General features: G+C 40.0%; 5 protein-coding genes and 2 long non-coding RNA genes across 18 annotated transcripts; 2 read left to right on the forward strand and 5 right to left on the reverse strand.

Moving 5' to 3' along the window:
• Nucleotides 1–10,802: 10,802 nt before the first annotated feature.
• Nucleotides 10,803–14,916, reverse strand: LOC128852328 (uncharacterized). 2 transcript variants are annotated; one of them, XR_008450089.1, is made up of 4 exons: nucleotides 12,471–14,916; nucleotides 11,763–11,813; nucleotides 11,515–11,651; nucleotides 10,803–11,157 (listed from the first exon to the last, which is right to left on the reverse strand). It is a non-coding gene; the product is annotated as an uncharacterized LOC128852328 (long non-coding RNA). The 2 variants fall into 2 exon arrangements; XR_008450088.1 differs by having other exon boundaries at nucleotides 11,763–14,916.
• Nucleotides 14,917–16,076: 1,160 nt separating this feature from the next.
• Nucleotides 16,077–17,743, forward strand: CDKN1C (cyclin dependent kinase inhibitor 1C). The gene is made up of 3 exons (XM_054068021.1): nucleotides 16,077–16,697; nucleotides 16,783–16,909; nucleotides 17,026–17,743. The coding sequence occupies exons 1-2, from the start codon at nucleotides 16,250–16,252 to the stop codon at nucleotides 16,902–16,904; spliced, it is 570 nt and encodes a 189-aa protein (XP_053923996.1). The 5' UTR covers nucleotides 16,077–16,249; the 3' UTR covers nucleotides 16,905–16,909; nucleotides 17,026–17,743.
• A 34,404-nt stretch (nucleotides 17,744–52,147) lies between these two features.
• Nucleotides 52,148–414,176, reverse strand: KCNQ1 (potassium voltage-gated channel subfamily Q member 1). 5 transcript variants are annotated; one of them, XM_054068733.1, is made up of 19 exons: nucleotides 413,705–414,176; nucleotides 364,806–364,896; nucleotides 321,475–321,601; nucleotides 319,667–319,745; nucleotides 318,619–318,715; nucleotides 317,894–318,034; nucleotides 307,395–307,505; nucleotides 304,805–304,900; nucleotides 302,349–302,471; nucleotides 301,191–301,332; nucleotides 300,002–300,028; nucleotides 297,808–297,873; nucleotides 294,489–294,609; nucleotides 167,430–167,505; nucleotides 161,105–161,199; nucleotides 160,392–160,438; nucleotides 159,532–159,593; nucleotides 100,731–100,789; nucleotides 54,117–54,279 (listed from the first exon to the last, which is right to left on the reverse strand). In XM_054068733.1, exons 1-19 carry the CDS (start codon nucleotides 414,079–414,081, stop codon nucleotides 54,255–54,257), a joined length of 1,962 nt encoding a protein of 653 aa, XP_053924708.1. In that variant the 5' UTR covers nucleotides 414,082–414,176; the 3' UTR covers nucleotides 54,117–54,254. The 5 variants fall into 5 exon arrangements, with proteins under 5 accessions (XP_053924706.1, XP_053924707.1, XP_053924709.1 ...); XM_054068731.1 differs by lacking the exon at nucleotides 100,731–100,789 and having other exon boundaries at nucleotides 52,148–54,279; nucleotides 413,705–414,175; XM_054068732.1 differs by lacking the exons at nucleotides 100,731–100,789; nucleotides 300,002–300,028 and having other exon boundaries at nucleotides 52,148–54,279; nucleotides 413,705–414,174.
• A 10,223-nt stretch (nucleotides 414,177–424,399) lies between these two features.
• Nucleotides 424,400–466,114, reverse strand: LOC128852268 (uncharacterized). Its single transcript, XR_008450007.1, has 3 exons — nucleotides 465,669–466,114; nucleotides 435,228–435,362; nucleotides 424,400–426,834 (listed from the first exon to the last, which is right to left on the reverse strand). It is a non-coding gene; the product is annotated as an uncharacterized LOC128852268 (long non-coding RNA).
• On the forward strand, nucleotides 438,171–483,007 carry TRPM5 (transient receptor potential cation channel subfamily M member 5). Its single transcript, XM_054067689.1, is given in 25 exon segments — nucleotides 438,171–438,251; nucleotides 438,253–438,279; nucleotides 439,265–439,445; nucleotides 441,031–441,198; nucleotides 444,702–444,884; nucleotides 447,589–447,653; nucleotides 449,342–449,533; nucleotides 450,852–450,954; nucleotides 451,804–451,922; nucleotides 452,547–452,888; nucleotides 455,287–455,418; nucleotides 456,576–456,699; nucleotides 458,606–458,751; nucleotides 462,275–462,387; nucleotides 463,799–463,894; nucleotides 466,246–466,504; nucleotides 467,831–467,949; nucleotides 468,441–468,573; nucleotides 470,972–471,146; nucleotides 472,750–472,918; nucleotides 473,590–473,768; nucleotides 475,079–475,211; nucleotides 478,001–478,073; nucleotides 479,089–479,179; nucleotides 480,244–483,007. Coding segments are annotated over 25 exon segments (3,501 nt in total). The 3' UTR covers nucleotides 480,342–483,007.
• On the reverse strand, nucleotides 482,507–488,126 carry TSSC4 (tumor suppressing subtransferable candidate 4). Of its 7 annotated transcripts, none has more exons than XM_054067694.1 (5): nucleotides 487,971–488,126; nucleotides 487,485–487,608; nucleotides 486,431–486,503; nucleotides 485,281–485,435; nucleotides 482,507–484,584 (listed from the first exon to the last, which is right to left on the reverse strand). In XM_054067694.1, exon 5 carries the CDS (start codon nucleotides 484,494–484,496, stop codon nucleotides 483,456–483,458), a length of 1,041 nt encoding a protein of 346 aa, XP_053923669.1. In that variant the 5' UTR covers nucleotides 484,497–484,584; nucleotides 485,281–485,435; nucleotides 486,431–486,503; nucleotides 487,485–487,608; nucleotides 487,971–488,126; the 3' UTR covers nucleotides 482,507–483,455. The 7 variants fall into 7 exon arrangements, with proteins under 7 accessions (XP_053923669.1, XP_053923670.1, XP_053923671.1 ...); XM_054067695.1 differs by having other exon boundaries at nucleotides 487,459–487,608; XM_054067696.1 differs by lacking the exon at nucleotides 485,281–485,435.
• A 6,891-nt stretch (nucleotides 488,127–495,017) lies between these two features.
• CD81 (CD81 molecule) lies at nucleotides 495,018–531,576 on the reverse strand. The gene is made up of 8 exons (XM_009571841.2): nucleotides 531,418–531,576; nucleotides 520,421–520,535; nucleotides 507,381–507,478; nucleotides 504,333–504,407; nucleotides 501,467–501,574; nucleotides 500,433–500,534; nucleotides 500,011–500,100; nucleotides 495,018–499,300 (listed from the first exon to the last, which is right to left on the reverse strand). The coding sequence occupies exons 1-8, from the start codon at nucleotides 531,481–531,483 to the stop codon at nucleotides 499,238–499,240; spliced, it is 717 nt and encodes a 238-aa protein (XP_009570136.1). The 5' UTR covers nucleotides 531,484–531,576; the 3' UTR covers nucleotides 495,018–499,237.
• Nucleotides 531,577–534,235: the final 2,659 nt, after the last annotated feature.

Consider the following 534,235-nt stretch of genomic DNA (forward strand, 5'->3'; position numbering starts at 1 on the left):
CTTGGGCTTTTCCAACTTTCAGCACCTGGGTTTTACGATCTCACCTCATGACGCTCGTGATCTAAGGGCTAAACTTGGCAGCGTGAGCACTGATGAAAAACAGCCAGTGTGACTGACACCAGGCTAATCCTCCCCCCATGCTGAAAATCTGTGAGAAGCCCATCTGAAAATATCTGCAGGAGCCAAAGTATGATGGAGATTAACTCTGTTACAAGCTACATGCCACTGAACACTCTCTAGCTGTCCAGCTAGAGGACGGTTCATCTCTATTGGCAGCCATAATGCACCACTCATGACAGATGGCAAAGGCTGGTATTGCGTTTTCATCCAGAGGTGCCTTCTAGCTCAATGACAAACTGCAACACAGGCAGCGCTCAGCCACTGACAAGCCATCTTTTAAAAATAAGCGTTAATTTAAAAACTGGGAAGGAGTAAGTTATGAATAGGAAATTACTTTCATTGGGTAGGATATATAAACTTTAAATGGACAGATAACTCCATGGAGACTTTGGTGAAAGTACACAAGGAGATAAACATCTTGTGATGAAACTGCCGATTAGGCCATTAGCTACGCATTAAGCCTTGACACTTATTCTCAATGTTTTTGGAATATTTATGCCTTCCATGCTGTATCTTTCCTGAGGCCTATTCATCTGCTGAACTCTGGAAAAACAGCAGGAAACCTGAGAATATCTTTACAAAAAAAAATTGTAAAGATTTACTGTTTATGTTACTTGGGCAGAAATCCTTCTTAAATCACTGGAATTAGGAAGACCAGCTCAAAGTGCATGTGTCTGAGGAGGGGAAATCCACCCACAGCAATACTAGCAGTTGAAAATGTTGATTGGCAGAGGACAAATTGCAGGTAAATAGATCCCAAATCCTTATCTCAACCTGTGTTTTTTCACAGAGGAAGCTTAATATGATCTGTTCTGTAGAAAAATTAAGTATTCAGGGTGGGATTCACCTGTCTGCAGAGAGTCAAAACAAGCTTTACAGCCTCAAAAGAGCCTTGAAGAAGGATAGAGTGCAGATGTGCTGCCCAGCGAAAGGCATCTCTCAGGCCTCAAATCCTCTATGAATGCAAGCTGGCAGGTTTCTCCAGCTACACAAAAACCACAATGGGATGAACTAAATCCTGCTCCAGTGCAGCTCAGTCCCAAATCCTTGCCCTTGGGGGTGTGCACCCATACCTATGGCAAGCACGAGAGGTGGCTGTGAATGCCAGGGAGGGAATCACTGTCTCTTGGATCCAGCAAAACTTTCATTTCTCCTTGCAAAGAAAAAATACATTTCTACAGGCTGTGTGCTGCGAGGTGCCAGGAATGCCCAATCCCAGGGGAAATCAGGTATGAGATGAGTAGTTATGAGCATCCTTCCCCTCCTCGCAAAAGAATCACGAGACCACTAGAACAAAACCAGTGATGCATGCAGACATTCAGCCAAAGAGAGACATAAAAACCTTTTACAGGGAAAAGACCTCAGAGTTCTATCATGTTGGTGATGTTTCTTTAGCTCTGTAATACAAGAGAGGTAAAGGAAGACATATTCCTAAGCAATTCCCCAACAGTGGGAATCCTGAATTGCTGTAATAAGAGAAACCGCTCAACACCAGTCATGGTCGGCAGAAACAACCAAATTTGTAGGATTTGGACCAATCTTTCTCTTCCCCTGACCCCGATACTGAGAGAACCAGTTTTGTTTGTAGTTTGGTGAAAGATTTATAGAGTTAAGCAAATAAGAGCATAGACAGTCCAGTATTTCCAAAATGATGTCTCATGTTTGTTGACTGATTTATTCCTTTGTCTAAATGTGTTCACAAAAAAAACAAAAACAAAAACAAAACCAGCTCACTAATGAATGGAAAAAGATTCCACATGGCCAGCAAAAAAACCCACCATGTTTAGTTTACAAAATAGCACAGTCTTCAGGGATTTTCATAAAAACTACAGAGGCGGTCCAAATCGGCAATGAAATCAGATTCCCGGTGGCTGCTGAGCTCTTTTGGCTCTTTCTATGTGTGTATTAAATTGCAAAAAGCAATTATTTATAATTTGTTTTTATAAAAATGCTGGTGTGCTTATTCTGTCTGGCAAATTATTTTGTGAAATGGGAAAGGCCATTGTTCATTCTTTTGGTAAAGTCTTTGTTTCTTAGCATATTAAACTGCAAATCACATTTTATCTGAAATATGACTGGTTATTATTAACTTTTTAATGGTAAAAACCCCAAAGCTCCAGCTAATACTGAGGCCCTGCTTGGTGCCATGCAAACACAAACAGAGGTTGAGACTCAGTCAAGGGAAAAGAATTAGATCCTCCTTGTCTTGCAGATGCGACCCTAACAGACAGAGTTCACGGAAAATACAGAGAAAGTCTGTGGAACAGGCTCAAATTAGACTCCATCGTCCTGTGGACTCCAGTCCCACTGTTTAACCACAGGGCAGGTACTCTTCTCTAATATTCTACAAAAATTAAACCAAAAGAGAACATTTCTAAATGCTGGAATTTGACAAAAAAATTGCAGATGGTGCAGACAGTGTCAATTTGTAAAAGTTTTGGAAAAATCCTGTGGCCTGAACTCAGGAAAGTTGCACCAAGAATAACATGACCAAATAGGAATAAAAAGTTTAGTTCTTTGTACCCATCCAGTCTCATCGGCTCCAGGAGGACCTTGGTGGGGCAGGAGCTTCTTATGCCTGCCCAGGCTGAGTGGCACCTTGCTTAGGATGTATTTCAGCTCAGCCAGAGGTCTCATCTCCAGAATCATCTCCCAAGTACTGCCATGGACATGGCCCACCTCTGCCCCAAAATTTTTCCTGGGCAAACAGAAACCCCTCAGGTGTCATTGAGCTGCTGCTATACTATGCAGAAGGGCTGCTGCGCTGTCTAGAGAGCAGCCACCAACCTTCTCCTTCAAGTGAAGGCATCAAAACCCAGCAAGTGCCACCCACCAGCCTCTAGTGGTGTGCTATGCCAGGATGCTGATGAACTGGCAAGAAGAAAATTACTTTTCCCATACTGAAAGCACAGGTCTGGTGGGTAAGCTCTCTCCTAGGCAAGGGATGATCTTCCCCAGACTTGCCATTCTTTTCTTAATGCTCAAGGCATACTAGTTCTAAGCAAGTATGAGATGACCATCTATGTCAGGAACTGCGATTAAAGGTGTGGTTATACCATTGGCTGCTAAGCAGGGTCCAGGCAAAACTGCACACACTACTAAGTGATGGTGATGGCACAGAAGAGATGGATACTTCTGTCACCTCTGTGATTGTGTCTTCAGCTTACTGGCATTTTGGCATGACTGACCTTCAGGCAACTCACTGCTGGATAATGGATGGAAGTCCAATGTTTGTAGCCAAAGAATATGCTAGACATGACAAAAATTAATATACACACACACACAAATAAAGCCTCATACTTAGCCTGCAATATGCAATATTTCATTCAGCCAGTATTATACAGCCACCTTCTGGAATTGCAGCAATGTCTGGAATGCAAAAGCTGTTTAAATAACATTTAAGTCATTATAATTTATATGAGAATTATAACTGATTGGAGCTGTATGGGGCTTCTTGTTGTGGTTTTCCGTAGGAATGCTGCAGATTTCCTCTGCACACATTACATTCTGCACACAATGGGAGCCCCAGATATTTTCAGCTAGTCTCAAGGCTCCTGCATTTACCAAAACATTTTTCTGTCTTCAGAATAAAACAATTGTCTGATTTATAACTATCAAGCATTAGGGAGACCACCAGCAACAAAATGTAACAAGAATCTCTCTGTTGCTTAGTCTTCCGATGAAGCTATACACTGCACAAACGAAATACGGATGTGCAGTGTTTCTGCTAATGTATGTTTCTGCATAAAGCAATTAGAGAAGGGCAAAGCATGTGCTGTAAAACCTTGCATGAATCCCAGACATGGCTTCCCTGCACAAAGGAGGGTTGATGTTACCTCCCCAGACAAATCCTTACCTGCTCAGGGCTAGGCATGATGCATGTCTTCCCCTAGTTTTGCTCCATTTGGCTCCTGATTTCTCCATATGGGTTTGGGACCTGAATTGGATTTGGATGAAAGGGGGCAGCTGCCCCTATGCCCAGCCCTATGTTGCGGATATTCGCTGCCTATCAATGGAAGAGGTGGGACAAAGATGTCAATAGTCATACAGGACTGGATTTATCAGGAACTCAGAAGTGGTGAAATACGCAGACATGGCTAGATACCCACTGATGTATCTGAGTTCTAAATTCCTTCCAAAACTTCACTCAAGGTCCTTATTTTTGTCCCTCTAAGCAAACACCTAATTTCAGCTAATGGCTTGAATTGGATTTGTAAAGTCACATCAAACCCCCAAGTTTGCACTGTTGCAAGTTAGAGAGTACTTTCCTGCCCATCATCCAATTCACCCAGGAAAAATAAGATTTTTTAGAGCTCTGGAAGACACCAGCCCTTGGAAGTATCCAGTCTGCCAGCCAGGTCTGTATCCCCTGCATTGACAATAAAGGCTGTAGCCAGGTCTACTTGAGAATAATTATTATTATCTTGATTTTAATTAGGTATACAAGAGGAACGACAGTCCCAAGACTGCTGTTTTTCGTTCAAACCATCAGAAGGCTTTGGAGACCCCTCAATCCTTCCTCACGACCTTCCCATCTGCCCTCTGCTTGTATTTGCCTCAGACAAAAAGAACTCAAACCTCTTTTGCTAGAGATGGAATTTCCTCATGGGCTCCTTAGCACTGAGGTCATAGGGGAGACCCACTAATGCCTCTCAAGTGGGATATCAGGAATCTCCACAGTGATCTGGGGAAAAAATTAAAGGTAATTCAGTTAAACTGACGTTGAATATTGAATTCAACTCTAGCACGGACAGATTGATAAGAAGTGGAAAAGATTAGAAGACACATCCCTTCAGTCAATCTACTCTACCATTCAAATAAGTCCCACTTCAAAGACATCTGAAACATTGCTGTTATGAGGCCAGCACCTGCATGGTGCCATTCACTTCTCTCCTTTCCAGTTCAGTCTCTATAGGTATGGTATTTCTTTAGAGCAAAGGATGAAATTGCATTCTAAAGATGCTTCAGGTACGTCTCACAGGCACACAAAAAAAACCCCAAAACCTGCTCAACTGTGTCTTTAAAGTGCTCTCTCAAAGGCTCATCACTTACAATAATTCTTCAGAATTATTCTGGAGCTACACCAGGTACTATGAACTATATTTGTCTCTTTGTGAAGAATCAGAACAAGCATCACACACTGCTAGGATCTAACCCCAGCATCAGGAGCAATTTAAAGTGGGACATGAGTGGCACACAGAAGTTTTCCTAAGAGAAAATCCCTGAAAGCTCTTTATTAAAAAAAAAAGAAGTAAAAAAAAATAAAGCTTGTCCCCAAGATAATCGCAGGATCACAGCCGCCCTGAGTGTTTGTCATTGAGCAGAGGTATTAGCACTTGCTGTGGACTTAGCATCGGCAAAGGAGAGACCCAGACCCTTCCACAAGAAGTGGCCAAGCATTCATGCCCCAGAAAGAGCACAGAGAAGGAATTAATGCTTCCAAACTTGCCAAAGGACAAGACTTTGCCAGTCCCAACCAGAGCTAGCTGCTGCTTATGGGAAGGTTGGATGACGGCTGCAACCAGCATGTGCTAAAAATTTTCTGTTGCAATATTTGGTTTTGAGGCTTTTTACTCTGGTATTACTGCCTAGTTCTAGGCCATTCCTAAAGCCAAACACAAGGCAGGCATAAAACAGCAATGCCTGCAGAATTGTGGGCTAGGCTTGCCACTGCCAGTACTATTTGGAATTTGTTAATCTTTTCACACTCTGGAGAGAGTGGAAATAACCTAAGAAGAACTCACTGGATCTCTGCTCCCCAGTTCATGTGTTCCGTTTCTGGAACACACAACTCCCTACATGGAAGTCTCCATGCACTAAAACCAGGATCCATCATCTGGCTTGTCTAGAAATCAAGCAAGTTTTGTAAATTTTCAGCGCAAACTGGTTGACAACCAGTCTTGCTGAAGCAGCAGCTGAATTTGAGCGTTTTGCAAATAATTAGGATATTAGAAACAAGGAAAGAGAAAAGGTGCTGCTAAAAACCAATGTCTATCCCAGCACATTTTCCTAATGTCCTATGGAACAGAAATGGGATTATTTCTGTCAGACTACCCCAGGGAGTGTGCAAGGAAGAAGTTTCTCCTGTTTTCCTACATTAGCGGAGTCCTGGAAGCTCCCATTAAAACTCACACCATTCTACTCAGCAGCCCTACCCAGGCTTCTGGTTACCTTCAAGGTGAAACAATAAAGATTTATCCTCTTTATTTATTGCCCAGCACAGCCAGAGGAGTGGTGGGTTATATTCCTCCTGAGCCTTGGCAATTAAATAATTTGCCACATTCATCCAGCTCTGCACATGTGAAGTGGCAACTACCTTGAATCCTGCCACAGGCACCCTTGGAAGCCACGGGACTACAGAGGGGCTGAGGACCTCACTGGGACTGCAGGGGCAGGTCAGCAGATAATCTTGTTTAAATTGCACAAAAAAGAAAAGGTCTAGATTAAATTTGCAAGCTGGCCATTGGGAAAAAAAAAATCCATTCTCCCATTTGCAAAGTAAGTGCATTTGATCTAGAAAGCAATGAGACTCCACAAACATAGCAGATTCAGATATTTTTTTCTTTCCAGAGCAAACTCACTACCACTTGGCCACTATCAGCTTAAAGGATTTCACCTGGTTTACATTTCCCTTTGAATACTAACAATGACCAGCTGACTCATTTTTACTTTGAGAAGAGCTGCAAGATCTGGATCACTTGGTTCTAGGCTGAAACTTTGACCCCAATTCACTGGCAATTTTGTCTCTCATTTCCATGCTGCCAGGATTTAGTCTTCAGGTATTTCATCCAGCTCTGCTTCTGCTTTTGCTGTTAGGAAAACATTTGTTTCAGACTTGCTTGATCATGACTGCGTTTGAGAATGCAGCTCCTGGTTCACACTAGAAAAATTAGTACCATGTCATTTTGAAATGCCTTTATGGGTGATTGCATGCTTGCTGGGGGACAGCGAGATACCCACTATCCTGTACAGCATCAGAGTGTGTCTTTGATTGAACATTTATGAAATTAAAGTTTAATCCAGAGTTGGTTACAAATGCATCTCTTCATGCCCGATCCTCCTGTCCTTACTCAGTCCAAAATTCACCCTACTTGAAACTGAGGGTTGGGCACCTGGAGCTTGCTGCCCTACAAACTTGTTTTAGCAACAGCTCCTGCAAGAAGTTGCAAAGCAGAAAATAAGGGTAACTTTTAAAGGCTACAGAATGACCTGATGATTTTTCAACCTGGGCACAGAGCAGGAAAAAAAACATAGCTTTCTCCTGGCCTCTACCATCTACCCAAGAGAGCAGGTCCTTTCAGCTTCTGTCTAAAACTCAAGAACTGGCTCAATAAGAAATATCTGTGTTGGTGGATGTAATGCAAACCACAAAAAAAACTTAAAGCCAGTGCTACACATAGACTTCCACCTCCTCTGCTCTGTTAGAGGATATGGTACTTGGTCCCTCTTTGCATCTGCGGGATTCTGAACGCTAGTGGGATTTGTGCTGATTGCTGTTGGATGGCACATACAAATCCTTAAATGCTGCCGCATATATAACATAGGCTCAGCTCCGATCAATGAGTCACAACACTAATTGTTCTGCATGACAAAACATGTTTATAGTGTGCTACTGGATCCAGGTACAATTATATCCCTGCTCTGTAGGAATACATACCATATTGTGGGCAGGGCACCCTTCTTACAGTTAAGCTGCTGTAAAACGACTGTGATGGGCTCCCTCAAGGGAGATCATCAGACTACTCCCTTTGCAGGCTCACCACTGACTGGGTTATGTTTGGTCTACATTCAAAGCTTGCAGCAAAATTAATGCTATGAACCTAGCAAGGAGATCATAAAATGATTGCTTTTCAAGATTAAGAGCAAATAGAATTTTAATGCTCTGTCTTCAGAAAGTTACTACATTAATAGCAAATTTAAAGCTGTAGGCAAGAAGATAAATTAATTAAAGAACACAAACAAGAAGCTGGGGGGAAGGGAGGGGAGAGAAATTATCTCATCGTGCTGTGTCATCACATGATATCTCAACACTCCATCACAGTGAAAGGAGGGAACAAGCCCCAAGGGAGAGGCAAATAAGAAGAGGGAATCCATCTTTAGGAGTGAGAGAAGGAACAGCCAGATCCTACAACAGTATGTTACTTTGCCACCTATTCTTAGGGAGGGGAACCAGCAACAGAAAGATGTAAAGGAGACAAAGCTCCTGGGTCTCCCTGAGGTATGCCAACCCTACATGAAACAAGGTATGTGTCCTGAGGTCCACATCTTCTACAAGTGCATCTCCTTCTCTTGGTCTTCCAGGGATTGAGCTACCGTTGAGCTAAGCCACAATCCATTATATCTGAAAAGTTGTGGCACACTGGTGAAGTTCAGTGACTGGAAAAGGGGAAACAAAACACCCATTTTTTAAAAAGGGCAAAAAGGAAGATCTGAAGAACAGGCGTGTCAGCCTCAATTCTGTGCCCAGCAAGATCATGGAGCAGATCCTCCTGGAAATTATTCTGAGGCACATGGAAAACAGAGAGCTGATTGATGAAAGACTACATGGCTTCACCAAGCCCAAGTCATGCATAAAAAATTTGGTGATCTTCTGTTGCAGGTTTACAGTACTGATGGATAAGGGAAGAGTGACTGACATCATCTACCTGGACTTGTGCAAAGCATTTGATACTGTTCCATACAACATCCTTGCCTCTAAAATGGAGAGACAAGGATCTGGTAGGTGAACCACTTAGTGGATAATTGGCTGGATGGGTTGCACTCTAAAAGTTGTGGTCAACATCTCAATGTCCATCTGGAGACCAGTGTTGCATGGTGTTGCCTAGGGGTCTGTATTGGGACCGCTATTATTTAACATCTTTGTTGGGGACCTGGACAGTGGAACTGAGTGCACCTTCAGCAAGTTTGCAGATGACACTGAGCCAAATGGTGTGGTTGATACTCTAGAGGGAAGGAATGTCATCCAAAAGAACAAGCTGGAGAAGTAGGCCTGTGTGAACCTCATGAAATTCAACAAGGCCAAGTGTGAGGCCCTGCATCTGGGTCAGAGCAATCCCAAACATGGACACAGGATGGGCAGTGAGGGGGATTGAGAGAAGACCTGTGGGGAAGGACTTGTTGGTACTGGTGGATGAAAAACCGAATATGAGCTGACAATGTGCACTCAGAGCCCAGAAAACCAATTATATCCTGTGCTGCATCAAGAGAAGTTTGGCCAGCATGTCAAGGGAGGTGATTCTGCCCCTCTACTCTGCTCTCATGAGACCTCATCTGGAGTACTGTGTTCAGCTTTGGTGCCCCCAGCACAAGAAAGACACCGGCCTGCTCAAACAGGTCCAGAAGAGGGCCAAGAAGATAATCAGTTGGGTGGCGCACGTCCCTTATGAGGACAGGCTGAGAGAGTTGGGGTTGTTCAGCCTATAGAAGAGAAGGTTCCAGGAAGACCTTATAGCGACCTTCCAGTACTTAAAGGGGACACACAGGAAAGATGGGGAGGGGTTCTTGATCAGGGAGTGTAGGGACAGGACAAGGGGTAAGAGTTTTAATCTGAAAGATTTAGATGAGGCTTTGAGCAACCAGATCTAGTGGAAGGTGTCCCTTACCATGCCAGGGGGCGCTGGAATTAGATGATCTTCAAGGCCCCTTCCAATCTAAACCATTCTATGATTCTGTGGTTGCAAAGCTACACTGTAACCCTAATTTTCACGGAATAAAGTGAATGCATTCTTTTATTAATAAATCTTGTCCAAGAGTCATATGGACTCAGCAACTTGAAAAATTTACAGGACGGTGAATATGGCTACGATATATTTTATTACTCGAGAAGTACTGCGCTCACCCTGAAGATTTAAAATCCACGTTTCATCAACCTGTTCTCAGTTGAGCTGCACTGGGCTGGCTGCAGGACGGCGGTGCGGGGAGCAGCGACGGCTGCAAACCTCACCCAGAGCCTTCCTGGTGATCTGCCAGGAGAGAAACCCTTCGTTGCGCGCAGCCCAGCCAGGAGCTCCTGCGGTGCCTCGGGCGGCATTTGAATCCCAAGTCAAACGCAGACATCCTCGGGAGCTCGATCACGGAAAAGTCGGGGGGGACCGAGATGCGGAAAGGCTGCGAGTGCCTAAGGGAGGGGTGAAGGGTCGTGCTGTAAACTCACCCCTGCCGCGGGGCGACGGCGAGGCGAGCGGGGACCCGGGGCGAGCGGAGGGACCCCGGGGCGAGCGGAGGGACCCTGGGGCGAGCGGAGGGACCCGGGAGCGAGCGGAGGGACCCGGGTATGAGCGGAGAGACCGGCGCAGGCAGGGATCCGGGGGCGAGCGGAGACACCGGGGCGAGCCCAGCCAACATTAGAGGGCACCATTGCCTCGCACATAGGGGACACCCCGCGGGCAGCCCAGCCGCCACCGCCCGGCCTCGAGCCCTCCCCCGCCCCGGGGCAGCTTCTCGGCTCTTCCGCGGCCCGGCTGTGCCGGCAGAGGCTGCCGCAGGGGGAGGATGCTCGGCGGCTCCGTCTGCCTCCGCTGCCCTGCCCGCCGAGCGGCGGAGAAAAGAGGGGCGGGAACGTGCAGAAACCGGGAGGGAGGGCAAGGTCGGAGCATAAAGGTGTTGCCTGGGTCAGTTGTGGGTCAGCTCGGCTGCCTGCACCACGCCTGCAGCCAGCGCGGGAGCTGGCAGGAATGGATGGCCGGGGGCGGGGATGACTGGGGCAATTAAGACTTGGATTCATTTACTCTCCCTTTAAACTGTTTTTAAGGCCTTTATCATAAGGATTCGTTGGATGCTCTCTACTTCTTGCAAGTCTGTTGCTTTCATAGTCGTATTTCAAGAATCTCCTAGTGTTGGGGGGCGGAAGAGGTTGGCACTCTTAAATTTTGTTTCCTCTAGGTGTTCACTGGAATCCATGTGAAGACACTCCTGATGCACTCACGGCTGCTTTTGGGCTTGTTTTTGGAACAGGTGCACCCCTCTGCAACAGTCCAGGCCATGAATCATCTCCTCCAGGACTGGTGCAAGACTATCAGCATTATAAACGTTTGTTTACTAAAAAAAACCATGAAACCAAAAATAAAACCTGTATAATGGGCTCTTCACAACCACCCCCCTACAGAAAGTAAAAATAACCCATGAAAAACTACTCCAAAAATAATATTATCATGGATCGAGACAAAAGGCAAGAGGAAAGTCAAAACAAGTAAAATGCAAACCTCTTGTTTGATACAAAGAGTGGCAACGAACGTACTATGAGCATAGAGCACAACTTTCACAGAAATGATACCAACAGAAAAATGAGGACTATAAATAAATAGAACATCTTACTGCCACCACATATGACCACACAGACAGACAGCAACAGTCACCCTCCACAGGCACATACGAGCCCGGAAGGTTGCTTGGTACCTGCCATTCCTAGCTTGTTTCCAAGTTAACAGCGCAGTCTTGGTGAGGCTCGCCACACCACAGTTCATGGAGAGCATCCCACAAACCAGTCAGGCTTCCAATCAATCAAGAAGGGCCAGATGGTGAGTGGACTTCATCTAGTAAAACAACACGATGGAAAGAGAAAAGGAAGATTGTGAAGAGAGAATGGCAATGGTCCCTAGTGCACTAGCAAGTCCATCAATAGATTAGGATAAATTCACTGCTACCTTTGTGCTCCTCTAACGATGTGCAGCAGCTGGACAGCAAGGCTAGCTCTTCTGTTAACAACCAAGAACAGAAAGGGTAATAAAACAAACAATAAAGGAAAATAAATGAAATAAACCATGTACTGAGATGTTAGCTTTGGCATATTTTTGAGAATGCAACAAAAAGCAATTCAAACAATTAAAACTAAAAGATTTTTTTTCAGCGTTCTGTCCAGATTACCTTTTCCCATTTTAACCCCTCAACTACTGTGATTTTGCCAAGCTATCAAATCTAATAATTTGACTTTTTATGGCCATGTCAAGAAATGGAAAATTCTGAATGTACACTGGCTTGAATAATTCAAAGCATCACTTCACTGGTGAAAAAGCCTCAGTGAGAAGATTGGGCAGTCTGTGCTAACTTGAACTTTAATTGCAATTGGTTTATTTAAGCATGATTCCAAAGAACCAAGCAAAATTGCTACTGGTGTAAATTCAAACTTGCAAATTGCTTGTGATCACGCACACAGTAAAAGAGAAGTGTGCGGGAGATAAAAATACCAGTGTTTATTGGTCTGTGCCTTTGCTGAAGCAATTATGGAATTTAAGATGTTCTGAAATGAAGTAATTTCATGTAGATCACACAGCATTTGAAGAATCCTGAGTTAAACATTAAGTGTATATGATAACATTGTACTAAAGGAAATGAGAAGGGAATAAGGCACAAACCTTCAAGTCTCAGGGGTCCAACAATGGGTTTTCTTGTCTGGAATCACACTGAGATCAATTCCTGCAGATGTTCACCCTGAGACACCCTAAGATCCTGAGGAGTGCTCCTCTGTGGCACCATGTCATGGGGACCTGTTCGCTTCCATACACAAACATCTCACCAGACCCTCTCTTCTGAAGAGGTTAACCTGGAGCTCTGAAACAACCAGAACCATCAAAACAACAGTGCCTAGGCTCTCTTTTTTGTTATCTTCATAACTCCTTGTCAGGTTCCTTTGGTTACTCCTTGCTTGGTTTACAGTGGAAGGACGTCTCTTCCCCTATCTGCCAAGCTATTAGACTCAGTCCTGGCTGTGGCAATCAACCTGGACTCCTTCCAAACAGCAATACAATAAATCTCCTGCAATCACACTCCCTTTGCAATGGTGCACAAGCCATAAAGGAGCTTGCTTTCCCTCACTTCTCCCTTTGGAAGCAGTGCTGTCAGCAGGAATACACCCTAGTTAAAGTCATTGTTTTTTCTGACATAAGCAGATATGACTTGGATATTTTGAGCAAAAATGTTTCATTCTTATGGGGCATTGTTGTAACCATAGTGATAATTACGCCACTCAGTATTCTGGAGCAGGAATTTCTAAAGAAGCTAATGGGCTTGGTGGTAGGAGCTCTTGGGTAAGATTTTGTGGCTCATGTTAGGCAAACTGCTGGTTTAGAGAATCATAACATACCCCTGTGACCTTAGAGTTCACGAATTCACTAAATTAAAAACATCTTTCTGTGCAAGCAGTATTTTCTCCTCAAAAGGGCTGGATGCTCTGTATCTCCACACTGAAGAGAAGCACAGACAGTGCTAGTACTGGTGACTATGAGCAGAAAGTCCCCAAGCTACCACCAGGAGCTTAAAACGTAATGTATAATGGGACAAAATAAAAGCCAAAGAGATGGGGAGCATTGGCAGTGAGGAAGACAAACTAAAAAACGGAGCTGCTAACCTCAAACTTGAGCTGCTTTGCCTCCCAGTTGCCTCAAGCACAAGGCAACCCCTGAAAAAACTTCCCTGTTCAAACCATAGTTCCTAGCATCCCTCAAGCACTGCGTAAATATTGGCTAACCTCTGAAAACGGTTTGGAAGGACCACATTGTGGATTTTGCAGAGGGCACGCCCACATCTTGCGAATAGCAGGCAAGTTTGCTTGCTCGGCTTGTGTTGCAGGAATGTATTAAACTGAAAACAGGAAAGGCATCCACTGACCTCTCCCAGGAAGATGGCAGCAGGTTTGAGAGGACTCTTCACAAAAAGCCCCTGTCTGGGGGCACCCTGCCATTGCCATTTGTTTTGCGTCTTGAATACAGGGCACTTTTTCAGCAGGTTTCTTGGGGAACTCGAGGCATTTTCTCCATATAGACCACTCCATCCTACATCCCAAAAGGTGTGCCTGATGGCTGCTGAGAGAAGTCTCAGCTGAACGCTGTGTCATGTTCAGCACGTTCCCCAAGCATCACAGCTTGGCCCAGGATCCACCCTTTCTCTACCTGGCTGAACCCTTGCTAGCTGATGGTCACCTCCTGCTTTCTAAGATTATGTTCTTATAGTGCTGAGGAACCAGGAGAGTCTTCTCAATACCTTCTCCCTGAATTATACCCTTTGGGCAAGGAGAACTCCACATGGCCACCTTAAAAGGCCCTTTTGGGAAGGAAAGGACAATATGGTAATATTTACATAAAATTGCCACATTGGTAGGTTGTGGTCCAGCTCACACAGAAAACCAAGAGTACCTGTTGAGAAAACCACAACAAAACTGGTAGCTTTTTTTGAAAAAAAGGCTTCACACACTCTAAAATACCTGTGCTACCACTGTTTGCAAAATGAGAGTAGTCTGTCTGTACCATGGGTTGGCAGTCTTCTGCCAGGGATGACAGTGCGTCTGCCCAGGAAGCAAGCCAGAATCTGCACCCTGAAGACATTCACTGTGTCTTCTTCTCTCAACCTCAAGGCTACAAACCTGGCTGAGCAGCCCACCTACCCTCATGGCCATCTGAAAAGGATTTCAGGAGATCAAACCTGCTGTCTCGCTGCTCATCCGCCTGAGCATGGAAAGACCCTTCTTGTGCTGTAAGCCAGGTTGTAACCTTCTCTCTGCACTTCTGCACCAGTCATGGCCAACCTCAGGTCCATGGGTCCAAAAACACAGACAATGCTGGTGTGTCTCCTGGTGCAGATGGTCTTTGGGACCACCGTTGGAGGATACTATACGTATCTGGCAGCCCCCCGCAGGAGCTGTTCCGGTTGCCCCAGGCTCCCCACTGGTATGGATGGCAAGGGCAAGGGCTAGTGCCCTCAGCGGTGCAGGAGGGCAGCTCTGTCACAGACATGGGCTGACTGTGGAAAAAGCACAAAGGAAGGCGACTTATTTTGGCCCAGCTGGGGGAAAGGAAGGGCTTTTCACGGGTGCAAAGACTATTGTCTCTCTTCTTGAAAGTGACACCTGCCTGGGGTCACCATTGCCCTTACGTTTCTAAAGCTACAACCTCTCCAGCCCTGGCAGTCTCCGCACAGCCAGCACGATCCTAGGATTTAAAATTAATTTCATTCCCTCGGGGGGGGGGGGGGGAAATCCAAGTTGTCTTTGCTCAAGGGCTCGAGTTTCCAAGAGACAAGAACCACAGGTATATGGACAGCCAGAGCAAAGAGCAATAAAGGTCCATCTTTTGCCTTGTTGTTAGCAGATGAAAAGCTCCCCGTGGTAACAAGCCTCCGAGGTGCACATCGAAATTACAATGATGTTCTCGGCACAATTTTAGCACCGTGTCAATTACGCTCCCCCTCCCTTTCCTTTCATACTCCTCCATCCCAAAACAACAAAAGGCAATGATTGCAGTGACCTGCAGAAAATGTAAAGCACAAGCCAGCTGATCCCCGGCAACACAATAGCGAGATTAGTTCATCTGCAGCGAACAAACACGTATTATGTGGGTTTTAAAAGTTAGGAGAGGAAAATGCTGTGGTTTTTATGTATTCAGTAAAGCTGCATCTTATTACTTCCATGCAGCTGAGAAGCCCTGTTTTTAAAAATAGTCTTCAGCTCGTTTTGAAATCTGGAAGAGCGTCGCTTTGTTTTGCAGCAGCGTAATAAACCCCCGAGCCAGAAACGATCCCGTTTTCCTCCACACAGCATCACCTCCCCCGCGGATGCTGAAAATCCTCCCGGCGACACCTCTCGGGAAAAAAAAAAAAAAGAAGAAGAAGAATAAAAATAGCAATAACAATAATAATAACGCCGCCCCCGCCCCTCAACGCGCTGAAAAGGCAGCGCGGAGAGGAGGCAAAAATTCCCCCGCGACTGGGGAGAACGGAGCGGCGGCCGCCGGCAGACAAAGGGAGCGGGGCCGGCGGCGGGCGCGGAGCTCCAGGCCGCCCCCCGGGGCCGGCCCAGCGCCGGGGCCGCCCCCCCGGGCCGGGCCGATGCGGCGCTGCCCGCCGCAGCCAATGGAGGGCGCGGGCAGGAGGGCTGCCGCCGGGGGGCAGCGGGGGGGAGGGGGGGGGGTCCCGCCAATCGCGGCGGGCCGGCGGCGGGGAAATACTATTATGCTAATAGTTGTTTTGCTCACCCTCGCGGGGAGCGGGGTTTAAAAGCCCGGGCGGCCGGGGGCAGACGCTCAGAGGTGGGAGGCAGGGCCGGGCGGAGCGGCGAGCGGGCAGGAGGGCGAGGAGCGGCGGGGGGCGGGCGGGCAGCGAGCCTCATCGCGCCCCATCGCAGCCCGCGTCCTCCCCGGCGGCGATGTCCAACGTGCACCTCTCCGGCGCCGCCGCCCTGGAGCGCCTGTCTGCCTGGCGAGCGCTGGTGGGGAGCGGCCGCAGCCCCGTCTGCAGGAGCCTCTTCGGGCCGGTGGACCACGAGGAGCTGGGCCGGGAGCTGCGGAACCGCCTGCGGGAGATGGGGGAGGACGAGCAGCGCCGCTGGGACTACAACTTCCACACCGACACGCCGTTGCCGGGGCCCGGCCGCCTGCGCTGGGAGGCGGTGGATAGCGGCGCCGTGCCCGCTTTCTACCGGGAGACGCTGCAGGTGGGGCAGCACCGCGTCCCGCTCCACCGGGCGCCTCCCTCCCCGCCGCCGCCGCCCGCCGCCGCCGCGAAGGGCCCCGGGGGGCGGCTGAGCCGGGAGAACCGTGCCGCGCCCCGCTGCCCGCGGCTCCGCCGGAGGGGCCCGACGGTCCGCATCACAGGTGCGTGGGGGACGCTGGGGGGGGCTGCGGGGGTCCCGCCGCGTCGGCTGACGGGCACCCCCTTCTCTTTCCGCCCACCATCCAGATTTCTTCGCGAGGAGGAAAAGGCCGGCGGAGCCCAAGGCGGTGGCGGAGCGCCCCGCCGGCTGCTCGCCGCCCCCCGCCGCCGTGTCGGCTGAGCAGACCCCCCGCAAGCTGCTCCGATGAGTCAGGTGCGACGCGCCCTCCGGGCGCTTCCTTTCTTCATTCCTCTCCTCCCGGTTTTTTGTTTTTTTTTTGTTTTTTTTGTTTTTTTCTGATTGTTTTCCTTCTCCTTTCTCTCCGCCAGACTTTTGCACTACGGCACCCACGGGAGAGGCGCGCCGCCCCCGCAGGCGAGGCGCCCCGGAGGCGCGGGGTTCGGAGCGGGCGGCGCGGCGAGCCGGGACCCCCCGGCGCCCAGCGGGAGCGGAGCCGGAGCGGAGCCCGAGCGGAGCCCGCCGGCCGCGCGGAGCAGTGTTAACGTACAACTGTGCAATGTATTACGTGTTATATAGAAATGTACTATGCCTAATGTTGAGTACACTGGCCAGAAGTGTAAAAGCTTTAAAAGTCATTTATATGGAAATGTTTAATCTCTGCTGAGCTCTCAGTGCAAACAAAAGGAAAAAAAAGGAAAAAGAAAACGAAACAAGCAACTGTATATTTGTACAAAACTTTTTTTTAAGAGTTATACTAACTTATATTTTCTATTTATGTCAGAAATGTGGATAACTTCGACATCCAATAGGGTTTTTTTTTGTTGTTGTTTTCTTTTGGTTAAGCCAAAGGGCACTATATTTGCTTTTGTTATTTACAAAATGTAAATTTATTTTTATAGTGGGATTATTTTTTTTTTTTTGCATTCACAAGATGTAGCTATGAATCAAAATATTTTCTAGACTTTTACTTGACAACTCTGTTTCACTGGTTCCTGAGCCGGTTTGTACCACTGCCATTGCAAATAATGCCACAACTTCAATAATAAAGAAATCCAGGAAACCAGTGCGAGGCTGCTCGGTGCGTGCTGTGCAGCCCCCGCGGGGGCTGCGGAGGGTGGCGGGGGAGCTCAGCCCAGCTCAGCTCTGCGCCTTCGCGGGGAGGGGGGAACCTCCCTTTCCGCGGGGCACCCGGTGCTTCACGACAGCGCCGCGAACACGGCGCTCCCCCCTCCGCCCCGCAGTTTGGAGGGGAAAGTTGTTCTACCTTCAGAACAAGTGTCTCCTGGGCTCTGCTGGAGTTTTAACCAAGAGTGAGGGGAGCAGGCACCCTTCATCATACCCTTGAGTTCGGCCTTGCAGCGCATTTTACGACTTACTTTCTTTTTAACCGTTTCCCCTCTTTATTTTCTTACCAAAGCTGTATCTGTCCTCCCCTCGAGAACCCGGCTGTGCGCCGCCCCCTCCCCCCGCCCCGCACCACGTCGGGGCTGGGGGCGCTGCTTCCTTCCCTTAGGAGAGAGCCTGTATGGCAGAGCACAGCCCCACAGTGCCTTCGGTGGGCTCAGCACTAGGGGCACCCCTGCCTCGGACCTTGGCCATGGGCCCTCGTGACTTCAACCTGGAGCTCGAAGCCGTGGTAACCGCAGGACACACCACTTCCTGGTAGCTCTTGCCCAAGCCCAGCAATGGTTTACAGGGCAAATGCACAACAGTGCTGGGAAAGGCAGTTATTCCAGCTTGCCATAAAAGGGGGGGAGAAAAACAACCAACAAACAAAATACCCAGCATTTTGGCATTAACTCATTGGTGGCAGTGCTGTCACAGCCATGTGCTCAAGGCAGTTTGCAGGGAGCACCCTGTCTCTTTGGCCCAGGAGCAGGTTAAAGCCATGGGGTGTGCACACAGCCGGATGGGGTTAGGACACAGGTTCTGATTAGGGCTGCCCAGAGAGGCAGGAACACACCAGGTCTGGTTCCAGATAGTACAAGGACTGGGGTGCTGGAGAGTACAGATGGAGAGCAGGGATGTGGGAGGGGCACAGGGGTCCTAGATGCACAATGACGGTGGGATGGATTTATCCCTTTCAGACCCCGCTGCCCACCCTATCACCTCTGTGGAGTGCTGCACTCCCATGCTGGACCAGCGGGTTGCAGTGGGATGAGGGCATCACTCCCCGGCCCTACGAGCTGAAACTATGCTCTTTCACGGAGGGGGAGGGAGCCAAGAGAATAGGGCTTGGGGTGAATAAGGCTCCGGGTTTATCCTCATGGTCTTCCTCCAGCCCCCACAGCGCTCCTCTGTGCCCCCCCTCCCGTCACGGCCGCCAAACACTCCTGGCTGTAAAAGTAACATTGATTACCTCCAGCTCCATGATCGCTTAATCAGAACGGGATTATTTTACGCGCCTGCATCAGTGGCCAGTGACTCAATACGATTTTCCCCCCCTTTGAAAAGAAAAATAGCTTTTCCCTTTCCTTATGAAAGCCAACAATACCCGGAGTGAGGCAGCTGGATCCTCCAGGATTTATGGGCTTTTCTCTCGCTTTCATGAAAGCAGGTGCCTTTGGGACCTCCATTGTCCCAGCCCCCAACTAATAATAGGACTTTCTGCAATGAAAGATCCCTGCTCCGAGCTCCCAAGTACCTCAACTGGAGGAGCTGAGGTGTGCCCAGCCCAGCCGGAAAGGAGAGCTCCCACCCTGGGGAGAGTTTAGCCACGGGGCTCTTTATTAAAACAAATAATTCCAGGTCTCAGGTATCCGTTTGAGAGGAGCTGGAGGGTTTGCAGCCCACCACGGGGAGGGCCGCATCCTGCAGCCCCCTGGGCTCTACTCTCCTCGAGGGCTCCGGGGTGCAGGAAGGTGTGCGTCGCCCTCCCTGCGCCCTGCCGCACCCAGCCCGGCCGGCCCTCCTCACGCCGGCACAAAGCACACTGCCCCTATTCTTTCGGCCTTTGTAGCCATATGGCAAATCCATGTAGACACAGCCAACATCCATTTATTCAGGCACATAATGTCCCGCAACAGGGAACAATTGGAACTTTGTTTGCTTCTATTATTGATGCGAATGGGCGACAGAGAGAGAGAAAAAAAATCATTTAACTATAAGAGATATCCAGCTAATTATGAACCATATGTGCCTATAGTTTCAAACCAATCCAATGAAGTTCATTTTAAAACTAGACTACTTTATTAGTAAGGAAGACAGATGTCTCAACAGTACATGCATCAGAGGAAACCATGTAAAGAAGTTCTTGAAATATTTAACTAGGACTCATTCATTGTCAGAGGAGCTTTAAAGTGCCCTTTATCATGAGAATGCATAGGCAGAAGCCGAGGGAGGCTGCTGGTTGTTACCGCCAACCCAGTTACCCCTTAGTGGTAAATCCCAAATCTCACTTTGGACTTGAGGACGGGAATATTTTTGGAAAGGATTCAAATATATCAGGGGTCTTGAAGGACAGAGCTTGTCGCTCATTACAGCTACAAAAAGTCAGCTCATTATTTGAGCTGCCTTAATCCCCAGGCTGAAACCAGCTACGCAGTTGGAGGAATACTCTACCCCAAATCAACACCGCTCCCTCTCCTGAAGACCAGATTCGTGTGTTTTGAGGACAGCCACTCCTCCCCCACTCTGAATGAGACAGAGGTGGAAGCGTTAATGTTGCTGGATATCCTCAGATTTGTTTCATGCGAGCATCTCTCGATGCAAATCCTGTGGTGGGTACCTAAAGAGTACTGCAGGAAGACTGGAAGAGAACCTTGGAGGGAAAAAGTCTTTCAGATTTTTTTTTTCCTTTTAGGAAATGCAATTATCAGCAAAAAATCTCAGCAAAGAGGTTAGTGCTATCTTTATGAGCACAGCAACATCTACCAGTAATTAAGCCACTTCAGTTAGATGAATGCAGCATATGGTTGACACTGGGAATCATTCTCCTTCCTAGCTGCAACTTGTCTTTCTGGGCCAAAACTTGTTCTATTATTGCTTAAAATAAACAAAAAGCTGCTTTCCACTTCTTGAGCAAATATTTGTTGCTAATGAGCAAGGGGTGTATGTAGCAGGATGGGGAAAACCCCATCATTTTTAAAGAGTAATTTCTTATGTTTGAGTATGGAAATAAAATAAATACACTCATCATTCAAAATAAATAAAATAAATGCCTAACTATAAAATAATTAGTCAGCGAGCTGCTTTTTTTTTTAGCCACTCTGTCACCTATTGTTGCAGAATAAACTCACAACGGTTTTCCAATTTCCAGCCTTCCCTCCACTAGCCTGCATCTTCTCAGAAATGTTCTTCTTGACAAGCATTTTTTGAACAAAGCAGACCAAAACACAAACAAAAAAATATATCTGTTATTCTGACTCACAGAGAAAGGAGGAAAATCAAGTATCTCCTTTCCCATCAACCTGGTGTCAGTGGTGAAATTCCCAATGAAAAAGAACTCGATGGTTTTGTTTCATTGTTTTTTAAATCAAGGGGGATTTTTAGCCTTATATTTCCAAGAAACATGTTAGAACAGATTTTGGGGGGAGAGGGGGGGAAAGAAGAAAGATGCTAAACAGTCTGATAAGAACTAACAGAACGTAAAAGACCTGAGACAGACCCTGTTATAAGATAAAAAAAAAAAAAAAAGCCTCAAACTCTTTTAAAGACACAACAAACTAAATTTTGGAGCCAATTTCCCTAAGCCACACGGCGAAGCCTCTGCTCCAGGAAAGTCAGTGGCCAGTGGTGGGTGTACAGCCTGATGTCTGTATCCATGGTGTTGTAGGGTCCAAATCTGTGGGGTGGAGATTGCTATGCAGGGAGAGGGAACAGGAGGCAGCGATGGGGGTTGGATGGACAGCAACACTAAGATAGGGATAATAGGGCACAGGTGGAACAGCAACATGGATGAGGCTGGAGTATGCTGGAAGAGTCTGGGCGGAGGTCACCAAATTCTGCCAATGTGTGCAAGGGGAAGGAGAGAAGGAACAGGCAATGACGTTTGTATTCTGCATTATATATTCATTTATATTTATATTCTGCACATTCCTTCAGAGTATGCCTGGCCACAACACACCTCTGCTGCCAGCAAACACCCATGAAACTCACCTGGTAATGTCCCATCGCTCCCCTCAAATCATCTACAGGAGGGTACTAATAATAATCTGCTATTTTTTGATCTCTTTGGCCCAGGTCAGCATGGGATCTGAAATGCTCCAGTCCTCCTGAGGGGTCACTAGGCTTCTCCATCACTCCAGGGTTACTCACTCTCCCCTACCAGATTCACTATAGCATACTCAACACCCTCTCACACATGCACTACACTTGTATAACATGCTGAATAAGGATTGGGACAGAAACACATTTAAGTTTCAGAGGTGCCTGAGCCATCTGTATTTCAGCCCAAATCCTTGGCTCACAGTGAGTTTTCACAAGCATGCACACAATTTCTTCCCCCAGGACATGCACTGCCCACTTCACACACTCCTTTAACTTGCAGAATGAGTTTAGGCTGTGCATCAATGAGAAAATTGCTGGGTAAACTCTAGCTAAAGAAGCTGAGAAAGTAAAGTAAGGGCCTGCAGGATGCTTTCATACTTAATCCAACACCAACAGTTGAATGTGGATTTTGTGCAAAAATGTTTTGTGCAGTCCTCAGCAAGACGCTTGAAGTTTTCATGAGCATCTGCTAATTATGCCCATCTTTTTGGAGGGGCATCTGATAGGAGACACTTGGGTCTGACTTGTGAAGGCACTGAGCATCCACAGCTGCAGCTGGAGTCACCAAGCACTGGATTCTGCACTTGTCTTTGGCCAGATGAAGCCCAGTGCTTGGAAGGGGAGGGCTATGGGGTACCTTGGGCTGGCACTCCAGATTAATCCTTCGCTCCCACCTCTTATAGTGGTGGCTTTCCATCATTAAACAGGGATAATAACACTCACTGTATTTTAATCCATTAATATTTGGAAAGCGCTCAGATATTACCATAAGCAGCACCATATAAATCCGGCAGGGAAATTAATAATGTCTTTAAGCAGAGTTTGAATAGTGTGTGACTAATAAGACATAGCACCATCCACTGAATGGTGAGAAAACCAAAATTGAGCAACTCCTCATTAAGCGAGCACTGTTCACTCTGTGCACTCAATGCGATCATTTAATTAAAAGAATTTATCATCATGCACAGACACAAGGGGGCAGAACCAAGGCCCTGTTTTCCCTCTCTCTCATCATTGCTTGCTCTGCATCAAACACACCAGAGTATTTCTTGAATATAGCCTAGAATAGGAACCTAAAAACATGCTTTTTTTTTTTTTATCCCCCAAGCCCTTACACTAACAGAAATCACTGCCTGAGCTTTGACAAGCCTTTTCACCTTGCCGCATCTTTTTTTCCTCTGCCTGTCAGCCATCGATCCCATCCTCACCCTGCCAACTCTCCAGCAGGAGGGAGACAGGACCACCTCTGACACTCCTGCAGGTGCAGCACTTGGACCCTAGAGTGTGGGCTCCACCACCCTTGCCATCACAGCAAGCCCAGGAAATCACCACTGTACCTGGCTATTGAGGTGGAGTCGGGGAGAAGAGTTTTTCCGAGCTGGAATATGCTTTGATTTGGACCATTTTTGAGTAATATTGGACTAGAGCAAGAGGAGCATGCAGTTTCTCTTGCACACTGCTCTGTGAGGGCTGGTGGCAATACACATGCACACCAGTCACCTTAAAACTAAACACCACCAAGCCCATCAATACTGAAGAAAAGTTCCTGTTTGGGTCACAACAAGCACTTTGAGGTGCACTGGACTTGAGGTCTACAGCAATATACTCTAGAAAGCAATGGACACAAACTAAGTTGTTCTCATACATCCAAGGGTAATTGGTTTAGCAAAGCCTGGTTTTCCTAGGACCTTCATTCAAGGAGTTTTCAAATGTGTCTCTACTTAACACAGTTTCAGTTTGGCTGGGGCTTTACAACATCCCATCTGCAGGCTGGTGGTCCTAAAAGATCTGGATCCTTTTTTTTTTTTAAGTTTTCCTGTCATCCAGATGAGTAAACAGGACTGGGAATATTGGCACCTCATTCTCCATTTTCTTCTACACATGATCGTGGTTAGGCCAAACCTGTTTTTTCATCCTGCTAACCAAGGGAATCTGCATGCATTTCCCTCCAAAGGAGGAAGTCCATCTTTTGTGCCAAGACCAAACATTTTAGAGCTGCTAAGCCCAGGCTTTTCTACCCAGAGAGCTGCTGGAGAGGGTACGGTGATACCTCTGCACTCCCAGTCTCTCTCTTATCCTCCGTATTGGTTGCCTGGTGGGAGCTGCGCCAAGGGAGCGCAGCAGGTTACTAGATGTTATACAGGGATTTGGCTGCACCAGGGAACACGCCTAGTTAGTTTGCACTGGGATGGCAAAAGGCACCTTCCTGACACAAAGGCTACCCGCCCTGACAATTTTCACATTGCCCCTCCAACACCCAGGAGGATGAGTGGGGCAGCAGGGCATAGCTGGAGGGAGAGGGGGAAGGCCCTACAGCTGCTACCAGGAACCCCTTCTCCCTGTCAGCACAACTCCTGAGCTGGGGTACAACTCAGAATGGCCAGGCATAACCTTTCTACAGCATAAATGCAATACAAGTAGCAGTTTGCATTTGCGAACGGGTGTGCAACACAGGACAGTACAGCTCCAAGCAGCAGCAGCAGCCACCTCCACAGGGGGATACAGCAGGAGACTTGGGGATAATTTCCATAATAATCCCTGTTACAAAACACTCATAAAACACAGCATGTAAAGACACCTTATCAGACAGAATTAGCTGCAAATAAATAGATATGTTTGTTGGTTTTGGTTTTGTGCCTGCCTGCAGGATTTTCAGGGCTTGCTGCAATAATTCGCTTTAAACTTATTATTTTTTTTAAAAAAAATCTAATTCATTTGAAAGCTAGTAACAAACAGAGAGAAAATACAGAATTTATAATTGAACCTTGATCTATGTTCACTGAACTATTCTGTTAGAGGAAGGACAACGGGGGGGGGGGGGGGAAGAAAAAAAAGGAAGAGAATAAAAACCTTCCCCATTACCATATTTCCCTGAAATTCGGCTATACAGAACCAGGATAATTACAGGCATAGAAGAAATATTGCAAAACGTCAGCACAGAAGGGATTTTTCTTGACCCTGCGGACTATAATGGGAGATAAAGAGATTGACCATTTTGAGAGGAGGATGCCTTCATTTCTCGATGTGACTGTAGATTATTTCGGCTTCAGGAGACAAGAATGTCCCTTTAACATCTGACCTGGCCTTTATTTAAGAGCAGCACTTCACGGTTCAGGAAAGACAGACAATTTTCTAATTCCCAGCTCTGCTGGAGGCTGAGGCAGCAACTTCCAGACAGGACACCTGCTAACACTAGAGAAATGGCATTATTATGTCTACAAGTTTACAAATGTGAGGATCAAAAAGCCTTTGCTTCTGCTGCTACTCCACAGGACAAGGACTACGACTCCTTCAAAACAGAGTTTCACAGAGGTTTTTCTTCCCCCCTCCAAGAAATGGTTTCTTTTCACTTTCAGCAGATCAGTTTCCACGTGAAAAAGTCAATAGTCAAAGAGTTTCCTAAGTTTCATTGGTGTGTAGCAGAAAGAGGATTAGACCTGGGGCCTTTTTACTGGCAAGCCTTTAAGCAAATAAATGTTCTTGAATTCTTAGAGAAACAAATCTAACCTAAACAAAAATCCAGAATATATGGGATTTGCCCCTCTCCGACACAAATTTTAAAAACAGAGAGAAATAATGACTAAAGACTTAAGGGATACTAGGGTTAAATCTTTGTCTATTGTAATTTTGCTTTTATTTTTGCTAGTTATCCCAAAGGGATAATGCTGTTTCCGCATTAGACCATATTCACAATGAGTTATTAAGCCCTAATAGCCAGTGTGATGTAATAGTCTGTTTTAAACAGAGCTGTGATGCCCCAGCAGTGGGATTGCTGTCCCCCAGGTTCAGAGCCCTACCTGATAGGCAAAGGCATCACTTAATTCCTTTGCAACCACAAGTCCCAAAGCTGAAGCCTGTGGTTTCTCTTTTAGGGCACAATCAAATCACAGCAGTTGATGATTTTTTAATGGATGTTCTTAAGCTCCAAAAATCACAATGAACAGATGATTCAAAACTTAGAAGTTTACAATGTATGTGTACATATATATATAAGTGTGTGTGTGTAAAATCATTTCGTACTACCTGACAGCCAACTGTTGCTCCAGAGCAGCTCCCCCAGCCTCCAGACGCGGATCCAGGTGTCTGTGCCAGCAATTTGCCAGCACGCATAACAGCTGGGGCAGTGTTAGCAGGCTGGTTTTAATTAAGCCAGAAAACTGAAGAGAGCTTGGGCAAAGCAGTTGGCTAATATGCTCTAAAGTCATCAAGAAAACATCAGCACCGTGCTCTGACAAAACAAACCATACAGGAAAAATAACGTGTAGGTTTGTAACTGAACAGAAAATGATCAGCTGTTGGATAAGTTTGTCTCTCCACACTGTTATATTGTTTTAAAGACTTTTCTGATATACTTTTCCAACTTCCTCTCAATCACAGGAACAGGCTTTTAGCATTTTGAAGAGGTTCATGTACTTCTGTGAGCCCAGATTGCAACTGTTCCCTGCCAAGCTACTACCACTCTGTGAAGATGCCACATTTTCGATATAAGGCATCCCAGCGCTCTTGCTCTGCGCGCCCCAGGCTCCAAATCTTGGTCTAGATAAAAGGCTTGGCGGTGCCTAAGCCCCATCGGCAACTGGAGCAGATCCTCGGGCCTTTCCTACCAATGAGGGATTTGCTGTAGAGCACACTTCCAAACCCAGTGCCACACAAAATGCAGAAGCGTCTTAAATTATGGCTAAGGGGAAAGATTGTAGGAGCTTTCCTTACCGCGTTAGCAGCAAAGCGGTTAGGATGCTTACCCAGCTGACCTGCCTTGAATAACCCTCCTTCTATAACACCTGAAAATCCAGGAGCCCAACCCACACCTCCTACCCCAGGGGCAAAACCATACCGCCGCTGAGCGAAGAAGAGAAACACAGTCCTCTTTCCCTCCTCCCAGTCTACCAAGCCTTGAGAGTAGGGAGGTTAAATACCGACGAGAAAGAGCAGCCTGAACCCCACTGCTCTGCCTTGAGTTACTCCTGCACATCTGAGCTACAGCAGCCAATTGCCAACATGCAGTGAAACGCATTAACTTGTGTCCTGATAAAAAGGAGATGGGAAGGAGCCTGGCTTTCATTTCTTGTAATGGTTGTGAGCGCTGCTTAACTGTCTTTAAAGACTGGGAAACCCCCGTCTTTTGTTCTTTTTGTACTTTTTCCCCTGTTGAAAACAAGTATTTAAGTGCAACCACTTTTAAGTCATTTCAGAGGGCACAGACCCCATTTGGGGACAAGTTCATCCTAAATAAAACTGAATCAGACCCTAGAGATCCCTGAGGAGGGGAGCACGCCTCTCTCAGAATGGCTACCCGACCCGTTTTGGTGGCTCTCCCCTCTGCACTACACGTGTGCAGGTTGCCCCCGGGGGTTTTGCTCTCCGCGCTGCCAGCAGCTGTCCACAGCTGCCCTTCGCCACGTCCCAGTCCCCATCCCCGCCACCAGATACAGAGACCTATGGTGGCACCTGCTCCCCTCTTCCCATCAATACCAACACTTGCCTTTTCGAAAGGAAGCTTTAAAAACAGAAAAAAAAAACAAAACCAACCCACATTTTCATGTTAAAATTTTCATGTTTTTTTTTTTTTTTCCAGCCAAATCCAGCTTTATGACCCCGCTGATGGCAAGATGCTAGCTAAGGGAAGATTATTTTCCCATTGCCTCAAAAAGATGAATTTTCTCCGGGATTTTGTCTGGATTCAGACAAAATCCACTCTGCTTCCCACCCCAAATTTCTTGCACCAGCTCAGGAAAGAGAAGGATTTGCCTTTTTTCCTGGGAGGAAAGAGGTAGGCGAGGCGGGGAGAGAGGAGAGCTTTAAAGGGAAAGAACGAGGAGGCCGAGCTCATGCACGGATTTTAATCTGATCACTTCCCTGTCAAACTAATCCCTGCCTGACTCAGATCGGACTTTTAGAAACGTGCCTGGAAACCAAAAAGCAAACCTCATTTGAATGAAGCACACACTCCGCAGCCCCCATCTGCAAAGGGCCGCAATTAAATGCAAAAAAAAAAAAAAAAAAAAAAAAAAAAGATTAAAAAAGCTGGGGGGGGAGAGAAAATTAGCATTTTCCGCGGCCATCTGGCATGAGGAGCAGGCGAAGGGGAACAAAAGGAGATTTAGGCAAAGGGGAGAGGCGAGTGTGCCATGGCATTGACCTGCAAATGAGCCTTTGTGAGCGAATTAAAGCTTCCCGGACCCCCCGGGACACCCCAAAACAGGCACCATTACAAACCATCCGGACAAAAACCCACTCATCAAAATTGTCTGCGTTTGGGGGGGGGGACACCATTTAAATCTGCACCTTCCCTGCCCCCACCCCGTGTAATGGGCGGTTAATAGGGGCTTGGCGGGGGTGGGGTCGGCCCCGCTGCACCCCCCGGCTCGACACCCCACTCTGACAAGTATCTGGCGGTGAGAGAGACACCTTAGAAACGTGTCTAGTCCAGAAAACCCAACTAAAAGGTTATTTATAGACCTCGCTCTAAACAACAGGGAAGGGGAAAAAAATAAGAAGAGGGGGGCATTTGGTGATATATGATATATTAGCTTCCAGATGCTGTTTATTTAATTCCAGGGCGGTGTTGGGGGAGGGTAGGGTGTTTGAAAATATATTTCTAAAGCAAATATCAATCAATTTTTCCCTGGGGATGGTAAAGAGGAAAGGGATAATCAGAGATGCCACTGGCTAAAAAGATACGGAAAACCATGAGGGTTTGCGCTTTTGTCTCTTGCCCCCCTTTCCCCCATGACTCTTGCCTTTAAACTGGGAAAGCTGGAGGATTTTGTAATGAAAGCGAAGATTTTGGCCAGAGGTAGATACATGAGGGGGGGCAGCGTGAAGCCAATCTCCCCCATCCCCTCTCCAAAAAGGGAATAAGGACTAGAGTCGGGGGCCAGCTGGGGGAAACTTGTAAATGCAATGTGTTTCTTTTATGGCCCTCCCCCCCGGGGGACAGCCCCATTATAACCCACCAGCTAGAGAGACTCAGCTGCCGCCTCCCGGCCCGCGGCAGGTACGCGGGGGAGGAGCCGGGGGGGGAGCTGCAGCCGGCACGACCCTCGGCTCGGCTCGGCTGGGCTCGGCTGGGCTCGGCTCGGCTCGGCTCGGCTCGGCTGGGCTCGGCTCGGCTCGGCTCGGCTCGGCTCGGCTCGGCTTTGCAAAGCCGAGCGGAGACCCTCGCTCGGGGCTGGGTGCGGGTGGGCGTGCGTGTGCACGGGTGTGCGTGGTGTTCGCACGCCCGTGCCCGCGCCCCGCCGCAGGTGAGCCGCTCCCCATCGCTGCCCCGCGGGCCGAGGGGGGCAGCGCTCGCAGCCCCCCAGGTGCCGCTCTCCCGGGGTTTGTTTGCAGTCAATATTCATGTGTTTCTGTCACCGGGGCGGCTCTTTTCACAGTGATCAGCCGGGCAGAAAGCTGAATGACAGGAGACTCGTGGCTCGGCTGCTTTCGAGGAGGAGGAAGGGATGGATTCAAACCCAACCCGCTGCCTTTGCTTTTTTTTCTGGGGGGGTGGGGTAGGGGTGGGCTCTGGCCCTGGGGGAGGGTTTCCCTGCTGGGCATGGTGGGGGCTGCCAGCCACAGTGGTGTGCGTGAGCCCTGTGATGGAGGGGCCATGTTTTATTCCTTCCTTCTTGCCCAGGCACCTTCCCCTGCCTCACAGCCCTCCTCTGTGTGCCTGTGTTTTGTTTGATTTTGTATTTTTATTTTATTTTTTTTAAAAGTCCGCAAACTTGTGATTTTCTGTGCAACTTGCAGGGGGCAAATCAGTATGAGCGAGCGCCCTCCTCATTGAAACTGGAGGTGAATAAATTATGAACAGGCGAAAATTGGAACAATGTCTCTGAGCGACTGTTTTCTAGAGAGTTACTATTCCAGGCTTTGAAATCAATTGATACATAATTAGATTCCTCAAGAGAGGACAAACAAGGGCTGCCATTCACCCCCTCTTTCTCCCACATGCGTCCCAAAGAGAGACTGGAGGCTTTAGCAGAAACCAGACAGCCAGCATTCTCCAGCACTAAAAACATATTCTGGCTTTGGGTGTTCATTTAACAAACAGATCCTTGAACCTTGCTTCTGTTTTCAGTTTATTTCGACCACGTTTCTTTGTGTGCAGTTCATTAAAACATGTCTCTTTTGAGATCTATTTTTACATTTCAAGAATCCAGTATTGTACTTTTGTGGTGGCAGATGGCCCTAGACATCCAAGCATAAGTTCTTTCCTGCTTTTTTCCCCTTTTTCTTAGGTCCTTTCTGTGCCACACTTGAAGCTGTTAGCAGCAACCGTCGCTCTTTGCTATGTCTGGGGCTGATACGCTGTTTACTACCCGGGCACAAATGTGTTACAGTCCCCACTGTACCCTCAAGGTGTATTTTAAGCAGAGTGGATGCTACTTTCTGTAAGACAAGAGTGCTCCACGGATTGATCCTGATCAAGCCTTATACTAACTAACTAACTTTGAATCTTTGCCTTATGTTAAAGTTCTGTAGTGGCCCAAATGACTACATTAGCTGCTAAGGTTGAATTTCATTCCTGAGGGAGAGAAAAGCTAGGTACAGTAGCAAGGGCACACAAAAGATGTCTGAAAAATGAAGATTTGGGTTTGTGAAAGCACTCTGAAGGAAAAAAAAAACCAAACCATGCAGTGATTAGAAAAGACATTGTAAGGTTTATTGAAAGAAACAGCAGCATCCCCAGCCAAGTGGGCCACCGAATTGCTAATGGCTTAGTGCCTCTGTCTACCTTCCGACTGATGTTTTAGCAACAACCACTTCAAAACCTTGTATCAAACATGGATGGGAGAGTGCTGCAGCATTAGCATAATTTATGTCAGATATGAATAGGATAAAAAAACCCCATAACCTGTACCAGCAATGAGAAAATAAACAAAGCTGCCTGAGCTGCCATAAACCCATCTCTTAGGTAAGGTGCCTGTACTATTGTCTAGAGTAAGCTGGATGAATTGAAGGTATTACGAACAGAACGAAAAATTACTACATCTTATTAAATAGCAGGTTCTTTAGCAGGGGAGAAGGTGTTGTCTGGAAACTTAAGCAGAAGTAAATGTGTCCTCCATAGTAAAAAGAAAACAAGGCTGAGAAGTTTTCCAACAAAAGTATTTGGATAATAACGAAAGAAGAAGTGCTCAAATATGTACAAGAGGATGTGTTTGGTGCACAGATGCTATATATTTATATCTGCATGTGTGTACATTTGTATTTCCATATCTGATTTTGTGTGGTTCACTTCTTTTACCTGGATTTGGCAACAGGCTATGGGCAGAGCCAGCTGTAAGATCTTGATCAGTGCAGATGAGACTGGATTTTGCTGCTTCCTGGATGGGGCGCACATGTGCCAGCACAGGCTGCTCTCTGATGGGAAGCAGGACAAGCTCAGGAGCACGCAATGCTACCTCTGCAAGGCAATGCTCTCCCTTGATGCCGGCTCCTGTATCCCAGCCTTGACCACAGCAGCCACCGCTGTGCTCTGGCACAGGCAAAACAAACAGCCTGCAGGACAGTTTGCTGTCTTGAGCAGTCTGTTGCTTTAAGTGTGTGTCCTGAACCAGCCCTGGTAAATCAAAGGAGGATAATATGGGTTGGAGTTAGTCTCAAAAGTTTTTCTTTTTTTCCCATCCAGCCTTAGCACAGTCTAGAAATTCTAGCATACATATTTTTGCCTTCCTGGTGAAATAGCGCAGGAGATTTTGTAAATTTTGGAGTTGTCCTATGCAGGGATAGAAGTTGGACTCAATGATCCTTGCGAGTCCCTTCCACCTCAAGTCATTCTGTGATTAACACATATAACTCAGTGGAACAGGTTTCCATTGCTGCTGCAGTTCCTTTTGTGTTGCTGGCAACATAGAGTGCAGATGGGACCACGGGCCACTCTTGGATGGATGTATGAAAGCTTCAGCTGCACCAGAAGAATATAACCCAGGATGGCACAGCAGCAGGACTTGTACTGGACATTGCAGTCTCCTCCAGGATAAGCCTGTTTCGAGTTTGCCTTGTATCAGCCTCCATAGACTCCCAGGTTTCTGGGAGCATGCAGGTGAAGAAGCAGCAACATAAGCTTCTTCCTTTCCCTTCCCCATGGCTTCCCTCCACCTTCTTCTGATGGGACTACAGTCAGAAGTGAGAAGAGGCAAAAGCAATCTCTGTATTGGAAGCTATTTCCACCTCACAAAAGCACCTTGGGCTTCTGCTGCTCAGAAACGATTCTTATTACCTCCTTTCAATTGCTCCCACACCCGCCATCCTCCATGTTCAGAAGCAGCATGCAGGCACAGAACATTTGGGAATGGAAGAGCCCACAGACTTGCACCCTGGATAGAGGGGACTCTGGCAGCTGCAAGTCTCAGGCTGGAGAAAGGCAGTAACAGCACAGAAGTAGTGAGCAGGAAGCGCTCAGGGGGCAGGGAGTGTTTTGAGCTTGTTAGGAGAGGAAAGACAAAAAAAGAAAAGAAAAAAAAAAAGCAGCTCTGCAGATCCAAGCTTGATTACTGTTAATCCTCCACAAAAATACCCAGGTCCTTCCAACATTTGCTTTTTTTTTCCTGCCCAGTCATCTTTGTTCATGCTTGTCTTGATGATTTCCTTAAAGCATATTAGGCAACTCTAGATCTTTTACGGTAGAAGCATCAAAATAGAGGATAGGTAGTGTGTATCCACTATAAACTCTCCTGCAGTTAGCACAGTCCTCAAGAGAGACCTGCCAGATAGTGGCTTTTGAGAGGAGCTCAGAGATATCTGGACTGGCCATTTTCACCCATTGTACACAGAAAATAAAGATTAGATAGGGCATGAGGATGGACTAAGAATATAATCCAGGGCAACGAATAGATTGATGGCACATCTCTTATATGCGTTGCTGACTTTAGGTCTACTGCCAAGTGATTCATGCACACTCACTTGAAATCAGTGGGTTTCTGTGCAGGTGGAGTTCCCCACTGAGCATTGGTCTGTGAGTCTGGTTTCCCAGATAACAGGCTCTTTGAGGTGGTTTTTGTCTATAAAGCAGCTGGTTCTTTCTGAGTGCTAGATGCAGAAATCATTTTTTTTTGATGCATAGGTCTTTTCATTGGTCCTTTTTTTTTTTAATCACCTGGTTTTCTTTTTAAATTTTGATAATTTTCATGCAAAAGATGTATTCAAAGCAGTCCTGCATCGAAGACCACTTGAGTCTGGGACTGAGGAGAGCTGTTATCACTCTTTGGGCCCTGTCCCCTATTGGAGAGGGATCATGGAATCATAGAATAGTTAGGGTTGGAAGAGACCTTAAAGATCATGTAGTTCCAACCCCCCTTCCATGGGCAGGGACATCCCACTAAACCAGGCTGCCCAAGGCCCCATCCAACCTGGCCCCATCCAACACCTCCAGGGATGGACTTGTAATTTGGGATGTTAACAGCCAGGGCAGAGGTGATGGTCACCACATTTCAAGCATCAAAAGCATGCTGGAGATGGCATTCCCATAAACAGTGTCTCCTTGAAAAGAAAAGTAGCTACTTCTGGATTTTTTTTTTTTTTTCTTAGTGAGGTTAAAGAAAAGATGCTCTGAAGGACAAGGCACGAGTTCGCAATTCTTAGTGCCAGGGTTCAGCCCCGCAGCAGGGACTGCCGGAATCGTGTCACAGCGCAAAATGATGGGGAAAAAAGTAAATCACATTCTCGCAGACTACAGCCGGGATGGAGAAAGCCCAAACCGTGGCGGGTTGGACAGACCTTCGTTGTCCCCAAACCCACCCGCGTCGCGTGCGCTCCCTCTGCCGGCGCCGCCGCAGCAGCGCGCCCCGAGGGCGGCGAGAGGAACCCCCTGCCGAGGGCCCCCGGCGGCTCTGCGGGGCCGCAGCCTGCCCAGAGGCAAACGCCGCAACCGTGATAATAGCAGCGATAATTATAATAAAGCAGTCTTCTTCTGGGAAGTGATTAAAATCCCCAGCGCAGCCCTGGCTCCCACTGGGGCTCTGCTGTAGGTGGGAGCGTGGCACCCGGAGGTCGGAGAGGAGGCGACTCTCTGTGCATGAGCCTCGTGTCTCAGCATTCGAGAGGAAAAAAGTAGTAGGGACCCTTTTCCAAAAATCTGCATTGCCAACAACTCACACAAATGCGTTCCCCTCCCCGCCCAAGGCTGCTGAGCATCTGACACCTCCTCTGGAGTACTGTGTCCGGTTCTGGAATCCTCAACATCAGGAGGATATGGAGCTGTTGGAACGGGTCAGACAAAGATGCTCAGAGGGCTGGAGCACCTTCCCTACGAGGACAGGCTGAGACAGTTGGGCTTGTTCAGCCTGGAGAAGAGAAGGCTCCGAGGAGACCTTAAAGCAGCTTCCCAGTACCTGAAGGGGGCTACAAGAAAGCTGGGGAGGGACTGTGTACAAAGGCTTGTGGTGACAGGATGAGGGGCAATGGGTATAAACTGGCGAGGGGCAGATTTAGACTAGACATAAGGAGGAATTTCTTCACCATGAGAGTGGTGAGGCAGTGGAACAGGTTGCCCAGAGGAGTTGTAGATGCCCCACCCCAGGAGGTGTTCAAGGCCAGGTTGGATGGGGCTCTGAGTAGCCAGATCTAGTGGAAGGTGTCGCTGCTCATTGCAGGAGGGTTGGAACTAGATGATCCTTAAGGTCCTTTCCAAGCCAAACTACTCTATAATTCTATCTACCTTGAAAAGGAGAGCAGAGGGAAAAACAATGTTAAGCTTGCAGTATGTCTTGCTGCAATCACACCTCACACCTTGGGTGAATAAGCGCAAAAGGAGAAAGGGGAAAAGACAAGCAGAGACACTACAGTACTGTTTACCATGTACTGCCATATTTCTGGTTGAATGTTTGTGTGTGGAGCCTCACTTTGCTTCTGTTATGGAGGCCTTAACTTTGAGTGAGAAATAAAGCTGAGACTCGACTAGCTGAACTGGGCTGTGGAGCCAACTCCGGTATGTACTCCAGTATGTCTCCGGTTAGAAGGGAGACAAGAAAGTAACAGATGAAAAAGGGCAACAAAAAAGCAAGTCTGTTTGGGGACTAAGATACATGTCCAAAGCCACCTACCAGGAATTAAAGGCAATTGCTCAGCTCCAGTGAGATACAACTCTGAGCTTAACACAGCTGATTTCAATATCCTCTCCAAGATGCTAAGGGGGAGAGCTAATGATACTGGAGTGAGAAAATGCATCTGAACAGCTCCTGTTCTCACAACAGTTGGACATTTCAACCAAGATGTCTGGCATTGGAACAGTTCATATCTAATACCACTTTTTCATTGCAGCACTTCAGAGTTACCCTGTCTTTGAGATAAAGAGGTAAACGGCATCAGCTTTAAAACCAGCAGTGCAGACACGCAGGTGCACTTTCAAAACCCTTGCCTGTCTTCTCAGACCAAAGAAGGCTATAAAAAAACCTTCTGACTCATTCGATATTTAAGATGTTTATCCATGAGGTAGAGTTAGAAAATTCTAAGAAACCAAAATTTCTATTTCAGCAAAATGTGATCCTGTATTTAATGAAGGAACAAACAGGGAAACATTGCCTTTGTTGCCATACCAATTCCCACCCATCCCAAACCCCTCCGAAACCAGAGTCCAATCTGACTGCTGCAATTAGAACAGAAATAAGAGCACAGTGAGGGTTTTAATTGACCACTGACTATGTGTCATGTTTAAATGTCTAGTGATGACATAGAGAACATAATGAGTAACCTTGACGATTTTTTTCAAGGCAAGTATGTACAGTTTTAATTTTATTGCACAAAGAAAACACCTGATGTGATTTTAAAATGAGGATAATGTTTTTTCACAATAACAAGGTGATAGATGTTAAAATTAAAGCAATTGAATGTTGATTTTTGGGATAGATTTTAAATACTCTAAGTGTCATTTTAGATAGTATTTCATTAATAAGAAGTGATGTGCATGTAATTTGGCCAAAAGAAGGTGTCAGAGTTGTTCCAGGAGCAAAATCTACCATTATGGAAAATCAAATGGCCTATTTTTAAGAGGAGTATTTAGTAAAAAGGAGAGGTAACAAGAGGTACAGAATCCCAGACCGGCAAATAGGGAAAAAAGAGATGAGAGGAGTATTCAAACAGGGGAGATAAAGCTCAAATCATAATAAAAGTGCTGAATAAACATATCAGAGATCTTAAAAAAAATCAAGCAACCAGTGAGCCCAGTGCTAGGAATATAAAAAACCCCATTTTTAATCTTAGTAGCGAAGAACTGAAGGGCAGGATTTTGACAGCGTTTGGAAAATTTGGGTACCTCATGGGCAGAATCTCAACTGGTCCCAATTTTCAGCTGGCCTTGTTCTTGCCAAAATCATCAGTTCATTGAAACACAGGGACCTAACATTTCTGATTATGTACAGCAAACTTGCCTTGGTTTTGTACTACTGAATATGGAAACGGAGGGGGAAAAATCTAATGAAATTGTGGTGAATGAGGCTGAGAAAGAGGCAACACTCCTGATGAAGTGGGGGACCCTGAAATGGAGAGGGACCACACAGGGTATAAGTGATGAGACTAGAGATCGAGTCATCGCCTTGTGAAGAAGGAAGCTCTAAAAATCCAGCTCAATCTCATCTGCCAATCAGGACCCCCATGCTCAGCTGAGCAACTGCTGCAACCCTGTCTACCACTTGAAATATTTCTCCATCAGTAGTAGCTTGCAGCATTTGTATATCTGCCAAAAAACATATTACATGATTCCCCTATAGAGTATACCTGGTTAAAACCTAGCTGTATAATAGGGAATAGCATCAGAGAGGCAGTGCTTTCTTTTAACATCCTGGTACACGTTTTCTGTTCTTGATTTTTTTTTTCCTAGTAAGCCAGCATGGAGTAGGATTCTCAGCTAGGGGCAAACCTACTTAGCTAACAACTCCAAAATACACCAAAAGGAAAATACCAGCCTAAACTCCCCTTGCTTATGATTATCAGAAAAAGGAGCTGATTAGGTGTTTTGCAGACTTAAGATAGGCAAATACAGAAAGATTAAAACAGTAACACCACTACCACTCTTCCCCTGATAGGTGTTCCTCCATCCTCTTTTCTCCTTGGGAACGGCTTAGTAGTGCTACTACTCACCTAGGACATGGCCTTTCCCAAGGCTCCCTGCAGAGGGAATTAGGTAACCAGGGTCAGCAAAAGATCAGCAGGAAGAAGGGGAGATTTATTCACAGGGTTATTCCTGCTTCTCAGATTGCTGGCCCTGCCACTTCAGTGAGCATCCTGGACCTAGCAAAGGGCACAGCAGCCCTCAGAGGCTGCAAATAGAAGTCAATTATGTGCTGGGTGCATACAAATCACATTTTTCTGGCTTTCAGGATGGTTTACAATCTGATTACACTTCTTAGCTTTTTCCCCCAAACAGGGAGCTAAGAAGCTGTTTTTTGTAACAAATGACCCCAAGAATTTCATGTGGTCCTATGGCTTCAGAAGCTGTGACTCTGAGAAAACAAGTCACCAGATGATCATTGGACAAAAATAAGGACAATGCTGCCACTTTAAGCAGGTATATTTTCACAGAATCACAGAATGGTAAGGGTTGGAAGGGACATCTGGAGATCATCTAGTCCAACCCCTCTGCTAAAGTGGGTTCACCTAGAGCAGGTTGTGCAGCAACCTGTCCAGGTGAGTTTTTAATATCTCCAGAAAAGGCGATTCCACAACCTCTCTGGGCAGCCTGTTCTTTTCCCCTGCTTGTGGCCATTCATTCCAAGCCACAGAGTAGTATCTATCAGTGAATTGGTGTGGCAGGCTGGTTTCCTGGAAGATATTGACCTTCATCCTATAATAACCGGAAGAACTCTGCGCCTGGCTCAGGTCCCACTCTGTTTCCTTACAGTACTTACCAGCAGCAGGTACATCAAGCCTGGACGGACAGTGCATTTGTGCAATCTCAATGAACCCTCATTGTGACAAGAGCAGAAACCGCCTTTTTATTTTACCTGGGAGCAGTGAATGTGTCAGAGAGAATGCACAGCGTAGCTGTAGGAGAAACCATCCTTACTGTTTTGTTGAGAGCACATTCTCTAACAGGAGCTACCAACATGTTTGTAGCTTTTTAACCTAAACTTTAAAGCAGGATAAAGCTGGAAGTGCCACTCTCAAAATAAGTCCAGGGAAATTACTAGCTGGATAATCCTTGTATCTGGTATTTTCTTAGTATGCTTAGTAAAGGACTACACATTTTGTGTAGCAAAACCTGCATTTTCCCATGCACAACTGGTTTTGAAGGACCTATCAGCTGGTTACTCAGCAACTTCTCTAGAATCCAAAATAGGATTAGATGCTTCTTTTTAAAGTTTTTTTTTTTTAAGTTCAGTAGGCAGAGAATTCTTCTAAACATGTGAACAGATATTAACCAACATAGAAATGAAAAATTATTCTTCAGTTAGAAACTGTACGGTTTTGTATGATTTTTTTCCCTAAATATAAGCCGTTGTCTACTGCAAAGACAGTGGATGACGGACAACAGTCTGACCCCTCTTGGCAATTACTGTTTTTCTATAGAGAGGTTTTTGCAGGCTGGAGCCTGAACTGTTCATCGTCAGCTGCTGGATTTTACACTGTATTAAATGTTCTCTGTTGAAGAGCTGTTACATACACAAGTTTCACTGGCACAGTGAAACCATTGCCCTAAAATTCAGATTAAAGACAGTTTCCAGGAATCATCTCTTCAAGTAATTTTACTGTTAGAACAATCTTGTATAGCTCTCCCCTACAAAACATGGAGCCAAATTTATGTCAATGTAAGCTGTCCAAATCCATGCTGCATTTCAGATCTGTCCAGTGGTTTATCTCACTGTGCACATGATGCGCGTCTACTCACTTCATAAAACCCCTTTTAATTCCTGGAATTGTGAAGCAAACTCCTTCCTTTCCTGGAATACCTGTATTGGTAGGCTTATCCAGTAACTTTAAATAAATATCTTCATTTTGGCTACTACGCAACTTACTCCTCAACAACAGAGCAAATTCCATCCCTTCTCCTGTTGTTTTTCTTATTTAAGTATATGGGTTACCTTGTCATAACTCGTTGATTATCACAGCTAGCCACAACCAAAGCAAAACTGCCTCTCTCATTTTTTGAGTATATTAATTAAAGCCAGGCCTTTGACCAGTGTCTTAGACAGAACGAGGATTTAATGGTCTCTGCAGGCCAAGGACAGGATGCAGGGAATGGGCAACGAGAGGAGGGCTGCTGCTGCTGTGGTGTGAACCTGAACCCCTCCTGCAGGTAAAACTCTATCTGAAACTGCATTAGTAGACACAGGTACATTAAATACAAAAATCTAGGTTAGAACAATGTGAAGATTTCTACAATTCAGAAGAGATTTTATCCTTAATGTGTAATCTACTGGTTTGGCTGCAAGCTTTCTAAAGCATTTGAAGATACTTATTCTGCACGTCTCACTTTCTGTTCATTTGTCTCTTTGCCCAAATCACACACCTACAGTGCCCTGACCCATATTTCTACTTTGACCCTTACAGGGTTATTTTTAAGCCCATAACCTGCCTTGGCCCCATTTCCACACCAGCCAGTGTCTGTTTCCGGGTGTGTTGTAATCAAGGCCCCGTTTATGCTGTGACAGGCTGGTCTCAAACTCTGTACCAGGCTTCCTGGATTTCTTTTGGTCTGGCAGAAGCAAAATTCTGCAAAAGGATTACTGCAAGCTTGAGATGAAACAAAAGAATAAAATAAGTTACAACCTTTGCCAGTGGTTTTGATACAAAGTTCAGTGACTTATTCTGCCTATCCTCTTCCAGTTTCGCAGAAAGCTGAACAGTTTTGCAGCATTGGCACCTGGGTGTGTAGCAGGAGGAGGTCTGGGTGGTTGAGGAGGGACTCTTCGGGCATGTGTGATGCAGTGAAGCCCAGGGCTTGTGTCACAAGCATGTTAGTTGGGTAATCCTGGTATTACAACTGGCCTCAGTATCATTAATGGTGGGTTCATACATGGGAGGTGCCATGTATGAACACTTGGACTGGTATTATGTGGAGACCACGCAATGCCTAATGAGGAAAAAAAAACCCCAAAGGATGCACTAGACTGTTTGGAAATGACATATTGGACTTCTGTGTTTTCCCTCTAGCTTATAAGACTGTGTTATACAGTGTAGACACCAACAATACCATAGTTCAGCAGCAGAAACACAGCTTGTCATAAAGAGTTGTTTACTAATTATCAAACATTTCCACCCCCTATCTCCCCTCTTTGCTGCTCGTTTTCTCACCCAACTTGGCTTGCATCTCGTAAAAGACATCTCATTTGGTGGGACACCTGCTCAGAGTGAATCCAGACACGTTTACCCAGTCACATAGATGTTAGATTTTATAAGAGCATCCATAGTGATGCAGTAATGTAATAATTAAATATATTAACAAACACTAGCCCAAACCAAACCTCTCTTGATGTGAGGACAGCCTAAGAGCACTTGCTGGTGCCAATAGTCTGCATGAGACAATGTGTAACTAAAGAGTAAGAGAATGCTGGTTGCAGCTGTGGAGTTGACAAAGCTGATGTAGTTCAGGCTGTGGGAGTTTTCTTTCAAGAAACCTAGAAATAGGACTTTGGAGAAATTGGAGTTTTGGAGCACCCTTCATTATCTACCACAAAAATGTCACCTGTGGCTTCCCTCTTACAGATTAGTGTTGCACACAGGTTATGATAGCACATGTGTGGACTTTGAAGGACCTAAGTGTGTCATCTGGCATACAGCTAGTGTTTGCTACAGAACAATGAAAGATGGAGGGAACTGGAGATTGGACCCCAGCCTGCAGTGTATCTGGAAACAGTGCCAGTTGCATTACCGTGCAATTTATAGACCATGGATGCTGTTTTGTTGCAGGCGTTGACTGCAGTAAAACATGCACAAGTTGTATGTTACAAATATTGTTTGATTTAAAAGTTTCCTTGAGAAGCAATGCAAGTTTGCAACTCTGGAAAGAATATTGCTGGGACTTGTTGAAGTGCTTAATATGAACTATAACATGTAAGCCATTAAAATTAAGATATCTGGCATTCACAGGCACACATATGGGCTTTTAAAATGATTCTTCTGGTTTGGCAGCTCCTACGGTCCTTGAATGATGCACAATCTCCTATGTTCCTGTAAGATGATTCTGCAAAGTTGGCATTTTTAAAAAAAACTCGTGGAGAAGAAATCTGATGAAGAAACACAGATCTGGTCTAAAGGAAACTTTGGAAGCCTGCTTCATGATTACTTTTGCAAATCCTAGCTGATATCCATGCTTTGTGCTCAGTTTTTTGTTTGGCTGCTTCTAGATGCGTAAATCTGGAAGCAGGCTTTTCAAAGCAGCCCTGAGCCAGGCTTTGCAAATGAAATGTCAGCGCTGTCCGAGGCTGGGGACACTTTCTGTGCTGATAAGCAACTCCTCTGAGTGGCCAAACTGATCCATCTCCCGCTCTGACAGTGCCATTGTCTAACCTGACTGTTGAGCGAGGCTTTAAGGCTAAGAAGAGGATAAAACCCTACAATTGACCATGTCCAATGACTGCCTCCATCATGTGACATTTCCTCCACGTACATAAAGGCATAATTGACACTTTGGACCTTGCAGATGTTTTGCAATTCATTTGGTTCCCACAAAGATACTAGAAAGTAAGTCTCGTGAACTGGCAATACTGTGTTTTCCTCTGAACATGTTCTTATCTCTAAAACATATTTAGATGCAAATTGCATCATGTTTCATGGCCCCGGTAGTTTTGTTTTGCTTTTTCTTCTTAACAGACTGTGCTGTTGTTTTTTTTAAAGTATAAAAATATTCATGTTCCTGAAAAAAATGAGTGTATTTTACTTCTTAGCAAGTGATCTGCTTCACATGTGAATGGCAGTATATCCTGCCCTTTGCTCATGGCACTCTGCTTTAGGCTTCTTAATTCAATTTGCCTTTCTGACTCTTCAGTGAGCCTTTCCAAAGAGAAATCTCTTTGCTGAAGAACTATTTGCCGTGCTCTGAACAGAAGCAGATGTTACGAACAACTGGTTGGTTTTGCCTGGGTGTCAGAGGTCTGCACAAAGGCATAGCAGTGTGGTCAAGTGTGGCCCCCATATAGCAGAGAGATGTCTTAGTGCAAACCTATCAAAATGATCTCTTCATGTAATTGAGCAAAGCTTTATCCTCTGTGGCTTGTCCTTCTCTCTATAAAACAGGAAAGATGGTAATTCCCTCCTGATTCGGTTAAAAATTTTCCTATAAGCAGCCTTTGTTTTCACAGTGGAAGACTCCTTGTGCTTAGCCTTATTATCACAACTCTCTTTACTTCTACTTCACCTAAGTAGCTGCTCTGACATGACAGGAAAGTAAAGGCAGGGATGTTGCTAGATGCAGTGTCTGCCTGCTTTACCTTCCTCACTCTGAATTTATCAGAGGCAAGGAAGTGGTAGCTCCTTTTTTTTCTCCAAAAGAGCAATAAAAATAGCTCATTTGGACAAACTGTTCTAGGCTGAGTTTGCAGGCAGTAATTTCTTCCAGAAACAAAATGAGTTCTGTGAAGTCTTTCCATACTGCATGTGCCTCTGCCTGTGTGACTTCACATTCCTCTAAATAATGATCAACAATAATATGTATATAATCTTTTCCTCTCTGGTAATGGATACTTCATACGCACGCATACATGCATATACACACACCCTACTCACTTTCTCAAATGATGTAGCTTATGTCAGTCTGACTGACATTTGTAAAAGCAGCTTGTATCAGCACAGGACAGGGAACTCCCCAAAATACTATATGGGAAAGAAAGCAGGGTCAATCTTGCCCATTAAGCAGCACTATGGTCTGGCCAGTGGAAATAAAAGGAAAACACAGATCCTATTTAATTTTTCTTTAAAAAAGATGTAGGAGGTCACTCAGGAGTCTAACTCTGTGTCTTGTTGTTCTGCATATTTTGCCTTCCTAAGTATTTTTAAAATAATCTCAAATACACCATGTTGTTGTAGGTATGAACTGACAGCCATGGTAAATGAAGTCCTCTTGTCACTGTCTGCCAATAACCTAGGCAGCTGGCATATCTAGAGATACTGCAGTATTTCCTTTTCCACCTGCTCCTCTGTTTCCTCTGCCCCTACAATGCCCGAGAAGAATGTTTAACGATCCCAAAGCCTTACCACCGAATTGTGCAAAAGCTCACAGTCACCAAGGCAAACCTGGGTTATTCTTCTCCAACAAGGCACTGAGGAAATTTTATTGCTTTCAAACAACCTTCTAAAATTCCGAGGTACGAGGTCAGAAGGATGACTAAACATAGAAGGTACAACATAGAAGGAATGGCTACAAACCTCAGCTTTTCTGGGTCAGTCAGCACATTTGCCCTAGTCTTTGCTCACAGATGTGGCTTATTATAATATTTACTAAGGCACACATAATTTCTTATACTAGAAGTCTTTTTAATTTGTCTATGGAAAGCCTAATGAGAATCAAAGATACTGGTGAACAAATCCAGACTAAAACAAGAACATCTGTCCATTTTAACAGTGGGGAAATTCAGGCAGCGAGAAACCTCAGGGAAAGGAGAGGATCTTGGTATCCTCATGTCAGGATTGAATGACACAACACAAGGTAACACTTAAGGCAGACAAATTGATGGTCTCAGCAAAGAGTAACTGAGTGAGATCTGTGGTCTGTGTCATACAGAAGTTCAGACCAGATGCTTTAATGGGATCTTCTGCCTTTAAAAACTGAGAAACAGGGATGTCCTGAGTCATGTGGACCAGTTCCCTGCCTTTACAGGCAATCATATAATCTCTTTCACAAATTAATCAAGTGACATCCTAAAGCTGGAGTGCTGTTGCTCCTTCCCTGATGTTCAGAAACCTTCAAGAATGTATTCATAGACAATTTACATATTTATTCTTGAGGTAACATTGTCCTTTGGGTGAAACAGCACTTCTCCTTCCTGTGTATTTTTACAGAAAGCAACCTTAGATTTTGCTTTGCTAGGTTAGCCAGAGAAACTCCTAATATGGGCTTCCAGTTCCTCTGACTGCCCTTGTTACCTTTCTTCTGCTCCATGCCACTTTCAGGAAGGACTCATCCAGCTCAGGTAACCAGACTACTACACAGCACTCCAGCTGAAGCTGTATGATTTCCACAGTTTCTGAAGAAATATCTCACCTGATACCACTCTCAGACCAAAAGTAGTTTCTACAGGAGGGGGCTGCCTGCTCTGGTTTATTTTCAGTTGTTCTCATGCTCTGAAGTTGGAGAGATGCTGAGGGACCTCAAGGCTGCAGCTCCCTATCTCTGAAGTTGGAACAGGAAAGGTGGGGAGAACTGCAAGAAGGGAAGAAGAGTTACATGATTGAGACCCAGCTCCAAACCTATGCAATATCAGTGTACGGACCTTTGTTGTGCACTCACTAGCACTGCAAGTCCAGGTGGTCTGCCTGTACCTTTCCAGCTGGAACTGCTCTGTTGGCCTTGACAGAGGGCTTCGCACCTACCAAGATAACACAGAGATTCTGGTGGAGCAAATTGCTGATAACTTCCAATAGTTAGATAGAAAAATAGGAACTCTGTCCAAATCTATAACAAAGCAAGGATATTTCCAGCCCCTCCTCCTCACTACTGAAAGCTGCCAAGCAAAACACAGCTAAGCAAGCCTTGCCGACAATCAGCTCTATCTCCTCTTGCATATGCACTCCAATGTGGTCTCTACTTTTATGATCACATACCACCTCAAGCATGTGATGAAGTGCACACTTAACTGCAGTGGCACACCTAAAGAACACGTCAGGGGCAAAACATGCTGCAAATTGAACCTGAATTTAATGAGAATATTTAAAACAAGTCTTCTGGCTCTGGGTTGCATCTCAATCCTTTTCTGCCACCAGCTCTGAGGTCTACAAAACAAACATTGCTTCACTCTGGGAAAACCCTAACTGTTTTTCCTCTTTTCTCAGTAGGTCTGAAACAATTTAGGCAATTTTTTAAAAAAATTGCCTTTAGATTGTGTATATATATATTACACAAATGTTACTTTGAAAGTAAAATCTCCAGAAAGTTATAAATGAGTGAAAATAATGAATTGGACTTAAAATTATAATGAACTAACCACAATATCAACACATATGTTAGCATTATTTGATATATAGATACAAAATCTCTCTTAAATGTAATTGCTTATTTTCTAGTACTTGACCTTAACCTGAGATATGATGTAATATTTTAAAGTTACTCATACCTTGACTGAGGAAAGTACTTAGGCCTACAGATCAGTGTATTTGTGCTTAAACATCACTGGTATTTCCTTAATTGTGTGCTTTCAGTATTTATTTAAACCTCATGCTTGATGTTTTAGTTCTTTAGGCAAGTATTTTCAGCTTCATTGAATTAACAGTCTACTCCATGCAGATATAAGATGAATTCTGGGGTATTTTGGATAGCTGTGACAATCACAGGTACTGAGGAAGGTAATGCTGCTAATACAATTATTGTTCTGCAACAGAGTGAAGGGTTCGATGGAACATATGTCTTTTATTGGTGGAGAAAGCATCTATCTACCACTTCTGTTTGCTGATTAAACTATCTGACTTATGTTATTAAACATGCATTTCAGAATACTATGCTTAGTCTCGGTGCTTGATCATGGTTATAGTGCAGACCTTTGCTCTTTAACTGAGCGGAGAATAGCAGCACTCAAAAAACAAAGCTATTTCAGAAGAAAACCTTCAGAATTCCAAAAGGAAAGTGAAATGTCTTCTTTTTCAAGTAGTTCCCAGTAAAGAAAAATCCAGAGAGCTCCAGTCAATGAGCAGACCTCCTTCTTCAAGAATGTACTTACCTATAGAGGTTTTAAGCTTTTTTTGGGTCTGGATGAAAAGATGCAAACACCTAAAAAACCCAAAGCAAATAAATAAAGTCACCTCAGCACTTCACGGATACCCTTTCTTTTGCAAAGGCTTGTCCAACCACAACCTAAATAATTCAAACCATCGTTGTCAGGCAGCAGCGTGGTTCTCCTCAATAGGCACTTGCCTTATCACTCAACAGCAGATGCTTCAGCCAACCATTGGATATTGAAAACATAAATAATGAAACAAAAATTGGAGACAATGGTTTCTGTGCTGGGGACAAAATACTGATGGATATTGTCAGTCTCAGAGTAACCAAGCAGCAAAAGCTCAAGTGACAACAATAGGGAGGAAAAGAATAGGGACAAGTGAGGAGCCGTGAATCTCAATAAGGCCTAGAGCTGCACATGCTGCTGTTACCCTAGAAACTAACCTCTCCCCTGAAGAGGTTTGCTGGGGCATTGTCCGGGGGACACAAGATGTGTCATACACCAGATGGTCGTGTGCTGTATAACTCAGTTATCTGAGCGGCGGAGTGGAGGAATGCAAGCCGCAGAGTGCTCCGGAGGCCGCCCAGGGCACCATCTGTTCTTTCAGACCCAAGGCACTGCTTTGGCTTTGGCTTTTTTTTTTTTTTCCTCCTTCCAAGAAAGGAGAGGAAAACAAAATTAAAATGATTTGCCATTCAGCAGAGAAGGGGTGGGTGGAGGCGAAGCTTAATACAGTTGCCATATCTAGCTTTCATTTGGCTAATTTTATCCATGGGGTTTTTGTCAGGTGAATTGTTTTTTTATGCCTGGGAGAGCAGCAATTATTTCTCTCTCAGGAGTCTATCATTTATAAATAAAATCCCTTTGAGACCTCATTGGTCATTTACCATTTGAAAACCCCCAAATGCTTTTAGCCATATGTTCTCCAAAGTCTCCTCTCTCTTCCCCGAAGCTCCTTGTGAAGGTTTCAACACCGCAGAGGAAAGAGCATTTTTTCTTTTCCAGGAATTGTTCTCCTCTTCGGCAGAGAAGGGGGGAGGAGGAAAACAAGAAGTCAGAGTTGAAGCAGCGGTCTGAAAGACTGGCGTAGGAAGGAAATGTTAGTCACAGGCTGTGCAATGCCAAGGAGTAGTGACTAACATGCCTGCGAGGTGCAGACACCAGGAAACATCCCAGGAGCCTGTCCCAAGTGCCACTGGAGCCAGCTGAAAGCCTCACTGGCTGAAAGCCTTCTGCTGGCTTTGGATTGAGCCTCGAATCAACTCCTGTGATAACCAGATGGAAATTAAGGTTCAGGATGCTTCAAAGCTCAGGCTGCAAGAAACAGGGACTGAAACGTGTGTGCCTGGCACAGTACTTTTTGCTTAATGACAGGACCTGTCTTCTGGTGCACCTTTCTGCTCTCCTGCTTCTGGTTTCTGTCTTGTGTTTGCTGAGGATCTCCCCACCTCACAGCACAGGACAGAAAAAAATGGAAAGCAAAATGCTTGCTTGATCGCCAACTGAAATAACAGAGAAACATTTGCAACCTTTTAAGCAAAACCATTATTTAAAATCCACTCTGTAAGGACTGCGAGTCTGCAGCTCCTGCAGCACAGGCAGAGGAGGGTTTCAGTGGGATAAGCACATCTTCTGTCATAAAGACTTTAAAAGTCTTAGAATGATTAAAAAGATGTTCCAGTTTGCAGAAAACTCCCTCATGCAGTTGCAGTCAGTCCTCATATGGGTAACTCTTATCTGGTGGTTCCCAAAATTGATCTGAAGGGCACATATCCCTCAGCCCATCAAACCCATACCCAGTGTTTCAATTAACACTTAGAAAGAAATCCCTAGGGAAATCAAGGAAAAGGAACAGAATCGAAGAAGAACATTCACATATGGAGTAAGGGCCAAGGATGTAAAAGGAATAAAATCAGAATCACGTTTACATTTAGGCTCCACTTATAGACTGCTTGGTTAATAACCCCATTAGACAATCATTACGACTAGCAAATTATTAGGCAATGCTTAAACAACAGTTCCAGATGATAGCATCTCACAAGATGCTTGTAATCCTAATATTTTGTAATCCTAATTTCATCTCATATGTACTTACCATTCCTTCACCACTGGCAGTGTTTGTTTCACCTCTATCTAAGATATTAATCTTTACAAATTAATGATCAATATACTCCAAAGGATATAACGTACAGCAGGATTGAAAATTGAATTTATTTTCCTTCCTGGCTTCTCATTTTTTATTTCTCTGTAAGTTTGCAAGCACAGAAAGCAGCAGGGATGTATTTTAGCACAGATAGCTTTAAAGGTTGTGTGAAACACAGAGGCACCAGGGGCCTGGAGTGCAACACTCCCAGACTTGGGAAATCATGGCAAGAAAATCTCTAAAGACATGTCTGCTCACCCCTGCCAGGGATTTGCCCCCCTCTCTGATCCCAGAAAGCTCGCTGAAGGCTGCCTAGCCCACTTTCTGCACCTGGCTGAGTGATTCACCAACAACTCGACAGGGTCACGGAAGCTTTATTTCCTTTGTTCCATGGGTGTCTGCCATGGAGAGCCAAGCCTGGATTAAACGAGCCTAAATCCCTGGGCAGCTCGCCAGAGCAATGCTAGCTCTGAAGCAAATGCAGCTCCAAGATGGTTTCAAGACCGGTTCTATAGATCAGTTCTTCTCAGGCACAAATCCATGGGTAAGAGAGCATAATGCCTCACGTCAGGCCCCTGGGAAGCCTCTCACCACAGGCAGCAGTTACCAGCTTATGCGGGAGCAATGCAAACATGGACAATGCCATTTCTTTTGGGCCAGCCCTTCCCCAGCAGTGCTCCCTCACCGGTGATGTAGATGTCTTTTCCCTGGACACCACTCTATCACAATAAAGCACACAGACATGTTTTATAATACGCCTATCTGGTACCTGCATCTTCTTTGTTGTGGCACCAAGCATTTTGTTGTATTAACTTTTAGGTCACTGTCATTGGGAACAATACAAGGAAAACACTTTTTTCCAGCATCTTTCAATAGATGATACAAAGGCAAGGTACACCAAGCCTTGCAGGAGTCACCAGCTCCCAAGAACATGTATTCTCCAAGTCTCTTCCATGCCCCAGGAGTCAGAGGTTGTCTTCTGCTCCACAGTGAGGGAGGGGGGTTCACATCTCTTCCAGACCTCTGGGTTTGAGGTAGGGAGAGAGGACTTTTAGCCTAGTTCCTGTGGAAACAAAGTTAATGAACTCACATTGTATTTGTTTTGCCTCTTCCTAATAACTTTTGAACCCATTTGTCTTCTTCAACTCAATATGACAGAAGGGTAGAGGTCTACAAAATAATTAAGTTCTTAAAAGTTTAGTGAAAATAAGCACTGAGGTAGAAGAGAGAGGAGATCAGTATCAGTGTGCTTGCTGAGGAAAGGCTGAGTGTGAATGCACATCTCATTGGGCATCAAGGGAATGACACAGAAACCAAACCTGCTCTACATCACAACCACAAAAAAAAGCTTCAGCTGAAATCTGCACTTCTTAGACATCAAAGTCAGCCCATGGACAAGACAGGAAAAAAGCCAGTGTTCATAGAATTACTTGCTATTTTCCATTTGAACAACTCTTGGTTATTGCATAGGAGTGAACCTTTCTCTGGACATAGCTGTCACCTCTACATCGCATTGGTGTAAAAACTCCCTGCCTTTCACACACACCTTCATCACGGCTGCTGCTGATCAGGGAACCCAGGGTGCAAAACATTGCACAGCTATTTTTAATGAAATTGGAAAGCATTTAAAAAGGCTTTGCTCTGTGTGCAGAAACATTGAATTATGTGTGTTTGGGTGTGAGAGGGAAGGAAATTCATATCACTGGAGAGAAATGTCTTTAATTATTGCGGTTTGAAACTGCAAGTGGTGTGTAAGCACATTATAGACCAATGATTTGAAAACAGAAATGGGGAACAGAAAGTTGTGAATTCACATGGTTCTGTGACCACGAAGAAAGCAATGCTGCATACACAGCTGAGCCTAACGTCAATTGAAAGACCATGGAAAGACATCATTACTACACCTTTTTAACTTTCAAATGCTTAGATTGAACTGCATGGACTGAGTAGTCCCACTGCAGGCAATAGCCCAACTCCTATGCATAAATGAAGCACACAAGTACATTTTCAGAGGAGTAGGACAATAACAGGAGTTGCATCAGACCTCTAATTTTTTTAGTTTTCTTCTTAATACACCTCCTCTTCCAAAACCACCACCCTTATCAGTAAAATGAGAACAGTAATACCCATCTCAGCAGGGTACATGAGGATTAACCTAGAACTGTTTTTACCTTTACTCCTATAAACTCCCAGAAAAAAAATCTTCCTGTGTTTTATTTTTTTTTTTAATATATTTTAAGAAGCTATTTGGTTCTTGCCCACATCTTTTTAGCTCAGTGCCCTGGAATATTTCCACCTTTCTCAGAAATGATGGGTGATAAATTAGTCCAGAGGTGTCTGCTAGCAACAACAGCCCTCAAATTAAAATGACTATTTAATTCACTGATATTCATAGGTTTCTACCTCAGCTAGTATTTGAGCATAGTGCTGGCCCATTGCATTATTTGAAATGAACCTGCTTCAAAATGCAAGACTGAAAATGAGTTATGGCTAAATTTCTGCTCTTATTTTATAAGACACTATGTCAAAGGAGATCTAAACCTCAACATCCTCTAGTGAGTTTGGCAGCAGGCTCTTCCAACTCTGAAACTCCTCGGATTCAGAATAATAAAGACTTTGCACATAGCAGGGCTCCAGGGTGGCTTTTACCTCCTGAGTAAATATTTATATATGAGCGGTACCTTAGGATCCCAGAGTGCAGGTCCTTTTATGCTAGGCACTGAACAAACATCTAGAAAGGGGCCATCCCTGTTCTGAGGAATATGTGATCTAAATAGGCTGAGCTGAGCTGAGGAGAGGGGGAACAGATGTGGCCAAAACAGGTGAAATGACTCGCCCTGAGGTCATACAGTAGATTAATGCTGATGCCAGGCACAGTGCATCTGTCTCTTGAATGCTAACACAGCCCTCTAACCAGGAGTTTTTTTTTCGTTCATCTCCTAAACCACCTCTCTTGCATTCTACCCTCCCTACTCCCAGATCTTTCTTTTGCAAACTTGCACTTATTCTGCCTCTGCTATGGGCTGAGACAGGCTGAGCTTTCATTGCCACCTTCAGCTGGGCACCCCCATATTTCTCCTTCTCTCCTGTGGACTGGCTTCCTACCTTCCACATCTGGTGCGGCACCCAGACTCTGGTAGGCTGGGGAAGCTGACCCAGCTCATTTTTTTTAGATTACTTTTTTTGAGCTGACCTCTATTGTTTTAGGCAGGCCTAGCTTACACCAGTCCTGAAACGCAAACTGCTGTTGAGTGACTCAAGAAAGAGACTCCTTTCTGCAGCCTCAGATGCCATTATTTTAACACAATTTACAAAAACAGGATAGAAAATCATAAAGTCAAGACTTCGCTTACCTTACAGTTTCCTGTGCTCCCCTTCAGGCTACTTACAAACATTTCCTACCCATTTGAATAAAACATGCTCTGGACAGTTTGGATGAACAGCAGACATTAGCAAGTAAGTTTCTGGCAGAAAGATCTAGTCACTGCATGCTGGTTAATTCAGGCTAGACCAGCGTTCAGGTGTTTATCTCATCTTCCTGCTGCTGCTGTTCCACAATGCTCCGAGAAAGAAAGACACTTAAGTACCTACTTTGAGGAGAACGCATTAAGGTATGAAGCCCCAGCATGCAGATAACTGCAGTTTGGTCCTTTGAGCAAATAGGTCAGACCTGTCTTCAGTTAGCACTTGGGATGGCTATTTCCAAGTGTCTCCATGGCAAATTTGGATGGCTCATTTTATGAAATTCCTCTTCAGCCAACAAACTGGATCATCTTTTTTTAGGCTGAGGTGGATTATTAGATTTGAAGTAACCGGTTTCAGAACTGCTGTTCTTTCTGAAGGGATCAGCTGGACTAAGGTAAGCAATCACCAACCTCACAATGTCTCGCCATCAGCCTGGAGAATGTGTAAAACCTAGTTATTCCGAGGATTTTGTAGCTGATTTTCAGATGGATATAGACCAACTGTCACATCAAGAAAGGGAAATTATCTTTTACATGAAATGTCTGTTATGCCAAACTGTTATCACTGAGATCAGCTGCCAAACAGAAAACAGAGTTATGGTCTTGAGAACAAGCAGGTAGGAATGAATGCATTTTCTGGTTAACACAGTACCCTTAGAACTGAAATGCATAGACCTGGTTGCTTTCAGCAAGGGCTAAAAGACACAGCTTTCTCCCCAAGGCCACCCGAGCTGATTTTATTTTTCTAGTAAAGAATCAGCAGGTCAGCAAGTTTCCAGACCTGCATTGCAAATAAGGCATCTGTACACTATTGAGTGGGCTAAGAGAAAAAAAAAAAGCAAATTCAACAGCTTTCCTATGTTTATGAAGTGCCCGGATTTTAGAACAACCAAAAGACATGACACTCTTGTCCCATATTTTAATAGGAAATTAACAGGCTGATTGAGAACCAGAAATTACATATTGAATCTCATTTAAAAAATGTTCAAAATCATGACAGTAATTTTGATTTCTATAAAACATAATGCCCGATACAATTCCTGTTTATGCCTGTAAATTTCTACACCCTTAACATTTATCTACTGTACAGCAGTGAGGCTGGATAATTGTAATATAATCTGTAAAGTTAAATACAGTATACTTTTCTCTGCAGTCAAAGTGAAAGAGATGAAATGTTGAAAAGAAAGCCCAGTACATGAGCAGTTCTACAAGAAGTTTCCCTGCAATCTCAGTTCATTACGTTATCAGTATTCCAGACTGCTCAAAGATATAAAAGACCAATGACATTAACTGCTATGCAAAGTTAAGATGCTTTAGAGCATCAGTTTTCTGGGAGAGGGAGAAAGACCCCATGGGGTACAAGCTCTGCCGTGAGGGGAATGGGGTGAACTGGTTGTGTATGATGCTCAAAGTGCAACAGCTGATAAATTCCTCTACACCTCCCTCTTTTGCCAGCTGTATTGTCTACCACCACCACCACCATCCTGGACTAAATAGCTTTTTGCAACACACTGTCAGCTTTAAAGATGTTCCCTGTTCAAAGCAGGGCTATTCTGGCACAGGTACTGACTATCTGCAAGGGCTGTATTTCCAACTTAGCAATCAAAGCCCAGATTGTGCTCATGTTGTATATATGAAAAATCACACTGAGACAAACACCAGTGGCTTTATTGCAGCTAGCATGCTGGGTAACGTGGTTCAGCTCTGTGGGTTGTAGCTGAGGCTCTCAGTCCTCTAAATTAGAGCTGGCACTTTTCAATACCAAATGACTGTTGCAGGGAGTTGAATTTCTCAAGACATTATTCAGGAAACTATTCAAATTGTCACATATGCTGTCTGGATGAGAGATGCTTTCCTGAACCGGGGCCTCAATTCCTGTGAGGATTATGCATGCTCAGTAAGTGGCCAGCTCAAGCACTTGACCAGCAAGTCCAGTTACTTCAGCTTCTTGTACTATGCTTGGTGACTGTAAGCTAAAACCCAGTAACTTCAAGAAGTGGTGGGCCTTCTTTTTAAAAAGGTAGTTCAGGAGAAGTACATTCAGAGCACTGTGTTTTCTATTTATACATAAATTCTTTGGCAACAATTTTCTAGAAAGCAGAATAATTTTTTTTCTATGTAATAGTTTATTGTCTCCCCATGAAAAACTGATATCTTAAAAAATCTATAGCACTTTCCACTATAAATAGTATTGTTCCAGATTAAGGATTTGTTCCTCCCTGAAGAAAAACAGATTTTAAAAAAACATTCATTATCTGATAACTGTTTATGTAGCAACATTAAAATAAAACAGAAAAAGAAAATCATTCAGTATGTGGTTTGTAATTCTCTAGAATGTTAGTGTGTGTTTATATAATAAAACCAACATAAGTTATCCTAGTTTGTTTTAAAAATCTTAGTAGTAGAAATATATTGCTATCTGCAGATTCATAAACAGAATGCACTTCTTCCATCTAACTTCAAGTATTATTAGAATATTATTATTACTATTATTATTATTGAATGAGCTCTAAATCCTTGCCATTTTGCTTGTCTTTACATTGGTTTGGTCTTTCTGAGAAATAATTAGCTGTGATCATCTGTTTCTGAACAAAATCAATGTGGAGCTTCAGTAAGTTGTGCCTGGTAGAAGACAGCCTGGCGATCCTTCAGCTGTTATGAGTGGTTTTCGAAGAGTGTATTCAAGACTAGTGGTATAGATACAGTAGTGTATTTTCTTGGATGGCTGATGAACTTAATTAATTCCAGGTTCTCAATATTCTGTCCCATTTAAAGGTGAATGGTGGGAAGAACCCAACCCAGACTCATGCCTCATCAGGATATATCATCTTCGTTTCTTCTCGGTACTGTCAGTTGCTCATAGGTTGGCAAAGTGTTATTAGGGAGGAAAAGATCTGAATTGACGTTGTTGCCTCTCTGAGATGATCTATTGTTCCCTTGATCCCCCTGCTGCCGGGAAACCAGACGATGCAGCATATCTGTAATGAGGTTCAGTTTCTGGTCCATTTGTGTAACCTATGAAGGCAAAGGAAAGGTTCGATTAGTAGCAGCACATGAGAAAACTGCAAGAAACTAGGAGACACAAATGCAATATTAAAAAGACAGTTTTCTTAATTAGTATCACCACAACCACTATGAAGACACCACAAACTCATAGTCTGTCAAAAAAAGTACTAGAAATGTAATGCAATAGGTCAGACCTGGATGTGGACAGGCTTGTTAATACCTCTGGTATGTGCTTTGACACTAATTTTATACCTGGATGAATGCATGACAAATGGGCTTTTAAAGACATGCTGGGATATAGAACTAAGTCCCAGAACTGAGTTTCTGTGTTATTTTTTGTTATTAATATATCATTTTTTTTTAGGAAAACATTATAAACTTCTAGCGTGCTTATTTGCCTTAATAATATCAATATGCTCTAGTAAATATTTGCTCTACTTGCAGTGATCTAATCAACTCTAAGCTCGGATTGACTGATGCTCTTTGTTACATTTGGGCCCAATTACCAGCTCAGGCCACAGAATGCCCCACAGATATTTTTGCTGATGCAAGTGTATAGCAGCTGGAGTTTGTGGCAAGGGCTGGGAGTGGGGCATGATTCAGTTTTACACTCTCACCCCCGCAATGACGCAGTGTTCACTAGTGCTGCTGTTTGAGTGACATGATTCACAGCAAGCCGAAAACTTTTTTAAGAAGGGTGAAAGCTAATTTTTCAACTGGGGGGCTGCAAGGGAAGTTTCAGCCTGAACCCATAATGTTTATTTTCTTCTGTCTTTAGACAGAAGCCCCTTAAATTATTTAATTCCTCCTTTTCTGCTCATTCTTCTAATCTTTAGGAGAAATATAATGAAAAATCAGAGTACTTAATAGAGACCAGGTTATGGATTTGTCCAAAATTTATACTCTATTTGGTGTACACTTGTGGCACTCAAGAGGAAAATCAAGAACAAAATGTTTCTAGGAGCACCACAGACTAAGTCTCTGATTTCTCGCATTTTCCAGTCAAGAAGTAATCTGTACCACTCCTTTTATCTGTCACAGGAAGCATCGTCTCCGTGTTGCCTCCAGTGTACTGAGGCAGATGTCCTGAGGGGAAGATGGGCACTTCCAGCTTCAAAGTCATGCCCACTCTCTGCATCTTGGTATGGCAAGCATTGAAATTGGGCAGTAAGAGTCTTATGGCCTCCCACTCCCTTCTACAAGCCTACAGAGAAAGCCACAACTTTGCCATTGTAGTCTCTGACCCATCAATCCACAGGAATCCTAAAACACTAGGTAAATTCTCGGCAAAAAGATGTAGTAGGTTTTAAGAAGGGAAAGAAAGTAAGCAGAAAAAAAAAACCATGATAGGAATAAATTGCTGCCTAAAATATCTGCTAGAAAGTAGTGAAAGGCACATAAAACCGCCAGAGAGAGCATGAGTGGGAGCAATTTATATGTGTCTGGCGATCATCCAAGTATCACACAGGATAGTAAAAGACAGTAAGACTGAGCAGAACATCAACAAACCTGTAGGATTTCAGCAGAGACTAAAATGTTTTTCCACTATAGAGAAAATGCTGTTTTTTTTCAAACACTTTGTACAACTGGTAAGGAAGCAGATATAGTGCTTTAAAAATATGAGGTGCCAGAGATTTATACTTTGCAGATGGTTTTGAAAACATTAGGCAAAGCACCCTAGATGGTACATGAAATACTAGTAATTCTGGATAGAAATAGCTGTTGAAAGATGAGATTCTTCAAATGAGGAAGCTGAAGAACATATAAGTTCAAGAATTCTAGAAGAAAAGACAGATGGAAAATCAAGCAGATCATCAGGTTTTCGTTTCTTCAGTATTTGTTCACTCCCTTACAAAAATGCACGCTTTGCCCCAGTGATGCCCATCACAGATGGCAAACTCACGATGCCCTACACGTGACAGTACAAATCAGTGCTAGGGAGACCTGTAAAAATATCTCATTCCTCCATCCTCCCTGCCCAGGTGTCACTTGCTTTGTGAGACAGTTGCTCTGGAAGGACTGCAGTGGAAGACTGTAGACAAACAGCTGTCTTCAGAGTCTGAAGGACAACTCTTCCCCTAACGAGAAATGTCTTTTTGCTAATTATTCTCAACTAACTAGGGGATTTACATATATATATATATATATATATGCTTCCTAATTTGTGATTCCAGGCAGGGATTACCAGAGGAAACACAGACTGAAGATATATCCGGAAAATATGCATTTATGAAACTCTTGCAGTGATGAGGTATTGAACATGACAGTAGGTTGGACTGAGATCTGGATAGTCCTTCAACAGCTGTGCATCTTCGTGATGAAGTACTGGAGAGAACTGAGATGTGAATATTCTTACTGGGAAATAAATTCCCAGAGATAATTGTCTATTTTTTTCTAGGGAACGAGGTTTGGCAGCTGCAGCTATGGAGTGCAAGAGGCCCACAGAAGTAGAGGCAGAAGCTAACTATTGAACTGAGCTATGAGATAAAAAGTAAAGACCTTCATCTTCCACATTCCTGCTTATTGGGGCAGGACCCTAAAGCCACAAACCTTTTGTGGAAGAAGGTCCAGATAGCTGGTTGTGTTTAACTGTTGTTTAACTAGTTTTGCTTTCCAATAAAGCAAGCCTTTTCCCAGGGAGTTCTGAGCCCGTGAAGGGCTCGCTCCAAGACATGCTGAAGTCAGTGGTAGTTCTTGGCAATTACAGACTTCCAGTGACTTCAGCAGGCTCTGGATCAATCTTGGACAGAATCATCAATCTCAAATAGTAACATCTTCTTTGGATATTACAAGAGAAGGAGTAGTCTGGTTTTCTGTGCATTGCTCTGCTCGTGCTTCTTGGGATTGGATCAGAAAAGATAATATTTACAAATGAGACATTTGCCCCCATCCTTGATTCTGCCAAATGAGTGTCTGCTTAAACTATAAGACATTTTAAAAAGAGAATTAAAAGCTAACAGAAAGCAACTTCTACTGTCATCATAGGCTGCTGATGTGCAAGCTGGTGAATGGCCTAGTTTATTAGCAATCCCAATCAGCTCATCATCATCCAAACACACATCCTGAAATACATCATTCACTTGTTTGCTGCAGGGATAATTATAGGCAGTAGAAAAATGTCACTGTGTGCAATGCCCTTTTTATTAAATGATCTTTATGCACTTAGCTTAGAGAGGTGTATCATCTCCCCTGAATCATACTTTCAAACACTTTGACTTGATTAGAAATTAGCTATGATGCCAGAATGAATAAAAGCAAAACAAACAGAAAAACTGCTGATGTTGCTATAGTCTTAACTGTTTTGGACAACTCTGATCCCTCTACTTAAAATAGCAAACAGTGTTAATTGCATAGAAAAATAACTCAGACTGATCTGTTTCTTTTAGGAAAAACCAAGTAAGCTCTTTCTAGCTGATTTATGTTTCATCAGAAGCATGATGTTTGGATGATCAAATTCTTCATATGCAAATAATTTCCTTTGTATTTTATAGTTGTTGGGGAGAGGAAGCAGTGTTTGAAACTTCAGAAATTACACATCACAGTTACTCCTAAGCATTACTGAAATATTGTATGAAAACAAGATTTTTCCATCCTTTGAGACAAGCATTTTTTTTAAAAAAAGATCCAAGGATCACAGATTGAGCACAGGTGGAGAGAAACAAATTTAAACAGGTTTTGAACTAATAAAAAAAGCCCATCCATGCAGTGCACTGAGGGGAAAGAAAAAAAAGCCAAATAGCTCTTAAAAAAGGCTGAAAGATTAGAGCACAGATCTAAAATGGCACATCATGAAGAAATGTGCTGTGTCACAGAACAGATTTTTGCTCTCCCTAAAAAGTTACAGAGGCACATGACTACTCTGAAACTCCACACATGAGACTAGTGGCAATGATGTAGTTCTTATGAACCACAAGATCCTCTTAGGTCATGTTTTCAGGAGAAGCAGTCCTCTACAACTGGATATAAAATGATATACTAATTTTTATAAACATATAAAAGGCATTTCAGGAGGCGCTTGTGACAGAGACTATTCTTGTGATGAGAGAACAAAATAATAAGTAATTTATTAAAATACTGCAGTTTTTCACATTATATTAATTTTAAATGCCCTGTGATTTTAAGCATTCATAAGTCCATGGTATGATTCAGGGGCTAAAATGTAGCAATGAATTTCTTTACTTACTTTTTTCTTAAAAAAAAACCCCACCCAAACAAACAAAGAAGCCTGAGTGACTCCAGGGACGTAGAATCATAGAATCATTAAAATTGGAAAAGACTTCTAAGATCATCAAGTCCAACTGTCTGCCCAACACCACCAAGCCTACTAAGCCCTGTCCTGCAGTGCCAAGTCTACATGTTTTTTGAACACCTACAGCAATGGAGACTCCACCGCTTCCCTGAGCAGCCTGTTTCAATGGTTGACCACTCTTCTGGAGGAAAGTCTCCTGTAATGGAGAAGTAAAAAGCAGCACTCTGGAGACCCATTCCCAAAACTTATTACAGAGATTTACCTGGAAGTGGCAAGGACAGATGGAATTATGGAGCAGGAGAATGGTATTTTCAGCCATCGGTATTCAGGATAGTGAGAAAACTGAGGACAAGATTTGGAGTTGAACATAGTTTAGGCCAAAAAGAGCACAAGTTACTAATAAGTTATGCCAAGTGCTGCTCCATGATCTGAAGAGATCAAAGTTGATTAACGCTGTTGATTAAAGCTGTCACACGTGTCCTTCATTCTCATACATTTCAAAAGTGAATATTATTAAGTGTAAAACTTACATTCCATTTGGACAGAATGGTGGTTTATACCTACCCACGGGCTTAACACGGTTGACTTACTAAAATAATAATTTGTGCTTAATCAAGAGATTTTTTATCAGCACAGTGCTCACTCAGTAGCTTCAGGGGGACTATGCTTGTTCTTAATATGGAAATCCAAGCAGGAAGCTGCTAAAGGAGAAGAGGCAAACCAGAATGCAAGCTACAGTTGGCTGAATGAAAATATGATAAAGGAAAATTACAGCTCCTTTCAGACACCCAAATCTGCTATCCTGCCTTATCTTGAGTAGTATTCATTCCTGAGCATGCAGCTTTTTAGCTCAAAGGGAACCAACTCTTTAAGGCACTTTTTCAAAATAAGTGAAGATGACTGGTGAGATCTTCATGTGTTTATCACTCCTGGTGGCCTCTTAATACGGAGGACCTTATTACTGTGTAGTGCAGCAAACTTCTGGGAAAGAAACTGATGACTTCTTCAGCTATGCATCCTTGTGAATACTGTAGTATAGAATCCTTAATGTTTGCTGTTTAATACTATACTCAGTAATAAGCTGGCTTTATATTTCAGAAAAACACACAAAAATGTCCTTTCTGTTAGCAAAATAATTGTCTGGCATACTAACAACTCAGTTGAAGAAAAGATAAGAGGCAAAAAACATTCCAGGATTTATGATACCTGTTAATGGCAATGATATCAAGGAAGGTATCAGTATCAAATGGCATTTAAGAAAACAGGGAGCGTGTTTTGCAAGAAAAGGTGTGGTTATAAATCACGTTTTTCTTTGGTGAGATCCATGCTATTTAAATACTTTTCTGAAGAATATTTGAAGAAGCTTCAGGGAGCAGCTTCTCTGCTTGTGAAGTCCCTAGAGATCTTGGTATCTCAATATTTCTAAAAGTTAATGCTTTAGTTTTGAAGGTCCTGTGACCCAGAACAAATATGTTGTTATGAGTGGCTTTCTAAAGAAGCTCTGGGACAGGTTTGCGAATCTTCAAAGAGGATTTATTTTAAACATTTCTCTATAATAGTGGCAGGAGAGACCCATAGTTTAGTGTTATTGAAGAAAGTTTCTCTCTTAAGTACATGATTCTTCAAAAATCATGGGAAAAAAATCTCCCTTCTGTTTACAATACCCAAGATCCTAGATTCTTGTGAATCCCCTTATCAGAGCTTCTGGCTTCAATTTGTTTATGTTTTTGCCAGAGACCACGCAGCAGTCTTGCTGGAGGCTATATACCCATCACCGAGGTGTTTATAGCAAAATATAATCTGCACGAAAGAAGGCTTGTTCTCCAGACTGTCTGTACTTTCTCTTGAGTGTTGGCCAAAGAAGGAAGTATGTGTGCGGTGTCTAGGGGAAGGATAGAGGAAGTGAAGCCAGTGAGAAAACACTTTCCTCTAATATGAGATTACTCACTGCTAGAAAAACATAACGGGTGAGTTTCTAAGGAACAAAATTAACAGGTTTTGGGGGTTACATGTGACAAGTAATCTTCTAGGCACTGAAAATATTATATTAACACTGTAACCACTGTATTAAATGACAAATAAAATGAATAAATTTGAGACAAAAAGCATATTTGGAAAGAAAGGCACTTGCTACACACTATGTCCTAAAACCAGCTCTCTTGCATAAAGCTATCAGTGCCAATCTCTTCTTTGCTTTGAGATACTAAAAATGTTTCCATTTTTTTCAGCAAACTGAGATTGTTGCTGGTCTCATCTTACTCTGTGTTTTTATAATAAAATATTTCTCCTACACATCTTGAAAGTGTAACAAAACCCTTATTTTTTGTCTCTAAATGGCTGCTGATAATTCTCCATTAATCCGCACGTGTAACTCATGTTTTCAACAGAGGGTGATGACCTGGGGCTGTGAGGAAACTTCTGAGTCATTGAGTGAGGGTCAGAGCACAGAAACAACCAGGATTTATAAGCCAGTTGCTGGCTTTGATTCTCTGGAAGTTACCTTGATATCAGTGAACTACTATTAAAAAGGGCTTGACTCAGCATAAGAAACCCTTGATGCACTGTATAGAAACTCAGTTTTGTCACACATTTTTCCTAATTATGTTAGGAAGTGAACCAAGCTAGTAACACCAACATATGGCCATTTGATTAGTTACTGTGGCATTTTAATGTAATTTTTTGATTTCTTTGAAGAATTTAGTACTAATTGTACAGCACAAGATCTAGGGTACCAGATATTCATGCTATAGGAAACAGGAGAAATGACAGGGTCAATCAATGCATTCTTTCTTTCCATTAGAATTAGGAAAGCAATTTTGATAAGCAAGTAATGATACCACAGACAATAATTTTTCCTTTCCAAATGTCTTTCCTCAAAGAAAAACATCTTTTTTTCTAAAAGCTTCCTCAAAGTCTGTCTTCATAATTACGTCTTTTATGATACTGTCACTTTTCCCAAATGAAAATGAAGATACAGCCTTCAGGAATAGCAGTAGCTGAAGATGATGTCACACAACGAAACAGAGCTCTTCACAACTATCTTTGACTACTTCTAGCCACTTACACATGAATCATGTACACAATCCTTATGTAAATAAAAGCTGCAGATCAGTATCAGGCAAAAATTTAGGTACAAGAGACCTGTTAAATGAGACCTACAAAGAAACAAAAAGCAACAACAGGTGCTGTGCTTATATGAGAGCAATTCCTTTAAGATCTTAAAAATTATGAATAGAAATAAAAATTCACAAGCACACAAGTTGATTTGGTTTTTACGTGTCACCTTCATAAAATTAACTGGCTATAATTTGCTGCTGGACTAAAGGAAGCAAGGTAAAATGAAGTGGAGAGGATTCAGAAAGGTTCGAGGGTAAAAAAAGTTGGAAAGGGGTGTCCTAAGATGCTGCTAGAAAAGACAGAAATGAAGACCACAATGGATTTGTCTGGAGGAGATGGTTGGAAACAGAGACTGGATATGGTTGCTACTTGAGAAGTGAAAGCTGAGCACGGTGACCTTGGCTCAGTGCTTTTGCTGCTGGTATTAACATCATCTTGCAAAAATATTTGGCTTATTTGAAAAATCTGAACCACTGCAAATCAGCTCTTCTTGAGAACCTTTCGTTAGCTCTAGATGTAGATTTGGGCCATGAAGCCCCTCTTCTGGCTCATCACTCTCTAGCTACCAGGCCAGCCCTGCTGGCCTCGGAGTACTGAGTGCATGCCCAGATCTGCGCAACACTCTCAGATCTATTTGGCATCTAGAGGGCTATAGCCAAGCAATTAAAATTTGTGGTTGACTCTTGTTGACGATAAATGAGACAAGACTTAAAACACATGGAAATTTTCAAGTTAGGACAGTGTCCAAAATCTACAGTCTTTGGCCCAGCGTAGCCTCAGGATACAGCATTTTTTTCTCTAAAATATTACAAAGGTCAGATATTTATTTTTTTAACCCTTTCCTCTAGACTAACAGACTATGGGTAGATGAACAAGGGAGCCAGGAATGTTTTTCTCTCATTGCTCAAAGCCAGGAAACTGAAGTTTAGGGTCTTGTCTCAAAATATAATTTTTTTATCAGAAGCTAGTAAAGAAGACAAAATACCCCTGTCCTGTTAACAGAATATTCTGGATTTTTCAAGAATTTGCTTATCTTCATTTACAACAGCCCCACCTTCAGGAAATAATATCTCTTTGACCAGACACAACTGTCTTTCATTTCCTTTTAAAAATAAGACACAAGTTGGGAAGAAGAGAGGGATTCTTTCCTTATAAGTGAATCAATGATATAAAAAATTATGTATCCACAAATATCACTGGACATCCATCTAGCATGATCATCATGAACAGTTTCCCAGATTATGCATAAATTGAAATCCAGCCTTACAGAGGATGTCAAACGGGCTTGAGAGAACATGAAATTTAAGGAAAGTATTGATGAAAGAAACCAGGAAAAGAAGCCCCTTATCTTTATGCGATAGTTTGGATATAGTTATAAAATAAATGGTGTTCATTAAGTGCATCATATATCTACAGCACTGTGTGAACCTTTGTGCACCTATGTAGTAGAACACTCTAGTAGATAGCTACTGTTATTGCTAGCCCAAAGTGGGGAAAACTGAGGCAGCAAAGTTAATGGCCCACCTTCAGATACACTAAACATTTAACTTCAACTTGGAAGGAGGAGCTCTAACAAAATGTTAAAATTCTTTTTCCTGTTCTGGGCAGATCTTCAGATCTCAAAGAAAACTTCAAAGCACTTTTCTGTTTTTCAATGAGACAGAAGGTTGGAGAACTGATCGGTTTCTCATTCTCAATTGCATTCCTGTTCAGCAAAACATTTCTATGTTGTATCCTTCTGGTTAAGCACCCTGATACCTATCTGCAGAGGAGAGAAACTCTGCTTAGCTAGCATGCACTTATAGTTCAGATGCTTCAGTTCCACAGATGGGAAGAAAACTCCCCATGGTACTTGCCTCTGGAAGACTCTTTCTGCTGGTTTAATCACCGCAGTACAGCCTCTGAATATCACTCCATATTTCTGTTGTCAGAAGTTTGGCTATCAGACAACAGCTTTCCCCTAGCTGCAGTTTCCCATTTCCAATGTGGAACACTGGCATATTTACAACACACCACAGTTAAAAAAAAAAGTAAAAGACCCAACTAACATAAAATTATATCCCAAAGTCTTCTCCAGAACAAAATAAACCCCTAAACAACCCAACCTCCACCAATTACAGAAAACAAAAGTGACTAATCTTGACCTTTCTGCAAAGGGGAATGTTTTGCTTTTTGAATCCTTGGCTCTGGCTCTCTTATGATACTGAGACTATGAATAATAACCTCTTGCCAGAGTACTGCTGATAATTTCACCATTGAGTAGCTGTTTTCATTCTGGATCATCATAGTATGCACTCAAGTTGCCAAGATTCTATTTTTTTAAAAAACAAAGAATAACATATACACTCATAATCCCCAGTGTTAGAAATACATTTTTCAGCTTTAACTGTTGGGTTTTGCCTGACCATTTTTCCTCTTTCCTCCAAACTGTTATTTTTCAGATGCCTGCAACAAAAAGGCTGCTTTTTTCCTTTCTTTCTCTCAAACATTTTTCCTAATTCAAAACAGATTTGAGACTGCTGCTCTTTTTAAAACAAATATGCCATATATCACATCGAGTTAGGCCAGCATCACTTATGTTATGTTTCACACACATGAGGCCTCCATAATGCTTTTCAAAGAGAATAAAGCCAGACGAAGTGCACTGGGTTTTCTGGTTGGAACAGAAAAGGAGATATATCTACAGGCTATGGATCTGATCCTGTGGCATGGCATGGCACCACTACCTGCTTTTAGCTTAAAAAGTTAAAAACCAAGATGACTTCAAACAATTTTTTTAAAAAAAAGATTTTTGGCCTTTTTTAGCATTCATAATCTACTCATTATTTTTGGATTTGATTGTTACTGCATGGGAAAAAAAAAGACATAAACTCCTTTGTGCCTAAAATGGGCTTAAAAAATTAACAGCTATACAATGACTTCTGCAGCATTCAAAAATGGAAGAGGAAAAAGCAGTGGGGAAGCGAAAGGGAGAGAAGCAATTAGAACAACATTGAGTTTTCAGATTCCCCGAGGGCTGCTGGTAATTAAACCAACAGCAACATGAATCTGTTTGATGTGGTCATGAATTTGTTTTCAAAAGAAAAATCTCAAAAAAGATTCTGTCAAGAGAAATTTTCAGAGAACAAACTCAGCATGAATAATTAGACCAGAAATACTTCGATAAATATTATTATGGAGAAGTCACTTATGGGCCATGGCATTTGAATATTGGAAATCCTGGTGATAAATAAGGTGGCAAGTTTGCACCCATTCTGAACACAAAAAAACAGGGTCGTATTCTTGCTTGAGTCTGCTCCTCAGAAAGGAGGAGGCCTCTTGTTTTGCCATTGCATAAAGCTTTACAAAGACAGATATAAGACAGAAAATCTCAGTGGGAAAGCTTGGTGGAACGAAAGAAAATCACACACAATTCCAAAGCCACTTTTCATTCCCAGGCACTGCACAGAGATCAGAGGTGAAATTTGTTGGTGATAAAAAGTCTGAGAGCACACTGTAGTCCCTTAGCCTTTCCAATTGCCATTCACTTTGGCTGAAATCATATCCTCAGACGTATCTCCTTCAGAATACTCTAAAAATAAAAATGCTTTCACTTTATAGAAATGTAAGCACAGAGCAAAACCACTGAAATCCTGAGAAGATGCAAGTGCTCTGCATCCTCTAAAATCAAGTTGCCTTGGACATCCCAAAACTACATTTCATTTGTTTAGAGACTGCTTCCAAAAGTGGAGGCAGATGCAATCATAAGGCAGCAAATAACCAACAAATGAACTAGAACGTAATATATTTACCAGTGCAAACTCATGTTTAAGAGGAAAAGAAACTGCTTGTTGGCTGTCATGGTATTATTAATAAAGGCAAACTAGTAGATCTTGGCAATACCAGGAGCAAAACTACAACAAAGACAACCTACTGCTAATGAAGAAGGGTTTTCAGTCAAATTTCATGGGTCATACAAAGTCATTACCATGCCTGCAGGAGTTCAACAGCTCTGCCAGTTGAATCTGAGGGAAATGAAGTGATTATTTGGTTATGCATGTTGTAGTTTTAGACATTTTTCTTTAAATGCCAAGTTCTGAAGACAACCAGCTATGTGAGAACAGCAGACCTAGCTTCCAACCAACATTATTGCAGAGGAAACTTTCAAAACAGGTCTTCTGTGTACACCAAGGTCTCAGAAATTAGATATTAAAGACTCTTGATATCTGATTCCTTTTTTTTTTGCTTAAATACAACCTTATGGCTTTAAGCCAATTTCCTAACACCTTAGGGGCTTGATTAATTTTGAAAACTAAAAGACAGATCACGTGGCTGCTGCTGGTAACAAGTTAACTTTCCATATTGATTCCATTGCAGGTTTCCTTGGGTTTGAGTCAGTTAAAATATCTAGGCTCCTCTCCATAACATTCTAAGCTATAGAGACTTCTAAAGTAAACAAATGTTTCTGATAAAATAATGTGCTTGAAAAATTTAATGGATGAAAAAGATAATAAAAAATCCTTAGTGCTTTTCTTGGTCAATAACATCTTGCAGGAATATAGCTAGGCTGGGCATTTATTCAGACTAGTAAACTGTGAATCAAAACTGTGGATCTATTGGCAGCATAAGAAACTGTTCAGAGGTGTAAGCAACTGCTCTGTGGTGGAAGCAAAAGGCACACAGTCTGTCCTAGCTGATTAATCATCATGACAGGCTTGAAGACTAAATGACCTGCCCAGCTCCAGATGTTAGATGTCCATCCACCTCTTGCTATTCTTCTGGCTCATATGCAGTAGCCTGACTTGTTCATTCTTAAGATAATGATGATCATTACTTTCAAAATGAAAAGGATTTGAGCTTTATCCTATGATACAGCAGAGTTCTACACAAGATAACACAGTACATATAGTCTAGACATGATGACATACTGTAAGATCCTTCAGGCAAAGGTGATGACAGTCTTGCACATTAAGCTTTGTGGTGTTTCCCTTCTCCACTCCCACCTCCTACCACTACTGTTATCAGTTGCCCAAAGCCAGAACATTAATACGTTACTGGATCTCTTTCCTTAAGCTCCTGCCATTAAGGGCTGCACTAGCCCCTGTTAAATCAAAAAGAAAATGTAGCTCTCTATGATGAGAGGCAGCATCTGTTTCATGGCATACGGTAACACTCCATGGCATTTACAGACAGGAATAAAGAGTAGTGATATGACGAAAGTATAGGAGAACATCATGGTGTCAGAAAGAAGCTACTCAATCCTATCTACGAGAGACAAAGACTGCTACAGGATCTTCAGTGGTAGCAGGTGATGAGAGACATCACTTTTAATTGTAATCTAAAGGATGGTCCTCCCCAGAGGGACCACATTTGTCTTGTGCACCAGTTAGGACAGACTTCATTGACAGTGGAACTTTGGGAAGGGAACACCGCAGAATCATTCCCCTGTTTTCTAAGGCAAGCTTCAGCTTTCTCCTCCTGGGATCGATCATTTGTGTTCACAGCTGTCAGAAGGTGTTTTACTTGAAAGACCTGAGTATCACTGCACAAACTGGTTTAACTGCAGACATTTCTTATTTTCCCTTTGCATATTTTCCTTGAAAGACTGAAAGTGCTTACAATGGAGATATTTATTTTCTTTCTTCTGTTAATCTTTTTTTGCTAAGTAGTATCTTTCCTTTCATCCAAAAGAGAGAGTAATCAGCTGCTCAGTGGAAAAATTAATTCAGCCTAGCATGCAACCTCTGAAAAGAGGTTGTCAGACAGCACCTACTCAGGACTTTACAGATGAAAACACTACCATCATTCTGAATTAATTAAGATATTTTCATTCATTTTTACAGATGACTTTATGTGAATTAGCTAACAATTTTAGGATAGACACATCTGCTCTGAAATGTGACAGGAACTTAGTTCAGTCCCAAGCATCACAGTTCCTTTCAGGTATAAGTTGCTCCTTTTTACCTTAGAGTTACCTGCATTGATGATTTATATATTCAAGCAACAGCCTTTTCAAATCAAGAAATAATCTCCTCAAATTACACCTAAATTTTAAGATAGATGCTGAACAACCATGGGAATGATATAAATGACAAAAATACCAAGTGCTTCTGTTTTCATTTTTGACCTCCAAGCTTCAAAATGCTTTATGAAACCCAGTATTCACAGCTGAGGAAATGGAAATAACAGAAAGTGAAATGAATTGCCTTGAGTCCGGCAGAAAATAATGGCTAAATCAGGAGCAGCACCCACACCACCTAAAAAACCCCCATAATAACCACACTGATGCAACTTTCTTGATGGGACATGGACTACTGTGAGGACACAAGTATCTGAGACCGCTTTTTAAAATCTGATTTACGGAGAAGGCAGAGGAGGTCTGGTTGCACTTATTCCTCTCTGGCTCAGACATTGCTCGCAGTGTACATGTGCAAGTGAATAGACCATGTGTGATCAGCTCTGATATGCATTATTTATATAACAGTTCTACTGACTGAAAAACTAATAAATCCACAGCCTGCAGATGATGTGCAGACATAAAGACACATCATCGCAAATATCACTTTATCTTGACTCTTTGTCTTTTTTTTAACCCTGCTGCAGCACAACAGAGCATCTAGTACAATAGTAAAATAAGCCCCTGGCCAAAGAAGCAGCTTGTTTAAATCACAGTGTTTCTCCAAATACAACTTTCACATAGGAGTGTAATTTCCTAGGGAAACATTTCTATAAGAATATTTCATATAAGTCAAACTTTGTCAAAGCCATTTGCGATGCAGTGCTGCAAGGTGCTCAATACTTTCCTTTCTCTCTGAGTGCCCTCGACTCCAAGTGAGCTTTTCCGTGAGAAAGATCCATGTATTTGGGACAAAGTATATGTGAAACACATAGTCTATAACTTTCCATAACAGTGACTGCACAATACAAGAGGTCAAAATGAGGTTTCTTTCCTTAGGTATTGTAACTATGGTCTATTTATAATTCTACAGTTAATTTAGGGCTTGTATATCAGTGCTGGACAAAGGAGCTTGCCACGTATAGAAAATGACATGAACTCAATCATTGCAGACAGTCCCAAAGCCTAAAAATGCTTTTGTTAGTACAGTGAACACCTGTACTAATTACGCACTTTGCTCACTCGGGGGTCATTGCTCATGGCAGAGGTTTTAAATCAGCCACCCCAGGAGACGGACATCATTATTTTTCTAGAGCAGTCATTCTTATGTTGCAAAACTAGGCAACCCTGGAAAAATACTCACACTCTGAGGTCTACACTCTGAAGTCTCAAAAGGTGAAAGACTGTAGTATCCCATTGCTGAGCACAAGAAGACAGCCCAGAACATTTGAATGGATACAGAAAATTAATAGCGTAATCAGATACTGGTTTAAAATCTAAAGTTTATAATTATTTTTAGATATACACATGTTCTTTTGACTTTCATGTAAATGAAAATTTTTTCCATCTCTCAGAGTATAAAAGTACCTGACCTATCAAAACATGTAAGCATGTGAGAAATGTCAAATAATTTCTGAGGTTCAGAGGTGCTATTTATGTATCTAAATTTAGGCTGGAACTCATATCCCGAGGCCAGCATTCATTTTTGTCACTGATGTAGTTCCCCCAGTTACAGTCACCTGCAGTCCTCCCCAGACGTTCCCTGCTCACGCTGATGCTAATCCGTGCTGGTGCTTCCCTTAGCTCAGTATGCAAAACTTGAATAATCAATGGTATAGAATCTGAATACCAGCATCTAACTGGTCAGAGGGGGCAGAGATACCTGCATTTCACATTCCTCTTCTCCTAATCTGTCAGACTGCATGCAAAACCTATAAGCAGATTTCTCACTGGGAAATCACAGAGCAGAAAGTTACTTTACGTAAGTCCTTCCTTCAATTAAATACACTGCAAGGCTTCATGCTGTCCTCAACATAAAAGTAACACTACTTCTACCAAAGGCAAGGAGCTCTGATGGTTCTCTACCAGCTGTTTATAGCTGCTTTGCACCACAGTTGCATACAGTGGGGTAGGTAAAAGGGTATTACAAGAAGAATTTGTTCAGAAACAGCAAAGAAGAGGAGCAAAGGCAGAAAAATAATAGAGCAAGGGCTGAGAAGGGATCTTTGCAGCATACTCCATTTTCACAACTGCTTCCTATGTGAGCGCTAAAAAGGTTTTCAATGGTGCAAATGGCCAAACACACAAATTCTTCATAAGGTGCCTAGAAACTCTAACACTAAAGCTAAAGGCAAAGAATTGATCAATTTTCTATCAAATTATTTCTGAACGCTTTAATCTGTACTTCATCTTGTAGTTTACAAGCACACAGTATACATTTTCACAGCTACGTAGTGGCAATTTTTTTCTACCATTTGTGTGACCTTTTCATTCAGATTCATTGTGCAACAGGAGAAAAAAAAAATCTCTTGACCTGTGTGTACTCCATGAACCATTCTCTCTCTCCCCACTGTGACTGAGGAAGAGGACATATTTTGCAGCAATGACTCCTTATTTCTCCTTCACCCCAGAGGAGTGAGCTGCTTGATGTCAATGGATTAAGGGCCTGAAAACATCACTGTTTCCACTCAGAAGAGTACACTCCAAAGGCTTGTCCACCTGTACACAACATATCCTCTACAGTAACAGTATATAGTAAACAGCACATATCACTGTAAAGAACTCATACAACTTCATAGTACATTGTTTAAAGCAGATCTTTAGTGCACAGAGATAGCATTTTCTTTTACTTTTTTTAAAAAAAACAACTCTGTCAAGCAAATTCTAGCCATGTTGTCATTCTTCTGTCATTTAAAGTTCACAACTTCATAGAAAACATACTATTAAAAAAAATAGGTAACAAGCAGAAAACAGCAAATCTGGCAGGCTATATTCAGAGAAACTCTAGTTTTGGAAAAGAAATTGCAAGGGTTTTAGCAGTGATGATAACCAAAAGATTATCTGAAGTGTAATTTAAAGAAACGTGCTTGCATTGTTTTCAGATAAAACAATCCCAAGGCCATGTGTAAAAGTCCCAAACTGCGGGACAGTAATGAGTTTGTGAATCAGGACTGTAAATTCCCTGTGCTGTGAATGTGGGAGCCATCAGGAGCACACACGATTGAGTCAGCAGTTACCAAGACACATACATACGGCACAGGCCACTCAAGTCTCCAAACTGCCATTTATCATTTCCTGAGAGAACAGTTTCTTGGCAAGCCTTCTTTAAAAACATTTTTTTTTTCCACAACATCCAACCATTCCAGCAGGCTACGAATACCACTATAATTTGGTCTATTTTTCATATCAAGTACACTATGGGCTCTGGTTTTCAGCTAATTAAAGAAACCTTCTTTTCAGATTTCCAAATGTTGTTTGCAGCAGGGTAGATCTCACAACGGGCCAGCTCTAAAACAGTGCCAGTTGCAGAATGAACTTTAAGGAGATGGAAGGGAAAAAATGCCATAAATAAACTCACAGTCTGAAGTTGCAAAGCCCAGCTTACATGACGCCAAATTTGGTCACCCTGCCAAACTGTTAACTTTTGTCCCTGATGAAAATAGCTTTCTTGGGTTTGACTGTATTTCACACTCTGAACATGTAATGGCTCAGAGCTGTCTGTCAGAATTTGAACTCCAGCTGTTGTTGTTGTTGTTATCATTATTATTGTTATTGTTGTTATTACTAATACATGGTAATAGCACTTAAGGGCTTTGTCTTAGATCAGAGTCCTGATGGGCTAAGAGTTGTCCACATACACAGGGAAACAGCCCTTACCTTGAAAAATGAAAGATCTAAATAGATGAGATAAAAAAGGGGTGGGACAAAGATTGTATTTTCATTCCTGTTTTATACATATGGAACTGAGATACAGAGGGATTAAATGTCTTGCCTGTGCTCACACAAAAAATATCTGGGGCAAAAGCTAGGAATAGAAACAAAGTTTTCAAGTTCAAATCAACTTCATCTTCCTTCATTAACCCTATCCTTACTAACTACAAGACTCTACTCCTCTCTGCATTTATATGCTGAGACATCAGAGCCGCATTCAGCCTTTAGACATACAAGCCCTAAGAACAGGAGAGGAACAACATGCCACTAACCTCTTGCAAGAATATATGTATTTGAAGATCAATAGTTATTTGTGGCTTTGCTTCTTGAAGCATTAGAAGAATCAAACTTAGAAAATAAAGTCCCATCCTTTGATTTCCTATTTGGTGAAGGAAGTCTGGATTCTGTTATTTCTCTGCAGAGTCCTCTGTGCAAGCAGCCACAGAAACAACAAACTGTGTCATGCTTCAGGAAAAAAGTAAATAATCACTTAATGGGATTCTCTAAACATCTGACCTGTAGTTCACACATTCTTACTAAAAAAAGAAAAGGAAAAAAGGAGTAGTCATATGTTCATATGTGTTTTGGTAAAGAACTACTATATCACTTCATCTTCAGAACACTTCCATCTTCTGAAGAAACCAAATATTTTTTACTTCAGAAGTAGTTTCCTTTCTAAAATTAATTTTATTGTATTTATTTTTTAAACTGCTATGTAGAACCATGGAATCACAGAGTATCTAAAGTTGGAAAGGACTCATAAGAATCACCGAGTCCAACTCCTTGCTTCTTGCAGAACTACCTAAAACTAAACCATACAACAAAGAGTGTCATCCAGATGCTCCGTGACAAGCTTGGTGCCCTGACCACTTCCCTGGGGAGACTGTTCAGGTGACCAACCACTCTCTCAGTGAAGAACGTTTTCCTGATGTCCAATCTGAACTTTCTCTGGCAAAGCTCCATTCTATTTCCTCATGCCAGAGAAAGAATAAATGCACCTGAAATTAGGACAACATCCAGACAAATTTCAAGTCTTCATTTCCAAGTATGGATGTAGGAGACACACAAGATTTAAAAATAATTACAATATTATGGGCAAAATCACGTCTTTTCCTAACTTCTTTCTTGGAATGACTGAAGCTTCTCAGTTGAAACATTCCCACAAATTTTAGTCTGAGGTGCCCAAAATGGAAATCTTCGGGTCAGGTGGTTAAAGTTGCACACAACTGAACCAAAGTCTTATACTAGGAAATGTCTTACAAAGTTTTGCTAAGGCTCTGAAGTATTCCCAATGCCCAAGAACAAGCAAGTGAGTATATAAATATACATAATAAATCCCCAAATATGTTTCCATAAGAAACAAACAGTGCTTCATCACTTGGCTTCAATACCACACTTCCGGTTACTTTTATGGAAAAGAGGACTGTCATTACTTGCCTTAGTCAGTAAATAGAGTTTCCATTGTATGTAAAACAGTAGCATATCACCATTTTTCTAACCTCTCAAAATATTGAGATATTTAAAGAAGTGGAAATTGCAAACTATTTTAATTTGCAAACACCTAAATGGCTTTAGCTTCATAATGAATATTCAGTAAGGAAAAAATTAATTAAGGAAGTGAAAACCTTATCACTATCCCAAAGTACCTAAAAAGAAATAAAAAAGACAAGAAAACAGACAAAGTGTAGCTTTTCAGTGTTCTCACATTAAAATGCTGATCACAATGAAAAAGTCTAAATCAATGATTCCAAGGCTTGACTGAAAATGATATCCAAGTAGCCTTGTTCACACATGACCACAGAGAACTTCCTAATGGGATTTCTATATTTTTCCAAAAGGGCAACTTCTGCCAGCCTTACCTAAAGTAAGGCATTTAGCACTTCTTACATTTTGAATAAATCCCCTCTTCTCCCTGACAAAACCCAACTATGTTTCAGTAGTTATTAGTGTTGCTATTAGCTTGTCCTCCAGAGATGTTGACACAAGTGCCTGTTCACTGGGGAAGCACTTTGGAGTGGGCCTCTGAAGAAATGCCTGTCATGAGGGCTATCAGTTTTAAAATCATTACAAAACTGAAGAATTTCCTGTTTCTGTAAGTGGCTCTAACTAGCTCTTTTTAGCAGAAATCCCTGGAGATGCAAGTTGTTTTTCCCCATGCAGAACTGCAACAGCTAATATTATAGAATAATGGGGCTGCCAATAACCTATGCATGGTCCTTGGAGTGCTGAAGTGCACCTTTCCATCTCCAGCTTTGCCCAAGGTGAACAGGTGGCAAGTGCCACCAAGGGGCCTTTCAAAGCGGACTGTGTTTTGGGATCACTGTGTGAAAATATGATAGGATGGGTGTCCTTTTAAAGCCAGTGAAGCCTTAGCTGTTGACTTTAAAAGGAGCAGAACTACAGTCAAGAATGATTATTTTTTATCAGCAACATATTTACTTTAGGATTAGTCCTGGGAGCATTGAGGTCAGGGCTGGCCCTGAGGCACTTCAATCTGAACAGTCAGTTACTGTCAATGCTAGTCTACTTTTTCAAGTTTTGATAAATAAGTCTCTCCAAGACTTTTAGTCGTGGAAAGGGATGGAAAATATAAATGCATTCAATTAGTAGAGGTGAAAATTTTCCATTAAACTCTTGTGTTATTCAGTTCCGGTGATACAAGAAATCATCTTGATCCTATAGCTCAATTCGTTAAGCCTGTCTTGTACACATTGATCTGATTATCAGGGAAAATACGGTGGGGAAAAAAAACAGCAAGAGCTGATCCTCTGGTTTTATAAGACTAGGGTCAAAAATCTTAACCCCAATTGTCTCTTGAGGACTGTAGCAAACTTGGGTTTACAAGACATCCCCACTCACTTAGAAACATAGCAAGATCTGAAAGCTGCGCAGCATAACACTGATCTCCATGATGCAATCAGGAACACTGGTGGAAACTCCCAACCACACCTGATGAGACTAACATACTACTAGAAACATTGTGTAGAGGGAATTTAACATTGAAAAAAAGCAAGATGCTGAGTGTCACTGTGTGGAAAATTCAGTTGAGGGCAATTCTGGAAAATGGGAAGCATCACCCTTTGAAGGAACCTTGTTCAGGGACTCCAGCATGTTCTGTCCACTTCCCAGGAATGCTTGCACCTCGATTTGTGTTCAAGGAGTTAATAAGGACAATGCTTATTTCCCGGAAGTCAAGGTGTGGCTGCTGAAACGCTTTCTTTACCTCTGCTTCCAACAGTACTCTTGTACCAGGCTACCTGAAGACCCTCCTCTGCCATCCAGAGGGATCTCCCTTTTTAGCTACAGAGGTTTCTATAGAAATTTTAAAATCCTGTTTTCTAGACAGGCTCTCTACTCTGTTTAATTGTGACATTTTTTCTGATATGAATGGTTCTCCTTGCCACCAATCTCCTCCTTGCCTTTCCCTCAAAATAAAAAATCCTGGTTGAAAACCAAAACCAATAGTAGATTTTTATCACATAGAATTTGTTAATATTACTTACCCTGAAATAGTTCCCAAGCCTTTTTTTAATGCTCAAATAAAGGCCCAAACATTTACAGCCAGCACTCTAAGCCAACTAATGATTTACTTGAGCCATACTGAAAAGCTCAAGAGGGATTTTGAATAAAAAATTCAGTGAATAAACTGATAGCCAAATACTGCCTTGGAGTCCTGCCACTGTAATACACAGGATGCATGGAGGTCTGTTGGTGACCAAAGCATACACTGAAAAACAAGCAATCAGATCATAGTTTAGTCTTGTCAATCTAAAGCAGAAGAGATAATGTCTTCAAGTAATCTGTAAGCCTTAATATTTCTTAACTGCAGTGGCACAGAGATGACTAGATGTTAAACTCCTACTGCTTTAACATTTTTATTTTTATTTTTTTAAAGAGGTATTTTATCATTTGACAATAAGACAGCAAAGGCAAAACTCTGCTTTCAGAACTTCATGGGAAACTTCCTACATGGAAAATTCCCAAAGATTTTGCTGTGTTTTACAGAATCTGCATGTACAGACCAGGGTTAAATCTCATAGTATTAGATTAGAAAAGACATATTTTTAAAGATACTTCAGAAGTTTAACATTGCTTCAAGGTAGCTAAAACAAGATGATTTTCAGGTCTTAGGCTGCCATGTTGTCAAATGTAAAATAAAACATATGTCAAGAAGTAAAGAATTTTAAGGCATGTAAAGAAACAATCTTCTCAACTTAGTAGTTTAAAATTTCTTTGAATTCACTATTTTGCCTCATCATAAATTTAAGACCATGAAAAAGGTCATTCTGTAATGTAATAAATATAAGATTTTTCTTCTTCCTTTTGTCTCAGATTTTTTAGCCTATTTCCTAGCTGAAAGAAAATTAATTCATCTAAGAGTAGCAACATGAAAAAATAGTCTTTACAATTTACTGCATGGTAGTTAGTTTCCAGTATTGCAATAGATTGGAGCTTCGAGCACCCTGTGGCTTTGGCTGGAAGGAGAGGACTGGGTTAGCCTTGATTTGAACCTGCTGTTTACAACACACTGTAAGCCCTTCCCACAGGGCAGACTTTTAGTGACGGCTGTGTGATTAAAACCTTGCTGCTAACCAAAACAAACAAGAAGTAAAACATTTTGCAGGTGTACGTTTCTTTTTACAATTACTTTTGAGTGCAAAATGAAAGAATTTGTATTCTGAGAAAATGCACATTTAACCCTGACAAAATAATTGTGCTGCTCTTTTGCTTGCTTTTTTTTGCTTGCCTGTAACATAAACAAGATGTTAGAAATTTCAGTTGTAGCCTATGAAGAGACTGGATGTCCAAACTGTTGCGGTCTTTGCAGCTTTACTGAACTGACCTGCTGGTGTCTTTTAAACATTCTGTCTCATTAACCACTTTGGGGATCTTCTGTGTATGTGTGCATGCATGAGCGTATTTAATTGATTGTTTCACCTTCTGAACTACTCGGAGATCTGGAAATTACTTTCAACAAGCAAATAAACTGTTGGAATCATCTCTGGAACTTATCTCAATCTCTGGAGACTCCAACATTGAGCTAAATACACCAGGAAGCCTGGATATGTATTTGAGCACTTCTGTTTCTAACTACAACCCAGAATCAGAGACTAAAACTAACAGGAGAAACAACTGATAGCTAGAAACAATTCAAAGATAATTTAGCAAGGCTAAATTGTATAGTATTTAATGTGTTTCAACTATCCCTTTCCTGTGGATGCTTAAGCCCTAACCAAGATGTAATGATGCGAACAACTGCGCATTGAGAATAATCCTCATGCACTTCAATTGTATTTCTCTGAGTGCAGAGAGGTAAGCACAAAAGTGTGTGTCTTGGTGATACCTGAGCTCTAAAGCACACTCTCTCTGAGAGCTGCAAAACAACCTCAAGAAGAAAGATGTAGTCATAATTAAAAGTATACAGTGTGGGCTCATAAGATTTGGGTTAGTAGGATTGAGTGGGTTTTTTGAGGGAGAGATCTCTGAAGTAAGTAAAGAATTTAACTACTAGTCCCATGGTTTCCCTTCAATATTTAATCCTCAACTGTTCACACTCTTCCCTCTTGCCACAGTTCCCAAAGTACAACAAACTTTGACTCACAATGACTGTCGAGGACATAAATGTGTCTTGTCTGCTGAGTGTTCACATTCGGCCAATAGATGCCAACTAGCTACAGAGGTGGGAGGAGAATAGATTTACAATTGCCTCCCAAATAGAAATGAACTGGAAGCAAACTTCTGAACTTTGGGAAAGTTTAAATCTGTCTTTTCTCAACTTGCAGCACTCTGACTCAATACTCATCTCAATGGCTCAACACGGTTTGTGGAGACAGGGAATAATATTTTTATTATTCCCATTCTACAGATGGTCAAACTGAAGCACTGCAAAGTTTATTGACTTACTCAGAGTTGCACAGCATGCTTGAATGGAAGCAGAACCCCAGCTGGCCTGATTCCCACTCCTGGCCTTTCAGTTGCTACACTGTATTTGCTCCTTTTAACATCTGATTATTTTACCGCTCTAATCCCCTCCCCATTTTATACTTAAATTATTTCTTAAAGTTACACTAAAACCCTTTTTCATGACATGTAGGCAAAACTATAGACATTTTTTCCAGCAATGCATGGGCAGAAATTTAGTTCCTTTTCTTTAAATGCAAACATGCATAGGGTCAATGAGAGGACCCAGCCACAGGGAAATTAATTCTCTCCTCATTTTCATGTTCACAACATGAATTAAATTAAGAGCAGAAATTAGTTGTTAGTATTTTCCCTGTATTTACTGCGAAACTAATAAAAGATCACATTTTAAATGCTTGTTACTGCATACTTTTGTTAGCATATCACCTCTTCCAGTATCAATGACTAAACAACTAGCATAGTACAGCAATGTTTTCCCTGTATGACTCTCTTGCTTAAGCAAATATGAAATAGCTGGATCTTGGCTGGGGCTATTGTATAACAACAGGAACACTGCTGAAGCATCTTCCAAAAGTGAGCTATTTATCTGGCCAGGGAGTGAGCTTTTTTCTCTCCTTCTGTGTGTGCTCATGAACCTGACCCAACTTGTTTTCAGAAGAGACTCTGTAGTTGTTGTTGCCAGACAATGCCTGCAATCATTTTTCTCCAGCCATACATCCAAACTGGGGGGAGGGTGAGGAAGAGAGAAAAGCTCTTTTGTTTGTAAGTGTGAAGAGCTCTGTTGAAACACATCTCTTCAGGGTAGTTTAAGTTGCAGAACTGATAAGAAAAAAACCAACATAATTATTTCCTTCTGCTTGCTGTGCCTACTCCTGTCTTCTGCTCCTGGTGCCCATCAGAAAAGACCCTCCTGTACCCCAGTGGAAATGATTGCTACACAGTCTTTTCAGAAATTATTTGCTAATGTTTGACAAAAATTTTGTCCCTGTAATTGTCCCCCACACCACCACCAGGTACTTCCCAAAAGGGCTTCTGTCTCCACATTAAATTGACAATGTCCCCCAATATATCTGACAATCTCTGCTGACCAGGCAGTTGTATTCAAAACTGACGGACTGAGGGGCTTCCAGAGGGGAGGGTCAGTGCTTATGTGGAGCCTCTCTTCCATCCAGACTACAAAACTTATGAGCTGGGGAAATTGCCACTGGCCATAAACCAGCCCAGAGAAGTTTTAATCGAAATATATCTATATATCTATCTTAATGGCATAGCAATAAAATCATGGGATCTGCTGGAGCATCTGAGGGTCAGAAAGAGCTAGCTTGCTGCTGACAGAATTCATTTCACAAAACTGAAGGAAAAACATCATGCACAAGCAAAAAGTGAGCAGGTTGCAGAAGTGGTATGTAAAAAGTGATGGAGCAATCAACAGGCAAAAGCTCTTGATTTTAAGAAGAGTGGGAAAACAAGACAAATGGTTCTTTCCGTTCTAATTAATGAAATAAATAATATTCCTGCCAAAAAGTTGCCAACTACCTTCAAACTGAAGAGTAGCATGTTCACACTGGATCAGCCTAGGAACGTGGCAGTACCTGTCCATTCCTGTTTACAAATTTATTTTTTTTTACTTGAATAAAAAAAGCATCTTTGCTTTGGAAAGAATTTTCTAGTGTGTGACTACTGTAATACATAATAAATCAGTCTGCTTAATCTTTTTACGTAAGATGTTCAAGTTTGTTCTAGAAAAGAGCTGGACCCTGAATCTGTTCATACAATACTTTAGCCAGTTTTTACAGAAACAAATTGTACCTAAACTCCAAGGTACTCGTGAGGCAAATCTGGATCCTGCCATGCTAGGCTAATTTGTTAGACCAGGTTTCGTTTCTCTTTAAGAATTTACAGAAGAAACAAATAGCAATGAATAATAAGAGGAAAAACTATGATTAGCATGGGGAAGGAGTATTTTCTAGTTTAAATGGATGCATAGGCAATAATAAGCATAAACTGTTTATGCAATGAATGTCATTGTTTTACCAAGCCTCTGCCAGTTTGCCCTGTCTCACTGTTTAGAATTAAAACGTACTGCATGTGTGTTACTGTCTCTCTGGTCCAGATGAATAATGCCCTTCAAAAATGCAGGATAGATTGTTTCCTAAAGGCTGTGGAAATCGTTTCATGTTTGCAGTGTTTGTCTGAAACCAATGCTAAGCAATATTGACCCAAGTATTCTTCCCTGACAAGCCTTAACGTATTCAGAATTTTGAAGTCTCAGTGAAGTTTTCCCTGGCTCAGGTGTCAGCAGCAAGGGCCTGTGTTCAGATGAACTTTGGACACGTAGTTCTGGATTGATGAGCTCTGCTAAAATACATGGGAGAGGCTTGAAATGACTGGAGTTTATCTCCAGTGCAGTCCAACCTGCCTGTACTAACTTTGAAAAGAAAAGGAAGGTGTTTAGACTTTCCCTCCTCTCTACCTCAAGGACAGAGTTTTGCCTTTCTACATGGTTAAAAACAGATATGAGGTAGTCTTCAGCTTTCCTCTTATGGTAGGGAGGAAAATAAGCCTAGGGGATACTTCCTCTCACCAATCCTAATCAAATTAATCAGTGACTTCTATGAATTTGCTGCTTAGGAAAAACTAGGTAGGCTGTGATAGGGAGTAAGGTAGACAAAAGTACCTATCGCATCATAAAGATACATTTTTCCTTTACAAAGTATGTCTCAAAAGTCTGGGAACATCTGGAAATTCACATACTCCTTTTGAAAAGGTTTTACTTTCATTTTCTTCATAATTACTAGCAATGTGCTTCTTTTCCTCCCTTTTTTAAACTTGGACACTCTCTCCCAAAAGCTAGAAAAAAATTCATGGCTTTAAGTAACAGCCACAAACAACTTCAGCGGGGTTTTTTTTGACATACACAAAAACCTTTCTCCACAAACACAGATAGTGACAATAACATTAAACTTCAGCACTGGTGGAGACAAAAGAATGCATAAATTTGTACTACTGATGATACCAGCTTTCTTCTCACAACTTCAGTGAAGGACATGGGAGAGGAATAGTGTCCCCATTCCTTTAGACTGATTCAATGAGCAGGTCAGATAGTATGCAGCTGACAAATATTTCTTGAAGACAGGGATGACTGCTTTTGTTTCCACATGCAGCCCAGGGTCCTGGCTTCAGACCAGACCTCCCTTCTGCGACATCTCTTGGCCTAGCAGACTTCTCTCTCACCTAGATGCAATTCAGAGGCCACCAGAACTGAAGTAGAGATCACTACTTTTTTATTCTCAAGTTTTCTAGGGCAAATTGTACAACAGCTTTATGTTTTGAGCTCTGCAGATCTGTCAGCAGATTGCTGTTTTTACACAACATGCAATGATAAATTAATGATCCCAAACTAGCTTCTGTCCTTCACAGAATTTTCCTGTTCCAAAAGCCCTCCTGTGCCTGACAGGTTCATCAGCTGCTGGAGAGATTGTGAATAAACTGTTAGAATCATAGAATAGTTAGGGTTGGAAGGGACCTTAAAGATCATCTAGTTCCAACCCCTCTGCCACGGGCAGGGACATCCCACCAGACCAGGCTGCCCAATGCCCCATCCAACCTGACCTTGAACACCACCAGGGATGGGGCATCCCTGGGCACATCGTCCCTGGGCAAACTGTTCCAGTACCTCACCACTCTCATGGTGAAGAAATTCTTCCTAATGTCCACACTAAATCTGCCCCTCTCCACTTCATACCCGTTCCCCCTCATCCTGTCAGCACAAACCTTTATGAATAGTCCCTCCCCAGCTTTCTTGTAGCCCCTTCAGGTACAGGAAGGTCACGATAAGGTCTCCTCTGAGCCTTCTCTTCTCCAGACTGAACAACCCCGAATCTCTCAGACTGTCCTCGTATGGAAGGTGCTCCAGCCCCCTGAGCACCTTTGCAGCCTCCTCTGGACCCGTTCCAACAGCTCCATATACTTCCTGCTTGAGGATTCCCGATCTGGTCATAGTGATCTTTAGGACACTGGACACACTGTTCTTCATTTATGATGTGCTGTTCACTTCTCTGGACATGTGTTCTGTTTAGTTTTACAGCTGTAGAAATCCTTCAGTAAACAGATTCCTATTTAAGCACGGCACAGGACAACAGTGTCAGAAAACGCTGTTACTCGAGAACAGAGAAGTAACAAGATACAGGGTGAGTCCTGAGACTTATATACTGGATACTACCCCAAACAACACTTGTGTATTTCACACCAAATACCACCTTCAACATACTTACATGTCATGACCAAGCCACTTTCTAAACCAGTGCTTGAAGAGTGTAAATTTCTGCATTAACTAAATACAAGAGTGGAAAATAACACTGTAAGTTCCCTACTCACAGAGCTAAGGACTAGAGTTTATGAAGGGAGTTATTCAGATAAGTAATAGCCTCTAGCTAATCTTTTCCTGAAACCACACAGAAGGCAATAACAACCTACAAGCCTGAGCCAGCTGTCCCTTCCACTTACATCTTTGGCTTGCCTGACAGTAAATTATTTTTCCTTTTATCACAGAACTCTTAACTGACCATTTTATAGAGTCTGATCTAGCTTCCAATGAAGTCAATGGCAATTGTATTGTGTCCTTAAGATACTCAGAGAAAAAAATAAAAATGATCTGAAACTATTATGTAGGCAGAAAACATTGCAGTGAGTACATACCTTAAGCAAGGTAACAGGCACACACAATGGTCTATATAATTTCTACAGGCCACAGTGGCAAGTTCAGAAATTGTTCTGGTTCTAAATGATAGCTTAAACCAAAGGCAGATTTACTTTCATCTTAGTTAAAAGACATAGAGGAAAATCCCTTCTCAATCATGGGTGAATAATTACAAGATGCTTGCTGTGACAAACATTTTCCATCTCAAGCCTTTCTTATAAGTTAATTTCACAAATATGAAGTCTATGTATCAATGTCTCACCCAGTCCTCTTTTGAACTTAGTTTCCTATGAAAGCAATGACACCCCCCCCCCCAAGTCTTCCTTGGAAGTTAGAACATCTGTTCCCAACAACAGTAAACCTGGAGAAGCTTAAGAAGCTGCAGAAAAAGTGCTGTGTGGAATAGTGGTATGAATGTACAATGGAGGAGTCTGTTACACACTTATACCACGTGTATGAACAAGAACAACCATAACAATAATTTCTACCATGCGTTTCTTATCATAGTTCCAGGAAAGACTAATCTGATCAGGACTTCAGGTGTGCTAGACTCCATATTAAAAAAAGAAAAGAGAACAAGGGGAAAGAGAGTTCCTGCTTCATGTCTTCTAGTCCAAGTGTCATACAGTGACAACAAATATAGTAAATGGGGGACAACAAGGACATAATAGGCAGCACGATAGGCAGTTTATACCAGCATGAGTTTACAGAAGAATTTGAAAAAGCAGAACACCTTTAAGGTGCTTATGGAGACCAACTCCAACCAGTACAGTCTTCTCTAATGATCGATGAAGAGGTGATGCAAGCTGCTGTAAGCGATGAATCAAAGGCATAGTGACAGAGACGAAGGACATAGATCATGAAAGATCTTGAAAACAAATATAAGTGGCATAAGCTCAGTATGATGGTGAAGGATTTAGAAGGATGCAAAGAGAAAAGATGAAAAATCAAAGCTGTGGGCTTGGAAACTTGGAACAAGCAACAGATACTTTCATGAATTAAGACAGGGTGAAGTTGTTTCTATTAACATGAGATAAAATAATGTTGTAATAACTGAAATTTTGATGGCAAAACCCTAAACAAATCTTAATATTAATTAACAACAATAATTGTATGGTGTGACCCAACTGTAAACAAAATGCTAGAGATTTTAGGCTAGATTTTAATCTGGGATAAATCACTGTTTCCACTGAGTAAGTGGTGTTACAGGACCTTATACCAGGTAAGTACCTCTGTCCTCGCATTTCAATAAAATCAAAAAATTTTTTAAAAATGTATCCAGTTTTTGAAGAAATTACTCTGTCTTGCATGGAAAGTGGTAGGCTGAGTATGCTTTTAATATACCTGAAGAAAGTTTCTATGCTGTTACTCAGTTTTGCAGTATTAAGTTCTGTACTATAAAATACATTCTTTGCAGGTTACAAATTCTGGCATCCCATGTCTGTAACTCATGTAATAAATGTTCAAATGTTTAAAATTACAGATGTATTTACTTCTGTTCTTTTTTTGGTTTCTTTTTAGTAGGAAGAAAAATATAATTTTCATCATCTTTAGTTTACCCAGTTTGTGATAGCTATTAAAAATACAGATGAAAGCCTAAAAGAATCACCCATGGATTCTTCATAGTGAACTGGATTTTAATAGGAAATGGAATAGGTACTCTTTGGCAACTTGGAAGCACAGATGAAAAAGATTTGGAGCTCTGAAGATTTAACCCTCTTCTGCATGGTTTGTGCTTTGTGTCAGGTTAAGTACAGACTTTGGAATCATCTGTACTTGTGTCTTAGTAGAGCATATTACATGACACTGGATTTAATGTATGACAATGAGTTAGTATTAGCCTTTAAAGGCATGTTTTAACAAATATTTGTGTCAGCATACAAGTATATAGTATCATAGTATAGTCAGGGTTGGAAGGGACCTTAAAGATCATCTAGTTCCAACTCCTCTGCCATAGGCAGCGACATCCCACTAGACCAGGCTGCTCAAGGCCCCATACAACCTGACCTTGAACACTGCCAGGGATGGGGCATCCACAACCTCCCTGGGCAACCTGTGCCAGTGTCTCACCACTCTCATAGTGAAGAAATTCTTTCTAATGTCCAGTCTAAATCTGCCCTTCTCCAGTTTATACCTGTTCCCCCAGGTCCTGTCCCCACAAGCCTTTATGAATAGCTCCTCTCCATCTTTCCTGTAGGCCCCCTTCAGGTACTGGAAGGTCGCTATAAGATCTCCTCGGAGCCCTCTCTTCTCCAGGCTGAACAAGCCCAACTCCCCCAGCCTGTCCTCGTATGGGAGGTGCTCCAGCCCTCTGATCATCTTTGTAGCCCTCCTCTGGACCCGCTCCAACAGCTCCATATCCTTCTTACGTTGAGTATTCCAGAGCTGGACACAGTATTCCAGATGAGGTCTCCCAAGAGAGGAGCAGGGGGCAGAATCACTTTCCTCAACCTGCTGCCCATGCTTCTTTTGATGCAGCCCAGAATACGGTTGGCCTTCTGGGCTGCAAGCGCACATTGCTGGCTCATGTCAAGCTTCTCATTGACCAGCACCCCCAAGTCTTTCCCTGCAGGGCTGCTCTCAAGCACGTCATCCCCCATTGTGGGAAATGGGAAAAATGGGAATTGCCCCGACACAGGTGCAGGACCTTACACTTGGCCTTGTTGAACCTCATGACGTTCCCCAGCCTGTCCAGGTCCCTCTGGATGACATCCTATCCTTCCACTGTGGTAACTACACCACTCAGCTTGGTGTCACCCACAAACTTGCTGAGGGTGCACTCAATCTCACTGTCAATATCATTGATAAAAATATTAAACAGCACCGGTTCCAGTACAGACCCCTGAGGGACACCACTTGTCACGGATCTCCATCTGGACTTTGAGTCATTGACCACTACTATCTGAATATGACTATCCAAACAGTTTCTTATCCACCTTACCATCCACCCATCAAATCCATACCTCTCCAATTTAGAGACGTTTAAGATCACAGAATCACAGAATCACCAGGTTGGAAAGGACCCACTGGCTCATCGAGTCCAACCATTCCTAACACTCCCTAAACCATGTCCCTAAGCACTTCATCCACCCGTTCCTTAAACACCTCCAGGGAAGGCGACTCGACCACCTCCCTGGGCAGCCTGTTCCAGTAGCCAATGACTCTTTCTGTGAAGAATTTTTTTCTGATATCCAACCTGAACCTCCCCTGGTGGAGCTTCAGGCCATTCCCTCTTGTCCTGTCCCCTGTCACTTGGGAGAGGAGGCCAGCTCCCTCCTCTCCACAACCTCCTTTTAGGTAGTTGTAGAGAGTAATAAGGTCTTCCCTCAGCCTCCTCTTCTCCAGGGTAAACAACCCCAGCTCTCTCAGCCACTCCTCATAAGACTTGTTCTCCAGCCCCTTCACCAGCTTCGTTGCTCTTCTCTGGACACGCTCCAGAGCCTCAACATCCTTCTTGTGGTGAGGGGTCCGGAACTGAACACAGTATTCGAGGTGCGGTCTCACCAGTGACGAGTACAGAGGGAGAATAACCTCCCTGGACCTGCTGGTGACCCTATTTCTGATACAAGCCAAGATGCCATTGGCCTTCTTGGCCACCTGGGCACACTGCTGGCTCATGTTCAGTCGGCTGTCAACCAACACCCCCAGGTCCTTCTCTTCCGTGCAGCTCTCCAGCCAATCTTCCCCCAGACTGTAGCACTGCATAGGGTTGCTGTGCCCCAAATGCAGGACCCGGCATTTGGCCTTGTTAAACCTCATGCCATTGGTCTCAGCCCAGCAGTCCAGCCTGTTCAGATCCCTTTGCAGAGCCTCCCTACCCTCCAGCAGATCGACACTTCCTCCCAGCTTAGTGTCATCTGCAAACTTGCTGAGGGTGCACTCAATGCTTTCGTCCAGGTCATTGATAAAGACATTGAACAGAGCTGGACCCAGTACTGAGCCCTGAGGAACTCCACTTGTCACTGGCCTCCAGCTGGAGTTAACTCCATTGACCACCACTCTCTGGGCCCGGCCATCCAACCAGTTTTCAACCCAGGAGAGTGTGCGCCTGTCCAGGCCAGAGGCTGACAGTTTCTGAAGCAGAATGCTGTGAGAAACTGTGTCAAAGGCTTTACTGAAGTCCAAGAAGACTATATCCACAGCCTTTCCCCCATCCAGTAGTCGAGTCATTTTGTCATAGAAGGTGATCAGGTTGGTTTGGCAAGATCTGCCCTTTGTAAACCCCTGTTGACTGGGCCTGATCACCCGGTTCTCTTGCATGTGCTTCATGATAGCACTCAAGATTACCTGTTCCATGACTTTCCCCGGCACTGAGGTGAGACTGACAGGCCTGTAGTTCCCCGGATCCTCTCTGCAACCCTTCTTGTAGATGGGCACAACATCAGCCAGCCTCCAGTCTAGTGGAACTTCCCCAGTCAGCCAGGACTGCTGGAAGATGATGGATAGAGGTTTGGAAAGGACATCCGCCAGCTCCTTCAATACTCTTGGGTGGATCCCATCCGGCCCCATAGACTTGTGGGAGTCTAGCTGGACAAGCAAGTCTCTAACCGCCTCCTCTTGGACCATGGGAGCCTCATTCTGCCCCTCTAACTCTTGGGTTTGTAAACAGAAGGAACAACTTTCTTTGCTATTGAAGACTGAGGCGAAGAAGGCATTAAGTACCTCAGCCTTGTCCTTATCCCCTGTCACTGTTATTCCTTCTGCATCCAATAGGGACTGGATATTCTCCCTCGTCCTCCTTTTCCTGTTAATGTATTTGTAGAAAGACTTTTTGTTGCCTTTCACAGACTTAGCCAATTTTATTTCTAGTTGGGCGTTGGCCCTCCTGATTTTTTCCCTGCACGATCTCACTTCCTCCCTGTAGTCCACCCAAGATGCCTGTCCTTTCCTCCAAAGCACATAGAGCTTCTTCTTATTATTGACACATCTTGAGATCTCCCTGCTCCACCAAGCTGGCTTTTCGCCTTGCCGGCTCCTTCTCCGGAACACAGGGATGGCCTGCTCTTGAGCTGCTAGGATTTCATTTTTCAAGAGCGCCCAGCCCTCGTAGGCTCCCTTGCCCTGAAGGACTGTTTCCCATGGGACTTTGCTAACCAACCTTCTGAACAGGCCAAAGTCTGCCCTCTGGAAGTTTAATGTGATAGTTTTGCTAATCCCCTTCTTTATCCCACCTAGAACTGAAAACCCTATCATCTCATGATCGCTTAGTCCCAGGCGTCCTCCAACCGTCAAATCCCCAACAAGACCTTCTCTATTCACAAACTGCAGGTCTAGGAAGGCACCCTCCCTTGTTGGTTCACTACCCAGTTGTGTGAGGAAGTTGTCTTCCATGCACTCCAGGAACCTCCTAGACTGCTTCCTTTCTGCTGTATTGTACTCCCAGCAGACATCCGGAAAATTAAAGTCACCCACAAGGACAAGAGGCAGAGATTTAGAGACTATCCCCAGCTGTTTATAGAAGAGCTCATCAGCTGCTTCTTCTTGGCTGGGTGGTCTGTAACAGACTCCTATCACAAAGTCTGCCTTCTTGTGGGCTCCTCTGATTATAACCCATAGGCACTTGGTCCCATCCTCACCATAATCCAGCTCAAGAGTACCTAAGCACTCTTTAACATAGAGGGCTACCCCGCCTCCTTTCCTACCCTTCCTGTCCCGCCTGAAGAGTTTATATCCCAACATAGCTGTACTCCAGTTATGTGAGTCATCCCACCACGTTTCTGTGATGGCAATGACATTGTAGTCACCTTGCCCTACAACAGCTTCCAGCTCCTCCTTCTTATTGCCCATGCTGTGTGCATTGGTGTATATGCACTTCAGCTGGGCTGATGAACCTTCAGCCCTCGTAAAGGGAAAAGAGTTCATTCTCGATTGACTGGTCCTTGGAATAACTAATTCCACAGACTCAGTTTCATCCTTACTGTCCCCACTTGTACTTGCCCTCACTTGCCCTGTTGTGATGTACTGGTGGTCCTCTCCAGCACACCATTTCTCAGTCACTGGTGTGTCCCACTTCCAGGCTCATTCCCAACTAGCCTGGTCTCCTCCCCTTCCCCCTTCACATCTAGTTTAAAGCTTTATTTAAGAGCCTAACTAGATTTTTAGAGATTACTTTAGTCCCCCTTGGAAACAAGCATGACCCATCCCTAGTAAGAAAACCTGGGGGTGGGTGGGTCACCCCATGATCAAAGAAGCCAAAGCCTCTCTCCTCACACCAGGCTCGGAGCCAGGCATTAATCAGCTGTTTGTCCCTGACCTCCTGTTCCATATTCCTTAGTACTGGGATAGAACTAAACACCACTTGTGCTCCAGAGCCCTCTATCATCCTCCCTAAAGCCCTGAAGTCTCTTTCGATGGCTTTCAGCTTTCCGCGCTGTAAGTCATCATTGCCTATTTGAAATACTAGCAGGGGATAGTAATCCGTTTCCTTCACCAAGGAAGGGAGTTTTCTAATGAATCCCTCACTAATGCCCCCGGTAAGCAGCAGACCTCCCTGTAGAGCGGGTCCGGTCTGCAGATGGGTCCCTCCACTCCTTTTAGAAGGGAATCCCCTAAGACCATCACTCTCCTCTTCTTATTGACAGAGGATGCCCTCTGAGGATGCTGGAGCCTAGGGAATGTTTCTAGGCTGTGGGTACCATCTTCTTCTTCCTGGGGGATAGGTTCCTCCTGCAGCGCTTCATATTGATTTCTGAGGGCTATCTGGGGGTTGTTGTCCAGGTGGGGGGAGCAGGTTTCCTGCGCCGGACAGGAACTTGCTGCCATCCCCCATCTCCTGTTCCCCCTGCCTCACAGATTGTAGGATCGAGCTGCTCCGCCGTACTGGCTCCAGCAGCCTGCTGGGTTTGTGTGAGGGCACTGCTCCAAAGATCTATGTCCCTCTCACATTCCCTGATGGTCCTTAATCTGTTCACCTCCTCCCTCAGCTCTGCCACCATGTGAAGGAGTTCTTCGACTCGCGCACAGCTCCCACAAGTGTAGCCGGGTACCAGAGGCACGGGCTGGTGTGGGAGGGGGGCACTGCCTACAGCCCAGGGTCTGCGTGGCTGCATGGACCCACTGAGGCTCTGTCTGGGTGGCAACATCCATTCTGTTCGCTGCTGCTCCCAGAGCAGTTTTAATCTTCTGCCTGGTAGCCACCATCCCCTGTCTGATCCACCACCAGCCTCTCCCTGAGCCCTTCCTGCTCGCCCTGTCCGCTCGAACTGCTGCTCAAACTGCCCCTTTGTAATAACGTGCCCCGCACCTCTTTCTTTGCCTCACTCCTCTTCGCCGTGCTCCCAGTCGCCGTGCTCCCAAGAGACCGTTATGGGGAGAAGGAGGAGGTGCGTAGGCAGGGGGATAAGCAGCAGGGGAGGTGGGGTGAAGAGGGCAGCGGCTCTGGGTACAGGGGGAATTCAGCTGCCTGAGCACTCCCTGGTGGGAGAGCTTGCCCTTTTGCTGGCCTTGAGTTGGGTTTATTTTATCTTTCTTTTATATAGGATGTTGTTGTTTTTTAAATGTAAGGGCTTACAGTCATGGCACCTCACTATCCTCATAACCTCCTCAGCCCTGGGTGACCAGGAGCACGGGGAAACACCAGTCCCAGCCACTGTGGTACGCCTTCCTTGTCTGTATAACATGCATGGCAGCACCAGCACTGAAGTGGCTGTGGGGGCTTGGCTAGTGGTGGGAGGCAGCGGGGCAACTATGCTCATGGCTCCTCAAGCAGATTTGTTCCCACGGAGAGTCAGTAGAGGTGTCCTGTGGAGAGCTGGCTGCAGAAAGTTGTCCTAGAGGGGTCTCGGACACTGAAAGATTCATCCACCAAATAAGAATCTGGTGGCTTCTACTTGGTACAGTATGAACTTGTTCTGGTTATAACACAATTCAGCACCTCTGAAGCAATGTTATATGAGTGGTCTAGATCACTGGCAAAGGCGTATAAAGAAAAGTGAATGACTTGCCAAGACAAACTGGAGAATAATCTATTTCTCAATGATTTTAAAGCTGTGCCACCAATAAATCTAAATTAAACTACAAAAAAAGTGAATATTACCTCTTCTAATAAAAGCTATGCAACTTCTTGCTGGGTGGAACTTGGAACTCTGCATGACTGCTTACATTGTAAGACCACCAGTGGGAAACACACCGCAGTTTGCATAGGCTATTCTAATTTTATGTGCCTTAAGAAATGATAATCAGCAATTCATATAGACAATTTGCATAATTACATACCATCTTAACCAATAAATCCAACCTACAGACAGTTTGTATTTCTATCTCTTTTTCACCTGGAAGAAACTGATTGTGATGTATCCTTCAAATTCCTGCTGTAAAAATGAGACTTAGTACTGTGAAAGTCTCACAGAGTTTTATACCAGAGACTCTAAAGGAAAATGTGGAGCTGAGCAACACAAGAATTTCTTAAAGGTAGGACTTCAGAGTCAAACTTTACTCACAGCTCTTAACTACATCATATCTCTACAGTTTCCCCAAATTATGAGAAAGTTCAAATGCAAATACTGGTTTACCACCAAATCATACTTTTAAAATAGCGTTTATTAAAATCATTGAGGATCTCTCCTTTGACTTCAATGAATTTTGAGCTAGAGCCATAATCCATCAATCTCTGGTCTTCTCCCTAATCACAAAATTAACTGCAGGAATACATTTTTGCAATACAGACCTCTGTTTAGCAGAACCCTGGCAAGGTTCCACATAGTTCACTTCAGAGATGATACAAGTTCTTGCCTTTTTCCATCCTCTTATGTTAGAAGAGAAAGACTTGCTAAGTTCATGGCCCTAACATTAAGAGCTATGACATGCACAAACCAACAATAGTCTTAGTTTTGGTATTACAGACACCTTGAATGTTAGCTTAGGAGAGAGACTCATAGGTGAGAGAGGGAAAGAGCCATAAAAACCTTCAATTGCCTGGAATACGTGAACAATTACAATTTTAAGTTACTGTCTACTCATTGTGGAAAAATCTTAAAGTTATATATTTACAATGTTTTTTTTAAAAAATGGGGTCACTTTTAATGCTTCATTTTAGTTTTGGAATCTGCAGAACATGGGATTTGGCAATTGATCAATCAAGATGAGTGAATTAGGCTTCTAATGTCAAGTAGTCCATGTCAGTATTGAATTATCTTTATATAAAAAAACCACTACCAAACCCATCATGTTCGATGCCACAAACCAGGAGCTAAAGCAAACCCTTGGATAAAACTGACTCTCCTTCAGTCATGTTTGATGCTAAACAGCTTCTTGCTTGGAAGTTCAGTTAAGCCTTAAAAACATACCAGGGCAGAGAAAGTTGCAATTAATTACTGGAAAATGGAGGTCTACATAATTAATTCTTTTATTGTGAAAAACATACCAAACACTTTCCTATACCTCATATGAATATATAACAACAGTCAATTAAACCACAAGAGACAGGCACTATAACTTATTTTAGAGATCTTCTTTCCTGTTAAGCTGTCTCTAGAGATTCCTGCTTTGGGGCTGGAGAAACAGGGCTCTGTTAACTTTATATTACTTGACAAGTTACCTTTCATTTCACCTGTTACTTCCTGGAGTTACAGCTACAGGCTCACAAAATTGCCTGAGCCTGTAGAGAGAAAAATTGAAACAAAACCCAAACAAAACTCCCCCCCACCATATTTGCCTCATTCTGAAATATTTAAATTTGATAATAATGCAAATAAAGTGAGATACATCTCTCCCATGAATAACTTTTTATGTCCTCTCCCTACAAATCTTTGCAGTAGTGGCAGGTTTTATTAAACTGTATCTTGCAAGATGCAATGGCTAAAGTGACTTGGGCATTACTGGAGCTCAAGGTCATAGAATGTCCCGGGTTTGAAGGGACCCACAAGGATTATTGTGTCCAACTCCTGTCCCTGTATAGGACAACCTCAAAATTCACACCATGTGTCTGAAGGCATTGTCCAAATGCTTCTTGAATATTGTTAGGCTTGGCACCATTACTGCTTCCCTGGGGAGCCTGTTCCAGTGTGAAGACCTTCTTCCTAACATCTAACATAAACCTCTCCGGCACATCTTCCTGCCATTCTCTCAGGTCCTATCATTGGTCACCAGAGAGAGGAGATCAGTGCCTGCTCCTTCTACCCCCTGTGAGGAAGCTGTAGACTGTGATGCGGTCTCCCCTCAGTCTCCTCTTCTCCAGGCTGAACAGACCAAGTGACTTCAGCCGCTCCTCATACTGCTTCCCCTCTAAACCCTTCACCAACTTTGTGGCCCTCCTCTGGACACTCTCCAGTAGCTCTATATCCTTTTTATTCTGTGGCACCCAAAACTGCTAGGCAAAATCTCTTCCTTCTGCTACCGAAGAAATGACTCAAGCTAGGAACACTTCTGCATGAACTAGCTCCACTTCACTTCAGACACTTAGCCTCCTTTGCAATTGCAACACCTGAAGCTGAAAAGTTTTATTTCAACCACAGTAGTCAATCCAATTGTCATAAAATTCAGGGCATTGGTTCATTCAAGCAATTGATGGCAGTTGTGTGTGGCAACATGTGGATCTTAGTTTTGGAAAGGAAATTTTAATGTTGTAATCCTCACAGGGGAAATCAGTCTGGCAGTCAAGAGTATCATTTCTATCATTATGGGGTTAAGGACATACTAAGTGAGTCTCATGATCCATGGAAATTTCATTAAGTGGACATACACATAAACAGATAGTAATGAAATACTTCCGGCGGAAATGTGCCAGTTGCAAGCTACCCAGTTTCTGCACTGATTATGATCTTGGAAAGAAACACCTCTTGTCAAAGAAGCCTCTTCCAAGAAAAGTAGAATAAAAACAAATATTTTAGCAATTCAATGGCTTGATTAACACAACAAGCATCATCCCTGGTCATTGCCTCATCCAGTATGTCAGACAGAAGCTGAAACACGGTAGTTTTATGGCTAAAAGTAGACTCTCCGGGATCTATTTGTTTAAGTCCTTTCGATGACATAATTTACAACAAATAACAAGGAATTACTAAAAAGAAGCCAAGAAAAATTTTACTTAAAGCAGGGTATATTTTAAAATTTCCAGTGCAAGGAATTAATCAAATTAGTAATATTTCATCCTGACAGAGTTAAATCCTGGAGCAGTGGTGCATATTTGCTTACTGCTTGCATTCCCTCTCCAGACGGAGGATTCCCTTTCTCCAGGAGAGTGCTGGGTGGTGGAGAAAGCTGGCACAGCTGATTACATCACCACAGGGAAGTGACGTGTGGTGGAAGTACAACTGAAATTAATGATTATTTGTGGAACAAAAAAGCTCCTTAGCCAAAGCTGTAGCTGAGGCTGAGATGCAACTGAGATGACAACTGCCTAAAGGCTGCTCCATGTAATGTTCAAACTCCAGAGCACAGACTACCTATTTAAAGCTATCTTTCCTCACTTCCAGATGCATCAGATGAAGTACCACCCCCAAAGGAGAAGTGTTAAGGCTGGTTAAACATCACAAAGTATGTTATGAAAGTCATTTAAAAGCACCAGTGTAATCACTTACTAGAGGAGACACAGATACAATAAGAAACTAGGTTGCTTTCACAAGGAGCTGGACAGAAAATGGCTTCCCTACCTCTCCAAAACATAACCTATTTCTTATTTTTCCATTTCCACTGGAAACAACCTCAAAACCTTGCGAACTGGTGAGTGCAAAGCCGCAGAGACAATCTCAACTCCTTCCTTCCTGAAGCAGCAGAGGAACTCATCGGGCAGGGGGGAAAGCCGGGTTTGCATCAGTACTATGTGCAATCCAAACCAAGAACCAGCCTTTCACACTCTAGGTGATGGCCCCAGCCAACATGACATTATTAAGTTCCATGACCTGCTCTTTATCCAAAACATTAGCTGGAGCAGAGGTTTCAACAGCCTCCTCCAGTGCATGGGAGTACTACTGACTCCTCCAGAAGAGATGAGAGAAGGAGGTCATTTGCTTTCTGCTTTTCCAGGAATTCCAAGTTGGGCCCCATATCATCCTCCCATTAAAGTTTCGTTGAAACTGGCATGCTTTTGATTTTTTTTTACTCTCCTTATTTTCAGTTTTTACTAATTTGACACTCCGTAAGGAAGAAAAACCAACAGCATGTTGCTGGAAAATTTTTAAACAGCTCTTGTTACAAAGCGCGGTGGTGTCAAACCCAGGAGCAGAACCTAGGGAGTCTAGCAAATGGTCACAGCTCTAATCACTCAGCTGCATACTTTCATACTACTAATTTGTCATAGAAAACCAGATGGTGATGGTGGTGAGCTGGGCCAGATTCTTACACCTCTTTAACATTTATGACTTGTATTGCAACAGCATCTTTGGGACTTCAGGAAGCCTGGGGCCCGGTTATGTTAGGTGCTGTACAGGGAGTAAGATACAGCCTCTGCTCTTAAGAGTTTCCTGAGAGACTAAACAGATAAGACAGATAAAGGAGAGAGGAAAAGCAGAGAAGTGATTTGCCCCAGGTCACATAGGAAGAGCTTGCAGAGCTAGGACTAGGTCTCAGATCACAGGTCAGTATATTTCTACTTGTCCAAATCCCCTCTGTGAACAAACATCTGTGACCATTAAATCATTCATGGAGTCTCCAAGAACTTTAATGTAACTCATCACTGTAACTACTTTGTGTATTTTTTCCTAGAAAGATACCAGAAGAAGTTCACCAGCACAACAAAGATGAGTGTCATTGTTGCTGTAGTCCCCAAGGACACAACCCAACGCAGAACATGGGGTGTATAATAGCAAAGTGCTGTGAAAAGGGGGATTTTCACATCGGAACAGCTTTATGCAGAAAGCAGTAAAATACACTGACAACGAGGACTAGAAAGAATGCCTGCTTCCAGCAGACTCCAAACACCATACAAACTCATCTGCCAAAGAACAGCACCCTTTGCCCTTTGGTGTTTTGCTCTTAATGCCAGGTTCACTGGAGAGGCCAAGCCCACCCACTTTAACCCCTTTTGCATCATATGTTCATAAAAATACTCAGCAGATGCAGGAATGTGTGCATAAAGTTTCTGTCTTTTAAAGGTTAAAAGAACTGTCTTATACTGAAGGTATTATTTTTCATGTGGAATATCTGAAATATAATCTGATAGGAGGCCACAACTAAAGAACTGCAAGCATGTCCATTGTATTCCATGATAATTGTGTTTTACTCAGGCTGACAAAAATAATGATTTTTCTGAAGAATTTTCAGGCCAATTAATGACTGCTTTCCCAGAATGTCATGAAAAATTACATATGTTCTAATAAGTTCAAATGTAGTTCAAATGTTTCACTGTAGTCTTGCTCTGTTTCACGCTGTTCACTGCTGCAGGCAGGACAGTCAGCTAGATGGATTTCCCTTCTGATCAATACACCCTTTCTCATGTCTCATGATAAATAGGGAGTTTGGTGTGATGGCACCAAGGCCTGGACTCATCTTACCCAGAAGTGCTTTCTGTCAGAGGTGGAATTGGTTTAGATTCCCAGTCTGGCCAATGCAACACACTCTGGAAGTCCCTATTTGTAGAGGACTTCAGGCGACAGGAGGGTAAATTCATATGGAATGAGTCCAGGCTGTATGACTGTAGAGCTTTGCCTAAAATAATTCAGGAAAATATATAAGATTAGGAACTGAATTTAGGCCAGCTGAGTCCAAGTGGTGCTAACCTCAGTGCTATCTTTGTTAGCTAAGAATAATGACTAAATCAAGCATAGTCACAAAACAAGTCACGGATATGCACACCCATTGCCTCTTACCCTTCAGACTGGGAATTCCCATTTGGTGCAGAATTAAAGGTAAGGGGAGAGAGTTTTCTGAGTGTGGGAACACTGGCTGGCAGTGAAGTGAGGGAGATCTCTGTGGCAGAGCAGCTGGTGTGGCAGAACCATATCACCATCGCACACCTCTGGAGGTGGGTTTGCTCCGACTAGCTCTAGTTCAGCCCCAGGGAGGGAATGGCCCTTAGGGGTGGGAGCTTCCTCCTGGAGCATATATGTACAGTTTGATTTCATTTATAACTCTCTCATGTTCTGAGACTACTCTCAACAAAACCAAAACCACAATAAATGAGGATTGTCAGATGATTGCTTCTAAAGTACTTTCCTGCTCTGAGATAAAGCACAAAGGCAACCAGTGAGACCTACACTGCAGAATTACCACTGATTTTTAAAAAACCAAACAGTATCAAGTAATTTAGCATTCAAATTGACATTAGGTTTTGCTAAAAACAAAGCAAACAAACCTAAATTCTTAATATCCCTAGGACTGTTTTCATCACTCATTTAATTGACTATTCCCATAGAGCTTTTGCAATCCCACTGCACTAAATTCTGAAGCAGGAAAGAGGATCTTCACTATAATAAAGTCTGACAAGTTAAATTCTTCCAAATTGAGCAAGCAGAACAAAGACAAATGAGATTTAGAACAACTGTATTAACCTAGGATACGATAAGCTGAGGGGGAGGGAGTGACGAGAGAAGAAAAATAGAAAATACTTAAAAAAAGATCTTGATAATCATCCTTAAAAACTATTGGAGTAAAGAGTAATGGGAATTGGTTGCACCCATCATTGGGAAATTTATGACTCTGTGTCACCATACACCTGACTGCCCAGCCTAATGTCCCACTGAACATGGTGAAAGCAACAGCAAGTTTACAGAAGAATCTTTGGCGGTCTCAGTTAACAGTATTTTTTTCCTTCTACTCTTTGCTAGTTAGTGTTGCAATCATTGCAGCATATTAGGCTATCACTAGACTTTCCTGAAGCAGAAGGATTGAATAGGACTGGTGTTGGCACTTGTCTAGAAGGCAGCAAGACCATTCTCTTTGTGTGAGGACACTGCCACACACATAGTGCAACTGCTGCCCTTTCAGGCTCGGTATTTGCCCTGAGCTCTGCTTGGGATGCACTTGTAAAGCACCCGGATACCTCTAGTAATGCAGAAAATGACTGGTCGTGCATTATGCAGTGTTTCACAGATCAAAATATTAAAGATACAGATTTTGATATACTAATCATTATGCAGCTAAGAGAAAAAGGGAAGGAACTACTGTATTTTGTAATTGCCTGCAGCCCTAACGGCAGCTGGTATCTGAATCCCAGCAAGAAATGCTGAGAAGATTTCGGGTGGTGGCTTTGGGGAATAGTTTCTTGCTGGCAGGGGAGCTGGGTGTTGATTCAGTGCTGGCAAAGGCTTTCCTCTGCACCCACAGAAGTTAAATTCTTTATCATCTCTTAATGAGTACATAACAATGGCAGAAGCCATTTTTTCCTAGCTGATCAAAAAGGAAACCTGTGAGACTATTTGAGGATCAGAGGAAAAAAAAAAAACACAACCTGATAATGTTTTCTGTTTCTCTAAGTGAATGAGTGAATGAGATACCACGGTGTGCTGTCAGGGAGTTGTGCAGAGCTCCTCTGAGTGTGAGCAAAGAGAGGATGGGTGGGCAGGATGTCAGATGGAAGATACCAGTCACAGCCCATGTCTGAGTGACTCTACTTCCATCCTGTGCCACTGAAACGAAGAAGCTGCCAGTATAGATTTTATATTTTCAGAATTTATGACTGGTATTTTACATTTAAGGAGGCAACAAAGAAATAAACAACAATGAGCCTTTGTGACAAAGCACTGCACATCTCTCTGACAGCAGTCACCTTGTGCTGTCTTAAAGAATACCTGCGGGACTAGCCAATATTTACATTATAGCATATAAAAAGTGACTGCAGGGTTGTATTTGTTACATGCATATATACCACTCCAGGAGCTGTGCTTCTGTGCCCACTGCTACTGAGACTCAGAAAAACTGCTTTCTGCAGTGTGTGTTTATATTCAATAACCAGAGAGAGAGACCTTGCAGGGGCAGATCTGGACCCAAGAGAAAGATCAGGTGGCAAAATATTGCTTAAAGGAACAAATCAGCCAACAGAATATGAGATTAGTTTTAGTTGCTGCTACTACAGCATAACTTTTTCACCATATGTCTTTGGATGAGGTAAGAGAGATTAACCGTATCTCAGGTGCAAAATTTCAGTATAATGTTCTAACAAAAAATTTAATAATCATATTTTTGTAACACAAACTCAAGGCTTAAAGGGAAAACTATTAGTTATCTGTCAAATTCAGCACCACGGGATACAGCCCTTGTGTAAATCTTTTGCTTTGTTTGGGTTTGTGGGCTGAGAGTTAACTGTTCCTTGGTTTCAGTTCCAAGGTTTTGACCCACAAAATATGTGGGTGCTGGATTTCCCTTATGTTGCCATGTGAAACCAGAAATCAACTCCAGTCTGAGTGCAAGAGGGTCTAGTTTTCTGAGCAGACTGGAGAATAGTCGCAAAATTTTCCACGCACCTGGAATGAGCCTTGAGTCTGTAACAAAGCTGAAAGCTGGCCAAGTTTCTCCTGGCTTTGTTACCAGGCTTTTTGCACAGATCTATTATTCACTGCATTGTTTTTTTTTCTTTTAAAACTGAACCACTGGGGGAAAAATGTTTGGGCAGGAGAAGGTGAAATGTAAAAGAAATGAGGGTATGTGTCTGCAGTAGGCAAAAGCAACACTGCAGCAGTTGTAACAGTGCACGCACCAGCAGCTACAAACAGGCTGATAGATTCAAAAGTAGACACTTCAGGGAAAAAGAAAAAAAAAAAAAGATAGAAGACAGCATGAGCACTGTTTGTCTTGGCTGCTTAGCACATAATCTCCACCTGCATTTGATTCTGCTTGGTCTCTGGACTCCTCCCTCAGTTCGGAGCCATGGCAATACAGGAAGGCAGGAGGGGAAGGGAGACAGAACACTTTGTACTAGCAGCCAGACCACCGTTTAACTTCTTCAGCCAAAAAACCAAATATGAATATGGAAAGATTTTATGGCGTGATACATCAACAGACTGAAGCAGTTCTGAAAATCCTTCTACAGTTGCTCATTCAAGGTTTTCAACCTGTGGACTTTTCTTATGATTAATCCCTGTGTTTGTTTTGTAGTAATAGTAATAAGTATTTACTAAGTGACGTGAACCATTAGTTCTGCCACACAGAGATCTATCTCTTGGGATTATTTTCTGGTCTTAATAATTTGCACTCATATGCAGCCCTCGCAGCTTTTTCAGTTTCATTATGGTTTGAAAATGAAACCCAGAAAACAAGCTTTGTGCTTACAAGCATCAAAGCCTCAGCACAAGTGCACCAGAAATACAGCAGCCCTGAGCTTTCGAAAATGCACAGAGTGAACAAAAATTCTGTTGCAAACTATACTCTTATGCACAGTAAAAATTAAATCACACTTTTATTTACTTAAAAAAAATGTCAGCCTGCTTTTGCAGATATTCTCCCTCTCAATGCAGAGCAGATTTTAGAAGCACAACTGCTGTGCACAGGCCTTAAGTATTCTGCATTTGGCAATATCCCCCAAATGATGCCATGCAAAGCAGATAGAATAACAGGCATCTTCCTCCCTCATGCCATAGGAGATTGCAGAACTAACATTTCATTTTTTTAATGGAGATGCCTCACATAAGGAGACATCAGAGAAATTAGAAGTCAAACTTGCTGGGCACCTGATGGTGCTGTGACAAGCACTTCTTGTGAACCAGAAAGCCTCAGAAAATGGGAACAGCTAGGTAACAACAAAGTGTCTCTCTGCCAGCATAGGCATTGCATCATTGAAAAATCCTTATCTCTTTTAAAGCTTTGGGGATTGTAAACTAGTATAAACTTTTCACACACAAAAAAGATCAAGTTTCTACAAAGTTGAGCAAACCAGAATTAAACAGAATCAGAAATGTGGAAAACACTATCTTCCCGAGTCATGAGATTTTGGATAAAAGCCCATCACTGTAAAACCATGGCACATAAAACAATTGTTTAAAAACAGTTGAAAGTGAAATGTCCAAAATTCTAGCACAACTTCACAGCTATCCTGCACAGTACATATAGATTATTGATTTTTTTCCCATACATTTATTTTGAATTGAATGAGGGAATGAGACTTCTTAGTGGAAAATGAAATGTTAAATGACAAATATTTGAGAAAGGGAAAACACGATATCAAGACAAATGTAAAGTGAAAAAAAGCCCAGCTAGAAACAAAAGAAAAGCCATAAAGACCAATTCAACATGCCTCCCTCCTTCCCATCTCTCCCTCTGCCTCCCAGGCACAGTAGAGCATGCAAATGGTGGGGTTAGGAACCACAAACAAACAATCCTGATCCCTGAGTCACTCCTGAGTCTTACATAGAGGAATGTTGCCGAATATTGCTATACATACTGTATTGCTGTTCACAATGTAACAGCATGATTGGGTAACTTTCCACCTACATTGTGGGACTTTTTTCCGTGTCTTTTTGGTCCTTTTCAATGAATGATCTTTCTGTAGGTATCAACATAAATGTGTTTTAGAGCTAGTTATCCTGATGCTTTTTATAGTCAGTGGACAGAAATGGCAGCAAGGTTGTAGTCTACGCAAGTTGGTTTAGATGTCTATTTTAGGATGAGATGCATCATGCTCTAGATATGTCCTTTTTCCTCCCCTGACCATTAAGTCTAAACTTATAGACCAAAGGTCAACACTTAGAGCAAAATACCCAAAGAGTCAAGATGAATCACCCTCCTGATGGGTTGAATCCTTTGCCCTGCTGCAGTGAATAAGGTTCTGACAGTGACTCTGATGAAACCAGAATCTCACTTACCATCGCTCTGTCTCCATTTCCGTCGCACCGCCATACCATGCCGTATCATAATCAACAGCCTGAAAGTCAACAATTTTTTGAGGTTGTGGGCATAGCCTTTTCCAGTTCAGTAGCTAAGTATGTTGTTCAAAACCAGATTGGAACAGGGATAAGCTGCTAGCAATAGTAAGTTGCCTTGGCTAAGGCACTGGTTCCTACAAACGTGGAGTTCCAAGAGAGTAAAAGGTAGTCAGTGCCTTGGTTAAAATATAACAGCTCCCAAGAGCAATAATCCAAACCTTTACACCTCAGGTGGAACTGCACACACAGGAAGTTTGCCATGCTCATCCTTTTCCTTCCTCATTATAGGAACATTCACCAACACAGCTTTCTAATACCTACAAGCATCTGGCTTTTGGTAGTTCTTTAACCGAAGAACTTTAAACCCAGAAGCAAAAGGAACAAATGTGGACATTCAAAGCAGAGCCATCTTTATGATAGCCTTGAAAAAAACTAAGACAATACACTCATTTTTCTCAAATAAAAAAGTACCTTTTCTTATTCTCCTCAAATTTTATTAACAAAGCCTATGTAGATGGGGTTGAATGTAAGAAATTTTTGAAGCCTGTTGTCTAAGAAAGAGGCCTAAAGAGAGTCAGAAGAAGAAAAAATGGTTTTCTAATGAAAAAGTTTGAGGTACTATTCAGGAAAGAGAATCTATGTGATCACAATAAGAGACCATTTTCAAACAAAATTTCTTTGCCTTTCATTCTGTTTATTATGCCTCAGATCATCCTAGCTGGTGCCAGAAGCAGTCTTAGAAGTAGAATAAATGATGATAATAATACCAGTTTGGTTTCTTGGAGTCTCCATAACTGGATGGCACCTAAGTAAACACATCCAAAGTGCCAGAAGCCAATTTGTGGTTTGGTTTTTGATTCATTTACCATTTGGTTTAGCTTTCAAACAGATTTAAGTATGAGTGAGATAGTGTACGAGAACACAGAGCCCTCTTCTTTCTGTGGAGTGGGCAAGGGTTATATTTGACCATCACTGATTTGTGGCTAGCATCTTCTTTTGGCTATTAAATTTAATCAAGAGTATAGACCAGTTGGTTGCTCAAAGCATTGGTAGGATTAATGATGCTCTGCATATGTATACATCTAGGCTTGTGCAGATGTGACTGCAGAATCAGGCCCAGAATTTTCATAGTTTTTGAATATATACAGAACAGATTACGGTCACATTTACTAAAATACAGGACTGGAAGCTTAAGTGCTGACTGCCTAGACAAAGTGACACAGAAGAACTCTTCCAAAATATCACTTTAAGTCTTCCACAGCTTTCTATCAACTTACAAGTAATGAAATCAGGAAAAAGTACTGACAGCTATATGAGCATTTAAGCTATATGCATTTATAAGAAGCTTAAATAAGGAAAATTAAAAGTAGAATGGTATAACAGTTTAGTGTTTTTGACAATTTAAAAAATATTACTAAGTTCCTTATGATTTATGAAATCCTTTAAGATGACTGGAGTATGAAATGTGACATGATAACAACGTGCCTGGTTCTTGGGTTTCTTTATGCTGGAAGCCATACATGTAGGGGCACATACCAACTCTCTAAAAATGTAACTAGGTCAGCTCATACAATTCTTAGTAGAGAAGAGAAGGTGGTTATTGTCGAATGTATTTAGATCTGCTTTGATTTTCTTTGTGCTGCACCTTCCATCCTGCTACTTAAACTGAGAAAATGGGGTCTCCAAGAGACCTCTTCAGCCCAAATACAGGAGAAAAAGCTTGTCAAGACCCTGAATCTTGATAGTTTGATTTTAAAATACACATGTAGATATATGTGAGAGTGTATACTTTACGTTTTAACAAATGCAAACATGCAACTTACTGAACATTCGTGGTCTTAAGTTTCCCAGAGACTCTTAAAGACTATCTTAACAACTATCACAGTGTTTTAGAAGAAGCCACATTTCAAACAGGATCACAGAGCTTATTAAGGGAGAGAGAATGCATCTTGTATTAGGAAAATATGAGAGGGCAGCTTATTCAACTTCATAAAGCAACAGCCCCATATAACTATGTCTACAGTGCATAAGATCAAAATGCAATAAAATGGTCATGAAAAAATGTACTTAAAGCTAGAAAGTTAAAGCTGCCTGAAGAGTGAAACTCTGAAAGCTGCTGCCACATGAGTCTCAGGGTGCCAGGACGTCTAAATGGCTTTCAGATGAATTTAGAGGGGATTAGGGCAAGGACTGATTAATTTATAGCGAAAAATTCCCAGAAAATATGTTTCTGATGCACATCTGTAGATATCCAGTATGGGTACATAAAAGAGAGTTTGGAAAGGGAATGTATCTCTCTTTGTACAGAATCTTTATCAAATTAACTTTAGACTTTCATACCTTTTGGTGGCCAGGAAGAACTACTGACCCTCCTGGCCTTGTTTCTGTTACTTTTGTGCCTCTGTTGAACAACTGGAGAATGGCCATAAGAGATGCAGCCACACTCACACTTTATACCATTACATTCCCTTCAATGTCTAGTTGTCACATCCCACAGGCACTCAATAAACAGTAGATTTTTCCTTCAGGTCCTACTGGCAAGAGGTTTCTCTCTTTCCTTAGAAGCAAAAGTTATTAGTCAGCTTTTTTTTTTTTGTCACCTGGGAGCTGTATTTCACAATCAATTTCATTTTGCAATGTTCTTGATGTCTCCTGTTACATTCCTACGGCATATTATAGCATGGGTTTTGATCTTCCACTATAAATCTGTATTTTTAGAGGCTGCTAAGAAGTATTTTGTGTGCTCTGATTACAGGAACATAAGGTTTGTGCACTCTGAACTGGGCATCTCTCTCATTGTTGAAACTGTGAGAGATCAGTCACAAAGGCAGAAGGTGATCTTTCCAGCGCAAATAGTAACAAACTATTATAAGAGACCTGCATATCCATGAACACAGGGCCTGGAAAAAAGTTGAGTCAAGTCTTTTTGGCTTGGGTGATATTCAATAATTGCATTTGACAAAACAGCTGAAAATGGTTTTAGCATGGATTCATCTGAATTAAGTAGAACATCCAGTTCCCTCCTCACTTTGGCCCCTCTGAGGGCAATTTTCATCCCAGACATTTCAGTGCCTCAGCTTTGAAATACACATAAATGGAGATAAAACAGACAGCTATCTGGCAGGCAAGAATTACAACAAGTGAATGACAAGGAGTAGAAAAGGGGAAGAGAAGTCTGGCCTAGGAAGAGAAGACAATGAGGTTGGAACAGCAGTACCTTGAGGAATGGAAAGGCCAGGAGGACCCTGGCATTTTGTGATGTGCCTGTGCTACAAAAATACACCTTCTGTATTTTCAAAGAACCAGAGAAGCTGCAGCTAGTTCATATTCAGAGATATGCTTCAAAGGAGGTACATTTCATTTTAGTGTTATGAGAAGCAATAGAGAGATTTTCCTACCAAGACATGAAAAATCACCCAAAGTGAAGATCAGAACTCAGGACCTTTTTCTCTCTGTCCTGTTTTTACTCCTCTAGAGGACACTGTTGTATAACAGCAGATGCACACTAAATACTAAAAAATACCTTTTCTTCTTTTTTATTTTTTTAAGAAACAAGTCCCATGAATGTCTAGTATTCCAGGAAAGTATCACACCTAAATGATTTCTACAACACTTGTATATGCTTCTCGGGCATAAAAACTTGCTGAAGCTCTGGGTAGGCAATATGAGGGTTTACCTCTCTGTAACAGCATGCTGCCATTGTCATCTCTACACCATAAACGGAGCCGCCATATATACAATGGTGCTTTCTCCTTCAAAGCACCACCTCACCATTCTGGTCTTTAGTTGAGAGGGGATTGGATTTGGTGCAGTGGTCAGTCCTTCCTCTGTGCTACCCTTTCTAACCTAGAAAACAGCACAATGACCATGGAAAGAAACATTTAGAATTTATTAATAGGTAATAAAAAAGACCGTAGCTTCCTCAGGTGTTAGGGTGGAAACAGCATAAATGCTAACTTTGGTAGAGCTCTTTAATGACTGAATAGCAGTAAAGAGGCAGTTCCAAAGTTTATCACATGACTGCATTCATTTGCTCTAAATATCATATTTAGTAATTTGTGCTGATTCTTCAGTTTGTGGGATTAGTTACAGTTCATTGTAAGTTCTAACTGTATTTCCATGTATTGTGTTAAGACCTGATTCAAGAGCAGTTTTATTTGATAAAAACCAGATGTTCTTAAAAGAGACTCTCTTCCTCACAGTACAAAACATTATTCTTAGCAATTGCATGTACCTTACAAAATTAATAAGCACAGCATCTCCCTGCATGACATATGACAGTATTATATTTTTCCCCGTTGAGGGACTTTCAAGCTGTTGGGGTCATGACCTCTTTGCCTTATGAGAAATGGAGACGCACATGGTTCTAATTTTATCTTCAACCCTGCCCTCCTGCTGACGTGTATGTTTACAATAAGGTTCATCTGTTGACCCTTCACTCACATTTAAAATATTAGCTAACATTTTTTAGACCCAATCACAACGGTTCATGGCGATTAGCTTTTAAGACCAGTTGTTTTCTTTATTGCCTTTTGACATGCACATCTTAGCCAAAAGTCCCTGACTGTTTTTCTAGTCTGAAAACAGCACCAGCCACAAAACCAGCTCCGGTTTGTCTGGACACTTCTGCTCTCACTATGACGCAGAGCACTTCAGATCTTTAAATACACGATATCACTCCACTTGCAGCGGAGATGGGAAACATCCTGTGCTGGTTAGAGATATCCCTGAGTAGCTGCCTAGTTCAGACTCCGCTCTTGGCTGCCCTTCAGTCCCAAGCTGAGGTGGGTGGGGGTGAACTCAACCTGGTGTGTGTCCTGGGTGACAGTCTCCCAAGTTCTCCCGCACTAGACTCCCTGGAGAGAGTGGCTGGATCCTGCTATGGGCAAGTCAGGAACAAAGCCTTCCAGAGGAACCAGTGGTCCTCACTGGGTGCTGAAAGAACAGATGCTCACTTTTCAGCATGAAGTGAAAGAATATGCAGCCAGATAAGGCTGTCTTTTTGAAGGGGGGAACGAAAAGAAAATGAGAGCACTGTTTATTCTCCCCTCTGTTTTCCCTTATATCAGAAGGAAGGTGAAGGAAAAAGGAAAGAAGGGGACAGGGGGAGAGAGAAATAATCTCATTATATATTATTTTTAATAAAGGGAAAATTTTAACAGGAAAAATAACAAGTAATTTCCTTTTAAATTAAAATAACATGGAAAGTCACCTTTAGCACTTGAATTTCTTCAAGATTTTTTTCTTATTTTAAATTATAGTTTGAATTTTCATCATTTACATCAACAACATGTAATATGCTCTGGCAATATGATTGTGAAAAGAACATAGAGCACTTTCACTTATATAAAGCAAAATTATTTACTTGGTTATTTTCACCATAATGTATTAAATAATATATTAAATGAGCTCATATGAATATTTGCTTTAGCTTAAACTACATAATAGGGCATCACATTCATCATTTGCTCAATTCAAAATATTTTCAAAATTCTGAAGCTCAGCACTCTCCGCTTCGTTATATCCACTGTCCAAGTTGATATTTTCAATACTTTTATTGATCTCTTTGTCTTCCCCTTAAAAAAAATCTGCAAATAATTTCCAGGCCTGAAACGTACCAAGCTTGTTACACAGCTAAAGAGACCTTCAGAAGCGTTAATGACTTACTTTCAGAGACTGAGAGCAGGGTCTCTTCTCAGTAGTTTTTATGGAAGACATTTTAATGAAAACTGGGCAGATTCAGGATTACTCTGATTCTTGGAGGAAGGGATTTGGATATCATAGTGCTAAGTCAGGCTCTGAAAACACCTGGTTCCTGCAGGTTTCAACCGTCACATACATGTCCTCATAAACCTTGAGAATGGTTGACAAGGTAGGGGAAGGACAAACATAAAAAAGCTTTAAACAGCTGCTTTGTACTGTGGAAAGAATCAGCCAAGAAAACTGAAGAAAGATGCTATCTTCACCCTAGTGAGCACAGACGTACACCTAGACACCACAGAGATGTTGTGCATAGCTATAATCTCATGATAACTGCAAAGACATTTCCTATTGTATATATTTAGGTAATGCCATGCACTCCCAGGTTGTGATTTGGCTGCATATACATACAAATATCCCTATTTCTACTTGTTCAATAGCAACTGATGTACCACCAAGCTATCTTGTGATAGCTTGTAATCCATAAGCAACCCTGTTGAAGTGTTGAAGTCTATGCTGTTCATAGTGAATTGATATTAGCTGGAGAATCAAACCCTAATATTGTGTTACTTTGTCATCCCTGTAATTCCTTTAATCTTTTTTGGTTGGTTGGTTTTTTTTTGTTTTGTTTTGTTTTCTTTTCCTTCTTGATGGCTCTAATTGCCAGAACAGCAGATGTTGGCCAAGAGACTTGGCAACTCTGTGTCTCAGGAGCTGATGCCAATGACAGTTGGGGGAGCAGCTCTGGTGTTCAGCATATTTGGCTTTTTTTCTTTGAGTAATGAAGACATCATACTGCTTCTACCCTTCCATCCCCATAACCTCTGATCCCGGAGGTGGAGTCTGTGGGTATGAAACATGGAACCTCTCACCGCTGCATAAAATCAATCAAAGCCAATGCCACTAGGGAGGCTGTTACTTGCCATGTTGGCAATTTACTAATCACTTCCATTATGACTCTGTCCAGGAGGACAGATGGATGTAGCACTCCTGAGTCAGCTGCAAACTTCTAACATAACCCATCTTTTCTTTTTTGCATCTTTGTCTTACGTAGAATTTAAAACTGCATTATTAGCATGTTGGATCTGTGCCAGTTAGGCATGACAAAGTCGCAATTTCCCCTTCAATAGTTGGGTGAAACTCAGCTTTTGAAGAGAAAAAAACTATCCATAAATTCATCAGCTCAAAATTATACTGTAATTTATTAATCTGTCACTGTAGGAGGTATTGGATGTCCTGACTTCATTTCCAGCAACACATGGCAATGCAAGTAGAGTACTTGAAGCTTTCTTAATGCCTGCTTGCTCCCAATTTCTATAACATCTTGACAATGAAGAACAGATAGATTTGTTGCATAATACTATCAATAATGGTCAATAATTAGAATATGGCATAAAAGTATTCTTTAGAGGATTAAAAAAAAGGACCAGTAGCAGTAAGGCATAGCAATCACACAACACTTCGCATCAAAGCCTTTCACATTCTATCTTTTCCTCAATTGATGAGCTCACCGTGGAAGTACTCATATTTTATCAATAAGGAAAAAGACAGAAATTTTTCCGATGTGACAACTTTTCCAACATGAGAATGTATGGCTTAATAGTAATAAAAAAAAATCAAGTATGTCTTAGCTCTCAGTTCCCTGCTTTTTTGTTTCCACTCTGTCACTCCACTCCCATAGTCACAACATAATGGACGTTTTAATCTTTACGCTGCTGAAGCTACTTCCTAGAGCAGTTCATGGGAACATACATCTTTAAGCTATGGAAAACAGGTAGAAAGTCATACCAACAGCTACTTGTACTAAGGTCTGCTTTTGTGCCAAAAAGAGGTCTTTGATTGCTCTGGTTCTGATTCAAATATGTATTTTTGGTATGTGGAAAAGAACAAGTTCATAGCAAAATGAGCATGAAAGTCATAACATAGGACCCTGCAAAATGATAAAATGCTTTTGTGGATGGCTAAGATAGAGAAGGAGAGTATGATGTACATACGAACACTTCTCTTCTGTGAACAAGGCTACCACCATCAACACAGTTTGCAAAATATCAGAGAATTTCCTGCATAAGCTGAGTAAAACCACTACACAATATAATTTCATTATAATATAAACTACTTCTCATATATAAAAATTTGCCACTCAAAAAAAAATACTGTTAAGAAAATTCCCGTTTTTCCTTTAAAATACTCTTTTATATCCACCAACTCTTTAGAAGATGGAGTTTTTCAAGCTTTGTAGTCACGTGAATCAACTCCTAGCAAAAAAAAATCCTCACACAGAACACCTCTCCACTCAAACCTTCACTTCCCTGATGCTGAAGAGCACCACTAAGCATCATGTATCGTTGCTGATCTGTGAATACACTTCCATTCCACTGAAACACATATATTTCTGTGATTAGTAAACATAATTAGTACAACAAATGAGAAGCCACATTTTGCTAACTTTTTATGTCAGCCCCATGTTTTTGGGGCTTGTGTGGACCAAGTTTACTGGGAAGACACTGTAAATGGTGGTGCTGTGGAGACCAAAGGTATTTGCAAGAACATGCTTTGTAATCACATTGGCTAAAGCTCAGTATATCAAGAAATAAAAAGTCAGGTGGGGCTTTTTCATCTTATGTCTTTATGCTGGTTGCATTTCCTTGTTGTCTACCTCTGATGTACAAATCAACACTAACTTACAGTCACTCACACAGATTTACTTACATATAGTATATCCCCAATTACATCTGATTTTAATTCAACACTGCATGCTTCAAGCCTGAGGCTTAATCCATTAAACCAGTCCTTTTTGACTTTAGGTTAGTAAAGTCAAACCAGACCCACAGGGGCTTCTTTGAATAAGTCCTGGAAACAGTGCTTCCAAGGGTAAAGGTCTGTTGCTGGCTGCTGCAGAATGTCCTGCCAGCAGGGATGGGAGATGGGCTGGCTGCAGCAGAGACCCCAGGGGAATACTAAGGAAGCCAGGCTTTGGCTGGGAAAAGTGCACTTGTCCTCTGTACTCACAGGGGGATTACTGAATAATTCAGTATTAGTTACTGCAGTAAGGCATAAAAGATCAGATCCTTAGCGGGGTCAATGTAACTTCTCGTGAAGTCAACGTATAATGGGTTAAGTCTCATCCTTCTGCTTTTTGTGCACTCTTGACGGCTTCTCATTACCACAAACTACCTCTCTGCTCCCACTGCTAGTCAGAAGAGGATGCACAAGGCTCCTAAAAGCCGCTGACCTACTTAATTGCCTTTTGGCTGTGGCTGAAAAGCCTGAGGTACAAAACTAAGGCCAGTACAAGTACCAGAGGATCAGTCACATTGCTACAACATGTGCAAAAGCATTCAAATGTATTTGACTCTCCAAATCAATCAAAATTGCTTGTTTCTGATTCCTGTCACACATGTGACACCATCACCATCAGCTCAGCTTTTCTCCTCATTTGCTGCAGCTCTCCTCTCCATGCTTCGCTTCCAACTGATCTTTTGTCTGTCTGGGATGGGACCCTCTTTTCACTCCTTTTTGTAAAAACTTAGTGAGAAGATGGCTGGTCCTTGAGGTACTAACATAATTCAAAATTATGGTTTCCATTAATAATAACAAGAGCAACAAGAATCAGTATATATGTCACATTAATATTAGACATGCTGTGTTAACAGCTTCATTTATGCAGAGGTAAACACTGATGTTTGAAACCATAAATAGCAGGGAACATTAAGTGTATGCTAACTTGAAAGGAGCTTGCTTTGAACTGTTACAGCACTGTAGAAGACATAACAAGAAAAGCTTCAGATGCACAAAGATTTATGCACGCATATACTGGAACCATGAGGTTTTCAATTTACTCAGATAAAACAGTTACAAAATATTAACTCTACCAGGGGTGATTTGAGCAGAGAAAGAAACTCAACAAAGTGAAAAAGTGCTTTCAGATTCTAACTGTAGCAGATGTTGTTTTGGTCATTTCTAGCTGGCTGTGAAGTTAGAGCCCCAGAACTGTGGTTTCATATGTGGTTCAAGCGTTGGCTACATTTATGCTGGGGGAAAAAAAAGGATGTTTGCATGCAGGAGCTGGCACGCATTGTTTAAAACAAAACAAAACAAAACAAATATCCAAACCATGTCTGTCTTTAATTATTTTCCATTACAGCATTGTCTACATGTAATTGCTCTACGTTTCCCGTTAAGGAGTGCCAAATGAATGAGTATGTTAGAGTAAGGGATGCAAAAATTCCACTGCTAATGCTTCCCTATATCAGTAAATAACATGAAACACAATCTCCCCTGACCTGAACGATGATTTTGTACAATTAGCGTTTTCCAACTGCCCAGTATTCTTTACTATGTCTTCCAGCAACAGCTGAGACTGGAGACTCAGAGAAAATCCAGGCAATGGAAAGTTAGACGGTTATTGCAAGCAGATCTTAACTGGGGCTAAATGGTCAAATGCCTTGTAAATTGGGCTGTTAACAGAATGTGCAGACCGGGTTTTGGAGTTTATCTTATTTGACTTCTTTTATTTAAGAATCAGAGAGAAGTACATATTGCATAGGCCTTTTCTGTGCATGAAAGTAAGGACTTTCCACAGGTTTCTACAGATTTGAAGATTAGGCCCCACACATCATTTTGGTTGCTCACCCAAATCACCATTTTTATCAATAGTCTTTCTGTAAAAGGCTTTGTCTGCTTCTGTATCCTGGCTACTTGTATCAGACTCATTAGGCTGAGGACAACAGGAGCCCTCAGGAGCTGGTGCTACGGATCCCTAGAAGCCCCCCTTCCAAGCAAAAACAAGGCATCCCTCCACAAAAGCAGAAAGGAAGGGGCAGCAATGCCCATGAGGGAGCATATTGTGCCAAACATGATGCAGGGTTATTTGTATGAGGGAAGAATGCTTGAGAAATATTGTAGTTTGCCAGCTGTTAACATCTTCCTGCACAGAGCTGAGCCTGGACTCAGCTCAGTTATAGTGTGTTTTTTTTAAAATATCAATACTTATTAACACCTATAACCAGAAAATGCAGTACACAGCCCAGAATAATTACACTGTACAGCAGAAGTTAATATACCTGGCCTATAATAACATGTGTGACTACTTATGCCAAAGGGGTCTCAGTAAGCAAATTGGTTAGTTTTAGGAGTTCATAAATAAGTTGTAATTACACACAGGAAACAGCATAATTACACCTTAACAGCCATACAGCAATACCCTTTCCTTATTACTCTAACCAAGCTAATGAGATACATACATCTCAACAAAATAAATACATGTTCTTCACATTATAAAGACTGTACTACTGCATCCCTTCCATTTTCCCCATGTGTGCACTACCCCCCTCAGAAGTGTTAGTTGTAAACTCGAGGCTGCACACTCTTGGGTACAGCCAGCTGTGCTGCAAGATGGGTAATTTGAGCGTATGCACACACTGAAATGAAACTCAAATAACAGCAGAGAAAATGAAACAAAGCTTCTCATGTAAAAGAAGATACAGTCATACAATTTTACATTAACAAGGGACCTATGCCGAAATGCAAACTGATACTCTATCATAGAAACATCTGCAGAAGTATTTTTGAGAAGGTGAAGAAGTTATGATTTTCTATGGAAAAATACTCAAACTGCTATCTGAGCTACTCTTAATTGAACTTGACAGAAGACGTGCGCTCTGACAATACTAGGACATTCAGAAACTGAAGTTGGATCAGCTTCCTAATGGAGCAAAAGAGAAATATATCAGCTATTAAAGAAGCTGAATTTTCACTGGAACAGTTGTTTTTTTAAAAACTTGATGTGATAGGGAACAACAGCAATTACAACCTACTTTGAACAGAATACACTTTAATTATAGCTGCTAATTCTTATTTATTTTGGGGGGGGGGGAAATTAAAAATATGACATACATACTGAGTTTTTAACCTAGTGGTATGATTGTGGTTGAATATTTGTTTAAAAAAAGTAAGTGGTTATTTGTTCAGACTACTTCCAAAAACCAGGTGCTTAGTCTGAAAGCAAAAAGCTATTGTGCTAACAGAGCTGATTTTTTCTCATACATGTACAACAGCTTTCTGTGTGCTATGGGCTTTGAGCTTCTTCAAGGCAGGGTAGCTGCCTTCTGTGCCTTTAAGTAACTCCTAATACAATGGGGTCCTGAAGCTGACTGAAATCTACAGAACAGAGTAACTACCCCTCTTGTCCCTACCAAGTAACAAAGGAAAAAAAAAAAGAAAAAGACTATTATTCTGAATGTATTTGATGACAAGAACCTACTTCAATAACACACTCACACTGCAAAATAGAAACAAGTCCTACTCTCCAAACCACCAGCATCTAGTCAGCAGCTAAAAACGCATCCCTTATCCAGAAAGAAGACACCTTCAGTATCAGCTTTCTCTAGCCCATATCATGGTGAAGTAGCCTTTCCCAGAGCTTTTATTACTACCTTAAGCACCTTATTCTGTAAGCAATCCCATCAATGACAGAGGAAAACTGCTAGTACTGCTTAGCATGTTGGGATGGATGTAAGGATACAGTGGTAGGCAGCCAACTTTGAAACAGGCCAGCTGGTGGTATTTTTTTTTTTTTTTTTTTGTGACAGGGAATCATTAGATTCTCTCCTCAGATGTGCATGCATAAAACCAGAACTTTTCCCATGGAAGGCAACTGTGAGGGTTGGTACATGAGCTGAGTTGGGTGGGGACCAGAAGACCCCTTACAGCTTTTTGGTAATATGCTACTCTCTGCCAAGTGCTTTGCAGCACTGGGCCTTTCATGGTAGCTGCTAAAACTTGCAAATTCTTGCCATCATTTCTCTTGAGAAAGAGGTAGGAGTAAAATTCTGGTCTAATGCAAGTTAGAGGATTTTTTTTCATCAACTTGATTGACTTATATTTGGATCTCCCAATTTATGCTTTGCAGTTTTTCACAGAATGGGAGTAACAGAAATCAAAGGTGTGGAAGTATGACAGGCACACTTTGCAATGCAGCACGCGGAAACAAGCCCAACCGAAATGCAGAAGCTGGTTCCATATGCAACATTCTCTGCCACATCTGAGCTCAAACGTGGGCTTCAGAACAGAGGATTAAGAAACAAGAAATAAGGAACTCTGTAATCTATGGTGACCTAAAGAAGAAGAATAAAAGCCCCAAGTTTCTTATGGTAGGTGAGAAGTGAGGCAAATAAAATGTGCTTTCTTTTACCCCTAACTCTATCAGTGCCTTTTGATGTCTTTTCTACATGTAGGAATGACATATGTAACTGAGAAGTAATCATTTTTACAGCGTGCCTTTTCAGCAGCTGTTAGGACATCTGGATAGAAATCCATCTGGTGCTTAGCGTAGCAAATGCCACCATAAACTTTCAGAGTTCCCTTCCTTTTGCACAGTTACATGAACATGAAACAGCAGCAGGGCTCTGAAGTAAGTTCTACGTTCAGGATGGGAGGTGGGGAGCTGTGAAAAGAAGGCAACTTTCTGCATGGACCTTCAGATATTAACTGAAAAAGTCCTGATTCCCAACAGAGTTTCAGGGACAAGGTTTTGACTAGGTATTTCCTCCTCCTCATGTCCTCCCCAAAGGCAGTAGCACCTCCAAAGAACTGCAGAGCATTTTATTTCATCTCATCCTGTCCTGGGTATTTTTCCATTAGGTTTCTGCACAGAGCCCAAAGGACTAGGGAAGAGCCAGATCTGAGTCTATGAAATCGTGGTTCTGTTTTTAATGGGTATACATATTGTGCTCTGTGTTGAATTAAAACTACAATAAAAGTCCTCTCACTTGTTACTGTATTTGTGTAATGTTCAAATTAGACAGGAACAGTTATTTGAGAGAAACTAATCCTATGCATATCCAAAACTACATCAGGTTTTAATACAGAAGCTATCTACTGCATGGTTGTAGGGGGAATTCAACCAGATCTTTACTAAACAATGTCGAAGGCTGGCAAAATTTGCCCTTCTGACTATTATCTCCCCCACTGCCCAGGATAACAACACGAGTTCATAGAAATGCAGAGTGTAAAACCTTCTAGGCAGAATGATAACTTAACATGATTTAGTGCTTCAATGATCAGTTGGCTGCCTTCACATTCACAGTGGAATAACTGGCACCCAAGATACGAAATGTTAAGAGGTGGCTCAGCTACGCAACTGACACATGTGTGTGTTACTAGATGCAGAATCATCTGAATTCTGGAAGGAGGATCCCAATTCAGGTTCCTATGCAGTGTCATATTAATGGATACGGGACTCTGTTGCAAAAGAGCTATGGTTAGAAGATACATGGAGGAGTTTATAGGCTTCTTGAATATTTTGGCCCTTCATTTTCTATGTACATTTAACCCGGTCTGTATCATTCGAGTGGGGTTCAGAATCCAGGTAGCCAGTTGCTACAATGGGTGCTGGCAACACAGAATCTGTTAATCAGGGTTTGAGTTTGGCTACTTTAAACTTACTATTTTAAGCCCAAAAAAGATTTGCTGTTTTTTCCAAGAGCAACACATATCGCCATTTGTACACACATTGGATTTGTGCCACACACACAGAAGTCAGGTATATTGTCTTAAAAAAATATCCCTAATGCTTACATAGTATGTATTACAACAGTTTTTGATGTTTAAATTGATACTAAATCATCTTTCATTAATGAACTGTTCACTGCTAGCAGTAAAGATCAGAAATACTAATTGTAATCCAAAGTTAAAGGTGACATGGGAAAAGTCCATAAAGTTTAAAATTGGAACTGAACTGCAAAAATCAGGAACATACATGAACTGGAGTTTTCGTTCTACCATTCAGAAGATGGACAAAGACTGGAGGATCTTTGCATTGGCAGTGATGAGTTGAGGACTTCTGGGGACTGGTACCCTTGTAAAGTTGGAACTTTAGTACATTACTGACATATATACATAAAGTTTAAACAGTAACATCTCCAACTTGAAAAAGCCTTTTGGAAGATCAACACCAGCATGGTATTTTTTTTAGAAAGAGACAATTAAAACAAGCACTGCTCAGGACTACATTCTGCGCTGAAGGTCTGACTGAATTAATTTCTCGTGTTACATAGTTTATCAGGATCTTATCCATGGAACAGTTTGCTAAATTAACAGTTCAAACAAAACAGGTTGCATTAAAATGTTGCGGGTCAGAGGAAAAGTAACTCCAAAGTATTGCACTCCCAAGCCCATATCCTACACTTAGGTTAGTGTGGATTTACGCCAGTGTAAATGAGAGAAGAATTTGGCCCCTGACCTTTTTCAAGCAGGTCATTATAGTTGAAATAGTAACTGATCTTAGAAAAACATTTTTGCTGCGAGGTATTTATTTCTGTATAAAGGTTTATGGAACATCATATTCTTTGCCCTTTAAGACCGATACTGACATATGTAAACACCACTGGGCTTGGTGTGCCATGGCTTAATCCAGCCTCTCTAAATCTGGCTAAAACAATGGAAATATCTTCTGAAACCATTGTGGGTTATATCCAATATAGTTAAAAACATCTGACTGCAACCGCAAATATGCTGGTATTTGGCTGCACTATAAACCCATTTTTATGTCAAATACAACTGGGACTAATACAGTAAATTACAAGTACAGTTAACCCTTGGAATGAACCACATTTAGATGCTTGAAGAATAAGGTAGTCTGCATTCATTGCATTTTCTTATGAAGAGTATAAAAAGAATGAAGAGTATAAAAACTAATTACTAGTACTAATAGAGCAATTGATATTTATATACCTCCATCCACACTATACTATAAACACACCAGCAATGCTATAAAATCCTGTAGCTACTAGCTATGGACTTGATCATGTCCTGCATGCTTGAAGAAAATCCCCAGGAATGCCTAAATGCTGCTTCTGTTAAATGAATAAACTTGTGCCTTCTTTCCTCTCCACACCTACATGTAGATGTATAAGGGCCATTTCAACTCTCACCAAACCTAGTGTTGCCAGAGGGCTAACAGATGTTTAGAAGAGCACAAAGGAATGAAAGTGAAAGCACAGTTAGGTGGGGTTGCAAGAGGAGTCTTTAGTTAGCCGAAGGGTATTATACAAAAAGGCAGGCTGGACACCAGGAGCTCTCCATTGCAACTACACACACAAAAAATGATTTAAATAGAAGTTACCAAGAAATTTTGTTTAGAAAAATATTTTCCAAGTAAGAGGTGTTCCAGCATGAGACAAGGGATAGTTCTGAGCACACTGCAAGTTCTCAGCTTGCTGCTCTGCATTTCAAGGTCCCTGGCAGTGGTGTGCTGGGCACTGGTTCAAACAGAGCATCTCTTGTGACAGTTTAGTCCACCATCATATACAAACAGTGGAAATGTATGTGGAGTACAAATACTTTAATGTATATTTTTAGATAAAACTAGTATCTGAAAGTTAAACTCACATAAATGCATAATCTAGAAGAACATGTAAAGACATGCTCAGGAGCCCATGTACCACTACCTGAACGGACTCAAGCACTGTGAACCCTACACCTCATCAAAAGCCCTTTTCGACAGAGGTTGCTGAAAAGTCTTGCTACAGTGATACAATCAGGGACTTACCCTAGACTGTCCCCTCTAAGTGAAGTTGTTGGTCTCAGAGCAAACTGGGCATAAGGGAGCACTATGCCACCCCAGGGTCAGTTCCCTGCCAGCAGAGGCACTGTGACTCAAAGTTTTAATCTGTCTGCAATGCAAATACTCAAACACTTGACAAAGCAGGGCTTGCGCCCTTCATTTTGGCACCATGACAATGCTTTGCCAATCTACATTTGTTCTGTATTATATTAATAAGGTATTTATCACATATGAAATGTTTGTTTCATTCTTTGTGCCATTCCTAATTCTTCTCTGTACATTTAGAGATTGAATCAAAGTTTCTATCTACAGAAACTCCTCATCTCTTCCCTGAGTGGTAACAGCTAATTCAGAGCAAGCTTCATGTAGAGCAAGGATACTTCTCACTGTATACATTGTTTTGTATTTATTTACATAGAATTTTATCTGCCAGTCACTTAGTATCATACAAGACCATATAATTAGTTTTAATTGCAGTTAGCTGGAATAATATTGTGTCCCTTGTAAAAGCTGTCAGCTCACTGTTGTGCATATCATTTATGACTATATTGAACAGCTCAAGCTCCAGACCAGATCCCTGTGGTCTTCTCTCTAGCCATTTACTCCCAGTCACTGCTTCCCATGTTTCAAATCAGTGGGTCATTCACGAGACCGTTCTGAGTTGAGTTAAAAGTCCTTTAGTAGGGATCTTGTCAAACCCCTCTGACAATCTATACACAGCTTTTGAAGAAGATCACTCTTGTTCATGTGAGTCGCGGCTTCTGTGTGTACTCTTACACTATTCCCTGTCTGGTGAGTCATTAAAATATTGTTTTCTACTATAATATAAATGTCAGTTTCACACTTCTAAAATAAGTAAGCAAGGCTGCTACGGACTCCAGCAGTAGTCATTTTACACTTATATGGAGAAACAGTGCAAACAAGATAACCTTCCCCAGCTGCTGGAAAATCCAAACCTGCCCATGTTTCCTTGATCTTCACTACCAAATCATCAGTAACTTATTTCAATTAACTTACAAATATTAGTGCCATCTGTTTTCGTAACGGGAAGCAGCCAGTGTTTTTTATTCGCACATTCACTAAAATCACTACTTCATCCTCACAGTCTAACTACTTGCATAATTTTAATAAAAGCATATATGCAGCTGAAGACACTAAATACTCTGACATCAAAAGACACCAAGTCCCACTGACCTTCTCACATGTCTCTGTCAGCGAAGAACACCACCCAAACCTACTCCTGATCCTACTCCTTCAAGTCAAGGACAGTTTTTCTAGCGACGCTACAGAAGTGCAAACGTAGTACTATTAAAGTTTTTATCTCCTCAGCTAAAGCTCTAACCACCTTCCAAGAGTCACATCAACATCTCCCTTACAGTTGCACAATGAGCCTGAATGCTAGTAACTCAAATTGCCATGTCTGAAAATATCACTAGGAAACACAGCTAATTGTTACTGAGTTTAACTCAATCGCTCAGCCTTTGTCTTCAATAACAACGTTGTAATCAGATGGCAAGTACTGAACTCCTGTGTTAGATCAATGTCCAATATTCATCACAGCAAGAAAATAGATAACATCCCTTAATGTACTTCATCATTATGCATCTCTTTTAAATGAGCTTTTGGCATTGTAAAATGCTGACATTTGAATTGCAGATGGGTTGATCCTTATTTTCCAGGTGGATAAAGCTGAACAGACCCAAATGGCAAAGGTTCTGTTACCCGTTCACATCATGGTTTACCAATAGCTTCAACTACATTTTGTTAGACAAGACTATGAGTCTCTGGTATAACACCCAATGCAGAAGAATGAAAGTTATCCTCTACAAAATGAACAACAAAGTTTTAATAGCTTATCATGGTGATGCACTTGCTTACTTCATTTTTTATTTCAGTATTTAAACTCATATCTATGTATTCCAGTATAGAAAAGCCTTGCGAACCAGATAAGAAAGCATAAAGTATATTTTACTTTTTGATATTAATGAAATGGAGAAGCAGGCATAACCTCCTTTGATCCTCATAATTGAGACCATCCCATTTGTACCATATCTCATATGCAACTGATGAAAGCAAATGAGTTGGGGTTGAATTTATCTCATTTTCACAGCAATAAGAGCAGCTGGTCAGCAGGGCCAGTCCAGTTCTCTCTAGTAAGAGGAATTCAGGACCAGTGAGGTTTAGATCTTTTATTAGAAGAAGTTTGGAAGGAAATGCAAATCGTTATTCAAAATGAGACAGCTGGAGGGCAGGAAAAGTGGGGAGCAACCATGATCTATTAACATGTACTTGCTAGTCTAATTAGTCTGCCAATGAGAAAACAGTAGGATATGTTGTATCGATTACTTTCTACCTGCATATAATTTAGTAGGTTATTTATATATACCATACTATACTTATATATGTTTTAAGTTGGTTCGTAAAGCAAGGGTCAAATTATACCAAAATAAAAGTCCTGCCAAGTTCTGCTGAGAAGTCCGTCCCCTTTCTGATTCTCTTCCTTCCTTTAAATGGATAATGCCAGCATGCTAGTGCTGGGCAACAGCTGAGAGACGGACAAAGACTGCACAAAACACTCTTAGTGTAACAGCAGTCAAGCACTCAGAAACAGGAGTGACCTCCTCCAAATAACAATCCTTCTGGCTCACATAGTAGAAATCAGAAGGATGAGTTAGCGCAGCTGAGCTCATGTATATGGAGAACAACACCAAGTATCCCTGTAGGAAAGGAAAGAGCACAGCAAATGGTCTTTTCTGCATTCGATTGTCAAATGTCTTAGCTGTGTGTGGGCACCTTCAGTTTTTCCCCAGGAAAGAGGGTAGGAAGCCCACAGCCTTCTGCTGGACATGAAGAGGTCTTAAATGCGGACTGCGATTTTCAAAGCTGAAGGTAACTTGTCCTGCATTATCTCTAGGCTGCCTTCTTGAAGAACATGTACAAAAAATAAACTGCAGAGTGGAGGAATACTTTTCATGCCTTCCATACTGGACTACACAAAGACTCCAAAGATTTTATTAAGTCAGTTCCTCCATACTCTCAAATCTTTAGGCAGTAGGGAGTAAGCTATTTATCTTTTGGTTTCTTGTAAGGAATTCACACTAGACTTGCTGCTAAATCATTTTCCCTGTACTACTAGTACAGGAAATTAACTATAAATGAACTATGAAAACAAATCATTCTGCTACAATTTTCCACTGATATTACTTTACAGTTTTAGTACATTTAGGAAAAGCAATACAGATTCAAAAAGAGTTACAACTTATTTATATACTGATTCTTACATTATACGCTTTCCTCTTTTAACAGGCTCTACTTATAAGATATTTCTTGCATATTCTGCAGTACAGTAACGAAGTTGGAAGTATCCTCATGACTGTAGCATCATAGTATAGTTTCATAGTTCATGTTGAAGACAATTTCACTCTGAGACTACTACTCATTGAAATGTATGGGAGAGGAGATGAAAATTTAGTTCCTTGTATTCTTTACTATACAGGAAACAGCTTCTGACTGTTTATACAAATGGTGATATTGAGATATTCTGTGTTTTTTCAGTAGTTACTGATTTTTTCATAATTTCCTCCCTGCACAAACACTACTGCATTTTTTTTAGAAAAATTAAATGCCAAGGATTTATGCCTTCATTAAGGTCTATGTTTTTCACCTGTCTGAAGAAATAAGAGATGGCATATTCTAAGTATGTAATATACAATGTGCTCTGAAAATGTTTTTTAAGCAACACACAGGGCTAAATGTGGAGAACCTCTATGGTTGTGCGGGAATCTACTCCATACTGTTTGAAAGTCCCTCTATAAAGTCTTACACCAACAGATCGTCAAATTATTTAACACAGAATATCTGCTGAAAGACATTTATTGAGATTTTAAACTATGGATACAATACATGTTGGGCTTTTTTAATGCATATTTACAGGACAAAGAAATTAGAAATGACAATTCTATTCTGAATGCAACCAGCAAAATATAAATTTTGCCCCACTGTAATGCAGTCATTTCAGGAAAGAGAAAGTATTTAGCTTACTAATACATTTGTGCATTTGCATCAGGGCTGTGTTCTCTGAAGTACTAAGTGCTAGCTGGCATGGAAGGAGTGAGCAGCAAACTGACTGCCTTTGAGTTGATGGCAAAATTAATTCTCCTGTGCTGCAGAAATCAGGCAGTGAACTTCTTGTTCTCTTTACAGTAGATGCGCCATGTTGAAATAGGTTTTTCACTGCTATGGATCGCAGGCTGGGACTGGTGGCTACAGTTGTGCCCATCCATTTTAATGCAGTTTACCATTTAAAGAGCTAGGGTCAAATTCTACACTGAGAATTTGGAGTTGAAGTCTTTACAGGGATGAGCAGGAGCAAAAGGTGCTCCTTGGTTTTTTTGGTAGCAGAATGGGGCTGGTGGTAGGAAGTGGTGGAGAAACCAATTTTTCTTTGATGAAAAAGATGTAAATCTGCAAACTGAAATCTGCAATTCAAAAAACAGTTTTCTGTAAGAAATTCTGAAACAGCTATTTTGGTTTGAAATCCTGACTCCACTGATTGCACTGGAAAACCCTCACTTCCTTCACAAGAGGCACCATTTCACTTTTATTGGAATTTCTTTGAATTTCCCTACAGAAAATGTTTGGGTTTTTTTTTTTTTTGGTTGGTTTGGGTTTTTATTGTTTTTTTTTTACTCTCCCAGTAGGAATTGGTCAGACCTAGAAAGAAGCTGTAGACAGAAACCATGAATAGATGTCCTCTTTGGGACCCTGCTGTGACTTGGAAGAAGTTACTACTCTCAGCTGCTCAGCACCATTCCTTGCTCTCCTCATTAAGGATCACCCCCTCCGATGTGCTCATTGACCAGTTTGTATGAACACTTCCTACACGGCCCAGCTTCAGGCCGAGCCAGTTATCATGGTGCAGATCAATGACAAGCAAAACAAATGGAGTTGATTTGGCTTAAAACAAATGAGGGAGCTCCTACACAACTTGCTGTGCAAGTAGATGGAGAGAGCAGCCTTTGACAGGTGAAGAGCAGTAAACAGCTAAACGTAGTAACTTCTTCCGGCAACACAGCTGGATTTGGAGAAGTCTGTCCATGGCTCAGAAACTAGCCATCCCTCCAGTAAGTAATGCAGGTAGAGTTAGTCTGACTTCAGGAGGAACCTGGCTTCAAGGCACTCAACTAAAGAGCAGCTTTCCCGAAAGACATTGAAGGCTACTAAGAAAGCAGAAAATAGCTACCCAACCTGTAATAAACTAAAAGATGGTGTAACTTCCCACTGAAACACTCATTCCTGGAGATTCTTGGACATCAGCATCCCCTGACCACTTTGCAGCTCTCAGGTATATTTTGGCCCTTGAAATCTGCCTTGCGTAAACCCTGTGCTGGAACCCAACTGCCCTCACCAGGCAAGTAAATAAGCAAACCTCCACAGCCCTGCATTCCTTTCAGGAATCCAGAAACATTCAGAGGGGTTCTCACATCTTTCTAACCACAACAAATAGTTAGTCAAGTTACCTTTGTTAAGCAAACCAATTTTCATTGCTTTCATTCAAACTGCCTTAAAATAGAATTCTTGCCTGCTTTATTTTGTCAGATGCAAGGAAAACTGAGAAACTGTATCCATTGTTCTTAAAAGAGCTTATTAGTGAAACAAAGACCTTTTTTTTTCCAGTGAGAGCTGTTTGTGCAGTTACTTCATGACATTTATTTGGATTCAGTCCCAGGGGAAAAAGGCCAAATTCAGTTTCAGCATTTGCCTACTACAGCATAAACAGTCATTAGTTAACAGATCTTTTTTGGCGGTCTTCATGTAGCCTCCAACATCAAAGCACGTGATATTAATGAAATAATCAAAGCAGCATATGTACACTGAAGCACTGTCCGTACATTATTTTCCAGTAGCCTAGCAATCTTCAGAAATTTGAAGAGGTTCTCCTAGGCCTCGAGCCAAAACCCTTGGAAGTCAATGGAATTTTTTTTTTCCCTTTGACTTCAATGGATGCCAAGTCTGGCCCTCGGATAATCACTGCCATGTTAATGGCAAACTACTTTCCATTTCTGTATTAATTTCCTGCTCGAGGAAGATATGTGGCCAAAAGCACTGGAGAATGAAATAATTTGCCCTGTTTATAGCCAGGGCAGAGAAAGCCTGGGTAACAGCAGTCAAATCCCCCCCTTAGGGCTTCACTGATTCATCCTAACCACAGGATGGAAGAGTGACTGACACTGCTCCTTTGCCACAGCTTTTCCCTTTAAAGATACCATCAGCAGTACAAATAACTGAAAATAGTCATGGTGGGGTTTGTGCTGTGTCCACTAGAATGGGGAACAAGGCCAATTTTTTCCTCTTCTAACACCAAGCTGCTGGTGGTCATTTCTCCTCTAGGTGGAAGTCCTTAGGGAGATCCTAGCTGCCTTATAGCTCACTTTGCCTCTTGCTACGGAGGCACTGCCTGCACTTTCAGCTCCTGTGTAGTATCACAGCTCCTTACGAGGCCCTTCAAAGCCAAAACTCCCAAACCAGTGAAAATACTACAAACTACATTTGGCAATCCCTCCCAACATGAACAAGTGACATTATTTTACATGAGTCAGGTAGGGGAATAACCTTTCCCTGCTGTTACCATCAGAGGGTATATCTGTCCCTTTGCTCTTGCTCTGCATCTGCTCTAGGGCACTGCTGAGCAGCTCTGGCTTTTGAACAATGCAGAAGCATATCTGCATAACCTGAATGTATTTCCCTTTACTGCGATACTGAAATATCAAATTACTTTTCAACTATATAGAAAAAAAAACAACTCAACCCCCCCCCAAAAAAAAACCCCAAAAACCCAAACAGCAAGGTTTATTAAAGCTGCTAAAAGGAAGACCTTGAAAGAACAGCTTTTAAAGAAATTAACTGGGTTGATTAGGTCCTGCTTTAACAACAATTAACTAGTCCTGAGCCCAAGAAAATTGCTATGCCAGCAGAAAAGTTGATTAGAGGATAATAGGTGGCAGAAGGATTTAGGAGGCACATTTGGAAAGGCACCAGTATGACTGACCTCTCTTAATACCAGTGTGGTACATGAAGAAAGGTTATTTTTATATTATCAGGAGTCTAGCTCAGAAGATTGAATGCACATTCCATCAGAAAAAAATGCACGCTAGCATGGAGAGCTGGTAAGTGATAGCAGCCTTGAGGCTCAAGATTTGAAAAGTTAAATTCAGTTTTTCAGTACAAGGAAAGAAAACTAATGCCTTTAATTTACAAACAAAACAAAACATCAAACCCCCAAATATATACATGGACCTGAAAAAGGGAAGTAGACTAGTAAAGATCTTATTTCAAACTACTGACCAGTCACTTCAGCTGTTTGAGAAGGAACTTTACTTTTGCTCTCTCACTGTATTTGTCCCGTGTGGCTCAACACTGCATAATGGCTGCTCTTTGCCTGTGAATGCGCATTGGTACAACACAGCAAGCACAGATTTTGGTTGCCCCTCTTGCGCTGCCATGGTATAGCTAATAAACGAGGTGATGATTAAGCAAAGTGGGAAAACAAGATTAATATTTAATAAGACTCTGAAGTTACTGTCTGAAATGATGGTGAATACATGGCCTGATTTGATTAAATAAATTTTAATTAAAGAAACTTATAAACTTTGGTGGCAAAGAGGTGCAGTACACAAGATTTGCTGAAGTTGAAAGAGGTGATAGAGTTGGCTTGGGAGGGACTTATATTCTTATGGAGAGTGAAACCTAAAATTAAACCCCTGTAAGGACCAATGATAAGCAGTTTATTGTTAGCTGAGTGAAAACAGAGTTCTAAAAAAGGGAGTGAGAGAAAGGGAGAGTGAGCACATGGGCAAAGGACTGCAACAAGGTTTGAACTTTACAAGAAACAACTGATGGAATATAAAGACAGTATTCAAAAACATATAAAATCCGTGAAGGTCAAATGGCAAATGAGAATGCATTTTAAAATAAAATAACTTTGAGAGGTTGAAAATAAAATAAAATGAATTTAGTGGAACTATTAAAGACAAGATCCAAATCCCAACGAAATTGGCGGGAAGACAATCACTGTGTCCTACAGAGTTGGACCACGACCAAAGAGAACAACAAAGAAATTTCCAGTGACTGAAAAAGAATCAAGAAAATCTCAGTGGTTTCTTCACATCTGTGTTTGATAACAAAGAACACTGGCAATGTTCATGAAGGATGTGTTTGTGGGTACTAATGAGGACAAAGTAAAGGAATCTCTGAAGTAACCAAGTACAAAAAAAGGACAGATAATCAGTAGTAATGGATTACATCCAGAGATGAAGCACAGCATTTTGTGAGTGTGCACTGTAATATTTGTCCTGCTCTGTTGAGGAAAGTCCTAGAAATAGATACTACATGGTGTTTCTGAGCACACTGTGTACCTAATAATTAAATGTCAGCAGCTAAAAATAAAATAGAAGGCTCGTTCTTTAAATATTTTGTGTTTTTAAAACATTAATACATATTTGGGCAAGAAATTAGTAAATGTAATTGACATTTTTAGCTATTACTTTCAGAAATACTTCCTTCACAAAAAACAGGCCATGACATGATTTGTGATGCAACAGGGAGGATTGCGACTGAAGGTCTGCACTCCTGCTTATTTCTGGTCACTTTTTTTTTTTTTAACAAAAGTCATACACACAGCATACATGCTAAAACATTTCAGAAGATGAAATACAATGTGTGATATGGGCATAAAGCACACTTACTAGATTCTAGTATGTCAATATCTGAAGGAGCTTAGGCATGCCCGAACAAAATTCTCTGTATCTTTCTGTACAAACATGCCCACTGGCAAACTACAGTTCTTTGCCTCAACACATCTGTAGGAACTGCAGTGAATTGAAGAAGTATAATTTCCTAGGCTGTCACCTTAATCATCCTTTCCTGCGTGCTGTGCTGTTCCTTTGTTCCTGCCGGACAGTGTCACAGCTGAATGCAAAACTTTGAACTGGTGAATACTGTGGGTTAACTGCAGATCGCTGAAGGTGCCTCGCACTGTCCTTTACCTGGTACGCCTGTTCCAGCTGAAGAAGTTGGGTAGACAGGACAGACGCCTGTAAAGCATGCATATGCAGTGCAGTGGAGGAAATAAAGTAGTATTTGCAAAATCAGATGTTAACACTGTTTAAGAGAAAATCATCAGGATATAATTTCTTTGGGTTAAGCAGAAAAGAGACATAAATGTGCAGTGCTGCTCCATGAGCTCCAACTGACTGCAATTCTTCCATCAGTCAGACCCTGTTAAACGTTATAATCTCATGACCCAGCTGTGAACTGCTCCCTTCAAAAGCAATTCCTCTGGGCATTGGGTTTCTGATTATCCAAGAGAGCCAGATGCAAACAGAAGACCTGCACCACATATTTAGGTGCTATTGAAATGCAAATACATACAAGGTATATTCCTTCTACTTCTCCTGGAGACACATATTTCAAGTTGTTTCATTTGCAATGCAAATTTATTATGTGAAAATATTGCACTCTAAAGTCACAGAGGTAGCTTATTCTTAAAAGCCTACAAACATTATCCTGATTTCTACCCTTTAACAACCAGGAAGACTTTAGGTCTCTGTGGTTTCATAGGTAGGACTGCAAAAATGCCCTGCGATACAAGCTCATACACTTCAGTCTGAGCTGTTTTACATGTCCAAAAAGATGTAGCCTAAGGCTCTTCAGCATTTCCTCTTGGAGATGAGTTATACTATGTCAGAGCTTTTCTCCCTGTTCTGTAATACATAGCCCCTGCTGATACTAAATGATATAAACCACAACATATGGCTGGCAGAGCACTGTGCTAAACTAATAGCAACTATCTTAGGTGTTTAGGAGCTTGAAAAACCTTGGAAAATGCTCAGATATGGATTGTAACTTAGATAAAAGCGAGCCAGCAGGATGGCATTATAGATATTTTTGTCCTACTTGGAATGTAGGACCTGTCACTGTTACAAAAAAAAAACAAGAAAGATTTTATTAATAAACTGTCACTCCAGGAAAAAAACCCAGCTCTATACATAAACTAAGTTTTCTTTTATGAAATGCTACTGTATTTTCTTACATGGAAAACAAAAACCACTCTCAAGCTGCACCCTGATCCCCAGCAGTGATGACGGGGAAAGTAATAACACCAAAGCTCAAGCTACAGGAGCATGAGGCGAAGTTTTTGTCATAACTTGTGTAGTATAACAGGGTCTGGAAACTGCCAATTTCTAAGAAAGAGTGTTATTGCACTCTATTTTAACAGACTTCTATAGTTTGAAAGGTGGGGAGACAAGAATTTCTCGAGATTTTAATGTACTGACATTAAGGCTCAGACTCTAAATAAGGAGGACTGGTATGTACACACACTCATGTAACTCATGAGAAGCATAGAAATCCCCCACTCCAACATTTCAGTACTTTTAAAAGTACTTCACAAGGTTTATAACAGAGAATATGAAAGCTTGTCTATATTTAGCTGACTTATGTAGGGCTGCATTAACTTTCTAAATCTACCACCTCTTCTTTTCCCTTTGCTCCTCTCCATTCAAACCAGGTGTTTTTCATTTTTCCTTTGTACACTTAAAAGCTCTGGTTTGGTGTCTGGCACAGCCTTCTGGCACTCCATCCTACCTTAAACTTTTGACAGAAGAAGCTGGAAGGATTTGCAGGTAAAGAGTGAGAAAAGGCCTTTCTATAAAATTCTCCTTTTAAAGTAACAATTTCAGAAAAGTAGCAAAAATTGTTACACAAGGATTCACTTCCCAGGGCCACATAAGAGGGTGGAGAACTCCTGGGTGTGGGCTTTCTCTTTGGAGCCTTTTCTCTCCAAAGCTAGCAGCTGGGCTGGAAGAACATTCCTGAGATGAGTGGGTAAAACTGGTGTATATTTATACTTTGATGTTTTTCCCCCCCTTTTTTAGTGTTCGCTGAACCAGATAAATACCCAAATCAAATAGCAAACGGCATTGTCAACGGAATCCAGAAAAGACCGTGACTGAAGAAAAGGGTGCAGCTTTAATGTAATTTATCAGTTGGTTGTATGATTTTTCTTGCTCCTGGGGACTCCAAAGCTCGAGGGAAAAAAGGATCGAACAGGCAGTAAATACATAGTATTTTACATTAAGTACTTTTTTATAGTGCTTTTCCAAAATATGCCTGAATTTTTATGTGTTCAGCTCTGAGATCTATTTTTGGCAGTTGAATTAAACAGGAATTTTGCCAACTATGTCCGATTGACTAGGACTTGGCCATAGGTTTGCCATGCAATATTAAGGTCCAAATTTCTAAAGCACAGTTCCTCGTGTATTACAAAAATCCACGTAGCCTAAAGCAGCTTCCTCGTACTGCCACTGCATTGCTTTTTGCCGCTGACTTCTAACAGTTCTCTGAAACTTTTTGGAGAATGCATACTGAATGCCTCTGAATCGTCCTAGAGCTCTGACTGTCGAATCTTCAGAGAAGTCTCAAACAAGCTTGGACTTTATGAGATTTACACACCAGCTGGAAGTTTCTTTTTGTCTCGCTCTGAAATGCTGATGAATGTAATGGCATAGTTCTAAAGCTAGCTTAAAAAGAACAAACTGCAGCAAGTACTAAGTTTTGGGGTTTTTTTTGTAGTTCTTCCCTCTTGCAGACAAGAAAGTGCTTTGAAAAGCAAAGAAAGTATCATTATCTTTGTTGCAGACAGGCAAACCCCCAAAAAATATGTGACCTTATTCTCCCAGAGACTCCCCACAAAGCCAGCTCTGGAATACAACCTCATGGAAGTGCCCACTGTGATTCCCTGCCCAGTTCAAGCAAGCCTCAGGGTGGTAAGGTGACACCTCAGCTGCCTGCTAACAAACAAACATTTTCCTAGAACTTCAGTACCTGACCATCTGCTACAAAAAAACTGTACCGACTATTCGTAATCCCAAGGTAAGGATAGCACTAAATCTCCTTGTTCCTGGTCATTTCAATAGAACATTAAGACCCTTCAAGACATGCTTGGCATGCTGCACAGTAGGGCTTTTCTTTACGAGGAGAAAACAATGATTCCGAAATTACAGAATAATGTACCTTTCCCCCCGCTCCCCCCCTCATTTAAACAAGTAGGTGAATTGAGCCAAGCTAGGTCACCGGTGAGTAAGACATAGATTTCTTCAGTAACATGCAAGAATCACTCAGGTAAACTGATAATCTTTCAGAACAAAAGATTGTTGTGGTCAGAGAAGCTGTGAACTGAAGGATCCTCACTGGAGCAAAGTCAGCACCATTCCCTGAAGCTAGATTTAGTCAGAACATAAGCTCTCCGTGTGGTTGGTCTGGCTAGCTTTGGTTTCTTTAGTGATCACTTAGATGTTACTAATTTCACACTACATTAAAGAATTCAGAATAAAGTGGTGGCCAGTTGGCTCTTTGATGAGCCATTATTCATACACAAATAGGGAGGTCACTGTGAGGATGTTCTGCAGCTGAGTTTAAGCATAGCAAAACAACTGTTATGATTTCTGATTTGACCAATACAGCATTTATGTCTCACGGACCAACCTGGAAACCAAAGAGAAGAGTTCACCTCCTCCTTTTATTGACCAGACAAGTTCAGTCACACATTTTAATTCTCCTGTCATCACCACACAATTGCTTACAAATCTTCAAAATTAGCCTGATACTCTGACAGAGTTGCTGTCTTCATCCAAACTAAACAAAACAAAACCTCGCTTTAGGGCTTTCATTTTTCCTTCATGCTAATGAAAAATTCCTTCTCAAATCATTATACTTTTACTCAATTGATTGCTATATCCTTTCAGTGCAGGATAAGCAACCCAGGAGGCAGGTGACCCTACACTCAGAACATGATCTAGGCACTGGCAACCGTAAACTGCAGACAGGCAGGTTGTCAAAGAAACTACAGGCTGCATAGGAGGTAAGAGTGTGAAAACCAGCGACTAGTATGGAGGACAAAGAGGACAGAAATAAAAGAAACAGAGCATACCCTGGCATGAGAAGAGGAAAACTGCTTGTTCACTGGGTCTTGCTAATTAATTTCGTGGCATCTGGTTCAGTCAGCCTGTACTGCCTCTGGTCTCTGGTCCTGCTGTGATGATAAATACTGAGCGCATTACTGTGGATGGTTTTGTGAATCTGTTGCCCACATACACATGTCAGTTCTCAGGCATATGCAGAGTTTTCGGCCCATTTTGCCACACGTGCTGCTAAATATGGAAAAGGTATCAGCTTAACTCAGTTTCTAGCATACACATTACTTGTCTTCTCTGGAAGTAAATTGTGCTGACTATCAAAGCGTACAACTCTAGATGTCCTAAGACAGGAACTTCAAGAGGACCGAGAGATATTGAAGTACCTCATCTTGACATACTCTTCCCTTGGAAAGCAGACTGACAGTTTCCAGCATTCTTTCTTACTAGTTGCATCAAGGTCATGGTCTTCTTACAAGCAACATCACAGGAGAAAGCAAGCAGCAGAGACTGACGTAAGGTGCCACAGGGGCTCCACGATATTGCCACTGGGACAAATATGATGCCTTCAAACTGCAATTATCAGTTTGTTGGAGCCCACCTTTCTCTGCTGCAATCTGCCATCCTTGCTTAACACAAACATGTGTCAGAGGCCTTTTGCCCAATGCTAGGAGAGGCCGATTCTTGTGGAGGTCAGTGCTTTGTTTTGAACCTAAAGTTGGCATTTCCTAAGCAAAATGGTGATATCCATCACAGTCTGTGAGGTAGTGCTCAGACCCCTGTCCCTCCCGCATGCACCCACTTTCAGTGGCCATTAAAAAGCAATGCCCCTTAGACTTGTTTGGAAATCCAAGCTAGGAATGATATTTACTGCTTTTCTATTTCTGATCTCTGCCATTGCATGACTTGCTTCCAGCCTAACAGTACCTGTGTTAGAATCCTGTCTGCCCCAGAGCTCAGAGGCTCTAAGTGAATGGATATTGTCCAAAGATCCCTGCATAAAACACACTCACTGTAGTGCATCTGGCTGGTAAAAACAGTTAACTGTTTTACCATCTGACCAACTGCTGACGGATGTATTTGATTTTCCTGGCACTAAATGAATTTAAGCAACCTGGGCACAGAATCAACATCCTGGTAATTTTCTTAGTCTTCAGCTTTCCCAAGAACAAAGGCAGAAGAACACAGAAACCGTTCCATGGGCAGAGTCACTCCAGATTATATTCTGCAGGTTCAGTTGGTATTAACACACTAAGAAAACAGGAAATGTTTCCATATCAGTATGGCAATACATGCTTTTCTTTTTATGTAATGTCATTTTCATCCTGTGTCAGACAAAAATATACTGCAATTCTGAAACAGCAAAAATATTTTCAGAGAATGTGTCTAAAGAGAAAAAAAAAAACCCAGAAAATAAAATTCACCCTAAGATAAATAATACAGCATTCCTCATGCCATGAAGTGAATACCCCCTTTAACTAGGCATGCAGAACTGAAGCTTTACAATCTAAGGGAATGTCTGCATCTTTTCATGCCTCTCTAATAAATACCCTTTTCTAATACTGTCAAAGCACAAACCAGACTTCAATCTTTACATTAACTTGTAAGCGTTTGTGAGATGCTAAGCTAAAGAGAAAAATACAGGAGCGCTATGTGGCCACAAATACCAAATTTGTATATTCATAATGTTTTCTTTTGCTATGTTGACAAACTCAGTCCTTCACTCCCACTAACCACAAGAGAGATGCACCTGTAGCAACTCAGAGCCTGGAAATTAAGCCTTTGAAAATCAACTTCAATTAGCCTGCCTCCACGTCACCTGATGCACCTCTGAGGCAAAAAAAGTGGATACGAAAGTGTGTTTGTTTTCCTTTGCCATGCCTTGCAATAAAAAATTTCATTCAATATTTATCTAAGGATTTCAGTAGTAAGTAGAGAGTTTGTGGCAGTTTAGTGAATGTTTTCATAGTGCTGTTGTTACTGCAGTTGTAAAGTTTCACTTATGATTGAATGTTTGGGGCTGGTAAAACCCTGTGTCTCTTTACTGTTCACAGATGTGTCAGAAAAAAATTTACTAAATGCCTGTTTTTTATTACTGCTCTGCTGATCCTTTTTCTGTGGACATTCCAAAATGCAAGTTAAATCCGATGGTGAATGTATCTTCCAGATATTCACATTAAAGGACGTAATTCATGTAACATAAAACATACTACCATGACAAAGCTGTGAAATACAAAAACAGATTTTTCGAAAGCACGATCTAATTTCATCCCTCACAAATGTTCTCAATTCAAATAAATGCATATGTGTGTATGCATGGTTTATATATATCTACTTTATAAAAATGTATGCAAATAAATGTTAACTATCTGCAAAAGGCAGATACAGGTTCTGCCACTTAGATGTATATGTAACTGCCTGCCTCCAAAGGAGTGTTTAACGAATTTGTACATAGTCATTGAAGTCGCTTTTGGTGTTTTGTTCAGTTACTTCATCTGACTTTGAATCATTTATGTAGTTACTCCTGATATTTCATGGTATCACAGCCGAATCTCAGAATGCATCATACATGCAGCGTAAATAGCCCTTTGGTTGAAAAAAGCCGCCAGGAATTTTCTGCAACTCAAAGGTCAAACACTCACTGACTGTTCAAGGTCCTGTGTTTATAAACAGTAATGACCAATAAATACTGAGAATTTCTTGTCCTCTTTTAGGCTGATAACATATCTTTTTAAATAATAAGTTTAAGAATGATGGCAGCAGTCTGCCATCCCCTTCCCCACACCCCCACCTCAAATGATATTAAAGGTCTACTCTACCGGTGACACAGGGCTACCATCATCGTTTGTGTGCTGAGTTTTTTAATCCCACTATGACTTCGGCAGCCAATTGCACAGAACAGATAGAACGTGACAGGTTTTTTTTTTCCTGGAAATGTATTAGGCAGGGAAAAAGAGAACTTTTTTGATAATCAGAGAGAAGAAATCACCGGCCTCTCACAAGACCAATTAATTTAATGTACTGTATTGGCCTATAACATAGATACTGGTAGAAAAATGTTTTAAATATACATCCGTCCCATACAACCCTATGGGCTCTTCATCTTTTATGTAACTGGGATGATGCAACTTTGCACAAAAAATTGTAATGCGTTTCATCTAATAAACTACAGAAAAGATTGAAACTAAAAAATGTCCATACCACTATCCAAACTGGATGTTAGATGCACCACAGAGCAATGCTATGATTAATATCTTGATTTTATAATTTTACTCTGCTTTTGTGAACATACAGTCAGTTTCTTACGTTACAAGAATGGATTTTCCTGTGATATATGACTAATAAACACTGATGCTCAAGCACCTGCAAAAGAAATGTTGCTGCTTTGTAGTCTCTGCCATGAACATTTCACCTTCTGTCATCTGAAATGATCTCAAAAGTATATGTTACTGAGGCAAGGAACCTATTTTAGTACATTAAGCACATGTTGTATTTCCCACTCTGTTTAATTCTCCTGCCTTTTCCCTCTGAAAAAGATGCTGTCACATATGAAAACGCTGTTCCTTTATGCAATTTCTGCCACAAAGCCAACGAGGTATTTCACACAGGCTTTTGCCTTTGTTGTGGTTCACTGCCTTTTAAAATTATCTTTTCATCTGCACTGGAATTAATTGTCATCCATTATTCTACAGGCCCAAATAATACATTAATGAAAACAAAGCTTAATTTCATAGATTTTGTTCAATGGAAACAGATCTCTTTTATGCCTGTGCTAATGCTAAGCAGATGACAATGCAGACGCTAAACAACTACTAAGGAGCCAGAGCAGTAGAGAAGTAGCATCTCCTTCCAGCTCTAAGGAAAATTATCCATGTCAGTATTATAGAAAGAAATTGTTAATCATACTAAGGTAAACACCATCTATAAAGTGACGGCATAAGATAGAGCTGTCTTACTGGATTGAGCCCCTGTGACCGAGTACCTGCTTCTTTTGCACAGAGCGTACTTACTGTCATTCTTTCACCAAAACAGCTGTGAAATACATCAACTGGTACGAGAGGAGATATATATATATATATATAAAAAATGCTGCAGCAGTTCAGCATTAGCTAGCTTTAACACAAATTACATGTGGCATGAACCATCTGGATTCCTCAAAAAGAAAGAAAAGCAGACAAGGCAAGGAATAGGCTGGGAGACTCCACCACCTTTTGGACTGAGTATGATCAGAGAAAAGCAAGCTCAAGCAGCGGAAATTTGCTGCAGGTAATGGTATCACAGTATAAAAAATGGCAGCTGTCAGAGGGATCCTGAACTTGTTTCAAAAAACACAGTAACAGAAGGACCTTTGCTAATTAAATATTCTATAAAGCAAAGGAAAGTACAGGACAAACAATAAATCACACAGCTCCTTAGAAGTCACTGAGCTCTGAAAAAACCCTAGTGATTTTTATGTGAGGAAAAACATTTCAAAGTGAGTATTCTGTGCAAAGCCATATGCAGAGAGTGTTTCTGTGTCGTGTAAACTTGATGGAGTTCTTCTGTTCACTGCTCTGCACCTCTGGGACCCAGTCTAGCACTGTTTGACCTCCAAGGAGCTTTAATGAAAAGCACACCATACCCAAGTGAGGGACCTTTTGATGTTAGGACTACACATCACTAAAGGAAACAATACTTTTTGAGCGGTGTTGCAACTCCTCTGGTATAAGCAACTTGTACTCAAGACAGTAGCAAGAGAGATTGAAAATGCAGCCACTAATTCCTGCAGTTCTCACACGTGCATAGAAATGTCCATGAACCCACTCATGACAATTCCCTCGGGGAAAAAGTCTATCAATCTGTGTACCTTATGGTCAAAGTACACATCACTGAGTGCACATCTTGTAAAATGCAAAGTGCCAGTGTTGTATATGAATACAAAATCTGTTTTGAATGAGTAAAATACACATAGTCAAAATACTATTTCTGAGACTGACAAGACATTACATGATTTGTCCCATGGCAAAAGAAGTTCAGTCAACTCCCCACTGTTCCAGATGGACCACATTCAGCTGAAACACATTCCCCACACACTTGACCAACCAGCTCTACATCACACAAATCCCCAAGCACAGGAATGTATCCAGTTTCAGTCCTGCAGGGAACCTGATGGAATGGGAGAATGAAGATGTGTCTTCTGAACTGCAATCAAATAACGCAGTAGCTCACCTGCACATGCCAGTACAAACTTAGCTGATCTCTACAGACCTTTTAAACAGAACTTGAGCCACAAGCAGTGTTGCCTGGTCATCAGAATTTTAGATTGATTCCTCAAATGAAACTTAGGCACTTCAGCTAAATGTACTTTTACGAATATAAAATTTACATTGCAAAATATATCTTTACAAAAATAATGTTTTTCTGATAAAGAAGTACCATACTAAAACTTTCTTGCATAAAATTCTCAAATAGCTTTTGAAAACAAATGTAAAAATAATTTAAAATTATGAAAAATGTAATGACCTTTCTCCCAAGCATAGTTACATACACATTTATAATCGGTGTTCAGTTCCCCTCAGAGCAGAATACAGGTCACTGCAATTTATTGCCTCTATAGGTGCTACTGTCCTGAAGTGTAACATTGTCTAACTTGCTACTTGTGATGCTACTTCAGATCTTAGAAGCAAGGTCATGATCCTACAACCTTAAAGTTAATTGGCAGTTTATACACACACTTTGATGTGAACTGAAGTGGGGCTCAAGGCAATCATGGATATATTTAAGTTTCTTTAAATCAAAGTGACTGCGGGGAAGGGAAGATGCAGACGCACTGCTCTTGGAGCAGCCCTGTAAGAATGGAAATTATTCCTCCTCGAAGCAACTCCCATTCCCTGCATATCTGGAGACTGTCAGCAGTTAGTAAATTAGTTATACTTTTTCTCCTTCAACTGTAAGACACCTATAAAAGATCAGCAGTTGTGTTATGAAAATAACATGTAATGATACTCAGTGGAAAATACTCAGTGTCATAGCTCCTCCTCAGTATTTCTTTAATGACCTATTCTTGATATATAAGCAATTATTCTGTTTAGAAAATCCCAACACATTACTCAGAGAACAGCTGGGAGAAAGGCCAGATTATGTACAAGCATACAGATGAGTGCTTTCATTTGTAAAACAATGGAAAGAGATGTCATGTTTGGCTTAGGAAGAAGCAACAGCTACTTATAGAATCACAGTAAATGCAGAATTTTGCACTTCATATCAGTAACTATGATTATTATTTTCTAGTCCTTCAAGGCCTTGTAAGTTATATCTTTCTGGAGAAGCTGCTGAAGAAGCCTTTTTTTCAGTAAAACAGGAATTTCATTGTACAGTAATGAATGCTGCAGTGTCAACACCTTCTCCTGTTCCAGCTGCTTCTCTGTTGTCCATGTCAGCCTGGGTTCTCACACCTGCCTTTGGGCTCATCCCATTCCAACCTGGATTTTGGGGATTCCTGCCAAGTCACAACTCATTCCTTGCACTGTTTCTCAGACTTCTGCACAAATCCCCTAGCAGATTCAGCTCATTAAATGGTAGGAGTACGAAACCCACTTGTTTAGACTTTCGTCTTCTCTTTTCCAGTTTTATCTGTATCATCAGCTCCACTGATAGTAGAACAAGGAGGGTTATCAGCCATGACCTGAACGCTGTTGAGCCAGCTGCAAAGAATGTCTTGGTTTAAAATAAACAAAGAAAACAATAAGCAGAAGGAAGGAAATGTCCCATCACCTCTTAGATAGGGATTTGAGCACCCACATAATTAAAGAGCAGGTCTGCAGATAGATTTGGGCCCTGCCAAACCTAGTGTCAGAACACCCAACATTTACATAGGCAGCCTGTGATTTGAGTTGGGTGCAATGTGTAATGTGAGACAGGCAACAGCCTGGGGATGCTACAGGCCACACTTGGAGCTGTTTTAACCAGGCAAATGAGGCAGTGCTGAGGAGAGTGCATGCCCCATACCAATGCTCTGCAGCCATAGGCATCTAGAAAGCTGCTGGGAAACATCCAGCTAATCTCAAGGTTGGCTGCCTGTAACACACTGGGATATGCCAACATTTGGCTCTGAATTGACTTACTGCAGAAAATACTATAGGGAAGAATCTCCCATGCAAGACCTGTGTTCCGGGCTTTTCTGATGTTTAAAACTCACCGTATCTCCCTACAGACCCAAGAAGCAGCAACTTTCTTATTTTTGTAACTGATTTCTTTCTAAGCAGACTTTGTAACTATTTTCACTATGAAGGATGTGTTCCTGTGACTAAGATGTGATAAGACTTTCTCATTGCATAAAATAAGAGAGAAATTACACATGGACATACCTTGCCATGTGAAATTTATCACTGACTTCATAAATACTACACAACAGTGCTGACTGCTGAAAAGGAGTAAAGGGCTGGAAGGAAATCTCACGAGTCTTGCATAAAAGAATGGGATACATGGGATTCTACTGCTTTTCAGCAGTCCACAAAATAATACGTAACTTATTAGCACATAAAGTGAGCTTCTGAAGTTGTTTAGCCCTGATTTCACTGCAGTGACCTGATCTTTGGGAATCTGAAGTTTTTGTCCTGGCAAATTGTCTAGTCTTTTTTCCTGGAGATAAGGCAGTTAAACATTTCTAGCCATATGTGTATTTTAGGGCATGTGGTTAGTGTCCTCTGCCTTCACACACTAAGCAGGATTTATATGTACAGAGGCAAAAAGACCATGACAGTCGTGATTCAGCTCTCCTTGTAAAAGATAGAAGCTTCTTAAAAAGAGTAAAGTCACAGTTGCTTTTAAAGTTAGGAAAACAAAAAAAAAAGAGGAAACCTAACTACAAATGAGGATCTTTGTTCAACAAACTACTTCAGCAGAATATAAATCTGAAGCAATAGTACTTCCAAGTGAAGTGGACAGTAATCATTTATACTTACACATGGCATGTATTTAAGTACTTTGATGAATTAAAGTAAAGTGTACAACATTAAATTTGGGAACAGTCTTTTTCAAACAAAATGTTTTTACAATGAGCAAATAGCCTTGAAATGTGCTACAGCTTAAGCCAGCACTTCCAGAGAATGCAACCTGCTACAGTGAAGGTCAGCAGAGTCAGGTGGGTTAAAGCAGCATACTTAAACCCACGTATAAGTGTTCATTTGTGGTTTGGCCAAACTTGCAAACAAATACCAAGCAATTCTGTATGATCCTAATGTCTACTCTCTCTCTCTGCTAAGTTTTGTTGTTCATGTGCATTTTATTTTTTCATGTTTTGGGGAAGTATGTAAAGAAGAACATCTTTCCCTTAGACTGAAGTTTAAAGACAACTAGCTGTTCAGTTCCTGGCGCTTTTCAGAGCCAGTTCTAGAAACTTACCATCCTGCCAGTGTATCACAACATCATCAATACTGAGGAAAGAGCCTGCCAATTTTACTATGACTATTGTAAAGGAACCCACAATGGTAGCGTATGTCAAGTTCACCCTTATCTCTTCTATCTTCTTGCTTCCCCTTTACTTTTTCATTCCATTTCATCTCTCCCTCCTTTGAAGATGCTGTCTGGCAGATTATAAGAAGGCAAAGGGACCCAGTGTCACCCTGTGCATAGTCTGCTGCTTTTACTGCAGAAATGTTCTGCTTCCCTACAGCTAATGTCTGAAAATCTTCTACAAAAGTCAAACTAACATGTAGGTAGACATGTATATGCATACACACACGCGCGCGTGCGCACGCACACACACACACTCTTTTAGGATAGACTATTTTTTCATTTCACTACATCTTCCCAATTTTTGAGCTTTCCTGGAATTGTAGCCCTATTTATCAGCAAATTGCTTGTTCACTGATAAATAATCCTGGCTTACCACTACTGTTCTTTTGGCAGAGGAAATTACTACAGGCTTTAGAAGACTGATAAGGACACTCACTTTCTACAGTTATAAAATCAAATCTTGAAGACAGCATTGTTTTTTCTCCTTCCGTTAGTGTTCAATTCTAAATGGTTTTATGATCATCACCAAAATGTATATTTAGAATCATAAAATAGGTCAGATGTTCACTTAGGTAATAAGATCTGTTGAAACTAATACATTAGCAGTAGTATAGTCTATTCCAGACTTCCTGTTAGATGATAACTCTTCAATAATTCTGCCAAAGCACAGCTCTTGGGCCTGATTTTTTTCATGTTGATTTCTGCTTCAAAGTCTTTTGGAAATTTCAGACAAATTAATTGCCTTTTCTAAGAGCAATGTCAAAGAAAAATGAATTTATGTAAAAAAAAGAAATTTTTTTAGGAAATCTCTGGCTCTCCATCTTCTGAAGCAGAAACCTTAAGTCTGATAATGGAATATTTTGGACAAGAGATGCGCTTTCTTGCTAATCATGTGAAAACCATGGTATTACTGCCTGGAAAATGGCAAGTTTTACTTCCTTACTACAGATATAGCCTCTTTAGCAGTCTGTTAGCCCATACTCCCAACCAGCGAAACCCCAGGACTTTCACTACATCTGATATTAAGGTCTGGTGTGGGTTCATGCTGAGACTGAAATGACTACAGATGAGTGCCGGAGACATTCCCAGCACTGCCAATTAATCCTGCCTGAGCCAAGACAACACAAAAAATAACTCTGATTCAAACACAAACAAAAGAAAAAAAATATAAGGATGGAATGGGAAGCATGTGGAACGTAAAGTTATGCCTGGGAACAGTGGGGAAATAAGAAGATAAACATGAGCGAAGACTGATAGGAGTAAAAGAAGCTAAATTCTAGGTCTCAGGTATTCAGAGGGAAAAAAAAGTCTGGGAAAAATCATTGAGCTGTAAACAGCAGAATGGAAGCTGGCAGATAACAGAAAGAGAATTCTGCATCCATTAAAATGCCACTGCCCATCACAGCCTTGAACAGAAACCAGAGCTACCAAGGCTCATCAGTGCCTGATGGCAGCAAGGAACAGCAAACAAGTGGGTCGTGTGTCCGGCCCTGTGGCTGGTCCGTGGAGTGGACAATAAACTAATATGGTTTATTAAGCTGTTTTATTCATGTAGACAATAGAAGTTTGTATGGTTGGTACAGGAGTCTCCAGCTCAGTTGACAAGATATCACATAAGTATACAGTTGCATTTAATGAACTTAAATTTAATGAATTTAAATTTAATGAACTAAATACAAGTGACTAAGAATATAAGAACATATTCCTCAACATAAGAAGGACATAGAACTGTTGGAATGGGTCCAGAGGAGGGCTACAAGGATGATCAGAGGACTGAAGCACCTGCCACATGAGAACAGGCTGAGAGAGTTGGGCTTGTTCAGCCTGGAGAAGAGAAGGCTCCAAGGAGACCTTATAGCGACGTTCCAGTACTTGAAGGAGGCTACAAGAAAGCTGGGGAGGGACTTTCTACAAAGGCTTGTAGTTATAGGACCAGGGGGCAATGGCTATAAACTGGAGAGGGGTAGATTTAGACTAGACATAAGGAGGAATTCTTCACGGTGAGAGTAGTGAGACACTGGAACAGGCTGCCCAGGATGCCCCATCCCTGAAGGTGTTCAAGGCCAGGTTTGATGGGGCCTTGGGCAGCCTGATCTAGTGGGACGTGTCCCTGCCCATCACAAGGGGCTTGGAACTAGATGAACTTTAAGGTCCCTTACAACCCAAACTATTCTATGATTCTACGATTCAAAGAACGAACATGTTACTTGTCAGACCACTGCAAAAATCATAGGTGCAACTTAATTTTTCTTTTCTTTTCTTTTCTTTTCTTTTCTTTTCTTTTCTTTTCTTTTCTTTTCTTTTCTTTTCTTTTCTTTTCTTTTCTTTTCTTTTCTTTTCTTTTCTTTTCTTTTCTTTTCTTTTCTTTTCTTTTCCTTTTCTTCTTTTTTTTTCTCTATTCTATTTAAGGATACACATAGCCATATTATCTTACTAATATATTGATTCTGTAAAAGCGATAGTCCTGTTCTTAATACTGCCTTTACTGTACACTCATTACTGAAGCTATTAAGTTCCATTTAATGTATTTGTGACCAAGAGTACTTCCATCACAGGAGAGAACTTAGTAGCTCTTTCCCAAATGCTACTATGTCAAGCAAGTTATTCAAAACAACCCTCTATCCAAACAGAAAGACAGAATGATAAATCTATTCAAGGACTTCCCTCATCCAGCAAAATAATTTTATTATTCATTCATAGGCTATAAGAATTTCTTTAAGAAAAATGAGAATCTTGACTCTAGGCACTTCTAGATATTAACCACAATTTGCTTTGCAAATTAAGAAGGAAAATGTTTCTTCAATAGCTAGCATAAAATTATTTCCTAGAAAAGTCTATTGATATGCTGGACAACATTATAGCAGAAAGTGACATAATAGAAGAAAAAGTCAGGCTTGCAGGGCCTGCATGTGATAAGCTGTGAGACTTGCACCCAATGGAAAAATTTGGACCTAAGCATGGTATTGTCTGATTGTTCCCACACATCTCTGTCAACAGCATGAATGCCTCACCCATTTGTGATCACATTCATTAATCCCTCCTGTTGGACACCATTTATCATTAAACTTGTGACTCTGCACTGAGTGCTTACAAGAAACAATAACATACCAATCTAGTAATAAAAAATTGCTTTATGTGCTTTAACTTCTTTTTACTTATGCATTCACAAACTGGAAGAAAGGAGTGAAAGCCTGAACTAGGTAACTGTCCAGATCTTGACTAGACCTGAGCCTACAGCCCACAGACTGCCTTCTAGAAATTGTTATATTACAGTATGTAGCTCGATAATGGTACAACATATAGGGCTCAGGAGCTAGGATTACATGGTGCTACTGCCTCAGAACAGACAAAACTGTAGCCTGATCTAGACAAACCAAAGAGTGGACAATCTACCAAAATTAGTCAGAAAAACCCCAAACCCAAACCCCTTCAGCTAGAAGTTGAAGACACAAACCTCACGAGTTCCACATTTGTGCAGTTTTTATCTGGATTTTTGCCCAACAAGAAAACAGAAATAAGAAATAAATGATGCATAAGCTCTATACAAGTCACAACAGGGCAGAGCTTCTTTCATTCTTGGGGGACGGAAGGAAAGGTACAAATAGAGTATCAAAAACGATACTACAGGACAGAAACATTTTCATGTAAATTCTGCTATATGTAGAGGAAAGGCTTTAAAAAAATTGAAAAAGACATCTTTCAAATATAGCAGAAATACTGTTCTGATGAGAAATTATACTTTTAATTGTATTATAATTATTGTGCATGTGGATTCAGAACTGCTTCTCTGATAACATTTTATGTGCTTTATTGAGACAAGTTGTATCATCCCAGAAATCAAATTACTTGCCTCTTCCCCCTTCAGTGAATTCCTCCTCACAAGGCACTTGCAACACAAGATCAATATAATTCATTTCCTGGGGCTGTTCTAACTAGCACAGTTGTATGATTGGCACAGACACTGAACTTGTAACTAGAGATGTAGGAAGATACATTATTGCTGATCACTTAAGTGCAAATACAAACAGGATGAATACTAGAATTGCATCAGAACTCTCTGCTATAAATATGTATATTGAGAATGTGTGTGTATATATAAGAAACTGCTGTCACAGCAGTGTGGAAAGGACTGCTATAGAGCTTTCAGTTGTTGCCAGCAATGCCATCATAAATCAGAAGGGTTATCAGGAGCAACTCTGTGGTTAACCTGTGTGAGGATATTGAACAACAGCCCATTGTTGTCAGAAGAGGACTATTTGACACTGCTTGGCATCACCTCATACACTTAGCGAACCAGACTTTACACCTACTTCTTGCTTAGCCTAAGCAGAAAATAATTAGTATTCCAAAAAAATCAAAACAAACCAGTGAGAAGTCAATATTAGAAAAAAACACAGCACACTCTGCCCAACAGTTAAACGTTCTACAGATCATTTGTTTAAAGACAAACAGTCAAATGTATTTGCATTAGATGTACTTATGTACTTTTAGAAAAACAAGAATTAAGAGAAAAACAGCACAAGAAATGCTTATTTCTGGAAAAGTTTCATTGCAAAACCTACAATTTATGGATATACCTGCAAAAATCCAGATCAGAATGGACCAACTTTTAATATGAGTAAAAGTAAGAGATTGCCAGGATCTTGCAACATTGAACCCATTGCCACAGCTTTGGGTTCATTCCACCTACCCCACAGAAGCTGTCTTGAGGATGAAGTCTTTCTCAGCTGCCTGGAAAGGGATGTTAGTGCTACAGTTCCATGTGTCTAAAATTGCATGAAATTAATTCAGGCCTTACCTTCATGTTTTTACCAAAACCAAGGTCTGACAAATAGTGCAAAAATACTGGGGCTTCCATGAATTTGCTAAATAAGCCGTAAGTAAGCCGGTGATGTCTGCTGAGTAGCAAATGATACAGGAAGAGATGTATGGTGCTCAGGAACAGCGAAATACTGAGTTTTCTAACATTTTGAAGAAACATACTGTAAATGACAAAGTTTAGACAACTGTACCGGGGGAGTTATGGGGTAGGGAGATTAGTAAATCACCCATGGCAGGGCCTTTAGGTCTGGAACAACTCCCAGTGGCTCTAGCATCTTTGCCTCTTGCTCAAGTCACAATCTTAAAAACAACATTACAGAACAGAAGCCACTTATAACTTGCTGTTACTGAAGGATGAGCTTACATACACAGAGACAATTTACAAACTTCTCCAAACCACATGGAAAGATGGCCAAAACCACATTCCTAGCATTTTATTTCCTTTGTGATAGAATTTATCCTACAAATTACTACAAAGAAAGAATCAAACAGCTGGAAACTTACTGAAAGACTACAATGCTCCAACAGATAAATGAGTAAACAAAATACAAGATGCATTTCCCCACTAATTTTATGAAATCAGGAAAACAAAATTACAAAAACACAGAACTTCACTACTGCATTTCTCACCATGCAACTGTAAGTTGTTACTTGAATGCAATGTCTGTAAGAACATGTTTCTTTTCTTCCTGTCTTTTATTTGCCTAAGGCAAAGCTTCTGTACCCTGGAGTAACATGTGAATGTGATTTAGCAATTGTAGAGTGACACCTTTGGTTTCAGGAAGATGGGAGTAAGGCAAATCCTCTACTTGCGGTAATAACTACTTAGGATCCTTAATCCTCCACACTCAAGGTACATCACTGCGTTTGCTCCAAGAACAACAGTACACCAAGATATTTTGCATATTTTTTGTTATTTTTGTTTCAGGAATTTTGCCTACTCAACACTGTCTCAACACAAGGAACTGCTGTGATCTTAAAGACCCCAAACTGATTTCATTGTTGAAAGTGCCATTGACCCTGCAGCATTCATGTACATTGTGTGGTTACCTTCTGACCGAATACAGATCTCTCATTATATAGGAAACTTGAGACTCTATGGCACTGATCCAGAGGCTAAACAAAAAGAAGTCATAAACTTTAACTAATCTGCCTCCCTACAACTAGCTACACAGACCAATTTTCTGAAATCAAACCCTCTTGTCTGGAAGCAGAAGACACTTTTGGAAAGGCTTTAAGCCTACAGACTACCATGAATTAAAACCAAGCCATCTTCTTGTTCTTGCCTCTGCTAAACAAGGATAACACCAGAAAGTCTTTGGCAGAAGCAACCAAATCTCAACACTTACGGAAAGCAACACCACCAGCAGTTATAGGACAAATCTGAGGTGAAAAGGAAGATAAGAATAAAGGGATGCAATATACTGTACTCTATCATGGGGAAAAGCCCTCTTCTCAGAGTGGAGAAAAATAAAATCACTGGGGAAAATATGGAAACTTTTGATCATAGCTATCTTTTTTCATTATTATGTTTTAGAGTAGTTGATTATTGACACATAGGAAATAGCTAGGCATGACCAAATAAGGCATGCACAAAAAGTTCTCATTTGTAATATTCCAAGACTACAATATTCCAGTACTACAGTAAAAATATGCAAATAAAAATTCATTAGTCAACTCCTCACTCATTTTTTTCTTTATATTGAGGCTTGGGCAGTTTCCTGTACCCATACAGGAAAACAAAGCATATCAGCAGGAGATACTCTTCATCAGTCTCAGTCCTAACAGCATAGGCAGCAACTGCCAAATTAAGACAATGAAACAGGAACAGAAAGGCCCCTCCTGGTTACTTTCCAGTTGAAGTTGGGTGTCCTGTTTTTACTTTAATGGAGCCTGATACAGCTATCCCTTCTTATCTATTTCATGCTATTATCATAAGGTTAATTAGATTATCATCCCAAATTACAGACTGTTTGAGAACCTTGTTGAACTCTACTTCACAGAGATTAGCAAGGATGGGTTTAGCTCTTCTAATGCTCAGTGTCCTCAGTATGAAAAGCAGCTGTCTTTCCAAATGTGCATGGGCAATATGGAATCATCTTCGTTTCCAGAAATGTAGGGGCTTATTTTTAAAGTGATGCTGAGAACCCACAGTGTCTGCCACAGCCTCTGTAAACCGGGCTATCGGGAGGTGAAATAGGGAGCAACAGAACTAGATGCTCCTGTTGTGACTTTACGTCCTTTAGCAGCACAAACAACGGAAATCAACCCAGAACAAATCGCATCCATTAGACAATTCTTCTAGAGCAAGTCAGTTCAGCTGACAACTATTACAGCACATACATGGCTTTTCAGGTTTTTCATGAAAGGTTACTGCTTATTTGTAGCTGTACAAAGTAACTGCAACCCAGTCACTGCATGCATGCTAGCAGAGGACCAAAATCATGGTAGAAAAATTCACTTAAAAAAGCACCTGGACAGCTTTGTCAAAAAAAAAAACCCTCAAAACTTCCCCCACAATCATAGTGTTTCTGCTTGCTTTTTCCCCCTAGTAACTAACTTTGTCCTTAAACATCTATAGCTGTTAAAGGACTACTATCAAGTTAAAAGCAAAGAATGTGTTTGTTGCTGTTTCTTTCTTTTTAAAAAAATTCTTCTGTATTCAGTGGAGCTTTTTGATTCTATGCCCAGATACCTATATTACAAAATATAAGACAAAATTATAGGTACACGGTGTGCCAAGAAAATCAACTCAGCGTGGCTTGCCCGGGCTTTTTGAAGGAAAGCATGCATACTGTGTCACTATTATGATTTAAAATAGTTGGGCCTCCAAAGTCATAACACTACTGCACTATGGCACAAGGTGCCTGCATATGCCTGTAGCAGCAAGCCAACCCATTAGCTTCAGGACTGCGATGAAAGCATGGCTTTGATTTCTGTTCAATGTGTGTATCTCACAGCTTTATTTTGGTACAAAATGAACCTATGATGAAATGAAAGAAGGCTTAGGAGGAGGGCAGAAATAACCCAAGACTTTTACAATAATCTTCATTATTATTTACTAAGGAGCACGAACTGCTCAGTTTCAATGGAGAGGGGGATTTTCTATGGCAAAGCAGAACAAAATGGAGGTTTGTATTGGAAAAGAACTTCTGATTCTTTTGGGTTTAAAACAAGGGTCAGAAAAGCACACAATTCTCTAAGCTCGAGGCTTGCTAAAGGTAAGCTGGAATCTGTACATATGTGCACAAACATTGTCCTACCAGAGAGAGCCTTGTCTCATGCTTCCAAGACCACCTTCTACCTTCTGCATTGTTGAGAACCAGCACAACACCCAAAAATCTTTTGGATATGTTCTGGCCCTTTACCACACAATTTTTTTTTGAAACTGGAAAGGAATTTTTATTTGTCGGCACCATTTTTTTTTTTTTTCACAATGCCTTCCAGCTGTGCTGGGATTCAGGTTAGAAGAAAGGTTCAAGCTCCTGCAAGCTGACAGGTGTAAGAGGAATAAATACAAGTACTCCCTTGCATTGTGAGGTGATACGCTCTGGCTCCTTCAGCTTCATGCGGGGGAGAGCTATTCAAGCAGTGAGAGGAGGATACAGAAGTAATAGAGGAAGGAGAGCAGATCCCTATTCCATGATTACTGCTCAATAATTGCCAGCTGAGCTTAGCTAACACAGTTTCATCCTTAATTAAACCTCCAATTAAACCAGTCTCTTCCATTACCTTCATACAACCTTCAATTTGTATTAGCCTTCTCAGATAATTTCAAAGAGATATCTAGCTGTCTCTTAAACCAATGTGTACCATAGTATTTCAAAGGCTTCCTGGATGCTTTGCTGACTAAAGTATTGGTACTATTCCTTCACTTTTCCACCTGTGGCCTAAACAGAAAGCATTTGTAAGTGTGACAAGTATGCGCCCTACTCTACAGACATAAATTTATTCTGAAGAAATCCTTATGCATTGTTAAGGAGATTATATAAATTGCTCAGAATACTCATTTTTATTGTGAACTAATAATAGACTTGTAAGACACTTTAATCAAAAGGAATCTCAATTTAAAGTTATCCTGCTTGCATTTTCCAAGGTTAGCAATAACTTCCTCCAGAAAAAACAGTGATCAAAACATCACACAAAGTTTTTGAAATAGTACCACATATGCAGCGATTGTATTTTGCAGGACTTATATTTAACCCAATTTACCTCTAATAGTGTATCCTGGTATCTGGTTTCCTTTTTTTTATGCCCATCACTACAATCATACTAGAAAAATGGATGAATCCACATTCACCAGTGCTGTACTTGCTAAAATCAGAAACGGCTGGACCTTTGAAAAATATCATGCCCAAGCCAAAAAGCCATGTGTGGATTCAGTGTCACCCAAAAGCTGCTAGATGGATCTAGATGGATCTCTGGGCCCTGGGCCAGCATGTCTTCAGTGCACTGTGTGGAAGGGTATGAAGTTTGTGCTACAGCAGAAGCCGCAGCTCCTTTGCATCAGTGAAAAGGCACTGTGTTCCTCCCCAGTCACTTCTGTTACCAACATTCTGCTGAGACTTTACGGCAACATGTCTGTGGGACTGGCTATTTGACCTCAAAGCTTGGCCAAAACTCCCTTATGTAACATGAAGCAAACACAGGAAGAGAAGATCCACGATTACAGTTCAGCTGGTCTCTTTTTGAGAAGTAGCAAAAATTATGCTTGCCCATTTCTTTTCTAAGGTGTCCTCCTGTAAAATTCCTCTGGTTGAAAGTCTCTAGAAACTTGGTAGTAGCAGAACAAGAGTTTCCTTCAGTTCCCCGATGACCACATCATACAATCACAGACACTGGTGACACAACTGGAAAGTTTATAGAAATCTTCAACTACAATGAAGCAAGGACCCTATCTCCATTCAAGCTGACATATTGAATATATTTTACTCTTGTTTTTTTTTGTTTTGACTGCTTCATTTGGCAGGATTATTATACATAAAAATCAAGCCAAGTCAGATGTCTTTGTTGCCTGCACTAACTAGAGTGGCACAACCAATGCTCACATATCCATCTACCCTGGGACAGATAAGCTATGACAACCAGAGACAAAGAACCATCAAAAAATCTGCACAAAGCTCAAGTGAACAAGAGGAAAACCACACACAAATGGTGGCTCCACCATGAATCACTAATACAGAAAAAGCACAGCCCAGGCAGGGCAAAGAGCCAACCAACACTTGGATTGGTAGAGTGTACAAATACAGACATATATGTAGATGTAACTTCTATTGTCAACATGCCTATTTTTATAGGGATAATTTTAGAACATTTATAAGACTGTACAGATTTTCACTTTGGATACAATATATTTATTCTCTCTTCTTCTCTGTCTGGGCAAAAGGCAGTATTTATTAGGTGAAGTGCCTGACACAACCTTTACTGCTGTTAATCACAGCAGCTTCCTTGATATATTACGGCTATTAGGACTTAACTAGATAAAGATGCACATGTTACTAAGTGAATCACCTTCTATCTGTCCAATGGAAACCAAGTGTTGATTTAAGTGGAGTCATCTCTTTAAAAAAGAGAGGGAAAGAAATTGAAATAAACCCAAGATTAACAGATGTCACAGAAAGGTCAATGGCAAACAATGTTGGATCCAAGACTTTTAAAACAGAAACTTATATGACTATTTGAACTTACTTGAATATTTCTCTTTGTTTGACTGCAAATATAGCATTTAGCATCATTTGTTTAGCTTTAAATATTATAGGCATAATTACCTATACCTAGAACCGTTTCTGTGTCACGTAAGTATGTTCAGCCCACTCCATCCCTAAGCTCCTGGGCTACAAAATGATGTTAGTAGATGAATTTCTAGATTATTTAAAATATGCCATCTAAAATAGTCCCAGCACATTTATATTGGCTAGTTTGGTGTGGTTTATATGTTTATGTATGCTGTTCTCAAGTACTGGATGGTTTTAGTATTAATAGGCTATGATTATGTTGAACACTGCACCGGCCAATATAACTATTCAAAACTAGAGGGGCTTTTAAACACAATAAGTAATGCTGATTTGTGGCTAAGTCCCAGACATTGCTTAAATTAAACTTCTGGCTGTGCCACAGATGCCACTGTAATATCTTGGGCAAGTCACTTCCTGCACGTTAGTGCTAAAACAGGGAAATCATGTTTTATTTTTTCCCCTCCTTTCTCTGGTTTGTTTGTTTAATCTGTCACAGCAGGAGCTCTCATGCTATGATCGACACCATCAAGCTATCAAAGCGAAGGTCCATCCTAAAGGAAAGCAGTTCAACAGACTATCATGCCCATGGCACACAAGGATGATCACACTCTGTCAGGCTGGGCTGCTGGCTGATCACCAGAGCTACCAAGTATATAGAAAGAGAACCTATGACTCAGATTCACAGCCCTGTGCTAATTGCTGAAACAGTAGGATACTTAAAAGTTGTATAAAAATCATTGTAATCATATTTGTTCTAGATTTTTATAGAAGTAATGCAAATTTTTATATTCTTATTGAAAAATGAACTGTGGTTTTGCCACAACCCCAGTGCGTACAATGCCAGAAGAGAGAAGGATTTGAGGAAACTATCTTTGCCATCTTGGTTTCCTGAGCACTAGGGTGCTCATATTCTACTTTTTATTGACTGCCTAATTTTCTTCTTCCCTCTGACTCCCATAGCTCTAAGTAGGAGTCAGACAGCAAAGGCTCCTTCTCCTATTTCTCTCCCTGCAATCCAAGCAGAACTAGATCACTCATGTTCTGCAATTTTTATTTAGCCAGGGGGCAAGTGGAGCAGATAGGGTGCCAGAAGGTAGGGACTTTGTGTAAGAAAGGGAGTATACCTTTCTTTACTCTGAATCTTTTCCAAAAGCTAAATGATTCCAACCTGAAAAGACTGCAGCCTGAATAGAGTCCTTTCAACTCTATGAACTTTTCCTCCCTGATACTCAACTGCAAATGAAAATAAAATATTTTAATTCCAGTGAGATCACTCTAAAAACAGATCATTGACAAGGAACAATCTCAGCTTTGATGCATCTAACTTCAGTAAAGGTTAATCCTAGTGTACCAAACCCCAAATTTGCCATTTATATTGAAATGGGTTTTGGTCACTCATCTGCAACACACACACACAATACAAAATGCAGAGATGATCTTATGGTCACTTCCTTTAACATACACAAAAGACAAATAAAAGTCTGTGTAGCACACTGTGCATATGCATTGTTCACTTAAATCTCTTTTCCCTGATCCACTCAACAGAGTACTTACTCCATACAACTGTTCCACATTCTCTCTCTCAGCTTATTCACCACGTATTTCCACTCCACATCAAATGTAAACAGTCAATGCACAAGAACGATGGTGGCTAGGTTTCAGATCTTGCTTGGGTTTACCTTCAAATGCCAGACAAAACAGGCTTTATGTGGTTTAATAAAAGATTGAGTCATCTCAATTTGCTGTCCTTGCATCCACTTGCATACCTACTCAAATATAAACACAAGCAGCTGATCCCCAAACTTGCAACTAATCTGAAGACCATTTAAAAGACTATCAACTTGTAATGCATTATTTAACTCCTCCATTCCCCCACCCCTCCAGTTTCTAGATTTCATAGAGTATATTGCATGTTACCTAAAATAACTCTAGAATTTCTGCTCTTAATAAGCAAGTAAACAGGTATACAAATCATAAGCATGCAGCCATTGCCAGTGTTAAGAACTCAAAAGTAATCAATCAGATGCCAAACAGGGAAGAAATCAGTAATATTAAAAAAAAACCTCAAAACCCAAACAAACAAAAAAAAACCCAACCCACTTTGTACATGTAAATCCTCTGCCTTCAGTGCCATGCTTCCCAATCACTGTCTGCTTCCAGAAGCATCAGAAATTTGGGGTCAAATCCATAGCAACTCATTTAAACTCATTAAACTTATTTAAATGCTTTTCTTTAAGAGTATTTAAGTTTCGCTGGTTTATTTTTAATAAAATATGTAGTGGAGTATCACAAAGGACTGCACGTGACTGAATGACCAGAGCTTAATTAGTCATTGCTTTTGAACACCAGCATAGAATATGTGTGCAAGCTTGAACTACTTTCAGTCACTATTCTTAAGAAAACAGTTAATATTTAGTCGTGCTTTATTTTATTTTACAGGGTTTGAGAGAGTGTATATGCTCAGTTCCTGCAAATATGATCTTCTAGCAGATAAAATTATGTTTAAAAAATGGATGCAAGTGAAGGCTATTCCAAAGACCTTTGGTGCTTCAGAATCTCACATGAATGTTCTCTAGGCAGGCATAGGGGTCTACTTGCATGGTGTTCATAAACAGACCAGGCCTAAGATGCTGTACAGCAACGTTCAACTTTGTGGGGCTCTATAGGTGACCAAGTCTAGTGGCAAGCAGCTGTGTACAACAACCTAGCATAAAAAGGGATATATCAAACAAGACTAAGGTTTATGTCCTCCAGTCATCTTGTTTCTGGTGCAAGGCTTGTATCAGAGTCTTTATAAAAGAGCGTAAGAATGTACATACACATAAAATATTGCTTTTCCTTTTTTTTTACTAATTCATCACTGATGACTGTTTGAAGTACTTGCTAAGCTGGAGTTCATATACAGACATGTTGTTTATTAATCCCCAAGTGACCTCTTCTAACCTCTCTCTCTGTTTGTTTCTACTCTGGAAACTAAAGCTTCTGGCAGCAGTGAATCCTACAAGTAATTATTTTTTGTTTTCACTTTTAATAAGTATGTCTGATAATTTTATTTCACTGTAGCTGGGGAGATGAAAAGCATAGGATACTGAAAATGGAAATCTGCAGTTTTTCCTTGTTTATCCACTGAAATAGTATCATAATTTTAGGGCTGCCTAGATTGATGAAGGATGTGCTTATTTGTAGTCCAATTCATAGAAAATGGACATTCTCCATCACAAAATTCAGCATCAAAATTACTTCGATCTCCTTGTACTTCAGCATCTGGAAAAAGACTAAGGGTTAAATGAATAGGGATACTTAATCTTCCATATGCTTTAATATTCCTCCACATCCCCAAGGTTGTTACTTCTTCATTATTGCATAAACTATATAGAAGATGAGTAACTACTTGGTGGTGCTTTTTTTAAATTTTTATTGATTTTACATATCTTTTAAAATTACCATCCAAAGCCACAGATTTTCATTCTGTTTCTAGCTATCAGGAAGCCAAATCCTCACAAACCTTTTGCAGAAACTGTCAATAATTAATATTTGAACTGTATCACACATGTTCAGTTTGCAAAGTGGTGAGTATTTCCATGCCAGATGCTCTCAGAAGCCACCTCTTCCAGCTGGTGACTCATGGCTCTAACCATAGTTTCCAGCACTGACCAGAAAGTCAGAAGATGGTTATCTGTCACTTCTCCACCATCAAATCTTCAGCATGATTATTCAATTAAAAATAAAGCCAAAATGTTCCTACCCATTACATACTGATGTGTAAGAAGGCCACTATCAGTCAAGTTTGCCTTTTAAGATTGCACCAATTGCTATGTTACACCAGGAAGCAGAGTAACTATACCCGCAGGCTACAAAATGTCATTAAAAATAGACTAAAAAAACCTCCAAGGCTTGATCCTATGTTAGATAGGATATTCCACATAAAACTGGAAGACTGACCACACATGAAGAATTCTTTTAGGTGAACAAACTGCCAACATGAAACCTAGTATTTGTGAACCCAGGAAGAAGTACATGAGATAGTACTTTTCTAAGTAAAATGTCAAACTACATAATGTATGCTCTTAGGACTGTAAACACAGAGCATCCAATAATGAGACACATATGTACAGATCTATACTTCCATTTACAACAGAAATGCTGTCATGCTGTCTATGTGACTGAGCAAAACTCTATCATAACAGCTAAATGAAAAAATCCTCTCAAAGGCATGCAGCTTTGATAAACCATAATGCTTCTGCCTACGCTGACAAAGGAAGGCTGAAATGTTGGCTCATCGAGGCTACCTTATGTTTAGATTGAAAGGTCTGCCTCACAGCCTGACAGGTCAAAGGAAAGACTCCCATCACCTTTAATGGGCTCTGGAGCACATCCTAAACTTTTCTGGGTTGGATAGGCTGGGAGGTCATTATTAGAAATGGCATGATTACAGTTTACCTTGTGATACAATAAAATAGCAAATTCCTTAACATTACATTAAAATTCCTCTGCAATGTATATCTCAAGTCCATATGTTTTTGAGGAAATCATCAAGAGAATTAAGTTAGATATGAACACTTTGGCAATCAGGAAGTATTAGTTGATTAGAAAGTAAAAGCAAGAAAGAGAAATAGTAAAATAAAAAGCTGGACTGAGACTTATCAATGATCATTCTGTCCAGCTGGACTATGTTTAACAGGGTTCCAGGCTAACTGGTTTCTAATGCACATATAGACAGAATAAATGCTCTAGTGAAACAATTATAGAAAAATATTTAGTCAGAAGAAAATGGCATGTCACATATATAAATGTTGTAACATACAGGTCTCCAATATTTTTGGAAAACCATATCAAATAAAGCTTTTGCACTTACTTCTCTTTAAAAGTTCCATAGTCAGCACTTAGACTAAAAATATGTATCAAATATATATCATATCATAGAATCATAGAATAGTTAGGATTGGAAGGAACCTCTAAAGGCCACCTAGTCCAACTCTCCTGCAATGAGGAGGGACATCTTCAACTAAAGCATGTTGCTCAGAGCCCCATTAAACCCGACTTTGAATGTTTCCAGGAATACGGCATCTACCACCTCCCTGGAAAAACTCTTCCAGTGTTTCACCACCTTCATTTTAAAACATTTCTTCCTTATATCTAATCTGAATCTGCCCTCTTTTAGATTAAAGTCATTGTCCTATCGCAACAGGCCCCGCTAAAAAGTTTGTCCTTCTTACAGGGCCCCTTTAGGTACTGAAAGGCTGTATTAAGGTCTCCCTTCTCTACTCCAGAACGAACAACACCAACTCTCTCAGCCTTTCTTCATAGGGAAGGTGTTCCATCCCTCTGACCATTCCTGTGGACCTCCTCTGGACCAGCTCCAACAGGTCTTTCCTGTGCTGAGGGCTCCAGAGCTGGATGCAGTTCTCCAGGTGGTGTCTCACCAGAGCAGAGAGGCAGAATAATCTCCCTCCACCTGCTGGCCACACTTCTTTTGATGCAGCTCAGGATACTATTAGCCTTCTGGGCTGCAAGCGCACACTGCCAGCTCATGTCCAATTTTTCACCCACCAAAGTCCTTCTCCATGGAGCTGCTCTCTATCACTTCATTCCCTAGCCTGTATGGATATCAGAGGTTGCTCTGATTCAGGCGCAGGACTTTGCACTTGGACATGTTGAATCTCATAAAGTTCCCATGGGCCCACTTCTCAAGACTGTCCAGATTCCACTTGATGGCATCCCATCCCCCAGGCATGTCAGCTGCACCATTCAGCTTGCTGCAATATCCTTACAGTTTTACTGAACATAGGATCTGTACATTTAACAATCAAGCAAAGACACTGTAGATGGAAGACAGAAAACCAAATCACCATAACTGGAACTCAAAAGAACTGTGCAAAAAAGACTGTCCTTCCAGTTTTGGTTTCCAAGATCAGTTCAGATTTTGAGAAGGCAATTCAATTCAGCACAAATAGACATTTTAATTGATTTAATAAGAGGTGCAATCTGCATTTAAAGTGAATCTGATAAAGTGAAATGATTCTCTGTTCAGTGCTGCACTGCATTTTGAATTTCTGTATGTTGATCTTTGAGTTGCTACTAGTCAGAATATGAGGGTTCACACTTTCAGCTGTAAGCATGCACAATGTGCATATGCTTGGAACGAATATTGTCTTGCAGAATTGTTGGACTCACATTAAAAGGTGTCACATATCTCACTACTACATACTTTTGTATAAACTGAAATCTCCATTTAGATCTTTACCACTTAAAATTTAGCAGTAGATAGCATTACTTCTAGTGCTCCACATAAACTGAAAAAGACTATACTTCCTATCAGGTACAGGAATAGTTCTGAGCATTTAGAAGAGATGCCCAGAAAGTTGCTTTAGATTGCTATACCTATTGTTAAAAAGTAATTTTAAAAGTGACAAAATCATTGCAGAAGGTTAAGAGCTATTTTTAAAAAACAGAAAATAGAGAAAAATGCTCTATTTTTACAAACTACTCAGAAGGTTTTTTAAATTTTTTTCATAGATCTGGGTTTTGTTATTCTGCTCTGGGAGTTCCACAGACAGGATCTAGAGACATCTGGGGGAGTCTGATATGTAGGCACAATAAGCATCATAAACTGTTGAGAGCCCAGGGACTGCCAATTTTAGCTCTCACTGCAAATTCTAGATGATTTTACGCAATGCCCATAATTAAAACAAAATTATTTTAGGGCAGCCAAGAAACAAGGCTGGCTGATTACCTGGCAAGTGCAAGCAGTGTCTAATATATCTAAATTAATGGTCAGCAAAAAGTTGAAAAAGAACAGATCAATTTATTTTAAAAAGTTAGCATTAAGTCATTTATAGGCAAGCTAAAATTAAAGTAGTGAAAAGAAAAGAGGAGATGTAGCACACAGAAGGTCTTGAGTGCACTGTGGGCTCACTCCTGGATCGGGCTGCTGGGCACACCCAGAATTAAACCACTGGCACGCAGTACTCTCTGCCTGAGGATTAGCAGTGCTGTGCATACACAGCTGTGCCGATCTGGAAAAATTGTTTTTTATTTTGATTTTGGTAGCAAGCCAACAGTGGCCAGGTTTCTTGAGGGTAGGCTGAATAGTCATTCACAGATGTTTCAGGATAAAAAGGGAGAAGGTTGGTCACAGCAAATAAATGCATTTGCTGCTGTAATCCTGCTCAACAACATTCTCTGAGGGACCAGATTGGTGTATCTACATGCACATACTTAGACCGTTGCTACGCTGGGGTTTACAAGCTCAGACTGGGCACTGTACTGCTGTAGTTACATGCCTTCTGGACCAAAGCTGGCTGAAGTCTCTACTTCAGCCATGAAGGTGTGGCCTGCACTCAGCCATGGCAATACACCTTTAGAAGAACATAGCATTTGCTACCCTCAACTTTATAAGCAGCAGAGAACGATGGCAAAGTTAAAACAGGCCATGATTACATGTTGGACTGCAATTTCTTTTCACAAAGGCGTATCGGGTTGTGCAGTCTCTAGTTACATTTACAAAAACACCTTTTCAGTTGCTTGCCAAAATTGCAAATTTCTACAGCAAGGAATCTGCAGCAAGGTTCCTGCAAGTGTGATTCAGCCCCCTGGGTCTGGCATATGAGGAAACAATCTGTAGTTACATCATCACAAATTGTATATACTACGAGGTCAAAGTTTCACTCAATGCACAAGATGAACATACTCTATGTGATTCTCTACCTTAAAGGAACATCTGCCTAAATTTAAAAGAAGAAAACACAACTTTTTTCTTATTTCAATACTTGGAAATTCAGATTTGTGTCATAAAGTATCATAATTCCTGCCAATACACTGTTGTTTGACTCTAAGCATTTTATCTTTACAATGTCCCTTTCATGTGCCATACCCTGTATACTGCCAGCAAAATATATACCTCTAGATCACGTTTGCATGTACCATGATACAAAAGCTTTGCAAGAGTAACATGATATCCCAGAAACACAGTTAAATAGTCTTGAAGACAAAGTTGTCTTTATTTGTAAACATTTCTCAAATTAAAATCCACCTCAACAAAAGCCTATAGGTATATTCATAAAATTGAATTCTGCCTTTGTGATGTGCAAGTAGCAGACCCTGTGCCAACAGCAGATATCCATAGGCAGAAGCACCAACAAAATTAAAAAATGAAAGTTCAGGGTTTTTTCTTTTCCTACTTTAGCACAGACTTTCTGACAACTATCACCAGTCCTCTGCTGCAAGGACCATGCCAATGATGATTGAGAAAGATGTAGTAGAACTCAGCTTATTCCTGTGGCATGGAAAGTACTGTGTAATTTCTTGCTGTAGCAGGAATGTTCAAATAATTTCAGAAGGTTACAGGACATTTTAAAATGACTTAAAGGAGATTTTTCAAATGCGCAAAAGGTGGTTAGATGCTAACATTAGCCTGCACCACTGAAAATCTCTCCATCAGAAGTCCGAGATTCAAAACTAAGTCACAAACCAAATGGTATATTACTGTTCAAATGAGAAAATGCAGCAAATGAGTCACCTTAAAAACCAGCTGGTATAGATATCCTTTACATAGTGATGAGCTCAGGAAGGATTCAATTGTATGTTGAAAACTTAGCAGGTAAGATATTCTTTACAGGACAGAGAGGGCTAGTCTCTGAGAGCAAAAATACCAAAACACTAGCTTTGACCACCAGCTGCAGCAAAAAAGTGATTTTAGTGTTGCCAATGTGTTGTCATGTATACCACTGTTTGCCTAGTCCAACTGAAATTCTCTATTTTTAACCTTTCAGCTACTTTGAGATAAAATTCCTGCAGACAAGACTAGCTGTATAAGGCAGATAACACACAACTCTGAAACCACAGATGACCTCATGCAACTGCAAAGAAAGAAGGGTCTGTTATTTAAAACAAGGCTAAAATTTAACCCGGCTATACTAAAATTAAACAGGGAACGTTTTACAGTCCCATTACAAGACATAAAACAACACTCACTATAAATTCACAGTGTACTTATTTGTAAGGATGTAAAAAGAGTAATTAATAACCTCCAAACAGCTTATCTCTGAGCCAGTACAACACCAAACCTTTCCCAGACTTACTGGAGATTTTACAAATGGCACTGAAAAGCTATTTTAGCTGTCATTTGAGAATTATTTGTCCAAAATGAAAAGTCATTGCTCTTTGTCACAAGACATTTTTCAGCATTCCACGCTTTTAGTTGACACTAGAGAGAGAAAATTAATAAATATAATCCAAACTTTCTGGAAAGGTCTTCTGTGTGTAAGAACACTTACTAAGCACAGATCTGGGGAGCACTGCACGGTGATTCTTCCTTGTGCAAAATGCTTTCTATCTTTCTATCTTCTCCTTCACCCCTTCTGTGTGTCACCCTATATACCAAAAGGCACCTGTTCCATTTAAAATGCCATTTATTTCCAATAGATTCAAATACAGTTCTGAGTTCTGTCATTCAAGTTTATCTTAAGTATTTAAGAAGAAATGTGTAAAGAATGAATATGACACGAGTGACTTAATACAGATTTCAATTCACATCCTTTGGGATGTGTTGCTCACACCTCTTTTGGTTTGCAGAATATTTGTTGGATATTTCTTTAAATCAAATCCTTCATGAGGTTATCACATACTTCCAGCTGAGGAAGAAACAATCTGAAAGCACTTCTCCATAAGTAAAAAATTCACACCTTAACATAACATTGAACAGTTTAGATACATGACTGAAATTATTGTTAAGGTAAAGAAACTCTTTCACTCCCTCAACAAATCACTATGGAAGATCAGTAAAGGCTCCATACCAGTTCTCTTAACTCTCTCTTTCCTTAATACCAATACAGGCAAACATATTTTTTTAACAATGACATAGTTTCTACCTGTCATCTATTTGATCAAGCATAGCCAGCATTGAAATAAAAGGTCACAAAGCACTTAATTGTTAATCTCGGATTATAGAACAAGTCTGACTTTTTTCTGGCTTCACCTCAGTTGAAGGGATAAACTCCATTTGTCATAAGGAATGAAAACCAGGACAGAACAAGGTTTGCTCTCGGTCTCTCTAAGGAATTGTAGGTGGAGTTATATAAACAACAGAGCAATGATCAAAGGGAAATCTGAGGGACCATAATACGCTGAGGTATTAAAGGATCAGAGCCTTTTATCTAGTGTGGAGGAAGGAAGTAGAGCATTGATACATGTGTAATATATACAATTAAAAATCAAAACCCCAAGTGAGTCCCAAAAGAGACTGAAATCAATTAAAGTCTATTTTTTTTCTTATTCTGTTAAAATGACAAGAAAGAGCCAACAATGCAATCTGCAACAAAAGTTATGTTCCATCACATGAAAAAGCCAGGCATTCAACTCTATTTTAAGCCTAATTTTTCCCCACATTGTATGAAACAAGCCCTCTTCAATCACATACCATATCCTTGCTCACCGGCAGTCTAACTGAGGCTTACCTTGTCCTCCACTCTGTTCAGCCTGGCACCAATTGTGTTATTCCCTCGATCTTTGCTTTTTTCTGTGGAACAAGAAACATTTTCAAATTAATATACGGTGCTATAACAAAATAGCAGCAAGCCACAACAGGGTGTGTTTAACTGGCCCACCAACACAGTGTAACTGAACACCTTTGCCAGGCTGGTAGTTCTATTCCTTAAAAGCAGGTTTTCATTTCTTTTTATAGCATTAGCCCACACTGTGGCTTTTAAGGCACTTTCAACCCTAGTTTTATGCCTTAACCTGGAAGAACAAAACTGTTCCCTATTTAGTTAATGTTTTAATTGCCATTTAAAAACAATCTGCCACTATACAAAAGAAAATACAGCCAATTTGAACACTGCATTTGGTAACATTGTGTCTTTTCCCCCTTATAAAATATAGAAACACGAGTTTGAAAATAATATTGAGTTGCCACTAGGCAGACTTGTTGCAAACAAACTTGGTATTCCTTTTCCTGTCTGTTTTCAAAGCTATCAAATCTCTATGTGAATATCACTGACTTCATAGGAATTCTATAATCATAGCATTCCATTTTATTGAAAATGTGGTGAGCCTTAGAGAGATTAGAATCAATATTTTGAAAACTTCAGTGAAAATAGGAGCTTTAAGCATTTAAATTAGAGCTACCCTATTTTAAAAGTGTTGATGACTATTATTAAAGGTGTTGATGATTGTTGTGGATGCCTAAACTTCAAACCACAACTGGTTGGCACTGTTTAAAAACTTGGCAACAAAATAAAAAGTATTTTAACAAGTATTTTCCATTAATTATATCTTCATCAGATTTATTTTAGACACATCCTTCATATTAACTTACCTGAGACAGAGATAAAAAGAGATGGCTTCCCTATGGACTGGTCCAACCTATAAAATAAAAACTTTTAGTTTTTATCAGTCTGAACCAGCATCTTCACTTTCTCTAGCTGTAGTGGGGAGACCTCTTCACAAACCAGCAAAGTGATTTTCAAATAGTTCTGGTTTGTACTGTAAGTGAAGCAGTTGCTTTGAGCTAAGAATAGCTTGAAATTAAAAAAAAATAGGAACAATATGGGATTAAACCCAGACTGGTCTTTAGCTTCTTTAACCACTGTAAAGTTCTACCACGTGCACCATTTTTTCATGTGAACAGCATTGTTTCTTCTTTTCCTTGTTCTTCTGCAGCTTACTTGCTGCATCTATCTATCATCTCTTAGTCTGCTCTTGTGTAATTCTATCAGAGCAGTTATTTCACTCTGTATGTATAACAGCGCCCCTAACACATAGAGATTGCGGTGTAGAGTCAAAGCTAGCAGGGACTGAGGCAATATGTCTAAATGTAATGAAAACTCTAAGTTCTGATCATCAGATTTTCAAGCTCTTTGCCATTCCTTTCCTGTGTGAAAACTTAACTTGAATGTCAGTTTATACTCTGTAACTTTGCACAGCCCTATCAATATGGCATTTGTAACCCTGTCAGTTTTGATTCCAAGCCCCAGTCACTTACTTATTTATGAACACCCCTCTGCTAAACACTAAACTTTCTTGACATACCTCCTCTGTAACTCCTTGATTCGCACCATAAGGTTGAGGTGACCCTGGGAATACTGCTCAATAACATCTCGGACATCATAGGGCTTTCTAGCTTGCTGTGAAATAAAAGCCAAAAAATACACCTTTAAGCAACAAGGATGTAGGAATGGTCTATGGTCATGCAGAGTAAACAGTAAGTTCTTTTAACCCCTTTTAACACCGTATAAATATTTGAGATATTTTGATAATTGCCATGATCATGCATTTTTTTGTGGAATAATTGAGACAGTTCTGATTTCATCCATGTTTTGACTACTGCGGGCTTACCTGACTTGCAAGAGATTATCCAGCAAACTTGAGGCCAAAAAGAACTCGGGGTCAAAAAAGTGTATCTGGCACTTTGCTCAGAAATTCGTGGCCACTCCTGCACTTCTTTGTAGCATTAAAGAGCATAATTTTAACCAATTTTAACCAAGACTAACTGGAAAGTAAGTGAATGAACTTGTAAAAGTGCAGTGACAAATTCAAAATATCTTAATCCTACATCCAGAAACTAGAGTCCAGTCAGTGCCAGAGCTACATAAGAGAAGTGGCAATGGATCTCTAACACAACAGAGGAGAGAGGAGAGAAGAGTTGGGATGTAAACTTCACACATCAGACAGAACAGTAACACCTGAACTTAGGATTTGGTAGAGATTTTTTTCTTAAATACACTATTTAAATTAGTCAAATAATACAGTAACAATAAGTCATACACCAACAGGTCAAGGAAAGTGATTCTGCCCCTCTACTCTGTTCTGGTGAGACCCCACCTGGCGTACTGGGTCTAGCTCTGAAGTCCTCGGTACAAGAAAGACATGGACCTGGTGGAGTCTGTCCAGAGGAGGGCCACAAGAATGATCAGAGGATAGAACATCTCTCCTCTAAGAAAAAGCTGAGGCAGTTGGAGTTGTTCAGCCCGGAGAAGAGAAGGCCTTGGGAAGACCCTATTGAAAACTTTCAATACTTAAAGGGGGGCTTATAAGAAAGACGAAGACAGACTTTTTAGCAGGGCCTGTTGCAATAGGACAAGAAGTAATGTACCTAAAAGAAGGTAGGTAGATAGTATATATAAGGAAGAAATATTTTACAATTAAAGTGGTGAAACACTGGAACAGATTGCCCAGAGAGGTGATGAATTCTTCATCCCTGGAAACATTCAAGGTCAGGTTGGAAGGGCTCTAAGCAATGTGCTCTAGTTTAAGATGTCCCTGTTCACTGCAAGGCGTTTGAACTAGATGGCCTTTAAAGGTCCCTTCCAACACAAACTATTCCATGATGCTGTTTCTTTGACTTATTCACTGTGCTATCTATAGATACTCTTTAGATAATTCTCAAGGTTTGGTAAAAACCTTGTTAACACAGTAACAACTTTTCCTTTTCTGCATCTTTTGAGAACATGGAGAAGAGTTTATAATGGTAGCTTCTAACGTAACTGAATTTGTATCCTGTTTGATTTGAGGTCTCAGAAATATTTTGTCACTTCTACTTCATAAGCAGGAGATGTCACTGCACTGCTTATATCACACGCTGCAGGCTTTCCTCAATTCCATGCTGCAAATATGTTCTTTTTTTAAGCCAAAGGAAAGTGGGATACAATATAATCCCAGACTGTGGCACCTTCATGCAGTCCCCTGCATCTGCCTGGGAGGTAGCTCCCATATTTTAGGAACTGTTACTTTAATCATCATTACTTTAATAATATCACTTCATCAAACACTATATTTCAGTCTGCCAGATTCTTCAAAGCCAACTGCAAACTTCTGGCGAACAAGAGATACTCTCTAGTGGAAGGCTAAACAGGAATGGCAATTGCTTCAATCTAACCAAAGAGCACAGAGAAGAATTCCCAAGATCCCTGACTACTTACACACAAATAACATAAATCACAAATAACATCCACAAAGAAAGAAATACGATTCAGCCATGGCAAAAGCCTATAAGTCTTTTCATGGACTAGTACTATAAACATGATGATACAAAACCAGAATTCTTGTATTATTTTTGTACTACAAATAAGCAAGTGAGAAATCTGCAAGATCAGCTTTAAAACTCCAGGTTCAGAAAAGCCTTTTAGTAAGAATAAAGATGCAGAGCTTTCTTTTGCCATCCTCATACTCTGATGCAGGCATCTGACAGAAGAAAGAGGAGGTATGGACATATAATGGCAAAAGTCTTCTTAAATGAGTTAAAATTTCCCCCATCGTATATGAAAGTTTGCAAAAGGTACAAAAGTCAACATTATATATTATGTGCACACCACAGGCTGTTGCTGCTCCCTAGTAATTGCATGTGCAGGGAGGCAAAAGGTAGAAGGGAATAAGTAAAGAAGACAATTCTGGGAAATGTAACCAAATAACAGTCAAATAAAATAGGTAGAACATCCTGTGAAGTACAGGGCACTATGAATCATATTGTTTGATACAGCCCAGTAGTAAAGAGATTGGAAAAGCTTATACACACAATTCATGATTCATACCATGACAAATGAATTACAGAAGATGATGAATTATAGGACCATAAACCGAAGATATTCCAGTGAAGCTGTAACAAACCAGGCAACAGTTATGCATGTCATCAGTGGAACTACAACTTGTATTTTTAGATTATGTTTTTTATAGAATATTTGCCATAGTGAAAAAGATAACACAAGTTAGAAACATATTTTAGAAGGAAACTGATTTATTTGACAGGAAAAAGTTACATGGAAAGAGAAAAACAGTTTTCAAAATTACAATAGGAAATCAGATCAAATCCCTGGTCTCTTCACCTGTGATCGATATCACAGTTGTATCCACGTGTGTAAGTTTTAAGACATTTAGAAATTTTCCTAATTGGAAGACAAAGGTTTTTGACTCATGAATCCAGCTAATGGAATAACTGGTGATTTTCTTTCTGAAATTCAGCTATGAAAGACATCTGATTTATGACTAACATATGAAATTCATTTTTTGTAGGTGGGGTGAACAAAACCTAGAACACCATTAATTTCTAAGTACTGTTTCCCCTATAATATAGAGAAACCTTCCTTAACTGTGAGCCATTCACCATAATTGATACATGGGGCTTGCGTTGACTGCTAGTAGAATATGATCTTTCCTACACAATTTGAAACAGTCCTACAGACTTTACAAGAGCATAAACACATACAGAAAAAATTCTTTATATTATGCTGGGTAGCTACATAGACATCATTATACTCAAACCCAGACTTTGAAGCAGAGCATAAATTTCTCCCCTTCCTTTAAAGAGGAAATGATACCCAAGTGGGATGATTCACAAAGAAGTGCTTTTCATGTCCTTTGAAATGTCTTTGTATTCCTGTTTAGCTTCTCTCTATTTTATTTATTTATATATATATATTTTTATAGAGAGATATATATTTAAACAGGAAGTCTCTGCTTCGTAACTGAATTTTGTCCTTGTGGTGCCATCACTCCCTGTTACTAATTAAGCTCTTAAAAAACTGTTCCTAGGCAAATTTAGGCATGCAGGTGTATCCTGCAAACAGCTGGTATAGTTTAGAAACCATGCTGGGACCTATTTTGCGAAATTTTCCTCTTCCTCTCCTTCTTCCTATGCTCCTCAAAAGCTTCAGAATCATCTCTAAAAACCACTCAATTTAAGTGCTGGCTTGCAATTACTTAAGTTTCAGCTAATTTTAAACATAAATAATCCCACAGACTACAGCTGAAATTTGCTTTTTTTCCCAGTAGTTATAAAAAAAATCTGAAATTTCACAGAAACACAAAAAGCCTAGAAGGCAAATATCTACCAGAAAATAGCTATGCAGACCTCTTAAATGCTGAAACATACACATTTAAAATGCATCTTCTGCTTTATCTTAATTTCAGACATTGGACTGGTTATTAGAAACTGTACAGTCATTACTTGGCACATGTTTAAACATTTTTATTTCTAATGACTTTTTAATGTACATACAATAGAACAAAGTAGATTTACAACATACTTCTGAGGAAAGAATAATGACAGTGCTTATCTCTTAATTATAGGAGAGATTTTCAAAAGTACCCTGTGGCTTGAATTTCAAGGTGACTTTGTGCATTAAATTAATTAGCTACTTCTGAAAAATGTACCTTTGGTGTTCTCCAAACTTTTAAACTCAGTCATAACCCTGTATTCAGAAATTATGGAGAAGTATCGGATATCTCCCTACCTTTCTTTTGGGAGATTCTGCTTCTGACAGAAACAGCAGCGTATCACTAGTATGCAGGAATGACTCGAGGTACATTTCACTTCAGCCAAAATGACATTTTTAGTTCTTTAGCAACAGCTAATATTGATAGTTGAGATGACAATCTTTTTGAGGGATTTTTTTTTAGATGGCCAAGACCAGCTCTTTTGCTGATGCAAAAGTGAGAGTACAACTGAGAAGCCAGATCAGCAAGCAGGACGCTGAGTACAAACAAGTTTTAAGTATGAACTGAATAGTCCTATTCTATTCAGTCAAATGCTTTTTCAGCTTCTATCAAATCATCTGCCACAGGGGAGTTTCATTTATTTGCCAGGTGGATAATGTTGCACACAGTGTTCATGCATTTTCAAACTCTGTTTTTGACAAATACCTCCTGGGAGGTAGATATATAATGTGTAGATCCCTTGTTTCTAAGCAGTTCAGTTAATACCACGGCAAATTTTTTATGATCCAAATTTATGAGTCCAATGATTCAGTAATTACCACGGAGTAAAGGATCACAATAAGTTTTTAGAATGAGAATAAATTAAAGTGTAATGGAACTGGTCACATTCAGGCAGTTACTGCAGAACAGCCGTGGACACACTGGGACACATTGTGGATGGGCCACATTCCTTGCCAAGTTACAAGTGATGGCCAGCAAGTGTTAAGGAGCTTCTCAACAAAATGACTATCAAAACTATTTTCGAGTAGTCCAAACATTGTGCCTTTCTTAATTTTAGTCTAATAAAAATAAAAGCTGAAATATGCTAGCAGATATTTTCTGAAAGCACACTCTCCAAGAAAACCCTGAACATGGGAAATTTCAGCCTAATGGTGACAGCCTGACACTATACATTACTCAAACAAGCTTCTGAAAAGCTCAGGCAACCTTAACCACACATTAGCTCATGAATTTCAGTTAAAAAAGAAAAGATTCAAACCAGAAAATTGCTAAAGAATTCAAGCAGCGCTTCTAAATTTCAATGAGGTAGTGAAAATCATGGTTTTGAAGTAGCAGCAATCATTGCCTTACAGAAACAATAATCTCTTGAACTGTAATTCCTTGTCATCATTATCACCATCATCATCTTTTTGATCCTAAATTTTGCACCTTTCAAATCAGAAATTAACAGGACACCCTCCCGTCTTGGAGGGCAGATATTTAGATTAAGGGTGGAAACCCTTTTTAGTCTGTTGTGAAGAGTAGTAGTCAGGGCATACACAAAAATGGATGTAGACAGCTAAGCATTTATCTTTCTTTGCATTTGCAGTTGTGAAGCCTCATCTCCAGAGATTACCCCTTATTAATTAATTTTAAATAAAGTAATATGCTTCTAATAGATATATATTCACCTGGTTTAAATCAAGCTGAAGGCTGTTGACACGTGTTTTTACTGGATTAATGAAATCGATTTAGAAAATACCTTCTTAGAAAGTCTGCAGTCAGATTTTGTTTTTTTCAGACCAGGCAACAAGGATAATTAGCTACTGCTAAATGCTTACAGTGTTGAAATATCACAGCAAGTGAAGTGGCCCACAGGTAACACATAACAGTGAGGGCTAAAGGAGTAAAAAGAACTGATATTTCACAAACTGTGAAGGAGGTCTCCTACCAGTGCAGAGGGAAGAAGGGAAAAGGAGGTAGAAACTTTCCAATACACTAACAAATTCCCACCCCAGTATCTTATCAGGACCTTATTATCATTAAGTAAGAGACAGAAACAAGTCTTAGGTAGCATTTTATTCTCTAATCTTACTGACTCAACATGACAGTAACATACAGCTCAGAATTAATGGAGACATATGAGAATGTTTGCACTGCAAGAAAGAGACAGCGATAGCAGAGGGTTAAGGGTCAAGTCCATTAGCAGAAAATAACATTTTAATTCAGACTGCATTTCAGGAGTTCAGCCTATTTCCAGCACATCCACACTTGACTAACCTGCTGCTAAACAACCATCCTATTGAAAGAGACAGAATAGTGGGTGTAGGTCATCATTACTGAAATGAATTGTGTTAGTCTCTCTTAAGCTTCTAAAAGAAGCAATGAATCAGTAGAATAAAAGGGTTTACTTAGAAAAGAGGGGAGCTTTCTATTCACAACTCACCTGAAACTTTTTCTTTGCCACAAAGTACTGCATCCTACGAATCACTTTAATTGCAGCGCGGTGGTGTTCTCGCAGCCTGTGAGAAAAAAAAGGATGGTGAGTGGGAAGAAACAGCATCTCCATCCAGGCAATAAATATAACAGTCTGCAGTAAACGCTGCACTAACATGTGAAGGTTTAACGTAAGTCCTTGTCATTCAGCCTAGGAGCACAACACTATTATGTTGATCTTCACCACCTCTCAAGGCAGCTATAAAAATATAGGATTTTATTTGATCTATGCTAGGTTTGCATGCATTTCACAGTAAAAAGAGGTGTCTGCACAACCCCCTCCTATGTCTAAGCAAACCTTCATCCATCTTTCCCAGTTTTTGTACAGAAAAAAAAAAAGCTATCAAGTTTCTGCATATTCAGCCATGCTCAGATTTATACACTTACACTCTAGAAATCCCGCTTTTGTTTTTTTTTGTGCTAGTTTCCCTCTCCCTGTCCCCCAAGTCCAGTACAATATGTTTCCTCACTTACATGGATTTGTTTTTTAAAAAAATATTTTAAAAACCACTTTAAAGAGTTTTGAGCTGTTGACTACTAAACAATCCAAATGGTTGTATAGCAACTGGATGCAACATCTATATACGCATCTATCCCCTAACCGAACTAAGTGTATATAAAGACAAAATAAATTGAAAGGTCTTAAAGCAAATATATCCTCCTCTTCACGCACATACATATGAGTTGAAAATAGAATTAAAAAATAATAATTTGGTCTTTGTACTTTAAAATAATAGATTTTCATAGTATCTGGCATTATTTTTTAAATAGCTCATTAAACTCAACAGATATTTAAAATTTTAAAAGCTTGCAAAATTATGTATTTTTCATAACAGCAGAAAATCAAACCAAACATTTAAGCTGTATTCTATCACTCTTACCAAAATGCACTTGAATGACATTATTGCACAATCTTTATTTCCTTTTTAAATGCATGAACGCCTAGTATTTTTAACTCTCATCCCAAACAGACTTTTAGTGATGGCTTTGGGGATGCAGCAGTAAAAGCAGAATTAGATATTCCAGATATTTTATCTTTATAAAGTTATAATTAATAATACGGATAGATCAGCATATCGAGATGTCACCAGGCCGTGCATTCTGACTGTACTGAACCTGACGGTGTTCATACTGTAGAATGCAAAAGTCATATTCATATTCTGCACAGGTTTGGGTCTTTGGTATGACAGCATGGTATCACACAACGTGCTTCAGTTAAATATAACCTGGAATTTTAGTGAGCATTCACATATTTCCTCAGTAAACAGAAGTGCATATGCAATGGTGGATGTTCACCCTCTGCACGTCATGGCAAGTGTAGCTGGGGTATTCCCTTTCTGAAAACTCACACTTTTCAACGGGAAAATAACTTCCAGCTAAGCCGAAAACAAAAGCAAAGCTCTTGTTTTCTAACTCTAAATACTGCTTCTTAGGTTGTTTCTTTCTGTTCCAGAAATTGTTCAGATTTAGCAATGACAAAAAAGATTACTTTCTCCAGATACAGCGTAAAATACAGTTGCTTTTCAAACTAATAATGTAAAGCTTTTTACTACAGGTTTACAGATTGCTAAGACTGTAAGTGCACTTATATAAAGCAGCTCTGCCTCAATAATTAGTCCAATGCTGTGAGCCCTTGCTGTATCACTCTGCTGCCAGGGACAAGGATGACTTCCCCAAACACCAAAAGAAATAAAGTGTTCCAGGGTTTTAAGTTCTGCTTCACAGAGATGGGAGCCAAACAGATAATTGTTGTTTAATTAGCTGTTAAATATCAAAGGCGCTATAGTATGCCATGCAGCTACACATCCTATACATAAACATACACAAAAACATCCCATGCCAAATAGAAATAAATTTTAATTGCAATAAAACGGCTTGCAGTATTTTGGTTTATGTCTCATTGCCTTGGGGCATTTTCCACAGTCCGTTATTTCTGAGTTAAATATTTTACTATGGGACAGTCACTAGTAAAGCACACCAAATCCCTCACTTTCTGTCTAGATGATGAGTCTCGTCTAAAATCAAGACAGCTGGATAACAAAAATTGTATTCATCATTTAGTGAAATAACAAAACTATACCCCCTAAATGATTTTCCAATGCAGCTATTTTACATGAATTATTGTTCAGTGCTAACATGAACTTCCATGCCAGGAGGGAAAGTTAATATTCCCATTTTATTCCTTTCCATTTTCAGCTCTGGAAGGAAACCTTACAGTAAGTGTGTTTCTGCTTACATGGTAAAATCTAATTCTGCACAACAGGCTGTCCTGATTCCTCAAGATTAAATGCTTCTGCAGTGAGGGAGGGGAATAAAGGATTTAATTAGTAGCCAAGGTTATGATTCATGGTTGTTTGATCTCTTCTGCAAACTGGTAACAAATGCTTTAGTAAATCGAGAGCTTAACCATTAACTGGCAATATTTGTTTGTTCAACCACTCATGACATATCTGAATGTTGGTTATGGAATGGCTGTCTGCAACCTCTGGGGATATATGGTATGCTTAGATGCCAGATAGTCACTCGATACATTAACATCCCCAGAACAAGAGTTTCATGAAGACTTTTTTTTTTAGGAGTGTGGAGGGAAATGACATCATCTGAGTGTGTTTACGGACACAGCAGCATACCTTTGCTGTGCGCATATGCATCCTCACAGCAAGCAGGAGACGGCTTTTGGAGAAGTACTGCTGTGTGCACCAATTCTCCAAAGCCAGAGTTGCCCTCCCTTGTTCCCTGTGGAAAGGGGTTTTGGGGATTACTGGAATACTCCAGAGATACCGCCTGCTTCAGTGTAGTTCTGGGAGCTAAGTACTCTTGCAACTGAAATCCCCCCTTTTTACACATTTGGTTTTGCCTAACTTTGGAAGAAAGCTTGTTTGATAAGTGCATTAGCAACAGCATCAGCAGATAAGGTTTTTGCCCTTTTGCTAACAAAGCTATTTTCCTCTCCTGAGTGTTTATCAGGCTTTGAGCCTAACCCTCACGATACCCACTAATCTCATGATAACTGAGATCCAAAGGACTTGCCAATCACTATATCATAGAGTCATAGAATCATAGAATTATAGAATTGTTTAGGTTGGAAAAGACCCCTAATATCATCAAGTCCAATCGTAAACCTAACACTGCCAAGTTCACCGCTAGACCACGTCTCTAAGCACCTCCTTTTAAGTACCTCCAGGAACAGTGACTCAACCATTTCCCTGGGCAGCCTATCCCAGTGCTTGACAACCCATTCAGTGAAGAAACTTTTCCTAATACTCCATCTAAACTTCCCCTGCTGCAACTTGAGGCCATTTCCTCTTGTCCTGTCGCTTATTACCTGGGATCTGAGTGATTCCAATAATCGTCAGCATATTACCTTCAAAAATAAACTGAAGTAGTTTGTATGCCCATAATATCAAGCTAAAGATTACTGCTTCCAATACTAGACAATGTCTCAGTCTGCACTTTTCTGAAGAAAAATTGCCAATAAATTTAATTGGCTACTGGTATTTTTCTTTCTCAATATAAATAGGACACCTTGAACACGGCAGGTACTATGTAACATTTCCCATGGACTGGTAGAATTAGGTCCCAAAGCTGCCAATGAAGCTGTATCATTGTCAGAACTCATAGGAATGATCCAGAAGGATGACTCAACAACAGAAAATCATCCCGGTGATAATAGGGTCAATAGATTCATACAAACCTACGTTATTTGTAGGTATAAACTAGGTTTGCTTTGTCCGTGCACTGAAAAAGTAAGCTGTTATGGATGCGGGCAATCCTCAAAGCATAAGAAACAAGGATTAAACAAAACACTGGCAACAAAATACAATGGATTGAGCACCCACATTACATAAGGAAGTCTGATAGAATAAAACCACTAGAAATCTTCCCTACCTCACACCCCCACACCACACCCCCACACCCCCCCTTTTGTTGTTATGGTACTTAACCTACAACAAGACATTTGGAGGAAACCCGATCTCTTCATTAGTCCATCAGAAATCTGGACTGGAATTTCACGTAATTTGGAAAACAAGCATGCTCAAGAAATTCAGGTAGTTTACAGACATTCTTACTTGGCTGGGAAGTTGTTAGACATTTGCAAATGCCCCAAACTATTGTAATGGAGCCATTTGTACATTTGACTGCAATATTATTCATATTTAACAACACGGCCAGCCAAACCCTTGATAGTTTTAAGTGAAGTTTTACAAGTTTAAACCATATTCAGAAATACACAGTTCTTTCACTAAAGAACAAGAAATAATAACAATTATTAAGTAGAAATAATTATTGTCCTCACAAAGCTGCTGAATTTTCTATCAAATCCTTAGTAATGCCATTAGAAGTTTGTTCCTTTTTTCCATCTCAGGAAGGTGTTCAACATATTGGTTTAGTGCTAACAGAAATATTAAAGCAACAAGACAGAGGAAAGGTGGTGCTAATTTCCTATTTTTAACACTCGCCTTTTTGTTCATTTGTAGAACATTTTATTATCAGAACCATAATGTCTGGCACAGACCTCCAACATACACAGACACTGATAACATCAGAGTGAAAAGGTCAACGCTGTCTGTATAGAACGAGTTTTAACAAGAATGAAAACTCAGTAGGAGACACAGATTTATAATATCTTTTACAAAATGCCAGTTTCTGCATAAACCTAACACTTATTTGAAATCAAACTCGGTTTTCAAGCACATTTAAATTCTCTGCAGTCATCTTAAATTTCTGACTTAGTACAGAGCTAATGTATTAAGAAAGAAGGCTGAAGTCAGTTGACCTGAAGTGTTTGGCACTATTAATTATTTAGACTTGAACTTTATCTTTAACACATCAGATTTTAAGAATAGGTCATGCATGTGAATTGAAATATTTTTTCCATTCTAACACTGAAAAGTGTTCCTTGTCACACAATCTGGTGGATGAAATTCAGAGTAACTATATTAAGCCATTTCACTGGTGCATTTACGTCTAATGAAATCTTTCATCGTCAGTCCTAAAGGCAACTATTGGTAAAGAATTTGCTGTGGATTAAGGTTGTTCTTGTCTTTTCACACATTCTATCACTCCTTGACCATTATAATTGATGGGAGTCTCTCTAGACTGGCCAACATTTTAGATGTGATAAATTGGAAGGAATTAGATTGCATTGGTGTGTATTCTGTAATAGAAAATGCTTGATCACCGTACCCGGGGACAAAATTAGTATCACTGATTATTTCAAATAATGTGACCTACCAAGCTTTTCTTTTCATTTGTTGCTAGAGCTTGAGTTGTTCATCATCATTATGGTGTATTTACTGAGGGCTCTCAAGATACACTCTGGCCCATAAATGATTCACAAAAAACATCAAGGAAAAATCAGCAAAAGCTGCCCAGAAGTGTCAGAAAAGCATGATGACACTTTTCACCAGAGCAAACCAGTTACAAAACTGAATTTTTATTAAATGGGCTTCAGCCAAGCTTAGTGTTTATATACACTTCAACATTTTCAATGTATGAATGTGTTTATTTTTAATGGACAAACATTCTTTACTAGACTTTGCTCTCTGGACTTCTCATCAATTCATGAATATTAAGTTAGAAACTGTCAAATGAAATTAATTTGGCCACCTCCGCAGTCCTCACCTCCAGGGCCTTCACAGGTTTAAATACAAAAGAAATACAGAAATAATAGATATATATATATATATAGAACAAGGAGAATCACAAACAGCAGGTAAGCTAGGTTTTGAAAAATTCTTTGGTTTTGGCATTCAAGGGCATTCTAGTAATCATTGGCAAGCAAGTAATCTGGTTACAAAATATCTGTGTCTATTGAACTCTTATTTATGCTTGCAAATTGGTCATGAACAGCTACGATTTTATCAAATGCATTTGTTCATCTAGGCACTGAAAAACTCAATGTCAGCAGCAAATGATTTCTAGGAAGACATCTGATTAATAATTTCAATAGAATAGTATGTTTTGAGTGTTTAATTTAAAAAATACAAGCTGCTATGACTTAAATCTATGTGTCTCATAATGTAATTTTTGTTCCCTACCTAAGGGAATGCAGGGGCTGACTTCCCACAGAAGTATTAGTTATTAAAAATTTAAAAAATTGCTCTGTGAGAATATTCTGTAAGAGTAATGAGTATTTTAGAGCACCTTCCATGTTTCCCTTCTCAAAAATTATGGGCTTAACTCAGAAATCCTTTCATATAGTTACTGTAACCCTCTTTACAGATAGTCTAATTTAGCTTGGTTTTGTAATAGACATGCAAAAAAGAATAAGTTTAAAAAATAACATTGCCTTTGGAAGACTGTGATGTTCTAATATCTTCAGTTAATAATAAAAATAGCCTACTATTATAAGAAATGTTTTAAAAAGGAGAAAAAACTCACTTAAGTTTTTCATAGTCATGCCCTTGGAGCATGGCATAAAATAAAGGAAGCTGTTGGAAAGATGCAGCCTCCCTGTGGGGTGGGCAGCTCAGCAACCGCAACTTGGAGAGTGAAGGGACCTCCCCAGCTTTCAGCTGCATCTCAGCAGAGTTGTACCACTGGTGTACAACTGGAGAAGGGCACATGTGCAGGCTTCAGCACAGCACTGGGGATTTTCTCCTGCTTTGTGAGCCTCCACATAGTTGGTGGTAAACCTGATCGGCCACATCTGGAAGGTCAGAAAGAATCCCAAGCTCTGCACTGGAAGCCTGGGAGAGATGTACAAGGGACAGTGGGGAAGCAGGAGCAGGGGGTTTACAGAGAAAGGGGAAAACAAATGTGAGTGACTTGACTTGTTTCAGGCTTTAATGGCAAGTTGAGACTCGAAGCAATTTTAGAAAATACAGTTCATCAGTCTAGCCATTTAAAATACAGTCATATCAAAGTAATCTGAAATGAATATTTAAATGCAGGCCTGAGAAAGGAAAGAACCCTTGGTCCTGATAGGGAACACAAGTCTCACAAGTGGCTTAGCTCCATAACGCACCCAAAGTACAACCTCCAGTGTCTACACTGCTGTATGATGACTATATTGTTGCTACTCACAGCTCATCATTTTACAACTGAATTTTCAAGAAGAGCTTTCTGCAAAGCACTTATGTGATACTGGGAGACTGGATACAGGATAAGGAAGATAAACACACCATCAAAAGCAAAGTTTTCAACCATGCCGACCCTCTACTCCACCCCCAGTTGTCCTTCTAATCCTTACCATATCCTGACAAACAAAACAAAAACTGACTTTCAACTAAACAGAAGAGGGTCTGGAAGAGTTAAACGGCATAGGACTTTAGAGTGCAACACTCAAATTTGTCGAGCCTCTCCTGGGGAAGATGATCCAACACAGTGTGTCTAGAACCAAGACAAATGCCTGTAGCTAGAATAAAGATCATGCATACGTTTTCCTTGGGGCAAACAGATTTAGCATCAGAGATTTCCTTTGTGGTCTACCCACAATGGTGCTAGCTAAGAACAAAACCCTTACTACAAAAGCTTGTGTTGAAATCAGGCAAGAGCATGAGATTTGTTGTACATTCTAAATCGACTTTGCCATACATTTCCACAATTCTGTTTTTACTTACGACTGTTACCAGGGTATGAAGAGTTACACAAAGGACATGGGGGTAAAAAAAGAGGAAGATAAAATTATTTTTGGAAATGATTGAAATAGCCTGTAGAGATAGCAGGACAATTACAAAAACCAGTTTCTCTTTTGTCAGATTTAGCTGTTGTTCCTCAACTCTGGTGATATCAATATCAAATACCAATCGATATTGATACCCATATCAAATCACAGTGAAATATTATTCAGCTTTTCACTTTCTGCATCTTGTTGAGTCAGAAGGTAGTTACTTTTTTTACATGATTTCAAGACCATGCAATTTGAAAGGAACTAGACACAAATGAGATCACAGATAAGGAAATAATAATGTATGGCATTGTCTTACATAGTCTGACATGTTAAACTCATTTTCTAAAGAAGCCGAAGACAGAACACAAGGGAGTGTAGTTCAGTGCACATGGAAAGCCATGGATATTATTTTGCAGCATGTGGTTAAAAGCAATCTTTTCAAATGGGCAAAATATTTTCGTTCAGAGGTTTTCATTCATGGCTCTGAATTATACAAGGATATGCAGGGCTACAACTAATGATACTAGGAAGAAATAATCTCATTGGCTATGGTTACTTGCCTTTCTATTGTTCGCCTATTAAACTTACAATAACCTTTGAATATTAAACTGGCTGATGTTACACTACTTCATTATGCTCAACAAGCTGTTAACAACACATGGTAGCTCATTGTTGTATTCGTTGTAGGGAGTTACAAGACCTATTTAGCTTAAACTGCATTGCCCAGAATACACATCAGATACAACCTGCGTATTAAAACATCTAATGCCGAGTACGAGATATAAACGCATCAATCTTATGATTAAGAATTCTCAGTCATTTGTTTCCACTCTACACAATACTTTAACGTGCTATTTTAATATGTGCTGTATCACACATCTTAATTAGCACTTATCATGTAATATTACTAATAATATCCCATTCAACCTTTTGTTTTGAGACAAAAGAAATAAGCTTTTACTAGATCAACTAGTGATGCAGTTTACAGAGAATCCACGCAAAGTCAAAACAATATTGCATTGCTACTTATTTAGCCTCATCCAATGACTTTAGCTAGAGCCTCTTTCATTTTTCTTCCTCATCTCAGTAATACGTGCATTTTTAAATAATGGTGAATAGAGAGGAAAAAAAAAAGTTGTTTTTTCTTCGTAAAACCATTCATAGGCAATAGGTTAGATTCACTCATACACTCTCCCAAGTTCAGGCTATTCTACCAAGGCAAAATAGGTAAATCAAGGGAGTATTTCAGCTGTTCAACACAAATGAAAATCATTAAACAGTTGTGACTGACAAAATATAGCAGCTCTCCTATTGCAGAGACAGCAATTATGGGAGAAAAAAACCATCTGAAACACAAAGGCCACAGACCTGAATAACAATATTTACATTACCAAAATCAGCGATAATACTATTACAGAAATCCTAACATTTCCCATGTTGTTTTCTAATACAGAGATAATTGGCAAATTCTCCTGCCATTCAATAATGAAAATGAGAAGACAGCTGTTGCTGCTGTGAAGCTGTTTCTAAGCACTATATTCTGAAATCATGTCATATAAGAAAAAAACCCCATATCACTGCCACAGAAATGAATTAAAAACATGAGGTCACATTCTGCATTGATTTACATCAAGAGACACCAGAAGGGACTGGAAGTTGATGGACTATTAGGTCACCATGGCTTCTGGCCTGCCATCTCTGTAGGGACTCTGGATGTAACTTACGCAGAATGATACAAGTGTCTACTCACAGCTGCAGTTTTTAGTGGGTGTATTCTCCAAAAATAAAGTGAAAGAAGACTATAAACAAAAAGGTGCTGCTATAGTTCGTGTAAGCTGCAATGAAAAGCATGGTGAACCTTGAAAAGATAGCATTAGGACAGGGGGACATCACACACCAATGCCATCACTATGGAAAAAAAGCAAATACAAATGCAGTTCAAAACTGCAACTTTTGCAACTGGAAACATTCTCAAGGATTTGTTATTTTACAATGGTGGAGAAGCACATGGGATTTCAACTTGTGGAGAACAGCCTTTTCCTATAAATCACAGTGTGTAATCTGAAACCTAGAAACAGCACAGGGGCTCACATTTATGGATTTAAAACAGATGAAGAACAAACAAGCTTTTAACCCTTTCCCTATAATTTCTTCCCAGCACAAAATTAAAATGAATATGTATACTGAATAGAAATTATCTTAGTAAAAATCAAGATTGATTCAATTCTATAAACACCGAAAACTTCAGCTCTTTGACAAACTTCCCTAAGGACACAAGCACAGAATTGTCCTAAAGCAAAGCACTGTATAACAGTTAGAGCATAATCCACTATATGGACTGTTCTTTCATCAACTTTTATTTAAGCCGTTTATCTTGTTGAGATTAGGATCTCTCTTATAGAGCAAGACTTGGCAAACAAAGGCCCCTGGTTTTGAATATCAGGCTATATTTCACTGGGAAACAAGTTACTAGCAGCCTGTTGTCTCACCGTAAGGTTATAAACTCCTTAATCAGGCAATAGGAGAACTTATACTAACACATTAGCGATAATTCCTCTTCAGAAATATGTAAAACCATTAAGACAATATAAAGAGCATTTATTTATTGTCTTTTAAGATCCGCAGCCTCTTAGCCTCTTTTATGGCTCACTGGGCAAAAAAAGCCCAAACCCAGCATAGCCTGTTTAAACTTGAATCCTGAGGCTCAGACATTTTCTGTATTTCTCTTTTAAATAAAAAAACATAGTGTATAAGAATAGATCGGAATATCAGCAGCACCACAAAGCATTAGTCCATACCTTGTCAGGGTCAGAGTTGCAGTACTTCCAGAAATTCACTCATATATGTGATACAACACTATGATTAAAACCAGAAACAGGCTTGGACTGAAATAGTGTGATGGTACATCATGCTGAATCTCTACACCAACAGAACCATAGAGCAAACCCTAAACCAAACAACCTAGGACAGCTGAAAGAAGAAAAGATAATTTTAAATTTCCTGCAAGATCACTCATCTGCACACACAATATTTGCGCACAGTAATTTAGCCTTTGTCCCTTTATTGATCACAGTTCAGTGAAGTGGTACTTTTGTCCATGTCTCCTGATGGAAAGCTATGGTGTTCCTGTACTTTGGTGAAAAGGTTGCAATTCATAGGAAGAATATATTTAAAGCGGCAATGACAGGCACCTCAATACTTTTCAAGTAAAGAAGTAGCTACCTGAGAACATTAGAAAAACATAGCATGTAAATAAATTCATTCTTAGCTACTGGGAATATTGTGGGAGCATCCAAAAAAATGCAGTCACAGCTATAATTTTCTGCTACAATAATCAGAGAGAGAACCTAAAATAATTATCTAAGTCCTTTTGAAAGATCTTGCTAAAACTCTTCTATCTAATTGTACTTGCAAAGAAAGATTTGGGGAAAACAGAGAGTGTAGGAAAGAGTTAATATTATTAGCACATTTCTCTTGTATGATCAACGTTTGATATGTAAAATCTCACGTTAGCAAATCTCAATAACAACAGTCACTATGACTTTTTTTTGAAATTGATTCAAGCCAAAGACTGACTTTTTCAAAAACTCATAGTTTGTTGAAAACTTAAAGATTAAACCCTCAGCTGCTCCACCTTCATCCCATTATCACTACAAGTTTTTAAAGTCAAATTTCAAATACAACCTCCTTCGCTTTGCTTTAGTCAGTCCTGCAGATGCTCAGATCCAGATCTTACCTTTGTCTCTTGTGAACTCAAGATCATATTTGTATACAGACACTTACAGATGTTCCCACTGGAATTTCTAAAGAAGTCTATGACCCCATCTAATTAGAACAGAATCACAGAATCATTAATGTTGGATAAGACCTCTAAGATCATCAAGTCCAATTGTCAGGCCAACACCACCACCCCTATTAAAACATGTCGTCAAGTGCCACGTGTACAGGTTTTTTGAACACCTCTAGAGATGGTGACTCCACTGCTTCCCTGGCCAGCCTATTCCAATGCTTCACCACTTTTTAAGTAAATAATTTTTTCCTAATATCCAACCTAACCCTCCCCAGGCACAACTTGAGGCTATTTCCTCTCATCCTATCACTTTGTTATTTGGGAGAAGAGCTCAATGCCCACCTCACTGTTATGTCCTTTCAGGTAGTTGTAGAGGATAATAAAGTCTCCCCTCAGTTTCCTCTTCTTCACACTAAACAGCCCCAGTTCCTTCATATGTTCCTCATGTGTTAGCTAAATAAAGGTAACAAACTGACCTATTCCTTACAGAAACGGATGTACAAATTGCATGAGTATGAAGGAAGATTCACTTTACACCTTCAAAGCCACTAAAGATATGCACTGTATCATGTTATGTGTTCCAAATGGCCCACTAGGTCCTGTGCAAAAGTTCATGCCTAAAGAGACCGAGTTGCTTTGAAGCCCCCTTTCTCACTGAAGTGGAAGTAGGACTTGATGTGCATGAGTACTCTTATTGAAGTCAAGGGGAAAACATATGCCTAAACTTCCACACTTGCTTAGCACATTGAGGGATCAGTGGAAACTTGAAAATTGTGTACATATAAGAAAACTTTTAAGATAGCAAATATAGATTATATATTGAGGAGAATTCTAGATACAGACTTACTAAGTAGGTTCATACCTTTTGTGTGAAAAAATCTGACCTGAAACACCTCCTGTTCTAGCTACGAGTTAAAGAATATGCTGTGTTATTACTATTGCAAAAAGGTGGGAGAAATTTTATGAGCTGATATGCTGGAGACAGAAACTGGCTGGAACTAACTACTCTGGTATATGATCTCCATTTCTTTCTGTGGCTTCAAAGCATAAGCACAGCTCAACAGCGTATTTTTTGGCCTAGGATTACTTTCTAATAATTTAGATACGGAAAACAGTATGTTTTAATTACTTTCGCTCTCTCAATTCAGGAACTGTTAACAATCCTGTTGTACCTTTCAACTTAAGTTGTGTTGCAACACACATTTCTGTAAAGCAACACTTCCTTGATAAAGGCGGAGCACTTGCTCAACTACACTCAGCATAGCAGATAGGAATCTCCTGATCCTGGCCAGTTTTACGTGAGTTCTACTTATTCTAGAAATCTCTTTTTCAGTGTTATCAATACAATTGAGGAATACAGCATTCAAAGAACTAGTAAAACCATGCATTCCTCTTAGCAGTATCAGCAGAAGGAGAGTTAAATGGAAATTAAAATTATACTACCAATGCCCAGAAACGTTCCAGGATAGACAGTCATTCAAGGAAATATTTTAATAGTCGAATTAAGGAGGGTTCAACATTGCTACCATTTGTGTGACACCCATCTGAGAATCAGGAGATTCCCATCTCAAGATTAACATTGTACATCATACCACAAAAACGATGTAAAATGTTACCTAGGAAAGAGGAGAGGTACCCTGCTTGTCTGTGATACAGTGAACTACTGCGATAATTTACTTTTCTAGGGGTCTGAGACCAGACATAGAACACCTAGGTTGGAAAAGACCTTTGAGATCATCAAGTCTAGCCATACCCGCCTACTACTAAATCACATCACTAAGCACTTAATTTACTGTTTTTTTAAATACCTCCAGGGATGGTAACTCAATCACCATCCTGGACCGCCTGTGCCAGTGCTTGATGACCCTTTCTGTGAAGAAGTTTTTCCTAATGTCCAATCTGAACCTCCCCTGCCGCAGCTTCAAGACATTCCCTCTTGTCCTATCACGCATCAGTCAGGAGAAGAGACCAACACCCACCTCAGCACAACCTCCTTTCAGGTAGATGTAGAAAGCAATAAGGTCTCCCCTCAGCCTCCTGTTCTCTAGGCTAAACAACCTCAGTTCCCTCAGGCACTCCTTGTAAGACTTGTTCTCCAGCCCCTTCACCAGTTTTTGTCACTCTTCTCTGGACACGCTCCAAGACCTCCACGTCTAGTAATGAGGGGCCTAAAACTGAACACAGCATTCAAGGTGCGGTCTCACCAGTGCTGAGTACAGGGGCAGAATCACTCCCCTGGTCCTGGCCATACTGTTTCTGATACAAGCCAAGATGCCACCTGGACACACTGCTGGCTCAAGCTGGATGTTGACCAACACCCTCAGGCCCTTCTTTGCCGGGCAGTTTTCCAAGCCACTCTTCCAAAGCCCGTAGCTGCATGAGGTTTTTGTGTCCCAAGTGCAGGACTCAGCACTTGACTTCAGCCCAGTGGCCTCAGCCCATTGATCCAGCCTCTTCAGATCCCTCTGCAGAGCCCTCCTACCGTCAGGTAGATAGACACTTCTCCCAGCTAAGTGTCATCCATGAACTTAACTGAGAGTACATTCAATCCCTTCATCCAGAGCATTGATAAAGATATTGAACAGGACTGGACCCAGCACTGAGCCCTGGGGGACACCACTTGTGACCAACCTCCAGCTGGATTTAGCTCCATTTACCACCACTCTTTGGGCCCGGCCATCCAACCAGTTTTTTACCCAGCAGAGTGTGCACCTGTCCAGGCCAGTGGAAGCCAGTTTCTCAAGCAGAATGCCGTGAGATGCAGTGTCAAAGGCTTTACTGAAGTCCAAGTACACCACATCCACAGCCTTTCCCTCATTCATTAAGCAGGTCACCTTGTCACAGAAGGTGATCAGGTTAGTTTGGCAGGACCTGCCTTTCATAAACCCATGCTGAGTGAGCCTGATCGCTCCATTGTCTTGCGTATGCTGTGTCATAGGCAACGCAAATACAACACATGTATATATATACATTTATACACACACAGAGCTCTCAAATGTCTTACCTACAAAACTGATAGAATCAGAAGTAATCAGCTAAACCCTCAGCTGGTTCAAACCAGAGATCCACTGGTTTAATTAGATATGCAGTCCTGAAAGCCTTATTTAGAAGAACTTTGCACGAGGCTCTCATCTCTTCCTCTACACATTGTTATAACCCAACTTTCGCAAGGCTTTTACATACAGAAGGAAGAATAAACATTAGAAGAAAAGTAAAGTTGCTTTTTGTCTCAGCACTTCTGAGTTTGTATTAATTTTCCTGGAGATCTGTTGACAAACAATAATGTATCCTGAATTCCACTTAAAAATCCTACTAAATGTTCTGTAGTAAGCAACTATCAGGTTATAATAAGGGTTAATGTCACATAACTGATTTTTTTTAAAATATGAACTGTCAGCCTGGTCAGAAGCAAAAAACCCAAGCTGATAAAGCACCTAACATTCAACCAAAACCAGACAAATCCCAAACAAGTTTGGGTAAGGGACTAGGTGACTACAGGCAGAGACTCCATCACAGACTGCCATAATAGGAAGCAGTTAAAAATCAATGTCTGTTTGCTGGCGTATTCAAAAAGGAAGAGCCAGGCACAGCCAGCTTCTCATGGGCAGAAAAAGCCTGATGACAGCATGCATGACATGGTGACTCCACTGTGCATTTCAGAGGTCAGGGAGTTGGTGATGACTGTTTATGAGCTAGGCCTGATTTCTGTTGGCAAGCAGGTCTGTGGATCTGAGACTGCTTCTCGTCCTGTGGGCAATTTATCTCTGTAGCAACGCCAGTGTGAGACTCAGGAATAAGTTACACCTCTTGAGAACAGCAGGACTTAACTGCAAGGCAAACGTGCTTTCTGCAAGTGAGAATTTCAGCCTCCAGCACTTCTTAGTAACATCGGATTATTTTACACATACTAAATAAATTCCTAATGATGCAGACAGACAACTAAGGGCTAAACACAAATCCTACTCATTATCTGTCTCTCTCAGAGCTGCCTTATACCTACAAAATCTGGTCTTTAATTGAAACAAAAATAATTTCAGTTAATCTCAGACCAAACCAGAAACTAATGGTTTGGTCTTTGGAAAAGTCTTGGACTTATCACATTTAAAAAAGCTTAAATATCTACACTTCATGCTATTTTTTCTGTTTGCAAGTCAAGATCTAAAGCACCAAAGATTCAATGCCACTATAAAGAACATGTTCAAAGAATTTCCAGTCCCAACTGGAAGCAGGAAAAAATAAACTAACAAAAATTCAGCTCTAACTCTTTCCCACAAGACTTTCATGACCCAGTCTTGAGATTAGGATGAGTCTGAGAGACTCTACATGGTGTAATCTTTACTCAAATCTCAGGACGTTTATCCACCACTAATTTTATTGAGATAACATTGCGCTCTAGAATGAATTATCAAATTGGTATTGTTTGTCTTGTAACTAGACAGCCTCTGCCTAGGTTTAAGCGCAAGCCAAAATATACCTAAGTTACTTCCCTCTTTATTTTCTAAGCTGAAATATTGTTCTCTTGAACAGTATTTACATGTATTGCCTGTGTGTATGTAGACATAAACCAGTTAAAATAAAGCAACAGCAAGTTATTTTTATTTCTATCATTTGATTACTAAATGGAATTTGTGTTGTATTTTTTCATGTAGTTCATTTTTTCTGCAGTGGTATGTGTCCTGAAATGTTTTATCTTACAGAGCAGCCTGTACTGACAACTCTAGCGGCAGCTTCCCAAGCACACATTAATACCAAGCTATTAGGGTAAGTATCTGGTTGCAGTCAGTCCTGAAATAAGGGCTACATAAAATCTTTTCTCATATTAGAATGTTTTCCAGAATCCATGGAAGTGAATGCCGTAATGATATATATTAATAAACAGCACATACAGGGCCCTTAAAACAATACTTCCTGCTTAAGACTCACATTCAGACAAAATTAAAGCATTAATGGGTCAAAGATGGTTTTTTAAAGTGCAAAGAGCTGTCCCAAAGCCTATTTTTATTATAACACTTGAAATTATTAAAGCAAGGCACTGTAAAAGTTTATCTTGAATTTTTTAAATAATTACAGCTGCATCACAAATTAAATTATAGCCAAACTATATCTAGACAGTCCTTTATCCTATTGACTTCTTACAAAATGACTATATATAGTAAGGCTAGAAAACTCAAACTAGTTGTCAAAAGACAGGTTTTTATTATTTTGAATTTCATAAACATGAACTTCTAAATAAAAAATGGAATCTTGCTTCCTTTCATGTTAAACTGTACACCACAAAATGATTTATCAGTAGCAGTAGCACAATACTCACAGTTTTAACAGAAAAAAAGAGCTTTAGTTTCTTCCCCCGTGTGTGTATATAAATATATATATATTTGCTTGATTTGTGTTAGAGTCCTTCTACTGAACTAGAGGTTTAGTTCTTTCTTTTTTTATTTTTTTTTCAGGTGAAGAGAATATTATAGCAATTGGTTTGAAGGAAAAAAAGAAGTGGCACACAAAATGGAAGAAATGCAGTATCAAGTAAATGAGGTCAGATCCTTTCAAGTTTGTTAATTCTTGCAAGGATCTTATATACAGAGCCAACATGTAAGATTTAAGGTGCTTTTCCACTTACAGCCAAAGCAGGTATACATCTAGCTTGAAAGTTCAAAAGATGGGAGTCTGTTTAGTCAGTGGAAATTCAGAAAATTTAAGTGAGATAGCTAAAATAACAGGTTGAATCCACTGGAATAAAAATATCTGCCATATTCTGTGTTACTCATATATGTTACTCAATTACTAATGCAGCCTTAAATAAAAACATATGGATTATATAATAACATATAGGTGTTTAGTTTTTGTAATGTACTCTCACATAAGCAGATAATTGGCAATGAGGACTGAACATGAGAACTGTTGACCTAAAAGCACATAGGGCTTTTTTTCTGAATTCAACAAGACCATACTCTCTTTCTTCTCAAGAGTTCAAACAATTCACAATGGCGATGAATTTTTAATTAAAAAATTAGAGAAGATTGTATAGTTCTTGGTAGCTCAGGAAAGTTATCCAGAATGGTGGGATCTATCTTTAAACAGGAAAAATGAAGCATAGATGCTGACATTGGCAGTGCTCAAATAAGTGTTCAGGAAGTATCAAATGTAAATCACCTGTTAGTGAAAAAGAACCAAGGGAGTGTCCAGAAGAGCATTTATGCTTTGTTTTTCTCACACATCCTAAAGTTAAGTGTTTAGCTATGCATTCACACCAGTTCTTGAAGAGAACATAAAAGGCAGAGACGTCATAACACAAGAGGATGTGCTCTAAAATTATTTCTCATCTTTATCTACTTTGGGAGAGCAGTTTTCTTCACAAAGATTAGCATAGATCTCTGATGTGGTAAAATATTGGTGTGCTGAGGTCAATAAAATTTTTGCTATTGACATTAGTGGGTTGGAATTCCTTCTATTATCTTTAGATACCTGGACAGCTGCCTGAACATCTGCTGAGGTTGTCTCTAAAAAGTCAAAGAGCAATTTCATTGAAACACTCAGATCTGCTGGTGAGGATAATTTCACCCCATTAAAAAGCACTCACAAATTAAGCATTCTTAGAAGTTGCTGTGTCTGATTTGTTTGCTAGATTTATTGTGGAGACCTCTCTCTTGACAAAGCATAATAAAATACTTCCCTGCTTCACATAAACACATTTTTCCACACCCCAGTCAAAATGTGGCACATAAGCAACTTGTCCAAGGATATACAGGTAGTCTATGGCAAAGCCAAAAATTCTGAGTCCTCTGAAATTATTTGAACACCTTCCTTTTTCTTTTCTTTTTTTTTTTTTTTTTTTTGTTTAATGCCAATCAATACCAAGAACAGGAGGGAAAAAAAAGAAAAAAAGAGGGAAGTATAAACTGATTAACTAACATTTCTCTAGTCCCACATTTCCTACCAACACAATGAATTAAAGTGCAAAGAAAACACTGTACACACACACGCACATGAACATTAATCAGGTAGTTTCCCAATTTATGATCATTATTCAGACATAAGACATAGGCATCTCTTCTATAAAGGCACAAATGAGCAGTGGTCAGCACAGGAAGAAAGCCCCAGTTTACAGTTAGAGGCAAAGTGCACAAGCCAAGTGCACCACTGCACTCAATCCTACCAGTACAACAGAATTTCTCAGGCCCCAGCTCCCCTACCATTTTCCATGGCTATTAATGGCAATATTTATATTATCATTTATAGCACAGTGACATAACAAGAATGCAAAAGCTGAATTAAAACAAAAAAAGAGAGTTTAGATAGATTTCTCTATAGCTGCTATTTTTTTCTTCTATTAACACGTCTATTCACATTTCAATTCCGTCACTCATTTTTTAAATTTAATGTAGTTTTGTTATCTAAGCTTTTCTCTTATACAGATTTCCCTTCAAATTTGCTGTTCTGTGCAAGAGATTAATGCAATTTCTAAAAATTACTGGTTTGGTAGGATCATTAGCAGAAACACAGCCTCACTACTCTTATTGATGTTAGAAACAAATGGTATAGTCAGAGTTCATTACATCAAAGCAGAACTGACTGATATATAGGTGACACTAAACACTGTTAAGCCACGTGCTCTTGCTGTGTTGATGTTCATGCAGATTTAACAGTACGTGTCTATCTCAAAGGTGTGTGTGACCTGAAGAATGTTTTCATTTTTTTAATATTTCACTTATCTACCATCACTTCAAGCAACTTGCATTCAGTTGAGCTAATACAGGATGTGACAAAACATTTTCAGACACATAGCAAGAAACATTCAGCCTTCCTACAACATTTTTTCACTGCTTTGGCAGGACATAAAGCCTTTCCACCTGCCTCCATATCCCTAAAATTCCCTTTTCCCCAATGCACTTGCTTACTGTAGCATAAGACATCACAACAACAATAACAAAACATACAATAGTGTTTAAACTCTGACATTAAGCTAAACCAAGTACATCAAGGGTCTCAAGAACATCTTGGCTGAGAAGGAAAAAAAATTGCTAGGAAGACTAAGGAAGATAAAATTAAAAACTTTTGCAAATGATCATACTGTCAGCGTGCTGGAATCAGACATGTATGGGACTCCAAACTAACACCTTAAAAATAAGAGAAAATGAAAAGGTGTATTTCCCACATTTAAAGCATTAGGGCAAACTCAGTGGTTTTTTTCAACTACTTCTTCATGGGAAATTACAAATCAATTGTCTTGATTTGATAAAATGACCCAAACTTTGGCGTGACAAGACTGGTCATAAAGAGTCATGAGAGTTAATGGATGTTAAAGAGAAAAACAGGTCTCAAACTATCTCTTAGCTATGCATTTTGCACTGTCTGAGAAAAAGCAGGATTAAAGCTTGGAGGCTTCATACGAGTGACTTCCCCGCTCTCTCCATTAAAGCATGGGTCCCAGTATGGAAAGCAAGACGTTAATATTCACTCCATACAATGCTGTACATGTATGTTGCATTTTTAACTTCTTGTTTGGACTGCTTTGTTAGGTAAATTTTAAACAGTCATTCAAATTTTCCGTGGATTTTGCACACACAAAAACTTGAGGCATTTATATGAAAAAGAGTTTCTCCAGGAGTCAGAAACAAAAGACATTCTAATATAACTAAGAAGATCTTCCAGTTTCAATTACCAGTTTCTATGAATATATGAACACTTCCACTGCTTGCACTGGGCAATACCTCATGTGAAATAAAGCATCCTTGTAAGATTTTGCAAGGATGAGGCTTAACACTTTTTTGGCTTCGTGTAAAGAGGAAAGAGCTCACCAAAAGACTGCTTTAGGAAAAAAATAGATTAAACAGAGGACTAACGCTTTAATTAATTAATTGACATTAACCAAAAGACTGTGGACTGTGCTGAGGTAACAATACTTAGCATGAAGTTAGTACTTCCTTTCAAATTCTACTCCTTCTACTCCCAACTACTGAGGTCTTGTAATGTCCGTAGAACTTCAAGATAAAACTTACAGCTTCTCGGGAAGTGCTGGTGTAACTAAAACTTCACAACAGAAGCTTTAATACAGCAAAGGGAAATACCCCTAGCAATTTAAAAAAAAGCTTTGTTCAGACAAAACCTTTGTTCCAAGCTCATTTTCAAAGTACAGTATGTCACTAGCTATGTTCTATTACAATACCTTACTGTTAAATTTAAAATGGTTTACCAGATTTATGGAAATCTGATATATTAAAAAAATACAAATAAGAAACCACTACTCTTGCAATGAGTAATAACCCTGTTTTTTTTCAGCTTTGCCTCCAGTTGCCTTCAACATATACCTGCCACTGATAGGAAGGCAGAATTCAACCAAGAGAAGGCAAAATTTTACATTTGTCCTGCTTAATTTGCCAAGCAATTCTGTTTCTTGTGAATTTATTAACATACTTGAGCCTTTAGTGAACAGTAATTATTGGAAGTACTAGGAAACAGAAGCTAAGGATTAACCTTGCATTAAAACTACTGTTGACCTTATAAGAGTGATTATTTATTAGTCTGTGAAAATCATGACATAACCTCACAGCTCATATAACTATTCAGGTATATTACAAAAATAAATAAATACCATCCTTCTCCCACCATCAACAGTACAACACTTGAAATCACTTGCACTTAAATCACTAAGTTTTAATACTGATGTTTGACAGGTCAACACAAATACAGCATTTGGATCACTGTTAAGATTAAAAATAAAGAATAATTAATAAATGTAATAATTGCTGTATGATAAAAAACTGTCCTCCTTTGTATTTAAGATGTGTAAGGAATTTTGCTTAGAATACATTGAGTTAAAAAGCAACTACTTTGTTGTACTCAGTCGTTTCTGCAGCACCAAATCTAAACCCAAGAGAGATTATGAGAAAAGTTGCTGCAGGCTGTCAGACCTCATTAAGTTAATGGAACTGGTAAACTGGCTCATTTCCAGCACATTGTAGAAAGAAAAGCGCTTTCAGCTCAAGAGTGAAGGAGATCTAGTTTCGGTTTGGCAGCTAAAGGAGATTATTAGCTATAAATAATGGCAGCACTGAGATGACTTATATGGAATTGCTTGACAAAAATGAAGGAGAAGGGACAAAAAACATTAACATTTTGAAATGAATGATACAGTTTCTTTGTCAGATGGAATCTCGAAAAGCTTTGCAGGCATTTTCCTTTTAAAGCTTTACTATTTACAAAATAATCCAAAAGTCTTCGTAACAAGCTTAGCTACCACTAAACTCATTAATGGAGAGAAAATTCTTCTCTTTGTTGTGTCTTCAAACCTCTTTAAAAGACCATATAAAACTAGCGGTTCAGTGTGAGGTGGTGATGTGCCATGCTGTACTCTCTACTATAGAAGTATTAAATTATTTTCAACTGAAATACTGCAGAGTGTTTTCAGAGCCAAGACAGCAGAGGGGTATTGGTACCCAGTCAAGACAGGGAGAAGAACTCAGTAGACTCAAGAGATACCTGTTTCCTGAGTGACCAGAGAAGACAAAATACTGAAGAATGTGACAGAGAGAATTTTCTCTTCTGACAAGGAGATGTAAATGTAAGACATTTTTCTTACCTCAAATTTCTAAATGGTAAACTGGCTTTGAACTAAAGACCAGGTTATCCTCTGAAATTATACCAATAAACCCAAAATTACATATGCAAAAGTTAACATGTGTCTGGATCGCAAACACTTCAAAATTCTGGGGCTTACTTAGATACTGAGATCTGCCAAGTTCAAATTGAGATTTTAAACATCCCTACAGCCAGGAACTGGCTCTATTTATTTATCTATAGTTAGGTACTATCTCTGCTTTGATGTTGACTGGGTATTCTCCCATTCTTCACGGTGCAAGTTTTTTGAAACAGGTGTTGATTCACAGCACTGAAAAAAAAGCACAAGGCCTATTTATTCTACATGAAATGAGAACAGGAACACTACTGTTTACTTAATTCATTCTTTCTTTGTCCTCTTACTGTTTCTCAGGAACACATCTTACAGGAAAATTAGGCCAGTTTCTATGTGAATTTTGGCCTCAGCTTCTCAGCAATTGGTGCAAGCATGTGCGTGTGCCTGTGCACTAGTTAGGTAAGAGCACCTGTCACCTTACAAACTAGATTAACATCATATAGATCTCTGGTCAGCATTGTGCGAGAGTGACTTTTATTTCTCAGCAATTCAGTCCAAATTGAAGCCAACTACCTTCACTTATGATATGGCCTATCTCCCCAGGTATCCAGTCACAGTAGGTATAGGTAAGGACAGCCTCTGTAAGAGTCTGCTTTTACTTTAGATTTACTAGTGAGTGATTGGTGAATTCTGCCAAAAATAGTAAACATCAGGTTCCCTTCTTATGAATGAAAGCTTTATTATCCTCTAAAATTTTTTGCACAGAAAAGGCTGCCTCCAACAACCAGCTGAGCTAAACATGAAAAAATAATAAATTAATGCAGTAACATGCACCACTTTTACCAGGGATCTGGGGGAGCAATATATCAGACTGTAGGAACACCAGTCATATTCTAATACTCTGGTGCCACTAAAAAAACCCTTAATTCACTGTGTCTCTTACACACAGGGTGGAAATTCTGCATCTAACCCTATTACACTCCTTCCACCCTGCCCCACCCAAAAACCCAACCTGAAAACACATTTTATTTTTAATACTGTTCAAGAATAGCTTACGTCCTGTAGATAATAAAATGCAGTGTGTGAACGTTTCTGGAGGAATAGTCACTAGGAAAATTTAGTGCTTAGTTCCTCTGAAACACAATACCCGTTTATTTCCATTAAATGCAACATTCCTGTATAAAGTTCTCTCTACCCTTTAGGAAAAGATATATGAAGATCATAGTTTAATAGTTCATCCAAATGTTCAGTTTGAATAGAAAATAAAATTGATTGTTTCTTTTTTAAGCAGTCTGCATGAGGGAAGCCAGAGAGAAGACATATGGAATTAACAGCTACCATCACAAAGACCAAAGATCACACATCCAAAAAAACACCACTCTAGCTTTGAAACAGTTTTAACCTTTTTATTACACACACACACAAAGGAGTGAAGACTGACTGATCACAGTTTCAATTTAATGTTAAATGTCAATTTAACATTTAAAAAACTAAGTAATAAAACCCCAAGAAGATATAAACAAGCAGTTTCTCCTACTGATCTCATCAAATAATGCAAGATTTTTTTTCCCCTTGTAACATTTCAAGTACAGAAGCAGACTTAATTTTCTCTCCCACTACAAGGTTACAGGCTTTATATACTACAGATCTGTAATAAAATATCTCATTAATATATCCAAGTAATGTAGACGGGATCCTAGTCAGGAAATACACCCCAAGAGACTTGAAGCGCTAAGTGCCTTCTGATATTATTTTCTAAACAACCAAAGTAAATTAGGTAAAACATACATGACAAAGTTCTCCAAATCTAGCAGTGTTTGAGATTGTGCAGTTGAGTCAACCTCACCTTTTAACTGGACTCTTGTTACACTTAGCTATTATGCATTAAACTTAGGCAAATCTTCTAACCAACTGAACATTATAAACCTTGACAGGACTGAGGACTGTTCATCTTTCTCATGATAAAGTTACATCGGTGTTATACATAGATACTATAAGCAGAAAAAGTAGACAGATGTCTGAAGGAAGGAGTCCTCTAATGAAGGTAAAGAGTAAGAAGAGTTATTGAGTAACCTGGAAGGAGATGGGCAAGGAGCTGATGCAGTCCCATCTGCAGGCAGGGCAGGAGCCTGATGCTCAGCCACAAGAAAAGAAAGGTGAGGAAGGAGGAGAGAAAGACAACATAGAGCTGCTTGAGTTCCGTGAAAACAATTCAGGAAGTTATTTGAGCATGTTAATAGACTTACACGATAGAGACTCAGTCATATAGTGCATTTCTTTGAGGAAACAAATTTAAAATAGCATGAATAAGTGTCCTATTTTGAGTGCAAGATAGTCCAGAGAATACAATATTCAAAGAACTGTAATATTGCTGCTTTGATATGTGTTGTTTTTTTCAGTAGCTGAAAGTGTTAGTATACTGAATTTTATTGACTTTGTAGATAAAATTACAACCTTGCATTAGCAGCGTTACACACTTCACTGTATCAACTGGCTTCCTACTTGGACGCATTAATGATGCAGTTTTTGACCACTTATTTACTGTAATTATTTTGATTTCCACAGAGGTTTCACCCACTTCCAGCTGTTAATCAGGAATTTTTCTGTCCTTAACATGTTCCAAACAGAACAGAAGACAAAATTACTTGCTTGCTATTCATCATCTGTCTTTTGGGTCCATATCAAGACTGATACCCCAAAGATACAGTCATTAAAGTCCATGTGCTTGTTCATTATGACAATGGCAAACAGGATTCTTACGGTAAACTTAGCAACCGAAAAAAAGACTGTTCAGTCACAAATTGCTAATCAATACAGATAAGCAATAGGAGGACAATAGGATACTACAGCAATCACACAACCTGGTGACTCAGAAATATCAATTTGGCTATGTAAAATATGTGTGAGTGGTACTTGAACATCAGCTTCCACGAAACTTCTCAGTGGTTCAAGGCTGATACAATTCATCAGTGTAAATAGGCTGAAATACCTCATTCAGCCCTTCCTCAAACACAGAAATGTACTAAAAATCTTACACCTACTAAAAATTTCCCCAAAGAAAGAATACATCAATGTTGCACATCAATTAATCTGAAGTTACTCCACTCAATTCCATATATCCATTTCTTGGTGACATTTAATTTAGTTTTCTGCCTCCTTATAGCCAAAGACAGCTAATCATAAACAGTACGGAGTGGGGAAAAAGTTTTATAAGTAATGCATACATATGTATAGAAAAAGTGTGAAAGGTTCAAACTATTTACAAATAGGAATAAATCTCAAAAATTAAAAAAAATAAAAAAGATATAGCCAGACATATGTTCTTTTCAAAGCGCGGCAAGTACTGCCTTGCAGAAAACTGGAGATGTGGAGAGGAGTTTATAAAAGCTACAAATGAGAAATTTCCTTCCAGGAATGAATTATTAGGTATATGTACTTAAAGATACTTGAAATAAGACTGAGAATAGAAAAACATACCAAATACATCTTATTATAGACACTTCTTTTAAAAATGTAAGTATAACTGGAACTGACTGAAAAATAATGCCTGCATACCTAGATCTAGGACACTAGGACCCAGAGAATGTACAGATATCCTCCCTCTACATATAGTCAGACATGTTCAAGGTAAGATAGGACAGAACAAATAGGCCTAGATTCCTTTAGAGAACTTAATTTTAACCATTGAAATCAATTTTCAAAAACTTTTCAGGATTAAAAGGAGGTCAATAAACCAATTACTTTGGGCAACCATGCAAAATAAGTACTAGTAAAATAATTAATGTCCTTTTCATTGTTTCCACATCATGGAGTGTTAATAAATTGGGCTTTTGTCACTATCCAGTATTTTCTTTACAACAAATTTCTTCATTCCAATTCATCTTTTTTACGGCTCCCTGTTAATACTTTAAAATACCAGACTAATTAGATTTGCATTTCAACTGTTAAGTCACAAGCTCCATTTTCATCTCTGTTCAGACTCTCTACTTTCTGATATTCCTAATGAGGCAATACTTTTATTTAAAGGGTGTGATCCTTTAAAGAATTTCTAGTGGCTTATTAGTTATGTGAAGAGGATCTTTCAGGAGTTCCCACGTATATTGCTTAAGCGCAGCACAGCAGCACACATATTAGCGATGAACGCTAGCACACCATTAAATCCAAGACCTCCTATAACCTTCAGTTCATCTTTTTACAAGATCAGCCTGTTTGCAACAGCAGCACTCTAATTACTCCTTTCGCTTGTATGATATTTTCATTCATTTCATACATCTAAAATATGTTCACTTGATCATGGCACTTGTTAAACATTTGACTGACCTCCACAAAAGGTGAAGAGAAAAAGCAAGACTGGGCACTGTCATCCCCTACGAAGACTGCTGGGCAGAAAAGAGTGCTTTCCCCGTATTTCGGATGAGTTCTGTATCTTCCAAGGGAACCATCAATAAATACACAACTCGGTAAGGAGGCTGACATCACAGACAGCAACCCACCCAAGTATTTTATAGAGCCACCCATATAAAAAGAGCTCCTTTTCTGTAAAACATAACTTATTTCCTTCCTGTGAGGAACAGAAAAATGGGAAAAGACAGTAATTTCTCTCCTGCAACTTGAACTGATGTGAATTTTTACTCTGAAATGTACAGAAGTAAATACCTTGAGAACCTGCCTTTGAAAAGAAAATTGCAATGGTAGGAGGGGCCCTTTTGCTGAAATCACTGCATAAACCAAAAATATTTTAAGGCATTTTTCTTCCTTGGAAAAAGAAAAAATAAATAGACTCTCCCACCCAGCTGCTGCTACTAAGATTTACAGAGAGAAAGCAAAGGTCACACCAATAGCGAGGCTTGGACCTCATCACACATATGGAAAAATAAGAAACTTCACTCCCAGCAGGCAAGCCAAACTGCAGAACAACCGGTCTTCCTCTAAATGCTGAAGAAAAGTCAAAGATGTCTGCAATCCAGGTAAAATACTCTGCATAGCAGCATCATGAGTTAAATCAATGGTTAGTTTCACTGTACCCTAAATGCTACCCATGCCTCAAAAGCATGTTTGGAATTAGCCATCCATCATCAGATGCTGACATCCTACATGTTGACATAAACACTGTGATGAGCTAATATACAGGCAGCACTGAGATCTGAGCACCTACGTCAAGCATTTCTCAAGCCAACAAGAATTATGCCTGTATCTTGAATGTAACTTTGGCCCATGTGCATTCCTGGTCCTTCTCCCATTTCTGAGTAGCTTGCAGTGAAAAGGAGGAAGGGATGAGCCAAGCATGCCAAATGCAGTCTACACTGAATCACAGAATCATAGAAGCATAGGATAATTTAGGTTGGAAAGAATCTTTAAGATCATTGAGTCCAACTGTTAACCTAACACTGCCAAGTCCCACTAAACCAGGTCCCTAAGCATCGCATCCACACATCTTTTAAATAACTCCAGGGATGATGACTCAACAACCTCCCTGGACAGGCTGTTCCAATGCTTGACAACCCTATCAGTGAAGAAATTTTTCCTGATATACAATCTAAACCTCCCCTGGCATAACTCAAGGCCATTATTACCATCTTTGCTTCACTCAGTTGTGAATGAAGTCATTAGCTTGAAAATCTAGATCTGGAAGAGGCTTTGAAACCACTTACAGCCTTCAGAATTCCACCTGGGAGATAATTTGCCAAGGTGCTAAGTGGAGACAGAGCCAAAGTTCTTGGTTCAGCCAACCCAGCTGCAATGCAAGAGACTCCTGCCAAGAACATGGAGGTACAGAATTGCAAAGTCATATATAAGACTGTGCAATTCCCACAACCATACACCCAATTTAAATCCCCGCACTGAGGTTTATAAAAGGCCTTAAAGATGAAAAGTACTACACAAAATAAGCCCCAAGTAAAATTATTAAAACCAACACTTCATGAAAAGAGATTAATTATGCTATTACTGTTTACACATATAAGTTTTCCATAAAAATAGAAATCTGGGCCCCAGTTCAACCAAGCATTTTAACATATGTCTAACTTAAAAGCACATGAGTAGTCCCATTTAAGTTAACAGGACCACTCCCACTTCAAAGTTAAGCATGTGCTTCACTACTTGGAACCCTGGGATTAGAGACAGAGGTACCTAACACCTCTTTAAGCATCTTGATCTCAAATCATGACATGTTTTTTTACTTCAGAGAAATCTAACTACTCAGGTACCAAAGTTTCTGCCCTTAAACATCACCCCCACACCTAAAATTCTGCCATATGGAATATGCCAGTATGTCCTGACACTGCGTTACAGGTGGGCACCTACAGATTCTCAGGCAGATCTCTCCAAAAGTGCCTAGTGTTAAGGACATGACTTCTGGATGACACCTTGCCCAGATCTTGGCTTTGAAAAGGTAGTAGTGACTCCCACCACTCGCTGTGTAGTTAAAGCATTCCCATGGGAAAAGCGAAACCAAATTTCCCTCTTCCTTTTCCCAATTTTGCTCAGTACTAACAAAACTGAATGGAGATTACTCCAATTCTAAAACTGCCCATAAAGCTGTTAACCACTATATTGTGTTTAAAGGACCTAAAGCTACCTTTGAGCGACAGGGTTAAATACCATTAAAATTCAGAAGAAAAATGAAAACAATGGTGAAAAAATATTAAGTTCTTCAAAGAAAAGGTGTTAGCATATCCAGTTCTAAGTGAATACTGGCTTTTAAGGAAAATGAAGGAAACAGAATTCTGTAGACAATATCTTTCAGTAGTTCCAATTGCAAATACTGTTCTTGCAGTTCCGTTATTGTATATATTTTTTACTGACTTGAGAGCACCATTAATACTACTCCGCACTTACCTCACTTATTTAGACTGAGGCTGAAATGTAACAGCAACCAGAACTTTATAACCTATAGTTTATGTTTCTGAAGATATTTATTACTTTTATGGTCTTCATTCTTTAAAAGGTTGCTTGGTCTCCTCTTGAACTGTTTTCTTTAATAGTTAAATTCAAGGTGGAAAACAAAACACAAAGCAAAAAAAGCTCAAGACTCTCCATTTTTTCTTACTCTGAACAATGCACAATAACTGCCCTTTCCTGTAGCCACAATCATTGCAGAGAGACCAGAAGGATATTCTACTAATTGATTTATGTGCAATTCCCATCCTGAGAACGAGACCCTACAACTGAATTTTCCTTCCTGGAATGGATTACAGATTATGTAGTGAAACACAGATTCATTAAAACAGAATCAAAGGAAATTTCTCAAAAAAAGAAACCCCTCTCTTCCCTGTTTTAGTGATGCCTGTATTATTATATGATACACGTTGTGTCAGAGACGTATTAGTCCTTCTAGTGAAATATGTACTCCTAGAGATCAGGTACTTTCTATGTTTTCAAATAAAAATAGCAGCGTTTTTCCCCATGTCCAAATAATCTGCAAATTAAACTTATACAAATGTTGACATTTGGCAGCCAGAACACTTTTTTTCTGCTTGAGCAATATCTGTTTTGCTTTGCAAGCATCCTTCAAGTGACACAACTAAAAGCCGCCCAAAGCCTTCAAGAAATAATAATGGGAGAAAACAGATGATTCTGGCAAACAGAGAATATAATTTTAGGTTAAGAAACTTCGCACCTGGTACCCCCTTTGTAAAAAAAAAAAAAAAATGTTATTTATCTGGAAATAAACCACAGTTTGAAATAAAAATCTGGATAAAGTGAATACTAGAGAGAAAGTAAATCACTTAACTTTTTGGAATAAGAACAACAGGGCTTTTTAATGACAGGTATTTTATATAGAAGTAATTGAAATGCTATGTAATGAAAACAAAAGTGAAGTACAGAAATTAGCAGGAAACTTGTGAATGCTGCTTTTAAGAGCTATGTAAAATACCTTTATTACTCGACATCCTCCTGTGTAAAAGCCACTGATAATTTTTTATTCAGATATCCACTTGCTAGTTTACACTGATTCAACATTCTTTTACACACGCACACACGTGTAGATACACTCCTTATAGCCAGCTCTGTGAGAACTCTCCATCTGGTCTGTAAACTGTAGAATTTCCTTTCCCATCTATCTCAGAAATATAGTCCCATGACCCACAGGTCACCATCTGCTCAGTTACACTGGCACAATGCCTAGTATGCTTGAGGTAATGCCACCATCCTTTCCTCCAATTGTAAACTCCCAACAAGGCAGACATCTACCAGAGTGTTTGCACACAATGAGGCAGCTCCCAGCGAGATTATAGTTAAGACACCACAGAAATTCCCTTCATCTACAGTAGCCTAGGATGTGGGAATGACCAAAGACACATGCAGTCTCTCTTGATCAAAGGTCATTCCAAGGAACAAAGCAGTCAGTGCTGATGTGTCCAAGATAGCATAATATAACACACACACATAATTGTGTCCAGCATGTGTGGTTCCCCCCTAGTTCCTCTCTTAATGATCTTTGCTTCACTCAGTATTCATTTGCGTACAATCTCCTATTCTCAGGATGCCCTAGAGCAGAACAAATTATACTAAACATCAGTGAAATCAAACAAAGTTTTCATTGAGTACCATTCATAACATTTACAAACAAGTCTCTTGTGTTAAGTTTCTCAGACATAATTGGCAGGTTCAGTTTTACACAACTAGATTTTCTTTTTTTTTTTTTTTCAGGTGTACCTACGCAGTACAGTAACAAAACATCTCATGTGACTTATCTATTAAGAATAAAGGTAGTATAAAATAAAGACAATTTTTATATCATAAAAACCAGGAGATAGGAATAAATATAAAATTTCACCAAATTAGACAATATGTGTGCAAAGACATTTCTCACTTGTTTTTCCAAGTGTTATCAGATATAACCCCTCCCATGACTTAATGTTCATCAGCGTATCAACCTGCAGTAGTTCCACTTAAGCCACTGGAGTTAACCTGGACTTAAAATACTGGAGCACTTTAAAAGAAGTAGTGTCTACTGCCCACTGCCAGAATGAAACTGAAATAGGCCTTTTTCTAAAACATTGTATAATTTGTAGCATGTGCCTCTCCCTAAGCCAGCATCTCAGCTTCATTACTCAACTACGTCACACTTTATTCAGGTAACATTACACTGGCAGAGTAATTTCAGCAACATTATGCTTATTAATCTTCAAGAATGCCAGAGCTAAAAATAACATCCAAACAGTGTGAGAATCTAGGCAGGGTTACCACAGCATTTCTCAAGGGATCAAAATGCCATTACGCTTACTGCTTAGAGGGAATTTTCTTCTCAGCCCTGAAATCTTGCAAGAGAAGAGGTCAAACCTCTAGCCAGCTGTGCATACATGTGCATATATGCCAACATAGATGTTTTCACCTGTATAGCTAAGCACATTGATAAGGACAATGCAAAGCTTCAAGAACCAAAGCCTGAATTCAATGCACACAAATAAGGAGGGTTTGGGTGAAAATAATACACATTGAGTAGACTACCAGAACCTCTCTGCCTCTTAAACCATAGGGGAAATTACCTTGCATCAAAATAACACAGAAACTCAGGTTCTTTTTGGTGCGTTCCTTGACAGCACTAAGTAGTAGCACAGGTGATTTAATCCAACGATTATCCTTGTTTTGCATGGGAATACACCTTTTTCTTTCTAACTGGGATTTAGCCATAGCAACCCATGTAAGCTGCACTATCAGATGAGGCTCCTGGGATTCATGGCATGCTGGTCTCCAGGAGGTAGATTTCAGCTTGTGGGGATAGCCGACAAAGCTGCCTACAATGACCTGTTTGTAAAAGAGCTGAGTACCTAAACAGACTGACTGTTCTGGGTAACCCAACAAAATGTGCACTTCCTTTGGTGCCTTAATACCTTTGAAATGGTCTAAATTCAGAAGAAGCAGAAACATAGATTATTAGAGAGTGAGGGAGAGCTGGAGTTGTTGGTGGTAAGGATGTGTGTGTCATTTCTACATACACATGTATGGGAATCATCAAACATCAAGGAATGAAGAACAGCTTTCTTAGCTGGAAAACAGCTGTAAGTGAAATCACCTGGCTCCCAGAATCTTTTTTTTGTTAGAAATCTGGAGGTATCTGTTGATTTTGATATTATTTCTCAACCTCTGCTAGTGTTTCTGCGTGTGACTGGACTATATTCTCTTTTCATTACCCTAATTTGCTAAATTGCCTTACTACATTTGAAATTAAGAGACAGTTACAGCAAGTGACTGGCTACAATCTTCCTAATTATTTCCTACATTGTTACTTAATATTCAGCATCCAGTTGTCAGAGAACATAATAGGAAAGCAGTCAGAGTAGATATAACCAAGGACTTCATAAGGCCTATAAAACTATAAAACATTGTATGATAAATGTCTGTGTCTTTCAGACAAATACATACTGTAAGCGTATTAACATTGAGCATGTATTTGCAGCAACTGCTACAGGAAACTAGCTTTGAAAAATCAAATTGCATGGAAAGATTACGACAAACTCTGTGAGCAGAATTTGGAAGGAACCAGATGTTTACTTCGGAGAGTGATATGGATCCACATTCTCACGTATGTGCTGGTTCCACACCACACTCCCTGCCCTAGGGGACATCACAACTTTTCCCTGGTGCACATTCTTCTAAAACAAGTTTGTTACAGAATTAACCAGATACAAGAAAGGTGACTATACAGAGCAGAAATATAGTTGAAAGACGAAATTTATTCTCTCCTGGCTTAGTGTGTTTATTTTCTTGCCTTGCTTAGACCATTCCAGTAATGTCATTGGAATATAAATGCAATCCACAAGTATGAGACTGGACCAAATGGTGATTAATATAAGCACCTTAGATCCACAGCTTCTTGTATGAGCTAAGCTTGAGTCAGAAATGCCAAGTTAAATAGTGGCACAACTCTTAAGAAATAACTTGTGACTTGGACAATCCATAAGGAATCAATAACAAATTAAAACCAGTCAGTAGCAGCGAACTGAATATATGAATCATTCCTCCCAAACCAAACCTAATAGTAAAGTTCATTCGTCTATCAGGAAATTAGTGCTGTATTTTTGAAAGGTGCTAAATTACTTTTTAAGGATATCATAAGGCCGATATTGAAACCCAGAACAGTTAAAAGGCAGCTTTCCAAATTTCTTCACTCTTACTTAATAGGTAAAAGCACTGTGTTTATGCTTAGTATCCTATTCTTCAAAAATGAGTAGAAAATTCTTTTGTTTCACTTCTGAAATGTTTACACAGCACAGCTTTCCCAAGAAGTCTTCTGGAAAAGTTTCCAAGGGATTTGGGAAAGATTATAAAATAATGTAGTAGTGGAATAGCTCTGAAGCAGTAACTGAATCCAGAGCGCCAGTGGAAAATGGGCAAAAAGTAAGATATTCATCATGCAATGTTAGCTGAAAATCTAATTTGATAAGAGTCAGAGCTAACAATTTTGATTTTTTTCCAGAAATTCCAGGAATTGTGACTAAGTATGTAATTGTTCAGATTTAAAGAAGTACCATATCGGGTTACTCCACATCAAAATAACATTGAACTCATTTTAAATGCATGTGTATTCAAAATGCTGGTAGAAAGGAAAAAAAAAGAAAGACTTGTATTAAAGGACTTTGACAACGAATTTGCTCTAATAAACTGTGCCTTAATTGAGATTAATGGTATTTTCCCTTTGCAAAAAAATCTGAACTATACAACTAAAACTGTATTTAGCAATTAAACAACTCTTTGTTTTGCTGTCAACAAGGTCACCAGGAATCTTTCAATGAGCTTTGAATCGATTCCTAACTCCTGATTATATTTCAAGTATAGTAGTGGATTAAGCAAAATGTTTCCTCACTGTCACAAGACCAGATTATGCAAAACTGACCAAGAACTTCTTCTCTTTTGTGTGTTTAAGTATTTCTTCATATTCTCTCATATTATTAAACCTAGAGAGCAACCTCTTAGCTGATATATATCTACCACAACTCACAAGAGCTGTTAGAGCTGGGCAGATCAGTGCAACCAAAGATCCAGCCCCAGTGCTCAACCCACAGCATAAAACCACAGTGCTCTTCAGTGATAAGTGCCATGAACTATACTGCAAAGACTACCACTATGCAACTGATGGCTTTTTCCTCCAATACTGCAGTCTATTTCTTCTTATTACTGCAGAGAAAATTCTAAATGTGTTTACACAACGGAATTTACTCAGTAGAAAACACTGGCTCAAATGCTACTTTCTTCTCCATTGAAAACTTTCTGTAAGTAATTTTTTCCTCCAATTAACATGTGTTGTAAGAGCAGCAGAAAGATCATAAATTATTGTAGCTGTAGGCTTTTCAGTGTAATTTATTACTGAAAAGTCATGAGCACTACTCTGGAAATGCCAGCCTGTGAATCTGTAAACCTAGGAAATTATAAACTAAGCTGGTCTCTTTTCCCTGAGGTCAATTAGAAATGACACCAGCAGACTTCTGGTGACCTGGGGAGATTTATAGCTTACCATGTTAGGCCTATGGTTCAGCCAGAAGATTAAGATCAGAACAGCACCTGGAAGATTGTCATCAGTCAAGACAGGCTGGACCAATGGCTCTGGGCTAAAATGTGCACAGGAAAAGAGGTCATGTCATGTAGCCTTTGTATTTACCAGGGCTAATGCACATGTGGAGAGCTGGGCTAACAAAGGTCTAATATACAAGCATTGGACTGTCCTGTAACAGGAACAAAGGCAGCAAGTTGTCAAGGCAGTCTGAATTCTCTCATTACTAAAAGTCACCTCCAAAGATACTTGCTACTTGACGAGTCCTCATGTGATTTGCAAATCTTGTTCTTTATTGCTTTTCCTTTGTTATTTTTACAAGTGCAACCATTAGATACAGAATGCCTCAAGTCATAAGCCCTCGTGATTTAGGATAAAAATTTGATCACTTCACTCTGCTGTGAGAATCTTACAAGAAAACAAAAAAGGCTGTGTCTTTTAGCCGCTCATAAATATTTTATAATTTGGTAAGAACAATAGCCTACAAGGTTAAAGTTCAGGTCTGTAGTAGTCAACGAGATCCTTGCAAGACAATAAAAGGGAAAGCCATCCTTTGTTTTATAACAACTTTAGAAACAACTTCACCAAGGCAGTGGAAGCTTACAGACTTTCCATTGTATTCAAGTCATTTGTGCAAGTTGCCCTTACTACAGCTTTGATAAATGATCTTTGCAGTGGAAAAGCTGTTCAGTGTTTCTGAGCATCATCAGTATTTAGATCCATGTCAGGTACTCAACAAGGACAAACAGAACAGTGCACAGCTTAGAAAACAAATGTCATTTTCTCAAGTGAGGACCATTCAGACTTAAAGAAACATTTGCTTAATTTTCTTCTACTGTACGCAGGCCCAGATAGGAAGACAATTAGAGAAGATCATAATGTTTGGGTTCTCAGTGTCTCACTATCTTTAAAATGGGGATAAAAGGAGACATGACTCACAGTGCTGGGCGGCTTAAATAATGCTTATAATGCTATTTACAAGCTGCATAAGTGAAAACCCTGGACAAGTAATTACTAAATTTTGCTACTTTCGACAATTCTGTACAACAGGTAAGTCCTTTGTCTCCCATTTTTTTCTGTCTTTCACAGTATAAAACTAAGATCTCTAAAAATAATTTGAAAATGTCCTGACTGAGGATTTACTAACTTAAGCTGTGGTGTTCCTCATTTGGTTATTCTCTCTTGGTTTATAAAGTCATAGGCAGTAACTCTAGACACGAATGTGAACACTAAGATGTATTACTTATTTACCAGCTTAAAACACATTGTGCAACATGTGATATGCCCAGAAGAGATGAACCCCCAACTTCTGTTTCCAGCTTCAGATTTGTGGATGTCACTTCAGCCTACCACTTTTATGCATATAATTTCACATTTCTACATCAAAAGTTGAGGCTCTCACAATGCCTGGACAGTTAGATTTATACTTGTAGTTAAATATGGACAAATAAAAATGCCTTGATTTGACCTTGCTTGTATTCCGAGCTCCTGCTAGAATTCGTTGATCCAATTAAGTACTACCGTAGTGCTAGATGGAATGGGAAATTATGATCTTTAACAGTGCTTCAATTAAAATTAAACAGTGCTTAATTAAAAACAAAAAAATAACTGAAGCTTAACAAGCTTTTGATAGTTTGATTTTTTTTTAATTTGTTTTTCTCCAGGTTTGTTTGATGTCCTTAGAACCAAAGAATAGGTAGCTCAACTAAAAGAACTGAAAGTCTTCGCCTTGCCTTTTTCACCGCCTTTCTTTTCCCTTTCTCCTTACTTCTCCCTGCCTTCCCTCACCCTCCTCTCTAGGAAGAAGAACCAGTGAATGCCATGATATAATTGACATTAATCTCCTAAGCACTAGAGTTTTGAAATAGATATCTAACAGTGTCTCTAAAGTTCTATATGTGCAAATTAATGAACTATCCATAGAAATAATACTGAATACCTACCTGCTTGATGGAACTGACTGAGAGGAAAAAAAATTATAATAATATTATATTCATAGCCTTGTCAAATTCAAGAAAGTTATAGATGTGCCAGTGTCAGCTGGCTGCAGCGTTCATACACAGTGGCTTTCCCAGCTGTTTGATTAGACAAGCATCTGATAGCAGATGCAAGTAGAGTGTAGTGCTTTTCTGGCTGTTTATTTGTATCAACTGTAAACATCACAAATCTCTAGGTCCTATCTTTACAGTGAACTGTTCAATATGGACTTAAACTACACTGAGAACACTACTTTTTCCTCAAAATGTGATGCTGCTTCCAGTGTATTAAATCTTTCCACAGTAACCACAGTCAGTATAAAATTTAAATGTTTTTAAATGTTTCAAGCTGTCACATCTATGTTCTTCAAGAGATTGGAGAGGGAATAAAGTCAAACAGCTCTTCTCCTGAGGCAACTTTTCCCAAGTGATATAGTCCAGAGAGTAGCTTGTTGGCATTTGTTATTATAATCAACTTTCCTTAGCTTTTACCAAGGCATAATCCTTAGTGCATGTTTAACCAATGCAGATGGATTTTCAAGTCATACAACATAAAACAAGTGCACAGGGTGTTATGCATCATCAAGAACACAGCGGATAATGTTCAGTTATCCACTTTTTTCTACTCCAATTCCACCCCCTTGGATGTTCTCAACTCTTATTTGAATGACCCCAGTGTTTTAGTCTTAATAACCTTCACAGCAGTCCATTCCAAACATTTATTACTCCTGGGTTGAAAAGTATTGCTCAGCTACATCTGTTCTTAATTTACTTTTGCAAAAGTTCTGGATTTTTTTAATGTACTATTTTCAATGGTAGAAATATACATAAATGCTCTACTTAGGGAAAAAATTACACAGGCCAATGCATGTGAAAGGGTGTGGCAAGCATGCCTTTTGTCAGAAAGCCTAATTAATGGGCACTGGCTGACATTAAGAGAATGTGGGTTTTCTTGCCAGAGAAATGTCTGTCATTTCTGTGGACATCCTTCACTCAGAATTTGAAATAAATCCACATGAAGGAAAAGGTTCATGCTGGGAATCCTACTGCTGCTCTTATTTAAGTATGTGATGAACAAGATAGCTTGGACACATTCAGCTCTTGCGTACATAGCACAGACAGCATGTGGCAGGCAGGTCCAGTACTGCAAAGACACCAGGGTAGGTAGGGGTCCTATCACTCCAGCTGCTGTAGGCTTCAGGCAGCTATGCAGACCATAAGCAATGCTGAGGAATCTGATAAAAATTAAATTCTCTGAAGCTGTATTAATAAAGCTATTGGGTGCTGTGATAGCCCAGATTGCGATTCGTATATGGTCAGATTTGCTCCTGCTTGCTCACCGTGTTTTAATGCACAAGCTGCGCTCATTGCTATATCCAGGACTGGAAAAGTACCCGCCACAGTGTTCCTTTGCTTATGAGCCATCAGTTGGCTTTTTCAGCATTGGCAGAGCTGTTTCAAAGATGACCTGTGGGCATTGTCACATATTGTTAGAAGCTGCACGTTAAATGAATTGTTCCTAGCATGGGCTGCCCTGGATAAGGTGTAATATAGGGTGAGGGAGAAAACCAAACAAAATCAAATATAAAGTTCCTACTAAGCTACCAAGCAAAACCAAGAGGAGTCACACAGACACAGTTCGTATCCATTTCACATATCGGGATTAGTAACAGCTTCTACTTTCCCGAGTCACTCTTTGAAAGAGCACTTTTTAATGCTTCATGGAGCAAAAAGGACTCTCGGCCACTGAGAGGGAACTTTATGAAAGTTCCCATCAATCAACAGCAGCAGCAGCAAAGCAAACCCCGCTCCATCTTGCTTCAGTGCCCTTCTGGCACTGCTCTGGTTTCAACGCAGACAGTAAACAGTAGTGTGTTTGTGTGCAAATAGCATTCTCCTGACTGATGTCTGCACCTGTGTAAACTAACATCAGAAACTTTCTTAAAAATTCAATTTATTTAAGGAGTTCATAAGAGACACCTGTTCCATGCCCAGCCACAAAGGACATTCAATGAGGGCAAAAAAAGTATGTTGGGCGGGCAAAAGTGACTTGCTTGGCTCTGTATGCAGGCACGTTTTTATCTCCTGATCCTCCAACAGACAGCTGCTGTTGCTTTAATTTCTGGTCTGCCTGGTCTAAGCTGGTATTTGCAAGATAAAATACAACTACACTGAGTTTTCAATAGTGGCATGTCAAAGTGAATACCTAGATAAATACTGGAGAGGAATGGAAAAGAAAGGCTGGAGCAGGCAGCAAACAGCCTGGCTGTGGCCATCATCATCTCTGGGAACAGCAACCCCTATCTCCCAAATACTGGAAAATAAACACAGCAAAAGACTTAGCCTGATAGCTTATACAGGAGCTGCTATGGCAGGTTTTCCTGCTTTACTCTCAGTGTCCATGCTCTGTTCTTTTCTATGTCCTTTTACAGCTGGCACACTAGCTGGTTTTGGAGTGGGCTTTTTGTTTGTTTTGGTTTTTGTTTGCTTTGGGTTTTGGTTTTTTTTTGGGTTTTTTTTTTTTTTTTTTTGGCTTGTTTTTTTAGGAAGGGCATTCCCTTTCGGGACACCTACCTCCAGGCAGAATAAGGCAGGAAAAATTATTTCTTCTCTGGAGGGAACAAAGAGACAGAAGCTGCTCAAATCCTATTTGACTGAAAGCATTTTAAAGAAGGTAGCATTAATAATCACAGTTGCTAGTACGCTGTTTGTTCTTTTTTTACTGAAGTAATAGTTTTATAAGCATTAGAAATGTCGTTTTCAAACTCACTGTTAGGATCTCAGTTTTTCAAATATAATAGACTGGAAATTTCTGAAAGGAGAGAGAATTATCTCTGGCATATTGGGTGTAAAGAAGAGAAAATTTCCAAACTCATTAACAAGTGGCAAAGTCTATCAGGTGGATACTCTCAGTACATTATTTTTCATCCTGCCCAGAGGGTGCAGAGGCATTTGCCTGTGCCCCCAATATACAATACTTTTTAAATAGAGTGTCAGTGAGTCAAGATAGTTTATGGCAACAATAGCTGTTAGTAGTCAAAACCAGTGGGGAAAAAACTAGCTGGAAGGGCAAGAATTTAATGTATAGAAGGATATTTTGACGAAAGTCAGGTAGCAAGGAGGATGACTTCCAGATTACTGTTGTGGGCAGTGAGAAATTAATTCCTATCTCTTACCTCTGTGGGATAAGAGGCAGAGAGCACTGTTGCAGGAGTACAGTGAACAAGCAGTGGAGAAGCTGTAAGTCAGACAGATGCTCAGTAGCACTATGGCACGAAAATTTCAGGTAAAACTGAAACAGCAGGTGGAATAAGAGAACAGAATGTGTTCAAAGGAAAGAAATCAATGACTTTGAAATTTTGAAATTACTATAACACCCACAAACTAGCAGAGGTTGAGTCACTGCGTGCAGTCTTTGTAATACAGCTATCAGAAAGGTCAAATTTGGAGGAAAAAATAGATTTGTGTTTAGAGAAAAGCAGCCTTCCTGCCAAAAGAACAGCTTTGTACATTTCAGTGAGATAAGGATGGAAATCAGGTTTGCACCATGCCAGGACTATGCATCCCCAAAACACTGACAACTTTTGACTCCTTCCTCTATCAACACATCTCATGCCAACACTTTAGACTTTTCAAAGATTAAAGTAGACCATCTCATCACCTGAAGTAGGGCAAATGCAACAAAAGATAAGCAGAAGCTTATTTTAAAGGCTATCAAATGTTCCCATTTTTATCACAAAAGCACACAGGACCTTACGCTTAATTCATTCTCTACTGTGCCGCTTCCTGACTAATAAAAAGAATTTTCCTGTGCAAATATCACTAGTTTTTAAACACTCAATTTTACTTCAGCGGAATTTGAATGTTTTGATTTTAGAAGTAATTTTGGCACTAGTACTAGACTAACAACTCACATTCTCTTGATTTCTCAGTGCCATTCCAGTGTCACACCCTCTTCCTTACAAGAGACTTTGCTCTCCAGAACATAGCCCTTCCCTTAAACTCCAGTGCTGTTCCCAGTCCAAATAAGCCAGTCCTTTCTGTCCACTACAGTAATGATGGGAGGCAGACATACAACTACTACTTAATCACTACAAAGACCACACCAGAAAAGTATTGATACAGAAAAAACAGAAGTTTAATGGCAAAGATCCTCAACTACCTTTACAGTATATAGAAGTGCTAAAAGAAAATGCTCAAGAAATTAAGTCTGAAGTATACTTTTTCACGGAATCACAGAGGTTTGAAGGGACCTTTGGAGATCTTCTAGTCCAACGCTGCTTCTCAAAGCAGGGTCAACTGGAGCAGATTGCTCAGGATCATGCCTAGCCAGATTTTGAATATCTCCAAGGAGAGAGACTTCACACCAGCCTGAGAAACCTCTGCCAGTGTTTGAGCATCCTCACAAGCAATATTGCTTTTTCTTATGTTATAATGGAATTTCCTGTCTTTCTTGACAGTTATTTATGGCCATAAAACCACAACTAAGTACAGGAGAGCAGGGCGACTGTTCCCTGTGAAAAATATCCCTTTGTAATTTGTCTTTAGGGCTGTGTCCTGATGCTGAACTGTAATATCATTGTGCAACCTAAGTGAGAGCCCTGGACCAACAATTCATTTTCAAGTGGTATACTAGCAAAAAGTTTATAGCGTGGAAAAACACCAAGCAGACTAACTGCTTTTTAATCTAGGCCTACATTCACAAAGACCCAGTGCTCTCTGCATGGATCCTCTATACTATACTCAGCATGCTCTAGATGCTCATGGAAATTGAAGACAAAGATCCCTTTGTCTTGTGCCAAAGTCAGGGCTTTGACACTTCTGCAGTGATTTGATTTTATTTAGAAGTTTGCGATTTCTTTTTTTTAACATGCAGAATTGCCAAAGTCAAGTCCAGTTCTGCAGAAAGAGCCCTTCTTCCCCTTGAGGATATTTTAATTCTCTGAGATGACAGTCTGGAGAACACCATGATTCTTAGAGCTCTTGTCTCAGCATTTCACATACAAAACTTTTTGTGACCTGTCAATTTAACGCAGTTTATTGGGGAGTTCAATCTAACCCAGATGTTTGCTGACAGAAATTTTACAGGTGACGACAAGATTCCATTAACTCAATGTGCATGATGTTAGCTAATGTGAGTTTCTCAGAAGTCTCATTCTACACTGCTGGCCCTGTACCCTCATCTACTGCTGTGTGAAGCCTTTTTACCGAAGCAAAAGACAAAAACGTTTGCGTGAGTTACAGAGATTTACTTATGCATATATTTCTTCTGAAACAGACATGTTATGTGATGGTTTGTGAAACAAATTGCTAGTCTGACAGCCAGATTAAAATAAAAGTAATTGCATGTTTATAGATACAGGACCAGACAGATTGGATTTACAAAACCACTTAAGCAAGCCCCGTTCCTAAGTTTTCGTGATGCCCTATGATGGTTTGGTCTTCCATTTTATTTTCTGATTGTAACACTCAGGCTAAAGAAGGTGGTGACTTGTCAGTGTGGGAATCCAGTACCTTGGTCTGGAGCAGCCTCCCAATACCTGCTTCACTCAAAGGTTTGGGCCAAGAGGGGCACACAGCACTTCTGAAAACAACAGCCTCCTTTCTTTTCTGAACTATCTCAACTCAACTTGGTAACTTAAAAATGTATATTGTTAAAATTTCTGAACTATTACGGGCTCTTTTTATCCAATGTGAGGAACATATGCCTAATTTCAAACCCAATACAGTAAACTTCTCACACAGCACACATTTTCTCTCCCACTGCATGTTCCTATTCCTCCTCTTTCCTCACTCTCTGAAATTTCCTTATCACTGCAATGAGATATGGCAACTTACATATTATGATTGAGTAATGACACTTTGATTGCTCATGGCATAAGGCCAGACAGCTACTAAGGCAAGTCGTTATTACACTGCAATACACACCAAGTAAAGTTTCACTGCTGAAATGGATGATGGAAAGGAACATTGTAAAATGCAAACAGAGGCACTAATTTAAAACTGTCATTTAAAGCAGCTAGGAAACCTGCAGTGCACAAGAGAACATGCTTCTCACTATATTTTGGAACCCTCAAACATGAGGATAGCTGAGCAGAAGAGAGACAGAGAAACTACTCTTGCCCTTTTAAAAATATAAGGTATATAGCAACTATGCATGCATCTTGCTCACATGGAAGTGGAGTAAATAAAATACATCTTCTTAAAGAGTATTGATTCAAAGACTATTGTCATTCCCCTGCCCTCTCCCTTCTCCACCCTCCCCTGACCCAAATAAAGGAACAAAAATGGCAGGAAATTAAAATGTAAATCTGATATTTAAAACAACCACTAGAACACACCTGACTAATGGTTTAGGTTTAACTGTCACTCAGAATTTCCTTGATTTAACATTATTTCATAGTAGTTTATTTTAAATTTTCATTATATTATGTCAATGCTGCAACAATATGTCTCATTTCTTGACCATTATTCTTTCACATTAAGACAGATGTTCTTCAATATATGCTATCTCAGAGACATGGATTATCTCTCAACTCTCTCACAATCCCATAAATTACTTGTTAGCTATGAAATAAAAAAATGCTCCAAACACATGGAAAAGGTGAAACACAATTTGCTTTCACACAAAGCTCTTTTAACTCCCGTCACTGCAAATTCGGTAAGTCAAAGCTGAAGGAAAACTCTCAGAAGAACAAATCTGAACTTTTATCTTTCACCTAAGCGTAACGACACTTAAAGGGTCTATTTAAGCCTCAGTTTTAATAATGACGTGACAGAAGAAACCTGGCAACTCATGCCAATTTTCTGATCTTCCTCCAAGCTATGTGGAATGAAAGTCTTTTTTATGGAAAAAAAACCCCACTAAAATATACCTAGTTACCCCTGGTTTCAGAACTAGGTCTTCACAGAAAACAACAAAACAAAATTCTAGGTGCTGTGAAAATTCTCAATAAAATCATAAGAACTGGAATCCTGAGAAGAAGTAGAGATTTAATTTTCTGTCCCATTGAGACTATAGAAAGCAAAGGCTCTGAAACCTGTGTGTTTGCCAGCAGAGCTGGTCAACAACAACAGAAGCCTCCAAGTATTGTTTGATGTGAGACTACTGTTTCCTAAATTTGAACTTCCTATGTGCAGTGTAAAGACACCTTAACAGTATAAACACATTATAAAGAAATGCAAGCAACAAATAACACATGGGTCAATACATCGGATGCATCTCCAGCCTTTAGTCTTTAACTTTGTTAGAAATTCTTCCCTTTCTTCTAATTCCACTATTCCGAGAAAAGGTAAGGAGGTAAAGAAGAGAAGCAGAGAGAAGAGGAATGTTCAGAAGTGATTTCACGTCCAAATAAGGCATCAGTTTTCAATGATGGGTGAATTTGAGCCATTCAAAAGGCAAAAAACTGCCTTACTTTCTTCTTGAAAGGCTGAGCTAAGTTTTCAGCAGATGATGTTTCAAACTGTTTCTAAACATGTGCAGATTACTTCTTGGATCTAACTGTCGAGAATACAGACAAGCAAGATGTGAGAATTTACATTGTAAGGGAGACTTCATGTATCAATTAACAATTTTGCACCTCTTAAGCAGTAAACATAGTGGTCATTTCACAATTCATAACTCACTATGGCTTCCCCATTTAAATTAGTTATATATCCCCAAATCCTGTCTCAGGAAATAAGCTGTGAGTTCAGTTAGTTTCTGAACAGCTTAAGTCTACCATTAGTATGAATATGATCCCTTTTTATGAGGTGTCATTATTTCATAGGATATACTTAATGTTTAGGAATGTGTACCTCATATACTGAAATTATGTACAACATATAATGAAACACACAAAACTGCAGTAGCATTAGGAGCACCACTGCAGTTAAGACTCTGACAGACTCTCCTTTATAAAACTGTATTTTAATAATACAGAATGCCAAGATGAAATCTTGAAAAATAACCCACCAAACCATTTGGAGGATAGGGGGTTACAATTTGTGTTTTCTTCATACAGAAGCAAATAAAGAAATGCAAACAAAATTTATGTCCTTATTCTGTGGTACATTTACTTGTTGGAGAGTGAACAAAACTGATTTGCGTATTAAAAGATTTCCAGTTCCTGGATTTGTAAATGAATATATGTTTTTATTTAGTATATTTCCTCTCCCTTCTCTCTCCCTGCTTCTTCTTCCCCTAGTGAAACTCAGCAAATTTACCATCTGCCATAAACAAAAGCCTGCTTGTCAATTTACTTTCCTGACAGAAGACCTTGTGTGACTATAATTCCCTATAATTCCAAAAGCAAATGTTTCCACTTTTCACTAGATCAGTAGAGATAAGCAAATTAATCAACAAAAAGCATCTCTATGTATACATTTAAATCACAACATTGGTAGTGTGTGTACACGAGGTAAAAGAAATCACAGCACGCATACATTCCAAAACTGAATAGTTTGAATAAATAATTTAATATACTCATTTCTAAAGTTATATTTTTATGACTGAAAGTAGGATGCCAAGTATATAATCTAAGGTGGCAAAGGGCAAAGAACATTTAGAAGCTGCCTGCTTGCCAATAGGTATAGATATTTCTCATTTTATGGGATTGACGAACACTCCCCTCTGTTACTTTTGCAGATAGATAAGGCTCGAGCAATCTTAACCAAATCACATACAAGTTGTATCCTCCACTGCCCAGACAAAAGTTATTTTGGAAAAGAACCCGCTATCTTCTAGTAATGATAGACAATCTCCTGAGAAATGTTAGTGAAGAATAACAGTAAAGCAGATTTTTGTGCAATGACTTCAATAAATGCATTTGCTCCAGTAACACATAACCTGAAAAAACTCTTGCATGTCTGATGTCAAACTGAGACTTTTTATGCCTTTATACATTGGAGAAATTGTTCATGCCTACGTAAAGATTGCCCTCATAGAGTTTCCAAGGTCAATAATTTGCATGGAATTTGCATCAGAACTCAACAATGCCTGTGGAAAAAAGAGACTACTTTCTCTCTATTTTGTGATGAAGTTCAATACTCTAAATGTTTTTTCCGAGTTAGATTTTCAAGAACAGATAACCTAGAGCCAAAGAAATTTTACACTGTCTGGTTCCAGATAGCACTTCTGTTAATTTTACAGAAAACTGTACCACTGAAGTGGGCATCTGATTAACAGACTCCAAAGCTTTGACACATCCTTTAGTAAGAAGTTACAGCAGAATCATGTTCCATCTATTCATATATTTTTCAAGAATCTATTTTCTGTCCTTTACTCAACCAGAAATCAGCCACCAAGGACAAAGGTTCTCAATTAAGAAATCTCTTTAAGTCCAAGGTTGTACACAAAAACATGTGCACGCTGAAGCCTTTTGATAAATCAACTGAGTGGAGACAAGCAGGCTACTCTGCATTTACACAGAGAGAACTTTCTTAAAAGCAAGCCCCATAAGGCTCATTGTTAGTTTACTAAAATATATCTATCTATATGAGCTATGAAGTGGAAATACGTAACTTGCTTTCTAATTAAAAATAGGACACAGTAGTGATCTACGAGTCTTTTAATATTCAAGGGGTGGGGAGAAGTCTAGCCTGGTATGTTGTAAACCATTAGAAAATTTTCAGAAAAAGAATATTTTTCAAAATTAGACAGATGTTATCATTCTTCGTCAGCAACAGTCCTAATTTTAATAATTCATTCATTCTTGCAAAACGTTCTATAACAGAATCTTCACATTTCCTACCTGTCTTGCCTATTTATATGCTAAATTTCAGAGACATGAAGTTAAAAGTCCTAGGTAAATGATTATATTTCATCTAGAAAAGTATTTGAAGTGTTATATTAAACAATGTCATACTTAAATGCAAAGTTGCTCTTAAGACTCAAAAGATATCCAGTATTTAACAGTGGAACTGAGTATTTTGTTCCAACTGTTACTCTTTTGAGTACAATATTTACATAGCACTTGCCAGTAGGCAAAAATAAACTGGGCGTTTAACTCTCTCCATAACTTCTGAAGCAGGGAAAAGCATGTTTCTCATGTTAGAAAGGGACAAAAAGAGCCTACATCAGATCAGTTTCTAGCTAACTGAAAGGGAGATACTGGAAACAGTCCTGAGCAATCATTCTCTTGATGACATTACCTCCAGGCAGGTCAGCTGGGCTCCCAGCATTACTTATAGTAGTGGGAAGGAGCAGCCACACTCCGCAGCTAATCTAGTGCAACAGTCCAAATGAACGTCTGTTAGACAGAATGGGTGTGTTTTCCTATGGTCCACAGAGAGAAATGGTCATACTCCTGCTTAGTGTTAAATATAAAAGCAGAGAGTAATCACTGGTCCATTGATTTATCAAGGGAAAGCTTTAGATTTTCTAATGTCCCAAAATATTATTGCATGACAGATTATGCCAAGTTTCAAATGGTCTAAGAAACTGGAGAGCCCAACAGGTAATTCTCTTTCTAAAGCTCTTAATATTACAGATATTCCTACAAGTTACCTCACTGGTGACTTTCAGCTCTTAAATGCTCGCCTAGGCTGTATCTCACAAGAACTAGACCAGATACTGTGCCACAATATGAAAAAAAAAAATTCTAAAAAAGCAATTGTGGACAAGCCAAAAAATTGTCAGGGAAAACTAACAAAGAACAAATCATAACACATGTTAGATATGGATACGTCAACAATAACTCAAAGGCATCATAGAAAAAATAAGATACTGCTCTACAAATATAAACCCAGGTCTAGTGTTTCACAATGAAAATTAATGCAACAGTTTGAAGACAAATTTCCATTTTCTGGCTACTAGACAAAGCTACTTCTACATACAAAAGGTACAATCCAATATACCATCACAAAATTTTTCTGACTCTTTTCTACTGTAGTCTACAAAGCACCCTGGAAAAGCCCCAAAAGAAATGTTTGTCCTTATTGCTGTACTTTCTTACGTTGTGCACTCTGCAATTATTTAAATGGTTTAAAAAGGGAGAGGGAGAACAACTGTGAAACGCATTGTGCAACCGCAGATGACTTCATGTTAACCCCTGTTACTGGGTTCCACCCTCAGGTCAAATGCCTATGAGTCAGTGTCTAGCACAGATGAATGATGTCATCCTCACACCACCTCTTTAGCAAGAAAATGTGGTGGAGCCTTTCATTGTCTGATCTTAAGAGACCCTGGGTTACTAAATGAAGTTCCCAAGATAAAAAAGAATGTGCCTGAACTTAGAAAGACAGGAAATGAGCACATCACTCCAACACCTTTGAAATATGTTCTAAGGAAAAGATGATGATGATACACAGCAAAAATGACCAGCAGGATGCAAGTGTTAAAAGTAAAAAAAGATTTGCATAACCTGCTTCCCCAAAAGCAAACATACAAGGGGCCTAAGTAGCTCATCTATCCGTTTTAATACAGCAAACGACCCAAAGCAATATAAAATGGGGCAGTGGATGCAATCTCTCTTTCAGGTACCTGAGTATGTATTAGATATGCAAGGAACAATTTGAGTTCAGTGAAACTTGATTATAGCACACCTGTATGGGCTTAAAGAGATAGTGCCACATTGTTTTACTACATCGCAGTGTGCAAGTAATTGGTTTGATTGCAGTGCAGTTCTTTGGTCAAAAAAAGTCTTTTGAGAAGCGGATCTTCGGATGCAGAATTATTTAATCTGAAACCATCAACTAATCAATCCCTTTTTAAAATACAGAAAAGTACAGAAGCGAGAGAGAAGTGGAAGGGGTAAGGGTACAATAAAACATACCCCTCGATGAAGAACACATAAAATGACTCAGAAAATATTCAAGGTGGCACTAGGTGGAATTCAGTGCAACTTTAAATGTTTTCCACAATACCTTCCTGGTTGTGAAAGTTCATCTGTATGAGGGCTAGTATGGCACGTCATTGTAGGAGTGGAGATCTGCAAGAAGGCCATCCTAATCTCAACTCCAAAAGCAGAGTTCCACAGGGGAAGAAAGATGCACCATGTAAAGCACCACATAAAGCCATGAAGGGGAGCCTTCATATCACAACTTTTAAAACCTGAGCAAGACTTCAGAAGCATGGATTTAGCAGAGTTCTTACTAAAAAGATCCAAGGCCAACCAGCTGAATGTGGAAAGAAACAGCAGCAACTACTGCTTTCTGAGAAGTTGTGATAGTAGGACAGGATTTTTATTTTTTTTCCTAACTGTAAAAATCTATGTTATTTCAAAAATGTACTTTTAAATAATATGAAAGTTTGTATAGGTACTGACAGACTGGTGTCATCATGAGGCTCTAGCAATTGTTAATACAACCATCTTTCAGCAAAATTCCAGTAGGAGTGAAATACATATAACTAGGAATGTAAAGTACCAAATTCCATTTCTGTTTGACAATGTTGGCAGCTAATACATTCAAATATACATATACATAAATACCCTTCTTTACATTTCCTTTTCTTTTTTGTCCAGTTGCCATCTTTTTGGCATACAGAAAACAATCCTCTTCTTTTGAGTTAGATTCCACTGTAACAATGCCCTTTCTTGGTAGTCCTCCCTCTCACACTACACCCACAAATCATGGTACAAATCTGCTCAAAAATCAATCTACTTTGAGCAAACACAAGCCTGTTGTCTTTGGTTTTTGTTCACTTGTATCTATTCACACTAGGGTTTTTTCCCCCTCAAAAACCCAACTGATTGTTTCAAAGAAGAAAATCCATGCTATTTGCCTGGGTTTGCAGCTTTTCCTTCCCATAGCTATGACAATTCCCTTGTTTCCCCATCCACCTTTAGTAGGTCTGTAGTTATATGGTCTTCCTCTGCTTCCACAGACCCTGCAGTTTGCTACAGCTTGTCATTCTGATCCTAGGTCTGAGTTTCAGTCTTTTATGCTATACTGAAAGCCTTCCCTCATGCTTCAAACAGGTTAGTACTTTTGCAGGAGCCTAATTTTCACTTGAGCTCACCATCCTTCATTAGCCTTGATAGCTACCAGAACCTTTTGTGTGTCTTCTCCAAACTCAAGGCTGCCTTCTCTCTCCAGAGTCTGTTTTATAAAATGAGCTGTACTAGTAAACAGAGAAAGGCTATTTAGAACCAAGGTTTACTTCAAAAATGAGCTGGACAAAGCTCAACCTCCACAGTGCAAAAAGTGGTACCCAATGAACACTCTAGAGCTGGTACTTTTGTTGCATCTAAAGAAAAAGCTCACTATTGTGATTGCTGCACCACATCACTGTGATTAATATCAGATGAAAACCACTGAGGTTACATAATACAAATTATTCCTCTAATCTAAGTCACTCAGATGATTCAATTTTTACGTGTATTTTTTACATGGCATGAGGAATCTTCTTTCCTCCCTCCAATGCTGTACCTCTGCGCTAAGAAAAGATCAATACAGGATTAAGTGAACAGGCTATTTAAATACAGAACTGTGTGGTCAAATCTAATAGTGATCTGATGCCAGGTAATCTGAGTGTATAAAAGCTTATTACTAATTAAATGATACAGCATCGATACCATTTTTTTTTAAATGTATCAGCTTACAAAAGCGTATTGACAAAGCAAAACATAGTCGTTCTGGATTTAAAAAGATTAACATGTTACTATGCATAAGCAAATTAACCACAATGTAGTTCAAGGAGAGGAGATCTGTATTTCCAGAGTGTCAAGACCTGAGGTAGCAGAATTTCAGGTGTAGGTTCTGCACCATCCCTACGGTAAATTAGTCTCTTTGCCCAAGTCTACAGGCAGGTTACATCTTGAAAACCAGTTTTGCTAATCTATAATCATCAACACGCTGGCTGGGGAGGGAAGGGTTCCAGGTTTGCTTTCTTAAATTGAAGAAGAACTTCACCACAAAAGAAATCTATGCTCTACTCTCAGTTCGTACATCCAGTGCTTAAGTATTCCCGTAACCTGCAAGCTCTTCAGTGCAGCTCAAACTACTATACCAAACCTCTGACTGCTAAGCTACTAGGATCAAACAGTCACCCTTGAGAAGAGCAGCTGCTCTAGTAAATTTGCGTTCTGGGATGATTTTGGGGTTGCTAAGAAATTTGGTGCACCTGGTGCTCTTACCCTTGGCAACATTATGAAATAGTGAAAGAGGGCTTGGGCAGTCTAGCTCAAAAAAGAGGAGAACTTAGCCTGTGATGTCTCAAATCATGACACAATCCTTAGCTAACTGCAAAATACATCTAGCAGTTCCAGCACTCAGCTTTTTTTACAGCAAACTTCAGATTACTCTCAGGTTGAAAAATTTCACTAGCTTTTTCCTGCACTTTGGTATCGACCTGAACCTTCCATGCACTGAAAATGTTAAAGTGTGCTTTCAACTTAATAGGAAGCCAGAATCCCTAATGCTAGTTTTGAGGCAGACAGGGATGTATAAATAAGACTACTGTTTCTAAGGAGTAAAGCTTAAATATTGTTATATGGTAGCTGAAGTAGGGCATAATAGTCTATTGTTCTTATGAATAGGTTCTCCCAAGCACCAATCAACACCTTATCGTTAACATTAATCACTGGGATATCTTCTCCAAGATCAAACACTTCTTGAGAGTTCAAACTTTGACTTCAGGAAAGTTTTGGTGTAATAACTGATTAGATTTGAATAGTGGCAACAATATCCTTATTCAATGAATCTCATTTTAGTGATTAAATGTTACATAAAGATATTTGAAAAGGTTTAAGAAGATTTTCTCACAGTATATATGAAATATAAAAAAAAAATTCGAGCAATCAAAAGTCTACATTAGCCAAAGTATCTCTGATTCTGCTCTTAACGTTGAGTATATGGAATCATAATCCCATTTCTATAAGGTACAAGTTTTAGAATTGCTCTGATTAACAGCATCAGCAGCTAACAATATTATTTTATTGATATACCTAGTTATTTAATGTTACTGTATTCTAAAATATGTTATTAGCGGTGAAAAGGCTTTAACTTTTAGAAAGAGGAATGTGATTCTGGATCAAATCTAGTCTGCAGGGTAGCCAAGGCCAGATGCTTCAAAGAAAGAAATCTGATTTCCAGGCAATTTTGACAGCAAATTTCCCAAAAGCTTCTATACTCGAAGACTTAACAACCATCTGCCAATTAGTATTCCTTAAAGCATGATTGTTTATACTCCTGGGATTTAAAAAAAAAAAAAGATTCTGCAATTCCAAGGGTTTTTTTTTTTCATACACCTTTCTAATTCAGCTCAATACTCTTCTCAGATGCTAGTCTTTCATTCTTCCAAAAGCTCAAGCTCTTCTACACAATGCAGAATTTGATAACTCAAACATGCTGCATGTAATTTAAGGTGTCTGTAACCTCCAGTAAAAAATTCTCTACTTAATTTTTCATACTTGTTTATGCTGCAGATGTTGTTGCACTTTGTTTTTTACCTTGAAAGGAATATTGGTGTAATACTGCTTCCATCTAGAGTTTTTTCTGTAGACCTGAATGGGATAACATGAAGTCCAATGTCATGGATTTCCAAAGAGTTATGTTTACATGGAATAATTTTCTTCTCTGTCTTTTCATTATTCTGCATTGAGGAGCTGTTTTTACATCCAGTGCTATACAAAATTGGTAGGAAAGAATATATATATATGTAGCATTGTACCAGTTTGCAGAAGTAGGATAGCCAATACTGAACTAGTCTAATCTTCCCTTTACTTTTATTCATCTCAATCATACAAAATGATACATTTTTCCAATAGGTAAAGGGATTTCCTACTAATGCTGGCTTCAGTACTGTCCTTGAGGCTACGGGCAGCTGGCAGGTATTAGAGAGCCGCCCAGCTCTGCCCCCAACTGTGTTAAAAGCATCTCACCTCACATAAAAGATATCAACTGCCCTAGCTGGTAATAGGCTACACTTTGAAGAAAAAAGGTCAGAGCAGGACAGGGCACAAAAGGCTGCCTCTCAACAGCCCTGCTTAGCTCCTGGGCATCAGCAAGGGGCTAACCCAAAGAAAGCCTCTGCACAACTTCCTATCTCAAGTCAATGCTCTAAACTTGCAGGAAAAGCAGAGAATATCATTAATTACTCCCATATCATTCATACTTGATATTGGTGTGAGACAATGAAGATAGCTGCAAGATTCATTTTATCACAATAAATTCAAGATATCTTTATTTCACTGAGTTTTCTTCTTGAAAAGATTCTCCACCACAGTAATCCTCAGCTAATAGCCTCCTGCCACAATGTTAATGTATTTTTTAGTGCCCAAGAGTACCTGGAGGCCAACTGCACAAAAAGTTACTTAGCTTTCTTTGAGAAATATCTTCTCCTGAGATAAGAGGAGGAAAGTCCCTTCAATATGTAGTCCATCCACTTGCAGCAGCGGAATGAAAAAGTGCTTGTAGCTCCCCATACTTTCCCATAGAAAGGAAATAATTTGATAAATTCTTGAAGACTATAACTATACCTGTTCTGTATTATAAAATAGTTCATGTAATACTCCATTTCTACAATATGTCCCACACGCTTCTTGGCATGACCCAATGGCTAGGAATATGTAATTGGGAATGACCATTTTTATGAAACTAGGCTGACCAGGACTGCACTCCTTCCAGTTAGTCTTCCTTACAAAGGGCAGTTTTGGGAAGTTTGGTTCAGTTAATTCCTCAAGGGACTCATTTCTTTTCAGTTTATCAACCTGACCACATGTACTGTGGCCATGAAAAATGAGCAGCATTTTCTGATCTGCTATACAAACTATACTGATCACAACGTGAAGAGATAAAGACAGAGAAGGTGAGTTGCTTAGAAAAAAAAAATGACATAAACAAGCTTCAAATAGACATTGCAGGCAAACAACAAAAGACACAAAGCTCTTAGAGACCAACAATAATTCTGTTTTGTGTGTTTCATTGATGAAAACAATATAAAGCGATGACCTGTAACTAACAGGAGGTAAGCTCTGTTAGACAAATCTTAAAGACAAGTTGCTGCCATGGTAGGGTGGTAGGGAAAAAAGAAGATCTGGAAATGGAGTATTCTGTAAAAGAAAGGATCTTGCTTGCAACACACCATCACACTTCTAGTTTAGGCACTTTCTGCATTTAATTTTGGCTAACAAAAGGAACAGCTCAACAGGACACAACTATTTATTTAGAGTTGTTTTAAACTTTTAAAGGTCTCTAAATGAAAAAAAAAAAAACAAACAGAAAAAGAAAAGTTTTCTCCCTCCCATATTCACAGTTCACAAAACAGCCTCTAGACCTGACTCCAGCAGTTTCTTGCTAATCTATCTTTTCTGCCTTAGGACACATGGTGAGGCAGCCTCCGAGCTAAAAGCTAGTCAGCATACACTTGAGAATTCACCAAACAAGACATAGCAAACTCTCTCCTTCACAGAAAGGATTATTAAACTGGTGAAAATCCAGTCATCCTATTCACCAATCCTATGATGAAATAAGTCTTAATTTTCTTCTCCTTCTGAAGGATGAGGGGGGAAAAGAATCCTATGGGTCAGCAAAACACTGTACAAAAAAAGTAATGAAATATCCAGTCCAAAAGGCTCTCAGGTAGGATGGGAGACCCATCCCATATTGAATATTTTATGTTTTCTGAGAGAAAAACCCTTAAACTCATTATAATCTCACATAAAGTTTTGCTTTATGTGCATTTTCCACTGATGGAAGTTTAAGTTTCCACTGATGGAAATTAGAAGTTCCCAACAGGATTATTTTTAGGACATATGCCAGTGCAATTTGACGTGCATGATATCATATGAGTTAATTAGTCCAAATGTGTCAAGTAAAACTGAAAATGAATCCACTCTTTAGAAAGAAGTATCAGTTGCCTCCTGCAGCTAACCCAAACCTGTGTTTATAACAGAACAAAACCACCATGTGCCTCACGTAATTGAGACGGTGAATAAGGGCACTTGGAGCCCTGGAACTTTCTCGCTGGCTTCTTCATATGCTTACACATACACTACACTGTCTTGCCAAGAACTTAGTACACTTGGGTTTAATTAAGCCTTCATTCTCAAACTTTCAAAATTTTTTTTTCTTACCTGCTACCTGTTATCAAACATAAAACTGAGCATAAAAATTAACAGATCCTGGACAGCAGATCTTTATTTGTTTACCAGTATGTTTGTATGGAAATATTTGCCTCAGCCAGCCACTAAATCCAGCAAGATTTTAAGTAAAGAACATAATTCAAAAGATGGCAATGACATCTTTATGCTTGTTTTCATTCCTCCCCAACTGCCGAGAAGAAATATTTTGCTCTGAAAGTTCTCAGTAACTAACATAGGTTGCTGCTAAAGTTCTGCGTGACAGTGAATGCCTCAAGATACACCTTGCAAACAAACACGCTTGACTCCCTGAGCCATGAACAAACAGGATTTGAGGTAATCAGCCTCTTTTCTCTCATTCTCATAAGGTTTCTGTATAATGTGAGAAATAAGCCATTAGAGACACAGGCTTCTTTGACCACTGAATGAATTTCTGGTTTTGAAACTGCCAAGTGAGCAGCCTTATCTCAGAAGAAAGATAAAAGAAACAATGCAAATAGTTCTAGGATCAATTCAGATCAAGCTGGTCACAGCCAGCTAATGTGGCAACTATTTAGTTGTTGTCTCATTGTCTGAACTTGTAGCAAACAACAGTTTCCAAATTCCAGTCATACAATGGATGCTAAAGGTGACCCATGGCTGGGGTGATGTATCAAGCAGTTGTACAAACTGCAGCCTCTCGCAGCAAGGATCATTTTCATTAGCACCAAAATACCACTACAAGCATTTTTTAAACCCAACTGCATTTATACACAGATGTGAAGATACAATTTACACCACTTGCTGACTAGTCCTGTTCATTCACATAATACCTACTGTTGAAGGAAGGAAAGCTAACAGGATGAAAACCTTGCAGAAAGAACACGCTGACCAAAGGAATTACTTAAGGTGATACTCTTGAGCTCTTGCTCTGTTGAGAATCCCCTCTACCATTTATAACGCTTGTAAGCTGTCAAAATTTCACTTACTGCTTCACCCAGTAATGAACATGAAGTAGCATAGTGCCTCTTCCCACATCTCAGAGCAGGAGCTTAAACAGCATGGGATGTAGATGAAAGCACAGAGGCATGCAGAGCTATTTTAGGCACTTCCAGGTATCCCAGACACCCGCATGGGGTTGGCAGATATGACGCCAGACCCATGCCCTTCTGGAAGGGGAGTTGCAGAGCAGGTAAGATATGTACAGTCACCTAAAATGGCACTACATGTTGACACCTGAATCTGTCCCAATAGGGTCATCTTCTATAAAGCCACTGAGACTGCCACTAAATTATCTGAAGTGTAAATCTAGAGTTTTGCTTTAAAATCTGAAGAGATTTCCATGAGGATGCTTGATGCTGCTTATAGAAATCTTGCCACATCTATGTGTTGGTTAAAACAAGATATCTGTTTTGAAATCATTTTGCCAGTACCTGAAATGTTAATCCCTGAATACGGAGGGCAGCTTTCTATAACTCTGTATTCCTTGCTGTTTTCTGCAGGGATATTTGTTAAACAGTTCTTCGTTTGAGTACTGAGTCTTGAGTTGTCCTGGTTTTGGCTAGGATAGAGTGCATTTCCTTCCTAGTGGCTGGTGTAGGGCTGTGTTTTGGATTAGGGATTTTTGGATTTGATAACACACTGATGTTTTTAGATGTTGCTAAGCAGTCAAGGAATTTTCAGTTTCTTACACTGGCCTGCCAGCAAGAAGGCTGGTGGGAGCGGACACAGCTGGGACAGCTGACCTAAGCTGGCCAAAGGGATATTCCATATCCAATAACATAATGCTCAGTACATGAACTGAGGAAGTTGTCTGAGGGCCAGTGATCGCTGGTCAGTGATAGGTTGGACATTGGGCAGTGAGCAACTGTATTGCGCACCATTTGTTTTGTACATTCTGCTGTTATTATTATGATCTTTAAGCTCCCTTCCAATCCTTACTATACTATGATACTATGATATCAGAGGATGCTGGGAGCTGTCCTGAGGAAAAGCAGAGAGATTTAAGTGAAAGGCTCTAGCAACACTGAAAAATACAATGGGAGCCTGCTGACAGCATCTGTAGTACATCGGCCTGCCCTTTCCTTACACAAGCCATGGGCAGGGTATCTGCTTACCTTTCACGTAGCCAAGTCCTAGCTGAGGTTTGTTTGAGATGCTCTTCCTTCCTACTTGTGCACTGTCCTCCCTTTTGACTGCTTAGGAAACCAAACAGTTTTTCCTGAAGGTTCTCATAAACTCTTCTCCTGCATGATTTTACATACTATATAAATTTCCTTCTATTCCAGGGCCTTTGTTGAGGCGTGACTATATATTCAAGATCTCTGATCAGAAAAGACAGTTTGCATTTAAAAGTGTGAAGGTAAGAGGCTGTGTCAGCTTGCAGGCTTGCTGCAGACTCCATAAACGTTACAATACATCAGAATGATTGCATGAGCCTGTTAGGGTTTTTTTAAAGCTATCATTTGTGTACATTACCTAAACTTGCTACTACTCTCTGGTCATGGACTTTTTTCACTCAATTCATTTCTGCCCTTTTTCTGTGAGCATTGTCTTGAAGGCATAAATAATGACACCAATTGTATACTTGTGGTTATTTTTGGGTCCAAACAACTTCATAGTAAACAATTCTCATAAAAAAATATTACTCCAGGAGTAAAGCCACATAACAGATAGATGTCTAAGTAACATCACTTGCATCTTCCAGAATGACAGTTCTCTTAATAGCAACAAATTATAAGTGCTTTTAAATGTGTTGGCTGTTCCTCGTTTTGCATGAATAGGTGGAAACTTGAAAAATGGATTTTCCAATATCTGACAGCGTCTCTTTTTCAATGCAACTTAAATAGGGACAGACAGGGACAGAAAAGACTGCATGGCAGTCCATCTGCACACAACACTAATCACACTTGACACGTTTGCTTAGCGATCTCAGAGAAATCGGATATACATTTTTTAAAAAGTCTTAAGAATAATTATTTATCCACAGCTATATGTGTGAAATAGCAGTCTGACTTGGTAAAATCTGGACATATTTTATTGCTCTATATTTGTTGCAAGCTGAGCTCCTCTTTGCTAGAATGCTTCAAATGAGGACATACCCTTTCATATCCTTTTAGTTACACAAGCAGGAGTTTCTATTTCCTTGTTTATCCTCAATGAAAGGGTGAGCAGTCAAGTCAAGCATTGGGCAACGCAGCAGATGTGCACAAAGCACGCTTCTGACAATGGCCGGGGTTCCCACTGAGACTTTTGAGTAGAGAATAATTGTAGTTTCTTTTGGCATGAACCAAGGGTACAAAATCACATTTACGTGTGCAAGCCTTTGCCCACTCAACATGTGTTCTCAGCTGCATTAGAGTAGCTCACGAAGGTCAGTTCGATTTTCAGTCCTAAAAGCAAAAGGTGATGGTAGGAATGTGGCAGAGAGTAACATTCTAAAATATAGTATTTCCTCTCCCTCCAACTACACTTAGGTTTTACTAATTAGGGTTTGCAGGAAAAAATCTTTTAGGAATATCACTGAATAGTAAATAAACTCAGGTTTTTCAAAGCCCAGAAAGAAAAACGTAAAAAAAAAACCCCTGATATCACAGAGAATTGCATTTTCTTATGCTATCATTTTCAATAAAATCTCTCAAACTGACATAAAAGTTCAGTGTTTAGTTTCAGGCTATCTGCTGTTTTCATATAATGACCCCTCCTGTGTTTTTTTTTAATTTTTTTTTCCCTTTTCTGTATCACAATTCTTTCTGAGCATAGCATAAAGGATTCTCAGCCTAATCTTCCATCTGTTATGTCGTCTGCTCTCCTTTTCCTTTATATTTTTGCCCCCCTTGATCTATCTTTTTCTGTCTTATCTCCTTTCCCTCTTTCCCTAACCCCCGAATTCTCTACTACGCCTTCCATTTTGGAACTCCAGCTCTTGGAGTACTTGGCTTTTTTCCCATCCACATAACAAATTTTACCAGAATCTTACCTCTTGAAATGGAACTAAAGTACATTTTGATTTGCTACATTTTGGATAAGAATTAATCTGCTAACCAAGAAACAAAAAAAACCCCAAACCCTATTCTGCAGACAACCATACACACAACATTCTAGAAGTAACAATTCGTAACATATTTTTAACACAGCAAAGGGTTCATTTTTCAAGGTAAATGTGTACTAGTTCCACATCTGAGTAGCTACAGATACAAAAGCAGTACTCAGTCAGAAACAAAGTGAAATTTGTGTGACTACATTCTCCCATACTTAGTGTAAGAATAGTTTACTTATCTTAAAATTAACAGAAGCTAATTGCTTTTTGTACTTCTATAAAGACATAGAACTTCTGACTTCCAACTGTATGCTTAATTTTCATGCTGTTTTGATTTCTTAATATTCTGAGAAGACAGTAGCAGATACCTATCAGACTACTTTTTTTACTTGGCAAGACCTAATCACATCAACTTATCAAAACACAAACCTGTAGAATGCTTATAGGTTCATACAACCCATTCAAACCCAAGACGGAGAAAAAAGATACATTTCTTTAAAAGTATATGAGAAAACCAATTAGAGTGAAACCCCTTTACTATCCAGCTTTCCTGATCTTGCTGCAGCCTAACACTTTGCCCTGCATGGAGCCTTCCCTTGTTCTCCCTCAAAGTTAACACACTACCTTACCTACTTCTTTCCCGCGTTAACGCTGGAAATGTGCCTGCACAAATGCAACCAATACTTAGTGAGACAGGCAGCACCATTGCAAACTACTCCTAACAGAAACTGCACCTATTTTAAGATCACTTGAAAAGGATGTGACTTGCAGGGACATTTAAATGATTGGGCCAGTGTCTAGAGTAAACCCCAAACCAAAGCAAGTTTTGTGGAAGCTTTGCTTTATCGTTATAATTTTATTTTAAGAGCTCCTTCTGGCTCAAGACATGATAATACCAATATTTGTACGGACAGCTGTTCTGAAGTCAAGATGCATTGACTGTGCATGTCCACTGCTCCCAGTCCCCTCAATGCTGGCCAGCCTACGAGAGTGGCACTTTAAGGGTTAAGCAGCAGAAGGCACATAACAGCAGCACCTCCATTACTGAGCTGTGGAACAGAGCCGCACACATGAACTAAAGCCTGGCAGTGCTGCCTGCCCAACCCTGGCCGCCACTACAGGCATTTGATTGTTCCTCATCCATCAGAAGGTGGGAGATCCCCCTTCTTTCCCCCCTTCTCCATCATTCTCTAAGCCCTTTCTAGGTACAAAAGGCAGTAAACAGTGCCTTGCTGGGCTGGCAAGGCTGGAACTGGCTCACTGCAGCTGCTCCCCCAGTGTCAGACCTCATGGATCACAAAATACACTGAACAACCTCCTCAAGACACCTCTCGCCAAATCTGTAATTTGTCATATGTAAATTACTTGGAATTTACAAGTCCAGGTATTATACAAAAAAGCACAGGCAGAAGCAATAGGCAGAGAAAGTTGTTACTAAATGATTGGTCACATAATTGGGGATCAGGGGCAAAGGAGATAGATCAGCCAAACTCCAACTACACAGAATAATGTGTCTTCATGAACAGTCCAGAAGATCTGACACAGATTCATATGGGTAAATGTAGCAGTGCATCTGTAAATTAATAAGAGGGAAGGAGACGTGCATTCAGAGAGACAGACAGAAAGACAGCAGTAACCATCAAAACTCTCAGCCATTCAGAAATCCTGGTGATTCTATACTTTGACAAAAATTGACAAGCAGGGTGTTATGAAGCCAGTACATTTATAAACTCAGGCAATGAATGGAAAAGCTTAAATATGAGTTAGGTACACCATGTATTTAAGAAAAAAACAACCCACAAAGACGGTTAAACCAAAGCTGATGGAAGCTGAACTGAAGGTGAATTAAGAGTGAACTCAAAGCTTCACAGCATGGGATGGTTTATTAGCAGCCTGAAGACAAAGGCCACAAAGCAGTTTTACTCCCTTAGAGAGAGGAGCCCTATTATGGAGCCTTTCAACTCCACAAGAATTGCCTTTTAACTCTCCCTCCACAGTAGGACAAACAGGGGAAAGAAATTAGTCTTGGATGATGTTAGCTGTTTTGTAACTTGTAGTGCTAGTCCCACCGGAGCTCTTCTGACTCCTGTCAGATTTATCCTCTTGACATTCAAAATGGATTAACCTAGGGTATCTTTTTATAAATAAAAGAAAACAAAACAAAACCAACCCAAACCTATAGCATTTTCTTCCTCTGCCTCTGAAAATATGGGGATTAGCTAGATGGCCAAATGATATTTCCTGAATCTGGTATTAATCTCTCATTGACTGTAGTGCTCCTAGTAAAGGAAATGTTATATGCTAACACAAAATCTGTCCAATCAATTACGTCATGCTGTCACCTACCTACAGTGTAAACACAAAAATACCCAAAACCTCCTCGTGCTTTCAGAAATCTCTAAGTCATTCAGCCTGAAACACTCTCTGCAGCAAAACCCATTCAAGTATATAGTGCTCTGTTTATATTAGTGTACTCTTACCAAGAAGAGAGAAAGCTATTAGTTTTCAAATAATTTAAGAAGAACTCAGACAAATTACTTAAACTTTTTCTGGCTATCTGCCACTGCTTACTGAAGAAAATTTTCTTTAAATGTGTGCAAATTCTGCCTTCCTGAAAATATCTCATCCTTAGGTCTTTCACTCTAATGACTAACATACAGCTAAATCATTTGGCCTGTCTTCTTATATTATTTTGTTACACTAGGATTGTTAGAAAAAAAAAAGCAGTGTGCTAACTTAAGCATTTGTTCACAGCGAAAGTAATAAATCTTTGCTCATGTAAGAAATGGATATGCCCTGCAACTTGGTATAACCTGGCAGTCAATTTACTTCATCTAGGCAGGTGGAGCTCAAAGCAGAATTTGTCCCACACCATACAGAAAAATACATTTACTGTTGTAAAATAAAGCTGCATGTTAGAGGAAAAAGAAAATTCACATGGCTTATGGTGGACTCAGCTGCAACATAATGACCCAAAAAGGAACTTAAATCTGCTCTCACAAGACAAATTTCATGATCTTATGTCACTTGCCACAGGCTGTAGTGCCCCACATGAAGTGCCACATTGCTTTAGGAATATTTTCTATAAATGCCTCTAATAATATAACACATTTTTCACCCATAGGGCACCAACTAAACATCTTAAAACAACTAGCTTTTTTGCATTATCACAATAGACTCTCATGGGGCTGACATGCTGAAAAAAATAATCTGACACCATGAAAAGCCTTCAGAGGCAGGGCTATCTGAACAAATTTCCACCTTTTATCATGCTCCTGGTTTTATAGTACGCCCAGCAAAACAGCATCTGTAAATGATAACTGTGAAAATGGCCAATGTGGATTTTTCCATGTGATTAGCAACTATTGGATTCACATAACTAAATCACTGCACAATACCCTAAATATCTAAGGTATCAAGATATGTTCTAGCAAGACAATAGTACCTTCCTTATTTGAAAAAGAAGCATAAATGTTTAAGCACTGACCAAATATGCAGTGGATTTATATTTTAATAAGAAATGCCCAGTATTTCAAACATACAAATTTGACATGTCTGTTCCCAGAGACATCCTGGATCACTATACCTTCAACTATAATAAAGTGGTTTAGTCAAAGAGTCTTGTTAGTAGTCTTAGAAGAACAGAAATTGAAACAGTACAGAAAAATGTGAATGAGGGAAAATGGAGAAAAAATTTGCACTGGCAAGCACTGTTTCACATTTAAATGGTACTGTGCTAAAGGAAGAGCTAAACTGAACTTGTCATTACAACTATTCACACAAAAAATAGAATTATCAAAAAGAAAAATAAAAGTATTACAGACTCAGTGTAAATAGAAGCTTACTGTGTTTTTTACAGAAATGTATATGCATCCTTGTGTACATCCTTACACAGAGAGGACAGGCAGTCAAACAGGTCTATCACGTGGGCATTTCTTTGGAAATGCTACGTTCTGAACCTTCAAAGCACTTGTTGCAACTGCATTAAACCTGTGAGGATTTAGGTGAAGAACACACACTATCAAGAACTCCTTCAGAATTATGGCATGATAAGATGAACAGGCTAAACAAGTGCTGTGCAGCAGCCTGTGGGAGTACTTAGCACTCCACAGCCGGCCATACAGCTTTTGGGTTTTGCTAGCAGGACATGAAATCTGTTTTCCAAGAGCATCTCCTCAGTGTCTGATTTGTTGTCCTTGCCAATGCATCTCTTTACACAGTTATAATCCAGAAGACCCGCAAAATAACAAGCATTAGTTTTGCTGATTTGAAGTCCTTACAATTACTGTCCAAGTCTCATACTCATAGTTCACACCAGCATTCAAGGATTACTTTGCCAAAACTTTTTCGCATGCATCCATACTGTTATTTCAAAGCACGCAGAATAAGCTTTTTAACAGTCTCTGCTGAACCTTTAATTGTGTACTTCATGATTTAATCATGATTCATTATACAAGTGTAGCAAAACACTGAAAAGTGTGCTATTCACTTGGTCATGAACAAAAACACCCTCCAAATAATCTGTATGAGAAGTGGAGAGTTTTTAAACTAAATTTCATTTCTTAAAATGTGGGGTCTTCCATTTTTGTGACTTACAATAATTGCTTCTCTCTTCAAACTGGTGATTTTGTCTGGTAATGTAGCAGTGGAACCGATCAGTTAAATGAAGCATGAACTGTAGCCTGCAGAGAGCTGGATTAAAAACTGCTGAGTTTTCAACATGATCCTTAATCAGAAAAGGTTTCTTTTAGGGGAAAGAAAATGTAAAACATAGGGGGCAGGGAGAAAAGGGTAGGCACGGGATAATGTTCTTTTTAAAACAGCAATGTGTTTTAATTTCTATCTAATACATAAACCCACAGCACCACAATTCATAAACACCTACTTCCATTAATAATTATTAAGGACTATAGTCATGGCTTAATTCTGGCTTTTCAAATGTTCATACCGCAACTTGTTACACAAGCTGCCCACAAGACTTAGGCAAGAAAAATCACTTTAACAGGAGCAGCAGCCCTAACCTGTTTTTACCCCTTCTAGTCATAGTCATCACATATATTCACAGAAAAACCCAAGATGCTAAACTCACAACGTGTGTTTCAGTTTTGCATTGCCCTGGAATGAATAATCTTATAGGATCAGGAGGCATCCATAAACTGTGCCTTTTGTGCAGATCAATAAAGTCTATTCCTCAAAGAGCTGGCAGAGTAAAAAGAATAGGACAAGGAATTAAATGAATCAAAAAAAAAAAAGAAAGAGGAAATGTCACATTGCTTGCCCCCAAATGCCGCCAAATGGACATACTTGGAGAGCAATCCATTTCCCCAGTTAATGTTGAGGCCATTTTCACTACTTCTGAGCTCCTTTTTGTTAATCCCATACCTTGCAAGGCTCATTAAACGTGTTTACACAGAAAGGTTGGGTCAGTCTGACATGCTAGAAAAATGCACTTACATTTGCACATACACATATATACTTCAGTTTCTTTTTAATAAGCTTTCCAACTATAAAACCACAACTATAATGTAGTGTTTTTTCCCCCCACTTCATGTTAAAAAAATAATATAATCTAGCTACTACCTCATCCAAAGAGGCCTTGGAATACAGTATGAAATACAAAGACTAGTGCAATCCCAAGGAAACACTAAATTGCAATTTGCTGGTTTGTTTAGGAAAGAAAACGGAAGCTGCAGCAATCTGCAAGCTGGACACCTCTAGGTTAGTACTGGCATCTTGGCTAATGCAAAACAATGTTTTTAACATTACTGATTTAATAGAAGTATGCAAAAGCCTGAGATAACCTAAACCAAAATCTTGACACAGGGCTTAACTGAGATCTTTCCTTTGTGGACTGTACTAAATCACATGTAACCCTGTTTATTATGAGTCACTTGGTGGGTACCTTACACTGGGTCTGGAAGAAACGTGTGGACATTGTATGAAAGAACTGTGCACACACAGAAAGGGATGCAACCCCAAACTAAACAGACTCTAAATTGTCAATCTTAACAATTCTGGCTTGAGGGAGGGTGAAAGCTCAGAGGTCTGCCATTCAGGAAGCACTGGAACAAAAAGAAGGGATGCAAAGCAGTTCCCCGAGCAGAGAAACATCTTTTACTGGAAGGTAGAAAGTTAGCACTGCCTTTTCATTTTAAAAACAGAGCATTTTTTCTTTCATTTTCCTGACTGAATTGTCCTGGGTTTTTTTGCAGAAACTGGAAGCAACTTGATTGACAGACCTCTCAGTGTGTCTGCAGCATGCTCAACGTACAAAAATCAGTCTGCAGTAGGACTGCTGTGATCAATACACATTTGACAGAGGTATAAATGAGAGACTCCTAACACACAAGCCTGATGGGTTTGTTAACCAAAATTCCAGTTTTATGACATTTGCAGGGTCATTCATGTGGGGAAATAAACTTACCCTAATTTAAAGGACTCAAAGGCTGTCAAACAAGAGCTGGGTATTGGAGGTACCATGACCCAAAGTTGTACACACTCACAGGCCCGTGAAAAGTAGCACTGGTTTTTGGGAAGTCCCTTCCCAGTGTTGATTTAATAGTTCATGGCTATGCAGTAATACACAGAACTGTGCTTAGACATTAGCACAGTGACAACCTTCCTGTTTATTCCTCAAGTCTCCTACACTGGATTACTTCAGATAAGTAAGGAATCTATTGATAGTCTGCTAATAGGTATTTGGAGAATCTACAGAAATGCCATTTATGACTTTGCAATAATATTGTCTGTATGTCTTAATCTCACCAAAGTTCACTTGAGTTTATGAGAGGAAAACTGCAGTCAAATTCTTCTTAGCCAGCTCCATTATGATCAAAAGACAAAATAATAGGATGCTGATAGGCAAATCAGGTAAAATTCTGCCCCACATTAGCCTTGTTTTAATTAATTCAGCTCTGATCTCATGGCAGGATAATTTTTTTAGTGTTGGTGTTTAGGAAAAAGGCTTACATTGAGGGCTAGTTTGGCTGCCTTTAGTTAAGAATGTTATTCATGTGAGTGGGAGAAAACAACACAGCAAAATCTACATTTTTGTGTGCACACGTAAAATAGGAGATTTGTATGCCAGAGAAAGAATCTGAAAAATAGAGCATACTTCTTTTGTTTACTTACACTGTAAGGAGATTTGCTATAGGAAGTGATAACTTGTTCCAACAGCACCATCGCTATTAATACAACACTAGGTCCATACTCAGCATTCATGTGACATACATGTTTGGAGCTTGTTTAAACATCTGCCATCTGAATCATGCACATTTGTTTCACTGCTCTGAATTAACAATAGTATGCCATGCTGTATATTTACATTTGTGAATACAATAACAACTCTGACCCAGAATGTTTTTTCAGAAAAACATAACCTTGTCTGAACTTCTTACCAACTACTATAGCACACCTTTCATTCTTTACAGAAGATCTCGGTATAGAGAAATTTGAAATATTTCATTATCGAGGCTCATTTGTTTTTAATAAGGACAGATAATCTGATGGTTTCTCAACACATGTTTTAAATTCTGAATCTTCTTATGTAACCTGTTTTCAAGGCAATAACACATCTCTTCAAATAGCCAAGTTGAACACAGTGTCTTATGAGCTATGCGGATTTCCACTGGTAACTTATACAACTAAATGGGATAAATGCATTGAGACACAGTTTGTAGTTAAGTAGAATTTAAGCACTGAGTTTCACTGGCCTAAAACTCCTGATCATAATGAATTTCCATGTTCCTATTTAACACAGGGAAAAAAATCTTCGCATTGTAAAAAAATACTTTTTAACTGTAAGGCAAACAGCACCATTTATAATATTATTCTGTCAGCAACAAAACTTAGACTTTCTTGTCTTAATTTTTAAGTACAACCAGAAACAGAACTGATAGGCAAAAAAAACCCCTTAAAGTAATAATCACCTCCCTCAACCCACTTTTTTAGGAAAGATATGCCAGAACTGTTCAGACTAGTCTCTTTGTTTGAGCTGTTGTATTGGAAAGTGCTATTATTATCAGTTTGCCTCATATTACCTGAAAAAAACCCTACAACTTCCAGAACCAGCTGGAACTTAACTGTTTTTTTCAAAACAATACTTTTGATAAAATATTTATATTATCCCTTAATAACACAGGAAATGGTCATGTTTTCAGAAATTACTTAAGAACTTGCTAGATTAAAGGACTGTCTACACATGGAATTATTTAGTAACAACTGATCAAGAACAGCTATTCCCAAATAACTCCATGTGTAGACATACTTAGTCCAGAATAAGGTTGCCTTATTTCTGTTTAATTTATCCCATCAAAGCGTGTTAAGCTAAACAGAAACAAGAGTGTCAGCACATGCAGTTATTAAAGAACTGCCATTCCTAAATAACCACATGTAGACAACTGCTTGCAAAAACTGAAGAATGTCTCCGTTATCCGCAACACCATTATCTTTAGTATCACAATTAACACAAGGCCCCTACTGGTGTATGTGCTGCTTCTTATTCTGTTGCTTTCATTATTTCAGTTCAAGAAAAAAAACCTTCAATGTTCATTGTTAAACATGAGCTGAACAAACACAGTTATATAGTCACTCAAATACAATTATTTTAGAAATTAAATAAACACTTTGGCATATTTTACATTCTGAACAAACAAAAATTTAAGGATGGCATTTATTCTTCTAAACTGACCATGCACAAAAACGCCAGCTCTTTACAAGGTACTAGGGACAACTGAAAGCAATTGAGATTTGGTTTTCCTGAGATAGAACCAATATGGCCAACTGCCGAGTTAACATTTGGATAGACTTTCTGTTTTGTCTCAGGTAATAAAACAAAGAATTTGTTCACCTTGTAAGAAAGACTCACTACTGGGTAATAAATCACAGCACATGATAAAAATCACATTTTTAGCAAGGCACAAATCTGTCAGAGTATAATTATTACTGAAGAAATGTCACAAATGCCTATAATTATTGGACTTAATAGTAACATGTTAGGCCTGTCTGGAATAGGGTATTAATGATCTCTAGGCTTTCACCTCTGGAGACCAAGGTTCTAATTCAAAGTGGTAAGAAGTGAAAATGGATTTTGATAGTCCTACATCACCCAGTAGACCAAAACACAAACCTACAACCCTAGTTGGGTGTTGGGGGCCTATGGCAAGGTAAAGCCCCCTTGCTGGAATATCAGTAAAGTAGATGCACTTCATTGCATTCTTGAAACTCCTGAAAGCTGTGCTTGACTCTAGCTATCATTTTTTGCAATATTTTCCATGTTAAGATGTGAACTACGAAATTTCATCTTTTATATTCAGCTATAATGCCTTACGTAACAAAGCTAGTCTGATAGCACTAGTATTTAATCTACTCCGGATCACTGTTTTGTATTAGCTAAAACAAACATATGTTCCTAAAAATATTCATAACTTTATTCTAATTTTGTGCAAAATTATATGCTTACAGCTGAGAATGAATATGTGCCAATTAAAAACACTTTAATAAAAGAGAATCTCAGAAGGGAATAAATACTTAACAGAATTAAAAAAACCCTAATATTGCCTTGTTACGATAATTTTATTTGAAATTGAAATTAACTACCTTTTTTTTTTACTGAGAAGATCTACTGCAGGTACACAGTGAAAAAAGTGCTAGAAAAGTATATGTATGGAGGGTGACTATAACCTCTTATAGCTGAGACATGCACTCAGAAGCAGAAAAGCACATAGTACTAGTTCTCTTTCCTTCAGTGTTATCATCTAGACTTTAACTAAATGTTCACTCATGGGTTTTGTGCAACAGCCCTGGAAAACTGAATTCTCAGAGGGAGCCACTCATTCTACAAGCATTTCGTTTTCTCCTGCTCATGAACTGTGAGACCCTGTCCTGGCTTTGGCTGAGATAGTTAATTTTCATCCTAGTAGCTGGTATGGAGCTGTGTTTTGGATTTAGTATGAGAATAATGTTGATAACACACTGATGTTTTCAGTTGTTGCTAAGTAGTGTTTACATTATACTAAGTCAAGGACTTTTTGGCTTCCAATGCTTTACCAGCAGGGAGGTACACAAGAAGCCTGAGAGGGAGCATAGCCAGGACAGCTGACCCAAGCTGGCCAAAGGGATATTCCATTCCAGATAACATCATGCTCAGTAGATAAAATGTGAGGAATTGGCTGTCGAGTCTGCAGGGGATTTATCGCTGCATGAGGACAGGCTGGGTGCCAGTCATTGGTTGGTGAGCAGTTGTATTGTGCATCACTAGTTTTGTGTATTCTATTTTTTTTTTTTTCTCTCTACTTTTTGCTGTCCTTATCCCAGGAATTTTACTTACTAGGGGTAGGGATGGAGGGCGAGGTGAGTGAGTAGCTGTGTGGTGCTTAGTTGCCAGCTGGAGTCAAACCACAACAGACCTCTTCGTCATTTGCTTCACACTCTCCAACCCTTATGATGAATACAGAATGATTAATTACTTCAAGGTCTTTTCAATGAGTGAATATAAATACTTCAGAAATATTAATATGTTTATCTTCAAAACACTCCAGGCAGCTGACTGGTATGACAACACTCTCACTTTGCAGATAAAAACTAAAAACGCAGTGAGATTATGGCCAAAAACATTGACTAACTTTAGACGTGTAAAAGCTGGATTTTTCAAAACAAAGATACCTCTCAGTTTCCATAGTCTGATCAAAATGAGGGCAGCTGCAGATACTTGAGATAGTCTACTGGAGTTAGCACCAAGACCCATAGATCTACACTCAGCCTCTTGCATGTCTTTGCAGCGTCTTTTTCAGTATCACCTTATAGTATATCTGTATTTTTGGCCATGAAAATTAATAGAATCATAGAATCACTAGGTTAGAAAAGACCTTAGAGATCATTGAGTCCAACTACTGAATCATATCCCTGTCCACTACTAAATCATATCCCCTAAGCACTTCATCTACCTGTCTTTTAAATACCTCCAGGGATGGCAACTCAACCACTTCCCTGGGCAGCCTGTTCCAGTGCCTGATAACTCCTTCAGTGAAGAAGTTTTCCTAATGTCCAATCTGAACCTCCCCTGGTGCAACTTGAGGCCATTCCCTCTTGTGCTACGATCTATCACTTCGGAGAAGACACCAGCACACACCTCACTACAACCTCCTTTCAGGTGGTTGTAGACAGTGATAAGGTCTCCCCTCAGCCTCCTTTTCTCTAGGCTAAACAATCCCAGTTCCCTTAGATGCTCCTCATAAGACTTGTTCTCCGCCTCTTCACCAGCTTCCTTGCCCTTGTCTGGACACGCTCCAGGACCCCCACGTCCTTCTTGTAGTGACAGGCCAAAAACTGAACACGGTATTCAAGGTGTGGGCTCACCAGTGCTGAGTACAGGGGCAGGATCCTGCTGACCACACTGTTTCTAATAAAGGCCAAGATGCTATTGGCCTTCTTGGCCTCCTGGGCACACTGCTGACTCATATTCAGCTGCTGTCAACCGACACTGCCAGGTCTTCCTCTGTCAGACAGCTTTCTTGCCACTCTTCTCCAACCCTGTAGCACTGCACACGGCTGTTGTGTCTCAAGTGCAGGATTCGGTACTTGGCCTTGTTGAACCTCATACTGTTGGTCTCAGTCCGCTGTTCAGATCCCTCTGTAGAGCCTGCCTACCCTCAAGCAGATTGACAATTCTTCCCAGCTCAGTGTCACCCATGAACTTACTAAGCATACATCCAATTTCCTCATCCAGAGCAATCCATTGCAGTTATTATCACATGAAATTTGATAGAGTCAAGCACAGCTTCCATTGATTTCAGCTGCAACCATTAATGTCAACCTTTCTCAAATTCAGAGCTTTACATCTCACATCATACCTCCAGAAAATGGGAGTGTTTTATATTTAAAAGAGTTGAGATCACAAAATAATTTAGTAACAGAGATTCAACAATATCGGCGTTTAACGTTTTACACTAGCATTAACCTAATGCAAAGAAATGAGCATAAAGATATTACAAAAGCCACTCGAGCAATATTTTGTTACAAAATCTGAAAAGGGTGTTGATGTTTCCAAAAGGTTAACTAAGCTTACACAAGAAGATATCAGCGAAAATGTGATGACATCATAAGCACTATTTTAGGAGGAACCACATAAAGAAAGTGTCAAATAACAAACAACTTCCTAAAAGTTGAGCCAACAGAAGACAAAGGACTAACTGAGAGGGAATTCCATAAAATCCAAGCCTGCATTTACTTATTCAAGGTACGTATTCATTTAAAATAGTCTTCTGCAGCGCAAAGTGTCATTAATGTGCTGCTGTTAGAGTCGTGCTTAGTATAAAACTTCTTAGATCTTTTACTCAGCCATTTCATCACTGAATCAAAAAAAGATGCAACTTAACGGTTTACAAGGCTTTTTTAAAGAAACAAACTAAGCCACATCTTCTGAAGTTTAATTAAATCTATTCATTACCAGAGATAGTTCATATATTTTTTTAGTAGAACTGCAATTTCTGTGTTTTAAAAAGTACATTTATATCTCCACTTCTGAAATCTTGGTCAGGCTTTTACATTTATGATTTGTTGTTTTCCTTCTGGTCCAGAGTGCTTACTCTGAATGGATGCCTAGAAAAACAGAGATGAATTTAGATTACCTGCCTTATAATTATAAATCAGAACTACCTCCTCTTAAACTCAGGCTTTGAGTAAGTTCCAACAGATGATATCTGAATACACTGCCAAGATTTTCTTATGGCAGTGTTAAAAAAAAAGTCAGTGTTAGGCATTTTTCACTTAAAAACTTTCATAGGCTGCTGTGGCACAGCAGTGCCCAAGCCAAAGGACACTTTGCTGAATGTGAGGAAAAAAAGAAAAATGAGGGTCCCTACTCTGGGTTCTTGAGTAAAGCCAGAATTAAAAACAAAACCTCAAAAAAACCCACACAAATAAAAAAGAATTTCTGTATTTGATTGCCCATTCTGCTAGTGAAAGCTTCTCTATGATAGAAGCCTAGCTGGTGATTAAATAAAACATAATAGTTATAAAAATGGAAAACAATCAAAGGAGATAACACCTATCATCCTAAAAAGTAAAGAAAAAAAAATCTCAATACAAAATTTTTTCAGGTAAGGATCTCAAACCTGTGTGCTAACAGTCAAATTCCCATATTCAAAAACTGGTATTAAAAAAGCCCAAGTAACTTGCTTTAAGAGCCAACCATATATGAATTCTAAATGTACCAGGATAATATAACTTGTAGCAGTCAGATTATTTTTATTCAATATCTACAGAGAAGTTTAATTACCTGACTCTCCCCTCCAGGCTGGCATCACTGCACCTCTCATTTACTTCCTAAGTATATAACATTCCCAAATTCTACATTTTGAACACCAGAACAGGTCACCCTACTGCAACAACCAACAATGCCACATGTTTTTTGTATCGTTTGCTGTGACCTTTTCTTAGTTTTCTCCATTAGCCTAAGAGTAGCTTGCTACCCCAACTCTTACCCTACTAAATCCAGGAAAAAAATCCCATTCTCACTTGACTGTATGGGAAAGTTGTCAATACAGCCTGTTCTCAACACTCCACTCCAACAAAGCATGTCCCTTCTCCTCCTTCCACTTCCAACACCCCTAAGACTTCTGTAGCTTTCAGGATACTTTTCAGCTTATTCCATAGCTTGTTAAAATACAAGACTTTTAAAGTTCAAATTAAATGTGCAGGAAAGCCAGATCTGTAAAAATTGTTTCTCAAAGTTAATAGTCACGTTGACAACACTCTTCCTCCTTTTTTCCTAATAAGCAGGTGTGCCTTTACTGTGAGTATTACAGGTCTTGCTGATACAATAAACTGAAATTAGCAGAGGAGAGATATTCTGTTCTATTGCCATGTTCATATCTCTAAAAATAGAGTGTTGATAAAATTTCAGGTATCAGCAGGCGTCTAATGGACTTATTACTCAACTTAATCTACTGAAGTAAATTCTACACTGATTTTTAGATCTAAACAAAGAGAGTAAGCAAAAGAAGCAGCAGGCAAATGTTTCTATTAAACTCTTACAACTGGTAACCTCTCTGCTTTGTATTTAAATCAGGAAAAGAACACTTATCTCAGAAACAGGCTTCTTCTGTCAGTTTGGAAATAAAGAATGTAAGTTAGTTATAAAGAACACTGAAAGAGAGAGAAAGTGAAATGTATAGATGAATTTTTTTTCTAGCTTTGAATCAAATGTCTGCATTTTACCTTTGTTCTTAAACATACAAGGATACATCTACCACTCACTGTAGTTACCCCCCCAATATATAATAAAATTAACTTTCCACCTCAGCTGCTACCCTTCATTCTCCCCTTCAGAATCCAGAGAAATGCAGAAATGAAAGCACATGACTCACTCCCACTATTATCAAAACTGCTTAACATTTATATATTAAATCAGAGTCCTCTGCATTGCCCTTTGTCAGGCATGCTTTGGGGGTTTTCTAGGGTAGGATTTTTTGTATATAATACATGCCTTGAATTCTTACTTAATCTACTAGATTATCTATAATTTACCAGTAAATCAAACTAACATAAGGGTAAATATAAAGTGTAACTATTTTGTTTCACTATTTTTCCTCTAAATATAACAGTCACTGGATTTAGAAGCAGTTAGCTGAAGTATCACTCAAGTTTCATGGCCAAAACTAAAGGCATTATCTTTGGAGTCAATGAAGTCTGCAGCTGCTGGAATCTGGAATGGAACGCATCTTTTCACTAGCCTGGTGCCAAATTAGAAATGCCTGCTCATCCAAATAAACCATGAATGCAGTACTTTAGAAGTATCTGCTCTTCACATGTAACTCAGCATGCTAGAGAATGTGACAAGCCTAGTAACACTCCGTCTTTGGCACTTGCAAAGGAATGAAAAATGTTACTGCCAGTGTCCTTGACTGAGCACTCACTTGTCCTAGAGGTACCAAAAGCAGACTGAAACTAAGACTCCATTTTCAGCTTCACACTGCTGCTCAAATAGAACATTATATTGTTGGATTGCTTACAGAGAAAGAGAACATAAAGACCCGGATAACTGAAAACAGAGCTGGAAACCACAGGAAGAATCAGCAGGTACCCTGCTTAATTAAAGAGCATGGAAATACGACTTGTTATACATTACAGTACAAACAAGCCTCCATCAGCTAACACACTGACGTTTGCTGCTATATCAGCCTAAGATTTTATCTGCTCTTTCTCCGAGTGCATTAGTCCAGAATCACAGGTTGCAGAATGATTCAAAGTGCCTAATTATGCCTTTTCTTGTCTTTTTTTTTTTCTCTCTCCCCAAATAAACTAGAACTTACTGTCTTTCTGCATTTTGTACTAGAAGAAATTTCTTAAGCAGTGAAGGGTTCAGTGAGTCCAAGTACCTTTACATAAGCACTATCAGAAACAGACAGCAATGTGCTGAAAAAAAATAATAGGGGAAAAAAATGAAACAAATCAAACTCCTTTGCCTATCTCTCAGCCAGTGTTCAATGTAGATTGTCCGTGAACATTTTAGAGCATTTTGTTTTAAAAGCTTCTAAGCATAGCAATTTCAAACACTGCTCTGGGAAGAACATTCCTTAAGTTAAGTTCTAACAAAACAGTCTTTCTGAAGTCCTGAATTACAAAAAAATCCTTTAATTTGTACCACGTACATGTCAGTGTATCAAAACTTGAAGTTTGTATGTCCTGGACCTTATCCATGTAACTTCAATAAATTAAAAATAAAAATTTAATCCAAACTCACTTGCATGGAATTCTGCTGATATTTTACTGATTACATCTAGACTTATTATTAGGTATTAGTCACAGAGCATGGTTAAATTTCTCTGACACTTGCACATATAAAATACTCTCATTAGTTGATGTAAGAAACTGTAAGGGCGGGAGCATGCAGATATCTATAATAAAGACTCATGGTGTTTGTTGTCACAAGCAGTCCCACTGAATGTCACAATTAATAATATCTATTAAAAGCAAAAGTGCTACAGTAGCGAACATTACATACACTTTGATAACGCTCATTTGCAACAAGAGCTCATTAGAGAAAGTCTGGTCTTTGAACAACTAGCTCTTTAGTCATCTTTTGTTATTGCACACATATAACAACTTACAGTATAAAGCAAATCTGAAAATCTGTTCTGTTATTCTTGGGCAGCCTGATTTAGTGGGATGTCCCTGCCCATGGCAGGGGGATTGGAACTAGATGGTCTTTAAGGTCCCTTCCAACCCTAACTATTCTATGATTCTATGATTCCCAGAATGACTGAGAATTGATTGTACATGGCGTAACACACTGCTTAAGGGGGAAAAATACAGCAAAATATGGGCAAGGAACCTGCCAGCACTTTCAACAAACACCTAAGAAAAAAAGTCAAACAAATATGTTCCATAACAGTGGTTGACAGAACTAAGACATGGCACGGTCTGCCCTCAAGAAACATCAGAAATCCAACCTTGAGAGTTTTGACATGTTCCATGTCAGTCGGCTGCAAACAGCCAATGCTATTGATGCTACTTTTCCAATATTTTAAATATTTATTGTAATGATAAATTGAAGGAGAATTCACTGTGTTTCTTTCTTTGATTTAACATACACAGACAGATTATGATTTGATTTAACATACACAGACAGAGATAAATGTATTAAGCAAATGGTGGATCAGAAGAAGAACCTACATTCCAGATGCCACCACAGAAGAAGAACACTGATATAGATGCATATAAAGTACCAAGCGAGCAGTTGCTGCTTGGCAAACACTTGTTAGTTCAGTACAAAACAGCTAACAGTATACATTGCAATTTCTTACCTCTAATACAGAGCTTTCAACCAGTAGATCAAAAATCACTTTCCAAAAAAGATGCATCACTTCAGTTATTCAAATCGAAAACTGAAAGTTGCCCACCACTTAATGTCAATAACATGCAAAACTAATATTACAGCTGACAAAATCTTATTCTAACTGTAACAACAACAAAAAAATTGGATACTGCCAAATAGAGAACATGCAATGCATGCAACCACTAAATATGGAAGTGGAAAGAGATCTAAGAAAAATCTGAACAAATAAAAACATCAAACTCACATCACTGGTTTGTTGCAGACAATGAAGTAAAGAGTCAGTGCACCTGTGAGAGTGCTAAAGATGAGGGCACACTCATCATGCCCTCTGTCACTATCAGGAGGTCCAGAGACATTTAGGAAAGAAATTTCTTTCCATTTAGGATGGAAGTATTGTGTAGAAGAACATACATAAAGAACTAACTGCTCTGTTATTTCCATGCGCTGGAGCATGGAAAGCCGGCCACAGAATGCAGAAGGTGCCTCCTTACTGTTCCATTATACAGAGGAATATCTCCTCCTGGTCAGCCATGACCCATTTTGACCACACAGTGGAACCCAGAAATTACCCAGAAAGGCATGCATAAAATTTCTGTTCTTAATACAAAGCCAGGCACTTCAGAATGTGCTACAAGGCATCAACAGCTTGAGACTACAATATGGAAAAACATTTAAAAATGTAATTAATTCATTTTCAATTTCACAATCCAGGAGCCTACAAATTTTTGCTAGTTAATTTATTACACTGTATTATATCACAATGACAGTTTTTATATGTTTTAACTATCACTACTAATAAAAGATTATGTATTGCCATTTAAATTTTAAGATATTAAGAAATGGAGCACTCGAGTTAGGCATCTGATTTTGCAGGTGACATTTTAGCTTTTTTATGGCCACAAAATGAAGCAGAATTCAAGAGCTGTTAGTTCATTTACGTCCAATAAGTTTACCCTTAGGCATAAGATTATTACAATAGACATCACTCCAATCAACTATGAGCTATGAAGACAATACAGAAAAGTTACAGTCTATACAAATATATAACAGCTCCACTAGTCATAAAGATTAGATCCACATGCAACTTCACTAAATGTTTCAAATCTTACATCACTAATTATGTGATACTGTCACTTCTGGTAAAACCACAGATGTAACATGAAAAATATTCAGCTTGGTCTCATGTCGATCTTATCTCAATGTGCAGGTTCCAAAAAAAACTGAACCAGGCTTTTTGATCTCTGCACTGTATTAGCTGTTAGCTTAAGAGTGAGCTTGCTGAGCTGAGGAATTTTTGCAAGACTTGCTTCAAATCTCCACATGATACAGGCAAGAGGTTGCACTTAAAATACGAAATGCTAACTTTCATTTAAATCACATATTGTAGCATTTATGTAAATCACCAAGGTTAGCTTGTTAGATACAATGTCCCTTGGAGAAATCCTTGTCTCTCTCATTCCTCTGGACATTGTGTAAACAAAAGCAAAGCTCAGTTCAACAGCTTCCTGTCATGTAACTAGCTTAAAATTAAAATTTCTCCAAAGGTTTCAAAATTCAATAGCAGCAAAACTCTACAACAAAACCTTGTATGGGAAAAACCTGCAGGTATGTGTAATACTGAATTAGCTGTACCTCCTTTAAGTAACAAAGGTCAAAACTTCATCTCGGTTAGTATTTCATCCTTATGTGTGCCAACCCCACTGGCCTCCAAGGTTTCATTTGCAGTGCACATGAATGAGGTTTCAATGGACAACAAGATTTCACTTGGACACAACAGGTCGCGATGCAGACACTAATCCAGTATGTGGAGTGTGGCTGCTGGGTGGGGAAATTGACAGTTCAAGAAATAAAAAATGTCTCAATAATGGTGCAGGAATGTGAATCAATGTACAGTTGAAGGAGAAAAACATCAAATATGTGGAGCAGGGAGGAAGAAAAGAAAAGGGGAGACAAACATCAAACTGAACAAAACTACAGGAAGACAAACCGAAGTACTCAAGTTTTATGTCCGACAATTAAGAAGTCTTTTCTAACAACTACAAAGCCTCTACTCTTTAAAGCACTACCTTTTTGATGATTCAGAGTAGTTTACACAGATAGTACTTAGTACCAAGATTTTATTATTCCTACAGGTGCAATAAATTTCCTATGCAGGCCCCTTGGCAGCTGAGGGGCTACAAGCAACGCCACGAGCTGCCTGCAATCTCTGCCTGTCCCAGTGCACAGCTTCCTGCCCACTGAGGTAAAAGCTCTCATTAGCCCCCCAACCTCTTCTGCTTAGTGGATGTGAACACACCTGAACCACCAGGAGAAAGCTTCTTCTGGTGGCCATATAATGCTAACATCTCACAGTGATGAGAAAGACCCAGAAAGGTTTTCTTCTTCTCCATTATCCTACTCTGTGTCACCAATTTAATTTTAACATGCAATTGACTACTACACAAACATTCACAATCTATAAAGCAACCTCTGTCATCATGCCAGCCACCCTCTGAGAAAGGACAGCATAACCCATGGATCAGTAATTTGCATTCAACATGGTGACAGAGCAGCTCCATCCTGGAATCTGCTGTACCTGCACCTTCCTGAAGGAAGAACGATGGGGAGAATGGAGTAACGCAGCTTTCATACATCTAATACCTATGGAGTAAAAATTCAGTCTCCATCATAGCCAGCAGGCATTTCTCCACGAGTTCAACAGTGCCAGAGTGGTGTAAACAGGTTTTCATCTCCTTGGCCGCTGGCTATAAACACATACAGGTGAAGGACAATAAAAGAACCCATAAAGCAGGGTGCTAATATTTCCTTCTATAGCACAGAATAAGGCAAACAACATTCAACACTTACTCTGTTAGGAGTCTTCAAAACATTTGTAAACCAAAGTAAAGAGGAATAGTGCCAAGGTGTTCATCAGGCAGTGCAGAAATTCTCCTGAGAACAGTAATCCATAGAAGAAACAACCATAGGCAGTTTTTCCAAGGCCAAGCTCAATTTTTGCCAGGGTTTTAATAACTCTATGTCCTCGAGAGCAATGAGAGTAACAGGAAAGAGCAATCACCAGAAAAAAGAAGGAATAGAAAGGTGCTCAACAGCAGGCAAAGCAGCAAAGAAAACAGAAAAAACATTATTTATGAAGTTTCCCCTTTTCCTTTTTTGCTCCAATATATATTAATCAGAGCTTCTTGTCTCTTTTTGGGACCTTGACAAAGATGAGATGAAACCAAGTATGTTTAACGATGTCTGAAATGAGGCACGAAATTGAAACATTGTTTGATTCTGTGTTGCCTTTGCTTTCATAAGCAAGGCAGTTCTTTAAGCCTGGGTAGTACACAAGCATTCACTAGGAGACTTCAGAAGTGAAATATACTTTGCTTTCATATGTTGTTCTTTTTTCTCTTTCCTTTCTAAAGCTTAAACTGACCACCTTGGTTATATACACCAGCTTAACCTGTTGCACAGATAAGAATATGTAACATTTAGGATATGTAGCTAAGGACAAATAAATAACTTGATGCAAAATTAGAGAAGAGAAAGAATATAAACAAAGGTTATCTAGGAGGAACTCATCATAAAGTGATCTGGAATAGAAAAATTCTAAACGCACTGGAGAATTTGGAATTAAGGTATTTTAAAAATGAGTTTTGATGCCTTTAAAATACTACTCTGACATAAAAGATGAAGTTATGGGACTTATGCTCAAATAAGTAAGTTTATATTCATTTGCCTCATACTTGACTTCATTTTTAAAGGTATTTATATGATAGGCCTGACTACTCTGTAGTCATTTGTTACGAGTTCATATCAACCTCCACACTGGGATTAACAGCAATGCGGTGGGATTAATAGCAGGAATCAGATATGACTCTCAATTTCAAATACTTCGCTCGGGAAAAGAAAGCGACAATTGCCATTTTACAAAGAACTGTGGGGTGAGGGAGGCGAGGACACAGCAAGGTGTTCAGAAGAAAAATACCTCCAAAAGGTAAGCTCATTTGAACCTTCTGGAGAAGCATAGGTGATAAACAGGGTACAAGTGCTCCTGAACCTCAAAAAACATACACCAGAAGGTTGGACCACCTGCATTCCAATGATTTCAGTAACCATATCATAGAATTCTTCCATCAACTGACTCAAGAGCACAAGTACTGGTCTGGTTCATGATGCTCAAACTCCTGTTGGAGGGCAGCTCCAGAACCTCCTTTTCTTGCAGTCAGATCTTTTTCTTCCTCCTCCAGCCTCAATTTATTCATGGCTAGCTGATACCCATTTGCACTTTTGCAAGCAGTGTACTCTGCAAGCCCCTTCACTTTTGGTTGTTTTTTTCTAGCTATTATTAACAGACCACAGCTACTAGTTGATTTTCTTCACACATTCTCCACATCTGGGGTGTAAACAGGTTTGAGGCTCTCCTGTTTCTGGCTGACAAACTGGCAAGAAGTGTGTACAGTTCAGTTCATGTTATAAACCACACAGGACCAATTACTGCCCAGTTAGAAAAAGCCTGAAAAACTAAATGTGGTACAGTTTTGGATAAAAATAGCACTAGCAATGTCAACTGTCTGAGAATGTTTTCAAATGAGCTTTCCATCCCTGCTGAGCCACAGAGTACACAGTGCAAGCAAAAACATCAGATATGTAAGAAACCTGGCCTTTTAATTTTTTATTTAATGTACATATTTATATTAACTGAGTGCATATAGATGTACACATATTTTAATATTAAATTTTCCTGATTGAAACCCTGCATATTCATGTATGCAAATTTTCCCATGGATCACAGCAGTTAAGTTTGTGGAACTCAAGTACTGCATGTCTGCATGCAAATGAATGAAAAACAGAGAAACACAGCAGGAACTGGCATCTTCCATACAAATGATGTGTTATGTGTCTTAACAAATGAACAGCACACTCCCAAGGGAGTTAAAGTGCACAGACCAGAAGTTCACTTCCTTGCCAATTTATTGAAAAAATTTCACTAGTTTTTCTTGCTGCAAAGAGGACACAAATACATTCGATGCCCAATCAAATCTCTTCAGCTTTTAAATAGCTTGCATTCTATTTTTAGGACACCCCTTCCCCCACTAGAGAAATAAACAGAACAATAGAACTTAACTATTCATGTTCTGTGACATCATAACATGCATATGCCTTTGATTAGCTGATATAAGTGAAGTTAAATGTATTAAAAGATTATATCATGCTTGTAATTAATTCATAACAATGGATTTGAATAGATACCCAAAGCAATGGCAGTCACAACTGAATGTAATAAAGCAATTCCAAAAGTAATTTCTATGCATAGTTTATAAAGGTCCTAGAACTCTTTTAAACATTTCTTTGATTATAAACACTGACATACAATATTATATTCAATTTTTTCAGCTATACTTCCAAAAATACATTACATTCATAGCATACGGAAAACTAAGTCATACTATAAACACAGGCATTGTGCATATTTTAACAAATCATAGCCCAGCTAGTTTCAAGAATTCAAAATATATCAATACATAAAAAGCTCAATATCCAAAAGTTATTGTAAAATTTCTCAAGCAAGTTCAGTTATACGACAAGTCCGCTGGATTTTGGCAAGTTTTTGAGAGTCAGCAGCATGCAAGACACATGCAAAGCTACCAAAGTTGAGCCTCCACTTTCTCCACTGTTCTCCCTTCAGAAGAGGACAACTCCCTAAAGGACTGCTCTCTTAGTAAAAGCATAACTGAAATAGATCCACTGCAACTCAGAAGTTTTTTGAAAATGTCCTTTAAGGTGTCAGAATACCTACATTTGCCATTGAAGCCCAAAGACAATAAGTTCCTATTTGCAATATGATTTGAAAGTCAATACAATGCTAAACTCCACATAAATGAAATCTTCCAAATGCAAGATATGTTCTCTTGCCAAAATAACATTAAAAAAAGCATGTGCGGTTGAGTAGGGGGTAGAAAGAAACTGTATTTTCTTGCAGCTTTTGATCCTTAAAATAAAGCAGCATAAAATCAGTGAATTCTTCTGCTTCTTGTCCAAACATGTGGTAAGGCCCATTTGTATGTAAGGGTTTTCAAAAATTTCGCTATCTATTTATGCTGATGAAGATTTTCTTCCATGAACAGTTTCTATGAAATCAGTTTGACTTCTAGGCAGCACAAGGCACTACTTTAGCATGAGTACAGATATCAGAATGCGACCCTACATCTCCACTTCCTTTGAAAAACAATATAGCTAACCTACACTTCAACAGAATATCAGGTTAGCACTCCAACGGGCTCACAGAACTGTACGGGGCAGATCCTCAGCTCGTGAACAGATTTAAAAGCTGAGTGAGAATGAGTCTTTTTGTTCTGTGAAAACATATATGATTTCAGAAATCATTCCCATCCCAGAAGATGAGGCGGAGTTAAAAAAAAAATCAAAAGAGGATTTTCAAATAAAAATGTAACTATGTTCCAGTTTTGGTCAATCAAAGCACTTTAAAACCTGGTTTTCAAATTCCAAGATAGGTGAACTTGTACTCCATTACAAAGCGTTGCCCGAACATGAAAGACCTCTTTATTTTAAAAAGGTCAACAGGGACATTTTAAGTATCTCAGATCTTTTTTTTTCTCCTTTTTCTTTTTTTGAGCCGAGCCATAGATCAAAACAGATTATGTTGTAAAAGCTTTTTTGAAGATGAGCCAGATTTCTTTGACAGCTCTCCCCTCTCAGAAATTCACAATGGATTGCTGACTACTTCAAATGATTGAACTTTCCTGTGAAAATTTTCCCAAACCTATAGCTGAAGCCAATCTTCATCAGGAGTCATCCATGAGCAAGCCAAAAGTCTCCAAGTAATTTAAATTACATTCTGTGAACAGTAGGGGATTAACATAATTGCGAGGGGGAAAGATATGTTCTTTCCAGGAAAAGACTGACCAAGTTTCTTCATACTGAGAGGTCTAGACTCAGACCAAGTCAATTGGATTGTCTTCTCTGGGGCTTTTTCAACATGGAATGCATGTTGAAAAATAATTCGGGTATTTTTTCAAATAATACACCCACAAATTTCAAAGTTTCTGAAGAAGAACACCATATATGAAGATACAAAGAGACCACATCTTCAGGTGTTCTGACTACTGGGGAAGGAAGTTGAAGATGCAGCATGTGCACTGAGTTTAGAGCAGTCGTCCTGGAACACAAGGATGAATGGGAGATGACACTTCATGTTAGAGCTCATAAAAGGAAGAGAGCAGTAGTGCTGTGCCTAAGCTAATAATCCCAACCAACGCTGTGTTGAAGAATATAGACACATCAGAGAAGCTTGAAAGAGACAGTCTAATGTTCAGCAGGGCCTATACTCACAAATAAGTTCACTATATAGTCAGATAACTGTACAGGCCTGCCTACTGTGTTAACCAGAATCTTTTAGCTCATGTTATCTGAGATATCAGGGTTTCAACATTTAACAGTTATACTGTTCCACACTACATAACAATTGCAGCAGGAAGGAACAATCCTTGACCATGAATGAACTCACCAGACTTTTTCACTATTATCTACTGAAGGAGGCAGGGAGTTACAGAACAAGGGTAAGCCTTATGCTTGAGGCAGGGGTATATATTCAACCAAGAAAACTCAATTCCCTTTTTACCTTTGCAATACAGAGCGCAACATTCCAATACAGTTTTTGGTTTACAGCCCTTAATTGCAGACGCGCAAATTGAGACACCTGGGATCTAGCACATTCATCCAGTGGAAGCCAGTAGGACTTGAAGACCTTCAACACTTGCAGTAAGGAAGTATAATTTGAGGGAGGTCATAAATGGACTTTAAAAGATCTTGAATTTTAAGTCAGGATTTGTTATTGATACGCTGTTATTTTTGAAAGAGCTCTTTCTGCTAGGGTGACAATATTAATCACAGAATCATAGAATCACAGAATCACCAGTTTGGAAAGGACCCACTGGATCATCGAGTCCAACCATTCCTAACACTCCCTAAACCATGTCCCTAAGCACTTCATCCACCCTTTCCTTAAACACCACCAGGGAAGGTGACTCGACCACCTCCCTGGGCAGCCTGTTCCAGTGCCCAATGACTCTTTCTGTGAAGAATTTCTTTCTGATATCCAACCTGAACCTCCCTTGGCGGAGCTTCAGGCCATTCCCTCTTGTCCTGTCCCCTGTCACTTGGGAGAAGAGGCCAGCTCCCTCCTCTCCACAACCTCCTTTTAGGTAGTTGTAGAGAGTAATAAGGTCTCCCCTCAGCCTCCTCTTCTCCAGGCTAAACAACCCCAGCTCTCTCAGATATTAATTCTGGAGATAAAGCTGATAATAAATGGGTGATGCTCAGTGATGAAGTCTGCAAAACAGAATAAGAGTATGTGCTCCCGGTTTAGTATACACTGAATGTTGATGATATATATATCATTAAGCGGTGGTCCTGCTAATTAAGTCCTGATTCTCAAAAGCACTGAAATCTATGCATCAATGAAACTGCTAATCATCAATGTTCTGCTCTAACTCCAACACTTCTACCTTCCTCTACAAAGCCACCAAAACTACAACACCCCCAGTATAAAGACCTTTGGCTCCTTCAGCTGCAACTCATGAGCTCAACAACTTCAACATTGTGTCTCACCAGCCAGCACCATTTCTATAGGTTCACATAGATTTTGAAAAGACAGTTGGCAGAAAATAATGGTTACTAACACCAGGTTACTGTTAGGCAGAGTATCTTTTCTCAGATAAGCCATCTGAGCCAGAAACAAAGCCCTTGCACTACAGTGACACCGAGGGAAGTTTTGTTACACTGAGGAACAGCCTGTTCAAAGATTCTCCACTAAAATCCATGAAGAATTTGTCAGGTATATTGTCTCTGGGTACTTCATCTCCTCCAATTCCTTTGCTTATTCTTTTGCTTGTTTAATTTTTCCCTTTTTATTGTTTCATGATACAGGTTTTAGTTGCACAATGTCTGTGAAAATTGCAGGGAAGGGAGGAACCAGGTAAAGCATAACCTTTAATAACCCACTTAGTGCTTTAATAATCCTCAACACAAGCTATTTCAGGCCTGTATATTTTTTACCAGAGCATCTGGTACAAAGTAGCATCTTTAGACATGGTCCCTGTGTCCAAATGAAACTTGGAATAGAACAAGTCACCATTCACTCTAGAGATGATCTACACAGCGGTATTCAAACACATTCACAGATCCTCCTATAAACTTTTTTGACATGCTGTTGTATGTCTGGCCAGAATCCAAGGGCAACAGAAAAGCACTGTGATCTAGAATTCTTGATTCACATGTGCAGCAGTGGAAAGAGATATTTTTCTGCCTATCCAGACTGTCCTTAAAAAAAGTATGTCACAATTAATGCTGTCCTTTGCTGACTTCTTTTAGCTATTTGGTTGAAATTACTTTTACTTCACCACAGAAGCAAAGTGATGTTTAAAGGGACAGTCACTTGAGTTGCAAATATCCAATATATTTACCCTCAAAACCAGCTTCCTTAAAAAAAGCCCTAAAACAACGGAACAGTGTTTTTTGCTGAAAAAAAAGTGAAGTTATGTACAGTAGTTATGTACTTCTGTACCTATGATGCTGAGTCACAATGTTGATGTTTCCCTGTATTGGTGAAGCCTTTTGCTGTACTGCGATGTTGTACTTCAATGGAGAAGTATGAGAGTGGCATACTATGGAGGTCTGTTTTTTACAGGAGCTGTATGAAAATTAATAAAGAAACACAATCTCTTGTCTTGGCTTACAGATTTTGATTATGTTTCAGAAAGATTTTTAAGTTTAATATTTTATAAAAGAGAGTGAATGAAGAAGGAAAAAAAAAATCTCGTTAAACATGGTAGCCCTCGGGCACTGTCGCCTACTCTTGCTGCAAGGAAATACACAATTCGGCTTCTGCTGCAGATGATCTGCGATGTCCCCTCTATGCTTCATTATGAAGCTGATAAATTGCTCGCTAGAAACATGATGAAAGCTTTTGGAATTCATTGTGCTATGGAAAACAAATTAGAAATTTAACTTGTTGCATGAGAGATTACCCTTCACAGGATGGCCTTTGCAATGTGAAACTAATTACAGCAGGGAAGATTTATGGTGTTTACAGTCAAGAATTCAGGGTCAGTTTGACCAAATTCATGTAACTTTAGACCCCAGGCTTGTCTGACTTTAAACAGAATGACGACTTTAACAAATTTAAAGATAAAAATAATGCTTTGCTTTCTATTTAATTGCTTAGCAGGAAGCTGGGAAATAGGAGCTAAACAAATGTAGGTTTATGTATTTACTCTGAAAGCTTTTTCTTTTTGAATAGGCAGATAATGGAGTGTGTAAAAAAAATGTATTTTAAATTCTGTAGTTCATTTCACAGGAAACCACCAGTATTAAACTTTGGAATTCTCCAAGTGTTTTCATACAGTCATTCAAATTATGACGAAAATATGCACTACTGATCTGGAAATATGGCTGGCTGCACAATGAAGAGGCCAAGTTGTTTATCTTAAGCAGATCATAAAAAGTGACTTAAATTTTAGAACAATTAAAAAAAGCCAGCATTTAATACATAATTTCTAACAAGAAAATTATTTTCTCCTGAATTAGAAAGTGAAACAAACACGTAACTGAACAGCAAGTGATTTGTGTTTCAAGAAATTATTTCTAGTAGATAAAGATTTTTGTTTTTTCTAAGTGCAGGACTTACTGCCTTGTATTTTGTTCTTAAGATACACCAAATGTTTTCTACCCAATTTATTGTTTGTTGCAAATTATTGGTTTGCTACTGGCAGAACTCCTAGCTTAAGGACACAAATCGATTGTGGTTGAAAGAAGTGCACTTAAGAGCTTCCTGTACAGTCTTCTTGCAGCTGACCTACTACACATTTATCCCAGACCCTCACATACTCAGAAAAGCATTTAAGCTTCCACTTAATTTAAATGATACAGTAGCTTCTTCAACACGATTTAAGAACCTTCTTAAGCTTTGTTAGACAGCCCTCCAGTATTTGAACCTGCAAATGCTGGCTACACTGAGTGGAGTATCTTCAGCTTTTATGAGCTCACACAGGATTTAAATGGCTGTATGAATAACTCTAATGGCAATAGCTAATTACAGTTTCAGTTATGTTTTCAGCCACATTAAGATCTTGACAACTGCTGGTGAAAGTAGATAGCCCCTGAAGAAAATACAGGTAAGCCTACCAAAATCAGCATGTCATTTTCAGGTACAATGTCTTACCTTGCTACTGTGGACACACAGATAAATCACTGTTCATGAAAGATTGGAATTAGACAAACCACTCTGCTTTATTCAGAAGAAATGCAGGAAAGTGCATCTTTCACACTGAAGAGTTGATGCTTAGCTAATCCAATTTAATTGCGTGCCTAATAAAATTTCCCTTTAAAAATACAATTTGTAATGATTTTCTCTGAAAACACTAGCTCATAGATATAGCAATGGTCTAAGTATGTCCTGAGCTTTTCCTGTAGCCTTACTAGGAAGTCATACTCACTAAGAATCTGGACGAAAGATGGTCAAAACCAAAAGCAAAATACTTACTCCAAAACTGATTGACAGAGGAGAGTTACAATAGGAGCATACTCTTACACTCCTTAAAGTGATGATAAAGACCTGGTGATTCTATAACTTCACTAATAATACAAGTTTATAGTAAAAGTTATTACTGTGATAGGTTTTATTTACATAACTTATGTAATTGCAGGCTGCCTGAAACTGTACTGTGGTGCATCCAAGTAAGGTCCTAGTTCTAATTTCTTATTTATCACCAGCAAAGACATAGGAGCAAAGAAGCAACTTGACTTTCAGATTCCCAGGTGAGCTTGCAATATCAACAGTATAAATATTCATTTAGAAATCAAATAATTTGATGAGTAGTGTAGTGATGTCTTTTTTATACTTTTTCATTATACAATGACTTTACATCAGCCACTTTCAACAAAAAAAAAATGACCCACATGTATTATCTGTTAGCTATATTGGCAGCAAATAAGAAACAGAGAAACTGAGATCCACACAAGGGTAGAAGATGCCCTGGTTTCCCTGAAGGACACCACCACCTCCCAAGCCAGTTCCTCTACCTGCACCAGGAGTAATGCTACTGTATATCCACAGATTTTAGTTAAAAGCAGCTCCTTTACTGACATCTGGAATCCCGGTCAGAAGCAAGAACAAAATCACAGTATTGCACCGATGGCCAACACAGAGGCACGCTCCAGCAGAGAAGAGAATATGGCGCCAGTGACAACAAGGAACTGGAGCACTGGGTCAGGAATTTAGTCCTACGGGGACACAGGGACACACAACAGGTGATGTTAACAGCAACCAACTTTCATGAGAAGCATGGAGCAGACAGACAGAAAAACTCCAGGGATCTTAGGCAGACCAGAAGTGCCAGGATGATTTGATGAGGAATGAAAGAATAAATGGCTTTGTGTAAGAGGGATGAAAGAAAAGGGTACAGTGAGGGGCTTGTAGATACTTCAGGGCAAGACACAGGAACTCTACAATGGAAGGAGGTCTAGATTAAAGAGGGAGTTCTACTACAGGAGAGTTGGTTGGTGGAGCCTCATGCGTGTAGTTACTGCTCAGAAAACACATATACTGTGTCCTGCTTTTCATGTTAGGGAGTATGGTAGCCTGATCCAGAAGTATCCTAGGTCTCTAAACTGTCAACTGCACCTTGACCATAAAACCTTTAATGGCCCCTGAACTGAAAGCTGAAAGCGTTCTTACTACTTTCCCTGTTACTTGCGTTGAACTTCACGTTGATGTGTATAAGATTTAGTTATTACTAGAAACATCCTTATTCATATAATTTTAACTTGCCTATTGCAATGAATTGAAATAATTGATTTTTATATACAAAAGCTATTGCCATTTCTTAAGAGACCTCATCAGCTATGCTGCAGGTAGATTCTAGTGCATATGAAAAAATAATCCCAAATTTGGCATAATTTCAGAACAGCTGTCAAAGTTTGGTTCAAGAAGCTTATAAATGATGTATTCGACTCCAACATATAATTTAACCAGACAGTACTCCACAGTCCTGAAATGGAAACCTTTATAGTTTAAAAGCTTTCATAAGGGAACTTTGTTATCAAATTTTTTTTTTTTGCTGTTCTCCAGAGCATTCAGAGCTAAAATAGTGCTGTATTTTAAATGAAACAACAGACACAGGAATAATGCATTCAAGCCATTTGCTATAAAATCTAAAGAAAATTGCAAAGCATGTAAGAAAAAAATCAAACTGACGATTTTTTCTGCTGTATACAAATTCCTTTGAAGGAACACTATTTTTAGCTTACTGATTGAAAGAAATATTTCATAGGTGAAACCATGAATGGATACTTCTGATTGAGGTGCTTCAACATGCATTTCAAATTCACTGCAGGTTCAAGAAATTCGAGACCCTCTCAGACTGTATGCAAATACTTCTCAGTTATTCAGTCTCAGAAACAAAGACAGTAGAAGAACTAATGCTGTAACATTTTCTGATTTTAAAAATGGTATAAATTCAAAGTATCATTCAGTTTTTACCTAATTATTTGTAGAACTTATTAAGCAACACAAACTTAGTATGTTTAAAGATCTGACTCCTATTTAAAATGATCAACTCTTCCCTCCCTTCCTACGTACGCATACAATTAAAATGACAGTTGCAAATACAATGCCAGTAAATATGACAGGTCACATAATGGCTACTCCTACTTTGCACGGCATCACAGATTCGAGTTATGAATTAAAGCCAGGCTGATGAACAAGCATTGTGCTATTCATCTGAGAACCAGACACTTCATAGCAAATTTCCTATTTGAATGGAAGGAACAATGCTGGCAGAAGTCCCAGAACTGCTCACATCAGAGAAGAAACAATGTGACAACAGCATAGCAGGTTTATGATAAATATTTCATTAATGTGTCTTTTAGCAAGAAAAGTTTAATATAGACCTTGGGAATAAAAATATTCCCAGTCCAGTTGGCATCTCTTATGCAAAATAAAAAGCACCACAGAGGGCAGTTTCTCTTTGTTTGAACACAAATTCACGACCATTAAGACCAAAATAAATTGTAATTAATTTTTATGAGCTTTCAGTTTGAAAATCTGGAAAAAAAAGTAATTTAATTTATTGTTCTGAAAAGCTCATCTGTGCATTCTTTTCCAGGATACTTAACGCACATCCATTAGTAACAAGCAGGAGGGAAAAACACCTTAGTAGGGCATAGGTGGACAGTTCACCATCACCATTTCCGCCATTTCATTTCAATATATGATTTAGCAGTTTTCACTTAATGGGGAACAGGGGTCATACACAGGACACTAAAACACAAAGGAACATTGCAACAAACCAAAAAGCACTCCATTCAAGTCTGTTTTGCTTGTCACCAGCATGCTCTTGTGTCTTCTAGTAAATAACAAACAACCCCCTCAATACAACAACAGATAAAAGAACATTTACAACATTTCCTGCGCTAGAGCTCCAGGTGCATTTTTTTTTGGCTAACCCTACATGTAACTTTAGGCTTTTGGACTGCCTCTACAAATGCAAAAATGTTGATTCTTCTGCACAGGAAGACTGAATTCAATTAATAAATAAGTTTGTATGTCTGTATAAGACATACAAGTCCAAATGCACTTATATTAAACTTTGAAAGTAGAGAGAAAACTACATGCTACTATAGTCAGGGTAGCAAGGAATATATAAGAGCAATACACATTCTGTTAAAAATACAGGTGACAAGAACAGGTAATACAAAACAACCTTTAACCCACTATTAGAAATTCAAGCCCAGTCATCTTTGATCACACGGACATTGTTTGCATTATTTAGTATACATAGTTTGATTCAACTGTCATCTTTAAAGAAATTTATAGCATTCAATCATATAGGCACTTTACATAGCCCGATGGTATTATGCACACGCCAAAACTAGCTTTTATTACTAAACTTGGGCAAAGCTCTTCATTGCAACTACATTTAATTTATCATAAGGAGAGCTTTTCTTGGTGAGCTCTGGAACTATTCTCCCTTGTCTGCTCTCTTCCTCCAAAAATACTCCAATTCCTTTGTGTGACAGAAGCATGAAATGCTGGTTGAAGATCACACTTATTCTAAGCTAGCTATTTCTTTGTTTAGTTACTTGTTTTTCTACTTTTTTTTTTTTATTGTGTTTTTAACTAAATGATTAGCCATTTAGTGTGAATTCCACTGTCACCCTTCAAGAGTGCACAATACATAGTGAGAAGCTGGTAGTTTGACAGGAGAGCCAGGGATCCAGATTTCTACCTAAATTTACTCAGCTACTGACTCTAAGAGAGCTAAGCCTATTACACTGATGATAATCACAGAATCACAGAATCACAAGGTTGGAAAGGACCCATTGGATCATCGAGTCCAACCATTCCTAACACTCCCTAAACCATGTCCCTAAGCACTTCATCCCCCCGTTCCTCAAACACCTCCAGGGAAGGTGACTCGACCACCTCCCTGGGCAGCCTGTTCCAGTACCCAATGACTCTTACTGTGAAGAATTTTTTTCTGATATCCAACCTGAACCTCCCCTGACGGAGCTTCAGGCCATTCCCTCTTGTCCTGTCCCCTGTCACTTGGGAGAAGAGGCCAGCTCCCTCCTCTCCACAACCTCCTTCAGGTAGTTGTAGAGAGTAATAAGGTCTCCCCTCAGCCTCCTCTTCTCAAGGCTAAACAACCCCAGCTCTTCCAGCCGCTCCTCGTACGACTTGTTCTCCAGCCCCCTCACCAGCTTCGATGCTCTTCTCTGGACACGCTCCAGAGCCTCAACATCCTTCTTGTGGTGAGGGGTCCAGAACTGAACACAGTACTCGAGGTGCGGTCTCACCAGTGTGGAGTACAGAGGGAGAATAACCTCCCTGGACCTGCTGGTGACCCCATTTCTGATACAAGCCAAGATGCCGTTCTGTGCCCAAGCCCGATCTGTGCCCAAAACAGTTACAGTACACCAAAAAAGAAGGTAGCCAAGAGCTCTGACTTCACCACCAATGGAAATCAAGTACTTATTAGGCCAAGCAGATCACTTGAAATGGAGAAGCTGACGGAACACATCACTGTAACTCAGGACCCAATATAACTGCTGACAAATCTTCTTCACTCTTTCACCACCGACATCACCTGTTCATAGATCACAGCTTAAGGAACTCTTCGTCCCTCTTTTAACCTCACCTTGACACCACTCAAACACACCTGGCAGGCCAATGGAGACATGACAAACTCAAACCAATGAACAAACTCATTATTTTTGTATGCCTTTCAGCTACTGACATCCAAAATGTCCAGGAAACAATGTGATTTGTAGCCGCCGCAGAAAAGCTACTTGCAATGTTCATGAAAATACATATTAGCTATGGACATAAGTGGAGTACAGCAATGTGCAAACAAAGTGCAAAACTTCTTGTCATACTGTTGAAGCAAAAGCTAGAATAATAAGCCATAAACCACTTTAATCTACCTTATGTTCCAAAAATAACACATTTTACAACTGATTATTTTAAGTTCAAGTGTGTGTTGCAAGCACAGTGTTACTGGTTCTGCTGATCTGCACCTATACACAGAGGGTCAAATTCATTATTTTGTCACATTGACTTAAATCTGGATTATTTCCCTAGCTTTGAATGAATTGGTCTGGATTTTGTCAGAATGACATAAAGAGGGTTTAGTTTCTCCTAGTTTAGTGACCACAGGTTTTCTGACAATTTTCTAATTATCATGTGAAAGTACAGTTTAAACAATGCTTTGGATTGATCCACTGGCAGCTGGATAATACATGATAGTAAAGAGACAGAAATAATGGGGCTGCAGCTCCATTGATGGCACTAAACTACAGCGACACAGCTGTATTTCAAAACGACACATCTCTCTGAACCTGAAATTTTCATGTGATCAAAAATCCTATGATACATCACATATTTGGGAGAGCAAACACATAACACAGCTTTCAGAAAAGTTCACATACAGGGAACTACTGCAACTCCATCACCATGGCACCATCCTGTATGGACTCAACAGTCTCTCTGGTTTAGTTCTGCTTTTGCTAGTAACAGGATGTATTCCCTTAAGCATTTTCTCATGTCATGTGCTTATCACCCTGATGTATTTAGTATTAATGGACTGAGTATGTACTAAAGAGAACATACAAGAAACCCCGTGCTTGTGCTATATATGAGTAAACAGGTTTGGAATGTGACTTTGAGGGGCTCATATCAAATCAATCACTAAATTTTGCAAAATTCATCTAAAATCCTTCAGCAATAAAATGATAATACAAATCCAAAATATTTAGGAGACACTTCTGCTCTGTATGCACTTGTAATCTTTTCTTCTTTAACAGGAATCGTGGTGGGGAAATTGCCTCCTAATTTCTTCACAATTCTTCACTGAAGTGTTTGGCCATACCAAAACACGCAATTGTAAAATATCCCAGTCACATAATCACAGCAACCAACTGACTTAACCTAAAACCAGGGCTGGACATCTATGGAAGACTCTCCTTTATACATCAATTAAGCGATTATACAGTAATTGAAAATGTAAGACCTACCCAATACCCAGGATATTAGTAGTTTCTGTCCTCATTTCTTTTGTACAAAGTCTTGAGAGTATTTGCACTGAGAGGAATCAAAGGTAGGAAGAATTTTTTTGCTTAAACCATCTCTAGTTCCAAATTAATCTGGGATAAGGATGCATAGTGTGAAGAATCTATAAAATTAAGAAATATATGAATGTGTAACAAAAAAAGCATGGGATGAGAAGTCTGTTTGAGTTTAGTAAATAAGCATCCTGCTGATATATGCCAAATTTAAACAACCATTAGATGAGCCCTGACTAAGAACACCACTACCGTATTCCATGGATAAAGCACTTCTAGAATGTCTTATTTCCAAATGAAATTGTTAAATTTCAAATACTCCACCAGCTAGATCCCATGTAGTCAATGCACAAAGAAGGAAGGACAATGGGACAACGAATGCCTCAATGAAAAGCAAGCATTGTCGAACTCCAGATTACCAGCCAGTTAAACAAACGTAATGACTCTTGATGGAAGCAGTAGTTGAAGTGCTGCAATATACAGAGTACTTTGCCATTGTCTAAGACAGGCTTTTTAATACCTCAGTAACTGAAAGCTGCAGATAAAAACAAGACAACATTCTAAGCAGATGATTTATAGGTTAAACAAATAAATTATATACAAAAAGCAATACTGAAACACCCATTCACAGGTGTTATTTCAATTATTTGTTTTTTTAAAAAAAATCCTTATACCAAAAAAATATTCCTTTTATTTTCTGAAATGCTTCCCTATTTTAAAAACCATAAAGAATAAAGTATCTAGCAAGAGCATATCACAGAATGACTAGACAGCTGCTCCAGACATAAGCAGCTCTCCATCACACATTACCAGCAAGTATCTCCATCCCCAAGCTAACATTTAGAGCATTTTTTAAAATTAATTAAAGGAAAGAGGAGATATGGACAAACATGTAATTCTCCCTCACAAGAAGATGGACATTCAAAGTTAGGACATAAAGAAGATGCATTAGTTCTGCTGAGGATACACAAAGACGTAGGGCATGGGAAGATAAATATTCATACTTGCTTTTAAAGTACTAAATATTACATATTCTGCCAGAGTTGATTGCCTGGAAAAAATAATCACAGGCAGTGAAATAAAAAGCTGACCAAATTTTTACCAAAGCCTGAAAATGAAATTATTTTCCTTTTGATGGTTAACAAGTCGTGTTAAATAATATACCCTCATCCCCCCCACAGGGAGGTAAAGACAAAAGGGCTGACTTATCTCTATCACTCCCCCCTCAAACACTTCACAATCCCTATAATACAACACTTAAATGACTGATACTTATGTATTCAGAAGTCTGATGATTGAAGCGATCACAAGTTAATTAAATGCACCGAGAAGGGAAGGAGAGACTAACACCTTTCAACTAATAAGGGAAAAGGGTAAGTACTGTTCTTTACTAGTTCTCCACATCCACGTGTGGAAAAGGCAGCTGAGAACCAGGGCTGGCGACAAAGGTCAACCCTGACTTACACAGTGTGAATGAGGATTTCCTATTTCTGATTGGAGACAGATGCCTTCTGATCATATCTTTTACTCTCTTGTTAAAAACATGAGTATGTGCTTAGCTAAATTTCTTCCATGCACCTTTATACTGATGCTAGTACTTGGTCAAAATTTGATGATGCCATAATAATCTAGGAGACAGGTTTGTGTCAGCTTACAAATTCAGCATGATTTCATCAAAGTCTTTTTGTATTCCAGCATCCAGATTAATCATTACAGTTAATGTGGCATTGAGAATTTATTCTGTTTAAGGAATTCGGGAATGCCTGGAAAACTGGAGCAGAGCAGTCTTGGTGCACTGATGGCTCTACCTCAGAATAGCAACAGCATTGCTACTGACAGTGCCACTAGCTTGGAAAATTCTTTGACCAGAAGCTAAAGGAGATTCAAGCCTGGAAATTCCATGCATAAACACAGGGACAAGAGGCATACAAGAGATTTAGATGAGGAAAGTCCTCTTAAGGCAAGGTCATTGCACCGTCGCCAGACAACAGTCAGGCCAAAGGAGGCTTGAAAAGCTTGCTTTGCTTAAAAAAATTCATCTCGCACCCAATACTCTTGCAGGATTGCTCTGAAGAGCTCAATGGTTCTCAGACACATAATTTATCCAGATTTTATCCTGTTTTTGTAAGAAGGAAGAGTGGGCCTATACATGCTAAACTTGCACTTCCCTCCTTTACTGACACATTGACTCCGTAAGATGTAAGTAGAAATCAGAGATCAGAACAGCTGGGGCGGAACCTGGGAAGGATATGCTCAACTGATGGGGATGCTTACAGCACAAGTTTTCTAAGACACAGGTAGCTGGATTGTTCCTCAGCCCCAGAAAAGCATTTTCTCTTAGAGGTTTACTTGAGATGCCTAGGGCTAAAAGCCATTATCCGGTTCCAGGAGTTAGGGAGCTATTAACACAATCAGCACAGATTGATGCTTTTCCAGGAAGCCAAATCAAGTTGTGACATAAGCCTTCCAGTTTTATTCTTTTCCAAACAGAACAAAACCTAGAAGCCATTTGATTTTTTTCCAAAATACAATGCTCAAAAATAAATTGAGCATTGCTGAAGACATTATTCTAAATGGAAGAAAGGACACTGCTGACAAAAATTTTGTTCTTTGAAAGAAAATAGTAAAAGGATCTGGCATTACCATACTGTCTAACTGTTGCCAGCTGAATTTAAACAAAAGGTTGGCCCCAAAAGTAAGTGTCAAGTCTATTCTATACATCATCTAAACCTGGGGGAGGAGAGTTCAAGATTTGGATCCAAATTTTGCAGCACAAGCCTATATCTAATTAAAATTAATTAGATTTATGAAGGAGAAGATAATAAATACATAACTTAAGACTCCTGTGTTGACAGCAGTCTGAGTGCCAAATTCTTGCCGAGGGCAAATTTCTATGGTCAAACTATAAAGCTATAAAAATAAGGGTTTATAATAAAAGTACTTACAGATGCTTTACAACAGCAGTGCTTTCAGACTACTATAAAAAATGCCACCTTGAATAGACAAGGCCATACACTGTATTGGCTGTATTTAATTACAGTGCTGACTCAGCTTTCTTCTTCCCAAAGAAACAAGAGGACATTGCTATCAATGTAGCATCTCAGATGTAGTACATTCCAGCAACTCTGCAATGCTTTTCTACTTATCAATCAGTTGCAAGGTTTCTGAATGGCCTTTTTTCCATGTCAAGATAATGTTCGTAAGGTAAATCAAGCACAATGATTCCTCAAGAAGTACTGGATAAGCATACAAGCAGAAAGCAACAGGTTCAGCCAAAGACGTTTCATAATACATAGTGTAAACTTTTGGTAAGTCCACATTTGGAAGACAAAGCTTTTCATTTTGTAATGAGACACATTGTTTATAATAAAGCAGAGAGCCAAAGGTAATAAAAATAAGGCACTACAACCTTGAAGCTTATCCACAGCTGCCAGGAAGCTTCTAATTAAGATGAGCCATTTCAGCTAGTAATCAGAGGGCAGGCAATAGGAACACACTACCACATTGGCCTTCCATCTCCAGGACTCTTATCAGGTCCTAATTCTCTCTTCCTGACTTTACAATAATCACTTCTCCCTGCTCTACTAGGGAAAAACAATGCTGGGTCTGTATTAGGCCTAGAGGTATTGATTTAAAAAAGACTATCCACAGCCAAAGTCAGGCAGAGATGTGATTTCGAGAGTATTCAAACTTTGGAGGAGTTCTCCTAGAAAGTAGCTATGAAATATGACTGTAGACACCTTTATCTACTCACAGTCATATCGCATAGTGCAAAAGGGCACCTCCAAAAGCTGAGCTGCCAGGCCAGTGCCAGCCATACGTCCATGCAACTTGCACAGGCAAATAAGATTCATTCATGTGAGCTAATGCACGCATTGTGAATCCTGTCCTTGTACCTATCACTTCAGACAGCTGTCTGTCAGACCTCAGAATCATTTCCCACCTTGCATTCTCCTGCAGCCAGGGCTGAACCTAACACAGTTTGGGAACTGCACTCTGGTCTCTTTGTCTGTGTATCCCTGTGTGGTAGGTACAACTAGGCAGCAAATGTGATGGCTCAAGGATACCTGCTGGATTCCCATTGAATTGACAGAAGTATCAACAGCTGCTTGTTTTGCCCCTTCTTTCTACTCTCCCTCTGCACCTACATGTCAGAGATGATTCAGAGTCTACATAGATCTCCCTAAACTGGGGACATGCCAGTCAGATTTATGATTCTTTTTAAGTTACCAGGCTAAAGGGCCTGAAATGCCTTTTAATATCTGGATCAAAACTAAACAGTCCAACGTGTGTTTAAAAAAAAAAAAGCAAAACCCACAAACCACCCCTGCCTGCAGCTTCATGTCTTCTGTATTTCCATCATTGTGTATGCTGTTATCTTTGAACTATATATATAGCATAGGCTACAGAGCCAAGCCACAAATGCTGTTATAAACAGGGGGTTGAATTTCATCACAAACTTGTATATAGTTGCAATGGAAACACTTTGAGTATTCAAAGTGGTGGATAATCAAATGGTATTCTGGGGTCTGTTTTTTTTTTTTTTCCCCTGGTGAAAAAATCTATGCAGTAGCATAAATTAATAGCATAGTTATTAAATCCACAGGTACCTGAACGGTGTAAACAGTCAAAGACAGTGATGGGAACTGATGAGGATTTGTCTCACAGTAAAGGTCTGAATTTAAACAAAGTAAAATTTGGTTTATAGAGAAACAGAAAACTTCCCAACAGTGAAATCCACTAGACTGTGAAACAGTATCTTAGGGAATGCATTATCAATTGAGTCAGATAAAAATGGACAATCTAACACCTCAAGGAAAATACAGTAGGACACAATCCTGCATCAGCAAGAGTATTAGCCATGATAAACTAAATGGTTTTCTTCCTTCTTTGATTTCTGTGAATTGCTTATAATGTGATTCCAGTGGAATATATTATAACACAGTATTCGGGACCCCACACACATACTGGCTACCAGTCATTCCCTTTCAGCTTTCTACAGCCTTCTTTCTACCAAATATAACAGTACCTTTTAGCCAGTCTGAAGGGAACAGAGTCTTTCTGCAAGGCTGTAACATCACCCTTTCAAAGAGTGTGCACCCTGGAGTCACTGCATCCTACCAAGTACGCACACTTTGAACTTTTCAACAATTCTTAACACCTACTGCGTCTCTGCTTGGTCTCTTGTAGTAGGATTAACACAAGTATGTGTGACAGCAAAAGCGGCTTTGATTTGCTTGTCTTCAATTCAATGGTCAGTGCACTATTTCTGAACTGCTGAGACTGCAAACTAGCAGTGCACTAGTTCAGAATAACCAGCAGAAGTTAATTATTTTGCAAGCATCACAGACTTTCTTGGTTAATTTCAAGCCAGCATTCGAAATAAATCTGAACTTTTATCTTTTCAAAAATACAAACCCAAAGCCAACAAACCTTTTTTCTTCTTCACAATCAGAGCATTCTTAATTTCTACTAAACTATGTACATACTGCTCATCAATCTCCTTCATGCAGAAGGTTATGAGACATTTATAGCAATAAATCCATTATTCAATTCTGCTTGCAGAACTGACTAAAATGCTAGCTTAAATGAATAAAGTTTCAGTTCAGAAAAATATTCAAAAACGTATTTAATTCTAAGCATATCAACAATCCCGTTAACTTTAATTAAAGGAGATGCATACTTGTTTGCTCAGTAAGGATGCAACTTGCAACATGTTTAACCTTAAGCATACACCTATATGCCCTACGAAATGTACACATCACTTCAGAAATTTATCCAGAAATTATGATAGTTGCAAATACTAGCAAAAACTATGTAAAGGTGTTACAGAGAAAACATTTCAGAGAAACTGGAGTCTCAAAGTAAAGTCAATTCCTACTTTGCTTTAGGATACTGCTTTGAAAAGCTCTTGCAGATGCAGAAAGTTCAGACACCGGGGGAGACACAGGTGACTCAATAATTCTTTCATACTTAAGAGGAGAAACAGTAAAGCGGTTCAAGTACAGTGCTCTGCCTGAGGCCACAAAATATAATTCTAGTAGAAAACAAATGGTAAATATCAAACATTGTTTGTCAAAGTGCACACTAAAACAGTCCAGGACAGTTTTCGGCTTTGCTCTCGGCTCCTTCTCAGGGTTTAATGCACTTTGATAATATGTACAATATTTTTCACTAACAGAACATAAAAGGATAGTAAAAGTGGATATTTCTCTTAAAATTAGGCAAGAGTATCAGCCACAATTTCCTATGCTGAGGCTTTCATTCTATAGTTTTTAAGAAAACATAAATAAAATTTCTCTTAAAAGCCGACTCTAACATTTGCTAAATTAAAATTTTAACTAAAAGGTCAAAAAAAGTTCATTTTCATCACTATCTTGATTATCTTTTGTGTGTGTTCCACATGGATAGTTATATTATATATATATATACTATTCTTCAATTAAGAGTTTCACTGTACATCTTCATTCTCAAGTGCTAGACAGCTCTGCACTGCTTAGCAACTGGAATGAACACAATGTGCATGGTCAGTGCTGCAGAGCAAACTTTTCATGTAACTTCGTGTTTAGCAAGTCTCCTAAAAAGCTTCTTTTTAAAAAAAAAACAACAACAAATTTAAATATATTATTAGCTTAGAATACTATTTAGGTATCGTGCAAACAAACGAAACTATAACTGTTCTAAATTGCAAATAAGTTGTGGCAAACTGGTACTGACAGAATTACTAAGAATAAAACCTGTACTTTATTTCTTAGTTCAATTATGTTCGTAATTCAGCATGAATTGCTTATGTTACTGAAGTTGTGTTGAATAGAGACTTATATCTTTGAAATCCCCTATTCTGGTACTTCTATGCACTCCGAAGCAAGTGTCTGCCCTGCGTGGAATTACACCATGCCAGGTACTGATTCAGAAAACTGGACGTGCTCGATGTTTCTGATGTCCCTAAGGAGAGGATATGAAGCTTTTTATTTTGGTCTGTATCTTTGTAGACAGCTTTGCGCAGGTTGCTTTCTAAGAAACATCCATCGTGCTTACCTGCACTTCCACCCCACTAATCAGCCCCCTTCTCTTCTGCAGCACCATTCATCATCTTGTGACAGCTGCTGGGCTGTTTTCTACTACGGTGAACTTCAATTCCAGCTTCAGTACTAAAGTAAGTACATCCAGAGTACATTGCTTTCAGGTCAGTTTGAAAAAACACAGTCACAAGCACAGAGAACCTGTTTAAATTAGCACCATTTCTAATTTCTACTGCAGCAGTGTCCAAGACTCTCACATAAATACTAAGTTTTGATTATGCCATCCGTGTACTGTACAAAGCAGCTACCAAAGACAGCCCCAGCACATATGGTTACAGTTCAGGACAAATTCTAGAAACAAAACAGCACTGAAAACTGTGGATAAAATCTAAGGCCTACTCAAATTTCTGGCAAAACCGCTGCTGACTTCCATGAAGTCAGGAACTACTCACCTCCTATCTCACAACAAAGGAATGCTATCATTGAGTATGAATTTAAGTGCTGCCTGCACCGCCGTGGCCATTTTTGTACAGCATGTAAAATACACATTGCTGCTTTGCACCGAGATACCAACTTCCAGAGCTGCCTGATTTGCCGAGGCCACTGATGCTGATGAACTAAAACCAAAGCAAACAAGCGTCAGCCAAACTTTTCTTTTCTCCTTCCCTTTCCCGAGTGCTCTATTCAAAACACTGTGGGAAGGAGAAGGCGGCACAGATTATGTTACAAATGAAAATAGATGCAGTTGTTCCCAAACCAGTCTCCAGCTGCCATTTGTCATCTTCTCAGAGCCACAATACACTACTTGGAGCCACTGACTGCCAGCTCAGAAGAGTTCAAGGACTGGAACACACACGTTACACTGCTGAGACACAGAAAAGTTGAGTGTGGGAAGCCCATACCAGTCACCTGCACCACACAAATCAAATTTCCTGAGCATCACTTAATTAAATGACATTAATGAATCAAAGTGAGAAAGACCAAGGGAAGGACGGAGAAACAAAGAAAAGGCAGTAAAAAACACATCCACCAATGAGGAAGAAATAAAAAGTAATTCTATTATTATTATTATAACTCATTTTTTTAGAAAAAAAACTGGTAAAAAAAAAGTTTTAAAAGCCCTTTAAGCAATTCATTAAAGCAGTCTGCATTAAATCCAATATTTCTCCATGGAATGTTTTACCATTTGCTTTACCATGTAATGCTGATCATCTCATTCCTGGTGCAAGACTACTGACTTCCCTGACTTCTCATCAGCATTTACCAAAGGATTATCATCTTCAGTAACTGTAGAAATAATAGTATAACAAATAACAGTCAATGAATCAGGCATGAATTCACTGCCGACTTATGCAGCTTGCCTGACAGTTGCCTATACTTACAGAACCTTAATGATTAGAAGTTTTAGCAACAGAGTTTAGAAGTGTTATTGGAAATGGAAGACAAATTTGGGAAATTAAAAAGCATTCAAGCTGTTACTTCAGTTTGCTTGGAATCCCAGACAAAGGAATGGAAAATGCAGCAACTTTTCCTGTCAGAAAATAAACTTATAAGATTCTTTTTTTTTTTTTTAATTGAACTCCCAAAGTGCAGTTACACTATTTATAGAAAAACTCCTCTCAAGGCCACAATGCGTCCAAGAAATGCCATGAAAACTGACAGCAGTGTGGTTCTTCACTTTATAAGAGCTCTGTGGTTACATCTTTAATAATTCTAATGAATGAAGGAAAAAAACGAATCAATTTGGTGAAGACATTGATGTGCAATTCCACATAGGCCTTATTTCCCACACAACATTCCTCTTGTTGAACCAGTGCTTCAGCCAAACTAGACCACACAAGGTACGCATATAAACAAACAAAAACATACACACCACAATTAACAAAACAATTATCACTGTTAGCAGTACTAATACAGAAATTCCTCAGCTGAAATGTAAGTTGCAAAGTGGCTTTGCTTTCATCATAGCTCCATATTAAGGAGTAAACATCATTACTTCAAAAAAGATTTTAAAAAGCAATGGGTGATAATTTATTAAGTGTTCTGCTCTGTTTTACTCTTTTGTGAATTTTGCTTTGGCTAGTTTGCAATGTTAGGGAGTAAGAGGAAACCAGTTGAAAAATTGTTTGATTTGAAAGTTTGCATCTGTAAACTTTTGAGACAGCCTGAGGGAGGAGGTGATAATTCAGTATCTTATAATAGTAGGCAGCAGAGAGATCAAAGAGAAGGAAGACTTGGCTGAAACTAACTATGACTGCTTGACTGTGTGAGGTACTAGTAAAAATAAGATATTTTTGATGCCTAAGGAAGACTCTATGAACAGCAGAGCCCTGTACACATTCCACTTTTCATGTTGTTTGGACTTTGTTACAGCCACACTGCAGTAAGAGTCTCCTGCTGACATACGCGTCTGATAAGAGTTTGTACTAGATGCGGATTGCCATTGCTACACTTACACAGTCTTTTAATTGAAAATACAGTTTTGTGTATGATTAAAAGTTGGTGTTTTTTTCTCCAGCACAGAAGGACAGAAGATTGGAGAGGATGGAAATTCAGCTCCTTGTGGTACAAGTAGAGACTGTTTCACTGCGTAACACATCAAAGGCTTCCTACGTAACAGCTCAGCACACAGACTAAAATCCTTGTACTGAACAATGATTCTTTTCTAAAAGCTCAGAGCAGGCTATTTCACAAATCCTGTGTTCTATGTGGGTAGGGGTTTTTTTCTGATTTTCATTAATTATGCCAGACTCCAAGCTTCACAATGTGATTTTGTATGTTTCTGGGAAGACTTTGGATGCTGGCAGACCTGTACACAACATGGTTCTTCTCTCTGTAAACCTAAGACGATTGCATGTCTAGTACTGCATGTGTTTATCCTAAAGCTGCTTAAAACTTTGTTCTGCAGTTTTTTTCAGGGCATGCAAATGCCAAAGAGTGAGTGAACTACTCTTGACTACTGGCTTTCCATCTACATCCTATCCCAATGGTAAAATAGCACGTGATCCAACCCAAAGGCAGAGGTTTCTCCATCCAAAAAACGTATTTAGGTGGAATACACAGGGTTTGGGATGCTCATTTAATTTCCAACATGCATTATGCTGCTGCTTTTTATTTACGAGTCTGACTGCCTGGAGGTGCTCTCTCCTTTTTTTTTTACACCTCGCTGCACTGTACAATGTTGTTAGGATGGGCAGATCTTGAAATGATCGCACCGATGTTGAAATGGCCTTGACTTATCTCATACCAAATCTGTTATAGGCAAGGGTCTAGGGGGGAAAAAAGTAGCATTTGCCTATCCATAAGCTACAAATCACTTGATGCTCAAAAAAGCACTTAAGATAGTGCTTAAATCCTACCCAAGGCAATAGCCACCTAACATCCATTTCAAGCAAACATGTCTAAAGCTGAACTATGGCTTTGGAAAACAATGCAATTCTGCTGGCATGACCTCAGTAAGTGAAAAAAATAAAACAAGAAAAAATTTCCTCCCTAAAAAGCAAATACAAGTGACAGAGGCAAAAAGAGTGACATCATCATGTACATGTGCCAATTATGGCTTAGGTGCTAAAATGACAACTCCGCTAAAAATAACTATGAAAAATTGATATCACATTATATTGATAAGTTGGGAAAAATAATGCAAAAACAGTTTTTCATCCTGTATCAAGACAACCAACATTGTTACTGACGGTTAAACCATTTGCAGTTCATACCACCACAAGGCTCCATACAAATCAAGAAAATGAAATAACATATCTATGAAAAAGAATTTATACTTAATGTTCTGATAAACAGATTCTTCCAAAAAGCATTTCTTACTCTTCTCCAGATTTTTCAATACATATGCTGAAGCAAGATTGCATGTTTCACATCAGTAAGGTTTTTATTCCTCCCCTCTCTTTTTTGTTTGTTTCAAAGATGCTGATTAATCTAGATTACCACATATCAGACTTTTTAATTGTGAATGTTTTCAAGCCAGTGTCTCCTTACATCTGCTTTCCCATTTAATATATAAATATTACCACAGAAAAGACTTTGTATATAAGGCACTGAAAAACACATCACACAAAGAAGAATAGCCTGTGTTGTATATATACGTCGGACAAACAAAATTCCATGGAAAAACACACACTGTAAACATCAATGCCTTCCTATTGAGGACAGCTGCTGTAACACGATCCAGGGTGCCTGCTGCCAGGATTTTCCACATGAGTGCATCTTCTTTTAACTGCTGCTCAAACACTGGCTGAAAGAGGAGCTGCTAGACTGAACATGTGTCTGCACTTGGATGACAAACACACGGCACAGCAGCGGAATGCAGAGCAAACTTCGGGATTTGGGCGGGAAATGAGCTACCTGCTGCCTACCTTTGGGTCCAGTTCACAAACTCTTTTGCTCCCTTTTTCAGAAACGCATTTTATATTTCCTGGTGAGAAATAAGCGTGCATGTTTGTGAGAATGCACGTAGTCACAGAGATTTTAAGTAGGATTGTCAATTAATGAATCACAATTTATGGCAACAGTATAAAATGTACATCTTCCATTGCTTGCATTGGCAGCCGAGTAGAAAGGAATAACCCTATCAGACACGCATATTAATTTTCTCAGATTAAAGAAAATGGATATCAGCAGAAAATATCAGAGATCAAAAAATGCTGGGGAGTGAAGGGAAGACCGGTTTGCTACACAGAATCTGTTCATAATATTAACGAACTGCAAAACCAGTCATAGATTACATAGCGAACAGAGTAGGGTTTCCCTGCAGAAAAAGCATCTCAGTTGCCAAAAGTGAAAGAGCAATTAAGGAGCACAAATCAGCTTAAAAGCAGAGAGGAATAAATAGTGTAGAAAAAGGGAAGTGCTCACTTGAATTAATGAGTTTGTAAATGAATGTACACACACACACATTTATACATACATACACACCCACAGCCTTGCACTCCATCAGGATAAAACTCAGATGCTCTTATTTACTCCAGCTCAAAGGGCTAAGGTGCTCTTTTTTTCCTTGACTTCTCCTGCATACTTCCTGCTGTATGTGCAAAAATGGAAGCCTTTTACCCAGATATCTTAGGCAATAAAGAACCACACTTGATTCTTGACGTATTTCTCACAGGTCAAGCTCACAAACATTCTAGATTTAAAATTCTAGACATGTACCAGCCAAAGCAGACACAAACTAATAGTAAAAGTTGTTTTAACTGGTGAAATAATAAAGGCTTCCTTTTTCTCTGTGCCTTAGTTTCTTCACTATCCTTTATTCTAGTTTTTGCATAGATCATAATCCTCCAGGAAGCTGGAACCCTCCTTCCTCTCCAAAGCGATCAACTGATTTGTTTCCCTCTCTCTGGGTGATGAAAGGAAATCGACATAGGATGTATTGTCTGTGTGAGAAAGGTGATAAACAGAACAAAAGAAAGAATGCAAGAAAAAACTTGAAGGATTGAAACTTCAAGGATTTATATGAACATCTTCATTTTTTAAGTATATTTCTGGCTCTACATAAGAACCTGAAAATCTGTGTAGCTTAAGTATTGAGAAGAGAAAAGCTCAAAAAGACATACCAATACTTCCTTAAGTCTTGTTATTCATCAGGGCCTAACTCACAATTTATGACCTTTTTGAGGCTGGCAATGCTATGATTACTCAGCCTGGCTCATAGTTGGCAGACACAGTCCAAACAAGAGAATCAGAGAATTTCAGTTCTAATCCCTGATCTTTTACTGAGATTCAGCTGGATCTGATTCAGCAACACATGCAGGCACATGCTGTATGTGGAAAAACTTTACCTCTGTTGAAGTGTCTAACACTCTGAAAGCACTCAAACTGGATGCTTAATTACCTACCTAAATCAAAGGCCTACATGTCCATGAGACAGCTACTTCCAAAAGTTGTGTACTCTTCCTTTGGCTTAATTATCAGCTCAGCTGGGTGAGTCTGGCATGTTGTCAGAAGCATGGATGGTCAATACAAGAATTACTGTCCAATAAAATGCATGGTACAATATTTATCTGTAGCAATAAACAAAATTATCAGTGCAACTACTGGGCCAGAAGAAGCAGAAAGCACAGCCTAACAGCTTTCTGCAATGTTAGAACCACCCTTATAGTTCCACCACACTGCGTCGAAGAAAATGTTTCCCAAAACTTCCAGCTCTAGCATATCTTCTGGTCACTGACTAACCCTGCCAAGTCTACTGGCTTCAGTCTTGGCATGATTTATTCCTGCCACCTCCCAAATTCAAAAAGTGGGGGAAAAAACCCACAAATCCAAACAACCTTAACAGAAGCCGGAAGGAATTTCACATTGATTTTAACATTCTTTTGGCTATGAATGTCATCAATATGTAGGTAGAGCTAAGAAATACATGAACTGTGAGATCCATTTTAGAAATATTGATGACATCTCATTAAAGAAGAAAACTAAAAGGAACTATGATGTTTAAAAATTAAAAATTTGAATACAGGAGAAGGATAAAGGGATGTAACATAACAAGGGAATAGAATAAGCACAGGATGTAAGGTTACAAATCCCAAATATATGAGATGTTGAGCACCCCTTGAGATAATACAAATCTATGCTTTCCTGTAATGTTAGAATTGCTCATGATTCCCTCATTGACAAAGTGGAGTGTGTAGTGGGCCAGTGAATGCTGCTACTTTCAAAAATAGAAATTGGAGATTAAAAAGCCCTTACCTTTTGATCTCTTAGAATATCACCTAAGAAAATGGAGGAGCCTCAACTAATTAAACAGAAAAGTAGTAAGAGGCAAGTATGTGTATAGGACCACATTCATTCTTCTGTGAAGCCACACCATTTAGAGACCAAATTCCTTTCGCATTTCACACAAAAATGTGAACCCCTGCCTCTAAAATTAAAGGGAACATGGCATACTTTACAGTGAGGAAGACCAGTGAAGTCTGCATCCCTGTAAATGAATATCCACAGTATTAACCAAAGACAAGAAGGTAGCTGTTGGGGGAAAAGCTCAGCATGAGCACCAAGGCTATGCACAATCAGACATTTAATGAATTTCTGCACAGCTGCTTACATAACTGTCAAGCTGTCCTATCAGCCCTTCAAAAGCAATGAGGCAATTCCCCTTCTTTAAAGGGTGGACATCCCACTCTGAAAGATAAGAAAACCAAAACTCCTAAGCTGCAATAGTCACAATTACTTATAATAGCTTATGACTACACAAATTAAGCTTTAATTATTACACTGTTGCTATTTGTCTGCTATTGGACGTGCGCAGAAACCAGTTCTAACCTGTCAGATATGATGAACTCTTCCAATGTTTAAAGAGCTATAGTTTGCCCTTGCCTTTTGCCAACAGTATATTTCCAAAATTAAAGGAAGTTATTTTATACTATTTTAAACAAAGGTTGAAGAAATTTGCCGTAGGAACAAACTTCCTGCGTTTCATTATCCAAAGCTTTAAAATGACTGGCAAGCTTCACTTTTGAGTCATACAAGTTAATTGATGACACCATAATCATGAGGAGTAATGCTAGTCTAGTCAGGTACTCATTCTTCCTGGTAAATACAACCCAGGACACCCCGAGGGATTCTGCTAAGCACAGACGTAGAGAAAAGCACACAGAAAAAGAGGACAGGAACACATTTTTCAACATGTCTTTTCCCCTTATTCAACTGTCGAAGAGAACAAATGCATTGTCCAATGAGGATTACAAATGAGCCTCTGCCCAAAGTTAAAGCCGAACTTCCAAAAATATAAATGCTACCACTTTGAATTTCACACTTCAGATATCGACAACTTTTATCCCATGGCAATGATTTAAAAGAGAAAAAGGCATTTTTAAAAATCATTTAAATTCACGAGACAGATTATGAAATTACATACTTTGTCTCTCCAGTGGAAAGAAGAGACAACAGGACAAAGGAATCTGGCCACCAGTTTATCCACAGATTTGTGAACTCCTGTGACAAGCTGGTGAACAAACCTTTATTTCCATTTGATAAAAACCTGTGGTTTAAGCATCTTATAGGAAGGCCCATAAAAACATATTCACCTACTTTTAACTAAACAAGACTTAATTAGTATGCTCTGTAGTTTACCTTCCTACCCATAAGGCAGCAGCACTTTCTCTTTCACGAATGCATTGAGATCAGTGTTAAGATGCAAAAGCTTGGAGGAAGAAGTATTGGAGAAAGGTCAGTGACAGGCTCCTACACAACACTTGAGATATAATTTCAAGAAAAAGAAAATTCTTCAAGCCCCATGTACACCTCACTTGTTTCATCCTTTCATGGAGAGAAGCAAAACATACTGCTATCAGAAGAATTAATTACTTTGGACTGATACTCTAAACCTTAAGTTGTCAAAGAACTGTTGCACCGTCTTTCTGTCCATCTGTCCTAGAGCTGTTATACCTACTTTTCCCTCTATAACTTGGAGCAGAATATATACAATTTCACACTGGGAGCAGATAGATGCTGGAAGTGAAAAATACCTTGTTCAAAGTTAATCTCACTAGTTAGGTTTTGAGTGGGACTGAAATATTCATTCCCTGAACTGAAATATCTATTGAAGTGTCGTATGAAATCAACCTGAACCTACTCGTTTAGAAGTACAGAAAAACTATGAGGGGGCAGGGGTTGTCCCCAGGTATCAACCACTTAACAGCTGTAAAGATACCGGCTCACTATAAGAAGTGTAAACACAGTTGAGAAAACAGCCTACCACTGCAATATTCCCTAACAATTTCATTGCTCATGTGGTGTACACATGTATACTTACTGTAGAGATTCATTTCATTAAATTATAGGCATTTCCCAGCTTTCTAGCTTAGATATAATCTTATCTCTGTCTAATAGAAGAAACGGTTGAATGCACAGAATTACAAAACTTGGTTTCTTGTGGCTCCCTGTGTGGACTGTGCCTCATCTAAGACTAAATGCAGAATGAACCCTTTCACTTCAGTGCAGGAACCATCTGTGAGCTTTCCCTCTTCTGCATGTACTATAGAAGTGCATATTTAATGAAACTGAGTATCATTTAGACCTAACTCCTATGAAATTAAGCTAAGATCAGACAACATGTTCAAAATCTATCTGGGGATTGGTGACTGGTGACATACAGACAACGGGATCACATTGGCTTTGCATCCTTGCAAAAATAAAAAATAATAAAAAAAAAATGCAGCAGTGTATGTCTGCTTTCCTCGTTAATCTTACCTCGCTAAAGACGTTAAAATAAGGGAACTCATAAGGGAGAAATTATCTGGGTTTTTTTAATTTCCTGACAGCAAAGGATGCAATACATGACAAAAATAATACTCAGCACCTCTAAAAATATATAACAAAATGTTCTCATACATGATAAAGAAACCATTAAAAAAAGCGCAACTTCCCAAGTACCATAGTTTTCCAAGTAAAAATCCGTATTCTACAATAATCATAGAATCATAGAATGGTTTGGGTTGGATTGGAAGGGACCTTAAAGACCATGCAGTTCCAACCCCTCTCTCACGAGCAGGGACACCTCCCACTACACCAGGCTGCCCAAGGCTCCATCCAACCTGGCCTTGAATGTCTCCAGGAGGAGGCGTCCACAACTCTCCTGGACAAGATGTTCCAGTGCCTCACCACCCTCATCGTGAAGAATTTCTTCCTAATGTCTAATCTAAATCTTCCCTCTTTCAATTTAAAGCCATTCCCCCTCATCCTATCACCACATGCCCTTACAAAAAGTCCCTTCCCAGCTTTCTTGAAGGTCCCCTTCAGGTAATGGAAGGCCACTATGAGGTCTCCCCAGAGTCTTCTCCAGGCTGACCAACCCCATCTCATAGCAGAGGTGCTCCAGCCCTCTGATCATCTTTGTGGCCCTCCTCTGGACTCATTCCAACAGTTCTATATCCTTCTTATGTGGGGGATTCCAGAACTGGACACAGGACTCCAGGTGGGGTCTCACAGAGCAGAGTAGAGGGGGAGAATCACCTCCCTCAACCTGCTAGTCAGGATACGGTTGGCTTTTTGGGTTGCAAGTGCACATTGCTGGCTCATATTGAGCTTCTCATCAACCAGCATCCCCAAGTCCTTCTCCGCAGGTCTGTCCACAATCACGTTGTCCCTCAGCCTGTATTGAAACTGCCAATTGTCCTAAACCAGGTATAGGACCTTGCACTTGGCCCTGTTGAACCTCATGAAGTTCACGCAGGCCCACTTCTCCAGCTTGTCCAGGTCCCTCTGGATGACATCCCATCCTTCTGGTGTGACAACTGCACTACTCAGCTTGCTGTCACCTGCAAATGAGCTCAAGCAAAGCACACGACAAGATGGCAACATAAACTGTAGGATTATCACCCATCTGAGTCACACTGTTTATATCTAGTTGAAGGTTCAGTGGTTCCAGCACTATTTAAAACACTTTTGTCTCCTCTTTCAAGAGTTTTTCCTCCTTCTATCAATAATTTCTAGAAACCAGGGAGATTTCTGACATGCTGAAGTGACAGAATGCTATAGGTAGCCTTGTTCAGCAGCAAAACATCAAAACAATTAATGATCAGATCTACTAGCTTTTAAATATGTCATCTCTCTTAATAGGAAACAGATTCAAAACTTAGATAACATGCTATGCTGCTAGCTGTCTTTTCTCCCTCTTATCATGGACCTATGTTTGCCACTTGCTTGTAAGGCTGTTTGACACCCATGCTGCAGGGCTTGCTAGTGATGTGTCATGACAGATTAGGATTAAAATCACTTTACTTTCCAACTACACTTCTGGAACTCTGTGGTCATGCATCCTCACCTACAAGCCAAATCAAGCAGATTCAGTTTCATGTTGAGAGTATTTGGATCTTTCGAACATAAAAATCCAGAAGAGGACCATGACCCAAGCAAAACTTTATCACTATCTGCCACATTAAAATTCTAATGCTTCCCGACAAGCACTGAACACAGTAACTGCACTGACTCTTTCTTCATTAATTGTATTGAACATCACCCAGCTGGCCCTTCCAGGAATGCAATGAGCAGGGATGTAAAAGAGGGAAATGGGGTTTCCAGAGCGCTATCCTATCTCCCATCCAATAAAAATTTGGAGAGATCTCCTACTCAATCCCTCTCAGAGAATCAACAGTCTCTAAACCAAGTCCTCTATCCAACTAAAATCCTTTATATCCAGCGTTTTTAAAAGATATGTTATGTTTAGATTTCTTCTTATTCCTCAGCCCTGGGGGAATATTAACACTTGAGTGAGATGCCTGTAGGTGACAAGTGTGGAAAGTACTGCAGTTATCTCATCTATGACATACGTTATCACATACATACATATATATTTTTTTAACCTTTAAGAACCCACTCCGTTTATCATATACAGACAGACTTTTTTTCCTTCAAAAAAAGACTACAAATAAATCTTCCCTAAAATTCTGGCAGCCTTTCTACTTAGAGCATTGGTGAATCCTGCTGAAAGGCAAGATTGTTTTTGTCACTAATTTTGTCATCCAGTTGACTATTAATCCGTGGCTGATAATTTCATACATAACATGACTGCCCCCTTGTGTCAAACTAGATTTCCCTCCTTTAGCAGGGCGATTTTGCACATCTCTACTAATTCCTCTTTTCTTAATAAGAAAAAAAATCCTCTAAACTAGTTTCTTGAATACAAAACTAGAGCTCTACAGTTCTTGAACCTCTGACAACACAAAATGTAGGGTACAGATGATAGAAAGCAATTTGGAAAATAGGAACATATATTTCCAAAGTGACAGAATCCTAAGTCAGGTGTAAATTCTTTAAATAATCCCCCTTTTTTATTATAGGTCAGTTAGGTCAGTTATGAGATGAATTATATAAAAACATATAGCAAGATTGTTAGCTAAGTTCACCAAGTTAGACACACAGTGTAATTCACTAGTAGCCCCTACGTCAATATATGCAACATACTATACTACAAGCAAAAAAATCAAGGGCATCAGAGGTTCAAGTGGACATACAGAAGATATATGCCTACATTTAAAATTATGTGCTCAAAAGAAACTGAATACATTCAGTTTGCCAGCTCTGAGGGGTAATATTTTTCTAATCAGAACTTGGTCCCATGCAAAATTTACATATATTAACACACCATGAACGCTTTTGGAAAGACACAAATTATTTCAAATGTGTTATGAAATGTTACGATCTGTCCCTTAGCACAAATTGTCAAGATAGGAATGCGGGGTTTATGCAGGTATAATATGTGAAGTGCTAAACAAGGCTCTGGATGCAGGCCAGAAAGGAGAGCACTGCTATCATGGAAACATGGACAGAGTTTTGGATTTTTACACTCTTTTGGCCTTTTTTTTTTTTGTTAAGCCAAGGGGTGAATGTCAGTCAGAGCCTGTCAATGATGCTGACAGATGCAGGCGGAGCTAGATTAGATGTTTGCCATCAAGGACCAAGCAAAGAAAAAAACAAACAAACAAAAAAGATAAATAAAAGTAAAGAGACATTCACTAGCCAAGGAAGAGAATCATGCATAAAACTGAGTCAGAAGACCAAATCAGAACTTCTCCCCCTCAAAAACTCAATCTACGGGTCTTTGGCAAAGCTAAGCCAGAAAGCACTGTTAAATGAATTGTTAACCAAACTACCAGTCTACTCGGCCTTTGGCCTTCAGCACTGACTTCAACTCAAGTGTCTCCTGTTTTTCCTTGTTGCTCTTTAAAGTTTGTGGATCCATTAGGGACTCTCTCCTTTCTTCTAAGTCATATCCCTGTCCTACTGGCACATGACCTATGTGAGCACACACAATAGTTAGGAGTGATGGTAGGCGAGATGAACACGGAAGAAAGAAATAATTTCCTGCCTGCAGAACTCCAAAGTCTTCCCTACACAGAAGTCTGGAGCCAGACAAAGCACTGGTGTGGGGAGAAATGCTGGGTCAAGGTGTTTCACTGAACCTTGGAAAACAGAAATAGTGAGGGTGAAAACTAAAGAATTGAAACCAAGCAGCGCAGAACTAAGTTGACCTGATGGAAACAAGAAGCATATTCACAGTAGAACTCACAGATACCTGCATCAGAAAACTGAAACCTTTTGGATAGAATGATAAGAGGAAAAAGTAACAAATTTAATTTCCTGGAAGTTGCTTCCTCTGAACACACATCCATGTAGCTCCTAAAAGAGTACCAAATATCAAGGTGTCTACAATGTAGTATAATACATTTAATATCTGAAAAATATGAAGCCATAAAGACACCTTTAACAATCTGAGTTTCTAAAATACCCCAATGCCACAGAATGAAAGGCATCACATTCCAAGCATAAATGTGTCCAATGGTATCACCAAAATGAGCCAACTTTTCTCCCATAACCTCAGCTCATTTCCTCCTTCTGTCACTGCTGATATGACTATCCTTCCTGTTCACTGAAGCTTACATCCTTCAATTACTCTTTCCTCTTCTCTCCTTCCCCCACAATCCACCTGTTTCATCACAGCATCTCCAAGACTTGTCCCCTTCCTCACCAACCCTTCTCCCAAAATATTCATTTAGGCATTTGTAATTTGTTAGCCTTTCAATGAGCTGACCAGAGGAAGTAGTACAGATAGGACAAGGATAATCCACTAACTAAAGTACAGCTTTCCGACTTATTTTGCTTTCCCACTATCAAAACACTTCCTCTTTTTTCAGTCTCTGTGTGAGGTCTGCCACTACTGCCACATACATTTGAATTTTTTCTCCATCATGAGTAACTCCATGGAGCTATCAATCTCATTTCTCTATTGCATGTTTATATTCTGCATTCTACACAAATGTCCTGATTAATCAGAGTGGAACTGAGCTCAAAAACTTGCCACTCAGATGTGAATATTCCTAGACTTCAGACTCTTGCCTTGCTTTTATACTTTCCTCCCTCCCTCTCTCTGTCTTTTTTTTCCTCTTCCATTTCTTTCTATGCATAAAAAAAAAAAAAAAAGTCATTAACAAATGACAGACTCTTGCCATCCAAATATTTCTAATATTTCATACTTCTCTCAGGGGATCTGCAAACTATAATGACTACAGCTCTATTACATATGATTTATACTGAACTGCTTTTTAAGAAGTTATTATGTTTAAACTGTACTGCCCTCAGAAAAAGAGCATTCCTAGATGCACCATGTCTCCAATATTCCACTCAAGGTAAAGATGCAAGGCCTACAGTAAACATTATATGCCAGTTCATAATTTACAGTAAATGGCCAAAACCCTTCAGACAAAAAGACAGAAACATTGAAGAGCTCTAATAATCTGATCCTGCTGTTTGCAGCACACAGTGATTTGAAATTATTCATGTGTTTCAATATGGAAGTGATTTAACATAATTTAGCAAACCTGAGACCTACATTAAGATGTAATAATGATGAATGGATGAGACACAGCACACTTACAGAGAACCTCAGAGTCCTGCAGAGTAAAGGAAGTACCCCTGAAGATCTGGCAGGTGCCCTCATGTGGGTGGCCTTAAAAGAAAACTACAAAAAAAGAAAAGAAAAAGAAAAAAGAGGACCACAAATAGCCTTTTTTAAATTTAATATATATATATATATATACATAAAAGATCAAGAAAGTAGAATGCAAAGAGGTGTGGATAAGAATGCATTCCAAATTAGTATCTGAAAATTTTATATAGACAGGAATGGATTAGATTGCTAAAATAAAAAGCAGATGGACTGAAAGCACTTACTAAATGCACTAAAAAACACATACATTGTGGCGGCATCCCTCCATTATTTACTACTCCAGACGCCATTTCAGGACTCAAACACAGCTATTTCTTGTACAGCACTTTACATGTACATGGCCCTCAGCATAGGCTCCATATACAGCAGCAAGCACAGTGCAGATCATCCAGGACAAAGCACGTATGCAAATTTTTACTTTTCTTTCCAAATAAAGACATTGTTCACAAAGTCTAAACATTTTTAGGTACTATGTAATTAAACAAGAATGACTGGCATTTCAACTTTTTAGTCTAATTATCACAGCTATGACATAGATGAAGTTTAATAACATCTGTTTAATGATGCACCTGACTTCCTATTTCCCCTGCATAACTAATTCAATGGAACAGGTAATAACAACAACCCTTACATACTGGACTATTTCAAAAATCACTAGAAGTATAGAGTGGAATGAGAAGAAAAAGGAGCAATTAGTGGGTTTGCTGACGAACCAGAATTTCTCAATGTCACAGAGTGACTTCTTCTAAAACCAGATGAGTCTGGGAGATCAACAGTTGATGATACAGCCTACTAACCCCAGTTTGCCAAATTTTCCTCAGCACTGTGCTAAGATAGGAGAGTGCTTTCAAGCCAAGCTTTCTGTCTCATTCCCTTTTTAGAAGGAACTGGTACAGCTTAACATCTCCAGACAGGACTAATTTTTGTTTTTTGTATGCCTACTGCCAGCCACAGCAGAACTCCAAAAATCCAGAGTAGGGTTTCTGTAAATCAATATAGGGAAAGCATACACATGTGGCAGCTCAGCATCCTAGACTTCAGGTAGGATGGGAAAAGAAAAGGATGCATTTTGCCTCTGTCACCTCCCTACGCTCCCACCATAAAGCTCCAGAACATTTTGCATTCAACAACAGAGGGAATTTGACCCCTGATTTGCAGACCTAGGTGAATAACCAATGTTTCATACAAAACTTGTTTCTTTGTTTTTTTCAACCGCAGCTGTCGTCAGCTGTGCTTGCCCGCTCATCTCACTAACAAAAGGCATACTGACATCTGAACCACTTTGGAGCTATCCTGCACGTTCCACTATCTGTGGGACACAGCCCAAGGCAAGCTTTCATTTTATGTTTAACTTTAAAATAATGGATTGTGAGTATTTTCAAACCATTCAGCACTGCCCAACAGGTGTGAAGTCCACTATACCAAACTTACAACCTGAGAAGAGTTATGCTCTGTACAAGCACTTCTGGATCCCACTCTCATTGCAGAATGTTTTTTAAACAAGCAACATAGGGCTCAGCAGTCACTGAGCAGAGGCTAACTTGCATGGAGAAAGCCTGTATGGCAAGTATAAAAATGTGGGGGTCAAATTTTCAGAAGCACTCATATGGTGCCGAAGATCTTTTCTCCAATTCTAGCCAGTGTCTAAATAGGTACTGTCGTTGTTTGTTTTCTGTTTTTTGTTTGTTTGTTTGTTTGTTTTTAAAAAGCTATAAGCATTCAACTGCTTCTCAGAGTAACAGCTGCACACAGAAAAAAAAATCATATGCATGATTCAAATAAATTTTGCCATATCTTAAAGGTTTGGTCAAAGCAAACTTGCCATCAGATGTAGATGAACAAGTAATTTCCAAATGCAAGATCTCCCCAGATACAGTTCTCAGTTCATCTCCCTTTATATTCCCACATATAAAAAACACTTGCAGCGAGCACAAAGCATTTTTGGTATGATTCTTTATATGCTCTCTATATATTTTTATATATATATATATATATATTTATATATATATTTTCCATGCATACATAGCCTGCACTATGGACTTAGTCTGCCTGGAACTGCCATCGCTCAAAAAACCACTGCACCTACAAAACACAGTACAACAACCAAGAGCCACACACACTGAGTGTTACGTTTCCACTGTGCTCGGCTCTCTGCAGGATGTCGCATCACATTGAAGATCCCTGCCTTTATTTTCAAGGCTCTAACACATACAGACTCAAAATGCCTAAACGATTAAGTCCACAGGCCCCCCACCACTCCCTGTAAGTCCTCTTTTCAGGCACAGTGACACTTCTGTACCAATGACACTACACTGCACAGAAGACAGAACTGGGTGGTGGAGCAGGCCCCTAATCAAAAGCACATGAAGACAGACAGACAACAGCAACAGTTACCACTTTCTGATCCACTACCCTTTTGTTACTATATTTATGCACTCTAAATGTGGAGAAAAGGAAGCGGAAAAAATTCCCCAAACACAGACAAGCAAGTCATTTTCCCTGGGCAAGACAGACGTAGAGGAGTAACCGGACACAGTGATGACTAGCATTCGTATTTGCTTTTATCCCAAGAGGCTCTCAGTGACCACAGAAATGGATATGACACAGGAACATAGGAAAAACACAGACCAAAACACAACCGTGAGCAACAGGTCAGGTGCTTAGCTTTAGTTTCCTAAGAGGCTGACAACCACTGTAAGGTATTTAAGGTATTTTGCCTGCAACACAACGAAAAACTTCCTGCAGTGAGTAAAACAAAACATCCAGTTCTACACAGGGGGATGGCAGAAAGTCCTCGAGACATTAGCTGAAATCACAACTATTTTCAGTCCTCGCAGTCACATGAAGAAAGTAAACATAAGTCAACAGCTCCATGACCTCTCATGGGCTTTCCATCCAGGGCAGGCACCCAAGGCCAGGCATGCTGTACTTCATGCATTCGGCATGATGGGTAGAGCTCTTTGCAGTACAGCTGTGCCTTGGGTTTAGCAAGTGCTTCAAACAAATCCTTACATCCTTTCCAGTAAAGCTTCGCTACATCAGTAGGGTGTTACAGCATACTTCAAAGTTTTTTTAATTAGGAAAAGATCAGCAATAATGATCAGAAAGAGCAGCTGAAGAAGAAATTTAATGTGCCTATGCTGTAAAAGGATTTCCAGAGAAGTCCCGCATGAAGAAAATAATGCATTAATTCTGAATTGGTGATATTTGGAGCAGCATTTACTTGTGAAAAACCCTGCAACTACAATACTTATCCTTGTAAAACATTGTGAAATTAAGTAATAGGGAAAAAAAAACCCCTACTTGTATTGACAATATGTTCAAGCAATTTTCAGTTCACTTTTACCGACGGAAGGTATGAGGTCTGATACTAAAAAACGAAACTATGTCTGTAACTCTTTATTTAACAAATTAAGAAAATCAGCTACCATCACCTTCAAAATAGTTCCGAGGTGACACACAGCTGCACACGATGCGATGCTGCCAATGTTCAATGCAATTCTGCAGAACATTTTCTGAAAGACTGTTGAGGATCTCTGTCGTTTTTGCTTTCACATCTTCTACTGACAAAAAGTGGATTCCTTTGAGCCTCAACTTCATCTTTGGAAAGTGGTAGAAATCATGAGGAGTAAGGTTTCACAAGAAACTTGATGTTAACTTGCTGTTCACTCTTGCACAATGACATTTTCCGACCGAGGGCAAGAAAATGTCTATATTTGAACTCGTCCACTTGTACTGAGTGAAGCAATGGAGTTGAGCCTTGTCTCACTCTGACAGCTTAGAATGTGTTCTATAGCCATCTCTTTGCCTCTCCCCTTCCTCTCTTGGTTCCCAAGCTGTAGGGTTGGTTTTGGGGTTTTTGTGTCGGACCTTGTACAGCATGCATGTACAGCTGAACAATTACAGCATTGCAGCAGTTATTCTATCCCATTTACTCCTTTTGAAATTGCTTCCTTACACATTAATACTATTTTAAAAAGGTATTTTCATTCAGCATCGCTATCCTGTTGCACTACTCAGTGATATTTAAACCAGCTGTTGATTTCCAGTTTTCCAGCATAATGCTCTTTACTACCAAAGGTGCTCTCACAAAATCTTGTTAGAAATCAAATGTTATTAAAGTATTAAAATAGAAAGATACCTTTGGTCACACATTATACTGGGGTTTAATACCATAATACTGCATGCCTTAATTTGATGTTTGAGCCTGGAATTATATGATTAGGTCAAATATACATTAGATAAACTATTTCCTTGTTACATTGTGTTGGTTCCCAGCTCTGCCTGCAAAAAATACACACATAGATATCTGTAACTACGCTCTCATTCACAGCAATCATTATACTAATGAAGAGAAGTATTTACAAATGCTATTATTTTGACCAATACTAGAATAATAATTTTGCTAAAAATGATCATTTATTATTTTGTACCTGCACATGGAATAAACCTCAGTGGTCAACTATGTCTCTAGGTTGGCACATACTGATCTTAGCAGGCATTCCTACAAGTCTGTCCTGATATCAAAGTGATTCTCACTGAAGAGCCATGATGCCAAATCCAGGTACGTTTGCTACATCGATTCAGCATAGTATATAGCATAGCATGTGTGGGTACAATGCTGCCTGTAGATTTAACTGCTATTTAAAAGAAAAAAATTTAACAATTCCATAGTTAATATTTTGTTATTGCATTAGTAGAAAACTATTATTTGTCATATAATTAACATACCAAACAAAATATCTATCCTGTTCATTGGATAAAATAACACCCACCAAAATCGCTACACATTATAAACTACTCAAGTTTTTAACCTCCTTAACAACTAAATAAAAAGCTATCCTCCATCCTCATAACAGAAATGAAATGTTTATTTCTGCTTTTAGTTCTGGCGTTAACTCACAATGATAATAAATTTAACTTTGTAAAAAAGTGGGACATTTTTATTGTGTCATGTCCCTCCTGCTTCCCAACCCCCAATTTTGCACTTATTCTGCATGGTGCCCTAAGTAAACAATGATAAAAGTCAGTAAGTGGGGAGTTGCTTGTTGTTTTTACAGCATAGGAGCCCTGTACTTCTGAATCACTAAGCAGCTGGAGTCTGGTTTAATTACTTAACATCAATCAAGATGTAAACCAGCACTTGGAGACCAAGGAATTCAACATTCATCTGCAACACAAAAGAAATAGCTAAGCTATCTGAGCTTCTGCCTAGACAGTTTGTACACTAGGAAGAGTTAACACATTACATTTATACTATGTCAGTAACATAAAATAGCCAAACAGTAACTTTATGCTGTGCTTGAATGCATCAGTGACAATTAGTAAGGGAGAAAAGATCATTAGAATAATATTTTCTAGAGGCTTGTAACCTCTAACACAGAATGTATTTCTTCAGTACTACCTTCTGGCAAATAGTAGCACCAGTGTCTGATAGCACTTCCCTCTCCAATAAATAGACAGAAGTTAAAATATAATAAAACGAGAGAATAAATTGCAAACTCTAGGTTCCTGCCTGAATTTTTCATGTATTCACTCTCTAAGCTTGTGAAATACATTTATTTTATTCTGGTTTTGGTAATATTAAGAACACAGCACAGCAATGCTTCATTCAACTCAATGAAGCGCTACAGCCTGTCTTTTACAAGATCAAAGGAGATGATCTAATAATCCCTTCTGGTCTTCAGATCTATAGATGTAAACTACACACTCCATCTAATCTATGAAAAAAGCAACCACCCACCATCGTGCACAAGAACTTCTCCCTAAAGATAAAAGAAACAAGTAACCACACGGGACAGATGTTAGCCACATTACTTATTGTGCTGTCGGAAGCAGCTCTGTTACTACATAGCTGAGGATGAAATAAGACTCCATGAAGATCTGCCCAAGTCTTCAGCACATCTCAGGTAATCCACCTATAAAAATTAAGTTAATAAATAACTGCCTGCATCATGGAAGACACAATCCGTCAACTTCAGCCAACTCTGTAGCAAAGATCAGATGCAGAACACAGAAACAATTGGTGTGCTAGGATCCCACCAATTAGATACTATGTAAACACAGGACAATAACAGTCTCCAACTCAAAGAGCCTCCAGTCTAGGTGTAGGATGACAGATTATACATATGCAGACAGATGCAATAGCACCTGGAAAAAAGATACCACATTTGTCCCAGCACAGCAGAGACTAACGTACTCCTCGGGTGCAGGGAAGATTTTACAGCGATTTTTTAATCAGGGCAGCTGCACAAGAAAACACATGACACCAGTCCTGTTAGCTCATTCTTAGAGTGGGAATGCCACAGCTTTTGGCAGCACTTCCAGCTGATATCAATAAGCCAGAAATAAAATTCTTATAAAGTATGATGAATATACTAAAATATCCATTTGCAAAGCAAGATGAGCCGGCCCCTAAAACTGGGACTACCTGGGAAAATAATAATTTAAGTTAAATCATAAGCACTTTGCATCTTTTTTTTGCTGACTATACTGCATTGATCATTGCTTGCTTAAGGGATTAGCCATATTGGGGACTGACATAGCTCTTTTCCCCTCCCATGCAACCTGCAAGAAGAAACCAGAATGGGATAGTAACGTTGAAATCATTACACTGCCTCATTTACCATAATTCTTGAGTTTCGTTCTGAAAAAAAAGGAACTTTCCTTATTGCTTGTTAAACCAGATTTAAGGAAAACTTCCTGTAGCTCAAAGAAGCTGAGCAGATGAGAAAAATCAGGTTCCTGATACATCCAGAGTTCTAAGGTCTATTCCTATGGACAGGTTTATGGCCAATTTATAATGGAAGTACAGGATACAATGATCCTTTTCCATTCCAAAGGGAATAAGTCAGGCAAACACTCCTCCCCCTTTTTTAGCAAGCTATTAAATCAGCAGAGATTATAAGCAGCATTCTTAAGGGATTTTGATGACATACTGAAATGTGCCAAATGAAAAACTGATGCTGACAGGTTTAGAGCTAGTACTGATGATGTTCCTGTTGCAAGTTAAGTAAATGACTGGAATAACGGCACATAACAGTAAGCAGCAATGTTTGAACATTAAACGCTGGTCTTAAGCAAGTTCTTACACACAGTTGCTATCACTGTTCTTCTAACATGTGCCATCACTAATGATAAAATGGACCCCATGCAAATCACAGTTTAGATATTGCTAACAGCATTTCAAAGAGAATTCTTGTGACAGCAGCAGTCAGACGTTACATCCGGCCACTCGAGAGTGAAAAAGAAATATTTACTCAGACTTCAGAGGGGCATTTTGGTATAGAAAAGGAAGATAAAAGCAGAAATCTTTTACAATATGAGGTACCAAATCAAAGTAAATAGGGATTCCTCTGACTGATAATCCAACGGAAAAGTGACAGTTATAAAACGCATTCAGCACTGTGTGTCCTAAGCAATGTGGCTATATCTCACACCAACAGATTAAATGTCGGTAATTAAAACATAAAACACTTACTAAAAATCTTAGAGACAAAAAGAAAATATTATTTCCAAGAAACACCAGTGGTAACTGCAGCACCACAGACACTGCACTAGAAGTTTACCAGCATATTTTGAAATATAACAGAAATAAACAAAATAAAGTGTTTAAAAGCATTTATTTGTATAATTCAGAAAGATCCATATGCTATCATTTCTTCTTAATCTGGAAATGAATAAAATGCACTATTTTTTTTTTGCTTAATTATTCCATCTTTTGTGCTGTTCTACAAAGAAAGTTTTATTTTTAAAAACACCTCCACCATTGGAGGTGCCTAAAAGGCTTTCTACCACAAGGGAGATGCTGATGGAGACAGCAGAGAAGACTAAGCTGAAGTCACGAAACAGATTTTTTTCAAGAAGGAAATACACTTAAAGTGCTTTTTGTTCTTAATCTAATGTTTGGGTCTTTTTTAGTGTAAGCCTACTGTATTGAATCTAAGATCACAGCAATATGCCATTGCAAGAAAGCCTCCATTGAAAAATTATTTTACATGTATCCTGGCAATATCAATCCTTAAATAATGAAAAGTATTTTCATCACTGACATAAAGAGGTACATGAAATGTGGGGAAGAGTCATTAAAACATCAAGAATTACTGTTATTTTGACCATACAGACGATCACAAACATGCAATGTTAGCAACTGCTTTCAGTGAGGAATAAATTCCTTGAAGTCAGCTGGATCCACAGTAATTCCCTCAAAAAAAATTAGAGAGACAGCTGTATATGAAGTAATACTATACTCACACTTTAAAGATCAAGAATTTTGCCAGCAATCTGCATAGTTAGAGCGTATATTGGTTTACATAGTCTTAAGGCAGTGAATACTCATTTGGTATGGTACTCAAGGTGACAAAAATGGGAACGAGTCATTCAAGGGATCTCCCCAGTCTCTTTACACTTTGCGAAAAATACACCTACTTTTTATTTATAAAAAGTATAAATACGGTATCCAGACATGACCTTTGATTAATGTTTCAATTTCTGCTGTAAATTTACAATACATTTAGACACAGTATTTCCCTGAAAAACTACTCTTAATAAGTAGTAGGAAGAAACACCCAACATTTATATATCAGAACTGATTGAACAAACCTCTGTAATCAGCTGCTGAACCCTCAGAATGGGAAAATACAGAAATAAAAGATATTAATATATTTTTGATTCAGTAGCATTTCTGAAAGACTCATGGAGAAAGCAGAGCTTTTTAAAACTCTTATAAAGAGGTGAGAAATATTTATATAAAGGTCCATTAGACAGAGTTCTTCTTTATTTTCCTCTCTCCCTTTTTGAGCACAATTCCACTCATCACTTCTTCTTCTCACTCCCATATGTATGCTTAGAAGCTTCGTTAATTTTGTTGCTTCACCTAATGCCAAATGTAAAGTTAAAAAAGGTGCTGAGATTAAACAATTTACAACCACAGCAAAAGAATGTCTTGGTAGCTGAGGCTCAGCCACACGCAGCATAAATTTTCCTCTGCTTTAAAATGCAGATAGAACAAAAGACACAAGGAAGTGAAACAGAGAACACAGGAGATGAAAACAGTGAGAAGTCCAAAGAAGTGTGGTATTGCTACACACTGGTTTCCTATTTCATTGTTACAACAGAACAGACCACAACAATCATTAAGAAAAACACCTAAGAGACAAGTCTTATCTCAAACAACACAGTGTGTATTGCATTCTTCAAACAGTTACAGTTTGTTTTATAGGTGATATCCTTAATACCCAATTACACAGATTGCTCTGCCTGAATCTGCATCTCCTGCTTATGTAAGACTATCCACAGAAGGAAAACTGCAGTCACTTTTCCATGCACTCCTATCTTATTCTATATATCCATGTGCACCTGCTGCAAATCTTTTTTTTCTACGACACTTTCCTGTTTAAACATCAAGTCTCAAAGTGCTTCTATGATTCCTTTTGTTTCCACAAAGTGGTAGTGACAAATGATTAACTGGTACAGTAATCTTCCCAAATGAAAGATTTCACATTTCTAATACCACAGACACAAAACCAGTCCTATTAAATTCAGTGGAAACATGCACCTACATTTACAAAAAGAGAATATTTTTTTTCAGAAACAAGCAGGACACTGAAATTCCATTTAAAGAGGACTTTAGCCCTAGAAACCTAGAGCCCTTTGTCATAAGAGCTGAAAGATGGCATTTTTTTTCCACAACCTAATGCAAGTGAGGAAACAAACTTAGCTTCATTCTTTTAAGCCACAACGATGTCAAATGTTTGCCTGTCAGTAACACACTGGGCACCTCACACTCTTGCCAGATTTACACTATATGTCAAAAATAAGTCTTTTTCACAGTCAACTAAAAGTCAATTTCCAGTTGCACATCTCTAATTACCGTGTAATATTTACCTATGTATTTATGACTTTCAAAAATTAATGTTTATTATGGAGTCACCTTTCTGTGGTTTATGGATAAGTTAATTCATATGTTATATTATTTGTATAATTGACCAGGAAGTAGTTCCATTAATCCCAAATCCAACAAATCTTAGAACAAGAGTTTTATATTCCACTTCTGAAACTGTCTTCATGCTTCTGTTCCTCTGATTGAGTATGAATTGCTTTTAAGACCTGAAACTAGAGATAATTGCACTTGATTTGACTTTTCCATACTAATTTGTTTTCATAGGTAGTGCTGTCTTTTTTGTTAATACTTGGGTGTAGACCTGCCTATGGTTAGTTATTTCCTTGTCAACAAATCTGTAGCTATCATGCCGTACATATGATGACTTTAAGGAAATAAAATGCTTCACAGCCCAGGACATCAGAACAAAATAATTCATCCTAGGTTCAGACATAGATCTGAAATGACTAACCACTTCTATTAAAGAGACAATTAGTACGTGGCTTTGCACGGAGAGATATACCTACTGCACAGTTCAAAATTTGATTGTTAATTCTATTCCAAAGTGTTTAACATGCAGGCCCGACTAAAGTGTAATCAGCTCATGAATATTTGTTCCCCAGGACTTTGAAATGAAGAATGAAAAAGAAGCAGCATTTGCCTAACTAATTAACGGACACTGTCTGATCTTCTGCGTCCAGCAACAAGGGTACCCAGTGAAATGCAGTACCATGGCTTGCTTTTCAGCCACCTCAAATGCAAGCAGAACGCACAGGCCAACAGTAAAATAAACACAGAATATTTCTCATTTCAAAATATTTTGGAATATCTTTTACCTGAACGTCAATACTCCAACTGACATTACTAAACACAGTTTTCACTAACTTTTTGCCAAATCCTTGTTAACATTGATCCGGCACTGTTTCAGGCCTTTTAATAAACTGCATACAAAGTAAATGCACTTCTAAGTGAACAGTTCTCAGGCTCAACAACATTTGAGCACTCATGTTTCAAGGGGACACATTTAACATTTTATCCAGTTCTGCATTTAATCCAATTTATCCAGTTCTGAATCTAAACCCAAAGTATTAAAAGAAACAATGACTTCCATTTTCCTCCACCCTAGCAGAGATTCAAATCAAGTCATACATGGGGATGTTTTGTACCATTTGACCAAGAGCAATCTAGGGAGATTTCAATAAGGGTTACAATAAAAATTAAGGAAGTAAAAGAGAAATATGTAAGTTACTAAAAGACTAGGGTCTTAATTGGGTATGGTTCATCAGCTGTTACACATTACCTATATCCTAAGATCTCCCACAAGCAGTTCAGAAGAAAAACAAAATCACAGACCTTACGCAAGTTTGACTTAAAAGTGATGGCTCACCTTCTTATTTGAAATGTGTCAATGAAGGCAACAATGAGAAATAACCAACTCATTCCCTAAACCAAAAAAGGTAAAGAAGGCTCAGTACCAAAGCTTACTTATCTTAAAGAAAGCCTGCAATGTTGTGGTAAAATGAAGTTTAAAAGAAACTACACAAAGGAAACTTCTAGAAATGGTATCACTTCTCTGTTGTTCTTTTCTAAGGCTCGAGGAAATTTATGACTTCCTGTTCCTGCTTGTAACACTAAGAAATCTTCCAGAATACAAGTCTCGTAAATCCTCCGCCTACGAATATACACACATTTAGGTGATTCAGCTGAAAATGCAAGTCCTTTCATTTGGGGGCAGAGAAGACTTCCAGAAACCTACCTTTTTTTTAGAAAACACCCTTCTAAAGTGGCTATAAAAAATATGCTCATGTCTCTCTGCTATTTGTATTTTATAGGAAGAAGGCCTAAATATTGTCAGCAGACATTTCTCCATGTTTTATACCTCAGAAATATAAATATGCTGAGAATTTTCCTCTGTGGTTTCGCTGCAGAAATCCTTAGATTTCTAAGAACAGGAGGGGAAAAAATTGCCTTATTTCTCTGCTAGAGGACACACTGTCACACACCTACTACAGTAAATAATAAGTATTGGTTAGGAGTTTGCATTAAACGATGACAGAAAAAAATTTAAGGGCATTTGAATAAGAATGTTTTGCAATTCTCAGAATAATCTGAGAACCTGGAGAAAACATTTTAGCATAAAAGATGTGGAAAATCTTTTTTTACAAGGAAAAGAACCCAACAAAATAAAAAATACAGGCTTATCTCATATGATTTTTATACATCACAAAGCAGTAACAAAGATGAAAACAGATCTTTTCTTCCAATGAAGATCATCATTTGACCATTAGAGAAGGTGCTGCTGAAACGGAAAGGTTGGTATTTCATGTAAGTAGTATGTCAAAATTTGCACTTTACACCTATTCCATTGGAAAATGGCTGAGGGAGTAATATAATGCGCAATAGGCAAGTACTCCCACACATTGTCTCCACCAGCTGCTCATAGACATTAGCTAAAAACTAAAGCCTTGTGTCAGTCAAATGAACTTTAGGTCAACATGAAGATTTACTGGCACTTAGAGGAGTATACACGAACTTCAAGGTAAAAGAGTTTGACACAAATATCTGAGATAGCCTTATCAGCTCCATATTTCAGCTCCTCCCACCTGAACTGGCTTCTCTTGTCTAAGTCAACTAATGCACAATCAATAGCCTTGACTTACTGTGAGATGTGAGTTATTGGGGTCAACAGTGTCTCACCCTCCAGGTCAAGCTCATCGGCAAAGCTGTTGGTCCTGATGAAGGGTCCTGTGTTCACATCTAAAAATGCTGGACTTTTTTTCACTGTGAAGAAACATGCAGAGAACAGTTAAAGCAATAGAATTCAGCTTTTTCAAGAAAGGTCTACCACTCATTTTTATCTCTAAAATACTGTTCATTTTAACAGAAAATTGCAAACAGAAGTTACTACAAAAAATTTCATATACTCATGAAAATCAAAACTTTAACTCTTCATATACCCAAAGAATTTCAACTTCTGCTGAAGACTTCGAACTACCATTATGTTTTTTGTTCATACTCCTGATACACTAGCATGTACAGTATTTACATCAAACCATTTTCATGCACTAGAAAACTCATTGTACAGTAAATACTCAGCCATACCATGGACCACTGCTCTACAGCAACAGTGCATAAGTGCAATTCAATGACAAGTTCACTTCCTTTTTATATCAACTCTACTTCATGTTTCAGTTTACAATACCTGTTTCTAATGTGTACTGTGACTAAGGGCAAGAAACCAGGCCTACATCAACAAAGAAACCTAGGCATTTTCACAGCGGGCAGTCAGCTTCTGTCCCACACTGTCTGAGCTTGTCTAATGGTTCCCAATCTTTATCACACATAATGATGCCTTATCTTTGAGCCTAGACATGAGGCATATGGCAAGAAGTTCAGTTCATCCAAGGTAAGGTCCTTAGTGGGAAGGCCGTTTCCTAAAACTTCAGATATTGAAAGTTTTTATTGGCTAAGTTACTTGTATACAACTCTTCCACACATCCAAGAAATTAGACAGAGTATTATAGATTTCATTTTTAAACTTAGGCTCCTAAATTCTGCCAGACTAACATTAAGAGCCTTAAGTGCTTTTTTTCAGCACGGTCCTAACATTTATTAAAGAAGCCACAAAATTTGCATATGAACAAAATCATTATTGTATTTACACAGAACTGTACATGAATTTTATAGCAAATAAAACCAGCAAGTAAAGTTCCTTAGAAATCATAGGTAGCTCGTGACAACTGGAGAAATCATCTGTGCAACAGGCTGGATCATTCAATGAAATAATTAAAAAGTTGTAATTTATGACGTCTCTACTGTATCACAGAAAATACTTTGTAATATAACAGTACATAATGTTCTGCAAAAAACCCATGAAAGCTAAAGAGATACAGCAGAAATTACTAACTTAAAAGTAGCTAAATTTAATGAGACGAGAGGTAGGGACATCAGGAGACAATTTGCTTTTCTAAATGCAATTATTTTACTCGAGTGAATATCTTCATATGGCAGAAATGGATTCGAACTTCTACAAATAATCAGAAGATAAAATGTTATTATATCATCAGGCATATGGTGATTCAAAACTACAATGTGAAAGTCTGCTCACCAATAATTGTAATAGGAGAGGAAGACCTCTGAAATAACAGAGAAAAAGAAAAAAAGACACAACTACTAGGAGATAAAATTAAATTTTAAAGACAAATAAAAGCATGACCACTTCCAGCATTTAAAAATTAAGCTTTAGCAAAACTTAGCTTCCTATTTTTGGTTTTATCATGTTATTTAATTACTTTGCTGTAGCCATCATCCAAAATAGTGGCTGTGAAACAAGCAAAATAATTCCAGATTCAGATATGCAGCAAAATGTCCTTAAAGCTGACTCATTTTGGCTTTCACTAAAGTGATTTTCATTGTTTTAATTTATAATAGGTACAAATGAAACTTTCATGTTTTCTAGGAAAGGACTCGGAGCCTTTTTAGCTTTCCTGATGACAAGTGATAAAACTGTTGAACCTAAAACCATGTAAAGAGAGATACAAAACAACACGGTACAAAAGTGGATTTGCAGAAACAGCTGTTCTTGGATCATTCAGTCATTGCTTTTCAGTTTCATGGGAGGGGAGAGAAGGAATGGCACAATGTTTTCATTGTGGCACTGTACTTCAGTGTTATCTGACTGTACTTCAGTCTATTTGAAAGTACTATTATCTGAGAATGCAGAGATGAAGACCTGCTTAATATGCAAACATGGTATCTTCCTCCCTCTTTTTATTTTAAGATCAGTCTGTTCTAGTGACTGGTGCAGCCCTCTGCTCTTCCTGCTTCTGTCCTTAAATGTATGTTGCTGCTTACAACATGAAGGAGGAACCACTTGAAAACACTGTCATGCAACTTGCTTGCACAGAGAGAGAGATGGGGGTACCAAGGGAAGAACATGGTATTAAAGAAAGCTGCCCTGCCACAAAATGCCTTACAAGTCTCAAGCAGAGCACCAGGGAGCTTGCACTGTCACGGCACATGTTTTATTTATAAAAATAAATTCATAGCCATTTTGCTTCACAGGAGAGTTTCTCAAAATGCAGTGCTAAAAAAAAAGTATGTTAAAAAAGATGCTAAATTTCTAAATAAGCAGGTTAAAGGAAAAAAAAGGAAGCTTATTTTCAATGGATGACAATGAGCGGAAATAAACAGGAAACAGATGTAGCAGGGGATATTTACTGTAGTTCGGGGTCTCCAAGCTCTAATTTCTCTATTTTTGATGGGCAGCAACAGCAGCAACTAGGATAATAGGCATGACTATCCAGCTGATAATGCTGAGCCAAGTACTACTTTGAAATGGCAGAAAATACACTCAACAATAGGAGAACAGAAATTCTGAACTTTCTGAAAACATTCAGGGTCAGGTCAGACAGGGCTCTGAGCAACCTGCTCTGGTTGAAGATGTCTCTGCTTATTGCAGGGGGGTTGGATTAGATGGCCTTTAAAGTTCCCTTCCAATCAAAACTACTCTATGAACTATCAATCAAAGATTACCACCTCAGTAACAAGAAATTACTGATGGGTTTTCTATATTACCAACATAACAATTTTATATACAATATGACATGTATGCAGATGTTTTTCTGGTAGTAGAGTATTTGGCTAGCAAGACAGAAAACAGTTTATACTTCCTCTTTTGCAAGCACAGACAAAAAAATTTGAAACACATTAAAGCATTTTGCATGGAAAATCTGAGTTTTAAATAATGCAATTAGAAAATACCTCTGCTCTGCGGCAAATTTCTTTTTTAATTTAAACATTTGCAATTTACAACCTGAAAAACTTTCCAAACTCAAAACTCTATTGACATACCCCTGCTTTCTTTAAAAATCAGCACTATAATTTTCTGCACTACAACAGGTAACTCCAGAGAGAGAGCATGGCAAAGATTTAGTAATTAATCAAGGTGATAGGACAATGAAATATTATGAGCTTTACCTGGAGAGGAAGGAGCGCTGGAAGACTGCTGCTCCGCAGAAAGGGATGGCCAGGAGCGCTGACAATCTGAGTCAGAGTAAATATGCAAATAAAACACAGACAGATAGGAGAAGGAAAAAGAAGAAATAAAGAAAAAAAAAGAAAAACAAAGAAGAAAAAAGCTCCCAAGAGGCAGCTGAGGCAATGCAGACATACCTAAAATACAGCATGTTGTACCAAGCATCTTTAAACACAAAATAAAATGTCATGTGGAAAAGGGTTTGTATAAAAACCTTCCAGTGTGTATTACATGTTAGCAGAATATTAAAGCACCACAAGGGGAGGCATCATGTCTCCTCAAACCTGTTCCCACTTTGAGGAAAGTAAACTATTTTCACTCTTTCTTCTGTAACTTTGGGGGTTCCTCAAGTGTTTCCCTTTCCAAAGTGACCTTATAAGGGTCAGACCCCCCTTTCTCTGGTTCACGCTGTTCACAGTGTAGCTAGCTCCTGGTCAGATTCCAGTGCTATCCACCCTTATTTGAAGCTGCCTGACTCATCCGATAAAAAGCATTTGAAGTTGCCTACTTCAAGAACTTAACACCAAGTGTCCGCCTCAAGTTGAATTACTTGGGGAAAAATTTCAGGCAAGAAAGAGGAGCCAGTGATGAGAAAGAGACTCAGCAAAACAGTGTTTATGCTATGTTTAGTTCTTGTGAATAGCATTATCCTTTTAATAACTATTTTATTAAGAAATGCCTGTGGACTCACATACTCGGAAAGAGTGATATTTTTCAGAACTGTTGCCTTACTTTTGTGCAGAGAGATAAATTCTCAAAATACAAATTTACTGGAGTTAAAAATCTGAAAAGAAAACCTCATTTTGCAAGTGTACTGTCAGTGCTATGCAAACTCCAGTCACGACCTTTGGGTCTTTGCTTGAGAAAATATCTTTGCTTGGGAAATATCTAGTTGCACATGGATACTGGCAGGGAAGCCAGATAGGGGGGTCCAGGAGTGTGAAGACCTGAATATAAGTGGGCTGCCCAAAGAGAGAACCGGAATTTACTGAAAGCAGCTTATAGATATAAGAGTAGAGGCTTTCTGAGGACCAAATTAAAGCTGAATGAGCATCCTTTATTCTTGTACTTCCCAATTTCTTGTTTCTGTGGTTTTGACTTGGCACCTTCATTTTTCTGTTTAGGTAATCTTACACACACCAAGTACAAACACACTCTCTTCTCTTTATTTCTTTGAGTCACTGTGAGAACAGTGTTAGGTAACCTCCCAGGTCCACTGATCTCACAATGCCTGCCTAGGAAACAGAAACTGAACATGTGGTGGCTGTCAAAGCTCCTCTGATATTTCCCCAAGACAAAGGAATTTCTTGTTCATATAAAACAGGTGACTTCATGGCTCTTGCTGCTCTCCTGAGCTTCTTCCACCATGGTCACCATCAGTGGAGATGTACCAATTAGAATACAGGATAAAAATGAAAATCAGAAAAAGGGCAAATCAAGGAGTGGTCAGGGGAAGTCAAGGAGATTGTTTTCTCCTATTTTATCCCCTTAATTGCACCTGTGTTCCACCTACTTTCAGAGGAGAAAACGAACCTTGTATTTTCAGACCATTTAATCTGACCCTGAGCATCTTTGCACTCAATTACTGAAAAGAAGCCTCTATTGTCTTTAGTAGTTTACAGGTCGCTCACAGCACTCTCACTAAAATAGAGGTCTTTTGCCAGACCTAGCCCTAATCCTAGAGTCTTTGGGGAACAATTTACACAATTTACGGGTCCCCATCTGTTCACAAATATCTACAGAGCATTTTTACAGGAACAGATGCATGTACTTCAGAATGCACAATCTATTTTTAGAAATTAATTTTCAGCTATATGCTCACATAACTTAAGTACTGGATGAGTTATAATTTATTTCTATGTAAATTATCTTTTTCTACTGGTTATATGTACCTGAGCAATTTTTCTCAATTATGAAAAAAAAACCAGAGATCATGAGTGCTCACTTTTCTCTTTGTAATTAACTATGGGTGCAACTGTGATTACAAGAGTGACAATGTACATTTTTGTTTGTCTAGATCTTCTTGGCTGCAAAAGATTTCTTAGAAACTATATGGCACTAGACACACATGAAAAGCACTGCAAACATCACATTGTCATAAGCTGGCATGCCATAAAATTAGTTTCCTCAACTTACCAAGCAATTTTAACACTCCTGTTTGTTCTGTATACTTGAAACAGTTTAGAGAGAGCAGAACACAGATAAAAAAGAAAAAAAGTTAAGTGTCAGAAGAAATTAGAGAAAACCCTTTTATTGAGAGCTATAGAGCTGATTGTTGAAGTGGCAGTATTAGGCTGTCTGCAAATCATATTCTTGAATCAACTTAAAAACTTAGTGATAAAAGATGGGACTTTACAAATTTAAGTATTTGTACAGATCATTCATTGGATTGTTTTGAAGAAAGGTATCTGTACTTAAAGCCTGAGACACGGATTAAACTTAATACTTGTTCACTTTTTAATAGCTATGCAATTTCTACCACCAGATGCAATTTGCACTCATTCCTTAACAGCGGCCAAGAAACAAGTGGAAGAGCATAGACGGTACAGAACAAGACACAAAGAAATGTAGCAAAAAATTACACGGAAGGTGAGGCTTTCTGCTTGAATTACCTGATGCCAACCCACATCAGGTCAGACAGATTTTTGAGGAGGGAAAAGATGAATACATATGGTTAATCAATAAAGCACACTTTAAAAATTAAACCTCATTCCTGCTAACAAAATTTGAGCAATACACATTAAAAACATCTAATAAAGGCACATTTGTAAAAAAGCCACATTTTAAATTCTGAGTTATTTTGGACATTCGTTACAGCTAAAGCATATTAATCATGAGGTGATCAGTTTGTTCTTCTTTTTCTTCATATTGTACCATTTTATACAGTGACAGTCAATACAGATGAGTCTACATTTATCTTAAGTACTTCTGCTTTCAAAATTTGATTCACAGCCTACTCCACTGAGCAGACAGCAGGAGCATGTGATTGTTTCATGTAGCAGTCTATGTTCAGTGCAGACAAGACTTGTCAATCCATTTTGGTTGAGGTACAAACAGAACAGTAAAATAAGTTAGGTAAATTTCATGTGGAAAAGCTGACAGTAGCTCTTCTGACAGGCAGAAATTACAAATAGTCTCATGCTCATTAATGAAATCTCAGCCAAACAACCCAGCAACCAAAGGCAAAAAGCAAAGTATTTTTGCTTTAGAATGACAAGATCTTGTTTTGTTCTAATCTTCTCTTACAGATACTAAAGAGGACCTGGGTGTAAATCACTAATAGAAGCCATTAAGGTTACTGTCATTTTATAGTGGAATTTCTTACCAGAATTTTCATATGGTTCAAAACTGAAATCAGGTTTCCTGTCCTCTATCACGTGATCGTAAGTGATGTGTGGAACAGTTAATACCCTATCTGGAGAAGTAGGCCCATTGTCCTTGTCTAACTTAAATTTCTTCTTTTTAACCTAAAAAAAAAACCAAAACCCACATAAAGTTACTCAAATAGAGCCATATTTAGTTGTTTCTTTAGTAACGTCATCAATAATAATGCAATCCCCAATGCGCTATAATGAGTCAAAAAAGCCCCTGACCGATTACATTTTCACGATGCTACTTCTCAGTAAAAAAGCCCCTCATGTCATCAAACCTGGCTAATTACCAGAATTCTGCACATCGTCATCAGCAAATCCCTTGCCTGCAGTAAAAAAATCTGCTAGCTCTGTAACAGTTTATATAAAACAAACTATTCTAGAACATCTTTACCGTTTTATTGATGGAATAAATCATACCTTCAGCAAAAAGCAAACTGATACATTGCTACAGAAATCAGATGAACCTGAGATACTAAAGAAGATTTTTGTACAACATCCTCTCCTTCCAGCTTGAGACTACTGTGCAATACCCTTACAATAGCAAGGATAAAGTATTACATAATCCACAGATTTTGATAAAGGGATTTTTGCTGTTTTTTAACAAAAAATTCTTAACTTATGGGATCAGTTGATATTAAAACACTAGCAGATGTAGGCACAAGATGTCTTCACAATAGAAATTCAGAAAGTCACAAAATCAATAGCTCAGAGAAGCAATGGTTTTGTTGTTTTTTTTCCTTGTTTTAAACAATTATAATTACAAGGTTGGAAACAGTAATTTTCTTTTTTTTTTTTTCCCTTCCTTATTTCTTCTTTGTTCCCAAACAAGAACAGTAAGTTACCAATGGATGTGCCTGAGTTACGTCTTTATTCCTCTTTTCCAAACCCAAAAAGCAATTTAAAAAGCCAAGTTTGAGAACTGAGGCAAATTAAGTTATAGTTTAAAATGCCCGTATACTGAAAATCTCAAAACTGAAAGGAAAATGAAGCTTTGTAACCAAGTAAGAATCTGTAAAAGAAACACAACGAATAGCCTCTAAAGAGTAAACAAATTCAATCTAAGTTAAAATTTTTAAATTACATTAATAGGAAATGTTAATTACTAGTACCATTGCTGATTTCTTTGGTTTTGGACTGGGTGACAGCAAATGATAATTCCTGGTAGGTTTTCTAATGTATATTTTCCATGTAGAAGAGTCAGGGTTTTCTGCTGCATAGCATCTCCACGCAGTCTAGAACAAACATTTCAAGCAACAGAACAATCAATGCAATAGATTTTGCAGCTATCTGTACTACAAAGTAACTTCTAAGTAGCACATCAGTCATTCTTTATTGGATACTATTCTTAAATTTCCCCACTGAAAAAAAAAACTCAGCATGGTTTAGAATCCTTATTTAGTAAATAGAAACACACAGTTTGAACTGGGGAGACCAGAAGGGAAGATCAGGCTTTTCAAGTGCAACTTTTGTACACATTAGCAGCGAACAAATAAAAAGATAGCGTTCTACACTGAACTCAAAAGACTGGGGCTGAATTTGTTGCTCTGCCCCAGTTTCCCTCTCTGACTTTAAGCATTTTGCATTCTGTGTTTCAGTCTCCTACTCAGAAAAAAAAAAAAAAAAAAAAAAAAAAAAAAAAAGCCTCACAAGAGTACTATCAGAAAAAAAAAGCATTTGTGATGTGGTCAGTATAGCTATATGCAGTATAGCTATATTCACACAAAGAAATAAGACTGAGAGCATGAGGGAACAGCACCGAAGATTAACCAAAAGCCAAAACCCCAAACCAATCCTCCCTCCTAACCACCAATGACTGAAGTACTATGTTCTAAGACAAAAAAAAAGAAAGAAAAGCAGGAAACAACATCAACCAGAGACAAAACACTACTGACTTCTGTGTTTAATGTGCAAACATATAATCAGAGCTGATTGCTAATAAGACTTCAAATTAAAAAGGTGGATCCTCACTTACACACTACATGAAAACAGGACACAGATATACCGACGGAATGTAAAGTGGGAAAAGCCAGTAAATACTAGATGAAAGAAACAAAGTCAGGCAGAATGACAGAGGAAATCAGAGAGCAGTTGGAAAGCAAAATATCAAAAAATCACCATGTAATTCCCACCATAGTTAAATACGATACTGGACAAACAACTTGCCTCTAGAAGAAAATAAGACGGAATGCAAGGGAAAAGTATAACTCATTTCAGCTGTTGCCTTGTCTTGTACTTTATTTCATAAACTTCTTGGTTTAAGAATAATCATTTTGTAAGTTATTTGTAGAGCACTTATTAAATTGGGACCTTAGAGGTCTGAGACTATTAGTAAATCATAATTATCACTATTAAGACCAGGTAATCAGCAACTCATTGTCTATCCTCTACTCCTCCTTAAAATTTCAGAGACCCATTTACAATATTCTGAACATGCAATCTCAGTCTTCCCAATAATTTTGGGTTGAGTTCCCAAAAGAATCAGTGGGAACACTAAAAATCTATTCTTTGCAAAACCATACATTTTTCTGACCATGCAATCCAAATGAAATACAGAGTCTGAAGACTTTTGGCTAATCTCTGGCTATAAGCAGAGCTCTAAATTTAAGCCTTTTTTCAAGTTAACTCTGGGACTGTTTAGTTTCAAGCATAAACTTTACAGTTAGCTACTGTTTCCATAAAGAGCTTGACCTGGAAATCCACATTCACTCATGAAGCTAGAGAAATAAGTCATATGAGAACTCAAAAATTATACAGCTTAGGTGTACATTTAGATTTCTTTTAAATTTGATCCTTGGTCTTCTAAAGCTAAATGCAGATGCTGAGTGAGGAAGGAGAAGCTGGAAAAATCTAGAATGAAACAAGATTAATACTCTCCCAGGGTGAAATGATGCTCCACTGAAGTAAAGGATAAAATCTCATTGATCATGCCGACACTGAACCGCAACTGCATTGTTCGCAGAAGGGATCAAAAGTTTTCTGCATGTTACATTACCCTATACGAAAAGTCTGATTTTCAAAATATCAGTGGTTCCCAGCCACCTATCCTCAAGCTGAAAAGTTCAGACAAGGTTTTCCTATTTAACATTCAGACTTCATTCTCCTAAACTTGAGATTTTTAAGAATTTATTTGTCCAAAAGAAAATGAAGCATATCTGACATTTTTTTTTACCAGCAACAACGTATTGTTCAGAAGTATATTTTTACATGGACCTTCCTCTCTGTTTTTCACTATTGCAAGCATAGTATTTCATAATATTTTCTCCTGCTAAATTGTTCAATAACTACAGGATATACTCCAGCTTTGATTTTAACCAGATGAACTAAATAGTTTGCACTAATTTGGGAGTAAAGTGTTCTGCTCATTAGTTTACCTTAAAGGTGGGACTTGCAAAACCTTTTAAAAGACTTGCATCTGTAAACCCTATGCAACCTTTAATGGGAATCAGGCATGGAAATACTGCCAATAGTCTTGAAAAAAAGAAAAAACAACAAAAAACAACAAAAAACAACAAAAAATCTATACATGGAAAGAAATGATAGTATGCAAAATGCAGGAACTCAGTACCTGTATGAGAGAAGCAGCAGCTGGAATTTGACGGTTAAAATGCTTCTGTCTTTGTTTCTGTTGTACCTTCAGGGCAAAGCCTGAGCCAAGAATTCCCTGTGGGAAGGAAAATACAGATCTAATTTTTTTAAGTGGGAAAGAAACCACACGCAAACTTTCCAAATTATTTTGCATTAATGAACTTCTATTCAGCATTACAAAACCCAACTAATTATTTAAAGGAAATTACTTAATACTGTTAAGTTTTTTGTCTCAGTTAATAGTACTTGTTTAAACAAACTGTGAATGCTATCATGCCCTGATCCAAAGCCTATTTAAGTCAACTGGATTCATATGCTAAAGAGTGGGTAGAAATGGTATTACATACCCTCTAAAAGCCTCATAAATGCTTATGCAGGGGAATGACAGAACAGGGAGAAATATTAACCTAATATGCTTAACTTCATTTTTATGAGAAATAAAGCTTTGGCATGGCATGCTTCATGTCACAAGAAAGACCTTTTAACTGTAGTATGGTAATTTGTATTTCCATATGTTAATCCATGCTGGGGGAGGAGGACAAAGAAGAGGAAAGGAATATTACAAAATGGTCAGGACTTCAGTGAGGTCAACACAAAGCCATCTAATCCACTTTCGGGACAAGAGATATGAACTGTGCCACTGGATGGTATAAAATATGAAACAGCTTCTAAAGGTCGTATAACTATTAAGTCCAAAATTAAGTATAGAGCGAGTCATTTCTGTAGCCATTTGCATAGTTATAGACCTACTTAACAGAGGTTTTAGTATCGCAGATACAACTTAGATCTTCTATAAATCAGCTTACATGACTACACTTACTCAAGAAAAGCATAATTTATTTTCTACATATGGTAAGTCAAGGTGTCAGAGCAGCCAGCGATCTTGGCTCAACCTCTAAGAAACATATTAATCATCCAGTGTTTTGAAAGGAAAAGAAAGTTTTGGAAGGAACAGGCCCTCCCTATTACGCTCATTATCAAAGATCAAAGAGTTAACAATGTTCAAACATCACTTATTTGGGAAATGAAGGCTCATTGCTAGATCCAGAACCCATATCAGTTATGTTTAGCCACAACAATTACTTCTGACTGCGATCCCTGCCAGCTCCCCTTATTTAAAACAGCAACAAGGAAGCATGCAATAGTTACTATCAACTATTTACTGCTAGATCTTCAAACTCCACTTTTCTCCCTTGGGCCAACTCATAAGAATAACTTGACTCCATATCAAAACTACACTGATAAAGGGGCGTTTGTTGTTGTTTTACTTCTACAAACGGAACTCTGACAGGTAAACCTAAAATCATTGCTGTGAAGGTAGGGCTGATACATAATTATTTATAAAATATCTTTGCTGGCATTCAAGTCTGAGGAAAAAAACCCCAAATCTTCAGTCAAAGTAGTAGTTTTTTGTATTTTTCTTAAAGATCACTTCATTTACCAGATCCTTCTTGTAAACAAGGAATAAATGTGAAAGTGATTAGAATGAGGAGGAAGGAAGAATATGCTTTAAAGGCAAACTGATGCTGAAGAGTCTAAAGATCTAATGCTAATTACCCTCCTCCGCAAAAGGTTGTCTACCTTTAATACAAGCGACTAATTTTAAAAAGCCACTGGAGTTTTAATAGTTACCATTCCACGTTGTAAAGAATTTTTGTAATGTTACTTGCATAAAAGTATTCTTCTTATCCATTGTGTACTTAATCCCCACCACTTCCCTGACCCACCTACACTAACATCTGCTAACACAACTGCTTGTGTCAGTGAACTGAAAAACTTGCTGAAATATAAACATTTAAGCAGCACATTTCAGGTTGCATATTCTAACAGCACAATTCAGTAACATTTCTAAATTTGTCAAAAAAATACTCTTAACTACCCTTGGCACTGAACATTTTGGGTTTTCAAACCACAATCCAGGTTTTGCTGATTTTAAATTTATCCTTGGTACTCAAATGCCTTGTTTCTTGTTAGAAAGTACTTGGGAACCTGTTTTAAGTGCAGCCAAAGAGCCATAAAACCTCTAAAAGGACAGCCCTAGGTAATTTTTGAAAATGGGACTTTGGCAATGGACAGTTGCTAATTTGGCAAAGAGCTGCATCAAGTTTCCCTGGCTGCTTATTGTCTCTCTGCCAGTGTCACCTTCTCTACAGCTTTGCAGGAAGAAGGACGTGTATGAGAACTCTACTGTTCATCCTGGGCTTAATCAGTTAATTATGAGTGAATGCCTTAAAAAGTCAAAAATCACAAAGTCACAGAGTCTAGAAGTAATCAGCATAAGAAATAGTTTCCTTTATACTTCTGAGATGGGCAGAAAAATTATTTTTATTTATACATTTACTTCTGAAATACATAACAAATCTAGTGTTGTGTACACTAAACACTGCATATTTATTTTTTAGGTACTTATAGAAGCTCTTTTGCTTCTACAAGCCGTATATATTTTAACTACAATACCAAACTTGTATACAAAGCTTTCATAACATCAGTTTAAGTGAAAGGAGTCAACAACAAAAGTTTCCTCTAATAAGTCAACAAGAAATTGCCAGCAAAAGCACAAAATAACGTACCGCAGGCAGTGCAAAAAATGAAATTGCGAATACTGAAAAGCAAGATGCAATGGTCTTTCCTATCCAAGTCTGAGGCACTTTATCTCCGTAGCCAATGGTTGTAACAGTCACCTGCAAAGAGAAATACATAGAGCATTACAGTGCATACTGATATGGCAGTTCTGGGTTGCTGTTCTTTCTTCCTTTTTTTTTTTTTTTATTTTAATGAACCGTTAGTTGTAATCCTAACTCTTCCAACAGCAGTCTGTGTGACAACAATAAAGGTAACTCTCCTCTCCAGGTTTGCTTCTCCATCTAAAATAGATGGGAAAAGGTAGAGGAAATTGAATTACAATTAAATACACGTTTAAAATCTTGTAAAGTAAAACCATTAATTTAAGTCTTTATGGCTTAGGCAACTTTATAGCATATGAAGTTACAGGGATATGGGCTGCCTGCCCATGTCATACACCTTCCTGAGAGGGAGGCTGCCAACAGTTCTGAATCGCCAATTTGCTTTATGGGCAGGGGATGTTTGCTGAGAGTATTATGGGGCTGTTGCATAGAAAGAGTGTATATAAACTGTAACCACAAACTAAGACTGGGGTCAGACAAAGTATTCTAGAGAATAATATTGGTGTAAATAGCAGAAACAGCTGAAAAATTTCCATGCAGCAACAGATCCTGAAAACATAGCCTAATGAATCACTGATTCATATAATACATCAAGAGCAAGAACAGATAATTTAATGCACACATGCAGGAAACATCTGTTAAGTCTGGGTTTCAAAACACTGAAGTAAAGATTACCACCATGGTGATGTAGCATAACAAGGCTTAATGAGTCACTGTTTGCATGAGTTCAAGGAAAGAACGGATTTGTTTGAAGCAGGAGGATACATTTGGCATCTGAGAGCAATTTAAATTCACCTATGTCACAAGCTATTTCTGAATTTGGGAATTAGAGATTTTTTTATCTGTGACTTTGAAGAAGGCTAACCAAATTGGAGCATGGGAAACAACATGAAGCTCTCAAGCAACTGAAGCACACCTCAGTTGCTAGCTGTTTAGATTTTCTTCTGACAGTATGGGTTTCAGCTTCTCAGGACACAGAGGATACTAGTCCCTGACAAAAACATACACAGGCTACTCCCATTTTACCCTGAAGGTGCTCCTAGTTCACCTGTCTGCTGTAATGCATTACACAGCAACTGCAGAAACACGGGCGATGCCCAGGTCAGCATCTCTAGGGGAGGACAGAATGGAAAGGCAGATTTATAGAGGCAAGATATTTGCTAAGGGGGTGAAATGATGGAGAACCTGGGTCTGTTAAATCAAAGATCACGATAAATGCTTCAGAGAAGTCTGGCTGTTCACCACTATAATAACTGTCCATTCATACTAGGTGAGACATCAAAGGGGGATCTTATAGATCTAAGTTCCAACCTGAGAATCACCTCAGATAACACACAAAGTAAGCCAACCACACTCCAGCTGTCCAACATCTAAGAAACATCATCATGTCTCTGTTAAACACTGACAGAGGGACAGATACAGCCACTTGAGGTAGTATTGTCACAAGTTTGTTTCAAGTTGCTGATACATTCAAGTATTAGCACTTCATTTTTTAATACAAGTTTTTTAAAATGTGGTTTATTTCCTAAACTCTTTTGAATCATACTGAAGTATTTTAAGAATTACTAAGGTAAGTATCCAAGTACCTTTGCCTGTATTCCTGAAATTGTTGAAATACCACTTTATAATTCAGGGCCTGATAGAAAAACGAAGGGATGACATTATCTGCTTACCCACATAAGGTCAGTTTAAAAATAAATAAATAAATTTTTAAATACTAAATTCTAAGTACAACTTCCTGTTCAAAAATATGGTATAGAAAAGGAAATATAATTATGACTAAAGTGATGGCTTCCTACTCCCTCTTACGTAAAAGATTGAGATAAGATAGTGGTTTATTTCTCAGTTTTCAAAAAGATTTATAAACTCTTGTCATTGAAAAGTTTTATGAACTCTGCTACAGTCCCTTCTGAATCGGTCTATACGAAGTACCAGAGACACTGACGTATCTTCTGTGTTGTTTGTTTAGGAGGGCTTTTAAAAAAATGAAAAAATAAAACCCACAACATTTTGGGAATTGAATTGATTTGAGTTGCAAATCAAAGTATGCCTTAACATTTTTCTCTGCCCTCACAACTGTAATCCATCTACAAACTCATTGTATTCCAAAAGTACATTTTTTTTCCTCAAGATATATCCTGTTGAAATACTACATGCCAAGTTTCTGCCCTAATTGAATTTTTACAGATTATAACTCTCTAAAGAGTACAATACTAATTTTACAGTTGTAAAATAGGATCTTATAATGGAAATACTGACTCAACTTCTACTCTAGCATAGTAAACACATCAGTATAATGATATTAAATTGATACAAGAGATCACACATTAAATTTTCATTGAAAATCAGCATGTAAAACTAGTTGTTTTAATTAGGAACAAAATCATATTCATCCATTGACTATTTCAGAGCTTTGATCTGATGTACACCACCACAGGGTTTGGTAATAAGACTAATCCTGTTCCTATTAAATATACATCAATAGTCTGAAGGAGGAAATACGAAGCAAAAATCCACCAGCAAGAAGAAATAGTAGTGTTTGTCAGCATTGAATAGGGAAGGGATCCTATTCAAGGCTTTCAGGCTAACGTGAGCACAGAAAATTATTCAGGTGAGTAACAATGCTCTGTTGATGAAATCCTTGCTGTGTGCCTTGCAAAAATTTGGATAATTAAACAGCTACAAAATATTATACAAGAACACATGATTCAGAGATATTAAAAAGGCAAACACAAGCTAAAAGATTAAAAAAGCCAAGCACTAAAGCAAATAAGGGAAAGCCAGCTTATAGAAAATATCTTAACTACCTTGTTTCTGAATTTGCAGCACTGCAACTGCAAAATCAGTTGCAGTAGGTATTGGTTTTGCACACCAAATACTACTCAGAATCTTCTGACCCACTCACAACATCTGTCTTGATTAAATCAAGTAAGAACAACATCCAGCAATATACTAGAAACATCTACCAGCTGCCTGATTTCTCTGCAATTGAAGGATAATAAATTGCAAAGTAGTTTGAACACTCTCCTGAACACATTACAAGCCTTTCTACTGCTTGACATCTTATTCACTCAACTGCATGCATGCAAGTTGAATATAAAGTAGAATCTTTCTAAGTTGCAGAAACCCACACAGCATAAGTGCAAACAGACTAGACACTCATGCTTTTATTTTACTGTGAAGAATGCAATACGAATAAAGTTAAAAAACCCTCTACTGATCTTTCAATATTCTGAATTCTTTTCCAAATGACAGTATTTTTATTCCTTGTGCATATATTAGCAATAAGAACTGATTCACACAAAAACTTCACTTTCTGCTGCCAATCATTTCTATGTACGTGGTAGCACTCTGAGAAGACTCAAGACACATCTTTCAGATGAGCAAGTTAAGAGACTGTATTCTACAGGACACAAATGTTTTGAAACATTAAAATTGCCATCCAAAACCAAAGAAAGGACTTCCTGGTCACTAATATAACAAACATTTAAAGGTAATGCTGCATTCTTCTCAAAACTTTGAAGATGTTTTCATACAGTTATCATTGCAGGCTCACACCACCATTCTTGATGTAGTTGAAGCACATAACTGGGACACAACTGTATCTGAAGGACACTGAAAGAATTCTAATAACTTAGGATATGAAACTTCATTTTTTGGAAGTTTAGTGCATGTTTTCTAGCCAGTGTTTCTCTCTAGAAGTGATAACACAGGGAATTCGTATGCAGAAAGGTCATTATTTATACTTATTCCTACAGAAATCAAGGGCATCCTTAAGCTAGTGGAATTCCCTAAGTGAGAGGCAAAAAGGGGTCACACCTGCAGGGAGGAGCAGACATGACAGGTGACCCAAAACTCACCAGAGTATTCCATTCCATATATGTTGTTCTCTGCACAAAACTGAGGGATCATGAGAGTCAAGAGCTCCTCTTTGATGGCTGGTGACCAATACAGATCTATTCTGCCTTTTCGCCCTGATCCCAGATGGCCCTCCGGCTGCTGAGTCCAGTCTGGAACTTTTTTCCAGTGTCTGTTCTGCATTATCAAAGTAGTCATTAAAGGGGGAGGCGCAATTTTGTATATTTACGCATATTTTGTTATTTTTATAGTAGTAGTATTTTCCTTCTTATTATCATTGCTTTGTTAAAGCTGTTTTATTTTCCAAATCACAAGTCTTTTTCTCCCATTTACCTTTCCCTGGCGAGGGCGGTGCTGGTGGTGGTACAAAACTGCTCACATTTAGCTGTCAATCAAGCTGGGCTGGGGCCAAACCACGACACTAGTCATCATCCTTGGATCTTAGTTTAATACCTCCCCAAGGTGTCATTTTCAGCCATCAATGAGTTTCAACAAAATTACTGGCCATTCTAAAACTCCTAGTCAAATAGTCGCCCAAACTAAACATCTCTATTTGTAAGATCTCAGAGATAAAACTACAGGAGTCTTAAAGAACAACTGATGAAAATTAGGTTGGAGCGCCATGCTCATCTAAATTTGCAAAGTATGTTCCATACAATGAAAAAAGGGACTACAGTAGCTTTCACCAAGTCAGTAAGAATACAAGGGTTTAAAGGATTTTTCTGGTTGCTATTCCTAGTTTCTGGTCAGTTCAAGTCAGCCACACTATGTCATCTCATTCACTGTCTCTTGATAATGCAACTCCATCTGAAAATGAATCAGCCTTCCCCTCACCGTTTCTGTCAGGACATTATTCCAGAACTCATGAACCCAGAACCAGACAATCCTGTAGGCTCCTGGTCTTCATTTCTGATAGATCAGTTCCTGGCCTTGTTATTCTGTTCTGTCACTTCATGGTCTCCGTTTATCCCCCTCCCCTCTTCTATTGCCTGACTCCTGCAGTGCGCACATCTGCAGCACAGTACGCTTTCAAGGCTGCTGAATCCCGTTTCTCCCTCTGTTTAGCCTTACAAATAAAAGCTGGTTTTACTCGCTGTTGTAAAATAGCCTATTCATTCCTTGGACCATCCTAGTAGTGGTTCTCAAGGATGACAAGATACAGGACATAAACTCTCATAAAAATAGGAGAATTATTCACTATTAGTGAATCACACAGAATCACAGAATCACAGAATCACAGGGTTGGAAAGGACCCATTGGATCATCGAGTCCAACCATTCCTAACACTCCCTAAACCATGTCCCTCAGCACTTCATCCACCCATTCCTTAAACACCTCCAGGGAAGGTGACTCGACCACCTCCCTGGGCAGCCTGTTCCAGTACCCAATGACTCTTACTGTGAAGAATTTTTTTCTGATATAGAAGATAAAGGCAAAGTGTTGCATCTGAGGTTTGGGGTTTTTTTTTTCCCTTCATCCTACAAAGATATAAAGGTAACTAAATTAGGAAAACACAGTCCAGTGAAAAGACTTAAAACTTCTCAGGAAGATGGCTATTCAATCTTTTTTTTTTTTCATTTGATCATTATTATGATCATTTTTAATTACAGTAATCAAACAGTTTTATATCTGAACTCAGTAGTAATAATATACATGGACACAAGCAATAAAGCTCATAGGAGATCCAGCAGCTTTGTACGCTCACCTGATAATTAATCCACCATCGGTTGTTTAGATTTTATAGTACAGTGATCTCCACATTCTTTGGGAGGCTGCAGGCTGCCAGCCCATCTCTGCTTACCAATCAGATGAATGGGAAACAGAGAGAGGTCTGCTGGCCACCATCAGCCACACTGCTGGCAAAGTTAACAGCCAGCTCTGCTTACTGGACTTGATCTGACCAGCACTGAACTCAAGATCATATAGATCATAATCTACAGCAGAGGAGCTTCTCTTATCAAGACCTTCCTCGACAGACCACTTCTGTACAAAAAAAAGCAGCCAATTTAAGTAGCACCCCCTATCCCTCAGTGTGATATTGAAGTGATGGGGAAAGTTATTAACACATGCAGATATTTTGACTACAATTTCTGAATTGTTTGTGGAAGTTCTGCAGCTATTTATTTTCCATTCAATATTAGTACTATATTAGACCTCATGAAACATAGCAATTATACTGAAAAGTATTATCTAAATAAAACAAGACTAAAAAAGAACGCTTAAGCATATATAAGGTAGCTAAATATTTTAGGAAGGATGTTTTAAAACATGTTCCTATGAGAATAATTCCAGCCATACGACAGAGGAAAATCAGAACAAAGTTAGCTTCAGCCCCCTACAGACCCATTTCAACAGGAGGACAATTTGTGCTAATTATTGCCATTTAAATGAAAGCTAAATTCCTTAATTATAATTATTTTGTTTAGATCTTGACACAGAAAGTTATTTATATTTTGAAACACTTTCTTTTCATCAAATGGAAAACAACTGTTGAAAATTTCTGGATTCTTTTAGGTATAATTCTTGTCCTGGCTCCCTGATACCTTTTGACAGAGCTTTAAAGATTCGGGAATTAAGAGAACAAATCCCAGGAGACTTTTGTATGTGTAAGAATATCTACATCTGAACTTTGTAAAAGAAATTCAGAAGGTTTCTCTACCCCACAGATCCTCATTAAAGAATAAAATGTACTTGGAACTGCTCATGGAGTTAAAGGTCAGAGATGAGGAGGCAGTTGCAAGATGCAGAGGTTGCATGCAAAAAGCATTTAAAAATACTAACACTTCCATCTTCCAAACTCCACTCCAAAAATTCTTAAAATAACCGATTCCCCCTCCCCAAGAAAAACGTTTCATCCCAAAACTTGGTGGGGGGGAAGACAAAAACGAGGGTTATAATAGGCCTATAGTTGGTATTCTTGACTTGTAAACCACAAAGACCAAAAATGAAGTATTGCCTTTTGTCTAATATTGAAGTCAGGGTACAATCCTCAGCAGTTTTTTTAATTTAGAAGGATGGAAAAAAGGGTTCCGAATAATAGGAGATTCCCTTTATGTAGTAATTTTTCAGTATTTATAGTCAACTATTTATAAATTACATCAGATCTGTTCTAATTTAGCAAAAGTTCTATGCACGTGTAGTTTCAAGTGCTATTACCTGCAACCTTTCAGTAAAGCTTTCCCACAGTTTTGATTTTCAATTTATATTAAGCACATATTGATAGACTTTGGTAAATAGGAATATGGTTTTATGTACACTTAAAAGTAAGAAAACCAATCAATGCTTTGCTGAATTTCAGTTTTGGTGAGAAAGCACATATTGATGAATGAAAGGAACAAGAAACTCTTTACTAAAGCTGGTACTTGCAGACAATTGTTCAATCCAATTCAAAACAATTCAAAGGAACGGATGCAGTGTAATATCCATGCATGGCTATATTCAATTTTTGCTCGTGGCAAATAGTATTGATGATCAAAGAGACTGTTAGCACAATCTAGATGTTTTTTCTGAAGGTTGTTTTTTCAGATGTGAGGTTGGAAACTGAGTGTCATTCAGCAGATATCGAAAGGAGAGGTCCTCTCAGTGTGCCCCAGGCATGACTAAATTTAATGCTTCTGGTAAGGAGAACAAAAAAAAAGAAATACGAAACAAAAAAACCAGACAAAAAATCCACCAGAGATAGTGACCCATCAACGTCCCCTGAAGGTGGTCATCTTTAATAGATTTAGTGAGAATATTTAGCATCTTTTTTTTTTTTTTTAAATTCTTTGTTTTATTTTCCAGAATACCTACTGGGTCTTTCAGATCATCAGTCTGGACATAAATGATAACACAAATAGACTAATTTTAAATATTTGCACTAGGAGCTAAAAGATGCATCACGTTACTTATATTTTACTTGCAAATATTAAATTTGTCTTTAGAAAGACATACAGATATGCAGTCATTGCAGAACTAGTTATACAACATGAAATGCATTCAAAACCAGCAATAATACAGACAAATCTTTGCTCTATGTCTCAAGGTAACCTTAAGGTTTCTTTAAGAAGCCCATAAACTGGAATGGCCAGTAGCAAAAGCCCAGAGTTCTCAAGGAAATTCAAATAAAGCCCAGGATCCCAATCTACATATGGAAATGGAAAAGCAATATAGATTTATAAATAACAACAATGACAATGAAGAACATTTTATTAAAAGTTATGCACCCTATGGGTATGTCTCTATAGTCAGCAAAGCACAGTAATATAAAAGCATCCAATTCCAGATGCAGTTTAGTTGTGGTAACACAGACCTTTTACATGGTTTACTTTATGCTATGTAATGTATTCTATTGCCGCTACCCAAAGAACTTGTTTAGCAGTGTAGACATGCTGAGATATTACAGCATCAAAACACCAGAAATGGATGGACCTGAATCCATCTCAGTTTTGCTTTGCTAAATGCTTTTAGCAGTGAGCAGAAGTATAGAATCCACGTTTAAAGCAGAACAAGGACACTAAATTATATTTTTGATATTGAAGAAATTACCTTATGGTTTTGTTGAAGGCAGTCTTATACTTCAAGTGGCATGCTACAACATAATATACTATTCTTTCGCCATCACAATTTCTAATAATTAAATTTATTGATTAAATAATTTTATTCTAATCAGAAATACAAAATAACTGGCATATCTATTAACTGAGCAATAATTCCCTGAAAGGAGAATATTTCAATATCCTGACAGATTGTTTTGCTTCTATGGAAGGTTTTACTGTATTTTCAGTAAGCCAATCTGGTCTGTCACATATTCAATTTTTAATGTCAACGCCAATGACAGCATGTGTTTTTACATACAGCTACATCTGCCACTGTTAATTACCAAGTCATCTGACTGCTGTTCTGGAAAATAAAAACGCTGTGATGATGAAAGCATTGAAAAAGCTATTTGCCAGAAAGCCACTTCCTTGTGCTACACAACAAGTTTTTTGATCCTAAGAGAGGCTGTATTTAACTGAGACAGACAGCAGGAGGAAAGAATGCTGCAGCAGACCATAGCAGCAAACTAAACAAAACCTGTAGTATTCAAAAAAGCTACATGTGCATTTCAGTACCAGGAGATCTGCAAGAGATTTTCTCATCAATAGGTCTTCCCTTCCTGAAACAGCAAGTGGAACTGTTGGTAGAGAGATAACTATGAAATTGCACATGCAAAGGTTTATTAAAAAATATGTTTTATTAGTGAAACAGGGGTGTTAGTGCTATCATTTTTGTATGTAAGACTTACTAGTAGTCTCATTATTAACGAAAAAAAGAAACAATGCCTTTTGATTTAAAACAGCAAAGGGAATACTAGAAGATCAGCATATTTTGAAAATACAGGCATGGAATCGTTAGTGACGCCTATGAGTTTTATAGATCTGTAACACCTAGTGATGACAGGTAGTTTTATCAAGCAACATACAATTAAAGCAGATTAAACCAAGTCATTGCTTGAATACTAACAATAAGGAAAAACAGCTTCCAAAAAAAGTACTTCTCTTTGAACTGTAATAGGAAAAGGAAGGGGAAACAATTACAGACAGGAAATTCCAGAACAGAACCAACAACCTAATATTTGCATATCATGCCAGAAAAAAAAAAAAAGATAGAATTGTTACTAGCAGAAGTCGCAAAACTAAAACTTTTACCAAAATAGAATCCCAGTATATAGTTGCCAAACTAGTAAGTACATATCATAAACGAAAACAGAGACAACTGTCACTAGCAACAGCAAGAAAGCAAAATTCTATGAGCAGAACTAAAGATACTTCTTCCTGAGAAATGTCCGAGGAAGATGGTATGTCAACATAATACGGACAAGTGCCACATAAGGATATTAAGTGAGTTGCAAGGCAACAGAATCACTTTAAACCAGTCCTGTGTCTGGATTTCTTAAGTATCTCAGATACTCCTTGTTCTGGAATTAGTCCATTCTGAATAAAAAGGGAATTACTGTCCCAGATCGAATTGCAAACCATAGATATCTGGATTTGGGTTGGTTTTCGTTTGGCGATGGTGGTAGTTTGCTTTGGTTGGCTTGTTGTTGTTTTGTTTTGTTTTTAAAAAAAAGGACACCCCCCCAACCACACACATGCCCCAGCCCCCCTTGTCTGCTTTCATTCATCACACACAAAACCCCCGTAATACTGAAATACCAGCCCTGATTTAGCAAGACACTAACTGCCTTCAATAGTTGAACTCTACCATGAGAAAGGTAACAAGAAGTAACCACTATAACAGAAGGGAAAAAGGGATAAAGATGTTAGAATAGATGTTTCTACATCTTGTGTAAATTATTTTATCAGTTTGGATCACATAAAACTATAAACAACAATTAAAACTACCGATCATCTATTGTATTTTCTTAGTTTCATAGAATTACAACACTAGAACATGTATTGAAGCAACAATTCCCAAGTGCTGCTCCACCTCCATCCTTGCTTGAACTTTACTCCACATTTCAAGGTGTTAACTACTTTTAGTACAGATGAAATTGCTGTACTTACTACTCCCCACCACAGCGCATCTGCATAGCTGCCAAACTCTGTCTCTCCAGAATCGTTTACAGCATCTTTTTCAGCCAGGTACACAAAGTAAGAGGAAAAAATCAGGCCCAGGAATCCAATGTACAGTGTAGTTATCAGTTCCTGCAAAGAGAATAAAAATAATGGCATTTTGATATTATTGAGACACTTCTATCCCAATTATTTTCTAAAAAACATCAGTGATAGGTAATTGAAGAATGTAATTTCAGCAATTATTTAACTGACCGTTGTCTGTGCAAATTAGCAAAAATCCACTGAGCTCAATGTTGAAAGAATTTGCACCACAGCTGATTATTTAGTCCAGCATGCACATTTCAAACACAGCGACAAAATAACTGCCTCACTTGCAAGTGACCTTTTGGTCACCAAATGCTAATAGGGTAATATTGGCAGACTTTGGAATTTATATATTTTTAGAAATTTTCAGACTACTTTTCACGAGCCTTGTTTTCTGTGGTTAAGTTCAACTACAAGGCAAAAGTTTGGCAAAGCAGAGGTGAATATTTTTAATATTTTAGGTGGATTTTGTCCCTTGAAGGAAGTAAAACAAATTCATTAAAATAAATGACTGCCTAGCTCCACACTAAATATATTTTATATCATCAGCACGTCTGCATACATTCTGTTCTGAATATAAGGGCTCTTGCATCAATCATTATGCTGTTCCTTAGAGTACTCAAACTTACTTGTCTATGTATGAACACTACCGATCCCAGCAGCCTCCAAGTACCACCCTGACGGTCAACATGCAGCATTCGTAAAATCTGCAGAAAACGGATGCCCCTGGAACACAATTTTTAAATGAACGAAGAGACTAAAGATACAAGAGAAGAAACAGAGGTGGAGAGAGGAATTCTGTCTCTTCCAAAGGCCAGTTTTAAGAGAAAGACATAGTAGCTTATGTTGGAATTAGTAGCCTGTCTCTTCACCCATCTCTTTACCCACTTGTCTCTTCACTTTATTCACCCATCTTTGATCTTCTTTTTTACGAAGACACCATGGGGAGATTGCACAAGAGAAGGACAGATGTTTGCATACATGTCTAGTAAGGATAACTTGAGGATTCAGGAATTTTAGACACCAATTGTGAATGCTCTAGAAATCATTCATCAACCCTTATTTGACCTGCTCACCAGTATGGGAAAGAACATAAAGAAACAGCTAGCTGAAGATCATGTCTGAGGACTTTCATAGGCAATTTGAACTAGATGGTCCAATAATATTTTAAAATATTATTTTTATGAGAGTTACTGCAATCCTAGAGCATCACTGCAGCTAGTGAATAGAGCACAGTAAACTGTCGTGTACCTTCTTATTCAAGAAAACAAAGTATTGTGACCTTCCTGAGCAAATGGTGGATTTAGTCCATCAGGAATTCACAGCTGCCAACCCCATACATTTTATGAAGAAGCAGCTTAAAGACATCAGAGACATGAAGCATGAAATAATTGCTATAAAAACTTAGCCAAGAAACTAAAACAGGATTTGGGTAGAACCCACCTAGTTGGGGAAAGGGAGTGGGAGAATGTCAACCTCCATCCTCACCATGATGTAATTGCATGTACAATCATACAACACGCAAAATTTTATTACCCCTACACTTAATGGGATTGCTATTTCACACCCATACATGACTGGTGACCTACTCTGTTACACGACTCCAAACATCAAAACCAAAACCAAACCAGACACTTTACTCAAACAGCACTGTTTTGTTTTATTGCATATAATTACCTGATAGCTGAGGTTGCAAAGACTTGACCTTTAGAGCCCACACACAGAACTATCATGGAAGCAACAACTACAATTAAATCTGGAAAATAAAAGTTAATTGAAAGGATGAGTTAGCAGCATCTTGTAATACTTCTGCAAGACTGTTACTAGAATCAATACCAATATTACTTTAACAACTTGAGCAGTCACCCCAAATAAAGATTTTTTATATATATCAAAGGATCGTTAATGTAACATATGAAGAAAATATAACAGTGCGATAGGAAGGTTTTACTGAGATGGGTCTAAGATGGCCACATTCCAGATGAGTGATGAAAGTGATAAGGAGTTACTGTAAAACAGCCTCAAGAGCCTAGAATCCTTATTCACTATAACCCATGAAGAATTTCAGCAGTTTCTACCTATTATCTCGTCTGTGTATCTTATTTTCTCTGCTGTTTTAGACAGCACTTTATTCATTAACAGAGGTTCTGGGTTTTATTTCATTTATAATTGCCTTACTATTATTTCATCTGCCCAGGTCTAAAAGGGAGAGAAAAACTGGAATTAGTGTATGAGACTTATTTAAAGTCAGTCATTACCCTAGGATTGTACTCTAAATCTCTGTGCCTCAGGCCCAGTTAATTTTGGAAAGGAACTCTGTATTTTGGAGAATGAAATAGTTCCTGATACTTATCTGGGAAAGTGAAACTTTGTTTTGCTTTCCAAGCTGAAATGAATTGGATGGTTTCAGAAAGCCTAGTGTTCTAGGTCTCAAGAGAAATGGATTGTGGACAGAGTACAAAGATGCAATCGAAGCCATGTAATAGCTGCAGTCACACCCAAGATACAGGTTGTTATTTATACACACGCACAGACAAGCTAAACTACACTATTTATGATTACAAAAATACCCATGTACAATATTTTGTAATTTATGTTCAGCAAAATTATACACAGTTCATGAAATGCTATATCTCCTTTTCAACAATAAATAATGTTTCTGAGTAGTGGAATAAACTATGTCATAGAGCTAGAGTTACTATTCTTCTATAACAATACCCTTCTTCAAAATCTGGTTTGTTTAATCCATTTGTATTTTAACTGCTTCAGGGCAAGGGTCTTCACATATTTCAATACTGGCTAACAAAATACAGATTGATTTTTGGATTATTATGTTTCTTTCAGTGAAATTGTTAAATGCGTGACAAACAATCCAGAAAAAAATAATTGTTTGTGACATACATATAGTGTATCTAATTTCTAAGAACACTAAAGTCACATTAGGAAGCCAACAGCAGCCTATATCAAGGAAAGCCAGGTGCCCAGTTCCAAATTAATCACTAAAAAATATATTTTAATCCAACAGTTACACTAAGTAACTGCAGTGGATCTATCATGCTCCACCATGCAGTATGTAGCTCGCTCAATTAGAGTGCAAAATAAACTCATAATAAATTATTAGAACATCAGCTGGGAAAAAAAAAGCCATTCAGGATTTCAAAAAAAATACAGTTGTGGCTATTGTACAGTGTCTGTGATCCTGAGGTATCAGGCGACAGGACTATGGCCAAGACTTATTCCTGGCAAAGCTTCAGATCACTTGCGAAAAGAAAACTCTGCTCTTCTGGAAAAACAACCAAGCTACATTTGTTCTCAGATGGCAGCACCATTGATTCCTGAAGGAAATTAAGATCAACTTTAACACTAATTACAAGAGCTCTTGCTCTAACTTGGCTTCAACTACTGCAGAAATTCCACTTCTCGAAACTTTACAAGACAACGTTTACTTGTTGTTTGTGTCAACTTTGCAAGCTGTGTGTACTCACCGATGATTGAAATAGGCTTCCTAGCAAAACGAAGCCTTCCCCATATTCCAACATATTTACTGCGGCATCCTGCTGACCACAACCGAACGACGTATTCTGTTCCAAAGAATACCACTAATACAATTTCCTAAAAGAAACACACAGGGAACCAGGTTAGTTCTCTCCTGCATGTCTTTCATCTTTTTCTCAGAATGTATTAGGAAATGCTAAGATAAAATGTAAAATTTGGAAGGTGAAAAAAATGTCAACTATACCAAAATGATCTAAAGTAACAGAAAAACCTGTAAGGGTAAAGAAAGAAAAGATTAAGCACAAGTTTAAATACTTCAATTGCATGTAATTAGGCTTGTCTACATATTTTAAAACTGAAAAGCATTCTGTGCAACTCACTTGGTCTAATTCAAACAAAGTTTCCTGACTGAGCCAAAGAAAACACGTACAGTCCGTATTGAGAAGATGAGTATTTTTCTAGCATATTGCATTTTGGGAAGAGGTGTGTTTTACATTTGATTTACTGTGTCAGCTTAACCTCCCACTTATTTTTACTTTTTCAGTCTTCCTTTAATCTCACATGGATCGAATAAAGATTTCTAGTATGCATTACCAATATGTCCTTCTCCAGGTGCACTGAAAACACAGTGAGACCTCAAGCATGTCTTTCCTCTTATGAACAACTAGAGACTTCAGCAGAAACAGAAATATACTCCTAAAGCACTGCTGGTAGCAAGCTAAGTGTTAACCACAGACCTATGCTAAGGTATGACTTTGGAAAGGCCTACAAAGTGATACATGTCAGGCATCTGACATTATTGTTATTTAGACAGATACAATTATGTCATAATTGGAACTTACTCCATGGGCAGAAAAAAACTTGCTTTTCTACACACTAGCTGAACACTGCACGCTTAGTGTAGTTTCCTCAAGCATTAGGGAGTTGCAATACTGCTTATTGGCCCACTCTAATAACTGGTCACATTTTCTATCAGAGTCAACAGCAAAATCTCCTAACTGGAAAGGTAACGGTGGCTTTCAATTCAAAACACACAACAGATGGCATACGGGGAGAATAAAGCAGAGAAACCAATCATAAGGTATCACAGTTACATAGAATAATGCAGATGAAGGGAACGAGCAGCTTACTTCACAGAGAGATTTCATATAAAGAGCAACTGCAGAGAGGATGATATGCTGCTAAACATTTTATCCAGTCTCCTCATATTTCTACAGGGCTCACTGCTGATCTTCATAACAGAGTAGCAAACAGGACTCAAGATGATACCTACTATTATTTTCTAAATTAACTGAAATAACCAGGATACAACCCTAGTCCAGTCAAGATGAATGGGAGTCACATTGTCAGCTTAAAAAATACATAGGCCATTGCCCTGAACACTCAGAAAAATAATAGGCATATATGTAGGAGAAAAAAAAGGGGGACGGGAGGACATGCATTAGTTGACTTCATTATAATCTTTTTTGCAGCTTTAAATGCTAGTCTCCTGATGGCATAACAAACTGCCCATCACAGGGCACTACAGTGTTGAAGTTCAGCTCTGTGACACTTCTAGGAAAGCTAGGAGAACATTAGCCAGGACTCTTTCTCTTATTTTTGACAATATCATAACCTATGTTAGATGCAGTAGAACAGCCATCACAATTGTCTATGGTCAATTGAATTCCAATTAGATTTTCAAGATATAATCTAACTGTCCAGATCATTGGTTGTAATAAATGTGAAGCTTGGACCCTTTGACCCTGCCAAGAATCTCTTCCACAGCTTCATTCTGAAAGGATCCACCAAAATCCTTCACTATTTTTTAAACTGGATTGTTACTAAATATTTTTCAATAAAGTCATAATCATATATAATAAATCTAAAGAAACAGCATCTGCAGCAGATACTTTAAGGAAAGCCTGTGTCTCATGACAGAAGCTTCAAATGCAAAGATATTCTCCCTTTGCCCAATTTCATGTAACATCATTTATGAACCCGTAGCAATGGCAAAATTAAAAGCCCTGCTTTACATGAGGTGCTGTTCAACTGTGTCAGCAAAATAAAGCACCAGAGGTAGTCTTTTCTGATCAGGTAATTGTATTCATTGAACAGACGTAGTCAATAAACTCTAATATGCACACACTCTTCTGCATGCAGAAAGCTAGTACATCTCCTTTCATCACTGCCACAGAGGAAATTCCCTTAACAAAAGACAATGGCACCCATGCAGGGAGCAAAAACTGCCCTTTATTCGAAATAACTAATTTGAGGAAAGGAAGTATGGCCTTACATCATATGCTATAGCACAGATAATACTGTTCAGATATCCCCAAATGCTATTACCAAAAGCAGAAGAACAACAACAAAAAAAATATCTTAGTAGGCAAAGGAAAACCCAGAGAAAAGTATGTTTTAGCACAATGAAGCCACAAACAGCACTCTGAACAGGAACTGTGGCCTTGTCAGGATCACAGTTTCAGTTTTATAGCAAGAAGGTAGAAATTGAAAGCCTGGATTGTGCTTTAAAGAAGCGAGTGTTCTCTGCATAGCAAATTTGCATTGGAGTTGTGCACATAAGTTTTTTAAAGGCCCTCCATGGTTCATTGGATAACAGGCACACCAGCAAGTATGCAAATGGGGGCTGTCCCGAAGACAATGCAACAGACATGCAGTCAATGGTTACTGTCATCTAGCTCTTTGCGTGACATGCAGACAAGCTTAGAGAACACTGATTGTCCTATAGACTCCGGTGACTGGAGGGAACGACCAGTCGGCTTACACCAAGACACATTTTTCATTCCTGACATTTTCATAAAGGCTTATTGACCTAAATGAGACCCAAGTTATTCAGGGAACATCGGGGGTGAAAGTGCACAAGCTGTTCTTCATGGTCATACACAAAAACTCCAGGTATCCATTAGCAACTGACAAATTCCCCCTCCCCTGCCCGTGGCCCTGTGACAGACAAAAGTGTTTTTCATATCTTACATTGCATAAGTCTAATAAGAAGTCTCTTGGGGGATGGGGAGGCTGATGATTTTCTGTCAGTACAGACATATCAGTGGCCAGAAACTTGCAGACAACAAGGAAAAATGCATTAGAAAATTACATCCTCCCGAGTTACAAAACACTGCCTCTATCTTCCTGATTAACAGCTTAACATTATATGTTACATTAACTAGATAGATGCCAACTTGACCCTTAGTCCACTTATGCTGGTAGTAATTAGGGATAATTCCATTTACCAGGACTTACCTTGGCAGAGATCATCAAGTCCAACCGTACCTGTCCACTTCTAAATCATATCTCTAAGCATTTCATCTACCTGTCTTTTAAATATCACCAGAGATGGTGACTCAACCACCTCCCTTGGCAGTCTTTGGGCATACAAGAACCCTCTTAAGTAAGAGGGCAGACTTCTTTTATTCCTTTTAATTATTGAGTTGGACATGGCACCCTCACTTCTGCCAACCCTCCTGCTCAGCTCAGGCATATGTTTATTGCCATCTTCATGCCTTCTCAGCGACATAATCCCAACGCAGCCAAGGACCAGATTAACTCTGGATGAAAACATAGGAAGAGGAACGCGAGATACACATATAGATAGCTTCTCCTGAAGAACTCTTATCAGCATTAATAGTGCCCCAGCTGTGAGCAACTTCTCATATGTAAATTCACAACACGTTTCAGCTACAAAGAAAAGGTAGGCAAGACTAGCGTAACAAGCCTTGGGCATTTCTACTGGAGTACAGTGCTCGGTGAAACTACAGTAGGTCTCCAGGTAGCCATGTGGCACATGCCAGGGAATGAAATATTTCTCATGAAGATCAGCAAAATAGCTCGAGTCCTCACTTGTACATTGATGCAGGAGTGGGCTCAGCTTGTGGGATTTGTTTCAGAAGTCTCATAACAGATTTTTCAGTACTCACTACTCACTGTCACAGTCGTGACATGGAAACAGAAGTTCCTCAGGTACTACATGAGCAGCTTTGGGAATTGCTTCAAGTACAACGGAAGAGGCATCAAGACACCAAAATTATCCTCAGCCTGAGACGGATATGTTATAACTTAATTACCTGGCTGAAGTACAGCTCTTATCACTTGAAGGAACTTAGGCAGGATAGATAAAAATGCACTTCCCTGATAAACATACACATACTACCTGTCATTACAGCCTATATTTCCACTGTATTTCCACTGTTCCACAGCCTATGTTTCCATGTTCCACATGGATTAATCCCAGTTTCATAATAAGCCCACGCAGGGAACACACAGAGAAGGGCTCAAAGAAAAGCTGTGATGAAAAGTCTACATATTGAGTTTGACTTGCACCAAAGAACTGGACCTGCTATGGGTAGGGACACTTCAAATATCAACCCAATGAACTTTGGGATGCCATTAAGAACAAAAATGTCCCATCAGAGGACAACACAGAAAATTTACTTATGAAAAGGACTGCGATTGAATTGAAGGAGGGACCAGACTTCTTCTGCTGTGTGAATGGAGAGTCAGATGTATTAAAACAAATACACACAAAGTATATTAGCAAAATTAATATCTGGTTTATTTTGCTAATAAATACATCTTGAAAAGCCCTTCCTTTACTACTCCAGTCCTACTGTAATGGAAGAGCTACAATCCAATGTTGGGAGGCATCCAACCTCCACACTGTGAGATAAAGTGCAGTAGCAACTCCAAAAGGAAGAACAGACTCCCTAAACTTGGCTGAAGTTCATGTTTTAAAGCAATTAGACAGATTATTATCTTGGGGGGGGGGGGGAACACAACAGAACCTTGACACAGAATGGATCATGACACCATAACAACTGCTATTTAACAGATAAAGAGATTGTCTCTGAAGGCTGAGAAAGCATCTGCACAGAAAATAGATTGCCTGAGGCTCTGCCTGTAGACCTCAAAGCTGTAATTGGTCGTGGAGCATCACAGAAGTTCATGCAGCCATTTTATATGGGAGAATTAGGTGAGGTTATCTGAAATGTGTTATGAACAAGAAGAGGAAAAGGAGATAACAAGCACAGGAAAACAAGAAGCACTGATGAGAAGGATGGCTTTAAGATTTATAAACACATGCTTCTTGCACTGCAGGAATTTCCTCCCACTCCAATATTTTACTGGGAATATGACTCCCACCCATCTCTGCCCTACCACAAGATCTATTACATTATCATCATTGGATGGACCAACTACATTACTCCCATGATTCTTTCAAATCTGCCTTCTTTCAGAATCTAGCTTCAAGCATGATAAAGTTCCCACAAATCTCTTTAAACAAGGAAATAAGCTCTCCCCACAGCTTATATAGGGATTGCATGCCAACCAGCATTACCTCAGCTGAAAGATTGCTGTGGCACTACCTGCACTGACACCGATTTGTAAGGCAATGCAATGGAAAGCTCTGCTACAAAGCTAGTGTACCAAGAGCAAAATGGAACAGTAACCTCCTTGCCATCTTAGGCAGCAGCAGTGGAGCAAGGACTCTGCCAAAATTTTTGTATAGAAGTTGTGACAAGGAGGTCTCTGAAGGAGACAGACTGGGAACAATAGGCCTGCTGATGCTTATACAAAGTGACGGACGGGGCACTTGCTGTCAGCTAAGGGCTATGGAGTTGGATTGGGCAACAGAGAAATAAGCTCAGCACCTTCACAAGCAGGGATGCAGCATATCCTCTACAGCCACCAAAAGGTAAAAAAAAGGCAAGAATGTCTCTCATGTAGAGCAATAGGTTTCATTTACACTCAGACAAGGATAGCATACAAAAATATCAAACCACTGCAGATTACACATTAGTTCAGAGAGAGATAGAGTCCACTTCACAGCAGTGTTCACCTGACACACCAGGGCTTGCAAAATGCATCAGACAGCACTTGTGCAGAGCCCAGGCAGGGTATGCAAATTAACAGCAGCAAAGGCAACTGTTTCTTCTAATCTCACTCACTTTGTATAGAGAGGCCTCTCTTTGTTCTGTTGAGAAAGGCAGGATTTTTTCCTAAAAGCTGTACTTCATTTTCCAAGATACACAGAACAGCAAAATCAGATGGCCTAGGCAAACAGACAAAGCCAGGCACCAAGCTCAATAAAGTAAAATCCCAACTTGATGACGTACAGATCAAAAATAAAAAGATAAATGGTTTCTCGTTTATATAAACATTTACTGAGCAACAAGTGCTTAAAGTGCTATTTAGGATTGAAAATTTTTCTCCACCTACTTAATCTACTTGTTTCCAAAGATCTTGTACACTGTATCTCTTCAAATGAAAACCAGCAATGATAAAATTTTTAAAAATTGTTTACATCAAGAACATTTAGTGTTCCCTCCCTTCAAAAAGCCTAGTATCATTTGCTAAAATTCTTTAACTAGCATATTTGCACCAAACGACTGAACCTGCAATGGAAAAAAACCCCAAAAAATGGTATCAGTATCACATTTCTACCTTCAGATGCTCACAATTAATCCTAAGAAGTTACTGAACATCATTAAAGTCCCCTTATTAATGTTTTTAATTAAGATGAAATAATATTATGCAAGTGTTCATGTTCTGAAAAAAAGAGATGCTTACTAGGAGACAGAGTTAGAACAGTTGATTTGAGTCGAAGCTTTTCTGTTTTCTTTAAATCAGTGCCAAGAGCACAGAACAATAGCACTGGGACCCATAATGAATACTGTAGGCCTGCAATTTTAGGTTGAGGTTTTCCAAAGGCTCCAAGCAACTAAATCCTATTGAATTTCAATAGGAGTCAGGCACCTAACTCCCTTAGGTGCATTTAAAAAGCCTTTAATTGATTTACTTAGCTCTCTTCTCACTGGAGGTTTCAACCAAATCTAAACACAGGCAGTTGAAATTTTCACTTCAACTACAAAAGGCCTCAGAGGTCGGTGGTGTAACTTCGCACGTGAAGGCACAGTCTCACAGCACGGCTGCATCAGAACGACTTTCCACACTGTCAGCCCTGCACAAGTCTCTTCATAACGCAACAGTCTTCAGCTGTTGAAAACTTAGTTGTTGTTGATATCCACCAGGAATTAGCAGAAATAAATTAAGCTAGGCTTGCACAACTAGTTTACAATACTTGTTTTAGTGTGGAGTTCTCCCCCATCACAAAGTATGCTCAAGAACGAGACTTTAATCCCAAAGTATTTGGCAAGAGAAAGGAAGTGTCAACATGCTAACGCTGCCGCAAAAATGATGAAAAAACCCCACTCCTTTCTGTTTATTTCATGAACCTCTTGTTCAGAGCTTCATGAAAGTTTCTAGAAGGAATTCATACAGGATCCCCTCCTTCAAAGTGAAAAATGCTCTGGCTTCTACCCAGTGCAACATATGCTTAATTTTATATCTCACTGCATTCAAAAGAACTATTAATCTTAAGATTAAGCACACATACACACAGTTCACAGAGATGCATACTCATTCATTAGTACACACTATATGCTAATACGAGTAGAAAGGAACTGTTATAGAATCAAAAAAAAAAAACCTAAGCCAAGTAATCAGTTACAGAGATCTTTTCATATTAACACTGTTTACACAGTAGCTATGCTTCCCTCATCAGGTTAATTTTATCCTGTCATGCTTTTTATTAAATGATTTCCCAATCCATTTTTTAAAAAGTGAATTCATATCCACTATGTCCTACACTAAGCAGTTCATAAGTCTTCCCTTTGCTCCACAGCTAATACTGAGTTTATTGGGGGACCTCATGAGTGAGACTATATCTGGGTTTTTTTCCAGCTGTAAATAATACGGCAATAAAAGCTATTGTGTCTTCCAACAAACCATGTTTCTCTTATACCCTTAGACGATTACTGTTAAAACACTCTTCTCTTCTGAAAGAAAATAAATATTGTGCAATATCTCTTACCTGAAAGCAAAGCCACACAAAAACTCTGACCATTATCAGCTCAGTTTACTTGTAGTAGCTTCACATTGTATACTTAAAAGGGTATGTAATAGCAGATGGCATTTTTAAGATGTAATAACAACACCTGAAATCCAGTGATTTCAGACATACACTTTTTGTTCAAGGCCACACTGTGATGAAGCAACAATACAGTTTAAAACAGAAATTAGGAAAAAAAGTATTTTTCTTCTACAGGTTTTGAAACATGGAAAAGAACTTTAGCTTAATGCCAATATTAATTTTTCATCCTTACTCATCTCTTTTCATTCTATTAGAAAAGGTCAGAAAAAAAAGAGGAAAAAAGATAGTAAGAATGGGAAGCTCGAAACCTCTAGTTTTCAATTATCTTTTACATTAAATCAATGTTTCCTCTTGAAAATAGTGTTTTCCAGCTGTGAGACTGATTCTTTTTGGATGTCTCAAACCACTTCTTTTGCTGCCTTAAACCACTGTTGAGACTGTAGCTGAGGCAGTGCATTTCAACACCTTACCTCACTCTCACAAGCAGTCCAGCTGTGCTTGCTGCCCAAAGAGGTCACACTGTGATCTTGTCAGTAGGAAGAGAAAGGGTAGAATAGTCCAGAAACCTCCTGGAAGGAGCAGCCCCAGCAAAATCAATTTCAGAACTTTCCTAGAAGAAGCACGGCACAGGCCCACCAAAAGCTATAAATAATACTCCGCAAGAGGGGCCATTAGCAGCACACCCACCATCCTGGGCAGAGAAGAGGAGGACCAGAGCCCAGGTGATGTCCTTGCACTTTGTTCTTTCTCTCCCTTTCCAACCTTTCTTTCTCTTAACATAGATTTAGCAAGCCAACGCCAATGTTATTCCTAAGAATGCCTATACAAATAAATTCCTTTTAGATCAATCATTTGGTATCATTTTGCTTTCATTTAGCCCAGTGAGTACTGAACCATAAATTTTATGGGGAGACCCAGGGTCTTATAACAGCCACCCATGAACTGTGTCCAGGCTGGGTCGCGACACCAGCAGAGTCATATTTTAGAATCATGGAATAGTTTGGGTTGGAAGGGACCTTAAAGATCATCCAGTTCCAACCCCCCTGCCATGGGAAGGGACACCTCCCACTAGATGAGGCTGCCCAAGGCTCCATCCAGCCTGGCCTTGAACACCTCCAGGGATGGGACATCCACAGCTTCCCTGGGCAACCTGTGCCAGTGCCTCACCACTCACTTTGTGAAGAAATTCCTCCTTATGTCTAGTCTAAATCTGCCCCTCTCCAGTTTATACCCATTGCCCCTCGTCCTATCACCACAAGCCTTTGTAAACAGTCCCTCCCCAGCTTTTTTGTAGGCCCCCTTCAGGGACTGGAAGGTCACTATAAGGTCTCCTCAGAGCCTTCTCTTTTCCAGGCTGAACAAGCCCAACTCTCTCAGCCTGTCTTCATATGGGAGGTGCTCCAGCCTTCTGATCATCTTTGTAGCCCTCCTCTGGACCCGTTCCAACATACCATGAGGCCCCCACACCTAAACCCCAGATGACCTTATGAGCTATTTCAACAACTTGCACCTGCAAAAGCAAGCACAGAGTAAGATTAAGAGGAACTCTTTCTGACAAAGTTCTAACTTCTTACATCTCTTGTGCAGGCAAGGACAATTCCCCCACAGGCCTGCCCACCCTCTAAGATAAGGAGTTACAAAACGGTACTGTATTCTGGACAGCCTTGCTTAAGTATTCTCAGCTCTACGTTTCCATTTCCTATACATGGTTTTATGGGACTCTCTCTGGACCCATAGTAATATGTGTCATATGTTATATGACCCATAGTTATATGTGTTCCCCAAGTAAGACATCTCCAGAAGAGTGAGAAGTCACCTAAATCAGGACGTTACCTCTACTTCTACAGATACTTAGGATATGCTCTTTTTCTAGGAGCATCAAGTTTTCAAAATTCATCTCCCAAAAGCAAGATTTCTGGCCTGAGCAATGACCATGCTCTTCAGTAACAATTTAACAAGAACTAAATTTCAAACAGACTAATATTGGTTTCAACCATCTGCAGATAACAAAGGCAAAAAGAAAATTTACATTTTTTCCAAACTGGCAGGAGCAGGACAGCATTGTGGGACAGTGCCATCAAATTCTGAAACAAAATCTAGCACAGTTAGAAGCAGGGCATTCCTTTCACACACCTGGGGGACCACCACTCAGTTACTGGTATCAGGCTCAGGTCTGATAAGAGTTCAAGTGCCATATTTCTGTTTGACATTCCCATAAACACAACCTGCTTTTGCCTCAACATACTTGAGGTCTCTCCCAGGTCTGCTCCAGGAAACATGCATCATGCTCTTCCACACAGCTGCAAAAACAGTCACACACTGAACTTGTAGTCCAGGCACTTAATACTCCTCACAGGAAAACACATGTGCTAGTTTAAGCTAATAAAAAACCCTCTCAGATGCCATATGTACACAGCCCATTCAGTCAGCATTTTACAGGTTGCCTCTAAAATTTGTGAAGGAGGAGAGAAGGATTATTTGACATGCAAAATAAACCTAACTGAAGGCAACAAAGTCAGCATTTTCAGCTAAGTGGCAAATACATTTCACATACTGAAGGCAAGTAGTTTCCTTCTCATGCCCATTTCCTGCGCTCGTTCCAATCAGCGAGCATTAAACAGTTGCGGCTATCGTTCAGCGCATCAGGATAGGAAGTTAATTTATACCAACGAAAGCACATGATTAATTCAGTCCAAACTCTCCCAAGAGCTTTGATAATGTTCCAAATGGACCAAACTAAACTTACATTTGCAAAATGAAGATATAAGCCAGATCTCTCTGAAATTGCACACTCCATTAACCAAGCTACCGTTATGTGCAAAGACATATTTTTACTCAGATTCGTGTTTCTATCAGTTTGTAGTCCAACATAAATAAATGGCGCAACAGAGGCAGCTTTTTGCAGAATTCAAAGTTACGAAGGGAGAACTCCAGCTCTGTGAAACTCCCTTCACTCACTATCACCTTTCCCCTGCGCCCTTTAGAAATAAAGGACAAGTAAACTATTCATTCCTGGAGGAAAAAAATTCTTAAAAAAGCCACAACCTTCTCAGTGCCAGATGGTCTGAGCTTGAAGACATCAAACACCTCAGGAAACTAATAGGCATTATATTGAACAAATTTAACAAAAAATAAAACAACCTCAAACTGGTATTTGGCAGAATTCAGCAACACTGTACTCCAAAACCTTTTGAGATCTTATAAAATCAATGCCTAGGACTTGTCAAAAATAAACTAAAGGGTCTGCAACAGTAATAGGCTAGCAGGCAGACGATGTAGCAAGCAAAAGCTACACAACCAGAAGAATCCTTCTGTGGCGTGGTACATGAAGAGGACAAAACAATTGCAACTTAAGAGAAGAGGCAGAAGAAACATCGTTTAGAGACAGATGAGCCTTTTCTGTGCTGAAACATTGGGAAACGCAGGACAGATTTAGAATCTACTTTAGAATATACGTTGTTAGAACAACCAAAGCACTGATTATGCGTTTTGTTATAAACTTATTAACATATCACAACATCCCACTGGTAGCAGTGGACCCAGACACCGTATTATTGCATTACTACTGTGCTCAGTTTTCTAAAGCTTGAGGCATAGCTGCTTTTTACATGAGCTATACTTCCAGATTTTTTCAAGGAATAGCTGAATTTTCTAGGGCCTTCTTTTTGATCTGAGAGTTATTGTTGCTTAAATTAGGAATTAAACTAAACACATCTTTGGAAATGCCCAATTTCCAAAGATCTTTTCCAGTACCCTATGTGAGGAGCAAATGGCAGTCTTACTCCACAGCTAGACAAATTCTGGCACTAATTATAAAAACTTCTTTTAAAATGTCAAAAGATCACCCAATTCTTTTAGCCTTCCCTTTACACCTTCTCTGCAGTTCTCAATAATCACTATTTTAAAAAGTTGGTTTTAGTGTGCCTGTCCCAGTTAAGCCTCTCAAGATCCCATTGTGTTAGATTTAAGTCTAGCCTGGACACAAAGGTCTTACTGACAAGCCAGAGAGCTAAGATTACCCACTGGAACCAAAGACACTCATCCCACTCAACGAGATACTTGTTCAGCAACTAGTAAGAGCTGACGCTTGTACCAGTCATCTTAGGAGAAATGAAGCAAGAGTTTACATTCAAGAAAGGTGACTCCTCACTTTAAAGGTACTCAACATTAGTACTTACTAACCCAACATGCAAGCCACCACTCCCTCTCACAAACAACTGAAACCTGTGACATTTTTCACAACACATCATTAGTGAGAGGTGATAAGTTCTTTCAACTGTAAAACATTCTTGTAAAGCAGTATTTTCTCAGCATGCAACTTAATTATTTATCACGCTAAGTTCTTTTGGTAGGGAACTCTGGAGATCATCTCTTGTAGGCCTAAGAGTGAGGAAGAAAAGGAAATCTTGCTGCACAGCAGCCAAATACTGACATATAAATAGTGCATGTAATGAGTTTGGGTTACAACCTTTTCTAATGGCTCTACAAAAGTACCTCAAGTGGCCAAGACCGCTAGAAATGATTAAATAGCAAAGGTTTTAGCCATCCTCACAGTTCTTACAGGAGGAACAAGCTATCTAAATTGAAGTTCAGTTCAGGTAGTTTTCTTAAAGCGTAGGTAAAGGTGGCTAAAATATGGAAACCTGGGTTAGAAGATTGTCCTGTTCTACAAAAGAGAGCAGTTACATGGCAGCAAAACCAAACTCACCCGTTTGGCAAGTTCCTTCTTGGTGGATGAAATAAGTGGGCCTGCCACATTCAGATCTATGTCCTATTTCCAGCTTTGCTAAAAATGGCTTTAATGACAACCTTGTGTTTCCCCTTTCTCAAACACACAACACATTGCACATTTAGCTTTGTACAGAAGTGTCAATTGATAGTACTGTTCAGTGTATAATTAATAACAATTACATTACACTAGAAAAGCACATAAGGGACTGCTTTGTGTACAATGTGCATTTCCTCATCATATGGATGGCCAAAAGGAACCTACTACACATGAAAGTACGGCACAGCTGCATCCTATAACTGAGTATTTGAATATTTATAAGCTATTGCACTTGGGATAACTAAAACATGCATTCATGTCATCAGCTTTGGTGAGTCCATCAGTAAAGCTTTCCTCATTAGAAATCTGCCCTTAATCAGAGAATTCTGTTATCACGAACCATATTACTTGTCCCAAATGGCATACAGCTAACGACAGAAACATTGTGCCTATTTAAATAGCATGCTTTATGGTACTCAAAACATGGTAGAACTCTCTGGTAATACTATCTGTTGTTTCACACGTTTTGAGTAATAGTAATAAATATTTTATACTGTAAAGACATGAAATTTGTTAATCTTGGGTCCTAAATCACCCTGAAAAATACTACAAAAGTGCTCTTTCTAAATACTTTTTAAATAATTCACAGGCTGTGGAGATTATCTTTTCAATGAATTTGATTATTTTTTATGTTTACAAAGACAGAAAACAATGGTGGCTGTGGAACAAGCTATCAGATCTCCACACAGTTCTTAGTGAAACACTTAGTACGTTATCATCACGTGATTCCTCGTATGGCTATGAGAAGTCACATTTGACTGTTTCATCTTGAGCACAGCAAAAAATGTGGATACATTTGTTTAACACTTAGAAAAGAAGGAACAAGAAAGGGAGGGGGTATGGGGGGAGGGGGAAATCGATTGCAAACTGGAGATATTTTTATACTATCTAGCTACTGCACTGGTGTTTTCCATGGAAATTCCAGCCACGTTAGTTTTGGCAGCAATTAAAGACTACTTTTGGAATCCATAACAACATTCAAGGAGCTCCTTTTAACTTAACTTCATGTTCTGTAGTTCTTTCTACTCTTTAAAGGAAGGAAAGCAGGGGTTTATTTCAACCTTCAACGTATTTTACTGTTAAAATAAATATAAAGATAAGTCAGTCAAAATTCAGGTTCAAAAGAACCCCACCAAAGTGTTTATTCCTCTCTGAGAGCCCAGAAGCTCCCTTTTGCTCAGGTCGTAGCTCTTACTGCAGCTCAGTACATTGTGCAACTCTGCCTGTGAGTCAACATGATCAGAGGCCTCAATGATAATAGAAGCTATTCAGAGTTTTGGCAGGAAGAATACTTCTGACCTTTTATTTCATCTGCATCACAGGATTAGACTTTGTCTTGGAGCTTTAACACTAAGCTGGTCATGCTACACCACACAGACCCGATTTCTGACACCTCTTCCACTGTACAGCACTTTATTCTTGAACATTCCCATACAAGTCAATGAGATGGCCCTTGAAGCAAGCTGCAATCCATAACAGAAGTACAGTAGAACCTATCTGTTGAAAGAGAAAATTTTACCCTTGCACGACAGACATCTAAGTACTGAGCCACATAATCAATGATTTGTGCTTTTTGAAAGCAAAGCACAAACAAAAGTCAGCATGTATCCAGGCATAAGGAGTGCAATTGTACTATATTTCAAATACAAGCTAAGCTACTAGAAGCCTCTCTGACCATGTGATGTATTTCAAGCATGATCATAACTACCTGTTACAGTTTTAGCCCCAGTCCGGATCAATTTTGGCAGCTAAAACCGTGCAGTTGGACACCCAAATCCCTTCTCCTCCATCTCCAGGAAAAGAGGAAAGGGAAAAGAGAGGAAAAAGGCTTGAAGTTTGGAAACTAAAAACTACAGCTTTAAAATGAAGATGATGATGATGATGAAAAAATAAAATACACACAAATATATGAGACCAAACCTCCACTCTGCCTGTCAATGATTATACTTCACCACAAATACTGCAGAGCAGACACAAGGGAATGTGTCCACGGCTAGGAGAGAGCTGAGCTCAGGAATTGGATGCAGGAATGCAGGGATCTGGGGTCAGGAGCAATCAGACAGATGAGGTCCTCACTGGACATCAGCCTTCGCAGAAGAGAGCGAGACCCTCATGATCACTCAATTTATATGTCATACCAAGTATGACATATAAGGACTGGGATATTCCGTTGGTCAGCTTAGGGTCACCTGTCCCTCCTCACAGATACTGCCCATTTCCACCAGCTCAAGAACAGCCTTGGTTGCTATAGGGATAAATATAAGCATTGGCCTTTTTGCATACCGATGCCCTGCATTATCGCTTTGGGAGAAGAACACCATCTCAAAAACACGCAGGAAGTTTTCAGAGAATGAAGTTACACTGAGTTAAGAGTTACTGACTCTAATTTAGCTCAAACCACAACACTTCCAAACAATTATACAAACAAGGTTAGCATTAATACTGATGAACTTACTTAATACTAACTGCCTGGCTAGAAAGTGACTTCATGGAGAATGAAAACTCCAAATACTTCAATAATGTAAACATGCATACCTTTATCTATAATTAATGGAGAGCATAGGCACATACAAAGGGAAATGAATCTCAAGTGTCCTAGGCAGCTTAAGATGAAATTAAACATACTTTCAGTGATGTCTATCCTTTTCCATGAAGGGAAAGCCTATGAGATTGGCTTATACTACCTAACGTTTAGACAGGTAAAAGCTGCAAAAAAGTTCAGTCAGCCTAGAAGAACTGCCTTGAATTATCCAATAAAGTATTCTCATCTAGGAGCAATGGTATAAACAGCAGAAGAAATTTACTATTGGCTCTCACTTGAAAGAAATATTTATGAGGGGGTTCTCTTTTTCAGCTGGTCCATATGATTACCTTGCTTACCTCCAGTGTCCCTGTCCAAACTCCCAAATCCACCAGTTGATATGACATACCAGAAGGTCAGGCATGTCAGAAGAGATTTAAACTTCCTGGAAGTACTGTGAAAATAAGGAGCCTGGCAGAAAAGAAATACCTGCTCTACAGCCTGAGAGAACAGATTTCATGTTATTAATCACACTCACTGGTATTCTCTAATCTTCATCAACATCTAGCTCCAGCTAGACTTAGTGCAAGTTTTAACCAAAGCCATTGGGCTTCATAAAAACAAACAAAAAAAACCCAGAAAGGCAAACAATGAAAGAGAGATCCCAAAACCCCCTAGCATCATAATTTTTTCTCCAAGTTTTCCTATTCTTAAGGAGATTTTTTCCTATTAATTCCTGTAACTTATGTTTACCAAAACAAAGTGACTGAAGTAAAATCACTTTCAGAGAGAAATTTTAGAACTATGACACCAACAGGTTTCTTTTTCAGTTTCAAGGGCAGTTCACTTACCATGAAACTCAATATGAAGTTAAAAGTGAAACAGGAAAGACTTCTTCAATGTCCTCTCTACCACTACCCACTCAACTCCTTTTTCCCATTGTAACATGGCTGTTTCCAGGTAGGAAAGAGAACCATTTGGAAAAAAAAAATGACAGCTAGTTTCAATGTTTTAACTCCACAGCAAGATACAACTCTTGATTCATCACAGCATGAGCTCAGCAGAGAAAACAAACCAATGAATCTTCATTCAATAAGCAATATTCATTAGTCACGTAGTCACTTCTTGAAACAACTCAGATTGATTAAACTTCTTTCATTAACTGATTTCAGCTCATTTGGTTTATTAACATCTATCTAACTCACCTAGGGCCCTCAAATATCTGCTGCAGTTGTCCAACTTGTTCTGGGAAGCTAAAGCCACTTTGTTTATTATAAGCATTTATCAGGGGAATCAGATTTCTGTTAAGACCTTTAGATTCCCCTGATCTTTCTTAAGAACTCTGGCAGCTAGCAGCTCTTATCCTCTATGTAACCATTTTCTTGCAGTTGTCCAGCAGAGCTGATCATACTTCTGTCATTCAACCACATATGATCAAACAGAAGTCATGCATAGAGCTTCTCCAAGATTGATAGTTCTGCTGGTCTTCCATAAAGACGGACATATGGTTCAGGCTTATGCCTGTCCATGAATTTTCATTTTCTAGTTCATGATGGTCACAACCACCCACTGAGTTCAAATATTTACAACCAGGAGTAGATGTCAGTAGTGGGCAGGGGGTGGTGGAAGATCAAGCATTTATTTGTGCCGTACACATTCAGGATGTTGCTCTTGGGCCTCTTATAAGACACTTGGCTGCGTTATACTTAGAGAAAAGTATATATCCACTACATTCATTTCTCGGTATACCAAAAATACATAATGATGTCCTCACAAGCAAATGAAAAAAAGTTTCCATTCTTCAATTTCCTCCAAATTTCTGAACGTCACACAGGACAGTATGAGCTGATAAATTTTATGGTAAACAGGAAAAAAACAACAGCATATCCAACCAACACATCCTCAGTACAGTCTCTGCACATCAGATGTAGAATTTGTTCTACAAAAATCAATTGGGAATTTTCCTGTATTGTACAGAGCAACAGGATCTTTAATTGACTTCGGTGATGTTAAATAGCTCAAGATTTTTACGTATATTCACCAATTATTTTGAAAGCTTATTTGTAGTCGTAAGAGTTGTTCAGAATGTTTCTTTTGAAACTAGTTAAGAGTTAATCGACACTAGACTTTGGGGGCAAAGGATGTCCTTTCTAGAGTAAAAGCCACAGTATGTTAACACAGACAATATCTCACTGTACTGATTTCCACTAAGACGAAAGGATTAGAAGGTTCACTGTATAATAAAAAGAGCTCATGTAAGCAAAATAAATAAATATATACAGAGAAAACTGCTTTTAAATTCCTGAAATCCACCCCACACCAAAGAATCACCATCATATTGGACAGAAACATCATCATGGGGAGGAGTGGGGGGTACAGGAATGAGCACAAGCTGCAGCCTTCCTTAAAAAAATGTTTATCTAAAAATAGTTAGATAATCTTTGACTTTTGAAACTGCTGAACAGTCAGTTCTATCACATGTTCGGCATCACACTATTAAACGAAGTCAAAAGTTTCTGTGGTTACTATCAGATGAAATGAGCTAATTTCCCCTGAGAATTGGCTACACTGACCAGATGTCTTTAGCCAGCTACTCCTCAGATCAAGCAGGAGCAGCACATGCAATGCCTTTTTTGTTACTATGGAGATGCATTTTCCCATCCACTATGCAGCCGGGCATATAGTAGCTACCAGCTGTTGTCTCGACTTGTACTCCATCAGGACAGGCCAAGGAAATAAAGTGGGAGACGTAGGGCTGAGCTTCTCCCAGCCCTGGAACACAAACTTTAACCACAGAGTCCAACCCTCAATCTTCTTAGCCGCCCCTTGAGCTCATTGCTGTTGTTTAAAGCTGCCTTACAGTGCTTCCTCCGCTGCTTTTACAGACTCATAATAGGTCCGCAGCAGCACACAACTGCTTGGTATAACATGTTCAATTGCTAAGCTGGAAACTTAAAGCTTCCCCAACTCACGCTCCTAGCCCAACATTCCTGGCCAAATGGTTTTATGAGCTTAAATCTAAATCTCCAGCAGCAACTCATTTTGGGTTCCTGACATTATTCTCACTCCATAATTTCAAAGAAAAACTCTGTGGATTAACGGCTCCCTATCCTTCCTGCAAGGGTAGTTAATGCCTTCAATTCCTATTGCTTTTTAACTCCTGTGGAACTTTAATCTGTCTGACCATGCTGATGAGCTGCAGAGAAACAACACTAGTTAGGATTTTCATTCTTGCTTTTTCTCTTTGAATGCAGCCAAGTTCAAATATCTAATTATAACATTGCAGAGTTAATGATCAATTTAGCAAAGGCTTTAGAGTATCTTTGAAGTCATAACAACAAGCCAAAGGGGGTTAAAATGTTAACTGCACAGGGAGCCTACGTAGAGAGCTTTCTTAGGATTCTGTCTCTCAGTGAACGACAAAGCTGAATCATTTCAGAATACCTCCAGCAACCCCATGGCTCGATCTGGTTGTCACATAGCACAGAGCTCTAGTTAGTATTTATTTTATAGCTCTAAGCAGCACCAATCATTACCCTATTCATTCAAACATGTTTAATTTAATGTCCTTCAACTACTTAGTCATGCTTATTCGTAACTTTTAAGGAACTACAGACACATACAGCTCGTTACCACATTTATACCTAACAGGGGCTAACCACTAAGGTTAGATACACAAAGTATGAAAGACAGCTGTAAGTGATGTTCACCTAAAAGTACTACATGCAGCCTCCACTCCTTTTTCTTCAGGCACACTTTTTTCCACTAACCACACAGGCCGAATTTGCCTTCAGATTTATGTAGTTCCTGATGATGATGTCAGTGAGCTATCAGTACACACCAGAGGACACCTCTGACCAGTTTACTTTTTAATCTGACGCATGGAACCACTTATATTTAGTATATATTTTATGCACCATTGCAATGCTTAATCAGCACATCCAGAAATAAAAATAAGGGCATGCTCAGCCTGGAGCAGCACACAGAGAAAGCAGTCAGGTTCCCCCTCACTTTCCTTTTGCAGCAATCCTACCATTCAGCATCACTGGACGTGTTTTGCAGAGGTTTTTTGTGTCCCCCCTCAGGTATCAGACAAGGGTGAAGATGAAAGGTACTGATAAAAGGTTAAGCAAGGAGTTAATAAAAGGTTAAGCAAGGAGTCTTAACAACAGCATTAACAGTGCCATTGCTGGTCCTCCAAAGTGAGCTGAGGGGAAAATAACCAAAACCTCAAGCTGCTTGCGTGACCTCCTCCAACACTTCCCTTTGCACTATATTGAAGAATAGGGCTGTACATTTTTTCTTTTTAAAATCACTAGTGAGGAAAACTTCCATAGCAAGAAGCAGAGACAGTCTCTAGAGCTGGGCACTGCAAGAGGAACATTTCACAGGTTTGACCAATCAATTCAATATCCACCCTGTGATCTGCAGTGTAATGAAGAAATTCTAGGCACATAGGGGCTTATTATACAGGCCATTATCAACACAGAAAATTTATGTATCCTTTTTTCCCCGTGCTGCAGTTACAGACCACAATAACTGTATGGTGAAATGTAGGATAAGTAAAAGCTGAATAAACCACATAAATGAAAATCAGTGTTTCCTCTCTAAATCAGCCAGCACAATCAGATTTCCAATCAGATTTCCTTTCAGATCTCCTGGGAGATTACATCTTACTGCTTTCCTCATTTAAACTCAACTTCCCTAGACCCTTATCTATGTGGCAATTTCCACTTCATGGTGAGTGTGTTCATTACATTCAGGAACTTACCCTTACAGCCCTTCCACAGCAAAGGATTACAAATGCTTGAGTCTAAAGATCACTTGAGCTCTGATAAAACCTAAAGCAATAAAGAAGTGAGAGCAGTCAGTCTGCACCATGCTGAAAAAAAGGCTTTCAATAAATACTCAAGAATTCATTGAAATGTAGTACATACTGCTGCAAGAAGACCATGGACCTGGCTTCCCGTCTGACTGTGAGCTCACTTAAAGTCCAAAGAATGCTAGTCTTTCCAGAGACGATCAAGGCACTTATACTCCACAGAAGTAAAGGCATGGGAGTTTTTGTTCTATTTTTAAAGCAATTTTGCTAGAAAAATCACACAATAAAATTGTGCTTGGATATTATATCACAACCCTCCCTAACATCCTTTCAAAGTATACACCACAACAGCAATACAGAACTGTGTATTTTTAATAAAATACGATTTCATCCAACAAAAGAGAATGAGGTGTCAAATTTGTTTGCTTCTCCAGGCTGTGAAAACATAAGGTCTTTGTTTAAATCAGAAAACCAAACAAGCTCATTAGATCTCCAGGAAATATATAAGACCCTGAAATCAGAGAGTGCATCACAAGGCACAACATTTTTTGTTGATATACCAACAACAGCTATAAATATGCATCATTTTCTGAGAGAAAGTCTTGACAAGTGTGTTTGTGGTTCAGTAACCCCTATTATATCTTCCAAAGCAATGTAAGCACTAGGAGCAAAATCTGCACACCTGTAAAGAAAGCTGGACTCTTTAAGCATAAACTGTGCAAAAGAGATGGTGTTGACAGGACATCTGCCAACAGACACTTCTTCAGCTACATCAGAAAGATTCACCACACGTTTTAGAGATTTTAGAAGCTTGTATTTCATTTCAGAAATGTAATTGGGCCTGCATTTGTCCCACTTCACTTTCTGCTCTGAGTTGGAAAAGCCATGACTCCATCCATACATCTGCACAAGAGGACACCTCTAGAATCACGCTGAGACCCTAACTTTGACATCTCAGCCTCAGATTAGATAGCTTGTGCTCTTGAGCCTCAAGCAAAAGCAGCACTCAGGTTCCTGAAAGCTATGAAGTACAAACAAAAAGAGGTACCCAAACCACGGAAGAGCTTTGCTGTACCACAGTGAGGTAAATGCACTGACTTCCTGCCAGATCCAACAGCAGGGATAAAAGTGAGCGCATGCCAGCTCTTCAGTAGGCCATAAAATTCTCTTTCTATTGTATTAAGTTAATCTGAGACCAACAAAAGTTTTAACTGATGATTCAGAGTGTGAACAACTGCAGCAGCAAAGGAGCCACTGCAGATGAGACTGTCTCCCAGCTCCTATGGGAACAACTCACATCTGGGGGACAGATAGGTGACTTTTTGCATGTTCATACCAAATTTAACAGAAACAGTCTTGTAGATGCTGCCACAAAGGATTATTTTTCAGACAGAACCACTGCAATGCGATGCAGCATCTTAGAGTTCAGTTCCTTCTCGTCATTTATGCAGCACAAATTTTGAACACTTTAAAAGTTCAAGGAGAGAGATTCTACATTTTTAGGCATTATGTTTTGCAGTGCAACATATATTGGAAAAGCAGCTAATGCTGCTGGCTTGTCACTTTTTGTGCCAATTTATCAAGTGATTTGTAGCTAGTAGATCATCACTTAAAAGTTTTTGGCACAAAAAAGCTCCTTAACATATTTATATGGTGGCAAAGGCCTCTCCCTGTTTAAAATCAACAGTTACGTCTTTCTCTGTCAAAAACAGACACTGTTTGGGACCATAATCACTGCAGACCCTACAAACGCAAAAGAAGTGGCAAGCAATATGGCAGTATCTCACAAACACTAAGAGAAAACCCACAGCAAAAGGCTCTTATAGCCGCACTCTAATATTTCCCTCCAGAAGGTTGCAATGTACATGTGTTTGAGACAGTATAAACCCTATCAAAAGCTGAAATCTTCATCTAAGCAAGGTTCAATATAGATATTAAATGTTAGACATCATCATTTCTCTTAACGTCTTCTTTAAATTAATGGCTTGATTATATAACTAAATGATGTATTTATTGCTAAATGTGTTTTAAAATGCACTAAAGGACATGCACATTGCACCACTCTAATTCTTGATTAATCATGTCAATTTCTAAAACAGGTAAGTATGTAAGTCTTGGAATTCACCTGTTTTAATTTATCTAATGCCATGCAGTACAGCAAGGAAGAAATAAAATGTGTTATTTAAAGCTTTTCATAACAGTACATTTATCAAGGATACTTGATCAAAGAGTTTGCTTTGACTGTGGCATATTTGTTTAACTACTACTACTGCTTATTTTAGCCCATACTAAAGAGTTCTGAAGAACTAACCTGGGCAGATGCCAAAAGAATGTAAGTTTTAAACATAACCTTACATTCAAAGAGCAAAATCAAGCTCTAACAACATAAGCAAGCAAGATTCTGTCATGTACATAAGCCTTTCCTGAGTGTTTTTTTCTTTTTCAGAAGATTTAGTGGCAAAACCAGGATTTAAGTAGTTTTTCTTATAAATATTTCAGAAGACAGTAGACAAATTCATGTGTGGATGTTGCTATTGTGACAGCTATTTAGAACAAATCTAGGCATTTTACTTTAGTATTTTGATAACCTTAAAATTAAGCATTTCACATCAGAGTAGATTTCACTGTCTACTATGTGGCTTGTTATCTTGAGGTCAAGTCTTTTGGGAAAGGTTTGTTTGTTTGTTTTTAATCTGGTGTATTTGCCTGTTTACCAGGATCCTCACACTTCAAAGTGTTTTCTGTCACCTTTACATAACATACATAATTACATAATTAATTTCCATGATTTTTCATTTTATAATGGTCATTGATTCTGACACATTGCTTAGAATAAATATAATGTATTTCTACACTGAATGCTCTCAATTATTCTTACCTATTCTTACTAAACTGTAGGGTACACTGACACAAATGACTGCAGAATAAGAATCATGTGATTTAACAAAGCATGTTCATAGATAAGCAGATTGTTCATGTACTTAAACTGAAGGTCAAAGATTAACATTAACAGCAAATCACTAGGTTGCAGGTCAGTCTTTTTGCACATTCTCTGTGTAGAAAAAGGTAAACATACTTCTTTACTCTGAACTGGCAGTAATGCTACTCTGAATCAGACAGTAGTGATACTTCTCTGGATCTCAAAGCTCCACAAATGGCCACAACGTGATTTCACGTGCACTCAAAAACATAATGGGCAAGTACCAAAACTTGAATCTAAAATCCCACCCATGTGCAAAGAGGAAACAAGCACCTGTAGAGCTTGCCATTTTAAATTGCAAGTGAAACCTTTGTATGTAATTAAGCTTAACAAAGGTATGTCAGGCACTGACATTTTGGGCATACAAATATATTTTCAGGTCTGGTCCGTATATATTCACAGTCCAGCTGATAGGGAAGATCAAAGCAAAATGCAGCTGAAAATGCCACTTTTCATCTGACTTCAGGATTTGCCATGTTTCAAAGGGTGTCCATTGCTAACAATAAATCTGTCCCTGCCAGCTGAATTAATTACACTAGATGAACACAGATTACAAGGTGCAGGACCACTGAATGTTTCAAAACTTGGAAAGATGCTCCAAACTTCAGGTAGTTGCAAACACAGAGGAGATTTTTAGGGACGGTTCCTGACTCACAGCAGTAGTTACCTGTTTAGGCTCCTGTGGGCAATACCTCTAAACAGCACCTACATAAAGACCACTGGGAGCACCAACCCTAACAGCAGCACTCCAGGGAGAGAAATCAAAATAAATACAACCCATCCTTCTTGAAAGCAGCCACTGAATTAAAGATTTTAATATAGCTGTTCTACATCATGCCACTAGCAGTGTATCTCGTCTTCGCATTCATACTAAAATGAGGTTTTGTACAATTCCACTTCACACAGAAGAGGACTCCAGGCAATCCAGAAGTCAAAAGCAAGCTTGCAAATATTTTTGTTTCTTCTAGACAAAAACAAATCTCAAACCAGACTGCAAAGAGCAAAGGCATTTGCAAACATAGCAAATGGCTTCAGCTACTTAAAATACCATGTTTATTTTACTTCAAAGATTTTTAGACTAAATTGCCTTAAAGCAAAAAGTGCAAGCAAGACAGTTTGGTCTTTTTTCTTTCCCAACGTCTTAAAACATACCAGTTGGTCTAGACCTACATATCACAGGCTAACACAAATAAGAGCATCTTTCATAAAATTTATTCTACAAACAGGAGCTAGACCACTGGACAGATGCAGCAGCAATATTTTAAACATTTTGGCATCCTGTTTCACCCTTGCTTCCGTTTCCCAGCACCTTCCTTTTGATCTGACCCCACCCTAGGAACCTTGGGGGTGGGTGTACTGGGACAGCTCAGCTCAGCCAGATGTTTTGAGGGAAGTTTCATTCCCTCCCTCCTTCTTGGCTCAAGAGACAGAAGAGGTACTGCTCCTGGCTGAGCCTATCCCACACCAGCTCTAGTTGAGCTTTCCAGCTTATGAATTAATAATTGGAATTTTCTTCCAATTCACGGAAGAAAATGGAGGGACAGAGCATGATAAAAGATATCCTGTTTATTTGATGGTTCAGACCTCTGTCAATAGTGCTAACAGGTACTTTGCTACCTATAAAACAGAGCACAGATCTGGGGAAGAGTGCCCTTCATTCCAGCCCCCTTACTGCTTTTATTCTTCAGTACTCAAGTCTCCGTATTATGTTTGGGTCCAAAGCACAAAGGGGCCCTCATTTAGAGCCAACTCACAGGCACCACAAGCAGCATATGAAATAGCAGCAGCAATCACAGAAGCACATTCTTGGAGGCTCACAGGAAGCCCGGGGTGGAAATTTGTGATTTTTTCCATTGCTCGAGGACAGCCTTGCCTGCTTTCTTGCAAAGTCTTCCCCAGCTAGGAAAGCATGGAATACCCCTACAAATACATTCCCAGAAAAGCCTGACAGCCATAAAGGTCCCATAGGGGTGGAAGGCAGGTTGCAAATTTTAATAGCCTTTAGTACATTAACTATTACAAGATTTTTCTTTCAAGAACTGACTTTGTCAGATAGGTTGAGAAGGCAGCTGTAGGTTCTACCACTTATTCCTAAATCTTTCCTGCAATTACACCTTATTGTTCCATGAAACATCAGCCTTCATTTTGTAAGACATTAAAGGAGACTGAACTACCAAATTTTTTAGAATTAGCCCATAAAATAAAATGCTTTATATTAATTTCAGAGACATGCTCAAGCATAATCCCACAACTTTCTGCTTTATTATGAAGTTTCAGGCTTTTGAGGTGAAGGCAGTGAATTCAGTAGTCTAGTACAGTTTAACAAGTGATACAGTTAAAAAAAAAATTCCCTTGGGAAAAGGCTTGTCTGGTGACATTGGCAGCACTGGTGACTGACCCCTAGGGAAGTGGGACAGTCATACACAGATGGGAAATAGCTGGGAAGGAGCTACACGGAAGCACTGAAACATTGGACCCTACCTAGTGGCTGAAAACTCAAGTGCGAGGTCCAGATGCTAAAGTCTCAATGTGTTAGCATCATTGTTAGGGAACTGATACTAACTGACAGATAGATTATATTACATAAAGTTCAATTTCTGGCTATCCACAATGGCTCCTAATCCAAACAAAGGCCTGACAAGCTACCCACAATAAATAAATCAAAGTAAAAAGCACATTGCTTTGAAACTTCAGCCTTACAGCTGGGAGCATTACAGTAAGCTCATTTGTTAAAAGGACTGCTTGATTTTGACCTAATACTACTTTACCGAAGCAACTGAAAATTATTGATTTCCTGTGTTATGAACTGCGATGAATAAAAAACTAAGAGATTACAACTAAAAAGCCTTCTTTGTTCCGTATATCACTTCCGCTGTGCTGATCAGTCAGATTCCATTGTTTTCCCTCCTGGACCCACAGCACATGAAATTTATCTTACTGGGAAATAAAACAAAATTAAAAGAGAAAGAACAAAAAATCTTTTCCTAGATTTTTACTGTCTGTTTCACATCCAAGACTAAGAATAAACAAGAAAAAGTATCCATTTTAAAGAATGCCCCACAGTAGCTCAATTTTCATTTTTGTTTTAAAACATTCACAATTCTTTTGGTCCTGAACACAGAAGCCGGGATTAGTACTTATATAGAAGTGATTAAAAGACATTTTAATTTTAAAAAGTGGACATGCAAGCAAAGTGATACTCTGCATGAAAGCCTAAATGCACATTCAGAAAGGCAAAACAAGTCACCCACAACACTGAAAGGGCAGAAGCCTCTCCAAATTTTAATCAATGTTGGCTTTCTGTGTGTTTGAATTCTCTACACCCTGTAGACTGCTTCAGTTGGTAATGATTTTTAAGTTTGTGTTAGGGAAGGAATGACAGTAGACACAGTTCCATGATGAGTGACATCTGCAATTCATTAAGGAATTACAGTACTCATAACATTTCTTCCCCACCTCCTAGGTCGTCACACAAAAGGTTTCACTGACAGTCTCCAAAATCTTGCTCCAACTCTCCAAAGCAACTGGGTTTTGTAAGTGAAAAAGCTCCAGCACAACATTAAGAAAAAATTTTAAAAAACTATTAGCAACTTTGTCAATGCCACGATAAATCTAAGAGCAAGGGGAAAAAGACCTATTTCAAGGACCAGACAATTCAGAGTGAGGTAACAATCATCAGAAAGATATGTTTCTCCCGCTCCTTGAACTCTCCTTTTTCTGTCCATAACAAACAGTCATCTAACACTAAGACTACTCATGACACTGTCCTGCATTTTTATGCTATTCTGTGCTCAAGCAGGCATAGCAGCAGCATTTCCCACTTCTCATCTGCTATTTTCCAGATGATCATCCTACCAGATGCAAGAAGTAATAACCTAAACATTTGCAGGAAATCTACAGGAACCATAATGCTGAGGAGTTCTTATATTAAAGAGAGATTAAAATCTAGGCCCCTGTTAGCTGACTCTACTTAAAGGATATTTTTGAAGTGCAAGAGGGTATTTGTCTGAATTAGCATTGATTCTCTCTCCCTAGCAAAGACTGTAAGCAACACTGCAGTAAGGAAAAGACAAAAACACCCTACCCTGTGCATTTACAAACACTAGTCATTTTTTTCCAAATGAAAGCAAATTGCAAACACAAAATCAGAAGAAATCAGCAATTTAGATACAGATCACAGAACTCATTACATATCTGCAAAGATATGATTTGGTTTTAAATAGAGAAACATCCTGCACATAAGCTATGAAACAAATGAAGCTTCCTGGGACATGAAACCTAATGGTGCCTTGTGTCCAAACACTTGGAAACCAAAGTTCAGATGCTTTCCTGAAGTGGAATCAACTCCTGAAACAGCTTTGTCTTAAAGGCTTCCCTAGCATTTCAGAACCATGGTTTGTTGACCTTGAGAAAGTAAGATTGACAGGCTCCCTGTTAGTTTGACAGAATGTCTACAGTGTGCAACTTGACGCATGGCTGAGCTTCTCACCTCTGACTCTCATTGGCCATTAACCTGACATAATCAATTAAGAAAATAAAGGGAAATTTCATGTTATCACTATACCTCTTGAAAGCATTTTTCCAACATTTTAACAAGGAGTTTCCTCGTTCTGTTGTCAAAATGTAAAAGTAGGTCTTGGTTTACATACAGTTACTCATTTTGATTACGGCTACAAACTTTGTTCTGCTCTCAAGTTCTACATGATTCCAGATATATTCCTTCCACCTCACCCGCTGTATCACAAATGTATTTGTAAGTGCATACCAGTGGAAAGTTTTACGTAAATGCAGTCAGCATACTGCCCCTAATGTTACTACATTTTTTTACCCTTGTGGATGAGATAGCAACACACTAAACTTTCTGTTCAGAATTGGGAGTAAGGGAAGAATTTTTTCTACTCATCCTTTTTAACTGTTTACTTTAAAAAGACACATGACTCATAATGGTTGAATATTTAACTTCTTCACTACTAAGATGGATCCAAATATGCAAGTATGAAAGGACATATCATTATGTCTGAAAAATCCCACTCGTATCCAAGCAGCTTTTTTAGATATATACACACACACACACAAGTGCTAGGAATCTATAGGGTAAGTTGCTATCTCGGGACTAGCCTATACGTACATTCAGTACTGGTATTCTGTGAAAAGATATGGGCAGGTTGGAGCTTGGTTGTGGGTTTTTTTCTTTTTATCAAAATTGTTGCAGTAATTCAAACCCATATGTGCCTGTTATTGAATTAATAATAATGATGACATAATAGTACAATTATACCCTATGGGACTATGCTAACGCATGCAATCACGTGCTCACAATCACTTCAAAGACAGTCAGAGATTGAAGATATTACCACACCCAACTCATCATTACTGCGTCTCTCCATCTTGCAGATAACCACCCACAAAGCTGAACAACAGTAGCCTGTTCTGGAAGTGCTCTTTGCCCTCTTCGATCTAACCAAATTAGGTTTAAATATCTTTGGTGGTAAACAAAGCTTTCTGGGGTAGCTAGGCACTGCAGCAGACTATGAAAGCAAATGCAGTAGAATTCAATTTTGGACAGAGTAAAAATCCCATTAAGGGGCAGCAGCAAAAAGGAGCAGATGACTGCTTCTTAAGTTTTTCCAGAGAGACTTGTTTCTGTAACCCTATCTACACTCTGTCTGTTCTAGCCCAGTTTGAACAAAACAGCTTTTGTTTGTAGAGACAGCCTAGCTGCCAATGCAAGTTCAATAACTGGCTGTGGATTATAGTAGGCATGCCTAAACCTGTAGGGTAAAATTAATTTCAGTCAAACTGGTCTCAATCAGTTGTCAGGCTGATATCTTACTGTCCTGCAGCAAAACAAATGCAAAGTAAATATAAAATGCTACTTATTTCATTATTCAGTCAAATCAATACAAGAGAGGCACAAACAGAGCTAAGTATACAAAAAAAGGACCAAAATCTCAGCTTTCATTTTAAACAAAAGGCTTTCAAAGTTCTAAATTAAGAAAAGAGACAAAAAATTAAATATATTTATCTTAGTGTTATAATTGCTGAGACCAGTCACTGAACCTGGATGCATTGGAGCAGGCCAAAGCTGGGACCTCTGTAAGTTATGTTCTTTGCTTCAGTGCCTGGCTGCGCAAAACGCTACACACACTTCCTTCTGCTCACCTCTTCACCAACTCATCTCTTTAGGCTGTCAGGTCTATGTGGGTAGAAACTATCTTTTAGAGCATGTGGGTCCCCACTCTACTAAGCGTTGCACTTGATCTTAAAGGCAGGGCCCTCGGAATGGGCTGTAACGTAGAAAACAACAATAATATACTTTCTCAGAAGGATGGCACACGAGCCTGCTTATAAATTGTTGCAGATAAAGTTTCCATCACAGTTTTAACTATCAAATGCTAACAAATCTTACTCCACAGTTATATAAACACTTTAAGCCAGGGCTGCTGCCAAAAGAAGCAATCTCATCTGGCCAGAAAAAAGGTTAGTTTGAACCCATTTGGGTCCTTCAATGCAGTTTACAACATAGCTACATAAATGCTTGTGTTGGCACAAGGAATGGAGCAGCAGGATCATTTCTTCAGGTGGCAATACCAGTCTATACAGGCTAAAACCCATTTTTGAAGGTGCAGCCTGGGTTCTCTTAAGGATTTATCTTGCAAAGCCAAGTTACGGTGGAAAAGTGATGGATCATCCGATTTTACTCATAAAACTGCTAATACTCACCTCCCAAGAATGCTGCAAGGTTAAGTACATTCATGTTTGTAAGGCGTTACAGAAGTAAGATTAGTAAATATTTAATTTTCTCTCCTCCCTTTTCCCCTGCCCTAGCCACTAAGTATAACTCGTTCTGAGTTTCATATAGTAAATCAACGACTTGGAGCAGCTCCTAGAAGGTAGCTGTCAAGCTCCCTGCCTGTAGGCCAGATGGAGGTCAGTCATCATACACACGTATTCTGATTTAAAATTGTTCTGCAATGCTGCAGCCAAAACAGCATCCAAACACACTGTACGCACCCCATGCTCCAGGGAACCATGGAATAGTCAGATTACCATTACAGCAGACATCCTTTCTCACCTTGATCTGGGGAACAACTGCAGAAGGATAATGGACAAGTAAATCAAGGATGAGGCATTCCATGTGTAAACACATCCTGTCAAGCTGACAGAAACAACAACAAAAAGGAGTATTTCTGAAAGGTACCTTAATAAGGATGTTAACAGTGCGCTGGAGGGGGAAAAAAGGGTCAGCTTCAGTGTCATTAGCATAAGGAAAACCATCAAAGTGAAGCAGTACATAGGTTGCTTTCACAGACTGCATGTGAAAACAGGCTCTTTGGTTATTTTGTTAGTTCTTCAAAGTCCTGCTATTTCTGAGAGCTAATAATAATTCTTGACTCCCCATCATCTTAAAAATATGTTCAAGTTCAATGAGTCAGGGGGAAATACCAGATGTAAAGAATACACTCAGGTACAGGTACCTGAAATCAATGAACAACTGGGATAGCTGAGCAGTGCACAAGTTTTAGGACATTACCCCAGTGTTGGGTTCCTAGAGGCAACTTAAAGAAACTTAGAGAACTTACTTCATCGCATAGTCTCTGATGCTGTCACTACCAGAGCATATACGCAAATCTTTTTGCAGCCAAGGCACAGGACATGCCAGGAACATGAAACAGAAGCTGCACATAGCAGCTCTCTGGGCTATCAAGAATTCTCCAGCAGCTCAGTACAAACACCAAGTTCTAAGCTCTACAATGAAATTAATTTACTTTATAAGCTAAGATAAAATGTAAATGCCCATGCTATGTATTACTAGCCACTGAATCAACAGCTCTGATAAACTCTTTCACAAGATGTTTCTGATTACTGAGATAAAATAGGACAGGGCCCATATTACAACAGGAACAATCCTAGAAACTCCTTGTGCAAGATAAGTCTAACAGAACTGACACTTCAGTCATGCTGACATTTTTCATGCTACCAAAGTATAATAGATAAAAATAAATATAAAACATTGCGAGATACATAGAGCTTTTACATAGATCAAACTCTTGTGCTTCCTAGGTTATCCATAAGGACAAGCAGACATTGTTCAAGAGTCTTTTTCCTATCACACCCTGATTCTGTTAATATTTACGCACACGGGAAGCTCTGCTGAAGTCATGATGTCTACTCATAGACATAAAGTGAAACATACTGCACAACTTCAAGTCTCATGCAATAAAAGCTTCACTTACAAATGTAGAACCTAATTTGATTGCCTATACCCATCTACATGTAAAAATCAGATTATAGTCTTGACTCTCCACTGCCCTGCCCCCACCTGGCCTAAAACCATGGAATAAACCTTCAGCGGGGTTGTGTTGCCAGAGGCTCTGCTCAACAGAAATGAAATCCAACTGGATGTATTTTTCTAGTAATTGCTAAAAATAGAAATATATTCTATATAGAGGGAAAAAAATATATAAGGAAGCATACACATAAATGTATACAAAGAAGTGATGGGGTAATCTCTATACCTTCTTGTTGCTTCTCTCTGCAAAGTCAGACATTTGGCACTTTTTTAACAGTATGGCAAATTTCTAACAGGATGTTAATCTACCCATTCCCCTTCCAAGTACCACTGGCACTCAATGCCAAGATGCACTTTCCTGCCACCAAACACAGAATTCAAGAAATTAAGTAGTCAAGTTTTCAGAAGCTTACTTTAGAATCTGTCAAGAAAGAGAAAGCCACTAAGTCATCCAGTGGCTTTCAGGTTTCTAGCCAGTTGATTGTATGCACCTAATCCAACATCACAAAATAAAACTCTTAATGCATACAATTTATTTACTTTATTTTCTCTCTACTCAGTTCTGGAACCTCCTTTTCTTCTAAGACATTGGCATTCACTGCTCTTCTGCACTATGATCACACCACATCTGCAGAGTTTATTCCAGTTTTGCCAATCAAGGGCTACTTAAAGCCATTCACAAGCCACCAGCTTGTGACAGCTGGCAAACTCAAACCTGTCTCAGTAGTCTATCGTATGTAATCAATTGCAAATTGAACTTCAACAGACTCATCCCATTATTTCCTAGCTAATTCCCCCCGGGAAAACAAACAAGCAAGCTTCTACTTTGAATCACGAAGCTAGTTTTGCCCCATCTCTCCTCCCCAACTTCTCCCTTTCTCCTCTCTTTGCACCAGTTCAATGCACTGTTTCAGTTTTTCAGCTTGATATCCGTTATGTTATGTCAGCTGTTACATTACGCTTAAAACAATAGACTCCAGCTGGCTGAGGTCAGATGTGAAAACAAGGACCTAACAAAGCCATAGACCCTCCAGTTACACTGAAATTGAGATACACACTGAATGTAGCACTTAATGACAAACTACTTTCCAGACATTTGGGCAAAGCATAAAGGAAACACCTGTCACTGCAAACATTACACACTAATCCAGATAAAGTCTATATTTAAAAATATTTCTTTTCACCACTCAGCTGTACCATGCACCAGTTTTTCACAGTTCTAAATCTTTTTCCTAGATGGAATTTGGTATTACTCTGCTTGTTTACTAAAGTATTAAACAGCGAAGAATATGTATAATTTCAAAGAAATATATTTACCACTTTTTTTTTAGAGTTTATCGAGCAAACGCTCTGGGTTTTACATGGATTTACACCCCAGAAAAGTTTAGTCAAACGTTAACCCTTAAGAAAAAAGCTTGACAAAAGTGAACAATAAACATAACAGTGAATGAAACATACTTTTTTTCAGTGATGGTATTTTCTTAGATGTACCTTTAAACATAATTTATTGGAATGCAGCTATACTAAAATAGAAAGAAACAAAACATCAGTATACTATGTGACTTATGTGAGCTAAGACAAGCTCTTGAGAACATTTGAATTAGTAATAATCCTGGAGCATGCATCCCCCTATTTTTGCTGCATGTTTGTTGAAAACTGTCACGCTACTGTAGTTCATATATGAAAAGCTGGGAACCTCGCTTGGAGTAAAAGAGCAGCTTGGCACTGTGCTGATTTCAGTCCTTGGTCAACATCTCCACAATGCCAGAGAGGGAGATCACTGTGTCAGATCATGTAAGGCCACCAAGCAGGCAGCAGACAGCACCAACCTACTACCAGTGGTTCACACTGGCCTGCAATCTGTCACCAGCTCCATGGTGAACTTCAGGAAGGTCACTCTTCCCAGAGCCTGTATTCACCTGCAGAGTTTAAGCCCCAATAAATTTTTGGTGCTTCATCACATACAAATGCACTATAAAGTACACCGTTTAATGGAGATAAATGCTAAATTCTGATTCTTTACTCACAGTGACATAGTCACAGACAATTTTTAACGAGTGTTCAGGTATGCCACCACAGCACTCCAGGTACAGAAAACCAGAACGGGGAGGGTTGGTTTTTTTTCACAGATCTTAGAAAAGGTAGAAATGGAAGTAATCAATTTTCTGCATTCAAGTTTATCAAATAGAAATACATCATCAGATACAAACAGAATCAAATACAGACTCCAGTGTAGCAGACTAAAATAAGAATTCCAGAACCTTTGAACCTGCTAGAAGAAATGTATACAATATATATATATATATAAAAAAAAAATTCTATTAAAAGCACTGCTTATTCTTATCATATACATCTAAAAGTCATTTTTGGTGGTAACTTTGGAGAAGTTTAGCCAAATAAACTTTGTCTTTTTTTCCCCACTGAGAAAAGAGACATCTAAGATAATTGCACAAGCATACCTGAAAAGACATAACATACAGGAAATCTTTCAGTGTGTTAACAAGTTCTTTCTTCTCCATGCAAATATTTGTCCAATTCATTTCACTGAAAGCTTTAGTTGTTCTCACTTTTTTATAAAAGCCATCCACATGATGAGAAATCAGATAGGCCAAACAGTATGAATTTGTGGCCATGACAACAAAGTGGCCAGAGTTGTCTCTGGCAGCAACATTTACTCTGCCTTTTTCTTTCACATCTCTCTCCCAGAATTATTTTTGTTGATTCCTTGTATAAAATTCTACAAATCCATATTAAAAAAAAAGTCTTTAATAGTATTTCACTTCTTACAAAAGATATTTTTATCTACTTCAGGACACCATCCAAGGTCCAATTCCAGACTCCCCAGACGGGAAACAGCATGGTCCAATGCTGCCCTCTACAGATTTAAAGGGAAACCGTTGCTGCCCTCTACAAGTGTTTGATTTTTATCACAGCAAAAACAAAACAAAAACATGCAAAAAACAAAGAGCAGTTCATCTTTCCCTCACTAGCCTTAGCAGTTTATTCCTTCCATAGTACCTCCTCATTCCTAGCACACCTCTTCAGGTCAGACTGCACTAAACAATCACAACAGGCTTACAGGCTTGTTGTTTGTCTGTTTTTAAAGCCCATTTCATTAATTTTTTCAGCTGTCCCTAACAGACAATCTGTTTCCGCTTCAGAAGCATCTGATTTGGCTCCCTCAAACCTGTTCAGAATGAATATAAAGCAGAATCTATGCTGGACTAAAAGCATATTCTTGCAAACTTCTGAACCAAATCAATTAAATCCCTTTAACATCATATTTACATTAAGCACATAATTCTTCTACACAGACCAGGGGAGTTGACCACGGATTGCTTTGCAAACAGCTACAACAAGTTAAGATGTTACTGCCAGCAGCATTTCAAACCAACACAGATGAACTTGCAATGAAGCACATCAGAAGCTCTCATGTTATCTCCCAGCACAGCTCAGCTACAGACATCAGAACGACAGACTGAAGCACAGTGAGAAAAAACTACGTTGAGATTCAGAGGAAGCTCCTTATTCCAGCTACTATATTGTCACCTACTTAAAAGGGGGAGGGAGATTTCAATTTCTATTCATGTTTCCTGAGCTTTCGAATAACTCACATTTGGTCTTTTAACTACAAGCTAAAATGTAGAGAAGCTGACTGCTGATAAAAGCTGGGATTCTCAACTTCAGCTATCAGTGAAGTGACAGAAAGGAAATACTGCAGTGACTGATCTCCTGGACAGGTCTATGTGCAGGTCAATCAAAGGAAAAGGATTGAAAGGCACCAGATCACCACACCACACACACATCTTCTACACCAGCTGACTTCGCTCTAGGTCAGAACAGGGGACGTAGCAGTGGCTAGAAAGGCAAATTTTTCAGCTTCTCAGCTACAGTTGTTCTTTAGAGAGAGTTTGTAGGCTATATCAGTAGAGCTATCACCAGGCATCCTTTACAGACATTAATGCCATTTAGTCTTTCAAAAGGATGAAAAAGTTTAGATTGTAAGTCTCTATCTTAGCCTTCGTAACCAAGGAAGAGAATAAGAAAAAAGAAATACTAGAATCACTTCAAACTATTTGAACCCAACCGTATCCTGGGGTGCATCAAAAGCGTGGCCAGGAGGTCAAAGGAGGTGATTCTGTCCCTCTATTCTGTTCTTGCGAGACCCCACCTGGAGGACTATGTTTATTTCTGGAACCTTCAAAATAAGAAGGATATGGAACTGCTGGAACGAGTCCAGAGAAGGGCGATAAAGACTATCAGAGAGCTGAAGCACCTTAACTATGAGGACAGGCTGAGACAGCTGGGGTTGTTCAACCTGGAAGAAGACTCTGAGGAGACCTTATAGCAGCCCCCCCAGTATGTGAAGAGAACCTAAAAGAAAGCTGGGGAGGAATTTTTTACAAGGGCACATGGTGATAGGACAAGAGGGAATGACTTTAAATGGGAAGGGTGCAGATTTAGACTAGACATTAGGAAGAAGTTCTTCACAATGAGGGCAGTGAGACACTGGCACACGTTGCACAGGGAAGTTGTGGATGCCCCATCCCTGGAGGTGTTCAAGGCCAGGTTGGATGGGGCCTTGAGCAGCCTGATCTGGTGGGAGGTACCCCTGCCCATGGCAGGGGGGTTGGAACTAGATGATCTCTAAGGTCCCTCCCAACCCAAACCATTCTGTGATTCTATGATTTTATGTGAAAACCATCTTCAGAATCAGAAGTTGTTTTTCTTTCGTTCTCACAAGATCCACAGAACACTTCAGCAAACAAAACCCAATGCTTATACTCAAACTAAAAGATTATATTAAAAAAAGGAAATAAAATCCAGCTTTCTTATAGGCCTGCACTCTGTGCCACTTTCTCTTAACTGTAGGAATATTTTCAATGCCAATAACATGTCGATCACCTAGAACTATTATATTTTATCTTATTTGACAGTCTTTGATGTTTAAAAATTGTTTAATCTCTTAAGTAAGAAGTACATTGATGTAGAAAAGGAACTCAGAAAATAAAGTTGGAAAGAGCTTATACTTTCATCATAAAAACATTCCCTTCCTTTTTTATTTTTTGTTGGAATCAATATTGAAATGAGATTCCTACAAGAAAATAGCTTTTTCAGGCACACTAAATATCCCTTGGATCAGCAGAATATTTAATCCCCTTGGATCAGGCACTTGGATTTTCTTAGATCATGCTGAGATAACAGCATTCTGCTGTGTTCTGGCACCATAAAATCCTTGCTTATGAAAATAAAAGAAAAATATGGCCTCTCTGGGAACATATATCTCTGAGTTACTTTTTTCCATAGTTTAAATATTGTAGTCTCAAAATCAATTTTTACACAGATATACCACATTCTCTTCATGAGTCATGGCAAAAGCTCTCCCACATCACTATTATAAATGGGCCAAGTGTACATACACTCTTCAAAATGATGATCCTTTCACAGTCTTGGCTCAGACTCCAGCTCATGCTGGGCAATTGCCAACCAGTAACTGGAGTCAAACCCCTCCAAGAGCACCATCTAGTGAAAAAAAGATAAAATAAACACATGCAAATTTAAACAGTTTTCACTGCATTCTGGAAACTAACAAAAGGTCAATTCTCTACTAATCTCCCATTACAACTGCATTTAGGTATAGCTTTCATCAAGGCTCTTTGCCTTGTGAAGTGTGTTGACAAGTAGAGAAAGATTCAACTGCTAATTGTAAGCTTTCTGTCTAGAATTGGAACACCACTTGGAACACATATAAACTTTCCCCCTGCTTATTTTTCCAATGCTATGCTTACATTTTTCTTATTGTTATGAAAAACAGAAGAATTTTAAAACACTTTGAAATTACTGATAACATTTTCTAGTCCCTCCTCTGTTAGTGTGAGGTGTAAGACAAGCAGCTCCAGAATAAAAAGGATATAGCTCTTTTTTTCATATAATCATAACATCTTACACTCATTTACAAGAAGGGCCAGAGGGAGGATCCAGGAAACTACAGGCTTGCCAGTCTGACCTCAGTGCCAGGGAAGGTCACGGAACACATCATCTTGAGTGGTACCTCACAGGACAACCAGGTGATCAGGCTCATTCAGCATGGGTTTATGAAAGTCAGGTCCTGCCAAACTAACCTGATCACCTTCTATGACAAGGTAACCCACCTGGTGGATGAGGGAAAAACTGTGGATGTAGAGTACCTGGCCTTTAGTAAAGCCTTTGACACCATTTTTCTCAGTACTCTACTTAAGAAACTGGCTTCCACTGGCCTGGACAGACGCACCCTCTGCTGGGTTAAAAACCAGCTGGATGGCCGGACCCAAAGAGGCGGTGAATAGAGCTGAATCCAGCTGGAGGCCGGTCACAAGTGGTGTTCCCCAGGGCTCAGTGCTGGGTCCAGTTCTGTTCAATATCTTTATCAATGACCTGGATGAGGGGATTGAGTGTACTGTTAGCAAGTTTGTGGATGACACTAAACTGGGAGGAAGTGTCAATCTGCTGGAGGGTAGGGAGGCTCCACAGAGGGATCTGAACAGGCTGGATCAACGGGCTGAGGTCAGTGGGATGAGGTTTAACAACATCAAGTGCAGGACTCTGCACACAAACCCCATGCAGTACTAAAGGCTTGGGGAAGAATGACTGAAAAGCTGCCTGGCAGAGAAAGACCTAGGGTGCTGGTCGACAGCCAACTGAACATGAGCCAGCAGTGTGCCCAGAAGGCCAAGAAAGCCAGTAATGTCTTCGCTTTTATCAGAAACAGTGTGGCCAACAGGACCATGGAAGTGATTCTGCCCTTATACTCAGCACTGGTGAGGCTGCATCTCAAATACTGTGTTCAGTTTTGGGCCCCTCACTGCAAGACAGATATTGAGGTCCTGGAGTGTGTCCAGAGAAGAGCAACAAAGCTGGTGAAGGGGCTGGAGAACAAGTCTTATGAGAAACAGCTGAGGGAACTGGGGTTGTTTAGCCTGGAGAAGAGGAGACTGAGGGGTGATCTTATCACTCTCAACAACTACCTAGAAGGAGGTTGTAGAGAGGTGTACGATGGTCTCTTCTCCCAAGTGACAGGTGACAGGACAAGAAGGAATGGCCTTAAGCTGCATCACGGGCAGTTTGGATTAGGAAAAAATTCTTCACAGAAAGGGTTATCAAGCACGGGCACAAGCTGCCCAGGGAAGTCGTTGAGCCACCATCCCTGGAGGCATTTAATAGGCAGGTAGTTTAAGTGCTTGGGGATATGATTTAGTAGTGAACACGTACGGTTGCAATTGATGATCTCTAAGGTCTTTTCCAACCTAATGATTCTATGATCTTGTAGGACTATATTATTGAAGCGTTACAATTCTTGTTCATGAAAAAAAGGCATACTCAGCTTCCACCTGTAACTTTAATGTGACCAGTCTCCCTGGTTTCAAAACGACTATCTGCTCATGTTGTATAGTGCTTAGATCTTTCACATGATCAGAGCAAAATGCTTTAGCTACATGTTAGAAATAAAGCAGTATAGCTCTTAACTGTGTTTTCAAGGTTCTTGTATGAATAGTTTTTTAGTCAGGAGGAACAGATTCTGTACTTTTCCCAACATGCATCTTCAATGCCATGCTACTCACAAGTGGGACATAGAAGTAATTCTGTAAAAACAGAAGTTCACAGATAAAACACACGTGTGCTTTTACAGTTGTTCCATTTCATTTTCAAGATGAATCAGACTTACAGTGCCCATACACTAAGCTCATCTAATCAAACTTGCTCCACGAGGCTGTTCAGCTCAGTGTACCCACATGCTAACTCTGTCTTTCCAGACATTCAGCAGGATATAGTAATTTCCAGACCTATGGCTGCCTGGTCAAAGCCTCCCTTCTCAAAAACACAAGTAGTCCATAAATCTTAATTAGGCAAAATTTCAAAGCATGACACTGCACATTTGGTACAACTAACTATCTCAGCCTTATCTTTGATGCATAATCCATTTACAAAGAATTCTACCTCACATAGGAAATCATACCTAAATAAAAGGCAAGCTGCTTTTAACAATGCTTCCTTAATTTTCCTTTTGGAATGCAGATACAGAAACATGGGTTCAATTTTCTAATCATCAAAAGAAAAGAGTTCAAAGGTCTCAAAGTGTTACTTTAATTATTTTAATCTCTCAGAGCACAGAGTGAGCCAGTATAACTCAAGTTTCATGGAATGACTTGAAGTTTCACAAACTTCAGATTCCACATGGCCAAAGATTGCCTGCTTCTCACTGTCCCAGTTAAGCCCAGGCAGAAAAGCCTTCTTCCAGATTCCCATACTGCTCCTAGTAGGCTGTCTGTAAATCAACATTTTTTCCCTTCTGTACCCAACTACAATGACAATGTTACAAAGTTGCACTATCTGGCTCCAAATTATTGTGGTATAACTAGAAGTCCCTCAAAAAAAACACAATTGAGAAACTAATTCCTACCACAAAGCAGTAGATAACAGTGCTCTCCTAAGCTTTAATAAGTCTTCTTACACTATCATTTGAGTTGGAAGTTTGCACTGTGTTTTATATTGTTTTGGTTCTTTAATGCCTGTATCCTTTCTTTTACTTCTTTCTTTGCATTTTACAGGTTTTCTTCAGCAAGTTATTTGTGATTAGCTCCCCACTTAAGAATTCACAGAATCATAGAATGGTTTGGGTTGGAAGGAACCTTAAAGATCATCTAGATCCAACCCCTCTGCCAGGGGCAGGGACACTTCCCATCAGACCAGGCTGCTCAAGGACTTGAACAAGCTGGCCTTGAACACCTCCAGGGATGAGGCACCCACAGCTTCCTTGGGCAACCTGGTCCAGAGCCTCACCACCTTCATAGTGAAGAAATTCTTCCTAACGTCTAATCTAGATCATCTCCTTCCAAATTAAAGCCATTCCCCCTCATCCTATCACTACATGACCTTGTAAGAAGCTCCTCCACAGCTTTCTTGGGGGCCTCCCTCAGGTACTGGAAGGCCACTATAAGGTCTCTCCAGAGTCTTCTCCAGGCTGAATAACCCCAACCCTCTCAACCTGTCCTCCAGTCCTCTGATCATCTTCGTGGCCCTCCTTTGGACTCCTTCCAGCAGTTCCATATCCTTCTTATGTGGGGATTCCAGAACTGGACACGATACTCCAGGTGGGGTCTTGCAAGAGAGGAATGGAGAGGCAGAATAACCTCCCTCAACCTGCTGGCCACACCTCTTTTGACGCAACCTAGCATACAGTTGGCCTTCTGGGCTGTGAACGCAAATTGTTGGCTCATTTGGCTCATGTGGAGCTTCTCATCAACCAGCACTCCAAAGTCCTTCTCTGCAGGGCTACTCTCAATCATACCACCCCCAAGCCTATATTGAAACTGTGGATTGCCCCGACCCAGGTGCAGAACATTGCACTTGGCCTCATTGAACCTCATGAGGTTCACACAGGCCCACTTCTCCAGCTTGTCCCAGTCCCTCTGGATGACATCCTGTCCTTCTGGTGTGACAGTTACAGCACTCAGCTTGGTGTCATCTACAGACTTGCTGAGGATGCACTCAATCTCACAGTCTATATCATTGATGAAGATATTAAACAGCACTGGTTCCAGAACTGACCTCTGAGGGACACCACTGGTCACAGATCTCCATCTGGACATCAACCCATTGACCATTACTCTACTCTCTGAATGAAATTATCCAACCCATTCCTTATCCACTGAACAGCCCACCCATCAAATCCAATCCAATTTAATCCCATCAAATCTCACCAATTTAAAGAGAAGGATGTTGTGGGGGACCACATCAAAGACTGCAGAAGAGAAGATAGATTACATCCACTGCTTTTCCCATGTCCACTGATGTAATTGCCCCACCACAGAAAGTCACCAGGTTGGTCAGGCAGGATTTGCCCTTGGTGAAGCCACGCTGGCTGTCTCTAATCACCTCCCTGTCCTCCATGCGCTTTAGCACAGCTTCTGGGAGGATCTGTTCCATGATCTTCCCAGGCACAGAGGTCAGTCTGACAGGTCAGTAGTTCCCAGGGTCCTCTCTTCTAATCTTTTTAAAATGGACACAATGTTGCCCTTCTTCCAGTCACCACATTCCAGTTATGCATTCAGTTACATCCAATTTTGACAGCCTGTAATGATGTATTAGAGTGAAAGTAAAACCCTAAATTAAGAACAGAATAGGAAATTTTACTGGGTAGACACTAACAGAAACCAGAATCAGACATTTATATTGGTGCTGCAAAGCGCTACAACTCCTTTGAAAGTCCCACCAAATCTGTGTAGAGCAGAGAGCCCATCTACTGCTTCGGACCAAGGCATCACCGTAATCCCCTTAAATTTCTTGAAAATTACTGCAGTTAATCCTTTAAGAAAACAATATCAGAACATGCCAAGACTGGACAAACAAACAACTGCTGAATTCCCAAGAAACCACAACAGTAGGATTTCAATGCTAAAAATTAACTATAGTTTTTCTCATGATACAGAACAGGAACGCTGATTCATACTTCTTACAAAGCATGGTAAAACAGAATAGTATGAACATCCAATATATACTGTATATTACACACATTGAATGTAATCCTGAATGAATTGCATACATATTACACCGAATGAGTTACACACAGACAGATAATACATACTCCATACGGCATGAACCCAAAATATGACATCCATGACTTCAGGAGCTGGCGAATGAAACATCACTGGTTATGTTATCACTAGACATTATTTCACTGAAAAACCACACATGTCCAATATTATGATATATTGCAAAGATGAGTGAGATATTATCACAAGTTAAATTCATCATAGAAACTGCCAGAAGTAGCCAAAACTACTAGTCATGGATTAAAAAAAAAAAACAAAACACAAACAACCAAAAAGAAAATGTCAACTTAAATCTGCGCAAAAAGAAAACTCCAAACCACAAAACAGAAAAGGTACTGGATGCTGCAGAAATACACGTAAAGACTCTCTTAGACGGCAACTAATTATAACGTTACACCTAGAAGTTAAGATATCTTACAAGTTAGTTAAAAATAATACACCAGGCGTGAAGATACTTTAAATAGAAATAGTGTGATTGACACTAAATTGAATATACTATTTTCTTATTTTTACTGTATAGTATAAGTTTTAGCATACTGAATAGATAAATTGACAAAATTTATAATAATAATTATGGGATCTTTTAGTGAACTTTTCATGTTAATATTGGTACCATACATAGCAACAGTATTAGCAGTGCACTGCTACAAGATCTATTTTGAACAAACCTACAAGTACCACAAGTAAAATAATGGTAATTTATTTACAAACAGAGAGAAATAAATGATTTAGCAGGGGGATACCCCACCATTGATATACAACAAATTCATAAATATTTTGTATGTTTAAAATCATGCCCCTCCAACTTCAAAACAAAGGCTCTTTGATGGAATCTAAGCTGGCAGGACAGTAGCACTCTTGGAACATGTCTCGATAGATACCTATTGCAGCACTAGAGTACTGTAAACAAAAGGTAACTGTTTGCTGAAGGGTAAATGCATAGGACAAGCAGAGCAAGTTGCCTTAACTCTACAGTCAGTGAAAACACATGAGTTTTCTGCTTGTGAAAACAAGGTGGATCTGATATCAACTGAGAGAAAGCACTCCCACTTACTTTTCTTCCCCTCTATGGCCAGGCGTCTGGTCTCTAGTACGGCAGAAAAAATGGATTAACCTGAGCAATATGTGTGTAACACAACAGCTGTGTGTGTTGGATACAACATAGATGCCCTTGGTATAGGCCATATAGGGCAAAACCTGGGGTTTGTGCTACCCTGACTTTTTTGTGGCTTTACAGAGTCATTAGGGAAAAGCAGAAAAGCCTCTTGTAAATTAAACCACAAGAAACATTCTGCTTGATATGATATTAGCTCAGGAGATCAGAATGTGCACATCAATCACATTAACGTCCACATACATACCATCCAAAACAATGTCCCTGTTGCAAGAGCTGCATACTGTTCAATCGTAGAAAGCACGCTGAAGATAAGGCATATCAGCACAATAAGGAAGCTGTAAATATAGAAAAAAAGATAAGAATAAGAATAACATAATGCAGTCAGCTAGAACCTAGAGTGAGGACAGATAATTATGCCATTACAAATTACCTGTACACACAGAAATCGCATTGGTACTGGATTACCTTAAAACACAGCCGGTAACTTTTGAGTGATCCTGCTTCCTGGATCATTTATTTCTCTTCAGATGCTGAGGTTTTGGGTGGAACATCATCATGCAAAACCACACAATAACATTATCTTTAGCCTACCTCTACAACTTGTTTCCTAGCCCCTCAGGAAAACAACAGTCCTTGGTTTTTCCCATTCTAAGGACTACTACATTTGAATGACCATGACACAACACTCCCAACATGTTTCAAGTATTTGCCTTTTTGTTCTTTCAAATTCTAATGAACATCAAAGAGAAATCCCAACTAAGTCAGAGCTTAACAGATTCTGCCCACACTGTCTTTTGTAGCCAGTCCTCAAAAGGTCCAACATAAATAAAATCTGGCATTTGTCACCTGAAAGACAACCTAAAACTGGTTCAATTTTTAAATAAAACAAAATTTTAAAGCAATTATCAGAGAGTGGGAATACAAGGGTTTGTTCCTCAGTTCCTACTGTATGAGTGAGTTTTTAGGGAGGGAGTGCTAGTTCCCAAAGCAAGATTCAGGACAGCCAGGGAGTTGCAGCAAACTCAGCTCAGCTGGTTGTAGCTCCCAGCAAGCCTCTTCCCTTGACTGGGGAGCAAGGCTGCTTAGTCCCACAGCCTCTCCCTTCAAACCCCTTCCCTTAGCAGCTTCATCTGTGTCCACCACCCCACAGGACTGCTGTTTGCCTTAAAGGAATGTAACGCATTTAGGAAGCAAAATGTTTAAGGCCCAAACTGGATGCTATCCACTACACGCTAGGCATAGGCAGCTTCCAGTTCCCAAACAACCGCATATTTCTTTTTAAAACGTGACATGAGCAATGAAGACTTAAAACACTCATTTATTATACACAGAGTTAGTTGTAAAGGGATATTTTTCACAGTTCTGTTGAGACAAGCAACACCAGTCCTTTGCACTCGACAGAAACATTCCAGTAACTAAATCACCCTTCCTCACAGAGCTGTACAATGGTTAATCAGGTTTTTTCCTTGGACAAACAACAACAAAAAAGAATTGATACAATGAATAAAACTGAACTGAAGAGGAGAAATATTAAAATAGAATGTCAGTGGCTGCAAATTGGCGTGGCTTAGCGGATGTCACCCAGAGCCTTTACTTTTTTCACACAACTGAGAACTCCATTGGATGGAACTTACGAAGGCGAAGCACTCAAGAAAAGAAAGATGTGCCAAGACCGACACTACAAACTAGACTGCCTGATAATCACTTTAAAATAGAATGCATTAATGTCTAATGAACACAAGGACAAATGATATTGTAAACACATTAAAAAATCGTGGAAAGGAAGTTTGCAGGTACTTAGGTACAAAAATCAAATTAGTAAGTGATAAGGAATTGAAGTTAATAGGACAGAGATTATCACATACCAACACAAACACACACATGAGGAAATGCTTTTGCCAAGGCAAAGTAGCAATATGTGAGTGTTTTTGATTTATCTCTAAAATCTTAACATTTCATCTTGTATCTCTAATTTTGGTCATTCTTAAATAGAAGTAAGGTGTGCAGACAAGGCAGGGGAATGTAAAGATAAGCTAGTCATTTGAAATATAACATAAATACTTCTTAAGTGTCCAGCCCTTCTATCTGCAGTATTTCCACAATTCTTTAAGACCAACACACGTGACAACATGAACAAAAACAGGTTCAGTTACACAGATGCAGCTTAGGGTCTCTGGATAAAAAGTCCAACATACAGAGAAGTACCAGTTCAAAGCAAACAACGAGTTAGATGAAATGGTGTAAACTGTCTGAATACACCTTGAGCAGTAACAATTAATACTTACCCTATTCGTCAGTAGCAGCAAACTTGTTAATAGTGTAACTCGGCCAATACATAAAACCACAAGAGGGCACCAAAGCAAAGACTATTCCGTTTCTGTATTTTTCCCAAACAAACCTAACTAATGAGAACCTAATAAGGATTAGAGTGAAAGTCTGTGTCTAAGTGACAAGAAGATAAACTTAAGATAAATAGTTTGACAAATCTCTTTGCTTATTACTATTAGTGAAATTGAAGGCTGATAAAAGAACTGCATCAAGTGCCAGTCACCACGCTACCTACTTCTATGGGTTTTCATGCATGTGGATCCATTTCATTTTTCTTTTTTTTTCGAACCCCAGAAAAACTCTTGAAATCTATCGTTGTGGTCCTTCCTGGCTGAAGCATGAGACAACTTCATACCCACAAATACACATTATGTCACAGAATCACAGAATCACAGAATCACAAGGTTGGAAAGGACCCATTGGATCATCGAGTCCAACCGTTCCTAACACTCCCTAAACCATGTCCCTAAGTACTTCATCCACCCGTTCCTTAAACACCTCCAGGGAAGGCGACTCGACCACCTCCCTGGGCAGCCTGTTCCAGTACCCAATGACTCTTACTGTGAAGAATTTTTTTCTGATATCCAACCTGAACCTCCCCTGACGGAGCTTCAGGCCATTCCCTCTAGTCCTGTCCCCTGTCACTTGGGAGAAGAGGCCAGCTCCCTCCTCTCCACAACCTCCTTTCAGGTAGTTGTAGAGAGTAATAAGATCTCCCCTCAGCCTCCTCTTCTCAAGGCTAAACAACCCCAGCTCTCTCAGCCGCTCCTCATAAGACTTGTTCTCCAGCCCCCTCACCAGCTTTGTTGCTCTTCTCTGGACATGCTCCAGAGCCTCAACATCCTTCTTGTGGTGAGGGGCCCAGAACTGAACACAGTATTCGAGGTGCGGTCTCACCAGTGCCGAGTACAGAGGGAGAATAACCTCCCTGGACCTGCTGGTGACCCCATTTCTGATACAAGCCAAGATGCCATTGGCCTTCTTGGCCACCTGGGCACACTGCTGGCTCATGTTCAGTCGGCTGTCAACCAGCACCCCCAGGTCCTTCTCTTCTGTGCAGCTCTCCAGCCATTCTTCCCCCAGTCTGTAGCGCTGCATAGGGTTGTTGTGCCCCAAGTGCAGGACCCGGCATTTGGTCTTGTTAAACCTCATCCCATTGGTCTCGGCCCAGCAGTCCAGCCTGTTCAGATCCCTTTGCAGAGCCTCCCTACCCTCCAGCAGGTCGACACTTCCTCCCAGCTTAGTGTCATCTGCAAACTTGCTGAGGGTGCACTCAATGCCTTCATCCAGGTCATTGATAAAGACATTGAACAGAGCTGGACCCAGTATTGAGCCCTGAGGAACTCCACTTGTCACTGGCCTCCAGCTGGAGTTAACTCCATTGACCACCACTCTCTGGGCCCGGCCATCCAACCAGTTTTCAACCCAGGAGAGTGTGCGCCTGTCCAGGCCAGAGGCTGACAGTTTCTGCAGCAGAATGCTGTGAGAAACTGTGTCAAAGGCTTTACTGAAGTCCAAGAAGACTACATCCACAGCCTTTCCCCCATCCAGTAGTCGAGTGATTTTGTCATAGAAGGTGATCAGGTTAGTTTGGCAAGATCTGCCTTTTGTAAACCCATGTTGACTGGGCCTGATCACCCGGTTCTCTTGCATGTGCTTCATGAAAGCACTCAAGATTACCTGTTCCATGACTTTCCCTGGCACTGAGGTGAGACTGACAGGCCTGTAGTTCCCCGGATCCTCTCTGCAACCCTTCTTGTAGATGGGCACAACATCAGCCAGCCTCCAGTCTAGTGGAACTTCCCCAGTCAGCCAGGACCTCTGGAAGATGATGGATAGGGGTTTGGAAAGGACATCCGCCAGTTCCTTCAATACTCTTGGGTGGATCCCATCCGGCCCCATAGACTTGTGGACGTCTAGCTGGGCAAGCAAGTCTCTAACCGCCTCCTCTTGGATCACGGGAGCCTCAATCTGCCCCTCTAACTCTTGGATTTGTAAACAGAAGGAACAACTTTCTTTGCTATTAAAGACTGAGGCGAAGAAGGCATTAAGTACCTCAGCCTTGTCCTTATCCCCTGTCACTGTTATTCCTTCTGCATCCACTAGAGACTGGATATTCTCCCTCGTCCTCCTTTTCCTGTTAATGTACTTGTAGAAAGACTTTTTGTTGTCTTTCACAGACTTAGCGAGTTTTAATTCTAGTTGGGCCTTGGCCCTCCTATCAAAACATTTGTTTTGATGTCAATCAAAACAAAGGTGTTCAGCCAGATATTGCTGCTTCTCGTCTGTTTCTTTGATGTTACAGAGAAGATGCTCACAAGCCTCACTAGTACAGTCATGCCAGTGGAGCAGCACAATTGGTACTGGTTAAACCAAATGCTGCAGTGTCACATAATAGCTGGCTCAAGTCTGGTCTTTACTTTCAAACAACTTTTATTTATTACAGTTACAGTCTTGAAGGAGCCCACCTATCAGTGCCCTCACACACAGGGAAGCCCTTTTACCTTCTAACTGCTGGATCTGTGCTTTTTTTTTTCATTCTTCGCATGACGTCAGTGGCTAGTTGTAGCTCATTCTCCCTGTCTACTCAAGAAAATGACTTAAACTGAAGAAAGAAATATTCTACCTAAGTCTGCCTCTTAAACCTCTGTCTGCACCTTACTTTTGGGCAGTTGGATTGTCTTTCTTGGAATGTAAAGATTTGTTCGGTTACATGCACAATCAATCACCAACTGTGCCTCACCAATCCTGTAACTCAGGGAGTGGGTTTGGATTTTTGTTTTATAGGGTTTGTTTGTTTTTACAGAGTACACAACTTTTTGCCATTTAGCTTTTAACTGTGACATGTTTCATAAGTAAACAAAGTAATATGAACAAAGTTTAACCTCTTCTAAGCATGCAGCCTTAGAAGAACAGGAAGGATGACATTGAGAATGAATGACATGAGTTACAGATTAAATATGGGCAGACTCTTATCTTGACCATCATAATTTGCAAACTATAACACTGCTGCGTATCAGTTTATGTTAGTTCATTAAAACATATGACAGCACCATTATTTCATCTTTCATCTCCTTGGCTTACACATACTGACACTTAGTGTTCACAGTCTGAAAAGGTCAATGATACCATAGAAGAATATTTTCACATAGCTTTCGAAGCAACAAGAAGTTACTGCAATGAGGATTTAGATAAAAAACTTCAGATAAGACACACACTGAAGACGGGATAGCTCTTTCACTTTGCCATACATTCTGTCCCATTCCAGGCCAGAGAAGTCATTCTATGTCTAATTTTCATCAGGAAAATCCTGATGAAAATCCTGAACAGATTTAGATTACTACAAGTCAAAATAAATCCCTAACATGCGGTACTGCACAGTCACTTCCACAGTGCAACTGGGTGAGGATTCATATTAATCCATATCAAATATTTTCTTACTGCAGGTAGGCACCAAGTCTTTCTTTTCTTTCATTCAAAGCATTTTGGGATTTTTTAAGGAAAAAAAAAATCTAATAAAAGGAAGAAGAAGTTAGAAGCAGAATAGGTAGAACTTGTCGTTTGAGGACAGTTGACAACAAAGGAGAGAAAAAGTTGAGTCTTCCAGAAGCTCCTTACTTCTCATCCATGCAGGCCTCTTGCCTCCTTTGTTCAATTTCTTACTCCTAGGGATGCACCACTTTTGAGCCTGGAGAAAGAAGTACTTGAATGCTGCCCAGCATTCTTGGACCACCCCTAAATTCTAGAGCCCCATCCCACAGGGCTCTAAAGTAAGTAAGTCTTTGAAGAGGCTAAAGTTAGCTCTTCTAAAGTCCAGATTTGTAACCCTGCTTACTGCCCTGCATCTTCCACACAGGATCCTGAACTCCACCATCTCATGGTCACTGTGGCCAAGACTGCCCTCAACTTTCACATCACCAACCAGATCTTCTTTGTTTGTTAGTACAAGGTCCAGCAACACTACTTTTCTCATCAGCTCCTCCATCACTTGCATCAAGAAGTTATCATCAATGCTTCGTAGGAATCTCTTGGACTGCACGTGCCTAGCTGTGCTATGTTTCCAGCAAATATTCATGCAGCTGAAGTCCCCCATGAAAACCAGGGCCTGTGATCATAGTGCTGCTTCCAGATACCTACAGAAGGCCTCATTGATTTCCTTTTCCTCATCAGCTGGTCTGTAGTAGACACCCAGAACAGCATCCCCCACATTAGCTTTCCCCTTGATTCTTACCCATAAGCTCTCGACTCATTCCTCAACCACACTTAGGCCAAGCACAATACATTCCAGTCACTCCCTCACATAAGGAGCGACCACACCACCTCACCTTGCTGGCCTGTTTTTCTAAAAACCATGCATCTGTCCATGACAGCGTTCCAGTCATGCGAGCTATCCCACCATCTCTCTGTGATAGCAATGAAGTCACAGCCCTGTGACTGCACACAGACCTGTAGTTATTCTTGTTTGTTCCTGTGCTGCAAGCATTGGTGCACAAATACTTCAGAGAACTACTGAGCATGCAGGTTTCCCTGGAGCAGTGGAAGAGGATCCCCTATAGCCATATATGCCCTTGAGATGGTTTGCATTCTGGTTCTTATCATGGGAGACAGGTAAGGGACATTTTTCATGCCCTGGTTGCCTGGCTTATTTCCCAGCTGGATGTAAAGGCATAAGCATTACCATTTTGGACCCCACACCCCCAAGTCCACTGAATGAAGATTGTGCAATAATTGCATTAGCTGTGCTGCCTAACCAGTTCACCTAATCTGCTTACGAGAGAATCATTTAACTTCTGAAAATATATACATTTCAATTTCAGCCTAGAACCATTAAATAGGGCAAAATATGAAAAAAAAAATTTTAAAAAATCACTATCTCAAGGAGTTAGGAAAGACCAACAGACTACACAAATCATAGCTGATGATGGAACAAGTTAAATAAAAAAAAAAAGTACCTTAGTCCTGATAAAAAAAAAAGGAAAAAAAGAAAGGTCGGGGTTTAAATCTCTGGCCATGCTGGCTCTTTACATAGTTTTCCTCTAAGGATTTGTCTTATCTTTTTCTGTTTTGTTTTTGAGGCAAGCGAAGGAAGGAAGGAGTACAGCCCCTTCCCATCTACCAGTCTCTATGCGCATGAGGATGCCCAGCAGAAGGGGAAGTATATTTGCATTCATGCAGAGAAGCATGATTCCCTCCAGGAACTGGCTACAACAGTTTCCTGTACAACGCACGCTTCCTCTCTGTTATGTCCTAGACAGGTCATGCTAGTAGACAGATCATTGTCCTCAGTTGTTACTTCCCATCAAAAAATCTTCAGCAGACAAAGTGTGAATGCTCTGTTTGTGTTAGCTTCGGTCTATCAGATAGAGCTTCCTGTCAATATGTATTTGTTCCAACTGTAAGGCAAAGTATAGTTGGTGCTTCCTGAAGGAAACAATGGCATCATTTGTAACCAGCTCCTTGAACTCTTGTCAAAGAAATACTGTCTTCTAGCTCTTGTGTGAGAAAGCAGTTTCATTGTACAAGAAAGATCATATATAATACAGAGATGTCTGATACTAAGTGAAACAGGGTTAGCTATACAGCTAAATAAGCAAGGCTTCTATTACACTTACGTGTCTCTTCTGGGAGATTAGAGCCTGTGAAAATAATTTAAATTATGGGCAGTGTACCAAAGCACAAAGCACACAATGAATCAAAAGTCATTTAGGATACAGCATCAGAATTATAGCAGGAAAGCCCTGTAAGGTCTTGGCAAAGAGTATGATTGCAGTAGAAATGCAAACCAGACGTCAAGATGCTTCAAGAGTAAAGGTTAACTTCTCACAAAAAGCATTGTCATTGCATTCCGCAATGAGGTACTGGTTCCATTGAGAATACGCATGGTTGAATAGGAAAAAGATGATAGGTACTATGTAAGAAACTGGAAAAGGTATATGCTACTTTTAAAACAAGTGCATGACCAAGGGGATGTGAACCATGGGACTGGATTCATCAGGACTCCTCAAATGGTTCATAACAATCTTCCAATGCACCCAATCATTAACATGCAACCCCAACATAGCAACATGACAACCATAAAAGCGCACATGCAGCATGGGGAAAGGTTGTCACCCAATACTAGAAATTAAAATAATTTCGCAGTTCTTTTCACATCCACCTCAGGCTTAGCAATAGAAAAGCAACTCACTTGAAGACTAGAAAAGTATAGTGAATATACTGTAAAACAATGGAATATTTTCTCTTATTCTTGTGGTCTGATGAAGCACTACAAAGCAGGAAAGAAAATGTAATTTTCACAGCTTATTTTGATTGGAATATCCCTTCCAAACTTTTTGTCTCTCTAAAATACCATTAAGAAACCAGCACGGTTCTGTGTGCTCTCTTAATCCTCTAAATTCCACATTCAGGTTTGCCCAAGTCTTGTAGCACCCCGTCATTCAAAGTGAAACCCATCATACAGCAGCATGTTCCAAAAGACGTCCCCCACTGTGCTCTCATTGCCTGCAACTCTAAGACATCACCCATCTCAAGGAGAGCATCAATGCCAGACTCAGCCTCTACTCGGTCAAGACATACATGCAAGGATAAGCAGACTTGAACCATGGCTTTTCAGCTGCCCAGGCCAAGTCATTTGGTGGTGGTGGCACAAGCAGAAGAACAGGTAGCATGCCTCAAAGGACCCTCAAAGCATTCGAGACTAAATCCCCCTCATGCTGTGCTGCAGTCGGGGTGGGGCGGGGGGCGTATCTGCCTTATTTTACACAATAGGCAGATTTAGGCAAAATCAAATACGAGTTGCAAACATGGGCTTGGGACAATACATCAGTTGCACACCACTGCTGAAAGCAAACTGTTTGTTCATATTGCAACAGAGGACCTCCCTTTTTATCTGCCAGTTCTGGATATCTTTTCATGTTAATGATACGGTGGGTGGGGGGGGAGATAGGAGAGGGGTACATTCTAGAAATTGAGTGCCACAATACCAGTAAAATTTGTTTTCTAGGTGGAGTTTTGTACAGCTGATGTGAGGGCACCCTACATCATTATTCTACTTTTCTTGTAACAGCAGATGCGAGGCAGCAGAAGTAAAATAATTTAGGATCCAGATACTAAAATAAAAGTACTAAAAGCTCTCGGAAACTTTGTAAAACCCAGTTTCTGAAAAATTGCCAAGCGTAGACTATTGCTCTGCTTTGCTGTTATCAAATCTAAATTAAATAAATCTTTATAAATAAAAAACTGTACTTGCTTAAATAAATAAACTGAAAATTACTTTCATGAAATACACAATATTTCTTTAAACAGAAAACTGTATTTACTCCTAACGGCTTCTCTTGCTTGGGCTGGCTGAACGCTATTCTGATAGCTTCATCTGACAGAGCGTTTCCAAGCACTGCACATATTACCTCTCATTCTTTTTTTCCCCTCCATTTACTTTCATCGCAGCAATACAGCTACAGATCACTTTCCCTCCCCAACTGAAGACCAAGGGACATTGTATTATGCCTCCTAAAGCAAATGCTTCTCACAATACTGTAGAAAAACTAGAGCTGGTCAGCATAATTGCTTGCTTCTGGATATTCCAAGTAACCAGGTAAGAATGCTCTCCTACCCCACAGAAGTAAAACAAGGCAGAAGAAAGGAAACATTGCCTCTACACCTGAGGAGAGAGGCACTATCCCACTAAGTTGTACAACTGATTACCAGTGCACATCAACTTGTGTATCAATTCTATTGCAGCACAAATCAAGACTGTAAGATTCTATAAGTTCTGTATAGAAACAGTCACATCGCTAGTTCAACAAAACCACCCCATGACAGGAAAACAATATTGACATTTTGACAGCACCCTTTATCTTTAGTTGTGAATAGAAAGAGTGACAGGAGCTAAAAAGCCACAGATATATAAATATACAAATTGAAGGCAAGTAATCATAACTTGAACTACTGACCCAGACAGATGCTTATTTCATTTATTCTAGATATCAAAAAGCAATACCAGACCTGAGAAACTCTGGCCTTCCCCCTTCACCTGATCCCCCAAATGCCTTTTTGCGCTCCGTTCTCTTGTGTCTGAAAGGCACTTTCATCAGTGCTGGTAAGTAAGATGATCCGTGAGAAAGATCTGCCGTATGGATAACTACTCTCACCACTATTTCCATTAATTATCTACAGATACAGTTGACAGATGCTTTCACAGAAATCAGTATTGCCACCTTCTTTTGGGCTTTTCCACATTCATTTCTCTCCTGCACGCTTCTAGGGATGGAGAATGTGCTGCTTTGGGCTGGGATAGAGTTAATTTTCTTTTAACTAGTATGAGGCTGCCTTTTACATTTGTGCTGGAAACAGTGTTGATAATACAGGGATGTTTCATTGCTGAGCAGTGCTTACAGAGCCAAGGCTTTTTCTGCTTTTCACATCACTCCACCAGCAAGGAGGCAATGCAGAAGAAGCTGAGACAGAGGACAGCTGGGACAAGTGGCCTCAGCTGACCAATGGACTATTCCACACCATATGCTGTTATGCTTAGCATATAAAAATAAGGGAAGAAGAAGGAAGCGGGCGACATTTGGAGCTGTGGCATTTTGTCTTCCCAAGTAACCATTGCATGTGATGGAGCCCTGCTTTCCTTGAGCAGGCTGAACCCCTGCCTGCCATAGGGAAATAGTTAATTAATCCCTTGTTTTGCTTTAGTTGCATGCGAAGCTTTTCCTTTACTTATTAAACTGTCTTTATCTCAACACATGAGTTTTTTCACTTTTACTTTTCTAATTCTCTACCCCATCTCACTAGGGGAAGGCGAGTGAGTGGCTGTGTGGTGCTCAGCTGCTGGCTGAGGTTAAACCATGACAGGGTATTGGGAGAAGAAACATGGTACCATTAATGCATCACAGCTTAGAAACAGCGAATAAAAACTATACGACAGCGTAATTTTTGTGGAAATCCCAATTATCTATCCCTGGGCTAAAAATTCTGCTGTATCATTTGAACATGCATTACAACCATTTAAGGTTTTGATCTATAAATTCATTTTTACCCTTTCAGAAATCTATCTTGCAAATATACACAACACCTCCACAGACACTGGCATATTTGTTAATACCGTACACTTTATAAAGCTAAGTATAAAAAAAAAAACATTTTCCTGAAAGTGCAAAAAAAACACATGACCAGGGTCAACTGTTCTTGTTAACTACCACCACTAACCATTTGTAATACAGTGCAAAATTATAAGAAATTTAATACTTGAGTATATCAGTAGTATTCCTCCAATATTTAATTGCCAATCTACAGCAGTAGCTGTGGTGTTGTGACCATAGCAAGCTGAGTACATGAATAAACCCATATGGACAGAGAAAAGTAGCATCTGTTAAAATTAACTGACAAGGGTGGAGGAAAATCAGGCAAACTCTCAAGCATTAAATGGAAGACTTTGAGCTTCTCTGTCTTTTCCAGCCACACCGACCAGCCCATGTACTGAACAGAAAAAAATGGATGAAATTTTAATAGGATACTAAAGGACAGAAATACAATTAAGAAAGAAAAAAAAGTCAACTGCCCCAAAGAAAATCAAGTAACATTTAAAGAAAAACTGTTCAAGAAAATTATAATCAGTTCCAATACCTGCATACAAGTGACATTACATTATGATTTAGTGTCCAAAACACCCAAGTTTCAAAATGGGAGTTCAAACTTGTACATTCAAGTTCCAAAGAACTTCTTTGTAAGAGAAATTAATGTGAAGTTAAGCATCTCACACCTTTGCTTACGTTCTGAACCTTATACAAAGTGTTCCAATTTAGGAATATACTGGCTCTACATAACATAACAAAAAAACCCAACTATAAACTGGAAACATAACCCTGCTCTGTTCACAGTATTTGCCTCACAACTGAAGGTGCCAGACACACTCTTCCACAAACCTTTCTGTAGCTGGAACTTTATGAGATTTGCCTACTATAATGATCAGAAAGTTTGGTTTTAAAGTTCATATTCTCTATTATAAATATTAGTATGTTAATTTAGACTGTTTTCTCAACCAGCACCAATTAAAAGCACACTTACTGTAACACTACACAAGAAAAACATTTCAGCATCATTGCCAACTTCAGGTGCCCAAACATCCTGCCTTCACTCTATAAACCATGAGGCATCTAAATATTTCCGGGAATTGTCTTCCGACGATACAGAAGACAGAAATCCTAGCTTTGAAGTGAAATCTCAAATTTTCAGTCAGGTAACTTCACGAGCGAGGATTTATTAAAATTAATTAATGAAAGAAAGATTTGAGAGATGGTAACATTTTGAGGCACATCTGAATATAGGCCACAGCCTTGGAATGGGAAAGCTAACAGTCTCTTTAAAGTCAGGCACACTACACCAACTTCTCTCCGTAAGGATCTAGCAAATGTTTTGCTATAAATGTTATTTTTCAATTGCGAAAGAGTCCTTACATCAGAATTCCAACGGGTAGCTTTCATGGATTTTTTTAACTTTTGCTGCTAGTCCTGCGACCTCCACAGTCATGGAAAAGGTCAGTACACTCATTTAGACAAACTGCTTGGGCTATCCATCATGCCAGCTGTGAAGGAATCAAAAGAACAGAGCAAAAAAGCCTTGGATGGAAATTCCTTCTGAACTATGCTATGCTATTCTGTCTCCCTGAACTTAAAAAGAAATTTTCCTAAGATGCATCAGTTTAAGACTACGATTTGACACTATTCTTTAACATGTAGTTAGTCCAATCTTAATTTAATTGAACATTGAGCATTTGATTAAATGCTTGCTGAATTTAAGCTTTGCGCAGGGCAGATTCCAGCTCAAATGCGTATCTTCATTGGAAACTGCAGTGGAGCTTAGCTATAAAATTTACATTAGGATTACTAATATCTCCCAATATTTCTCAGAATTCTGATATATCATCACAAGACATTATGAGGAAGCAAGGGTGCAGAGCATGGGAGACAGTACACTGCACAGTTTAGTAGTCTTACGGTAACATGGACATAAAATGATTTCTATTACAAGCTCTTAGGCTTTCAAACTATACATAGAGAGGGTTTACTAACAGCATGGCATACACTTCTGAAAACACATACAAATCAGAAAAAGGCAAAAAAAAAAAGGTTTTAATTATTTTGCATATTGACTTGAATAATAAATAAAATTCCAGTCACTTGTTAACACTGCAAGGCCTGACATTACATATAAAAGTTTGGATATGAACTTGTTTCTATCACATGGAAGAAAGCATGTAGTATAGCTGCAACATTAAGGCGTTAAAATATTAAATTACTCAAACTTGGGACTCTTTTTTAAAGAGTTCTATCTCATTAAGCTTTATAAATACAAGAAGTTTTAGGGCATTAAACCACAGTGCATATTATTTCAACTCATGCATATTTCTTTTTAAAGTTATAATATTTCTAAGTATGTATTTAGCTCTATTTGTGGTCCTCTGCAATGAATAATAAACCTAAACACAAATTTGTAATACATAAAACTAAATGCAGGGGTGCAAGTCTTTATGAGAGGCAGATCTTGAAGATTACTCTCCAGGAAGTTACCGTTCCATGGCTCAACTACCAAGAAATACAAAATTATGATTTTATGTCAAAGTTCACTGCCCTGGAGATTAAGCTGCCATTTCAAGTGTATGTCAGTAAAATATATTGATACTATCTGCCAAAATATTAAGAACATCCCTTTGAGTAACATACAGCGTCATGGCAAAATTATGCGCTAAGATAAAGTACTAGACATATGAAACAAGTATGAACAACACTACAGCAGCATGCAAACCCTGAAGAACACTGCAGGGTTAAGTTCACCGCTGCAGTAGATGTATTGCCTTCCACATGCATCACCGGCTGCCAGTCACGATATTCAGTAAGATACTCTCCGGTAGCCATTTGCTTCATGAAATTTATTAATTCTACCTATTTAGTTTTCAGTTGTAGGAAATTATTGTTTAAAGCTACATCCTGTGGATTCTGGTGGCAATGCAGTAAGGGAAAAAAGCAGAGATGAAAGCTGGAGTAGAATCACCCACTAAGAACACTGAACTTTTTTCTTTGCTTTTTAATAAACAAATATTTGTGTGGTTATGATGAAAGCTTTTAAAAGCAGTCTAATATTTTGAAGGCATTCTGGAAGTGCATCATAATTAAACTTTCACACTTCACATGCATCAAGTAAAATTCTTCCATGTAAGGATCCGATTTCCACGTATGTTCATCATCCAGGAGCTCAGCTGTGATTCTTTCAAATAGATTTTCAGCTTAAAGCACTGACACCTTTTGAATGTTGTTCAAGTTACAAATCCTAGTTGCTTTTGAACACTCAATCTCTAGTGAATTAATAAACTACAAAACTAGTCAAGTAGAAGATTAGTGTCCTTATTCTATGCTCATCAATAAATTTTACAATAACTAAAATGAGGTAAAATTTATGATATTGCCCAGATACAAATGTAACTTCATTTTTAATGGATTTTTTTTTCAGAGCAGACTACAAAAGTCCTATAGAGTTCAGAATTTCAGGCCAGGCCATGACAACTTTTCTTTTTCTAAAAGCTTAGGTAGGACTATGTTTTGTTTCCCTGCAGTCCACGGGTGTATGGGAGACAGAGGTTTTACTCTTTCTGTTTATCAAAGTCAACACTCAACTTGCAATAATTAACGTTGTTTTTAAGAACGCAAAGCACTTTGAAAGCTTCTGAGGAACACCAGTCATGCCAAACAGCATTATAATAAAAGTCAGCTGTACAGTGTAAGCCTGAAGGACATGGTTTGATTATGGGCGTTATTGAAATGGCACCTGTGCCATTGGAGAATACTTTTCTATGCAATTTCACCTTCATCAGTACAAACAAAAGCATTGTTCTACTTGGAAAGTCTTTGGCAGCAGATTTGGGAAAATAACAAAGTATCTAATGTGCACAGCACATAACACTTGTTACATAATCTAATGGAGCAGAATTAATTTCTTGACCAGCCAACAGGATATGCTTAATTAAAAAGAAAAAAAAAGTGGAAGGGAGTTTTCTTAATCTGTGTACTCCTTTTTTTCCTTCTCCAAGCAATGGCCTGCGCAAAGTCCTCCTCTAGGCATTCTGCATGTGACTACTACATGAATGCCAGAAACTGGATACCAGGGCAAGCCTCCGGCCTTTATATTTCTTAGACACTGCTTTTATTTTTCTTAATATTTCTTAGATAAATGAAGCAGATTGTGACAGAGATTTTTACTCTGCTACTTTTTATTTTTATTGCTACAATCAATAAAAAATATAAGTAAATAAATAAATACCAAGTTCTCATGGCTAAGTTATCTTTCCCATAAAATAATCACTTTTAGGAAAGAGTTATTACAACTGGTCTCGGGAAAAAAAAAAAAAATCCAAAGTAACATGTATGTCATGTCATGTTTCCAGATGTCCTTTTCTATGCTGTATTCCCTTTCCATCCCAAAAGAAAATCATGTTACTGTGGGATATCCTAACAAATTCTGTTGATATGAAATCTTAATTGGGAAGGAAGGGCAATTTCACATCATCCATCTGTGACACAGATTTATGGGATAAAAGCATTTTATAATACAAATACATACTTTTCAGTACAATTCTGACTCCAGAATGTGAGCTCAGAAAAACCTAGTGTTGCAGGTAAAGAAAAGTGGGACACATCAGCAAACAAAATATTTATGTTTGACGGTGAAGTCATGAACTCCCTCAGCGAAAGACTAAAAAAAACCTTACAATTCTTCTGAAGAGAGAGAAGCTTCTTTATTTGAAACAACAATCCTTGAACTTTTAAAATTGATCCATGAAGTTTTGTGCCTTGCTCAAGTTGGCACAGAGACATATTTCTCATTCACCTCAGCCAAATAAGCATAAGTTAAAATAATATTATCATCACTTTCACAGCAGAATTCCAGAAATAGGCTCCTTTTAACAGGTAATAATCACCTGTTTGAAAATTAATTTTTTTTGAGACTGACTCCTTTCCATAAAAGTAAATTGACCGACAAATTGTTGCTGTTCCTACCACGATTAAGAGGTAGGAGCACAGGAACAGTTTGAGGATGGAAATCATCAGAAGTCAAGCACTCATAAGAGTCCGAGAAAAGAAGGCTCAGTGGACCAATAAAGTCTGCCTGAAGTAATATAAACACGGGAGAAACAAGGCTTCTGAGAGAAGACTCCAGCAGATGGCCCCAAAGCAGCAGCAAGTTTTCTCTCAATAGTTCATGGACAACCACTGCCATTTCCAGTAGTAGTTTTCTGTACATGCTGCAAAGGCAAGCTGAAGTCCCCCAACTCCAGTTAGGTCTGCTGGTAATGATGTATTTCAGAAGGCACCTTTGTTTTATTAAAATGCGTGAAAGCTTTATTTTATTTACGTATTTCTTTAAGAACATAAATTAATACACAAAACTAAATCTGGTCAAAAGTTGTGATTCCTTAAATGGACATTTAATTTGTCAATTTAAATTTTCTATGCACTACGTTTCCTATCTTTTATCCTTTCTCTTTCTGGCTTAGACAATACAAGACAAGCCATTCATTGTAAGAAAAAAGCCCTTCCCCCTCCCTTTTTTCCATAAAAATGGAGATTTTATATTTCAGAAGGAAAAAAAATCATCTGCATTAAGTTTTCTTAAATGTTTTTATACTCAAATTTCATTATAAAAGCATTCTCTTAAATGCTTTTATAATTAAATGATTTTCAATGGATATCCTGATCCTGCCCTCCATAAGTCATTAAATATCATTTCAATGTGACAAAAATCACATGGTTGAAGTACTGCACAGCTTTTCAAAAGCTTCATCCATAATGATTAAAAAAACTTCAAATCATTGTAGAAAGTATTGTAGGCATTTTCCAGTATTAACAGTCCAAAAAGAGGGTACTGTATGAATTTCAGTACGTCATTACTCTCACACTTCCAAGGCTAGTTGTGTCAAAGCCCTTTTAAGAAACTTAAAAATGGTTTCTCCTACGAGAACATCTGAAAGGCACATGCTTAAAAGCAGCACATTTTAGTTAAAAAACACTGCTTTCTGAAATGGGACTTTCAAGTCTCTCATGAAAACATCTTAAATCTATTCCTTCAGCAAATTCGTTTCGTTAATCACAGCTGAAAACCAAACTGGCCTTCCTCTCTTCGGGAAGGCAAGCTTGGCCCCAACACAGCTGTGCTGATTAATGAACTTGCTGTCTAAGAAAGTAAAAATATTAAAAAGAAATATTTTTTCAGAATTTTTTTACTGTGATGATGGGCTAAAGAATAGCAGACACCAGTATACACTCTGGTTCATCACCTACATCCCCTTCAGGCAGACAAGCCTGTGACAGGATAAACAAGAACACTGTACAAAGGCAACTGCAGCACTGCACCAGCTAAAATGCAGTTCATAAAAAGCTTTTAGAAGTCTTGGAAAGCTGGGTTTTTTTTCTTGGCGGGGGGGAGATTTTTTTTCTTTTTCTGTTTATTCAGCCTGGTATTCCTGCTTACATTATAGCCACTACCACTTGTTTTCACTTGTTTAATCATTGCTGCACCATAAGAAGGCTTGAAAAGGAATTTTTTTTAACAATCAGCCTGTAGATCATTAAAAGTAAAAAACACTATTCATAAATAGCTATTTACAGGACACCTCTCTATCTGTAGCAAATATGCACACACTAACGATTATAGAGAACTTCAGAGATATCAAAGCAATTAACATACTTTGAGATTCCATTTCGTGGCCTTCCCTAACTGGTATTTTAAAGAAATCTAGTACTATCTAGTTCTCTTACTCTATTTTTTCTCTAAAATTCCACCGTCTTCTTATTTGCCAGCTATCAACTAATCGCACAAAGTTTGGTACTTCAAAAATAGCTTACAAACAAAGAAATTAAAGTTGTGCATAACTTCTACCCCAATATACTTCATTATTTTAGGTAGTTTCCTTGCTCTTACAGATTGACCTTTACTGAAAGCACACTGCATACTATATATTGCAAGTTTGCAGGCACAGAGCAGATTCCTTGCTCGGGTTAACACTGAAAAAAAACCCTGCATGCAAATTACCACTGCAGTGAGCTATTTAGCAATTATCGTCTTCATTTGCTAGCAAAGAAAAAGGAACAGCAGAGAGTTTAAGGGACTTCTACAAGGTCATATAGCAAGTCTAATGCAGAACTGAAGACAGATATCCAAGGACCTGGCTTCAAAGCAAGTCTCACACAGCTCAATTTCCACACGCTGTCTGGGCCAGCTCTTCTCACCAAACAGACCAGCAGGCAGTGGGGAGAGCAGCCTCCTGTCTTTGCCTGGTATGGCTTACACTTAAGTCAGCATCTACCAGCCATTCACCAATTTCAGTGTGGGCACCACCAAGCCTGGGCCCAGACACTGCAGATGTTCCTTGCCAATTCAGCAGGAGCAAAGGCAGCTTCATTCCAACAAGTCCACACCTGCTGGCTTGCTTTTTTTTACCCTGGTGCCCAGTGCTAAACACCCGACATCAGTAACATCGGGGGGGAGCCTGAAGAACTGGGACCACCCTCAAGAAACACTCTGACGCAGTCCTTAGCACCCTTGGTAAGCTCTTCTCCTTGTCTTCCAGGAAAGGACACCATATGGGGAAGGGCAGCCCCTGCATTCCCCCTCAGCAAAGAGCACACAACCCACCTGGGGCCTAGGGGTATGGAGGACGTGGGGACATAAGGACTGAAACTGCTTCGGCCACACCAAACATTCCCAATCTCGTTTTTAATATCCATCTCTGTATTTTCCTTTCCTACAATAAACACTACTGAGACTCCCCACAATGCAACATTGATTACAGGTCATGGTTTCCCATCAGAAACTCTGTAACTACTTTGTCATGACAGATACGGGAAAAAACTTGACAAGCTATGTATGCATTTAAATAGTAAGAAATTTGCATCTTCTGGAGGAGGCTTACAGAAATTTGCTCGTATGCATGGGGAGAAAGTGTCTGCTTGATAACTTCACTCAAAGGAACGAAAGTAGAATGCAAAAGTTGATAAGACTCTCTAAGCTTGTCTTCTGACATTGAGAAAATGACATAGTGGATAAGGAGGGCCTCAAAAATCAGAGTCATGTAGCTTATATCTGAGTCAAACTGAAAGGGAGATACCACCGGTAATGCTAATAGAACTGTAAACGGGCAAAATCATCTGAATAAAAACAAGAAAGAAAAAAAGTGCTTTATAGCAGCATCACGTATGTTTACAAGCAGAGCAAGGCTGAATTTGTCAAAGATAAAACAAAGCAATAACCCATATACAAGAGGATATTAATTTAGATGAGTTTTACATGCCAAAAGAGACACAGAATGCCATCTCTCACTCTTTACTTAGACTAGAAAATGCTCAAGGTATAGACGAATACAAAGACTTAAGAGCCAATGTTGAAGATAAAACCCCATGTAACAAGCTTGAGCATTAAGGAAGAATCAGTATTTCCTATCAATATTTGGAAAGACAACTGTGAGGCACTCTAATCAGATGATTTTTGCTTACTAAATATTTTGAGATATAGCTAACAAAGGGCCACAACACACGATTCTCTAAAGAAGCCTTTTCCTTTCCATTAACCTCCCAAATACAAAGAGTGTATTAATTTTGCACACATACTGTGCAAATCCTTTGATTCAAGATTTTGCATAAGCAAAGACAAGACCTCTTCTTACACAGTGATGATGAGTCACGCCACTAGAGTAGGCACAGACACAGATCCCTTTGTACCACTCGATAGCGGCAGCAGGACAAGTTCTCACATGAACATTCTGTACTGGGATAAAGTAATTTCTATCAACTATAAGGCAGTCAACATCCATTGGGTTTTTTTTTCCTGTTTTTCAACCTGTGTGATCTTTCAAATGTTATTAGGGGTAAATCTTCAAGTATTTTTTTCTGGCCTTGTTGACACTGTAACAGGTTGTGGAACCATGCAATGTGGAAGGCATCTGAGCAGTGGTCAAGTTCAAAGAGATACAAAATACTAAGACCTTCAAATCTATATCAAGTAAACAAGAAATCCAGAGCAGGCATGAAATAAGAAAGGTGGTTTACTTCAAGTAAATGACAGGAAAATTTAGGCTTTCTTATTTTATTTTTGGGAGAAAGGGAACAAAGAAGGAGAGAAGCTAAAGCAATGAATTCATTTTAGGCATTTTACCTTAGTAAATAAAGTCATCGCCAACCAAAGCCACAGTAATGTGCACATCATACAGAGAGAGAGTGGTTGACTTGCAATCACACCAGTCATGAAAGTATTCTAAGTTGTTACAACATCACAAAGTACCAACACAGAATATTTATACACTGTCTTGTCTTCACTTGGAATGAAGTTTAAGGCTTAGTTTTGCTGTATGTTTAAGGATAGAAGCAAAGCAGGATTAAAGACTTCAGCCATTCCATTCACTCCCTCAAAGATTAAGCTTTATAGGAAATCGCTGTATACCTCTTAAATCATAGTTCAAATTATGTTAAAGCAAACTTCTCAGTCCCATGAGCCACCATTTATGAATCGGTGTCTGAAAAAAAAATTTATCTTTCCTCAGCTGCAGACCTCCAGTCTTAGAAGGTGAAAGCTGAATGATTGCTGGAACTGCATGAAACCTGAAAGGGAAACCACAGCATACCCACATGCAGGCATACAATTATGTTTTAATTGCATTTCCTTTAGAAGCCAAGGGATTATCTTACTCTGAAATCACAGAATGTCCTTAAAGTTTTATCTCTTGTGGTCTATCATCATATCACTCTGAACATACTTGATATCACCCATCCTGGAAAGACAACAGGGTCAGGCCAATTTACAGCTTGAACAGGAGACAGCTTGTGAACACTATGTGTCATAAACTGACAAAGATTGCCTGGAGTTGACACCTGGATGCAATATCAAAGACATCCAGAAGAGCTTCTACTGCTACGTTGGCAGTAAAACACTAAACAAGGTAAATACAGGCTTATTGCTGAATGGAGCGGGTGATTCAGTGGCAGCAGAGAAAAATAAAGCTAAGGCACTCAATGCCCTCTTTGCCTCAGTGTCCACCAGCAAGATCTTCCTGCCCTCTCCTCCTTGAACCTTGCATCTATGCAGAGAGAAACTACCAGGAAAAAATCAGAATCAAGCTAGGGATGACTTGAGAGAACTCATCTTACCCAAGACCATGGGACTAGACAGGTTGCATCTGAGGGTGCTGAGAGAGCTAGACTGCGTCACCGTGATTTGTCATTCTAGGGCTAATTGAAGTGGAGTAAGGAGTCACCTCACAACTGGAGAAAGGCAGATGTTGCATTCATCTTCAAAACAGTCAAAAAAGAATATAGCAGAGATTTTTCTCTCTGCAACAGCTTGAGCTGAAAAAGTCACAGCCTACACCACTATTTTCACTGTGCTGCTGCATCTCAGGCTGCCACAAACTGTGAGCACTCTTACTCAACTCTAATGGAGGTTCACCCTCAAAAGCTGTATCCACCAAGCCACAGACACAAGGGCAAGGAGCCAACACTGGAGCAATCAGGAAAAAGGAAATCCCTTGCATCACAAGACACATCTGCCCGAAACCATCTGGAAATTGACTCTTCAGGATATAAAGTTCACAGCATAATTTCTAAAGAAATCCAGGCAAAAAGATTCACAAGTTTCCTGAGCTTTGACCCAGAACAGACTCAAACATCCTTCTCTGGTTTGATACAGTCCAGAGGAAGATTTAAGTGAGAGGTAAAAATTTTCCACTGTAAGACAGACAGTTTCTTTCTCATCCTTCTCCAACCAGTCCCACTTAATTTACTTATTTCCAAAAGGATGAAATCTGTTGTTTCCTATCTCTGGGATAATACAGTGAACAACAGAGAACTCCACAAAACCAAAAAGTTGGGGAGAAAGAGGAAACAGCTCCTCCCTTCAAATCAAAGGTTTGGAGGAATACATGAGTATCTTATCAGCCAACATACAATCAGGAAGACTGTCTACCTGGCATAAGCCTGCTGGCATTTTTCAACATCTAACCTTTTTTGGCATGAAAGGTGTGGAGATTTCATAATGCAAGACTGATGATGCCAGTAGAGTCACACAAAATCCTAGAAAACTTTTCCCATAGGTTTTGGGATTTGGAAAAGTGACTTTTGTTTCCACTACCAGCTAAATATTTGCATTAATGAGTCTATTAGTTTTGGCATAAGAATAAAGTCATCTGTGCTTTTACCTCTGTCCACAAGTTCAACATAAATAAGCAGAAAGTGATAATTCTGATTCCCCTGTTCTTCCTGTGTGAAACATGTGAAGCATGTCAGTCCTCATAAGGATCAGAAAAGAAAAAATATGCATTAATTTTGTCAGAAATGGCTTGATATTTTTCTTAAGAAAGGCACAATTTGTTGATGGCAACCCATCACAATAGCTGCCAGAAGTTTAAGGGGCGGGGGAGGAAAGAGTAGGCTTAAAAATTAAACTTCACTTCAGACCAAAGAAAATAGAGTCAACATAATGTGCTTTAATCAGCAGGCCTAGAAAATTGCCCTGAAGGTGAACAGGACAGACTTGTCAGGCAGCATGTAAGTGTTAAAAAATCTGCATCAATAACTTCCTAATTACCAATTATCCTTCCAGAGAAGATCAGCGTGGTATACTGTCAGGTCACCAATGTCCAAACACACATTCTTTCAGCAGCAGAAGATAATTTTCTTTTCTCCCTTCCCCATTTTCTAGTCTTCTAAACTTTTTTCCTTTTTCTTCTGCTCTGTCACTGCCACAAAGGGAACAAGTAAGCATGGAAAAGTGACCAATTGAAAATATTTTTCATGGCCCACTTTGGTAATTTTAAAAATAGAGAAGCAGAAATTTTCAGAAAGAGAATGTTCAACAGGTGGATGTTGGGAGGTTTCCAGTGTGTTTTAGCTGTCCAACAGCATTTGTTAAGATTTAGGAAGTCTTCAAGCCAGATTAGAAAATGCAAATATAGTCCAAGGGTGTGCCCTCAACTGTTCATCGTATCTCTGGAAACAATACCCAGTATATCTGAGGAATCAATGGAACTTTCAGGCAAACCAAAATCATCAATTTCGGTCTGGCTCTTTCACATGCTGTCCTTTATTCGGTCTTTCAAAATAAACTAACTTCATTGCACTTTTGACTCTAAGCAAAACAGATAAGCAAATGCTCCACCAAACTGATCAATGGAAATTGAGTTCCTCTTTTACACAATCAGCTGCAAAGTCACTGCACGCACAGGGGCTCAGAGAAGAATGGGCTCAAGTCCACACAGAGGTAGCACAGTCCCAAATGGAAAGAGACAGCAACCATGGATTACTCCACAGAATACTGGCAGCTGTAGAAGGCTCATAGTTTTGCAGATGCAATCGGCAAATAGTATAGGGCACACCATACTTAAAGGAGCAAAGGGAGACAAAAGCCTCTAAGCCCACAGAGCAGTGTAATGCAAGAGCACACCCATTTGTAGAATGTCACACGTATTTATTCCTCGCAGGTATGTTGGCAGCACTCAGTAATAATCGAGTTTAGATGAGCACACACCAGATGAACAACCTGTCCTATCATCATGTGCTATTGTTCACACACAGTTCTTCCTAACACCATTTAAATACACAACATGGAAACTCTTGACGCAAACAGCCTTTGTTTCTTCTGCAAAGCTTTGTATCATTAACTCATTAACAATAAATATTTAAAGTGCAGCTCATAACATTGTTTCCCCTAGACCACTCCACTGCTGTTATTAAGGTGCCGCTTTCAAACTTGTACTTTATCTGAATGGCTTTTTACCAGCGGTTTCCTAATAAGCCAAGGAAGCAAGTCCAACATGTCCAAGGTCACTGTTTGCATGTCAGATTGCACTGATGGTTATAACTCTTGCAGTTTTCCACCTTGAGAGGGCAGGAAACTAAAGGTCTTCTGGGTAATCAAATGCACATGTAGAAACAATAAAATACACGCATAAAAAGATGAATGCCAAGCTCATTAATACAGTCTGCTTGGCCAAAAATGGCAGGTAGCTCTAAGTGTTCTTAGATACGTTTTGCCCAAATTTTTTTTTAAGTGCTACAGAGGTGCAAACAATCAATGCCCCTAGAAACACAGCAAAGAGCAGAAAAATGGCATCTGAAACTTTCAGTGTGTGACTGTTATTGGAATGCACTGTATTTTTTTCCTCTTTCCTGGAATATTGTGTTTAACACAACACAAGATGGATAATGAAGCCTACTCTTTGTTGTCATTTCTGCATAACGCTTGTTAAACAACAGGGGTTATGAACAGGTTATTCTGAACAACAGAGATACCAAATGAAGAAGAAAGCAGAATCTTGTTGAAGGGAAGTTTATCAATTTCTCATGTAGCTGCTTTTCCAATGCACCATTTTGTCGATGCTTTCATCTTTAAAAAACAAAAACAGTCTTATAAACTATGATAAATTACTTGCAATGACAGAGGACAATAAGGAAGCACAGGGACTGCACTGAACCAGACATCCTACAAACACACTAAGAATAGAAAAGTGCTGTCTCTTCTGAGGGACTCTGGAGTCCCAAGAAAAGAAACAAAACTGCAAAAAAAAAAGAGCAGGTAGGGGACTGAAAAGCAAGATCACAATATTTCCTAGGTACTAGGCATCAGAGGACAGAAGGCATAACAAGAAACTCGATCAATAAGGTAGCCTTGGGAAGAATACATTTAACATCCTGGTTCTTTCAAGAAAACATGAGGAATTGATAACCGGCGATCTCCCCTCAAAAATATTCCAAATATAAATATATAAAAACGCTAAAAAAAAGTCTTTCTATAGTTTTCAGTCTTTCTTGGACACTGTTTTGTAGTTCTTTCCATTAGATGAAAGGAACAAGAATTTAACTTGAATGCATAATAAAAATTCTTCAAAGATAGGAACACGAGTGCGTGCAACTTACCTAAGGATGATTTTCACTATTAATGCTGCTGAAAAAAATTTCCTTTGAATTTTCAATCATTAGCATGCATTTATTTTGAGTTTAAAGTTTCTCATTCCAAACTAAGGGTTTCATTCATCACTAAGTACTAATTAATTTCTCATTTGCCTGGTTTGAGGATTCTTAAGATACACTTTTATTATCTTATTATTTCAGTCATCTAATGAAACAGCTCGGGGAGTTTTGATTTATTAATTTGTTTTCAATCCTCCTTTTATAAGTATTTCTTATTTAATTACTATGAAAAAATAGGAGCGATTATGTGGAGGCTATCCCATGCTACACTTTATCAGGATCTTACAATTGCTCGAACTGAGCATATTGTTCTTGGAGGTCTGATCAGAAGGCCCAGGCCACTAGCATTTCTACTTGCTTCCCCTTTTCTCTTCCGAAGTATCCTCTGCCAAAGTAAAAATGGATACTGAAAAATGAGAAAAAAAAATACAGGCCAAACATAAAATTTAGTGTCACTGGCCCTGGTTTTGTGTTATTTTCGAGAAATAAAACCAAAACCCCTTTCAACATTTTGAATCATTTCTCAACATCAGCAAGACTGTCTTTTCACATGAGACTAAATAGGATGTTCTAGTTCTACGTACCTGAAGAATACATAACCATGGCTATTCAGCCTAGATTATTTCAATATAAGCTTTCTTCCTCCTAGCAAATTTATTTCATCTACTGTAGACCCTGAAACTATATTTAAACATAACTGTTTTCCATGACTCCAAACAAATGGGAAAAATAAATAAAGCCTGAAGATTGTGGAATGACAGGTTACCTGTCCATGTCTTAACTGTCCAGATTTAAATCAACAACTTCAATGACTTGAGTCCCAGTGCAGTCTGGCAAGAAAAATCAGCCTGTGGTAATATCAGAACATTCTAAATATTTAGTATATACATTAGAGAAGTTATTAATAATTCTAGCATGTAGGTACATTCTTGTATCAGCTTTAATAAAAGTGAAAACAAAAGTGAATATGAAGGTGAGTTTTCTAGGGAGTTGGTTTGTTGTTCTTTTGGGTTTTATCTTCAATATTTTGCATTTGTTTGGTTTTACAATATTCCAGTAGCAATGAAAATGGCAGACAAAGCAATTAAAACATTGTCCATTACACACAATGTGTTATTTATACTTTAGATTCAAAAGTACTGCTTCCTGTAGCAAATCAAATCACTTAAAGTTCATTTGTTATCACCACCTAAAGCTTTACTGATCCAATAGCATACCAGAAACCGAAGCATTGGCTAGGATGGTGCCCTGGTGCCTGTTTGCATCAGGCACCACAAAAGATACAGCCTTAAGAATGACAGATCCACGGATCTGATCTATGCCTCAGTTGATACTTTGTCAGGTAAAAAATTTGGAAGTCTCTGAATTAACAGTACAACATATACGCTCTGAGTTCCAAAACCACTTTTAATTTAACCCCAAAGGAAGCACATCATTTTCTTCTGTTCCTGGGCACTTTCACACTAAGCAAAGTGTAGGTTCACACAGGACTTGAACACTGTTTTCACACGATGATAGCACTACCAGTGGTTAAGAGGCTTATACATTGATAAGTCATTTAGACTGAGGCTGTGCAACTGCAACATAGCACTGCAATAACCTGTTAGTGAGAATTAGAGTTCTCATTCAAGTAGCTCAAGAATTTAGAATAAAGATGCCTTTGGATTTTAAGGCACAGTAATGAAAATAGCAAAGTATATTTTAGCTTAGGATGCTTCTAAATGTGTGTAAACAGGAGAGAAGATGATGATTAAACTTATTAAGAGTTTCACTGCAATTAATTGAAAGTTGCAGGCATATGCAAATATATTTGCCAGGAAGCACAGAAATTTACAGCACTAAATTCAACTTAGGACTTAAGGAAACTCTATGCCAGACAGCAGGAAGTTACCTGTATGCTACCCATGCTGGCTTCTAAGTATGCAATACAGACATCTTATAGCAGTATATATACAATATACAAACACAACAACATAAAGATGTTTTAAAGAGATCTAAAAGATATACAAGCAAATAAGCAAAACTGAATTATGAGTTCCGGGTTTCTTGAAGTTTAACTTCGGTGGAATATTTTTCTTAGAGGAGGGGTTAGTTTGATATTTGAAGCCTCTTATTTACTGAAACTTTTGACTGACCAGAGAGATGGTTCCCGCCAGTTGCCTGAAAGATCACATAGTGGATTCATATGAAATATTATGAAATCACAGTTTGTAAATAGCTTGAGAGCTAGAGTATTGTAAAAGAATGCGGATAACAGTCTTCAGGTGTGGTAGATCCATTCAGCAAACACCAAGGAGGCTTTCCAAGCTTTTACACTCCTGCCTCGGTGCCCAACCACACACCAGAACAGACTTTCTAAGCTGTGGAAACATGTATCAGAATGGTAAAGGAATAGGGATAAGCAAGTAACCCTCAGAGTCTTATTGCAGTTATCTGGCCAACAACGTTTGAGAGAGCTTGAAGTGCCCTTCAAACAAGGATATCTAGACTTAATAACCCTCTTGTCGGGTTAACTTTGCCACCACATCAAAAACGTATCTGTTTAACTTCACTGTTTTAGTATTGGTATTGCACAAACTTCTGCCTCTTCTTCATTATGCATTTCTCCTCAGCTTTCTATCTCCTCTTGTTTTTCCCAAAATATACTGTCATAGAGCAAACATGGTATTAGCAGAGGCACATGGAAGATCAATAGGTCAAGACAAAAAACAAATGAGAGCACATCTTACGAGGATAAAGTATATTTGAGTACTCTCTGAATCACAGAATCACCACGTTGGAAAAGACCTCTTGGTTCATTGAGTCCAACCATTCCTATATGCCACTAAACCATGTCCCTGAGCACTTCGTCTATATGTCTTTTAAATACCTCCAGGGATAGTGACTCCATCACCTCCCTGGGCAGCCTCTGCCAGTGCCCCATGACCCTTTCTGTGAAAAATTTTTTTCTGATATCCAGTCTGAACCACCCCTGGTGCAGCTTGAGGCCATTCCCCCTTGTCCTGTCCCCTGTCACCTGGGAGAAGAGCCCAGCACCCTCCTCTCTACCACCTCCTTTCAGGTAGTTGTAGAGAGCAAAAAGGTCTCCCCTCAGCCTCCTCTTCTCAAAGCTAAACAACCCCAGTTCCCTCAGCCCCTCCTCAGTGGCTTCTCTTTACTTTTTTTTTTTCTTTAAATACTCAGTATTTAAAATACCGTATGACACCAAAAGAGTCAGAAGCAAGAGTCACACCTACATGGGAGAATTAAAACTGAAATACAAATTACCACAACAGGAAAAAAAAAAACTAAATCACTGAAAGCAAAATAGATTGTCATGCATAACTCTGTGGCTTCAGCTCTCTGGGCTGGCTCCAGGCAAGGCCCGCTTCATAAATATCTTCCACTAATGTCTTCTGTTTGCTTACAGCACCTTCCATTCCATGCACTGCACTCTGTTTTTAACAGGATGTGTCCCACCCTTAGAAAAGACAAAGCTGTGCTTGAGGCTAGCAAAACAGGAGCAATTATGTGGAGGCTATCCCGTGCTACATTTCATCAAGAGACTTCAGTATGATGCCTATTATTTACGGTTTGCATTACCCTAGCATCAAGGAACCTCTACCATGAAGCAGTGTGGTTTGGTGGTAAACACTGTGTGCACACACGCACAATAAACCAAAGAAGAGATGGCACTCAGGCAGCAAAGTTGTTTAAAAGATCACTGCATGTATTGAACATTGAAGTCTGTTTGTCAGAGTTCAGTTTGACACCAGAGCTTACAAGCAGTTTAGAAAGTATTTGGTTGTCAAGCCATTGACACTACAGAACTGCTGTATTGGTTATTTTATGTTAATTACATAGCACAGATCTGGCATCTTTATTAAAAAACACTCCTGTTTCATGAGTTACAGGAACTGGTTGCTCTGAAAAAAAATTGCAAATCCATTCTCTGGCTAGAATTGTGAATGCTTAGAAAGATTTTACTCAAAAGGCAAACACCTGCTATTTCATGCCAGAAAAATAAAAGCTAACAAACACAAGGGAACAGTGAAAGAAAAATCCAGATGACAAGTGAAAAAACATACACCTCCTATACCTTCAAGCAAAGGCAGCAGTACAGTAATGCTGCCAGTCTACTCTGAATTAACAGACTTAAAGTGGTGACCCCTTAAAAACTGACTGATTCCACCTTCTGTCTCTGTTCAATCACATGGAGGTAGCCAGCTGGCAATAGCTGCAGTAGGAGTGCTCCTTTCCATAAGTGAAGTAAAGAGATAGCAATAGTTGAGCATTTTATAAGCCAAGACGGTTTCAACTACGACACTCCTCATGCAGGAGGAAAAAAACCCCAAAAAAGTGAAAAAAATAAAACTGCACCACACTAAAACTGTGGTAACTGGCAGTCTGAAGAAAAAGCAGTTTCTTTGCACTTCAAGCATGGACAGAGTTTAACACAGTAAGTAAACAACTGCTTTAGCTTCTCACTGATGCTTTTAATCTAATTAAAATCTAATTTAAATCTAATTAAATCTAATACACAACTGGCCTCCCAAAAAGCTGAGACACTAAAAAGGAGAAACAAAAATGCTGAAGGAAAAAGAAGAATTTCGAATGACTACAGATAACATACAAATAGGAAATACAGAAATTATGTTTGTATGGTACTTCAAAGACTAGACACTGAAACAGCACATTAACAGGCATGCACATTTGTCAGAGATGTAATGTTGTCTATTATCTGCACGTAAATGTGTGGCACCAAAATAAAGATGCCCCTGGTATTACCTTTTTTAGGTGTCAACAGGACTGTTCTACACATTATTTTCTTCCCCTTCCCAATTTTTTCTACACATCTTTTAGCAACAGACAGTTGCAAGTAAATTGCCTATCAAAACAACCACCTTCCTTGACCATCTCAACAAAAACAATGAAGCATTAAATCCAAACAACCACACTCACAGTGCTAGAATTGGTTATTTCTAGCCAAGTCTCACTTGTATATAGTGCTGCTCACTGCTATAGAGAATGAGTGAACACAGGTGTCATTTCAAGTCAGTGAGAGATGTTCCAACGTATCGTCCCTAGCCATACGTGAAAATCCCACCTACATACCACACCGATTACTCTGGGACACAGCTGCTATATAAAGGGTAGAGGTGAGATCAGAGAAATGGCTTCTACTCCTGATTAACTAACTGCTGACAACCCGCTCCTTGGCAGCTGCCCTGAAGTAGACATTTTTTTTCCTACCAGCTTCTTGAATGAAAGTTGTGTTCCAGAGTCATTTTCAAACTAAAATTCCAGGGGGGGTTTTATTACCATTTTGTATAAAAGTGGATCAGGTGCACTTTTATTTGCATTTAAAATATTTGCTTGGTATTTCAAAAACCTGTGCATCTAACAGTTCCTACTGATCCAGTTGTAGAGACATGTGGCAAAATGCCTGCTCAAATAAAGGAAGCTGGCTTCAAAGAAAACATAAAGACATCTCTCATGAGCAAAACTATCTATGAATATCGGTGCAACTGTTCAAAGTGATTTCATCTCTGGCCCAGTAACCTAAAGGTGGCATGAATTTTGCTTTTGAGAGTGTGGCATGAATATAGAACCATTCAGTGAACATTAATTTTGAAGTTTCTACTTTTACATAAATGCATAAGCATTAATGCAATGTTTAAAAATGCAAGGTTAGGTAATACAGAACTTAATTTCACCAGCAATGAAAAGTAAGTACTATAGAGCATATCTTTCTTTTTCCTAGTTAAATGTATTTAGCTAAGAAAGTTCAAAAACACATAAAAAATTCAACATTTTAACATTGTGCTATGCACCTCCAGTCAATCTTTTCTTAAGATGTCATTTTGCACTTCTTTACCTGTTGAATTCAATTGTTCAACACGAGTTCTTCCTGAAAATGAACCGTTTCTGTTGAATTCAATTTCATATTCAGCAGAATATTGTTTGCCAGAAACACCTTTCTCATACAGTGTAAAACAGACCTGCTAATACCAAATGACGTTAAACGAAAGGCAACTCTCCACTGCCCAGCAATTAAAATTGATAAGAAGCCTGTGTTCTTCAGGACTTCTTTTCAAGTTTAACAGCAAACTCTGGAATTGCCAGCCACTGAAGGTTTTTATGACTTTGCTTTTTATGAATGCACAGCATAACAGATAAGAGCTTTTGTGCACTTGGCTGGTGTTTGCCCATGAACAAGACTGTTGACTGGTGGGTTATTTTTGTGAAAAATGCCAACAGCACCCAAGGACAGACTGGGACATTCCAGCACTTGTCAGAGAGGTGCCAATTTCCCCCTAAATCAAACACCACTGTGATTTCACAGAGCCACAGCAGCGTTGATAACAGCTTTAGACTTGGATGCCAGGGGAGAGAGCAGTCAGATTGTGTTACTCACTACAGCCAGAACAAACAGCCCACTACTTCACTTTAGCTTGTGGGTCAGGGAGGAAGAAGTATCAAACTTGACCTATGACACAGTAGTCGGTCAGTTCCTGATGCTACTCCATTTACACATATCCTGGAATACTGAAAGCAAAGCACTTCACCATACTAGTGCAATACCAGAGCAGGGTAAACTTCGAAGTACAGACTGGCTGCCTATTTGTACTGTTACTTTACCTTAAAGCGATGAATACTCGTACAGTACTAGACTTACAAGGCATGAAGATCCTTGCCCTAGAAGATTATGCTTAGTGTCGACATCTACCCAGTCCGGTGTAGTCACTACTTCTGTCAAGTCAGTGCCAACGTTGGTCTCAACACCAGGTTGAATTGCTAGTGACTACCTATGCTGCTAAGTCCTGCTTCTCAGAGGTTTTGCTAGTGCAGGCACAACCCAACACTGTTGCAGCTCTCTAGCTTTGGGGCTAGAACCAAGTCATGCCCTGCCAGTTGGCACAAGTTCAGGGTTTGCATGTAAGTTTCCTCCACCTTTACGTTCAACACAGCTTTATCCAGCCTGATCTAGTAGCCACAGCTTAATTATAACCCACATTTAGGTCTAGGAGAACAGTGGAGAGACATCTTTTAAAAGCATCTGGACTAGTGTCAAATTTCTTAAGAGATATGGAGAGAAAACTACAGCCAGTAAAGCTCATCGTTTCATTCAGGTCCATGGGGTGTTGATAGAGCTAGTCTCTTCCTCTCCTTTTCTGTAAACAAAGCGATACAAAGCAACTAATAAAGCTAACTCAGAGGAGTTGTGAGAAAGAAGTAAATTTATAGCCATCCCTTGTTCCTTAGTGTCTATGTTATTTTTTTCCTTTCCATTCCATATATTCAAACTTAGTTCAACTCATTCATACAAAAAAGTCACATTTACACTTTGAATATGAAAGTGCACATTATTTGGCTTTCCCATGTCTATTTATCTTCCTTGCATTGCAATAGCAACACTTTACTTCTAAGTATCCTGTAAAACAGGGAAAAGTGAAGAAACTACTTTTACCACCATGGCCTCTCCTAACTATATAGCATTACCACTTATTCAAAGCAGAGATCAATTACTAAACACCTTTTAAAAGGTATACCCTATAATACTAGTTTTATTTTAGAAGGCAGGTGCTAATCTCAGTTGTATAGACAAATTTTATTCTGGTTAATTGTTTACCACCTACAGGACATTTTACTCCAACTGGATTTGATTTCTGCTTTCTGTTCCTGTCCTATGTTCACACGACGTTCCCATGGCTGTGGTATTTTGCAGCTGCTTCTGCACATCACAGGGCTTGAGCATTTGGGAGGGGTGGAAGAGAGGGCAGTAGGCAGAAGAGGCACTACATAATAAAAGGACAATGACAATGAAGTCAGCTTAACAAACAGATGTGGTGTCTGAGAGAAATGCTGCAACTCCATGGAATCCATAGAGCACTTCATTTTAGCAGTCAGACAGAAGCATCATCAGGTTGCACTGGTTATGGAGAGTGGAGGAAACCAGAGATATACATGACTTACTCTCCTAATATTGCAAGACTCCCTTTTTTCCTTCCTTCTGAAACTGTGTTTGTCCTGAAGCCAGGTGCAACCAGTACACCTCACAGCTGATGGCAGTTGATGGATTGGATCAAACCCCTATTACTGCATTTTGGATCATTAAGTAAAGAATGTTAAATGAGGCTGTGTTGATTCTTTTTTTCCCTTCTAAATAGGTGGCAACTGAAAACTGAGGAGCTCATAAAATATATCTTTTAACAGAGGAGATATAATTGATAAAACCAAATGTGATTCAGATGTGGCAACAGACTTCTTCTTCTTCTTTTAGTAAGTATCCAGATGATATTTTTGCCTTTGCCTCCCTAAGTTTTTATTGATGAAATTATCGATTTGGGGCAAGTTCTTATTAAAAACATCTGTAAAGTTTAAATGGAGGGAGCAGGAATTATGAAGTTAAAATCCAATTAATATTCTTTTTTTGTATTTTTTAAATGAGAACAAAAAAATCGATTTAAAATACTTTCAACATGCACTTGTGGGGTTTTTTTAGCCCAAATTTACACAGAAAGCAGAAGAGGTTACTAAGCAATAATCAGAGCTCTTAGAAATACATAAACTACACACACAATTCATCCGCTATAGGTATACAGGCACTCCACCATAAGCTGAGTAACACTGCGGGTTTGTCATACTTGGCAAGTGAGCCCATGTGACGTTCCCCCTACTCAAGACACAAGTATATCTGACAAAAGGTTTACCTCTTCTTTCAACTCCCTACCAAATACAGAAATAAGCACAAATTCTTGGGGGAAAGCAGGAAAGAGAGTGGACAGTGGAATTTCAGCATCTTATTGTGTTCAGCTGACACTGGATAACTTTATCACACATTGTTAGAAACAGTTATCGACAAACACTTTCAACTATCAGCTTCCACGTACTGAATCCCTATCCACAGATAAAATCCAGAGTCCTTCAGACTGACAATAACTGCAGAACGGCTCACTGAAGACATGCTCTAAACATTGGTGCAACACACAGAACTTGATGAAGGTAAGGACACTGCTCCAGGTCACCATTTGACAGGTCACAAAAAATAAGGCATTAAGATAACCAAGTATGTTGAAGTCTGGCGAACACTTTGACAACAGAAAGACACTTCTTTCCTGCAGTCTTTTGAAAGACCTTAACGCACTATATTAACTCTGACTCTGCAGAGAGATCATGTTCTTCAATCTCTTCCAGCTTCACAAAAAACAATCTTGAGGATTATTAAGAAGGCCTGAGTTTACCCACCATGAGCATCATACAAGTGCATGCCACCATCTGTGACAACCAGGCAGCACCTGGCTACAGCAACTTCTGTATGTAGGTACGTCTGAGCTGGAGAAGGACTGGCCACTAGCGACTCAAAGGTCATGCCGGTTAAACCTGGTGACTGGGAGTAGAGAGTGGTTTTGTCACCTGTTCACATCTCACAACCCTTGATGTTGGGTAAGCTGTCTTGTTGATGATCCCATTGAATTTCACAGGCAACATTGCTCCTGTTAATACCTCAGAGATGGCTCATTGACTAAAAGAAAACCTAAAAAAATAAAAAGTCATATGCCTTCAGGAAACAAAAGTACCACTCATAAAATCTGCTGGCAAAATGGGACTCAAAGGCTGAGACACACAGAATGCCATTCTTATGGATTTTCAAGGACATGGCTATCAAACATCACTTGAGAACATTCAGCTTTGTTAAGTCCTAAATGGATTAACACCTACTTTCACACCAAAACTAGAAAGTTCTTGCAACAAAACCTATTGACTCCAAGATACAGGAGAATCTATTCAAGAGCATGCTTACAAAGAGGGGTATGAGAAAAGGAGTGTGAGTAAACACAAGAGAGACAGACATACAGACAGAAGTACTCTGGAGGATGACAGAAACGAAGCAAATTATTTCTGGTAACTCTCGCCAAGATCCAAGCATCTGGTATTTGCTATAAGTATAATAATCTAGGCCATTCAGAAAAAGCTAGGAAACCACTTTGAGATGGAAAAGAAACATAGTATAAAACAGTAGTGAACAATGTAGACCCATCTTAATGCATGCTACAGATGGGGGAGTGCTCTAACAATTAAGATGCTCTCTAAACTTCCCCATAGTAAAAGCAAGGTATAGATCACTTCTCATGAGATATCCAAAGACTGCAAGGTCTTTTGCTTCAGCACCAAGGCTATGACTGCTAAGGATTATGACTCTAAGAAAAAAAACAGGAAGGAGACATTTGTTTGGAAACCCTGATACAACTGTCACTTTCCTTAGCTATGTGACACTGGCTACAACCTGCTACATTTCCATCAGGCACTCACTCTTAAATCAGCCTGTAAATTCAGATATGGTGAATTCAACTAACAATACACCTCTAAGGTCTTTACCAGCATCAACAGCAAGACAGAACAACCTGAACAGGAAAGGAGCAGTTCTTGTTACCACAGCAGCAATGCACTGAAAAGCCTTAAAAGTAGACTTCATCTTTTAAGTGCATCCAGAGTATCAACAGAGGAAGCACCTATACAGCACAATTCCCTCATGTATCCATGCAGCTAAAGCCTCTAGAGTCAAAGGAACCTGGGCACCACAAGTAGGCCAGCTGATTACTTGCAGAGATGCCATTACAGTAGAGAAGAAGGTATGTTTAACAAACGTTCTCAAAATACTCATAGCAGGTTTTGGATTGAACTAACATGAAAGGACCAAAGGTACTTAAGGGGAAGAAAGAGAAAGGCTGGGGAGAGAAAGAGCACCAACCCTCCACCTCATACACACACGCCAAATGCAAGAGAACTCAAATGCTTCAAGGTTAATAAACTGTCCAACTTCCAGGACCCATGCATACTCCATTCACAGTGTGAATGCAGAACCCTGGACAACTTCCCTACAGCAGGATCAATTATACCTAGATGAACCCTGATAAATATTCATACAGCCTATACTTAAAGCCTTCCTGAGAGGAGATTCTACAGCCTTTCCAGGCAATACAGTTGTTCCATTATTCCTCTCATGCAACAGCAGAAATTCAGAGTACGCCTTAAAGACCGTTACTTCTCATCTAATTCACCTGAACATGAATAAAACCTTCTTCCTCCTACCTAGGGCAGTGCTTTTTTGAAGACATCAAGTCACGCACCTTCCATTCTCCCAATGGTATTAATTTTGCTAAACTGCCTTTCCTCAGAACACAATATCACATTTTCTGGTCTTATTTTCCCCCGGAAAGTTCTCTTTCTGTTGGTTACATCTTTGCTGAAATACAGTACTCACAATTTCCATTTCCTGTTCACGCACTACCAGTTTCACCAACAAGACATGTTCATAGGCAAACGAAGTATCAAGAATCTGATAAAGATACATATGGCAACATCTGGTTTTCCTCTGGCCAGAATTTTTTTTACTCCATCACAATTTGAAACTAAATTGACAGATTATTTGATTGACAAATCCCTGCTGACTGCTAACATATGCTGTATGAACAAACAGACTGATTTCCTCAGGTTCACAGCAGAACTCCTCAAGAGAAGAATCAGATGGCAGTTTGAATACTTTATTTCAATAAGGACAAACACAGACCACATGCAGATTTCCCGAAAGGAGCATCATTTGAAAAGAAAGGAGTTCAATATAACTTTTCTCATAAAAAGGAAACTGCCTCAGTAGAGGCAAGTATCAAAGTCTGCTTGAATGTCTGCATTATTTTATGAGATAAGCTAGTGTCTCTTGACTTCTAAACATACTATCAACTGAAAATTTTGAGAGATTATGCTCTTCTCACAGTACAACACATTTTTGCAGTCTGCTCACTTTAAAGTGAGACTTGATGAACATACATATTATATTAAAGCCCAACAAAACAACTGCCAAAGAAGTCATCAAGAGATAACCTCAGTGCCTGACAGAGTGCAACAAGCAATTCACATGCCCAAGAAGGATTAGCATTAACACAGTACAGCTACAGCCTTGTGTTTGTTGCAAAACCTGTAGAATCTCAAAGATTTGGGGTTTTTTCCCTCAACATTCTTGTAGCATTTTTCTCATTTTTATGGTTCAAATACATAGTTGTCCAAATAAGATCATGTCATAATAGCAATAAAAACTACAAAAAGCTGTCTTGAATGAACAGAACTACAAAGCTGTACAACTAACAGGACGGTGTAAGATTAACTTAGATGTCTGTGCCTGTCATACTTTAAAATATTCTTGAGACAGGGAGCTCAGACTGTTTAGCACTAGGATGTTGGCACAGAAAACACCAAGGAAGCAGGCTTATTTCATGTGAAGCATTCAGATAATCCATTATCGACACTTTCTGGGTAACGGATAAGATAAGAGCATACATTCACATGAAGTTTACTCACACTATGGATAAAGCAATACATATTTATTTATTTATTTACTCCTTGTCAGGTTTGACCACATTTCAATGTCTTCTAAGACAGCAGTGAATAACAAACAAATAAAACTATCTCAAATTGATCTGCTTAGCAATAATATTAGGGAAAACAAATTCAAGAAGTATTTGCTGAAGTCTGTAAAAGATAGATAAAGCCTTTGTTCGACAGAGCATAACCACCACTGATTTTTAACATGATCAGCACAGGGCAGACTTTTTTTTTTTAAGCCACAGGATGGAAGATCTTTCCTCTTGTCTCTGTCCCCGATCTTCATTGACCTGCACTTATAATTGGGCAGAGGCATTTGAAGGGTGTAGGAATGAGTAGTACCAGCATCTATTTCTTGCATCCATTCTCCTTTGCTCTACTTGTCTACACTCTTAGAGATGAAGCATCTTCAGCTCTGGCCCCCGGTGTCCTCAAGGGTTATTGTCATAAAGAACAGTCTATTCATTTCCAGAAGATGCAGTTTCTCACTGGGATAGCCAGGGATAGCTGCTGCAGGAACAAACATATCCTTTGAAAATAATTTCTTACTTCAAAGGAGGAAAATACATTCAGTACAAAGACTGCAGCCTTTGTTGTACTAAGGATGAGAAAAAGTTCTGTAATCTTTACAACCAGTACTATGCCTCTGCTGTTAAACCTAGTGGCTTTGGAAAGAATCCAGGGAAGTAACCTGATGGATGATTTACATTGTGTTCTCAAACTGTGACTGAATTTTCTTCCTATCATCCCCAATATTAACATTGGGGTGAAAAAAACATTGCTAGAATTGAAAATAACCAAAGGTATCCCCAAGAATTCAAGCGGTACATTTCCAGAGGAGACTAGAGACTTCTGAGAACTGGAGTTACAGATATCCAAGTAAGCGCAGTCTTGTTGTGCCAGTTCAAGACTACTGCCTGACAGCAAGCAGCTTATTGCAAGCATGAGCCCCTTCTGGTCTAAACAGAGGGGACAACTCTGTGTTCTTGCCCAGCCTAGAATACATGCAAGTAGTGAAGGACAGAGGGAAGATCATTTATTTCTACAACAAAACTACTGGTGAGATGGTGAAAAACCCAGGCATATCAGTTATGGAATTTAACTTATTTACTACAAGCAAGAGTAGAACAGCCATATGCATAAAGTAAAAAGTTCACACAGAATTAACACTGTAAGATGCTTAGTCTTTCAGAAAAAAATACTTTAAACAAAATCATTTTAACTGAGTTCTGCACATCCCATGGACAATGTCTGACATTTCATTTTAATTGTCATAATTTTGGAGATGTGTGTCCAAGTTTTTGGCTGTAAGAGTTGGTCTCACCAGAAAGAAAGTACTTATTTGCATAGTGAAGTTAAACAAATGCTGATCTTTTCTCGCAGAATCAAAATAGAAATTAGTTTAACAAACGTATTACACATTCCTACTATTGCAAAAGAAAGTGAATTCTCTCTATATTTCTTTCAGGAGCTGTCAGAGTAAAGCTAACAGATGAACAAGAGTACAACCTGTTAAGATAAACAAAGATATAGATTTTAGACTATTTCAAGATCTTAGCTAAAAAGAGCAGTATATTTCTCATTTGAAATAAGCACTAGTCAAGTTATATAAAAAAAGAATTCACTTTTTAAATAACTCCAGCAGAAAAAGGCAAGCAAAAGAGAATGGAAAATTATAAGGATGCAGAAACCCTGCGCTAGGTTTATTTTGGCTTGGTTACATTTTTCATAAAATATTCACACATCAGATTGACTATAAAGAACATATGAGGAAAAACTAAGACCACCTACTCTAGGCACATTACTCAGAATATCTAAAGGTCATCCAACAATTTGCAGTATAACTTCCTATTATCAGTAGTTTATAGCTTTCAAAAGAATAAAATTCCAAGGCTACAGTTTTGTGCTTGATGTATCCCTTGCCTGAAGCCCCACACAGGCACATCCTTTCCTTAAACTCAAAAATTACCCAGCCAGTTTCAAAAAAAACGTGCGTTCACTAACTTACACCACTGACAGTTCTGACACTAACACAGTTTAGAGGAAAAACTTGCTTTTGTCATAGTGGCTGTCCTAAGCTTTAAGAAATTTTCGGCTTCTCCCATGTCTATTTTTCATTTTAATTTTTCCAGGTTTTAAGTCTTCTGTTTAAAGTGTGGAAGTTAAGGGAGGAAACTGCCATTTAAGAAATGTGAGACAGTAGTTTTGTGGGGCTTTTTTGTGGGGCTTGTTGTTGTTGTTTTGTTTTGGTTTTTTAAAGAAAACACCACCACAAGTACTTGCACTATACCTAAACAGTTGCCCAGGTCCTTCTTCTCACTCTGCAATTTCTTACAGCTCCTTGAACATAGAAAATAGCTGTTACTTAACTGTTTTGTACTATAAAGGGGGGAAAAGAAGAAGAAAAATGTATGTGTTCTCAGATACTGATAATGCCATTGGGGGCCAGAGGAAATTCTTTGATTTGGAGCAGCTTTAGAATTTCCTGATAAAAAATAAATTGCTGTCTAAAAACATACAGTGACATTATTATTAAGTTTGACTACTAAAGCACTGAACACTTCCTCTGTTATTAAAATATATAAATATATACACACATATATATATCTTTCTGGTAGGAGGTAAAATACAGTAGCTACTACCATTATAAAAGCTTGCAAATACATGCACTCTTCCATTATCATTACTGGTATTACATTGGTTCTCACGGGCCATTATGCCCAATGAAGCATGACTGTGTGAGGAGAGCCAGTACCTGACCTAAAAACTCACTAATCTACACATCCTTCTTCTGTAACTGAGCCTACCTATTGGGCTTCTTTGCATCTGGCAACTTCCCAACACATCTGAAACTTGTGTTGAACCTCCTGGTGGCAGGCAGAAAACACCTTGCCCTCAACAAGACACTATTTTCCATCTGGAACTTAATGAGCAAGCGTTCACAGCTTTTGTGTTCAGTTGCTAATGCACATTAAACAACAACCTATTAACACACAAAATTAATGAGGCACTGCCAAGTTTAATGTCAGCAAAGCAATGTGCCCGTGCATAGCTACCCCCAGCATATGTGGCATTGTTGTTTGTAATACACCCAGTGCTCAGGCATTTGGAGTTCAGCCTAATTAGTTCACTGCAATTGAATCTCAACTCTAGCCTTGATTCAGCTGCAATGAAGGTTTTGAAAGAAGCCTATCTACACAGCTTTGCGCATTTTTTCCCTGGCACTTGAAGATCCAGGGCAAGGAAGTGTGCCAGAATTGCCCAACCAGCAATTTGACAGATAGACAGAAATGTTAATACTGCACTTAATGGTTTTCTTAAGATCATTCATGTGCAACTCTTAAAGGTAGAATAATTCTTTTCCTGGAGGAAAGCAGACACCAGAGAAGGACTTGAAATGTTATACTGGAAGGATGATAGGAAAAGACAGAAGACCTAGGCCCAGGAAAGCCTGACCAAATTTCATACATTTCTAACTTTAACGTGTGCATTCCACAGAGTTGCTTCTCCACTAAGCATTAGTGTACAGAAGTTCATAACATTCTGCTTCCATCAGTTATTCAAAACCTAAACATAAGTAAAATTGCAAAGTCTTTTTTGCCCTCTCCTCATGCAGCTTTTGTGTCTGCCTGTGGTCCACAGGTCAAGATGAAACTCAAGGTATTTTTCCAAGAAGCTAACCATATCACACTATTGCTTTTCAAAACAAAAACTGTATTTTTGTGAATATTGCTAGAGATACTGTGTGCCTTCAAAAGGCATTTTAATTAGAAGACAACCAGCTTTTCACATTCCTTCCCCTTCAACAATCAAAATACATTTCCACAATCTTACCTATGCAGCAATCATTTAATGTTATAAATGATGATGGTTTAATAAGAGTGATTTCCACAAATTAACTCCTAGCGGTTAACATTGAGAAGACCTGGTTTCCAATACTGCTTTTATTTCTGATGACAGACAATTACTAAGTAAATTTTGATGATTTTTTTTTCATTTTTAGTCAGTTATGCTGTTATGAGTGTCTGCATTTCTTATGCTGGAAAATCCTGCCATCCCACTGGGAGAGACAAATGGGGACCCCTCTTGACTAGTAATTACGTTGTCACTCCTGAGCTTTTTCTTGGCACAGACTAGTATTAGTCTCAGTTACAAGACAGTCAGATAGCCCTCCACAAGACTGAAACTGCTGTCTAGTTACAGACTGGGAAACATGGAACAAGGCAAGAGTAGAAGGTGTATACTGGTCAACTCAAATACTATCTCAAATCACACAAGTCCTAAAGAATGTAATGTTGTAGCTAAGGGGTTGCACCTCGCATCCAGCAGAGAAGAGGGGAGCAGCAAATCCTTTAAGTCAGTTCTCCACCTCACCTGTACTCAAAAATCTGACAAGACTCTAAACTTCAGTATCTGGCTGAGCAGTAAAAAGGGCTAACTCTGCAACAGCAAGTCCTAAACGTTAGCACACTGTCTTACATGTACAATCAGCTACAATAACGGAACAGGCAAAAGTCCTCTCGCCTCTCTGAGAATACATAAAGCTAGATTTACAATCCTCTTTTTTCTCAGATAAAAGTGTTAACACGCATAATCATAGAGAGACAGTGTAAGGTTGCAACAACTCTCACTCTGCTGCAAAGCAAAATGCTAGATTGGGGCGGGAAGGGGGGGGAAGGGGGTGGCAAGGAGGCTACAAATATCACCTTATTTCCACTTCATTTTTCCCAGCTGCAGTCCTTGAGCCACTGCACAGCTGTAACACACCATACTCTTGAAAACCTGAAGTGACAGAGTGGCAGATTCCTATGATTCCTTAGGATTGTATTTAGTAAGAAGGGATGGGAGTACTGGGCTCCAGTAACACAAATTAATAAATGCTGGTTGGAAGCAACAGCAGCTCATAGACAAGTCATATAGAAATAAAGCAAACATTTGTCTACATCAGCCCCTACACAGCAAGAAGCATAATCTTCCTTTCAAAAATACCAAAATGAAGGGGTCAATTTGGCCTCGACTAAGCAATCTCATTCTTGACAAGACAAATAAAAAGCTAAAACATGGATATTCCTGCAACTAGTGGCAGCAGAAAGAATATGACTGTAATCAAATTATTTTCCTTCCACTTAGAAAATTATTTTCTTGAGGATTTAAATCTCCTTTTTAAAATAGAGTAATAATTTAGAAGTTTCACTCCAAGCCATAAAAATCCCCAAACTTCCCAGTTTGTATGTCCAGAACAGTACTTTTTATGTTCTGCCCTTTTTTTTCACTCAGTTTAATCAGCTTGGAAGAAAACCTAGTCATGTGTGAGCACGTGCAAACACTAATTATTTTATGGGTATTTTTCTGTCCTCAACAGTTTACATACCGAGTATGAACTAGCAGGTTTAGAGTATGTTTGCAGTGTATTAGGAAACATGACAAAAATGGGATTTTAAGTTTGAGTTATGCTTCTTCCTTACAGTATTGTATGTGAACAGCATTGTGTAAACACTGCATTGACTTCATCAATTGATTACTCTAAGTTCTGATACACACGCAACTGGAATATTCTATCTACCCTTGCTTCGTATCGCTGTGTATGTACACATGCAGCCACACTTCTGAGAGTCTGCCTGCTTCCAGAGATCAGTCTCCCAGATATCAGCCACTGGCCAGTCCAAGCTTATGTAAACATCTTGGGATTCAAACAAACTCAATGACAATCACTGCTGATTAAACCAAATGCATACAAAGGGAAAGCAAATTAAACCAGGTACACGTATACAAAGATAAGATAGAAGCTGATTATCTCGCATGGCAACAAAGGAGAGCTGCCATACCGGAACAGACCAATGGTCCATCAGTTAGCAAACTGTTCCTTCTGGTAACGGTCAACACTTCAAAGGACGTGGGCAGTCAGCTGTCGCCAGAAGTCATTATTTGCCATACAGAGAACAAGAGAAATCACCAGAAAGCTCACAACTCAAGTTTCTTCAGACACAGTTTAAGATGTTTTATTTTAAACTACTTAAAGAGGGTAAGAAGAAGCTCTTCCCTCACATAAACAATTCCTTCCGAAGATTTCATTTATTCTCTACAGCCATTTCCAACACTGGGACAGAGTTTCGGGATTTCAGCAAGCCACTATAAAGGCAGAATTTAAGCTTCTTTTGTCCCACTACCTCCCCTCACATAGTTTGAAAGCTTGATTCATTAGAGCCACAGAACATTTCACTTCTCAAAGCCATTATGCCAAGGTGCACTACTAGGATAAGTGTGATAAGATGCCCTACCTCCGAAGGTCATTACGAACAGTGGCACTCAGTCCTCACTTCTGACAGCCAAGGGGCATTTGGTGGCTCCAGCAGGACATTACCATACATGCAGCTATACCACGGGGCAAGGCTGCTCTTGCAAAATCCAAGTTTCCAAGCAGCCACCAAGTGTGTTTGCAGAAGCCACGGGTGTAAATCTGTGGAGCGCTGTGGAGCGCTCTTTATTTGCACTGGTAGAATTAAGTATACGTATAACTATATAAAATGGTTTGACTTGGAAGGAACCTTAAAGCCCGTCCAGTTCCAACCCCCATGCCACGGAGGCTGGGAAAACTCTCACCAGACCAGGTTGCCCAAGACCCCATCCATCCTGGCCTTGAATACTTCCAAGGAGGGGGCATCCACAACTACCCGAGGCAACCTGTTCCACTGCCTCACCACCCTCATTGTGAAGAATTTCCTCCTTATATCTAGTCTAAATCTTCCTCTCTCCAATTCATAGGCGTTCCTCTTCCTCCTATCACCATATGCCTTTGTAAAAAGTCCCTCCCCAGCTTTCTTGTAGCCCCTTCAGGTAAAGTTTGCTTTAAGGTCTCCTCGGAGCCTCCTCTTCTCCAGGCTGAACAACCCCAACTCTCTCAGCCTGTCCTCATATGTGAGGTGCTCCAATCCTCTGATCATCTTTGTAGCCTCCTCTGGACCCCTTCCAACAGCTCCATATCCTTCTTATGCTGAGGATTCCAGAACTTGACACAATACTCCACATGAGGTCTCACAAGAGGAACAGAGGAGCAGAATCACCTCCCTCGAACTGCAGGCCATGCTTCTTTTGATGCAGCCCAGGATATGGTCGACCTTCTGGTCTGTAAGCGCACATTGCCGGCTCATACCAAGCTTCTCGTCCCACAGCACTCCCAAGTCTTTCTCTGCAGGGCAGTTCTCAATCACATCATCCCCCATCCTGTATTGAAACTGCAGATTGCCCAACCCAGGTGTAGGACCTTGCCAGTTGGCCTCACTGAACCTCATGAGGTTCACACAGGTCCACTTCTCCAGCTTGTCCTGGTCCCTCTGGAGGGTACATATACTTCATATATTTAAATGAAATTTAGTACAACATCAAAATAAGTCATGTAACTGAAATAAAAGTTTCCATAATCTCTACTAGTATTTTTAGGCAGGTTTTTTTGAGTAGTAAATTAATAGCTAATTTCCTATTCCTTCTCCTCATAGAGACTATTTCCACAACCTATAAAAATCTAGTAAAAATGATTTACAGTAATCGTTCGTTACTCGGCTTATTTTAGATGTTTCTGCTCTTTGGTCTGAGCAAATTAAGACAAATCTCAGAAGAGATCTGTGCAGATTTCAATGTATTTAATCAGCAGCTGTGATATCCAATTATCCTGGAAGACTGAAAACATCAACAAGAGAGAAAGAACACATACTTTGTATCTTGGAAAACAGGTATTTGCACTGCCTTTTGAAAGAAATAACAATTCAGAAGTAAATAGGTCATTGGCCTACAGCAACCCTCTGCTACTGCACCATATAACCAGATTCCATCCTTTACATCAACAAGTACAAGAAGGGCTTTGCTGCACACCAAAACATACAGCAATTCAAACAATACAAAACCAAAGCAGAATCTGTGGATTAAAGTTTGGTGTTCAACTTCCCTTCTCTAAACAATAGAACATAAAATTGAGGAAAATCAGTTCTGAATATCAGTTCTTAGCTATTAGTCTTCTAGATACCACTGACTAAGATCCTCGAGCAGGAAAAGGGTGTGACAGGCAATCAGTAGATGTAGCTCTTATCATTTGATTAACGGTGTTTCAACAACCAGTCAGAGATACAGGTCCAGAACAAGTTACACTGACTATTCCAGGAGCTGCTTCTAAATTAAATCATTTGAGCTTATAATTATGAACACTGCCACACACTCTGCACAACATGGAACAGTGCAACAGATAGAAAATGAAGAAGCCCACGTTGCTTACTGATCACATATTTGGGCTAGATCTTGGCCAGAACACTCTACTCAGCTCCAGTCTTTATGACGTGATGTAACACTACTCCAGTTCCTTTTTTTTGTCCCCTCTGAACCTTTAAGATAGCAACTGAGACCCCCCAGGCAGTCAAAAGCCCTCAGAATAAAGCAGGACAGCCAAGAGAGGGAGTCACAAAGAGGAAAAATGACATCAGTCTGTTAAGCTCATTTTGGCAGGACAGATGACCACCAGGGCCCTTGCACATCACAAGGTAAAAAACAGGTCAGCTTTCTATGAATGCCTGTTTGTACGCTGACAATAAAAAAATCAAGTTACCTCCTCCCATGAGAGAGAAGTATACACACGACAATGTGGGGTAGGAGTGTGGGAGGATGTCTTATAATTCTCAGTCCTTCTCAGCTGCAGTTCATCACTTGGTTATAAGTGCCTACAAAAAGCTAGAAAATCAAGTGCAAAAATCAAGTCCCATCTTCACTCTGGAGTACAGGCTGAGCCACAACATCTTCTCTGGATCAGGCAAACTGTCTGCCTTGGCAGTTGATTCTAGAAACAACCTTCTGCTTTGTAGCAACTATTAATTACCAATACCCAGCGACTGGCTAGCAGGGGCTGTACTCAAAGAGAGCCTTCCTTGGTGCAGCAGAAAGCAAGTATCCCAGGAAGTTGTTGGGAGCCTAGGAAGCAAGAGAGTTGGAGACATATGGACCAAAGATCAGTAACCTAAACTGTTATTTTAGGCACAAAAACTGCAGCCTTATCTACCACAAAAATAAGAAGCTGCGATGAATGAAGACAGTACAGACTCAATTCCCTCTACTGGCGGAAATCAGAGTTAGGCTGCCTACACAAGTGGTACTTGCAGATTGCCATTTGAGAAACGTTTTAGGGTGTTAGCAGCCTCTTCTGTCTCTTCAGAGTCCTAAGAAAAGGAATTTGCACAATGCTTATTAAGAGGGTTGAGAATATTTACTGCCACTGTCATTCAACATTGCATCAGAAGAGTCTTCTGGAAGGAGAGGAAATGCTGAGGCTAAACTTACACCACAAGTGTGTATTGAGGGAAGAGGCAGGCAATGACTTCCCATACACGTTACAATCTCTTTTCTAAAGTAGAATTACAAAATCTTAGTTCTTGGCACAGACAGAATTAATCCACATTACTAATACTTGCAAAATAAAATTTAAAATTCAGGCTAGTATTTAGGTAAAGAAAGAGATCTAACAAGTGTTTTTCAGGATTTTCCTAGACCCATTATTAAGGTTTAGAGAATATTAATCAGGATATTGACCACAACTTACTGCCCCTTCTATACATAATTTGCAACACCTGAAAGAGTTCAGAAATTGTAAAAGAGGGCTACATAAAACTCCTCTTCTTGGGGGGAGAGGAACTTCTATTCCTGAAAGTGTTTCACATTGTTCAGCCACAAGTATTAGACACTTCATAATTACAGCCATTAGGTGTTTTGTCATCTAATAGCATTATCATAACACTAAAGAGAATGGAGCCCATAATTATCTCAGCAGCTACACACAATTAAATACATTCAGATGATAGCTCTTTTCCCTCCATTAAAATAAAATTGGTACCACTGACCTGGCTACCCTAAAGACTCCAGAATCCTCAAATGAGCAATATAAGCACACAGTCCTCAACTGACTTAAAATAATAGTTAACTAGAATTAGAATTTAAAATCAGAAGACAATAATTAGATCACAAAATCTGATTTTTATCGAATTCTCGTCTTAGGTTTTTGACCATAAAATGTCTCTACCCCTACCTTTAGCCATTATAATAAGCACGCATACGTAGTGTGTATATATGCATATATTTGTTTATGCATGCATACAATAATCAGACAACATGATTCTGCTTGACCTTTCAACCTACATTTAACATATGCAGATTGCTCAAGGGTCATGCAAGCCTTCCGCAATTAAAAGGCATTAATTTCTCACTGAGGCACTTGTTGAGATCCTTGTGCACCACAGACCTACCACCTGCTGGCTCAGGGTGGATGCTGCGCACTCCATAGTAAATATTATACCCAAAGCAGTTTTCAACTTGCCTGCAGCTAAGCAGTTCTACCCTCGACAAACGTCGTTGTCCTCCTTCCTGTCTAAAAATAACAGTGATGGCATTTGTACCTCATAGGACAAGGAGTTACAAGCAAGGGGCAATAAAAGACGAAAGGGAAAGGAGCATCACCTGCCTCTCATCCTCTTCCAAAAGGGCTGCAACACTGGTAACACACCTATTCAGTCAGAAACGGGTGCTGTGCAGTGAGCTAGAGAATCAGTCATTAGAAATGACTAAAGAACGGATGACACTGTTACCTACTTGATTTCCACGCTCAGAATGAACAACTTTTTTCAACTCCCAGAGTAACTTCCTGAAGAAAATCGCCTGAAGCCAGATCCTGCTGTATCTGCTGGGGATGCCCGAGAGCTCCTGAACTGAAATACAGCACTGCTGTTCAAAATAAGAGAAACCTTCCCCTGCACGGGGACTTTTTGGTTGATGCTTTGTTCCAGACCTGTGAAAAAATACCATCTCAGACGACCGTATCTGCAAGATGTTCAAGCCTTGAGCCCCGGGAGCCGCCGGCACCGCCGCACCGGGAACCCTGCGCGGCGCGGAGGGGCGAGTGCTCGAGACCAAAACTGCCGGCAAATAAAGCTCCCTGAGATTCGTTTCGGAGTTTTAGAAAGGGAGCATCCTTTATCAGGCCTGGGCAACACGAGGGAGCGATCCCCATCAGCCTTGTGCAGCGAGGCAAGAGCCAGTTACAGAACGTATTGCCCACTTACACACATATGTATGCATATTACTTTCCAAGGTCTAATTTTAATGTTATTATGAAATTTTGCAACAGTTAAAACTCTTGCTAATTCGGAGGTGGATCCAGCTCTGCCTGACCTTGCCTTTGAGACAGGAGGAAACTCCAAACAGAGGTGATTACATTAGACGCATCTGTTCAGCGCAGATGATGTGAACACAAGACGTTATCTTCAAAGAATCAACAGTGTCTGGAAAAAAACACCGTTTCAAAGAAAACGTGCTATCAGAGGGACATTCCGTCTAACTTTCAAAGAGCACGGCTACTTAGATGAAACTTAAATCTAAAACATCCCACTTTTTGTGACAGCAGCTGCTCTCGAAGGGTACTCACACAGTGAAGTGGTACACGAAGCACTTCCAGCCCGTGGGGCGCTCCAAGAAGTTGTAGACCCTGCCCTGGATGCTGCTGCGGCTCAGCAGGGGCTTGCGGAGGCTGTAGATGGAGACGCGGGGGTCGAGGCTGACGGGGGGCCGCGGGCAGTCGGCGCCCAGCACCACCACCTCTGGGCCGGGGCGCGGCGGCCGCTGCCGCTCGGGCGCCTGCCCGCCCTGCCCGCCCGACAGCGGCGAGTAGTGCGCGCCGGGAGTGCTCTCGGCCAGCTCCAGCGCAGAGGGCTTCTTGCACAGCGTCACGCTGCCTTTCCTGGGCAGCGACAGCCGGCCCAGGCTCCGGCTTTTCGGCTCGCCCGGGGGCGAGCTGGAGGACATGGCTGGGGCGGCTCGGGGAGCGCCGGCGCTGCGCTGCCCGGGGAGCTGCGGACCGGCGCCCTCTCCCGCTGCCGCCGCTGGCCCGGCCCCTCAGGGCGGTGCCCGGCCGGCAAAGGTGAGGGGAAGCGGCGGCGGGGGCGGCCCGGGCTGAGGCGCTGCCCGGCGCGGGGCGGGGAGTCCCGGTCTTGGAGCTGCCGTGGGGATGCCCTGTGCCGAGGGGGAGCCGGGACACCCTGCGGCTGCACCGGAGCTGTGCTCTCCCAGCGAGGAGCCGAGGCCCCTCTGCTGCTCCAGCCCCGCGCGGTGCCCCGTGGCTGCAACCGAGCCGCCCTGTCCCGCTCGGGAGCCGGGGCGCCCCGCGGCTGCACTGGAGCTGCGCCGTCCCAGCGAGGAGCCGGGGCTGCACTGGAGCTGTGCTCTCCCCGTGGGGAGCCGGGGCGCCCCGGGGCTGCACTGGAGCTGCGCTATCCCAGTGAGGAGACGGGGCGCTCCGGAGCTGCAAGCGAGCCACGCTATCCCAGTGGGGAGCTGGGGAACCACGGTTGCCCCTAAGCTGCACTGGAGCTGCACCATCCCAGGGCGGAGCTGGGGATGCACGGGAGCTGCGCTATCCCAGCGGGGAGCCGGAGCGTCCCTGCCGCCCCGGGGTTCCATCAGAGCTCTGTTGCATCAGCCCGGGCGCCGCCGCCGCGGGGGCACCGGCTGAGCAGCGAAGCCTGGCTGAAGTCCAGGTCCTTCTCCACGTCAGGCCACTGCTGGCCTCCACCTGTCTCACCGACCCCCTTGTCACCAACACAGCTGCATGGAGGTGGCTTCTTAGCTTTGCGCAGCGGAGGTGATGGAGTGGGGACCAGGGAGAAGTCTGCCAGCTCCCCAAAGCCCAGCAGGCTTTCCAACCTTCTCAGACCATTCAGCACCTATAGGAACAAAGGGGTCCAGCAAGTGTTTCCCAGGCCGGTGGCTTGAGCTCCCGGGGTACAACCCCTTACCTCAGATTTAGGACCTGCTGCATGGTCCGTCTTTGCCCAATTTGAGCATCTGGGAGCAGCAGAGCCTGGCCATGAGCTAGAATGGGGCTGAGCTTAGGATCCTTTGTTTTTACAAGGGCTCGGCCAAGGGGCTCTGCAGCCCTCAATGTTAGTGTAACATAAGGGAGCAAATAGCTGAGTAATTGAGCAAATTGTAGAATACAACAAACACAGTTCTGCAGGCTTGCATCCTCTACAAGTTGAGTATCTCGCCAACACTAAAACCATTTTGCCTTTGTGGGAGGGTGCATGTGTTTGGCCATTAATAACAAGTTGTTTTAAGGGTTAGGATCACTTTCCACAGAACTGGAGTAAGTTATGACTTGCTTAACTGTGGTGTGAATCAATTTGTCACGTTAATAAGAGCCTTTGTTGCACTAATTAGTTAACATTTTCTATTCCCAGAGCAAAGGAGGAGGGTGTTCTTTGATCTGGAGTGCTTTTTTTTTTTTTTTTTTTTTTTTTTGCCTTCTGGCCCAAAATAGAACGTAACAAGTAAGAGCTATGTTCAGTTCATGGTTGATACTGGTACTAGGACAAGAATGTTGTGGGAAGATAAGGTGCTAAATAAAGTTAAACAAAAACAACCTTGCTAATTGTAGTTCCATTCAAATGTCAGGGTGCACATATGGTAGGGGAACTGGACAAGATCCTTTATGAGCAAGACTGTAGGCTCTTGTAAAGTACTAATTTAGACACATGAAGGATCTGGCCCCTTCTTAAGAGTACCAAACCAGATAAAAACAGTTAAAAAGAATTTGCAAAACTTGGTTTTAAACCAAGAGCATACTAACAAGGCTTTCTCTCCCCCTACCACAGCAAAAAGAACAGATTAGCTTAGTAAAAACAGCATTTAAAAGGAAACTTTTACTGCATCTGTTCAAAATAGAGCCAGGTTTCTCTGTATTTTGGGAAATCGTTTTGGTTTTGTTTGGTTTTTTTTTTTTTTTTTGCAATAGGTCTTCAAGAAAAATGACTAATGGAAGAAAGAAAGTCATTGTTACCCTTGCAGGCTCCCCGTTTGAGGACTAGCCTGATAAAGTCTTGATATTGAAGTTAACAAATGTGTTTCCGTATGTAAGTGTTACACTTTATTTTGAAGACCAACAATTTGTCTGGGTTACTCAGGACCTTCTCCTGGAGCCAGCTGCAAAACATCATTTACAGAGTTCAGCAAAAGAATAGGCTGTATTTAAACACATTTGGTTCTTCCTCAAATATTGTTTTCAGAGTCTTTAAAAAATGTCATGGCATTATGCTATTATTTATCCATTGATTAACCAAAGAAAGAATAGAACCCCCAATGTACCTCAACTTAAGAATATGGCATTTTTGTATTGCTTATGTGATTTCCTTCCAAAACAATAGTTTGAGAGGCATTATGTACTTAAATAGCTAAGCAGGGAAGAAAATTATTAACTAAATTTGGTCCTCAGTGTTCAGTGAGAAACTGTTCCAAGTGACAATTTTTTTTTCAATAATTTTCTTATTGCGAAACAAGAAATGTCTCAAAGATATTCTATAGCCCAACACAGTGAACTCTTTTCCAGGCCAGAAATACTTTCATAAGGCTTTGGGTTGGACCTCTAATGCTGGCTAAATCTTTCAAAGAATCATCACAAATAAAGGAATTGTAAAATATTTAAAATTACTGTTTAGGCAATATCTAAACGTCTTTTCCCTGGAGTCAAGAAATTAATCAAAATCCACTTTTTTAACATGTTAGTGGTGGATGATGATGTTTATTTTATATAGTAAAAGTAATTTTGTTAGATGATTCCCAACTAGTTCTTGTTATTGAATGCTAAAACATTTGTCTGGCATAAGTGAAGGCAACAGCATACTTAAATAAAAGTTTCAAATAGATGACTACTTAGTGACAATAATACAAGGAATAATTATCTTTAATATATATTAAGTTACTTAAACTGTCTTATAATTTACAATATTTTCAAGATTAGTACTTCTACATGGTAATGGCAGTTCCTGTTTTTCCCCTTAATAAATAGTCACATCATTATATTAGTCATGTTCATTTTACAAAACGACAGAATTTTTTAAGTAGAAGAAGAGAAAAAATATCCAGAGAGTACAATGTATAAATGGAAGAGCTAAAAATGGGAAGAGGAGGCAGATGAGTGTTAAAATATGTTTGTGAAATCAGATAGATAGGCTTTGATAGTGTAGTGAGTAGGAAAATATGATGGATAAAGAGGATATAGGTTTTAAATATTAAGGTGAAACTACTACACTGAATTGTTTTTTAGAACAATAATAATCTAGGCTACTCTGTATTTACAGAACTGTTGCAAAATGAGTATCAGTGATATTTGTTATTCTACAGTTTGCAAGCGCTGTTGCAAATCTTTATGTCTTTAAGAGGACTTTGATTCTAGACATGAGGCGTGGTAAGTTACTAAAGCATGACGATAATACATCAATGGAGCTGATGGTAAAGCTCCCAGTCCTACCCATTTAATCACGGCAGGACTACTAAAGCATTTCTGAAAGTACCATTTGGCTACAGTAGATCAGAAATGCTTGTACCAGCTTGGGGCTGTGGTTTTTTAATGGCTGTTCTTTTGCATGCATTGTCAAATTACTTTTTTGTACCTGCCATAATATTAAAAGCATACTGCTAAATCACTGCTGAAAGTTTACAACGCGGAATTGTGCAGCCAGTTATAAAGAGACACCTCAATCTTTTATGAGATTAACTAGTTCCCTGTGGAAGCTAAGACTCCAACAAACATTAAGTATCTGAGTGTTCTTTGTTTTCTGGAAGCCTTTAACACTTAACACTGCCATTACAGGTTACACCAGTTTTCCACTGCTATGGAATTCATCTTGTTTGCTGTAGATTACTTTGGGGGATGTTTTTTGTTTGTTTGGTTTGGTTTTTTTTTTAAACGACATCTCGCCTTTCTGTCCAGCTACAGTAGAGGACATGTTAAAGAACTTTTTTTGAGGACAGGAAAAAGTAATTAATTTTTGGATTCTTTTTCTTGAATTAAAGCAACTATTTTGTGGCATTCCATTTCCTGCAGAGTCCACAGTTTAAGAGTCAGTATGTCATTTTAAAAACAAAGCCAGTGATGAAGGTAAATGTGACAGCACTGAATTGAGAATAAAGTCTTAGAATGTTTATATATTTTCATTTAGTAATAGCTGTATTGCTATACAATAAATTTTGAAATATTCTCTATCAAATAAAAAAAAAATCTGTTCAGAGGGATGTTATTGCTTTAAAAATATTCCTATTAGAAACTGCAAAACAACCAAGCTTGAAAACACAACAGTGACATGTTAAAGAAATAAACTTCAGCCTTATGATTCAAAGCAGAGGCAGGGAAAGTGAAAAGAGATGAAAGAGTTTGGCTCATTTTTTTAAATTTGGGGAAGACTATGGCTTAGCCGTTTCAGTAGGGAGATAGGGAGATATATGTAAGTTTTCAATCATTTGTCAAGTTACCATTAAGAACGGTTTTCTGAGTACCTGTACATATGTTTCATTGGACACCTTGGTAATCTTATTTACCATTCTCTTTAATTTATCACAGTGTATTAATATACAACTGATATGCTCTTATGCCAACTTAACTTTAGTTTTCAATTTTAAGCAAAATCTTTGTTACAGGCTCTTGAATACGTCCATGCCTGTTATTTATAACTTCAACAGATATTCCCTGATGGCAGGCATTGCTAGTCAAAGAACTTAGGCAGCACACTGGTAGAAACAGCAGATACAGAGAGTGTAAATAATTTGAAACTGCAGTATGTCCTGAAACCCTTACCATTAAGACAAAGATCCAATAACAACTTTGTCCTCCTCCACTAGAGCCTGTAGTCACGCACCTGTGTGGCTAGGGAGACTCCTCATGTTAGTTAGCTCACTTTTTCCTTCAAGTAAATTTATCCCGGTTTCCTTGATCATAAAGCTTCTAGGCATAAGTTATTCTGAAGGCCTGAGGTCCTAAATGTCTACTTGTTTTGGAGTGGTAGTTAAGGGCAGAGCCCTTGGAGTGTTCACTGGCAGTAAGAAGGGAAAAGTGGTACTACAAATGTAGCTGAACTTCCTTCATAGAATCATAGAATCATAGAATCATAGAATCATAGAATCACCAGGTTGGAAAGGACCCACTGGATCATCAAGTTCAACCATTCCTAACACTCCCTTAAACCATGTCCCTAAGCACTTCATCCACCCGTTCCTTAAACACCTCCAGGGAAGGCGACTTGACCACCTCCGTGGGCAGCCTGTTCCAGTGCCCGATGACTCTTTCCATGAAAAATTTTCCTTGGTGCATCATATCTTGTAAATATCCCTTCCAACACTTTTTTTTTCCTACTCCAAACCTACTTGCAAATCTTGAATAAAGTGCCAAAAAAAAAAAACCTAAAACTTGTGAAAGCCTGATAAAGCTAAGAGGGGATTCCTCTAGGAGATCTCAGTTATGATTTCTGACATCCAGGCAAATTATGCACACATGCCTATGTATTCTCTCTTTTAGTCTGCTTCAGCAGTTGCCCCTGGTGTCCCATCCTCCCTGGTTCTTTGATGTGGTTAGTTATTCAGAAATTTTCAAAATTGAAAAAGGATTCCTCTGAGAAGAAAACTAAGATGGTTGACCAAGTGCTGCATTTATTTTCATCATTAACACAGATGTGTTTTATTTTTATCTCAGAAACATCTGAGACTCAACAGGCATTTAATTACTCACATGCCATACAGGATACAGTGTGCATATCCTTATACACGCAAAGGTTTCGAAGGGCAGTGACTAATTACATTCCTCAAATGAAGAGATTGTTATGTTATCTTCTTGCATCAAAAGAAAATTCTCCTTCTTGCATTAGTCACGACCCCTCTCTTTGTTAGACTAAAATCAGCATCAAATAACGCCCCTTAAATAAGCTCCAGATAAATTAACTGAACTTTTGGAATTCTGAAATCCCCCTCAAATTTTTGTTCTATAGTTACTTAGGCAGGGAGCCTGTGCTGAATAAAAGGATGTTCTGGTATTTCAGGAAGGGTTTCACTCTTAAGAGCTGAAGCAAGTAAAGAAATCAACAGTTATCACTAAATCTCTTCCTGGTCAAGGAACACTTCCTGCCTGCAAATGTGTTAATCTGTAACGTAGACTATCCTACTTCACACCTATGGAATGATATGGGATAGGTAATCCTGCTTCAGCAGGACCCACTTGATAACTTACTTTTGATGTCCAGAGTCATCAATCTGCCTGTTAAGTGTAACTGTGGTTGATCATCTTTTAATTGCAGGTAGCACTAGAAAACGTCAGTGGGACGTTATACATGTGCAATACAAGGAATGTATTGCTAACTCTGTGGCAGAAGCAAAGATTTTTCAAACAATGATTCATCAAAAAGCTTTCTAATGCCTCAGGAAAACAAACAAACAGACGAACAAACAAACAAACAAACCCACACAACAAAGAATAATAGAAAAGGTACTGGCAATGTCTCCTCCCCTGCCACTACACCTTTCCTCAGCAACCTCTCAATGCAAACAAAATGGAAACTACGAAACTCAGAGGATTGTTACACAGGTCTCCTGTGGTCTATCAACTCTGCCAAACTGGAAATTCAGGTTGCTTTCTCCTCACAAAATAAGAGTTTACCTTCCTCTAGTACCATTCTAACAGGTAAACCTAAACAGTGCAATATGGCACAATTTAAGGTCCTGCAAAAATTCTTTTAATACATTCCAAAATTGTGATTTAATGCCAAATTTTCATCCCATCCCTGACCACTTGCTAATTGGGTAAATTTGTCTTTGTGTTCTCGTCTTTAGTGTCTCAGAAGCATGGTTGCTTATATTAGCAGGATTTCACATTTTACGGTAGCTATGCTTGAGCTAAAGCTTGCTGCATTTGTGCTCTGCAGAACCCCCAAACTCTGTGAAGAACACCACAACTTCTTGCATAATACTGCATAAGTATGAAAGGGAAGACAAGACCTCCCTTGTCACACCCCTGACTGATTACAAATTACAAATAAGGTGATCCAAGTGGTAGCATAACTGCTTTTCAGAAGAGACTTGCACACGTGATGAGAAACTAACATTTGTTAATTAGGCTATTAAATTGCTGTTAAAATTTGAAATAAGTTGAGGGCTCTAATAAGGTACTATTCCGTGAGAAACTCAACTTATTGATAGCAGACTATCCATACCACATCTAAATCCTATTTGTCTCAGAATCTCTGAAAAGAGAACAAATGTATTGGCTTTATACTCCTCAAAAAGAGCAACGTGTAACCTTCCTGCTAAATTACAAGTCTTGAAAGCGGATGGGCTAACCTCACTAACTCAGTGAAGAGGAAACAACCCTCCAAACTCATCCTAGCAAGAGAACAGTTATTTTTTCTTGGAAAAAAAACCCTCAAACTATTAAATAATTATTTAATCCATATTCCTCATTATTTCAGAGGTCATCATAAACAAGAGACAATTAGTTTGACCTGCAAATCTTTTTGTTTTTCTTTAAAGACACTTAATGCTTCAAAATAGCCTTTGCAAATGTGTTTGCATACTCTGTTCCTGGAGGTCCCTCTAGTGGCTAAAGTATCAAGTTTATCTGGTGCGGCTTAATAGGCCACGAGGGTTTTGCTACATTTTTTGCAGATATTTCTGCTAATAGATAAATACTTTCTTAGCATTGAGAATTCCCCTTCCTAAATAAACTGAAAGTGAAGTAAAAATATTTGTCACATTGATAAAAAGTAAACATAAGTGGTGCATTAAGTATTAAGAAGATATTCCATACAAATAGGAAATTATGTGTTACTGCCTGCACGCTTGCTCAACTTTGCCACTCAACAACAATCACAGTTGGTTTTGATTTATTTTTACAGTTCTATTTTAAGACAGGGAGACTAATGCTTGTTTGTGTCAGAATGTTCTCTGACACAGAAAGTCTTTTGTTTGAGAAGTCTGCCTTGTTCAGGTATGACGATTGAATAATCTGATGCGTAAACCTCTTTTTAGGGTATATGTGTTTTTAAACAGAAGTTGATCGAGATCCCAAAAATCCCAGAATCTTCTACAAAGACTGAAGACAGTGTCATTCTCTCATTGCTGTTTTCTCCACACACCTGGTACAGGAACACTGTCCCTGAAGGCTGCTTCCCTGGACCTCCCCTTCACTGCTCAGAGGAGCTTCTAGCCCCTTTTTCTTTTTTCCTGTTTTACCCAGGGAGCTCTGCTTACTTCATCACTGTTGCCACTTTCCAGTGCACCTGTTTAAAATTAATTGGCCACAGACATGCACACCTGTTCCTAGTGCAGAGCTAGCTGGTCACAGCCTAACTGGTCTTGAGTGGAACAAGCTGCCTTATTGTATTTAAATAAATGGCAACAACAGAATAGTTCATTAAGGCGTTAAATTTTAATCTAGGGAGGAAAGAGGACAAAGTAGTTTATTGAAATCATACTATTTTTGAATACAGGAGACTTGATACTCTACAGAGAGGGTGATTCAGTGATTTGTTTTGATGCAACAACCCCAAAAATACAACTCATTTACTTATCTGCTATAAACTGACTCACGATACGGTAATTTGATACAGCTGGGCATCTGACTGTAGCATCTTTTCAGTACTGACATATGTGGTCTTTTCAGCTGATCTCCCTGTCCAGTTTTTACATAGTATTTGTAGGGTATGCTTACTAGCAGATGCATCTGTCTTTACTACTTGTAAAACAATGATGTCTCCTGCACTAATCATTTAGGACTCTCAAAATGCTGGTGACATGGTAGAGAACATGGGACTATTTTCTCAGAAGGAGGCGTGTTTCCCTTTGCAAAAAAGGTCTGTGATTTGACTTCTGTTAATAAGCTGGGCAAATACTTGAAAAATAATAGCATAATATTTGACGTTTACCATTACAAGTAATGACATATGAAAACTAAACACTTATAAACTTAGTTACTTGATGGATAGCTATCAATGCAAAAGGAAAAAAGGAAAACAAAGAAAAACAGGCTAGACTTTAACTTCATACATTATCCAGGTTTACATAATAAATAATCAAAGAGAGTACCAAATTCCTGTAAGTATATTGAATTTAAGAAAATATTTTCAGTCCTTCATCAAAGAGGAAAGTTTCAGTCTCTAACCTTGGACTTGAATGACCTGAATTCAGCTCCCAGTTCTCCCACAAACTTCCTGTGTGACCTCTGGTGTGTCATTGTTCTCATTTGTGCCTTGGGTACTTAATTTGTAAATGGGATAATACTTTGTCCTCCTTGGTATCTGTGATGATACATGTGGTTGCATGTTAAGCACCTGTATTTGCTGGGGAAGAGGAAATACAGGATTAGTCAGTATAAAGGTAGAGATGCTTTGGAGCACCATAGAATGTTCTGGTGTAGAGAGAGAGAACTAATAACGTCAGGCTTTTACATTGAGACATCATGTTTTGAATGGAAACATAAAACTTGAATGAATGCTTTAACTGCTGCTGATACCAAACAGAGATTCTTCCTTTTCCTTGCATTTTCCATTGCTGTGAAACTTCACTATGTGAACAAACACAGAAATGGACATAACCTGCCTTATCAGCAATATAGGAACAAACTTAGTTGTCACTGATAACACTGACGTTTTAAGTTACAGGCCAACCATCATACAAATTAAAACCAAACAGAGCCCATCACCACATCAATGGCTGGGGTTAATAATTGAAGGGGGAGAAATGGGATTTCTGCTGAAGATGCAGCAACTCAAATCTTACATTAGAACACATTGTTCAACTCAATGAACATTCAAATGAAAGTTTCACTTTGTAAGACAATGGAATGTAAGTAAAAAGTCATTGCACATACACTAACAGGGTGAGGGAGGCAGATGCACCGGTTTGACAACTGGTCAGTGCCCAGCAAGGTTTATTAGAACTCTCCAGAAAAGGTAATGAAACTCGTTAGGAAATAGGTTAATAATAAAAACATCTGCTTTGAGTAGGAGGGAGAACATGAAAAAAAAGGTTTGCCTGACAGAATACTGTAGTCCAAATAGTGCTTAGAAAGATGAAAACATTTAGCATTTCAACAGAGAAGATACTTACAGAAGAATAGTCCGGGAAGGACTAAGGTGATCTTGCTCAGAGTCTGGTAAACGAAGAATTTTGCCTCAGAGCCAGTATTGTTTCTTAATTGTAGGTCAAGTTAAGGAAACCACTCAGTTCTACATTAGCAGAGAACTTCAGCTTGAGCTTTGACTTTCACTGTCTCAGCACCCAGTGCTTTCTGGCAAAACTGTTGGTCAAATACAGAGGAAAATAGCCTGCGCTTTCAACACCATACATTACAATCTGGTTCAGTTATATGAGAATGTTTATTGATTAAGGTCTTGCTCAATTTTAGATTTTTATACTTCAAGCAACTGTCACTGTTGTAAAAAAAGACCAAAGAGAAAGAACTTTTTATGATTGTGATGTAATGGAATTTAACACAATTATATTCCCAGAAATGTAAGCATCAACAGAAACATGGGTAGTTAAAAAATAGTGATACATGGATATATAAGGAAATTTTAAAGCAAGCCAGAATAATTACACAGGTCATCATGAGAGAAAAAAAATCTGCTGTTCTCTTGAACAGATCAAATTTGAGTATCTGACTGTTTTATGCCATTTCGTATTCTAACCAAAAGAACATGTCAGAGATACATCTTCCAAAAGTTTTAGAAACGAAGCACATAGGAATCCAGACACGCAGAAGAAAGACAAACTTAAAGCCTATAAAAATAGCACAATCTGTATTGAGGACACTGTGTATTTATGGCATACATCTAATTATGCTAAAAAACTCAAAGCCCCAGTGCACACAATACAGGAGTCACGCCACTTATTTTAATAGTGAAGAACAAAAATATTCAAAGAAACACAGTATTATGATCATTAAAAAAGTTGAAAAGCTTGGGTGTATCTTTTTTTGGCTTCTTCAAAGTGGGTTTGATTCACAGTAGTCAACCGAGCTGCAATAATATATACCAAATGAGATCTGATATACATCAGGAAAGCCCCAGAAGCAAGTTACCTGAGGAAGCATGGTGATGCAACTTTTGTACTCTATATACAGAATAAATTCCTTAAATGCATTCACTTTTAAGGCTGATGTGGTGTGCATGAAAATTCAAAGCTATCAGTGAAGAAAAGTGTTTGGAAACCTAAATCATTAAAAGAGCACTTTGCCCATGTGCTCTGGGAAATCTGTTCAAGATTGCTGTAGCTATGGAAAGTGCTTGTCTCTGCTCAAAGAGACTGAAGCCTTAGATATTGATGCAGTTACTCAACATCCAAGTTATTGCAATAATTTGAAAAGTTGATTTAGAAAATGCTTTGCAGCTGAAGTCCTTTCCTGCAGGTCGTCTATTTCTGATAACTCTGTGCTCCAACACTGCTGCAGAAAAAATGCTTATTATTTGCATCTCCAGCTGTTTCACAGGGCTTATTTTCATCCCAGAGAAGAGCTATCAATATCATTATACACTTGCAATGTTTACTTTTATCATCACAGGGACAGGTGTGTCGAGCAATCTGCTGTTGTCTTCCTCTTCCCAAGCAGGAAAAGTGAACAGCAGCAAACAGCATTGGTAACAATAGCCACCTCAATGCAACTCAGCCGGGCAGATGGGTGGTTATGCCTGTTTGCAGAAGACAGCCAGCAGGTAGGATCTCTAACTATATTGTTTAAATTAAGAAATGCTTATGATTCATCCAAGAAGAGATCATTATTTCACAGTTTCTTTCCCCTTCATCATCTGTGAGTAATCAGCAGTGATCTAAAACAGTCATTCCTACTCTTTCTTCCTTTTGCATAATGGACTATATGTAAAAATTTCAGATCTTCTCTGTCAGGAATTTCACAAGCTATTTGTTGCTGTCCTTTGTTTGTATTCCAGATAGCTTTCTGTAGGGTTTTTTTTCATTTAGTACTTTGGTTTTCTTACATAAGTAGTAGATAACTTACTGTATTTGTTGTGTTCTGCAATCAGATATATGCAATGATCTCAATTCAATTATTGTGCTGTCCACCGTTTAGACAATGTTTCAGCTTGCACTGGAAATAATCCTTTGAATCTTCTTGGGCTGCTGTATGTAGCTGATCCTTGGCTACTGTTTTGGCTGATATTAGCAGACTGTAGAACTGCAGGCAGTTTTCTACTATACAGCTGTTTCTGAGACAGCAAAGTACAAAGGTGAACCTATGACTTCTACTCTCCTGTACTGTAAGTTTCTACTCTACAGGATTTTTCCAACACCCCCGTGAGTTTAGGACACGAGCACACACTAACATAGCTGTTCACTGCTCTGTTCTGTTTTCCTCTTTCATGCCTTTACTGTTCTCTCCTCATTCTCAGCCCTGGAAGACAATTCCTAACAGTATCTTGGGGCACAGATGATGTCTTCAGCTCTGTGTCTATTTTAATACATACTTTTCTAAACTTTTCATGTAACTTTTATTTGACAAGATTTCACTCAGAACAGCAGATAATCTGAATATGACATGACAGAGTTAAGGTAGAAAAGCCTTCTTTATTGGAAGGTTTATGATAAAAGGCAGTCAACTGCCTGTAAAGACTTTACATTAAGACAGGATCACAGGTAACACATCTGGAAATGCTGACAGGCCAGAGTTTGGCTAATTTTATTCTTCATTAATTCTTCATCTTCATCTGGGGAAGCATGAAGCAACTTCTCCTAGTGTTTTTAAAAAAATAAAATCAATAAATAATAAAGGTGAAATTCATCCTTGTCTTTGGTAAATTTTTTTAACTTTGTAGCATTCTAATGGATATCTCAAGGGGACTGCTTATATAAATAAAATTATGTACATGCATTCTTAAAGCACTAGGTTTATTATCTTCAAAACAGGTTTTTTTAAGACCTTCATAGAAGTAAACGGAATGTCTGCTAATTTGTATCATCCCAGATGAGTATGTAGCCTGCTTTAGTTTTATATTGAATATTATTCAGCATTTTATGCTACATATATTTTTGTTTCACCGACATTATAATCATAGCCAATGTGGAATAGGGCATATCAACTTGACAGTAATAGTTATGCGTCTCTATAGCTACATATTAACTTTGCACTTTGGTAGCCAATAATTCCATAGAGTTCCAATTTTTAGCTGTTCTCATGAGACTTATAGCAAGTGAAAAAGTGGCTTTTTAATCTTTTCTAGTCTTGCATTCTGTAATTAGCTAGAAGTAACACCTCTTTGTGGGTTTTGTTCTTTTTTTAAACAAAAGTAAATAGCACTGTTATGTCCTCGATACATAGCTCCACCCCCCGTCACTGTAAAAGCTTTACCCAGCTATGTTATGATTTAACTTTATAGCAAGAAATATTAATAGCAATTCTGTTAAAATTTCACATGCAAACCCCTCTGACAACATAGTAACTACTGAAGTGCTTTTCTCAGCTCTTGCCTCCTGCATAGCCCCACACAGTGATATAGCCTACAAGGAGATGTCTCATGGATCTAGCATCAACTGCAAAACCTTTTAACTTCCTAGAATGAAAAGTTTTGATTACTTTAGCTCAGGGTGGTCAACTTCTATTTGCTTGCCTAAGGAAACATGTGACAGAGCCATAGATGTACACCGTGTAAGAATATTCCTAGTTTTATTTAACCATGAAGTACATTTTGCTCTGTCTTGATCCTATGGGTTACTTGGAGTAATTCGGACTTTTAAAAATCTCTTTCTGTGACAGGTGAAAATTCATCACCCCTTTTATCTTTAGCATATTTAGAACTCCATTGTCTAGATAAGAGCCTGTCTGTAGAGATATTTAGTAAGATATCCCATTAAAGTTGTGGTACATTAGAGTGCTACAAAACTTGTCCCTGCGTAGCACCATGTGTTTGAGGTCTGTAGCTACATTGCTACTATGATAAAACAGTATTTTGCACTTCCAGAAGCAATAACATCTGCACATCTATCCACCTCTCTGTACAGCTCCATCTATAAAAACTGGATTGATATAGTGGGTTTTTTGTTTGTTTTGGTTTATTTTCTCTCCATCGCAGCACCTTGAATTTACAGGTATTAAAAAACCTCCAAAACCCCCAAACCACCCAACCTTGTATTATACACTGTAGGAAGATTGGGGGAGTATCTCTTGTAATAGCAAGTTTGCTCTGTAATTGTTCTTTTAAGGACCAAATTATGCTGGGTGAAACAGAAGTCAGATTAATACAACCCAAAGTTTGGAAGAGGAAGAGATATTTCTAGAATACTCAGGAGGCGTACAAGGCCTAATGGGTTTGTTGGCTGGTTTGACCATAAATTTGAACAGATCTTGATGAAATACCAACAAACAAACAAACAAATTACTGCCTAAGAGAGGAGATCTTTTGTAGCTTCCTTCCATCCTTGTCAGTAAAATCCATTTGTGATATACAAGTCAATTTGGTCAGTGATGGAACAAACCTTTAGAAAGAACAGGGAATTTTTATAAATGTTCTTGTTCATTCCTTCACCTCCAACTTTCATCTCAATAAAAAGCAGAGGTTGCAAGCAAGAAAAAAAAAACTGACGAAGGCAACACTTTTAATGTGTATAAACAAGCATAAGGAAGCATCTGTTATTCTATTTCTCCCCAACAATCAAGCACAGAATTTGCCAAGTTTGAATATTTACCTCTTACTTAATAATTGGTTATTACCATGAGTATAACTGCTAGCAGAACTGTTGCAGACATAGGTAGAGCATGTGCATATGGGGTAGGAACAGAGGCTTTTAGTACACTGTAGATTTGACAGACTTGGAATCCCAGTGCCAGCACATGCCTTGTGCATGCAGAGATGTTGAGTATCCCAAATACACAAGAATAAGTGAGGTTCATCTTTCTTTTATACACTGAAACAGTCCTTAACAGTTTAGGTCAACCATTTTCAACTATAGGCCACGTTAAGACACTTTCTTCTGCACCTTGCAGTTTTATAATCTCTTCATTCATTTTGATCTCATCTGAACCTCTCTGACAAGTAACCTGAGAAAAAGTGCCAAAGAACAAATTTGCTGTGATTTGCTACAACTGTGGGTTAAAAATCAGTACTACCTGGATGAAAAAATAAAGGTCAGGCTTTCTTGTAAGATAGGCATGTATTTAAAATCTAGGATTTTAAAAATACATCATAGTACATTCACTGGATCTGATTTCTAAATGTGCAACACAGCCCAGTGAACTTGGGTGCTTAAACAGAAGGGTTTCTGAAATTCACAACCACATCCAAACACAACTTCAGTTTTGTAGTTAATGGAAAAGACAGAGAGAGATTCATGTCTTAAGAGAAAAACTTAGAACAGTTGATGAACAATTTTGCCAGTACCATTTTTGCACAATGTATTAAGTTCAAAATTGTGTCTGCAGTTTTGTTATATTTAAGAAACAAAACAGACTGAGTTATTTCCCTAAGGTTTGGAATTCTCAAAGTACACTTTGTATATGGTTTATTCAAAAGAGATTATTTGTTTTGAATATACTTCCCCTTGGAGCTTACAAAATTTGCCTAAAGCACTGAACAAGCGCTTATAAATAGGAGATGATGGAAGTGGCCCCACAAGGAAATACTGTCAAGTAGGGTTATTTCCCCTGTAAAAATTGCTCTTTTCTATAAAAGAATGCATGGCTACAGGCATGAAATTACTGAAAAAAAAAAAGAAAAAAATTGTACACATGACAAACTTGAGAAGAGGTAGATTGTTTTGGCGTGTCATGCTGTATACCACATTAGTGAACTGATTTTGCTGAAAAATGACCTGGCAAAACCAAGTCCTTTTTAAGTGAACTCTATCTGATTCACTGTGAGGCCACACAAAGACTTGTGTTGGCACAGCTTCAAAGTGGCATACCATACTGTGGGAACAGGCTAGTGAAGGTCTAGGAGTATTTGAAGCTAGTGTCACCCTACCCCCACACCCTACACATTAATGCAATCTGCTATGTAAGCACAGCCAATTCCTTTATTTTAATCAAGCAGCGTGGCTGTGTGTTTTCTCATCTGTCCCATCTGTGCCTCCCATTTTTTTACTTCCCCAATGTCTACATTTGCCTTTTATCACCTCTTCATCCACTCAGGTTTTGTCCCCAGAATAAATCCACTTCTATGAAATTCAGTGGCTGATATCCATATGCAAATTTCTGCAAATTCACCAAAAGTACACTATTCAAACAGCCTGTGGTGCTCTTTACTGCATTAAGCAGATGAAGGCAGAAACAAACTATCAATATTTGCATTAGCACTTTGCATATTCATTTGTTAAAGGCTTGGTGCTAACCCCATCCAAACCAAAGCACAATCCACTCTCCTAGAAACTAATGGGAAGATTCATGTGAATACTTATTTGCCTTGCATCCTCACATCCTGGCAATTACAGGAAGGATCAGCCTCCAGAGGCATATCCTAGAAATGTTAAAACAAAGCCCATGCTGGTTCAGTAACAAAGCTCTCTTCCAACACATCTTTTGAGAGCTTGCTGTTGACAATGGGGTTTTTACAATACTTTTTCCTCCTCTGAATTTTGTTCCAATTATTGACTATGAACAGATACAGTAGAGAAGAATTACTTGAATTAACATTCTATAGCAACTGCTGTTCTAGAAAGGAAATTGACAGCACTAATGTTTTTGAAAGCTTCTAGTGGGGCCAGTTTACATAAATATATCCAGAAACTTAACCCAAACTTCTGTTTTGCTGCTAGACCACTTCTATGCTTTGCTACTTTGTGTGATTTTGCTTCAAGTTCCATGTTTCTATTAATGTTTGCCCCTGTCTGGCCCTGTGTCTGCGAACTCAAAGTCTCTGGTTAGTGAACACATTCCCAAGGTTGCTGTCAACATCAACTAACTTCTCTCTCTGTCCTAGTATGGAGGAACCTTCCCATAGGTTATTTGCTGTGTACTTGTTGCATCCCTCCAGCTCTCATCTCTGGCAGTTAACAGCTTTTCTAAGCCCTCTTGTTTTGTGCTCTCTTCTTGTGAGAGATTTGTAGAGTGCTACAGTTTAAGTTGTACATGTTGTGTGACAGTCACTTTTCTTTTATTCCCTGTTTCTATTTGTGCAATTCTCAGAGATATATTTGCTACAGGCATGACAAAGCCATATGCATGACAGCTGGCCATGATTTGTGCTGGTGTATTTCACCATCCCTAAGTCTTTATGCTTTATTTAGCAATTCCTTAGTAATCACAGCAGATGAGTCTGCTTTGTCATTAGGCTGCAATGCAGAAATGTTTCATACATCGTTATCAAAGTTTGAATATGCTAATTCCTGACAAACATTTTGCAAAGTTACAACATAAGTATAAGCAGAATATTGTGTATAATTGCACGTAAGTATATATACATCCGTCTCTCACAGACATACATATACGTCTATTTTCCTTAACAAATATTTCTTTTTGTCTCATATATTTATATTCTCATGGCAGGTTTAGATTTTTTTCCCTTCCTGAATTTTATTTAACGACTTCTCATACCTTCTCTTCTGCATTGCATTTACTGTTTATTAAAGTACTGGGCTTGTTTCTTTACACTTAAATGTAAACACCAATGAGAGTCCATCCAGTTTATCTTTGGAGCACATGCTGAAATTTGACAGGAATTTTGCAGTCTTTACTCTGCCCTTCACTTTTCTCTTTTGTTTGTTGTGGGTTTTGTTTTGTTTTTTTATTCTGATCCTCTTCATCTGCTTTGTTCTTCATATTTATTAAGTTTTAATTCAAAATGGAAATGAAAACATGTCTACTACTGGAAGCAAATAATTCCTTTTGTACTGGCACTGGCCTTGCAACTGGCACTACAGTTGCTGGCACGGGCCTTGTAAACAACTTGATGCAATTTTTCTTGAGTGAGTACTTGCACTAAAGTCAGTAGGAACATTTCCATTAGTAACATTACATAAGTATGTGTGTATCTTGAGGATCAGAGCTGCAGACGCATATCCAGCTCTCAGGGTTGCAATAACATGCAGGTTAAGGTCAAGTTCTTTGGGTCACCATGTACAGACTTCATCACAATGGAGGACTGTGGCCTGGTTGCTTCACATGTTTCCCAAACAGTGGTATAAGAGTTTCATTCTTTCCAAGAAAGTAGTTATCTGAGTGTTGTTACTATTGTATCCCTGGGTAGCCTTGTTACCATTATACTCCCCCAACAAATATAAAAAGCACATCTTCCCTGTTGTCCTTTTTCACTGGTAGGCTATGGCATCCTCCTTTTCCCTTCCTGAAGTCCTCTCCAATTTTGGTTACACAATTCTAATTTAGTGAAGCTTTCCTTCTCTTTTAGCCCAAGGTGTCTGTTCTTCTTATTGCTCCTGCTCAAACTGGATATCAAAAAAAAAAATTTCACTGAAAGGCTCATCGGACACTGGCAGAGGCTGCCCAGGGAGGTGGTGGAGTCACCAACCCTGGAGGTATTTAAAAGATGGGTAGACGAGATGGTCAGGGACATGGTTTAGTGGCATATAGGAATGGTTAGACTTGAGGATCCAAGACGTCTTTTCCAACCTGGTGATTCTATGAAACCTTCTCCAGCTGGTCTGTAATTCTCTTGGAAGCTGGCACCCAAACCCAAATGGAGTACTGCAGATAAAACTATTCTGATGAACAGCCGAGTGACTTCACACAGACTATCTTGTTCATACTGTCCTATACAGCATTTCCCTCTTGCAAGAACAGCACAGCATTGCTCACTAACATTTACCTTGCCTGTAACCCTTAGATTCTTTCCAACAGGACTGCATTTAACCAATGGTATCCCATTATGTGTGTTGGAAGTTGACTGCTCCTGCTCAAGTGAAGTTCATTGTGTTTGCCTCTGTTGTAGTTACCCCCTTAATATTCACTTGCGTCATTACCACTAGTCCTCTCTTTTATTACATCAATAGTTAAGGCTCACTTTTCATTAAGATTGCAAGCTCACCCTGCACCTGTAAGGGCACAGCAATTGATGTAGCTTTCTCTAGCTCCACGTGAAAAGAAATGGATTTGCTCCATTTGCCACTGAAAGAAAAGGGTTGGAGCAAGTGGGAGGGCTTTGTGACCAATTTAACATCAGCAATACTGGGCCAACTGTATTACTATATTTAATCATTTCTCCTACACATTCAGATGTACTCCTTGAGTGGGTGGAGGAATCTGATAGTGATTAAAAGTCAGGGCGTGTCCCAGCCTGCTGATCAGCATACTGGTATGAGGGAGAATTCTTCATACTGCTAAGTCCTGAGAGTTAATAACTACCATATGCCTACTCTTAATTACCCTTGAAGACAGCAATAGAGGTCAGGCCATCTCTTGACTAGGCCCATTTTCACAAGATATGTTTGAAAGGCTCAGTTTTTACATCTCTTCCTTCCACAGACACAGTCTAACCCTAGTTAAAATCTAAAGGAAAGATGAAAGGAACCTACATTCTTGTCATCCACCTTGAGGTGAACCATCTGTCATTTGTTACCACACAAGGCAGAAAAGATTCACATTCATAGTGGACTAAATTGCAGAGACAATACCTAGAAAGAGCCTGGGGGAAAGGGTAAGACAAGTCATAAGGGGAAAAATATAGGCTGGGGAGAGAAGCGGGGCAGAGAAGGGGTGAGGAAGTAGAGACAAGAGGGAGAAAAGTCCAGAAAGAGACGTACACAGGTGTTAAAATGTTTTTCTGTGGTTCTGATCTCATTGCTTTTTCCTGAATAAATCCTTCAGAATGAAACTCTGCAGGGAGATGTGTGTCTATATATCCCCCTTGTAGTTTCCTTACAACCATTGCAACTGTTCCCCTGAAGTTATACCTCTCTGCCAATTTCCTACATCCCAGAAATCTAGAATGCCCAAATAAGAAGTTAGGACCGTCCAAAACTAAAAACTAAATAGGTCAAACTCCAGCATCACAAGCACTGGTTGTACAATGCTACAGTTCTAACAGCTCCCACTTATGAGGTTAAAGAAATAATGATTCATGAGACTGGCTGACATTGGAATTATTTAATCAGGCCATCCCTAACGTAAAGACATTGACTCACATTTCCAGATGTAGGTGGAACGGGCAATTGTCTTTTCCTCATAATTGTCTTAACTTGCTTTGCTAGTCAGAAATAGTATTCTAGGTTAAATTTCAAATCTGGTAATCATTAGAGGTACGTTCTTTCCATAGATGTTTGTATTTCTAGTCAATCTAGGACAGAATTTGACCTACAAACTTAAATATGTAGCAACAGCCTTGAAAGAAAAATCTGTACTTAAGTCTGAACCAGAAATTAAGATTGCTTGTTGCTTGATATATACTATGTACACAACGTTTAAAATATGAGTGAACAGATTGGAGCAGACAAGATTTTTGTTGTTTTTTTTACTCCCTGCCCCTTAAGTATGGCAATGGCATTCTTGCAAATAATAGAAGTGATAAAATCCCTTTAAATATTAGGATAAAAACGCTGGAATTTTCTAAAACTTTTAACAAAAAATAGTATATGGAAAGGAAGAAAATTATGAAGCACTGGTCATTCTCCATTGTTTCTCCATCCAGCTGTCTTTATATCCTTTGAATCTTCTTTGGTCTCCTTCTTACCTTTCTTTCATCCAAAAAGTGCTTAGCCTCTTTCTGGCTATTTACCTGTTTTTTCCCAAGGCATGGACTTATTCCAGGCTCTTGCAATTAAACAATACTCTGTGATGTTACAGTGATGAAAGCTGACCATAGTTAACCTGATCGGAGTGGAATGCCATGACTTTGACAACAAAGATTTGACCCAATTGCTGTAATCTGGCACATTTGCAATCTAGTACAGCCTGACGTCTCAAAGCAATGGCCCCAAACCACTAGAGACCTATGTGAAAGCGGGAACCAAGCAGAACAAAACTGAATTAAACCCAGGAGAAAGGCACTCAAAAAAAAAAACCCTGTTATTATATTACATAGTTTGTTAATACATGCTTGTTTTTCTTGTTAGAGGATACTGGGTGAGATGCCTACATGCTTTTTAAGAAGTCTTAACAATCCAGCAGGAAATGACAGAGCTGAATATATCCTCTTCTGAATATATATTCACATATTAGGGAAGTAATGCAGTCTGTGCACTACCTGATCAGTATTTCGTGAAGCTCCACTGCAGTGCAAAGTGGTGGTGAGAAAACGTGCAGTACTTAAACAGATCCATGCAGTATTCTGAGATTCTGCCCATAACAGTGAGGGGTTGTACTTCAGTAGATTTGACAGCTGTAGAGGAAGATAAAGGAACATTTATCGTCACCAGTTTTTTTCCTGGAGATTTTGTGATATTCGTAATACAAAAAACTCCTGGTTTTATATTTTTCCACTCGTATAGCATCTGTATAGCAGCCTTTAAAGTCTTCTTCCCCACCCCTTTAAATACCAAAGCAACACTTCCTTGCTCTGTTAGCATAACTGGGTGGAACATGGCACTGATGTGGAACACTTGCACCTATACATTACTACAATCATGGTGAAAATCACAGTATTTATTCCTTGGAAGTCAAACAACAGGCAGAAGATAAAGCATGAAAAAATGACAAGGTGTCCAAAAAAAATGAAAGAAAAAAAGCAAGCTATTTGGCATTACTCATTGGCTTTGTCTATAAAGCCTCCTGAAAGCTGCATGTAGAAACTTAGGAAATATCACTCCATAATAGTCCAGGATCTCATCTAGTGTAGATTTAGCTCCATATCGGGCTACACTATATTCTTACATGGATACCATTCAGAATCCTGCATGATTTTTTGGACTTGTCTTGCCATTCTGCTTTTGATGCCCTGTATCCCATCACCAACAACAGCCTGCAGGGATGCTGAAAAAGTGGTATAAGAACAGGATGGAAAGATGAGGTAATACTTCCTCAGCTCTCAATCTCAAATGTCATGGTTCAGAGACTGCTGGATTTTAAAAAAAAAACCAAAAGGCAGAGGCGGGAGTAGTGCCCTGTGTGGTGCCAGTTACCAGATGCCTTTCTCACTTTCCAGTCTTCTAAAAGTTTGTGAACAAAGCTCCTGTATCTGCTTCTTACCTGGTTTTGTCTCCTTCACTGTTGTTCACTACCACTGAGAACCAGAATTCCTAAACTGAAAATCAAACAATGTGCTATTTCTAGAAAAAAATAATTATCCAAATGCAAGTGTATTTCTTATAAATCTCAGCAGGTCGATATCTTTTTTCCAAAAGAGAAGTCACAGATAACCATGTGATCAAATTTTGCAAACTAGGATCTAGATCTAGACTTAAAATCTATGGCCTATTTATGAGGCCAAATGAACCATCACATGGCTTTGTAAATTGCTACCTGTTCCAAGTGTGTGTAAATATAAATAAATGTGTGCCATCTAGGACACTGATCAATGATGACTAAATGTACCCTGTGAATTCAATCCTGAACACTTTTTTCTAATAAAATCCTTTGTTCTGTCAACAAGTTCCAAGAAGTGATTTCTGTACTTTAAAATGGTCAAAATGTGTTACTATGACTCCGTATAAACTATTTTTTCCCAGTATACTGTCTTCTATGCTCTTAGGAGATAAAGCTGCTTCTCCAGTGGGAAAGTGGACTCAAAACAAAGAGATAGGGTTTGCTGTGCATATACTTATTGATAATCCAAAAGAAATTCTTTCAGGAAAGAGTCTTAGCCAGGGTAGTCTGATATTCTTGTGTTCAGAATAAACATTTGATTCTTTCTAGAAGTGGCTGGAGTGCAGGCAGGGAGAACATCATCTTTAAAGCAGGGATCTCTGTCAGAAGTTTGTGGGGTGGATACAGAGGTGTGGAATAGCTGTAGGGAAAACAAATCATGAGAGTGTCGATAACCATAAAAGTCATCTCCAAACCATGTTTTCATAGAAAACATAAAAGAAAAAAAGAAAATACAGAGGCAGCAGTGGTGAAGCAGCCAGGATACAGGCTCCCAAAAGACTTCCCATCCCACAGGAACTTCTGGAGGGCTTGCACCCTCTACTGGAGCATCCTAATAGACCCACAAATAGACTTGCTAGTTTGACTCACTTTTAAGTCCACAGCAAATCTCTTAGACTAGGAAATAAAGATTAATGCCGGGTTGATTACCATTGCTGACTTACTACCACAAGGATTTTTTAAAAGGACTGCATATGTACTTAAATATGCAGATGGAGGCAGAGTGGAGAGTGCTGTTCCATTGCTTTTGTTTTGAAAAGAAACAAAATAAGGCATGCAAGTTGAAATCTGTATTTTTCAAATCATATTTATATCAGTTCAAACTGAAGCATAGGAAAAACAAGCAGACCTTTCCAGTGCCTCTTGTAATGCAGAAGAACAACTCTTGTTATGTGACCTTTGTTCTAGGACAGATTACTCACCATCATTCCTGTAGCCATGCATTGAGAAAACCACCTGCTTTTTTGAACTGTCTGTTCTTTTTGTGTACAGCTTGGCCATAAATACTTTGTCCTATGAATAAATAGCCTATTCCTATAGCAAACAGAGACTAAACCTCTCCTAAAGTATCTTCAGATGAACAAAATGTCGTCATTTAAGTGTTCATGTTGCATAGTATAAGTCATAGTAGCATGATGCATAACGACATCAAGAAACTATGACTCATACCCTCACTGACACAGCTCTGCTCTTGTTTGCAATAGTTTGTGGCTGACGTTCCTCTTATTCTCTTTCAGAATTAGGGTCACCTTTGGGCTCCAAGACACCCCACATGACTTTGGACATATTGCAGGATCTTGCACCTCGCAGCTCAGCTTCTGTCTGCTAAACAAGAGTCAGGAGAGCCTTACTCCTTCATGCCTTTTTATAATTTAAGTTACATGGTTTTGTGGGGTACCTGCCTCCTGCATACCACCTCCAGCATTTGATACAAATATTTCCAACTTTAGCCGAATCTTACAAGCAAATAGTAACAGACTAAAACCTCAGCTAGATGTAAATGAATGGATTTTGTGGCTTCTCCAGTTTCAACAGCTTCTCGTTTTCCAGTTTTCTGTCATCACAGTGAACACCTTGGTCTACTGGTGATCACCTTACAAATTCAATGGAGGAAATGGAAAACCAGGCTCTGCGTCAGTGACAAAGAGAAGCTTTCAAAAGAGAACTGCCATACTCTATAGGAGAAAATAGACTTCACAGCTTCTGGGAAGAAAGTGGAAAGTACAGCACTGAGGAGTTTAAGCCTATAATACTATTGCTGTAGTTCAGCTGTTACTTTCCTAGCATTAAATGTAGAGACTGTAATAGTTAGGACCAATGGTGCCGCAGTGCACAGCACCACATTGCACTCAAAGCAAGGGACCATACCCTCCAGAACATGTGATTTAAAATGAGGCCCTATTAATATATGGAAGTCAATCACTTGACTGCACTGACATGCTACAAGTACAGTTGATCATTTTTTTTCCCTTTTTTATTTAAAAAAAAAATGCATGCCCAGCTTTCTTCATTTTGTATAATTTTCCCCTGTTTTAATCGCTTTCTGCCAAAATTAAACACTATAGATTTCAACACTTAAACATACTTTTGAGCATTTTCAAGACTCTCCTTAATGTTCTCTCTCTCTTGTTCTGCTAGTATGCAGAGAAGGACGTACACAGAGACCCACCTCCTTGCTAGTCCCTTGCATATATAACTGCAAGAGCAGAAGGAATTCTTAGGATCAGAAATCTGCCCTTAACGTTTTGTTTCTTAGTACAGTCTTAAGCACAAAGCCAAAAATATACACAGAAGAGGAAGAAGTAGTAGATTCATGTGACTTATTCTTTGAAAAACAGACATGAAACCAGGTAAATATTTCAGCTAGTGATGGAGAAGAATTTACTCAAGAAATTTATTGGCTTTGCTAGACTGCCATGGGTCTGAAGGCAGTTCAAGAAGAATAGCAGCATTAAAGAAGAGAATGATATGTCAGTCTGCAACACAGAATTAACCCATGGAACTCACACAATTAGAATGATGACAATTATACAGAAGTCTGCTAAATTCACCTTGGTATTTAGTTCTCTGTTAGGTATTGCTGAAATAGTTTTTTCTTGAGTAACCCAGTTGATGATAAATTCTCTGTGCATTCACCATGAATAATCTCTCTACAATCCATTTTTATTCAGTGAAGTTTTCTTGTTTTGTTTGTTGAAGTTTATTAAGGTGCCATGTACCATTCATCCTGGAGTTATATTTGAAGTTATGCTCAATAAGTGGAAGCTACCTGCTCCCAATTTGGTTGTCTCCTTAGTAGGAGAAGAAGAAAATTTCCAGATGAAGCCTTGGCTACGGGACACTTTAAAAAAAGGACTTACAAAGGCAGCTCAAAGCACAGGTTAGTGCTTTAGACTTTAAAGAAGGAACCTATGTTCCTACTGGATTCTCACACCTAGCATCCAGAGATCTTTAAATGTCAGTGGGCCCTGCTCAACATGATTATTTTTGGAAGTTCAAGGCTTTGCTGAATCGCGTACCCTACAACCCATAATTAGCTGTTTTTAAAATTAAAGATATTGTATTAGAAACAGCAAAAAGAAGTTATTCAAACAAAATTACTCTAAGCAACCATTCCTGAAGTGTAAAGTTACCTGAGGTTATGCCCTCAAAGATGACACTAGAAAGATAGCATGAGATGGACCAAATACATTGCCCTCTTTACTGCTATAGCAAAATAATTCTTAAGACGAGTATGGCAAATTGACTTAACAAGAGTAAAAAAGAGGAAAGAAGGCATTAAGTACCTCCAGCCTTTTCCTCATCGTTTTGTCACTATGTTTTCCCCCCCACATCTAATGAAGGATGGACATTCTCCTTGGCCCTTCTTTTGCTGCTAATAATATTTATAGAAACATTTATTTTCTTCAAATCTAAGAGTTGAACAGACTTTGTTAGTTAAACAGTCTATGACTATACTCAAGTTTTAAACAAAAACACGTGGCAATATATAACAGAAAATGCGTAGCACACAGCAGAAAATAAGTCATCTCACTTTCTCCCTGGCTGCTCCCATGAATGACAAGTGCAGTGAATCCAGTTAAAACCAAAACAAACCAAGTCAGTGTCTGGGAACATGAATGGAAGTGGCTTTCATTTAAGATGACATTTTTTTCCCTGCAAAATAAAGTGAAAAATCTGTAAGCATTTCACAGCAAGCTCTTGGTTTACCTTCACTGGTTCAGACAAGATTGTAAGTTTTACCTCTTGTAATGAAACAGCCAAGCACCAAAACTCTTTTTGGTACTTTTGTACCACACAGTTATTCTCTATCTCCAGCTGCATTTGATACTTAAGATTGGATAGATTTCCAGTTCCTTTATGTTACATATTTGAAAAAGTTTGGTTAGCTGTTTACCTAAGGTTCTCCAAAGTCTTTGTCATCATAACATCACTTCTGTAAATCCTGTTCTCTCCTGAAGAATTAATTCTTCAACAAACATAAGAGAAATAGAACACCAGATGAAGCAGGTATGCTCAAGCTCTTCTCTACCAGGTTATTGCTTACAACTGTTTCAGTCCTCTCAGTTTTCAGCCAACAAGTTCTCCACCCCATCCCTTGCTCGTTCTCATGCAACAAGACCATCTTGATATGGTGATGTTCTGCTCATATTTAGACAGTAAGCGACCTCTAGACTGGACACAGCATTCTTGATGGGTCTATTGACCATCAGATGAAAGATGGAAACATGATATGTGAAGCACATTGCTTTTGGCATATAATTTCTTCTTGTTTTCCCTTATTAAAGTCTCACATACTTTCTATGTATTTTTAATTCTGAGTGCTTACAGTCCATCAAGACCTGTCTACAGTTTATCTATCTAAAAAAAAGCCTGAAATCCAGTACTGCAAGCAATGTTACTTGACACACAAACATGTTCAATTATAAAGAAATTATCTAACTATATTTTAAAAATAATTTCAGGTGCTTGGATTTTCACCAGTGCTTTACGTGTGGGAATAACAAGACACTTAGTGCAAGCAGTCCGAGATCATGCACTGGCTAGTACTTCATCCAAAGTAAGAGTGATTGCCATAGGAATAACTTCACTCAGAAAAGTTCAACATAAAGAAATTCTGGACAAACACAAAGGTATTTTCCACTTATTCTAACTCATGGTTCTACTTCAGGTTTTTCAGAATTAAGCTGCACCTTTACAAAATCTGGAAGTAGTAGGAAGAACAACGTTGATCTAACTAAAAACAAAAATAAGGTTTTAAAGTGTGTTTTGGGGGAAAACAGGAATTAGAGAAGGAAGAATTGTTAGGACTAATATTAGATTCTATGCCCTGTACTTTGGCAGCAATTCTGCAAACATCCAGCAGGTGCCAGCATTAGACATTAGCTCCAGCCACCAGAGTAAGGATGACGACCAGGAAAAAATCATGCGTCGTAAGGAACCTAGAAAGTACCTTTAATATTTTTTTTCCCTTGTCCACTTACTACAGAAGCATTTCCTGCAAGATATTTCACAAATAATGTGAAAAAGTATATTTTCTAGCATGGAACATAAGCCATAAATATTTCAAGACAAAATTTTCTTAGTCATGGTTCAGTGTCTAATATGTAAAACTTCTCGATACAGGCCAAAACTGCTACTGATGTAGGATTTTATCTAGCTATTGGAAGCTCTAGGGACTTCACAATTCTTGTCAAAACAAACAAAGTTTGTGGAAAAAAATCACAAATGAACAAAAAACCCAAACAAAATCCAACAAAAAACAAAACCAAAATAAAATAATAAAAAAAAGCTTCACCCAACAAAACAATTGCTGAAAACGTCAAGACAAGTTGATGCTGCATTGAACTGGACATGGACTAAAAAGCCTATGGCATGACCTTCCCGTTCCTGGATAGACTGTCTGACCTAAGCAGAATATTAGAATAATAAAGTAGACGTGTAATGAAAATTAATGACAGTTTCTCTGTGCTACTTTACTTACTTGTAGAAGCTATGAACAAAAGTGACAAACACAGCCCTTTGAACTTGCACCTGGTTCTTCTCTTGGGTAGGCAAGCAAGTACTAGCTAGTTGCTGAAGGATCGCCAGACAGTATCAGCAATTTATTGTCATTGAGCTTCACCTTTTTCCATTCTTTTTGCCAAGGACAGCTACCTGTGTGATCTACGAGGTGCAACTCTTTAGCTGGAGGATTTTAACCTATTCCTGTGACTGAACTGGTCTGAAAGAACCTCAGAGGAAAGAATTCAGTTCATTTGTAATTTTTTGTTCAGGAAAGTTGCTTGGCGAGTGCAAAACTATTTCACCTCCCCCCCCCAGGCTCAGTGATCAAAATGCATTTGGATCTTTCCCAACCAGCAGCTACAAAACAAGTGCACTGGTCTTTTATCGCATAGATTTCCTCCCCCCCTTAACTAAAGCCTAAATTCTTTGTCAAGGAATATTTCACGTGGAGCATTCCTGACCTTACGACCTTCTGCCATTGCTTCCACCCAAAGACTTCTGGATTTTAGCCAGTACCTAGTAAGACAAAGGAACTTTATCAGGGATGTTGATTCTAAACCCAGTTCTCATTATACTTGGCACTAACACAAGCAGCTTGTTGTATAAAATAGAGTCTAACAATCCAACCCAGCAAGGAGAAAAACAAGCCCCTGAAATCAGTGGATCTCTCCCATCTTTTCTGTGTTAATGGATGCTTTAAAACATAATGGAAGATCACTTCCACCTTTTCAGAAACTAAATACGAAAATCCCCCGGGGCCTTTTTCAATTTGTTGTTGTACCACTGGGTCCTAATCAAAAGCCAGATTTTTGGCAAGTAGGCTTAATGTTACATGGCAGCAGAATTTAGGCAGTCCTCTGTCAAAACAAAATTTGAAGGCAAATTAATTGTCTAAAGAAGCTTTCCCCAACAACGGAGAGGCAGAGAAAAGGAGGTGAAAAAAAAAAAAAAAGCTGTGGCATTTGCTGTTTGTAAAGGACATGTAAATTTGCTGCTTTTTTTCCCTGGAACAGCCTCTGATATTCCTACTCTTCCCAGAGCTGCCGACAGGGAAAGAAGTCATAGGAGAACACCTGATGATAGCCTTTTTTCACCTTGTTTTGTAGCTTTCTTTTATCCTCTTCGACTGTGTGCAGCTTCATTTCAGAAAGCCACTTAGAGCTATGCTATGCAGCGTGCTCAACCCTTCTACCCACAGCGCGAAGGAGCTTGTCCTCTGGGCAACTCAATGTGTTTATGCAATAGTAATGCTGCTATGAGCTCCTGGTGATATTATGTTCACTGCCTCTCCAACATTAGCCTTAGCCTTGGCTGTGGAGAAGAACCTGGATAAATCCGGGGCTGGACTTCCCCCAGAATTCAGCTGAGCACCTGCTCTTCCTAGCTGACACTGCCAAAAGCTGAATTAAGAAAGGTTCTGTGTAACATGTGGCTCTTATGAACCGGAACATAAACTGGATGGAACTGGAACATGTCTCTGCCATACCTTAAATAGAGCTAGGTTACTTGCATAGGTACATGCTATGTCTAGAAAGGCTTTAACACCCATATCCACAAAATTAGTGGTAGGAAAATGCAACACATAGGCACAATAGCCAAACTGACAGTTTTATTCATAACTCAAAAGCTGTAGGAGTTGGAAAAGAGGCGTGGTAGAAGGAAATGCAGATTTTAAACAGTTGCTTTTATCTGGCTTACTTGCAACAGGACTGATTATGAAGATGAAAAAGAAAAATAATCAGGCACTAACAGCCTGGCTTGCAGCTAGGAAGGATATATTAAAGTGGATGTACAATAATGGGAAAAAAAGATTATTTTTTTTTTTTCAAGGAAGGAAAGGGAGCTGAAAAATTGTGTGTATGGAAGACGGGTATGTAGCGCAATCCTTAGAACAAAAGACTGTAACACGGCGTCTGTTTTACCCAGGACAGTGATTTTATGAAAAAAAAATCAATTATAAATGATTTCAAGTTACAAACATCCCTCACCAAAAATGAAAGGTAATAAGAAGGCACTTTCTAAAGTCTGCCTGTCACTCACTTTTTAGAATGCAATTTCCAACTGAGGACTAACCATTAGACCTCATATAACTCTGTCAATTAAATTAAAGCTGCATTTAAATAGACAAGGACATGCAGGAGTCTCACTTATTCTACTGGGCTAAACATGGACACAAACACTACTGAAATAAATATGTTTGCCCTTGTTTATACTAGCTGAGACTTTAGCCCTCTGAGACATTACGGTTTCCATCCACAATCATCAAGTGTCATGGCCCCTCTTCCATTTGTTTCAACAAATATTTTAAATAAATCAAGTTCAATATTGTTCAATAAATATTTTCTAAAACCTCTGAATGAATGCCCTGTATTCCCTAGATGATGACTGATATCACTAGTTTTGCAGAGCCCAGAGGGAAAATTTTCAGGCATTTCAGCTTTCAGTCCTGTCAAATCTGGCACCTTTCAGAAGGAACATCTCCTTCTTGTCTGTCCAAAGAGTATATTCAAGCCTCTCAAAGTGTGGTGAACTATGTTATAGTGTAGGCAATACAGAAATGGAGGTTGAAGCACATAAAAACATGGACGTTTTTTGTAGACAACACTAACATCTCTCCTCTTCTCTCTAGAATGAAAGTCTGTACACTACCAATCAGATGATAATATCCACGGCCCACTGTCTTCCCTGGACCACAACCATTCCCCCATTTTTAATTTTAGGGATCACACAACACCAGATGAGCCAGATGGAACCACTAAGCTACGTCTCACTGGAAAAGTATATTTCAGAACAGCTTTTACTGGGTATGGTGGTAAGTACTGCTAACTTGAATAGTACTGATCATTACAATGACACTTGTGGGCCCCTGGCTTTTATCAAAGGCAGGTCCAATTCTCAAATTAGATAATTCATCTACATAGGCAAGATCAAATAAAAACATTTGCCATATATAAGAGGCAGAACTAAGGTGATTTCTCAAGTCGAGAACACTGCTCTTTGAATCAAAAATCCTGACTTAAATGTAGCTCCAAGCTGGCCTTCAAGCATAGCTCAAATTGCCTTAAAATACAACTAACTGAAAATAAATCCAGCTTTAAGTGCCTTTAGCAGCAGTTCTAAGAGACGGACATTGTTGTATACTTTTTATTCCCTCTCACCAAACAAGGTCTTGAATTGCTCCAACGCTGGAAGAAAAGCTGTGTTCCAAAGCCTCTGAAATATTTTTAAGCCATATTTTATTTCACGATAGAATCTTATCCTGGATGAACAATGTAGCTATCTAATAGCCATCTAAGTCTTTGTGACCTTTGTTACAATGAGAATTGTTTACTAGGCAGGCCTTCTGCTGCTATTTGTGGAAAGATTCAGTTGTAGTGCTAATACAATTACTACCTTTCCCCTTTGTTTCTGTAATATCTGCAGTGCTACCGTGGCTGAAACAGAAGGGAGAGCTCACTTATCACACTTGCTTGCACCAATTGGAATATTCAATTATATAGCCCATAATATGGTTGCACAGATGTACCTGAAAGCCACAAATGCACCCAAAGAATGCTTATCTGGTGATTTAGACAGGAAAGACACATGTGGGCTGTAATGGTAGGCTAAGGTTGCAATGCTGGGAGTCAGAACGTAGCCTCATTCTGCTTGCAAACCAAATCCATTTGAACAAATCTCAGTGGAAACAATTTTTTCTGTCAAAAACTGCCTATTGTTTTGACAAATATTTCACTGGACCATACTGAATTCAGTGATATCATCTATAAACAAACCAATGTTGTTCATTTAAGCTTATTTATATTCATGCTGAGCAAAGCTCTGTGACTTTAATTAAGTTAAACACTTAAACAAAGTTAATGCAGAATTTCCTATTTAAAGAAAAAAAACAACATTTTTGATATAACTGAGTTATTCTTTGCAATTAAGGACTTCCCACCTTCAAGTCAGAATCTACTCTCCTCCCCTATTTTGAGAAGCCTGTAGTCACAGAGGTCACTCTTCAAACTAGAGCATCAACCATATAGAGGTATGGCATTGCTCTATAGTATTCACTAAAACAACTGAAGTTTGCCCACCATGTCCTGGCTACAGCTCTGTTCTATTCTTATCTCCATAGATACCCCACAACAAATTCAACAAGTAATAAGTGGCTATTTGTACACAGCTCTGGGAGACCTACAAAAGGAAACATCGAAAAATTGTTTTAACCAAATGCCTTTTATCTTCCAACTGAAAGAGGCATTCATCTCATGATGAGTTCAGCATTTATAGTATAAACCATGTAGAAGTAAATGGACCCCTCTGGGTCTCCCTGGAGAATGGCTAAGGACAGGGATGCCTACATCATTTCTTCCCTTGCTGCAGTGACAAAAGTTAAATATTTAATTAGCATTTCTTTTAAATTTATGAGATTATGTTATTAATGATCACCACAATAGATTGTGCTGAAGGAAATTTTAAGTTTTTTAGGCAGAGTAACAAAGAGTATATATGCTTCCTATGAACTCCTGGAGTGTGTCCGTAGAAGAGCGACGAAGCTGGTGAAGGGGCTGGAGAACAAGTCTTACGAGGAGCAGCTGAGGGAACTGGGGTTGTTTAGCCTGGAGAAGAGGAGACTGAGGGGAGAACTTATCCCTCTCTACAACTACCTAAAAGGAGGTTGTAGAGAGGTGGGTGTTGGTCTCTTCTCCCAAGCGATAGATGATAGGACAAGAAGGAATGGCCTTAAGGTGCATCAGGGAAAGTTTAGATTGGACATTAGGAAAAATTTCTTCACAGAAGGGGTTATCAAGCTCTGGCACAAGCTGCCCAGGGAGGTGATTTGAGTCACCATTCCTGGAGGTATTTGAAAGGAGGGTAGATGAAGTGCTTAGGGATATGATTTTGTAGGGGATAGGTATGGTTGGAGTTGATGATCTCAAAGGTCTTTTCCAACCTAATGATTCTATATCTGACTCATTTGACCCTACCTGGTCTACATTGTCAGCGTTTTGGTGTTCTTAAATCCTCATTATATCAGGCTTTTCTCCTGGATTCCAGTACACCTTCCTGCACATACATAACACCTGGGAGGAATTGACAGCTTCCCATGCCTAATTGTGTCTTAATATAAATCATGGTAGCTACGTTTCTGAAAACCTAATAATCTGATCACCTTGTAGTAAATCAATAACTCAAAGTCAACAATGTTATGTCATACAGAAGTGCCAATATCCATATTTTGCAGCTGAGGTGTACTGAGGTGAGAACATACTGGACTTCTTGCCAAGGATCATGCAGGATATGCGAGGCAAAGGTACCTTCGTGCTGAATCTTAGACTAGACCTTATCTGCTAGGTCACAGATTTATTCTCTTCTTTTACTACTTGGTTCTAACATTGCCTGCATTCTGCAGGCGCAGGTTCTGGTAGGTACCAAAACAGCACATAACAGAAGTATTTTCAAGGGGTCAGCAGAAACACCATAGTTTTATAAAAGCTGTTAACTTCTTAAAAATGAAAGCATCTATTTCACAGGAACAGGAAGCATTGAGATCCCTGTGCTTTGTTTAGTGGTAAATGGAGGACCAGGCACACTTGAGGTAAGAAGCTGTTTGCAACTTTAGGAAAATAAATTGACCGTTGCTAAGTAATTAATGGAAAATTCATCTGGATGACAGACACGGATATTGGCACTTTACATGAAGTAAGAATTCATACGTATACACCATTAAGAACTGAATTCTGTTAATGCTAAATCTACCAGTACTTGTTTGGGAGAAATATTTCCTTTTGAGTAGGCACCAGCTAATCATTAAAGCTTCCATTGCCAGCTTGTACAGTCGGAAGTAGGAATCCAAAACCAAAACAAACCCACGGAAGCCAGCTCCAAATCTGGCTAAACAGAAATACTGTGGTATTACTCGAGATTACGTAGAAAGATCAGTTTAATCACCCAGTGCTGTCCAGCAGCAGTAAGACAGCTGTCGGTGTCACAGAGCTCAAAAGGAAGTACATGACCATATTCACTAGATATGCCATTTAAAATTATAGTGACCTAATTTCACAGAGCAAAACACAATGCAGGGTAGAAGACAGGAGAGTGATCTGCTAACAATCCCATATCTTCTTAGTAAAGGATAAATTTTGATTTTTTGCTGAGTAGTTCTACAACTTAAGGAACTTGTTAACTAGGAAATACTATTTAATTTATATTTTACTTTAACTCATATTTTACTTTGCTACTTTATAGCAGTCTTGTATGGCCACGTGACATTTTTTGTAATATTCTCAGACAAAAAGAAATATTCTACAATACTTTTAGAATGACATTTAACCATAATTTAAAGTTTCCAAATGATGAGACTCTGCCACACAAGCTGGTAACCTCTCTCAGAATGACTCATTTCTAGTTACATTTTCTAGTTTCAGTTTCCAGTCCCTGTATCTTGGCATCCTTTTGTCAGGTGGACTGAAACACACAGGTATTAGAAATCTCATTTTTTAAACTAAGAGTGTGTGTCACCTCTTGAACTTTCCTTCTAGAAGATAAATATGTCAGTGTTTTTTATATCTTGGGTGTTGAAAAACCACATATCACAACCTATGAATCCTCTTTTAAAAGTTTAGTGAACAAAGTGACTAACAATAAAATAACAAAAAATCTAACAATAGTTAGAATCTTAGAGTCTCATTCGTTTCTTGCATAACTCCAGAGTAAGAAACAGATGGGCAGCAAATAGTCATTATTGCAATTATGCTGCCATGCCCTCTGCTTTCTTCTCTCAACAACTTGCCTGACTCATTTTGAATTGCACAAGTAATAGAATTATCAGCCTTTAACTCTTGTAGTTGCTATGCTTCTGCCTGTGTCCCAGTGTTGTATTCCCACAGGCAAATACCTGATTTTCAGAACATATCGCCAGGTTTAGCAGCTAAAAAGCCTGCCAGGAATTTCTGTATAGTGCCCCTCTTGCACTTGACTATGATGAAACACAAACTACAGGGGAAATAAAAAGGTCAGGAACAAGAAGTTCAATGCATTGTTTGTCCAAATCAGGTTGCTTAGCTAATCAGCAGATGTGTCATGAAAAGTAGTACAGTCAGGGGCCTATACATGGATGACCTGCTGCAGTATCAGAGAAATCTGAATAGTTTAGAGGAGTCTGAACTGATTCCATAGAGAATCTGGTTTGGGTACACATTTATTCCTAGTTCGCAAGAAATCCTTCTTTTGAATGACATTTTGTCTCCATACACTTATTGTAACAATGTACTTTTTAAACTACAGAGAATTTGCAGTGGTTTGGAAAATTCTGCTCCCTGGCTCATCTTAGCAGGGTCTGGAGGTACAGCTGACATCTTAGCTGCATTCATGAATGACCCAGAGCTTGTCACACCAGAAGCTGTTGAAAAGCAATTTAAGGAGAAATTCCCTGCAGAAAGCTTCTTGCGGAAGGACATTCTCCAATGGACAGCAACAGTGAGCCCATATGTTTGATAATTACGCACGTCGTGTTAACAAGCTCTCTCTTACCATTGCTAGCTTCAGTAGCCCACACAGTACAAATTTGACAAGAAGTTGCCCAGAAGTTTTGGGTACTCCAGTGCTCCAACACTAGAGTCATAGAATACCTCTCTATGATTAAAATAAAGTGCTCAGTTGATAATAGAAACTACTTTGTCCTAGTGAATCAGCTGAACACTTAGGGCTCTGTTCGTCTTCAATTACTTCCGCAAGTAACAGCCAGCACCCAGGAACCCCATAGTCCTTCTGGAGAACATGAAGCATTATTTGTACTCTACAGCTGTGGAGTTTATGCAGCTGTGACAGAAGAGACCTAATTCATGCCCTACAGCTGTTAAATGGAAGTCTAATTGTAGATAAGTATGCATAAATTAAAAAGAAATGAAGAGCATTTAGATATTATCCTATATATTATCACTTATGTGTGTTCTTAAAAAGAAAGACAAAAAAGATTCACAGAGTTTCCTTACTCTTCATTTTGAGGCACATCTGCTGGACTTAAACCATTATGCAGAAGTGTTTAAGAAATAAAAAAAAAAACACTTTGACATTGTCTTTATGTGGAAGACTGAAGAGCACTGTATGCCTGAGACAAACCAACTTGATCCACTTGATCTGGCCTGCTACTTATTCTTTGCCGTCTCTGCTGTAATCCTCAGCTTTAGAAGTTCCACATATTAATTCCATTAGGGAGAACTTTGCCAGATGACTAACACAAGGGGATGGAAGGGCATCTAGAAGCAATATTGCCAGATGCTCACGAAGTCTCAGTGCAGCTGCAGTGCGAGAAAGAAAACACAATAAACAGAGAAGCAGAAGGAAAGAGTACTGTAAATATCAATATTTGATGACTTTTACTGAAATCAAATTTAGAGACTATGCTTTTAAATAAACAACTCTGACAGTCAAACTTAAATGTCAAAGCAGGAAAATATAAAAGAAAACTAGTGGTATACTGTCCACAGCATGACTATGAGTCAAATAAGAAGGTGAGTTAAGGAAGGATCTTTTAACTAAAGCACTGTTCTGGTTCTCAGGATATCCAAGTTCTGTTCCTCCTATCCTGCTAGGTGATTTTGGAAAAGGCAGTAGCTCCTTGCCTTAGGCCTTATTTATACATGTGAAACTAACAATGTCTTCTTGCCAAACCTCAGCTGTATTATTAGAATATAAGCTCTTTGGGTATAAGTATGGGTGATCTCCACTAGGCTCTTAGGCATTAATATATAGCAGTAGAACGAGGTAAAATTATTTTTGTTTCAACTCTCAATAGATTCAGAATATCATTTCACACCAACACCTTTTGACTCTACACAACTTTGAGCAAGATGGTTCAGGGGAACTAGACACAGTCATTTTAAAAGCTCTAGTAAAAGGTAAGAACAACAAACACAGCACGGTATCTTACTTGTCTTGTTTGACTTCTATGCCATAAATGTATTTTATTCTTGTCCAGAGCAAGTTCAGTTGGCTGTTGTATCCAATTTCATTTCTGATGCAGATTTCTTCTGCTTGCTTATTAACAAATGAACTGTGGCACTTAACATGGCTCTTGTAACCTTCCTTTAAAATAGTGTTTGCTTTTTGAAGTTGCACCATTGTATAGCACTATTTTAATCACTACTTCATTTCACTACTTGCTTCTCTTAGTAGTAGAAGTTACAGAAGAACTGAAATAAACTGGAGCAGCTATTCCGATTACAAGCCATTTAAAAACAAACCAAAACAAAATAAAACCCCAGCACACAGGTACATCTGAGCTGCCTCAGTTCCAGAAACAATGCATTTCTCCTATAAGAAATCTTCACTGTATCTTCTGAAAGAAGACATTACTTGCTTTGCCACTCATTTGAGTTTGCGTTAACCTAATTGTTTGTGTTAGCCTATATTTTGCACGGGGGAAAAAAGACAGTCTATTTCCTAACATGCTGATTAAAACAATACAAAACCAATAGCCAGTTCTGTCCTCTCCTTTCTGAAAGCCAGTGTCTCTCTTAAAATCCTGCAGATATTTAAACTTAATGTTTTAATATAGGATTCAGCTAGCAAAAAATACTTTATTAGTATTTCTTAAGAAAAAAAATGCTGTGAAAAGCTCTTGTTTAAGCAACTCACAGATCTGTGACAGCTGAAGGAGAGCTTATATTGAAACTGCCAATGGTATACTAAACTAAATATAACAGGTATAAAGTACTGAGTTTATTTGCATCTCCTATTTTTGCCAGCCTGTAAAAGTCAAAGTCAGGAGGCTCAGGAATACCTGGATGAACTGAAGTTGGCAGTGGCCTGGAATAGAGTGGACATAGCTAAAAGTGAAATATTCAATGGGGACGTGGAGTGGAAGGTACCAAGTTTTATTGCCTTAGAGGACAACTGCTGTATAATCAAACGTGTACAGGACACTGAAACATCCTGATAGAGGGTTTCAGCTTTTAACACTACTTTTTAGCCTGCATTCTCCACTAAGAGATTGTGCAGTGATAGTATGCTTCCTTAGTTTTTTTGTCTTTCTGGTCCCCTATATGATAATGGCTTAAAGATATACAAATCATTCTGTGATCATGGTCTCTTTCTTGAGCTCTTTAGGGGCAAGAATCTTTCCTCCCATTCTGTAGTCTTTTAAAACAAACAAACGTGAGCTTACAAAGCAAAGAAGCATACAGATATTAATGTTGGAAGATGGTAGGAAGAATGTCACTGTTTGCGAATGCTGCATAAACAGTGTGGTGGATACCTAACATCACAACTGCTACAGCGTGCTATTAATGTTGATATTTTAACACTAGTGCTTACATGGCTATTTTGTCATAGAGAAATAAAGAGAGTTCTATCTCTCTTTCTCATTATACCCACTGCTGACCTGGAGGAAGACAGTGTGTTAAATCTCACCTCATGTTAAATCTTACCTCCCTCATCACCAATCCATTATTACCCAAATAAATTCTTCTTTTCTCCTTCATTAATCTAGTCCTGTGACCTGGAGGAAGTGATGATGGATGCTCTGGTCAATGACAAACCAGAATTTGTAAAATTATTTATTGACAACGGGGCTAACATATCCGAATTCCTGACATACAGTCGTCTGCAGATACTCTACTGTTCCATTTCTCAGAAATGTCTCCTCTATGAACTTCTACTGAAGAAGCATGAAGAAAGCAAGCTGACCTTGTTGGGGCTTACTGGTCAACAGCAGAAGGAGATGAGCCCACTCTTCACTCTCAGTGAGGTCTCTAGAGTTCTCAAAGATTTTCTTCATGATGCATGCAAAGATTTCTATCAAGACCTCAGATATGGAGACAAAAAGAGATCTGTGAGTTACAATTTTCCATCATAGTCCTGCTCCCCTACAATTTAAAATTTGAAAAATTTTAACCAAGTCTAGCCTTTGGGGGTGGGGCAGGAAAGGAAAGGGAAGACGAGAGAAACACTGACTTCAGTTTCTCATTCCTGTTTTCAACTCATGATTATTACAGCTAAAATGCTGTCATCTTTTTAATTTCAAAATTAAAAAGGAAAATAAAGGAATTTCTAAGATAGACTGCTTTTGAATCCCCTTTCTCTCCCTCTGCATGTGGGGTTGTATGCAAGGTTTTACTGTACGTTGAACTAGTGCTAAGATATGGCCTGTTAGAGGATCTGTAGAGGCCCCTGTACCTCCCACTCTTCAACTCAACTTCCAGAGACCATTCCTCATTCTATCATGATGCACACAGAGAACAGTTTGATCTTATTAGCCTCACATGTATAAGAACAGATTCAATGAAAGCCGTATGAGGAATATGAAGAAATAGAATTAGGTTTATTAAGGAGAAATCTGACATAAAAATAGCAGTCTGCCTTTCTCATACAGAACTTCAAGCAGAAGTACTGGAAAGACAACATTTTCTAGGAGAAAGACAACATTTTCTAGGAGAAATACAACATTTTCTAGGAGAAAGACAAGCAGGTGATGCCGATTTTCAGTTCCAGGTCTGATGTGGTAATCTTTGCATGCAAAACTTCCCAGATTTATACCGTGTAGGATTAGATTGGATATTCAAGAATATGTAGTGCATGATATTTGCCTTAGGTCATTATAGTCTTATTACTGAGTGACAAAATACGCAGGAAGAAATTAAAATGACTGCATGAAGTGGCCCCGACAATCACCCTGGCCAAGATATAATAAGGATAACATGTGAGCGGTACCACTGTGGAATGTTTATAGGTCACTGTCCAAAATTGTGCTATAGATATATAATCATTTTTGCATTTTGACAGTGTATTTATTATTGAAACTCATAAGTACCAAAGTTGTTGCAAGAGCATCAGCAATAAGTTTGGACACATTATTTCAAAACAAAGAGGTATACAGAAATTTCATTAAGATCAGAGTTTTAGACAAACTAAACAAGCAAACCTTTGATATTTGCCAAGTTTTGGTTTCATTTTTAAAACTGTTTAAAATAAAAGATGAATTAAAAAAAAAATCTCATTCGAGAGCTTCAATCACTTTTGTTTTGGTAAAGTCTAGTAGTATGAAAAGATATGTTTGAATCTAGTTGGGGTTTCTTTGTTCACAAGGACAGACAATTTTGGACAATACCATTAAAGTGACTAAGCAGACTCCAGACTTTATAGAAATAAGGATTTGACACCAAAATCTAAATTACTTTTGTGGGATTTGGCAGTAAGTAAGCTAAAGCCAAGTGCTGTAAATAAGGCCCAAGTTAGATATCAGATCACACTGCCCACTAGTTTTCTTTCCTTTTTAAGCTTCTTCCCATGGCTGCCACCAGTGACTCAATCCCATGATCACTGTCAACAGAAAGAGTATCACAGTACTCTGCTTCAAGTTAGGAAATAGTGGCTACCTAGACTGATGAAATTTTTGGGATACCTTTATCTGCTGCAAAGTTTTCTGTGCAATTTGGTTGATTAAATTGCTCAAAAAACCAAACCCTGATACCTCAAACAAATGCCATTTAAAAAGTTGAATGGAATCCCATCATTTAAGTGATTTAAAAAATATATCCTCACAAAAACTTGTTTTATTAAAAAGAAACCCAAACACTCTGGCTGCTTCTAATTAACACAATAGATATAAAGGTAGTTTTAAAAAACACTTAAAACTCTGAACTTTACCTAAGCTGCTATACTTCCTCTGTTTTTTAGCAAACACTGAAGAAATTAGCAGTGTTCTACTTAAAATACTCCATGTACGAGGGAGAGGTTTCTCAAAGGAAATACTGAAAAGAGGGCATTGATGCCCTCTATTCTTGTCCTGTAGAGGACTGTGGTGAGATTTTTGTTCTGCTGAAATAAAATGCCTTTTGTTCCCTTTTGTCTGAATCTATGTCCTCTGTGGCAGTTCAGCAGAATACAACGTAACTGAAAGCAAGTTCAGATTAGTTAATCACAGGTCTGTTTTGTATGATATTACACACCAGTGGTAAAACCCTGGTGTTAATAAAGTCCATGAGTGCCACACTATCAACTTGAATGGAGCCATGGTTTCATCCAGAATGTTCTCACAGATATTGAGTTATACTGCAGATGCAAACACCCTCTGATTCAGTAAAGAATGAACTAATTACCTCTCAGTCCTACAGAAAAGAAAAATCAAAAGGACATGAAGGAGCTGGCAAGGCCAAGAGCAGCTTAGATCATGTCATTTGCATGTAATGAGACTGCAAAGCAGGTTTTAATTTCTACAAACCGTATTTCAGGATAAAACGAATACAAAGCGATTACCTGGGCCCTTGGATATGAACCAGAAAAGCGAAAATCCTTGGAGGGATCTGTTTGTATGGGCAGTACTTCAAAACCGGCACAAGATGGCAAACTATTTCTGGGCTATGGTAAGCTTTGCGCTGTAACTGCTTCAGGTGAAATATTGGCATATTTCAAGCATGTGGGGTGTTTCTTGCCCAGCCTTGCAGCTCAGATGACAGATAGGTTTGTTTCTAAAATATGAGCTGTGGCATTTATAGGGCCTTTAATCTCCACATGACTCATGCCAGCAGTGGGCAGAGGGGCTGACATTGCGGGAGGGCAGAGCAGGTGTAAATCAGCCCAGCCTGAAACACTGCTGCTTAACTGCAGCTGCAGAGCTGGCCTTCCTTGCTGTTGATGACTCACCACACAGTCTCAGGTTTTGTTCCTTCTACAATAGATCAATTGTTTGGATTCTAGCTCCATGAAGACAGTGCAATCCAATCGAGTATCTTTAGCTTACGTGCTGTATGTGTAGGGAACAACAGCATCATAGTTTCAATGTCTGTGCTTCAAGCAGGCATAATCGGCTCCTGTTTTACAATCCTCCACAACCAGCGCCCTGTCTCGTGCATCTGCAGTGCAATGCCATTGCTTCCCTACCCCCACAGAGACAGACACGGTTATCAGGCTCCATCCCTGAGCTTCCAGATGGCTGCATCTGGCACAGGGAGGGGGCAGAGGGAGTCATGGACAGGGACAAACTGCAGCACAGCTCTTCAGCCAGCGAGTGTGTGTGTGAGCAGACACATCTGCACTTTGCAGGGCCTTGTGTCTGTGGAGCCCTGTTATCAGAAGGCACGTTTCTCTGCCATGTGCCCCTTTCTGCCTCTGACAGATGTGCTCTCTCCCTTCCCGTACGTCCTTATGCAGGGTCTCAGCATAGCCATAGGTGAGGTGTCTTGGCACTTTGAGACCGTTCTGCTCTATTTCCATAACACATTCTTCTTTCAGTCTCTGACTGCTACTCCAAATCAGGTCCTCTAAGGTCAGTGAAATCCAGAAATCTCTAGTCTTATAAGGCACAAGAACTACCAATATGTGTTTTCAGTTCTCAAATACCTCTAAAACTGTTGCTCCAATTGACAGTTTGGACAATCAAGTCTGTATTTACGGGAAGATTCTTTGAGGGGAAACATGCACAACGTTTTGGTTTTGTTACACGTGTCCCTCAGTGAAGTCTCCCTAGTTCAGAAATGCCCTCCACTGCATGGTAAAAGTAGCACTCCTTTGAATTCTGCAGGGTCAGGAGGGTGTAGCTTCAGCCCTGGCAGCCTGCAAGATCCTTAAAGAGATGTCCCGCCTGGAGACAGAAACTGAAGTAGCACGTATAATGAAAGAGGCCAAGTATGAGCAGCTTGCTGTTGGTAAGTAACAGCACCTTTTTAATAGCATTAAAAATTTAACAAGTGACTGCCATTGGAAGGCAAGCAAGTGAAAAAAATACTGTTTCAGTTGTAAAAGGTCAACCGCCATGAATAATTTAACAGTCCTGCGCACAGGCAGTCCCAAACATTCAAATATCACATAAGAAAGACTTAAAACCCAATCATTTTGGAAAAATCAGTGTTCCAAGATTGGCACCGGGGATGCAGAGAAGCAATGACTCTCCTGCTGCATGTTGGTATCTCAAGGGTCTGTCCTGAGTAGAAAGTGTGTTACAGTGATGGGCAAGACAGAATAACTGAAACACTTGCAGGCTCACAGCAGCCTGGTTTTCCTGCAATATCAAGCTTGCTCTGTAAGGGCCACTAGAGCAACAAGTTTTAAGATTTGTCTTTGCTGCTAAAAATAATTTGAGATTACCTCACCCAGAAGAGGGCTGGGAAACTGCAATGAGGCTCAGGCTAATTTCACAGCGGACAAGCCGCCCCTCCCTGCCGCAGTAAGCATTCAAACATCCGCAATGCTCGAATTCCTCTCTTTGCGTGGTTTAAAAACAGATGTCTGCACACAAGCTTCTCTGCTGATCCGACTTCAATCAAATCCATATCTGAAGACAGCACTGCTGTGAACAGAGGGCTTTAAAGTACACTGCATGTGGAAATGCAGAGGTTCTTTCTGTCCCCTTAGATCTAGTACATCAAGCAGCTGAAGGATCATGCAGACATTGCTACATTTATACACAGACCACATATTCCTCTTTGCTCAAAGGGCCATTATTATTTACAAAAAATAAAAATCAGCTTCCCCTATAATCACAGGGCTTGAGTAATTTAGTCATGGAATTACAGGGCCTAATCCAATACACAGAAATCTTCTTCTTGGTTTTGGTGAGTTATAGATCAGATGCTCAATTTTAATTTCTGGTCCAGATAGCACTGTTCATATTAAATAGAGCAAACAACAAATAAGAATGATAAATTCCAAAAGAAGTCTGTATACCAGCCTATTTTAAGTTAACTTGTTGCTTTCCGCAGCCCTCAGAGTGTAAGAACAAAGTGTAGGCTGGCCTAGGAAAAGTACTGCAAGGATCAAGTGAATCAGCAGAATTAAGCAGGCCACAACACTTTTGTGTGTAGTATTATTTTATGTCAAATAGGTATGTCTTAAACCCAAGGATTTGTTGGCTACAAGCCAAAGCAGATCTGGTCCCTTTGTTTGGTCTATTCAGTAGAATGGGGCCAGTGTGGCAACTCAGCCTTCAAAGTGTAAGAAGATCACCCAAGAGATTCAGTTTTGCTTGATATTGCCTGAAGCTCCACATGAGGCATCTACAGACACAAGACTATAACAAATATTGACATGTTTCCAAGAAGTTTCTTATGCTGCTGTAGAAGTACTGAGAAAGAAAAATTTCTCCTCAGATCAAACAACAGGGAAAAAAACCAAAACCAAATCTCAAACCTGTTAAAGGGCCCAGTCTGAGAAGGAAGCATACAGGTAGAAAAAGGTAAAAGGAAGGTACTGAGATATTTACTCTACGCATTTCTGCAAATAGTGGGAATTCTAAAATTACAGTGATTATTTTTCCACCAAGGCAAATCTATTTCCTCTGCCTTCTGCTCCAATGCATGTATGTGCATGCATAAAGCCATAGCGTGTTACTCTTGCATTCAGCATCATTCCTATCTCCCTCCCATTCCTCTTAGCTCTCCCAGTCTCTTTTCAACTACTTCAGCCTTGCAGAAGTCTCTGGTGCAATAAGAAGCATCTGGCAGTGCTCAGACTTTGCTGCCACCATGCTGCACCCTATACACATCTATGGGGTTTTTTTCTATTTTTTCTCTTAAATTACAAGATCTGTTTGTCTATGTTTCCTTCATTTGGCAGAACTGTTTAATGAATGCTACCACAACAGTGAGGAGAGAGCGTTTGCTCTGTTGGTGAGGAAAAATCAGTACTGGAGCAAAACCACCTGCCTTCAGCTGGCTACAGAAGCAGATGCAAAGTCTTTCTTTGCACATGATGGTGTCCAGGTAAGTTTTACAGACACTTTCCTCACCACCTATACCCCCGAGACCTTTAAACATGATATTGCGCACAGAAGAGGATAGCAAAGCAACTGAACAACCTCATGAAACATATCATAGAATCATACCATAGAATCGCCAGGTTGGAAAGGACCCACTGGATCATTGAGTCCAACCATTCCTAACACTCCCTTAAACCATGTCCCTAAGCACTTCATCAACCCGTTCCTTAAACACCTCCAGGGACTCGACCACCTCCCTGGGCAGCCTGTTCCAGTGCTCGATGACTCTTTCTGTGAAGAATTTTTTTCTGATATCCAGCCTGAACCTCCCCTGGTGGAGCTTCAGGCCATTCCCCCTTGTCCTGTCCTCAGTCACTTGGGAGAAGAGGCCAGCTCCCTCCTCTCCACAACCTCCTTTCAGGTAGTTGTAGAGAGTAATAAGGTCACCCCTCAGCCTCCTCTTCTCCAGGCTAAACAACCCCAGCTCTCTCAGCCACTCCTCATAAGACTTGTTCTCCAGCCCCCTCACCAGCTTCATTGCTCTTCTCTGGACACGCTCCAGAGCCTCAACATCCTTCTTGTGAGGGGCCCAGAACTGTACACAGTATTCAAGGTGCAGCCTCACCAGTGCTGAGTACAGAGGGAGAATCACCTCCCTGGACCTGCTGGTCACACTATTTCTGATACAAGCCAAGATGCCGTTGGCCTTCTTGGCCACCTGGGCACACTGCTGGCTCATGTTCAGTCAGCTGCCAACCATTACCCCCACGTCCTTCTCCTCTGTAGAGCTCTCCAGCCACTCTTCCCCCAGTCTGTAGCATTGCATAGGGTTGTTGTGCCCCAAGTGCAGGACCCGGCATTTGGCCTTGTTGAACCTCATGCCATTGGCCTCAGCCTAGCGGTCCAGCCTGTTCAGATCCCTTTGCAGAGCCTCCCTACCCTCCAGCAGATCGACACTTCCTCCCAGCTTAGTGTCATCTGCAAACTTGCTGAGGGTACACTCAATGCCTTCATCCAGATAGTTGATAAAGACATTGAACAGGGCTGGACCCAGTACCGAGCCCTGAAGAACCCCACTTGTGACTGGCCTCCAGCTGGAGTTAACTCCATTTACTACCACTCTCTGGGCCCGGCCATCCAACCAGTTTTCAACCCAGGAGAGTGTGCGCCCATCCAGGCCAGAGGCTGACAGTTTCTGAAGCAGAATGCTGTGAGAAACTGTGTCAAAGGCTTTACTGAAGTCGAAGAAGACTACATCCACAGCCTTTCCCCCATCCAGTAGTCGAGTCATTTTGTCATAGAAGGCAATCAGGTTAGTTTGGCAAGATCTGCCTTTTGTAAACCCATGTTGACTGGGCCTGATCACCCAGTTCTCTTGCATGTGCTTCATGATAGCACTCAAGATTACCTGTTACATGACTTTCCCCAGCACTGAGGTCAGTCTGACAAGCCTGTAGTTCCCTGGATCCTCCCTGCAACCCTTCTTGTAGATGGGCACAACATCAGCCAGCCTCCAGTCTAGTGGAACTTCCCCAGTCAGCCAGGACCGCTGGAAGATGATGGAAAGGGGTTTGGAAAGGACATCCACCAGCTCCTTCAATACTCTTGCGTGGATCCCATCTGGCCCCACAGACTTGTGGGTGCCTAGGTGGGCAAGCAAGTCTCTAACCTCCTCCTCTTGGATCATGGGAGTCTCATTCTGCTCCTCTAACTCCTGGGTTTGTACACAGAGGGAACAACTTTCCTTGCTATTAAAGACTGAGGCAAAGAAGGCATTAAGTACCTCAGCCTTGTTCTTATCCCCTGTCACTGTTGTTCCTTCTGCATCCAATAAGGACTGAATATTCTCCCTAGTCCTCCTTTTCTTGTTGATGTATTTGTAGAAAGATTTTTTATTATCTTTCACAGATTTAGCCAATTTGATTTCTAGTTGGGCCTTAGCTCTCCTGATTTTTTCCCTGCACGATCTCACTTCGTCCCTGTAGTCCACCCAAGATGCCTGCCCTTTCCTCCAAAGCTCATAGACCTTCTTCTTCTTTTTGATGCATCCCAAAATCTCCCTGTTCAACCAAGCTGGATTTTTCCCCCGCTGGCTCCTTTTCTGGAACACAGGGATGGCTTGCTCCTGAGCTGCGAGGATTTCATTTTTTAAGAGCGCCCAACCCTCGTGGGCTCCCTTGCCCTGAAGGACTGTCTCCCAAGGGGACTTTGCCAACCAGCCTTCTGAACAGCCCAAAGTCTGCCCTCTGGAAGTTTCATGTGACTGTTTTGCTAATCCCCTTCTTCATCCCACCTAGAACTGAAAACCCTATCATCTCATGATCGCTTAGTCCCAGGCGTACCCCAACTGTCACATCCCCCACAAGACCTTCCCTATTCTCAAACAGCAGGTCAAGGAGGGCACCCTCCCTTGTTGGTTCACTCACTAGTTGTGTGAGGAAGTTGTCTTCCACGCACTCCAGGAACCTCCTAGACTGCTTCCTTTCTGCTGTATTGTACTCCCAACAGATATCCGGAAGATTGAAGTTACCCACAAGGACAAGAGGTAGAGATCTAGAGACCATCCCCAGCTGTTTATAGAAGAGCTCATCAGCTGCCTCCTCTTGACTGGGTGGTCTGTAGCAGACTCCCATCGCAATATCTGCCTTCTTGTGGACTCCTCTGATTTTAACCCATAAGCACTCAGTCCTTTCCTTACCATAATCCAGCTCAAGGGTATTGAAGCACTCCTTAACATAGAGGGCTACCCCGCTTCCTTTTCTAACTTTCCTGTCCCTCCTGAAGAGTTTATACTCCCCCATAGCTGTACTCCAGTTATACGAGTCATCCCACCACGTTTCTGTGATGGCAACAACACCATAGTCACCATAGTCACATGTTCTCCCAAGAGACATTCTGCGAAGAGGGGACTCTTCCCTCTCCCTAGAACCATATGAAGCAAACTTTATATCACATCCTTGACAAAGTAACACAGGTTCCCCCTTCCCCTCCCTTGTATCCAGTTGGCCCACAGGACCAGTGCGCTGAGGAGAAGGTTTAGCTCTTATTCCTTCCCCTGCTTTTACTTCCTTCCTGGCTCACAGAGAAGCATCAGGAAAGTACTTTAAATCTGCCTGAGGCATATTGAAGCTGCTCCAAGATGCAGGTAACTCCTTGTTCAGATTCAAGGAAGAGCTCACTGATAAATCACTGTTCAGCTTTGCCTTCACAACCTGAGTTCTTTCTACGCACAAAAAGCTATATTAAGAATAATGGTGCTTTTAGCTCCCGTTGCCTGACTTGCACTTTCTCAGTACTATAGATGTTGCTTAATTCTGCTTGACTTCCTATTCTTTCCACTGTCCTCTTCACAACTCAAAAGGACAACTGCAAAAGGACACACACAGCACCTGTTTGCTCTGAAGGTCTGCCCGCTCTTTAGGTTTCCAGAGCATTAACTGTCTTGGGAGCCACAGAACACAAATAAACTTCATCTGCATGTATGTTTTTGTGATATTAAAGCCATCTCTTGTTTTCTTGACTTTCAGGCCTTCCTGACAAAAATATGGTGGGGAGACATGTCGACAAGCACACAGATCCTGAAGTTAATTTGTGGTTTCTGGTGTCCTTTCCTAATCTACACAAATTTAATAGCATTCAGGTAGAAACATAACTAATTGGGTTCAAGAGATAAGTAAAGGATGAAAAATAAGCCATAAAAATAGTCAGACTTGCAATTACTCACCTAAGTTATAAAACCAGAACTATTGCCTTAGGGCATCAACAGAAGGACTGCACCACTATTAACCAAAGCAGTTTTCTATGATATCGAGTGATTTGTGTCTCCTGTGCTAGTGCCTATTCTAACACTTAAAAGATCAATGCCATGGTTTTACGTAGATGACTTCTATTTTGCACAGTCCATAGAAAAGCCTGTTGGAATTCAGTTAGCTCCAGATTCTACCTAGTGAAGTGTAGATTACCTCCAGGTATAGCACCATCTATTTCTAGATTGGTATCTTAACTAGAAAAACAGCCATCATCAAGAAGTATTATTAGCCACAAGCCTTGATAACCATAAGTCAAGCTTAAAAACACAGGATTGACAGGAAATAATTAGGAATTTCAATTTCAATGTCTTATGAGATTGCTTTGTTAGTGTTCTTCAGGCATAGCTTTGGAGTTCACAGTTTTCAGCATTTTGTCACAATAAAAATGGCTGAAATTGCAGGTTTTCTTAAATAAACAAACAAACAAAACAAAAAAAAAAAAGAAAACCAGAGAAGAAAAAAAGAAACGGCAAAGATAGTCAAGCAGTCATAAGAATCCAGAAACTGAAACTTTAAGAAAACCTCCTAATATAGTGAGAATGACATACAAATCATCAGAATTGGAATTATGGAATGACGTGCTATTATGAAGTATATGTTTCTTAACTGTTAAACTAATTGAAAAGCAAGAGGAAAACTCATTTGGCATTGCTGATATAAGACTTTCCTTCAGGCAGTATCACTAAAGATGACATTCATAGCGTCCGCCAGATTCACAAATGCAAATAATTTAATTTGAAATTTGGCAAAGTTTTCATGGAAAAGTTTAAATTATCAAAGTAAACCTTTCCAGATTTGTTCTATTGAGGACTTTTTTGCCTCCTTTCCCTGGAAATACAAAAGTTCACACCATGTGCCCTACTGCTTCTGGTATTCCCTCTCTTAATTGCTTCTAAGAGCTACCAGGAACAGAGCATTGGGGTATTGTCTTCTAGGACTGAGGGGTTTATTTCTGCCCAATTTCTAAGTAATTTGAGGAAACTGAGCATCCTGATCCATTTTTTGTGAAGCATACCAATTATCACTTCTCTGAATCTTGTGGGGGACTTCAGCCTTCTCCTTAGAAATTTAGAATTTTCCTTAGAAAGAAATTTGCAGAGGTAAGGATTAGACGTTGACAGCTTCTCAACAGAGCAAGTCCAAGGTAAGTAAGTACACGTTAGCAGGTTAGTGTGAATGTTAGTTTTGAAGTGAAAAATTGCTAACCATCTTCTTTCAACTAATTAGTTTATTTCCTTACAGTGAAGAAAAAAAATTGAAGAATGAGCCAGAACCATTTAGAGAGCTGGACAGTTTAGAAACAGAGAGGACTTTGTTTTTTTCCAAGGAAGAAGATAGGTAAGTTTAAAAACATTAGTTACTATAACTTTTGTGACAATACTTCTTGTGAATTTCTTGTGGATTAGTGACCAGCTAATCATCTAAGGAGTTGAAGGACCAAGAAAGCCATTACTCAGAAAGCGCTGTGCCCTCTGATTACGGCTGTTGTTGCTCTCTAAAAGGAACATAGACAATAAATATGAATATATCACTGTTTGAAGGATACACAACTTTACTTGTTCTGAGCAGATAATTTCTACAGAACAAGGAATCTGCTCTAATACTTGGGGAATCAGAAAGCATTTCCTGAGATTCCCTTCAGCTTGTGATAGCTGATATACTTTGGATTTAGGAACTAAGCCCCTATCAAATCACTGAGCTGAGCAGAAAGAAGGTTCTCAGCAAAACTTGACATTATTTGAGGGCTTCACTACATATTTTCCTATGAAAGCAGTGACAGAATTACTTGTAAGCATCAGTACCTGGGAAATTTATATTAAGTCAGCTTCCCAACAAACTAGTGCTCTTCATTTCTATTTTTAAGGATGGGCACTGAGGAACCTGAAGTACAATGACAAACTTAAGAGTTAGAGGGAGCATTACACAAATGTATAACTGAGCACAAAGATTTTGTCAGTTGCTCATGGTCATTCCTAGATCTGTGATTCAGAACTTCTGAATCCCACTCTATACTTCTACCACACAACCACCAAAGCTTAGGAGGCCACAAGGACTTAAGTCAGGATAGGAAGACACTTGATTAGCACAAAGTCTTCTTAATGCCTAAATAGTGCTAAGTAGCCACTTGTAGTTGAGTATGTGCTTTTCAACGATTTAAAGAGAACTTCAGAAATATGTGAATGAGAAATAGGTAGCAAGGAAGCATCATCCACACTATGAAGTGGTGGACCAAGTCAGAATTATTAGGTTCTAATTTTACATCTGGCATTTTTCTGCCAGTATATTGCAGAAAAACATTAGTTCTCTCTTCCTCCCTAACCTGTGGAATAGGTGTAAAATCATCTGCCTCTTGGCAACTATTTGTAAATAAAGTCATAAAGCACTTTCATATCCAGAATGAAGTGTGGTTTGGTCATTACACTGTGAGTTCCAATTGCTATGATCTTAGCACTTTATTTTAACAAAAGAGGCTCTCTCCCTCCCAGATCTATTTCAGCATCTTACAGGAAAGCTGCAATTATCTGTTTATGACATTAGCCTATTACCATGGGAATGTACCTTATGATGTCATACATTGAGAGGTAGGATAGAATCAGGCACATAGAAAAGACTGGCTGTGAGAAGGAACAAATAATTAGCAAGAATGTCAGAGGAAATTAAAAACCAGTGAAGAGTATTGTTTGGTTTTTGTGAGGTGAAACTGAAAACGTACCCTAGTGCGCACATCCTTCATTAAAGATCATACCTCTCAGAGTCAGAATCACAAAATCCAATAACAATGCCAGCTTACACAGGAGACCTATTTATGTGAAAGCAAAACCTCACATTAAGATCAGATTTCTTTCAAATATAAGGAATTTGTATTTTCTGCACAGGATAGTTTCCATTGCCAATAGATAGCACTTCACGTTCCAAAACACAGCAAAAACAACTGTAGATGTACAGGTGAAATTTCCCTTCAGTTACCAAAATACTTGTGTTAATTCCACAATAGTCAAAGCCTACCTTAATAAATAATTCATGAGTCTTTTTTTTTTCTAGTAGGCTTCAATATTACTTTTTCTGCTATTTACTCTAAATTAATTGCAAAGGGCAAGATATCAGCACTTACAGTTGTATAAAGAACTAAAGTAGTTCTTCAGTAGTTCTCTCAGACTTCAGCAAGGACAGTCAAGAAACACATGATCCAGCACTTTGGAGACAGGGTCAAAAAGACAAACTGTTTAAAGTCACAGCATCAACAAGAACTTCTGCATACAAACACTGCAAGAAATTTTTAGAGACAAAATAGTTAAGAACTGACTCACAAACTACATTGGCCATCTGCTTTTCTTTCATATTATTTATGATAATGAAGAACAATTAATCCACTTTCCCCTCTCCTTTTGTATTTGCACTGTGTTTGTACTAAATGCAGGAACACAATGAAGTTACCAATCAAATTAACTGAAGAAGAACATGCACTTATTAAGTCAGATGTGACTTTGTTTTTCAAACCTTCATTTTTACTTGAAATATTTGTGCCATAGTAATGTGATTGCTTTGAATTTTACAGCCTTCTTCTTCATTTCCACCCCCAGTATATGTTTGTTACTTACAAGAAGCTTTATGTAGGATAATACTGACCTTATTCCCATTAACTAATTTTAGGAAAATGTCACCAAGCCTATATTCTTATTGTTTTGCAGAGGAAATGGTAAACTGGAAAAGCATAACCCTTCTGAAAACACAGCGTGGGCAACATTTGTCTTTACTCGGTGGAGAAAATTCTGGAGTGCCCCTGTAACTGTTTTTGTGGGGAATGTCATAATGTACTTCGCTTTTCTGTTTCTATTTACTTATGTCCTTCTACTAGACTTTAAGCCACCCCCACCTGAGGGTCCATCCGCTAAAGAAATTGTACTTTACTTCTGGGTTTTTACCCTGGTTTTGGAAGAGATCCGACAGGTCAGTAACCTACAACATCTTAGTAATAACACAGTAAAACTTGAGGTAATATTTAGAATAAGTTTACAATCTGTATAACTGTACTAAGCTTGAACACTTCAAGTGTTAGGTGTAGTTTTGCACAGAAGAGCAATACAGAACTTACCTTATCCAAAACACTCCACCTCTCTCTCTCAAAGCAAGCTCTTCCTCCACCATATAAACCTTTAGCACCACATGTTTTTCCATCCTGCTGCAATTGCAGCCAAGTCAAGTGAGCTGCTAAGATTCAGGTGTCCTTCGCACAAAACACTTCGCACAAAGTATTTCTCTTTCACATCCCAGAACTAGGTCAAATAATGTAAGTCTGAAGTTACATTCTATACACGGAAACACAGCAGAGAACTTTCATCCTTTTAAGAGGTTTGTCTCTGCTGGGGAGTGTTTAAATAAACCAAGCACATGAATTGAGATTATTTGTGTTTTTCCTAAAAATACTTCTTAACTCAAAACATTAGCAGATCTCTTTCTGGTTTGCTTTTCTTTAAAAAAAAAAAAAAAACCCAAAAAACCCAAACTGAAACAAAAAAAACCCAAACCCCAACACTTCCCCTTTACTCTACTGGTTCTGGAATGTCCTCAAATCAACAGCTGAAATGATGTGTGAACAATGGTGCTAGTGTGTTGCCAACTGTGAGCACATAAAGCTGTCTTGTTCAGACACAAAAAAGCAGTTATAAACATTTACCCTGGAAGAACAAATTGGTGTTCATTATTTAAGCAGTAGGAGCAGTGAAGGCGATCCCAGTTTGTTATAATTTATTTGAAATTATGCAGCAAGGCCATAACCAGAAGAGGAGGTGGAAAATATTCGGATCAAAGAACATTTCATGATAAACCTGTAAAATGCGAAGAGTACCAGGCTAAAACACCATTACTAAATCAGATTCTTTGCCTAGATAATCAAATGTGCACTCACTGACAATTCTGGTGTACAAACACCAAATCTGTTCATGCTGTTTAAATAGCAATGTCTAGAAACTAAACTTTGACTGGAAGTTCTATTGTTTAGCAATCCAAATGCTGCCAAAATTTTAAATTAGGCTCAAAAGTTCTTAAGGATAGTATCACAAGAATAAAAAGATTTAATTTTTTATATTATTCAGCCAACTTTTGTGCTTTAAGATAGTGAAGTGATATTTGCAAGCCCTTTTTTTTCCCCCTGTTGTACTAGGAATTTGGTTTTGCTCTTTGCAATGAAAGTAAAAGGAAACATTATGTTAAGAGTCACAATGAAATAATGAAACTGGAAACAGATAAACATTGATGATTATTTTTCTTTTTCAGAGTTTCTATACAGATGAAGACACAAATTTAATAAAAAAATTTAAACTGTATGTGGAGGATAACTGGAATAAATGTGATATGGTGACCATCTTCCTCTTTATAATTGGGGTAACCTGCAGGTATAAATGTGTTCTGTGTAAATTGGTCAGCATCAGTAGCAAGGGCTCTGCATGTCAACTGACAGGAGTGTTTTGTGCACATGAAGACAGGCTCTGACATTTATTTTTGCAAGCTATACAATTCTGTTGTATCATGGACATTGCTTCAGAGACCACAAAAGACATACTGGTATATTCAAACACATGCACAGAAAAGCTCTGTTTTTTATTGTTCTTGTTTTGGGCAATCCCTTTTGCTCAAGGTATTATTTTTTTTAAAATAAATCTCATTGAAGCCAAGACAGAGAATACAGTGTTCCTCCACCTTTTGGCTATTTTTCATCAATGTACAGACTTTACGTTACATTCCCCTTACAGGCTTATGCAACCATAGCACTGAAGCACTCGCCTTTCCTAACTAGGCTACACCTGGAAACTGAATGTAATATTCAAGAAAATATTTCTCAGCAGCAGTTGCTGAGATCTGATATTTCATTTCATGTGTTCTGCAGGATGCTGAACTCAACTTTTCAAGCTGGCCGTACAATACTTGCCATTGATTTTATGGTATTTACACTTAGACTTATACATATTTTTGCCATTCACAAACAACTTGGACCAAAGATCATAATTGTGGAAAGGATGGTAAGTGCACAGTCTCTCTCAAATAAATACTTGTGCTTTCTAAAAAATGGAGAGTAGGAAATCTTCTCTTTACAAAGGAAATAAGTTTATAATCTATATTGATTTTTGTATTTTTATGCCTTGTCATTTTGCATATATTCCCTTATTTATCAGGCATATTGCATGCAATAAGTTTGAAATGGATACTTACAAATAACTCTGTATTGTAATAAGTTGCTCCCAATTTACTAATTCTTGTACCTTACGCAATCATATCGCCTCAGATCTGGCAAAGGAAGAGTAGAGTGTCTTTGACTTACAGGTGTTCCTTCTGCTTCATAGGCTGTGTGCATTCAGAGCAAAGACCTCAGACAGATGACAGGCAATTTACAGAAGTGCAGGGCATTTACTGAATTACTCTGTTACACTTGGGGAAATAGATTGCTATTGCAAGAAATGTGAAAAAAAAACTATCTGTGAAAAGGGATAGTTGTAAGATCCTCACAAGAGTTATTCTTATTTGTACTTTGTATCTCTGAGTTACAATTGAAAACATTAGTACTTTGTGAGCATATTTTGGAAGATGTTGATAGAAGATTGTTATTTATCACCAGTCTTCTGCAGGAAATGAGACATTAGGACTGCAGTTACTGTGCTTGGGTATGCCTTGGTATGTTGAAGTAGCTTTTTATTTAGGCATGTTAATCCTCTAGGCCAATTAGCTCACGGTAACTGATTAATAGGAGTTCATCTAATTGTAAGTGCTATTATAGAATCTACAAATATTTGATTTGTGACTCACAGCAGAGCACAGTAAAAGCCCTATAGTATAAACAACCCTATATATCAAATAAACATCACTACCAAGCTATTTGGTTTTGTGTACAAATGCAAAAACTGGAACTCTAACAAAACATTTCCTTGGAGTAGCAAAAGGGTAAATGGCAAATAAATATTTGTTCTTGAACACTGTCTAGCTTACAGCATTAGCAGACATTTATTGTAAAAGAAGTCTGATTTTGGCTCCTAACCTTTCCTTGCTGCTAAACCATGGCCTTGAACAAAGATGGTGATGTGTCTGCTACGTTGGCATCTGAAGTCACATGAGATAACACACAGATTAAGAAGGTGCAAATAAGAGCATTAACAGCAGCCTTGACAAAGTCATAAAAAAAGATCCTTCATCTTACCCCCATCCAAGCCAATGCCTTAGCTTTGGTAGTTCAACGTTGAACCTTACATCAAATGAGAGAACAATGGAAGTTACTTCAGTAAATGATAGCTTCTTGAAAGGTCAATCAGGTGGGTTCAAGCAACATCATTTTCCTTAAGCAGAGAAAGAATCCAAGATTATATCTTATTGTCTTTCTCCTTCTTAACCTGCCTACAGAACTGCTGCAACAAGCTACTAAAATGGCATTTCAATGGCAGAACAATGCCCATTCATAGAGCTACTGCAGATTAAAAAAAAAATAAATAAACCAGACTTGCCACTCTTAACTAGTCCTGCAGCATGGCTAAATTTTAAATTATCCAGAAAACAAAATAGATTTGTCAAAGTCAGAGAGACATCAGTTATGTCTTGCCTAGGTTAGATGTCATCTTTCTTAACAGAACTCCAAGTAACTTCCTAGAGGTATGAAATGCCTATGCTTTTGCGTAACTGCACAATCCAATAATGTAATCAAAATGAATCTACGGTCTCTAATGAACTCTGTCAGAATAGATGAGAAGTGGATGAAGTGTTCCTCTTCCACCAGGGAAAAATTATTGCACTTGAAATATATATTAGTGCTTTTTTTCAAAAAAGTGTTTTAGGATTCAATTACTTCTGCTTCTGTGGAGAAACACAATGTTTTAAAAGCAGGAAGTCCTGAAAACAATCCCTCAGATGCATTACGTAGCTTGAAAATCCAAGAAAGAAGCTATCTGATCCTTGCAGCCTTCAATATCTGCTGTATCAGTAGTTCAGTATTCATCAATGAGTGCCAACTGTTACCAGGATTCACTGCTGCAGCAGAATTCTTGTAATTCACAACAAAGCAGTTGATGGTACTGTGACATCTCACAGAAAATCTGCATTTAAAAGGTACAACGAGATTCACTTAACAGATAAAATGTGTTTCAGTTTTAAATGTTAGGTGATTGAAAAGCAAGGTTTTAATTTAAAACATGTCTTTGTCTAAATGAGCTATTAAAGAAAAATGCTGATTACAGGCCAAGAACAATATGACACCAACAAGGTCAAGAGAGGAGTTCTATGCATGAAATTGTATCTTAATCCACCTCCTTTAACCTAAACAAGCTTGTTAAGAAACAGAATTATTTGAGCTGTTTTCATACAGAAAGACTACCATTCTTTGACTATGCTATTGGAGTCACATGTCCTCTTTTTCTCCCCTCTCCCTCTCTTTTTCAGATGAAGGATGTTTTCTTCTTTCTGTTTTTCTTGAGTGTGTGGCTCATTGCCTATGGTGTGACAACTCAAGCTCTACTTCATCCCAATGACACTCGGGTGGAATGGATATTCAGAAGGGTGCTTTATCGTCCCTACCTTCAGATATTTGGCCAGATTCCACTGGATGAAATAGACAGTGAGGAAATTTCTTTCCCTAATAACTGGGTCACTTTTGAATGCACAGTTCTGAATAGAGCATGGAATTATTTCCCAGTATTGTTTGGTTTTTGTTGGTTTTTTTTAATCTCTGTTCTGCAGGCCAAAGCTTTCACGTTACTGTTACATAAATAATGTATTTGTAAAGAGATAGTGTACATTGTGAAATTACATTAGAGCATAAGGGTTGGCCCTATTTAGTCAAGCTGTCTGAAATATTCACATGAGGATTTGTAGTTTTAAAGGTTGGCATACCTTCTTTCACTTCAATCCATTTCCATTCAGGCTAACCTAGACTCAGATAACCCTGTGTAAACTGAAATAATACCACCTCCATACATTTTGGCAGTAGTTTAACGTGACAGTGTTAAAGCAGTACAGCTCTGCCCATAAGCAAACACCTCTGTTTTAGAATAAATATTCCCCTAGAGCGTTTGTTGACTGTGGAGGTAAAGCTGCCCAAATCAAACAAAGCTAGTAATTGCATATGTGCAACATTGCAATCAAAACAACATAAAAATAATCACAAGACATGGAAATACTTGGACATAGCAGTTCAAAGGCTATATTTCTGATAGATAAGCAAGTAAAATACAGAATAGGTCATCTCCCAAAGAAATCTGAAGTAATGCCACAGTATTTAGCCAGAATAACAGTGCTAAATGGCAGTGGCAATATTGAAGCAGGATTCAAACTTGAGATAGTATAGATGGAACCCAAAAAATCCCATAGATAGAAGCAAAACAGCAGACATCCTTTCTTGCTCACTCTACTTAATAAGAAAAAGCATACATCTTAGAAAACCCAAAGAAGTCTGAACAAGCTGAGAGATCAGAGGCGTGATTCATCTCACTTAACTTTAAATTCCTGGGTGTAAGCATGCACAGCACAACCAGTCACTCTTATTTCTATTAAAGTAATTAGAGAGAAAAATTATTACTGGAATACGATACATCTTATTTGGAAATAGGTCAGATGTAGTATTGCCTAGATGGGTATGTTTCTCTCCATGGAGACTTCAAAGGGTGTCTTCACCTGAATGAATAACTGGTTAAAAGACAGAAAAATGAATGAATGTTTCAACTGCAAGAGTTTGCTCAGTATCTCAAGCAGTCAATGAACTGTCCTTTTACAGTTAAAAGAGTCTCATATTTACAAACCTGCTAGTGGTCAACAAGGGCAGTGCAAAAATACTACCACAATATTGGATTTAAGTTTTAACAAGTGTAAAATACTCAGAACAAAATTATGCTGTAGTTTATATGCAGCCAAGATTAAATCTCATTTTAGTAATCTATAACATCGTCCTTGCTTTCTAGTTTAACAGTAAAGGTACTAACTATAGACATTCACCCGTGTCACCAGCTGTTAATAAAGACAAGTTTAGAGATATTAATTTCTTGTTTGCATTGAAATAGCTATCAATTCAAACCTCAGCAACAATTTGTGGTTCTTGCCATTCTTTGTAGAAAGCCAGAAATTTTGCTCAACAAAATGCAAAGCTTTTGTCTCTACCCTAAGAAATACATGTGACAGTAGGGTTTGTCAAAACTGTTCTGTTATTTCTCTGTCTTCCTTTGCAGCATCACAAATGTATCCCAGGAACTGTACATTTAATCCACTGCAGATTTTGCAGGAGAACTCACCTTCATGTCCTAATAGCTATGCCAACTGGCTTGTCATACTTCTGTTGGTCATCTTCCTACTAGTCACAAATGTTCTCCTTATGAATCTCCTGATTGCTATGTTCAGGTAAGAGTGATTTCAGTAAGTATCAAGTCAAGGGCTGCAAAAGCTTAACTGAATGCCTATCTTTACTATATTACTCTTGGCTATTAGTTTTGGAATACACTAATAATTTTCCTAATTAATATTGTTTGGGGATTAAGAGGTAGACTTCTGTGGTCATATAGTTCTTAAGTTCTCATCATCATTACTCTAGCCACATCGAAGAGAGGAAAAAAGGAAGTCTGTTTTAGTGCTAAAAATTGAATGAAACATGCATCGAAGGGTCTGGATACCCATCTGTGATGCAGCACAAGTCTGTAGGTGCAAAGCAGCTGCAAACTTGGCAGACTTAACAGCGGATAATCTGCATGTACGGGGAAATGCTTGATGTCAACACAGCTAATGATACATTTGGTTGAAGAACTGATATGGCATGTTTGCTGATCTTGCCTGAGTGAAGTGGATTTACCCTTCTTTTAAAAAAGAGCCATTATGTATTTTTTAACACTTGAAGCCTGCAGCTGTGATTGTTTGAAAATCTAAGAATTTGCACAAACTTTATATTAAATTAACACTACCTCCTGAATTTGCTGTTCCTTTTTTAAAGCAAATGTGGGACTAAATTTTGTAATAATAAGCTTTAGCTTTCTGCGGTAAAAACAGTTATATACTTTTTTCCCCTCCCCCAATTACAGTTACACTTTTCAAGTCATTCAGGGCAATGCAGACATCTTCTGGAAAATTCAGCGCTACAACCTGATTATTGAATATTATGGCCGGCCTGCCTTAGCACCACCATTTATCATTATTAACCATATAACTCTAGTTCTCAGAAGAATCTTCAACAAAATGGAACATAAAAAAGAACATCTGGGTGAGTTGCTAACAACCATCTAGCAACCAGAGGTCTTGACACTCTACTAGCACATGTTGCATTGGCAAAACAGAAGAGCAGTTAAGATTTCCTTAAGCCAAGAACCACAATTTATTTTTAACAGAGTGCAATAAGTACAGACAAGAAATTAAAGCTTGTAACGTATCCTCTACTATTAACAGATTCCCACCATGCACTTCTTTATATACCACAGTTATTACAACAAAAGTATTGATATAAATCTGGTTAAAGGGATTTAATTTCTGAAGGGATAGCAACAGGTAGGTTAAATTAATAGTTATTTAATTTGCTCCTGAAATTTAGTAATTATTAAGTATGAACAATTCTAAAGACATATACCAAGTCTAAAAATCTAATTGGATCAGTGGAATTTTCCAATACAGAGAAGGGAGCAATAGGGAGAAACAGAGCATGCTTAGAGAAATGGTGGCACATTAGAAGTTATAGTCAAAAAGGCAGATGAAGTTCAGTTAATTACAGAAGGCATTTGAGTGCTTTCTATAGTGATGGCAAATTTGGCCCATCTGGTTTAATACTGTCCGATAATAAGCCTATTTACTCCTCATGCGCAGGCTGATAATGGGCTTTGGAATAGAATTGTTGTCAGACTGGACTAGTTCAGAGCCCTTTGATTAAGCTCTCTTTCTGGCACACTCCTTCTGGCTATCAAAGCACACTGCTGGAGATCCTTCTAAAAGAGAGAAAATTCTTTTTTTCCTTAAGAAAGCAAGTACCCAACTGCTCCAGTTATAGATTCAGTAGTGTGTGGAGCATGCAGCAACTGTGCCCTTTTACTGGTATTCAGGAAGATAGTATATGACATTCAAAATACGTTCATGAAATTGAAGTCTGTTGTTGGCAGGGATACTTGACAACAACAGGCTTCATACTTCAAGGTGCAGGAGTTTATTCAGTTTTTCATTCCTATTTATAATTGTTCTAATAAAGAATCTTAAATGATAAAGTGCATCTGAACATAAAGCTCTGCTCATTAAATACTTTGGGGCCAAAACATGTCAGAAGTGCAGTAAGGATGTAAAAGACTTTAAATGGAATCACAGAAATTGGTCCATGTCATCCTTTGGGAAACTCAGGAATCATATCCAACTGCAAAAAAGTTCTATTGCCTTCTATCACAAGAAAAAAAAAAAGTAGAAAACATGTATTTTACATTGCATTTTCATAACATGACACTCCTGCAATGGCTTGGTTTTTCTTTAGCATAGCAGGCTTACTATTCTAAGAGAAAAGGGAGTAAAATTTAATTTTTAATTTCTTTTTTCCTACAGAAAGAGATCTTCCAGGTGGCCTAGATCAAAAAATCATAACATGGGAGCTAGTACAAAAAGAAAATTATCTTGGAAACCTTGAACAAGAAAGGAAAGAAAGCAATGAAGAAAGGCTGAAGGCCACATCTAATAAGTATGTAATTCTGAACCACAGTGGGTACACCTTGCAAGTCTTCAGCTTTGAATGAGATAATCGGTCAGATGCTTGTAAAGCTTCTCTGAAGAGTTCAACTAAAATGCAGTTAGGAAAAATGCAGTCCATGAAAAACGTGAGAAGCCAGCATCACCGCAATATTGGAAGAGTTTTTGGCACTTGTAATGTATGTACAATTACAGGCCTGTAAACTCCAGCCAAATCTGCAGTCAAGCTCAATGAAAACCACTCATGAAGAAATTGTGGAAGAATAGTTTTTTTACTGTAGTGCAGTGCATGCACTTCTATCCCCTGTATGAATACAACACAGAATTTTGAATTAAACTTTTAATTGCTTAGATTTTCGAATGGTAGTTTAGGATATCTTGAATTACCCGCAGCCCACAGACGCAGAGCAGCTGTTCACAGCTTTATGGCACACAACTGTAGTTTTCCACAAGAAATGAATATAGTGGCTCTAAAGTTGTATTTAATTAACTGAGTCACCATTTAAATACTTCTCTAACATATCTCCCCACTAGGAATATCACCTAAATTGGTTTTATAGTCTAAAGATAGACCTGCTACATTATTATTCAGAGGTTTACTCTGTATGAGTAAATGTTTACTTTGTGTCTTTAAGTGAGACACAAAGTAGTTATATGGAGGGAAAACAGAAGCATCTAAGACAACATTGAAACAAAGAAAAGCCTTCTTTAAAGAAGCTTTTAAGACCTGTTTCAGCTGTTTCCTCATGTGATAAAACTGACTTCAAGCAGAGGCACAATGGGTGTAAAAGTTATCATAAGAGAGTTCCATGGAGATGTTCTTTTGCTGTCTTCTTTACTGTCTTTCAAAACAAACTTCCAGCTGCCTAACTCATGGAATAGCTGGAGCCCAGAAGAGCGTACTTGAGTATGTTCTTCGAAAATCCTCTTCTCTCTCTAATCTACATAGACCCTTAACTCATAACAATTTAGAATTATTATGTTGGCTTGAACTTAATTCTCATAAGCAGGTCACTGACAAATTCTAGGAACGAGACCTCAGTTACTGAGTCTAAGCAATAAATATGAGTATAATTTCTTCCAAACAAATATTCTTTCTAGCTTTAAAGATGTTATAATACATGGTATATGACATTACTGCTTGGAGGGGAAAAGTCAGAATCACTCTGGTTTCACAGTATTTCACGGTCAGCAGGGCCGGGAAAGAGACTATAAAGACTGTGTTCACATGAATACCACCAAAACTGGGGCTTTTTATCTGTGCTCTGTGGTGGTACCAGTGTGTATTTGAGATCTTATGAAACCCTCAGAATGTGATTCTTTGAACTTTGCATTGAATCCATGCCAAAATGCATTAAACCCATCCAGCAGCAGCTTTTTCACACAGACCTGAACAGAACATAACCTGTTAGAGGGAAACTTTGAAATAGGAGTTAGTACAGAGAGCGATTTGAAGAGCCTATGGGGAATCAGAGGCTAAGAATAACTGATGAGAGAATAGGTGAAGGATGCAGAAAGCATGTAGATAAAACAATTATTTGATGGCACTGTATGGAAGTTCTCTACACACTCTCTTTAGACTGCCTGGAAAATGGGATTTGAACTTCAAACTAGTTTTCAAAAATGAAACCTCTCAAAAAAATTTTAAGTAGCTTATCTCTCCTGTGCTGATGGAAGAAATATTGTGGCCTCAGTTCTCAGACCAAGATCAGTCTACATTTGGTACAGGTGGGACATCAGTGCCTGGAGAGACAGAGTTGCACCTTTCTGCTCTCCTTGATTTCCATAGTGGCTGGGGTTAAGTGGCCCTCACCAGATGCTGAACAGCTGCTATAACCTGTTGTCACAGTTCAGCCCCACTCAGTCAAATTTGACAGCTAAAACTGTGCAGCTGAGCCTCCAAAATCCCTTCCCTTTCCACACAGAAAGGGGAAAAGACTTATGGGTTGGAAACTAAAACTACAGCTTTAATGAAATGATAATGATAATAAAATAATTAGAAATATTATTAAAATAATAAAAATAATTAGAAAGTAACAAAAAATATACAAATCCATGAGATCACATCCCCACGCCTTGACTATACGTGACCACAAATACTGCAGAGCTGGCAGGAGGGAATGTGTCTGTGGCTAGGAGAGAGCTGGATTCAGGAACTAGATTCAGGAATGCATGGATCCTGGATCAAGAGCAACCAGACAAATGAGGTCACCGGATATCAGTCACCACAGAGGAGAGGAAGACACTTTTGATCTCTCAATTTTATACCAAGTATGATGTATATGGGATGGAATATTCTATTGGTCAGTTTAGGGTCACCTGCCCTGTTCACCGCCCCTCCCAGGTGCAGCCCCCTTCCACCAGCTTGCTGATGACCTTCATTAAGTATAAGCATTGGCCTTTTTGCATACCAATGCCTTGTGTTACTATCTTAGAGAACACTTTCGGAAAAATGCTTTCAGAAAAATGAAGTTACTTACAGCAAGTGAGTTAGTCACAAAACTGACTCTAATTTATCTCAAACTAGAACACCTGTATAAGCTTATAATGAGTCCCCCAGGCAACAAGTGCATGAGATTGTCCCAGAAATGCTGCTCTGTTCAAGAGATCTTTGCAGGAACACCTCAAAAGGACAAAACTTTTAGGAGGCCCTGGGATGTCTCAGCAGCACAGAACTGCCAGCGAGGGGTCATGGCTCTACTAAGTTACGTGGGGTTTGTATTTCAGAATTTCTTCTGAGGCATTTCTTTTTTTCTCACTGTGTCTGCTTTGTTTCCATAGGGTGGATAATTTGTCTAAAAATTTCAGTGTATTGAAAGAACAAGAAAAGCGGTTTAAAGTTATGGAAGCCCAGGTAAGTAATATTTTTACAGACATTTATACCAGCTTTAGGATTTCACCATGTTTCTCTCATTTAATGGTGGTTTGGCAGACCCTATATTTAGGGATAAAGGGAAGGAGGAATAGATCAGTATTATGATTTCACTTTCCTTATTTTTTTCTCTTTGGTGATATACAGACATAAAGAAACATTTCTGACCTCTGGTAGAAAGGAGAAACAGAAATACAGCATTTCTTGTTCTCTTTGGCAGTCTACTTGAGAAGTGTTAATTTCCTTAATTAAGAATCCTTCTAAAAGGAAACATTACATCTCCCCTCCTCCTCCATTCTTTTCCTTCACCCCACTTTTCCTTTCTTTAAAACTGACAACTTTGAAAATACAGGTATTCTGCCTGATGTGACCTAGATTAATCTTCTTGGACATCAGTTTCTCTAATTTTCTTAAATACCAGATACCAAAGGGAAGTGTCTAACATACAAACATGAAACGTAAATAATAGCAGGAAACCCTGTCTTGAGATTTTGATGACAAACCTTTGAAATATGAAAATTTTTTAAACAGTCTGAAAATGCTCAGCATTACCGTATGCTATGCAGCACAACTGTTATTGTTTTCTTTGTCCCTAGAACTCTCCAGTGTAATTCTGGTCTTGCTGAAAGTTTCTCATCTTACTATTCCCATTGCAGTTTCCCTTCCCTTTCTTATCCATTTTATGGTTTCCTGAAAAATGCCATGCTATTCAATGAACAATGTTGACATCAAACACAGGTCTACAGGAACACACAAGAAATACTTTAATAAGTTTGTGCCAGCTTGAGATAATCCAATATACTCACAAAAAAGGAAAGGAATTTAATAGCAATCTTCCTCCAAGACAATTCAATTATTTCTTAAAAAAAAAAGTAAAAAAACCTGTGCTACCTCTGATGCTGTTTCAGCCTGCTGCCTAGACTGCCCTCCTGCAAATTTAAGAATGTATAAAGTACTAAAACAATTTTCTGACATAGAAATACTACCTATTTTGTAGATTTCCTACTGTACAGCTGTTATCTCCTCAATGGCAGAGGTTTTAATGAAAACTAACCTCTTGTGCAACCAACAAGCTCCACACTATACACGTAAGTATTGAAAACAATAACAGAAAGGCTAATTACTACAGCTGAACAACTGAGTTAAAAAAAAGCCAAGGGGAAAAAAAATTTTGGAAAAGAACCACACAATAAGGTGCAAAGGAGTATACCTAGAAGTAATGGGAATATAAATGAGGAACAGAATATCCATATTTCAGAATGAAATATACTTGGCAAAGGTAATTTTTTCAAAGGTTTGTGGAAAGGAATCTCACTTGACATGAGTTAGAATCACCTCACCCAACTTTAAGCATGTAACTAAGTATCTATTTGCTAAGGTTTCCTGAGAAGATTGTCTCTTGGGGGTTTCTTGAGTCAATGAGATAGTACTGGTATTACCAAAAAATTTAATATGGATAACAACAGTCACTGTATAAAAATATATATATATAAATGGAACAAGCTTCCTACTTTGTTTTAATCAACACAGCTCTTCTGCCTTCAGAGCTGCAACTTGTCCTGTGTCCTAGGGCTCCACTGTTTAGAGTGGAGCAAAAAAAAACTGGAAGCAAAACCAGACTATTTCTCAGCCACCGCAGGATAGCCAACACAAAGAAAGGGTTTGGATTGTCTTCTTAATGATCTATTTCAGTGTCTGCCTATTTCTATCAGTTACACAAAAAGCTGTCCAAAAACCATTAACTTAACATATATTTACTATATGGGAAAAGACGCAGCTGGAAACTCAGCATAGTCCAAGACCTCTGATCACTCAGACTGGAACCAACTTCAGACTTGACTTAATTCTGTTAGATGCTTAAAAAACACATATGTAAATTCCTTCATTATCAACATTCCAGTAAGAAAAAACATCCTGTGATATCTTCCTCAGACATTTTAATACTGTAACTCCATAAAAATCAGAAACTTAAATTGCTGAAAAATAAAGAAACCTATTTTTATCAGTAGCTGAGAAAATACAAAATAGTAGAATCTATGGTATCTTTTTACTTTGTATTTTTTTCAAAATTTCAATGTTTCTTAAGCAATTGTTATTATGTGTCCTTTGTCCTAAAGGATTTTAAACAAACACATGGCTCTTACAATCCTAGTAGGTGTGATGAACACAGAAGTGCCTTTGCCAGAAAGCAGTGAAAGAGAAGAGCATGCAGATCAGTTCGAGACCAACATCACATACATCGATAATTAAATTTTATTCTCATTTCTTCAGATTAAACCTTTTGCCCGGCTGAACCGTATAAGTACAAACCTAATCTCATGAAGGCCTATGACCCAGCTCTCAAAGCCTTTCTGCCAAGCCCTATCTATGTTTGACACTACAGAGGATTTCTTGGTCTTCCTCCTTAAATTTCTTGGGCTTTTTTCCCTCCTGCACCTGTATCACTTGGTCCTTTCTCCAAAACTCCATTCTGTAAATTGCACTAAAAGCTTTCTCCTCCAAGATGACTCATACCTTCTAAATACTATCTGCCTTCTGTTCTCCAAATACCGTATCCTCAATCAAACATTATCATTGCTATTTCCACATTTCTCTATTGAAGGGTGACCATATACGCCCTAAAACCCAAGCCACTTCCTTGGCCAAGAAAGCAATCTCATATTTCTGAGTTGCTTAGAAAGGAAATCAAGAAATAGTTTCCACAGGAAAGGGCCTGGGGTACGGAACTATTACAACCCATACAGTCCCTGGAGTTCTTAAAACCCTTAAATGATTGCACTCACTGTCTTCTCTTCCCATGCTGGCTTCTGTATTCCTTTGTTGGCATTCCTGAGTGAGGGCTCCTCACTCATTCCCAGCAGCTCACAGTTTCCAAACACAAAGAAGGTGACTGTCTGGCAGTCAGACCCCTGCAGCCTCTGCTACTCGCTTTTTTGTTTTAACGCCAGATCATTGCTGCTGTCAGCTTGCTGCTGCTCAAGGAGACTTTGCCATTGTGCATCACACAACATGGAACACCACATCTACACCTATGTGGTTTTCTGATTTCATTTTACTTTTATCTCTCAAAGTTTGGGGGCAAAAAAAAAAATCACAGATTTTAAAGCAAGAATGTGTAGCAAGAACTTTCCTACAAACTAGGAATTTTTACTGTATTTTTTTTCTGTACTTAAACTGGCATGTACTTTTTTAGCATACAAAAGTTGGCTGGCTTTATTAGAATTTTGTATGAAAAAAGATATCAATAAAACAAATATTACTACTGTCCTTTAAAAGGAAATTTATTTGGAACAGAAAGAGCATCAGAAGTGGGAAGTATTGGGTTCTGGTCTTTCTTAAACTGGTAAGCTTCAACTGAACTTAATTTCCTCATGCATTTCCTCACTGTATCTATGCAACATAAATGTAGGTTGCTCAAAAGTTTTCTCTGTTACCAGAAACATAAAAAAAAATAAATCTCAGATCTGACAAAAATACCTTTCCTACATGAGACTTTTATCAACAGATATTCATCTTGTTATGAGGTCTTCATAAAATAGGCATTTGTCCAGTTTATTCAGCTGTGCCCCAGACCACAGCGATCCCACTAACAGCGATGGAATTTTGGTACTGTCTTACCTGTTCTTCACCCTAGGCAAGAAGTTATAAAACCAGTAAGTTTGTACTCAGCTACATTTTTAATTAGGAAATAATGCATATCTTACAACGAGGATGACCTGCTCTTGGCAGCAGCTTCCATCCTGAAATGGCTACTACTTTATTTGTGATTAGCACGTTGATCAGCCACTGGGAACTGAAATATATTCATTTGGGACTGTTGTTGTGTCCCACTCACATGCACTGGAACAACCGATGTATTTAGCAATGACACATTACTTAATGTGCAAACTGTACACTCACAAGAAAATACATTCCGCTTTTAAAATTAAATGGTGAACTTCAAAAGATGGAGCAGTATTATTCATTTTACATTGTTTTCAGCTTCTGCCGCCAAATAATACAATCGTTCAATCACAACTATCCAAATGACCTGGTTAATTCAGAACACTGGCAAAAAAAAGTCAGTCCAAACTAACCAGAACTAATTTGAGTTTCAAATCACATAATCTTTCAAAGAATTTAATTCTTCAGCCTTATTTATAAAGTTTATTAACATTCTGTGTGAAAAACTACTATACTTGACATCTGTTGCAACGTGATTCATCCTATGAACTTATAATCTATATACTGTAAAATGACTGAAAATGTTAAAAATGTGAATTTCAGAATCTAAAATAAAAGCCCTGAGGGAGAAATTACGAGCTTAGAGTAACCTTCTAGAAGATTTTCTGGACAATTCTCAAAGCAAATAAACCAAGTATTTATTAAAACTCCTATAGCTGCATTAATAAGCATGGGTCAGAGAGATGAAGAAATCAAGCTCGAACTCAAAGTTTATTGAACCCCAAAGAACAAAAAGTATCCAGATATCGTATAAACAACTCATTCCCACCAAATCCACACACAGAATCAATGTGGAAACAGTATCACCTGGAAAGGACATACAAATGTACAGGCCAAGCATCACATCACGTCATAACAAAGAGAGGAAAAGCTGCTGACCAACTTAACTAAAGCTGTTGCGAGTTCCGATCTACACTCGAAGGGGCGAGATTTTGCTAAAGCCATCCCGAGTGCACCTTCACCTGGGTGTATCCAGGATGGAAACATTATGGTTTTTAAAATCGTCATCATGTAACACTAAATAAGGTAAATATTAAGCCAACCTTAAAATAATATTGATTTTGCCAGTTCCCTCCTGGGCCCTCCACACTCATAATTGGACTGTCTTAAAGGCAAAGAGAGAAGAATGTATTTAAAAAAATAGAGGTTTTCCTCTGTTTTTTTGAAGGAATCACATCTAAGGGAACACAAGATTTTATTTTCATTTAAAAATCTCTGTGTAATAAGCCCACCATCTTTGTTCCAGGATTCTACAGGATTTGGGAACAGCTCTAAATTTGGGGGTTAGTAGGAAGCCTTGCAGCTTTTTAGCCAACACATCTCTTTCTTTGGTGCTCAGGGCTAATTCAGCTCCAGATGAAGCCCTGAGGAGCTGCTCAAGCAAAAAAACCACACTTTATTCTCACCTGCTAGGGTGCAACTATCCTGTTACAAGACTTCCCATGAAAAAAAAGTTTGAATTGTATTTTAGGTAGCTTAACTTCAACAATATAAAATGTTCTTGGTGGCTATGATGCAAACTGTTAAGACAAAAAGTTAACACATGGCTTCCGGACCACAAAAAAAAAAAGAGTCAGAGAAAAATCCAAACATATCCAAAGACAATATAAGTCCTTGGACGTCTCCAATGTGCTCCATCCTTCAGGACTCTTCCTCCTCCCCTTCATCATCTACTTTAGGTCGGAAATTTTTCCTATTCTTCTTCTTACTACAATGAAATCCAACTGTTTCCACCAATGGCTCTTCACTTTCACAACTAAACCTTGTGCTAAGCTTACCTTCTGTATTCAGGTACCCAGCCATCATGCACTCCTCCTCCTCAGCTGCCTTTCCACTTCCACTACCTAAGTGCCCCAGCTCTACCTTATCCTCCTCCTTCAAGTCATCAGTCTTCTTAAGAGATTTTCCTTTCAGATCTGTTTTCATGTGTTTCTTACCATCCTCTCCTGATGATGTTTTCTTTTCCAGTCCATCAACACCCCTTTTTATTGGTTTACTGAAGACAATCCTCCCAGCTCCACAGCTGGAAGAGTCCTGGTTGAAGTATGGGGTGTAGCTGTCTTGGGTAGCTGAGCTTTGTTCCTCCCCTCTTCTCTTCAAACCCTCTAGAAATTCCATGGCCACTGCCCTGTTAGTCTTGTCTGTAGACTCTGAAACTCCATCTAGGCTGTATTTGGTCCAGCGCTCTGGGTGTGCCACATAGTCAGGCACTGCAGGACAGGTTTTGCGAGCCTGCACTGGTTTGGCTTGCTTTCCCAGCCTTTCTGGAATCATGTTACTTGAAACTGTGGTTGGAGGCAATGGACGTTTAAACCTCCCATCAACAACATTATCTTCTGGCAGTGAGGGCACAGACAGCTTGGCTGCCTCTTCCAGGCAATCAAAAATGCTCTGGCTTCGGAGAGAGAATGTAGAACTCATGCCCTTCAGATGAAATGGCTGGACAGGAGATCTATGACTGCTGCTTGAAGAGTCAGGGGACTCCTCTGATCTGTAATCTCCTTCATCTACAGATGGCTCCTTAGGAGATATTGTATCAACTTCTGCTTCATCCACTAACCCCAAATCATCAGAATCTGAATCGCTGAGTGACACTGTGTCTGAGGGCAGAGCTCCTTCATAGTCTGTGGCACCACTAGCCACTATCCCCAGAAAGGGTTCACCTGCATCCTGATCTCCCATCTTTGAGTTGTTGATCCACTGAGGTCTTTGATGTAGGCCTAAGAACAGCTGCAAATGAAGTTTCCCAAATGCCCAGAGAATTTAATGCCTAAAATACAAAACAGCATAAAAAGTTAACTGTTAAATGAGAACCAAGCATGAGACTACCATTCCGTGCCATGCTTAGTACTTTCTACTGCAATATCACAGGCAGCCGTACTTCATGGATTCCTAAGCAATTTTGCTTGAGAAAAAACTATTTAAGGAATGAATGTGCATTAAAATTAAACACACAAGACTCAGTACAAGAATATGAAGAAATGAAAAATAGCATTGCATATCAAATTTCATTAAAAGTTAGAGTAGGTCCAGTAACTAAAAGATGAGTATAAAGTTTCTAAGCAAATCTGAACACCCCATAACTGTCTTGCACATCTTCCAAGAGACAGCAATGACCTCTCCAAATTACGCCTGCATTTATGATACTGTATAAATCCACAGAAACACATCCTAATCTCTCACACTTCCCTTTGGTTATTATGATCCTTTACTGCATTAGCCACTTTACCTCCTGTCCCAATAATCATCATGTTCTGTCTGTATGTAACAAAGTAGGACTCAGAACTGCAGCTAAATGGTTAGTTTATTACCTACAATGTTACAATTCTAAGTCCAGGATATAAGCTTAATTCTAAACCGACATTAATACTCTATAAGGGTTTGTGATGGATGAAGTGATGTTGACATCGGTGGGGGGACTTGGACCAGCTGAAAGGGAGCTCCAACCATGGTTTGCTCCACTTACTCTCTTACGGTCCATTCACATGTGGTCTGGAGCAATAATGTGGGGTGGCAGTCGTCCCAGATCTTCACCACTCATCAGTGGTGCAGCCAATAAGGGATGCAGCAGGTTGTTTCAGCCTGGCCTTGCTGGTGCAGCCCCTACCAACGTGTAGGGATCTGAAAATTCCAGGGTTATACACCAAGTTATTTCTAACACACAAAACTTATTCTGTATCAATAAGCCATAACATATATTGATTTCAATTCATAAATCTTATTAATACCTCTGTTTTCAGGATCACTTCCGGTTCTTTGTTCTATGGGTATGATGTTACGTTAGTGTAACTCTGCTATATGTGCCTGCTTGCTCTGATATGTGGGAGGGTGACCATGGACCAGTCTGGTCTTCCTGATATGCAACAAGTGGTGGAGGCGTAACAGCTGCAGTTATTTTTCCCCACTTATCCTTGCTGCACACATAGGCTTGGACATGACTATCAGTACGGAGTGACCACCAGACCTTCATCTTGCTACCCTCCATCCCATGGGTGAGAAAGGCAGTAGCCATCTTCAGCAACTCAAAGGGGAGTAATATGTCACTGTATTAAAGGACACTCTCACCAATGGAGGTCAGTGGCAGAGAAGCCACAAAAATATCAGGGCTGCAGTTTCAGGATTGCTTTAAAGTGACATAAAGTATAAGTTCCATTCCTTCCTTGGGTTTAAGCTCTTTTGTCATTACTACATTCCAGGAATCAGAAAAGGAGCCAGGTCAAGACATCAATCCCTCTAGATTAAGAAAACTAATCATACATGCCATGCTTGTGCGTGGAAACATGGGGAGGGTGCAACCAATGGTCTGCAAGAGCTGGCCCTTCAGTCAATGAAAGACAATGTGATTTGGAGCCTGACAACCAGCAGCAGCTGGAATACCCAATTTGCTCTGCCACCTGCTTGAAGGGAACCTGTAGAACTGAGGCAGCTGATGATCATGCTACCATTTGCGAGGCAACCAGAAAGACAGTTGGCAATCACTTACTTTAGCTCGCAAAAAGGTGACTTACAAAAACAGTTCTGATATATTACTATTATAGAATAAGCTCAACTACCTAATTATAGGTTATTCCGAAACGATGCAATAAACAGACGTGGTGAATCTGTTAGTCACTCACTTTCTCTTGAGACTGAAACAGCTTCCCCTCCTGAGGGTCAGTTAAAGCCACCAAAGATCTCAGCAATTTCACCCTAGAAAACAAACATTTCCATCAAGATACTGGAAATGTAGTTTTAAAATGAGTTTTAAAAATAATTCCTTCCCCTTGAATCATCCAAAGCTGCAGAACTGAGTTCTAAATCTGACACAAATTCATGTTAGTATAAAAGTCTGCAGATATTCCTGGATTTTTGGCAAAAGAACAACCACATAGCCTAATAAGGCAAGCACCAAAATATTTACTCATCCTCCACATTCACATTGCCAACTTTATTCTGTAGATTTTTTTTAAAAAAGCAAACACTGTAATGTGCAGCAAGCCCTTACTAAATGAACAGAATTAAATGCAGCTGAGAAAATATAAAAAGTCATGCATTGAATGCAAGTACTAAATGCTGCAAAAGAGACCATGAGTTCTGTTTTCAAAAAAGGGTCATATTCACAGTTAGGGCCAGATTTTCATCAGGCATTAAAACAGAGAAACTTCTGAAGAATTTCTTCAGAACAGGCCAAGTGCTATGTGTTCCACGTAAAGTCTGGCTGTCTTTGACAAAAGGAATCTAATAAATGCTTTTGAAAACACTGCCCTCAGTGTAACCCCTAAATGGAAAATAATCACCTGAAAATCATACAACTTTCTGCTTAGTTTTATAACACATGGAAGTAATGACTACAAGCCAAGAGGCATTGAAGCACATAACTGACTACCAAAACAGTTGTTTTCAGATGGCAGAATAAGTGCTTATCACAGGTTGTGAATCAGGGTATCTCATGTCTGAGGGCAGCTACACAGAAAGAAAAAATGTTCATAGAATCATAGAATGCTTTTGTTTCAAAGGGACCTTTACAGGTCCCCTAGTCCAAGCTCTCTGCAGAAGCAAGCACATCTTTAACTAGATCAATGTGCCCAGAGCCCCACCCAGCCTGCCCATGAATGCTTCCTAAGATGTTTTAGCCTTGACAGTATTAGTAGGCAAACATACTGACCCTTACAGCACACCACAGAGACTCACAAGTTTGTTACGGTGATGTTATCACAGCATAACTCTGATAGGATGTTGTCTCTCTGGATGGGAAGGACCCCACTGGACTCTTCCATCCTGCCTTACTCAAACAGGCTGTGTGTCTTTCTGCAGCCTGTGAGGAAAACAGAGACCCCAGTCACTTCAAACCACAGCCATGAGTCCACTCACATCACAGAGACAGCGCTGCGGCAAAGCCTGCCAGCAATCCCCTGCCAACCACCGTGCAGTCCTTCGGGATGGCGCCCACAGGCCTGCTCGCCCTGGGGCCCAGCTCACAGCCCCAGAGAGCTCTCCAGGCCGGGAGGGGGAGCCTGTGGCAGGGCCTTGCCCAGCCCCACAGGGGCAGCCCCAGCCCCCCGCCCTCCCGGGCCCAGCTCCCTTTCCCGGGACGCACTCCCGTTGGGTACCACTCCCATTCCCGCCTCGCAGGCCCCCGCACCGCCGGGGGCTGCCGCCCTCCTCCAGCCCCCACACCTCCTCCTGGCGACACAGGGTCACCCCTCCCGCTCAGCGCCACACACAGAGGCCACCGGCCCTCCGCCACCTCCGGTACACGGCGGGGAAGCAGGAAAGCGCCCCGCCGCGCCACGGGCCCCGCGCCTCCTCCTTCCCGGCAGCCCCCGCGCGGGGTGCGCTGGGACATCGAGTCCTCGCCTGGCTCTGCAGGGCGGCAATGCGCGGCAGCTGGACTACAACTCCCAAATGCAGAGAGGTGAGGTGAGGGCTGGAACAGGCGTGTCGCGCCGCTTTGCATCCTGGGAGTTGTAGGCGCCCACTGTCCCCTCCGGCTTGGGGCGTGGTGAGAAGCACGGTCCCGCCGCGGAGCCCTCCGCCACGATGGGGGTGGCGCCCTGCCGCCTTGGTACGAGAGGCAGTTACCCTTACGAAAAGTGGAATATTTTTTATTTAAGCTAAAGCAGAGTTAAAGTTACACCTAAGTAATTGTATTTTTTGAAAGTTGGACATAATGTCCCTCTGACAGGGTGTTTTCTTTAAAACTGTGAGAAACACTTATTTACTGGTAAAACAGTGAAAGGACAAAGTCTTCGAAGCAAAGGCAATAATAGTTATATTCCACAATTCAGCATCACCCTTCTAAATACGGCATCCCACCTTACAAAAGCAGTAGGCCTATATACTCGTTTTAGACAAAGAACCGTGTAAGTCCTCAAAGAATTTATTTATTTTTTTTAGGTTATCCAACCACGTCTGGAGACCCCCTTCAGATTATCTCTTGACCTAAGACAACTACATCCTACAAGACAATTAAGCATATCAATAAATTCTTGCAACTCTAAGAGAGTGTTTATTCTTTCAGGTTATTCATCCATGTCTGGAGATTGTCTGCACATTATCTCTTGATACAAGACAGATTCATATGACAATACAATTAAACACATAAACCAGCTGCAGCAAAACTTATCAATTAATTCTCACAAGTGAATTAATCCCTGGAGGTGTTCAAGGCCAGGTTGGATGAGGTCTTGGGCAGCCTGATCTAGTGGGATGTCCCTGCCCATGGCAGGGGGGTTGGAACTAGATGACCTTTAAGGCCCCTTCCAACCCAAACTGTTCTATGATTCTATGATTCTAAGTGTTTTTCCAGACACTCATTCTTTGAGGATGATAACATCTTGTGTTCAGTGTGATCTGTGCTGAACAGACGTGTCTTCTTCTGTGATCACCTCTGTTTGCAGTCTTTCCCCATCCCAAATGCACTCAGGCAGAGCTGGCTCCAAAGCTCCAAATTAGCAAGAGATTTGACTGCTGTGAAGTTTATAATAACATTCGAATTAGACCTTGGAAAGTAGTAGAAAGTGCATAAGATTTCTGGGGAAGTTTATACACACGCACATAAGTGGGAAATCCATGCTGTCCCAGCTCTTGTCTTGCTGCACAGATCACTACCCCGTTTTGCCCAGCCCCGATAAAGGATGCTTGCTTTCTAAAACTCCAGAACGAATCTTAGAGAGCATTTGCCAGCATTTTTGGTGTCCCGTGTGCGGGGCTGAGTGGAGCGAGGCTGCCCGGTGCTGGGAGGGTCCGTCAGGTGCTGCTTCCTGAGCGTTCTGGAACTGTTCTGGCCAGTGGGGCTGCTTTCCTCATCAGGAAAGCAGGATTTGGCTGCAAGGAGCACTTCAGAGGAAGCGTCTGGGTTTTGTTTAGTTTTGTTTTGAACTTGTACGTCTTTATTTTCTAACCAGAAAACCACAAGTCACTTGGGGCATAAAACCACTGTCCATCCAAAAAAAAAAAAGTTTCCATTTTCTGTCTCAGAAGAAGATTTTTTTGTGTATGTGTCAAGTGTAATTCTGTTTGAAAAAGTTTTCCTGGTGTTGGCTAAAGATGCCTTGATTTCCTCCCCTCCCCCTTCTTTCAGTGAAAACTTTACATTCGCAGTGGCAATACATCTTCCGAGTGGCTTCAATATTTTGTGTATTTACCCTATGTTAAGGAAAGAAAAAAGGCAATGTTTGCAACTGATGGGTTGCACCAGCCTGTGAGCCTGCAGTCTGCAAGGATCACCTCTACCCCTTCCACAGGCTCAGGCTCTCTCACTGCCTTGCATGGCCCTGGCCCTTCATCGTTAAACTGAATTAATGTCTGCAAAGGTTCTGAGATTCTAAAGGTCATGCCTTTGCCGCTTCAGATCACCACACTCTAAGGGATTTCCTATTGGGCTTGAGTATAAGCAAAGCTCATCTTTTGCATTGTTTTGCAACAAAAGAAGAAATTACCATGTAGCCCCATTTTCTCTGATTTTAGTGGTACTTCAATTTTCTCTCTATGGCATCCCAACTCTGCTGCATCACTGGCTGCTTTGTCGATGGCTGCGATAGAGGTAGGGCTGTACTTACTACCAAGGAGAATTCCCTGGATCCCTTCACACAGGGCCTCACTGTGAGTCACCCACAATATAAACTGCAGCCACTTCATTTGCATTGTCAGTTTTTAAATATATACTTTTGCCTGCTGGAGTGTTGCTGACTACAGTAATTTATGAGACAAGAGCTGTGTTTGGAATACATCTGGCAGCAATGATGAAGTTAGTGCAAAACGTCTTCCATCTGGCCAGAGTCCTGCTGTAGTTTTAAAGCAACAGCTCTAGAGGACTTTCTCCATTTAGTGCTCCTATTTTTTTTAAATGTATGCACGTAGGGTATTACAGTCACAGGCATTCTAATGGGTTCCCAGCTGTAAGGAAGAAGAAAAGAAAGCATGAGCCTTCTGGTAGGCGAGCAGGAACAGATAGGAGAAGGGTAGTAAACAGGCAAAGGGAGCCAAGAGTGAACCATGGGTGAAGGCTACCAGTGCTGTGTAACACAGTCTAGGGTGCTGGGGACACACCAGGAGCGAGCCTCTGAAGGTAGTAAGGGACAAGGAAGAAAAGGATGTGGAGCGAGCAGTGGCATGTCCCATGTTCGTAAGTCTGGAGACAAGCAGGGTGTGCCAAGGATGGGTACAAACAATGGCGCTCTTTTGTTTTAAACCCTGCTTAAGTGCTGGATTAGCAGCTCAGATGGGCAGAAGAGGGCAATGCCACCTCTGTTGCTGGTGGATGTCGGTGCCTTCAGAGACAAATCCCATTCCGCCATTTCCAGAGGCTACAAATTCTTGGAGTTGGCCTGGCTGCTGTGTATGATGATGACCAAGGTCACCCTCGGAAGCTGACTGTACTCTTTTTCTCCTTTCTGTCTTTTTGCAGAAGATTTAGTATTGCACACTGTGGAGGACTGGAGATGAGCTGCTGTTTCCCCAGTGTGAAGAACAAGACAGTTTGCAGCAGTGGATCTGCTGGCGTGTTGGAATTTTTACTATTGCTTGGCGACAGCTGAAATAAAAATAATGAGTCAGACTCTGAAGATGAACAGATGGTGAAGTGTTTACCCCTCACCAGCATGAACTAAAGTGGCTTGAAAGGGGGTGAGGGGATGGAAGGCAGATCAAGCTGCAGCAAGGGACATCATCCAAGCAAGCAGGCTGCATCCCATACATGGGCTCTGAGGGGCTGGCTCCTTCACAGAGACAGCCCTGTGTATCTTCAGGAAACCAGCATGTCCCTGCATGTGGGGGTGGTGTGTACGAATGCATACCAGTCTCAGCCCCATTACGGGGTTCTGGATGCTCCTTTGTTGCAAACAAATCTCGTTTGGCCCCATCCAGTTTCGGTTTCTGCTGCTCACCGGCAGGCTACTGCTGCTTCCACACTGAGAGCCCGGAGTAGGTATCTGGCAGAGACCTCTCCTCGTGGCTATAGGAAAGCATCAGGCAATTCCCTAGCAAACACCCAGATCTTGCAGGCCAGACAGAGTAATTGGATGCGTTTTCACCATCTCCTGTATCAGGCAAGAGTACGGAAGTTAATCTGCTGTGGCCATATGCAGCTGATGCCAGAGCTCTTGAGGAGAGGTGGGAAAGGAAAGAAATGTTTTCCTGAAGGCAAAATACAAAAACACAGTAGTAACAACTGCATGCTTCTCTGCTGGGAGAAGGCAGTCACACCAAGCCAGAACAGGTACAAGCTGAAGAAAATAACTCAGGCTGCCCTCTCCCACTTGCTGGAAGGCCTACAAATGGCTTTGAAATCCCCTGCAGCATGACTTCCCAGGACTCATTCCTTGACAGTGCATCTCTTCTATGCCAAGCTTTGTTTACCTGTTTAACTTTGCACCTTCGTTTGGTCCTGGCTGACCTGGTAGCAGGTTTGACTTATTGTAGTGTTGTTTAGCCGTGTTGATGCTTTCCCTCCTAAGGCCACTGCATAAAAATAGTTCCTGTGGAGTGAGCTTTAATGCAGAGGGGATATAAGGGTCTTTATCAACCTGATTCTTCACAATGTTATTGTCAGCTTGGAGAGGACTTGCAGGGAGAACCTGCAACTCCTTTTCTGTTAGAAATACTGCATGTGTGAGAAGGAGGTGAAGTCATTTAAGAGTAAAATTTATACCACACAATTATTTGAAATTTTAAAAGAAACAAAAACAGTTGGGGGGGTGTCTCTGTTCATTTCAATTTAGTTACAGAATATTTGTATGAAAAAAAACCCAACAAACAAACCCCTTCTCCTTATTCTTGCTTCCTTTTATTCCTTTCCAGTCATTGGCCCCAGTGTGCCTGATACTACCAGCAGCAGCAAAGGGCTGAAAGAGGTCGCTGGAGCTAGCTGAGGGCCTTGAAGTTGACATGAAGGAAAAAATGAAACTCACAAAATCCTAAAACTCCCCAAACTTATTCTTAGAATGTGACCTGTAGGATCTTCATTAACCAACACAATTTTGTAGCCAACATAGGGCTTGGCATTTAACCCCGTAACTCTTGCCGCAGGAAATCGTACCAGTTTACTTGCAGCCAGCAGGCAGGGCGTTGTGCGTGTGCTGTCTGTCTGGCTGAACACCAACACCTCTTCAATACTCAGCAAAGCTGTGTTCTAACACGAAGGAATGCCCTAGTAAAGCGGGGCCAAGAAACACCATTTTTAGAAAGAAAAAAAAAGTGATTAAATTCTAATTAGAAATGTTACTTGCAGCTACCGGTAAGCGAGCTGAACCACCTAAACCCAGTAGAGAAATGCCTTGTGGTCTACATTGGCATGCTTGGCTGCAAAGTTTATGTACTCTCATGTATCAGCAAGTGTGAAAAAAAATGTGGGTTTCAGTTATGCAGCAGTTTTAGCTGCTGGGAGATGTTTTCTGTTTGCCCCTGGTCCCTGGGCTCTGAAGTGAAAACATCAGGCTGCCTGCGTCAGACAAGCCGCCAGAGATTGGCTGAAGTGCTCACACTGGAACAGTGTGAAACAGTGCGTCTTTGCTTCTGCGCCCTCCTGCTTAGGTTATGCCCAGTGCAAGGTAATCTGATGCTCCCCAGGCTGAAACTGAGAGGAGTGGTCAAACAAAAATACACAGATTAACGTCACACCTCTAGTTCAACTGCACAGTGCGGTACCTATGGGATTTAGGATTCCCAGCCTGTGACTATATCACTTAATCTGGAACTGGGCAGGAAGTTAATTGTTTGCCTCTCCCTTCCAGCACCCACTGATGGCAGATGTTGCCTCACTGGAGGCTGTATTTCCACACTTGCCTCCTCTCCACTGCAGTCACAGCCTCTCAGCCCTACCAGTAAATAAGATTGTTGAAGTATTCCCCCTTTTTTTTTTCTCCCCGAACAGTCTCCTCTGTTGTCAGCAGCTTGCCCTGGAGCTGAAACTCCCTCCTCCCTTCTAACTGAAACGGTCACGCTGCCATACCCAGCAAAGGAAACAGCAGTTCAGAGCAGGAATGTGAGCACAGCCACTATCAAACTCATCCTTCAACACCAAGCCTGGCAAGCGGATCTGGCAGGTAGAGGGAACTTTCCTCTAAGGAAACCTCAACCATAAACAGCTCTCATAAACATGGGAGAGCTGGCAGTTTTTCCTCTCCTCCTGTGGGAATGTTGCAAATCTTGGTTACAGTTTCTACAACCTCTTATTACCGAATGGACATAAGCAATTTATACCTGTTAGTTCCAGCTGCCTTAGTAGGAAACAATTACGCACATTGCTACTTACAACTCAAACAGCCCAGAAAAGGCTTACCAGAGCTTGCCAAAGTAAAAAACATCTCCAAAAATATCTCTTCAGAAACAGTCTACAGTCTGGGAGGGTGGAAGAAAAGAATCTCACTGGAAAAAATCCTAACTTGGTCTAGTTTAGAAAACTTGACACTTGTATTTTCATTTTGTGAAAAGTCTCATTTCACAGTCCTATTCCTAGGAATCAGAAGTCCACAGTCTCCAGTGACTTTCCAAGTCCTCCAGACCTCTGGAGAAAAATGTTTAAGAGAAGCGTAAGCCAGGGTTGTTGTGGAAATATGAGAAGAAGTGGGCTGCAACTGTTCCACCCACCCCTTTCCCTCAGTGGTTTATCCATGTGGCCTCACATGATCCTACATGACAGGACTGCCATTTTCCAAGAATAACCCACGTCTTCACTTAACAGCACCTTAAAGGTGCCTGGTTTGCCCAGTTCTCTCCCAGTATCTCAGCCCAAGCATCATGCACAACTCATTTGTTTTGAGCCCATCAGTGTTAATACTCAGGCCTGTGCTGCAAACAGAGGGGACTGCGTTTAGCCAGGAAGGTTTAAGATCCCAGCTATGTTTCCAGCCTGAGGTCCCAAGACACACACCCTGGATGCCAAATATGCACTGTGCTCTGCCAGTTTGTTTCCACTATCATTTCTCCCCCTGTTGAACACTGAGTCTGACAGTAACTCACATCAGCTTAATCCTAGCTCCACAGAGGCTGGAATAATGTTATTCCCATCTGGAGAAACAACACAGCGTCGCAATACTAATGTTTTAAGGCATGAAGGAAAGAGCATCACATTCATGAGAAACCACCTAGCGGGTCAGCTAAGGACTTCTGCTTGAATATAAGAAAAAGACAAGCCTGTTCCCTTGGACGACATGGCAGAAATCTGTACATGATGGAAAGAAACAAGATCTGACAACACATCATTAAAAATCCACTAACGAGGGCTTTTGCTTTGTTTCTTTTTTTATTGTTTTTAAATAGTACTTTTTTTACTTTCCAGAAGTCATTATGTTCAACTTCATTAACATTCAGGTAAACAAGTGAAAGAACAACAGATGGGCATGATCTTGTAGCATGGACACAGCCACTGGAAACAGGGCTGGCCTTTCTTTGCAGCAGATGAGTATCGCTCTCCCTCACCTGGCATTCCGTCTGTACCAGCATAGGACACGGCTGGCAGCCATCATGGGACATTCCTGCTTGAAATGCAGCCAGAATTCCAAGAAAGGGCAGAGAAAGGCAGGCAGTTGTGGGATCACAGCGCTTGGCCTCCTCCAGCAGGGCTCTTCCCCTGATGGTGTGGAGGGGCAGGCAGTGGCAGCAACGGTGGTGTTACCAGACCATCCACACAAATCAGACCAGCCCCTGATCAAATGGCAACAGAGGGCATTTTGGGCCATTTTCAAACAGTTTAGGAGAAAACCCTTGAGTATGCACAGTACTGCCAGTGCAGCCCCCCGAATTTCAGCAGTCACCCAGTTTTGCAATTAACATTAGCTCTCCCACAGCTGTGCCCCCCTTCACTTGAGGAGAGAAACAACTGCAGCAACCACAGTTGCCAGCGAGCTACCTTTTTGCCTTCCCTAAGCACCGCTCTGGATGCGTCCCCAGCCTGCCTGCAGGCCCCCCTCTCAGAGGCTGGAAAACCCCATGCTGTTGAAGCCTGGTTCACAAAGCATCCTGGTGTTAAGGTTAACTGGTTGTAAAACTGCAGTGGTTCATCACACTACGCACACTATGAGAAATGTTTATTAAACTGATTTCTGTTTCATTTCTTTAAAAAAAAACAAAAGAGGCAGAAAGAAGTTAAACACACTGATTTGTGGCATGCTCCACAGTATGAAAAAATCCCAAGCATTCAGTTAAGCTGTCAGCAGCTCTGTTTGACCTTTCAATGTGGTCTTTGAAGTTAGACCTGAACAGTTGACTTCCCTCTTCCCCACCAGCCTCTCTCCTCCCCGCTACCTCAGCTTACAGCCATTTTCTCAGCTGTCACTGGCTCCAGGAGGATGCTTCCCTGGAAAGGGAGAGATTTGTATTTACAGTCCACAATTTCATCCTTTGTTTTTTGAGGGTGCAGAGTGGAGCAGGATGGCGCACACTGCACATAGAAATGCACAGGTACACAGGGGAGCGTCTGAGGGGTCCTTCCTAGTGTTTTTTTCTCCTTCACCTCAGCTAGCTTTGGAACTGACCAACTGGCAGAACAGCCCTGTCACTTTTGGATCCTGAGTGCTTGCAACAGGATGAGTCTCCTCAGCCTTTCACAGCTCCCTCTCTGGTTTATCACACACAGGTCTAGCTTCACAGAAGGCCAGACTAGAGGACATGTGGAGTGGGTGTTTTTTTCTGTGAGGGTTTCTCAGCTACTTCTTCGTTCTTTAGCGTGACAATTCCTCTCCGTCCCTTTTCTCCCAGTGCTGACAACTCCTGCTACAGCTGATGACCATGCCAACCAACTTGGGGACTCTCAGCTAGTAACTCTAAAGAAAGCATTACCCTCTCCCCGCAGAATTCCTCCTGCCCCCTCCCATGACCTCCTCAGTTCCTGGTTGCTCCCCTCCTCTACAGCACCTTTCCTGCAGCAGCTGCAGGGACAGGAGGTGGTCCATGGAGCTGCTGCTGGAGCTCCCCTGTGACAAGCCACCTCTGAAACGAGCCAGAGAGTAAATGGCAGCCCATGTGTGATGTGGTCAGAGCAAACATCCTGCTCTTCTTCCTCCCACAGCTGTCAGACTCCCTCTCCAAGCACCACTTTCTCCCAACAGGTCCTGCATGGGGAAACCCAGACCCCCAAAGCCACTATGTCCAAGGACACACCTGAACTGCATTGAGACCCAGTCCATCCTCAAACAGAGCTCCAGCTACTTACACAGCATCAACTGAATACTGAACAATATAAAAAAAAAGTATAAGAAAACAGAATTGAAATGCTTAATGGCATATTTATACACATTTATCAACAGTCAACAAAAAAGGCGGCAAGTTACACATCCATTCTGTATGCTAACAATCCCGATGCACATATATGTAAACACACGTGCTTGGTTGATGCATATACATATAGCCACATAACAAAGTAGATGACCTGAAGGAGCTACGCTGGGGAGCAGGGGAAGGGGTTGCCTACTGCAAAACCTCATCTCATTCTTGACATGCACAATGTGGACATTCAGGGCAGTGTTGCTTTAAGGCTGTTTCTAAGGCTGAATCTTTTCTTGTCCAACCCTTTGATCCAAAGTTCTGTTGAAGCACATCCTCCTCTTACCCAGCACAATGTGAGATATATATATATATATATTTAACTATATACTTTTTAAAGGTCCTATATACTAAAAGGCAGGATGAAAAAAGGGGGGAGTGGAAGAGGTGAAAAGGGTCCAAACAGATCAATTTGCCCCAGTGCAGGAATTTCTTATCCCATGGTGGCAAAGACCACAGCAACCACACGCAGTGGACAAGGTATGAGTTTAAAACAATCATGGGTCTCCCTTCCTATCCAGTCTGGAGTTCTTCATTGCAACAAAGGGGGAGAGCAAAATACTTGAAGAAACTGAATTATTCCTGAATTAGGGAAGGTAATCACTAGGTTCAACTCCTCCCCTTACCTGCTTCAAAGGGGCAAAAAGCTGAGATACACAATCATTTCCATCTCAAGTACCCATATGGCTAAGGAAAAAGGCTTTGCTTAAAAATATATATCCATAGAACTATACATATAGATCAATCTTTTTAGAGATACTCTGATTTTATCACATAGCTCCTGGGTCACTCTCCCCTTCTATGTACACGGTAACTGAGTGGCATACAACAACAGAAGCAACATACATCAAACTGGCAATCAAAGCTTATCAGGTCACAAGAAAGTGTTTCAACCCATGTGATCTAAAATCCTGAATGCCCTTCCTCTGATAAGATGATCTCCTGCCATTGATGTAACTGGAAGTGGAAGGTCTTAAAAATGAACTTTTTTTCCCCCCCCAAAAAAAAAATCAGGTTGTGACAATTTCCCAGCAATGTTACAGTGTGTGACAATATGTTATAAGTCAGGAAAATTTCATTAAACAAAACTGTGATGCAAAGATGAAATTTTAAACATGTATGCATATGGTTGGGAAGCCCCAAGCATCATCCTGCAACACATAAATGCAGGGTTTCTAAAGTTAAGAACTTCTTTTTTTTTTTTTAAAGTTTTCTATGAGTCTATGATTCTTTTTTGCAATATCATTTGTATGCAAGCATTAGCTTAACAGTGGAAACTTATTAGTACAGAAGTAAACTCTCCCAAAAGTAGATGTCTATAAAGAAACATTGAAGGAGGTTTAAGAAGTGACTTAATTTTCACTTTGCTATACTCGACAAACTGGGACTAAAATTCACCCCCAGCCACTGACGCTTTAATGCAGCAAATCAATGGGAATGAGCCACTTTAGAAAGTTACAGTCCCAACAAAGAAACCACAAAACGAAAATGCCAGAACTCTTCAGAGAGTAAAAAAAAAAATAAAGCATGACTTCTGTTAAGGATTGATCTAGTGATGCAAACAGGTCGGAGAGGAAAATTGTGCCAGCGTTTCCCCTGGGACATATCATACCCAGGCGACTAGGGCTGTTTCCTCTCCTCCTTCCCCAGCTTTGGACAGTCAGCCAGGCTTCCCAATGGACAGCCTGGAAACATCAGGGAGCTGGGTTGATGGTAGGAAAAAAGATGAGTACAAATGAACAAAAAAGCTAAATCCTGCTTCAGCACCCAATTATGTCTATTAAAAAAAAAAGCCTGTGATGAAAAAGAGAGCAAGAAACAAGGCAAAGTTTTCTGATAACAGGCTGCAGCCTTCTCCTCTGTACATCTTCCACCATTATTTCTGAGTTACAAGGGGTGGGGAAGGGGGAGGAAGGGCTCAATCTCCTGCTACAGCAACTTTCCCCATCACACAAAACTGATGTGTAACTAACTCAGCCACAAGGGTACAGGAAAGTTTTATTTGTTAAAAAAAAGTACTTCAAAATAAAAATGATAAGTACTGTATGGTAATATTGGAAGTATTTATATACACAGTTTTCTTTGTCTTTTGTTGAAATGTCTCCTGGTCACTTGGTGGCACTTGGGGTTCCCTCCAGAGCCGTCCACCCTGCTCCTCCCTTCCCCTTCCCAGCTCTCACGGCTCAGTAGACAGAGCTGTTCCTTATGCCACAGCACAGCACCATGCTCAGGATCATTTCAAAGATCTGCGGGGAAACACAAGGCCACCAGTGACACACCCTCCTGTATGGTTCATGAGCTCCCCCAAGTCCTGAGGTTCCCTGCTTCGTGTAAACACTCTCACACCAGAGATAAGGGCAGAGATGCTATGTCTTTGCTGCTATTTTTACTAGGAGTTGGCCAGTTCGAGACATGATATTCTCCCCTCTCTTTCTGGCAGCAGCAGTGGTACATTGCAAGCCTCCCAGCTGCCAGCTACGCAGCACGTGCTTCGACATCCCCATGGCACTAGCACTCAGCCTTTGTGCAGGCACTGTATTACCAGCCCATGCCACCCACCACTCACTGGGGAGAAAATCCACCAGAGCAAAGAAAGCAACCCCGTTCCCACTGCAGTCCCCAGTGACAAAACACAGTGGCCTGAGAAACAAGCAGTTTTGGAGACAGTGAGAAGACTTGAAAGTGTTCTGCCCTTTTGGGTGGGGTTGCAGGTGCTCCTGCTCTACTGTGCATCCCAGGTGCCTGCCCTAACATTCCTACCCCCAGGGTGATGACAAAGCCCTTGCTGTCGCCACATCCCAGAGCAGCGGGGGTTCAGAGAGCTGGAGCTGCACACACAGCCACAGGGGCATCTGGAGAAGAGGCATAGATCCAGCCCAGCTGGAACAGGACCAGGGCACCTCAAGACAGCTTTTTCCCACTCTACAACAGCAGGACACTGTGCAGTCACACTTACCATGATCACAGCAACCACGATGGCAGCGATGCCGATCAGGTACAGCTTCCCGGAGAACAGCTCGTCAATTTTTTTGTGGCAGTTTGAGAACTGAAGCAGAGAAGCATGCCAGTCAGACAGCCTGCTTTCCTCTTGCCTGCCCTCAGTACCCAGAAAGGCAGGCCTGCTTTTCCCCAGTCCTGCTCAGATTCCTGGGTCCTGGCTCTAGGATTTCTCACCAGGCTTCACCCCTCCATGCTTGCCAGCCCCCTCCAGCAGGAACAGCAGAGGAAACGCCGCCAGGAACCTCCCACATCCACCTACGCCACCCCCAAACAAACAAAATCTCCACCCTTCACTTAATTCCCAATAAATCCCCAAATTTCCCTGGCAGACAAGTTTCCTTGCAGGATCTCCACTGAGTGAAGAGGAGCCATGCCTACCTCTACAATGTTTTTCAGGAGGGAGTCCTTCTTTGGGCAGAGGTCATCTCTCCAGAGGGGAGTGAAAGTTCCTATTGCATTATCAGGACCACAGCAGTCCAGCTACACAGAGAGAGAAGGGAAAAAAAACACAATTAAAAAAAAAAACATTAGCAGACAGCAAACACTCATGCAGCGCTCCCCCCACTGTTAAGCATCCTTGAAGACATCCAAGACTGAGGAGGGATCTTGGAGGAGGAAACAAAGGAGGGGAAATAACTCTCCAAATGAATTTTTTTTCTTTCCATGCAATGCAGCTGCTCCCTACAGTAGTCTCAAACAGGTCTGGCATTGGTATCCTGGAGGACAGTGAACCCAACTGTCTCCAGATATTTTGTTTCCTTCTGAGCAGAGGAAGAATCAGGATTAGTTCCTCAGGGCAACATTTTTCTTCCATTGAATTTTATTTAATTTGGGGTGCTGAGGTAAATGAAAAGTAATTTAATTACAGCTCAGACCAGACTTTCCAGCACAGTGTGAAGGACAGAATATTGAAGAGGGCGCAGCTTTGTTTCTTGACATGTAAGATCAAACTTTACAGGCTAAGACCTGCACGTAGCACCATCTGCTTTAGACCCTCCTTTTCCTTTTCATTTTCCTGACCCTCACTTTTGAGTCTCCTTCCTCCCACATTCTTATTTCCTCTGTCTGCAAGAAACTCCTATGGAGAGGAGACTTTTACATAGAGCTTGGACAGCATGCAGCAAAATCTCTGTGCTGAGAATACATTTGACCCAGTTTGCTCCTATGCATCAAAAAATCCAGTGTTGCCTCCATTCCCTGCCTGAGGACTTGTAGTTCAACTTACTTCCTCTGCTTTACTGTGCAGCCTGTGCACAGAGACAGTCACTCCTCACCACTTACCCACTGACAAACTGCATGCAGAAGTTAACCGCGTGTAATTTGCAGCATGCAGGATCCTACCAATCAGCGGCTGCTTTGGCCATCTGCACGGAGCCTATGCTGAGGGTGCAACAAAACGGCTGACATCTTACCGTTTCATGAAAGGTCTTCACAACAGCTTTCCCGTTGTTTGTCTCCGATTCTGCCATAAGCGCTTGTTGAAATGCTTGATCATAGAACTGCTTCACATCTTTGGCAATCTAGGAAGGACAGAGGAAAATCTCGCCTTCAGACAGAGGAGAAGGAGGAAACCCATCCAGCAGATATGCCTGAAGGGGACTGGTTCCCTCTAATGGTACTCACAGATAGTTAAGCAGTTTTTAAATAGATCTGGACCTCAATTATTTGCACAGGTGAGTGAAAAAAAGGCCTGTCTTTCATAGGGCTTAAGGCCTTCCAGCCATAGCGCGTTAAGAGCAGCAAATATCAAGAACCTCATCCACGAGCCAGCAGGTTCTAGCCAACACTATCCAAGTGCTCTGTGAGCTCTCCCTAGCAGGCAAAGGCAGCCAAGTCCTGCAGGGTGAACCACAAAATCTGAAATAGCCTCCCACCCGCTTGGCCTTGCTGTTGTGCTCCGGGATGCAAAACCAGCTTGTTATGAACCACTCAACACATGGAGACAAAGCAAACAGGCAACACGTTTCCCACAGAGGCTGCAGAGGCAGGACATACTGTGAAAGTCAGGAGGAGGTGGGTTTGCAAGGCCTTCTGTATGGGCACTGTGGCTTACCGTCTGGCTTGGGGGGAATGGCAGAAATTTGGGAGAGATTGCACACTAAAGCCTACACAAGTGGCTCATTGGGGTCAGGAAGCTTGGGTGCTCTCAAATGGATGTCAAAATCTGTCCGGGTCTCTACCTGGAGCTGGGCACCCCAGTCCTGTGAATGGTTATATGAGAAGTCTCATCTGTACTCTAGCCCTGCCACCTGGTTTGGTAAACTGCAGCCACCAACAGAGGGCTGCTCTACAATGCAAAAAAATCCCTTGCTTTTAGGGAAATTGGCCTTATGGCTTCTCCTCTAACACCCCCCAATAATATGGGGAGACAGATGAAAGGAGGACATGCAAGAGAAGGAAAAGGAAAAATACAATAAATACAAAAAGGAAAACACTTTCTTGAACACCTGCTCTTGGCAGAGCAGGCAGAATTAGCACACAAAAAAAGAAACTGTAGTAAGCAGGAGAATGATTTCAATCAATTATCCCAGCATTTCTCCCATCACTGCTCAAAAAAAAATTTGCTTTGGAGGACGATGTTCAAACCATTTGATTCTGGTACAAGAGAAAAAATAAAATAATAATCCTAGTTCTGGCCTCCTCCTCTTGTATCTAAAGCATCTCCAAGAAAGCAATCTGAGAGAGAGAGACTACCTTCAACTTTGTGGAAAAGCATCCTGTGCCCACATGATACAAGATGACTTCCAAGGTGCTGCAAACCCAGGTAGAATGGAGTCCCTGGTGGGAGCAGCTCTCAGTGGCTGGGTTCATTCAGTGCTTCCCTCCCAGAGCATCACTCCCAAGATGCCCCTGACCGAGGTGGGGAAAAGCTAGCCACCTACTCTGACAGGAGGGACTTTCAAACAGCCCATTCCCCATCAAGGTTGCAAAAGCAGCTGAGGCCAACAGGCTGCCACCATTCCTTTAAAACTGCAAGATTAATTTTAAGTGGCTGAGGTCATCGCTCTTGTATTGGCAAATACTAAACTTAATGCTTTACACTCAGATGACCAAGTGCATGGAGAGCAACAGCCATGGTGCCTCTCCTTACTCAGGCTTTACTTTTTTTGGTGTCTATTCAGTTGCACATCTTGGACTCTTCAGGATTCACAAACTAACATCTGCAGGAAGCACAGCCCCTCTGCAAAGGTTTAATTAGCTCGCCAAAGTTGCTAGGAAACAGCACCCTGCCTGCATAATAATATGTTTAGCCATGGAAGACTTCACTCCGGTGAAGTCATGCTCACCCCAGTGAATGACTACAGGGGCATTCCCATTCACAGCCGAGCTGGTCATCTGTGGCCTACATGCATGTGAAAGCTGAGCAGGCTACTGCCTACTTACGCAATCAGCTTACGTCTCTTACTAAAGTAAACACATTTCCCGCTCTGCCAGAGAGTCTAACCTTGGCTTTGAGCACAAACAGTCCCCGTTTCTCCTCCAAGCCCTCAATGGCTGAGTGATCAGCACCCAGCTTGCTGCAGCACAGCCATGGTTCCCATGCATTGATAGTTTTGCTCTTTGAGATCAAATTCCGGATGTGTGCAAGCACATATGATTGTAGTGAAGGGAAGGTGAGCAGAAAGGGAAGGCGAAAAGCTGTAGTTTTCAGTTCTGCCCTCTATCTAATCCCTTCCAGCCAGAGGATCTCATCTGAGCAGTCCCTAGCAGTTGCCTGGGACAGGCACATGACTTGCAGCCCTCACGCATGCACAGCATATTGATCAGCAGCAAGCTCACTCCTGGCAGACGAACAGCCTGAAGCAGGTTACATCATACTGGCAAAGAGCAGGAAGCATCAAGCAATCCCATTTATGCAGACACAGGCTCTCCCTGTACAGCAGTCTCTCTGGGGCCATGTGGCTGGACTTGCTCTTTGCTCTTTGAGCAACTAGGATGTGCAGGTGGCTTCCCTTCATGACTTCATACACGAATCAATTCACACCGTGACAGACAGCGTGGCAGCAAAAGGAGATGCAAACAGGATAGTGTTATTTTCATTCCAGTCATTGCACCATACACCGTAAAGGGCAGCTGCTACTATCACATGTTCACATTTAAAGTTCATCAGCCTGGACAAGAGGAGTTAGGTGACCTGCTCGGGTCACACAGCTAATCCAAGCCCCTGTGACTCAGCCTGCGACCAGCTCACAAGCTGAACAGCTCATGTTGGGATCTGCTGCACTTCTGACCCAGCCTAACAGTCCCCTCAAAAACCAGCTTTCAGAGTTCTCTTACTTGGTCTTTGTTGACAAATCCCCAAATTCCAGCTGCAACTTCGCAGGCAAACAGGATCACCAAGCAAGTGAAGAACTGCAAAGACAAATCAAAAGAAGGACACTTAATGTATTCGGCTACAGGAAAAAGAAGCAATGAGGTGGGCAAAGGTGTGGAGTGGCACTTCTACCAGCAGAGGAAATCAAAGCCAGGTATCGCGTTACTTCAAACCATTTTATCTCTCATACATGTGCTTAGCCCAAACACATTTTCCTATAACTCATTGGATGCCAGCCCACATCCAGAATTCCCACTAGGATGGCTGAGTGGGTCCCAGCACAGCCTCTCCCATCTAGGGATCAGCACGGATGAGGGTGCCCTGTGCGCCACAACACACGTTGCTCCTCTTCATGCATTCCATTCTCTTCGGCCACCCAGACAAGCTTCTTGCTCTGCCACAGATGCTCCCAGGGTGGGAATTGGCAGTACAGGGTTAAAAGTACATTTCAGCTGCTGAGGAGCTGCGGGGCGTCAGGGTGTGATTTATGGCTGATTCTCTTGGCATCTAAAGCCCTGCAAGGCTACCGCAGTTTTTTGCATAAATACTAACACTGATGTTTTCCCACAGTTGCACCCTGTTTGTGCAATCCCAGCACTCCTCCCTGCCATTTCCCCAAAGCCTCCCTCCATCTTTTTGTTCAGATACCAAGAACACATTGTGACAGTCGGTCTGTTAGACTGGGAGAGGGAAGCTGTAAAGCTTCATATATCAGAATCAAGTGAGAAGGCACAGACAGGCACACTCCACACAGCCAACATTACCTCCATGACAACATCATCCATAGTGACTTCTTCCTGGGAAAAGTCCCAGATTGAGAGAGTTGCCATGGAAGTAAAAAAGCAAAAGAGGTAAATGCAGTTACAGGAAGACAAAATCACAGTACAGAGTTGGTGCAACAGCCCCTGGATCCTGGGCTGTTTGTTCCAGAGAGATTCAGGACGTTCTCTTCAGCAACAGAGGATACAGGAGTCTCCAGAATGATGTTATGACCTGGCTCTTGTGTGCAAGAGCAGAGGGTTATCAGCAAAATGGAAACAGGACTATTGACCTGACAGCAGGAAAGGAATTCCAACATCCTTGCCCAGTTCCTGAACAACCAACTCTTATTTAAACACTTATCTACTCCTGATTCTCCAGGAACATCTTTGGGAGACTAGGTCCCACATCCCCCCAAGAAACTGCATCACCCTGAACTGTGGGTGTGATGCCAGTGTAATTCTCTGGTTAAGCACTAGGGCTCACTCTTGCAGTGGTTACCCTCCAGTGAAGGATGTCTTGTTTATCCCAGATTTGGAGGTACAGTTTCTTGCAGAATCAGTTCTGAAAGCTGCCTGTAAAACTCCAGAGATTCAGCTTGATGCTATGGGAACAGGGCAGTGTTCCTGGCCAGGCAGTCAGATGTGCCCTAGTCCCTTCCCAGAAAGTAAAGTCCACTCCATGCTGAGTGGCTTCCTCTTCCCTTCCTCTAGTCTTGTGTTCAGCTTCCATGCCATCTTCAGCACAGGAGTTTGAAAACATGGAGCTTCTTGGTAATTTCTCCTTTTGTAATAAGCCTACAGGCACTCCTCCAGCTGGCTGCTTCCCTTCAACACCCTAAGGAAGCTGCCTGGAACTATCCTTGGAGCATGATGGAAGACTTGGCCAGCGAAAAGCATCATCATGAAGTATCTCCAGCCTTCTCTTAGCAAGCCAAGGTGTGAGTGAACACGGGCAGCACGCATCAGCTAGAGCTGCTAATTTCAGTCAAAGCAGCCGGTTTCCCTGTCAGGACTCAGGTATGTTGTACCATCTGCCCTTCTAATCCTCTTTCCAACTTCAGAAGAGAAGAAGAGAACAAAGGGTGATTCAGATTCTGTAATCACTTGTGTTAACAAAAAAAAAAAATAAAAATCCAAAGCTGCCAGACCTTGCTACAACAAACCCTGTCGGATTTGTGCATGGGCTCCTCCTATTTGCAGCAAGAGTGATAATACTTGCAAATTCCTACAGCAGCCCTCATCCGCCAATGTTCAGAAGTGCTTTATAAAAACTGTTGAGAAGCACCTCTGTCTTACTGGGAAACAGAAAGAACTAGAGGTGTAGCCATCTGTGAACGAGAGAGAAAGGAGCTCCACTTCCCCCTGTCCCAGTCAAATCCACACCATGGGTCACTACACCATCACCAAGAATCTTTCAGCCCAATGAAGCCAAGTGCTGGAAAGTCCTTCCAATTTTATTTTAAATTATTTTTTTAGTTTTTTTAAAATGTTTTATCCCTTCAATTTTTTTTTCTTTTGCATTGAATTTAAAGTTGAACCAGATGTGAGAACTTGCTTTAAATAAATGTGTCTCCACTACCCCTAAGGCAAAGGCTTTTGGTGTGGCTACAGTTTATACAATTAAGCTCATCCCGTGCCAGGAATCCTAAGCTGCTGCCTCACATCAAGGATGCCTGTAGCACTTCAGTAATGGATTTTCCAGGATGTACTGAGACATCTTTACTAAGATATTATGGGAAATCTTTGCTGTTTCCTTGTCCAAACAGATAAAAATAGTAGATGATTAAAAGAACAGGAATCACCGCAGGCAGCCTTGAAATGGAGTGAAAGAGGAAGCTGTAGGGGACAGCAGGTAAAAAGTTTAGTGAGTGCCTGGTAAGACAGCCAGACCATAGCAGGGAAAAAGCATGGGGGCGTTCCACTTTTAACAGAGAAAACGAATCTCCAAGAATCCTACTACTCACACCTCTTCTGCTGTACAGTTGGCTTCAGCTTCTGTCCTGCAGCCAGGCACAAGCAGGAGCGTGCAGTGTGTCTGTCAGGTTAACTGGAGCTCTAGCAAGTCAGGCAGAGATGTTCTCAGCCCAACAGTGCTGCCTTGTTCCTTGCAGAGGTCATCTAGTTCCCACCTATGTGCTCACACATTCTCCCAGCCCCATTCATTACAAAAGCCTCCAGCAAGGGAGGTACGGCCACGTCCTGACCACAGTGATGTGGCAAGGACATCACCCAAAGCTTTGTGCCTCTTACCGTTCCCAGAAGGCACTGAGACTCCTGAATAGCGCCATAGCATCCCAGGAACCCCACGAACATCATGACAGCTCCAACTGCAATCAGGATGTAGATTCCTACAAGGGAGAGTGAGAGGCAAACACGTTACCGCAGAGCTTTGTATAGCAGCATGCATCCTAGCGTCTGATCAGACACGTTCATTCCCTAGGGCAGCTAATTAGCTGTGTGCAGAATTAAGGCCTAGGAGATACGAGCAGAAGTAGTGACACACATAGCAGAACAACACAACATGAATGAGTCAGATCTCAAAGTATCTGAAGACGCTAACACTGAAACTTAACCACCCTATTACCCTCTACATCAGAAGAAACACAGCAGTGATAGGTGGAGGATACAGCAGCCAACACAAAGACTTTACAGAATCCTCAAAGCTGCAGTACAGGAGTTCCCACAGCATATATATTGTTTTAAATACTTAAGCAGAGAGATGATAGTTAGCATATCTTAAAATAAATGATAAAGCACATGGTTGTTTATATTAAACGTTACACAAATATTTATCAAGCTAACATTTTAAAGACAGACAAGCCACAAAACTAAGGGAAAAGGTCTGCTTAAACACCTAATTTAATATAACCTGGGCTTTTGTTTGTTATGAGTTCTTTACTGAGAGGAAGATTTTTTTTTTTTTGCTTCAACTTACTAAATTTGCATAGTCAACTTACTCTGTAACTACTTCAAAGCTTGGAAAGTAAGTACTGGGGGGGGGAACTCAGAAAACAGGAATGAAAAGTTTATTTATTCATTAAACCAGAGCTTAGCTTGAAGGTTATGTATGCTGCTGCTGGTGATCACCACGGTCTCATCAACCATGAGACTGGGCAGACCATGGTGATTACGCAGCCAAATATTACCAGTTCAGTTATATTTGTTTCCTTTTCTGAAAGCACAGCTTTCTCCTGATGTATCCCATATATTTAGTGCATTTTTTTGTAATATTCTCAAGTATTGTGGTTTGTAAGTGAATGCTACTTCCCATCCAAAAGCAATCTGACACACGCAAAAAAATAATCAGAGGAATAATTATAAATGAGCGAAGATTACAGTCACCATTTTTAACTGATACCGAAGGGGGGGGAGTGGAAATCAGGATGAGAATAAATGTACATGAGGCATCCCAGAGGTAGCAGCAATACAGTGCAACCCTTCCTAGGGCTCGGGAGACATCCCTTCGATTAAATGTTCTCTTTTTGCTAAAAGTCAAAAGGTTTTTATAGTTATTTATCAGTCTGTCAACTCCCATTTAGGAACAGCACTAAAGTATAAACAGAACTCAAGATTACAACTGCTTGTACATGCCTGTTGCTTTTAATTTTTTTCTTATCTTGTATCTTTTAAACAATATTTAGATAATTAAAGTGCAAAATCTAAAGGCACTGAGAGCAGAGCTAAGCCAGTTAAATTCTTCACTAAAAAAGCAGATACGCAGTAAGAGTCTCAACTTGTTCAGAGCCCCTCCCTTACGGATACATAAAACTTGGGAAAGGTTCAATTGTGGCTCCTTCTTCTCTTAAAACAAAAGTCACTAGCACCCAAACCACGCAAGCGTCAAAATAAGGGCCAACTCGGCAAGAGGCAGCAAGGGAAACGCCGCCCAGCAGTCCCAGCCCAGGGCTCTCCGGACAGCATTTCTCACTAGCAGCACACTTGCAAATGCTTCCCGCTATATTTAGGTGCCGGAGGAGGGAGGAAGCCAGCTGCAGGGGAAGCACGGGCACAATGGAGCACTCTGACCCTGCAGGAAGCACCTCTTCACAAAACCTGATGGGCTTTGGAACTGGTGACACCAACATCCTTGCAACACTGCCAGCAGGAGGAAGAAAGCCCAAGAGTTGTACCTCCTGATACATCTCAACAGGCAATTGGGTTGCTGAAGCTCTAGTAGAGGGAATGGCACACCTTCTTGTTTGAATGTGTGGAAAGAGAGGAAAAACAAGGAAAAGAAACTCTCCAGCAGTTTCTTGGAAAGGACAGCCCAGCAGTTAAAGTTCTGTGGGCTTGTCTGCAGTAGAAATACGTGGCTGGAGATGATGTGGGGCGAAAGGACCAGTGGTGGCAGTCAGGCAGACAGCAAGTATGGCGAGCAGTGGGCTGGGTGTGCGTGGGGAAGAACAGTCCCAAAGGGTCTGGGGGTGATGGGAAGGCATGAACTCACCCTGTAAAATGAAGGCTGGCTGCTGGATGTCTGCCAAACTCTGAAGAGATTAATGGAGATTTTCGGACACTACACAACTGCTATTTCAAGAAGAATAAGATATGAATAGCTGTCTCCCAAAAAAAAGGTCTGCTTTTTGTCATCTGCTAATGCCCAAGAACGATCCCTCACTGCTCCAGCTTAGTACCAGTGACGATGCTGGTTCAGCTTTTCAACCTGAATTGCATCAGGTTTTTACATCTTACAGCCTTGAGTGACTCCACTGGAGAGTTTGCATCACAGATCCCTCTGGGAAAATCAACTTTGCTCATCCTGGAGCGCAGCAGCTTCTGACTTCTCCTCACATTAGGTCAGCAGAGAGTAGACAAAGCTGGGCTGGAGGCAAGTATTTCAATGTCTGAGAAGTCACCATACTAACCTACCTGGCAGATGGGCAACAACCAGATGCAGTACATCTGGAGACCAAGCAGCATGATGCTTCAGGGACCTCAATGACCACATCACTCCCACAGATGGACAGATTTTATTCTCAAACTCTTCAAAATAAATACTGAAGGCAACTTTCAGGCTGAAAAAATATAGCCGGGAGTTCAAAGAATCACAAAGCAACCCACGTAGGAAGGGACCCCGAAAGATCATCTGGTCCAACTCTTAATGAGAAAGGGAACCTAGATGAGACTATCTAGCTCCCTGTGCAGTTACATCTTGAAAACCTGGAGTGACGGGAACTCTACCACTGCCCTGAGGAGGTTGTTACAGTGAATGATTGTTCTTGCTGTAGAAAATGTCTTTCTTATATTGAAATCATCAGGAAAACTTTAAGACCTACTGGTGGCTAGGAAAGTCTTATTCTGTAAACTAGGAGAGAAAAGCACAGTGAGAACTTCAGCTGATGGAGGAGACTAAGAGGGGACAGAGACATTTGCTGTTTTATAGACGTCTTCTGGAGGCCTCTGTACTTGCTTCTTGCTTGGATTTGCGCAGCTTCAAAAAAACAAACCCAAACCTGATCCACTGAACTTCCACCCCAGACAGGCTGTGGAGATCTTGGACCAACAGTGAGATCCTGGTTTCCCGATTCTCTCCCTGCCCATGCTTCACCAACTTCTCACTAGAGCCGCACTGCCATCAAACAAGCAAAGAGTAAGAAGTAAAGGAGGGAAGGGAAAAAGACATGCACCACATGTGGCTTCCTGACTGGAGCCCAGCGGATGCGACTGTTGGGGTGGGAGCAGCAGGAATGCACAGCCAGGCAGGGGAGAGGGCGATGTCGACTGGCCTGAACTCAAAGAACTACAAAAAAACCTAGAAGGCTTTGAGATAAAGGCCAGCTTCACTCCCAGCCACAAACAAGTGGCTGTTTTGGAGTCACCTTTTACTTCCAAGGACCAGAGTACTACAGCCTCCTGGCAGGCATCAGAGCACGACTCTGCTCTGGAGTTTATTTAAAAACAAGCACAGAATATTTAATGCAACAATAGTGTCTTGTATGATGAATGGTAGTGGTGGTTCTCCACAGAAATGCCACACTGAAGGCTGCAAAAGTAAATGAAGGCAACCAAAGCGCCCAACCACATGCTTTGGATGATGTTTGTTTCCTCATCCTTTCCCTCAAGGAATGAGGCTGGTGGTTCTCTGCCTCCAGACTGGGTGCCAGGCGGCCGTGGAGCTATTTCACAGCAATCACAGCCCAGATGGGAACAACCAAGCCCTTTTCCCAGAAAGCTGCCTGACATGGCTTAAGTTTCATTCCTGGCAGACGGCAAGGATGATGGCCAACGTGGCTTTGGGCTCCACATCTATGAGCATGGCACCTGTCATCCCCATGATGAATGACATGTTATCGTCAAAGTCAGAAGAGACTCCCGCCAGCACAAGCCTTCTCACTATGTAAACGTCAGAGAGGGGGTTAACTCCTGCTAGCCTGTCTTGGATGAGAAGCTCCAGAATTCCTCCCGAACTTGCACAATTCCACATGAGCAAGGCTTCATCTGCCTTTCACATGGCACTTCCCAGCTCATCTGTATTGCAGCTTCCTCAGAGGTTTTAGAACAAGAAATGCCGTTTTCCATAAACAAAAAATAAAATCAGAGAGGTATAAAATGCAAACTACAGTGCCTACAATCATGCTGCACCCTCCAACAGCAGCAGCAGATAACACTGGGAACAGCTGGAACTGCAGCAACAGGTACAGCAAGGAAATAGTTTATAAGTGTTCATGGTACCAACATTCCTCCACATCCTTGAGCAATCCTACAGTGTGGTTTCTAACCCTATGGTACAGTTCTCTGATAGAACAGCAGTAAAGAAGACCGCTAAAGGTGCCAGGCATAAGCAGCCACCCACAAAAACAAGTCATGAGCCACAGGACCCGCATCTTGGAGTTGCGGAAGTCAAGGGAGGACTCACACGAGATGAGTGGTGTCAATACTGCCTGGAGAACTCTATCTCCTTTTGAGATGGAGCCTTAAAACAGAAAGTTTTAGGAAAGAGTCAGCCATAGCTTTGCCTCGTTGTTACAGAGAGATTCAAAGCAGGGGCACGGCATCTGTAATATGATCTCCTTGCTCAAGAGCACCAGGGAGTGATGCATCAGAAAATGCAGCAGCAGTAGACGATGTAGTAGTAGACGATGTAGATTCTACCCCACAGTAGTAGATGATGTTGATCATCACCCCTTCCCTGATGCAACCGGGGCAATTGCTGCTTTGGGACCCGGGAACTTCCTACAACTTTAGGCACGTGGGAAGCCCCCAAACATCAGACCCAGGGGGCTGACAGTCATTGAGCACTTCTCTCTGGATGGTACTAGGTGGGGAAGAAAAAAACCACAGTGAAGAGGCCAGCTTAGCTCCCAGCTCACACAGATGATGCCCCCATGGAGGCCCCTTGCCTCCAGGTCTGGTAGGAAGTGGGATACTCGGTTTGGGGAGCAGAGAATGGAGAGAGAAAGGCAGTACTCAATGGCAGTAATTGCTCTGGTATTAAAGCAGCATAGCTGGTGCCTGTAGGGTTGTAAAATCCATGTCCCATCCCTGCTGAGAAGTAAAAAAACAAGTAGAAAAAACAGACTTTTAAAAAAAGGAAAATAATGAAAAACAAATAAAAGGAGGAACAAGCACAGCAGAGTCCTCCTAAAACAAGCAGTGAGTGGGCCAGCCTTCCTCCTGTGCCCCACCATCCCCGTCAGAGATGCCTTGCAGCTCCAGGCATGGGCATTCCCAGGCAGCGCTCTACCTCTCCCCATTTTGCTCCTCTCCTGGCAGCTTTAACTTGTTAAGCTAATGGAATCCAGTCTCTTTCCTCAGGTCACCATGGCAATGTTTCCAAAAGACAAAAAAGACAGCCCCCCCCCAACACCACACCACACTTCCCAGGAAGCCCAGGCGATTCTCCAAGCTGTGTCTGCTCTCTCCACGGGATGTGCTTTAAAAAGGGGCAGAGGGAAGAGGGAAGAGTAATTTTTTGTGTTTATTCTCCTGACAGAAAGGCTCCCTGGAGAAGATTTTGCACAGCCAAGAGTTGTGCTAGCACCTGAGGGATGCGGGCAGGCAGGCTGCAGTGCCCACCCTGCCATGGCTTCCTGGCCTGGAGATGCTGAACATCACAGGGCTTGCCACCACCCCTGCTGCAGAGAAGGACAGGACCATCAGACAGCGATGGGAAGAAGATTCCATTCTACCCCACACGACCAATCCTGGAGGAACAGCCACTCTGTAGCTGAAAAAAAAAGACCATAACGTAATTTCTTGCCATTTGTGGAGGGAAGATACAGGCAGGGAGTGGAAACTCCCTCCAGGATGGGGTAGGGGTGGGAAAGGAGTGCCTGCACCAGCCAGAGAGTGAAGGAGGCTCTCCTGGAAACTTCTGTCCAGCCACCTAGTGGAATTGGCCCAGCAGAACTGACGGTGCTTTCTTGGAAGTGGGGTTAGTGAGACGGGGGTGGAAAAACAGAGGATTTGCTGGAAGACGACAACTGGGAAGTCCCTCCATTCCTCTCCACTCACTCTCCCAAGGAAAACATTGCAGCTCTGTGGCTGCTAATGACTTCCAGATGGAGCTAGTGTCACAAAGCATGAAAAGCTCTCCTGGGGTCACGTGGCTCACACAGGAAAACGAAAGGCTATATAGGCTGCCCTTGTCTGCAAGAACAAGGCACGAAGGAAGCAAAGGACACAACTCTGTCAGAAAAGCAAAGGGCAAATGGAGAAAGCCCCAGAAACTTCTGCATGTGCACATACTTTTACCCAAACACTCCACACACACATGCCACAATCAGATTTCTTTGCTTCTGCCTACCCAGGAAACACTGGAAGATGACTTGAATTTTGTAACATTAGCATACACGCAAGAGCTGGGAGGAGGTCTACTGCACATCTTCAGGAGTAGTGCAGCACAGGAGACCCAGGCTGGAACATACTGGCCCATCCTCTGCTGCCTCAGCCTACAACACTTCTGGAGACATCTATGTACCCTGGAGTCCCACACACTGACAGAGCCCAAAATCCGCTGGAGAATCTCTTATGAGCTTTGCATACCTAAACACGTGGCAGGTTTTCAAAGATAAAAGGTCAAAGCTACAGGTTTATACAACTTTGAAGAGCAAGAAGCACCCTTTGGCACAGGTCTCAGTGCCAGCCGGAGGGAAGAAAGGAGGACAACTACATTATTTGTCATTGGATAGATCTGAACTGAAAATAATCTGATGGTAACCAGTTCATGGCCTTAAATCATAACTAATTTTATGCTGCATAGTAAATGAATCACAAGAGTTGGTCAAAATTAAGGTAGACTGAATTACAATTAAATACAAGTTGCTTCTTGAATAGAGATTGAATTCTATGGTACAAATACAAAAAGGATTGTTTGTATTGTCAGATATGTAGTGTAAGACAGTTACTTAGAGGGAAGTACTGACAAAGCGTTTTGCCTCAAAACTACTACTTTAAAAGAATTTCGGTATTATTGAAAGAGTTGATCTGATAGTAATTAGAAGAAAATCTAGAGCCAGTAAATATAAATCTTTTGTCCTTTAAGTGACCAATTAAATTGTTCTTAGCCATAAATAAGCTTATTTCAAAGGGAGAAAAATGCATGTACTTCTATTTTTAAAAAAAAAATCCACATTTATTTCACTTTTTAAATAATCCATTTTGCTCACTGTGGTTCAAGGCAACCTTGGTTTCCACTCCCAAGCGTGCAAAACTGGCCACAGCTTATGTCTCCACAGGCAAACCACTGACATGTGGAGCCTTGAACAGGTAGAACACAAATAGGTGAGAGAAGAACCCAGTGCTGAACCATCTATGTGCATTCACAGAGATAACTGCAGCACCTCATGCCAAAACTGGAGGTGTTTTTTCATGAGTGTTTATTACGGGAACTGGAAACCACAAGTTTAGCAAAAGATTGGCTGTTGAGTCTAACCCCACGATACACAGAAGTTGGCACAACCTTTAAAAGATGAATAGTGTTTCTAGAGGTATAGGGACAAGGATGGAAACATTAAGAGAAACCAACAAATCCCCATTGCTCACAGCATGTCCACACTCACAGCTGGTTTCCAGAGCCTTTGCTCTGGAACAGAGCTCAGTGCAACCCTCTCTGCAACAAAAACCCCTCTGAAACCCTGCAAAACTCCGGGGTTTGTCCAAGGAAATCCTAAAAAGGCTAATTAAGAAAAAAACCTGCTGTTTTGGATAGAAGGGACAGAGCTCCTCCATGACCACTTAGTCAATGCAAATCCGTTTGGATGATAAGCAAGGATGCTCTACACTGCTGGTCACATCTGGGACCCACAGCAAGAGTGGCCAAAGCATCGTTACATGTTGTAAAGGCAGTGGGCAAGCCCTGGGGAAGCTCAGACAGGTGTCCTGAACTCTACCCATATAGGCACTGCTGCTTAGCAGTCTGGCCAGTCTGCAAGGGTCAGTCTCACCCTGAAACCAGAAAAGCGTCATGACAGTACTTCCAAACATCCTGAGGACACCCAGGAAAGCTTCCCAGCGATGGATGTCACACTGACTTCAAGAACAAGTGTAAAGATGCAACTGCAGCTCAACTCAGACACGTACTCATTTGTGAGAAAGACTTCAAAGCATCCCTGTGCTTTCTTGGCCTGTTTCTTCGAGTCCAGTCTGCGTGAAAAGCGACTTGAACTAATTTCCAGGCAGAAATCATTACCCTGGATTGTATTTGTATGGAGCAGGATGGTGAAGAGAGCCTGTGTTCCTGCTAGCCAGTCTCCCCTCCAGCACTACTGCAGCACACACTGATTGAGTTAAAATTAGCCTGAAGCCACTGCTGTCCCCTCCTTGTCTCCCACAGGCTTTGCTGACTGGCCTCCACAATCATCAGCCTGGTTGCTAGGGAAAAAAAACCCAAAATAAAAAAATAAGAAACCTGTTGCCTTGATACCCAGCAGGACAGTGGGGAACTGGAGCAGCGGCAGCAGCCTTGGTGGCCAAATTTAACCCATCACTGCACGCCTGTCAGAAACCTTAAACCCCACCTAAGGAGTCCTGTTGCCTTTGTGCCCTGTTGAGTAGACATTGGCCAGCAGAAGATTTACTAATAAAACATGAAAAAAATAAACAGAAGCAAACCCAATCCCCTCCTTACCCCCAAAGCTACATGGGAAACCACACCCCAGCTCTGGATGCCTTTGCACCCTTCCTCATGCCTGGCCCCGCTCCCAGGGCCGAGCTAATTAGAGCCACGGGTCGAGTCACCCTGTCACTTGCTGTGAGCAGCTGGACAGATTTCCTATTTTGGATCTGGTGAGGGAGCATGAAGCCCAGACAGTCCAGCTGCCGCACTCATCAGGCAGCTTCAAGGAAAGCACAGGAAAGGCGCGCAGCGAGGATGAGCACCCAGCGACACTCCCAGTGCAAGGGGGGAAAAGTGAAATCCAGGAGTGGGGATCTAAGGCAGACAAAACTACAGGCTTTTATCCCCAAACTGCTGAAACCTTTTCACTCGTGGTGGCCATCTCTGGGCATAATATAACCAAATCCTTGAAGGACAGGGATCCTGGCTTTCCCCTCTCACATTACCTTCACATTACCTCTCACATTACCTTGTTAAACCTTTGAGGTTTAACAAGACCAAATGCCGGGTCCTGCACTTGGGGCACAACAACCCTATGCAGCGCTACAGACTGGGGGAAGAATGGCTGGAGAGCTGCACAGAAGAGAAGGACCTGGGGGTGCTGGTTGACAGCCGACTGAACATGAGCCAGCAGTGTGCCCAGGTGGCCAAGAAGGCCAATGGCATCTTGGCTTGTATCAGAAATGGGGTCACCAGCAGGTCCAGGGAGGTTATTCTCCCTCTGTACTCGGCACTGGTGAGACCGCACCTCGAATACTGTGTTCAGTTCTGGGCCCCTCACCACAAGAAGGATGTTGAGGCTCTGGAGCGTGTCCAGAGAAGAGCAACAAAGCTGGTGAGGGGGCTGGAGAACAAGTCTTATGAGGAGCGGCTGAGAGAGCTGGGGTTGTTTAGCCTTGAGAAGAGGAGGCTGAGGGGAGACCTTATTACTCTCTACAACCACCTGAAAGGAGGTTGTGGAGAGGAGGGAGCTGGCCTCTTCTCCCAAGTGACAGGGGACAGGACTAGAGGGAATGGCCTGAAGCTCCGTCAGGGGAGGTTCAGGTTGGATATCAGAAAAAAATTCTTCACAGTAAGAGTCATTGGGTACTGGAACAGGCTGCCCAGGGAGGTGGTCGAGTCGCCTTCCCTGGAGGTGTTTAAGGAACGGGTGGATGAAGTACTTAGGGACATGGTTTAGGGAGTGTTAGGAACGGTTGGACTCGATGATCCAATGGGTCCTTTCCAACCTTGTGATTCTGTGATTCTGTGATTCTGTGATTCACTATCACCCCACTGAGATAGGGTAAAAGCAAGGAGTCCTGTATCATATGCCTCTTTGAGATCTCCACAGGATCTTAAAACCAATGACACTGCAGCACCAACTTACTGTGGCGAAATTGGACCGCTCCAGTTTGTACTGGTATCCACAGAGAGGGACCAGCTCAGCCTTTTCCCATGGGCCCCCACAGCTGAATCACAGTTTCTTTTAAAAAATGGTACTTTGTACATACAGTCAATAGATATCTAAGAAGCGGTTAACAAGTTGCTAACATCCAATTACCCATGCTGCTAGCTATCCTGAAGCATGTTTTCTGACTTGCTATCAACACCCTGCCCAGCTTCCAGACACGCAGGGCATTCAGACACAGTGTAAGGCAAGAAGGATTCTGTTTCAACTACAAATAAAGCAAATAAATATACATTAGAGCATAAGCCTAGCTCAGATGAAGATCAAGTATGTTCCTCTACAGTCACAAAAGCATGGAAGTACACACTCCAGCTATCTCCACCCGTGGCATCACTTGGTCTTCAAAGCATTGAAGTAATTAACCCGTCATTTGCTGGAGCTTTGGGTCCACAGTCAAAATGGAAGTGCCAAAAGCCAAGACTGCAACAAGTGGTTAGGGATCAGCTGGCTTGCAAGCCATGCTGAGGAAAAGGCCGTGAACAAGAGCTCATTTAATACTCTCCCAAGCCAAACCACAAGACAACTCATTGATGCAGTGCCAAAGCGCTGGGGACGTTACTGCTTCCAAGACACACCAGTCCCAGGACCTCTCTCTCACAGGCTGGACAGGTGAGCCCCATAGGGGCTGCAGAAGCAGCTGCTGCAACAGTGCAGCTACAGGGGAAGCTCAGAGCAAGGACTGCTTTGCTCCTCCTGCTCCCATGAATGTCTCGACCCTTTCCTTTCCAAGTATCTCTCCCCTTCACTGACAGCACACTCTGCAGTGGGGCCTAGGAGAAGCTTGATCCACCAAGGAGAGCTCCAATCAAGAGACCTGAGCTTGCCATGGTGAAAACCTGCCTTATTTCTGGGGAGAGATTAGGCCTCACACCAGGCTGAAGGCAGATAAGCATTGCACTTGGTATGGGGGTAGCTGCGCTGCTCCCCACATCCTCTTTCCCACTTTCCCAGTGCCATCAAATCCCACATACTGACCAACTGTGTTAATAATTTTTGCTCTCCTGTAACACACAGACATCCCAGGAAAACAGTCTTTAACAAAGCAGTTCCAACTTTGGGGCATGGGAAAGGACACAGAGAAAAAGCAGGTGACACCAAAGCACCATTTTCCCACTCCGCCTCCTCACCAAGTATAAACCCTAGACTGTAAGTTTTCCTCCTCTGACAGTTTCGATTGCTTTCCCGGTCCTACAGCACGGCCCGGACAGCCTTTAAAAGGCGCCTGACAGATCCCAGTACCAGCACCCTGCGCCAGATATCAGAAACTGGTTTGCAAGGACAGAAAAAAAACCTACAACTCTGGAGGCCAATACCAGGGAGGTTCCTGCTCCTGAAGTGGGAACATTGTGTGCATGTTGAATGCCAGAGGAAAAAAAGGAGGGAGTGTCAGTTGTAGGGGGTGAAAAGAAGAGGGTGGGGGGGAAAAGCCAAAAGAAATCCCATCCCTCAGACACCAGAGGGCTGGCTGGGATAGGCAGCAGCTGAAAGAAATGCTCTGCTGTTTCTACTGCATGGAAATTACAGCTGCCAGAAAGAATTCAGGCCAATCTGTTGCTGAATATAACTTTAAAAAGACAGCTACCCTCAAATCATGGGCTGTTCATGGGTGTCAAGACGCCAGTGCTGTAGTGGGACCCACGGTCCATTCCCCATAGTCTTCTAAATAGCAAAGGTTGGTAAAGATGAAACAAAAAGGGGTGAAAGAGCAATGAATGTCCAATAAACGGAAGGGGAGGGCTTGGTCCCGTCCCCCCTCTCGTGCCCCATCCCCCATGCTCCAGCTTCCCCCTGATTTTAGGAGAAACATGTTAACTAGGGAGACACCAGCTGTTGGCTCCCAGAAGGAAGATCTTTGGGCTTGTTGCTGGAAAGGAAAAATAGATTAACTTCTTGGGACTTCCCTCTCCTCTTTTTAAAACTGAAAATCTACAAAGGAGAAATATTGCAAACACAGCTCCGTGTGTGAGGCGGGAGGGGGGAGAGAGCAAGAAAGGAAACCCCACTGCTATTTACAGCAGAAACATCTACTGTAACCAGATACAGCCTGTGAGAGGACTTGGGCATGCCACTTCATGGGCAAGCAGAGAAAATCCTTTCCAGAAGTTAATTTCAGCTGCAGGTGAGATCAGGACATTGGATTAGATGGGTTCTCACCCCAGTGCCAGCAGCTTGCATCCCAAGCCGGCCCCTGCCTTGCAGCCAGCCCCTCCTGCAAGCTGCTCCCTGTTTCCCACGAACAACTGTCAGAAAACAGGGCAAAAATATGGGTTTTCATCTTTAAGCAAGCCAGCATGCTGTCAACTTAATAAAAATCATGTTAAGCTTAATCAGAACACATAGAGGCTCCACCTGACCCTCCTGGAGAACATGAGTCATGAGCTTGTCGAGCTTCACTTTCCACTGCCAACCACTCCATTGTGAATAGAAATTCCTTTGGATAGAAAATGAAACATGCTTCCAAGTTCCCCCTCTTCCCAAATATGCTCTATGGGAGACTGCAGCAGAGAATAACACTGGAGAAAAACCTGCTACACCATGACATCTTTCTGTGCTTCTAGCCACCATTTCTTTGGACTCTGTGTCTGAGCCATAGCCAACATTTAATGAACACTTCGGCTGGCACAGCAGGGGATATTTCGGAGAGTAGGGGGGAGCAGGAGGTATTTTTAGTCTGATCTCCTTGCTGCCTGTCTGGAGGTTTCCACCCTGCTTTAGGGCACTGTGCAGTCCACTCCAAGGCACGATGCCCACGCAGTAACACCAGCATTCCCCAGACCTACTTACCAACGTAGAAGGTGTTGGGGGCCTGCTTGTCCCCCAGCTGCAGGTAGAGGATATTCGTTGTCTGCGAGTCATGACGGAGCCACAGGGCCACTCCCAGGATGATGCCTCCAGCCAGCTGGGGAGAAAGAAGCAGGAGTTACCCACTGCTCTGACTGTACTGGAAGTGGAGCAGCAGTTCTCAGGTGGGAGCAGAGGGCTTGCTTTTCAACTTTCTGCAAAGTCTTATTTACTCCTTTCATGTGCAAGAGCATCCTTCCTAACTATCACTCCACTCCTGCAACATCCTTTACACCTCGTTCTATGTAAGCCACACAATCTTGCCTGATTTATGAGAATACCCCTCATTCTGGGGATATGCAAAGCCCCTTCCCAGTTCCTCCAGGTGATTTCTTTCATAAGAGCTATTTCAGAACTCTATTAAAATGGAAGGCTCATCCTTACCCAAGAAGCACAAGATGTGTGACCGAGGCTTTTAGGAGAGCTTTTCAACAGAAGTAAGGATCAGCCTAAATTACTCCATTTTCCCAACAGGTTATTATCACCACATTTCACTTCTCTGTGATGTACAAAGAAGAGTTTGGGTTTTGTTTGATCTGCTGAGAACTGAGTAGAAAGGATGGGGAGATTGTGCCTCAGACAGTGAGGAGAGCATCAGTTTTTCTCTCTGCCCCCAGTCTTGCATTCACATTACTTGCCATCCAGCGTCAGGCTCCCAATCTGAGCAGACCAAGTGGGACAGAGCTTTCTGCACCCACAAAAGCGGCTCTGCTTCAGCGGAGACTTGTCCAACCAACATGGTACCAAAAGGCTGTAAAACTACTAGTAACACAGAGCAGGAGCAGAGATATTGTGGCTTTAAACTACCGCCGTGCCTGCTCAATGGGGATTGAAAATGCCTCCAACCCCCTAGAACACACTCTTCGTGATATCCACATCTTGACGCTTAGCACAGTGTTTGGAAGCATACAGATGACCAAGGAAACACACACAGGAGGAGTTGGTAACATTTCCAGCAGCATCTTTGAGTTGTACCCCCCTACTCCCCTTCCCTGCCAGTTTCAGGAATGTCCCACATCAGGAGGGTACAGACCAGGATTTGCACTGGCTGCCCTCACAACATTGATTTGATTAATATCTAGTCTTCTTCCAAGGTGTTCCATGAGCACAGGAACTCCTGTGGCCATCACTCCCACTGCTCAGTTCACTGACAATAGAAAGAGAAACCTGAACACAGGTCTCCATGGGTGGGCTGTGAGCTGGGACCATGCTCTCCCAGCACGTACAGCTTTCCTTAATGTCCTAATACAGGGACTGAAGAAGAACAAAGCGTTTGGTTCAGGCCATGGCACAGCCACACCACTTTTGGAGGCTATCGTGAAGATGCTTGACAAAGCTGAGCAGTTCTGTGAGCTGACGAGGCTAAAACCACTGCCTTGCCTGTGCTGGCATCCAGCAGAAAAGCACTCCCACACATACACACAAGTGTGCATGCAGATGTGTGTGATGGAGCCCCAAGGCAAGGATTAAGACACGCTTCGAACATGGGAGGAGTTATTATTCTGCCTACAGAGCATCGATCCAGCTTACCACTGGAATATTTATGTCCAAGTTACGGGAAGTTTTATGACTGACTTCCTCACTGTTTTCTTTTCCAGGGAGTGGCAGTGAATGGCAGTGGAGGATGGGAGTTGATCGGGGGCACAGGAGCAGGAAAGGTGTCACTAAGAGGAACTCGAGCCAAAACATCTCCAGCAGGACTCACTGTGTTCTCCAGGACACCTCCCCTTTCATTTAAAACCATGAGAGATGGGGGTTAAAAATAAATACACATGTAACAACCCAAAAAACTCTTAAGAATTCAATATCACTGCTACAAAAGGTTGGAAAACACCTGTTCAAGCGCGAATTTAATTTTGAGTGTCCTAAATCCTTGAAGCCGTTCATCTTAGAAAAGGGAAGATAACCACCAAATAGTACAGAAGCAGAAACACCTTTTTTTTTTCAAACACCCTTTTTTTGAAAAGGGTCTGAGTCAGATCAGCTACGAGTGTGAGATGCACCAAGAATTTCACACTAAGAAAAAAGGTTCTTCAGTAGAAGTGCAGTGTCTCCAGTCATGTAAGCACAGTAAAGCCTTAGTGAATGCACACAGGCTGGGATTTGCAAGACAGGCTGTCGGTGGGAATCCAGCTTTGCCCCCTGGGGGGTCAGCTGGTGGTTTTCCTTCTTGATGGCTTCTGCAAATCATAGCCAAGAGATTTGTGCAAAACTCAGAGGGCAGGCTGACCCTGAGGCTTTTCCACTCAGCTGGAGGGAGAAAACCCCCACCAGTTCCCTGGAGTTGGAAGGGATGATTTTAGAAGCCTTTCCCCTCTTTTGCCACCAGAATGATCAGCTTTTAACACTTCGGCAGCCATTTCCCCACAGACACAGTCCCTCATCCCTCTCACGCTTGGGAAGGCCCAAGTTTCTCCAAAGAGTGGCTACAGAGAGAAGTCATGAAAGCCAGTCCATGCTCAAATCCACCTCCAAATAAGGCAGCTAGTGGCTTCACAGAAAGTTACCCAAATCCAGCCATGCATGGTTTGTTCATTGTCTGAGGACATAACAAAGCCTGTGTTTATCCTCTTGGGTGAGGGAAAATGTCCCCAAATTAATCAGTGCCACTCAAAGTAAAGGTCTCTTAGTGGCTCTCAGAGTCGAAGAGATCCCAAGGAATATTTGGTTTTCTGTGCTGGCTGGGAGAGATGAAGAAAAGGCTGCAGACCTTTTTGGCTTGGTTTTCCCTCTGCAAGGAAACGTTGCTCTGCTCTGGCACACCACCCTCCCCATCCAGCAGCACCCATCCCGGCACCCTCTGCCACCTGCAGCAAGGCTGGGGTGACACCAGCACAAGGAGGAGCAGCAGCTGCTTTCAAACCAAACTCACCTTAAAATGCCCAACAAAGATTCGAACACAGACCGCAATCTAGCCTCAAAATATTTCCTAACCATTTGTGAGTGTCAGATGAAGGGATAGACCTTCTTTCAACTCAAACCCACTGCAGCAGTGAGGTCTGCCTACATCAGCCAGCTGAACCACCTCCAGGTGTTTCTGGTTTCAGTCCAAACGCGCCCCACGAACACACCATGTCCCTCCTGCACTGCCTGACTCAATTTGTTTTTTAAACAGAGCACGGTGGACCTCTGAATGGAAGTTGCAATTCAGCAGCAGCTGGGTTTCTTAAGAGAAAGCAACGTTCACTTACTAATGAAAACAGGGTTTAGGCTACAATGAATAACTTTTTCCATTAAAACCATACATACTTCCACCACCAAGAAGCCCCAGAAATAATTAAAGCATTTTTCTTCACAAAGGAAAGATGACAAGAGGGAGAAAACCTCTTTAGCTTGCCACAGTAATGCCACCTTCCAGGGCACCTTGTCTGGCATAATCTCATTTTTAATGTAACAACTTGTTCCAAATATAAGCTTAGTATTTTCTTCCCTTTCCATCCTACAACTGCTGCTGTTTGCCAACACGAGAGCCAGAAGAGCTCTAACCACCAACAGCAGCATCATGCTCATATATTAAATATCCCTGTTTTTTCCATTGTAGACATCCGATCTCATGCAGGTTACTCTGTTGCTCTTCACATGCCCAGCTAGTCAGACAGCAGCATCACAGAAGCTGGAGCTGTCACATCACAGATCTACCTGAAGTGCCCAGCTAAGCTCTCCATTTAAATTTTTGAGGACTGCTTTAATGAAAGCAATAATCTAAAATCTGCAGCTTCAGCAACACTGCCACTGCATTGCTCTTAGCAGATCTCTCAAGCTTCTCCTGCCAGCATGAAGGCATTTGTAGAGGTGCATGACCAGTGCTCCTCAGGACAGGGCTGACCCCGGAGATCACACTCCAAGTGGACTGCCGGCACAGCAGAGGTGGTGCAGCAGGCTCTGGCCGTTTCCTCTTTACTGCTATTTTCCAACTTTCAGATATTTATTGCTTCTTTCACAGACAGACAGACAGACTTTTCCAGCTGGATCTTGCCTGCCCAAGGCTTACTTTTCACAGGGACCCCGTTCTCCTTTGGTGTGGTGGGGGCAAGTCCCCATCGGATACTGCCTAAGAAAAAAGCAGTCCTACCAAGAGGTGACAGGATGGTACGCCACATGATGGGGTATCACTGTCTGATCATCACGATGACGGTGGGTGTGCGGGGTTTACCACCCCATCCACTGTGCATGTGATGAGGCTTCCTCCTGGACTGAGCCTCACTGACCTATATGCCACTAACCCTAAAATTTCCCAGATCTAACTATTCATAGCTCAGTCACTCCTCCTCTCCTTGAGGAATTCCTGTGTTTTAGGGGTGCAAGGATTGGCCTCATTCTCCTCCTTAATGCAGGGCACCCTGTATCCACACTGCCCCTACCTTCACTTGCTGCTCCACAGACACTCACATACACCAGGATGTGCCTCACCTCCCAGTCCTTTCCGCTGCCCCTTGACCTTTTCCTCCTGCTTCCTTTCCTCCACCTCTCTCCAAAATAGGTTTCCTGGTGGAGAGGAGGAAGAGAAGGAAGTAGTCCTGGCTATAGGGCAGCTTGACAGGCATGTCAAAGCAAAGCAGACATCCTGCAGCTCAAGCTGGTGGAGAAGGGAAGCAGAGGTGCCTGCAGTTTCACAATGCTGTATTTTTAGCACAACTGCTTCCCGTGGCCATGGTCGGTTCTGCCGCTGGGACGCTGCTTCCCAACGGCCGGAAAAAGCTCCTGCCTTGCTGCAAAAACATTGTTGGCTGAGTCCATGCTGCAATGCTTGTGAAATAGCACTGACAGTAATGAGAAGCAGGATGATGCCAAGAAAGCCTAAGGGATTTTATCCATTTTATGATTCAGGTAGATGATTAGAGAATTTTAACAGGTTTTCACACTGCATAGGCTTGTGGCTTCCCTTAGACCACCTGGAAGGTGAGCCATTTGGGGGTTCCCACTCAGGCTTCCCATAGCTCCTCTCCAGCACAATCTGCAAAGCAGCCGAGACGAAGTAAAACTGTATTTTGGTGTCAGGAACTCATGTGCAGGAGGATTAAATGCCTTGCCAAGGCCAAAGCATCTTGCAACACAAGAAACCCCTGGCACAGCCAGGAATGAAATGCTAATTTAGGATCAAATGCTTTGCTCCCAGATAATTTGTTGGTCTCTAGGTGGAGCAGCAGATATATTTTCCATTATATGCAGTGTAAATAATGAAACATCATTTTGTCACTGCACCTAGCATGAGCGGGGAAAAAAGCCAGGAGCTAGAGATGCCTAGAGTGATGGAAATTACCTTCAGAAAGGCAATACAAACCCTTCTAAGATGCATGCTAGGACCTTACAGATTTTGTGCTACTATCTTAAGGATCAAGGTGGGCAGGAAAGGAACACATGACCATTGGTAGCCAATGCAAATGTACAGGCAGTGCCGATCCAGCTTGCACCCTGCATCTTTCATCTTCTGTTTTCCAGGGAGAATTTCTTTTCTACCGCAAACAGAAGCAGTGAAAGGACTTGGGGTGCAGCAGGGGGCTAAGAGCTGAACAGCAGCTCATGAATCCAGGAACTTCGGTTTGATACTTCAACGTTCTTCATGTTACAATGGCTGGACTTTATGCAAAAAAAGTTAACTTAAAATTTAAAGGCAAGAAGTGCTACAGATTGCCCCCCACACTGCTTGTCAGGGTGTGCTATAGGATGCCCTGGAGCACCAACACGTCAGGACCCCATAAGACTTTTTTGGCAGGGTGTAAGCAGAGGAAGTGACTTAAATCAGACAAGTGCGGTTGCGGTTTGACAGCCACAAAACATAAAAGCTTCTCCACCGAGCTTGGCATAGGCACTCAAAAGCTACAGCAACAGACAGGACTCTTCTTGGAAAGCACAGGTGAGGTCTTTCTGCTACCTTTCACAGCAATTGCACTCAACAGCTATTACAAGCCAGGCTGAAAGTTTGCAGGCAAGGTCTGCTCAGGAATTGCAGAAAGGGCATTTCGGGAAGAGCCCAGTGCTCTGCAGGCAGGAGGAGGAAGGCAGCCTGCAAGCCTGTGCTCTGCTTCCAGCGGCGCAGCCACAACCGTCTTCCAGCACCAGCTATTAATATAGCTGCTGGCCAGGGTGAAATTCTCCACTGGTGCCTATAGTTACCAGCCCCAAAACACTGCAGGGCTTTCAAAACAAGCTCCACAGGACTACTCCCAGACGAACATTGTGCCAGAGGCCAAATAAAGCTTGATGGATAGGAAGAGAGCAGGAATGTGGCACCAAAATCCAGGAGCAGGGTCCTTCAACGGGAAGCACCGAGCCTGCAGGCTGTACCCCGCCTGCCACAGCCTGATCCCCCCCCCAGGCAGAAGTATTGCTATATACTGACATCTACCAGCCCAATTTAATTGCCTCAGTGGAGAGGAAAAGAATTTCAGATATTGCTTTAAAATTAATTTGGCCCTATATTTATGCATTTAAGTACAATGGTGATATAACTGCTTTCCCTTTTTAATAAGACAGTGAAAGGCACTTGCACAGTACAGAATTGAAGTGTTTCTCAAGGCATCACGCGTGGGTTAATGCTCTTGCAGGAGATCAGCATTACTGATGCTTGTGGTTGATATAACAACCTCAAGTAAACTGAGCGATCCCCTGTCCAGCCACCAGTGATACTCTTTCCTCGGCACTGCAGCCCAGCCCATTAACTGAAATTGGGTACACCCACAGAGCAGGGTACTGGGCTCTTCAAAATACATGCTTAAATAAACTTCTGCATGCAGATGCTTCCAAAGAGGTTTCATAGCTGATGGCTGGACTGTGTTCACTTGGCAGAAAGCCCAGAAACACATCCGGAGAGCCATCAGCAGGAAAACTTGGGTCCAGGTACTGATCCTATTCAGAAAACCCCTTCCCTTCAAAGACAGGCACTAAACAGCTGCAGGGTCAAACACACATGGAAATACACTTGCCTGCACATTGTCCCAGGATAGCAAACCCAAAGTTGGTAGAAGAAGATGCTGGGCCAGCATCACCTTCTCACTCCTCCAAAGGCTCTCTGCAACTCCCAGGGAGACCAATAACCAAATCACCCCTACACTTTGCAGTGGAGCAGCCTGCTAGCTGCTATCACTAATAGTGTTTCAATAGCCCTCAATGCAAGTTTGCATCCGAACTAAAATGCAAGCTGCTTTGTAAGTTTAGGGAATTATTTCAAACTCGTGCTCCAGAGCTGCATGCTGCATGAACCATCAGCCCTTCCACCTTCCGTTTAAACCTGTGAATAGTGGTAGCTCACCACCCTCCTCGTCACATCACGAGTCACAAGGCCTTCAGCAGTTGTCACTACAGGACCAGCACCACAGAGAGCTGCCATGTCCTCCCATCATCACTTCTCATCACTAAAGACAAATATCTTCATGAACACTTTGCAGTCTCCAGGGGACAGCCAACAGATGTTCCACCACTGCACAAGAAAACACTCAACTCCTCCACCTCTTCCTGTCACTACTGTCGAGACAGACTTTTTTTCCACCTTCTTTCTGCTCTTGTCCTCCCCTTTGCACCCTGACTGCACCACATTCCTTCAACACAAGCAAGAGAAGAGAGCTATGCAGTGCCTGGAAAACGGCAGTAGAAGCAAGCTCTTCCTTTAATTAGACACCTTTCTAGTAGGGCAGTCAGCAGTGTTCTAAACCTGGAAGTCTGCCATAGGATGTATTAGCTAATAAGCTGGGCAATTCTTCTCTGAGCATGCCAATTTCTCCTTGGTTATGTTTAATTACATTTTAAAATAGCTCTCTGGTCTCTCCAGGGACTCTTTGCAGCAGCGGTCAGTTCAGCCCCATGCACTGAACTCTGCTGTTGGATTTGGATAATTCAGAAGAGCTGTCAAAGTCCAGCCATCTACCAAGAGTGAGATGGAGAAGCAGCTCCACCCGGCCATATGCCCATGCCAGCCCTGCTCTGGGCTACAGGCTGAGCTGGGACTGCCATCACACCAGTAAAAGGTGCCACCAACGCTCCCTTTCACAGGTCAGGGAAACGCAGCATCTCCTTGCTGCCAGATGCCCTAGGGTTTCAGGACAAGTCTACAGCACAGAAAAGCTTCTGTCTTATCATACCTGTGTTTTACAACCAGGTGACATCCCCAGGTGCTGCCCATGGCTGCCTCCACTGCTTTAGTCAGCAGATGCTGCTGTGAAACATGTGGAGACCCCTTGTGTCCCAGGGTGGGCACCCATTTGTATACGTAGTCAGTGCAGTTCTGCTGCTCCCTCCTCGAGAGCCACCTTGGACCAAGCACATAACCCTGGCATCTTCTCAAAAATGCATGCACAAAGGAAAAACAATTGAAAAAATAAAATCAAACAGAAACACGTTGAGCACAGAGGGCTGCCAAGGCACCCCAGGGAGCTGACAGTGGGGACACCTTCTTGTTTCACTTTTCAACATAGCAGCTTCTGTGAAACTCCCCACGCGCTGCCAGGGGAAGGAAGAGAGGGAAGCCAGAGAGGTGTCAATTTATTTACAATCTGGCAGGACAGCAAGACAACTTTCAAAAGTTATCAGTTTCTTTCTTAACACTGTTAAGGCTGAGAATTGCTTCCTTTCTTCCTCTTGGGCACTGAAACAAGCTCCTGTGCAGCACGATGCAGCATCTGCCAAGCTCTGGGCTCTGTCTCCTGCTTATTTTCACTAATGGCTGGGAATGAGAAAAATGATAACAAAATGAGCGCGAGGAGACCAGCGGCCCTTGCATGCTAACCAGCTGTCAGGACAAGGCTGCAAGAGCCCCGTCTCACATCTTTCTGGAGTCAGAGCTGGAGTTCTGACACCGCCAGCCTGCAGTAACGGTGCTCAGTACCACGTCCAGCATTCAAGTGCTATCTCATAAGAAGGGCCTTCATTATACAGTGGCAACCAAGGCATCCCTTCCCAGCTGAGGATGCAAGGTTGGCTGCTAATTGTGTTTGCGTGGTGATAAACCCAAAAATTATCCCTGACTACCAGTTTAAAAAAACAACAAAAAGAGCTTGAAAACTCCAAGACCTGGTGTTCAACTGCTCTTCAGCTGGCCAGCCTTGCAGAAAGTATCATTAATCCTAATAAAGCCCAGGCTTCCCATCCTCACCAAAGGTGGCCCGAGGAGAGTGGCTGAGGGTGATTTCAGCACTGGGGAGGGTGTTATGGAGAGCCAATGGGTCCCAGCTCCTTGAGAGGAGCTGGAGTATCTCCTCCCACTGCTCACAGGGAGCAGCCATCAGGCTTCCTCCAATGGGTAAAGCAAGGCACCAGAAATCCTAATGGGGAAATGAAATGGATCGGCTATTCCTCTTGGAAGCATTTGTTTATTTTTTTGTCACTGCTTTGCCAGCGCACACTGGGGCAAGCAAGTAAGCTTGTTCAGGAGCTGCAGCTGCGCAAAGCCCACTGCATCCTTCCTGCCACCCAGGAGACCCTTCCTCCCTTGCATCCACACCCAGCAGGTCCAGCAACAAGAATGGCAGGAAACTGGGACCAGAAGGGAAGAAAAAGCACGCTAACTCAGGAGGAACAACACTTCAGAGACGAGCCCACCCATCCCCATCCTGCCGTTTTAAGGACGGAGGAAGAGGTTAAACCCCCCCCCCTCCCGACACCTCCAAAGCTGTCCTGCATTCATCTTGCTCCTGGCAATACATCAGGTATCAATTAACACTGCTGTTGTCAGAGCTCAGTTCAGTGTTATACCCAGAAACAAGGCAAAGAGGCCTGAAATGAGGCCAGATTTGACATTGCTGGCTCCCATGCAACAGTAAACCTTGCGCTCTCCCCCCAAGAGCTTCACCATGTTCCAAAGGAAGAAGGCAGCAGGTGGAGGCTCCAGGTGGGCAGAGCAGCTCCGGGCGTCAAGGCACAGTTTGCTCTAGAAGGCATTGCTCCGCTCCCCTCCTCACCGTGTGTGTAGATGCAAGCAAACATCAAGAACCCCCCAAATTCCTCATCAACAGAGCGGGGTGTCAGGCAAGTGGCACATCCTGACTGCACACCAGCACTCAGCAAGCAGTGCTTTGCCTCCTCATGGTGGAGCTGGGCTTGCTTGCACGAAAAATAGCATTTTGGAGAATGGAAAACAGCCTATTTAAGAAATGCAAAAAGCAGCCTGCTCGGGCACATTTCATTGCTTCTGGGCACAGGAGCGGGGAAACAGCGTTTCTTGCCATGCCAGCCCCTCGCTGCCGGAGGGTGCTTCTATCCCAGGCAAAAGCGGTTTGCAGGGAAACCGGGACAGGGTGCTTTTTTGCTAAATTAGCCGCACATCTGGATGGATTAGGTCATGAGAAACTTTCTCGGGAAAGGCAGGCGCTCCAGACTGGGTAAAATGCGCATCCTAAAATAACTTCCCAGGCGGCGGATGCCGCGGTCCCCAGCCTGGGCACGACCCAAAGACAGGGCGTGGAGGCCAGCTCCTGATGGGGCGCCAGGGGCACCAAGCCCTGGCTGCTCCCTGCCAGCTCCTGGGGCGGGGAGAGCAAAACCAGCCCCGACCGCCCGGATTTTTGGCGCCCCCCCTCCCTCCTTCGTCTGCGGTGCACGGCTGAGCCAGCGCCTCTCCTCCCTCCGCCCGGCAGCATCCCTGCCTCTCCCTGCGTCCCTGGCTGAGGAGCGCAGCTCCCCTGCAACACGGGGGTCGGGCGCTGCCCCTTCCCTCCAAAATGCAGGAACATCTCTTTAGATATATAGTTATGAATATATATATATAAATAGGTACGCATGAGCAAATAAACGAACATATAAATATGCGTAGGTATTGGGAAAAAAGCAAAGGATAAGCTGACATCCCCTAAAAAAACCGCAACCCCTTCGGCATATCCCAGGCAGCGAGTCTTAATGCTGGGCGGGGGGAGAAGAGGCTAAACCAGGAGCAGGCAGACGAGCCATATTGGAGCCCCGTTCTTTAAAGCTCTGGGGTGCTTCGGCCCCCGCCCCAACACCCCGCGACTCACCCAGAAAATGAAGTTGAAGACGAAGAGGAGGTATTTGATGCACTTGGTGCAGCCTTCCACCCCCATGGCGGCGCAAGCAGGCGAGCTCCCCGCTACCTCGGCGGCCGGGCTGGGGCTGTGGGCGGCGGCGGCGCGGGCGGAGAGAAGCGGGACCGCCCCCCGCTCCCAGCACCGCCCCGCGCCGCGGATGGGGCTGCACACACCGCCCCGCCCCGCCCGGACCCGGGGACCAACGCTCCCCCCCTTTTTTCCTTATTCTTTTTTTCTCCTTTTTCTTTTCCTTGTTCTTTTCTCTCCTTTTTCTTCCTCTTTTTCTTTCTTTTCTTTTTCTCTTTTCTTTTTTCTTTTTTATCTTTTTTTCTTTTTTCTTTTTTCTTTTTTTTTTGTTTTTCTTTTTTCTTTTTTTTTCTTGTTTCTTTTTTCTTGTACATTTTTCCTTTCTTTTTTCTCCTTTTATTATTTTTCTTTTATTCCTTCTCCTTTCTCCTGTTCATTTCTCCTTTTTATACTTGTTCTGCTTTTTCTGCTTTTTCTTAATACTTTTCCTGCTTCTTTTACTTCTTTTTTCTTTTTCATTTTCTTCTTTTCCTTCTTTTTTCTTTTTTTGTTGTCTTCTTTTCCTTCTTTTTCCTTTTTCTTTCTTCTTTTTCTTCTTTTTTCTTTTTTGTTTGCTTCTTTTCCTTCTTTTTTCTTTTTCTTTTTTCCTTTTCATTTCTTTTTTCTTTCTTCTTTCTTTTTCTTCTTATTATTCTTTTTTCTTTGTTTTTCCCCTCTCCCTCTCCCTCTCCCTCTCCCTCTCCCTCTCCCTCTCCCTCTCCCTCTCCCTCCTTTTTTCTTTTTTCCTTTTTAAGTTTCTCTTCCAACCCACCCTTCAGTCCTTTTTTTCTTTTCTCCTCTTTTTTTGTGTGTGGCTGTCTTTATTTTCCCCTTTTTCTCCTCTTTTTCCCACCCACTAAGGGTAGCTCACAACAAAAAAATTCCCACATACAAGTGGCAGCCACGGCAGTTCTGGGTGCTGCAGCAGCAGCATCTCCTAAACTTGACCACCATCCCTTAAACCTCACCACTGTCCCCCAAAACCTCACCAGGTAGCCAAGGGTGGGGGAGAAACTGCTGTGAAGGAATGCAGGGGACGGCAGGTTTTGTATTTCTATATACAGAAGTTTTAGGGTGCATCCATGAGGGGACCCCCACACAAAAAAAAAAAAAAAAAAAAGAGAGAGAAAAAAGTATTTCTACATTAAAACTTGCAGTTTGAAGTCAGAGAAGCATTTTCTTCTTTGTTTCCACCTCCTATTTTATCCTAAGATCTGATCTGCTGAACTTTTTTTTCTGAAGCTTGTGGCTTTATTTCTGCAAGAAATTGCAGCAGGTCCATCCACTGAGGATATTTTTCCCTCAGTTATTGGGTCATGTGAGCATCTGGAGGGCTTCAGGGCTGCTCACCAAAAAGGCTTGGGTCATGTGTGTTGACGGTGTGAGTAAGCCTTACATTATGCCTTAGACATTTTAGTTAAATTTTAGTTAACAATTTCCCAAAGCTGTGCAACAGAAGCACAATGAAATTTCCCAGCCTTTTCGGTGAAACCCACTTTGGCCCACTTGCTCATCCCTAGCCATGTAATCAGAGTGTAAGGGGACTTCTAGTAAAGGCAGAAGCCAGCAGCTCCAGCAAAGATCAGAACCTTACCATGCTAAATAAGAACTTGGTGCCCACCTGCAGCCTCATGGAAACCTGCCCTCTTTCTGCCTGGGCAATTTCTTCTAGTAAAATCATTTCAGGAAGCAGCTTCTGAGCCAAACATTTTGACACCCACTGGAATCTTCCTTGCCATGTATTCCATAAGCAAGAATGTGCTGTTAGCTAAGCTCATTTTCTATATATGTATGCTCAAAATGAGCCAACTTGTTCCAAAATCATCCCATTGCCCTTTGGGATGAGTTGGTTCAGGACTCTAATGTTCATCAAACCTTTCTTCGCCCCTCAGTGACAGCCCACAGTGCTCCATGGCAGCGGTGACCAGTGATAAGTAGAAGTCGGCCCCATTCCTCAATTACTTACGCTGAGTGCATTCCTGATTGCAGGCTTGCCATGGATGTATAAACCCTTTGTCTCTAAGCCATATTCACTCATCCAGCCTTACCAATGAAGCTAGAGATTCATGAGGCTATTTATGCATGTAACTGCTATCCCAAATTATCAGTACGACCCATCTGGTTATGGCAATTGATATAATCCTGTGAGGCTCCTGCTCATCAATCTAAACCACAATGGTAGGATCCCAAGGCTGCTCACTTGCTACCTAATAGCACGCCACAACACCTTTTTTTCTGCGTCCTCACCCTTTCCAACTACAAATATTAAACCAAAAATAATACCCTTGCCTCCCCAACTGAAAGAGGAATTTGCAGACAAGAGGCTACATGAACCAAGAATCCTCTCATACACTTAGATGGCTGTTCCAGAAAAATACTCAGAAGTGCCGCTTGGACAATCTGTGTGAGGGAGAGTAAGGAACCAGCTGCAAACTGATAAGGCCTTCAGCAGCAGTGGCCCTGGGAGCCACGGAGGAAAATGATTCTCAAATCAATTTTTGTGTACTGAAGAGCAGACAACCCCAGCTGCAATCACTGCCACAAAGTTGGCATTTGGGTGTTTTTTGCCACTGTTGCTTTCTTTTCTTACTTTCTACCTTTCTTTTTACCTATTCTGTAGGGAAGTGAAAAAAATCGGAAAATCCCTGTTCTGTTTCTGGGACCTTCTTTCAGGCTGTGTTGGAGCCTTATGCTGCCCTGGGCTCAGGTACAGACGTGGCTG

This window comes from Cuculus canorus, chromosome 5 (assembly GCF_017976375.1).
Source record: "Cuculus canorus isolate bCucCan1 chromosome 5, bCucCan1.pri, whole genome shotgun sequence".
Lineage (NCBI taxonomy): Eukaryota > Metazoa > Chordata > Aves > Cuculiformes > Cuculidae > Cuculus > Cuculus canorus.

What these genes read in the sequence shown, in the direction of transcription:
- CDKN1C (XM_054068021.1), top strand. Translation starts at nt 16,250, where the DNA reads ATGTCCAACGTGCACCTCTCCGGCGCCGCCGCCCTGGAGCGCCTGTCT. An exon ending in CCCGACGGTCCGCATCACAG is followed by an intron (nt 16,698 to 16,782) that starts GTGCGTGGGGGA and finishes CCCACCATCCAG; the next exon opens with ATTTCTTCGCGAGGAGGAAA.
- KCNQ1 (XM_054068731.1), bottom strand. Translation starts at nt 414,081, where the DNA reads ATGTCCTCCAGCTCGCCCCCGGGCGAGCCGAAAAGCCGGAGCCTGGGC. An exon ending in TAGTGTTCATACATAGACAA is followed by an intron (nt 318,035 to 318,618) that starts GTAAGTTTGAGT and finishes TTCTCTTTGCAG; the next exon opens with GAACTGATAACTACACTGTA. An exon ending in CCAATAACTCACATCTCACA is followed by an intron (nt 167,506 to 294,488) that starts GTAAGTCAAGGC and finishes TTTTTCTCACAG; the next exon opens with GCTGCGAGAACACCACCGCG.
- TSSC4 (XM_054067699.1), bottom strand. Translation starts at nt 484,496, where the DNA reads ATGGGAGATCAGGATGCAGGTGAACCCTTTCTGGGGATAGTGGCTAGT.
- CD81 (XM_009571841.2), bottom strand. Translation starts at nt 531,483, where the DNA reads ATGGGGGTGGAAGGCTGCACCAAGTGCATCAAATACCTCCTCTTCGTC. An exon ending in TCCTGAAAAACATTGTAGAG is followed by an intron (nt 500,101 to 500,432) that starts GTAGGCATGGCT and finishes TCTCTGCTTCAG; the next exon opens with TTCTCAAACTGCCACAAAAA. An exon ending in TCGTGGTTGCTGTGATCATG is followed by an intron (nt 499,301 to 500,010) that starts GTAAGTGTGACT and finishes GTTTCCCCGCAG; the next exon opens with ATCTTTGAAATGATCCTGAG.